General features: G+C 40.1%; 6 protein-coding genes and 2 long non-coding RNA genes across 19 annotated transcripts in view; 7 read left to right on the top strand and 1 right to left on the bottom strand.

Moving 5' to 3' along the window:
- LRP11 (LDL receptor related protein 11) overlaps nt 1–1,542 on the bottom strand; it is a 15,339-nt gene extending 13,797 nt beyond the window's left edge. Inside the window, exon 1 of the mRNA XM_015858115.2 lies at nt 983–1,542. Within this exon, the coding sequence (XP_015713601.1) occupies nt 983–1,541 (559 nt within the window). The 5' untranslated portion in view covers nt 1,542. The remainder of the gene's footprint in view (nt 1–982) is intronic.
- Nucleotides 1,543–23,418: 21,876 nt separating this feature from the next.
- Nucleotides 23,419–30,138, top strand: LOC107311539. The gene is made up of 3 exons (XR_001554130.2): nt 23,419–23,597; nt 28,702–28,835; nt 29,618–30,138. It is a non-coding gene; the product is annotated as an uncharacterized LOC107311539 (long non-coding RNA).
- A 16,538-nt stretch (nt 30,139–46,676) lies between these two features.
- Nucleotides 46,677–99,234, top strand: PPP1R14C (protein phosphatase 1 regulatory inhibitor subunit 14C). Its single transcript, XM_015858173.2, has 4 exons — nt 46,677–47,078; nt 85,075–85,158; nt 86,437–86,469; nt 95,487–99,234. The coding sequence occupies exons 1-4, from the start codon at nt 46,821–46,823 to the stop codon at nt 95,559–95,561; spliced, it is 450 nt and encodes a 149-aa protein (XP_015713659.1). The 5' UTR covers nt 46,677–46,820; the 3' UTR covers nt 95,562–99,234.
- A 43,168-nt stretch (nt 99,235–142,402) lies between these two features.
- IYD (iodotyrosine deiodinase) lies at nt 142,403–163,172 on the top strand. Of its 2 annotated transcripts, XM_032443734.1 has the most exons (7): nt 142,403–142,532; nt 144,792–144,874; nt 146,150–146,375; nt 155,412–155,606; nt 157,602–157,761; nt 158,937–159,093; nt 161,056–163,172. In XM_032443734.1, the coding sequence occupies exons 3-7, from the start codon at nt 146,195–146,197 to the stop codon at nt 161,236–161,238; spliced, it is 876 nt and encodes a 291-aa protein (XP_032299625.1). In that variant the 5' UTR covers nt 142,403–142,532; nt 144,792–144,874; nt 146,150–146,194; the 3' UTR covers nt 161,239–163,172. The 2 variants fall into 2 exon arrangements, with proteins under 2 accessions (XP_032299625.1, XP_015713684.1); XM_015858198.2 differs by lacking the exons at nt 142,403–142,532; nt 144,792–144,874 and adding an exon at nt 145,767–145,959.
- Nucleotides 163,173–225,740: 62,568 nt separating this feature from the next.
- On the top strand, nt 225,741–348,993 carry PLEKHG1 (pleckstrin homology and RhoGEF domain containing G1). 5 transcript variants are annotated; one of them, XM_015858099.2, is made up of 20 exons: nt 225,741–226,034; nt 236,770–236,833; nt 258,958–259,032; nt 300,907–301,445; nt 318,906–319,006; nt 323,708–323,777; nt 331,194–331,240; nt 331,687–331,837; nt 332,796–332,927; nt 335,015–335,197; nt 335,282–335,377; nt 335,501–335,587; nt 337,464–337,497; nt 338,222–338,317; nt 339,551–339,589; nt 340,045–340,067; nt 340,851–341,069; nt 341,718–341,834; nt 342,606–344,280; nt 346,016–348,993. In XM_015858099.2, exons 3-20 carry the CDS (start codon nt 258,984–258,986, stop codon nt 347,116–347,118), a joined length of 4,761 nt encoding a protein of 1,586 aa, XP_015713585.1. In that variant the 5' UTR covers nt 225,741–226,034; nt 236,770–236,833; nt 258,958–258,983; the 3' UTR covers nt 347,119–348,993. The 5 variants fall into 5 exon arrangements, with proteins under 5 accessions (XP_015713585.1, XP_015713586.1, XP_032299816.1 ...); XM_015858100.2 differs by lacking the exons at nt 225,741–226,034; nt 236,770–236,833 and adding an exon at nt 259,874–260,112; XM_032443925.1 differs by lacking the exons at nt 225,741–226,034; nt 236,770–236,833; nt 258,958–259,032 and adding an exon at nt 287,841–287,929.
- A 52-nt stretch (nt 348,994–349,045) lies between these two features.
- On the top strand, nt 349,046–483,967 carry MTHFD1L (methylenetetrahydrofolate dehydrogenase (NADP+ dependent) 1 like). 4 transcript variants are annotated; one of them, XM_015858104.2, is made up of 29 exons: nt 349,046–349,261; nt 350,206–350,290; nt 352,251–352,301; nt 352,378–352,431; nt 354,280–354,404; nt 355,387–355,487; nt 356,330–356,454; nt 363,553–363,664; nt 368,364–368,443; nt 369,179–369,276; nt 372,235–372,408; nt 380,431–380,567; nt 382,384–382,430; nt 384,369–384,476; nt 385,281–385,355; nt 386,751–386,853; nt 388,597–388,673; nt 391,842–391,982; nt 399,058–399,126; nt 402,903–402,959; nt 404,239–404,350; nt 424,757–424,896; nt 426,492–426,533; nt 427,462–427,562; nt 427,970–428,147; nt 438,875–438,982; nt 440,553–440,705; nt 477,540–477,648; nt 481,052–483,967. In XM_015858104.2, the coding sequence occupies exons 1-28, from the start codon at nt 349,143–349,145 to the stop codon at nt 477,627–477,629; spliced, it is 2,862 nt and encodes a 953-aa protein (XP_015713590.1). In that variant the 5' UTR covers nt 349,046–349,142; the 3' UTR covers nt 477,630–477,648; nt 481,052–483,967. The 4 variants fall into 4 exon arrangements, with proteins under 4 accessions (XP_015713590.1, XP_015713591.1, XP_015713592.1 ...); XM_015858105.2 differs by having other exon boundaries at nt 481,055–483,967; XM_015858106.2 differs by lacking the exon at nt 402,903–402,959 and having other exon boundaries at nt 349,047–349,261.
- Nucleotides 483,968–489,608: 5,641 nt separating this feature from the next.
- Nucleotides 489,609–492,327, top strand: LOC107311536. Its single transcript, XR_001554127.2, has 2 exons — nt 489,609–489,726; nt 490,391–492,327. It is a non-coding gene; the product is annotated as an uncharacterized LOC107311536 (long non-coding RNA).
- A 17,547-nt stretch (nt 492,328–509,874) lies between these two features.
- AKAP12 (A-kinase anchoring protein 12) overlaps nt 509,875–526,376 on the top strand; it is a 31,588-nt gene continuing 15,086 nt past the window's right edge. The window contains exons 1-2 of one of the 4 annotated variants that reach the window (XM_015858138.2): nt 509,875–510,205; nt 520,483–520,669. In XM_015858138.2, the coding sequence (XP_015713624.1) occupies nt 510,125–510,205; nt 520,483–520,669 (268 nt within the window). In that variant the 5' untranslated portion in view covers nt 509,875–510,124. Of the gene's footprint in view, nt 510,206–517,489; nt 517,529–520,482; nt 520,670–523,119; nt 523,372–526,376 lie in introns of those variants that run through there. The other 3 variants (XM_015858139.1, XM_015858140.1, XM_032443339.1) reach the window with 3 other exon arrangements.

Below are 526,376 nucleotides of genomic sequence, written 5' to 3' on the forward strand. Positions count from 1 at the left end.
ACACCATATTCATGGACAGGCGTTGGTTTGGGACTATCAAAGAGAAACAGAAAACCCAACACCACAGTACTGTGAAAGAAACGAGCAGGTAAAGCACGATCCCCCAGTGACATAACATCCTGAAACCAAAGATAATTTCCCCAATTCAACCATGTGGTGACATAAGGGAAAAGACATCCATCCTCATCACGTTGTCCAGATTAATTTTCAGTGTAATTTAAGACTGCAGCGGTAACATGATATCAAACGGCTAAATAATTTCATCTTAATTTTATTTATCTTTCCTGGTTTATGTCACGGCTGGCAGATGTTTGAGGAGAAGCTCATTCTCTTTTGTGGCTCTGCTTCAGCTCCGACTTAATTGCATGGAGGAGTCATAATCTCCTGCCTCTGATACCGCCTGCAGGGCAGACTCCTAAATAAACCCAACAGGACACGCAGCAATTTGCAAGAGTTCAGATGCAACCATTCAACAACGGAACGTATTTGCAATGAGGCCGGACAGAGCACAGGCTCTATTGATCAGATGTTAAGAAATCGACTTCATGCTTCCAGATACAGGGCTGTTTGCACTGACAGGGTTTTGCTTTGGATTGTTCTCAAATACCCTTCAGGGCTGATCAAGCCGCTGCTCTTCTCGTGGCCTGGACACAGATCTCCCACGCTACCTCCAGTCTATGTGAGAAACCACGTCCCCTCCCTCAGCCTGACCCCGGCAATATAAAAAGGCTTAATCCTAGATCGGGCGTGCGGGAAACGTGCGCAGTGCGGTCCCTCTGGGGCTCCACACGGGCAGCCCCGCGGCCCTGCCGTGCCCTCACACCCGGGCTCCCCCCGCCCCGTCCCGTGGGTGCAGGTGACGCTGCCGGCGGCCGCCGCCATTTCCGCGCTCGTGTCGCCGCTGCCCCCGCACGAATCCGAAGCCATCTTGGCGAGGCCCCCGCCCGCGATCTCCGCGTCCTCTCCGCGCGGCGTCCCTTACCCGTTGGCAGGTCGGGCGGGACGAGGGCCGCCCCGCGGGACGAAACGGCGTCGTCGTCGTGGTGCGGCGGCGGGGCGAGGCGGCTGTAGGTGCTGTAGCCGCGGTGCGGGGCGAAGCGGCAGACGGGCCGGCCGCGGTGCGTGCAGTTGAAGAGGAAGCAGCCCAGCTCCGCCGCCGCCCGCGGCCGTCCCGGCCCCTGCACCACGGCCAGCGTGCAGCGCGGGTCGGCGCAGCAGGCGTCCAGGCACTGCCGCCAGCCCGACGCGCCGCCCGGGGCCCGCAGGAACGTGGCGCCGGCCGCGATGGAGTCCTTGGTGCGGATGATGGAGTCGGGCCTGGCCGAGAAGCCGCCGCTGCCGCCGCACCGCTCTGCGCCGCCCCCCGCCGCCGGCGCCGGTCCTGGCTCGTCCTGCTGCAGCTGCCGGCGGAACTCCTCCAGCAGCGACTCCACGCCCGAGATCTGCGAGCGCAGGTCGGACAGCGGCGCCGCGCTCCGCGCGCCCGGCAGCACGGCCCGCCCGCCCAGCGCCGCCAGCAGCACCAGCACCAGCGCCGCCATGGCCCCAGGCGGCGGCGGCGGCGGCAGCGGCGGGCCCGGCTCCCCCCGCCGGCACCTTCGAGCGCGGCGCGGGGAGACGCCTGCCCCGCCCGGCTGGCTGGCACGGCGCTGCTCAGCACCCGCCGCCCTGAACAGCTCCGCCGGGCGGGGCCAGCGCGGGGACCGCCCCGCAGCACCCAGCCCCAGCGCGTTGGGCTGCGGGCCACGTGGGGGCTCCGAGCGGAGAGTTGGAGCCGCAGGGGAACGGGAGAGTGGCGGCCGGGTGCTGCCGGCCTGTGTGAGTACGGAGGCGCTGCCGCAGGTACAGCGCTGGGAGCCCCGTCCCCTACTTAGGTAACTGCCCAGGAACCACACATACAGTTTATGGCTTGGATTAGGGTTTTTCACTGAATGATAGAACTGTAGAATGACTCTAATTGGAAGGAACCCACAAGGACTGTTGAATCCAACTCCTGGCTTCACACGGCACTGCCCCAAATCCTTCACTCTTCCTTTGCCCGCAGCTTTACCCCACATCCTTCTTCCCATACCTTTCATCCTCTCATTCTTTACCCTGCACCATTCATCCCATCCCTGCCACCATGTCCTGCACAACAAGGTGACATCCATGACTTTGCAGTGGGATGTGCGTGGGGACATCTGTCTGGGTGAGCCAAGCCCAAAGGTTTTGGGGTAATTGTGAGGGCCCTGTGGTAACCCTAATGATGCCTGGCCATGCTAGCAAAGCAATAACCTCCAGGAGCTATGGGGCTGGAGCTGACTGAGCACAGCTGTGCCTTGTTGGTGGCCCAGGGCAGGGCCTGACCCAAAGGCTCTCAAACTGCTATGAGTCCTGAAGGGCATTGCCGGGAGTTGTTGGAGGTGCTTGGGGGCTTTCTGCCTGGGCAGGAGGCTGCTTGGCTCGCACCCTGATATTTGGGGGTTGGCACAGTGATGGTGCTGGACTTCTACTCTGATTTTTTGGTTGCTGGTTTCTGCTGGCCTCCTTTGCCCTGTGTTTGTTTTTTCTTTTGGAGCCAACTGTCCCTGCCAGGCTCAGAGTTTACTTTGCTGGGACAAGAACAAAGTTGCAGTTCCTGGGCTCTCATGCTTTTTGAGACTGGTGTATGGTGGCTGTTGCAGTTACCCCCACCCTGCTTGCTTTGGAGCTAGTGCAGGGCTATGGCTGGGTTCCCTTTGCTTTTACAAGTCTGCACAGTGCTTTTGCAGACTGGTTTCCACCATCTCTTTGTAGGGAAGCCGGGGGATTTGTGGGTACTGCAGCCCCTCCTGCTTGCAGTGATGGAGGTGAGCAGGCCCCCTAGCCCAGCCCTGGTGTTGCTGGGAGTGAGAAGCAACTCAAGGGGCTGGTTTGTTTGTTTTCTTAAATCTGGATATTTCTGTTAACTTTCTCTGTATTTATTTAATCTCCTGTTAGAGGGTGAGGGCTGCAGTGGGGCCTCTTGCAGTAAGGATCAGCCCAAATGTGTGAGCAGTTCTGACAGCGATGGAACCAAGGAAGCTCTGAGTACTAGAGATCCAGGGGTGTGTGTTCCTTCTCCCACCATGGGGGCTACTTCTGAGTGCCTTCCCCTGGGGGGCTCCAAGGTAGCAGGGATGAAGCAGATACATGAGCAAACTTCCACATGCCTTGGGACTACTTCACATTCAGGTTTGTAGTACTTTTCAGATAGTAGGTATAACAGAACCCTAAGATTTTAGCCCTCCTGCCTTGATAAAGGCATAAGAATGCCTACACTGATCAGACCAATATGATGCCAACTTGATCAGTCAGGATTAAGTATTTTATGCAGTAAGTCTAACTTTCCTTCTAAGGATCTGATAAAGAAGTGGCTCCCTGATGAGGGACAGGCAACAGGATGGAGCAACAAGTGGAAGAGCGTAGCAGGTGGAGGGACAGACATAAATCCTTGATGGGAAGATGGGCAGGGAAATCAGAAGAGCAAGTCTAGAACAGAAAGAGGGGCTGGGACAGAGGCCTGTAGAAAGAAAAAGTATCAACAAAACAGGACAAAGGGATAGAAAGCAGAAAAAGGAGAGAAGAGGAGGATTGAAGGAGAGGCTGAGTAGGACAGAGGGAGAAAGAGAGAGGTGTGGAGCTGGACAGAGATGGAGACATAAATTAAAGGTGTGTTGGGTAGAAAGAGATGCAGGTGGAATAAGAGTACACAGATACATATGGAGGGGAAGGATGGGAAAGACAAGCAGAAGGACAGGGGGCTAGACAGACTGAGGTGGATGAATTAAAATACAAGGTCAGGGAATGGAACACAGTTGTAGTTCATAGTTTCTTTGAAGCAGGCTGGTCAGACAACAGTGCATCTTCTCAATATTGCTTTCCTCTGCATGCTTTGTGGGCTCTCTGAATTTCTGGCAATTGTATCTTTGAGGTTTGGTTTCTTATCAAATATAGCTGAACTGGTCAAAGCATGCAGAAGTTATAGGGGAAGGATCAGCTAGACAGCAAGATAACTTGCTCTTCATTTCACCTGAAAAATCAGACTAAAATACCATGATTCTTATCGCATGGGAGGGCTTTAGAGAGATGATTATTAATGACAGATACTGCAACACACTGGTTTTCCAGATGTGGCACTGATTTTATTCATTTTTCCTCCTGCTCTGCCCTTATACTCTCACATTACTGCTTGTGCTGTCATAACATAAAGCACAAATAAGTCTTGTACAGTAGTTATGATGGCTTAAGTTTGCAGAGGGAAGTAAATGCTCAAGGTTGCCTATTACTTGTCACATCCTCAGTCACCAAAGGGCTTCTCTGTTGGAATAGAAGATCCTGGTTCTTAGTTGGCATCCAGCTGGTATTACAGAATTGCAGAAATGTAGCAGTAGATGTGAAAACAATGAAGTGGTGAATGATGCATTTCAACAGTGGTGACAGTGGGTTACAAGCATAGCATGCAGCTTCTTGTTCATCACTGGTGAAAATGCTGAAAAGTAGTGTTATGAATCTGAAAGTTTTCTGTCAAATAGTGTTATTGTGCTCTTTGTAGCTGCTGTACTTTTCATGGAAATAAATGGGAGGTATTACTTTCAAAGCAACTTGTGCAGCTCATTGAGTGTGTCTCAGATAAGGAATTACAACCTCAAGAAGTAACCTTGAGAGATGTTGCTGCTCAAGGGGAAGATTCTAACATGTAGCCTGATGTACAGGATCTTGCTAGGTGTAAGGGAAACTGTTGATCACAGCCTGAACCTCTGATTAACCACCTGAGGCAAGTGATGAGTCAGCTGTGGGAGCACAAGTGAAGGTAATTCAGCTGTGCTACAGGAAGGGGTGGAGCTTGGCTCCACCTCCCCCAGATCTCATTTAAGGGCTGACTGCCACTAAGGCAGGGTCTCTTTCTCTGGAGATTGCTCCTTTGTGGAGTTTACTGCAAACCTTCAACACTGGTGAGCATTTTCTATTTATCATAGATTATCTTTCTATCACAGTAATCTTCCATATGAAGCGTATGTTTAACCTCTGCTTACCTACTGACTGTATAATTGTGTAACTGTACGCTAGGGCTCTGTGCTGTCGTCTCTATACAGAGCAAGATAACTCACTACTGGTTATATTTGTATATCATCCATATTTGGTAGGTCTGTGCATCTCCCCTAAATGATCCACCCTAAACCTTGTTCAGCTATTACAACCTGAAGTGTCTACCACAGCTGCTGCTGATGGTTATTGCCTGAGCAGGGCTATGGGTGGGGGTCTGTGTAGGGAGGTGTAAACCACCACAGTGTTCTAGAGCAGAACTTGCTTTGTTGCTTAATATTCCTGGATCTGTATGTGTGGCTCATCTTCTGCTTTGTAAGATGACATTTGTAGTTATTCTAAAGTTTTTCAGAAGGTGGCAGCAGCTTATTACTTAAATAAAGTGAATAGCTTCTGGATGTGAATGTCTACCTAAGAGTAAATTAATACTTATATAAAATGTCATTTCTTTTCTGATTCACTCTTAGATTTGCATTAGGCCGTGAGTTGCAAGTCTAAATTAACTTGTGGTGTATTTAGTAATACTTATATATTTTATTCCTGCCTACCACAGAAATGAAATTTTAGAATGGGATTTTTTTGGTTTTTTTTGTTTTTTGTTTTTTTTCCCAAGTGAAAGGCATTAGATACTTATAAGGATACTTGTCAGCTTTTAGCTCTCCCCTTTTCAAAGGGTACATGCATGTTCCAGTTTATTGATCAAGACATGCACGCAACAAGGATATGAGATAGTTAGAGGAAATGCTAGCTTTCTTCTCCAAAAAGGGTGATTAAACAATACACTATTTATATATGAATAATACCTGACAGGAATACAGGATTTCAGGATTCATGAATATTCATGCCTCCAACTATATGTTGATTTGTGTTAATCTCTATTTGTGTTCAAAATTCATAAATCACTGGAACTGTGGGAGTGGGATATGAGTGCATCTGTTCATCTTTCTTTAGATGCATCTTTTCCAAGGTAAGAAAATGGGGAGGAACAAAAGCCAGTGGATAAAAGGGAAATGAAGTAAGGTGGAAAGAAATAGAAGGTAGAAAGGGTCCAGAAAGAAAAGGGGTTACTGTATACGGGTTTTCCTGTCCGAAGTGCTTCCCTATGGACCAGCATTTTCCTTTTTGATGGAATATGTGCTTAAAAGCAGAAATGCTGTCTTTTCTATTTGATGTCTTCCAGATACTCTGTAAACAGTAAATACATAATGCAAATGTTATCTGCAGAAAATGTGCCATCAGCATGATGCTGCCATTAAGCATATTTTCTCTGCTCCAGCTTGCTTGTGCGAATCTGTCAGGTAAACACCTGTGATAGATACAAATCTGCTTGGATGCTTGAGTGGACTGTTGATTGACAGCAAGTTTGAACAATTTGCCCATGAATGAATTGGAGTGATAACCTTTTCTTTGCAGCAAGGAGATTCACGTTTGTGACTGTGAGAGCTGAGGCATTCAGCAGAATTTACAGAGGGTAGGGTGGCAAATGTTAGAATGTTAGCAGTGGGAGCAGAGGGATTTCAGGTATATAATTTATCTTTTGTGCTTTGTTTTTTCTTAATACTTCCCATTCCTCCTAAGCAATGTCTTTTGATGCTGTGGAACCTGTATTATGAAAACAACAGGAGGAATCATTTTTCGAACTTCTAAATGAAAAAAGTGATGTAATTGACATGATATGGAACATTTTCATGTTTATATGTGTGTCCCACAGTGATGCAAGTTAAAGAGATAAGTCCAGTGCCAACTAAGATGGTTTTAGTCTGAGTACAGTAAGTAGTTTTATTTTCCTTCCTCAAAAACAGGAGAAATACTCATTGCAATCCTGGCCTTGTGGGTGGGTGTAATTTTTCTTGTTTCTTTACTGTTATGTTAAAGATCAGTGCAGAAGAACTGAGAGCTCTCTTCTTGACGGATGAGAATAGTACTAAGGAAAACCGCTCCTTTCTGTATGCTTGACTATAATTGTACCTAAAATAGGTGAGTATTTCCCTAAAACAAGGAAGGAGGCAGAGAAAGAAAGAAGGCTTGAATTATCAGAGACCCTTTCCCACTAGCGGGAGTGAGAAGGATTTGGCTAAGAAAGGCATCAGGTGATTTGTTTAACATTACATTCTTATGTGCTGTGCTTGCTTCTCTGCCCAGATACTGCATAATTGACTGCACGGCATTAGCCAGGCACCACGTGGTATGGCAACACGTACTCTAACAGGAAAAAAAAGCACTCAGGATCTGGTACTGAGTTTGAGAGCTTGGAGACTGATTTTTTTATTTTTTTTTTTCTTTTTTTTTTTTTTTTTTAAACACCTTTTGGAGAAAGAGTGTAGGGAGTGGAGAGAGGAAGGAGGCTGCCTTTCTTTAAAGGAATTTCTTAACTGTTCTTTCTAACCTGGCTTAAGCTGAAATTCCTTGTGGAAGGAGAGGTCGCATAATGGCTGTTATTATCACTGCTGAGGTATGGATGTTACTGGAGTGAACAGATGGCTTAATTAAAATGAAGCATGAAAGTAATCAGGGGAAAAAAAAAAAAAGGGTGGAGTGGAGCCCAGCAAAGAAATCCTAATATTGCTGGCAGAATAACACCATAGAATATAGAATCAGTGACTATCCTGAGTTGGAAGAAACCCACAAGGATCAAGTCCAGTTCCTCAGTCTGCAAAGCACCACCCAAAATCAAGCCCTATGTCTGAGGGTGGTATCCAAATGTTCCTTGAACTCTGGCAGCTTGGGACCCTGCCCACTGCTCTCTGGAGAAGATCCTTTCCCTAATCCCCAACTTGTCTCTCCCCTGACACAGATCCATGCCATTTGCTTGGATCCTGTTGCTATTGCTAGAGAGCAGAACTCAGCACTGATGTTCAGCACCCCTCATGAGGGGTTGCCTGCCATGAGGCTTCCTCTTAGCCTCCTATGCTCTGGGCTGAGCCAACCAAAGGACCTCCATCACTTTTCATCTGTGCCCTCCATCTTTGCCCTTCTCCACATTTGTAGACTTTATTTGGACATTCTTATAATAGTTTTATGTCCTTCCTACTCTGTGGCACCAAAACCTCAACCCAATGCTTGTGGGAAGGCCACACAGTGCAGAGCAGGATAACCTCTTCCTTTGCCTTGTAGCAGTGCTGGGCCTGATGAACCCCAGAGTACAGTTGGCCCTTCTGGCTGCCAGGGCTCATTGCTGGGATGTTCAGCTTGCCTTCAGCCAGAACCACCAGATTGCTTTCCATGGGGCTGCTCTCCAGCCTCTTGTCCCCTAGTCTATGCGTAGATCCAGGGTTGTTCTCTTCCAAGGTGAGAATATGACACTTGCCCTTGTTAAATTTCATGCAGTTAGTGATTACCCACCCTTTTATTTTGCCAAGGTCTCTCCAATCTTAAAGGAATCAAGTGCTCCTCCCAGTTCAGTGTGCTTTGAAGACATAGTAGACTGTTTTGTCCTTTATCCGAGTGATTTATGAAAATGCTGAAGACCAAACGCTCCTTTAGTAACCTTCTCATCAGTGCAATGGTGCTGTCAACTGCTTCTCTGGGAAAGAGGTCTGTAGAATTACAGTCTGGAAGGTGAAGGACAATTGTGATCCTATTTTAAAAAAAAATAAAAATGAATGAGAGCAGAATTTCAGCCAGTTCTGCAGAGGTGTTTCCACTTATTAACAGTAGAAACCTAATTTAATATCCAGAGCCCAGCTTAATCTAAGAGTAGAAAAATTCATTTTGTTTGTAAACAGCACTATCAGTATGGGAGTGGTTGGAAGAAAGAAGACAGGTCGATTATATGCATTTTTGTAGTTAGCATATTTTAACCTTTGAAGACACAGCCTCTGCCTTTATTTGTACTGGAGAACGACTTGCACTCCAAGCTGTTAGTTGAGCAAACATTTGCATAAGGTGTCCAACAGTCAATGAAAAAAATCCCATCGTATATTGAAAACTCAGAAACTATTTCATGTACCATCTGAAAATCCAAAACTGGCTGCCTGCATTTTTTTTTTTTTTTCAAGTATGTGCAGCTTTGATGTTATGCACAAAAGTACAGAAGATCGCTTCCCAGGAAAATACAAAGTTGGAAAAATTACTGATTGCTCTTTTGGCTGTGTATTCTGCTGCTGCATTGTATGTTGATAAAAATCAATTGGGTTATAAGCCCATGAGAAGTGAGTCAATGAAGTAGACCTTCACATCTTTACTACTAGAAAACAGAAATACCATTATGCTAGTATTTGACTTACTTGCTGCAGTAGAGGTACTGACTGGGCAGCTGGATCTGCTGTGGAATAGGATGATATTCTTTACTTTAGTAAGGCTTTTGTTTAACCTCCATCACAAAATGCAGCAGCCATTTTAAACTCAAATGTACTTGAGGTTTTCTCACAGACAGTTTTGTTTGTTGTTGCCTTCCCCCCCGGATGGATATTAAACAGCAGAGATGAATGTAGCAACCATCATTATTTTAACCCATTGTGTTACAGCTGATTGTCCTCCAAGTGATTTTTCTACAGCAGTTTCTTGGAAAGATTTAGTCTCTTAGTGCTGGAAACACATCAGCTAGGATTTTATAAGTTATCTAGCTTAGTGAAAATGTGAACTGTTCTGCTCAGCAGCCTGAGTTGCTGCTTTAACATTCTCCTGCTGTCTTAAGGGAGTGCAACTACAATTAGATGGAAGACTATCAAGTTCAGGTAAATAATTGCTTTAATTTTGAACATTTGCAGTTCAAATATAGCTAAATGCTGTCCTTAGGTCTTCTCCAATGTTTTTAATAATGAAAGTGGTAGCTTTTGGCCTTATAACGATTGTTTTTCTGGCCATTATTTTGTTGAAATTCCTGCTACTGACACAGAAAGTGAGCTCATGAGATCTGTAAGGACAGCATGTTTTTCTTAGTCTGAAGGTGTCTGAACAAAAGTCAGGAGATCTTCTCTGGCTGTTGCAGGGCAGCTCACACAGCTTGCCCTCCCAGCTCGGACAAAAGACTTCTGCTGACTTCAGGAGGCTCTGGGCTGGATTCATGATCTGCATCTCTTGTTTACAAATTGGAAATATTAATAGGTATCTACATAAGGAGAGCTGCAATAGTAAAAGTAATTAATGCTAATAACACACTCTGAGGTCACTGCATTTAATAATTGAACAGTGCAATTAAAAATATTCTTGTCTGTTTTTTGCTCAGTACGATCAAGTTCCTCTTTGGCCTGTTGGGCAGAATGTGTTTGTCCTCATTTACTCTATTTGCATTTGGCTTTTTTCCTCAAGCTCCCCATGTAATTCTAGCAATTCCCTGGTATTTCTGCCCACTGTCATGTCAGAACTGCTGTTGCTATTGCATTGCAATTCGAACACAAATCTCTCCAGGTGAAGTCAGTGTAATGCCTGAATGATGCTCCTACTTTGGCAATGGCAGAAAAATGGATTTTTAGGTGTGTTGTAACTGGCTTCTTAATTGAAGCTCTTATATGAGTTTTTTTTTTTCCCAGGCATTTAACTTCTGTCGTCTTAGACTTCAAAGCAGGCCGGTTGTTAAATTAACTTGGTGAATGAGGGTGGGATTTTCTTTAAATTGGATTGCAAATCACACGCTTTGTAATGAAGCATGAGACAAAACATCTTGAATGCAGTTAATCTTCCTGTCTTCTTCTCAGTGTTCTCCCCCATGTGCTAATGTTTCCTCACAGGTGACAAGACTTGCTAAGAAAATACTACAGAGGTTTTCAGCATTTAAAAAAAACCACCCAGAAACAGTCATGTCTTGGTCACCTATAATTTAAATACTATCACCATGTCTAGACTGTATTGGGAAGTATCTGTGTTTTGGTTAGATTCCAGTACAGATAACCAAGGGTAACTGTGTGACAAAGATGTACTGGTTACATCAGCAGGAAGAAAAAAAGTCATAAATACAGCACAGACACAGTTTGAGCGAATGTAAGTTTTAAACATTTCCCATTGTGTTTTTTATTATCATTTAGTAAGCATCTAGAGCTGGAATACATACCTGTACTAATTGTCCATTATGAATTTTCAGAATATGAAGATTCCTTTGAAATAATTACTGCTTTCTTGATTTAAATATGACCTGGACATACTATGATAATGTTTTTGTGCTTCTTATCTGCAAACTAGCAGTGTAAAAAAAAAAAACTATTTCAGATCCTCAGACAAACTGGAATTTGGTCCTCAAAAGAGGTGAAAATTCCATCAAGTTTGTATTTTGACCAAACCAATTTGTCCCTTCTCATATTTATTTAGAGAGAGAAACAGGAAATACTTTTGGGTGGCACTGACTTTCTGTATATATTGGATTAAGGCACTATATTCCTACTTAACGAGACTGCTTCTGCAAGTATATGCATTGTGAATCAATGCTGTTTATATGCATTGTATAATGTACTTTTCATTCAGGATGCTTTCTTCTTGTTAATATTGCATAGAAGTTATTTATGTGTGAAATTTGGGAACTGTGATGAAAAGAAATGCGGTTCACACTGTGAATGTGTATTCTATTTGCATCATGAAGCCATTTTAAAAGGATTTTCCTGAATGATCAGGACTGAGTGTAGTACATGGTTGGCAACTCTGGAGAATTCAGCTCGTGTTTTTCTACAACTCCAACCAAAGGGCTAATCCCAAGACTTTATCAACAATGCAACAATCTGAGTGAGATGTGTGTGGCTGGTCATTTCATAGCTCATTTTGATAGAAGTTTCTTTATTTTTCTAATGTAATTAGAAATGTCTTGCTGAGTCTGTTTGAGAGGGATAGAGAACCTCTTGTTCTTTGTTTATATGCAGTCTACAGGTATTCAATGTCTCTATACATGAATCAGTACTTGAATGGATACGTTTTCTTCATCTCTATTCTCTCAATAGAAGCCGAATGTCTTCTTCAAGGGTCAAAAGTTTTCGCTGTGCTTGGGACAAGTGTCTAAATGTATTGCTTAGTCAGGTCAGCCTCACAAGTCATAACATTATGTCCATCCAGGCTGGAATCAGAGCAATTTGTGTGAACTTCATGCCATGTGCTATGTAAAGTTTGGATAGGATATGGTATTGACAGCTGAGATGTAGATTCAAGTGATAATGCTACCAGCTATAGGGCTTTCTGGTGCCTTTGAGTAGCTCTTTGCAATACTCATGCTTTGTTCAATGTTAAAAATGTCTATTCTCTCATTCCTCAGATTTTTGATAATCTAATTTAATATATATATGTATTTTTGAGAACCATGCCATTAGCTGTTTCATGTGTTAGCTATGGCATGCATGTGTCCCATAAAAATGACAAAGAGTGAAGAAACTTGCTGTTGTTTTACCAGCTGTGATATTAATAGGGCATTTCTGCTTTGCTCGTTCACTCTTCTTGAGCTGTTGCTGAAATGTCTGAGGATAATTTGATGTTATTTTCTAGTCATTATGTCTTGAAAAGGAATATCATCTCAGGGTAAAGACTTTCTAAATCTGGTTTTTATTTCCATGATATCTGGGTCCCTCATAGTCTCCTGCAGGGCTCTCAGTATTTACTCTTTTGTGTCTCCCATGGCCTGACACAGAGGGAATGGCAAGTGTATTACAAGTTTAAATATTGCTTAAGCATCTGTAGGCTGTTCAGTGAAAATAACACACCTATTCATAGGCTGGCATTGCATTTGATCAAGTTACTGCTTTGTTATACACCTATTTTTAATTGAGTTTGGGATCCTGCCATGGTTTGCGTAATTTGTTACTTGGCTACAACAAATTTAGGTTTCTTTACACTAATTTTAATTATTTATTAATTTGTGTATTGCACTGGACGACTTAGCAACAGCCTGCATATTGCCAGTATAATTCTCTTCTGTAATTAAGCTACCAAATTCTTGCAACAGATTGCCCCACCCAGTAGGGTCCCTACAGCAGAGCCTAGTCAGCTCAAAGAATCTGACACTGCTCTTAGAGATGTGGCTTTTAGTTTGCACTAGAAATAAATTTGCAGTCTTCATGTGCAAAGTCTGCACATTGCACAGTCCTTATACACTTTACCCCTTTCTTAAGACATACCCTTCTGTACTTTCATTAGTGTCCCAGGCAACATCATGTCACCTCTCCAAAACAGGACAGAGCCATTGCCTCCCCTTTCTTCCATCTTTCCCTACATATGTTTACCACTTCTTTTAAACAGACTACCATATTTGCTTCTCTGCTCTTGCTTTCTCCTAGGTAAATGTCATTTGGGTTTAATTTCAATTAAAACAAACAAACATAATTGTTAATGCAGTGTGTGGGTCACCTCACGCTTCCAGACAGCCTGGAAGTCTCGCTGGAAGCTTTGCCAACCTCACCCTTCATACAAGGGTGTCCTCTTTCACAGCTCCTGGTTCTGGCACGCAGAGTGCTCCATCATGCTCAGCGTTGCTTTTCACTGTACTTCCTATGCAGTAATATCTGAGTGCAAGCCAAGTATAGGAAGTGATGGACCTGCTGCTTGCCACTAACAGCTCATCCTCATCACTCTCTTGGGAAACATTGTGTTTGGAGTAATGCTTTCTTTTAATAGGCTTTAGTTTTCTCTTTAATTGGGTCTTGTTTTTGTTTTATATTTATATAAAACATATATATTTAAATATATTTGTCAGAGAAGAAAAGGCTCAAGAGGAACATTTTCTTGAAAGGTGGAGAATGATGATGATGTTCTTTGTAGCTGCAGGAGTTTGTCCTTTAGCCTTAGGCTCTGAAAATGACATGTATCAATGGGCTTTATCCTTGCAGTGGAAACTGTTATCTTGTCTCAGCAATGGGACTTTAAACTACAGGGTTCGTGTGATGCATAAGAAATAATGGCTTTACTTCTCAGTGCAATTAAAGCACTGCAAACAATTGTGAAAAGTTAGTGTTAGTGGGCCCTTGGTAACCATCGTCAGCTGGGTGCCTAAAGTAGTCACAAAGATGTCAGCTAGTTCTGCCTCTAGTTTGACTTCTGACTTCAGTATTGCTTGAACAAAGATTGTAAACAAAATAAAGCTCATTTGCCTGTGAGATATAGGCTACCTGTTAGCAAGGAAAGATTGCTGCAGTATTCTAGGAGTTGTTCCCTATCTGCTCTCAGACTTTGCAATTATCCTGTATGAAGCCAGAACTATGTATTAGAAATGAGTGGAAAGCATCCAACCTATCTGTGGGTTTAACAACTTACCTATTTTACAAGCAATCAGATAGCACTTGGTGCGACATTTCCAGGATGTTAGAACCCTTCATTTTAAACAATAGCTGAGTGGTCTGTGATGTGCTGCTGTAAACTTTTTTTTTTATTTGCCCTATATTACCTTTGTGACTGTTCCTTGTGGTCTCTGAAATAACAGTTTGGAGCAGTTTTGTTTACTGTTGCTTCACACTCCATTGCAGAAAACCTGCCTTGTTACTAGGCTAACAAGCACTCCCTGCTCCCTGTCTTCCTTTAGAAAGGACTACATAGATTCTAGAGAGCAGCTTCTGTAATGTGTCATAGGCTCCAGTTTTACAGTGTTATAAATGTGCTTATTCATTTTGCCCCCCCATCTTTTTTTCTCCCCTCCATTCCACCCAGGGCCATGTCCAGGCAGGGTTTGGAGATCGCCAAGGAGAAAATCTCACAGCCTCTCTGGGCAGCATGTCCCAGGGCTCTGTCATCTGCACAGTAGAGAAATGCTGCCTGGTGTTCAGAGGAATCCTCGTGTTGTATTTGTATGTGTGACTCTGCCTGTGTGGAATTAGGAGTCACTGCTGCACCAGGCAAGAGGATGAGGGCCAGCATGTGCAGAGGAATTTTTTGTCTGTGTGCGGGTGGCAGGGAATCCTGATGGTTTGAGGATTGCTTATAGGGACACTCAGTGGTTGTGCAGCCATATCTGCATTGGTAGGAAAAAGGGATTCCTTGAGGTGTGCTGTGGATGTGAGCTACAAGGAAGTCACAGGCATGGATCCTCCAGCGTGTGCAGAAAAGAGGCACAAAGCCTGCCGTTAGAGGCTGGCAGTGCTGCTGTGAGGCAGGGAGGAGCAGAGCTTGCCATAGGTGCTTAACATCTCTTCAGGGAGTGTCTAAATTTAACAAATGTACTTGCCCCCGGCACAGCCTCACTGCACACAGCTGTATATTTGTGTGCTGGCCCGTAGCAAGATGCACCTGATTTGTAAGCTGCTCTTGAGTTATCTAGTCTTAGGAATCCCACACAGATTTTTGAAGAGCCTACAGACTTCCTGGAGACCTGGGGTAAGGAAACAGCCCAATGATGCCTCAGCCACAGAATTTTCATAGCTGCAAAACACTCAGGTGTGGATCAAAGGTAGTGATGGAGAGGCATGGACGTGTGCCAGGGTCAAAGCAGAGGAAAAAGCTATTCACTGAAGTAGATCAACACTTTGTCAGTGCACCTCAGGTAGTATCTGTTATTGCGAGTTGGGCAGCTCCTATTGTGCAACTCCCCCAGGTGCTTTGTAGCTGGCTCTGGGGTGACACAAGATGAAGTGGGTGCTGAGGGAAGGAGTCCTGTCCTGCCCTCTGGCAGCAGAGCACCTACGCATGGGAGTTTGTGTGCTTGGAATGGATGTTTACAAGGAAACTGCAGAAGATTTAGCATCTGCTGCTGGTGGGTCTCAAAGGAAGAGCAAACCAATGTTAATTGCCTGGTGCAGATATGCATTTGTTCACATCTGCTTGGTAAGCGATGTCCTGGATGCAAAGGGTGAAGCCAGAGACCCCTCAGTTTTCTCCCTTGCTTTGTGGAAGTGAGGAGTTCATCACAGCATATCAAATGACTGAGTCATAAATCAGCAGACCTCAGCAGCAATTAAAAAAATAATTAAGCACTTCAAGACTGCTGCTATCTCTGAAATGGGGTCTTTCCAAAATGGTTGGGAGCTGTCTTTATTTATGCTGCAGAATTAAATATTCAATATTTCCTGCTATATTTAGTAATATTGATGTAAACAATGATGCATAGGAGCAGAGCTGGACAATTCCATTTTTAGGTATTAATAATTCAGAGCCATATTTGAAAACAACAGAGGGATATGTACAATACATCACAGAGGCTTTTATTATATCCACCCACTGCTGATCCACCCACACAGAGATCTGGATAGTGTTTCTAGTTGGAAACAATATTGCATCCTCATATTTTAGGCTTGTTTAAATACTCAGATATACAGGATACGTTTGCAAGAATTCAGTGCTTTATGTGCAGTCAGATGAGTCATTCTATTTTTTCCCCCTGCAATCAAATCACCCTCTTATTATTTAAAGTCGGTATTGACAAACATTAATGCTTACGATAACAGAAACTGTATTTAACAGATTACACAAAAATGTAGAAAAATGGATTCTGCAGTGTGGAAAACATTAGGATAAAGCTGTCACCAAGCTCTCCATTACAGTATTATGTTTAAAACCTAAATATTTATTGCTTAGCCCGATGTCATTATTTACCTTGATATCACTTTAGGACGTGTAAAAACTTTTTGCTTTGGTGTCCACCTGATACACATCTTGGGCAATACTGCGAGTTAGCTGTGAGCTGTGTCACTGTCCTGCAGGAGGGATGGGTCCCTGACACCAAGGTGGCCACAGCACTTCTGGAGTAGGTAGATAGGGCAAGAGAAAAAGAAAAGAGACAGTGGATGCATCTGTTAGTTTTATATTTCTACAGCAGTCTAGGGCTGTAGACTTCCAAGACTCTTACAACCTAAGTGAAGGGGATTTCTGGGTGTTTCTGCACAAACCACTGTGCTGAGCAAAGGAGCTGTTGCCTGTTGACCTTGGGAATTGAGGAGAGGTGTATGTAGAACTGACTTCACCTTCCTGGAGATCAGCCTACATACTACTCCATAGAAACCATGTGAAAGATTCAGCAACGCAGAGTTAATAACATAAGAATCAGACTGGAGGAAGGAGGTGAATTTCCAGCTAGTACATTCCAGGAAGAGGTCAAAATAAGCAAAGAGCTAAGGGTATACCTTGGGTAAAACAGGTAAACAGCTTGGTCCCTTCAATGAAGTTGCTTCAGGTTCATCCTGGTGAAGTGGAGATCAGAACTTGCCTGGGGGGAGCTTTCTTTTGTAGCTATCTAGTTATTTTTTCTGCTGCCCAGACCATCTGTTCCATTGGTGGGTATGTCATCATTCGCACACCCACTGAATTCCAAATTAATCCAAGTCACACCGCTTACACCTCCCTTCTGATTTTGACCAAACTATATTTCATTGCAGTATAAAATAGGCATCAGAGCTAAGTTTGCCTCACTTCTGAGAAGAAAGCATGAGCTTTGGGGTTGACTCTGATCTCTAGAGGAGACAACCTAAAAACAGGGGAACAGTTGTGCTGAGTCCCACCACAGCTTATCAGCAGTAAGCAGTAATGAATACCCAGTGAGAAACAGGATGTAAGAAGGGATCAGAGATATCTCCCACAATCCTGAGACCAATGCCTTTGGGAAAATGGGTTTTTCTATCCAAAAATTCCTGAATGGGTCCATCTTCCATGAACCTTCCAAGCCTAAAGAGACTTCTCTGCCCTCAGCTGAGGGCAATGAGTTACACTGCTGAACTGCAGCTGACGTAAGGATTATCTCCTTTTGTTTTCTCTGAACCTCTCACTATATTTTTCTTTTTATATATTTGTATTGGAAAACTGTGAGTAGTTATTCACTGTTTGCATCCATCTAGACACTTAAGGCAGTTCAAATTTGATCGCATCTCCTTGCTGGTTTTCTGTTCTCAAAGAAAATGGCTCCTGCTCTGCTCATTCACTTCTCACATAGAAACCTTTCCAGACTTCTGAGCATATTTCTTTATTTTTTTCTCTTCTCCCCCTGTTTTGAGCTGGGGGAGTGGGGACAGAATAGCACAGACTTTTAAGATAAAGTCATTTTATGGTGGTATCATGATATTTTTTGGTTTGGTCTTCATTTCTTTCCTGATGTTTGATTTGCTTGGTCAAATGCTGCTGAACACTGTGCTGACGTTTTCATAGACCTATGTATAATAACCTCAAGATTGCTTTCCAGAGAGGTAGCATCTCTGTTGGAGGCTATCACTGCATATGTATAGTTGGGCATTTTCTCTCCTGTGCATTACTTTACATTTATCAATATTGAATTTAGCAGCTTTTTTTTTTTTTTTTTTTGCAAGTCATTCTGCATCCTTCTGCAGCTCTTAGCAGTACTTCAAAAGTACTCTCAATAGCTTCTTATTGTCAGCGAGCTGTTACTCCTTCTTGTCTGATTTTCCAGGTCTCTCATGACAAGATTAGTCAGTATGTCTTCCTGCAGGACTTCCCTGGTGATCTTCTTCCACTGAGCAATGGGACTTCTGTGCTTCATGTCCTGTCTTTTAATCATTTTTAAAAATCATTTATTACTCCATGGTGCTGTCTTCTTTTTATTTCATCACAGACAGCTTCTTCAGCTTCAGTTTGGCTTTAGCCCACTGAAAATGCAGCTTTATGGCTTTGACAGAGTTGTAGTCATTAACTTTCTTTTGCTGCAATTCAAAATATGCTATCTCTCCCAACAAACCTGAGAGAATGCCTGAGACAAACAGGTGTTGCATGAGCATACCCCAAGGATGTCTGTACTCAAATTGAAATGCACAAAGACACCTACAGTAGAGAAGAGTATAATTATTTGCTAAGACTTACATTTATTCTGCATTTAATTTGAGAATCAACAGGATGTGCTGGAGCTATTTGACAGCAGAGGAGAGTAATCGGGGAGTGGATTTATTGATCTCAGTTGATGTTAAGTGTGAGAAAGACCATGGTCCCCAGAGAGGAGGTCACTGCCATGTGAGGCAGAGGGACAGCTGCGTGCGCTACTGGCTTCTTTGTGGACCTGAGAGGAAAGCAGTGACAACCACCCTGGGAAGGAAGGTCAGTGGAGACAACAACTGAGTGACACAAAGTACAAGGCAACTCTGCACTGAGTGCAAGAGAAGCAGTGATTTAATGCAGGGGAGGTCAAACTAATAGCAGAAGTGAACATAAAAATGGTCCCTTGGATTCAACTTTGAGAGTCAGAAAGGTGACTCTGAGACTAGGAAAAGGGGCTCTGGTGATGGGGGCTTTAGTCAGAGGAAGCCTGGAAATCCATGTGAAGAGAGGGCAGGGAATCCCCTTGACTCCCAAGTCTGCAACTGGGCTGGGAGACAGCTCCCCATAGTGTTGACCTGCTGCAGGAAGGGTTGCTCTCACTGCAGGCTGGCCTCTGCCCACCCCTGTTCCCTGGAAGTCACCTTCCCCTTCAGCAGCGGAGCAGCCAGGGTGTGACTGACACACAAGGGCTTGGTGGGCTGAGGTGGGGTCTAGCTATGAACCCCAGTTGTTTTCTCCAGGAGGAAAGTGGAGGTGGAGAGGAATTGGTGTTTATTACAGTGCCATTGTACATAAAGAACATGCCTAGGACAACATATTGTATGATAAACATCTAAAGTCCAACAGAGAGGGCCATCCATCTTCCCCATGCAGTATGTGTGGTGTGGCAGGCTCTTCAAGTATGCATTGCATTGCTCCTTCAAGAGCACTCCAAGTCTTCCTCCACCACTTATTCTCTGCCCTTTGTGTGTCAGTGTCTTTCCTCCTCTAATCTTCAGCTTTCTGACTCTGCTTTAGAGGGAAACTAATATCCATTCCTCTGCCTTTTCTCTGTCTTTCAGCTCCAACTGGAGTACTGCTATTCAGCAAATACTTCTGCTGCCTTCCAGCAGCCAGAGCTTTTGGGCCTTAATCGTGTGCCATGGGCAGTTAAGGACTCTCTTCAGCCTCTTCTTTTCCAGCAGTCTCTCTGTAGGGACCAGCAAGATGCCTTTCCCTAATTTCAATTGGTATAGTTGCTAACTATGTCATCTTATGAATCATCTCGGTTTGGAGGGAGGTGACCTACACAGGCGAACAGGAGCTCCTGTGCCAGAAAGGCACTCACCCTCAGTAGAAAACTGTGCTTTTACAGCCTGCTTTCAAGTACTGCCAAAGGAAGCAGCACACAGGAGCCTGCTGAAGCAGGATCAAGTTTTGGTCCAGTAACTTACTCAGCACAGTCCAGTCAGGAATGAGAGATTAATTTTGTAATATCGGGTTATTGTGCTTATGGTAATGCTGATTCTTTACCTGTATCACATTTCTTAAGTGGGAGATTGAAGAGGTTTTGCAGCCATTCCTGATATCAGTATGTTGTGCACATAAAGCCTTGGAGATGACCGGGAGCCTTATGGAGCCAAGATTGTGGTGTAGGCATGGTGCTCCAGCCAGGGGAGCTGTATGGGAGGTACAGTAACAGGACTACTTTTCAAGAGAAATCTGTGTAAGCCAGGAGGCAGTTTCTTGGGGTAGACTTTTTGAGTGAAATTCAATATGAAAGAGCTCCCCATTTCAAAATGGCCCTAAGCGCTTTTTGTCTGCTTTGTCTGTTTCTCCTTGGGTATCAGTAATGTTCCTTGCTGGTTGAAATACTTTCAGAAGCAGATTGACACAGTGGAAATTCAGTCAAGGCAGATGTATGCACTTGTGAGACAGGTGATGAATACTGTGCTGCAGGGAGTAACGAGGTCAGGAGTCACAGGAGAGAACAGAGTACTGCTGCACCATGGGTGTGCTGTTCCCGTCAACCTCTACTTCAGCCTGGAGGTGGGCCTAGGATTTGCCAGTACTGCTTGTACTAGACCGTACTGACTGCCACTGGCTGTTGCTAGGGAAGGAGTGGGGGGGACCTTTATGTTAGATTTTACTACAGGTACTTTTTCTTGGAATTCTGTTCAAATTTTCTCATATATTTCATTTCACTGAATTTGTATGTCTTTTAGAGTTAGTAATCTCTATCATCCTTTTGAAAAGCTGGACTTTTTTATTTTATAACACCTTCAGTTCCTATGCAAGAAAACAGTGTGGATGATGAATATCTCTCTAGCATGAACTGTGTGACTTGAAAGAAAAATTTTGCTGGAGAATAATATGTAAGAAGGGATGAAGGCTGCTTTATGCTCAGTGCTGCAACTTGAGAGTTAGGCAGCTGCTTCAGGGAGCTGACATATAACAACCATAATAATGATGACATGCAGTATTATATAGCAATTTAACATCATACAATTCAAATTATTGGCTGTTCTCACCCAGCATCAAAGCCCCTTGATATATTCAATAAATGGCCCAATCATCCCACATTACTCACCATGTGCACCCAGGTCCTTGAGCAAAACCAGTCCCATGAATAGGCTTTTCTTTGCCCAAAGCAGAATCATAGAATCACAAAGTTGGAAAGGATCTGCAAGATCATCTAAGTTGGAAAGGATCTGCAAGATCATCTAGTCCAACTGTCCTCCCATTACCACAGCTACAGCCAACCATTGACCTTATCTCGGAGCTCCTCATCCAGACGCCTCTTGAACACTGCCAGGGACAGCATGAATAGCACAGACTGTCTTGCCCAGTATGTTTTAATGTGTACCACTGGGCCTTTATCCTCTTCTACAGTATGCAAGAGGTTTGATTTGACAGGATCAGATGTAATGGCAGATTCCTGAATGTTGACTAACTAGGTGGCTTTTGCTAAATGTGTGTCTCAGTGTTTGAATGTCCCAGCACCCATTGCTCCCAGTGTAGCCTTTAACAGTCCATTGTATTGTTCAGCTTTTCCAGAGGCTTTTACATGATGGGGGATGTGATATACCCAATCAGTAACATACCTTTTGGCACAGGTGATATGAGATTGTTTCAGAAATGAGTCCTGTTGTCTGACTCAATTCTTTCTGGGGTGTCATGTTGCCACAAAACTTGCTTTTCAAGATCTGGGATGATATTTTGGGCAATGGCATGGAGCACAGGGTATGTTTACAGCCATCTTGTGGTTGCTTCCACAATAGTAAGCACAAGGGTTTTGCCATGGTGAGTTTGTGGATGTAATATAATTCACAAGCCTAGCCTCTCCATATTAAAAGGTAAATATACCTATTAAATAGCATCTATGGTCAAGTGCATCCCTTGATCCTAAGCCATCCTACGTGATACATCTCTTTCTTGATGGCCTGAGATATCATGGCCAAATGAGCCAGAAATAATACACCCTTACATTTCCAGTCTGGATCTATCTGAGCCACTTCAATCCTAGCAGTCTGATCTGCCTGATGGTTGTTTCGATGTTCTTCAGTGATGCAACTCTTGGGTACGTGGGCATCTAAGTGACATACGTTTATGACCATGTTCTCTACTCAGTCAGCAGTATCTTTCCACAGTGGAGGGGCACAGGTGGGTTTGACTCTGCACTGCCAGTTGTTCTGCTTCCATTGCTGTAACCACCCCCACAGAGCACTAGCCACCATCCAAGAGTCAGCACAGAGGGAGAGCAGTGGCCACTTTTCTCTTTCAGCAATGTCTAATGTCAGCTGGATGATCTTCTCTTCTGCAGATTGGCTTGATTCACCCTTTCCTTCAATATCTTGCAACTCATCATGTAGGACTCCATACAAAGCAATATTCCACCTTTGATGCTTTCTTACAGTGCAACAGGACCCATCAGCAAACAGTGTATAGTTTTTTTCATTTTCTGGCAATTTACTATATAGTGTAGGATCTTCAGCATGTGTCACACCCTCTTCTGCCAATATTCTGAAATCTTTGCCTTCAGACCAGTCCACAATCACTTCTAAGATTCCTGGATGACTGTGATTCCCTATTCAAGCCTGTTGTGTGATCAGTGTGACCCACTTACTCCATATAGCATCAGTTGCATGATGTGTGGAGGGGACCCTCCCTTTGAACACCCAGCCCAGCACTGGCAGTCGGGGTGCCAAGAGGAGCTGTTCTTCAGTACTGATCCAAAGCATCTTGAATGCTGTTATATGCTTCCAGCATCTCTTTTTCAGTTGGAGTACAACGGGCTCCAGATCCTCTGTAACCCTGACTCCCAAACCCTAGGGGCAGACCTTGCGTCTCTCCTGGGGCTTTCTGCTGGAGGTTCCAAATGGAATAATGGCTGCAGCATAAAACATGCTTTTTACTTCTTGTCCTGTCCAAACTGGCCCAAGGGCTACTGCATGAACTGCCTTCTGTTTCATTTATTCATTTGTTTCCAAGTGGTGTATAAGGTTTGGTAGCTCACTAAAGCAGCACAGTACCCATCATAACAAAGGTTGTTTGCACTTCGGTGTTCAAATGATGACTGCCTCTCCATCTGCCCTCCTTCAAATAATGTATGTGGCAAGTAAGTGCACAAAAGCTACTGCTTTCCAACAGGAGCTTTGGTCAGCCACCCATTTTCCTCCTCTGTGAGGAGAAAAGGAGTGTCTGAGTCTTACTACACCTGCCGATTTTGGTTGCCTTTTGATGATGCAATGTACTGGCAGGTAGGTCCAGGCTCCTCCCGCAGTCTGACCCTATGTCCTGTGTAAAGCATACCTAGATGCAGGCTCTGTCAGTAGAATGAGCTGTCCCTGCCAGCGGTGTTGCTTGTCCTAATATCTGCTCCCATTGTTTTTTTACAGACATGTGAGCCAAGTGGTGGACCTTTGGATCTAAGGGCTGGCTGTACAGGGAGCGCTCATGGATAAGTTGGTGTCTGATGCCCACAAACTGTAAGTGGGGCTGTATCTGCTGTTGATGTATCCCACCTATTCCTATTATGAGCTTGATCCTAATGCACTTCCTGAGTGGATGTGGCTCTGATTAGGGTGTCTGGTGATTTTGTTCTCAGAAGTGTTGTGGTTTAACCTGGCAGATAGCTAAGCGCTACACAGTTGTTTTCTTGCTTCCTCCCCCGTTCCCAGTGGGAGGGGGTGAGAATAGGAAAAAATAAAGTAGAACTTCTGTGTTGAGATAAAAACTTCTTGCTAAGATAGAGAAAAGGAAGAGAGAAAAAAAGGGTAATAGTTATGACATATGTATAGATGTATATATGAACAAGTGATGCACAAGCAATTGCTAACCACCCACTGACTGATGCAAAGTTATTTCATGAGCAGTGGAAGAAAATCCCCAGAATTTGCCCTCTTTTTCAAGCTTTCCTTCTTTATAATGTAATATGGTGTGGAATATCACTTTGGCCAGTTTAGGTCAGCTGTCCTGATTCTGTTCTCTCCCAGGTACTTGTCCCCCCTTAGTCATTTTGCTGGGCAACAGAAACTGAGGGTCTGAAACATTCTTGACTCTATTACGGAACAACTCAGCAACAACTAGAAACAGCAGTGTGTTATCAACATTGTTTTTGTCCTAAAAACAAAACACAGCATAAAACTAGATGTTCTGAAGATAAACAATTATGTCCCAGCTGAACCTAAGACAGATCCTCAAAGTTTCTCTAAAGAAAGGGCCAATGCACCTAGCAACTGGCCCCAAACATAGTATATATGTAATGTGCTACTTTTATGTTCATTAGATGTAACATTGAAAATGGAATCTGGGGAAGTTTGCATGTAAAAACTCCCAGGAGGATATGGTCACAAGGGTTAATCAAGCCTCTTTGTTTTCTAGTAGTGTTTATGTGCTTCAAAATGAGTAACTGTGGGCTTTATCCTAAGTGACATTGGAATATGAATCCCACCAAATGCAAGATGCTCCTTTGCAAGTCTTACACTATGATAATGTAAGACTCTACTGATTTTGGATGAACCAAAATTGGAGAGTAAGATATATATGTATGTTTGTAATAAAAGTGTCAGGGAAGCTGGTTTTCAGTGAGTGAAAGCAGGTAGCAATGCAGAAAATAATTTCTTGCTGGTAAACTAAATGAATGTAAATATGGATGTGGGTTATAAAGTGTTTCTGGCAAATATGTACCTGGTACCTCTGATAGATAGAGTGGAACAGCAGGGCAGAGCTGAACTCTGTCCATGCAGGTGTTCTTTCTCTGACAGAAGCACAGTACCAGCAAATTTGTCCATAGAAAGCAAACAGAATCACTTTCTGCCCCTGCTTCAGTCTGTGTGTGGGCTGGTAGGACTCGAGGGGGAATTGTGCGATTCAGGCACAACGTGAAGCTGCCTGACAGATTGCAGACAGATGTAAGCTTGCTTTGCCAGTGCTCTGCACTGACTGAAGCTCAGCTAATGTATTCTATTTCTCCGCCAGGCTTATTGCATCAAGTTCAGCGTTGTGCTGATAATGCAGTCACGTGCCTTCTGCTTTCAAACTGGCTCATTTTCTACCACCTTGAAGCAAACTTGCATCTGCTTTCAAAATGCTGTGTGCCCATATAGTAGGGTAGCACTCAGTCTTCATGACGTGAAGCTGGGGTGTGCTGAAAATGGGGGGCGGGGGGAGGGAGGGATAGAGCGGGAAAGGATCAGAAGTTGTCTCAAACACTTTGAGGTAGGGAGCATTTGAAGATATGTGGTAGTGCATAGGCAGCCTGGAAAGGGTTACAGTGAATGAGAGAAGATGGTGGCTTGACTGACAAGCAGAGATGCTGACCATCTTAGTACACTGAACTAGCTAGATCCTGGACGCTGAAAATTGAACCGTATGTATAGGCTTTGTTACCATGGCTGTTCCCTGGCTAGAAGATTACACCCGTGTATGACCATCCCTCTTTTATTCTGCAGTGTGTTCTCTATGTGTGATATAGAGCAGCCAAGCAATGTGATTACTGCCATGCTAATACAGATGCTTCGAGATGTCTCATTTAGACACAAGATGTTATTTTGGCATAAAAATGGCAGTATTGATTGCTTCATAAATTTTACTGATTATAAGTCAGAGCATAGCAGAGACCAGTGTGATGGCGAGAGGGTGTCAGAAGGAATACACCTACTTACTTCTGAGCTGAAGATTCAACTCTTTCATTCTCAATATTTGGCAGTATTTCTACATACATGCACCTACATACACGTCTTAAGTGATTTCTGCTTTAAATCTGAAATTTCAGCTAGGGACTCTTTATCTTTTTATTATTATTATTATTATTATTATTATTATTATTATTATTATTATTATTATTGTTTGTTTGAAGTAGAGGACTAGATTCTAATGTTCTTTCATGCTCTAAGTGCCCTGTTCCAATAGAGGCCCAACTTGCTTTTATATTAGGAAGAACATAACTATGGTACAGTTACCACAAAGATGAAAATATTGGGCAGAGCCAAACTTCCTCTTTTTCCTAAACAGTACACACTGCAGAACGTGCAAATGGATTTCTCCATATAAGTCATTCCTTATGTGCAAATAATTACTGTTTCTTATACAATGTAGATGCCTTGCTAAGCTTAAGCAGATTTCATTCAGTGTCAAAATGTGTTTGTCTGCCACATCCAGCTAATTTTCTGGAGAAAAGAACTCAATAAATGCAGATAATAAATGCATAATCTTATCAATTGTCAGAAAGAAACCCAGCAGTTCTCGCTAGAATGAGGGTGGGTGTGGGGGCTCCTGAGCACCCGTGGTGAGTCGTTTCCTGAAATCTGCACAGTTAACAAAAATGGACATAATTTAGTAATATTATTTATACTGTGTTTTAAAGATAATGTTGCGAATCTAGTTAATTACAAGGTCTCATATTTAACTTTGTATTTAGTTTGCCATTTGCTGTTCAAAATGGGTATCTCCCATGCTTCATAAAGTGTGTACGTGATAAAGCTTTCCCCAGAACTTTCACTCATTGATTAAAATACTGCCACTGGTTGGAATGGGGTTTGGGCACGTGCCCTTGCTATTCTGACATTTATCACATATAGAAACTGAATATTTTTACCTCCAGGCAACACCCGTGACCTAATATGTGGCTTAAATTAAAGGACCTTTTCAGTGAATAGAAGGCCACAGTGTATTACACTTCAGTTCCCTATGAAGTTAATACAAGTGGGAGTACAGGTAGGATAGTTCTTGGGTAGGTTCACCACAGTCCTCTGTCAGATCCTTTATTACATTTAAATATTTTTCTAATTCCAGTTCTTATGAAATACATGAAAACTAAGATCTAGCTTGAGGTAACTTCTCCAAAAAGCCAAATCCATCATTTGGATGTGTGCTAAGGGGCCCAGCCAGCTCTCAGTCTTTCCTGAGTCCAAGTCAGGAGGGCAGATTCCTGTTTCTGTCACCACACAGCAGTAGTTTGACTGAAAGGAATCCACTGCTTGCTTTCCCCCATTCCCATCACTCATGCCTTCCTCATAGTTTGCAAATCAACTCACTGCCAAAAGAAGCGGGTCAGCATAGCAGCATAGCATCACATGCCTTAGACTAGGGAGGACTTAAGTGATTCCCTGAGCCCTCTCAGCATGTTCTGGACACCAACAGGCAGCCAGATTTTTGCTCAGCACAATCTGTTACTCATCTGTGCTTAGGACACAGTGATGGTTTGGATGGATACTGCTGAAGAGAGTAATCCCTCCCTGCGTTTAAAGAGATTGCAGATCTGGAATCCCATCTGATTCACCCCCTGCTCATTGTACTCCCTTTTGAGTCATCTTTGAGTGATCAGATCTTTTTATCTGTTCAGAATGGAGGCTTTCATTGTCCTTGTGTTACATCTCATTATGATTACCATACACGTAGGCAGATGACCTCAGGCAAAAATGGAGTCTTACAATAAATTGGGATATTTACTGACTGCCAGACTGCTAACTCACTGCTCCCAATTTCTTTCATATCCCAGATCTGAGCAATGATCTAAATGGTTTTGTATTTTAAGGTTATGCCAAAGAAGTTTGTGCAGACTTCTATCTGCTGGGCAATAATGTTTGCCTTTATTGCACAGAACCAGTAGACGTGTAGTACAGCAGCCATCAAATGTAACGTTCAATACATATGGCCAAAGAAGGTGTGTTTAGAAAGCATGGCTAATAATGTAGGGACAAATTCCATTTTGTTTCCCAGAGATATTAAGGCTGACAGACTGTTAGTTGCATGATCATTAGCTAAAGTGAGCTCCACAGCAATGCTTGAGGCAAAATAGCAATAATATGGTGGCAGATGCAGCAGGAACAGCACGAGTCAGCAGCACCAGCTAACAGCTCTTTTGATTACCAGTGGTACATTCAGATTCCATCTAGAAACCTTAGGCTGTTTGTTGTTTTTTCTCTTCTTCTGAATCCTTCCTATCTTCAGGCCTCCACCTCTACTGACATCAATTTTTCAAAGCAGTACCTAGGGACTATAAATTCTGTTTTCTTTCAACAAGCATATGGGTAAGAGAAGTTATTTTTTATGGCCAAGGACAGGCTGTTTGTTTTCTAACATCACACAGTGTTTAGGTTCTCAATTACTATTGTGCTTTAAAAATAATTCATGCTCGTTTATTAGCAGTACTCCAAAATTAAGACATTTAAGTCTGTGTCCTGATGCCTGTCTTTAAGGTAGGAACACAGAATTACACCAAATGCATGCCTATAAATGCAAATCACCCTACTCTTTATCATCTTCCTCCCTGATAGCCTGAAAAAAGAGGGGGGATGATAAGGATTCTAACATTCTTCATGCTCTGTATTGCTTACACTGACTTATAGGTTTGCTCAAAGTCAACCAAATGTGAAACAATCTATGCAGAGCTGCATTTGGACCCGGAGGGACACATCCATGAAGAACCATGAATCATATTTCATAATGGCATATCTGCGAGGCATTTCTCAGCCCTCTAAGTTCACAGAAATGACAAGTTATTAGAACTTAATTCTATTTTTACTTCAATTCCTGACTGAAATCGGTCACTTTCTTCAGACACTTGCTGCTTTCCTTCTGCCCTCACAGAAGAAAGTGGATGATACCTGTTCAGCAGCACCATCATGACACTTGGAGTTGCGCTGCATGGGGAGGGTTTCTGAGACACCCTTCTAGAACATGATTGAAATAGGACTATGGAGCCCATAGAAGTATTCCAGGAGGTGAGCACATGCATTTAAATCAGACTTTTCCCTTTGATAACTTAAATTCCAAAAAAGCTGTGGATGTCCTATCTCTAGAGATGTTCAGGTTGGATTAGGAAAAATTTCTTCTCTGAAAGAGTGGTCAGGCACTGGAATGGGCTGCCCAGGGAGGTGGCGGAGTCACTGTCCCTGAAGGTGTGCAAAAACATTTAGAAGTTCTATGGGATGAGGTTTAGTGAGGAAGTACTGGCAGTTGGACTGCATGATGTCGGAGATCTTTTCCAACCTTGGTGATTCTACGATTCTTTGATTCCAAGGTCAGACAGGACAGGCCCTGGGAAGCCTGATCTGGTGGGTGGAAGCCTTGCCTATTGCAGGATGTTGGAACTGAATGGGCTTTAAGGTGCCTTCCAACCCAAGCCATTCCATGATTCTGTGTTGATTGAATAACTAGCCAAAGCACTAGGAGTTACCTAGCTTTGTACTAGTAAAGAAAGCTCATGGATTTTTGAGGAATTTTCTCCAATTCTCTCTTTAAGAACATGTCAGAACTCCTTTGTCTACTATTATTAACCAGGGTTTCTGTATTCTGCTTTGGAATAACTTAATCACATGAAAAGAAACAAGCAAACAAACACAAGTGCTAGACTTGTCTGATTTTAAAGTGATGTTTGACAGAAATTACTAATTGATGTTCCTTAATTATAGGACATCCACAAGCAGCTGTGATTTCTCTCAAGATGTATTATTAGAAAATTTGCAACCACTTGCTTTTTTTTTTTTTTTTTTTTTTTTTTAAGTTTCTGAATAACAGCAAGGTGTCAGCTATTCAAGCTCTGTAGTTGGTAAGTCATATGGTTCCCAGCCTCCATCTACCTGAGTCTCCTCGCAGCTTCACTTCTGGGGGTCTACATGGCAATAGATGAATTTAGAACTGCACCTGCAGGAAGTCTTTGGGAGGTAAGCACACATTTCTATACTGACCAGAATAAGGACAGATCTCAGCAGATGCCTACCTGCTCTCCTAAACTCAGGAGTGTGCAAGTGTTTCTAGCAAGACTGCTAGTGCTAATGAAAAACCCATTTACTATGAATACTATGAATATTATGAAGCCTATGCAGCTTCATAAGCAATGTAGTGTAAACACTGTTGTCATTCAAGATTTCATTTGCCCAAATGTTTGTGAAAAACCAACTCAAGATGATATGAATATATTAGAGTGAATTCATACTGAAATTTTGGCACTTTGTTGTGAAAGCATTTGCAGTGCTGAACCATCTCCTCCTGGATTCTTTTAAGATGCTCTGAGCTTTATCACTACTAGGGTGTATATATATTATATATATATATATAATATATATAACTATATTATATATTATAAATATATATATATATATTTCTGAGCCTAAAATTGGTCTTTGTAATATTAGAAACATGAAATTTGCTGACAGATTCCCCAGTGAGCAAGGCTGGTCTAAAGCTGCTATTTTAAGAACTCTTGTGAGAAAAGTGATTGGTAGTGGATGCACTGAGCCCTGATTCAGCAGGAATTGGTGTGGGAGTCCTGCTTCCTGCTCAAGCTACAGAAAACACTGAAGAGGACCTCTGCTTAAATGAATGGACAGAAACTTTTCAAGGCGCTTGGGAAAGCTCATTTGTTAGGTATAGAGAGGAGAAAATTGCTCAGAAGAGCCCTGTTGTAGTCAGTGCCTCAGCTGATGAAAACGGGCAGGAATTCAATGAATTCCATGGTGTTAAAATGATTTTACACTTAGGATTTGATTTGACTTGACATCTGAATGTGAATTTATTTTAATCTCAATTTCATCACAACTATGTGAGTTTAGCTTAATCATAATTTAATTGTAACTACTGTCAGCTGAACTCCTCTATATACAGCTGTTATGCAATAATCATCAGGCAATTTTCCATCTCTATGTGATCTACTTGAACAAATCATGAGAACAATGGAATGGGCAGTTGAGCCCAAGGTAGCAATGTTTAGACAATATAAATCTGTGGTAGATGAGAGACCTCTGAAAAAAGTATGTCCTATATGAAACAGCACATGGAAGATGAAGTTTTGAGGGCTGTCATCCAGTTTATCTTCCTAAGATATCCTGGGATTGAAGGAGTTTAAAAAGAGTGGCTGATTGTAGCTACTGCTCTGCAGATATCTGAAATACACTGAGCTGAATTAGCTCCATATTTCCTTTCAGCTAAGGGTGGATTTAACTGGAGATAATCTCTTGGCGTGACTGGAAGCTAAATGTGATTCAGAGAGATGTTCTCTACAATACCTCCAGTGTTTTTGTGCTTAGTTTTCTTTTGTCAAGATCAAATCAAGCCAATTCTAAACCATTGGGAAGGTGTGTGCATGATGAGCCTGGGGATGGAGAAAGGAGAATGAGCTTTTGGATTGCGTGGATGCTAGCCCTGACAGCTTCCCTGCTCTTTTCCTGGGCAGATGGAAATAATGATGCAGCACAACTGATTTTATCTGTATATGATACTTAATGTCATTATTGGGGAATTTTAGGGTGTGGAGTTAACCCTCAAATCCTCAATCTGTGTAGGTAGCTGCATATGTCACGTAACATATGTCACATAAAACACATTCTGTGTTCCCTAGTGAGACTTTCTCCTTTAATTGCCTTGATCCACCAATGTTCTCCCCTGAGCTATTGCAACTGAGAGAAGAATAGGCTCAATCCACTCCCTATCTGGCCTTTGAGAAGCTGTGTCCAACAGCAGTCCCAGCTGTCCTGCAGCATCTTCCTGCTAGTCTTGTCCTGTGATATTCTGGGCTAAATGCAAGCTCTTCCCAAATCCCAACTTATACATCACTTGTATACTGCTTACTCCAAGGAGTGCTTTTTGGACCTCGGGGTTCACAAGGACAATCTAGGATGGAAGAGTTTAAAATGAAAAGCATCCAGTCCAACATGCAACTTGTCTTTTTTGCATAAAAATGATGTTTTTTATACCTTTCATTAGTTCCCATGGGTGAAGTCTCCTGAGGTTAAAAAAAAAACAAACCCAAGATACAATGTGTGGCTAGCATCCTGCAGCTTTAGGATAAAATAAATGAACGTCGCATGAAAGGATGTTTGGAGAGAAGAAGCAGAGGCAGAGTTTAGTGCTTCACCTCACTAAGTTTTTCTTGCAGTAAAACTGCCAAGCCCAGTTGCCCAATCTCTCCTGCAAATTTAACACATGCCCATTATTTGCTCCAGAGTAAAGAAAACAGCTTGGTTTTTTTTTTTCCTTTTTTTTTTTTTTTTTTTCCTTGGGGTAAATGTTAAAAAGCAAAGCTCTAATCCGCCTTTCCAAGCCCGCCTCCTATTCTGGCAGCCTGCCTGAGATTCAGCGTCCCCATTTAACCCAAGGAGGGCAGAAAAGGGCAGAAGGCTTTTCAACACCCTCAGCTTTCCAGGCACCAGAGGATGCCAGGCTGTCAGTTCAGCTGCAGGCAAAAGAAGTCACTAAGAACAGAGAAAGTGAGGAGCAGAGCCCACCCCTGCCCGCTTCAGTAAAACAGATCCAGTGGGGATGCACATGTTGTGTCCTCCCTGCATGTCACTGGCTCATCATTTCCTCCAGGCTCATCCTTCCCTGGGCTTTAGTGTGCAGTCCGAGTTCACACAGCCACTCCCTGAAGGCTGTGGTTACCATCTGAGCTATCCCCTAACTACATGTTTGACTCATCGTGTTGTCTTGTCCAACAGAATGTGAAAATCAGACTTCCATTTCTTTGTGGGTTACTCCTTGTTTTAATCTCAGGAAACTGTAGTTCTGAAACATGCTTTCAGTAATAGCAAGATTCACTTCTGTGATGCTGAACATGAATTGCAGTGGAATGGGAGGGAAGCAAAAATAGAGAGGGAAGTGAATAATTATTGAAAAGGAAGGAAAAAATCAAAACATCCATTTCTAATTTTCTAAGACTCTTGAAAATAACACTACAGTTGGTGAAAGAAAATAACAGTTGAAAGAGCAAGCTGCCAAAAAAAGTCCATAGAAACAAGTCAAAACTACTCAAAAAGGGCATGGCGTTCCTTTAAAGAGCTACATGTAATCAACAGGGTACCTGACTAACTGGTGCGCAACATGTTTGTCTGAGCACAGTAACTCTCCCTCCAAGAGGAACACTGTGAGCCGAGCAGGCACGTACACGTTTTGGAAATGCTTTTCAGACTCACGATGCTGATTCTATTAGTCGATCCAGTCCACACTGGACTGGCAGAATTGAGTTGCAAAGGAAACAGTTGCACAGAAAGTATGGAGAGGGAGCTTCATTTTAGAAAACTAAACTTTTGCAGAGAGGGTAAGTCTCTGGGCAGGGCTGGCTCTTCTCCTAATCCACAAAAGGGGCACAGTTTCCATTTCCTTTTGGAACAAAATTGAATGCCTTGTTGATGGGGCCTGAAATACTGATGAACCATAAAGATTTTGTACTCTCATGCTCTGACTGATTTCTTGTGCCCTCCAAATATAAGAAAGTCCCTGTATATATGTGATGGCTCTGAAATCAGTAAGTGGAGAAAGGAATCTCAAAACACCCATTAAAAAAGATATGCTACATCCCTCTGGCACAGAGAGAAGGACCTAGCGGGCTGTAACATCTGAATTTGCTCCTAAATTTGATATGAAAAGATGAAGAAATGTTATGAAAATCCAAACATCTGTTTCTGCTGGTTGTTAAACATTGTGGTCTGAATGACTGGCGGCCTCACCAAGAGACCATGCTGCCGCAAATGGAGAAGTTGCGATGAACTTTCCAGTGAGGATCAAAGCTGCTAACTTATATCTACCTAAACTGCAGTCTGAGTTATAATTTTCAGTTCTTTCTAAATGTTTGGGAGAATGTAGCAAAATGATTTAAAGGATTTTCGTGGTTCTTGAACTAGGTAGATGTTTTCATTACATGGTGCTCACTGTTGGTGAAGCCAATACATGGGATGTCTCCAGTGAAACAGCGGGACAAAGCTGTAGCAATCTGAAGAACAGATAGATGGTTTTGAGGCTTTCTTTGGTTGAGATGCATGTTGATATGTTTGGATGCATTTGAGTTTTGAAATTGTTTTAGACTACCTTGGCAAAAATTTTCCTCTTGTGGAATCACAGGATTGGGGTTGAGGGAAGACTGCAGGGTGGCACCTGCTCTGTGCTTGTCCTTTTCTTTGAGTAGTCACAAAGGGAGATGCACCACTTAGGGCAAACCATCTAAGAGTCTCATTGCTTTTATGAATTTCATAGTGAGTCTCATGTGTGAGCGCTGGAACTGATTTTGTGCTGGCTAATGATACATCACAGTCTGATCTACAACTGCATTTTGGTGAGATCCAGCACTATGCTCCGAAAGCACAAGGGGTGCCCACACTCATCTAGCTATGTACATGAATTAGCCATCAGTTTAATTTGACTTAAGCAATGGTTGTTTCCACAATGGACTATATTACCTTCTTTCCTTTGTCCAAATATTTCTACTTTACGACATGCTGGTTATTCATGCAGCCAGGTTGGCTGTACTGGGGTCATATCCTTCTCTCTGTTCCTTCCTTGGATGCGTTATGATGGATCAGGTCTCCAGTGTGGATAACTGTGCAGCTGCAGGAGTGCTCCATATTCCCACTAGTGGAAGTGAGAATATGCAGCCAAAGGCTGTGAGGTTTGGGGTGGTTGTACTTAAAGGACAGTGTGGACTTAGTTTGGCTTCAAACAGTTATGGATGATGGGCCCATCTAGATCCATCCTCCCCTTAAGATACATCACACTGAAATGAAAATGTTTTTCTCATTTGCCTTCTGATCCTAAGGCTTCATGCTGCTCAAATGCTTTGCATTTGATTTTACCACCAGCCTCATGGTTGGAAAGGGTCTTTAAGAAAAGAGAGACCCATATTGTGGCACCAGACTGCAGGTGAACTTCATTTTTCTAAATTGGATGGGTACATCACCTCAGCATGACAACTAATGACAGTTAAGTGTGAACTGGAAATTAACAACTGCCAACTCGATATGATGCAAACTAGCATACATTTTAGGCAGGTTCCTATGGAAATCAGTATTTTTCATTTATACCATGTCAGTTTTGTCAGCCAGCGTATAACCTATGTATGCTGTTTTTCAAATTAAAGAAAACCTTGGCATTGTATCAGGGGAGAAGCATGGCATCCGCAATAGAAATGCCAGAATCCTGGAAGCTGCCCCAAAAGCATGAGTTCTGTGTGCAAAGCAGATGGCAAGAAACTAAGCACAGAAAATACAAAGGCAGCACGTTTTGTGTAACTACTGCTACATTTTAGTTAAGGTTGCTATTTTTTTAATTTTTTAATTTTTATTTTACAAATACAACATACTGTTATGCATACTAAAAGCTCTCTGTAAAGCTTGGTAGAAGAGGTCCTGCTCTTAGCATTTGTGTCAGAATACAAAGCCAGCTTCAGAAGGAGAGAGAAGATAGTTGTGAAACGTAAGGACAGTCTGGAAAGAATGTGAGAAATGCTGCCTGCTCAGCAACCAAGAAAATCTCCAACCACTTTGCAGGATGCAGTTTCCAACCTTCATCCTGCGTGATGAAGTGAACCCAGTTATGTATGTGACCAAGTGCTTATTTAATAAGTGCCAGCACAGGTTTTCCAAGTGCATTATTAGTCCAATAAAATAATTCCCTTGCCTCAATTAGATATGTGTGTATTTTCTAATCAGAACAAACTGAATTACATCAGATGGGGCCATCATGCCTCCTTGGGCACAGACTGCTGGTTGAGAGATATCGGAGCACAGCTTTGCTCTGTAGGCAGCAGGCATTCCCATTGCAGGCAGAGGATTATAACCTGTCAAAACAAAGTCTTAATCTCCTCTCAGTCATGAGTCAGTGTTGAAACAGCCATCAGAACAGGCATGGGCAGCAGGGGAAAGATTTGTCACAGCTAATGCCAACACTAATGGAGAAAGCACTTCAGCTGACTTTACTGATAGCATAGTGGAACTCAGAATGAGGTACTGAATTTAATGTCTGTACTTAAAGGAAAAACAGAAATAAGCAACTTAGCTGTGCCATGAGAGGGTCTTATTTAACATCTTCTGCTAATTTTGATTAAAATACTAAATATGCTTTCACATAAAAAGGAATGAGTGTTCTGTCACACATTAATCTACAAACCTTGAGGATTCACACATCTCACAACTGTAGCAGAAATGCTAAGTCACAGCCTGAAGCAGTGATTGAACACCTGGTAAGAAAGCAGGGCCAACTGAGAGGAGCTCAGGTGCATGCAATGTACCTGAGTGACCAGAAGGGGTGGAGCCAGGATCCATCCAAGACCTCATTTAAGGGCTGGCTGAGGAGACAAAGGTATCATGCTGGAGAGTTCTGCCTATCTGAGGTATATAAGGGTAAGCAGATTTTTGACTTCCTCTCTCCTTTGTTTCTGTGATTGCAGGTGCTACATTTGAGCATATCCTCACTTGCTTCAGCCTAGGACTTGGTTATTGTATTATTATTGCTGTGCTTTTTGTTGCAATATAGCATTACGTGCAACCAACTAGGAAGATGGAGATCAGCTGAGTAGAGCACTATTAAACAAACTGCTGGTTATTGCTGAGTTACTTAATGATAGATTAGTTACTGTCTAATAGTTAATATCCTGTTATAGTAATAATATTATCCATTTTAATGTATTTATTGCAATATTTCATATTGTTGGTTCAATATAAATTCTGTATTATTTTCTCCTTGTCCCTTCAGGATTCTCTCACTTTAGTAGTATTTTTTAATTTTATTTTATTTTTAATTTGTTCTTGGACTCTTGACTCGGATGAGCGCTTTGCTGCCTTCTTCTGCAGGATGCAGGGATGTGCTCTTGCTTGCAGGTACGTCACATGGTAACCAAAGTCTTCCTGTGAGAAGCAGCTTATAAGAGCCCAAACCAAGTGCTACAGTAACTCCACTATACTGCTTTGTGCTCTTACTCAAACTCAGTCAAGGCAATGGGGTGGCACTGCCATATTGCCGGAGTGTGGAATGGCTGAGGTGGGAAGGGACTTTTGGAGGTCACCAGGTCCAACCTCTGCTTAGCAGCAGATTGACGTAAAGACTCACTGCATTAGACTTAAATCTGCCACATTCTGCAAAAGCATGTCCGTTTTTTTTTTTTTTGATTGCTTTTCTAAGGTTCCTACTGTATCTTTGTCAATGTGTCTTCCTAACAATAGGCTTGGGATGAGTCTCTAAAAGGAGAAGGCAGTCAAAGAGGATTTATTAACTCTACCTATAATTGCCTCATTTCCTTGTGCATTGCTAAGTTGTTGTTGTAGAGCTGTATTTTGTTTCTTTTTGGGAATAATTTAGTCAGATGAGTATAAATGTACTGTTGCTAGGAAAAATGCAAGTGCAAAGTGCATTTATACAGTAAAAAACCAGGGAGAGATAGTATGCCTGACTTCTAAGGGCCATTTCACATAGCACCAAACATTGAGCCAATCTTTTATGTCGGCACTCTGTGTTGTTTTTTTGTTTTTTTTTTCAGTTCCACATTACTCTTTCTAAAAGAGCTGCTTTAGATCCAGCCTCATCATCAGAAAGCACATAATTTGGTAGGTGTACCCTGTCAAATTCAATTTCTATGTAGCATTTCCTTGATTCATTATGCTCCTTCTCCCATTCTCAAGAAGATCCATGGCTGATTGCAGTCTTCTCTTTACAGCATAGTGGGGACTTGTCATTGTCTGTTCTTTAAAGATGAGTTACTAAAGTACTTAGTCACAGAAATTAGTGTACATCTTGATCTGATTTCTTCAGATGCCAGGGGTTCTTTTTGAGCTTAGTGAAGTTTATGATATTTAGTACAGAGAGGACTATGATCATATGGTGGGAATCATTAGAAATGTTCTAAAACCCAAACAGAATAGTTAATTAACATTAGATTGGATACCATATTTGAAGCTAGTAGCATAGCACTGCCCCTTTTTAATTGTGAAATCTTATACCTCAATATCACATCTTTCACATTGTGTAAGACTAATATATAAAAGAATTAATGATTATTTCCCCCCCCACAACTCACCTTTTTATGTGGTAGTGTGTGACAGATGTGTATTTATCATCTATGGGACAGATGGGGCTTAGGCTACATAACAGAACTCATGCATAGATTACTAATGATACCCTATCTAAAGCTAATATATTCATTAACCCTCCTGTGAACAATAAACAGGTCAGTGCACTAAGAGGTTACTCAGTAGCTTATGTCCATGCCTGTGGTGCTTTTATTTTTTGTATGGTGGTTTGAAAGGAAAATAACCTTGATGTACATGATATTATCACTACTGCAGGAAACATATGGTCCGATTTTGCAATATTTCTTAGAATATCTCTTAAGGAAACAGTTTTCTGAAGTGTGATGCTCCAAGTCTCAGTGGTGCTTAGAAATGTGCACGGACAGAAGAGTAGATGTGCTTCGAACTTGACTACAGCTTGAAAAAGGATGTTGTATTTGTTGAACCTGAACATATTTTACTCTCCTCCCACTACAATGAGAAATCTAAATATAGGTCAGTACCTGTAGATAAAAGCACCTATCTCATCTCCTTACTACCCAACCCTTTGAAGCTTCATAAATGGAAGCAACCTAGACAAGCATGTAACAGATTAACTGATATATTTATTTGAACAAGAAGACCAAATTTTGAAGTGATCATATCATTTCATAAACCTTACCGAGCTAAACCTCCTGAAAACTGACTTAAGCCTCAATGGTGAAGGAAGTGTTAAATAATTGTGCCTTATCCTGAAAATAGCTACAGGCGATCTTATTTTTTAGTTAAAAAAAAATAATAAAGAAATCTTTATGGAATCAAATGGCTTACATAATCATGTTGTCTTACCCTCTGCTCTTGTCTCAGATCATACTGTGCAGTGTTTAGGACAGGCAGTGCTTCTTGCTGCTGGTTAGTAGAAGTACTTAGAATAATGGGTCTTTCTCTTTGGTAACATTACAATGAATTACTGTAACTATTTTGAATTTATGAGCATATACATGGAATATTTCCTTTCATATGTTATTTATACAGGGCTGCTAAGTGCAGCAAAACTGTGTGAATGCCCCAGAGCTGGATAGCTGTTGTATACAAAAAAAGCTTATTCTTCTAAATTGTGTTTTGAGAGGGCTTTTGGGTCCTTCCTGTTAAAAATAGCTTTTTACAGGAATGCCCACAGAAATTAGGACCAGAGGATACTTTTAATCTCCACCTATATAAACAACAGGGCCTTGGCCTCTGCTTTGACCCCGAAGCCAATGTAGTTGAATGCTTTTTCCCTTGGAATCAAAGGCTGTATTCATAGTGACTGCTGAGACCAATCTTTGGAGTTTCAATCTCCAGGACAGTGCTCAACACAGGACTGAGCCCTACTGAGAACACCAGTGGTATCTTAGGGGGTACCTGGCTACCAGAGCTCATGCCCAGCCCTGGCTCTGCAGAGCTTATGATGATAGGAGTATCATGAGTTCAAGATACTGGTTAGTTTCCTTGACTTCAGGCTGGATAAACTCTCTCCATTGTGAAATAAGTAAAAAATACTCGCCTTTTTCTTCCTGAAAAAAACTCTGAAGATGTTCTGCATCATTGTCTTTTCTTTGTGTGTGTGTGTGTGTGTGTATACACACACGCTGTTGGAAAATCATTCATCGTGTTAAATCAAAATCTCTTTTGCTTAAATTTAAACTCATTATTCCCTGTGCTCATCACATGAGATTGAGAGCACATTTCCCTTGTCTTTATTGACGCTTGTATTTTTTTTAAATGAAATATTTTCAGTTTCATTAGCTTTACCTGTAGGTTATTAAAGAAAGGACATCTTTTTAGATACCATTCCAGCTGTGTTTCCTCAATTTCTCCAGATTGGTCCAATCTCTTCTGAAGTCCAACACTTAACAGAGATCTTACTGACAGAATCTAGCAAAGTTACTTCGTGTCTCATCTAACTGACGTTTTTCTTTATACACCCTTCTGTGATGTAGCTTTTTTCACCACAGTGTGGTTCTGATTCATGTTCAGTCTGTGATCCAGATCCCCTTGGCCCTTGTTGGCAGAACTGCTGCCAAACTTGCCTTTCCAATCATGTATTTCCACAGTTGATCACTCCAGATGAATGCAGGGTGTTTGCATTTCTTCTATTGAATTATATCCTGTGTGAAATGACTAGTTTTGTTGCTACTCTATATTCTGTTGATCTCCTTTCCTTAATGCTTGTGTCCTTTATGTTCTTCATTTATTGGGTTTTGAGCGGCAACTTAGAATACATACCCTCAAGATTAGAAAAGTGTGTTTCTTGTAGAAATCATCCAAAAAGGCAGCTGAGTAGTAGAGCTTTGGCTCTTCGTTTTACTCTCTGCTCAAACTGTAGCTGATAGATTTCACAAAGTGGCTCGCTTGATGTTTATGCTACCTCTATTGGAATACCCTTTTAGTTTGAAAGGGCATGTACTAGGATGGCATCAATTACTCACTGCTTTTAACAGTTTTGTGCTACTGATGTCTTTTATTATACCTGGGGAGACCACACACAAGTATTATTTATTCTTTCCCAAATGGAGTAATCAAGGACTTGGGGAGTTTATCATGTAATTCTTGAACAATGATCAAGAACACTGCCTGGTTTCAGCTGCCTGTCCGTCCTGGTTTTTTGGACAGACTTGTGGCTTGCTCTGTATGTATTCTTCTACAAAATGCTTTGGGGTGACATTGGGCAAAACAGGACTGTTGGCACCTGAGTTTCTGTGCAACTGCTTTCTGCTCAACTTACAGATCCCAGAACTGCAGTGCTGTCATTCAACACTAACACCCCAAAACAGTACAGCATATAATATCACTAGCCAAGCCATGTGGAGTAGCCTATTGTCATACTTCAGTTTTTCTTCAGAGTGAACAGATGGGAGTACAAGTGACGCATCAGTCTGGGAGGCTACTGATCCAGCATGTCATTCACCTACACATTGTGTCTTGCTCAAGCTCTCTAACCTATGCTTTCTTTCATTGTTTTTGTTTGTTTCTTCTTGTGGACTGGTACAAATGCTTGATCTGTGTCACTGGTTTTTCCCTCTTTGTATTTTACCAAACGCTTTGATGCAGGCGGAGTGGGATTCAAGGGCAAAACAATAATCAATATTACTAGCTGCTATGGGATGTTAATTGTTCAGTTTTACATCATAATTTGTTTTACTATTGTTTTCTTTTTGTTGCTTGTTTGTTTTACAAATCCTTTCCTTTATTGATTCCCTACCTCCCTACTAATCCTTCCCAGGAAAGAGGAAAGCTATCCATGTTGTTCTAAATGAAAGTGACAGCTTGGATGGTAGCACCCAGATGAGCAATCATAGATTATTTGTACCAGGAATCACAGATGTTATTGGGGGCAAATGAAAATAAACAGAGGTTACCTACTTCTTGTTTAGTTGCCACTCATCCTCAACAATAAATACTTCTTTTTTTACTGATCATGGCAGCACGGCCTGCATTCCAAAATATGACCAAACAGTGCACACAGAAATGCTCAGAGTTGTGCCTGATATTCTGGAGTGCTCTGAATTTCTAGCTCCTTCATTAGAACCAAACACAGGCAGCCAGACCTCTGCTAACTGGAGACCTCCTGCCCTAGAGGGTATTCTCTCTCCCCATAGACACAGCAATAGCAGCTTGGGCAGCAGGAGCTGGATGGTGTGTGGGCCCATGGAACCTGCTGAGATGGGCACTGCTGGTATTGGGAAGAAAAGAGGCTCTGCTCACACACCCTGCTCAGCTCTTGTTTCTTAAATGGGAATTTCCTACCTTCTAGGAAATAATGTGTATGTATAGGTACAGATAGGTTTCTCCTTCTCCCTCCTCACGTAGCATTTACCTTCATACCTGTGTGTAGTAACTCAGAGTACCCAACACTCTCCCCTTGAGATGCAATGATCTTATTGAGTTTTGTTTACAGGGTATCAGCCACTGATGTATCAAAACCAAGGCGAACTAGAACGAACACTCTAGTGTTTTAAACAAAAGTTTGTGTTGTTAGTTTGTCAACAGTGAATAGTAGAATTACTGCTTTGACCCACAGGTATTACAGCTGGGGGGTTGAGCAATGAGGCAGTGAAGAAGAAAACACAGCCCTTTGTGATGGTCTTTGTAAGAAACAGAATGAGGAGCTTTTAGTAAAGGCAAATAAACTAAAAATGCAGGTTTTCTTTTTAAGTGAGCAATATAAGTATGGCTGCAAGAACAAAATGTTTGCAGTGCTAGGAGGAACAGTTTTAAGCAGTTAAATTCAGTATCTTTGGAGTATTCAGCATCACAGCCAGATGAATGGTGGCTGAAAATGAAAACATCATAGAGAATCTGGGGAGACAAGGAAGTTGCCAATCAGAGGGAGGGGCATTAATTAGGACATGGAAAGTAAAAATCACTTAGAGACACAGAACCCATTAACAACACATAGCCCCAAGCTAAATTCAAGTGGGAGACACAGAAATGGCAGTTATAAACTGACTGCCACACATGGGCTACTGCTGTGCTCACATCAAAGCTCAGTTCTGCAATTGTTTGTGAGCAATACAGCATTCCCAAACCACTTCTGCTTATTGATGGGGAAGATCTAAGAAAGGCAATGTGTGTGTGTGTGTGTGTGTGTGACCCTGTACCAGATTTGAGGGGTGAAAGCTCCTCTAAGATGAATGGGGTGTCACTGCTCATCATTGCTGAAACATTTTTCTTGCATGGGAATAACATTAAATAACTTTGTTCTCAGTGTTTTCACACTTCTCAGAGGCAGCCAGTTTGGACAGGGCTGACTATCTGTCTGATGGAAATTTACAATAATTATGAAAAAGAGAAGCCCTGGGACAGTGCTAGTGTGCCTGGAGCAAAGTGTCAGAGCTCACCGACAAGAATGGAATACAGAGCTGATATGTGGCAGGATAGCCCATAGACAATGACAGTCCAGCATTACAAAAGTAATGCAGTCAATCATTATATACTCAGGAGATTCCCCTGCAACTCCTAATTCAGATACTTTTTTTAGCAAGCCAAAGAGTACCCGAATGAAACAATTCCACTATTCTAAGAACACAGAAAAGCCAATGTGCATATCAAGAAGAAAATCAGATCAGCAATTGATGTACATCTTGCATCTGAAAGAGTTTTGTTTTGCTAAAAATCTCCAGCTAATGGTCAGCCTGAGAGTCTCACAGAAACCAGTCAGCAGGGACATTGCTGTCCAGCACAGACAGAAGTGTCAATTGTTTGGGAAGACACCTGCTCTCCATCTGAGTTGCAATGAACAGCCAGCTAATGGAGCACTGCATTAGCCTCCTGAAGTATTAGTCTGGCTAATTGTGAATATTTAATTTGACTACATGCAGGGAAGGACCATGTTTCAAGTGCATAGGAAGCAGATGCAGCTCCATCTCACTTATGTTCACAGAGATTTCCACATCCACTCTCCAGGAAGGAATCATGGAAGTGCAGGTGATGCAGGTGTTCCTCTGCCCCTGCTGTTCCTAATTCATGTGTTCTGCTCCCTACTGACCACGAGCCTCTCACTCTTCATTTCACCCAACATAATGCTCTTGTGTGAGAGACCTGCACATGATGTTATGGAGAAAGCACGATATTTCAGTGGCACTGTGTTTTAGTTTCCTTTCAGTTTTACTGATCACTAGCTTCAAATGGAATGCGGTACCAGGATGTTGATCTAGCTGCTGGAAGGTGCTCGCCTGTAAATCCTGATCTCTTATGTCCTGAATTCATTTTTCAAGGTAAGTCTGAAACAGAGGCTTCTTTCTTTCTTTCTTCCTCTGCCACATGTCTTTCTTATGGGTCCATCCATGTACAGTCCCATCAGGGTACTGCGAAGTATTTGGCAAGAGACTTCTGTAGACTTCTCACCTCAAGAATTGCTCTCATAATGTCTCCAGACACTCAGGAGTAAAGCAGAGATTGTACCCACTCGGGGTTGCATTGCTCATTCCCAGGATGTTAGCGGATCTAAACGTTTTTGCTCAACTTTGACTTTTAAACAAGCAGATCTTTCTTTCAAACGAAGCAAGATTGTTTCAGGAAACATTCTTGGCAGCGCTTTTTGCCCGGGCTTCCTGAGGAATGCACTTTCTTTACAAACTGAATGAAAAACCAGTGGTACATAAAGCAGCCTTGTGACAATGCAGGCAGTTCTACCCGTTTCTCATCCACCCACGTTTACAAAGCACTATGCATTATGTTAGAACTGCAATTTCAAAACGATAAACTCTAAGGACTTGCTTTCCCATCCCCAGCATCTCATTTTCTACTTTAAGTGTGCTGTGGAAGCTCTGCTTGAAGAATGGGTGCCAGCTTTCAAACATCTGCAGTGATTTATAATGCAGATGTTTGAAATAATAATAAAATTAATAATACCTTATTAATAATAGCATTGAAAGAGTCCCTCCACTAAGGATTTCTGGAGTCAATAAGAGCATGCCAGCCATCTGTATGCCTGGTATTAGCAACACTACTGGCTGGTTGTACCAGGTAACCCAAATCTCAGTATTTTCAATCCAGGTCTAATGCCTCAAGCTACACATCCAATGTGGAACACCCACAGTGCATTTGGCTCCTGGAAAGATTCTATTATGGCAACACGTTGGTTCCTCTTGCTCTATACCTCACAGGAAAACAAGTGTGATCATTGGTGTCTCTAAAGAGTCTCATTTTACCTTCTTTCACATGAATCTATTTTTTCTCCGACCTTTGAACTGCAATGAATTCCAGGAACTGGAAGCAAAACCAGTCTATAAGGATGGAAGTATAACTGCTCTAAATGGGGAAGTGTCAAGTTTTGTGGTTGAGAACCTCAGGATCAGACTTCCAGGATGACATGCAGATCCAAAGCCCCAAATTACAGGCCACTCCAAACAAAAAGAAATAAAATGAAAGGTCCCCACTGCCCCCTTTCAAAAGCTCCTCTGCGTCCTTTTGGTTTCTCTAAGAACAAACTGTAGAAAATGGTGTTTTCTTACTGTATTTACCCAAGACCAGATTTATAAGCTGGGCGGTCCTGTGCAGCTGCAGCTGCTGTCCGGGATTGCTTGTGTTGTGGCTGAGCCCAGTGGCCAGAGCTACTGGCACCAGGTCAGAGCTGTGGGATGGGGCTCTCCCAGCTCTGCCTGCTGCCTGAGCTCCCAGTGGGGCCTACTCTAATGCCCAGCTGTGGTTGCCCATCTCTGAAAATCATGTGGTCTCTAAATACATACAAGAAGCTTAACTTTGTGTGCTTTGCTTTGAAGAACTGGCTTTATTTTAGAAGATAATTTGAAAGCTATCACAGCATTTAAGACCAATAATGAGATTTTATCTCCTGCCCATATTAGATTATGATCTCTTTAGCAGCACAAGCTGGGTTCCACGTAAGTACCCTGATGAGGCTGGGATGTCTCACACTGGCCAGCTCAGTGGTGGTGTCCATTAAGGGGAGAACCAGCGGCTGAAAGGCTGCTGCTACCACACGGCCTGCCATGCAGCAATATGCATTTGCCTGGGACAGGCTGGCAGCCCCTGGGCTGGACACAGTGCTCAAGGTCCCATCTGGAGTACTGCACTCAGGCCCAAGTCCTCCAGAACAAAGTCATGTTGCTGTTGGAGCAGGTCCAGAGGAGGGCCGCTAAGAGATCCTCTCCTGTGAAAAAAGGCAGAGGGAGCTGACCTTATTTAGCTTGGAGAAGAAAAGGCTCTGGGAAGACCTCACTGTGGCCTTCTTGTACTTTAGGAAAGCTTGCAAGCAAGAGGAGGACTGATTTTTTGCACGCTCTGATAGTGATAGGACAGGGTGGAATGGCTTTAAACTAAAAGAGAGGAGATTTAAGGTTAGATGTTAGGTGGAAATTCAGAGGGTGCTGAGGCTCTGGCACAGGTTGCCAGAAACTGTGTGTACCACACCCCTGGAGATGCTCAGGGTTAGGTTGGACAGGGCAGCCTGATGTTGTAGGTGGCAGCCCTGCCCACGGCAGGGGGGAGTGGAAGTACGTGAGCTTTAAAGTTCCTTCCAGCCCAGTCCATCCTGTGATTCTGTGATTCTATGATTCTGTGACATGCCTGGGTGTTACAGCTGATGATTTTCTGCCCTGTGCCGCCTTCACACCCTCACCAGGGTGTGCTCTGTGAGTGCTGGACATGCTCCCCACAGCCACGTAGAGTTGTGGGGCACTGGATGCTTTCAGTCCCGTGTCTGCACGGGTGGGGGGGAGCTGGCTCCTGTCCCTTGTTGCAGCTGTTTGCTGTCGGGTCCAGCCTGGGGCCCCTACACAGAGCCCGCCTTAGGTCAGCTGCTTACTTGCAAACTTGCAAAATACACTCACAGGTGTCTTTCAGCGTGTGATGGGCCATCGTGCCTTCACTAGGCGACTCCTGAGAGACTCGGAGTTGCCACACTAAATAAAACACTGCTGCTAAATGGTGCCGTCACACTGATGCTAAATGGTGGCTTTTAGAACTACAGCCATCTTCCGATGGCTAATTGGTACTGGAACCGCTGAGAGCTTGCAATATTTGCTCTCTATTTGGATTCACTGCCCTGGAATCACAACCCCACCCCCCCCTAGGACTCGAACGCCCCCCGGCCCCCTTTGCCCCGCAGAGCAGAAAACGCCGGCATACAGATATTCGTGCAGACAGGCGATACCGACAACCGCAGTGCGCACAGCAGGGCAGCACGAGCATTTCCTCCGAACAACACCCCCGAAAACCCACAGCCCGGGGTCCGGTGCCAGCAGCGGGCGACCCGGCAGCCGTGGGGGCGGACCGTGCCGTGCCGCCCCTTCGCGGAGCTGCTGTCCCCGCCCCGCTCCGGCACATCCCTCCCCGCGGCGGGGCCGGCCGATCCTCCGTGCCATGCCAGCCTTTAAACGGCAGGTGCGGGGGAGCCAGCCAGACGCGGCACGGGCGGGTCGGCGGTAGCGGCGGGCGCCTTTCGGCTCGGAGCGGAGCATGTCGGTGGCCACCGGAGGCAGCGAGGCGGCGGCGGCACCGGGCGGAGGCGGCGGCGGGGGCCGCGTCTTCTTTCAGAGCCCCCGCGGCGGAGGCTCGGGGCGGGAGGACGCGGTGTCGGCGGCGGCGGTGCAGGTCCAGCAGCGACGCCACCAGCAGGGCAAAGTGACGGTGAAATACGATCGGAAGGAGCTGCGGAAGCGGCTGGTGCTGGAGGAGTGGATCGTGGAGCAGCTGGGGCAGCTCTACGGCTGCCAGGTGCGGAGACGCGGCTCGGGCTGCCCGGCTCGCCTGCCGCAGAGCCCCCGCCCGCCGCGGGCACCGGGACCTCCCACCGCCGAACCCGGGCGGCGTCCTCGGAGCGGAGCCCCGTCCCGCAGAGGGGCGCCCCGGGGGCGGCTGCGGCAGGGGAGGGAGGAGGGGAGGACGGGATCGCGAGGGGCGGCCGGCGGCGCTCCGCGTCCTGCCCTGTCCACGCCCGCAGCTGCGGTGGGCGCTGCCGGTGGGCTTCGGAGAGCGGATGGAAGGAAGGTCGTGAGAGGGGGGAACTGCGAGCGCCGATATGGCCGTACTTACCGTGTTTAAGTCATGTCAACGCTGCCTTTGAATCTTCTTCTGTAGAGGATGTGTGCACGGGAGGGCTTTCAAGATTATTCAGAGGCATAGTAACAGCTGTAAGGAAAGGAGCTTTGTCAAAGCTTCATTGGAAATGTAGCTCTACTCCCCAAGGCGTCCAATTTCCCCCCTGCCCTCTCTCCTCAGTACTTGCTATTATAAAGGCTCAGAACGTTCAGTCTGAGCTGAGCCTTTCCCATCAGTAGTGTGTAATTCACCTTCAGTAATGACTTCCAAAGGGAGATTTGTTGGAGCAAAATGTGTGCTTTGCAGCTCACATCCCCAGAGCCAGCATCTCACCTCTGGGCTCGAGGTGAGCTTTGGCGAGGCAGGGGAGAGCCTGGCAGCCCTGAGGTGAGGGCCCAAGTGACTGGGCCTTGATAGCCGGCATACAAAGAAGCTCCCTTCCATCTCAAAACCAGTTTATCAGCAAATTTGTCAGAAGCGTTTTCCCTCATCAAAAATGTGCATGTGACCAGTGAAACCTTTGTAACTGTTTGCATCTCTGAACCGAGGGAAGGAAAGATATAAATGGAAACTGGTTTAAAAATGAGCAGCTGTTATTTGTCATCTTGGTGTGAATTGCCTTTGCAGCCGTGCAACCTGTAGGGCGTGAGGAATTCTTTGAGGTCAGAAGTACTTACATCTGTTTGCAGCTGGTGAATTAGTGTGTGTGTGTGTGATGGTGTGGTCAGTAGCTGGCTTGCTGCATCTCTTGCCTCTGGTTTAACTTGTGTTGCTCAAAACACAAAGCCTGTTTGGGCAATGTGCTATATGCTTTTAACACGTGGGTGTAGTTCTTTGCAAAGAAGGGTGTCATGTTGGACTAAGCCAAGGTCCAGGGGAGCTATTGCTGCTCTTTACAGCATTAAAATAACTGGTTTGTTGTGTACAAATGCCTGAAGAATACACCTTTGAGCCTTTTCCTCATTGTTGACACACTCCAACTGAAATAGGAGGGCTCCCCATTAAGATGGAAATAATATGTTATTACTTAAAAGGAGTTTTCTTTTTTTCTTTTTTAGAGTTCCTTTTCAAGTATGTCTTTTACATGGTGGGGGGAAATGGTTTGATACAACAGGTGACAATGTTTATAGCTTTGAAGACTGAGGGCAAAATGCGTAGGTCTTAAGCTCTTTTCTGTCACGCTGGAACTCTGACTGGTGTCAGCACTGATGGCAGTATGAAAAGGTCAAGCAGTTAATATGCTGTCAAAATAAAGCTGAAGATGCATGATGAATATAGTGAGTAAAGGTGATAGCAACTTAATGGAAGATGCATTGCTGGAGTCTACCCGATTTACTTCTAGGCTTATATATCTAGCTCTCATGCAGAAACCTCATCGCCTATGCAGAGCTGATAACTTTGTCTGCAAATTGGGAGGCATTGTGGGAATCACACCTTCTGTGAAGGATCTACCATGAATTCCTTACTGTGATGACACTTCAGTTCTGAAATAACCTCAAATCTTCAAGAGTGTCAGAAATAGCCATGAAATTACTAATCCTGAAAGAGCTAACAGGTGTTGCTTTTTGCCTCTATCCTGATCCAAAGCTGTTTATAGGGAGCGATGTGCTCTATTGCTGGGAAGAATATAAATAAGAAAGTGGAGGGTACTTGCAGGGCAGCAGAGTCTTAGGTGTTTCTCTGTGGGACTGAGTGAATGTAGCACCCTACTGTTTGCTGTTTAAATGTTTTCTGCTGAATTATACCAAGGTTTATTGGTAAATGGATACTTACTGGAAGATTCCTTTTACTCAGAGCTGGACGTGTATTCATAGTCTCAAGTACTTGCAAGTTACATCAGCTATGTGCTTGTGAGCATGTCTTGGCTTGGTGACAGTGTTTAGCAGATGAGGTTAGGGATTAAGGAGATAAGTTTGTTTGTGTGCTTTTTCAAGTGAATCTTGGTTTTAACAGGTATAATTTTTAAAATTAGATGCCAAATTGGGTAATGAAGCTTGTGGAATACTTCTTAGAAAGAACTTTTCAAGATGGTTTCTGATGGTGGCCACAGATGCATGATACAAATACCAACCATAGATAAGGCTGCTTCTACAGGAAGCAGTTTCTATGGATAGAGACCAGTGGTAATGGTGAAGGGTTACCATGGCCATAAACTTAAGTGGGACCAGAGTCTCCTCAGCAGGATTCATTTTGGCAACAACCCCTGCCAGCATAGCATATTAAAGACAAAGGCTTCAGGTGGAAGCCTTGGGCTGGCTGTCTGCTCCCAGAGCTGCTGTCATTTTAAAACAAACAAAAAACCCACAAAAAAAAAAAACAACACCAAAAAACCCCAAATGAATGGGCTACAAAACTTCCTTTATGTGATGGGGATGCAGTCTCAAATTAGTGCATTGAAAATGCGGTGCTTAAATGGCAAGGCTTGAACTGACTTCGGTGTCAGTCTTTACTTGGAGTGTTATTTCTAAAAATAGTTTTTCCAGATGCTTCATGTTTTGGGCTAAACTCGTTATTGCTTAAGGATTGCTAAATAATGCTGCAGAGAGCAACTTTCATCATCGCCATTCGTTCTGCAATGATTTGCAACCTGTACGTCAGAACGTCAGTGATCACAGCCTAGATTTCCAGAAGTAGGATTTACCTTGTGTGCACCTATCAGACTTGTATTACTTTAAATATTACAGAAGCAAATAGATTTGTCCCCAGAAACCATTTAGATTTTCAAGTACATTGCTATGCCCAGTGGTACTGTCTACTCGTGAGTACAGAATTTGCTATAGATGGCAGAAAGCTGATGGAATAAGAGCACGAAGGACGTATGGATTTTATGCAACATTAATAAACAATGAAGAAAGATTTTTTGCTGACCTATGGGTTTGTTGCTAAGTATTTTTTAATGTAGAGATGTGGATGTACAAATCAAATGAGCCCTTAGGTTTTGTATGCTAGAAGTTCCTTCTAACATAAGCTGTTGCTGAGTGTATTGGGTAATCAATTGCTTTATTAGAGTAGTCTATAATCATGTATGGCTACCAGTGCATAGCGTAGGCTGTGATCTCAGACTGGAAGTAACAGGGAATTATGTTCCAGTTCATACCTTTTCTGTTCCAGGTCAGCTTACACATATGGAATTCTCTGCTTAAAAATTCTAGAAGAAATGACAACTGGGAAGGTTACCTGTGAAAGCCCCTCAAACACTTTATTTCAGTGCAAAGAGCTGTGCCAGACTGGAGATTGTCATTGCATAGGATTCTTTTCTACTCCCTAATATGTGAGTGCTGTAAGGACAGGAATGGCTTAAAGCCCTCAGCTGAGTGAGGGGTTTCAAGTTGGTAGAGCCAATCATTGTGGCCATTAGTTTAAAAATAAAAGGTATTGGTAGGAGTGGGAGGGAAGGGAACCATTTAACTCATTCCTGCATGGACTGATGTTCCTTTCCCTGGGAGAGAACACTATTTGGCCACCTTCTTTGTGGAGCTGCTGGAATACACACATGGCAGCAGCTTGTCTCTGGTGTAGCGTCAGAGTCTGCCAGTCTGTACGTGCATGACTTTAAACTGTTTGGTGCTAGACGTGAGAAAATGAGGAAGGCCCTTATTTAGGCTGCAGAGGTAGATCACAAAAGTGAGAACTCCCTGGCACTCCCTTTCCCTTCCTGCCACACTCATCTTTTGGCTGCAGTGGTAAAAGCTGATGGTGAAGTGTCAGTGTTAAGGAAGGGCTGCAGGTAAGGTGTGCGCTCTGGCTCTTATCAGGCTGTCTGGAAAGGATGGGTTTTTGCAAGGTAGGCTCTAGACACTTAACCTTGCCTTTAAACAAATTAGCTGCCTTGACAATTCCCAAAATATTTGTTTCAATGCTGAGTCAAGTTGCAGACTGAGTATTGATGGTCTTTCAAGAGCAGTGCTGCTTATGCAGAACAATGAGATGCTGTCCTGGGTATTGGTTCCTCTATAGCTACACCCATACAGACATTTTATGACCCGATGGGCTCTGTTGCAGCTGTTTCTCTCCCAGCTATTTGTGACTGTATATAAATGGGCTACCAACCTTATGCGTGGCATGTACTGCCTTCTCCAGCTTGTTCATAGCAGTCTGTGGCTCTGTGCAGTTCTGTGTGGCTGAGGCATTTGCCAGAGTTGCTGATGGTCTGGTTTGCTTTGGGTTGGGAAGAATGCTGAGTATAAGGGACAAATACTTTCTTTTTTTCCTCTATTAGGGCACACCAGTATTTCCAGAACAGTGTGTTCAGCATGCAGCTGAGGCTGCCATTTAGTTGTGTGGATGTCATGGTGTGATTGGATACTACTTATTCCTCATGCTACTGTGAGGTAATGTTTGAGTTTTATGACTTGTTTCTTACAGAGGTGTTTGTAAGGAAATCCACCAAATGAAACACCACAGCCACAAACTTGCTGTCTGGCTCTTTGAATAGACTTCCTCTGACTTGGACAAAGGCTTCACAAATGGTAACTGTGTGTGAACTCATTTCCAAAGGGATCACAAGTGGAAAGAGCCTGAGAATTGGAGAAAAGGAGGAGGGAGGCTTGTCCATTGAAAATAAGCCTGTGAGTAACAAGTGTAAGGAAGGATTCATTCCTTCAGGAAAATGAAAATGACAGTTTTTATGCATCGGAGTAAAGTGTTTAGAAGTTCACCACATTGCTTAAATTCCAAGTTATTTCTTTTGGACTATTATTACTGGTTTCAGAGTTACACGACATGAACCATGGAAGACTCTTGAGGACAGAGACCCTGCTCAGTGCAAAGGTTTCTATAATCAGAGAACTGCAAGGAACGCAGCAATGTTGGCATAGCAGAAATTGTGTAGCAGCTATGGAGAGTTATTTGAAGAGTCCCAAGAGTGGAAAATAGGAGACCCAAAGTGGCTCGTAGCATGCATGAAGCAGTAAAACATCTCTTGTAAAATGCATGCTGCTGCTTTCAGGGAGGGTGGAATTAAGTACCTGCTAAGGTGCCAGCCGCCTGCTGGCAGTGGGGCTGGAGCCCTTTGTGTCTAGAAGTGCTGTTTAAGCTGTAATCTTAGGTTCTGAAGACCCTAATCTATTAGGAAATGTACCACCATTCAGCTACCTTCATCCTTTTAAAATGCAAAATTGACACTACATCTCAAGGAGTCCAGGAAAATTATTTTTCAGACCACTTGAGCTTTGTATAGTCTGATGGTTCATTCTTTAAGTGGCAGCAACATTTGTGGCTGCTAATTTAGAAGCTTTACAACACAAATCTTCATCTTCCATCAGCTTTTCTGTATCAAGTCTTGTTCTTTCCCTCTTCATTCAAGATTGAACCAGTCTCTTTGCTGGAGGTGTGGGTGTGATTGCTTTATGATGAAGCAAAGAAATAATTGATTGCTTACATCACCTTTCATAATTGTGCTTCTTATAAATGGTATCTTCCAACCGTTGTGGCTACAAAGACTCTGCTGCCTTTAGGCAAATCAATTTGTGTAGTCAGTGCTTGATTATCCAGGATGATGAGTGAGTGAAGAGATGGGGGGGAAAATGTAGATTAAAATAAGCACAACAAAAACAGTTGTAAACTCTACAGTTTATGCACTGAACAAACAGCTGATGTGGAGAGAGGGGAATTGTTGATCTACCCTTTTCTCCTGCTCAGGTTTGACACACAGACTTAACCTGTGTTCCTTCTGGACTTGAGTCTAGCCTGGATGTGCCTGTGCTTGCAGAACAGTTAAACCACAACATGGATGCTTTGTCCCCAGTTAGCTGGGAGCTGGTTATGTTGAGCTTTCTTGCAGGACATGGGACACAGTTGTATCCCTGTGCTCCAGCAGGGTGAAATGGTACCTCCTGTTATTCTCAGGGCTTTGTGTTAGCTGATCTGAACTGTGCTAGAGAACCAAATGCCTGAAACAAAAATAGCACTGTTTAAATGAGGAAAATATGCATTTCATGGTGCATCTGCCTCCTGTTAAAAGGCATAGTGAATGCTTCTCAGTAGGTGTCGAAACTACATTAAAAGATGTTCTACTTGAAATAGAACTTAATTTCACAAGTATCATGGTAGTTGGGGTTCTCATATGACTTAACTAAGTCTCTAGTGGTCTGTACCTTGCAGAGTGTGGCTGAATTCCTGCTTGATTAGGATATGTCCATCCACTTGAAAAGGCACAGCGCTGGGCTCCAGATCCAACAAGTTTTGTAGTTCAATTTAGTAGTGTATGCTGCCACAGGTAGTCTGTAAACTGAAACAGCTCTCTAAGAGTGCAGAAGATGCCTGTGACAAAACATACTGTCTCATCTCTAGCCTCCTTCAGTCTGAGTTATGGTCACCTTGTCTCTTGTTACCACAGGTGATAAAACAGCAGCAATATCAATCCATTCTCCCAGCAGCCTTGTGTCTTGCCTGTAGTGTAAGTCCTAGTTCTCATTTTTTTTCCCTTCTTTTTTTTTTTCTTTCCCTCTGTCTAACTCCAGAAACTTCTCTTTGACAGCACAAATTGAGTAGGTTACACACGGCCATCCATCTGTGTCACTGCAGCTTTTGGCTGCCTGTCATGAAGCGTTGTGACATGTGGAATTATCCAACTCAAGATTTCCAGAAGTTAATCACTTTGGAGAAGGGGAGGACAAAAGTCTTAATTGGATGCAGTCCATACAGTGGCAGTATGACTGCATTTCAAAGGTGGAACAAATTTAGCATGTTAAAGAACTTGGAAAGAGGAACCATTTGGGCAGAGGTGAGCACTGAAACAAATCAAATGGTCTTTGAAGTGATAAGTGTTTAGTTCTGAAGCTCACATTTGAGCAGAGTTGTTACCTCTTCTCCCCCTAAGGAGCATGGTATCTATTCTAGGAAATGAGTTCAACACAGTATCTTAAACTATTTTGAGGCATCACACAGATCACAGGCCTGGAAGGCATCTTGTATCTTTTTAATGCATGTGATACTAATCAGTAGTACAGATCTAGTAGATCTGAACCTAGAAAAAAATAACCTGTACTATAGATCTTTAGTTATTATACTGTTGATAGCTTAATTAACTCAGTGTAATATGGTTCTGCGTGTGGAGCAAATCTAGCACAAAAAGAGCTTTAGTTTAAAGAGGAGTAATGGCAAGGGTCTAAATGCTTGGTTTGTGCACTGATTGCCACATCTTATGGGTGGAGGGCAGTTCTGAGTGTGATGCTAACAAAGGGATCACAAGCTTTGTTCCTGTGTGTTGGACATCACAAATGCAAGTGATAGCACAGTGAATGCCTAATGAAAATCCTTGTGTTGCACTGTCTTAATAGGATTACTTTCTGGAAGATGGAATTGGGAGGTATCTCTTAGGTCACAGAGCCTGCCTTCTCATTTGCAAATAAGCTGTTTGCATTTCGTATAGTTTTTTAATGGATCAACTCAGTTAAATGTTTCTTTCAGTTTGTTTTATGGAATTAAATATATATTTTACACCTGTAAGGAATTAGGCTCTCTCTCTCTTCTTTTCTGTATTACAAAAAGACACAGACAGAAGACCTGTGCTTGCTTGGGGTGGTCTTGCCTGGAGTCTCGCTCTGGGGTGAACTTTAAATGGATTGTAAACACATTTTATCATCTGTCTCTATGCTGATTATCATCAGGGTCAAGTGATGGTCACAGTAGAAAGATATAAGTATTGAGGCAGTGACTCTGCTGTAGGTCACTTGTTACCTTACAACAGAAGTCTGCAGACTTCAGGAAAAATGTATTGGCTGATATTTCACAGGTCTTGGAAAATATATGATGTTATCTTTGAAGTGGGTGTATAAATTTAGTGTCATATAAATTATTTGTTCTGCTTTAGATATATAATAATCTGATACACTTACATAGGTTGCTCCAAAAGTAATGCTTCCTGGAAACTATGAGATATGAAGAGCACAATAATGCTATTTGATAGAGCTAATTCACAGCTACAAAACATATTTTTTTTTGTCACATTCATCACCATGAGATGTGCATATTCACCACTGGTGAAAAGAAGTTTGTGTGTCTTGCTTGTAACCATCTGCACTAGTGGAGGTGACCCACTGTCTCTATTGCTGAAATGCACCACCTACTGCCTTGCTGCGTGTACATCCACTGTATGGTCACCAAAAGTGTTCAGCAAGTGGTCATGTTTGTCAGTAGGTGCTGCTTTTTCTACATGGAGCAATTCAGTGACACACATTTCCTTTACATACACTTTCATATCAGTAACCATTCTGCCAGACTCCCCCTCTGCTGCCATCTGTCATGTGGCAACAAAATCTGATGGAACATTGGTGGGAAGATTCATTCTGTACTGCCATATCACCAACATCCACCTCTTACACTGTGGGCCAACAGAGTAAGATGGGAGGCATTGCTTTCAGAGCAGCCTATGTACCTTAAACAAAGGATGCCTTGAATTTTTGCAGTTGATTGATTTCTATTTTGAAAGATAATATCAAGTGCAAACTCATAAATTGAAGATTTTCCATGGGGTCTTGAAGTAGTTCTGATCAACAGATATACTTAAATAAGGAAGCAAGGTCCATCCTGCACTTTGTAATTTGCCTTGTTTTTGGTTGCCTTGTTTTGGGTTGCTTGTTGTGGAGACTTCTACGACTACCTCTGTAAAAGAAAGGCACCTTAACAGTCTCTCTCCTTTGCTTCCCTTTCCATGATCTTTGAACAAACACATCTTCCTCCTTGTTTAAGTTCCTATTACATTTCCATTTAAAGCATTTATGTAAAGACCTCAGTTTTAGCTCTCACCTTGAATGTAGCAAGCAGAAGAAGTCAGGGGTATGTGGCAGTATGCATTTTGGGGAGCTGACAGTTCAAAGGAACAGTAGAATGACACTATGGCCCCACAGTCTTTGCTCCCTTCTCCTGGAGTCTGTTATATTGGTGGAATGGTCGCAGCAGATTTCTCCACTCCCTACATCTGAAGCAGTTTATAAAATTCATTTTAAAAAATCCTTAGGCGATGCTTTATCATTAACATTCTGGGGACTTGCCCAGGGAGTTAACTGTTGTCTCTGGCCCCGTGGGGAAGAGGAGTGCCGGCTTTGGTACATGTTGGAACTTCTGCTGACATCTCTTGACACTGGTGGATTAAAGCCAAAATGCATCAACTGCAAGTCCCCAGCTTGCCTGCTGCTCAAAATTGGTATCTGGGAGGAGGCATAGCAGTCATCACAGTGCAGGGTACACTGCTACACCACCCCTTGAAGGAACGACTTGCTGCAGACTATGGAAATCTCTTCAGATCCCTTACCAACCACATTTCTGCAATGAGAAATTTCTCCTATGTGTGTGTGCAAGTGCTTGTTTTCATACCACTGGATAAAACAGTTTTCTCCTACAGAAGACAGATTTCGTGTCTCCCTTGTCAAATCTGATATGACTTAATGACTGAAGAAATGCTTGTGCTGGAAAACTGTCTGTTATTCCAACCAATAATGGTTTAATTAATTGGTTAGACTAGAATTGTAGAATGGCTTGGAAAGGACCTGAAGGGGCTGTGTCGAATACTTGATGTACCATCGCAGTGTGACTTCTGTGGTAGAAGGCAGTTTGTACATAACTTCTCAAGATAGAGAAAATGGGGTCTGGAGGCTAACATAAATTGGGTGGGACTGCTGAAGCTGAGGTGGGGAGGACTATTTAGAGGCCTCTTTGTCTCACATTATCTCCTTGTGCTCTCTCAAGAGATCCGTTGGAGTAATTAATCCTTGAAGTGTCCCAGGAGGCAAACCTTAATTGCATTGCCTTAGCATAAATCCTCAGGGCACAACGGGCCCGGTGTTGATTCTGTTTGGTTGAAATGTTTTCTTGAACTCTGTTCCTTGGACCTTTATCACCCCTTCTCTGAGAAGAAAGCAGTCAGTCTGTCAAATTTGAGGTTGTCAGGCATTCTTTTAGGAGAGTGTGACATCACTGTTCTGACTGAAAGAGAAAGTTACTGGTGAATCTCAGGGCTTCTCTGAAGTGCTGAGTTGATGCTTAGGGACTTTACTTCTATTTGAACTTCATTCCCTTCTGAAAAGGGGGAAGATCTTTACGTAGGCTAGAAGAGCGGTTCCAAATGCTGCGTGTGGTTTCCAAGTAAAGCCTTATTTGTGTAAAAGTGCAAGAATGAGGTATGTAGAAAACTGTAGGAAGTGCTCTGGATGTTCCTCCTGTGTTGTCCAGTTCGTAATTTCCTTCCATGTAGCACAGTTCACTCTTACAAGCACTTTTTTTCCTAGCTGAGAAGTCCTCTTTCCAACTTCTCAGGTTCACCATTACCCTCTGTATGGTGCAACAACACAATATGGGCTTAGCTGACTTCTCTCTATTGCATTCTTCCCATATGCAGAATTATGCACAAACCACAGGGAAGACGTCAGCTTCCATTATTCTGAGGTGAATATTAATGTGCTACTGTGGATAAGGTAGTGATAGGGATGTCCTGTGATATCTTCGTGGAAATTCATCCCACTGGCATAATCCTCAAAGTGCCACCATTTAGTAAGCTCTTGATGGCTTAACTTAGTGCACTGCTCCAGGATGACTGTGTAACAGTGATTCGGAGCACAGTGTGTGTTTGCTAATACCAAACTATTTCTGCCCTGTGTGAAAGTGCATGAGGATAAAAAACATGACGTGTCCTCCCTATCTGCTTTGGAGTGTTTTGTTTAACAGAAGTGACAAGGATGCATAGACTTAGCATGTCCTATTTTTAAATCAAGAACACAAGGCATTTGCTCTGGAGACAGGTCTTGATTTTTAATGAATGTTTTGCTGAGATCAGATCCATGTCATGGGTATGCTTAAAAAGTGCTGAATGCTTCCGTTACCCTGCTCAGTGTAGTTTGTGATCAGTGCCCCTTCTTCATTTAGTTCTTTGTTTAGCAATTTCACATGTTAATGGTTCGTTTAGGGATGCACAAATTAGACAACAATTTCGTAACCAGCATGTTAAGGATTTCTATTATTATTATTATTATTATTATTATTATTATTATTAAATTGAGGTTGTTTTAACAGTTCACTTATGAAAACAGTAAAATACCAGTGTTAGTTCTCAAGAAGGCTAAATGGAGCCTAAGCATTTCCATGGCTGGGTGTCAGTTCCTTCTCTCTGCTTACTGACAGTGCAGCTGCAGAGTGCAGGTTTCTTCATTATCTCAGTGTAGTTGTCTTAGTTTCAGTCAGATTAAACAACAACTATATTGAACAGATTTTTCTTTATTTTTGTATTTTGAACTTATACCTAAATAGAATACTTGATAGTACTGTGTTATTACAGGCAGTTCTTTTTGTGGGAGCAAAGAGGTATTCTGGCATCCTAAAATATTACATCTTCTCATCAATTGATTTTATTTGGCATTGTGATAAAGATGATAGAGAGCTACAGTCATCATAAGAGAGAACTGACTTTTATTGCCAGAATTATGGGCACCATGGGTTGTGGAATTCTCAAAATTCAGAATCTTGTGGTGCTTGGTCTTGTACTTCTTATGATGCTTGTTTTTCATAATTTAGTAGCAATGATGGGAATCTCAGCTAACCTGCTGCTCCTTGAGTTGAGTCTTGCCCTTGTTGAGTCTTGCCCACACCTCCACCTGCTGGTTACGTCCCTGCTTTTACTGCCTGTGGCTGTGGGGTAATCTACCCACTTACAGTGCATACCACAAGGGCCTATCTGCCTTGAGAACTGCTCTGAAATTTAAGTGCTTAAGAGGATGGAGCATTTGGGAACTCTTGGGAACCCTTGTCCTAGAAAGTGAAAACACTGCAATTGTTGATAGGGCTGGGAGAAGATGAAGGTTTTCCCCCTCTTCTTCCACCTATTTCTCCACTGCAGTGTCTGCAAGCATGTCTTTCAATAGGGGAGAGAAAATACTCCTCACTCCCCAAGAGCTTGCTTCTGTACATTTCTGTAGTAAGCAGTGGAAGGATATCTGCTGCCCTTGAGCAAACTGTTGGCTTATGAGGACCAGGAGAAAATAGGAAGCTGAGTGGGCCTGGAGAGGTAAAGGTAAGGAAGAAGTGGTGGAATTAATATAGAAGTCTGTGGCAGACTGCCTGCCTTCTCCATGTTTTTCCATGTTGTTTCTTTCCCTACTGAATAATTCTAGTCCAGGTGTGTGGGTAGCTGTCTGATTGCATAAACTCTGCTGACTTGCTTCTGGCAGTAGGATTATGGTCAGTAAAAGTGTTAATTTGATTAAAATAATAATAATAAAAGTACTTCAGTACCCTGTTTCCTTCTTGTGCCCCTGGGTTCCTGACCCAACTTTTCTTCCTCTTCTTTGTCTTGAAAGACTCAAAGGAATGTTCATGCTGTAGGTGTAGAGGAAGAGGGAGCATCTGAAGCTAGGGATTATTGGAACAATGAGGTTGATGGTAGCTGTGTTTTAAGTTTGCTTCTCTTGTTTTAGAGGTTGCAGTACCAGTAGGTACAGGAATTTTGTATTTTAGGAAAACTTGTTTGAATACAGTTTAAAGCAACAGCAGTATTGGAGAATCTACAATAACAGTGGTAGCAGATGAGAGGGGGAGATAATGTGATCACTCAACAGCTGCTGGCATTTCTGCGATTAAATCAGGATGTCAGTACATCTGTTTTGGGAAGCATGATGTGCCCAATTGATTCTAGGGAATTTGTCCAATGTTTTTGGTAACTTCTTTTGCAGAGGGTCTGAGAGGGTGTCTTCATGGATGCCTGTGCAGTTACCAACTTGCTCTAATCTTACCACTGATGGCTGAAATGGTAACAGTGGCTGATAGGTGCTCAGTAAGATACACTGTTGCTGACATTCCATGGAACAGCAAATGCCAGGTCCAAACGTCTGAGTTACAGGTTGTAGTAAAAACAAAGTAATGGACACTTATGAGCTGATTTTCTGCACTCTTTGCCTGTGAGAGGAATGTTACGAGGCAAATTTTTTAATAGAAGCAATTTTCCACTTGCTGAGCCCAGCTTAACAGTTGTTTAATCATAGTGCTTCAGCTATGGTACAAACAGTTACTGTTAGAATGTAGTGGTCCTTCAATGTTAGTCTCAAAGTGACCTGTTCACTGCCATATTACAGCTTATGCTTTTATTCCAGACTGTCACCATTTTCTCATCCTTTCTACTCTTTTTTTTTTTTTTTTTTTTTAACCTTTATAAGAAGGCAGAACCTGAACTATACTTGCAATTATTTCTACAGTGCTGAACAGTGATGTACTTCTGAAATGCAGTCTGGTTTTCTGTGCCTTGAAAAAGCAGCTTTTTTCCCCCCCCTTCTGATTTTTACAGCTGCAGTGTTAGGTATAAGAGCAGTGAAGCTAGAATGTGTCCAACTATCTTCCTACTGTGGCTTGTCTTTCATGGTGACTCCAATTTGTATGATTCTTTCTTTTAGCAGTCATCTGGGTTTCTGCTTTTCTGATTTGCAAGTGGTCAGTTGCAAAATCAATGTCAAGAAAGTTGCATTAAAAGTTTGTTGGGGAATTTCTTGCCCCAAAAGGCAAAAAGAGGGAAGCCATCTGTACGTTAATGAAGTCTGAATAGCAGCTTGGAAGACTTCAGTTCTGGGTGTTTCTTAAGACTATTGGGTCAAGTGTCAGAAGTTTGGCCTTATGGGTGCAGCTCTAGTTCTGGATGAGGCTTACTGTGTAAGTTAGCCTACATGCCACGGACTGAGAATTTTGAAGGTGTCCATACAGATCCAGTTGTTTCACCAGCGTGGCTGTTTCACCCTGATGGGAGTGCTTGTGTCATGCTACTCATTTACATTTTGTGAAGACTCATTTTTGATGTGCATCTTCCTAACATCCAGTGTACAAACAGACCTGCAAGGATTCATGTAGTTGAGAGAAGAATAATTGGATAGTTTGTATTGTCTTTCTAGCAATGTAAGCTAGTCTTGGCTGCTACTGTGTTGTGTCTTAAAGGAAACTATCAGCAGGCTAATGGCAGCTTTGCAAAGAGAAACTTATTCTAACCTATTGATCTCCTAAGAGATGAGCATTTCCAGTCCTAATGATCCATTTAACTACAAGTATTAAACATGCATCTCAAGAAAAAATATTTGCAGTGCAACAGGAAGATACCTGTTAATGTAACTTCAAGCCTGAACAGTTGAGGATAGTCTAGTAACTTCAAGATAGATTTTAAAACAGGTTAGGTTTAGTGCAACACTTACTGGTAGTATCTTATTTTTCCTGTTTCCCAGGTAAGTATGTACACTGCTTTGATTCTGAAGTGCAGTCTCAAGTGCTCAAAGGATAATGAAAAAAAGTGTTAGAACTAAGAGCTAACTAAGCAGTTCATCCACACTAGAGGTGGCAACAGTCACATTATGACTTGCCTGTTGTCACATGAATACTCCTTGGTGAGATCTGATTGAGGGGTTGTTACCCTTGTTCATCTAGTTTAATTGGAAGAGCACCTCTATTCACTACCTGTAGTTCCACTTTCCAAAACATGGAGCTCTTTACTCTGCCAGAACAAACTTTCTTGTGAATAGTAAACTTCTGCAAGTTGGATGGTAGTCTTGTAGTGCAGAAATGAGGTGTTCAATTGGACATTTGTTCTGTATGCAAGGTAGCCCTGTTTGTAAAACAGCCTGGATGCAGAGCAGGTGGATGGACTAAGCAGGGTTACAAGTCCCAGAGTGCTTGTAAGCAGCGTGGATTGCTGTATGTGCCTAAGCACTTCACTCACATATGCCCGTTGCTAGGACTGCCAGTGTTTTATTTTGATAGCTTTTTTTGTGGCAGTTAACTGAGCGGCTCTTTATGTCCCAGTGAACTGTGGAAACTTGTCTGTTCTTCGGGCGTGTTTTGAGGGGGAAGGGTGGAAGATATTGTGGGAAAGCATCAAATGACTGAAGTTGCTTTAGGGCTCCAATCAAAGGGCTATAATTATCAAAAGGTGGAAGAGCACCAGCCCATGACTAAGCAGCACTTGGGCTTTTGCCTGTAGTTCCAGGGAGGCTGGGAGTGGAGCACCAAGGAGCGTGATGGATTTCTTATGTGAGAGGATGGAGCAATCTGTGAGCCAGAGCTGGCATAATAAGCAGTCTAAGAAGGGCAGAATACTTTTTTTTTTTTTTTTTTTTTTTAAATGGGAAAAAAAGCCATTGCCTTGGCTGCTGTGGAATTGCTTTATTGCTTTGATGTAAAACTTTGGCCTAGTGTTCAAAACAACTCCGTCACCTGAGCCAGATTGCCAGGCTGAACACGTATGTAACAGGCTGTCATGCTGTGCTCACCAAGGGATGAGTAATTGTAAACTGCACCCTTAATTTACCCTTGCTGGTTCCTCTGTATAGATTGAATCTTTTTTGTTGACTGGAAACTCAATCATAGAATCATAGAATGGCCTGGGTTGAAAAGGACCCCAATGGTCATGTAGTTTCAACCCCCCTGCCAACCACCAAACCAGGCTGCCCCATCTAGCCTGGCCTTGAATGCCTGCAGGGATGGGACATCCACAGCCTCCTTGGGCAACCCGTTCCAGTGCATCACCACCCTCTGTGTGAAAAACTTCCTCTTAATATCTAACCGAAATCTCCCCTGTCTCAGTTTAAAACCATTCCCCCTTGCCCTATCACTGTCCACCCTCATAAACAGCTGTTCCCCTTCCTGTTTATATGCTCCTTTCAAATATTGGAAAGCCACAATGACGTCTCCCCAGAGCCCTCTCTTTTCCAAGCTAAACAAGCTCAATGAGATATTATTTTTCCATTAGCTATATCTGAAGTATTTTATGATTTATCACATGAATATTCACTGTTTGAGTTTATAACCTGGGCTGTCTTTAAAAATTAGTTCCCCTTTTTTTTCTATGTATGTATTTTTTGTTTGCTGGTTCATTTGTTAATAACCACAGCGTGGAGTGGAGTAGAAATTATCCTACTTTCCTAACTGTCTTTGCATATGTAGTTATCCAGAGCTGCTTCTGAAACCACAGCAGGAAATGAGTTTTGGCCTGCACAGAAACAGGGTGAAACCAATGTCCCAATTTTTCTAATTAAATACATAATTGTTTCATCCCTTTGGATTGGAAAATCATTTCAGTATTTCAGTTTTGAATATTTTTGTGTTACAAAGCATTCTTTGTCTTGACTTGCCCTTATTCAGCAGTAGTTGCCAAAGGCAATGTATGGAGGATCTTCAGCAGTTTTAAGGCGGTGTACATGTGAGTTCTCCTGGCATAGCTGACCTCCTCTTGCAGCTGTAGGTAATGGGGGTTTTGAACAAAAGAGTATTGGATATGCTTAATTTTAGCAAGTGGCAGCGGTTTTCATACAGTACTTCCTGGATGCTGCTGCTACATTGCAGTGCCCAGGCAATGGCTGCTGCACTCTTTATATTCAACAGATTTTACTCTGTAGAAGTAACAACACGTGCTATGAATGAAAGATTTATTAGGGTCCTAATTCCTGTGCTGAGCACTGTGTGTGCAGAAGTGGGCCCTTCATGCTCAATCTAAGTTACCTGCCTATGCGAGGAATACAGGTACAGTCCTTCTGCAAGTCATCAAGATGGATTGGAGGGGGTTGCTCCATCTTCTGTGTGTTTGGAAGAATTTGAGGATGCCTGATGGGGTAGCTGTTTGGTAGCTTACAGCTATAATGAGAAAGTGAAGTTCTCAAAGAGTATCCACATGTAGCTGCTCAAGAAGCATATAAACATCTTTCTATATTAATAGGAAATAGCCCTCCTCCCCCATTCCTTTATGCTGCCTGTGGGCCAGGAGATAAAAAAACCACCCAAGCTGTCAAAGCCCTCTGTCAGTAGTGAGTCAGACACTTCTTAAGCTGTTGCTCTGACATTGGAGTTCAGTAAAGGAATTTATGAGAGAGGGTGAGGTTGCTACTGTTACTGAAGAAGTTGAAAAATTTAACTACTTACGTGTTCACTTTGGAAACAGCCTGAAATTTGCTGGCTATTGGAATGACTTGAAGGACTGGTGCGATGGAGCACATCATTTCCCCTGTGCTGGCTGGTATCACCCTGTGCCAGCCCGTGCCTCTTCTGGGGAACACTGAGGATGGGCTTGCTACAGCAAAGCTTGCCCTTGGTTGTTGCATATGCATCTTGACAGCATGGAGAGCAGCTTGCCTTTGTTGGAGGAAAAGGTCTTTCCAGAGAATTGGATTCAGGCCAGTTACTGTATGAGAAGCTTCTCATGCTGCTCCCGCATTCTGGCATTTCCATTCTCCCTGACCAACTCATGGAGAATCATTAGTGTTTCTTTAGCATTTAAGCATGCCAGACTCTGCGCCCAAACTTTTAATTTGAAATAGGGTATTCTATTATTAGCTGTAGCCTGAAGCGGTTTTCAAAATCCACCTGTCACTTTAATTATGCTGACTCTTTCCTTGTTTGGTTGGGTTTTTTTTGTGTGTGTGTTCTCCCCCCCCCCCCCCCCACTTGTTCATTGATAAGAAAAAATATTAGGGAAATGTGCATTGCTTGCAGCTTGTGGCTAATGTGGCACGCTAACATTTTAGGATGCATAAAAAAGGCAAACGTGAGTTTTAAAGAGATCTGACCATGTAGATTGGACACAGAGAGATTGTGTATAATTGTGCTTCATGGAAAGTTCTCTTTCTATTTACTTGGGAAATAAAGAGATATTTGGGCTACCTGAACACTGGCTGTCCATTAGCAGTTTATTGAAGATCCAGTTCCACTGTGGAAAATCTCCTGAGCCAGTGGTGCATGATGCTTAAAAGCTGAGCAGGAGAAGAGTATTTTTATGGGCATCAATATTTTTTTCAAGCTAAAAACAAGTTGCTGAACCCATAAACACAAATTCTGAAAACTGTTTCTCAGTCTAGTACCAATTTGGACTGTTACTAGAAGAGGATGATTTTATTTTAGGGGCATTGAGTGTATTTGTTTCCATTATTAAGCTAAAATGGCAGGCTACCAGAGCTTGACAGAAAACCCATGTGTGTGCACATGCGTATGTGACCTCTGCCATACTGACTTACAGAACACCGGTTTGAAATTGGCTGTGATGATAATTCTGCAATTCAGCTGCCTATCTGCAGAAAACTTAAGAGATTGTGAGAACCTTTGCTGAAGGGAAGATGGCAGAGAAACCATTCTGGTAAGCAGCTGTACCTCTTGCAATGGATGGGCTTATTTTTGGGTGCCCAGGAATCAAGAGATGACTCACAGGAAGCCCACATTTCTTTAGCTCTGTTGCCTCTTGTATGTTAATATTTCTACTCTTTGTAAGGACAGACATGAGGAATCTATTCAGAAGTGTAGTACATAGCCCAGTTTTGAGTAGCTCCTCTGGTGGTCTCTGACAGACTAAAACATAAATCTGCTACATTGAGATCTTGCTTATGTTCCATTTCACTGGCAAAGAGGGTAATTTCTCTTGTGTGCCACTGTTCGGAAAAAAAAAGAATAAATTGAGCCACCCCAAAGAACCTGCAAAGCCCAGTGGTCTTATACGGTGCCTTGAGAGCTTGATGAACACTCTTGTTCCATCTACAAGAAGTAGATAAAAGTCAGCTACTTTAGAAAGCATTGGATTTAGCTAGTGCTGAAAACTCTTGGCAACTCAACTCTTTTACAGCTGGAAAAATTAGAAATACAGGAGAGGAGCAATGAAGAGCTTCCTTTCTTATCTTTCTTTCCCAGAGAAGTAAAGGGAGTGCCTAGCTTTGATCTCTCTCCCTTCCTTCCACCTGGTTCTGTGTGCTTGTTTGTGCAGTTTCATGTCTGAATAGTTGATTTTCCTCTCTGGTGTCCTTGGAATATCTCCTACTCAAGAAAATCTGTAGGTGGGAATGGAAGCGAGCTTGTGAGAATCTCAATGAGCAAAGATTGTAGGAATCTTCCTCAGGAACGTGTTTGCATCCAGGTTGGTCTTTACAAGGGCCTCAAATTTCAGACACTAGACGTTTGTAAGAAGAGTAGTTACTTAAAAATGACGGTTTTACACTGTTTGACACAGTATCACGCTGTGAATTCAGTGTTCCTTTGAATTGGTTGTTCTCTGTTGAACACCTACTGGCACAGGACTGGACTATGTACTTCAATTGTTAATGTGCACAAGAGTGCTTCTGGGTTCTTTTTGATGGCATAACTTCTGTGCCTTGACAGTGAGATCTGACTTAAAGGGGTTTCTGTTCACAGAAAGTATGTGATTAGTTATGGCTAAATGGTCTCTTTCTATAATCATTTTGTCCCTTGGATGGCAATACGATGCTGCAGATATTTGGTTTGTGTGCACATGTTTTGCAGGCCTAACTCATCTGAGGAGGAGCTCTACTGAAAGACTTAATTTCGAATTTGTTGGAGATAATTCCTTATCTGTGCCCTATGGGATAATGATGTTGTGTTTCTTATGCATACTTCACTGCTTTAAAGAGTTTCTGGATTTAAAACAAAAAGTCATGTTTGTTGGGTGGTCAAAGTAGGCAGCTGGTAGTGTCTGTCGTCAGAACTTTTGATTTGTTTCTTTTGAACTGGTAGTGAAAAAAAAGTCTAGTCTTAAAATACAGCATAACAGATGGAAAAACTAAATGATATTCATTGTGATTTGTAGCACGTCTCTTTTGGCTAAGCGGTATGAGCAGTGCCAGTATGAGCCAGTCTTTGAGACAGTCTGTCTGTAGTCTTATGTCCTAATTCAACCTTGATAAAGTTAACCATTGTACCTTGATAAAGACCTGAAGAAGTTCTCCTGCACTAGGGTAGTGCTGTGCTGTGTGCTGCTGTCAGGGTCGTAATTAGTGACAGTGAACTTCAGCTTCTGCTGTAACAGGAGGATAGCGGTCTTCCATGTTTATATATGAAAGACATGGGGGTAAGGTTGATCTGCCCTGAGACAGACATCTATGCTATAATTGCTTGATGTTCCCACTGTTTACTGTAAAGGGAGAGTAGACTTCTAAAGGCAGGTGTGAGAAATCTGTATGTGGTAGAAAAAAATCTGGTGTTGGTAGAAAAACAAAGAAACAAAGCTCATTTTTAAGCTTTTCTTTAAAATGTTGCACAACATGAATCTTTTTGATTAGATGAAGATCTCACTCTGCTTTGAGATAGGTATGATGGTTTACAAGTTAAGTGGCTTAATGTGCATGTGTTCTGCCTGTCCCATGATTAGCCTGTTTGTTTGGAGGTAGGGAAGGTGAAGGAAGGAAAAATTAACCTCCAGCTGCTTCCAGTGGAAGGAAACGCACAGGAGTGAGTGTTTGAGATTTGAATTCAGGTAGATTGCTTGAATGATTTCTTGAAAGTCTGCATGAGGCTATACATTAGCTAGGAGGATGAAACGCGTTCTGTTACAGTCTTACCTGATGCTGCTCAAGCTGGTCTGGATTTTTGCTGTAAATAGGTTGTACTGTCTGAGTTCAAAACATTGAAATGTTGAGCCCATATTGTTTAAATGGAGATAATTTAGAAAAACAAAGTTGATCTGTCTCTTGACTCTTTAATTTCTCTAGCCAGCAGCTCCTGAATGGTGCCAGGAATTGTAAACTTAACATGATTAAAATGAATTTGGTGGCTGTTGTAGAAGCATTTGCAGATGAAGCAACTAATATTAGAACCCCACCATGACGGGAGCTTAGTTATAAACATTATTGAGAGAGAGAAATGGTCCTTCCTGAAAAATGTGGTGGTGAGCTGGTATAGGGTTCACATAGAAGCATTGAGGTGAATTGCTTTAAAGTAGCATGCTAAAGATGAGGTCTGTTTTCGATCCTAAAAAGGTTCTGTGTGGAAAGATTTAAGCAATAACATTTTTCTCATGAAAACCAAGGGTGCTTTCTAGAAGGATGCTTCAATAATTTGCTTTACATGAGCTCAGAGTCAGGGGCACCTGCACACTGGACACCCTGTCAGGACTTGAGGTTTCTAACTTTCCTGAAAAGGGAGACTTAAGGTTACTGTAAATATTAATGATAAAGTGCAGCAAGATGTAACATAAACTGACTTCTAACTAGCTAGACTAGATGCAGTGGAAAAGCAGAATGCACATCTTGTGCTCAGCCATTATCTGACCAATGTGCAGTGCACATTACCTGATCTCTTTATGGCCCTGGGAGCAAAATGTACTGGTATTCTGATAGTGTCATACCCTGTGTAGGTGGGACTGAAGTCTGCTGATGTAGATACATGAGCTTCTGAGTGGTCAAAGTTTGCATAAAATATAATTTAAAAGCCCTTCACTTTCATCTGTGCTAAGCAAACAGTAATTATTTGGTTGGCTCTGTTTGAAGCGTTGATCTTTTGTACTGGAGACTAAAAAAGTTAGTTGCTCTGAGACTCCTGATGAAGAAAGAAGTTAGGCTGCTTTTATTCGAGAAAGCAGAACTTCCCATTATTTCAGGTCATCCGCACTGCATCTTGCTTGGGCACTATAGGAGTACCATTCTCCTTGATTTGATGCTTTGTATCAGGGCAGCTCTGTGGAGCCTCAAAGCTGTGGATGTGCTGTGTTTTGCTGGTTGAGTTTGTTGCAGCTGGGATTAGGGCTGTCATCACAACACTTTGCTCTGAACCTGCAGGATGCTTTATTGCCTCGGGTGAAAAGCAGGAGCTGAACTGTTGTAGCACCTGAAGGCCTTGAAGGAAAGTCTGCTGTCATGGGAAGTGCTGGGGAGGAACAGGCTTGTTTCTATCAAAGTGTGAATGCTTGTCTGAAGCAGCCTCAGAACAAGGTCTCTACATGAATGGATTTAGGTTAGCAGGCAGAGAGAGGACTGCAGCAGGAACAGATGGGTTTTAGCTGAGCAAAGTGAGGTGTAGCGGGTGCGCTCTGCCAGATCCCTTCTACTCACGCCCGACAAAAGCTGCTGCTGTTGCTGAACCAGGCTTCCACTCCACTTGGTTATTTTTTAAGAGCATCTGCTGGGAGGATCAGAGTACTATCTGGATGTAAATAAGAGGTGAAGTGTCTGGGTTTGTTTCAGGCTTTAAGTGTGACAACGACTTTTTTTGGTGAAGAACAGAAGGTATTTTGAACTTGGTATTGTTAACCTGTTCATCCTTATAAGTAGGGCTCATGCCGTGTTGGTCTCCGTGTTTGAAATTCAATGGCAAAGGAACTAATGTTTGATTTTAATCCTAGCACTCCAAACTTAAGTGCCATGCTTACATATTATTTTTTTAAGATGCAAAACAGCTGATTTCACACATCAGTGGTTTCTCAGTGTACTGCAGATGGTTCTGGCCATTCTTGCATTTTTGTGCACATAATGAATTTGAGCATCTTTTAGGATGGAGCCTGGGGAGCTCTAATCCTGGGAAAAGTTATTAGTTTAATCTTTATTCCTTTGATGCCAGCATTTCTAGGATGAGTAGCTAAACTGAGATTGCTGAGACTTAGCTTAAAATTTTTGGAACTATCAGAGAGCTGTTTTGTGTCTCTTTATAATAGCTGGCCCTGACAGTTTAACAGAGCTTATTGACCATCTGCTTTGTCTAGTTTGCCACATGGCAGAATACAACTAAGCCAAAATACTGCCTGCAGAGTGTATTAATTAAATGACTTGCTTGTGAACACTATCAGGACACTAAATGTATTGATATTTTATATTTAACGTGAAGAGCTTTATTCTTCCCTTTGCTGTAGTCGCTGAGTATGAAGCCAAAGAGCGTAAGGTAAATGGGAAGAAAGGAGGTGTTGGACTGCACACTGGAGTCCCCGTTTCCTCCTCACCTGCTGTCTTCTGTTACCCAGTCCCAACAGATGGGACCTGGAGTATATTGGAGTCTTGTTCCCTGCTGCTCCTTCTGACTGCTGCTCCTTGCCTCTCACAAAGCTGGCAAAAGCAACAGCTGTTCCATAATTTCTGTGTTTGAAGGAAGAAACATAACAAGGGGGGGAGGGAGGGAGAGGAGGACTGAAAGACTTGTCATCTTGCCTGCAGGACTGGGGAGAAATGTTGTCCTTGTTTCTTTTTCAAGAGCCTGTATCTCTCCTGAGAACAGATTTCATGTTCCTTAGTGCTCATGTTTGCAGGAAATTCGGTGTGCCTTTTTCTGAGGTGAAAGCAGAAGTCTGGAGCTTTAAACAAATCACTTTGGTTATGTCCGCATATCTCTAGCTGGAGGAACCTGACTCTGGGCTGTATGTTAGTGTAACTAGTTCTGCTCCAAGGCACAACTGCATGGGAAAGCAGCTCTTGAATCCAGAGACATATAACATCTTCTCCAAAACAGTTGTGGCAAGATTTTGGCAATATCCGACAGCTGTCTGTGTGATCAAGGGACATGGTGTGGGTGCATCTCTGCAGCAAGAAGCTGAAGCCTGTCTAGCTTGTTATAATGAGCAGATGGTGTGTTAGTGTGCTTTGTTGTGCTATGGCACGCTGTGCTTCTCCAAGGTCTTGCTACCCATTTTTCCATTGCAGAAATCTGTGTGCAGATTCTTTCTCTTCTGTAACAACAGGTAACTGTTCATTCATCTGTGTATGTAGGCAAATATTTGTAGTCTATTTATAGGCTTAAGAAGGGCTAGTGTGTATATGTGCGTGGACTGTATATAGTGTGATGTTGGATGGCACAACGTGAAACAGTATTGCAGTTCAGAATAACATCAAACTGAATGAAGCTACTGTCTGGCTATATTTTTAATACACATAAGCTGTTGGAAATGCTTTGCATAGTAGGTAAATAACTGTAGGAGAAAGCTGACAGGCTGCTGTGCTGGTTGGAATTCTATCTGAAAAGCTTTGTGTCATAGACAAAGCCCCTGCTACCACCCCCTTGTTTTGGCCTCGGGGAATCTCCATTCCAACCAGAAGCACCCCCCGGGTTGTTTTCTGGGCTGCAGGAGTTGCAGAGGTCTTTGATTTACACTAGAGTGCTTCATACCCTGGATTACTCCAGTGTGTGCTATCCTGCCAGCACAGGGAGCTCTTGGAGATGGGTGACCTCAAATGTGGGTGCAAGTTCTCTGTTCTGGGAAGCAGTGAAGCTTTGGTAATCCCTGTAATTGAGGGTTGCTCTGTAGGGCATTTAAGGGCTACTTGTGAAATTTCCACTTCTCTTTAAGTCATCATCTCCTCCCCAACTATTTTATATTTTTCTAAAGTGCTGTGTTAATTAACATATTTAGGAGTAGACTTATTCTTTTATTAACTCAAATTTGAGCATTATAGCACTTCTGCTATGGAATCATCCCAGTAAGGAAGGGCTGGGGTTGATGGAGCTGTTTAAAAATAGTCCTTGCCTAGAGCTGTACTGCAGTCACAGGAAACAGTCTAAGTGATTGTTTTCTTTAGCATGTCTACAAGGGTTGTACTACTAAAAGGAAAAAATATGTTTGTCTGTGTTTGTCCTTCAGCACCCTGTTGGGCATCTTTCTCTTCAGCTCAGCCCAACTGCATTTACTTTGGTATTGCCAGTCTATACATTTGTTTAAAGGCCCTCATTGGCCTTGGACTTGCTCTGTTTGTCTTGCATCATGTTTCAGCCACTGTGGTTTGCATGGGATAGCAGCTGTTGCATGAGCATCTGGAATTTTTACAGTTGTGCTGGAAAATGTTGCTTGTTTGTGCATCTGAGAAGCACAAGGGACACCACCTCAGTGCTCCGGCAGCATTCTGTTCTGGGTTCTCTAACTGTGTTGTGATTACATACCCTGCCACAAGTCTTCATTATCCAGCATGAAAAGGTCTACCACATGTTTGCTGCAGGCAAGATAGCCTGTCCTGGAAGATGATGGGCTCTTTAACATTTAAGAAGTAAAGCTGTGAGCAAATTAGATGCTTCAGAATGACTTCATTTTTTTTTACTTTGATACCAAGCCAAAGCAACAAATATCCTGCCCTATGTTATACTTTTCTCTTTCAGTATGCCTAAATGACTCTTAAGGCTATGGTTATGGAACCACAAAGCCTTCATTCCTTAGAGAAAGACAGAAAGGAAGCAAGCAAGCAAGAAAAAAGATATCCTTATCATCCATAACATCTAATTCTTCTGGAATGCCACTGAGAGCAGAAACACACAATTTTATTTAGTCTCTGACCATTTCCAGCATTTCAGAAAACTGGAGCTTGTTGACAAGTTCTGACTTTACATGTTTGTGTTTCTGTGAAAAATGGAGGAAAATATTTTAACATATTAGACGTCACTGGCTTTAAAAAGATACATCTTGAGGTAGGAGCCAGTAGAAGAATGAACTTCTAGGCTGACGGCAGGAAAATGAGAATATAGCTGAAAAAAAATGCATTGTTTAAGGATGGTGAGAGCTGAAACAGGAGGTCATGATGCTGCAGGCTATCTTGGAAGGTAGCGAGGCTTGTATCTGCTCCTAGAACAGTTGTTGCAGATTATCTGCCGACTCTGATGAATTATACTTGCTCAGTTTGCATTTTCAAGATGGCAGAATCCTGCAGTCAAAAACATAACCCTTTCCAAGGTTGGCTGTTCAGAGTACAATTTCTGGAAACACTTAAACTTGCCTTTAAGAAAGTGGATGAGTACTCCTTAGTGTGAATTGTGTTAAAGAAGATGGGAGGAACTGGGACTCAGAAGGGTTTTCTGGATGGTTTTCTTTTATGATCTTTGCAATGATCTGCTCTCTTGAGTCAGTACTTAGCTCCTAAGGAAGTGCTCCTGATGTAGAAATACAGTGTCTCCTCACAAGTTGTTTTTCAGAAACTTGCTAAAGAGTGAATGTGTATAGTTGAAATAAAATGAATAGTCAGACTTCCTAGAGCTTTGAAATGGAGATATTTTATACTAAAGCTTCATTTCCTTTCAAACTTGCTATATTTGGATGTAATGACAGATTTTTGGAGAGACAACTGGGCTAAGACATACTGGCAATTAGACTTTAATTAAAATTGGATGAGATGACATAAAGGACCAGTAGGCAGATATGTCAAATAGTGAAATGGTTCTTTTGAAAGTGTGAAGGAGGGGTGGTGCTCTAAGACAGAAATCTCAGTTAACAAACCAGCTGGGAAAACAACACTTCTCTGCAAGAAAGTGACCTGAATGCTTCCATTGAAAATCTCCATTTTGAAGGGAGTTAATACACCCCTTTCAGTCAGTGTGGCAGAGGGTATAGTATGAACTTTGTTCACTTTTCACCTTTCAGTGCTTGGTTGCTTTTCCTCTTTTTTTTTCATATCAGATTTTCAAAAGGAACTTTTATTAAGGTGTCAGGTGAGAGAGAAAGTGAGTTTTCCTGCCATGCTTCTTACTGTCTTGTGTTCTTTCTGTAGAGAAATGTCTTTTTCTGACTTAGCAGCTGCATCTCCTTTGGCTTTTCCTTGTAGACTAGGCAAAGAATTCCCAGCCAGCAGAGGAAAGCACAATTGAGGAACTCTGCCTATTCAATAGAAGTTGCTGTGTTTCTGTTGTACTGGGCAGCTGCTCCAGTGACATAGTTAAAATATCTGATTTTAAAGGGCTATCGTGTTTTTTCAGAAGTTATGGTGAAATAAGATGGAATAATGGTCTGTATCTGAGTCTCAGCATCCATTTCCAGGATGAAACAATGTGAGTGACCCATGAGGCCGTGAGCCAAGCAAGGTCTGCCAAACCTTGTCCAGCTTCAGATTCCTATAAGCTGTTCTGTTCCAAATCAGAACCTATTTTGGTTTCTCTCCGTTGGATGTTTGTGGCAGGAGATCTGAGCAAATGCTTCCTAAACAGCTGCTCATACAAGAACTACTGTGTATGGGCAGACCAGAGTCAACACTGCAACTGTGTGACCCCTGACTAGAGTTTCAGTCACCCATTCAAGGAACAGATAAATGCCAAACTAAAAATAGCCAGTCCACGGCCCAGGGTGTTTTCAGTCACCTACATAATAGACTCTTTTGAGAGCTTGTTCTTAAAACACAGGATACCAAGAAGTTCATTTGCTGAGGAAAAACAAACCTATGTAGTCTATGTATGTATTTTTTTCCTTTTACAAAAGCCCCTTATGCAGCTAATTAGAGGAAATGTTAGCCCTGTTGATTCTCTGCAGACTGCTTCCTTAGCTCTCTTATGGTTTAAAAAAAAGGAAATAAAAAAAAGCTGAGAGGAGGGGATATCTTCTAAACAGAATAGGATGGAGGAAAAGTGAAAGGTTCTGTTATTTTTCTTGGCTGCCGTGCCTGCAAAAGCTTCCAGTGCTGTTTATGGAGTTGCATCAGCACACATGGGGCTACCGCCCTGCAGCCGATGGGAGAATGCAGCAATGAAATGTGGCAGCTGGTCCACGCTGGCTATGAGGGCATATGGGTAAAAAGGCACAGCTTTCTGAAGGAGAACAGAGAGTCTTCTTTCCAGTGAAAGAAGCTTGACAGGTGTGCTGGTGACTAACAGTAGGCAGTGTGTCTGCTGGGCAAGACCAGCCTCAGCTGAAGTGCAATAAAACTGAAGTTTACCTCTCTTAACAAGTTATTCTTTAAAAAGCAGATCTGTGGCCCTGCTAGCAATCACAATAGAGATCTGGGGCAGATCAAGGTTCCTTCTTCAGACAAGGTTTAAGAGTGTTTGAGTAAGGTCTCCACAATATTCTCCCTTATATGAGAGAATGTGAATCAAACTAGATGACCTTTAAGAGTCCCTTCCAAATCAAATGATTCTATGATGCCAACATAGAAAAGTGTCTGACAGTAGCTGTCACACTGATGCAAAAGCAAGCAGTGAATGTTAGCCTTTTATGATTAGAAAGAGTCCCTGCCTCACAAACTCTGACCTCCATTTGAAAATCCCATTGCTGTCACTCTTGGGTATAGGTAAACCTACATTAAGATGACTTGAAGAACGCTATTGCTTTATCTATTCTCTATCACCACTACTACACTGACGCCTTCAAATAATTATGCCAAGAATTTTTCAACTACTCTCTATTGTATGCTACAAGAGGTAGCATGTTTTATTCCAGATCTTGTGTTGGCATAACTGTGCATTACTGGGGGCATCAGATGTGACACACAGCATCTGCTGGTGGTGTGTTGGAGTGCAGTGCACAGAATGCACTGCACACAGTGTTGCTCCGCTTCTGAAAACCTTTAGTTGCACAGCTTCTATATTTTGAATTCTCCTTTGAAACTGGCCCTTCTTCCCTCTCCCTGAGTAATTGCAGTGAATGGTTTGACAGTACTAGCACTTGTCTGTCCTGCTTCAGCTTAACCTTCCCTTTCCCTGTACCAGCTGACTTTTGACACAGGCTGGGAGTCTGGCAGCCATCTTACTTCTTCCCCACCTATTATAATAGGGTAAAATGTTACGGGTGCTAACTGTGTTCTGTTGTAGCTTAAATGTAATTTAAATGTAGCTTTGAGGCAGCCTATAGCCTAGATAAGGACTTTCTCCAGAGGAAACTGTGATGCATTCCCATGGTCTTTCTCTGTAGCCTTTTAATTGGAAAAGAAAAAAAAGGGGGGAGGCAACGCTGGGAAGGCATCTGTGAAGGCAGCAGCTGTTACTGAGTGTGGTGTCAGTGCAAGAGGGGTTGTTTTCTGGGGGAGGGTGTAGATATTCAGAGATGTATGAGGGTGAGAGGCCATGCTCTGGATGTGGAGCAATCCACATCCTCTTTCACAAAGGCTTGCCCATAAAGGGAGCTTTCATCACAATTGCATTGAGTGATGCTACTATTATCTCTGCCTGTAACTCTGATCCCTCCATGCTGACAGGGGCATGGCAACTGAAGTAAGGGAACAACTGAGTTGCTTCTTTTTGCATCATTGAAACACCAGAATTGTGGTGGTGCTATTTTGGTATATGCGTGCACTGTTTTATAATGAAAATGCAGGCTGTGTGGTATTGCTTTTGAGGGGATGGCTCTTTGACTAGAATTGCCAATTGAAATAGAATCTGTCCAGTTTGTCAGCTCTGCAGTCACTCGAGACCTGGGTGGAGAGGACAATCTGTGGCAGTGCTAGCTCAAAACAAACAGCTACAGTTGGCAGTGGCTGAGGGAAGGGAGAGAGCCAGTTTGGATAATGATTCGGAAGAACTTAGCTTGAGTGGGTGTTCCTCCCCTGCTTAATGAAAATATCAGCTGCCATTAATTACTTTAATGAGGTTCACAACTAACATTTTAAATGTTTTCTAAATTCTGTGTAGCCATTGCCTTGTTAGTGTAACTTTCATTTGGATTTCAATTCTGAAGCTACAGCTGTACCTAACTCTTGATGTATATGTGGGCATTAAGATCCCCCTACTGCTTGAGTGAATTTGATTTCCACCTTGTTTGTTCTTTATAACTATAAGTAAGAAAGTTTGAGCCATTCCTGGCTATTAATAAGTAACACTAATATATGGGATGTGTGTGCCAGGATTGTATCTTTACGTACCTCCCACCTCTGAAAACTGAACCCTAAAACTGATGACCCTCATGGTTTATCCTTTCCAAGCAGCTTGCAGAAGAATATCTGATGATGTGTTCTGCTGTCAGATAATGTAACTCAGCCTGTTGTATGACTGCATCCTTTCACATTTTAGAAATTCTGAATGCAGAAAGACTGTGTTTTCCCCACAGTGGTAAACATAGTGTCCCCAAGGTTGGCAGTCTTGACCATCATCTAGTTGTGACAGCCTGAAACCACTTTCCAAAGTCAGCAATTTTTCTTCTGAAGTACATCTCTAAATTTGTCATTGACAAGGCTGGTTAAATCCCATCTTGAGGTCTTTCTTGCCATTGAGGGACATACTGCTCAAACCAGTATACCTGTTTATGTATACCTGCTTAACAGGAATTGGTGGTGGATATGGAGGAGTCCAAGCTACTTAGAGTCTGTCCATGTACTTCTTCAGTTCCATGTCTGTACCCCTCTGCAGCTCTCAGTTAACTTTACACCATTTCATATTCTTTGAAAAAGAATCAGTGATCCCAAATATTCAAAACCAGTAAGAGTCTTGGCCATTAGCAAGTCATTCCCACAGGGTCCTTCTCCTCTGTCAGGTCTTTTTGTTTTTGTCATATGAGAACAAGTACATAAGAGAGAACTGAACACCAGAACACTTTCAAATTACTGACATGAAGTGTGAAGAAAAACCTTTCTCACCCCTGCTCTTATCTTCATTCTAGCTCCATTAACATTTGTCCTCTAGTTTGTTCATCTAGAGGAGTGCACTAGACCAACAGGTTACTGTCACTGTCAATATTTTTGCAACCCTATGCATCTCTTTGATTAATTTGCAGATGACAATGCTGTGAAAGCTTTGCAATCGGGAATAATGAATGAATTGTGGCCCTAAAGCTACAGAAGGAGCTTCAGTCTTAATTGTTTTCCTTCTTGCTGGGTGGTCAAGAGTGAGTTCCTGTTCTTTGAAACTTCAGCTCACAGGACTCACATTTTCATGAATCATGTATAGATCAGTTTCTTAAAAGAATATGTATGGACATGCCAATATATTGACGGTATGCTTTATAAAAAGAAGTATGAGCCTAGCTTACTGGAAAATGCAAAGGGATCTTGTCAATCTTATATCAGTAACCCAGTAAGTATTGTCCTTCCAGACTTTACTGACCTAATTTAGATAAGGCTATTTCTGCAAATCTGCCTCAATATTTTGATGGAGATGTACTATGTGGGTAGATTTGCTCACAGTAGGAGAAGAGGAGGGAGAAGGGAGGATTACTAACTACTCTGTATCAGTGAAGGCTGACTAAGAGTTAGGACAAACATGCTCATCCAATCTTTCAAGGAGCATTGTGGTATCCTTTTTAACATGTAATCTCATGCTTTTTCTCATGTTGTGTCTCTGATCAGGAGCAATAAGCATCTAAGCTGCATGCTGACAAGGAACTGTGATGTTGTTAGGATGTACTTTAGATGTGAGAGTCTGGGAGTGCTTCTTCCTTGATTTTGGATATGAATCTCTAAGTGACCTCTCTGGGAGTTCCTTGGGTTAAGGTGTGCTCTTCCTAAAATAAGCTTCAGGCTATTTACTGGCTTATCTACTAAACAACATAGTGTTAGTTGGCAGATGCAGACAGGCTTTAGCTAGGACTTTATTCTCTGAGCCAGCTGGATGTGAGTGAGCTTTGGTCTAGAAGTCTGATTTCCATATTAATATACTATGATACCTGAATGTAAACACTCTGCCAACAGGATTTATTCTCATGGTCCTAAAAGCCGTTCTCATGCAGCTGTAGTTTTCAGACCATGCAGTTTGTGCACACAAGGCAGAGCAAACACAGGTCAAGCTGTACCAGCCTGTGCAGACAATGCCATTGTGCCTGTCTGTCCATCCTTCTCATCTAGCATCCTTCTCATATTCTTGCCCTGCAGCTTAGTGTTACATCCTCTTTATTGTTAGGCACTAATGGTTTTTAGGTAAGCTCCCTCTCTCCTTCACAGCAATGTGTGTATTCCACTTCCTCGTAGAACCTTATGAACATTGCTTTTGGCATTACTCTTGATTTAACACCTGGAAAACACACTTTTTAAATGTCAGACTTGTCCAAATCAAAATAATCTGTGGTGAAGAGGTTCACAGTATGTGCCTGCCTAGGCTGGAATATCTTGGAAGAATTTTTAGATAATAACTGTTATTTAAGGTATTAACAGAATCATAGAATATACTGAGTTTGAAGAGATCCACATGGATGATTGAGTCTGCTCAATCATGGTACCCAGTGCTGGAGGTGAGGCTGCACAGCTTGGTGCAAGAATGGGACAGCCCCTCCCCTAGACGGTGGCATTGCTGGGCCTGCTGCACCACAGGTGTGGCTGGCCCTTGCTGGCTCATGTTAAGACTGAAATAAGGAAAGAAAAAAAGAAGAACAGTGTTTTTCCACAGTATAGGAGAACTTTCAACAGCTCAGTTGAAACTCTAGCATGTCTTGGAAATATGGGAAAGATTAGACTTGTGTTGTGTCAAGAGATGCCTGCAACCAGTTTCTAAAAGTGTTCTCAGTTTAATCAGTTATCTCCCCTTCTTTTTCACAGACGTTTGTCCTGTGCCTTAACTTGTTGAATTTTGGCAGTAAGCCGCAAAGATTGTCTAATGTGAACAAGCTTTCCATGTAGGGAGCTGGGCTGGGCTCCTAGCAGTTTTTGTTGGCAGAAATCCCTGGTCTCAGTGCCTGGGAGCAGGGAGTTGCTCCGTTCTCTGTATCCAGCAGTCCCTTCTCTGACCCTCAGCTAGAGGGAGAAGGAAGGACATAAAAGCAGCATCCCAAGTCACAAAAGCAGAGGAGGAACCTAACTATGGGAATAAAAAAAGAGATCTAAATATTTGAGAACAGAACCGGAGGAAAATAGGTAACAGGGGCAAAAGCTGGCTGCTGTTCTCCAACCTGAGAGCTGGTTGTAGGTCTCAAGAGTTTTCCATGCTCTGCCAGCAACTTCCTGGGCCCTTCTTTGTAAAGTCTTACCTCCCTCTAGTGGTGGGTCTGCAAGGCTGTGGGCACAGCCCCCTCATGCTCGATTTGCTAGCACGGGTAGGTCAGATCCAGGCCATACAGATAAACTATTGTGTCTCTAGCTTGCATCCAGCCATTCATATCGTATTATGTAGATAAAAGATATGTTTTATGTTCCTGTGAGATATTGCACGACCTGCTTAAGATGTATTGTTGCGAAGTGGGCATTCAGTGTTCCTCTCCTTGGTCTTTTACCTGGTCCACAAGGTCATGCTTGAAGACAGGCTCATCACACGATATTTCTCTAAATAGGAACAATTCCACAGGTAAGTTATGATTATTCAGAAACTGTAGGATCCATATCTGTAAATGAGCAGGCAAATCTTGTAAATTTACCTTTAATAATTTCTCAGTATGTTTAATTAGTGCACAAGGGTGATGAATAAAGGTAGACCTTGTGTTTGTGGAAGAGGCAGTTGCTCTGGTTAGAGCAGCTATGAAAAAAAGCATATGATCACTTGATTGTATGACTGGTTCTTGTTTCTATTTTGTGTCCTAAGCTCTGACATTTCTAAACCTCTTTCGGTCCTTAACATCCCTTACTAATCTTCCACTCCTCACACCAATCAGAGGACATTAGCAGCCTTTTTGTGTTGCAAACCATTTCATTTCTGTTGTTGGGTTGTTTTTTGATATATATATATTTAAATTATTATTCTCTATTTAACCAAGATTAGCTCTAAGTCCAAAATAGCTTTCTTTGATTACATATTAGCATTTTTTGATGACTTAAGCTATTGTTTTTGTTAATGGTTTTATCTATTTTTGTCCAATTCTTAAGTTCCTGAAGACAACTGAATACTTTGAAACAAGGGGTGCTTGAGGTTTTCCATTGTGTTCCGCACACATGACTATGGGACAGCATTGTTTCACCTGCACTAAGTGCAGACTGGCCATAAACCCACTAGATTATGTATGCAATTGATAACTGCCAGTCCTGACAACTTAGAGCATTTTTATTCTCCTGTTGTGTAAACTCGCACCTTGCACTGGGGCAGTGCCATCCATATCCGCAGATGAACTAGCTTAGGGCTAACTGTATTAGATATCCTAAAAAAGAATAGTAGTTAGAAATCACCTTTCACATAATAAATGGATACCATTAGAATAACTCACCCTGTTTTGCACTTTGGTTTTGATTGTTTAAAACACACTGACTATCTTTCAGGTCTCTGAAAGAAATCCTTGCTATATATTCTCTGAAAATTTCAGACATGTGGTCTCTGTCCACTTTTCCTTCATCTTCCTCTTACCATCTTTTCTACACAGGTTGCTTCCAAATTCACTGTACAGATGGTTGCTCCAGCTTTCTGGATGAGCTTTTCTTGCTGTACACACATTCTCTTTTCTCTCCCAAGCTTAAACACAAAAGTAAAAAGTAAACAGACCTGTTCTATTTTTTTTTTCCCAACAATGCAGATGATAGGATGGCATAGAATGAATGGATCATGAGGATGTAGAACAGTAGACTAGTTTGAGAGTTGAGTTTAAAGTGGAAAGTTTAACTACTTAGCTACTATTGCCCCTTACATTTTAAAGCCTTAGCTAAATATTCAGTGCTGGTAATGCTTTCAGACTTGCTCTTGCTGTGACACGTGTGCCACTCTCAGGGTGGGTAGGCTGGAGTGCAGGTATTCAGATATGTCTGCAAAATACAGCTTTACAGTTTAAACTGCTACAGAAGGTGGTTTGGGAAGTTGTCACACTTCTTTGCTGGCCTCACTGAAGAGTGCTCACCTGTTCTTGTTCCATCCTCTGTTTGGGGCAGCAAGAAACCCTGCCAGAGGCTAAATGGCAAACAGTTGGATAGTTTATAATGTCTTGCACTTCCACAGCTGTTTACTAATTAATGCATGTCTGTGCCCCAAGGTCTTTTGCCCAGTAGCCTGCAAAGAGTTCATGCAATTTAAGTGACCACGAGTCTCTCTTCCAATACAAGGTTGAAACTGAGCTGCATTAAAAGCACAGAATTTAACTTTGGTTATATTTTTGGACTTCTGAATATTCAAATGGAGTCAGTTCATGTTTTGCCAACATTGTTAATGGTGTGGAGAGTGTTCTTAAAAAGAGAATATCCACCCCCTCTCTCCTCCAGCTGTTTCAAATAGTGAATGTTTGCACACCCTGTCCCCACAGCTTTTTTGTTTTAGCTTTTCTGGGGTCTGCCCCCCATCAGCATTATTCTTGTGTTTTTTTTTTTTCCATCATTTGCTGTTTGCAACACCTTGTTTCTCTCTCACTGGAGCAGACGATGGGAGTGCTGGGATTTCCTTACACAGCCTCATGGTGCTAACAAGAACCCTTCAGGTGTGCAGACCCCTTTTAGGCTAGCCCAAACAATTTAGATTTAACTGCTTAACCATAGTAGGATCAATCATACTTATCTCACCAGTGAAATCAAGCAAACAGAAGGCGCAACCGTTTCTTCCTTCTGTCATTACAGCTGTTGTGGAGTGCTCAGCTCCTGAGCTATGCACATTTTTTCCATGCTTGCCAAGAAGCTGAGATCATGCACGCACAATGTTTCAGGAGGACAAAAAGAAGGCTTTCATGGTGCCCATTTGTTAATTCTGACAAAAACAGGAACCAGAGTTACCTTGTGGGCTTCTCCTCTGCATTTATACATTGTATCAAGGTTCAAATCTGCTGTAAAGTGGTGAAGACCCGTGTAATCTAAAACAGTGTAAGTTAATTGAATGCCAGTATGTCAGGCACAATTATATTCCCTCATTTCTGAAGTATTCCTAAAGCATTTTTCCTTGATGTAGAAGAGCTGTGTTAGCTCTTACACTCAAGCTTCAGTGAATTACTGATACCCAGCTGACATAGCAACAAAAGCTGAGGGTGAGGGCTAACTCAGCAGTGGATGACTGTCATTTCCAGGGGGAGATAATGTCTGGTAACATCACTAAAGATGGTGTTGTAAAATACATCCCCAGAGAGAAAAGGTTCAGATTGGATTCAGTCTTTTTCTGCTGCAAGTATTTTAAAGGTGGGATCAATAAGTCTCCTTGGCATTATCAGTGGACATCTGTAGGAAGGTTCAAGCTACTCCTGCTCTTTGTCTCCTGCAAAGCACTGCTAACCTTGAAGAAGTAGGAGAAGGCTGATTTGAAAAAGGTATGAGTGGAGAGAGAGAGATAGAAACAAGGATGTCTCCCCTGTGATTTATACCAATCAAAACAAGACAGGAGCTTTCATCTTCAGTGGAGTGTGATCACAGTAAAGCTTTATATACTTCTTAGGGGCTTCCCTCTCATTGTTGTCTTTCTGCATCATTTCATTTGGCAGAATGCAACAGGCAAGAGTACAAAATACATTATCTGATAAAATATTCAATGTACCAAACAGCACATCTGTGTGATGATGGGTGTGCAATCTGCATTTATGCAGCTCCATGGGTGTATGTTTTGGTTGGTGTTTACAGCATTAATGCTAAGTCCAGATATCCTATCTTAACAGTATTTGTAATAAGCTGCTTAGGTAAAATGTTCAGGAGGCTTATTTTCTATTTGTTGAATTTCTGGTTCTTAGTGTGATATGTGAATTAGTGTAGAGCTGGGATAGTAAGCTGCTGAAGTAATAAATGCTCCACTGTTGTGGGTTAGTCTTTACACCTTCTACTTCTGAATATGTTTATTGAATATCTTTTAAGTTCGTGAAAGATTCAGATTCTTTCTTTCCTCTTCCCCCCATTGTTTAAATCACTAACAAGTTTATAGCATTAGGTTAGAAACTCCCTTGTTGCTAGAACATCTTACAGTAGCTAGTCATCTCCACAAATACCCACGCTTCCTTTCTGACTAAAATGCATGCTGAAAAGGAAAGAACTTGCTAATTGGACAAAGGACATACTTCATATGTTCTTATTCATTGGATCTAGCAGCCTGTATAACTACATGGTCATGTTCCTGCATGCTTTCCTTCCAATTGGGAACAGGGAACTTAGAGCATCCATTTCTGTCCCTTCTCTTCCCACACTAATGAACTTTGAGCAGCTGACATTTCAGCTGAAACTTCTGATATGGTTGTTCGGCACTTTGGTGATGGTATTTAACTTTAATTAGATTAGCTTGGGCTTATTTGGTGTCTTCCTTGATAATGTTTGGAGTCTTATTCATCCTAAGAGTAATTCTGGTGTTACCTGTGTTCATTGCTATTGGATCTGTTATTTCACAGCCAGTAAAATTGTTTTGAAAATCAGCGGAACTATCACATTTTTGTCAAAATGTTCCTTTAAAGAACTGTAAAGGTGTCTGTGGAGTTCAAGAAAATAGGTGCTACTACAGATAACAGCCTTGTTGCTTCCTCATGACTCAAATCTGCCCAACCCTTTGGATGCTCTCAGGTCCCTGTCTACCTCTGGTAGATGCTGAGGTGATGCAGTGCTGCTGAGCCAATACCTTGGAGGGGTGGGAGAGTACAGACTGGCAGTGCCAGTATGCTGGCTTGGTCAGAGAAGTGTGTCTGCAGCACTGAGGTGTTGATGATGTGGGACTTGGCATGGGTGAGAGGCTGAGAGCAAAGTATTTTGTATGTGCAGTAAGGTGCTGAAGCTATGTTACTTTGCTGCTAACTTTACCAGCTTGAAGTGCCTCTTGTCATTGAAAAATGTGAAAAATGGCTAAGAGAATGTTTGTTCTTGGTGTAACTGCAAAGACGATAAACAGTGATATCTGTAGCCAGTGAATTCTGATTGGGATTCCAGAGCTCAGAGGTCCTTCAAAAGGTGGAGATGGGGACTCAAACTTGAGGAACGTTTCTGATGTATCGGTGATGCAAAAGGAGCAGTGTGTTGATAAAACCTTAAAGAGATATGTAAGATACTCCATGCCTTAGACTTTTTGCTTCAGTACAAACACTGGAAATATGAGCCTTTCTGGTGGGACATGTACTTTATGCTGGAAAGCCAGCTTTTAGCAGGAGGGGTATTTCACAGTGGGGGGAAAACAATGATAAGTCCAGTCAAGGATATTTTCAAAGCAGTTTGGTAGCTTTCCGCAGCTTTCATCTACTTTCCCTTCCCTGATCTCTTCTCCCCTTTTTATCATCTTGCCTGGTACCGTGAGAATAGCATGAGTTGTGCTGCTGGGCATGGGTTGGTAACACAACTGCCAGATACAAGGGAAGGATTACTTCTATGTGGCTGGGGCTTGAGCCTATGCTGGCCCATAAGTGGGGGCCATAAGAGAGGCCCGTAAGTGAAGCCCGTGAGAGAGTCACCATCCATTACTGATTTTCTTCTTGTCTGTCTCTAGGCAGATTGAGTTCTGTGTGCTATCTTTAATCTGCTTTTTAGGTTAGTTAAAGTCTACTTTTATGAACTAAATGGGAGTTCTGTCTTTTCAGGAAGAAGAGATGCCAGATGTAGAAATTGACATTGATGACCTTCTTGATGCAGCCAATGAAGAAGAGAGAGCTCTCAAATTACAGGTGATATTATTTTCTACTTTTAAATCCAAATGTGGCTAAATTAATGCATCTGGATTTGTATCTGACCAAATCCACTGTAAGCACAGAATTAGAGCAGAGAGGTTCCTACTTCAGAGTTTAGCATAATCTGCTGGACTGTGTGAAGGTAATCAAAATCTTTTAGGATAAGAAATTTCTGGAAGGTAGGTGATAGCAGAAAAAGACTGAAGTTCAAAGAATCCAGAAATATAGGGAGATATTTTAAGACAGATTAGAAAGCCCTATTTTTTTCTCCTTTTTAAAGAAAATAAATATGTAAAGTAAAGAATATGAAAACTGTATGGCTGTGAGTCACTTGTGATGACCAGATAGTTTCTCTGATTCACTGAAGCAGCAGAAATGTGTATTGGTGCTTACACAGACTGGAAATTCTGCCTTGTCCTTAAGATAGTGGAAGATTTGTTTCTCTAATTATACCAGCTAGAAATTTGAACACATCAAGTTCTCATGGAGTAACCCTTCTAAAAGTGCAACAGAATGACATAATGATCAGCAAAAGGAATTAGTAGGGTAATTCAGAACATATCTGCTGAATTTGTACAAGAAAAAGAAAATGAATGAATGGAAGAATGAGGAGACAAGGGAAAGGAAACATAATTGTCCTGATATATATATACATACATGTATACATCAGATGCACTAAAGAAAAGAAACTTGTCCCTAAGCATTTCAGCCCGTTTCTAGATCACTAATTTGATGCTTAGGTAGCATATCTCTGGTAGCAGTGGCTATCAGCATGCCTTTCTCAGTGCCCACTGCCCAACCACAGAAACTCATCTCTCCAAGCTGTTTACTCAGCATTCATAAATAGCATTGCTGTTTCTGCTTAAACTAGCTGCTTGCAGCTGCCCTGCCCTGAAGTGCCTGATCTTGCTAATGTCTATATTTCTGCATTGCAAATACAGTGGTGCTCTCACATAAAGCTGCTTTCACATGTGTGTCACTGGAAGAAATATTCTTGGATTCTCATCTCCTCACTTGTCTTTGAGGGAGGGATTTTGTTGTTTCCAGCTTGGAGGAAGCAGCCATCATTTTTCTCCAGCTGCAAATCATTTTGGCCTACCAAAGGAGTAAAGCTGACTTGATGTGTTTGGTAGCATCTTCATCGAGTGGTTCCTGGTTCTTGTTCCTTTGCTCTATTTCTTTTTCCCCACTCCCTTGTGAGATTTCCTACTGTATATTTATTTATGTTCATTGTTTCTCTTCATTGAAATTGTTGTTTTCATGTTTTGCTTCTAGGAAACTCTTGTAGATTGCTACAAACCAACAGAGGTAAAAATACTTTTTTAAAATACTATTTCACAATGTGGTTATGCTCAAGTTAAACTAACTTTATTTATTTCATTTATTTTAAAGTTAACATAGGAATGCTAACGGCAAGCTGATGGGCTTGGGGCTTTATTTGGTGAGAAAGGTTAACTTTGTCATTTGACTATAGTAGGAATGAACTGTGCTCTGTGACTGAACTGCTGATCATACCAGCAGAAGTATACCATTGTTGTCTTCTGCAACAGCATGGTTGAATTTATTGACACTTAGAGCTGTCATGGTACAAGAGAACTAGACACAATTTGCAACACATGGTCAAAAAACCCACAAAACATTTTCCATGAATTTCAACTTGAGAGATGGACTGTGTGCTCTTCAAGGTGAAGTCATGTAATTTTAATGTTGGTAGTAAATCTGGGAACTGTAATGCAGATACACACCTCAGCTAGTTCATTCTTTGAGTTTTCAGTGACGGTGGGACAACTTGAACTAGCAAGTTAGAGTTTGAAGTGTTCAACTGTCAACTTAGTATCTATTTGCAGAGCCAATGTAGCCTACTTCCTACCTGTTAATTCACGTTTGGCTTAAAGGATCTCTCAAGTTAGTTACCTCTCAGTTGTGCATGACTGGAAGCTGGGCTTTTGGTTTTTGAAACATGGCTGCATATTGTTCCTTTTTACTATGATGAGCAGTGCTGTAATATCAGTAGTTGTAGCCACTTAAACTACTGGGTCTTACAGTCATACTGTCAGGAAGAACCACTGTTACAGTTACAGATACACTTTCCAGCTCTCTGGATGCTTTCTTTGGAAACTTTTCATTTTTATTGACCCCTGTGGCATGATGGAAAAGTTGTCTACAAGTTGCTGGTAATAAATAACTTTTTGACAGTAGAGGGAGCTGACCCAGAAAGACTCACCAGGTGAAATACATACAACTTGTTCTGTGCTGTTCCAGCTCTGAAGTTTGACACTTAGTGCAAGGACAAATTTCAGAGTTCTCATAAGGATATGTGACAGATACCAGTGAGTTTTCCACTGGGAAGCTTGTTTATAAAACTGCTCTATTTGTGCAGAGCAGGTAAAATAAGTTGGTGTGGCACTTCATGTGAAAAAACATCTTGAACATGTATATTATTGTTAAACTGCCCTCAGCTCTCTGCGATGAGGGTGGAATATTAATGCTGCAGTTTTTGACTTGGCTCTCTCGTCCTCTCTTGGCAGAATGGAGACAGCTTCTTTACCTGGCAAAGTACCCATATTTCTTGACAGTCTCTTGAGATAATCCAGTCTATGACGATAGTTGCTAAAATGGAAGTTGTTTCTCAGGACTGTTTTCACAACAGCAGCTTTTCTTCTTCATCTGTAGCATTATGAGCCCAGTAACACCACATGACTGTTAACTTAGGCTGTTTTAAAATTGTAATTTTTAACCTGTCATTGGTGAATGATGAAAAGCCTGTAAGTAGGCTTTAATTTGCTTTGTGAGAGTCCATAAAGATGCCTTTTCTAGAAAATCTGCATTCATTTCCTGTTTCCAGACTGTGGAAAACTATTGAGGTAGTTGATTTTTGAAAGGCTTTCTAGAAAGTTTGTGGAGAAAAAAATATGAGCTGATAGAATTTCTCTTGACCACTCAAATACAGCTCATTGAGTGCTCCAGATGCTTTTTCAGCAATAGTTTTACCATCTGAAAAAGGCTGTAATCACTTTCTGGGTAAAAAATTATGTAATATGAGGTCCCTGCTATTCAGAACACAAGGAAAAATCCAACAGACCACCTGTAATAAATAAATAAATAAATCATACTTTACACCACTTTTGTTTTGTCTTATCCAATGAAAGTAAAGGTTAAAGAATGGTTGAAGAGTTTATGCATATATTCACAGGGACATGATTTAGCGGAGGGTTGTTAGGGTAGTGTGGTTAGGTCATGGTTGGACTCTATGATCTTTAAGGTCTTTTCCAACCAGAATGATTCTATGATTCTGGATTGATTTTTTTCATCAGAAGAAATGGAATTATCCAGGTCACTTGAGAGGGGGCAGGAATTTTTAATCTCTGTTCTCAGGCTCTGTAATAGAATCGTAATGAACACGGACACCTCCAGACTGATTATGTTGTCCAGAGCCCTGTCCAGCCAGGCTTTGAATGTCTCTGTGGGTATGTGTCATTCACTGCCTCTCCAAGCAATCTGCTTCAGTGCCTCAGCACCCTCACTGTAAAAGGCTTTTTCTTTATATCCAACTTAAATCTACCCCCTAAATCTACCAATAAATTGGCGAAAGATAGTATCTGACACTAACTTAGGAGGAACTGCTCTGAAACCTTCTGAAGCAAGCAGTATGGGGACATACCTGCATCTGTTAAACCACATCAAGGATCTATAGCTACACTGTTGAATGTGGACTAAATTTTTAAAATCTTTCTGGAGGTGGCAGTTATTGCTGTTGTGTTAATTTGTATGAGAATATGCTTGATGTGGGAGCCTTCTTGTAAACAGTGGTTTAATTTACTCAAACAAGGCAAACACATTAATTGGGAAGGTTCGTGCAGTTAGTATGATTTTTTTGGATACTGTTGGTTTTATGTTAGCGATCCTTAAATCAAAAATTTGATCTGCTAATCAAGATTGATATGCCTTGTTACTGATATGTTAATCACTGTTAGAAATCAGCTGTGTACAATGTGCCAAAAAGTAAAAATAATGTCTGGGCATCATTTTCCAACTTGGCTGTTTCTTCAAATGTAATAATATTAAAAAAAACCAACAAACCAAACCAATAAAAAGCAACCAAAACCACACACACAAAGAAAAATAGCAGTGAAGAGATGCATTTATTGACTACTATGTTCTAAGGAATACATTTTTATTGGTGTTGGTCACTGCAGCATGTGACTCATATTTATACTCACATGTTTTGTTTGTGCCGAAATCTCCTTGCTCCATGTAGCTAAGTTACACTTGCTGAAGAGAAGTGCTAAAATGTTCTTCTGAGAAGCCTGCCCTAAGGAATAGGCTTAAGGTCCTCCAACAGAGACAGTGCTTTGACATATGACAATAGTCTTCCCATCATGCAAAATTAAACATTGCTTTCTCCATTTCCCTTTCTTAACTTCTGGTACTATCATATCGAGTTCCAAGGTGGTACAAATCATGTAGTTTAAGCTATGTAAGCTAAGGCTTGTTATGAGAGCAGTTCTTCTATTGGCACTGCTATAGGATATGCTTTGTGCAAAATCAGTGTCATAAGATGTTGTATGTGAACAGTTGTGGCTGAAAAAGAGCTGCGAGCAGCAGCATCCTTTGCAATTGTCCATGTGGCCAGGGCAGATAGCACTTCTCTGTGCCACGCACTGCCTGGGGAGCATCCCACCCCAAACCTTTTCCAAGTGGCTGTCTCGGTTCTGTGCAATAGAGGGTCTTAATATAGGTCACAGGGAGTTCTGAGTTTCACATTAGCAGTGAATAATGTAACAAAGAAAGTATGATCTGTGGCTTTGATTATAAGGTTTTGATATTTGACAGTAGGTTAATTCAGAATAGGAAGACTGTTGTGGGCGTGAAATAAATGAAGTATAATTTGAAGGAGGCTGGCTAAATCGCAAGATCACCTATTTAGACTCTGCTCTGGAGATAGTCTGAAGGATTTGTCACAGATGTGAATTAAAGCTTCTGCAGGTGGAACTGTCAAAGTGATTTGAGGAAAGTTGTGACTTGTGAACTTTTATGAAAGAGAAATTGAATGAACAAGCAATTTGTGCATAATGACTCTGAAAGGTGTGGTTGAACTATATAATGTCTTTTAACAGAACCTAGTTAAGTAAGTTCTGGGTTTGGTTTTTTTTTTTCTTTTTTTTTTTTCTTTTTTCTTTTTTTTTTTTTTAATTTAATTTTTTCCTCTTTCAAAGGAATATATAAAACTTAGGGCAAATGGTTTAGAGATATCTTCCACTCAGGCAGGCAGGATTAAATCTACCAGACCACCTTCTTAGTATAAATCTTCACTCAGTGCAAAATGAGAGAAAAAGTAAATGAAATAGCATGATAAAGTTATTTTGTTGAGAACTTTGTATTAGTAGCAGTTTTTGATGTGATTTTCAAGTATGGTCCAAGCACTTTTTTTTTTTTTTAAACAGATTTAAGTATGTCTTTAGATAATGTATGCATTTAGTATACATACATGGATAGAAAACTCTTTTGAAATGGTATTTCTCAACTTTTGAAAGATATCTGTTTTTTGGTCCTGCTGTGTTATGAATTATTTTGTGCTTATGTTACTGGTTTCTGTTTGTTTTTAATGTAATTGTGGGGCAGCAATACAGAGGATACCCATTCTAAGCAACAGTAAAGATGTGTCCTAAAGCCTTAGTGCAGTATTCTACCTTGCACCTAGGACAGCTTAGAAGCTCAGTCATGGCAGCTCAGCTGATGGGTGGTAAATTAAGTCACTGTAACTATCTTACATGTCCATATTACTTGATATCAGATAAATAAATCATTTTATAAAGAGAAAATGTTAAGAAACGCATATTTAAAACAAGGCAGACAGAAGCTTTTTGAAGAAAATATGGTTTGTATTTGATCCTTTTAGAATCATAGAATCATGGAATGGTTTGGGTTGAAACGGGCCTTAAAGTTCATCTAGTTTGACCACTTTGAATTCAGTGAACTAAAGTGGCTTACGGGCCTGCTGAGATCTGCCCTAACTCGGAATGACAATGTTGGAGATAATTAAACTTGTATGTTGTCGTTTCTGCAAGTATTCATGAACATACTTTACAAATACTCATCACAGTATTTTAAAAATGATGGAATAACGAGAGCATATATCTTAACCACAGCTAAGTGTTGTGGTATTTAGTCAGTGCCTTCTACAGGGCTCACTGAGAAGCTGAACTGCTGTGTAATGTCCTCCTCTGGGCACTGATAGTGCTGTGGCCTCTCTGGCACCCTTAGGATTGTGCAGTGAGGCTGCAGAGGTGCTGCACCAATTCTTGCTATCAGAAGACAGCTTCTGGCCCCATTTCCCTGAAACATCTAGGACTCATCAGTTCCCTTCTTCATGTGCAGTCATCTTAAGGCTTGAGCCTGTGGGAAAGGGAAGGTGTTTGGAAATAGGGTTCCCTCTTCTTCTTTTTCCTCCCCCATTCAGATGGTATTTTCAAGTTTCCTGGTCACATAGTTATGTAGAGCACTCTCCAGGCTGGATTTACTTTTTGCATTCAACTGATCAGGCTCTTTCTCTGGGAGACAGCCTCAGGCAAACAATTGAGGAAATCTTGATTTTTGACTTGGCTGTAGGGAAGGAAAGCTGTGGAGCAAAGATGACTGAGGATTCATTTCATGCTCTGGTGAAGCAGAAGCATGAGACACCTTTCATTTTGGCTTAAGACTTAGTCCTATTACATGTGTTTTGTTTGTGGAAGAGAAAACTGGAGAGAAAAAGTCTAATTAGTGTCTAGAATTAATTGGATGACTTGAACAGGAAGCTGAGAATTCATTGCCTGTCAAATGACCTCATTAAAACAGTGATTCGCACCTCCAAAGCAGAGAGGTGAAGTGATCTCCTCCCCTTTGCTGAATTATCATTTCACCTTTGTTTGCCTTCTTAATTTTTTTTATTTTTTTTTTTTTATTCTGCATTAGATGAATGTTTTTGTTCAACTAGATGCCTTTGATTCTATGGAAAGCATTAGAGAAAGGAGAAGGCAACTGCCTAAGGCTGACAATTAATGAGTTCAAGTGAACTATAGATTTCTTCTCTGTCCAGCTCTCATTTGAATTTGACTTTAGAATTAGAAATATGTGTATTCTGGAAACAGCAATTTTGTATTATAAATTAGCAAGACTTTGTGCTTGTGACAAAGCTGTATCTACAGGTGATCTCCTTGAAGAAAATCAGATAGAAAGAATTTAAACTAGGGTAATACACTTTTTTTTTTTTTCCTCCTTTTTTTTTTTTTTTTTTTCTCCCCATTAACAAATGACCAAACTGTTGGTACTGGATTTTTCTTCCATTAAAAGTACAGATATGCCCTCTGTGCTTCTGGCTGCAGTCCTCAAAGGAATAATTTGTAATTTCTTGAATCTTTAACTGAGTTATTTTTAAGTGTTTTCCAACTATGAGAATTAAATAAGTACTAGTAAGTAGATAATTCAACCTGTGTTGCAGAACTACTTTTTACTTATCTTGCTACATGATTAGCTTTCAATTCACGATGCTAAACGTCAGCCCAACTCCTAGAAGGGATTTCACAAAAGTGCTCCATGTAAAATGACTTTTTGTGTACGAGGTTGAGATGGATGTGGATATTAAGCCTTCTATTAAGCTTCAACTCTAATGTCCGCAAGGAATAAAACAGCAATTTTTGAGTGATGTTTAAAGAAAATAAATGGGTATTACTGTGCATCATAAAGCTGAGTCAGTTAACTGTAAAGTGAAGGCTTATTAAAATGCTGCAAAGCTGCCTTTTATGCCTCCAAGAGGGAAAGTGTGCATCTGCTCTAGAATGCTGCCTTACCTTGATGTAGTGCTGCAAAACGCAAAAGGCACAGGCACCGGAGAACAAATGTACAAAAGCACAGTGCTTGCTCAGTGCAGGCATCAATGCAAAATGATACTTTAGAGCTAATCATAAACATACTGAACTGGTACTCTGGCTTGACACCTATGGGATTGCGCTACTGTACTGCTGCATTGTGTGAAATGCTTGCTGTGTACAAAATGTTCTTGTTGGGTTTTACTTAGCTCAAGAAAAATAACTCCAGAGGGATAAGCTTTTGTAATCATTTTATGTTCTTCTTTAAGTGAATGTGGTTTCTTTCCCCTTAGAGAAAACAAGAAAAAAACCGAAAAAACAAAAACAAAACAAAACCCCTTAATTTATCTCCCAACTGATTAGGTTACCTCAACTCAGTTTGGTTTATTTTGATGCTGTGTTGGTGGTACCGAGGAGTTTCTAGGTGCCCTTAAGATAGAAAACTTGAATCAAATATGTTATCTTGCAGAAGAAGTGCTTGGGGGTGCTGCCAAAATAACGTGAGGTTTGCTGTAGCATTGTACTGAGGAACAGCTGATCCCCGGACTGCATTTCATATCCAAGGGAAACTTATTCCAGATTCTTCTGAGCTAGGAGTAAATGGATGAAGGAATGAAAAAGGTGCCTTTCAAAAAGGTCATTCCCAAACAGCTATAGTCAGAATAATGCCTGTAGATTTCCCTGTCTGCTCTGCAGATGCCATCCCATCCAATCTGGCCTTGAACTCCTCCAGGGATGGGGAATTCACAGCTTCTCTGGGCAGCCTTTGTCAGTACCTCACTGCCCTCTGAGTGAAGATCTTCTTCCTTCAAACAGCAGCATGCCTTGTTAGTTTTGCGTTGGTTAAAGGCCTTTAGGATGATGAAACAGTAACACAGGATCAATGCACAGTGCAGTAAGTGCTGTGGATTTTGCCTTTCTCCTTTTTTTGACTTCTCAGTGATTAAGTGCTGTATTCTGACAGATCTGAGTGGATATTGTTGCAGTGACCTGTGCATATCTGGAAAAAATACAGCTTCTAAGGGATAGAGAGGGAGAACTGGGATCTTAACAATGCATTTTTCCAATCATCCCTTTAAGCTATATGCCTATTTGTATGGGGTGTGCACTGTTGATATACACAAGTGTTTCATGTACTGGTATTGATCTAGCTGGCTTGTGAGTACCACACTATGATACATAATGTTCCTGGTGAGCTTTTATGCCCCACACTGAGATAGGTGTTGCTTTGCATTTGCTGTTTATACTTGAAACCACAGCTGGTGTGGGTACTTAAGCAGTGATAAAACTGTTTATGCAGTACAATATCAGCGTGCAAGAAAAAAACTTGCCCCTCTCAAGTCAAAATACCCATTTACAGAGACTTTTTGTATGCACACTTCAGCACCCGCATAATGTATGTTTTAGTGTGACTCTGTTTGGAAAGGTACTGTGTTGTCATTTAGGTGGTGACCTTGCTCACTGGCATGTTTAGCCTCAAGCACTTGGCTAGGAAGTCATGCTTTTTTGTCCTTTCACATCAAGCGAACTGACTAAATCCATAATTACATTCCATGTTCATAGCTAAACGATTTCTAGATAAGAACCTTTTTGTGAGTGTATGCATAGTACCATGGATAAACATTGTTCTCCCAGTGTGACAGTAAGGGGTGATTTAGCTTTTAGCATGCCTGCAGTTATTATCTGAAATTCTTTCGGTGTATAATGGTGCAATTCTTTAAGCTTTTGCTCTTTCACAATTTATCTTTAAAAAAGGAAACCCACTGAAGCTGAGGAAGTTCTCAGTGTGAACAAAGAGCTGGCACGTTAGTGTCTTTTGTTTTGGAATAACGTTGCACATTAATGTCTTTTGTTTTGGAATAACGTTGATCACTGAGCTCCACCACAAGTATCACCCAGTGTTTCACCCAGAACAAACCAGTGGTGCTACCTCTGGCCTCTGCATAGCCTCAGACTGGAACCAGTTGGTGTGGGACTGAGCAGTGGTGAATCTAGTCAGAGGGTGAGCCAGCTTGGAATGTAACAGGGCAGCAGGAGAACAGCTGAGTTTTCAGCCAGACTAGCTCTCTTTTCCAGCTGAATGAGCAGCCAGACAAAATGCTTGTGCCAGGCTGGAAAATGGTGAGACAAACACCTCTTTTGTTTGCTTTCTGTGCAGGCTGAAACTGTGACATTCTCTTTTGGCTGTTTGCATGGTATCCCATAGTCGATTTTACAGTTGGTAGAAGGCCCTATGTAATAAATGGCTGGGAGATGACTAGCAACTAAAGCAGCACAGTCTCACAGAAGAAAAATCAGTAATTCACACTTTCAAGAGTATGCATATAAGATTCCTGGATATCAGGCTAAAGAAATTCCAGCTTAGCAGTAAAAGCTTAAAGTAAAATGTACAGTTTGCTTTGAATATTTTTAAAACTCAAAATCATGGTATTATGGGATCATAAAGATTACTCATATTTTCTAATCTTTTCTTCCTAGGAATTTATCAAAGAGCTGCTAACTCGGATAAGAGGAATGAGAAAACTCAGTCCCCCTCAAAAGAAGAGTATATAAATAACTCGAAGTAGTAGCACTCTGTAAAAGACATGGCAAGGGAAATGGGACTTTGAATACAAGACCTTTATTAAAATACTTGTCTTTCTCCACAACTTTTATGATTTCATTCAGGTTTGACTCAAGGAATTTCTTTTGTGTGTTTTAAGGGTTCTTTTTTAAGTGTCAATTTTTATTTTTATTTTTTAATCAAGAATATCAACATTTTGGATGCTGCTCAACTTTCACTTGAGGATTACAGAAGCAAGTGAAGAATCCAAGAGTTAGTGATGAAAGGCAGCAAGCCTACGTGGTAAACCGGAAGATCTTGTACATTTACAGAGCTAGGAGACTTCTCCTTGTGACTAGTTGGATAATGTTTTTTAAGTTGGTTGTACATTTAACTCATGGATGTCAAATTTCTTGTGCTTGTCTGTACATAAATTATAAAGTGGGTTGTGAATACTGTTTCACATGGATGGAAGGAAAAGTTTGTTACAGTAAATTATTTAAATGGTGGTTATTGCAAATATGCTACCAGAAGGTACCAATTTAGATTACTAAAATGAGTTCTGCCATTTTTCTAAGTACCCTTAAAGTAGCCCGGTGAAAAAATTTCATCATATCTTCTTATTTAGACTGCAGCATATGAGAATTGGGAATTTTAAGGGCTTAATTTGTAGACTTAAAGTTGTTATTTTAACTTTGATGCTTTGCCAGATCATTTCCTCTCCACCTCATGGTGTCTTGGAACTGTGCAAACCTATGCTGAAAAAGGGCCTGCAGTCATATCTAGAGAAATGTCCATCACCACTTAAAAGCTGCTTCACAGTGGAGGAAAAAGGCAATGCTGCCAAAATAACTTTAAAGCACTGTCTTGCATTTAGTGATGTGGTCTTAATCAAGATTCTTCTCCTATTCAAGTAGGCAAAGATTATTATAGTCTTTTTTATGGCTCTACCCTGAGACTTGGGAGAGTTTATAATGTGGATCTCTTGTAAAAGCGAGAACAGAAGAGAGATTTCCTGCTCCCTCCTGGAAAATATCCTATCTGAAATGTTCGATAAGCTACCATATGCTGGTAGGTGACACTAGTCAGGCATTTTATATCAAGGGTGCTCTGAACATATTTTATTTTTCAAAAGAAGTACATGTTTGTGAATTTTATGTATACTGGCAAGCTTTTTTAATGTATTTAATTTTGTAATGTTTACCAATGATTTTATTTACCAGATATTTACTCAAATAAATGGAACAACTTGTGACTTGTTACATGTACACTTTACTGTTGCTGAATAGGTTGGTAAATGGACTTTCTTACCAGAACGAGAAGCCTGGCAGGTGGTGAGTACATGGGAACCCAGCTGCATAGATCCCAGCTGGCTTAGAGTGTACAACAAAAGGCTCAGCTCAGTATCACTTAGCCAAATTTCTGTAACCTGGTGGACAGCCTCGCTTCTGAAAGTCTACAGCTGGGGCATGCATTCCCTGTGCCTTGAAGAATTAGAAAGAAGAGAAATCGTGGAAATACTTTCAGATAAGTACTGCTGCTTCCTTTTTGCCTTCCCCCAGGGGTCAGATGAGGAGGGCTCACCAGTGGGTGATACTCAGTTCTCTACTGTAGGTCTGGCAGCAGGGCTGTCTGCCTTTCATGCCCTCTGTATCTCTCTAAATTTGCCCTAGGGAATTTTAGCAGCCCTGAGAAAAGACTTGGTTGTTTTGCCTTGCAGCAAGTCAAGTTTATGTCTTGTACCTTGGTGATGCTGCAGTTCAGTCCTGGTTTCTAATGGAGACTTTTAACTTTTTTTTTTTAATGGAATGTGAAATGAGCTCTGGGAATATCAGGAGGGGGGTTGTGATTTCTGCTGTTTTTATGTTGCTGTTTTTCACAATTGCTGTCAGTGTTATCAATGGGATGTCTTCAGAAAGAGGCCCGTGTAAATGAACTCTCTTATCACAAGGAGATTCTCTCATTGGACTGTACTTCTTGTGGAGGATCTGAGGCAGCTACAGCTGCCTATATATTGCAGGTGATGTTTAGAAACAACCTCCCGTCAGAACAGAAAGGTTAGGGTCATTTCTGCATCCAGAGAAACATTGTATGATTCATCTTACAACTTCAAATATGTACATTTTTTTCTTCTTGTATAAAAACTGTGTGCGAAATCATAAATGTAAGGTAATGGCAGCTATGTCTGATATATCTTTTATCCTGCAGCAAAATGACACTGCAAATATTTTTCCCTCATGTTACTCAGATAAAAAAGCCCATATGTGTCACCTGTTTACATTTTTTTGTTGTCTTTTTCTTGCACTGCATATGTTATGGAAAATAGCAGCCTACTTTTTTGCAAGCAGTTGGAAGAGATCAGTGGTAGACTTGGAAGCAACAAACATTGGGACAGCCCATGCTATGTTCTGCTGTGTGTGGATGGGACATTTACTTTTGTGAGGGGCTTCCTCTCTTCCAGCTCTACGTGTGTTGCTATCTTACAAGTGTCAGTGACAAAAACTAATTATAAATAGCTGTTTTTTGCATCTGGTATGATTTTTCTGGAGACTCACAGGTCTCCTTTTCACTGCTTTTTACTGAACTGAGATGCTCTTGGCCTTGGTGTCTGTGGGGGAGAACCAAGCCATTCATGAAGATTTCTTTGAGATCTATGTCTTTATACTGTGAGGGTGTACTTGGCTCAGTAGATATTCAAGGGGCGTATCAATAGCACACTGTTGCTGAAACAATGTGAAGTTAAATTGTAGTTGAAATTCTTCACTGCCATGGCTGGGCCACTTTCCTTATGTGGGCCAAATCTGCAGTGAGTGCTTCTCTGAGGTTTTAAATGGCCTAATGAAAGGAACCGATGTGCCCTGAAATAAATACATAGCAAAGCTGAGGTTTTTTACTTTGGCACTGAAGTGCCTCTCCAGTATACAAGGTTGCCTGTGAGAGTGTGTGTTCCTGGGGTATGCTTTGTGACATAATTATCCTTTGCATGTTTTACAGCAGGAGCTGACACTGTGATGATGTCTTTTAGTTGGCTTAGGATGAGAAAGTGCTTGTAATCATACTCAGTGTGTCTCGTGGTGTAACAGGGACATAGGAAATAACGTTCCAACCTTGATTTTTACCCCTTCCTGCAATTACTTCTGTGGTGGATTTTACTCCTAAAGTTTGTGCAGGGACCATCTGGGGAACGTAGGGGGTAGAGAGGGTCTCAACTTTCTCTATTCTTGGAGAATATGACCAAGAAAGGTGGGAGCAAAATACCTGCCCTTCTTGTGTACTTTGATCTCTTGGACACTGTGAGCCTTTGAAGAGTCTTTAGCACTTTTCTCTAGCATTATGTGTAGAAACTGAATTACTTGGCAACTCTGAAGTGCATTTGCTGTATTAAGGCAGCCTTAACATAAGCAGCTCCAGAGGAAAAAAGCATGAGGGCCACATGAACAGTGCACCTGTTGTATGGAAACAGGAAGAGGATACAGGTCTAGTTCTGAACAAAGAGTTGTACTTGAACTCTTGGTGAAGTGCTGTAACACAAGGATTAATTGATTCTGCATAAGATTTGCCATCACCAGCGTCTTCCACAGATGCTGAACAAGTACTGAATAAATGCATGCAATGATTCTCTGATTTATAAAGGATGTTGAGATTTTGAGGAGTCAGAAAGGAGGTGAAGTACTTGGAAATTTAGAAAAAAAAAAAAAAATCAGCAATAAATTTCTCCTGTTACATGTTCAGCTACTAAGAAGACTGACAAGAGTCTTGCATCTCTCCAAAAGTAATGCATCCCTTTTGCTTCCATAGAAACCACAATGGGGACAAAGCAAAAAACACTGATAGAGCAAATTCTCAGCTACAAAATGCTATTTTTCAATACGGTCCCTGCCAGTAGCTATGTATTTTCACCAGTGTTGAACAAGTGCCTGAATGCCACACCTGTAAACATCTGCCCCATTGGTGATGACCCACAGTCAGTGTCACCACAGCTGAAATGCACTAACCAGTCCTCACCTTGCTCTGTTTGGTTTCCACAAACCTTCCATAAACATTAGAGCAGCCTTTGTATTTCAATTTGAAAAGAAAATGAGGAATATATTATCATTTATTGGAGAAAAGCATAATGTGGAGGAAGGCTTGGAAGATTAAGCAAGAGAACTTTGGGAGTAGATGGAGATGGACTGATTTTGTAGTGAGAGTGAGAGCACTGAGCCTGCTACTGTGTGTGAATAAGTGGTATCACTACTTATTGGTATCCTCCAGTTGAAATTGGATGCTTTTGTAAGTTCTTCCTCAACTCATTAGAAATGCTGAGTCATGGCCTGAACCACTGATTGAGCCCCTGGGGAAAGGACCCCGTCAGCCCTAGGAACACAGGTGAAGGCAATTTGGCTGTGTGACCAGAAGGGGTGGAGCCTGGCTGCACCTTTCACACCTCATTTAAGGGCTCACTGCCACTATATAAGGATCTCTGGTTGGAGATCCCTCCTTTGTGGAGTCTTTCCTGTGAGTTGATCTCTTCAGAGATGGGTGAGCACTTTTCCTTTTTAAAATTGTTCTGTCCATGCTAGTCCCTTTGCTGTTACGCTCCTGTATCACCTTGTCACTGTGTTAATCTTTCTGATTTTAACAATGGTCAAAGGCTTTAAAAATCCAGACCTTTTCTTCAAGTATTTTGTGGAATTGTGTTACTTCTCTTTCTTTTTTCTTGATGATAATACATGTAAGTGTAATTAATGCTGCTATCAAAAGCCAGAGATAAACTGAAGCAAAGGAAATGTGCTTAGAGAGCACCTAGTGCTGCAGAATTTGTTCTTGTCACCGGTGAACTCTGCCATCAGTGTAAATACAGGGTGTTAATGAAGTTCTAATGTTGCTAGTTATATCCTTACCCTAGTGTTGGTGTTTTTTTGTTTTTTTTCTTTTCAGATTAATCGCCTCGGTATAGTGATCAGACTTGCTGTGTTATTAGCTTATGCTTCTTACAGACTTTTCTGTCTTCCAACAGAAATTGAACATTTCTCTTTAAAGTGAAAGAAACTAAGCTTTTTTAAAAATGGATTTAAGACTGAAAGTAACTTTGGAGATGCAGATAACAGATTTTATTTGGTAGTATGTGGAAAACCCTCTTTGAGTGGAGGATGATGGCGTACTGCCTCAGACATGGAAATGAAAAGGATCCCACATCTTCTGGTTTGACTGCCACACTAAGCCAGAAGTAGGGTTGGACTTAGCCTGTACTAAGTGAGCCCTCAAGCAGTTTCTTGCCTTGTTCTTGCAACTAATTATTGTCAATGAACTGCACGTCTTCTCTTGTGTCTCTCTAGCCTTAAATCCAAGCCTACTGAAATAGTCGTTACTAGATCAGTTTTAGCATACATTGCCTCCAGTACTGTCATGATGTATTTCTTTATAACCTGCTTCAATATTCCCTATTCCTTTAAGTTTAGTAGCTTATTTCTCCTAAGGACTTTTTACTATTCAGTGAAAATGGGAAATGTGTGATCTGATGCTATTTCTGCCATGGAGGCTGTGCTGCCTTTGCCTGTCAGTCTAAAAACCTTGAAAGACTGCTGTAAGGTTAAGTGTATTCTGAATTATGGACTCATTCTAATAAAACGTATTCACTTTCTCCCTTATTTCTTTATGTCACTTTCCCAAGTAAGTCTTCAGTGTGTAAACGTAACTCAGCCACACACAGTGAGGAGAGAACAAGGGTCCTGGAGCTGTTTGAGTGATTTGTCATACATTCTGGGGAAAAAGAAGATTATTGGGGCTTATAGATTTGTTTTTTTTCTTCCCCTCATATCTGGAAGACACTCTGCATGAGGTCATGGAAGTGGTCTTGTTTGGAAACCTGAGGGTGTAGCACAACATAAAAACCAAAAATAAGAAACAAAAAAGACAAGAAATAACTGGTGGCAGGTGCACAAACCTGCCAAGCACTGACCATCCTTGTACTCTCTGGAGAAAAGCTGTTCATTCCTCTTGAGTTTAACGCTTTGGAAGAAAATGAATGTCCTCCCACCAGACTCCACTGAGCTTACTGCTGGGTCCAGGCAGTAGCTCAGCAGATGGGTGAGTACACGTGCTTTGGGAGTCATGCATATAGAAGTACATTTGTGTAATCAAATACTAGCTAGTTGGCTCAACTCTGAATGCAATGCTTGGTTTGCTAATAAGGCTGTGTGTCAGGCAGAGCACTGGAAGGCTGTATCACCCTCTTCCACCCTGCAGTGGCTGTAGTGAGTATAGTCTCTGCTGTCCCAACCAGACAACAAATAATTTGAGTGCTCTGATACGTGAACATAAAAACCATGTCTCTTGAACACAGATTTAGCTGTACCTATGCTATTATCAACTGTCAACTTCTGGGATTTGAGAGGAAATGAAGATGTTTAATTTTCTTTTGTCTAGACCTGCCCAATTCTTGCCTCTTACACTCCAGCTATCCTTTTAATACAACTTTCTCAGTTATCAGAAAAGCTTTAATGTATTTCTTTAGAATATTTTTTTCTGGCACGGGGTTAGACTTAAAACAAGCACCCAGTGGTCATATGCTGGAAAAAGGCTATGCAAACTATAACTTATTGGCAAGAGTCTCCTCTTCATATGTATCAAACATGATTCTGTTTCCATATCGACAATGTACCTCAGTAGTGCATGTTGTATAACGTTATATCCTTGGAATTTTAATAGTCTACCTCAAATGCCTGCTCTCTTTTTTGCTCTTCCATGTGCCTTAGTCAAGTGCTACCACTTAGCATATTGTATTGATTATTTTTTTTGTCTATGTAGCTGTACATTGAGCTCAGCGCTTAATCACTCGCAGGCTAAATTTTCTATCCTTGTCACAAGGACAAAGCATTTAAAAATATGTCAGCTCTTGAAAAATAAGCAAGAGTTTTAAAGCCAGGGTATAGTGAAGTGACAATTGTTTATCATTTTCCCTCTGGTTACCTCTCTAATCTGAAAATCTGAATGCATTCTGAAATTAGACTTTTTCAGCCTGATCTTGTTAGATGCTTCCTTCTTTCAGTACTTTATTTCTTATAGCTTCTATATTTTTGGCTACAGTTGGTTCTGATTTAAATGTTTCCCCTCCCTCAGAATGCTTTCTGATCTCATGCCTTTTTGTAGCAGAAATTCAAGTGTTTCAAAATTCTATCACCTCTGCAGCAACAGGAAAGATAACTAGAGAAGGAATGAGAAGAGGTCAAATAAGCCAGACAATCCTACACTATTTCAGTGTTTTCTTTGTTAAAGAAAGCTAGGCTATTATGCCCAGTCCCAGCTGTGAGTTTCAAATCTTTCCTTTTCTGCAAAACTAAAATCTTACATAGTAACATGGGTTTGTTTATTTAGTCAGGAAGCATCTGAAAGATGGCTTTAAAAACTGAGTTGGTTCAAAGTCTCAGATCTGGCTTGTGTATAAGTCTGCCTTTTAGAAAAAATAATATTAGGAGGCCAGAACCTTTCTGTCTGACCACTGACTCTTGCTAATTAGAGATTGAAGAGCATCTGTCAATTAGGCGTTGGTGCTGGGAGCCCAGGTCATGTAGCAGGTACAGCATAGGAATATGCTCAACTTCTGCTTCTTGGAAAGTTTATTCCCTGTTTATCCTTACCCATCTCAAATGCTCAAAAAGCATGAGTTAAGTCAGTCAGGCACTCTGAGGCTATTGAGTCTTTTATAATGTATATTGACTTGTGTCATTGTTTCTTGAGATGCTTTCTCAAGAGCCTCTTGTAAAATCATTGCTCTGCTGATGAAGGTCTGAAGCTTCCTTTTAAATGAAGGGCAAGACTTCCCTGTCTCCAGCAATTTCAGGGACAGGAATCCTAGTAAGGATGTTGTGCTTGTGATAAAAATATTCAGGTCAGGAGCAATCAAGAATGCAGGTCTGTAGTTAATAGCGCACTTCTTGGTACACCCCACATAGTCCTTGAAGGTCCCCCTGCACTGGTAGGACCCCAGGTCTGCATGAGCACAACAACTAATGAGGTAGGCATGCTAGATTATATGGGAATATGCTGGCATCAATTGAGTTTAGAGTTGATACAGTTTACCCTCTACCCAGTTAAATGCAAGCTACTGGTTTAATTTACCAGATAGTATCTGTTCTTTAAATTTGATTAGTGATTGATAGCATTCATATTTCATTTCTGTGCTTTGCTGGACACCATTGGGACTTTAGTGGACAAAATTGTTCTTGAGTGGATGCTGGAAATAAGCAGCTTGTTTTTATTTTTATTTTTTTAATATAAATTATTGAAGACAAAAGCAGCCTGGTGAGCTTTTGAACAATGTGTTTAGATTGAAAGTGTGTTGCAGTGGAGCCTAGCTAATGCCCCAACCAATTATACTTCCAAATTTTGCCCTCTGGGGACAGGAAAAGGCTGTTGAATGCTGGAATGTCTGTTGTTAAAAGAGTCATTGCAAGCGAACAACTCTCATAAATCAGTGGCAGCTGACATTAAGAAGTTTGCCAGGAGATTTTAGAGCCACAAAAATGCATCTGGGAGATGGATCCACACATCTGTAGGCCAGGGAAGTAAACTGAGATGACAACACTTCATGGTAGCCTTTTTCTGCAAGTGGCAGGTGGGTGCATAGTTCAGTTACCCATATGTTTTTCTACACATGCATGCTTTTCCTTTTAGTCATGCAAAATCCTTCTCTCTCTGCTTTAAGGAATGCCACAATTGGACAAGATAGATAATCACAATTGTTCATAGTTTGCCTGGGTCTGTGTGTTGCAGGGGGATGAGATGTGCAACCAGTGGTTGCCTTCAGTTCAGAGCTTTGGTTATGGATTATCTCATAGAACATGTGTGTGACTGCCTCTGGGAGCAGTTTGAAATGAGCAATGCCTGGTTTTCTTGCTGATTGGAATCCCCTCTCAAAGAGCATTGAAAGGGTTCTAATGGCTCAGATGAAAAATATGAAGCTTCATGCGCTGCCTGCTGCAATAGCTGGGGGTCCCACGGTCCCAAACCCAGACATGGTGCTGCTTCAAGGAAGACCTTGCTGTTGGCGCTTGGTGAGGAGCCACGTCAAGATGAGGTCCAGCCCTGCCCCTCCTGCTGAAGAGGTCATCATGGTAAAAGGAATGAGGGCTTTGTGTACTGCACAGGCTGCTATCTGGAGGAAACTGTGAGCATTACCCCTCACACACTCTCCTGCATTCAGTAATAGGCCACGTTGTCTAAACAGATTGTGGAGAGGAAAAGAGAAGCCTCAAGCTCAGTCCGCAGTGCCCTTCACAGCTCAGGCAGCAAGGCTTGTCAGGAGAGCAGTTTCCTGCATGTGATTCTGGAAGTATCTAACAGTATATCTGCATTCTTCATCCCTTTTTCCATTTTCCTATAGGAGTAGCATTAGTCCTTTCAGCAGCTGCCATATCAAACATATGCAGGAGGAGACTGCAGGAAGCTGGCAGCACCTGGCAGAGAGAAAGCAAAGCTGGTGAGAGCCTGTTGCTGGCTTGGTGGTTTTCCAACACCTCCTGCTGGGCTGTGCCAGTCTCCTGGCAGCAGGGCCTGCCTGAGCCTCATGTATCCCAGCAGGGACAGCATGCTGATCTCTTCTGATTCTGAGGACTGGTGCTTGCACTGCTCAAGATGTGCACCCAGGTGGCTGCTGAGGTGCCTTGCTGGTGCCTCTGCTGCTCTCTTCCCCTCCTCCATCACTTAGTTGTTCACTGATGTATGTCACCAATAGCATGATAATTTTCTTAAAATACCTCTGAAAAAATGAAAATCAATGTGAACTGTATGGTGTGTGATCACCAGTTAGGAATAGCTATGGCAGGTGTAGCAAACTGAACCCTGATGAGAGATCACTGTTTGGGTAAAGTTCAAAGGCTTAGACAGGATCAAGGTATTGATGATTAATAATGGGAAGATAATCTTTATCTGTCTAGAGAATTAGAAGTAACACAGAGAAACGCTATATAGCAATGTTAACACCTGATTCCTATAGCAGAGCTGCCACTAGGGCTGGGTAGATGTTAACCTTCTATGTGACTGTGCGGTAATGCGTGTGTAGGAAAGATGGGAGGTGTGAGTGCTCTGAGGGGTTTCTGGGTTTTACTGGGAGGTACAGAGTACTGCAGGGTGTCCTGACCTGGCCAGGAGGAAGGAGATGGCTGAGTGTGTGCTCCTCTGTGAGGTTTCCAGCCCAGTGGGCAGCCTGAAAGGATCTGTGTGATTCAAATGCACAGTGTAAATGCTGCACCTGCTCTGGGAAGGAAGTAGTATGAGCAGGGTTTCTTGTGTGTTTATTCTGGTTTCAGCCTCATTTATTGCTCTTTTTTTTAAAGCTGGATACATTAGGATGCTTTGGCACATGTTCATTTAGATGTTGCCAAGGCTGGACCTAGGTTTGGTCCAGGTTGGGAGAAAGGCCAGGCAAAGCTCTCTTACAAGTGGATTTGGCTGGAAGGAAAGAAATTGTGGCTGGTAGAAGGATCATGCCAGCTCCACACACTGAGCTTGTAGCTTGCTGCTGAGCTCGCAAGTCGAAGCGTGGTTTTGCAGAGCCTCTTCTGTGCCTTGGGCCCCTACTGGTTATACATAGGGCTGTCTTTATGCTGAGGATGCTGCCAGGATCAGTGAGTTGAGGCAGGAGAGCACCGTGGTGGCACCCAGTTGTCTTATGTTCCAGGCAGCAAATGGGCCACATAACTTTTTTAGATAGCCTCAAAATAGTGCCAGTGTTTTAACATGGAGAACAAAACTGGCCCTGAGGACTGGTGCTCAGAGGCAAGCAAAGTTATTTTTAGCAGTAAGGGGAAGGGCTGTACTTAGAAGGCTAATGCTACCTACAGTACATGCCTTACATTTTGCTTGGCAGAAGCAGAGCTCTCTCGGGTTACAGAGCTGGAGGGGAATAGCAAATGGGTGTGCTAATAATTGCCGTGTTACTATTTTTAACATTCTGCCTGCATTGTTTGTATCATTGTTACCCAGCAGTGCCTCCCCAGGCCAGGTTACCCAAGGCAATGCTGGGTTTCTATATTCTATTATTCCTTCTGTATCTTGCTTGCTTCTTCCCCTTATTTCCCTGTATCTAAGTCCAAGTATGCTTTTGTACTTCAAATAATAATAACTAATAATCCTATGGGCAGGAATTTTATTTAAGTTTTTGCTGTCTGGCTCAGATATTTTGTGTTGTACTTGCAAAGGCATGGGACAGCCTCCTTCAGCTGTGGGTGCACAAAATGGCTTCCATGGCTCTCAGCCTGAGGGCTTGGTGCCTTCCTCATCTGCTTCCATGTGCCAGCTCCACTGAGCAGGCTGGCAGGTGAGGTAATGTTAGGCACTCAGCTTCCTTTTGCAAGCCTGCTCTGATCCCCCACAGACATTTACTCTCTCTTAGTGGCATCTCCTGAGTGAAGGCCTTTGACATTTGCTGGCACACCAGCAAAATGCAAGTATGTCTAAGGAGAGTTGCTGTACAGTAAAAGCTGAAACATTGGTGAGAGTTCCTCTAAATGAGAGGAAATTTCAACAGGCATGGCCCTTGATAAGTCATGGCTGGTGCGGAGGTAGCGTGATCACCTGCCTGCCACTGCAGTGAGGAGCAGGACACCCTCTATGCAGAGTGAAAACGTTGGGGGGGAACAAAGCAGACCACTGTCTTTATTGTGGGTGCTCATCTGATGGATGACTGGACAAGCAGAAGGTGGGAGAAGAGGAAGACTGTCCTCACATACTGCCTCAGGAATCAGCTGCTATCACCTCCGTGTGCCTGTGCAGGGGTGGGACAGCAAGGTTAAACAATACATCGCTGTAGGCTTTATTTTTATTCCAGGGTTTTTAAATTATTAATACTCAGCAGTGACCACACTTGCTGTTAAGCAGTACCTTGCAAGCCTGTTTAAAATGTTTAGTACTTACTAGCAGAGAAAAGCAAACAAATAAGAGTAACTGAAAGGATGAGGATGCACTTGATTTTTGAACTGTTAAAAACAAGTCAGTGATCCACACCATGACAGGAACCCATCTGGCTGCTCTGGGTTCTGTGCAGGGCTCCACACTGACTCCTGCTTGGTGCTGCTTGTTCAGCAGTGCTGTGGGCCTGGGGTTGACAACTTTGCCAGGCACTGTGAAAATGGGCATTTCCCTCCACCTTCCTTTCTAGATATGCATCCGCTATGGGCAAACCTCAACTTTGATGGTTGGAGGCAGCTCTCTGACAGCTTTCTCATCCCTTCTGTGTGAGTGGACACTGCCAAAGAGAGCAGACAACAAATGTGTTCCTTCCATAGCAAAGAAAGCTGAAAACATCCCTGGTGCTGGAACAAGATGGCTGTCAGCAAGAGGTGGGCCCAGCAAGAAGGGGGTGTCTGAGAAGAGGAATGAGGATGAGAACTGACTACTTGTGAAAAGGAGAGGCAAGGACACAGCATGAGGGAGAGAAGGAGAAGGATGAGGGAGCTTGGGAGGCAGGGAAGGGCTTGAGGTCAGGGGAGGAAAAGTGGAACAGAATACAGGCAAGTAATATTAGATGTAATAAAAGTAAATAAAAAACTCAGCAGGAGCTGGAGAGCAGAAAATGAGTTGTGACTAGGGGAAAAAGAAGATTAAAATCATGGAAATTAAGTGAAAATGGCTAAGGCTGCCTACCAGGAAGAATGAAAGGTAATATATTAAACAGAGAGAGTGTTCAAGTATCTACTAGGATACATCAATACTATATTTATTTAGGTAACACAAACGCATGTTAGGGTTGCTTAAAAGGGTTGCGTAGGTCTGGCCAGAGTACAGTGCGTGGCTGCAATATGTGACAATAAATAATTATAGGTGGGAAGGGTAGAGTTACCAGTGATTAAAATTTCCTGACCCTACTCATTATAAGATGCTGGTTTCAGTTACTTATAGCTGAGAAACTATGATGGGCCATAATTTTCCATACCAGCTGTCTGCCTCAGGCTGACTCTGACAAACAGCAATTCAAGAAGACTGGGGCAAGACTGGGAGCTTGCAGGAGATGGAAGCAGGGACACGTGATAGAAGAAGGGGTGTAAAGGAATTGCTTCTGTGCTTAAGGACAAAATTCGGAAGACCAAAGCCCAGCTGGAGCAAAGACCTGAGGCAGACTTGAAGGGTGGCAAGAAGGAATCCTGCAGGTATGCTGGCTGCTGAAAGAAATTCAGGGTAAATATGGATCAACTCAGAAGTGGGGGAGGCCATCTAGCCACAGCTGACATAGAACAGGCTGAGGTGCGCAAATACTACAAAAGTCATAAAGGTGATGGACCTTTCTTGTTAGTGCTGGCCCACGTGTCAAGGGACAATGCTCCCTGACTGCACCATGATCCCATGGTGGGACCCAAGGAAGAAGAGAGGGGTGCAGCACAGAACAAGTGCCAGAAGGGCACTGGAGGTTTTTGAGACTGAATCAGGCAAAGCTATGGCTGCCCTGAGATAGTTTTGCTGGGAGTCCTGCTGTGCTGGGAGGGCAGCTCCTTTCCTGCCGACAGCTCTTTGGCTTTGCAGTGGGAAGTATTACTGTCACTATGCTGGAAAAAGGTCCAGTGACTTTTGAAATTGCTTTTTGAAGTGTCTTTTTGATTTGAGACTCTTTAGTGCCTTTGTATTTTAGCTTTGAAAGGTGAAGGATTGTAAGTACTGGATCACGAGGACCCAAATCACTATCAAAGCAGCCTTTACTCCATAGCACACAGTGAGAACCCAAGGTTTTCTCTTTTAATGTTCCCCCTCCCAGTCAGAAGGCACATGTGAAAGCCTCGGGCAAAATGTCCTATCTTCCCTGGTGCTGGAGGTGATGAAAGAAACAAACCAGGTTCAGCTCTTGATTGTACTTCTTTTTGGAGTGGCAGCAGTCAGCTGCATGTCTGAACTCTGTCGGGGTTTGCACACATTTTTTCCCCATTTGACATCTGAATGTTTCTGATGTGCCCAGAGATCAGATAGGAGTGACAGCCTTGAAAACACTGGAGGAAATGACTAATCCTTCCTTCAGAGCAGGGATTAAATTGCGCTCCATAAAGAAAATCAAAATAGTGAATAACTGCTAAGTGAAACCCAGCTCCTCCATTCAGTAAACAAAGAGTCCTGTGAGAAAAAACAGAGATGTGGGCATGGGCACATCACAAAGACCATACAGTAAATGTGGCAAACTGCCAGAAGTGATTTATTTTCCCCCAGTATCTGCTCCCCTGTGTTATGCTGTGCTCAGTGTGGGGCAAGCAAGTCTGAGCAGGAAGGGGCTCTGCTGCTTCTTTCAGAACAGCTTCTCCTTTGTCCCTGGCACCAGGAGAGCATCTTGCTAATGCTGTACTGGTGTATTTGTAGCCCATTTTTAAATTGAGCAGGCAGCTAGCTAGTGGGTAAGGAATTGGTGCAGGCACACACTGTATCTTTGTGTCTTTCTGTGGGGCAGCAATGTTGGTGATGCACTTAGTGGAATTCAGAGATGTGGTTCTGAATGCAGTGTGAGAGGTGCTGAGCCCAGCAGAACAAGCTCCAGACTTGGAGCCTAGATGGGGGAGGGGGTACAGACTTGATGCCTCCCAGAATATCACTTTTGTCTACCCTGCCAAAAGGAAAAACCTTACATGGAACTGCTGCACAAGAAAACAGAGTTCTCGCAGAACAGAAAAATCACCATGGGAGTTCCTGGGGACATGTTCTGTTCAACAGAGTTATACCTGACTTGAAATAGGTGGTCAGTTGTGAGCTGACAAAATGTGCTGATAGCCTTAAATTATTCAAATTAGTAAGGAGAGGGTATGTGAGGACAGGCAGAAGAACATCATAAGACTGAGAGACAGAGCAGAAAAGTGACAAATGAAACGCAGTGTGGTTGAATGTTATGTGATGCACATAAGAAATAACTCCAAATCCACATATTAAAATAATAATCCAGAGAATAGCAGAGGGATCTGAGAGGGCTGGACACTACAATACAGGATCTCGATTTGGGGTTGTAATGAGTTCCTGAAAACATCAGTAGTGTCTGGTACTATGATGGTCAGAAAAGCATATCCAGAATGAGGGCTTGTTAATGCGCTGGAGAAGTGGACTGAATGCTCTTGCATACATGTATTATTTTCTTGAATTTTTTGTGCAGTTCCGATCCTTTTGCTTCTAACAGGTTGTGGTAGACCTAGAGATGGTTCAGAAGAGGGGCAGCAAGGAGGAGCCAAGGTGTGGTGAGCCTTTTGTACAGGAGAGAAGGTAATAACAGACAAGAAAATAGCAGTATAAAGGTGGATAAGACAGAAGCTTACAAAATCATGAGGAAAGTAGATAGGGGCAGAACTCAGCTAATACAAGAACTGAGGCATCAGATGATGATAATCAATCCAGGTTCAGACCAAAGGAAATGTGAGGTTCCTTGCACTGCAGGTAGCTGACCTTAAGTCTTTATCACAGGATGTTATGGGTGCCAAAAGCTCAATAGAGAATGAAGTTCAGTGGAGACGAAACCCTAGTATCTCTCTTGTATGCCTGATTCAGGACAAGCCCCAGCTGGTACTAGTGAACAGGTAGAGACAAAGTGGAGAAGCTTATCTTATTCCTGCTTTTCCTTAGGTACTTGGTTATGGTGACTGCTTGGAGGGGAGTTCCTGGGCTAGGCAGCAGTGTCTGATCCCAGTTCAAGGGGCAGGACTGTAGGCCTATTGAACTCCCTGTCTCTGTGGGGTACATGGATGTCTCAATAAAAATAATGAACTGGTTGAAGAATTATACTAAATATTTATAATTATGTTTTAAATTGCTATTTTGAAATGTCGTATCTAGATCCAAATGTTCCTGATTTTCTTAAAAACATATCTCTGTCCAAAACTCATTTAATGTCAAGTCTCATGGCCCTTGTTCTTGTGTTATGTAGACAGCAAACATGGTGCTTTTACTGCAAATATTGCTCTCAATTAAACAGCACTTTCCACTCTGACCTTCACTGGGCTCTACTTTCCTAGGCTTTTCCTTGGACCCTGAATGATGAGTGTTCATTGTCCTTGTGTTATTTCCTTGTTTGGGAGTAAGGATGGGGAGGGCTAGTAAAGAAGGGCTTTCTTTCTCCAGTATGTCCTGTCAGTTTTTCTCTGGTATGAAGAAGAATATATTCTTCTGCCAAAGACATCTCTATGCAAAGGAACAAAATGAGCCCTTCAATAAGCAATATGAAGGGGAACTCAGCAGCCCCAAAGACTGTCAGCATTCCTGTTGGTTGTAACAATCCAGGAAGAACTGAGGGTATAGCTCAGGGTGTTCTTAGAAGACAATAAGAAACTTCACTAAGTTTTTGATGGGCATACTGCTCATACAGGACAACTAGAAATGGCTGAGTGTAATGAGGAGGTATCAGAACAACTGACTTAAAAGTAGTTGTACCGCAAGGAGTATTTGGAGGTCAGTTAATCCAACTGCCTGCTGAAGGAGGAAAGAACTTTAAAGTTAAGTCAGGTTTCACAGGGCCTGTTCGTCATTCATCAGCTGCCTTGAGCAATTTCTCTTTCCAGGCTCAGCCCTAGCAAGTCCCACTGCAATGATCACTATGTCTTAGTCTTTATTGTGAAGAAATCGTGAATGTTGCAAAGTTGGATTTTCCCTCCCCCCCACCATGTTTACTTGTATTACACTGTGGCTGTGATGTTGTCATTTCATGCAAAACAGGGGTAAAAAAGGGGGAATTGTACCGCCTGTCTGAGATGGAGGAATTGATGGAGAATACATGATATGTTCTGAGTATTTGCAGTATTTGAACCTGTCCCCTCTGAGAAATGATTGGGTAAGACTGATTTCAAGTATACTGTGCGGAGCTGGAAAATTAGCAGCCTTTCCTGTCCATGAGAGCTTTGACTGTTGCTCATCCTTTGGGTGAAGTGATGACTCTGGCTGCATACAGATGGATTGACTTTTTCTTATTGCCTTGAAATTTTCTTCCCCAGCAGAAGTAACTTCTGAGCCTTCCTGACTGCATTAGAAGATGTTAAGTACATGGATGGTACTTGATACTTCTTACAAGGTTGGAAAGGCCAGATTTTGCCCACTCTGAATCATCTATTCTGAAAACCCAATGCTGTTGTGGTGGTGACTACTTCCAAAAGGAGGTTTATCTTGTGAGTGAGGGACAGTGTATGTATGAGCAGGATTGAGTGGTTATTCAATGAAAGTGGACACAAGATTTTACCTTAAATACATCTTTTGGCCGTGTTCTGCAGTTTGTTAAACAGTTTGTATCCTTGTGATGATGCCTGTCTCCCCACTCCCACAACTTGGCCTGTTCACTGCAGAGCCTCCACTGGTGAGCATTTTCTTGCTGTGATCTAAACTTCATGCTGAGTGTGCTCGCTGGTTCTTCCTTGTTGCACCTGAAAAAAAGCACTTGACATTTACAGTTCAGTGTTCCATACGAGCAGGTGAAAATTGAAAATACTGGATCTGACCTTCTCTGCCTGATAGTGTCAGAACTTCAGGGGCTGTAAACCTGGAAACCAGTTCTGGGAGAGTGATCATGAGCCAGCTCCAGAGGCTTGGGACTCTGGTCTTCTAATTGTGAGCACTAGCATGCTGGCAAGAATATACAACAGGGTTATAGCTGTGGATCATGTGTGTCCAGTCCTTTGCCCTCTGCTCCTGGCTTTGGTATGCTGTGACTGGGCCAAGAACTCAGTCTCTGCAGAGTATCTGCAAGCTTGCTGTCACCTGCTCCCAGAATGAAAAATTAATATGCTTATGTTCTGACCAAATTATGCTGTACTCTAATTCCTGAAGAAAATGTTGATAAGAGTGCTTTTGAAAAAGGCTTTTTAATATCCTTTGCAAATGACTAAAGGAATTCCAATTAGACCTTACATGTCATTTTCATTTCCCTTGTCACTGCTGTCTAATTCTGAAAAATGCTCCCATCTCTACTGCTTTCATGTATCATCTGCTCTTCTTATTTGTCCACTCAGCCATAATCCTGGTGGGTGACATGACAGCTATTTCCATGGCAAAAGCATTACAAATTCTAATAATATCTTCCACTGAAGTAGCACTTTTATGCTCGGTAGAGCTGTGAAAAATCAAGTTTGATATACATACTTTCACCATTTTGTATGGTTTCCTAATCTCACATTGTGCAGCTTCTGGTTACCACATTTCACATCACTTGGAGAACAAACTCACAACTCTCTTTTCCTTCATGCTTTTGATTAAGAAAAATTCTCTTCAGCTTGAAAGTAGGATTTATTTAGGTTTTGGATGGGAAACAAGTCTATTCAGAATTTAAAAATAAGGAGTAATTGTTCCTATGTCCTAAAATAGTTTTTGTTTGTCTAATAGAAAGTAAGACACAGACTCACCCCTCTGAGTTTCAGCCCATTACCTTTGCATTTCATTACTGCTATCTTATGCATCTTTAATTCAATAAGGTAAAATATACATTTTTGTCCTGAAGCTTTTACATTAAATACTTGTTACATCTACCATTGAAATACAAATAATTTTGGGGGGAGATGTGTGGCCAGTACCCAACACAGTGATGCAGCATTAAAGGGTGGTTTATGGGATGCAGTGTCAGGAGCACAATGCCCCAGTGCAGTGGCAGGGAGGACTCCTGTGGGCAGAATGCTAATGACTCAGTGTGCAGTTTTCTCAAGACGTGAGGGTTAACTTCCATCAGCACTGAGGACAATGAACCAGAGATCTTCTACTCTGTGGTTTGAGTTCAGCACAGATGCAGAGGGAAGTGCACTGCTGATCCAGTGGCACCTCCTTGTATCACTGCAATGCCTGAGATTTCTTCATCCTAGCTGAAGAAAAACATGTGAAATGAAAGACTGCTGAAAAAAAGTGTTGAATTGCTTGTCTGGGTGCTGGCTTGGGGCAAAAATGGAATTTCTTTAATTAGAGCTTCATTCTGTTGGGTCCTTAAATATGTGTTGTTAGAATTGGCAGATTTGTTCTGTAGTATCCTACTGAGACTTCAGTTGTCTGTTGAAATTCTTCCCTGTTACCTTTTCCTTATATAATACAGGCCTCATCCAGGTTCTTATTTAATTGGTGTTGATCAGGAAGAATTTCGCAAAAGTTAAAGACTGACACTGCAAAATAGTTCAAAGGAGGACTTAGTCCCCTTGTGCATTGCTGTATTAATTACAAAATGCCTTCTGGAAAGCTGAGAATATAATCTGAGTCAGTATTATGTCCAATGCGTAATGCCTCTTAGCCCCACAAACTTTTCGGAGTTGGCTGTGCAATTTATATTTTGTCCCCAGAGTACCTGTGATCACAGTCATGCCCAAATATGAAGTACTTATTTAGTCCACTTTTATTAAACTGTATTAAGTATGGATTGCCCTGCAACTTTTCCTTTTAGCTGTCCTGTATTTTGCAATGTGTAGCGTTGCATATCCCCAAATAGAGCTATTTCACAAGTCCTTAGTACATGCTTCTTTGTAAAGGCGCACCTACAAAAGGCATCAATGAATGAAGGGCCATAAGTGTAAAGTGAATGGTCTGTGAAATTCTAAGAACAATCCCAGAAATACCTCTGCACAACTCTCACTGGCCTTGGAGCCGGGCTGCAAAAACAGAACCAATACAAAAAACAAAAATACAAAGGTTTAATGGGGAATGAACGAAGCAGAATATGAGTGAATGGTATGATGCACTGTGGCACTGTACAATGTCCTTGGTTGTGTGGAAGAGCATTTTTGTATAGGAAACGGATATGTTTTCAAGTATCTACTATATTTGGAAAGAACATGCAGGACCTGTAGTTGTATGAAAAAGCAAAGCTACTCAATTATATGTTCTTCAGCAAGATTGTCTCCTTTTGATATTTTTGTGTAGCTGTTAAATGCCTCCAAAAGCACAGAAGTTACCCTATGAAGCCCCCAGTCATGGTATACTGGAAATTAAGGCTTTGAAGAACATTTAATTATGAGGTTAGAAATAATTATCTATAATATGGTCCTGGTTTCAGCAGAGACAGTTTTGGGTTTTTTGTTTTTTTTCCTCCTTATGGTTCCTGATATGATGATATGTTTTGGATTTGGGAGAAAAACAATGTTGATAACACAGCAATGTTGTTGTTCCAATGCTGAGCAGCACTGTGCAGAGCCAAAGACGCGTCAACTTCTTCAACTGCCAGTAAAGGGAACTTGAGGGGTCACAAAGAGGTGGGTGGGGACAAAACCAGGACAACTGACCTAAACTGGCCAAGGAATATTCCAGATCATATGGCATCATATGAAAAAATGTAAACAAACAATAACAGAAAAAGAGTGGGGAGTTGGTTGGGCAGGCAGCCACTGTTTGGAGACTGGCTGAGCATCGGTCAACAATTGTACTAGGCACCACTCATTTTGTGTGTAAATATGTCGTTATCATTATTCTCCTTTTATCTTCCTTTCCTGTCTTAGTAAGTATTTTTTATCTCAATCCACAAGTTCTGCTTTGTTAGTGTTTTGTTTCTGATTCTCTCCCCTATCCCACTGGGAGTGATGGGAGTAACTTAGTGGATGGCTGTGTGGTGCTCAGCTGCTGCTGGGTTGAACCACAACAGATATTCTGAGTTCCCATCATTCATGACTAAATCAACATACAATTGTGAAAGAGACTAATAGCTAAATGGGGTTTATAACAAAATGTGTAGTGTGTAACAATAATGTAACAGGGTTTTAAAACTTGCTGGAAAGGAATAATCAGAATTCTGATTTCAAAACCATTTATCATTGTTTATTGTATTATTGAGTATTTTATTATTATTATTATTATTATTATTATTATTTACCTTTGTTTGGCACTGCTTACAAAAGATGATTCCTGCCAGGGCAGCCCAAAAGGATGCACCAGGCACGGAGCCTTTGGATGCTTTTTCACTGCCATTTCCATTTTTCTTGCTACCATAAGATATTTTTTAGCATCAAATTGATCAAGAAAAATCTCTCTACTCTCAAAAAAAGTACTTTTTATTCTCTTTCATCCATCCTTATCTTCCTCAGCGGAAGTAGCATCTATTGTATTTTGTAGCTAGTTGTGCCAAAAGCATTTCTGTGTTTCCAGCTTGGGATCCTTTCTCCGCTGTTGTATGCCAAAACTCACATTCCTAAGGATCTTAGTTTTGTTGCCTAAACAACAGCCATCTAGTGTGATTTGAGTGTCCAAATGTTTCTGGCATGTCTCAAAGCAATGACAGAGGGGACGTGGAGCCTGCCAGTAACCCATGCTCCACCAAGGGACAGCTGAAGCAGAGTGGATAGACTCGGATTACTGTAAAACAGTAGGTGAGCAGCTGAGGGTGAAGTGAGTAGGGCAGTTATTGCTTGTGAGGATTTGGTTTTGAGTTTCTCAGGCAGCCTCTCAGCTGGGTGTTACCTAGCTTAGTGTGGGCACAGTAAGGTACAGAGAGAGTGCATTAATTGAAGGAGAGAAGCTAGAGTTTGATCAGCTTTCAAAAACAAAAGAACCTTAAGCTGAAGGTTGAAAAGGACAGGAGAGTGGTGGTCCCCTGCAAGACTGCACAAGCTGTGCTGTGAGTGATTGCCCTGTGGAGCAGGCAAGTGGACAGGTGGATGTGTGAACTGCACTGTAACCTGCCTGTCATACATAAAGGCAGTGGGTCACATGAGAAGTCTGTTCGGTGGGGTGTGCCACAAGAAGCTAGAGGTTGTGATCACTGTTGATGCCAATAAAGGGATGTTCTGCGAGGCAGCAGAATGGGATCCCAGACCTCTGTGCTGTCTAAAATACTGTGAGGGCCATAAACAGGGCATAAGAAGCGAGCAAAGAACCGAACCCCAGTGCATGGAGGAGGCAAAGGAGAAAAGAAACAGTATTAAAGCATGTTGGGAAATGAAGAAGTTCCTGGAGCAAGACAGTTGTGCAGCCTGTAAGGCTGTGCAATGGTTTGAGGCCAAGCAGTATACCTCTGAAAAGACTGGGAAGGAAATAAACGAGAAGAGTTAAACAGGGAAAATGAGACTGGCTTGTGGTCTCCCTTGACCAGCAGTGCTGAGCAACATAGATCAGGCAAAGAATATGTGTGGTTTTACAGCAGTTCCTTTTGCCTAAAAAGGAAGGGGGCACAAGAATGCTAGGGCCCCTAGTAAAGCAGCCACCTCAAGACATGATGGGCAGAGGATAAGCAATGGGACATGGTGTTGCCAGGCTACTACCCTTGCAGGGATGATATAGCAGTATACATTGGTGGGAGAGTGCTGCTGTATTTGAGGGGTAGCATGAAGTGTAACAGCATAAAAATGCTCCAAGGAAAAAGGAGGTGCTATAGAATACCAAATAACAAGGATAATATAATAATAGGATCATAGCAATGATCCCCTTCTCAGGTTGAGGACCAATGATCATTACATGACCAGGAAATGTTCCATGAAATGAAAGGAGCTGCAGTTTTAAGACAGATAGTAAAGTGTGGAGTTGTAACCTCCCTCTATAGACAGGACTGATGCAGCACTAAGACAAGGTGTAGAGGTAACAAATTTTAACGTATTACGTGGCTGTTTCCTAGAGCAAGCTGCAAGAGAAGCAGTTCTTCTGTGTGTTCCACTGGGCTCCATGAGAAGCTCAGTTTATTTGTACTGGTCTTTGCTGCTGAGGAGATTCCTATGCCCAACACTTTTTTCACAGCAGGAAAGAGAGAGGAGCCAGATCATGCTAGACCAGTTGTGTACATTAATAAGTCCCTGGGACTAGAGAGCATGTAGCTTGGGCTTCGGAAGTATCTCTATGGTGAAAATACTGAAATTCTGCCTATCCAACCCACTGCTGGAAGTGGCAATGGGCAGTAGATCAGTGAATTACTAACGTAATTCCTACCTACATAATAGGGCTAGAAAGGATCCTGGAATGTAGAGAGCAGTGAGTCTGATTTCTACACCCGGCCAGACATTGTCAGAAAGAGCAAAGTCATTGAAAGTGAAGGGGATAAATGCAATTATCTTGGAAAGTCTTCATCTCTGAAACAACATCCTGCCTTGCTCTTCTCCTCAAGCTTTATAACTTCATCAAAGAACATGAACTGGGGAATCCAACCGACATATTTAGTGGGCTGACCACTGTTCTGACTTAATGGTGCATTTCCCGTGCTTTCAAACACAAAGTCTAAATTCTTATTGATGTTTGAAGGCGTTGTACTTGATCCTTCTGGGTCCTTTCTAACTCAGAGTGTTCTATGAGCCTATTCTTTCCTTCTTTGCTACTAGAAATATTTGAGTCAGAACACAATGAAGAGCCTATGTGTTGGTGATGTGATACTGCAATATGCTTTTGTTTAGCATCTACCTGTTCATAATTCAGATAAGTGTTTATTCTTGCTCTCTCCCTTTCTGTGTTTTCTAATGACAGTAGATCTCTTCAGACTGACAAATCACCAAATGTAGTTTGCCTGCTGCTAACAGATTGGCAGGGATGTCCCAGCAAAACTGAACTTGCAGAATCATTCAGAGCAGGATGTGGTGTTAATGAGAGTTTAATTACCCAAGCATTTGTTGAAAACAAAAGATGACAGGTCACAGATGGTTCATCCAGTTTTTAATGTGCTGGTGGAGAGTTTTGATACAGAGGTAGTGAAAGAAACTTGGAGCATAAGTTCTTTACTTCTAACTAGTAAGGATGGCTGAGAATTTCATTATGGAGAGCAATTTATGTAATGGTGATCATGGAATGATACTGTTCACAGTCCTCTGGGAGACAAAACAGTTCTGGTGACAGAATACCTAGAAAATGACAGGTGTGTTTTTTAATTTGTAATAAAAAAAAAAAGTTGGAGACTGGAGAATTATTTCTCATCAGTCACTTTGCTTCTGTTCTCTGCAAATGCCTGAAACAAATAGTTAAACAGTATTTTTGCAGGCACCCTTGAGGAAACAAGAAATTCTGTAACATTCATTATGAATTTGTCAAGAACAAACTGTGCTAAGTCAATCTAAACCCTTTTTACAAAATGGTAATATATTACAGGTAGGAAAGAATCAGCGGGAGTTGACATTTGACATTATCTCATGTTGTCATAAGTAAGCTGGGGAAAAATGGTCAAAATTAAATTGTTGCAGTGAAGGAGCAAAACTCACTGGGCACCCATCAGGTGATGTCAATTGTTTGTTTGTTAGCACTTCCTTTTGCGCAGAAAGCTTAAATAAAAATGAGGTACACCCGGGAGGGAAAATATGAAGAAATGGAATGATTGCAGGACTAGAAACCATAACCTACCTGCTCAGCAGAAAGAAAGAGGTCAGCCTATCTGAAGCACAAGAAGTGTGAGGGGGTAGCAGTCAGAATACGTGGAAGGACTGTAAGGAAGAAGATAATAAAATACTTCCATAACTATAGAGGCTAGGGCAGATGGTAGTAGGTTTTCTTGTACAGATAGAGCTACAGGAATGGCTCAGTCTAGGTATTAGGAAGATCTGCCTGGGACAGATTCCAGAATGGCAGTATTAACTGCAGCTTTGTCATTAGAAATGTTTGGGATGGGTTGGATAAATCTATTCTGGAAAGGATGAAGGTACAGGTCCATCCTGCTATGGGACAGAACTGTCCTGATGTTGCACGCTCTTCCTGTCCTGAGTTATTACGGTTTTGCACATTTAAAACATTTCCTGAACCGTTTCTCCTTATTTTTGTGCTCTAATTTACATTCTTTTTGACATGATATTTTCTTTAAATAGTGCCACTGATGTTTCTCAACTCATGTTTCACTGAAATGCAGTGTCTTAATTATTTTTTTTTCTACATAATACTTGAATTCCTAGTCTGTGAAGGCAATCTGATATTTGATGAAGTAATCACTGAGGAGCCCAACTGCCTTGATTATTCAGCAAATAATATAAATATTTTTATAATAATTATTATATTATATAATATAAATAAAACTGGAATAATATTCAATTAATTTTCTGAATACCTCTTGGTGCTCTTAGGACTCTACCTAACATGCACTTGGCTCTTTGCTTCCTTTACTTACTCCTAAATCCTCATCTCTAAAGCTAGTAAGCTCACTGATGCGGTGTGTCTCAGTTCCTGTACTCATGTTGCCATTTTATGTCCCTGCAGGCATGCTGCTGCACTCAGCACAGCCCAGGTTAAGCAGTGAAATGACCCTATGTGAATAAACAGTGACAATGTGGAGCCACCCATGTCTGGGACTGTTGCTTATCTGTTTGCCAAAGCTATGTTTGTACGGATGGAAAGTTAAATGGATAATGGCTGCTGTCTGGTCTCTGGTGTACATCAATTATTCTCAAGGAAATACCTTCCCTTTGCTGAGTGGCATATGCCTACCTGGCTCTCCCTGCCCTTCTTTTCAGGACAGAGCAGACAATCAACATTTTCATCTTCTGCAGGCAAGTGCTGAGCTTCTCACAAGTCTTCCTGTTATGAGACTGTGGTGGAGCATCTGTAGCTTTTCTCATCACCATGAGCTGGAAATTTTTCCAGAAACAGTTGTGCAAACCTGTTCATCTGTTTGATTCTGCAGGGACTTATGAACAAATTTCCAACCATTAGACTCAGTGAGTTGTGCTAAAGCTTCAAGGAGGCTCTCAGAAAGCTGTAGAAGGATGTATCACTGCTCAGACTTTGTCTTACTGCTTAAAGGATGACAAATGAATAGGGCTGATGCATTAAGAGTGGAAAACACAGGTATGTTTCCTTAAACAGGTGACAAAGCAATATCTGCATTGCCGCCATGTGCGTGGATGGTTTCTGCAGACAGTGCAGAGCTTGGGCAAGAAAAGCTGAGGCATTGCTATACCTAGTTAGTTCAGTAGCTCCAGGGCTGACTGACTCCAGCTGCATCTCTGTGCCAATGAAGATGGAACAACTCGGCTAAAACTCACTAGAGCAGGAGAACTGCTGATAGTCCTGAGCTGTTTGCTATTTCACTGAGATTTCTCACCTCTTTAAGGAAGCCAGAGAGCTCCGTATGTGGTGTAGCATAGCTTGTTTGCAAAAGTGAGAAAGTGTCACAGTTTTTGAGACTACTCATGATCTCTGCAATCTCCAGCACAGACAGCTGCTCCAGGGGAGGATGAGAAGACATCTGGGCAGTGCAACCAGTACCAATTCATAGTCTGAGGTCATGAAAAATCTAGTCTCTGTCCTGAACAGGAATTCACAAGAAAGTTGCATGATCACCAGAAAAATCCTTTCTTTAGGGTTGCAATGGGCAACATTTTGACTCCACTGCTGTAGTGCGGCTTTTTGAAAAGTGTATGTGAGCTAGAAGAGGGCTTTATTCTTCACTTGATCTGTTTGTTGAGCAGTCGTACAGAAGACAGATGAAAAGATTTGGCCGAGTGGCTTTGAATGGGAAAAGAGCTCTGATGCAGATGTATGGCTGCATCTGCTTAGTTTTCATGCTACAGTGGTAATGTTCATCAGGGAGTGTGAACTGGCTCAGAGGATACTGCTGTCTTGGAGAGAGTGTTAGTATCGATGCTGTACTTATTCATTTGGTCAATGGTTTCGGTAATAAAGGAGGAATCAGTGCTTCCATATTTATGTTCTACTGTAGAGAGAAGTATAATAAAGCTTGATGGGCAGTGACATTTGGTTTCCCTAATAAATGCAGATCAGTTGTTTTCTTCACCCAAGGGCAAACCAACAGACCAGCTACCCAAGGGGAAGGGCTGTGCACCCTGGGGTATAAAGAAAACAGGCTGCAGAGAAAACCTGAGCACTGGGATTGTGCTCATGAGGGCATGGGACAGGGAAGAAGGAGTACTTTGGTGGTGCCAGCAAGACTGGGAGCACAGAAACCAGATTGCTCTGACCTACTATGGGGGGAGCAGGATGTCTAAGTGCTTCTCTTCTAGCCATTTGGGCTCTGGGGAAGGGTGACAGAAATTAAATCGCTGTATCCTGGGATCATGTAGAAGAATCTGATGTGAGTTCTGAGCCTGAAACTCTTATAGCACAGCTGGCATCGAAACTTCAGTGCTTGGGCAAACAAGAATTATTTCTGTGTCACTTAGTTCTTTGCAAAAGGGAATTTATTTCCTTGCATCTTAAAAATAGACAAGGTCTTTCCCTAGTTTTGAGTACCACTCTCTTCACAACCCTACTGCTTGATGAGTGCCTCTTCTTTTATAGATGATATCTGAAATTTACTATGCAAGGGACATGCCAAGGCATTTTCCCTTCTAAGGTTCATTATTTAATAGGATTTAAGTCAACTTGGGAAACCGTTCTGTAAACTCTTCAGCACTGAAGCCTCCTGTTTTTCTCTCTGTCTCCCTCCCTCCCTTCCCTTCCTCTCTTTTTAAGAGGAGAAATACCCCACATCACTCATGCGTTATAACAAGATGATCATTCAGTGGTTTCAGGCAAGCAAGTGCTCTCATTCTGTGCTTTTGCTTTGATTAGCACCCATTACAATACTTCTGTTCGTGAATGCATTGTCTTCTTCCAGCCCTCAAGACTAATGCTGTTGAGGCAGCACTGGAAAAAAGAAATGGACCTTTTCTTTCAGCATGTGCACTGAACTAGATGGCAGTGATTTACAGCATGCCTTAGAAAAAGCAAGAAGTCAGGGGACTGCAGATTGCATTCATAAAGTCACTGGGCTGACGCTTTGTGATGCTCCCTTCCGGGCGATCCATTGCAAATCCAGGCACTACTCCTCCTGCTGGCTGTGTCGTCCTTTGTGACTTAACTAGATCTGCAAAGCTTGCATCATCTTGTTAGTGGCCTTTAGAATCTACTGTTCAGGTTCCCATATCTTACTTATTTCTACACTGAATGCAGCCCTGCGCTTCCCAATTGAGTTGTTGGCTACCTCAGTGCATTTTTCATCTTAACAAGAGCATTTTTTTATACTAAAATATCTACTCTAAAGCCACATGAGCAATATATTAAGTTGATGACTGCTAAATAATTGAGGCTGCACTTTTCCTCACAGTGAGTTATTCCAAATTCTGTATGACTGTCTTACTGGCTTCAGGCTGAACTCTGTGTGTGATAGACAACTGCGTTATTAGAGCAATCGGCTGGTGGCTTAATTATGGTAGCTTCTTTTTTCTTTTTAAATAAAAAGTTTCTTCTTCTGGATTGCTATGTCTATGTGACAGGCCTTTCCATCTTCCTCCAGTGGAGAAAGGCAGAAAACGCCTTTGGCAAAGCATGACTCAGGTGCCTTTTTAATAGGTTTCTGTGAGAGTAGAACAAGCACTGACTGGAGCCACTGAAGCTAAGTGCCAGGTGTGCTGCAGTGCTCCGAGGTGCCCCATCACCCAGCTCGTGTGGCTGCTCCGCTCCTGTTGCCTTTTTGTAAATTGATTCATATTATGTTCTGTGTCTGAGCATAAGAGAAGGAAGGAAAACTTCCAAGATATAGGTTATGATCTCTGTGGGTTTATGAAAAATGTGCCCTTTCAAACTGAGTGTGAGGGTGTTACATTGATGTGTGGTTTTCCTGGGAATTCACTGTCTCTTGTATTTCAGCTGCATTCTGGTCACATCCTCTGTCTTCTTCTGCACAGTCCCTTTCCTTGACACTTCTAAGGACCTGAGACAGATCTGCTTCTGGCAGGAATAACCAGGCTCTACTGGAAAGCCAGTAGTAACAACACTGCTTCTCAATACAACCAGCAGTGAAATCATGTTACACAAGGATCTACATTCTAAGGCACTAATTGTCACCAGTTTTCAAACTCTCCTTGCATAAGGCCATCTATTGCATTTCATGACTTCAGCTGAAGCAATAGTCAAGTGTGACAAGTCTGGAACAGAACAGGGTGCTGTGGTGTGGGGTAAGGTACTGGAACGCTGTAAGGCATGGAGTGTAGGAGCTCCCAGATTGCTCATAGACTTGAAAGTTCTTTGTCTTTGCCTTATCCTCACTCTTTCTGCTCCTTTATGTGAAAACATTGGATTCCTTTTGCGCTCCCCAGTTTGGGTTTCTTCTTCCGTCACTTAGATTGGTTACTATGGAAACTGCTAATGGGAGAAAATTTGGTGCTTTCTGCCAACACAATATGAAGTCACTTAAAATGCTATTTTCATGTTATGCATTGGACATCTAGGTTTCTGAAAAATGGATGCATGTGGGGACTGTTGTGTGAACAGCTTGTAATTAACAAGTATGTTGAGTGTTGCTCTTGCCTTCAGTATATCAGAGGCTGACTGCCATAGTGAAAAGTGTGCTAATGTTTTTGTTTCCATATATTGTATACCATATAGTAGAGGAAATCTGTGTAAAATCATACTTTATCTCAGTCTCAAATGAGATATATTCATTTTGTAAGTATTTTTTTAGCCATGACTGGCATTTTCAGGATTCAGAAAGAAATCTTTTGAAGTTTCAGAGAGATCTGGCCAACTCAGTCTCTTCAAGCAGTGTTTTAAGAAAGTTCCTCCCATCATAAACAAACCTTTAAACAGAAAGCAGTGCTCTATTAAGTATCTTCTTTCCCCTTTCAAAATGTATTCAGACTTTAATGGCTTTTTTTTTTGTCCAGAAACAAGGCAAAAACAGATTCTCACTACATCCCTTCAGTGAAGTCTATATTGTTACATAGGGAAACTCATTGTATGGCAACAGGCAGCAGTTCAGGCTCTGAAATGAATTAATATTTTTTTTATTCATCAGATGTTGAAGATGATAGAGATTTAGGGAGGTGACATAGAATAACCAGCATGACTCCATCAAGAACAGGTCCTGCCTGACCAAACTTGCTGCTTTTCGATGCTCAGATGCTTTTTGACTCTTTAGCAGATAGGATGAGGTCTCCTTAGCTTGGTTTCAAGCGAAAAGGGGATATTTAGACTGGATTTAAGGAAGAAATTTTTTACAATAAGGGTATAAGAGGCCTAGAGAAGTGGTGGATGCCCCTTCCCTGGAGACATTTACGGTCAGGTTGGGTGGGGCTCTGAGCAGCCTGATCTAGTTGTGTGTGTCCCTTTTCATTGCAGAGGAGTTGGACTAGATGGCCTTTAAGTGTTCCTTCCAACTCAATACTGTAGTATCTTTTGAGTGTGAAACTGCTGTTTTTGATCAGCACATACCATTTTCTTCCTAGGCTCTACTTTTTTTTTTTTTTTTTTTTAATGTATCTATAAATACATATATAAAATGTCTATATGTAGTTTTCTCTAAAAGTAATGCCTCCAATTTATGTCCATGGAAACAGCAGTAGTTACAAAGAGCACAGTAACGTTATTTGATAGAGCAAATTCTCAGTTACAAGAAACTATTTTTCTACATAGTCAATACCATTTGCTGTACATTTTTTCCAGTAAGGAATGAGAGCCTGCATGCTGGGCTCACAAATATCTGCACCAGTGGAGGAGAACCACTGTCATCACTGCTGAAATGCATCACTGTGCTCACACCTACTGTTTGGTCTCCGTAAATGTTCTGCAAGTATTGATTAATGGGTACTGTTTTTTCCACGTGGAAGAATTCAGTTCCATGCTTTTCTTTCATCCTCACTTCCATGTCAGATGCCATGTTGTCAGGCTGCCCCTCTGCTGCCATCTGTCACATGGCAACAAAATGTAATGGAATATTGGAGAGAATTTTTTACCTCTATTGTTGTATGGCCAACGTCCACCTTTGATGACATGGGCCATGATGTGCTGCTATAAAACACTGCGCAATCCTCTGCTGTTACTGCCACCATTGTTCAGGATCCTGGCACTGATTTTTTTTTAAAATGTGATAAAGACTTGGTGTGTGTGAAGCAAGTAGAGAAGGCAGCTCTTAAAATTCCACTTGTCTTGGAGATGTCTCAGTCCTTGGGCTTTTGGTCAGTATTCAACAAATGCTACTTATGCGACTGAAAAATCCTTGCTTCCCTCCCAGAAATCACGCATGCACCAAAGAAGTGAAATTTGTATGAAAAATGTTTCTTTTTCCTTAATTTTGTTTTATTGTAAAGTACTTGTATTGGAAAATGTGATTTGGAACATGGTTCTTTTCCACTTGACTGGAAAACAAGTCAACTTTATCTGCTCAGCCCCCTTTAAGTTCTTCATTAGTTTTCTTCCTGCTGACCTTTACTGAGTTGGCATTTAGGCATTAGGAGTGTTTTGATATCTCCTGGAGCTTCTCACCTTTATCCTGTCTTCTTCTGTCTGTTGTGTCACACAGGGGTGGCTATGCCAACAGAAGTGCTTTCTCTTCCACAGACTAACCGAGACAACCAAGAAGGAAAAGCAAAATGCTGTTAGCCAGTTCAGCAGTTGCTGAGTGCAAGGCCCTGTAGGCCAGGCAGCACAGAGAACAAAGAATAATGAAGTGTCAGTGGGAATAAGGCCACCCCACAGCCCAAGCTCACCAGGCTGGGGGAAAACAGCCTCACTCTGCCTGTGGCATAGGGAGCACCTGGGTGCTTTCTGAGATGTAGAACAGTTGTGAAAAGTAAAGCTATAGGCCTCTCTCATTGTAGAAAACCCTGGGGGTAATGATAGTCTTCTGGGATGTACAAAGCATGGGTTTGTTTTTTTCTGAGTATGCAAGCTTTATTGTAACCACTGATTTACAGGATCTGTTCTCTATTCCCACAGAGAAAACACAGAGGCTGCATTTAAAAAGAGAGAATGATCAATGGTCTATTAAGAATATATGGAGCAAAAGCATGGGTAGTTGATGTGGGCTGAAAGGATAAAAGTCTGGAGAGATGCAGAGGGTGGGGCCAGAAGGGTTGGAAAACCCTGTACTCAATCTACTTGTATTTCTGGAAGGTCCTGGCAGTTGAGGCTGCGGTGTTACTGCTATGGCCATGGCCGCTGATGCACAGTGCTGTGTCCTCTTTTGCTATGCCATGTGGTCCCACCTAGGGCATCTCAGTATTTGAGAGATTGCAGAAAAATGGAGGCCTTTGGGCTTTATGCCTGCTCTGTTTCTGCAAACTGAATGTAATCCAGACTCGGCATCTTGTTTTCTGCTGATAAAAATGAAAACTTAACTTTTGCAATAGCTAACCCAAATCAGCCTTGTGTTTTCCTTCTCCTTTTGAGAATGTTCCTATCTGCAGTTCAGTATGGGGAATTTTCATTTCTGAAGAAAGTCATGCCAAAGCACTAAAATCTTGAAGAAATATTCCCACTGTCCCTTTTTGTGCCAGGACCAGAGATGCTCTCAGTGGGTGTTTTCCCAGCGTGGGTAGTGATTCAGCATATTCTGAGTCATGAGTTCTTTTATGACCCTGGCTCTGCTCAAATCTGAACTATGATAGATTTGCTTTATTTATTTATTTATTTAGTTTTATTTATTTATTGCATCTAATGTGGAGATACTTCCTGTTGCTTGATTCTGTTACTGATATGAATTTCCACAAGGGCTTTGTAAATGCACTATCATTTATATATAGTAAGAATTAATTCTGATTGAATACTTTGCTCCACTGAACTGTAGATAAGATGAATGGGGAATTACTGAGTAAGAAAGGGCTCACACAATGTGTTTCAGAGCTCTGTGTCCCTAGGCACTTTATCTATTGATGGGTTTTCTAAAACTGCTCTCCTGCTGCCCTTGTTGCAGGATTTTACCTCATGCTGCAAAGCATCTGCAGAAGAAAAAATGTGGAAGGACTAGCAGTGACCCAGTTTTTCTTGTGCATGCATACAAGGCATGTCCTGGATGCCCTCTGAGTCATTTTTGGGGGCAGTGTTCCTTAAGCTGGCTGTTTCTGGAGCTTCATACTCCTACTGAAGTCAGTGAGGAGAGATTAGCAGAACAGTCTGTGATGTGCTCTGAATTTGAAGCAGATCCTGAAAAATTTTACTTGGAAATGCCAACAGGTGTAGCTTTGTGACATTTCCCCATGTTTTTGTCATTGGTTAACAGGAGGAAGAGACAAGTACCTCCCTCTCTGCTTCCCCTGTGTGAGTTTTGGACCTAGGGGTCCAAAGACTCTAGGGGTTTTAGTAGGGTAAACATCTCTCATGGGCTTTAGCTTTACGTGTAGTAACTTGCTTTATTCCAGAAAATGTGGCTATATGGTAGCACAAAGCAAAATATTTGACCAGTGTGCAAATATATTTCAAAGATGATGCTTGCCAACTTGTATGTTCCTCTCTTACCTATACAGTAGTATCTGAAATTGATAAGATAGCTGATTGAGGTTTTCTTCTAAGTAGGGCATTTTTTAGTTCCCTTCCATATGGCTTCCCTGATTTCTAATGAGATGTGTGTTTGGCTAAGGCACAGACGATGCCTCTCTTTTCTGTGTGGCTATTTATTTTCAAGCAACTTGAAGTAGCTGAAATTTACTGAGTCTGCTTAAGGGTATTTTGCTCTTTTGCAAGAATTAGTTTAGTTTGGTCTGTGGGTTTACGAACCCCCTAGGACATATGTATGAAATGTGATTGCACCAGCTGTGTTACCACAAAAAATGGGCTAAGATGTCAAGTTGCATTTATCCAAGAGTTCAAAGGTATCAGACAGGAAATTGAGCTTTAGTTCTAGGTAAAAGTACTTGTTCCTAACTTCTAACAACTCCTAGTGCTGCAATGTTTCTCAGCTTTATTTGAGAATTTCTGCAATTAGAATAAAATGAATTATGCAAATACAGATTTGCAAATTAATAGGCTGACTTTAGTATGGTGCTAAAGATGAGGCTATGTTATGAATTATTTATGAATACCTGGATAACGTTAATTCTTCCTAAAATTTGAGTTCTGGAAGATTTGTAGTTTCTTCACCAAAACAAACAGACTTGTTTGAGTGTCAAAAATAACAGCAGCAAAGTCACATGAAAATACAAAATTAAAAAAAATAAATCAGATTTAAAAGGTTGTATGAGTCACTGTTATTAAATAAGTGGAAAAGATCTCTTTTAAATACAAACTTAATTGGAAGGAAAAAACAGCCTAAATACCAATCCAATCAGTGTGAATGTTAGTGTTTGTAGAAGGAAAAAGTTGTTAGGTGTTGTCATGAGTTATTTGTTAAGAAACATGTTAAAAGATCTCTAAAAAAAGTTCTGACATGTTTTATGAAAAGGTAGAAACAGTTATTCCTGACTTAAGTGGCTAGGGACTTGCCATTGAGACATTTAAAGTAAGTTATATCTTATTTGGTGAACAGCATTTGCCTGAAGAAAATGGCAAGTGTGAAGCACAGCTATTTTCAGTAGATTCAGGTTAACCTGAGAACAACTAAGAGATAGATGGAAATACAGGATACTCAGTAATACACAACTATACCATACCATATGCCATAATATATACACCATAAAGAACACAGCTAGTTGTAGGAAACATCTAAGTTTGGGATTCACCAAATGCCTGGTGGATATCTACTCAGTGTTCAACTTCTACAGCCCTTCATGTTTTCTGAAGCCACAGGCTCTGTGATCATGGGAAGTTCTGATAGCTGTGAAATGTTGAATTTTGGCCTCTATCCTTCAAATTCAAAATGGAAGAAGAAAGTAACACCAAAAGAAGGTGACGTAAGTGTAAAAGATTCACTCAAACCTCTTTTTTCATGCTCATTAAGGGAAAGGAAAATGAGAAGGGGTACATTTAAATGCTGTTGTGCTTTCAGGTTGTATTTCCAAGTTACATCTTTTTCGTCAGTAACTGCAGCAATATTTCACCAGTTATCTTTAGGGTTATAGTACTGCAAACTTCCATCACTGCTGAAGAGCAGTCTGCCAGGTGCTGGGTGGTGGATGCCAAATTGTTCATAGCTAACTGAAGCCAAGATATTGTGAATGGACACAGAGAACTGCGGAAAAGAAAGGAGAGGCATGAACGGGAAAAGTAGTCATGGGAACAGATGCATGCTTGTGTGGAGGAAGCAAATGTAACTAAGTGGCTTTGAATGATTTGTAATGCTTGCATACAAATACTACCTCTTAAACTTGATTTACTCATTTTCTCCCTGGATGTCAGCATGTGGACCTTCAGATGGATGCCAAGGCAAAATATTGTATAAAAGGACTTGATTGAGATAAATATTATAATTTGCTTTCCCAGAGGACCCTTCACACTGTCTTTCCAAATGCTTATTGGCAGAAGGGTGTTTTTTCAAGTGGAGAGAATTTGGTTGATGCTCTGTCACATGCTGGGAATTGAGCAGCAGCTGCTGGGTGAGCATGAAGCTGGAAGAAGGGGAGAGTTAACAGTGTTAACTCTGGACTGGGAACTGCTGAGAAAAGCAATCATTTCCAAATCACTCTCTTCCTAAATTGTGAAGGCTTTGCATTAGAGACACAAACTCCTGAAATGTCTCTGTGCCTTTTTCCCTTTTGTAATACTAACCCATTTCTGAAAGGCTGGGCACAGCTTCCTCCTCTCTCTCCCATGATGTTTTTCAGCACTTTTTCAGGCTTTGGCAGCTTCCCAGTCAGTGCAGATTCCCTGCCAACAGGCTCCCCTTATGGCTTGTTTTATAAAGGGCTGATTGCTTTGATGGATGATAAGGCAAAGGAGAGTGAGGGAACAGGAGATCTCATTTTTTAAAAAAAGAATAAAAGCCCTCTTCCTTGCTTCTGAAAGACATACTGCAAATAGAGTAAGTTGAAGACTTGCAGGTTTTAATTATATAGGAGCTCATCAAGGGTGAAGGCTGTTCTTGTGATGCTCTGTTTGAGACACTGGGGGAGTAGAAATATTACAGCAGGAAAGGCTGGGAAATGGGTAGGAAGACAAATGGAAGTCTGAGGCTAGGAGAGAAAAAAAATGATGAGTAGAGTGATGAGGTGGGTAGCCAGCCAAGGGAGAGGAACAGAACAAACAAGGAAAAAAGTTGGAAAGAAGAGATGGAATGAGAGCAGGAAACAAAAATGGACTGACAGTAAAATAAGAGAGGAGCTGAACAAAAGTGCTGGAGGAAAGCAAGGTTGAGAGTTGTCACGTGTGTGCCTTCTTGATAGAGGAGGGAGGAAGAGCTGGAACAAGGCTGAAAGAACAATTAGAAGAGATAACAGAGTTTATATTCAGCAGTAAGAGTGAATCCAATGTGAAATGAAATGGCTGAGGCATGAAGTATCAAAAACACTAGGAAAGGACTAACTCCTCCCCTTCCACTTCTGCCACCCTGGACAATTTACCTGCAGCAGTAACATGCAGACATATCCACAGCACAGGTTTTTCCCTGCCAAATTTTCCACAGCTTCCTGCAGGATGCTTTGCTGCTCCTAATTGCTACTGGGACTGACTAGATAGCAACAATTTATTTCAAGGAACCTTTTAAAGAATGCTGTTTTCATTCTGAATTGACATGGACACAAAACGTTTTGACTGTGTTTACAAATCTGCAGTTGAGCCAATTGCTTCTGTTTTTAAGCCAAAAGTCCAAAGCTTCCACATGCAAGGCTATGCCACCCAGCTAAGGGAGATCTACATATCAGTCCTTGCACTCTCACTTTATTTGTAGCTTTTACAATTCCGTTTTCATCAGCGTAGAGATTTGCTAAACCCAGGAGTGAGAAACTCTTTCTGGACCTTGTTCAGTAAAACTTAATTGTGTTTCTTTGCATTGACCCCATCCAGTGATGATTGGCACATACATTGCTCCCATCAGAAGATTTTTTTTTAATAGAGAACCTGTGCAGTCCGGTGGCATCCTGTCTCTTCAGTTCAATTTGTACTCCAATAATGCAGCCAGTGTATTTCAATATTGAATTTAATATTGACGTTTAGTGCTGTGCAGTTATCTGGTTGAGTTTTATATGCAAACCATGATTATACATATCTTGGAGAGGTTTACCTCAGTACTTACTGCAGAGAAACACATATTTTGGATCCATCCAGTGTTTCTTGTCAGTGATCTGATGTGGGCTACTAGGAAAGCTTTACTTACCTTAATGGTGATTCTGTTTATCAGCTGTTCATGTCTGAAGAACTCCAGTGCAACACGGATGTCTCCTGGTTTCCATGTCCCTAGCTGTATAGGGTAGAAACAGAAAATGAAATGTTCTTTCAGTCTGCACAGCATCTTTCGGCAGCATCAATATTTCAGTTGATTTCCTGCTCGTTTCAGCAGAGCCATCCTTATGAGTGCAATTACTCAGGAGCATGCAAATGACAACGGAAGGGACAGACTGCTACAGATGTCTGGGTAGGAGCATGTGGTCTCGTATGCCTGTGTAAAGCTCTCTTGCGTCGCAGCTTAGGCTAGCTCATTATGTACATATCAATCATACTGCCTTTTTCCAGAGGCAATGTACAGCATGTTAATGCTTACTTTGTTAAGATTTTCAATGGATGAAGACAGAACAATGATTACTTCAGGGCAACACAGTATCAATAATTCTACCTTTGCATTTGGACATCATTTTCTTCTACACCTGTAGCTCCTGATGGCATTCCCATCACCTTTAGGTTTACTGTCATAGCACAGACAAGAAAACTCCAAAAACAGTGCGTAATATCTTCTCCACTTCGTGCCATATTTTCCTTCTTTCATCGATACAGCTTGTTGTGTTCTCTATTTCTGCAAAGCACCAGGGCAGCTGCCTATCTGTCTGCTGCAGGCTGTGCTGCATGCGTTGTCTGTGGCTGGAAGGAATGGCAGTGAGTCCTGCTCTGCTGGTGATGGCTGCAGCAGCAGAAAGGAGCAATTTTGGATGAGAGGGAGAGGGGGGTGTGGATGTGTTTGAGCTGCAGGCGGCTGAGGGTCTAGCCCCGCAAAACTGGTTTCTACCAAAAAGAAAACCCTAGGATATTTTCTCTTTCCAAAAATGAGTTGAAGCAAGCTGTGCTTCTGACAAATACTGACATTTTGACTTTCGGGTGGGGTGCTGATAGCTGTTACTGTGCCCTGACTTGTCTATCTCATGACACAGCAAACCAGAAATGTGTTGGATAGCTCAGCTCAGACTGACTCTTTTTCAGCTTCAGGATTTTGTACCTGCTTTTGTTACTGAGTCTGTCTCTTCTGGCTGTAGGAGGGGCTTTTAAGGCGCAAGAGGCAGTTGTCTGCTTGAGGTTTTGTGGGTCACAGCTGCTGGCCTGTGCTCAGGGCTTTTCAAAAACAGCCCTGGGTTTTGGTGAAGCTGGAAGATGCTCCCAATTTATACTGAAGGGTGAACATTCAGTGCTGGTGTATGAGTTGTACATACATGCAGATTCTCTCCCTGACTGCCAGGGCACAGTAAGAAATTGTGTTTTGGAATAATGCAGGCTTCAGTTTCAAATGAGTTTGCTGCAACCATCTGGTCTGATCTCCTGTATGCACAGCCTACAGAGTAAGCCTAAAGGTTGTGAAAATAAAATAACTGAGTTAAAAAGACCCACACAGCCAAGAGTAAAAGTGAAATTCAGTGCACTTCCCCTGTGCTTATTTTGTGGATTTTTGCAGTCTTTGTCAATCAAAAGGAGATTAAACTTCCACACTAGCCTAATACTTGGTTAAACATTATATAGTCCATTGGCTCCAGCTAAATGTCTCCCCAATTACATGGGACTTCTAATGCTACTCAAGCTAAGAAGCAATCATTAGAATAAATTAGACATCTCAATAAAGTGGCCTTCATCTGAAGTTGGGCTCAATGTAATCATGGCCTTCAGGGCACAGCTTGATTGCTCACTGCTTTGCATGTTTCGTTCTCTAAATGCCATTTTTCTAGAGGTAGAATGTCTGTCTTTTTTTCCCTGTTGGTCCTTTCAGTTCATGGTGAAGGACCTCAAGTGCTTCTTGAAGCCTCCTTGAGAGGAGTACAATACACACACACACACACACACACTTATAGATCAATAAATAGGAAAGTAGGGAAAGTTCTTGCTTTTCCTCTTGCCTACCAACATCTAAACTTATCTGAGCTCAGCTGTCAGAATATATTCAAGCATCAAGGAAGTAGAAAACATTCAAGTTTATGGAATAACACACAAAAAAACTTTACAGTTAAATACTGGAGGTTTACGTGAAGGAAATCTCCAGACCTAGAGGCTGGGATCATAGGGTTTTCCAGCCCTCTCCCAGCTGTCATTAATGAGCTCACCTATCACTTGAGCAAACCTGGGCGAGGCACAGCATTGGAAAGAGCCTTCGAGTTATTCCCAGTTTTGAGAGTCAATCAGTGGGAGGGGAGGGTGTAAGCGTGCTAGCTTTCTGTCAGCCAGCCTGCTGGGGTGCTTCTTGGACCCACATTAGTCCACAAGGATGTCACTGTTTGCAGCGGCAACCTCTTCTTGTGGCCCTGTAGCTCTGCCTCAGCATTCTTTCTAACTTTTTCTTTTTTTTCCTCCTGGAGGAAGAAGATAGGATGCTGCTGCTCAGCAGAAACTAGATCTCTTCCAATTACAGCTGCTCTCACAGAAGCTCTGCCTGGTGATATGTTTTTGCTTTGTTTTTCTTTTTTTTTCTTCCCCATGAAGGTCATGAGAAGGGAAACAGAAACACCAAGTGAGCTCCTCTTTAAGGGATAACCACTCTAGTATCTCTCCTTTTGCACTGGAAATGTGCAGATAGAGAAAAACAGTCTTCTTTCCTTCTTGTCTTTTCTTGCTGCAGTACACTGTCTCCCCTGCCTGGCATACTGATTTGCTGGAGGATTCAGGCAGTAACACAGAGGAAAAATCATTAAGTAGAAGCAGGCCTTGCTCGGTACTGTATTATGACTGGACTCCTCTTGCCACCTCATATTCTTTTCTTCCTCCCCCCCCCACAGAGATCAAAACCATTCTTGTATGAAACAGTGTCACTTTTCAACAGTGACGCCTGCTTCTTTTTTTTTCTTTAACCTTCAGCCAAGGAGAATGGCTGGGATGGGTCTCACCAATCATCTCTTGGACATGTCAGTAATCTTCCTTGTCCCTGTACATGCCACAGTCTTTTCTCAGAGCATTTCTGCATCCTTGAGACTGTGTGTTATACTGACAGGATTTCCCAGTTGTGAGGTGGTTGTTGCTTTTCTTCCTGTCTAGGCTGAACTGTGCATGAAGCATTACTTCCGATGCTGAGCCTTGCAGTCATTAAGAGAGAAACCCAGGAGCCTATGTGCCATTAGAACTGTGGCTTTGCTCTTCCAAACCTTAAAAGTGCATCTGAGCTTCTCTCTGCTCTGAGAAGAGCTACAGACTTTTAAAATTGGTCAATTTAAAGAGAATTATAAAATGCTAGGGATGGACCTAAATAAAATAGCACATCTAACGGAAACCTCAGATGTGAGTTAAGCTTTCAGCATCTTTATGGATTATTGTGGGAGATCTTTTGGTGCTTTAAGAAGATAAAGCTGTTGTTGCAGATCTTGACCCACAGTTCACCTAACCTTGAGTGTTGTTTGTAAGAGTGCTGATAGATGAAGACGTAGAGAGAAAGCTGAGCAAGACAATTCTGTGTAATGCTTGGTGTTCTTCCAGCCTTCTCCTTTCTGAACTTAGAAACTTCATCTCTTGAACTGTTCTCTTGAACTGTTGCTTGTTTTCTATTAAGAAAATGTTGCTATCTCCTAGCTGCACCATGACTTTCCTGGGATGCTTAGTTTCTTCTACTCCTTTAGCAGATAATTTTGTAATTCAAGGCACTTTACATCAGTCATATTTTACTCATCCATGGGTTTGTTTTTCATTTTGCAGAACTGCTGTGAGAGATTCTTCCCAAGGTGCCCTTACAGAGGTTGACTTTTGTCTGGATCATCTATACATGAACGTTTGGAGCCCTCTCAGTACTGCATGCTCTTGCGTTCAGGTATGTTGATGACCTGGAGGAAGTTTTCTGAGGTCTGGAAGTGAAGTGAAAATGGTGGAAAGAGACAGGCCTTGTGAAATGCAAACCAGTAGGTCTGATCTGGCACAGAGGCATATTGCCTTCAAAAATATAAGCAGTAGTTAGAATAGTGCTGGAATACAGTTATCACTTATGTTGAACTATGGCTCTAATTTCAGCTTCCAAGTGGCAGTTACCTACAGAAGGAAGTGATTTGAACTGTTTTACTCACTATTATGAAAGAAATCACAACCATCTGAGGAACAGTGTGCTCTCACCTTCTGTGAGGCTCATCCAGCCACATCTAGCAGAGCCATTTGCATCAGCAATTACCTGTCATTTCCTGCAAATCCAATTACTTTGAATTAGAATTTAAAATGACTTTACAATTACCGAAACATACTTGTTAGTGTGAGAGTAAGCAATGTTTCTACCATTCCACATTTAAAAAGGAGCAGAGGCTCTTAACCCTGTAAGAAAGCAACTATTTCTGATATGCTTTCTGAGATGCACAGTGTGAGAAGACACAAACCTTATTTGCTTCATGCTGCTGACTACAGCTGCAGTCAACTGATGTTGCTCTCACAAGTGAGATAAATTAATTAGCTTTTTAAACTCTATGTCTTGTGCACATGACAGTAAATTATCATATACCAGATTCCTAAATTGCAAATATGGATTATTCCACTTGTATTCTGAACAGTATTTCCTAAAGATATTTTCTGAAAATTTATTGACCCTGAATTACCTCATATCTTGTGTAAGACACAGGTGATCAAAGAGATTGTCTTTCTATCCACCTGAAATGCACTGAATGATAAAAGGGATCATGTGTAATGATGAAGCTAGGGCATCCTATTTTATAGTTAAGTCACTGGGACTTTAACTGTTATTCCACATCGGTGCCTTGGAGAAAATAAATGTGCTCGTGTTTCTTACTTCTTGCAAACCAGACCTTGCATGTAGCATAAATGACTTCCCAGCTTTCAAGCATGATTTCACAGACTCAAAGGCTTAATATGAGTGTCTGCTTGATGGAGGTAGTGCCCTGTAAACTGCTAATAGGAGTCAATGAATCCTGATTGATTCAGCCGGCAGAGAATATTTGATGTTTAAGATCATAAAATATTATGAGAAAATACATTAATTTTACTGTCTGCTGTCTGGAAAAAAAGGATGGATTTTGTTAAAAGGAAGAATAAAAACTTGTTTTTCTGTATTATATAAAACCATAATGACATAGTGTAGCTAACTGGAACTGACAGAAGCAATCAAACATAAGGCCAGGATTCTTACTTCCTTTAACCTTGCTGCAGCTGGAGGTAGTGTCATGCACCAAGCAATAATGCTATGGAAATACACAGACAAATACAGCCATAAGGTGAGGGTCTGGAATACGGTGAGCGTGACACATTTCTTGTCACGTTTGTTGGAATAGATTTAAAATAATCCCTACCAAAACCAATAGAAACCTCCAAATTCACAGTGACAACAGAGTTTACTTCAAATGGGTCATCTTACCCTGAGCGTTGCTTATAATATCAAGCCATTGGGTGGATATGATGGGCAACTGGCAGCAGGAAAGGTGTTTCACTGGTGTTATTCAGCTCCAAGGCCCTCTACCAGCATGCAAAAGAGCCCTGTGATGTCACCTTTGTCTGGCTACTGGGACAGGAAGACCATCAGCGAAAGGGTCAAGGTAATTCAAGTCTCTACCTTCTGAAGGGAATACCAATGTATTTTTACAGAACCTAGCTGTCTGCGGGAACCACTAATATGAGAAGACCTGGTTTTAAGGAGAAGAGCGTTTTGCACTGAGGTATTTAGTGCCACTGTTGCCAGGATGATGGGACAGCTGGCCCAGTGCTTGAATCTGTCCCTGTGGCATCTGTTCAGAGCTTTCTCACACAGCTTCACTGGTCAATTAAATCCCTGTCCCTTCTCTACTAGGAACAATGCAGGGCCAAAGCTGGAAGGAACAGTGCTGAACAGTATGTCTTGACTGTTAAATGGTTAACAGCAGAGCTCTTGTTGAGATTAAGTCACAGCAGCAGCATAATGCTGGCCCTGTCCTCATCTGACACTTCCCTGCTGCTCAGAAGGAACCGCTGGGGAAATATGCTTTCACAGGTTATTGGCTGCACATCCACATCCCTCAGAGCCTTGTATGATGAGGTATGGGTTGAGCAAAGGGAAATAGCCAAGTACTGGTCACATACATGCTCTGTTTTGGCTGTCAGCACAACCCCAAAGGCAGCTGGCGCTACTTGGGGGTCACCTAAATTAACAGCAGGGCTATGACAGGGCCCTGCCTGGCTTCACAGATAACGCTCAGCTACTTTTTCATTTACTGAGAGGAACCTGACTAAAATGAATAATTGGGCTCTTAAGCTACAAAAATCCTCTGGCAAATTGCTGAAGAAAATCCTCACTATGTGTCCCTGATGACAGTGTGCTATGTGCTGACAGACTGTCTTGTAGTTAGCAGGAACAGGGGGAGTCCATAGCACAGGAAAAGCAGTATATAGTTCCTAATTCTTCTTTAATTTGGGAGTGAAATTACGCTGAAAAGCAAATGGTTATGGTCAATATTGAAAAATGAGCTTACTTATCTTTTTGGATGCAGATAAGTTTCTGGCATTGATTAACTGTAATGGACTGCAGTGCATGGATTGCAAGGTAAGATATGATTGATCTCCAGTGGGAAGATGCCTGGTTTTAGGACAGCACCCTGGTGACCTATGAAAGAGCATCAGCAATAAACGCAAAGCTTTCCCAAACTCAACCTACTGTAGAATAAACAGGAGTTTTATTGCTATTGCAAAACATCTGGTAACATCACAGACTCAGCAGTTCAGCCTATCACTGTGTCAGTAGCAGCAGAAGCTACGGCAGTGTGGCAAGGTGAGGGCAATTGTGCTGGCAAAATGCCTGAATCTCTGAGTTTACACATTAATAAGCCATGTCATATTTTTCAGAAATATCCATTCATAATTTTAAAAGTATAATAACCTCTATGGAGTCCGAGCCTCCATTCGTACCAGTGGTTACAGCCATCATGTGCCTGTGGTGGGGCAAGGTTTTTAACATGGTGTTCTCCAGATCTTTCAGAATAGTCATAATTTCCTTTTTTGAAATTTCCTCTAATACCAAGAACCATATTCCGATTTTTGAAGTAATGGGAGGTTCTTCCAATATTCATTCAGAAATTAGCTCTTATCCCTGGAGATATGTAAGTAATAGATGGGCAGGCACAGCTCTGAGGGACTCGGTTCAGTGATGGTACTTTATACATCAGGTTGATAGCTGGACTTGATGACCTGGAAGGTCTTCTCCACTCTGGGTGATTGTGTGATTCTTTTCAAAAGGCAGTTATGGCTTGAGCTTTTATGTTGTTTTACTGAAACCGCAAAGGAAAGAGCAACACAGTGGGAGGCAGGGAGGATTTTGCCTATTTAATTAGAGGCTGAACTCTTCAAAGACTTTAGATCCAAAAGATCCCAAGGAAAAACCATCAGCTGAGGCCATGTCCAGGCCCAAAATACTGGTTAGTAATGGCAAACTTCAAACTGTTTACTTGTACTGCAGGGTGGTATTTTTCAAACAGTTCAGGGAGCAACTAAGTGTATACTTTGAGTGAATGGTTTGAGAAATTATGGGGTTTTGGACTACACGTTATTGTGAGATATACTGCCTTTTTGCAGACTAGATAGAGAAAGCAGCAGATTTTTCCCCTGGGAGGGAAAAGGTTAAATGTCAGTTACCCCTTATCAACCTGTCATGTGGTGGCACTGCAGCCCAAGAGGAGCGATTTGCTGGTTAGCTGCTGTCATAGGTTATGAAATAAATGTTGATGCATTGGACAAAAACAGCAGTAAAGAACAACAAGTCTTAGATCAGTGACTGGAAGATAATTTTTTCCTGGCCTTAGGGCAAAGGGGGAAAATCTCTGTCAGGTTCTTTTTGGCAGTGCTTTAAGATGTGTATGTGCTTGGGAAATATCTTTAATAGGCTGACTCAGGGTGGTGAAGAGGTCAGCATGCTGGGTCTCTCAGCATGCTGGTCCAATCAGGGCCCCTGTTGAGCATGCTGACCCAGCTATCCTGCTCTCCCCAAATGCCAAGGTACTTCACACCATCCAACACTCTAAATATCTCATCCATATTGCCTAATTGCCTGAAGTTTACTGGTCAGCATCCGTTCTGATCTAGACTGCATGTGTAGGAGCGTGGCCACATTCACTTCCTACCTTTGCTGTGTGAGCAACAAATGTTGGAGCAAACCGGAGAGAAATACTGGAACAGCATCATCCTTGATGCAGCTGAACCAGGCTCACAGTTAACATTGGGCTATTGGTGCTACTGATCATGTGGCAGGAAGGGTTTTGGTTTGAGGCATTTTTGGGGTGGCCAGTCCACAGTTCAGGCAGAACTGCAAACTGAAATATGAGAAAAGTTGGAGGGGGATGGGCAGACCCACTCAGAGAAGTGGTTGCAGATGCCCTCTGTGGTGAGGACAGGACTTCAGCCTTGTGATAGATTTCTTCGGGAGGCTAGGAGGAGGCTAAAGAAGATGAAACTATCATTCAGAGCATTCAAAGAAGAAAAAAAATCCAGTACCACCAAAAAAAAAAATCCTTTGAACGTAGCTGTTTATAATTACATAGGAATTGAAGGCTTCCTTTCATAGTTGGAAAGTGCTTTCCTAGATGAAGTTTTTAGAGGCTCAGATGTAATCAGCTAAGGAACTCTTCAAACAAGCTTGCTGTGTTTTGATTTGGTGCAAATAAGAAGCGAAGTAATAGAAATAGCTATTCCAAGAATAGCTAGTGCTTTGAAATGCTGATTTTAAATGCTGCATGCTGCCATTTGGCTGTCCCATCATAATAATATGGAATGAAAGACAATTTCCCTCTCTGTAAGCACTCAGAAAAATACCTATAAACAAATGGAAATAAAAAAATCACCTTTTTTTTTTCCTATTTTTTTCTCATTTTATTATATTTTTTCCCTGTATTTCTTCTTTACATCAAAATGACAATAGCAATTTTTCTTATGTCAGCTACAAAGGATATCCAGTTAACAACTTTCTACCACTAACAGATACTGGATTTTACATCACCATTTGAGAAGTCTGCTCATGTAGGGCGCTGCTATAAGTTCACTGTAAACAGTCATTCTCCTGCGCAGTGAACTGATGATGAGAGGAGGTCTGAGATGATGCCTGTGCTGCAGTTAGAAACACAGGAAGAGCATGTGCAAATGCACCAGTGTCAGTGTGGATCTACATGTCTGGGGATGAGGGCTGGAGAGCTGTAGATGCAGGGGAACCAGCATGGGGAGCTGCTTGATTCTTCGGTAAGCTGCTACCTCAAGCCCTTGGTGTCATAATAATTACATGGCTTTGACAACAGAACTGGTTCAGGCCTATATACATACTTATCTGTGTCTATATACATGCTTCTGCTCTGCACCCAGCATCTGCCTTTTTAACTTATGTCTCTGCACTTTGACTCTGCCTTTCTCTCTTTGGCCCAATTTAGAGGTTTCATTTGGTTGGATCTTTTAGCTGGAAACAGTTTTTCTCAACTATATATAAACAGTTTTTCTCAACTATAGGGACAAAGGCACTGACATCCCCTTCCTTGTCCTTAAACATTCCTAATCTGAAGAGGCTGTGGCATCCTCTATTAGGATTTGCACTCCCACCTGCCAGATGGCTACTCATAGCTTATGTATTTTTTTCCGTGCTAGATGGAATGACACAAATGCATGGCCCCAATATTCTTGTTTTTCCCTGTGGTCTTCTATCAAGAGCAAGGGGCCAGGCTACATGTGGGCCACATGTTGAACATAGATGATTTAAGCTATTTTCTGAAATCACATATTTTTAGGACTGCTATTGCTCCCTTAGGTATGAGTAATGGATTATCTGGTAACATGGATCCTAATTAATGGATTCTTTTTTTTTTTTTTTTTTTTTTTAGAACTATATTAATGAATTACACTGTCTACTGTTTTGGTTATTTCTTCTGCCCTGCAACAGAAGGGTGCTATACTGAGGGCAAACGGAAAGAGTTACTCTATTGCATTGTTGTCTCGTGCTTTCATTGCTATGGGATGTAATTGCATTAGCTTCTGTACTGTTAGATTTCAAAAGGCTAGTTCATAAGCAGTAATAACATTTGTGGCAATCTGAGCTAAGTTAATGAAAAAGATAATCAAATCTAATGCTATAGGGCATGATATCTGATATCTCTAGGGGGTCATGAAGAGATCACGCAGCTGACTCAGGGAAGGGAAGGAGGCATTTGTATGGGGGAGTGCAGAAGAAGCAAGAGACAGCAGAAGACTGGGGTCACCTTGCTCAGAAGAGCTGTGAGCTGGTCGCTGATGGAGGCAGGAAGGTATGTGCTAGACCTATCACAAGGATGAAGATGCTTATCAAGCTAATGATATTTTTAGTAATGCCAATGGTGATGTATAAGTTTCAGCTGATCCCAGACATTTGTCTCTATTTGTTGATTGGGAAATTGGATTAAGCAATTTGTGTGTGCTTTTGCCTTGCCTGTAGCAGATACATACTGAGTTAGTGGCTGATTACGGGCAGCATTTGAATAAGATTTTTTTGTTTGTTTCTCAGTAAACCTCAACTTCATGCTGCAACTCACTTCTATGACTGATGCCAACAGAAAAAAATTTGTACCTCTAAGACCATTCCCAGTGGCCATGTTTTCCTGCTTGTAATTATATATGTAGCATATTGTCCATCTGGACACTCACTGCCATGTGTTGTTGTGTCACTTGATGGTCCCAACAAAAGTATGTTCACTGATCAGCATCGGAAATAGCACACATTTTCCATCTTTGCGTGCAACTAATAATGTTAAGCAAGACAGGCATGATGCGGTTACTGAAGATAGCATGCAACAAGGTGTTTTATCTCACAGACTTGTGCTGTATTTGTTGTACTTACCATCTCCATCCTACTCTGTTCTCCTGTATGTTCCATGTTAACATTCTTTTTCTGCTGATCATCCAGCGCTATATCCCGTGTTTATCCATGGCCAAATGCAGAAAGTGAGATGAAATGAGAAGGCTTAGGACTTCACAAAGAGCTCTCTCCTTCCATGTATCTTCACATAGCCGTGATGGAAAGAAACATGGGAGTCATATCCAAAGGGGAGGCGGAGCTGTGGAACTCAGAGCTCAAGTCTGTGTGTCTTTGCTTCCACTCAGTGCAGTTACAGCAGGATGGTGAAATTGTCACAGTCAGTCAGTCCCACTATTCTCAGAAGCGGAGTTGCAACAGCTTAGAACAGAGCTAATGCACTGCACTACCATGCACTTGTATCCTTGCAGCCTATGAATGACATTTGCTCTTTACACACATGTACTTTGAGATAAATGAAGGGCCATATTGGATATTTGAATATGTTTATTTCTCCAGAACAACAACTAAGCACAGAATTCAGTAGGAAAGATATAAAAAAGAGTGTCCGGTCCAAAAACTCTTGTATGAATGTCTGTATCTCTTAAAAATATTAATATGGATTTCACGCTCACTAAAATTTTGGACCTTTGGTGTTTACAACAGCTACTGAATTCTTCTGTCTTCTTTCTAAGCTTGTCAGAAAAGCTTAGATTGTAGGTGTAGGAATATTTGCAGTGTTTCTCCTGACTATTTTGAAAATCACAAAATAAAATATCCAGCTGCTAGGCTTTAGATCTTATCATAAAACAGAAGAAATAATGGTAATAATATTGCTTGAATTTATCATGGTAATAATCATGTAAAGCTTGGATTGAAGAAAATCCAGCAGCGTGTTTAGAAAAAATGATTAAAATCTACTATATACAAATTGACTGTGTCCACCCACCATTCCCACAGCACCTCAGAGCATCACTGTGCTTATATTTTGAGTGTCTGCAGCATGGAGTTATTGAAACTAAATCAGATTTTAATAAAACAAGGTATTGTGGGATTTCTGTGGGGCTGAAGTTCAAATTAAGAGACTTGAATATATAACACCAAATACAGACTTCGTCTGAGTTAATACCAAATGGAATTTTATTTAGTTTTCTTTCTTTCTCTGCTTTACAAGAGTAAAATTAATATCTCATCACCTCTAGGAAAGTGGAAGTTATTCCAGAAGAGTGAGAGATTGCAAGGTTCCCAGCACTGCAAATAGAAGTAGTTATTTTAAACAATAGAATTCAATCTTCCTTATTGCTTCTTTCTCTCTCTTTCTGAATGGGCCTGTCTGTCTGCAGGATGGATTTTCAGCTGCAAAGCATCCCGATACTAGCTTATATGTATGTGAATATTCAAGGTTAACAAGAATGTGTTCCCTGTGGGAGAAATAGTCAGTGCCATTCAGATTACATTTCTCTTTCCTTCTCTGCCATAGAATGGGCTGTCCAAAAAGTGTCTGATGTAACTGTAGGTCTCTTTCTACTCATGCAAACAATTTTGATGTTTACAGCTGGGAGTAGGTGAAGTATTTCTTCCTTGACTGGATGGCCAGCAGGGAGAACAAATGAAATTAAATATCTAAATTAAGAAAACAGAGGATAAATTTAACTCTTTTTTTCCCCTACATTATTATAGCTGTCCTTTCTATTCCTGTAAAGGATGACTTTTAAAATTAATTAATATTTTACAGGAAACCAAGCATCAACGACCCAACCATATGACCCAGGTCATATCTGGACTGGAGAAAAGAAGACTAATGGCTCAGGTTTTCAAGTAGGTTACTCTCATAACCAGAGGCAGATGCCTGTCTATCACTAGTTTTACTGGATTGGATTAACACCATAAGCACATTTTTTCTGTGTCCTCTTTATTTCATCTCTGATGGCATTATGAACTCATCTGGAAGGTTAGGGAGGGAGGTTGCCCAAGGCAGGGCTTGCAGCACACCCCGGCAGGGCACACTGGTCATCGGGATGTCTCTGTAGACTGCTCTCACATATCCTTCATGGGCTTATCCAAAATGTAGATTAACATACAGAGACTTCAAAGCAGGACCTGTGCAGCATGAGATAAGCCTTGGCAGGGGTGGTGCTTATCTGGCACTAAAAGAGCTGGTGGGTGCTGGTGACTGCTTTCAGTCAGTTCCTGCACCCTGCTCTCCATTGCCACCTGACTTTTTATTATCCATCATGGCCCAGCAGTCCCAGATAAAGACACTAATTACATGCTGCTATGTTGTTTCAGTTCCCGAGTAGCTGACTTAGTTAAAAATGGGTTAGACATTGACCATTCTTGGATTAGACCAGGATCCTATTGCTTTTTAATCTTTTGATAAGATAACTAAGTCACAGTTTTAAAACTCACCACAGCATAGATTTCCAGCCTTCAGATCATTCTTACTTTTACTCCCTAAATTCTTTTTTTTTTTTTTCTTCTTTTTTTCCCCCAGACCATCCAGAAGAGACATGGGGTTCTGTAGACAATCTAATTCATACTTCATGCTGAAGTAATGCTACCACTTTGCTTGTCTGTTGTAATGACCTGTTTACACAACCGAGGGTGGCACTGCAAGCCCATATTTGCTTGGTGATACTCTGATTTCCTGGGAACCGTGTAATATTACTAAGTATTCTGAGTTAAACATTGAAGAGATGTCATCAGTTTCTAAAAGTCACATTCCTATTTGGCTCTTTCTCATACTTGTTGTTACAAGCAAGATTACTGGGATCACTGTAACTGAAAAAATAAGGGGAAGGAGTGTTTTGCCTTAGGCTGGGATTTTGGAAGATCTCTTTATTTATTCTGCACGTGTCAGCATTTATGTGTTTGTACGTGGTCAGTGCCTCTGCTAGTTCTTTGTAAGTAGTGTTGTTACAGTTTTACTCCAAAATAGCTAAATCTGGGTCTGCTTAACCACAGATCACAGAGGAGGCTGTGGGGGCAGTGGCTGAAAAGCAGAAGTGAGATAGGGTCAAGGAGTGAACCTTGGGTCCACCCCTTTCTGCTTACTGCCGTTCTGTGCTTCCCATTTCATCTTTTCCTTTTCAGAAGAGAAACTTGAACTTGGAAGGAAGTCTCCACATTTCAGTAGTCATGGCATTCTTTTCCTCCTTAACCCCAGTCTTCGTAGCAATCGTGTGTGTTTTGATTGGGGTAATACTGAAGAAGACTAATAGAGAGAAGGAAAAACGTGACACTACAAGTAAGCCCATATCTCGCCCATGGGTGGATGAAGATCTAAGAGATGGCACTGATCACCACTTAGAGGAAGAAGGTAAGAAAGTCTTATCCAACTGAGCAATTTTGTTGCTTGAATTTGGCCTGCTAATAAGAATGGAGATGCAAACTTCTGGACTTCTTCACTTTGATAGAAATGCATAGTGCTATGCTACTACTGTACCCTGAGCTTGTCAACTTGATGGAACAAGGCTATTCTGGTGTCCTGTTCCTCTTGGTGTTAATCTGTTTCATTTAGAGTCCATAGGTCAGAGTGCAAGAAGAAAATGTATTTTCAGAGTTTGTTGTCTGCCTCATGCCCAGCAGATCTCAGATCTAAGAGGGATTCTGTGTGGAATGTAGGAAAGGAAGGGGATATTGCTAAAATTTCTTCCTAGGATGAGGAACTCTGGGAGGAGAGAGCTTCTGTCTGTAGGCTGACTCGATAGACACCTCATCCTGCTTTACCTACATGAGCTACATGGCATAGTATGTATTTCATTTTAACTCCCCCAGGAAAAAAAGGGAAATAGTTTTGTTACAGTTACGAATGTCCATAAAAATTTTAGCTGGTTTAGAATGGGGATCATTTTTGGAGCTATGTTGAGTCAGATTTTTAAGAACAATAGCAATAGTGATGACACTGATCTCTGTTCACCCAACAGCATATTTGAAGCTGCAGATAGAACAGCTTTTCTTGCAGTAGTTGTTCCCAATTTGCATCTTGGACAAAAGTATGAGCATAAAATACGTACCTTTTCTTCTTTTTGCATGTTCATTATCCTTCATAATCTCCTTTCATTTCTTTGTGATATAAAAACCTACTTGGTTCTGTTCCTATGAAGTTTTTAAACTTAAAATTAATACAGCTCATTCACTCATGCTGGTTCCAAAGACTTTTTTTTCTCTCCCTCTCTCCCATAATGACACATTAATGTAGTCATTTTCTTGGAATCTTGCATCTCATATTGTTTTCTGTACATATACCTATTTCTGAGAAGCATTACTTCTCTCTGTTTCTCGGTGTTCAGTGTGGTTTGAGTTAGTGTTCTGTATCAGTTTCCAGAAATAGTTGGTACTTGGAATGTTTTAAACCATGTTGACTACACATCTACTTAAAAGTTAGTTCAAATGTCATGCCTTCCTTTCTGCAATGCAAAACAAATCCTATACAAAACTGTCCTGTATTTCCCTTTTCTAATGGCTTACCAGTTCTCTTACACTGTTGCAAATTCCTGTGGGTAGTTCAAGTGAAAATTCTGTAAGTTATCATTGTGATATTTATGACTACAGCTGTTTCTATCAGTTTAAAAATGTAGATCCCCTGAGTAAACAAACATATTAGCCTTTAATGAGGACCCTCATTGCTATAGCTCCATATACAAAATGTTATTTTTATTTGTCTTAGTTTTTTTCCTCCTATCTTTAATGCAGGTGCTAAATTCAAAATTGTACTAGTTATAAACAGTTTATAACTTTGTAGGTAGGTAGAATTCTATGCCATTGCTAAAGGAGACTTTTAGTAAAACCACTCTCAGTGCACCATGTAATGCAACATTAAATTAGACTTTCTTGCTATGTTGTTTTAACAAGAAATAATCATCTTTCCCTTAATGCTATGTGAATTAAAGCCAAGATATTTGCATAACAGGCAAGTCTTTTATTTCCAGGTAAAATGATGTAGTTGCACCATGCTTGGTGAAGGTTTTCCTCAGCTGGAAGAAGTCCAGACTAAGTGAGAATAGCATATGACTGTCTTAGAAGGGATCTGTTATTCAGCTCATGCCATAATAAATGATCAAACATGTTCACCTTGTTGTCAGTGTACAAATTGTCACTGACCACAGCAGCTGCCAAAATGGAAACATGGAATGCAAACAGAGGCTTTTTTTTTCTCCTGAACAGTAGGGAATGTTTCATCTGTCATGCAAATCCTACTACTTCACTAATGTTTCTTTATTAGAAAAGCTCACTTCTACTTAAATGTCTCAGGTTGGCTTGTGCTTAAAAAGGTAGCTCCTCTGGAAAGAATTTGAGGTAGATTAGGTGAAGCATTTTTAAGTTGTTGTCTAAAACTGGAACCCGAGTCTGCTTTAGGTAAACAAGCTGAATTTTGTGTAGCCTCCTAATGGGAAAATGCAGCTAAATACCAAGATTTTTTTATACTTGGCCATGACTAAAGGGCACTTTACCAAGGGAAGGATGAAGCCTAGTACTGTGTAGCCCTTGTACATTTCTGAAACACTTCAAGGGGCAGGGTACACCCTGCACCTCCTTAGGAAAGCACTGAACTTGCTCAGGCATCACCAGCACTGTAAACTTTCCTTCAAGTGGCATCAGCAGGGAATGTTTCCCCTCATAGGAGCAAACCTTTGGGCACTAGAGCATTAGGTGCAATTAGCTGATCTGCTTGCATGGGCTCAGTAGAGCCACTTAATGGAAGTGAATAGCAGAAGAGGGAGTCCCAGGTGCTCCCAAGCCTGTCTTTGTTATGCTTTCAGCAACTGAAGAGAAAGATGTTTCTCAGAGCAGCCAGAAACACACTTCTTTGGTTAAGTGGCAAGCATTCAATCAGTAGGTTATTAGCTGGAAGTGCTTCAGGTTTGTTTGCATTTCCATATATTCTATATCCTCTCCCTTCATTTATGAGATCCAGAATGAGGGACTGTTGCGCTGTGGATTGGTACAAATGGTCTATATGTGTGGCTGTATCTTGTACTTGGTCTTGTCTAATTGCCATTTAAACATAGATTAAAAACATGTTTCTTTGGCCTTATCTTGAAGCATGAGCCATGAGGGCTTTCTCCAAATGCTGTGCATCTGATTCCAAAATGGTGGTACCTAATGTCCCACGGCTTCTGTTTTACACAGTTAAATCTAGGTGCTTGCAAAGACAACTGCTAGAAATTATTTAGTCCAGGGAGTCCTTACCTAGTTAATTACTATAATACACCTGTCTCAAATCAGGAACAAACAAGTCACTTTCTGGGTCATATATTCAGATCAATAACATTAATGGATAAGGTAAATACAGAGCCAATTTACAGTGTTGTGGAGGATCAGAATTAATTTTATTTGCAACCTTATTATACTGAGGATCAGCTGCAGAGAATATTAGCAAAGGGATTTTATTGCTGCGTATTTAATTTTGTGGACTTTGCTTGGTAATGTCTTTAAAAAATATAAAGCCATGTGCAAAGGCCCAAATGTTTCATCTCTTCTCAGACTTCAGTGCTTATTGCTTATGATATTTCTTATAACGGACCTCTCCCACTTCAGATGTATTTCAAAGGTCCCCCAGATCTTTCAATAATAATACTATTGATGTGAGTGAGACAGCAGAAATTTAATTTTCCAATTTAGTGACAGTTCATTCTTTGTGTGATTTAGGAACATAAGACTTACTTACATAGACATCACACTTCATTGCATTTATCCCCCTGCTGATGCTTCAGTCTTTGTCATTAGCTGATTGAAGTCTAAACTTGATCCCATTTTCATACATTGCTGGAATGTTATTCTAGAACCTCATAGGTTAAAAAATCTCCTCTGCCTGCTGTCTAACCTTTGCCTACAACCACTGTTTATTGTTCCATCCTCTTTTGTTTGTTCCTAGGATACATTTCCCAGGACTGGGAAGAAAAGTCATAACCTTCCTGTGGTTTACAGACAACAATCAGTTTGGCTCACAGTTTTTCATGTAGTAGATAAACCAGCATTTATTTGCTTTAAGAAATAGTTCATTGCTCTGAAGTACTTAAGAAGCCTTTATGTAGGCTTTATGTAACTGTATTATGGCTTGAATTTACTTTTGCAATGCTATGTTACTAACTTCTTTCTTCCAAGGTCTGTCTCTCCCGTTTGATGCTTCTTTTGGTTAAGATCACTGATCCTTATTGCTCTCTTCCAATACCTGAAAGGTGCTTACAGCGAGAGTGGGGCAAGTCTCTTCTCACTGGTGACAGGTGACAGGACGAGGGGAAATAGCCTCAAGTTGCACCAGGCTAAGTTTATGTTGGATATCATGAGAAATTTCTTTACAGAAAGGGTTGTTAAGCACTGGAATAGGCTCCCCAGGAAGGCAGATGAGTCACCATCCCTGAATGTGTTTTAAAACTTTTTGGATGTGGTGCTCAGGGACATTAGTGGAGCGTTCTTAGAGTTAGGGCAGTATGGTTAGGTCATGGTTGGACGTGATGATTTTTAAGGTATTTTCCAACCTGTGCGATTCTATGATTCCAGGCTCACCTTACTAACAAGTATTTGCATCTCGCAAGTAAGGCACTCCATCTCCTTTAACTTACGATTAGTAGCACATTCAGTTCAGGATTGGATTCGTTAATGAGATTCCTATAGTGGCAGATTATGTAGCAGTCTGCCATCAATCATGCAAAGAAGCACAGGGTCATTTCTCCAGCGCTTTAGGTACAAAGGTCCACAGCCTTTCTTTATATGCATGTAATTACATTCTGTGCGTCATATCATAGAAATTCTAAATGTTGGAAGCAATTCCTTAGAGAATAAACTGAAAGAGCTAGTTGAAAAGCAAACACTTTAGTCTAGACTGAAGTTAGTGGTGATGTTTTTCAATGATCAGCGTCAGAATCAATTATTAATATTACCCTGTAGCCTTTCATAAAACCAAGGAGTGTACAAGTGAAATTTCTTAATGATATAAAAATGAAAGCCAGTAACACATAGAAGTATCACTGTGGGCAAAATAAGTGGCCAGCAAAAATTAAACAACAAGTCATTGTACTCAGTGTGAGTTTATAATATTAGAAACTCAAATGTGTTTCCTTCAAACCAAGACAAAATTTATTACATGATTTGTAGGCTGATTTTAAATTTCCATGTGAAATTCTTGTAAGAAAACAAACATCATTCTAAAATGTATCCAAAGGACACATCTATTATGAGATTTCACTTGGGATATCTAAGCCAGAATCTTTTCAGGTTTGCTTGAAAAGAAGCTTAATGACTGTTGGAGATGTACAACAGAATAGCATTTGTGGGAATGTTGAGATTGTGTCTAACAGGAGAGTTGAATGACTAGCAGGAAGTCTGTTGTCCATCAAATGAAGGAATACACATACATACAAACAAGACACTTGTAGTATTATATAACGTGACCATACAAATGAAGGAATATGTCCAAACATAGCCATTAAAGATATAGAGAGCGTGCACCAAACAGATGGTGTTGATAATGTTTTTAGCTTAGCATATGGATGACATTAACTGCTAAGAATGAATGGTAGACACATGGTAGAATGGAATAAATAATAGATTATTTTATGTTTTAAAAAAATTTCCAGGAGAATTTCAATTTTGTGTTTCAGTTCTGTCGCTTCTAGGTACTTCTTCTGCCTCAGCCAGTATTCCCATTTTAGTGCATTCCGGCATATTTTCGCTTACAATTCTAAATTAGATATTCTAAATTAGATAGTTAGATAAGGTGCTTCTTAAACATTCATTCTTACTAGTCATCTCACCCTTGTCACGTGTTCAATGTCTTTGAAATTATATGCCCTTTTTCCCTGCCATGTTATTACTATGCCAAACCATCTTGGCCGTGGAGTAGCTGCTTTTCTTCTACTTACAAGGAAAAAAATCCAGGAAAATAAACCTAAAAAATTTAACTCAGCTTTACTTTTGGTAATACTGCAAATTTTTCTAACTTTTTAACTTGCTTAACTTCTATTCTTAGCTGCCTGTACGTCATTTACATGATATTTTTATTCAACCAGTTACACCTGAGATGAATTTTGTACCTCTGATATGAAGAAGTGCCAAATGCCTCTGATTCCTTATCCCTGGGTTTTTCAATCTGAGTTGTTCAACTTATTTTTTCTTAATCTTTTAGATTAGAAGCTTTCGTTGCCTTAACTTGTCACGTAGACAATTAGATTGAATTAACTGATAATCTTTTCAGTCTATACTTAGAAAGCTGTGCTTCCACCACATACTTCACAAGGCAATGTTGCTCTTAAAGGTGTGTCCTAATTCAAATGTGACTTTGGGAACTTCTTGTATGTTTCACGCTATCCCATAAGGCAGTGCATCTCAAAAAACTACAGTTGTTTTAAATATATAACTTTTATATTTCTTTCCAATCTACAACATCAATTCTGTTAATGTTTCCTGAACATGTCCAAGTGGATACTGCTAGTGTTGCTTGATTCTTCTCTCCCTGGTCTGTCATGTTTTAAATGAGATATGATTCTATGTCCCATACAGGCACTGACTGCACTTCCAGTTTGCTGTCTTGGCATTCAAATGTACACGAGTAACATGCTCTTTGACTCAGACAATGTACTTAATTCAACTTTCTAACTACTCTCCTCATCTATACAGTTAATTTGATCTTTCTGTTCTTTGACATTTGTGGTTTATCATTTACTCAACTTTCCTTGTGTTTCAAAATCAAGTACAGAGATTACACAGATTTCCTCGTAGCCCTAAACTCCTACTTGACAAACCTCTTTTGTACAGGTTTCAGTAGTTTGTAGACTGGTTTCCGTATCTCTGACCCAAAAGGATTTTTGATTATTTTGAAATAATAGTAGAAAAGGAGATGTCCTTCTGGGCTTATCCAAGACCTTCTTGCAAGTGTTAAACTGTAAAGTTTCCATCACCAGAAAAAAAAGAATGGGAAAAAAAAAAAAAAAAGGAATAGAAGGTATGGTGCATTGCATGTATGTTATTTCCTGTTTTATGAACCTTGCTAAAACCTCATCATATGGAAGTAAATAATGAGAGCACATAAGAGCTGATGGGGCTAAGTTTTTATTGGACATTTCTAAGTTCACAGAATCACAGAATGACCCGCGTTGGAAGGGACCTCAAGGATCATGAAGCTCCAACCCCCCTGCCTGGCAGGCCCACCAAACTTCCATGTTTACTAGATCAGGTTGCCCAGGGCCCCATCCAACCTGGCCTTGAACACCACCAGGGATGTGGCATCCACAACCTCCCTGGGCAGCCTGTTCCAGGGCCTAACCACTCTCCCAGTAAAGAAATTTATATAAGTTATTATAGATAGACTCGAATTATCCTATTTCCATTTCTCAGGGCACTCAACATTATAAGCTTAGGAAATGAATAGGAATGGTCACTACAGCATACTAGTATAAATTCAGTATAGTTTTTTAGTTACATTATGCCTTATGATACACATGCACAACCTCAGCTGATGAGTTTTTTGTTATCATAAAGACAACATTTTTCCCATTTAGAAACTCCTTATGTAAGTGCTCGTAGATAGAATTAGGATGTGTGTCAGCGTTACTTTTAATTCTCAGTTCAGCAATGTGTATTTTGGTTATATCAGAAATACCTGTATACATAAGATGGATTTTGAGAGGCCACTGCAGGCAGCTATCCAGCTTTCAGGCCTATAAATCCTTCAAGAGGATATTCTGAGATAATTTATGCACCCCAAACTTGCAAGTTTTTGTATCCTGGCTGTTTCAAAGAAGTGTAATCTCTCTGTAACCCTCCTGGTTTAGTTTACTTCCCAGTACAGTGTAAACATAGCCTTTATAACCCAGTGGTATTCCCTTCGCTGAGTGTGGAGGAGGAGCAGCAGAAAGGAGGTGTGCGATAATTTCTGATGGAGGTCATTAGGATCCTAGCAAAGAGCAAGTTCTAGCCAGCTAGTTGCTACTTGAATAATAAATAATCTGCTGTACTACATGTAAAGCACAAAGGGAATGCTAGAAAAAAAGCATCCTCTTTCTTTTTTTCTTTTCCTTTTTCTTTTTTTTTCTTTTTTCTTTTTTTTTTTTTTTTTCCAGTTTGAGTGCTTAAGATTCCCACAAAATAATTTTTACAACTTGTCTCTGCTTCCCATTGCCCTGTGGCCTTGCAGGCTTGACTGAGCGTGCCTATCGCAGCTATGAAATGCTAAAAAGAATAAAGTTTTTTGGGTGACTTGTTTGTATATAAAATGAAAAATATGTTATAGGGAGTCTGGAATCTCTGCTTAGGTTCAACATGTGCAACTGGATATATTGCATCCCCTTGCACAAGCTGAGCCACACTTGTGAATATTTCACTGGTGTTTATAAAATTAACAAAAATCAGCCTGGTCTCTAAAGCAACTGCATACTTCAAAAGCACAGAATTAGCTGCTGTTTGAATTTGCATTGGAGACTGCTATGATTTTGAAATAACAGCCTAATGGCAAGTGGAAAAACACTGGAATATTTTTTTCCTGACTCAGCCCTTTGTAGCAGATTGCTCAATACTATCGACTAGCAGAAATGCACAATTTAAATGCTTTTAACTTCCATGTCATAGCGGCAAAAAATGCCACTGTTAATTCTAGGAACACAGAGGAGAAAAAAAATAGATTTCAGAGAGAGCAGAAGATGTATTTTATGATACTAAAAAATAAAAAGAATGCTTAATTTCAGTGAAATTAGGAACCATTTTGATTTCTTAAATTAAAAACAAGAAACACAACACCCTATGTTTGATATGCTATCCTAAGTATAAATGCCTATTACCCATTGCCCCTTTTGCTGAAGGTCTCCTGAAACCAAAGAACGTAACCACAAAGTCCCATTTGCACATAGCCTATGAAACATGAACATAGGAAGAAGCTGACATTCAGTTCTTCAGAGGAAATCTTAAACATCTTGATACTTAAGCTCTCTTCTTCAGTAATTTGATTGATTTTTCTTTTTTCTTATTAGACTGCTTGGGGATGCACATACGTGTTCAGATTTGCTTACAGAGAAAAGTGGGCTCAAAAGCTGCCCACCTTTTCACTGTTGTTTCAGCTTATAATCCACTTTTACAAGATAACTTGCAGACTGTAGAGCTAAAGGATGTAGCTTCTTCCTGGATCACAGTTCCTACAGCCAGTTTTCTTCTGCCTCTTGGTATTTAAACAAAGTTTTCATGTTAGCTGGAGCTTGGGATCAATGAGGTGTGTCAATGGGAACCTCAGACTTTGGCTGTTCGGTAGTGTAGAAGCGCAATGTATGTCAGTACAGACCAAAGTGCATTATGGCAGTGAACGTCAAAGACTACAGTGTTCTCCAGTTAAAAAAAAAAATCCCTAACTGCTTTTATTTTCTTGCAGAGAACGATGAAGAGTGGCAAGGACTTGATGAAAATGTTGCCCATGTCCCCTTTGTTGCAGAGCGCTACTCTGAGGCTGAAATGATTAAAAGGTCACGGTCATTTTATGAACTTCTCAGTAAGAGGCGGTCTGTAAGGTTTCTCAGTGATGAATCAGTCCCCAGGGAGGTTATTGATAATGTCATCAGAGCAGCAGGTAGGTAGTGCATTGTTTAAAGTCTGAAAAAAAACCACAACCTTCAGTATGGCTGTTCCACTGCGTAAAAGTGATATGAAAAAGCCAAGGGAACTGGCACTTGGATTGCGGTCTTCCTAGACTCATCTGAAGCCATAAAGAGTAAGCACTCATTGGTTGCTTAGAAATTAATCAGCTTCAATGACTGTATGTTAAGGACTTGTTTGGAGCACTTCTCTTATAGTTTTAATGCCCCTGAAAGGGGAAAAAAAAATCAAAAACATGAAAAAAATCTCATTTTTAAGCTTTAAAAGTTATTTTTATTAGAAGTTAAATGCATTTCAGTGACATATCTTTCAGATAGGAACACTGAAGTGTTTGCTCTCAAAAAAAAAAGTCAAATCATTCGTACTTCATGCGCTTTCAAATTTCATTCCTCGTGATATTCTTCACATGTATTTTCTGGTTGTTGTTTTTCCCCAGGTAAATTTAAGAGTTTGATTCAGATGTGGGAAACATTTCAGATAATGTAAATGGTTAAGATTTATTTTTGGTAAAATAGTATCCTTTTAAGAGCAGAAATAAACCGTTTCCTATTTTTCCAGTATCATTGCCAGGGTCCTGTTGCATGACTGGTATGTATGCAGAGGACCTTGATCATAGTTTGGCTGAGGCTCAGATATGAATTTTCATTTTTTTGAGAACTCATGTTTCAAATCACCACTGTAATGTCCCCATCTAATCCCATCTCTGCTTTAGCAGCACTGACTTCAGCCAGTAGCGTGTCTGATGCTCATCGTTTATCTTAATTCTGTGAACTTGCTGCTGTTAGCACAGAACAATATTCATAAGCTACCTTAGAGAAAAGTTCAATAGACTTTAATAGGATTATTAATAAGGAGATTCTTAGCATTTGAGGTGCATTGTTTTCTCTTTAAAACTGTAATCAGCTTTGTAACTGCACTGTAACAAGACTCCATCTTCCTCTAATTAGCTGGGAGTCATTAGAACACTGAACATGTTTTAGCAAATGCACCAACGTGAACAAGCCTGGAGTACAGATGAAGTACTTTGTAAGCCTGAAAGCTTTGGGCTGTGCAGAGGAAAAGAAAACAATGCAAAACATAAATGTTATCCATTCTTATCCAAACCCAAGGGAGAGACGAGGTTCTTGATACAAACAGATTTTAATATAAAGGATAAATAGTTCAAGCTGCTTATTCAGGGTTTCTCAAGCTGAAGTCAGTGCTCACACGAGCAAATGTAGCACATATCCAAGAATTTCAAATATTTTAAGTGTTTGTGTGGAGCTAGAGAGATTTCAACAGTGTTCTTTGCCCTATATCTCTGTGAGCTTGCACAGACAACTATATTCTTCAGCTTCTGGCTTTCATTTGTTAGGCATTTAAAATATTCTCCAGTAGTGTCAAAGTGATTGAAGCTCAATGAGTAAGTGGAGACTGAATACATACATAGACCAGCTGTCTTGGGACAACAAATTCAAACCTGTATGCTATATGGCAGGTGCCTGCATTGTGCAGTTACTCATATTCGTCAGCCAGAGACAGATTCCTGCGGGTGGTTAGACTTCTTTCCTTGAAATCTATTAGCTTTGCCCTTCAGCTAAAACCATTTCTGAGTTTGTTGCATATTCAGATGATGTGCTGCTTTGGGCATAATAATTTGCATTAACATTGCTGTATGCATGTGTTGCATCACAATATTGCCATATCATAAAGAACCACAAATGAATTTTTACAAATCCTCAACTTTTCCTAACTGTTAAATGGAAATTTGAAAGAACTAACCTCAGTCACTGGATGGAATTTTATACTTAGAAATGCAGAGGTTGTCTGCTTGAACTTATCTCTGTCCTTTTCTCCCTGTTCATCAGTTTTTCTTTCCCATTGCTCTAATGGTGGAAAGCCCTTGGGGAAGAGCTTACACCTCTCACTGCACACCCTCTCCCAGAATTCTACCAGCTGCTTCTTCATCTTTTCCCATTCTTGTACTAAGGTACCTCACCCAGTGGAGCGCACACTGAGCCCTGGACCTTTGTGGTAGTGCAAGATCCAGATTTAAAACATAAGATTCGGGAGATCGTAGAAGAAGAAGAAGAAATAAACTATAAAAAAAGGATGGGAGATAGATGGGTTAATGACCTCAAGAGATTAAGGTATGAAAAGATGAATTGGTTAAGAGTGTTGGAGGGAGATGTGTTTTGGTCTTGGGAAAACTACACTGAGAGTTTTATTCATGCTTTTCTTTTTGAATTTTGGCATTTATTTTGAGTAAGGAAAAACAACAGCAAACACCAACAAACACCACATAAAACCTTTGAAGATATATATTTTGTAAATCTTGTTTTAAAGATGTTCTTTTTATTCTCTATTCCTTAAGCTTTCCCCATTTACTGGTGCTGCACAGAAAGGCAGCTGTAAACATTTCCCACTTCCTGATTGCAGAGAAAGAAGAAATATGAGGTCAGAGGCTGTCCCTGCCAGTGTGGTGCTGAAGTGTCTATACTGTGATCCTTATACTAATTTTCAGTTGGGCTTCCTCCCAAATTCCTGTCTGAGAGAAGCTGGAGCTCCATTGCCCCAGCAGGAGTTGCATTTCTATCTTTATGTTAATTCTGGCTACTTGTTATGACTGTGCTTCAGCCTTACCAGAAAAAGGATGAAATAAGGGATCTGAATGTTCAGAATACCCTTCCCTGTTGTTTGGTTTTGTCTTGATTTTCAAGATAATGAGAATCTTATTGAAAGCACCACAGTCTAGAAAATTAACATGATAAAAGAAGCCTATCTTGATTTCTTCTAGTATACTTTTACTTTCCTTCCTCCTTCTCTGTTTTTAGATATTTTTAAGATATAAGATTGGCAAGAAAAACCTAAAAATATGCATAGATCCTTGGTGGCTGATCCATAAAATTCTGTTGAATAAAAGTGATTACACATTCTCCATTTCGAGACTTTTCCAAGCATTTGAGTTTGATGACAACCGGTAGAGCTGCAGGTCTGCACAATTTGAGGAATTAAATCATCTTAAGGACTAATGCTTGTGAGGCCAGTTCAAAGATAAGAGGTCAAGACCAAGCTCCTATTTTTGCAATTCTACTTTTCAGTTCCTCAGCTGAATGTGTTAAACCTCAGAACTCTATTCAGGCTTTTTTTTGCAGAAATGTTTCTGTTTAAGCTGATAATACTTAATCCTCTACAGAATATGTTTTAAGTTTTAGCCTACTGCTGTAATTGTCACATACCTTTACTGGACCTTCGCAGATAGCAAATGTGACTTATGGGAAAGTGAAAGAGTTGCAAAATAAATGTCTTAAATATTCTTTTGCAGAACAAACTGGGTCAAAGAATACTTGGACACTGCCCCCTATCTGATCCTTATTTTCAAGCAGGTGTATGGGAGGCTTCCAAATGGCAAAAAGAAGACCCACTACTACAATGAAATCAGTGTATCTATTGCCTGTGGTATGCTGCTTGCTGCACTGCAGGTATGTTGACAGAACTGGCACACTGAGAAGTCACTATATCGGTTTCAATTACATATCAAAACTGTTCTGCCAAAATAAGGATGGAATCGAATTTAGATTTTAACATTCAGTCCTTCAGACTGTCCAAATCCTGGCAGTATATCTTAGTTTTTGAGCTTTAAAGTTACTCTGCATAGGCCCTTGTCTGTGCTGATTCCTATTGTCAGTACTCTTAAGAAGAAGAAAAATGCAGTGCAACTTACTTTCAGAGTTATCACTGTTCTCCTATCACCTGCTTCAGCATCTGTGGTTTCTGCCTTATGTAGTTTCTGCTTTATGTTAACAGGGATGACAAAGGTCTGTAGGTTACCAAAGTATGACTGTACAGCACCACATTTTCAGTAACCTCTAAAAAATGGCTTGACCCCGAACCAATTTAGTTCACAATGCTGGAAAAAATATCAGGGACATATTTTACTGAACAGACTGTACAATTTCAATCTGTCTTTCTGAGATATTTCTGAAAATGTACTGATTCTAAAGCTCAGCATGCTTGGCACCAACCAGTCGGATTTTCTCTGTGGTTTCTCAGCACTCACTTTTGCTTGATGTATCTGATGTACTCACACATATACTTAATCAGTGAAGATATTCTGATTGTTAGCTTGGACTGTCAGCAGGATAACAGTAAGCTGCCATCTCTTACATTAGGCCAGTCCCCCATCGGGAACTGCCAATTCTCCTCCACTCTGTTGGGAGTGGCATTTCCAAGCCTGCATTGTTGTTCCTTAGGAGAATCTTCAGGATGGGATGTCTGAGAAGAGGGCAGTGCAGATGCACATCACTGGGGGTACTGCTGTTCCACAGCTGCACAGGAGCCTCTATTTTCTCCCCATAGAGCTGACAGCAAAGTGGATGCACAAGGAATAGGACAGAACCAGCGTTATGTCACAGGTGCCTAAATTGGACACTGTAGGAGTGACAAAGCTCCACTTTCTGCCAGCTCACCATCAAGTGGGACTTCTGAGACTCCCTACCAACTGTTAGTCTCTTTAATGCTATCTCTTCCCCAGCTCTTAGAAGTTAATTGACAACACTAAAGGACACAGTGCCATGGACTACTATTAGCTCTTCTCTTCAGAAGATCACAGATACTACTGAATACGAGAAGCATATTGCCTGTGCATGTATCTGTGCCTGTCTTTTGTATCTCAAAGCCAACCAACATGCTTTGCATTACGTGCACAACACCTAAGAAGAACCTCTGCTGTGTGGCCATGATTTTTGGATAATGTCAGCTCTTTCTTATTTGTCAGATCATTTAGCTCTTTTTATTTTTTATTTTTTATGAGATTTCACGTGAGGGCAGAGTGATGCACAGACTTATTTTTGGTTTCTGATGCAAGCCAGAATGTTTGTCACAGACTCCTATGACAAGTTCTGAGGCAGACGCTGCGTCTCCTACCCCTGTGAGGTACAGAACTTGAGCAGGAGCAAACATTCAGAAAGCTGTAAGACATCTTCCTGCCAACAATCTGAGTTTAAGAACCAAAACATTTCTCTGTGTGAGTGATGAACCCCATGGGGTGATATTACAGTGAAAGCTTCACAAGTGCCTCCCATCTTCACAGTAACCACAGGTTCCCTGTCATGACACACCACCGGCAGACTCCTGCTATGCAAAGTACAGGTATGTTAGAGAACAGAGCTATTTCCATTAGCCTGGGCTCTTGCTGCAGTGGAAAGATGCTGGTTTTGTTGTGTTTGTGTTTTGTTTTTTTTCCCCTGTATGCAAAATAGGCATCTTTCATGGCTCTGCTGAGGCAGTGAGTAAATGGGATGTTCTAAAGCCTGCAGAAGGGTGTAATGAGACACTGTTTAAGGGCTAGTCAGTATGAGAATGTGTACAGGTCTCAGGAGAATAATGTTTACAAAACCACCTAGCACACACCTTTGTTTCACTCTGCTCCTGTCTCCTTGCAGAATGCCGGTCTGTACACAGTGACCACCACACCCTTGAACTGTGGCCCCCAGCTGCGGGCACTGCTCCACCGCCCAGTGAATGAGAAGCTGCTCTTGCTGCTCCCCGTGGGCTATCCCAAGAAAGATGCCACTGTGCCTGCACTGACTCGAAAGCCATTAGAAGACATTATGGTGATGATGTGAACCCAGGGCCACGAGGAGAGAGCACAACCTACTGCCTGCTAGGAAGCAGCAGCCTACTGAAGTTGTTGCTTTTCCTGTGTATTATGCCCAGCTTTTATGCTCACATATTACTGCTGCTCTGACTGTTTACACCCTTGCACCTTTTAGTGCTAGTAACCACGGTGCCTGCTTCTACTAACAGCAGCAAGTAGTCATGCATGGTGCATTTAACAGGTATTATTACCAATGAACCTAACCAGTCATTCCAAGAGACAAGTACAGTAACATTTAAATGACCTTCATCACTTCATTTTTCTTATGCACTGTAAGGACAAATCTTTCCTTGAACTAGAACACATATTTTCCTTACATTTTTGTGATTACTATTGAACAGCTATTTTTAATTCATAATTTTAACGGAGGTTTTATATCACAGAATCACAGTATCATTAAAAATGGAAAAGACCTCCAAGGTTATCTAGTCCAACTGTCCACCTACCACCAATATTTCCCCACTAAACCATATCCCTCAGTACTACATCTAAACATTTCTTGAGCACCTCCAGTGATGGTGACCCCACCGCCTCCCTGGGCAGCCTGTTCCAGTGCCTGACTATTCCTGAATCTGAACCTCTCCTGGCACAAGCACTGAGTAAACTGCCCTGTAGTTATATATATATATACATATATATATATATATATATTGCCCTTCTTTCCTTCTTGGAAGAAGCCACCTTGAGGCATGGAGTTAACTGCCTCACCCTAGACAAATCCCTGGGTAGATCTCCCCCCTTTCCCTCAAATGCCAGAGCCTCAAACCAATTGTATAATGGTACCTAGGAAACAAGGTATGTAGGGATGGGGTTTGCATGCAACGCTGAGCTGAGACCTGTTTCCATTCCTCCCCATCTCTTAGGTCCCCTCCCTCTGCCTGGCAGCACCAGGAGAGGGGTCTGCCACTGTTTGAGGGGTATCACTTCAGTTCTTATCACGTGTATAGCAGGGAGTCGCTCTACCAGACTATCTCCTGCTCACACACACTGATGCTCCTTAACTTCACCTCTTCCTTGAGCTCTGCCACCATGCTGGGCAGATCGCCCACCAGCTCACACTCAAGCAGGCGGTCTCCCTGCCGCCCTCCACTGGCAGCAACAGGCTGATGCACTCCCTGCAGCCACACAACTGAAATCCCACATTCTTTTTGGCAAGAGCTTTCTGCCCAGTGCAGACTATGGCTGAATTCGGAGTCTGCGAGGCAGCCGACCATCCCTGCGCGCACTGCCGGCACCACGCCATGATAGCTGCACTCCGAAGGGACCGCCTATGTACTGCGAGGGTTTGCCTGCTGTCACTCCGCCCAACACCGGGTCAGTACCCCCCGTCCCCTTAACCGTGATCAGATTTGTTCATGAGGAAGGCGTTTTCCCCGTGTGCTTTTCCCTGCTCAGTAGTAGCAATAGTGAGATAGCGTTAAGCTCCCCCAGCTTAACACTGACAATTTGAGACACTCTGACACGTGAAAGGTGCTTTCCTGTCACACCAAACCAGGCGTATTTCAACCTGTTTTAAGGCTGTTTCTGCCACCATCAGCATTGCCTGCCGAGGGTCCCGCTTGGAGGCAGGTTTGGAGGAGCGCCGTGCGCTGGTCGCACAGCGGGTGTTTGCAGTGTCTGTGCGGGCAGTGCCCCCTGGTGGCGCTCCAGATTGTGGCTCCCAAGTATCAGGAATACACCTCTCAGCTGGGATAACAACTCATCCTTCTGCATAGAAGCAATTCTGCCCTACCAGGCCCCCTCACAAAGCACTTTTCATCTGCTACAAAAGTAAATATGCCCTGTTTTTTTCTTTTTTTTAATTCAGAGCTCATGTGGATATTGGGCTGTACCTTTGTCACTCAACATTATCTTCTATAGCTTGGAAATAAAGTGCTTCTGTCTGGCCCAATTTGCAAAAGAGATTGTGTGTTTGCGTGCATTTATTCCACAACAGCTCTCAGAGAATCTTTATCAGACTAGTTCAGTTTAAGCCACCACGAGCTTGTATGCCTGAGTCAATTTGTTGCATGTATAAGACGATCATATTATGGCTTTTTAATTAAGAAATGAAGAACCAAGCCACATTAAAATATGCCCACAGTTGTCATGATATTAAACATTGCTATACATCAACATACCTATTTTTACTGAAAAAAGATATTTTATGTTGTTTTGTTCTGTTTTTGTTTGTTTGTTTTGTTTCCTTCCAAATGTTGATGATGGAAACTGATAGACACATAGTGGCTGAAGAAAACAAGATCACATGCTGTTGCAGAAATATTAAGTCAGGGCCTGAAGCAGTGATTGAGCACCTGTTGGGAGGGCAGGGCCAACTCAAGGGAGCTCAGATGCATTCAATACACCTGAGTAACCAGAAGGAGTGGATCTTGGCTCCACCTCTTCCTAGGCTTCATTTAAGGGTTGGCAGTGAAGGTAAGGGTATCTTGCTTGAGATCCTTGTCTATCCTGGGCCTTCCAAATGTAAGTAGAACTTTCTTTTTTGCCTTTGTTTTTGTGTCTGTGGTTGTTGTGCTTGAGCACATCCTCACCTGCTGTAGCCTAGAACTTTGCTACTTTGCTATCACTGCTGCATTTTCCATCACGTTACAGCATTACACACACCTGCTGCATGAGGAAATTCTACCCAGCAAAGCACTTCTGAAATCATGATGAACTCATGTAAAAGATGACTTTTTCATAGAAAAACTTACTCAAAGGCAAATAACCCAGCAGTGCTACACCTGCTGATGATACTGTGGAAACTCTTCCAAATTATGCTGCTGTTGCGACAAGCCTACTTGCTATGATTTTAATCTAGGCTGCAGCATTTTGAAGACCATTAAACAAGCAGATGTGAAGACAATATCTGGCTGATTTACCTTTTTAAATGTTATGTAAATCTTATGGATTTCTGGAAAAATCAATACTGAGGAAGTGCTTGGGCACTCTAAGGCAAGATGCATAATACCTCAATGCTAGGTACTAACAGGACATGCATTCACAGCACTTGTCTTTTTCTCTTTGCAAAATGCTCAGAATAGTGCACAGAAATAAAACATAAAAGCTAATTCTGACAGACTTTACAAATGCTGAGAACATCTATTCCAGAAGGGCTGAGGTTTGATTTCATGTTGCTGTTACTAATCAGTTCTCCATAGACTTCATTAGGAAGAGATTGGCTACTGTATGTTTTTTGAAGATTTCTGCCCACCTGAGCTTAGTCATCTGCTCAGCTTTTGCAGAACAGAGACTGTCATTGATGACTTGTAACTGTCATGGTGTTTTGTTATTTATTAGGTTAATGTGACCTGTAGATCTCCATCCAAGTGATCAGTAATCTGCTTGTTAAGCCTTTGCCCCCTATGGAGTGTCTTTCTTGTGTTTGTGGGGTGTGAATGATAAGGAGAATGATTACAGTCCTTTAAAATATAAGATGGAAGAGAGAAGTTGAAACTTGAATCCTCAGTACTGTAAGTTATCAGCTAGAGAAGTGCATTCAGTGGTGGTGTGAGGATGGGGAAAAATACTATTGAGCTTGGCTACTGAGCTGGAGCTGCATTGAACTTGCTGTGATAGAAACACAGGCAACAAAGGCAGTCCAAAATACAGGTGGCAAAATCTAAGACCCAGAAAGCAATTCAGATCAGCAAGACAGGCAACAATCAAATCCTTAAGAAGTGGTTACCAAATCTTTTGTCACATAGAAGCATATGAGGAAACATTTGAGGGTTTTTCTTAGAGAAATATGAAGTACTTGGAATTATTTATGAGAGGCTGCCCTGAGCTTAAGTTCTTCTCTCTGACCTGAGGGTGAGATCTTGCCACTAAGGTAGTTAGTGACACAATTTAAAGGGTCAGACTAAACTCGCACAATTTTGAGCTAGAATGTGACTGTGCTGGCTGAGTTGTCCTGAGAAACACTTCTTGCAAGTATCAAGTTCTTAGTTTGTAAGCTGAGAGTAAGTACATAAAAGCATAGCTGTAAAGCAGAGCAATCATAATACAGACATGCTTTAAACAGAGGATCTGCTCTAACAGAATGACTTATTTTCTGTTGGATGTGCAGTAGTGACGTTGACTTGTAATTACCTGCTGGATTTTAATGATATTTTTGTGTCACTGTTTTGTACATTATACAATCCAAATGTGACAAAGCTTTTTATGGTTTTACACAGTTTCCTCACAGGAGAGCAGTGATGCATACAGCCTATAGAAAGGTGTCATAACCAATTCTGCATGGGACCACTGGGGAGGTACCAGCCTTTGGTAAAGAGGAATGTGCTCGCTATCAGCTTGTTGTAAGCCACGTATACACAAAAGTTGTATTATCAGGTGGAAGGAATAACTTTCAAAAGTTGCACTGCCTTCTGGTAATAAATAAATATGAGATGTGAAATAAGTCTTTTGTAACAACAGTTCCCAGTTATGAGAGGTAATCATAGTCCTCTGATTTTATGTAAGCAGCATGTTCAGTTTTCTTCTGAATTATTTCTCTAATGTGCTGATCTAGCAGGATAACTTTGGAAAGACAGAACTATAAACTGGCAGCCAGAGGTGCTACAAAAAATAAATAAGAGGGGGTGGTGGTGGTGGGGAACTGAATTCCATTTTGTTAAGCCTGCAGAAGCTTCTGAGAATGTATTCCTTGCATCAGGCTGAGAGGTCTTGTTGGAATTTGAAGGTTGAGCCAAGGTTGATGATGCAGAGTATCCACCTGCATGAAGGTAACGAGGGCCTTGAGGAAGGTAATGGCTTTAGTGTTGTGACCTTATGTGAGGGAGAAGAACCTGGGGTAGGGGGTGTGAAAAGAAATAGCACAGATATTTTTGTCCTTGAAGTGTTAATTAGTAATGTTTTACACTGGTATCATCACCCTTTTTCCAATCTGAAGATTTTAGGGTACTTTCCACAACAATTTCTGTTTCTATAAACTTCTTCGAGTTCTACATTTGATAAAAAAGACATAAGCAGAAAGTAGTAGCCAATGCTTAAATATCCACTCTGAAGGGTGAAAGCAGAGGAGAAAAAGAGCGTCCTGTTGGTATGGTGTCTTTCTTTCTCAGAGTGCTCCTTAGGCTTAACATAGTACAGTACAGCATCTTAATCTCTAATTTCTTTTTCATGGAAAATGGAGATAAAGTATGGTTAAGTTGCAGTTGGAGTTAATGATTGTGAAGGCCTTTTCCAACCTGAGCAATTCTATGATTAAAGCATGTAGCAGCGGAGGAATAATTTTAAATACTGTGAAATGCAGGTATTGGCCAAAGAAAAATATGGTATAATCAATAAATGAAATGCTGGAGAGTTGTACATAGCTTTATAAATTTAGATATTAAGTATTTCAGAGCTTTCTAAGCAGTACAAAGCAGGAGATCTTCAGGTTTAAACCAGAGTGTATTATCAATCAATTTTGATTGTGGTTGGCCCTGCAAAGGGTAGGGAAGTAAACTTCAAAAGGAAGTCTTGAAATATTTATATTCACTATCTGTTTAGAAATCAAAAGCCACTGGAAATACTGAATCATTTTGATTAACTGCATTTTTGAGAAAGCATGAAAAGAATTGTGATTATTTCCTTTTTACTGCTTGGGAGACCAAAGCTACATCTGCAAGTGTAATCACTTCAAAGAGATTTAGGCTCTGTTTCATACTGCATGGTGCTTCAGAATGCCCTTGAAATGGGAAACTATATTTCCAAACTGTCTGCTCTGCTGGGATGTCAGGCCTACAACTGATTGTATGTAGGATTCCAGGTTGTATTTCAGCTTGAGGACGCATTCTGATTTGAATGAGGCTGGTAGCTCATTTCTGAAGCTCACTGAGATCTGAGAGACAAACCTCATGCACAAACCTTAAAAAGGACAAGTGCTGTCAGATGTCTCACTTTGTGCCAGTAGCATTATAAATGAAAAATGGTCAGTGGATGGTACTAGATGGAGATTTCTTATTGTGATCACTACCTTCACCTGTGCCAGTATGTGTGTACAAGATTTTAAGTATGTGAATACACCTAAAGTATAGGTAAAGCATGTGGTGCACATCATTCTGGCCCCTTGTTTTATGAATGCATGTTTATGAAGCCTCTATAAGTGGCTGTGTTTCACGAAAGGGGTTATGAAGCTTCCCCAGGAAGGAAATCTTGAGAAACATAAAGCAATTCTGCTTTTGGAAGATACAGAACTAAATCTGAGAAAATCCTCTAAAGGAAAAAGGAAACGTAAGTGTTTTGTTTCCTATCAGACCATAGGAATACATATGTAAGTTTATTTTTAACTAGTTTCTTCCTGATTCTTGATGCACCTTAATTCCCTCATGCTGAATATATGGTGGTACAGTCATAGCTGCTCCTTGCTCACTTACTTTCCCAATTCAGCCTCTTTTCTGCCCTTCATCTTGTGACTGTGTGATACTTAGTTGCTTGCTGGGGTTAAACCATCCATCATTTCTTGCTACATTTTTTTTTTTTGCTGTAGGAAGTTTCTGAGCTTTGCACATTGCCCTCCTTTTCTGAAACAGAAACACAAAATGTTGCTGTAGCACTAGTTAATAACCAAATGATACTGAACTTCTCAGGAGTTTACTCAAGGTTTTGTGAGATCTGAGGGTACTTGTTCTCTGTCTTCAGTAAATGGATTTCTAGTTGGGACCCCAGAGTTGAGTAACTTGATCTTGTTGCGCTGACATTGTCTGAATGCTCACAGGCCTGACTTCACCTGTCTAAAGATTGTGTTATCTTGTTACTGAGTAGATTCAGAAAGAGAGCTGGAACATAAGTAATATGGTTCAATGTTTTCATTCTGACATTCAAACCTGTGTGTATCCATATATATTGCTGATGCTCTGTAATATCAGATGATGATGGATGTAACATCTAATGGAGTACTTGCTGTGAAGAGGAACTGAGGTGTAGCATGAATCTTGGGTCGTGTGTGCAGTTCAGGACAGGGATATTTACTGTTTTGTAAGTTCTACTCTACATGGAGTAGAACTTCATCCTTTTTTATCACCTTTTTCTATGCAGCGGTCTTCCATGTTTGGCTTTAGTAACTGTAAAGAAATACCAAATGTGAGCACTATGGTCAGTGCACAGAAGTAAATGACTTAACTTTCTTGTACTTAGCAGCAGCAAAAGGTAGCTGCTGAATTCCTGAATATCAACTCCTTTAACAAAGCTGGTAAACTGAGTTTCCTATATGCAGCTTATAATTTTTTAAAGGGTATCTAACTTCACACCTGATGTAAACATGCAAAATATTTGACAGAAATGAGCATGAACAGTATGCACAGCATGTCAGACTGACAGAAGACCTAGGAAAATAGTGAGCACTGGAGAATAACATGGTTCTGTTTTCTTGTGTGCTCATTTCTGAGATTCCTGTATATGTCAATTCAGTATCTGGATTCTATCCACTTATACAACAAAAATCAATCATTACTCCAAAGTTTGTCTTCCTTTCAGTTGAATTTGTTGTAGCATTTGCTAATAGTTAGACAATTAAACACAAACTAGAACTATGACCGAGGTAATAAACAAAGGTTACAGCAACTTGCTGTTAACTGCTGTATGTTTTAACTATCAGCAGTAAATTTAGTAGATTTTGTATGTCTCCTGTCCTGCAAATAAGAGTGTATCTCTCTGGATATTATTTTTCAGTTGCATTTAGCAAATTGTTGATGAATAAACTGCAATATTTAAGAACGTGATTATTCTGAATTAATAGTTTATTTCTTTAGCACATAATTGATATTCTGTGGATCATTTGATCAGCAGCTGAAAACAGTTTGTAATTGATGCTGTAATTAGTTAGTGCTGCGCTCACTCCAAATGAGACTGCAGTGTTATAAATCTGTGCTGTTTGGTTGACTCAGTTATCCAACCAGAAGGCAGAGTCAATGCAGCTTGACTTCTAATTAACTTACTCTCAACAAATGACAAATGTTATAAGCAAATGTAGAACCCGAGGCACTCTTTTACTGAGCATTCTTGTAGTAGAAGATGATCTACAGGAATCAAACATGGAAAAACTTTGAACACTTGAATGATCACATTAATTCTGACTGTGTTATGTCAGACAACTATCAGCTAGCTCCCACTTCATGGTTTCAGATCTGAGTGGAGGCATGGGGCAGAGTGGACTAAACATCTTTAGATGAAGAGTAGCCATGAGTGGTGGATGATCCTTCATACAGTTACTATCTGTTGGATTTTCTTACAGAGCATTAATGACCTTTGTGATCATAGGCTGTGTATTCTGACTTGCACACACAGCAGAACTGTTTCAAAGGATGGACATCTTTCCTTCTGTCTGTTGGACACAGGAAAGAGTACGAAAAAGTTTGTATTGCGTTACTTAGCTTCACAGAGAAAACCATTCCATTGGAATTCGGTTTTTTAAGTCTTTTGTAGTCGCAGTAATCCCTTTAACTCCAGCTGCTTTCGCTTAGAAAGGAAATGCATCGTCCTGCACTATACTTGCTATTTTTTTCTGTAGGCCGCTAGATGGCATAAGGAGACTGTAGGAACAGGGAACTTTGGCTGGGAGCGCATTAATGTTGTCTGCTTACTCCTGTTACTTTTTACTGTATTCTGTTAACCAAATCACAGATCCAGTAATACGTATCTGAGAATAAAAAGCGAGTTTTTGACTGTGATCAAAAACACAGAGTACTGCGTAGGCTCAGAAACGTTAGGAATTTACTGTAAATTCAAAGGGTGGGACTCCATTCAGCTAAGCTCTGATTGATAGGCTTAGGTAGGAGAGTTTTTTTCTCCCTTATAGAAGGGACCTCGTTTTATCTAGTCATATATATTGCTATACACATATGTAGCAATGCAGATTCAGAAACTTTCATATTACTCTTCTGTCAGACTGTAATGTTTACCAGGTGTCTTTAAGAAAAGAGTTCCTATTTTCCATCCACTTCCTTTCATTGAATTAATTCTCCATTTATTTCCCTCTCTTCCTCAAGTGTCTTCATGCTCATGTTCAGAGCTCTGCAGTGCTAGCAGATGAGCAGCTAAGCCATTGCATGCGATTACTTTTCTCCTGGATAGCAGATTCAGCTTTAGTCTATTCAAGTGCTCTTACTTGCTAATGTAAACCACAATGTACAGTTTGTCTTCTATAAAACACACAAGTACTTTGCCTAATTTCTGTAGTTTGCTTGAAAGAAGGATAATCATAAAGGAGCTTCTTTCTCTTCAAATGTTATGTTGTGAGTAAATGATGTAGCATTATACTGAGAAGAGCAGTGGTGAAAAAGCTCTCTCTTATCTTCCCCTGACTTGTATCCTGCAAATCTTCATCTGCTCTACTCCAAATGAATGAGCTGTGTATGAAAACTGAACTCTATTTCCATAAGCAGTTTGAAAATTAAGAGAATTGAGCATGGAGATTTAAGTAACTAGGGAAGAATGTATATATCACCTTATAATGTAGAATGTGATGGCATAAGAAGTTTATGGGAGCACAGAAGGGAAAAAAATGCCTGGGGATGATATACAAATTTGAAGGCATACCAGTGATGCTATGTTCAGACTAGCTCTACTGTTGTGTTACAACAAAGAAATTGCTTACTGGGGCAAGGTAGGTTTGGATTTGCCTTCAGGTGCAGAGCAGTTACTTGGTTGCCCAAGTAGGAAGTCAGATGCCAACCTAAAATGAAGGCCCATCTGGGGTATTCCCCTTAGAGAAGATTCAGCCAAGTAGATAAAGCAGAAAACTGGCACTCCTGCCCACATGAATCAGACAAATCACTTAGTAGTTTTCTCCTTCAGAAAGATGTTAGAGCAGCCTCTGATAGCATTAATCTGATATCAAATTTGCTGCCTCCATCAGTTTTCCTGATTTCGTATTCATCTCATCTGTGATTAAACCATGCCTCTAATCATTAATCATGAAAGTATTCTTCCTGCAGTAGTCACGAATGCTGCAAGAACACTGGAGAAAAAAGGAGACTGAGGTAGAATAGATTTAAAAGCTGCAAAAATCTGGCACTGAACAGGTTGTCATCTCTGTGCACTTGCAGAAGGAAAGAATGTTGGTTTGAATTTAACCCATCTTGTTTGCTAGCTCTCAGCATTTCATTCTCTCCTGAGAATTATATCAGGGATCTACTTGGTTTTCCAAAGCAGGGCTTTCTGTGCATATTCTGTGTTCCTGTAGTCCTGAAGAAGAAAAAAACTTCTAACAAAAAATGAAATACGCAGCTTATTTTTTTTTTTTTAAATATTATTTTTTAAAGTGGGATTCATGTATGTTTAATGAAAGGCTGTTTACCGCATTGTTTGTATGATGCTTAAATAAATGACTGAATTTTTTCCTATTAATGTGGTTAACTTGTACTTCCTACCTGTGAAGTCTGGTGTACACAGTACATGTAAGTGTGTTGTGCTTATTTCACTGGATGCAATACAGAGCAGTTGATAGAAAAGTTGTAGGCTTGTAAGAAGTGTAAAACAGCTTATTCTTACCTTGAAAGGATTGTGAAAGGGAAAAGTTGAAGCAGAGACAACAATGAGAAGTAGATGAGGAAAGGGTTTTGTGAGTTCATGTCTTGTATGGGAAATGAGCATTTACTTCTTTGCAGATCTGCGTTGTTCAGATGAAGCAAGTCCTTTAGTATTTTTTTTTTTTTTTTTTGTAAACCACAGTCAGTATTAAATTATTTACTCTATGGCCCATGATGTGAGTACCACTGACTGGAACTTGGTGGTTTTCAGAAAGACTTGAAAATATTGGAATCGCATGCTTTCAGGTAAGTTAGCTAATGCCAGTAGTGGTGTAGAAGGCTCCTAGGGCCTCAGTGAGGACCTTTGGGTAGGGCAGTAGCCCGGAAAAGACATCTGCAGTGTTCCTGGGAAAGCTGCCCCTCCTGCTTTCCAGCTGTACCTGGAGTTAGGGAATGTCCCTGCCTTGGCTAGTGTGGCTATGCCTGCAGTGGTTAAAAGAAAGGAGGAGAAACTATAGCAGTGCTGAGAAATGCAGGGCTGACCACTATCTCACCCAGGCTAGCACGTGGCTTTTAGTGAACTTTCTTATGTTCAGTATCAGGCAACCTATCGAAGCTGTTGGTGGTGCAAGGCAGAAAGAACAAGTTTTACCACCTGAAGAAGGTGTTTAGCTGTAGGAGGAAATAATGCACCAATCCCACTGTCTTAAGGCTAAACTCCCATGAAAGGCTGAAGAGTTGATTATTTTTAGCAGGGCAAAGCCTAGGGGGAGGGCTTGTCAGATAGATTAAACCATTGTTAAGCACAGATCCGAATTCTCCTGCAGCATTTTGCTTTCCATTACGCCTGCATCCTGATGTGAAATAAAATGTTGGAGAAGGAGGGGTGGAGAGGGACATGGGGAGAAATGTGGAGGAGGGGAAAGCTGAACTCAGAGAGCTGAAGCAGTAGCAGCTACAGTTGCTGTTGCTCTTTCCTGTCACTGCTCCCCCTATTAGCCCTTCTTAGGCCAGTTTCTTTCTGCTGATCCCCAGAGTAGCCTCTGAGAACTGTTAATGAACCTGGGGCAAAATGGTTCAATCTCCTCTTGCCATTCTTGCTTCCTCCTCTCAGTGGTGCTGATACATTTAAGTGTCCAGAAGAGCCCAAGGATAGACTAAGAGGATGCTTTTTCTCTGTCTGTCTTACTCTGTGTTTTGTGATGGTGGTGTTGTTTTTTAAAGCCCCCAGGCCCAATTCTCTTGCTCAGACTGAGGAAAACTGTTCTAGTTACCCCTAGTTTCATCTGTGCAATGAAAAGCATTGCTATCATGCTGCAGCAAATGTGATGCTGCCCAGGTGTTGGGGTTTCATCCATTCTGAGCCAGGTGCAGTCTCACCTCACCTTTTGGAGCACATGTTTAAACACTGTTCAAAGCAGTCTGGCCACTGTGCGATGTGTGGGTTGGGAAGGACAGGCTATTTGGGGCTGCCCTTTGCCAGCAACCTTTTGTGAATTTCCAGGCTTTGCTGCATGACTTATCTCCCAGACAGGAGGAAGAGGTAGCAGAGCATGTTTGCCCATAGAGAGAAGTTATTTGGGAGGGCAGCTGGAGCTTCAGCTGGCTGTGGCTGACAGCTTTCAGGTGTTGTGGCAACAGAAGCTGACTCCTTTTATCTGGAGCAAGAGTATGAATGAGGTGGACCTGCAGAGGCAGAGAAGATCCTCAGAGACTGGGAGTTATGGTCTGGCCCTGCTTGAGTTTCTCTTCTGTCCTGCTGTTCAATTTTTCAGGTCATAACCATTAACAGAGGAAAATGTTTCATGTCACAACCCTTCACAGAATACTTTGGTTATGTCCTTGGACCATGCCCTGGTTTTATATTGCATTCTAAGTTCTCTAGCGTAAGACCTTTCAGTCTAGAAACAGAGGCACGTACATACAGTAGTGCTACATATTTCCTAAGAACTGAACTGAGAGGAGGACTAAAGAAATATGAAAATAAATAATCCACATACAGGCCTGCCTTTAGAAGACTTGCTACTGAAAAATTGGAGTCCTCCAGGACCCTGAACTGAGTGAATGGTAAGTGTGGTTGATATCTGTATCCCTTAAGTCTGATTGCTTTGGGAATTGTTCCTGTAAAGCTAATCAAATGGTCTGTCCTCCACAAGTTTTTCCTGTTCCTACATGGTAGATGAGCCTGACTTACACAAGCCTCTTGTCCAATTGCATGGAAATATTTTGCGCTTTGTGGTAGAATATTCCCTTATCTGTTTCATCATCACAGAGTGGAGATCAGCTCCCCCCTCTTAAGGACCTGAAATGCCTAAGTGTGAAAACTCTCTCCTGAGTAGGTAGATAAATAGCTAAGCTGTATGAAAATGAACTCTGTTCTTTCCTGCCTGATGCAGGCAGTCTGCTTTGAGTTTAATGGTGTGTTTTTTATACAGTAAATTGCTTTCCAGTAATCACACAAACATTTAAAAGATTATATATAAAATTATAGACATCTCCAAATCCATCACAGATGTCCTTGGGGTCTCTTATGCTTAGGGGAATGCCTTGGTTTTTAAAGATGGAAAAAGCAGAGGACATTAAAGGAAAAAGTCTGTTTGCTTACACAGGAATATGGGAATTATCAGACTGAGTCAAATTTGAACTGTGCAGACTGGCTTGGGTACAGTGAGTGTAGGAGGGGGCTCTAATTATGACTATCCACACCCACTGGTGCAGTGCATGCTTTCAGTCATGTAGATGGCTCGTGTCTGAGGAGCTGAGCTGTCTCCACTTGGACCTGGGCTCCATATAAGCAGAACTATAGCATAATTACTCTGGCTGCATACACGTTCCTCCTGGGAAGGGATCTGTGCTCTTGACATCTGCTATCAGGCTGAGCTAGAGGAGGAGCAGAGAAAGAGGAGCTGTTGCATTACACTGGAACAGCTGCAGGTTGGGACTAGTGCCAGAAGTGGGGGAGGAGATTTTCAGGAGCCTGGAGAGATGAAGGCAGATCCCTTCAGGTCTGGGACTGCAAGAGACCAACGCTGTGTGTGGGCAGGATCAGGATGCTGTGTGGGAAATATCTGCTGTTTCAGTGGGAAGGGAGTTCCCTTCTGGATCTTCTTGCAAACTGCTTTTCCTAAGTGCTGGGCTTTATCATAGATCTAGGCAAGCTCACATGGTGGGCTGCAGAGCTGCAGCCTCCACCTCTTTCCATCCAACTCTGGTTGCCACTGGAACTGAAGATACCCTGCTTTTTGCCTAGAGGCTCATGGGGCTAAAAGCAGAAGTGGGGCCATCTGTCTGCTCCTAACAATGCTAGGAGGCATGTTATGGGAGGTTTGTGCTCCATGTACAGAACTTGGCACAGTGTAAGTGCTGCAGTTCTCAGCCAGGTGTTGCCTGCTCTTTGTTGGGTATGAGGCTGAGGCTGTTCCACCAGAATAGGTAAACTTAGGGTTTAGTTATATTGTCAGATGTTTTTCTCAGCCAGCTTCTTAATAGGAACTACTGAACATATAGGCCACATACGCTTTTATTTTTACCTCTTAGTATTCAATAGCAGATGAGCACTTTGCAAATCTTGCACTTCCTGTGACTTCATTTGGAAGCATCCAGTCACACCTGCAGAGAACTGTAAAGTGCAAGTTGGGATGACAGCATCTTTTCTAAATACAACAGGATTTCCTTGGATTATGTTTAAATGCTTGGCCCTCTCAAGGAGGGGAAAAATATATTTGGTCTCTGATGCAGCTAAGGAAGGGTTTTCTGTGTTATGTAATTTGTGAGAATACTGGAAATAGGCCAGCTATCAACCTGCTTCAAACTGAATGATTTAAGAATGTCCATGTTGTTCTGTTGAATAAATCCAAATGACGTCAGATGCTTGTATGTTAAAATCTTCACCACAACCTTACCATATTTTTGTTATTCTTTTATTTTAAGCATAACTAAGTGGTACAAACCAGCTCTGTGTGTGTTACTTACAGGAATGTGTCATGGGATTACTTTGTGACCAAACTAAGTGGTTTTTCGTGTGTGTATGTGTGTGTTGTTGTTGTTTTCCCTCTCCCTCCCCCCCAGTGTTTCACGGCTTCCTGATACATTCTTCTTAAAGCATTTTCCCCTTTTTTGTATTTAAAATTTGTTCTTTTAATTTAAAATTAGTGTGTGTGAACTCATTGAGGACAAATGCTCATTCCAAAATTAAAGCCATATTTTATAAGCGAGATATGTAACTTACATTGAGTGGCAGTGGATCAGGTAAACTAGGCAGTGTGTTGGGCTGACCCTATTTGGTCACATGCATAAACTCTTGAATATGCAATTAAAGGGTGATATCTGCAGATAACTTTAAAGCTACATGCATTAAATTTGTTAAACTGTAAACAAAGCAGCATTTGCCTGGGCTGTCAGTGGAGTGCAAGCAGGAAAGGATAAGCTGTTTTGAATTTGCCTGCAGTATTATTGGAAAGAGTCCTTACAGTATTTGTCCAGTTGTGTCAGTAAATCCAATCACTGCAGCAACTCACCAACATTATATGTTGTCCCTGATGATACTTCTTCTGAAACTCTGAGAAAGAGTTTTAGGAAAAATGTGTTTTAAAGAATAAATCTCACTTTTGTTAGTGATATTTTGTGCATTGAGACATAGTTGCTAATTCCACTCTGAAGTCTGTGCTAGTAGACACAAGAACCTAGAAGGTGCTCATTAAGTGTAGGTTTAGTGTTGCCTGTAGTGTTACTGGAAATATATCAACAGTAGCACATACACTGTCCAGGTCTAAGCAAGACAGCCAGTTTTGATCTCACAGGGTTACTTCACTTTTGAAGTGGGTGGACTGAAATGTTCCAGGGATGGAATATTTCAAGAGAGCTTCTGTATTTTAAACAGCCTTCAGATTCAGCAAACATCAGAGGATTTTGGGGTAGCAGAAAGTTCCATTCCTGTCTGAGGTCTTATCTTTTTTTGGCATGGGATGTTAGAGGCATAATTATCTTCTTTTTCAAATGTAGTGGATGGAAGGGTATGTTAATAGAATCACAGAATCATATTGGTCTGAACTAGCACTGGTAGGAGATAACATTTGCTTGAGAACGAAGGTGTGTTGTTCAATGAATCATTCCCATACAGTCTTTTATGTGGGTCCTATCTGTAAACTAGACCAGAACTGTACATACATTTTAAAATGTTTTCATTTAGTTTCAAGGTCCTGAATAGTGCACATATTCTGATTTTCTTGGTGTAAGCCTGGGTCTGAATGATAGCAAAAGAAACCTTCTGTCTATGCTTTTGTCTCCTTTTCCTTCATGTTATTCAAATGTAGGGTTTTCTTTTTATTTCCTGTCTGTTGCCTATTTACCTTTTCCACAGTCTCTTCTAATGTGTCATTTTTATTTAATGCAGCACCATTTGGACAAGATGATTCAAGTGTGTATTTCCCCTGCTGAGTAACCAACATGAGACAGGGAAGTCTACCCTCTGACTAGTGACAGCTTATTTCCTACCTTACGCTCTTTAGCTGTTTTGGGCAAGATGGGTTTAACTATAGTTTAATGAAGAGAGGTATGATCTGTGTGTATCAGAATACACATCAAGGAGGCTGAACCTGATTATGTCTAGATATATTTAGAAGTTTTCCTTTGCATCTTTATATCATTTTACAATCCACATTAACATAATGCAATCCTGGATCTTACTTTTTAGATTTGCAGTTGTAGCCATGTTTTAACCTTCAGTGCATTAGCAGTCCAGAGATGTTTTGCAGACAAGCAAAAACATTCACTTATGCTATCCTGCAGAGTTCCTGTGAGCAAGTCAATACACAAAGAGGGCTTTTGGTGTCTTGTCTCTCTCATGAGCAGGTGAGGCTAGTGCAACACTTCACTGCTGCTATTCAGGGATTAATGAAGGTATACCTACTAGTACTTGGGATTCCGACAAGATGTAAAGCAAGTCCTAAGATCCTCAGTGTGATGCCTTGCCACTTAGAAAATAACTTTCACACTGACTTTTGTGTTGATGTTGCTGTGAGAAGTAAGCCTCTGATTGCTGTTTTACGTTTTTCCATCTCTTTATGAACTTATATTCCTGCAGCTGGTGAAAGTACTTAGTATTTTGTTTTCTTCTAGTACTTCTTGTGTAATACTAGCCGTGCTTTCTGTGTATTGTAGAATGTCTTTTGCCTAATTTCATTTCCTTTTTGCATACACTATTTTTCAGTAGACATGGCTGTAATTTAAGAGCTCACACCACCAAACTGAGTTTTCTATTAAGCAAAGGATGAGGAAGAATTGTGACCAAGAGTGTGTGGACAGGCACATCTGCAATACTTTAAGCACTGTTGCTGACTGTAAGAGAGAAATATGTAACCAAAGTGAAAGCATAAACAAAGTTTATTTAGTTTCTAATTCCAGTAAAACGATAACTCTAGGGATATGCTATTGATTAGCTCCCAGTGAATTATTTCTTACAGCAATTAGCTTCTGTATGAGTTCATTTAATATTAGTTGCTCAAATGTATCATGAGGAAAAAGTGTTCCAAGAAGCTGCTTAAGGGCATGATCATCAACTGCAGGAAGGAGAACAACAACAGCATGTCTTTTCACTCAGTATGTGAGTTCTCAGAAAGAGCAAGCTTGGAGATTTCTTTTCCCAGATAGCTTTTGTCTTGTACAAAGCAATGTGAGGCTCAACTTCTGCACTTCAGCTGGGCAACCCCTTTATGTGTGGATCTCATTGACAGATGAGGCTTTAATAATATGTGGAAGACAGTTTTTTACTTCATTATTACAATTAATAATGATTATTAATAATGTTAACAGCTATAAGGAGCGTGATTGGGTTTCACATAGAAGTAGGTCTGCAACATTGGAAGTTGGAAAAAGAAGAAAAAAAGAGAAAACAACCCTTTAGTTACAAACTAAGTGCAGCTGTTACAACACCAGCAAGATGAAACAAATATTTTATGGGTTTAGTTTTCATGGCCTCTTGTTTTCTGTGGTGACATTTGAGGGATCTATTATGTAAGGCTGCAGAAATACATGGAAAAGGTGCCAAGCCTAAAATGGACTAAATGGCTAAATGGTGTGTTCTGTCTGGCACACAGGAGGGTTTGTGCAGAAGCAAGAACTGTGGAAGACTCAGGGAGATGTCTGTGACTTGCAAGGGCTTTACTCCCTCTTTCAGATTCAGCAGAAGTCCCCATGGTTCAGAGGCAAAGTAGAGATTTGTGTTTATGAGAGTTGTGAGCCTTTTGCTTCTTTGAGAATCAATGTGTTGTTTAGGACTTGTAAGGGAAATGATTGATCACAGCCTGAACCTCTGATTAGCAATCTGAGGCAAGTGATGAGTCAGCTGTGGGAGCACAGGTGAAGGTAATTCAGCTGTGCTCCCAGAAGGGGTGGAGCTTGACTCCACCTCTCCCAGATCCAATTTAAGGGCTGACTGCCACTAAGGTAATGTCTCTTTCTGGAGATTGCTCCTTTGTGGAGTTCTTGTGGTGAGCCTTGACATTGGTGAGCACCTATCTTGAAGGCCTCAGAGTTGGTGAGTCCTTTTCCTTAGTTACCCTCTGGCTATTTATTTCCAACTACATTTGTAATATTCCAACTGTACATTATACATGTATTGTTTCAACCATACAATACTGTTCTTTTATTATTTTCACCATACAGGACTAGTTGATAGGAAAATAAATTCTGGTATCCCTTCCTGGAAAAGTTGCTTAAAAAAAATTTCCTATTCAATGACCTTCCTTAAGTAACCTGATATGGACATGTCAGAGACTAGAAGTCATCCTGGCTTCTGCAGTTTTGTATCTTTTGAGATGTACTAGTTAAGCAAGGTTGAATGATGTGAAAAATGCACATCTGAATGTTATTTCTTTTTTTAACACCACTGGTTCTGAGGACATATCCATTTTGTGTCTGCTTACCAGGATATTTAGCTAGTATTCATCAAATCAAGAGTGAAAACAAAGAGCAAAAAGTAAAACTTAACTAAGAAATGATGCTAAGAATATAAAGCTTGAATTTCAAGTGTCTGCTCTGACTCAATAAAATGTATTTAAAACAAAAACAACACTTTTTAATAGCAGTTGCTTAATAACTTCACAATCTACTTACAATCAGAGAGAAAATCAACCCTGAGCTGAAATCAGGCTCAGGAGATGTGGTTACTTAAAGTCCTGGTAAGTGGTGAATATGCAGTTGGTGAATTGCATGCAGTCTGATACCTCATTACAATGGCAGATGGGAAACGGTACATATACTGCAGCATTCCAGCAGCAAGAGTTCCACTGTCACAGGGAGGAACAGCTGAATGCTGCATATAGCACATGCACCACCAAATTACCACTAAGAGGTGGGTAAAGGACAAGTTTTGAGGAGTATTTGGGAATGTTTCTCATTTGCAAATAGAGCTCTGTGCATTGCTGAGGTTGTTGGTGGGATGACTACTTGTGCTGTAACACATAAGGTGTGAATTAGGGAGACAATAGGATAGGTTAAAAAAAAATAAAATCATAAGATAAACTGTAGACTTTCTTTAAGGCTTCCAGACAAAATCTCACTCAGAATGCTGCTCGTGAATTAAAAAGACTGGGGAGCTATACTTCAAACTTCTCAACAAAAAAGAACTGTACTGAACTGTCACAAGCGTTGGTTTTATTTGAAGCAACAGTCTAGGAAGTCTATTGTTCTAGCTCATTACTTCCTCTATGGCAGGTATAGCTCTGAATTTGACAGACAGTAAGAAAGCAGGTTCCTCAGCTGACACTGTGAACCATTTTTATTTTTCTCATAAAAATCAGGGCATGAAGTCTCTTAGTGACTCCCCTACCATTAGCAGTCTCCTTCATCCTCTCAAGAACAGTGTGAAATGGTGGTCATCAATTCACATTCTTATTGTCGGTGTTTATTTAAATTGTGAATATAGGACTAGCAGAAGTTAGGTGTTATTGTTTCATTTTTTTTTTCTTCAGATAAACAGAAAGATTAACTCTTCACACTAAACTTAAAGAACTATTATCCTCCTATATTGTATGCACCTTTCGAGACTGAAGAAGTCTGAGTTAAGACAAGGATTTGTTTGTTGTTAAAGTAAAAAATTGTGGAAAGATCTGCTGAAGATCTTTCATCTTAATCAAATACAGGGAAGCTGCAAATCACAGACCCTGGTGATTACCTTTGTCATTACTTAGCTTCTGCTTTGAAACCTGAGAGGTGAGAGAAAGCGGAGTTTTCTGTCTTTAAATACTTAGTCTACAGGTTTTCTTTATGTATTCTTTTCCTGCTTTCCATATAGCTGTTTTATTCACGTTTTCGAAAGAATCAGGCAAAGGATGACTCATCTAGAATCAACACAAAATCTGGAAGAGAAGTTGAAAGAGTTAAGTTCTTGTGAGTACAAGGCTTATATGTTGCCTATCGAAGTCTACAACTGAACCAACAAAATCTAAATTTTAATCACATTAATTGGACATTTACAAGATAAACTCCTATGAAAATGCAGAAATATTCACTGTGAAGAAAACAGGAAGAGTTTGAGTTTGTTGCTTATCTTGCATGTGTGATCTGCAAGCTTGGCTGTCAGAACTCATGTTCTGAATTGTCCGTGACCTGTGCTGCCTCTTTCAAGTAATGTATATGGGTGGGAAGAATTGCAAAAGTCAGAGGATATGGGTCGAATGTAGGATAATGAGAAATTAGGATGATTTTAGTCATAGAGACATAAGAGCTGATGTTGAAGTGGTAGCCTCAGTTATGTTAGTGGACATGAGAATATGTGGATGACATGGGAGCAATGTGGCACTAGAGTTCATGGATGAACAGCTCTTTTTCAGCAGTGCTGTCTGAATAGCAGCTTGAATCTGAAACAGTTCAATTTTTTTTTTCTTTTTTGGCTCATATTCCCCCTGTATCCACCCCACCGTTTTTTCTTTTCTCTCCTCCTCTGCTGGATAAGTGTCTCTACTGACATCACTTCCAAGGTAGTCTTAATTCAGCTGAGAAAAGAGAAATGACTAAGTTCCTTCCCTTTGGGACATTAGCACACTGCTACTTTGAAACACTTAGGTCACCTGTTTTCCTACTAGAAGCACACAGTGTAATCCAATGATTTCTTACGTCTGTCCCCCCTGGAGGAGTCATTACAGTGGCTACAGGTGTGTTTTGTTTTGTATGCTCTCAGTGAGTTCCACTAATCTTTATCTGCTGGACATCTTTTCTTTTTTCAATGACTCTTTTCCCAGAAACTTCAAACTTACAGATACTTATATAGAAAGAGTCCAGAAAAATATAAATGCCTGCAGCATGGTGGGAAAGCAATAAGGGAGAGAATGAAGTGAAGGCACTGCTCAACAGTGATTGTCTTCATGAAGATGGACTTTCATTCCTGAATAGGTTAGAGATTGTTCACGTCAGCTAATGTAAATGTATTATTTACAGTGTTAGGAGGTTCACTGAATTCTGGAGAATGGTTGTGTAACCTGTGGGTAACTTAATAATAATACAGAAAATGTGATGTACAATGCACTTTCTTCTTTATTTGCTTTACTGAGTCAGTGTTTTCCTGTTCCAGCAGTAATGTTCACCTGCTCTTTGTGGAATGCAAAAGGAAAGCTGCTTCTAAAACAAATGATGATGGCAGCTCTTGTCAGTGACAGCTCAGAGTTCATCAGCTTTGTGTTCTTATTTTTGTTGAGATGTAGCTTGTTTGCTCTGAAGCAAAGGGGAATTTTTTTTACAGCCTTAATTTTCTACTGTAATACAGTGAATGTCATGCAGTTCTGTTAGATCATTGCCAACAAAACACAAGGTAGTGATAGCTTTTAAGATCAGTGCCAAAGGAGGACAAGCCAGTGCATGACTAGGCAGGTGTGGAAGCAAAATCAAAGAGATTTTAGATCAATTATAAACCACGACAGAAAAAACCAAATGGGAGACTTGCTCATTCAGTTACAAAGTATGGTGGAGTTTTACAGTAGTGAGAGAATGTGGCCAGGGTAAGACTGGAATTCCGTACAGTATGATAGGATGCAGCTATCAAAGGAAAGATGAAGACTGAACTTAACTGGAATAAATGAGAACAGACACAAGGATGCCTAGTGACCAGGGAGCTGTAGAATTTGTTTTGTTGGTTTCTGTTTTGTTTTAATTTGTCCTCTGACTGCTGTAGGAAGTGTCTTAATTGTAACAGTGCACTCATTTGTATAATCCTTGTGCCATTCTGGGCTGTAGTTGACAAGGAGCTCTAAAGCCTCTGCTCCATATCTTTCAACACTGAAAACATTTCTACTTGCAGGGCTGGTGGCTGTTGTGTTTATTCCATTTTATCCAAAAATAAATACACAGCAAAATACTGTGAATTTGTTCTTCAGGACTAATCATCCAAACTTCTTTACCACATTCTTAGAAGTATTTATGAAGGCCCCAGTCAGAAACTGTGCTGACCCTGTAGGGCTGTCACTGCCAACAGGAGGATAAAGGGGTCAGTGGGCTGTGTTGTGTTCTGACTGATAGCACACAGGAATAGATGACCGCAGCCATGAAACTGCTCTGCAAGGCACTGGAAGTCAAGACAGCTCTGAGTGATAACTGGAAACAGGAGGATAACTATGCTGAAAGCTTCCTTTGCCCATGTCCGTCTCACTTAGAGCCTGCAGTGTTGAAGTAACTGACAACTGAAAGAGCACCATCTGGAAAGAGGAAGGAAGTCCGGTATCTCTAGTTTTGCTTGGGGTTTCCTCAGACTCCAGGAAATCTGACCTTAAGAAATGTGCCAGGGTAGAGAGGTAGGGCTCTTCCCAGGGAGCAGCCACTCGGACTGCAGGAAGGAAGTGAGACTGTATGCCCTTATGTCCCAGTGGATGGAGCTAACCTACCTCAGCACTGCAGATTTAGAGTGCAGGGCTATCTGACACAGGTATTAAATGAGGCTGTCTTGAGTTTCCTTTGCTAGCAGATGTGGGAGCAAAAAAAATCCTCACTGACTTTTACTACTGAGAATTAATTCCTCCCCTGTTCTGCTTTGTGGTTGTTACATACTGATTGGAAATTTGCTGAGAATGAATGATACAGCATGAAAGTTGTTTCTCCTCCCTTTTCAAAAGAACCATGTTGGTTAAGTACAGGAAAGAGTAGGAAATAAGCAGCTCTTATAAATACTGAAGCTTCATACCTTCCCCAAACCTCACTGTTGATGAGACACATAATGCTTTCCCAGGTTTTTGCTTCAGTATAACTCTAGAGATTTGAGCTCATAATTAAACATACTCTAGGATTACTTTTTAATTGCTGTTTTTAACTCACCTGTTCTGTTGCTTGTTTCTCTGTCAAAGCCACGCTCACAGGGAAAAGCATGAGAAAAGGGGCCTGAGGAGATTTGTTTCTCTGGGTATCAGGGTGCCACACAGCTGCTGCCTGGAGCTTTCTTGCTGGTTTAATTATCTGTTCAGAGCATGACTCAAGACTGAATCAGGTTCATATGAACAGACCAAAATATGATCATTATAAAGATAGGAAAGTGCTCTTACAGGTGTGGTGTGTTCTTGTGTCTAACTGTGTGAGTGTGAAGCATACAGAATGGCACACCAGCTGTACAGAGCCACACCACAGTCAGCAGAAGATTTTTTTGAATATGAACAATGTTTTTGCTTTGATTTTGGTACTTCCTCTCTCTCCTTGGTGAGTGAATACATACACGCTGTCACTATTTATATGATAGCTATGGGTGAAAATTAGTGCTTGGAATTACTTTTTTAGGTTATTGACTTGGGTTTATGAGAATGGCAGTGACAGCTGCCAGGTAGTCATGCAGGAATTATTCTTTAACCCTAAAAGAATGGTAGAGAGCAGCAAATGTACTGATAGCTTTTGACTATTTTTTCATTAATGAATGAAATGAGCAGAAGTAGATAAAACCTCTCTCTTTTCTGTGACTCTCAATTGTGGGCAGGGCTGCAGTTCAGAGCATGTCCTCTGAAGATGACTGACAGGTCTGTAGTTGCTATTTTCTTGTCACAGTCATTGCCAGCTGCTCAAAAGGTTCCTGTATGGAGGGAACAGACCTCACTGTGATTCCTTTTGCCCTGAGCATCCAGTCAGTTCCATAAAATGAGGAACAGTGGAGATACTTCCAGATGCCTGCCTTGGTAATGAAGCAGTTAGGTGGGAACTGCATGAAATTCAACAGAAATTCACTGCTTGATTACCTTCTACTATTCTTCTTGCTCGTTTTTTGTTTTTCTTTTTTTGCCTTCTGCTGGCCTTGGCAGTACATGCTCTTGTGTTGGTCTTTTTCCTTTTAAAAAAAAAAAAAAAAAAAAGAAATGGCTGGATAGGAAATTAGTAAACACTTTACTTGGTTCATTCAACATATGTTAAGGAAGTGGAAACAGCTGGGGGCCAAAGGGAGACTGGCTGGCAAGGCAGGTTGTTATTTTTATACAGAACTGTTCAGTTAGCTGTCTTTGTATAGAGAGGACCTTCCATGCAGCAGCCTCATTTTACCCTGATGGCTCCTATTAGACCTCTTGCCTTCAAGTATTTTGTCTTAGCAGTTCACACACCTGCATGTTTGTTCACTGTCTGCTCTATTGCACAAGAGCTTCTCCTTATCTCTCCCTTTCCTCAGCTCCTTTCTCTTCCTTTTCCTACAGCTGATGCCTTTGTTGCAAAGGCTGCAGACAGGAGAGGGAGAGTAGAGGCAGAGGTCTGGCTGGGCTTTGTCTGTTGCCTTCCCAGACCTTCCTCTTGCAGAAGTTTAATTTTTTAAAAAAAAAAAAAGCAAAAGCAAAAAAAAAAAGCAGAGTTTGAAGAGGTGGATGTACCATGTATTCAGATAAAATGACCATTCAGGGGGAGAGAACGTGATGTCCATGGTGCCCTGCAAAATGGTCTCACTCATGTGACTTACATGGCATAATAATAAGACAGAATGACAGAACTGAAAGCTTTCATTTTATATGTGTATATTCCACTGCTTCTTATTAGATTTAATCATATTTATGTTAATTATTATGTTAGGCAATAGAGTTGAAACTACTAATCCACTGTCTTGTGTCAGGACAAAGCCCTGCACTACTCTGTTCAGAAAATGGAGATGTTACTCTGCTGAATGAAAGAAAGGCAATGTAATGATTAGTGCTTATTGCAGAATAAAGCAACCTCTTTTTCCTCCTCTTTCCTACTGTGTTCTAAAAATTACCTTCATGTCTTTTGCCACTTACTTCTAGTAATGAACTCAGCCAAGCAGACTGGTACGTTTCACTGTCACATGGAGGTCTTGCATAATGTAGGTTAAGCAAACAGATATTCTAGGGCCATGATTATACCAAAGCCACTTAATATGGATAGAGGGATTGCTCTTGGTGTTTTCATTCAAACATCAAAGACCAAGTCCTCTCTTTATTTCTTTCTGGTTTGCAAAGGAAAGTGACTTAACTACAGGGCTCTTATTACTGTTTTATTACTGTTGTGTACAACCCCTTTAAATTCCAGAGAGCTGCAAAATGCTTCCAAGCAAAAGAAAAGATTTTGATTTTTGGCTTCTGTGTGGGGGTTCTGTAGTCCAGTTCCTATGCTGAAGGTCACATAAGACTTACCTAGAGACTAACGAGAGCCGGTATGTCAAGACTTTACTTTGTAGCATTGAATCTGAAATTGGAGCTCAGCATTCTTGTGCAGAGAGAAGAAATAAAGACCAGATCCACCTCTTTAATTCTGTTGCCTAGGAAATCCTGACACTTAATTCTGACACTTCCTCCTTAGTGTTTCAAATTGTGGCAGTAAGTGTATCACTAATAATGTTTCTCAAAATCCATTTAAATGAATGTTAATAGTTTGTTTATTGAAATAATGAAATGTTAATAGTTTGTTCTTGTGTCTGGCGGCCCAGGCACGACACTGTTATTTTCACATATTTTATGTACAAGGCAGGTTGGCTTCCTATTAAGTGGATCCAGGTTCGTCAAGCCTAGTAGTCATGGAAGTTAAATTAACTGTCTAATATCAGTTTTCTAAAATACTTCTAAAGTGACACACTTTGTTACATAATTATTATGTACAATAAAATGTACCAAGTGCAAAGAACAAATATGTTAAACTAGTATAATGAATGAAGCTCGCAGCAGTTAGTTTGCCATTTCTTTTTCCTGTTAAGCCAACATGCATCTGAGCTCTGGTTGGCGTGCATTTTTATCCTTCTCCTCTCCCCCTGATATACTATTTAAGGCTCCTAAGTTACAGACTTACTTTTTTCAGTAGTAATATACTGTTGTTATTAATGCCAATTAATTGCTTCATTTCTATGATCAGATGTTTTCCATTTCAGAATCCTTTGATTTCCTATAAATTGGATGGTAAAAAGAGGAGAGAGGCTGTGTAATAAAATTTTCAAAGAACAAACAAACAAAATATATTATCAAACTTTAAATAGATTTCTTACCTTCTTTTTAGTTCAAAAGACAAATTACCAGCGGCCTCTGAAGAACCAGAACATGTACAAGATTTCATTGTAGCCTAACGTTTCAGGAAATATTGACAGATCTACTTATGAGGCAGAATTTCCTGCTTCCTGACTTGATGGATAAAATACTGACACACGTTGATTCATCTGTTCTCTTTGAATATGTGCTGACAGAAGCAGTCTGACTTTTAGAGCAGTACACACTGCAGGTGTATACACTTGGGATATCACTGACTACATAGAGAAGGTCTCATGCATCCTGTTTGGCATCCCTGGTTACTTAAAAGAGGAAATTGTAACTTGTCATGGACTCAAGATGCCAGGGATATGAAGGTGACACCTAGCTGTGTCTGCTTTCAGGAGCACTGCGTCTTTCCAGCCTTCAGGCCACTTGAGACCTGATGAAGAGAAGCTGGCTATGGGTTAAAAGTGATGATTAGGAGTGGTTTCTGTCTTGTCGTGTTTTTTAGTTATTTGTTGCAAACTTTCTGCATCCTTTTTGTTTTCTTTCTTGAATACTAGTTCTGAATTTGAATTGACTATGGCTGTATAATATATCTGAAAGTTAATTTTGTTTTATTTTTTGTAATCAGAAGATATTGTAGTTCTAAAAGTACCAGCTGACTTCTCAGTACCATAGCAGCTTCTTTTTTCCTAAATTTGGCATCGCTACACTGGTCACACTTACTAGACCGTCTCAGCTCAGTCTGACACAGCTCACAGCTCCCTGCTGTTACCATGCTGTAATGATGAACCTGTCAGTGGGAACCAATGGTTACAGCTGAAGTGAACAATCGGGAATAGAGATGCCTCAGGAGCAGATACTCTGTAGGCCTTTAGAAAAGTTTTACTCATAGGAAATAAATTATTGTCTAGACGTGGGTGTCTGCTTCAAATGCATTTTGAAGGGAGTTAGGCCTTTGGGTGCTTTCCAAGTACCCAAATACCATTTAAAAACAAAACAACAACAACAAAAAACCAAAACATAAAACATATTATTATGTTTTGGGGCCATTTAAAATGAATAGCCTGCTCAGTTTTTGTGGTGAAAAGATAAACTTTCATAAAGTAAAGCAGTTGTGTACATCAGGGGAATTAAAGACAGAGGAGTAAATTCTATTCATGAGCGCAGTGGGAGTAGAAACTTCCCTGAGAAGATAACATTAAAGAAGCAGCAGAAGTTTGAGGTATGGTTCTGACTATTGGCACTTGCAGCACATCTACGTTATGCATCTGAAATCAGTTCAAAATTCTGAACTCGAAGAGGGATGCCAGGAAAAGCTACTTTATTTGTAGACATTTTGGGCAGCTGTTGATTGGCTGAAGAACAGAGAAGATGAAGAAAGGGAAAAGTCTGTATATGTGGCATCTTTTTTCACTGATGGTTCAGACTTCTGCTTCTGAAACGTTAGGAGGTTAAGGAGACTTCAATAGCTGAAAGGCTGTAATTAGAGCCTTCTGAAATATGCATTTGCTTCACTGACGCTATGAGGACAATTCCTGTTTTCCTGTTGTTTCCTGTGGCATAAACATTTATTTTAAATTTCTTTTGTCATCTGTATAGAATCTGTCTGAAAGAGATGTGCTTTCATGTGACGCTCTTCCTTCCCGCTGCTGTTTTTGTGGCCTCAGAGGCAAATGCAGGATATTCCTCCTCTAGTTCCTTCAGTGTCTCTCCTTTCTTCTGTATCTCTCTGATCAATTTACTTGTAGTGATACCAGCTTTACCAAAGACTCTTTATAATTACCTGGGAAAGAAATTATTTGCTTAGAATAGACTGACCCTGAATTTACATGTTTGTTTACATCTGCACAGTGCTGATTTCTACTGTGCAATCCAGAGGGCAAGGTGTGCTAACAAACCTCTAATGGGAAATGTCTGATATTTTCATAAACTGGGAATGCAGAGACCCTACTTTCAAATTTACATACAGGTGTATTCTTGCAAGGAGTGCTTGGCCATATTTACCACAAGACTTACTGACTTATGACCACATGATTGAACACCGCTGGATAATCTAGCTTTTAGTTGTTGTAGTAAATCATTTTATAAAAAGTTTTTTTTTTTTTTTAAAAAAAAAAAGACAGGTTCAAAGAAAGATCCGCTTGGTTAAATCTATTACAACCCCAGGAAACATAAAAGACCAACATGAGGAATCTTGTCCCTTTGAATGACTGGTAAAGTCCACTTCATTTAGGATTAACAAGGAAAATGCTTTCTGATGTCTGGTACTGATGAAAGCGCTGAATTTGCTGTTCATTGGAATAGAAAAAAGGAAGTGGGGGGCTGCCGTACTTTGAATAAATGCTCAGGAACCATACTTAAAGATCATACGAGTTATCTCCAACCAGGAATTTCATGGCATTAGTTGACCTTGGCCTCCCGTCTGCATCTGTTTTTCATTCATTTGTGCTCTTTTTCTGTAATGCATATGACTGCTAAAATGATAGCCTCCTGTGAAAGAGAGAAAGTAGTGGCAGAAATTAAATGTAAATGGTCAAGTCCATGTAACAGATAGAAAATAGGACAGGGTTGAGGTAGATGTACCTGTGATTCATTTAAAGGCAGGCAATAGAAGGGCTGATCATCTGCTGTAATCCTGTAAATGAATTAGCACCCTGTTGTTTTTTAACAGGGAGAACACTGGTCTCTTCCTTGTACAAAGATACATCTCTGTAGACTGTGGATTTTGTTTGCCATGCGGTTATCTTGCAGCTGTTCTCTTCTCTATTCCATATAGTCTGGTTAAGAGGAAAGATTCTGTCTGATCTCAGTTAAGCTTTTAGTATTTAACTTCAAACTGTCCTTATTTGCATAGCTTTTGTTGTCGGTGAACCAATCTAGGTGATGCCTGAGAAAGTTTCTGTTTTGTTTATCTTAGGGAACCTGGCTTCATCTTCCCTCAAGCAGGCTCCATCATGTTCTCGTTTCTGACCTGTCTCTGCACCAGCAGTGCAGCACTTCCAGATGGCAACTGCTAAAGTGATGATGATCTAGCCATAAATGTTAAGATCTCTTGCATTCCCATAGAGTCTCTAGAAGGTGACAAGGTTTCTGGTCTTTCAATGTGGTCTGCTCTGGGGTGTGGGGACAAAACAGGTCTCCAGCAGCCTGTAGGCAGAGGAAGAGAGGGATTTGTAGGTATGAGTTGTGGAGAAGAAAGAGCTGCCCCCAATCTTTGTGTTGATGCTACAGTTCAGGGGAGACAAGGCAGCAGACAATGGAAGTGGTTTGGGTGGTGATTTCAGTGTCTTGCTTACGTAAACTGTTATGTGCCGCCTTTGAGTGAGTGTCTCTCAGGTCTGAGTACTGAAGGGTAAAGTAAGATACAAATTTACAGCGTGGGTGTCAGCTGCTTAGTACCTGCCTGAGTACGTGTTCTTACAACGTGATAAATTTTATCTCTGTTTCAGTGATGAATCACTCTCCCTAAAGGATAATGTACCTGGTTTACTACAGAGAAGAGACATGTAAATAAGTCATTAATGTAAAAATATCTGGCATTAACTCGCTAGTACTTATAACCTGAGAAATATTGTCTTTTTCAGGTGAAAGAATTAACTCAGCTTAATTTTTCAGAGTAATACTGATAGTAATGTGTCTATTTCCTTCTTTATGGAACTTCTTTTACCAGAATCAGTTGATTGTGGTTTGCAGTGTGTAAGAAGATGGGTGTGGAGATAGATGTCAATACAAAGCTGAGTAGGAAGGAAAAGGTCAGCATGAAACAGTTTTTCTCTGCTGCTTTCACTATCAAAGTGGATAAATGTGCCAGGAAACCACCAGGTGGCAGGTTCAAAATAAACAGAAGTAGATGTTTCTTGCAGGACTGCAGGTTTAACCTGTGAGATCCCTGACTGCAGCCTGTTGGAGGTTTGAGAAATATTCAGAGCTCCAGGAATGAGCTGTGAAGGTACATAGATGAAAAACCTGTTGTGGATTAACAGGTGCAAGGAGTAGGGAACTGGGTAGGGAATCTTGCAGGATATGAGCATGTCATGCTACTTTATTCCTCCTTGGCTTTCACAGCTGGCCACTGTCAGACACTGGGGGTTGTGCTAAATACATCCACAATTGCTGTTTCTATATTCTTAACCATACTGGTTATGGCATCTTTGTACAAGCACTCCACTTAGGGAAGATGAGAATATTTTGTGCTGTTCTAACATTAAAGGGACAAAGTTTCTCTGTGTGGATGTGACTGCAAGAGGCATTTCAATATTGACACATGGGATATGAATAGAGCAACTGAATCAACAGTCCTTCTGAAAAAAAATGTAAAGTGGTAGGAAATATTTTAAGTACAATTATTAATAAGAAAATTGTCTTAATGTCTGAAGTCCATACAACAAAGAGTAATTAACTCTTAGAATTGCCTATTTGAGATTTTAATGATGTATTCTGAGTAAAGAAAAACTTGCTTAGATTCTGATTGCAAGGGAAAAATGAGAGACATTTGAATCAGTTAGATACATTAGATACTGACAAGCTAATTGGAACATCATTTTCTGTTGTCAGAATCATACAAATAGGAGAATCATGGCTGCTGCTTCTAAAGACAGACCAGAAATATTAGCATTTTGACAGGAGATCCTAATGATTTGCACGCTGTAAGCTGCATGCTGGAAGAAACATGAATGAAGCTGTTTGCAGGCAGAGAGGAGGCCTTCCTGTTATTTTTATCACAGATTAACTAGGATGGAGTGATACATCCCTTCTCTGAAAATTAACAGTCTATGGGTAACCTGTTGCATGCAAGAAGCTCAGACTCATCTAGTTGGGCCTTCTGTTATCATTCAAACAAGAAATGTGGCCTTGAACCAGTTAAGGCTTTAGCTCTGTTATTGCTGCCAGGTGGAGTCAATTGCTAGATCTGCCTTCAATCTGCTCGGCAAGATGTGAGCGAATTTCAAACAGGAAGATGCTAAGACTTTACGCATGTATACTGGTGCCCATGTCATAAATCAGCTAGGGATAATGAAGCCAGGGAAGCTCAGGGGCTCTAGGGCTCTCCTTACCTCTCATCCAACGCCTTCACAAACTCCTTGCTCTTTCCTTGCCGTGCACCGCAGTGTCCTAATGAGGCATCAGTGGAGTCCTGGGGAGGAACTTTGGCACCATCAACAAATCTCCTGCACCAGCACCTTCCTGGTACCTCCTTCCCTCTTCTCCATTTTGCTCCAAGGCTTCTGAGTGCCAGATACCTGGGATGGGGTACCCCAGGCATGACATCTAACCAAAGGGGAAGCCTCCTGTCTCAGAACAGTGTTCTTGCTGGTCTATCTTTGAAGTAGACTGTGGGAATCAAGTTCTGCCTCTTTTATCCACATAGACAGTAGATACTAACAGAGTTGCCAGAAAGGAAAAAGTGGATGCAGCAGTTACAGCTGAGCCAGAGTCCAGGTGCCTTGTTAGAATGGGAAGAGAACAGGAAGGAAGAGACTATACCATGGCCTCTTCAGCTTTCAGTCTTCCCAGAGACAGCTGCCTTGTTAGAGACTGAGGGAACTTAAACTTACTGCTGTGCAACACTCTCTCAGATATGTTTTCTCAGCTTCCCTAAATAACACCAGTTATTATCATTATTTTTTCTTGTCTCTAGTTCAGAACATGTTTATATTTAGTACTCAAGCACCTACAATAGCCTTAGCATCATAATCTTAAGAGCTGTGTAGTGAATTGGTGGTGAGGGAAAGGGGAAGCAGAACAACAGTTTCTGTGCACACATCAATATGCTGACCCATATTTAGGAAGTTGCTTATGTGCCTTTCATTATCTTGATTCAAAGGAACCATGATAGGAAATTGCAGAGTTGGTAAACAAGCTAATTACACTGAGAAAATACCTGACTACACGTCACTGATTTTGATTCTTGGGAGAAACTGACTTCCAAAACATCAGCATTCAGCAAAACTCTGAGGAGCTGTACAGTTTTTACTTGGTAAACATTCCTTTATCTAACAGATGTCATTACTAGCAAAAAAAGAAATAGTCAGGTATACTCCTTCTGTGAAGTGAAAGCCTTTAGGCAGAACAGCTGATGTTCACTTAAAACCCTGTAATTCTTTGAGTGAAGAAAATGCACTCAGCTGGCAGATAAAATGTACTTATTTTCTTGTCTTCATGCAGAAGGTCAAGGAGAAAAAAAACATGAGGAGGTCAGAAATAAACCAGGAAAAATAAAAATAGTCCTTAAGACGCATCAGTGTTAACAGATTGCTCTTCTTCCTGTAGCTTGATCTTATTGTACTGCCAGAAGAAAAAAATAAACTGAGAATGTGCCAAAGCATTAAAAGTAATACAATTGCATTTAGGAGGGCAAGGAAACAGACTTTGTGGGTAAAAGGCAGTGTCTTTCACCTTGCATCTCTCTGATGTTGGCCCAAGGATCTCTTTTGCAATCACAGAAAGTGCCATTTAAAGACCATTTATGTTGCTTGGGAGAGGTATTTGAACAGTATCCGTGCACTGCTGAGGCAACTTTAATTGGATTCTTGTTTATGTAATGTAATTAAACTATTGCCCTTCTGATGGCAAACTATTCAATGAGATAATACTGTTTGGGTAAGGGCCATTAAAAAGTAAAGCAACTTTTGACATACTTCATGTTTATTGATTCTAAACTTCTGAAGTTACCTTCCATAGTGCAGAAAATTCCCTCTGTCCCTTGTGCCCATGTCATAAAGTGTTTTCTTTCTTATTTTTTATCTTATTTATTTAAATAAGAAATAGTATTCTGACCAGTTCAAAGCAGTTTTGCTCCCTATTAAGTGAATGCAAGTCTCCCTGGTATCAGGCATCTCTAAACAGATTAATGTCTTCAGTTTAAAATGTTCCACGTAGGTTCAATTTTAGCTTGCAGAGAAAGCTTTTGGTTATCCCTTCTCAAAAGAAGCTCAGCTCAGACATACAACGCGTTTGTACGTAATGAGTTAAAAGCTGTGCTTTTTCTTCATATTAGACATGCCTAATTGGAATAGCTTCTCATGCCACCCTGTTAATTTGCTAACACAGAAGCTTTTGTGTGCTTACACTGGATGCTCTGATAAGGCATAGATTACGTTGTAATGGTTTTCTATTTGGAGCTAACCTCCAGGAAGAGAGAAATAGAAGGCTGAGACCTGGCAATGGACATCAGTGGCAGGAGGATCTGTCCACTCATAGCTGTATTTGGCAGAGATTAAGACAAGCTAAATGAATCGGCCTTTTCCTCTCCAGCCTGTGTTTTGTCCCCCACCTCATTTTTTCACCCTCAGATATGTTTAAATATCTGAAACATGTTACGCAGTCCAGTCTGCTCTTTTCCTCTTGACTTCTCCCTACCCACGCTTGATTATCCCTATGGTTCATATTTCCTAACACTCTTATGAGGAGACTTATCCTTGAAGTGTCTACTGTTTGTGATATAAACTTTTACCATTCTCAAACCCTTGTGATTTATATATATATATATATATATATATATATATATATATATATATATATATATATATTTGCATTTAAATGCTTCTTGTGGCAGTGGTTTTCCATCTTTTAAATACTGGACCTGGCCAATCAGTTTACTTATTCCACTCTTCACCCCAAGCACATTTCTTGATAATTCAGGGTGCCTTCCAGCTTCCTGATCATGACTATTCTTTTTCCTGTGGGACAATGAAAGCTTGTCCTACCCAGTCACTGTGAGTAGGCAGGACATAGTTTTAAGCTGTATTCTAAACAGCTCAGTTACAGGGGCTTTTTTTTTCCTTCATCTCCGATCTGTTTCTGAGGCCAGAAAGGAAATGAATCTGACAGCTTGTAAAACAATTTTATAATATTTTTGTCATATTCTCACCACAGAAAGTTTAAATCTCTGTTCTAGCAGTGTAACCAGGACTTAGGTGAGAGTCCTGTTTGAAACCAAAGAGTAGTATGACCTGGGAATACAAGTTATCTTAACCATGTTCTTCCCAGTTTTCTCTTAGATGGTAAGTTCTGTTGGCCTATGTGTAAAACTTCTTGTAAGTCCATTTTCCTTCAGAAAGTCTGGATGGGCAATCACCCAGTACTTATTCTGCTATTGAAATACACATTTTCCCAAATCATTAAGGTAGGATATAAGTAGGGGGAAAAAACTGTGCTTTAACAACTTTAGTTTTCTGCCAAGCCACTCCTGGATGATGCATGTCTTCAGTGTCATGCACAGAGACCCAAAGTAGTCCCCATGCTGGAAGTGACAGCTCCTCGTTGGCATAACGCTTTGCCCTCACAGGCAAGCTGTACTAAGTGGATGAGTTGAGAATTGTGCTGTGGTGATGTGGCTATACTCCCTCCGGGACTTCAGCTAAGGCTACTTTTACATACCTTCTGTTTCTAAACTAGTCTGTTAGAGCTGTCCTTGCATCTTGCACAGAAACATAGTATCTGAGGAAGTCAAATATGTAAGGGTGTTGTCAGACTTTAGTAACTCAGCTGAGATCCATATTTCAAATAGCCATGGCCATCTTTTTTATATCTGCAGGGAAACCACACTAAATACAATTTTTTTCTTTTTATTTTATTATTATTATTTTATTTTTTTTTGAGCTGTCAGAAGTTTTCTGCCTGTATTGAAAAATACCAACCAAACAAACCTTGAAGACTCAATTAGGAGACTATGGGCTATGTGATTAGAAAGGCTTTTACTTAGAAATATTCCTGATTTTTCCATGAAAAGAAAAATTATGGGGTATCAGGATTTTTGGAACTGTCCAACTCTTATGTGGTCATCTTCCTTCTCCTACTATGTCATATGGTTTGATTTTTGGGTGGTCCTGTGTGGAACCAGGAGTCGTACGTGATGATCCTTGTGGGTGTCTTCCATCTTGGGATGTTCCATGATTCATATTTTATCTATGAAATTTTGTGTGGTCTGGAATATGTTCTATTTATACAACATAGTACTGAGATTTCTGATGCTTGAGAAGAAGGTGCTAGACAGAAGAAATACCATGCCATGGTTTGAATTGCTTGTGCTGCCTCTTAGTTGTCCTTCAGCTGCTATAGTACACTTAAAAACCTTGGAATATGTCTGCTGTGGATTACGGTTGAACTCACTTGTGAGATGTCCTCTCTGTCAACAACCTGTTTGCTCATTACTACTTGGTTCCAGACCACTTCCCATTTCCCTCACACAAGGAGATGGAGATGTGTGGTTATTACCCTTTGTTGCACTCTGGAATAATTTTTAAAAATAGTTTTCCCTCTCATCTAATTCAATTTAAGTGACCTCAAGTAGCTCAGTACCTAATAGTACAGTTTTTGATCCCAGATATTTTAGAGAAAAAGTAGGCTACGAAGGAACAGCAAGTGACATTTTGTCAGCACATCTGGATTCTCAGTAATTCCTGTCACAAAGGTGACAACAGGAATGTTAGGGAATAAGAAAATGAGGGGGGTAAAGTCACCTGATGGGTAAATTTGTCATATGTAAACTAAAATATCATAGAGGATAGTTTTTCTCCATAAAAAGGTACAGTCATTGAAAGAAGAAAGGTGAAGTGGGAAAAGGAAAAACAACATAAATAGGTAAAACTGAGCTAAAAAGAAAAAAAAAGTTTTATCTTGCAGAAATTGCTAGGATGGGCTTTTGGCACTTTTTATTACTTCTTTTGCATGCTAGTTATCTTTGTATTTGTAGCTGGTCTCATGCGAGAATGATGGAGGTACAGGTGAAAAAGCATAGTTCTGAATACCTTTCATACTCCTTTTATATGAGCCTGAACATCATTACCTCTCATTTTCAGGGTTTCCCTTCAGTAGTAGCTACAAGAGGGAGGGGCCAGTATATGAGCTGCCTCTCAGAAAGGAAGGAACTAAAATAATTTCCATAAAATATTTCACTTTAGGGTTTTACCATCATTAAAATGAAATTAATCAATTCTCAACAGCCCTGAAGAATTACATGTGGCTGGAGCCTGACAGATCTAGCTCTGGAAATGTCAGTGCAGTCAGAAGGCCAGAATTTTTACACCCTAATTTAAACAAGCTTCTCTGGATGTGGGTGTAGCCACTCCCTAAAACTCAAGCTGGTTGTATTCACATTCATGGAGATATTCTTAAAATAATTCAGTGTCTTCTCGGTGTTCTCCAGAAAAGTATATCTTAAGGAGAGCTGGCCATTAATCATACGTCAGAGAAGAGTCTTCTCTACCCCAAGAGAAGACAGCCTGAGGGTCTGATTCTGTCCAGCACATGTGGGTGAATCTCTTAACAGCATGTGACCCTGCTTGCTCCTCTCTTGCTCTGCTTCCAGAGAAAGGTTTTACAGCATGTGCTTTGGGAATCTGGAGGCTGTTTGGCACTGAAAATAAGCTAATGCAAAACACAGTCAAAAAGCTTTCATGTGAGCTCCTGAGGAGAGGCCACAGTTCTGAAGAGAATGTGCGGCCTTAGAATTGTTTACGAGAAGGAAGATAGAACTGTTGTGGGAAATGGCCACATCATTGTTCCTATGGTGTTTGTACATTGTTTATAGGATAGTGCCAAGTGGCTAGCACAAACACACTTGCAAGAGTTCGACTTAGGAGCTGCAGATTCTCCTTTCGGTTGTACTACAAAGATAAAAAGGAAAGAGTTATTTAAATATGTACAGTCCACCAATCTTCGCTTGTTTGAAGCCTTATTTTTCCTGTTATGTTTGCTAGTCTTAGAGCAGGTGAGTTTCTAGAACAAAGTAGAGACATCCCTAGCTATATCAGTGTCTAAAATCCATGCTTGTACCTTTCAGTAAATGTTTTACCACAGAATTTCTGAGTAGAGTGACTATAGGTGTATCTGCAGCCATCTCCATTGCCTGTGATTTTCCCTTTTCTAATGACACATTCATAAGTAGAATTCCAGGTTCAAACGAAAAGTATTTCTGCTCTTCTTTTATACAGAAGTTAGTGCATTGTGTTAGAACATTGTAAGAAGTGCTGATTTCTCTATCCCTATTTTGCAGAATTATTTTACATTGTCACGTCAATTTTATTTCTCATAGGTATGTCCTGGAATCCTCTATAGTAATTATTTTTGATGGCTCCTCTAACGCCTACTGCTTAAAGCAGAGATGATCTATTTCAGACTCCCCTGTTGAATGAATTTAGCCAACAATCCACTCATGGCTCTGGCAGATGTTTCTGCTTTCTTTCTTTCTTTCTTTCCTTCAGGCCAGTAAAAACTTTATAAATCTTCCCTCTGCCATTTGAGAAATGTGAGAACTTTCCCCCTTGACACTTAAAACATCTCACTGGCCTTGTCTGCATAAGACAGAACATATGTTTGTAGATACTGCAGACACCTGAGTTTAAATGAAATTTAAACTATTGCTTTTATAAAAGATTGATTCAGATTAGACTAAGCTCCACAAAGATGGATTTTCCATAAGAATATTCTCTCCTGTTTCTCCTGCATCTACTATTAAAAAAACCGTGAACTTTGTTGCTGTAATGTAAGACCAAAAGTATGCATTGATTGCTCCTGCTCTTTATGTAATGTTGTGCCTCCTATCATGAGTAGCTGTTAAGTCAATGGGCTATTTTTACTGATCTCAGTAGATGTTAGCCAAACATCTATAGGAAATGCATGAGATTTTGTTTCTAAGCAATCCTGAGGCATGTTGATTAGAAACCTTCTTTTATCTCAATTTCAAAATGTTAATGCATTCCTTGGTTTGCTCTCCCACTGAAGAATGCCACAGAGTTCCAAGAAGCTAATTCCCATGTTCAGTTTTCAAGTGTTTTAGGGCTTGTCCTGTTTGGTCAATACCAGAAAGTGTTTAGATGTATCAGTTATTTCCTGTGAAAATGTGAGGTGGACTGATTATTGGAGCCAACTCATTATAGACTAGTAGGCACATTAATTTTGAAGCAAATTTTGCTAAGAAGCTGAAGATTGATTGGTTAGTGAGACAAAATTATCCTTTCACTTCATAATTTATTAGAAAAAGTCAAGGTGTTATAACCAGAGGCTGCTAGAAACCTTCAAGAAGATGAATAATTATGACAAGATAAGGCATGGCTGAGCAGGAATTTTTAAAATCTCTCCAATATGAATAATGTACAGATAAGTATTCTAGGAAAAATACATAAATGCACATAACTGCAAATGAAGACTGACATAAGCTTTTGGATTATTATTCAGTTATTTTTGATTGTGATGTTGTTGGAATTTATCTAAAGCTGTAGCATTTTACCTTTTGTGTTGCATTAGATTGTGTTGCATTGTAATATATTATGTTAATACTGTATTAGGTTCTGTGCTAATTGTAGCTCTAAGGCAGCCAGTGTGGAAGAAATATCCCCTCAGTGCAATCTTCTTTCTGTTGTTTTCACAAAGCAAAGAGGTGGTGATCTCTACCTTGTCATCTCAGCAACATTCTTTCTTCTGTTACTCAGTGAGCTTGTCTACAAAGAAGTTGCAAGGTTTGACTATTAGAACTTATATTTCATTTATTGTGGTCTTACACCTACCAAGATGTTATATATACCTTATGTGTACTCTTCAACTGTAAATCCCAAATGCTCATATCAACTAAAGGTTAGTATTGGTGGATTTGAGGGATGGATTCACATGTAGCATCATAGAATATCCCAGGTTGGAAAGGACTCACAAGAATCACTGAATCCAACTCCAATATGATCTGTGCTGAGCTGTAGAAAGCTAACAGAAGTATGAGAGGCTATGGACACTTGATAAAAAATAAATAAATACAGTGAAGAACTCAGTAAGGACAACTTTCTTTGAAATAACTTAAGGCCTGTGTCTTTGCTACAGGATTGGCTGGTAATTTACATAAACCAAAGTAACCTGTAGCTGGAGACATCTGGGATCTGACTTTTGGATGTAATGAGTATCCAGAATTCAAGTTTTAGTTTGCAGCAAGTGTGAGAAATGCCAGCTCCTAAAGAGAATGAACTTAAATTCAAGAGCTGCTTTGGAAACTTGTCCCTAGCAGTAATGGAAGTAGTAGGAATTCTGGGGACAGCTGCAATAAAAATACTATTTGCTTCTTAAATGCCAAAATATATAAATAGACATTACTAATATGTAGAAGTACTACAGTAACTGTGGAAGGGGGGAGAAAAAAAAGAAAAAGGATGAAGTAGCTGTGTGTGTTGCCTTTCAGCATTTAATTCATTAATAAAACTGTTGTTAGTATTGTTGCCACTCTACTGATTTAAGAGTGGACAACCACCATGCAGTGGCCTCACTTTTTGTGGGACAGGTTCTACAGACCAGTGTGCACACTGGACAATACACGTCATCACTGCCTTAAACCATTCCCTAAGCAACAGCCTGACCAGCTTTGCCTGTAGTGGATTTTCCTGGAACTGACTTGTTAACTTCTAGCAACTCAATCCTGTGTTGGATCAATGGGAGCTCTCTCCAATCAGGCAGAGTTGAGACTTCAGTGTATCAGAAGCGGCAACTTAGTTGTACTGACAGTTCAGAGGTTTTTGGGAGGATTAGCTGCAGAAGGCAAGGATGCTCCAAATTCAGACAATAGATACTTTACCTTTTTTCCCCCCCTCTATTTCTTTGTAGAGAAGAACATCCCTTTAGATATTTCATGATGAGAAACAATGTGTTTACTTCATGGTAGAAATATGGCAAAAGCTTTTGTATATGCTGAGGTTTAAGGTGATTAACAATCAGCCTAACCTCTACAAAAGTTTTTTGTGTATGTGTGTGTATCTGCCAAAAGTAACCAATATTCAAACGTTGAGATTACTACTTTAATCCTGTGCTATTTGTCCATATATTACACAATGCTGTTCTGCTGAGGTTTAGTCTTTGGCAAGTTCACATCAGTGAGAGGCGGCTTGTGCATCTGGGTTTCACATTAGGAACACACGCTTTCGATTGTGTAAAACTCATTCAGAAAACTGACTGAACTGTTTTCTTAAGTGGGAAGGTATATTTTTATACCAGTGGAGTGCCAGAAGTTTTAAGTTCATATGTCCTTGCTCCTGGTTGCAGAAAAATATATAAATACAGGGCACGTATCACATTCTGTCTGTGTTATGAAGAAAACTCCTATTTTGCCTACACAGTTTTCAATGTGAACTACTGAACTTGCAAATACCGCAGCTCATCTGCTGTTCTGTATGGCAGAAAGGCAAGCATTACCCTCTTGAAGTCAATAGTAAAACTGTTTTTTTCTGTGGCCCAGCAGTTTATCCCAGGTGTTTTGTTACCACAGTAACAACCACATGTGCAGTTTGGTTTAAATTAAGAACTGCTGTGATCAGACTTTTTAAAAAAACAAGCAAGCAAACAAAAAACCAAAAAACCTATTATAGTTAAATGTGATTATCATTATTATTGCTAAGAAATATTATTTTTCATTACACCTTCTGATCATGGATTAAAACTTGGCAGGAAAAAAATCCTCTTATCCCCAGACTGTAGTCATTTGTGTCATCTAAGTACATAGTGCTCAGCAGAAACCAAACTAAATGTATACATTCTCATGCATGCACCAAGTGAGAGTTGGGCAAGCGCTAAATAAACTCACTGTTAGAACAGTCCTTTAGTTATAAAATTACAGCAAGTATCTGTTGTGTGAGATTTCCCAGTACTTTGTTTTATTTTTGGAGAGGGTGCTTGCAAAAGGAAAGTGCTTATTCCAATTTCTTTCATATTGTGAGACTACACTATGCTCCTATCTCTTTGTTGACTCAGCAGTTACTAGCAGTCTGTGTTCTTTGTCTTTCTCTTTACTACTTTTAGTACAAGGATGTCCTTAATTAGTCTGCTCTCTTCATTCAGAGCACTGATGTCAAGGGTTAAGCCAGGCTTGATAGTAAATCAAGGAAGTTGGGAAAACTGAGGAGCTACTGATGGCTCTCTAATAACATCTCTTACAGTACTTATAACAATATCTTTCTTATTTTTACAATATTTGGTATTTCTAAGTCTTTAACAATGTACTTCCCTACTGATCACTTGCCATTACACAGTCTTACGGATATATCTAGGCACTGCTCAAGTTCTTCCTCACTGAAAGGCAGCAAGAGAAGACAGAGCACGACAGGGCTCTCCCTGACTCTCAACCATAAAGAATACTGAAACCATTAACCTAAAAAGATCGAGTCATTTCATGCTTCTGGCAGTGCTCCTTTTCTCCAGTGATTTGCAACATGTTGGCTTGAACATAAGTTGTGGTCCTGCCACTGTATCACTGTAGGTGGAAGAGAGATTGGGATACAACAGAGATAAAAAGTAATTCATGTGGAAGAGAGTGTTGAACTTATTTGAATGGGATGGAAAATGCCAATTTAATAATGAGGATAGTCTTTCCTTACTATTAATTTAAAATAAAACTTACGAGTTTAAAATAGTTCATCTAATGCATCACATTCAAAAGTAATTTTGTTTCAGTCAATGCAACTCCATGAGAAAAAGATTCTGAAATTGAATGACTTGAGAGTTTGGAGGGAGGGAAAAGAGAAACAATCAATTCAGATGGAAAACTTTTTTTTTTTTTTTTTTTTTTTTTTTGGGTCAGTTTGAAACCAAAATACTTTTAAGGATGTTTATCTTATTTTCATTCGTTTGAAAATAGGGATGATAAATCAGTTAAATATAATGGAAACTTGGAATTAGAATGGAACCACTTAGTTTTGAGAAGGCCATTTAAATTAATTTTAACATATTTTATTAAGTCAGAGTTTATTTAAAATAAATCTAGCTCTTGTTAACTTGCTATACTGGCTCCTAGAGCATCTGTCTCAACTTGTAAAGCCTATGTGAAATTAAATGAGCGTTGGTGTCAGTGGCTGTTCAGTGCAGGAAAGCTACAGATGTTTTTATCTTATTCTGTTCTATTGTAGTCTGAGGCATAAACTGGGAATCTGTTTTTCCGAGGTACAGTCATTTTAAGGGAGATGATTTTTATTGACACATCTTATTCCACGTCAGTTTAATTCATAATAATCTTGCACGTTCCATTTTTCTCTCACTGTTGCAGTTCCCAGGAGCTGGCATTTAATTCTGAGTGGCTTAAAACAAACATACAAATAAATAAAACCCTGAGATGTTTATGTCTTTTAATGTGCTTACTGCATCAGCTGGGAACTCATTTAAATGGCAGAAGCTCTAGGGAATATACAGTGGCGTGCCAGCCAAAATTAAAAGAATATTTTGAAAGATCAATAGCATTTTTTGAACTCAGAAGAATCTATTTAATTCAAACCACACAATGTGTAATTGTGATATCACTAAAACAAATATCCCAAATGAGCCATCCCTCACCCTCCATATCAAAGGGCTGATGTAATTTCTGCATATTGTATTGATAGATTTTGGTATTCTGTACAAAGGTCAGACAAGCAGTGAAAGCAAGCTGTGTTCCAAAACACCAGACCAAGTCCCAGCATGAGCTTTTTTATCTTCTTTGAATACAAGATCATAAGAAATGAACTTTTAGTATGTTTTGTCCACCTGTGTTTTCTGTAGCTAGGGAACCTAATGCTTTCCTATTGCAAATTCATTCATTTAAAGAGTAAGTGAAGAAGATATGGGAAAAGTCCTAATAAGGTAGATAAGGTAAAAGGAATCTAATGTTGCCATCTTACACTGCCAATAACACCACTGGTCATTTGCCTGGCTGAATTTGTTCTTTATTGTATGGCTCCCACAACATCAGTCTCCTACTCAGGGTTTATAGAAATGGAATTTGTATTGAAGCCAGTGACTGTTGAGTGCAAATTCTGTGTAAAGTAAACACAGGCATTGCTTTCATTGTCTCTTCCTTCTTCCATTATATATACTAAATCTTTGCTTTTGCTGTATTTTGCTTACTCTGGTACTGGGAATATCACTAGAAATTCTATTTTTCAGCCCTTTAAAGGAAGGGAAAGGAACTGGATTTGTACTTTTGTGTTTTAATAGTGGAAGCGTACCAAGTCGATACTCTGAAACTTGTTCCACTATGAAAATAGCCCTGCTGAGAACATAGCATGGCTTTGTTTTGCTGTTCCATAGAAAAACCAAGAAGCAGATGAGTAAATGGAAAAATATGTTGACAAAAATGTTTTTTTCTTATAATATCTGACACATGCTTACACTCAAAACCGCTTGCAAAATGTAGGTGTCATTTGTTAATGTGTGCTCTAAAACAACTGTTTCACTGAACAATAGAGAACAAGAAAATGTTATCTACTTTTGTCATAGGAACAGGAGAATGCATCTGACATAGTGCTTTTAGCACTACCTACTGAAGTGAATTCAATTACAGTGCCAGATACAGAAAGTGTTCTTTATGGTGAAATAAACTAGTTTGCATTTTAATTCAAATTTTTCGTTTTATTAGCTATAGAGTTCTGCTGTTGTATTTGGAGGCTCTGCATCTTAAACACTAAGGAGGCCTTGCATTATTTACAGAAATCCCACTGAGATATGTGGGTGGGTGTGAAACAGAGGCATAAATTAATGTCTTTTCTTCTTGTCTATTTTATATTTCTTCACTGATTGAAGAAACAATGGGAAAAATGATTTTGGCATCTTCTATTGCAGAAGTATATTTTACAGACCACTGTTGTTCATATGGCTTTGTATGCAGATGTGTTCATAATTGTCTTCATTAGGCACAAAAACTCCAGCAGAGCAATCTCAGATTGTGCTATGTGGTACACGCTGAGGGAAAGATGAAGGAGGGTTTCTGTGTCCAGCATAGAATTAGTTCTTCATTGTTGGTATATTTTATATTAAATATTACTAGAAGAGATCAGAAAGAAATAATAAAGAAATAAGAAGTTTGGCTTTAGAAATTCTGTCAGAATTTCTGTTTGTCTAACAGTCTGTCTGTTGGAGTCCTGGGATGTCAGTCTATGGTTCTTCTCCTATTGGGGATGTTTCAGCTTGGATCTCCTAGCAGATACCATCCCCTCCTATTGCTTAGAATAAGACCTTCTGAGCTGTAGCGGATTCCTGGAAAATATTAGAACTAGCCCACTGGTCTTGCAAGTGAGCAAATGAAAGCATTGCTCTCTTCTGTGTTCCAGTTGTGTTTTCCACTTTAGATTTAGACTGAAAATTCAAGTATCTGTGTATCCGATACATTCATGTTCTGATCCTGCTCTTGAAAGTAAATACATCTTTAAGTTGTCTCCAGAAGTGGAGGGAACTAGTGTGAGGTTTTCAGTATCCTACAGAAGGGCTCACTTCCTCTAGTCAGTGAGTTGCATATATTCCCTGGCTGTTTTGCATTCAGACAGGTGCTGATTTGAAAGGCTAGATGAGAATCTAGGACAGACTTTCCTGTTGTGGAAGCATTTATTTCATATCATATGTTTTCCCAAACTCTAATTTAATAAAGCTTGTGGTTTATAATCATCTTGAAGACTTTTATCTTCCATTTAACTTTGGTTGAAATGTGTCAGAGGTCCTCAAAATATCTGGAAGTGGGAAATGTGACTGTATAAGCCTTGCTTTCTGAGAAAAGCAAAAACTTTCCACTTCCTCATTTTATGGTTTTGTTCATGTGATCTCTTATTACTTTTAATGAGCTTTTAGCATTTCCTGTAAAAAGTATACATACATAATTTGCTTGGTTCTACTGTTTATAGAATAATAATAATAAAAAAAGTATCTACTTATTTTTAGAAACTATTTATAAATTGCTTGTCTAGTATCTGCACTCTGGAAGAGTGTTGCAAGGTGATTATTTCAACTCTGTATGTGATTCCACACACTTATCTTTATCTACTTTTTGTGAAATACTTTCAACAAGTGTGTGACATTCAGGTATGCTACTCCTGAAGTTTATATGCTCACTGTATCTTGGTAGAAAAATAGTCCTGTTTACTTGTCTCTGAATAGAGAACAAAAAACTTTTGGTTCCTAAAATGTCCTACTACAGCTACACTCTAGGGTACTTTGTATCGTTGAATACTCCAGAGGTGGTTAGAAGGCTGCAACAAAATCCATTCATACCACATTTGTTGAGAGTCATTGGATATCAGTAGAGGTGTTTTAAGTAGACATTCAGTGGATCCTGGTTTTATGTTCAAATTTTGATTTCTCTAAAAATTTGACTGCTAGAGGATGTATGATTTGTGTAGCATTTTGTAAATTCTAAATGATGTGGTATTTGTAATATATAATGCTAACCAATAGCTTCTTGTTGTGCACTGTATATTTGGTCTTGCAAACTTTTAAGGTAGGATGTCTTAAGGTATACTTTTATTACCTTTGCAACTTCATGAATTTTTGTCTTTTTTTTTTTTTAAAAAAAATTTAAATTGTGCATTTAAATGTAAAAATAGACAGAAATAATTTCAATTGTTTGCATAAAACAGTATTTTAAAACCATCTTGTTTTAGACAAGTTGTGTGGCACACTGTACTCCTTATTGTTTTCTTTTTATTGATGTAATTATTACGACTTTATGTTTCCCCTGCAGTTAAACTCATGATTTCCTCATGTGATGTTGTTTCATTTTGGTTGCATTTTTAAATAGAATCTTATATTCTGTTGTAGAGATGGCAGGCTCTCTGCTGTCCCATGAGAACTGGCCCAGCATAAGTGGGTGACCTTAGTGCTTATTTACTCATTGCGTGTTCTTTCTTCTGAATTATTTTGTATTTTTCACTGCAATCCATTTTGCATTTCCTTTTCTCTCTCCTTTGGAAACATAAATGATAACATGAAAAGCTGAAGCTGAACTTCTCATCCCCTGATTTCTGTGAGGTCAAAATTAGGCATAATGAATCTGTTCATCTTAACTGAGAACCCTTTTTTAGCATCTACATTAATAGCACTGGGACCAAAAATATGTTGGAGAGACTTTTAATCTGTAAAATGTATTGCCAAGTCCAAAAAGCACAATGAAATTTGGGAATACACTGAAAAGCAAGAGAAGTTTTTGTCATTTTTGTTTGTTGGATTGGCAGAGTCTAGAAAGGCCATAAAGGCTTTGTTGTGTTTCAGTCAAGTTTCAGAGCCAAATGGTTACAAGGCAAATTCATTCTCAACATACAGTGTCTGAAAAAAATGACCGTAACATTAAATTAATGAGATGTGATCAAAATGTCAAGACTCTCATAAAGAAATCATTCACTCATCTGGGTTATATCAAGAGATTAATAGAGGGCATAGAAGGATTTGACTTATTTATAGTGGCCTTCTTATTTTATGCTGTTTGTCCTCACCATCCCTCCTGCACTGCTGCAGAACTCTTTATCTAGGGAATGTAGAAATGATTTGATCTGGGCACTTACTACTATAAAGGGCTAACGTAAAGGAGTTGAGTCCAAAACAAGATCCAGAACCATCTCCAGCTTTCTGCACTCTGTAATATCTTGCTGTTACTTCTTCTGATGTATTCTGTTGCTGAAATCCACTAAAGCACAGATGTAGTCACTGGAAATTCATAAGAACACTGACATAAGTACCACACTGGCTCATCTCATTAGCATTTCCCAGACAGTGGCCAATACCAAGAGTTAGAGAAAGAGATTAAAGAAGAGAGCACTGATCCTTTCCTGTTTGTTTTCTTCTGGCAACCAGCGCTGCAGGCGTTTCTTCCTCTTAACATTACATTAGGACCATTGTTTGGTTATCCTTGATAGACCTTTCTTCCATTGGCTTGCCCAGTCACATTTTGAACCTGTTAATACTTCTGGCATCCAAACTTCATGTAGCAGTGAATCAGACAATTTCTTGTTGGAAAAGTATTTCCATTGTTTTTATCTGTTTTAAAGTCTGACATAGGACAAATTCATTTGTTTATCTGGTGAGGAATAAACGAACAATTGTTCCTTATTCATCATAATTTTACTAAACTCCTTTCCATGAATATACAAGTTATCCAGAGCTGAGGAAAGTTAGCTTGTTTTAGCTTTTACAAGTACAGATGCTGACCCATACTTGCCATCATCCTTTGGCATAATCCTATATCTACTGTACTCTTTTAGAGGCAGCGTGATTAAAATTGTACCATTATACTTGTCAAATGTGAAAAATACTTCTGAAGGATCCCAGATGTCCAGGTTGGTGTAAAATTAGGTTTTGAGGCTTGTCTATAGATATAATTGGTGACTGGTTTGGAGGCAGTTGGATGATCTTATCTGAAATATAATGGCTTTTTTTTTTTTTTTTTCTTTTCCCCTCTCTTTCTTTCTAAATAAGCTCAAGCTGTGTTCCTTTGGACTAAGGAAACCAGAAAAAGTGTCACTTGCTCCAGAACAGGAATGTCCACTTACAGAGGCAGTCCAAAATAGCTATCCATTTAAAATGGATGAATGGGTCTCCCCCTCCTGTTTTATGTTAATTTTTTAGCACCGAGAGTCAGCCCTCAGTGTTAATTTTATTCTAGAGGTAAACACTCAGTCTTGGACCTTTCTGCTTTTTTTTTTTTTTTTTNTTTTTTTTTTTTTTTTTTCTTTCTTTCCTCCTCAGGAGAACTGTGTAGATTAATTAGTGTATGCAGTGGGTTGAAATTCATCATTGCCAAAACTTAATTACCAGCAACACCAGTTGCTTCTTATCCACACGTTCTGAATACTATAATTTTCCATTCCTCTGGGATACGCTTCTCATATTGACTGCAGATGTTTAATAAATTAAAATATGATGGATGGAGGTTCTTCTTATTCTGGGAAATTTGTGTGGTCTGCAAACCAAAAACAAAAGTAGGAGTTCAAAAGGCTTCAGCAGAATGCAGTCTGCTCTGACGGAGTAGATCTTCAATCAATAAACATCTAGTGAAGGTACTTATGGTATATTAATGCCAATTTCTCTATGCGCTATTTACAAACTGGTAAGAGATGAAGTGCCTTTTAGAGTAGCCTCTCTCTTTGAAATAACAATATTTTCTGTAGTTTTAACTCAGCAATGAGCAACTGTTGTCCGTTCAGACATGAAAAGTCCATAAGAAAACAAAAAAAGCAAAACGGCAAACCCCACAGGTCCTTTTAACTGATGTTTCTGGGATTGCAGTACATTGTTTCAATAAAAATTTGTCATTGAATGGAATACTTCTTCTTTAAGTCTTATGTGTCTAGTGTGTATTTTCATTTATCTGAGTTTTTTGTTCTGCAACCTTGATGGGTTTGGCCTTGCATTTGTAAGAATCATGAATATTACAATATAAGCTAATGATGCACTTAATAGATCCATGCTGCTGGGAAAAAGATATCTAGTGGACAGTTGCTGACCTGTAGTATAGACATGGTCTTTTTTAAAATTTCTCCTGTCTTTATTCAGTTTGCTCAGCTGTGATCTATTTGCAGAAGATAATTTTTGTTATGTATATGTAGTCTAGCACAACACAGTCCTCCTTCTTGGCTGTATGTCTGTTGGTTAGATTCCCTGCTGCAAACCAAATAACACACTGTTGCTAAGGATTGCCTAAACTTGCCAGCAGGGTGTCCTGACCCACTTTGTTTTTTCATGAAATTCATAAAATCAAACTGTTAGCTGAAGTCAGCAAGTGTCCTTTCTAGCAGCTGAAGTGAATGACACCAGGAGCTCTTAATCTTTGACTCTTGTAGCGGTGTTACTGAGTTGTAATTCCTTGAGTAGCTGAGCAAACCATGACTTACAACTACCAAGATGGGAAAATTTTGCTCTTTCCCATGGTCATGCTGCTGATTGCCTTCCTATGTATCCAATTTCCATGCTCAAGGGAAGCTAACCTCTACCCCAGCAGGAAGTCTAACCTCTACCCCAGCAGGAAGTTACTCAACAGAAGAACTGGGCATTTTCTACTAGACTAGGGTGACGTTCTGAAGAGTCCAGGGACCATGGAGAGCCTTCACTAAGTGTTAAGTGTATAATATGGGAGCAGGACAGGAGAGAAGAGAGGCGAGAGTGAGATTTCCTCTTTGTTGGCCACCACCACACACTTGGTTTGCTCAGCTTCCTCTGGAATGACAGGTTAATAAATTATTAAATTGTCTTCAACTATGTCTGTGGAACTGTAGCCTAGAAGTTTCTAAAGCTCTGGGCTTGCCCATTTTCTGCCTGGAATCTAGCAGTCTGTCCACTTATTGCTTTTACTAGTGGCTTTATTTGAGGTAATGTGTCCCCAGTGTGTCCCTATTAACAGTGCCACAAAACACTAGTAGAACAAACTCTTTTAATATTCTAGGATGCTGATCTTCACGTTATCAACATACATCTTTTGCATAGCTGAATATCATGTGGGAACATTAAAACAGACTATTAGGTCAAGTTTACTACTGGATATTTCAAACTTTCAAGCTGTAAAATAAAAGGTCAGATTTTTTCATCGTGACCTCAGTTGAAAAGGTTTGAGCATGCCTATAAATAAGTAATATCCTATAACCCAATGAAATAATCAATGAAATCTTCCAACAAATAATTAAAAACCACAAATACCTTCAGTACTGATACCATGCAGACTGTTGTCTTTTTTTTCCCAGCAAACCAGGAGTCACAATAGGATGTGTATTCTGAAATACAGCAAAGAGCCCTGAAAATCACATACCAACAAAAGAATTATGAAGTTTCATTAGAAAGAAACAGTTTCAGAGCCTCCACTAGGAAAACTCCATCCATCTTGGTACCACTGTTTTAACTAGTAACTACTGAGAATGACTTAAATATCATGAAGATTAAGCATGTTTTCTCTCAGAATAATTTTGTCCTTCATAGTTTAAACCCACGCTTAAACACAAAAGTGAAGGGATATAACTAAAACAAAACCTCTTCTGCAAATATTTCTAAAAAACAACCTTACTGGATTGAACCTTGCTGTTGAATTCTATGTTTTTTCAAGGTTAGACAATTCCTCTTCCACAGTGTGGCAGAAATGCTGCTATTAACTGAAGCTTCAAAGAGATTATAATGATTTCCATAAAGCAGTGTGTGGGTCCCTCCATATAGCATCTTCTAATAAGAAGAGGTTCTTTTTTTCAAACAGTATTAACACATGTTTCTTATTAATCTGTTTTTCTTGAAGTGATCTAAAGATAAAGGACATAACACTGCTGAGCACAGTGGAACAGAATTCACTGAAGTGGGGAAGGGACAGTCAGGAGAACTGTTTCAAGTCTGGGATTTCCCATCCATGCTGCACACACTTGGCTGAGCCGCTGACCATTGTTTCAAGTGATATGCTGTCCTGGCTCCCACACAAGGTGATTTTTTTTTTCTATGTCCCATTAACAGTACAAGTTCTTCTTGTACAGTCTGGAATACTGTTTCATTGTGGATTCCATGAATACAGGGGAAATTCCTGGCAGGTTCCAGGAACAAGGAAATCGAAGTCCTCTCAATGATGGAAAATAGAACTGAGCTCTTGTTTAAGGCATGTGAATTGCAGTTCTGAAAGCCAAACTTACATATCTCTTACCTCCCTCCAGGGAAAAAAACTAGTTTTATCATCTGTGTGCTATTGCTAGTATTCTGCCCTGTCTTCTCTTTAGGGCATTATACATCTCAAGGAGTTTTGTGATTGAACTGTGAAAGTATGGAGTTATCTCTTGATTAGCAAGGAAAAGTGCCATGGTATTTTAAAGGCTTCTTTATTTTGAAATGTCAGATTTATTAAGAAAACTGTACAAATCCAGTTATGCCTTAAACATTACTGACTGTCTAATAATAATAATAATAATAGACAGAAAAGAAGATCTTAACTGGCGTGGGGAGCTGAAGCTGCTAGGAGAATGAATTACAAGTCTGTTTACATTTAGTTAGCCAATCTGCTGATCTTATAGCTTGGGTTTTTGTTTCTGTACTTTTGGTATATTCTTTACTGTATTCTGAGGAGGGAAACCTACGTGACAGAAATGAACAACACAGAAGAATGATGGACAAATGAGTCTATGAGCTTTCCATATTAGTTGACCAAACTGGCTGTTCATTCAAAGATGTAATTGTTTCTTTAATTGCACATTTGGAAATCTTTCTCTTTTGTGATACATTAGATTAATTTTTAGGGGTGATATCTGTCATCTGTTTTGAAGTTTGGTATCCTAGGAGATCAAATGTATTAGATATAACATACCGATGAATATAATAGCTCATGGGTGAAGTCCAATGTGTTAGTGAGTGAGAAATGAAAAGTACTCTGCTTACCTATGTATGACACTTCAATGGAATGTATAAGTCTCCTTACGTAAAGGTGGGACTGCCTGTTGTTTTGTTTCTTTCTTCCAGATTTCCTTTTTAAACATTGCAGGAAGATGGTGGTTATGACAATAGGAAGAGGAAACATAAAACTGCAGTTAATAGAAGTAAGTTTTCTCATGTTTAGAAATAGCCTCAGTGTGCAAAAACAATTGTCAGCAGCTTTCTCCAACTTCAGTGATGGGTCTTTTTTTCTCAGACCTCACTGCGCCCTGTTCACCAGTCTTTTCACATACATCAACCATGAATCTGGGTCTTTCAGCACCTCTGTTCTGAGCTGTCATTGATCTTTCTCCACTTTGAAATCTGACTGTGGCTATCTATGGGGCACTTAGGTGGCAGAGACCAGCTCTGTTTGCGTTCAGCCCCCTTATAAGTACAGTAAAGCATTCTACTGAAGTGTATAAGAAAAAAGATAAGAGATGTAACTTCTCCCAAACTGTTTGTGGTGAGCTGCTTTCAGTCAGTCCAGGGAGATTAGCAAGAGAGTCAAGCCATATGTTTGCTTTCCAGAAGAGGTTTGTACAGTGTTGTCTGTTTTCTGAAGCCAGATTCAACTTTTTCATGAAGCCCATGCCTTGCAACTGCCATATTAGACAGAATACAAGCTCATCAGTGGGGAACAGGATATATTCAGGTTCAAAACATACAGCCAGAATTTAAGACACCATTGCTCATATTCCAACCTATTTACAATTAACTCAATACACTGCAAAATTTAAAGTTTTCTTTTTCTGTCTTTACATTTCTTTGGTCAGAGCTGAACAGTAGTGAAGGCTTAGGTTGCTGTGTCACACAGGGGTAAGGCTAGGCAATTGAATAGTAAGTATATTCAGGTCTTACCTATGCTACAGTATCAACCAGAGGAACCAGGGCTACACTGTCAGATCCCGAATTTCAAGTCCTCTTATAACTATGCCATTTTTTCCACTCATTGTGAAATTGCCACCATGAGCATATACATCAGTTATGTCTTCTTGTCCACTGTTTTTTTATAGGATAGTGCTGGAAAACCTAGTATTTTGTCTTGTTACATTCATATCGGATTGTTATGCAGAATAAACAGCAAAGTTCAGTCCAGTAGTGTTGTTTTTCAGAAATATTTACAGAAGATGTTTTTTGATTTAGTTATATCCTTTCACTATTGTGTTTAAGCCTGCGTTTAAACTGTGAAACACATCCTTTATTTGACTGTATAAGTGTAATTGCATGTATTTGCTCATACTTTTCACGTTTTGATGGTTTTGCTTTGCACAGTCCTGTCTAGCATGAAGAATCTACTACAACTATGCTGCATCCATTACGTGTAAGATGGCAGAAAACCAATGCCTTCTTTCACATTCAGATGTGAAATAGAAGTGGAAAGGAAGGTACAGATTCACTACTGTTTGCTGCTTCCACTATCTGCACTAATGGGGGTAAAATGTTTGACTGACCTTGTTCTTGCTTTTTTATTTTGTTTGCATCATCATACTTCCCTTTGGTGCTGAGGTCTGGGTGGAATATTTACTTTTTTGGGATTCTGTTTGTTCTCGTCTGGAACTGAGAGACTGATATACCACACCCAAGGTCCTGATGAGTACTCTCCTCTATTAGTACAGCAGGCCTCTAGGAGGTATATAATTTCTAAGTATCAGATGGGAGAGAGGTAGGGCGAACAATATCCAACCTAACCTAATGTGTTATAAACTTTTGGATGTGCTGCAACTTTGATTAATGAACTATTCTAGCCCAAATATTTCTTGGATATCTACTTTACCATTTTCAATTGTGCTAACTCAAACAAACCAGCAATCAATTAACTAGAATTATAGTAAGACCAAAACTGTAGGCTAAACAAAGCAATCGTGAGGAAACTGGCTTTCAGCCCAGTATCTGCTGCTGATGGGATATGAAACAGCCTATTGATTCTGCTGCTCTAGAATTCTTATACAAAAGTAGAAACAATGGTATTTGCTTTTTCAATAGAAAAAATCACCAAAAAACACTCAGTATCACCACTTAAAGAAGGCATACTATATTTCTGAGCCAATTCTTCTGAGGCTGTATGGAAAGAAGTTCTTTTCACACAATAAGGCACCTTCATGTTAGACTTGTATAGATTTTTAGCATTTGTAGAAGAAAGGCAAGAACACTAGATTTTAAACTGTTTTTGTATTTCCACCTGTCAAAATGTTATGCAGAATTTTCATAATGTTTTTGGACTTCTAAACTTCCAGCACTTCATTTGAAAGCTATTCAAGAAGGTGAAAGTGCTCAGTCAAGTTTCCATGATGGTCACTGACGCTTTATTGCTAATACTGCAATGCTTGCTCCTTTTCATCTTGCCTCAGATTACAGAATTGTAAAACATATGAACATCCTAGCTTTGTCTCAAAGCATTCTTGCATTCGTGGTTTTGGGCAAAAAATTGGAAACTTTGAAGAAATGCCTACTATAAGTGTAAATAAGAAGGCAGAAAACAGCAAATGGAAAGATTACTTTGAAAAAGCTCTTCATTTTAATTAATTCTCTCTTCTGAAGGAGCAGTTTCATAAGTTTTCTGCTAAGTGAGGGTTGCTAATACAAAAAGCGTGCAGCAATTGTAAAAGCAACAACCAGTCCAGCAGCATTCCCTGCGCTGAAATGGAGAGGGACAACAAGCCATAAATAGTGGTGTCACCGCCCCTCTTTTCCTAAGTTAAGGAGTATTATTATTCTAAACAAAAAACAAACTGCTGCTTAGGCTCCAAATGAAAGTTTCAAAGCCTCATAAATCTGCCAGGTCAAAACTAATTTTCACTGGAATTTTGGAAGTAATCTCTTTTTGTAGAGAAAAATATTCAAGACTAATTTTAGTTTCCTTCTATTACTTGTTTTAGAAGCGTTGTCCAAAAAGCAATGTGTTCTTCAAACAGAAAAACCTGAATTTTCTTCTGATTAACCTCATTCAGTGTATGTGCCTCTAATTTACTAAACACAAGTAGCACTTCTACAATGAATGTATATCCCCTTTCAGCCTGGAGCAGCTGAGAACTTTCTTCAGACAGAGCTTGGCTTGGTGAGTCACTGCATGTAACTGCTGGTGAGTCTTTAGGATCCCAGTGAAGGCTGATACACAACTCACACTGAATCCAATACTAGTTAATGGATGGAAAACAGGTAGAATTCAACATGTCATCTTCTCCAGTGCTGTTTCACCAGTAGGTATCAACCCATGAGCCCAGGTGATTCAATGCCTTGAAATAAGAGCTGAGCCAAGTACAAAGTCTGTATGGAGCAGGGAGGGGCATGTGCAATAAAACATTTGGAAACCACTGGTTCTGACGATTGCTGCTGGCTCCAAAATACAAAGGAGAAGGTTTTTATTATTTAATAAAAGGGAAAGTCCTTCCATTAGGGCTAAGCAGACAGCTATGGCAATATTCAGGAAAGTCTACTCAAAAAGGAAGGGTGTGTATATACACATTCTCTCTGCTTGCCCCTTTGAGAGTAAATTTTTTGCACTGTTGGTTGTTTTTTTTTTTCTCCTTTGAAGTGCCTTTCTAGATGGAAAGGTCAGCCTTTCCAATAGACGTATGGAGCAGATTAAAAATAATGGTTTTTTTCCTTCCTTTTCTTAGGCTGCTGCTCTTCTTGGTATATTATTCGTATTTGTTCATGTTTAATATGTTGTGCATTAAGTGTGCTCTACATGGAAAAACCTGCCTGCAGCACAGTGCTTGCTAAACCCAATTTGTTTTCTTTGTAATTTGTGCTACTGTATGTTTGCTAACATGCAAAATAAACAAGGCAGGAGTTGTGAGATAAATATGAGGTCCTTATTCCTCGGGAAGTTTCACTTTCTTTGTTCTGAACTTTTGATATGCTCCTCTGTGAACAAACTTGGCCCTTGAGAGTAAAAAGTCATCTCAGATCTGAGAAGATATGATTGAAAATGTTCATCTCTTTGAAGTGTGAGGTGAGGTGGTCTTTTAACTTGGTTCTGCTCAGGCAATTATTCTCATTCAGGAGCTTGAACACCTAGCCACTGATTTAGTATTCTAAAGGTAAAGAAAAGGCAGTTCTGGTGCTGGTGCAATAGACTCTTACTGTGGAGAACATACAACAGTGTGCTTTGGTATGCGGTATTAATGGACTTCAGAGAACATTTGCTAATGGTATACAGCTAAAAGAAGCTCAGGATCAGACAGGGTAGGATCGAATCTCTTGGAAAGTAAGAAAGAACTATTTGCAGGTGCTGGATTAAAGTTTAATGCTAGAAGTTTATTTCAGACCTCTCTTTAGCTATGCACTATGCTGATGTATTCCTTGTGCTAAGAAACTTCTTTCACTTCCCATCTGCATTATATTGGTTTTTCTTCCAGTTAAGTATCTTGCACCTACCCTTCATTCATAATCTTGCCTCTTTTCCTTACAGCAACAGAACAGTCACATTAGGTCTGGATGACTTGGATATTCATGGATGAATCTCTCACTAGCTTGCCCATGCCAACTGGTTCATGCATTTTACTAACAGCTTCGAAGCCAGATTTGAAAGCTATGGGTTCGTATTATTAGAAGTTAGGAAGTTTGAAATGGGAATTCTGGATTTGTTTATCTATAGTTTTTCTTAGAAATGAAACTAGTCTGTAAAAATAGTTGGTGATTTTTTTAAAGTAGCCATTCAATAGAGTGCCACACTCTATATGGCACAGGAGTAATGCCAGAACCATGGAACCTCAGAATTCATATGTGGGGGAGAGGAGGTGAAAAGGAAAGTGGCTGTATGTTATAAAGTCCTAGACTGTGAATTACCAGTCATGCCTCAGAAAGTCCTCCTTTACTTCCCTTTCTCTTGAAAATTATGACACACTTGTCCTAAGAGCCTGGCCAGAAAGAAGGCTTCCTTCAGAATACAGTTAGGGTATTCTATTCCATGTATCTGAACCAAGTAGGATGCAGGTAGCTCTGCACTTGCAAAACAGGTCAGGTTCCCATAGGAAAGGTTTGCAAGGACTAGTGAAATTGCAAATATGGTCAAAGGTTGTTAGCTGGGCTGTTACAGAGAATTTCGTCAACATCAGTGAATGCAGCAATAAAATAGTTGTGATCAGTTCAGGCTCATCACACAATGTAAAAAGTGAGAAAAGAGGTGAAAGAGTAGATGGCAGAAAGAGATTGCTCAAGATATTGTGGGACTGCTCAAGTGTTGTGGGACAACCTTCATTTTGTTTCAGTTGTTAAATCTTTTTCTCCAGACAGGAACAACTGACTCATAACAAAGCATTTGGCTTAATTTGTTTTGTGGAAGATAATAGGCCATAGTCTCAGTCTGTGAAAACACATAGACCTGGGCCTACAGATGGGCTGTTTTATTTTGCTTTTGTTTTAAAATTAAAAGAAAAATATAATAGAAAAAAGGTCTGGAAAAGAGGACATATGAACTTAGTTCAAGTGATGAATGTAGGAAAAATAAATGTTCTGCTTCTAATGCTGATTTAAATAAAGATTTTACTTTGCTTGTTAGCTGTTGCCAAAAGAGATCATCTTCTGCAAAACAGGTGCTGATAATGGCATATCAGTTGTGTGGCAAACAAAGATCTCTGCTAGTTTCCTGTTTTCATGCAGAGCAGTGAGTAGAAGTGTCTACATTGATCTTATAGAATCTATCAGTTTTCACAGAACCATATAGGGTGGAAAAGACATTTGTGATCATCAAGTCCAACCACCAGTTTTGTATCATACCAGGTCCCATGGTGCAGAGCCGGGGGGAAGGGGGTGGAAGGTGTAATGTACAGGTAATTGTAATTTTAATCCCCTGTACATCACACCAGTGTGTTGTAGTTAAAGCAAGTCTTCATTCTTCAGGATAAAAAAACAAAGTATGGACTTGCCAGCTTATCTTGTTTCCTTTGTTGTATCTGTCTTGGAAAATTTCCTCCCCTAACTGTCTGCATTTTTGGACTTACTCCTTTACCAGGTTATCTCCTAACCATATTAATATCCACTTATTAAGGGGAGTTTTGTTCAGCAAGGGTATCACACTGATGTTGTTGTCGTGTTGGGAAGCACAGCTGCAAGGACATTTCTCCAGGAACAGTAAACTGAAGTGCTAGGCATCAAAGTAAATGTAGCCTCCAGGCACAAGCACTCTACTTTTTCACCTAAACTAAGAAGACTTGCACAGCCTACAACAGTGTATTGTAGGTGAAAAGAAATGTGCATCTGGAGGGATGTCAGAGCTTTTCCAATGGAATGTGTCAACAAAACTCAGAAGCCTGAAACTTTGTGCATAGCCTTGGCAAAGCTATCATGGCTGAATATGTCGCAGCAGCAAAGGTATCTGCTCACAAGTAGAAATCTTAACATGACAAACTTGTCATATAAACCTCATGACGTTTAACAGGAATTACTTTTTCTACTAGTAAAATCTATGGAGATTTATAAGCCCTAGTACTTGTATTTAATCTTTCCAGTACTTTCCAGAACTGAGGTGAGAACTTCTCGCTTCTCTCTAACACTGTTTTTTTCCTGTTGCTGCTGCTGATTTTTTTAGGTTTGTGATCACTTTCAACAAGTGCTGCATTGCTCACTGTGCCTTGCAAATAATAAATGGCACTACTACCTGAGTGCTCTCAATAATTATCATTCTTTAAGTGAGTTTGTGGTTTGCTAGATGTGAAATATTTGGAAATGGCTGATTGCCCAGCAGGAGGATGCACTTCATGATAGTTAAGGCTAGAGGTATTGGGTAAATATTGTCACAGATGGATAAAGTGGTGTGGCTGTATCTAACTTGCACAGCTTTCGTGAGAAGTGATGCCAAGACTGAAAGAAAATAGGAGTTCCATAGAGCACGATTACAATTGTTTATTCAATTATCCAGTCCTGAAATGACTCACAACACAGCTGCTTAGATTTACAGGATGCTAACAGATGTAAGTGTTGGCTTCCTTGTCCAATCAAAGTGATGTGGGACATTGTCCTTGGCCAGATGTATTACTCAGTTGAAGGCTTGAGTAAAAGGAACAGACTTTTGTCTCCTTCTTGCATCAGTTGCTTTGTATGTAACTAGGAGAGAGCTATTCTGAGAGTGATTTCATCTCTGTATCTTGAGATAGTTCTCGTAGTAATCTGCAAACAGTAGTCAGTGAAAATTGGACAGCACCGCATCTGGGACACTGAAAACCGTGAGTTTCTGATCTACTACTTCCAAAGACTGCTGCTGGACTAACAGAACTCTGCTTTCAAAATACTGAAAACTGACCCTCAGTTCCCAGTAATTCTCAGGCAGAGTTATCTCTGTCTTATTTACAGATTTCATACTCTTTTAAATTGAGAATTGAGGAGAAATAGAACAAACAGTATAGAGCATTACATATAAGAAGATATTTGGAAGATGCTGCATTGCACTATAATTTCTAAATGTTATATTTTCAGGTGGTTGCTCTTTTGTTTTTGTTTTTTTCCCATTTTTTTCCCTATTTTACTTTCTTGATTCCTTTTGTTCACTCTGATCTCTCTTTTGCAGTCAACCCCTCCATATCTGAGGTATTGTCTTTTCTTCTCCCTTCTGCTTAGAGTGCTTTGCATTTTTGTTTTGTATTATGCAACTATTAAAGGTTCAAAAGCATCTATCTGTACTGTAGGTAGCAGGATCTGTAAAAACTAAGAAATTCTCTGGCTTTTTATGAAAGACAGCCCTTTATTTCAGACTGTGGTATACATTCTTCTTTGGATAGCTACTGACTAAGGTCAGTGCAAGTTCTCACTTGAGAGTTAACAGCTGTGGTCATTACAACTTCTGATAAAGCTCTGGGATTTCCTTTTTCACTGCCTTGTCTGTACTTGTGTATATATATGTAGAATAAACCAGAGTAGGTTTGTTAAATTGTTGTTCTGGCCTGATAGCATCTGATATATCACCTTCCTCTGACCAGTCTGCAGTGACTGAGCATGAGTTGTTCAATGTAATGTAAACCTGCCTAAGGGCTGTGATAAATTATGCCAGCTGCCAGTGACCTGATTGGCTTTCGTTGCTAAGAACTCATTGAGACAAGGGAAAGTCTTTTCTCAAGATGCTTTTTTCCTGTGCTAGCAATTTAGGAAACACTGGATGCAACAGTGGTGGGGTTTGGGATGGCTGAACTGTGGTACAGCAGTTACTTGATTTGGGACTGACAATGCACGCTACATTAGATGGTAATAGTGTAAAGGAGATTAAAGCCCTCTCATCTCCCTTTTGTCGGTCTATCCCTTAGGATCCTCTCGCTTCCTTGCCCTGAACCACCCTGTTTTGGGTGTGCTTACAGACTGCCAGCTCCGGGGTCACTCTGATGGGAGCAAACCAGTCAAAATACAAGGAGAACCTTGAGCCACTTGTGCCTAAGAGATGAAACCCAGTTGGGAATGTTCAGATATCTCTGAGCACTTAGCCAGAGGCTGAATCTAGTTCACTGCTTTAAAAAAAAAAAAAATAAAAATCATGGCTATTACTCATTACTCAGACGGTAGTTGAAAACAATTAGTCTAATTATTGTGGAGCATTGTGTTTTAAAAGGAGCAGCTGAAAGTAGAGAACCGCAAGACACTCATTTAGGTGGTAAAAGTTTTTTAATAACCTAGATGAGCCAGAAGACACCAGTGGTTATGTGTTTCAAGGAGTTTCCTTTAAGCTGAAGTGGGTTCTTGTAATCAGATGAGCCATCTGCCATGCAAGCAACCTGTATTAGCAACATTGAAAAGTAGATCTTAGTTGCTGCTTAAAGAGATCCCAGTGCACTCTTTGTTGTGTTTTTAAGGACTCAGACTTGATCCTGCTTTTTGTGCTTGTAGACTCACCACGATGCACACAGAACAGAAAAGAACAACACAAAAACCTTTTATAGGGTGTGATTTTGAAGCCCCTGAATCAGACACACAAACCAAAAACCTCCATTAGTAACATCCCCTAATACTATTTTTCCTTAATTTAGTCTTAAAATAAATAAATAAATAAAAAGCAGCTGATGTTTGCAAAACAAATACATCCTGCACGCCCAGTAAGCCTGTCTGAACAAAGAAGAGGGAGTGATTGGGATCCTTGTCCAGCCTTACTCTGAGTGCTTTTGAGTGTCTTGCTGAGTCTGAAAAAATGGGGAAGTGCACCACAATTTGGAGGGGATGGAATGGTTTTTACTTAAGCTGGTGGCTTTAATATGAACAGTGTGGAGCTAATGGTGACTTTCTTCTATACCAGGATGACTGGTGGCTGCATTTCTCCTCAAGCTGGAAATGAACTGCTCAGTTATAAAGCACTTCAAAGAAAATTGCTTAGGGAAAGAGATAAGTCATTAAAAGAGTGGAACGTTTTTTTTTGTTGTTGTTTTGGGTTTTTTTTGTTTTGTTTTGTTATTGTTTATAAAGCTGTAGATGAAAATATTTTCAGGGGTAAGCCAGCAGGAAAGCTTTCAGGAGGAGAAAGGATGAGAAATCTAGAGGGTTATTGTCTAGTGTGTTATGCTTCAGAAAGCAAAAGGAAGTGGAGGTTGCACTTGAGAACCATGTGTGAGAATGTGAGGCCTGAGGTGACAAGGTAATTTTGCCCTTTTGAGCTTACAGAAGTGTATCCTTTGAGAGCTGCATCTGGATAGCATGCTTTGCTATGAAATACAGTTGCATTTGTGGAGGATACTACTATGTGGAAAAACAAGAGGTCTGAAAGTTGTTTACTTCTATGTGGAAATGTTCCCAAAGAAGCAATCAAACTCTCTCCCCAGAAAGATTAAGTTCAGTTAATTACATCTGCACTATATCTTGTTGTTTCCTTATGTTGACATTCTTCATATTTGTAACTGGTAAATTTTATCATCTCACTCCCACCCTTTTTGTGCAGTGTCCAAAAGCAAGTGTCATGCAGAGCCATCTTGTATTTGAAGTACTACTCTGGGAAGTGGTGGAGACACCACCTCCAGAGGAGTCTGAGAAACATGTGGATATGCTAATGAAGGCCATGGCTTAGTGGGCACAGTGGTGTTGGACTGATGGTCTTTTCCAGCCTTCATGTTTCTATGATTCTATTCTATGATACTTTCATCTAAAACTCATACCAAGTTTGGGAGGAAGGTATTCTGTACTTTGGAATCTCTAATTAGAAACTTTAGCAGCTGCTGCTGTAAAGACTTATATGTGCTTCCAGTTTTATTTTGTACTGATATGTAATCAACTCAGAGGTACAGAAATACCTACATGACACAGACTTAAAGTAGATATGTAGTGTTTTATTTGATATTAATAATTCAACTGGAACATCTAACTACTGGAATCACTGAGTGCTCCTTAGTACTACTATATGCAAAAGAGTATAAGCAGCACAGCTCTAAAAAGCTCACACTTAATAATACTGCTTTGCAAGGCAGAAAGGTGTAACTATGCCTGCCAATTTAAATGTTACTGTGGGTGGAATAATTAATTTGGATACTAGACAAGGAGCACATTGCAGATGTTTTTAGGATTTAAGCTGACTGTGGGGTGCATGGTTTAGGATTACATCAATTTGCCTGTCTCACACCCTTGAGCATGGCATGGATACAGCTGCTTACCTCTCCAGATCCAACCATAACTGTGTAGCTTGTGGTGTCTCTGCCTTCTAAGTACTGGTGGAATGTCTTAACAAGCAGCAATTTTTTGCTGTTTTAGGGAAGAATCTTACCCCTATATTCTAACTCAGAATACATAAAGAAGCATAAAGCTAAGCTTCTCCTCAAGTGAATGTTGAAATTCTTTGTTAGTCAGCAAAGCTGAAGGGACACAGATTTCTGTATGTTTAATAGCTGTGCTTGGAGTTTTGCTGAGTCACACCCAAAATGAGAAAAAAATGGCACGATGATTAGTGTGATGCAGCGCTGATTGCATAAGGAAATGCACTGTTTGAAATCGTATGTGTAGATGTATAAGCACACTGGTAGATGAGCTGATCAAATGGACTTGATGGAAGAAAGGAAAATCCCAAACAGGGAAAAACATATGTTCCAGATCCCCAGCTGTAATAAGCAAACTCCTTTTAAGCAGTATCTGAAGGAGAGTCCTGATCACTTGTGTGGAAGATATCATCTGGGTGCTGGTATGGGTTTCTAAACACAGGCAGCTCCCACTGGGATGATGAGGTGGTAGATGAGGCTGGTTCCTATGTTACATGAGGAGGAGTCTTACGGAGGAGTGGTATGAACAACAGGTACCCTTGCATGTTGAAAGAGAAGCAGGAGGGGGATCAGGGCCTTGCCTGTGTGCAAGAGTATGATCAAGGGAAAGTGGGCAAACTAATCAAGCTCTGTGTGCTCTCCCTTATGTCTACCACAAGCATCATTACATGAGAGTGAAAAGTGGGCCTCCCCACAGCCTCTTAGTAATGCCCAGGTTATTTGGGCCTTTTAATAATAGTCACCTGCACTACCTCCAGAGATAAGAATTATTACAGCCTGTCTATGTACGTAATTTCTCCAAAAAGGGGTGGTTCTCCAAATGCACTGTTTTGAATTGCAGGGTCATAAAGCCTGACCTTTAAACCTGTACCAGTCTTTCATTTTCTGCAGCAATGATTGTATTCTGTCGGTCAGTCGACACAGAACTGGAGGCATTTGGTCAGTGTGTTGGAACACTGTTTTTAGTAGAAGCAAACTGAAACCAGACTGACTCTTGATCGGTCCTTTGGGGAGAAGGAGGTAAGGATGAAGAGAGAGGAAGAGGCTTCTCTTCTTGAAGATTTTTCCTGTTAGTCACAGAGCTGAGAGAAAACAAACTCCATATGGAACAGATCATGTCAGGCCTTTAAAACACATTTTCAGAGGTCGTACAGTTTCTTAAAGGGAGTTGGAATATCGTGTGGTTTGGGCTTTTTGCTGTTGTATTTCCCATATGGAGACGTGTGTGCATTTTCATTTGTTTTAATTTGGCCCAAGTTAAATGCACCATCCAGTAGTTTGTTTTGTTATCATCTTTGAAAAGTCTGTTCATGAAGGAAAACACTCCCTTCTTCCCTCAGCATGGAAAGGTTCCAAATATGTCTCTCCCAGTTTTTTTTCCTTAGAAAGGGTTTTTCTGTCATTTTGTTTTCTTTTCTTGCATTGGTGAGCAAACAAAGGCCAAATTTTTGTCCCTAGCACATGGCCAGAGTGTTGTGCTGGGACAAGGATGTCCCCATTGGATGCTGGACATTGACACGGAGCAGCAAGGCAGTGCACAAGGGTGCGATCTCTGAGCTGGGTTAGTGAAGGTGCCAGTTATGTTCAGCCCTGCTCACTGTCTCCATGTTTGCCCTACAGAGCAGTTCTGTGGAGCACTCTTCCAGAATATTCTGTGGATTCTCAGCTCCAATCATCTGCCCTTCTGCCAGATGGGGCTAGGACGGTGTATAAGGAAGGTGAGGAAGAATGGGGCTCACCCCTTACTCATAAACATGCTCTAATTCCGTGATGTGAATGAATATTACTCCCAAGAAAGGCTGTCATTAAGATCCCTGAGGTTTTTTTTTTTTCCTTCAGCTGATATGCTAATTTACTCCCACTTACTTAATGCAAACCTTCGTTTTGAAACGTGGCCAAAACGAATTTATAAACATGTTGTTCTTTTAAAATTCTGCACTGCAGCTTATACCATGTGGCTGGTGGGAAGGAGCTCTGAGCTTTTAAACTAATGACACAGGAACAGTCCTTGTCAGAGCTTTTTTTTTTCTTCTGTTTTCTGAAGGATACTAATGAGAACAGGTACAATGAGGGCAAACACCAAAACTTCCTGGTTTACTGAGTTACTGCTGTACTTGTTTTGACATCTGCAAATTCAGAGCTATTCCAGCCTCCTAAACTGCTTCTTATTCTATGTGCTCTGTCTTAGTGTGTGTTTCGCGAGATGCCGTGTTGTGGAACAGAAGTGAAAGAGCTTCACCGAATGCAAAGCACAGAACTAGGCTTTACTGGAAGCCATGTGTTTAGTCAGGGGTCAAAGGAACGAGGACCACCGAGCATCTATTAAAAATTCACGCTGAACTGAAGCAACTTCTTTCTGGGCACGCATCTAACACGACGGTAAGAAGAAACCATTTAAAAGCAATCACAAATTTATCTTTCCAAGAAGATAGCCAGACAGGTGACCAGGAGGCAGGTGTGATCCTTAAATCCTCCCTGAATTTGCCGCTCGCGGTCAGAATGTCAGCGTCCACCTGCCCCTTTCACCTTTGGGCCGTTTAAACTCCTGTACAGGAGTGCTGACCCTTTAACACCGATACCGGCCGTGAGAACAGCAGGCAGAAAAACCCACGGTGCCGATTTCGGTGCTTCCTAAGCGCAGAGAAAGGGCTGTAGAGGAGGCTGAGAGCGGAGTGCTCGTTCCACGCGTGAAAACAGTAGCTGATTTTTTTATTATTATTATTTTCCCCTCCCTTCTTCCCGGGGCTGTAATTTGATTGCTGGCTTTGGCTCGGCTCCAGGGATCAGTCCGAGCGGTTAAATCTTTCTTCCCCTTCCCCCTTTCCAGCCTCCGGGGGAGGAGGAAAAGGGGAGCGGAGTCAGCTGCAGCCCGGGGCCGGGCCGGGCCTCCCCGGGGAGGGGCTGAGGCAGCGGCTCGGCTCCGGGAGCTGCATGGAGGAGGGGAGTTTCGCTGAGTCCCCTGCCCGGACGGGAGGAGGAGGAAGTCTGGAGATTAAACCGCTGCTCGGAGCCGAAGTGTACGGAGAGAGTCGGGCGGCGACTGCGGAGCGCTGCGAGGGAGGGATTCTAAGGAGAAGCCCCCCGGTGCGCGCCTCTGCGCCTGGATTGTAACCGGGAGGAGGAGCGGGGCTGCCGGTAAGCGCGGATCTTCGTGCCGCTGGGGAGGGGGCGACCCCAGCGAGGCTCGGCCGTCGCTGAGGCCCCCGGGTGCCACCGCCGGCCCTATCGCCTGCCCTGGAGCGGTCGCCGTGCCCGCAGCCTTTGTGCGAGCCCCGCGCCTCGCTGCGGCGGGGCAGCTCTGTGCGCGCTGCTGGGGAGGGGGGGAGCTGCCGGCATCCTCGGGTTTGGGAGAGAAAAGGGGGTATTTTGTGCACGGCTGTGCTTCGCTGAGGTCTGAAGGTTTAATCGCGTCTTTTGGGGGGGATGGGGATTGATATACAATGAAGCCGCACCACAGTTCTAGGTTTACACAAACGTTTTGGAAAAGTCTGTTCCAAAAAACTTGGATGCTTTGAAGTGATGTTGATTGGATTGTCGTAAATGTGGCACGGAGAGGGTTAAAATATGATTGGTCTCATCTTTAAGTAGTAGGAAGGTTTGTTCTTGGGTGCGAAGAAAGACGCTGACAAAGCAGTGTGTCCTGGTGTCCGGTGGAACCATTTGTGTATTGCCCTATCTTCCATCCTCACCTTTCTCTGCTTCTGCTAATTTTGTGCCGCGGCCCTTGTCCCTCTTGCTGAATGAGAAACCCTAACAAACCTGGGGCAATTCGTTTCATTCTCTTGGAGCTACATTGCTCTGAGCAGGAGTGAAAAAGACCTGAAACAAACTTGGTAGCCAGCTGAATGTACAGCTAACCCGGTCCTCTTCGGTTAGCTTTTTTCCTCTTTTAATTATTAATTGAGATACAGCACCAGCTGTGGCCGTGGTTTTTTCTTTTTCATGTTGTTGCTTGTAATCTAGGTATTCCTAATGCTGCCCAGAGAACCCGATGACTTGTAGGTGTTTCGAAAGCTGTGTAATAAGAGCCTGCTAATAGTCTTCCTTTGCTACTGTTTCATTCTTGGAGGGAGCAATCTTTGCTGCTGGAGAGTTGTGGTTCAAATTTCCACATGCGTTTGTTGCCTGTGCCTCTAGATAAATTTATGAAGGAATCCTTTTAGCTCATACGAAGCTAAATCTGGCAGTAGCAACTCCTGGCTGTGTAATTCACTGTGGTTGGCAAGGCACAATATATAACTTCCCTGAGATTTATTTAAAACCTTTTTTTTTTTTTTTTTTTTTTTTTTTTTTTTTTTTTTTTTTTTTTTTCATGTGTGGCATGCAGTTGTTCTAATTCTGTGCGTTCTTCAGCAGCACATATGGGGGTGCTTTGAGATAGAAACATAAGAGTTATGCTAAGGTTAGAAAATGTATTAATAGAGTGCTTGTCTTGAAAATATGAGAGGGCAGCTCAATATCAGCTTCTTAATGAATATTGGTATTGTTCTCTGGCTTGTGCAGATGCCTCGCTATTCAGCTTTGACTCCCTACTTCTTCTCAATGTTATAAAGCTGACAAACAGGAACGATGCAAAATTCTCTGATAACGTGGTTCAGTTTTGACTCTGTGTTCACTGGAATGCTGGCTTCTTCCCACAGGACTACAGAGCCCTGTGTAAACAGTATCGACCTGTGGCAGTACGACTGAGTGTGTTCATGCAAAGGCAGGCTATGGTTCTCACACTGGGTGCTAATGCATGTTGTTTTTTCTCACCATCTTCAAAATAGCATAAGAAGAAAATATAGGTCCCTATTCAAACTGATTTGCAAGCTGTAATCTTGATTTCTTGCAAGCAGTGCAGGGTGAATGTTAACAATGCACAACTACAGAAATCTTTATATACTGAACTTTGTTTGCTGGGAGCTCTCATTTTCAGAACATCTGTGAATGTGTTTCCCTTCTTCCTTGGGCAGGATGTGAGAATGCAAGCTAACAATCCAGAGGCATAATCTGGGTCTGAAGGAGTTGATTGTGAAGCCTTGGTATGAACTATGCTTAGCAGGGAAGGTTTGTAACCAGCCAGCTGGTTGAGTTCTTTGTACCCTTTCAGTGTGTCTTTAATCTTTATTCATTTTATCTTTAATTTTTTGTTGTATTAAATCTAGATGTAGGAGTGTGCCAAAGGCTCCTTGAATGGTTGGCTTGTATTTATTTCCCTCATAGTCAGTTGCCACTCCAGTGCTTGCTTGGAAGTGCCAAATCCCTCCCCTGCCAAGCCAGGGCCACAGTTCTGGCTGTCTATCAGGGCTGCTGGGTGGCAGTTGGAGATGATTCTTGTGGTGGCCCTTTCATGTACCTCACATCCATAAGGACAGATAGTCTGGGTCAGAAAATAATAGAAATACACAATTTGGCAATAGAGCCATTAGAACAAAGAGAAGCATTTCTCAGATTATACGTAGAAGCTGTAAGAAGCTGTGTTAAGCTGCAGAAGTTTGAAGTTAGCACAAAGGAGTTCATCTGATGAGCATTCCCTTTTATATTCAGCCATGTGCTGAGAAGGATGATTGTTGCAGTAAACAAGTGCTTTGTATTAGTTATGGCTTTAGTCCACTGCCTTAAATTTCTTAGGGGCCAAATTCAGTGCACAGATATTTAACTAAGAAAGATATAGAAACAGTATATTGTATATGTATATGCTGCTCTGAAGTGTGAAAAGATGTCTTGTCACAACTTACTGGAAGCAGTGTTTCCATTTTATAGTGTTAGGAGGACAAAAACAAACAAACAAAAACAACACAGAGAATTACTGCAGCCCTCAGCAAAGACTGAAGTGGCAGAAGGACTTGCAGAGGTGTTGCTGAATGCTCAGCTTTGAGAACCTGTGTTGCTGTGGTTATGCAGAGTGCTTTAGTTTGCAGACTGCCAGTGAGGAAAAAAAAAGTGGAGAAAAGCATTATACTTGTAAACTGAGAATGCAGAGAATGACACAGAGCTTCTAGGTTTCTTACCTCTCTGTAAGATGCTACCTCTAATAGATGTTCATTTACCTGTTGATTAAGATTCTCATTGTGAGAAACCCACTCAAAACTTTGGAATAGCTGTGCAACACCACCAGTTCTAAACAGTGTCTTTCCCTCCCAAAACCACAGTCATGGCTCATACTTCCGAAACTTGTGTGTTTGCTGTATTAATCATTAAAAGTGCAATATAGTTGTTTTTTTTTTCCTGTGTTTTGGTGTTTGTTTGTTTGTTTGAACACATAATAACCATACTTTCAAGTCCTTTTGCTGTAATTGAAATACACAGTTCTTCTTTCAAAGAGAGGGTCCTGAGATGCCCTTGAGAATCTTGGGGCTTTCAGAACATCACAGATTTTAATGAGTGGATAGAACTGTAGACTTGAAAGGGAAGGTGGAAGCAGAGCAAGGGAAGAGGAGAGGTCTGTCTCGGTCGTAAAAGAAATGTAGTGGCAGCAGTGATGATTGGAAGTGTGTGGTTAAGAGCACAAGAGGTGAATGTGAACAGATTAAATATTAGTTTAATAATTGTTTAGTCTTTGTGTTCAAGAAATGTGTAGATGTGGCACTTAGGGATGTGGTTAGTGGACATGGTGGTGATGGGTTGGCAGTTGGGAAAGACCACTAAGATCATCTAGTCCAACTTTTATGATTCTGTGATTTCCTTATAGGCTGAAGGAACTGGGCTTGTTCAGCCTGGGAAAGAGAAGCCTGAGGAGAGACCTCAGTGTGGCCTTCCAGTATTTAAAAGTTTATAAACATGTGATAAACTTTTTATACAGGTAGACAGTGATAGGACAAGAGGGAACGGTTTTAAACTAAAGGAAGGGAGATTTAGATTAGATGTCAGGGGAAGTTGGGCTGAGAGAGCAGTGAGGTGCTGGAACAGGCTGCCCTGAAGGTGTTTAAGGCCAGGTTGGATGGAGCCCTGTGCAATCTCTTCTAGTACTTGGTCAAGCAGCTGGCAACCCTGCCTGTGGCAGAGGGTTTGGGACCTGATGATCCTTTGAGGTCCCTTTCAAATCAAGCCATTCTAAGGTTCTGTGATAAATAAGTTTCTAGAAGGGCTATTTGTGTTAATTGCAATTCCAAAAGAGTGTGTGTGATAAAGTATCTCACAGAATTAAAAGTTTCTCAGGTCTTTTTAATACTATAAAACATTTTTCTGGATGTGGCTTTTGGATCGAATAGGTCAGCGGAGTCTGATTTCACCAACCCAAGTCTGAATGAGTTTGGCCTAAAATTGATTCAAATGCAAATTTGACTGCAGGTGCAGAAAAAGAGGAACCTAGTCAGAAAGGGCTGGGAAAGGAAACTGAAGGAAAAGCTGTAGGTAGTTATTGAGAAGACCTGAGGGAAGTAGCTGCCCAGGTAGTTACAGGCTGCTTCCAACTAATGTTGTCTGCTACTTTCTGAGGGACCTGAGTTTTGGAGTGCTCTCACTGATCATGATGCAGAGCCTTGCTGTGAGAATACAGAGCAAGATTCCAGTTTAAAAATCTATCTAGAACACAAATGTGATGCCCATGACTTCGTTTCTTTCTTCCTTCCACAGTGTGAACTCCAACGGATCTGTTTCCTCATCTTCTACAGGACCATGGGTAGTTGTGCTAGTGGAAATTGCACAGAGGTTTTATAGTTGTACTGGTTAGCTATATCTTGGACTGGCAGCTGATTCCCATGAAAACTTGTGGCTTCTAAATGGTATAAATTATCTTTAAGTCGTCTAAGTCTTGCTTGTGTGTTCTGTTATTGAATTTCAGGCTACAGGTGGTGCCAAGCCTCTTCCTGTAAGCATGCATTCTGTAGAAACTTGTAAGTGAGCCCTACCCAGATGTTTAAAATCTAACTTAATGAATGTTAACTTCGAGATATTTGAGCATTCATTTCCATTCAGACATTTCAGGATCATGCCACAGGCATTAGTATGGTGTAGCTAATGTATACTGCTGATAGGATGGGCGCATCCTCTCGCTAGAAGCAATGAGCAGAGGTAAAAAAGGGTGTCATGGGAACAGTTGTTGAATCACCTGCCCTCTTGCTTACTCAGAGCTGTTGTAGATAAAACTTTGATACCTAGATCAGGAAAAAGAAGGTTGTTTAGATTGCCCTAAGGAATGTTGTCACGGACAGTGTAACAGCCTGCTTCCTTCCACCGTCACAGCTGACAACTTCTCAGCAATGTCATCTGGGTGTGGGCTTCAAGGTCAACCTCTGCCTTTAATCAGCACATGGTAACAGTCTGTATCTCCTAGATTTTGTACATGTAGCGTTCGTACTTTCTCCCATGCTTCCGCTTGTGTTAGGTGGAGTTATCTATAAACACAGGCATGCTGTCTTTGTTAACCTACAAACTCTTTTCTTACAGTATTTAACCCACCTTCTCCCCTATAATTAGCCACAGTGTCTGCTTTTGCCTACCAGTATCAACTCAAGAGTCACATCGTGCTTTGGGTTCTTTAACACAGGCACTGACACAAAGGAAGACTCACAGTTCATTCTTTTAAAATAAAGAAACAAAGAACTAGTGATTATGCAAGTCTATATTCTTTATCTCTTCAGTAGACACAAAGTTTTCTACTTACTATTTAAACTGCAACTAAGCTAACATCAAGAGAAACATCATTTCAGCTTGCAAACAAGTTTGGTGCTGCTGTGATTAAGGTGCTGCGACTCAAGTGTATGTGAAGCTTTGTCACTGTTTACCTCATGGTTCCTTTTCATTATCCTGATAACATATCTTGTGTGTTACTCAGAAAGCTGTAATGCCTTAGGACTCAAATGATGTCATCATAGACTTCTTCCACTGCAGAAGCTCTCATTTCTCTGAAGAGTCAGCAGACCTAGCTTATTTGAATGGTAGGAAAAGGTGTGTTTACTAATGAGTCATGATTGCATTTTGGGAAATAACTTGCCATTATACGCTAGCAGTGTAGGGTGTTTGTAATTTTTCCTTTCAGGCGGTCTCTGACAATTATCGGTCTCCTCTGTGTTAGGTGGAACTCAAGTCACAAATCTCTGATGTGACTTACCTTGGCCCTTTGTACTCCTGCTGCCTGAGAAGGCTTCTGCCAGTCCTGGAGGTAGGCAGGCTAACTTGACACAGTCCCAACTGGATCAGCCTTTTACAGTCCTTGTCTTATCAGGTCAGTTATGTTGTGGAGTCTGTTCACCTGTTGTGGTAGGATGGTATCTTCTCTACTACCTCCTTCTCTTCCACACTTCAAACTGTCTTATCCTTCTGTGTTTTCCCCAGATTTCTCAGAAAAAAAGTCCTTAACTTCACTTCTGAGTGTCTACTTTGCAGCATCAAGTATCAGACACAGCGTAGGCTTTTCAGTAAGCTATCATAGAAATTTATGAATAGTAATTGAGTTAAATATTGTGATTTCTGAAGGCATCAATATCCATTTAATCTCCAAGGTTTCTTTCTGAGCAGTATCTTAGTGTGATTTTGTGCCCCCACTACTAAAGATGCCTGTATGTTAAGAAAGGCAGATCTAGGCAGAATTTTCTGTTGAGGGCAGCTAGACTTTCCCTGTATGAACCACATTATTCTTTCATACAAAAGAAGAAGCAGAATAAAAATATAAAAAACCAAACCAAACAAAACAAAAACACACACAAAAAAGCCCCAAAACAGCTGAACAAATCCCTCACCCCATATGAAATAAAACAAGAATGAAAAGAACCAGCTGATGAAACCCCAGTGCTTCTCCCCAGTGATCTCCATTACTGCAGCTTGCACTTTGCCACATCATCTGCAGTATCACTTTCTTCCAGTAGTATGTACAGCCTGCTATGCTTCCTTGGTCCTGATTATACAGGACAATAAGTTCTTCACTTTCATGGCTAAGCTATCCTTGAAGGGTTCTTGTGCTGCTTTGGGCAGTGAAAATCCAGAAAATCAAACTCAATTTGAAGAGTTTTTCCTGCAATTCTGTGGCAGAGTGACCTGCCAATAAAGCACTCCTGCTACCAAAGGCTCTGGCAGCCCTTATGTCCATCCAAAGCCATTTGTTCATCTGAAGCACAGTACAGGTACTGTCATTCCCGCAAGGTCAAACAAAAACAAAACAGGTATTTTTCTTCTACCTTTTGCTAGTTGAAATTTGACATGATAGGACACATGATACATGCTATTGGGATATGGAGTAGGCATTTCTTCCATGTGTGACACTGCATGATGTTTGGATAAGGTTGAAGCTCCATCTGCTTTGCGAGGAAGAATTCTGGAATACCAAATCACAGATATCTGGTTTGCTGTCTTCATAAGAAAAGCTGGTTGCTAATCTTTGTTGCTGAAATGCTGTTGCTTTGTGGCCTATTTCATTTCTAGTGAACAGCTCTTCCATATAGAAGCATCTGCCTGTGATGTGTGAGCGCATCATACAGCTAAACAAGCTTCTACAGGGTTATGGATAACCAGGTCTGCCTTTTTATTGCCTCTGTCTTTTGGTGATAATGTCTACCCAATAGACAATAGTTCTTTTCATTCCTTCTGCTCTCCTTTAAACTGATGGCTGTGCTGCATGAAGAGTTCTTTTTGTTTATAATGTAGGATTGGTGATGCCTGTTTTCAGATAATTGCAGAAACATGTACTGGGTTGGTTTGACTTATTTGTTGGTTACACACCTTGAGCCATATCAGCGAGTGGTTAGTTTTAGTTGGTGGGTCAGAGTCACCTGTGTATGTGTATACCTGCCTAACATGGACTTCTTTCCCAAGACAATTTGAGGTCATACAAGAAGTGGTCTGGAGAAATTCTAGCAAAGATTCACTCTTAGCTGTTGACATTCTCATGCAACCCAGCCTTTGTGTTTCTCACTGCTGTAAGCGGTAGGAGTGCTGTGTGAAATTAGCCTGTGCAATTAGCTTAATACATCTGGGAAAGTGCTCAGGTGATTACATGTAGAATAAGTCTGGTTTCCTGGGAAGCAGCAAATCTATTTATTTGTCGTGCAACAAGAAGGTGTTACAATATGTGGCCATCCCTTGATTCTATAATAGGCAAAAGACTTTCCTTGGCTAGGAATGTTGTGCTGTAAGTACTGGCATGTAACTCAGTAAAAATCATACTCTATGAATTCCTAGCTGCTGGTAATAATAGCAAGAAACAGAACAGAGAGGTTCTTGAAGAACAGAGTTTTTGAAAGTCAAAACCATATTTATTTGTTTGAGAGAACCAGTTCGTTGGAGTGAAAAGATAATGTTAGCCTGTCTGTCGGCAACTCTGTCCTGGGCCATCAGTGTATAGCACAAAAGGATTGGGTTTCACTTCTTAGGAAAACTGAAGTGAAGAAGATCTTAAGACTCTGAAAACAGTAAACTGCCTGTCCTGTTATTGGAAATTTTTTTTGGTTGCCTCCTGTACAGAGTATGCACCAAAAAGAAAAGTGTGTTCTCCTTGTGACAGTGTTTATTATGTAAAAGTGTGCAAAATTCATACATTGGTGTGCAAGAGGTATTCCAATAACGTTCAACCTAATTGTTCAAAAATTCACAGGATGAAAAATTCATTTTTCTTCCAGAATTTTCTGTAGTGTAGTAAGATAAAACCAAGATCTGTAGAAAATATTTTTAAAAAAGCTAAAGAAAACTGATATAAAATTGCTCTGTAGCATCCTGAATCTTGAGCTTCTGTTGGTTCTTATGTGACTGTAGGACTCTGCCAGAAGTTATTTATCCAAAGCCTTTGGAAGGCTGTTAGGTGCTCTGGAGTTTAGAGAATATCTCTTTGCTGTGGGTCAGTGTTTTTATTTGGGAACTAAGAAGCTGTTGTGGATTAAACTTATCAAACCAAAGTATTTAACTTTCTCCCAGTTTTGCCAGGTTTTCTGATCCATGTGTATAATTAAATGACCATGGTTATTCCTATTTCTTATGTGTTGACAGTCTGTCTCTTTCTAGGCTTAAAGAAACTACTTTCTCTAGCAATTGAAATGGAGTCTTTTGCCTCTGGAGGACTGAGAATAAGGGAGCTTGCATAGACTAAATGGAAAGTAGGATGGTAATTACAGCTCATGTTGTATTTTGGTTTCACTTAATTTACAGTTTGAGGTACAGCAAGGTAGCTGGGCTTTTGAATGTTACAACTGTTGCAGTCTAATCACAGGAATCTAATAAGACTGCTCATGAATTTTCTTTTTCAGATTCATAAAAGTGTTACTGGAGGTTATTCTATGTATCCAGTTGCAAATGGAGAAAAACTAAATGCTATAAATAAAGTATTAATTATAATTGTCACTCAAAAGGGTAAAAAAATAGCTATTTAAACCTGTGAAATTGCTTTGTAGTGTCGATTTATTGTGGTAAACTTAGCAATTGGATGGAGGAAAAGTGTGTTGATATTTCTTTCTATCTTTCCTTCAGTCTTATTTTTTTCTTTTTCTTTTTCTTTTTTTTTTTAATTAAAAAGAATTTTTATTTTTTTTTCAGATGGAGTTGTGTTTTTGTATTAAAAATAAAATAAAAAAAAAAAAGAAAAAAGAACAGCATGCTACATTAGGGAGACTGAATTGATTGCATTACTGTTTAAGTTGAAAGTAGACCAATATTTTTTGAATAGATTTTTTAAACATAAAATCTTGCCTGTTTATGGTTTGGTTCCCCTAGACCAAATTAACTTGGACACTCGGCTGAGATTCTATTTATTCTGGCATAGGAACAGGCATTGGGCAGAACGTCTTGGTCCCAAAAACCTGGTAATGGTGAGAGGCCTCTGTTCCCTGCCAGCTGAATGCCTGAGGTATTTTGCCATACAGGAAATCAATTGCAGATGAATGTGCGCTGTTTCCACTCCAAGTACATAAACATGCCTTATGGCAATATAAAGAAATGAAAAAAATATATATATTACTATTTTTTAAAATCCCGTCTTGCATTCAATAGCTACCTGCAAGTTCAGAGGATGAACATTGATACTCTGTTTCTGTGGGTTCTTCCCTATCACATCTGGTTGAGTTTGTAGCACAGAAATAGCGATGGAGGAAAGGAGAAGCAAATTAACCTTGAAGTGCTCCAGAAGGTGCAAACGTAAACCAGTGGTTTAGAGAAATGAAAATAATAAAAAGATCTCTGTCCAGTTCCTACTTGATGTTCTGAATGATACTGTGAAGCGGGGAAGGATTATAAATGGAGAGAAGGAAACGAGTTCTTTCCCTTATTAAATCAAGAAATGTACAGTTTTGAAGGCTTTAAGGTAGGTTACTAACTTCTAGAAAGAACTGCATCACAATTGTATCAAAATAGTTGCTTTTTGTGAAGTGACAGATGAAATGGTATCTGTTTTTGATCCTGTGAAAGTGGCTAGGTCAGATGCAAGTAGCAGACCTTTGAAAATAGCTAGTGGATCTGATTTGCCTAACAGCTACCTATGTATCCTTACATTGCTCAGCAGGGAAGGTTGGGGATCATTTGGATAGAGGTTTCCTGGCATTAAATATAATTATGTTTAAAATCTGGGCTAACAATTTCTAGAAGCAGTGTGTGGCCTGAAGCTTTCAGTGTTTAGAGCTTGGGAACTAGAGAGCACTTTCCTACTTTGCTGCAGACTTAGAGTGTAACCTTAGATAAACTGTTTCATCTAGATTTTAATGACACGTAGGTGGGGAGGTACTCACAGGGGTGGTAATGGGATTTTCAGAATCACATTAGTGTCTAATTCCTATTGAAAGTCTAATACCTTTAGTCTGTCTGAACCAGATTCAGCACATGCTACATTTTTTGTTTCAGATAGTTAAAGGCAAAACGCAAAGGCAGTACTGGGGCTGTATAGAACCTTGTGATTATGACTTCCCCAGTGGGTTAGAGTTGTACTCTATGATACCTTTTCTCTAATTCCTTAAATGTTGTCCTCCTTTTGCAGGGTGCCATTGTTTGAAGAGAAGAGAGGAAAAGAGACTCTGCCCAACTTGACAGTGATTTCTTTGGTGAGTGCTTTATCAGTTAAATTTTATTATCTTTTAATTTTTTTTATAATGTCTATTCTTCTGTCTGAGCTAAATAATGTTGGCATTCAGTGAAAATGCTCCAAAAAACCATGAGACTGCTTGATACGCAAATCCCATGTAATGCCATAAAAACCAGAGATACTAGCCAAGATGGCGGGGTTTTTTGATGTGCCTGCAAATTTGGATAATATAAAAATTTAGGGGCATCCAAGCAGTTATGAGAGACTAAGTCTGCAGTTTTAGCATCTATTTTTGTAACTGTTTTTTATTTTTGCTAAAGTTCTGTAGCTAAAATTCTGTTCAGTTGCTTTATTCTGCCCTTTTGGAGGTAGAAGTGGTGTTTTTATGGAGAAGGAACATTCCTGTAATTAAGCAGAGCATGAGTTTTGGAAGATCTGGGACTTCTGTCTTCTGCAGAGATTTCCCATATTGCTTCTGTCACCTTGAGAAGAAATTAATTATTCTTTCCAAGTTTATTTTTTAGGAGTTTTCTTTTTCGTTTTATTTATTTATTTTAATGGGCTCTTACTACCTGAAGTTCCTGGGGGACCTGAGGAATTTGAAAGAATATAGAAAAGCAAGTGTAGATGTCAATATCTCTTGAATGGAGTAGCTGATTAAATTCATTTTGCTATCTAAACACCACTGTCGTTCCAGAGATCTTCACAGTAGGGCTAGTTTGAGACTGTACTAAATGCTAAGATGACTTTAGGCAAGAAGGTCCTTTTTCCCTTGCTTTTCCTCTTTTCTTACCAAACATCTCAGTCCCAATGCCAACCCAAAGGAATCTTTTCTTCTCTCAGAAGAAAGCAGGCATTCAGTGATCGGCTTTGAGGATAACTGCACAAACACTGCTATTTGGAAAAAAACTCTGTGATTTATAAATAACCTATTTTGCTCCTTCTAGATGAGGAAACTAATTGTTGAAGTCAGTATAGTATGGATTAATTAAAAAAAAAAAAGTAAATTATGTTAATTGCCATTGGCAACAGAGTGAGTATTAATGTACTATAGTAGGAAACTAAACAAGTATCGTAACAGTAGGGCTTTCAATTCATTTTTATAGTATCTACAGATGATCCAGTTGTGATCAAATGTATACTCAGTTTCAGAAGTGTGGCAATTTTGTCCCTTCCAATATTTTGAGGCTGCATAGTTTTAGTATACGCTAGTATGATTGCTAAGCATCTAGCTGAATCTCACATCTGTTAAACATTAGTAAGATTTTTGTTTGGATCCAAGGGATAACCATGTCTGTAAGTAGGAAACCATTTTGCAGAGGATGAGAGAGGAAAGACCAGAGATTCTTGGCATTTTATAAAAATAGCAACTTGAATTTGAATAAGGCCACACGTTTGAGCATAAACAAACAAAAAATTGGGTTGACCTAAATTCAGTATGCTAGTTGCCTTTCTTATTTGCTGATTAGTTAATTGCCAGCAATCTTTTTTCCCTTCCACAAATATGGAGGGGCAGAGTGTTCCCAGGCCCCACACAGCACGTTGTTTTATTTAGCTGAAATTTATGCATATTATAATGCATATTAAGTATTGATCTCATGACCTTAGGAAGTGAATTGCTTGTACAAATTCCCCTCTGCTCCTCCCCCATCCTGAATTCTGTTTCACTGCTTAGCTTTTTTTGAGTTGTAGTGATTTTAATCTGTTTCTATAATGAGCAGAAAAAGCTAAATGAGACTGAAGACTAAAATATTCTAAAAGCTGAGAAAGCATGGTTTGTACACGTGCCCTAAGATGCAGAGGATTTCCTAAAATTCTTTGGGATACGTAGCAGACAAGAACGCTGTTTACAGTGTTTCAGAATATTGTTGAATTAACAAAACTGGAGTGTGTGGGAATGTTTCAGCTGAAGGGATGAGTGGTTCAAGGACTAAATGAAGAATATTTAGGAAGGAATTAATATTCTCTCATTTTCCCATAAAATTAAATTATGATGAGTGGTGTATCTGTCCAAACTATTAAGCTTTTCCTTTTGCAGAACAGCTTTTAGGGCTGTATAATCAACAAGTATACAGATACATAGCTGACAACTATACAGAGAAGTTAGGCTGGCCATTAGAGAGCATATAACAGGGAAAGATTATCATATTGGAAAAGGATAATTGGAAATAAATGGAAAATGCTTAGTGGTGTTAGGCTCACAAGAAAACTCCAAGAAGAGCAGTCTCCAGAAAGAGATTCTTCCCCACTGGCATTCAGCCTTTAAATGGGGTCTAGGAGAGGTGCAGCCACGCTCCACCCCTTCTGGTCACACAGCTGAATTGCCTTCACCTGTGCTCCCACAGATTACTCATTGCTTACCTCAGGTGGTCAATCAGTTCAGGCCATAATTCAACAGTTTCCATACAAGGGCCAAACATTAACTCTGTACCAAATAGCCACCAGCAGTTTTGGCAAGTTCTCTTTAATTTCCAAATCTAAATACAGAGGTTTTAAGAATGTTTAATCCTGAGATTTTTTTAGGGGGAGTGGGGCTTAGCTTATGAAATTTGCTTGTGTGTTATACCAGTTTGAATTGCAAACAGTGTTGTGTGCTTTTAATGGTTTCAGGAAGTTGCTTTGGAAAGAATGAATGTGGCATATAGTGTAGCAAAGGAAAAAATAACGCATTCATAAACTTGTTCAGAATGAGTTTTAAAACACTGCATTTATGCTGTAGGCCAGTACAAATTTGGAAAGCAGACAAAAATTCATTAATCTGTGCATGTCCATTTGCTTTGTTTAGGCCAGGTATGAGGATTTGCATACTATGTGAGGTGGAAGGAATGATGCATGCGCACATATAAGCTTTTCTGTGAGTCTGGTTTTTTGGTATGCAATGGAGAAAAGGTGCAGTGCAAAAATAGGAGCTTAGTTGTGATGTGAAGGCCTGTTAAAGTTTCTTATTGCAGAAAATGCCTACCAGATTGTTAGTGCAGTTGCATGAGTATCCATGGGAATATTCAGGGCTTAATATAGTGTACTGGATTAGAATCTAATACTTTAATTAAAGTTAGCACTTTTTAATAAGTTTTTCCCGAACGCTTTGCTGCTGATCACAGTCAGGCTCATATAGACCTACTGTAAAGTGCATTTTTAAGGTTGCTTGCTGTTGGTAATTTTATGAAACCTCTAATTCTACTTCACAACTTACAGGACAGCCAACTAGTGACTGTGAAATTTAACAGAAGCCTGCACAATTCTGACTGGGTTTCTCAAGATATTAATCCAAGTAACTTACGCCAGCGATCTGTTGAAAGTCCAAACCCTCAATACATATAAACTAAGTTTTGTAAAAAATAGTGTTTAGAAAAAAAAAGGCTTTAATTGATTAAGCCTCTTTTGCAGATGCTGCCTTATTTTCTTACCAGTTCATATGTTGCAGGTTTTTAGCTGTCAAAAAGATCCTGTGAAAAGAATTGTCTGGACAAATTCAGCAATAATATAATAAGAATTTTGTCTATTCTGTGGCCAAAGGAATCTTTTCAATTTTTTTATCTTAAGATGTTGAACAAAAATTCTTATCTCTACCTTTATTTAAAAGCTAACCCAAAGACAAGCTCCCTCACTCCTACTTTCCCCTATGCTCCCTCAGAGCAGTCAGTCCTATCCAGCTGCCATCTCCTATTGTTGTGGTCAGATGATGAAGGAAAAGTGTATGCTTCCTTTTGTGTCCAGTAGATAGGAGTTCTTAACTGATGACTGCAGCTTTCTTTCTGACATAAAGGAAATGAATGGGCAGCAGTGATTATAGCACATCTGTTGTTTTCTGTTGAGCATCCTGTACAGCAGTGAAACTGACTTGAAGACGACTTTTTTTTCCTGTTGGGGACTAGTTAATAGAAGGGATACGGGTGACATGTGACAGCATTGTTTCTTTGTCACAGGTGTAGCCAGAGCAGAAAAACAAATAAGTTGGGACAGGACAACTTGTTTATGTTTTACAAATAAGTGCATCTTACAAAAAAAACCCAGTTATTGCAAAAGGTTTGGGGATGTACTGCACTTTGGTTGGCATAGGTAGGTAATGAATTCTGTCTTCCTGGTGTAGTCCCTGCATAGCAAGCACTTAAAATGGTTCTAATATCTCAAAGAAGTAAATGGAAGTGGGATGCTCTCAGTGCAGCCCCTGATGCTTTCTGTGCAAGCACTCTGACTGTCAACAGGAAGCTGTTTTGCTTGCTCTCTCACAAATTGTGTGAGAAAGCTGTTGACTGAAAGAGCTCTGTAAATCAGAGTCCTTACCGTCTTGGTTTGTTTTCCCTTTTCCTTTCTTTTGCTTTTAATTATGCTTAATTGCAGTGGTGTCAGTGAGGTGCTAGTACTCTGTTTTTGCACAGGCTAAAGATTCTGGTACTTAAACAGTCAGTATTTATGCTGACCTTGGATGGAGCTTTTAAACTGAAACTAGTGCACTGGGTAGTGCTGCCCTCTTTCTTTGCAGTTTCTGCTGTTTGCCTTCTGAAATAGCCTTTTTTTTCCTTTTTCTTTCCCCCTCCTTGTGTGTCTTTTATTTATTTATTTATTTATTTTTCCTCTCGGTCCTTTCTTGCTATTTGATATACCAAGATCTTTTTTGCCCCTTTCTTCTTAAGGATCTCCATCACTTAACAGGGGGGATTTTGAAATGTACAACTTTGTATGCCTAAGATCTTTTTTAGCTGGAGGCTGACAGCCTTTATAGAGCTAAGCAGGTTTTTCAAATAACAGGTGCACATGTCCACTAGAGATCAGAAAAGCAAGCAAGAATAAACAGTGCTGTAGATGAACATCAACATAGTTAATGATGCCATAAATCAATCATGCTGCAATTATGGCCTGGAGGTGCATATACACTGTTGGCAGAACAGGTATCAGTGTGATCCCCTCCTTGGGTACTATTTCCACCTGCAGTCTAAACTCACGAACTGTGCAGAGTAATTAACTGCATAGTGGACCAGCATAGTAAAGGTTAAACTTCTGTCAACTATTGCTTTTTCCTGTAAGTGTGAATGGCTGTTATTTTAGAAAGAATTATTATAACTGTTCCAGCCAAATGCACTTGTATGAACATCTGAGGAGGTATTTGGTGATATTCAGAACACACTGCAGAAAATTGATGCTTCCAGGTTTTTGAAAAAATGAGCACCATAAAAACCAATTTTGAGTCTGTCTTTCCATCTTTTTGTCTTCCCGTCTTTCTTGTAGTGAATTTAATCTTTGTGGGTTTGTTCTTTTTTTTTTTTTTTTTTTTTTTTAAGGGGGTGCAGTGGTGATTTGTTTGTTTTTGATAGGCTTGTCTAAGTGTAATTTAAGCAATTAAATAATCCTTTTGCTTTCTGAATGAGATATACAGAGCCAATGCTCATGCCTCTAAAGCCTTTCAAGCGCTTAGCCTATCCCACAGGATTTTGGAATTATCTTGCATCTGTTGGCAAGCATTATGTTGTAGCTAAATATTAGTCATTGCACTAGCCAAGTAATACAGGAAAACCCTATACAAATCTGTATTTGCTTTTTTTTTAAATTTTAATAAATTCTGTTCAAGGGGCAGGGTTAGTGTGTATGGTAAATTTTAATTTAAGAATCATAGCAGTGCCTCAGTGTAGTGTGTAGAACTGTCTCTTAAAATAAACTTTGGACTATATGTGAGATTTAGTATATTCCATTTGCTATTTAGAGGTTTGCTAAAATGGTCATATTATGGAATACCTGCTTTGGGAATGGTTGTGAACTCTTTCATCCTGAGCTAAGGATGCAGTAGGTGACTTGTAGGTCTGCAGATTGTTTTACAGAACTCTCAAAGAAAGCTTTTTGTTTTGAGCATTGATGACTGCACACTTAGAACAAAATCCTTACAAAAATACTTTTGCTTTTGGGGCAGATACTCACCAGAGCATTGTGATTCATAGGTGTTCAGTAAAAGAAACTGTAGTATGAACTTCAACCCTGAAAGAAAGATTAGCTACTGCTGTTATCAGCACAGACATCACTTTGAAGATACTGAACATCTGGTTTCCTTCTGGGAGAATTACATTTTGTCCACTTGACCCTTTGTAAAAGTAAATATTTATATTAGTTACATTTTGTAGGGATTTTTAAAAAAAATATTTAATACATGGGGGAAAAAAAAACTACTTTGCATACTTAGCTGGAGTAGCATAAGTAGAGTACATCAAATGCTGTTTGGTTTTCTATTCATGAGTTTCTTTTGTAATTCAAAGTAATATTGGAATAGAGTCTGTTTCCCCCCNCCCCCCCCTTTTTTTTTTCTCCTTTTTTTCTTTCTTTTGAATAAAGCATTTATCTTTTTCCTCACTCTCTTGTTACATCCCAAGAGCGTATTTGTTGCTCCCCACAAACTTTTCAGACATGAGGATAAATCCATTATTATGATTATTACATAATAATAATTTAGAAACATGAAGTTGCCTAGTAAATATAGTGTATATTGTGTTTGAGCATCTATGTCTTCTGGGATGAAATGGAGGCCAAAGAATATTGGATATATGTCTTCTAATCCTATTTTCAAAGTTAAATAGAAAGCATCTGAAATCATACTTATTATATTTGTTTCTTCTATGTAGAAATAGACTGCTTTGGGAAAAAAAATACTCTTCATACATTCAGATTTAAACACTACAGTTGCTTGTTTTGTGGGAGTATAACAGTGAGTGAGCGTGCATCTTTAAAGGACACAGTGTGTAACCATTTCAGTAAGAAAAGGCATTGGGCTTTGTGAAATATTACATTTGGAAAAACAGTTTAAAAAGCAAAGTCAGGATTTTTTTTCAGCCTTTCTTTTTTTGTGGGGGCAGGGGGAACGAGGGGAAGAATGCAGGACTTCACAGAACTGGTGCACATTTTCCTGTCAAAATAATAACGCTATTTAAAACTGAATCTTACTTTTCACAAGAATCACACAGAATCACCAGGGTTGGAAGGGACCTCAAGGATCATGTAGTTCCAACCCTCCTGCCTAGCAGGGCCACCAAACATTCACATTTTCTAGATCAGGTTGCCCAGAGCCCTGTCCAACCTGATCTTGAACACCTCCAAGGACGGGGCATCCACAACCTCCCTGGGCAGCCTGTTCCAGGACCTAACCACTCTCTTAGTAAAGAACTTCCCCCTAACGTCCAACCTAAAGATCTCTTGGTGTGTTTTTTTTATCATTTTTATTTATATTTGTGAGGTAAAGTCTTCCAGTGATTTTTCTTCACAGAAAAATGTTATTTTCCAAATTCTGCATTTTATTTCTCTGTAAGTTTGAAAAATAGTTGTCTAGTAGTTTCTAATATACCGATCTTCATTTTTGGGATTTATTTCCATAGAAAAGATTCTTTCTTTGTTTTAATATGAATAATCTGACAAACATGTTGGATGCGAGATGCTTGGAATCATGATAAATGATTCACTGTTTCCTGCTGCTTCCCACTTGACATGTGGAGCTTTTTATTGGTGACTTATCAAAAAAGTTAAGATCTACTTCAAATTCTTATAAATTTGATTTTTCCCTTTATTACTAATAATCTGTTTTACAATCATAGAATGGTTTGGGTTGGAAGGGACCTTTAAGGTCATCTATTTCAACTCCCCTGCTATAGGCAGGGGCACCTCCCTCTCGACCAGACTGCTCAAAGCCTCATCCAGCCTGGCCTTGAATGCTTTCAGGGAGGGCGCAACCTCAACCTCCCTTGGCAACCTGTTCCAGTGTGTCACTATACTCACAGTACAGAAATTCCTCCTAATATCTTGTCTAAATCCACCCATTTCCAGTTTAAAGCCATTTCCCCTCACATCCTGTTGCCACATGCCCTTACAGAAGTCCCTTCCTAGCTTTCCTATAGGCCCCTTTCAGGTACTGGAAGGCCACTATATGTTCTCCCTGGAGCCTTCTCTTCTCTTGGCTAAAAACCTGTGGTCTTTTGTACATCTAAGATACATTGCTTATGTAGTGAGCACCATTACTGCCTGCCTTTTTGCTGGATGTTCTAATGCTGAGGGTATATTAATCTTTGGGGTGAAGTGAAGCCTTCAAAAGATGGTGTGCCAATTCTAGTCTCAGAACAGAGAGCTTTTGGTCTGGCGGGTTAGAGGATAGTAGAAGATATTCGTGCCAGATTTGCATAGAATCTAAGCTAAAACTTAGATCAAGAGTTTTTTTTTTTGTGTTTATTTTTATTTTAGAAGTTCATACTTCTAAAATTTGCCTCGTGCACCACTGTTTATGAGAAATGATATTACAGTGGACTTTAAACAGGACATCATAATTTAAAAATTTATAGTGTCTCTGAAGCACATCTGGTAACACAAGATCTAATGCTATTAATTTGGATAGAACAAGGAGTTCTTTATGAATTGGCACTAGCTCATTTAAATTAGTTTGCTGCTAAATTAGTGATGATCAAGGGAGGGCAATCTGCAATAATGACCATCTGCTGTGCTATTAAAGCCCAGCAGACTTCAAGAGCTGCTTCAACTGTGGTAACATGCTGGTGCCATCCATAATATCTGTATTGCTACTATGCATAGAAAAAATAAACAAAAGCTGGACAAAAGCATAAAATTCAGGTACTCTTTTTGCAAACAGTCTGTCTTCTTCAACTTTGTAGTGTCTGGGAATGTTTCTTGTTTTTCCTTGAATCAGTAGTGGTAGACCTAGTGGCCTCAGACTTTCCTTGAGTAACATGGAGGTAGAAGTTTTCTGCTCTGCCACTGGAGTGAGCCTGAATTCTTTGCCAGTGCATAGCACTCAATTGCAATTCACAATAGCAAGTGAATTTATAATTCAGTTTTATTTTCTGTTTATCAATTGTTCTCCAGTCTTGAGAAATGGATTTCCCCCTGCCCCCAGGAGGAATAAGTGGCATGAAACCAGAATGTTTGGCATTAGACTAGAGGAGCCCCACACAAGTGCTTGATTTTTGGTGCCACATTGTATGTATGTTAATCAAATGAGTCCTCAGATCTTTGTTGTTACTGATTCCATGCACCTAGGTCACAACCCTAAATGTAGTTTAGATGCCTGAAGTTGTAATTGTCATAAAGATTTTTTACAGCCTTTCAACACTGAGAGTAGTGTACATTTCTTGATATTGTTAAACCATATTTTGTCTTATCTGTACCCTTATCAGGTGCAAGGATATAGGTACTTGAGTAAATTCTTTAGTGTAAATAACTGTATATCTGAGGGAGGCATGAAATTCCCCTGCATGAGCAGTTTCCATCCCTGGTTCCCTGGATATTACTTTTCAAAGATGAGTGATATAATTGTGTTGTGCGCTTGCTGGAAATGAGATAAGTACTTGGGGCTTTTTCTTAAAATGCAATCAGCACTGCTGATAGAAAAATTCATTCTTAATTCTGAGTTTGTGGAAATCATCATGTAAGTATACATTTACGTATGTATAAATAGGCATAATGTAAATATTATAATATCTCTATAGTATTGCACTTCCTGCAGTTGATCTTTATCAGTAAAAGAAAACAAATCATTTTGCCTTGATGATTATCTTGTGTTAATCTAGGATTGCTTAGTTGTATTTTTAAAGATATTGCTCACGATAGATGTTTGGGAGATGCCAGTGTCCACTGGTGTTTTAATTGGCTGCATCTAAAGATGGGGTATTAACAAAGCGCATCTCATACCCTATATAAAGTATTAACACTTAATTTGTGCTACAGTAGCCTACAGTACCAGGCTCAAACTTAGAAATAAGAGTCATACAAAAAATACGAATACCTGAAAATTAGTCTTCCCCGTTCAAATATTTTAACATACGTATAATGCTTATGGTTTCTAAGGAAGCACTCATAGCCTGTGGTTTGTCTTCTTTGTTTTTAATGCCATTTCAGCCTTCATTTTATTACTTTCTGGAGAGCTTCTACTAATACCTGAGTGGAGAGGGAAAATACTGCCTTTTGCAGCAGCTCTAACAGCTTTTCTTTCCATGGAGCAGAACAGGGTGCCAAACAGATGATCGCACACACAGGTTACTGCTGTTTTCATGATCCAGAACAGTTTTAGCAGGGCCCATAATCAATTTTCAAAAGTTTTCAAGACGTTTGAAGTTGGTAGTTACAGGAGACCTGATTTAACTAGTAATATTAATTTATAATAAATAATCAAATACTTGAACTTGAATGTAGATTTTGCCTTCAGTTAACCTTGGGAAAAGAAAAATAGCTCTAGAAGCATTACGAAAGGTACGCTACTGTAACTCTCTAGGGCTTACATAACCCAAATCTTCTTCTTTGTCTTTGCTTCTTTTTGACTCGCATCTATATTGAAAATAAAACCAACTAATAAGGATGATTGGACAAAAGTACCATGTAGATATCTGCTTTAAAATAGATAAAATGTTTCTTACATTTACATCGAAAGCTTTCAAAATTTCCCAGAATTACTGATAATTTTGAAATTTGGTTGTGACTTCAACCTGAACTGAATTGATTTTTTGAAGCAAGTCAGGTTCCTATTTTCCACAAATTAGCACAGATTCCAAAGAGACTAATTGGTTTTGCAATGTTTGGCCTTACTTTTGTAATACTTATGGTGCCTTGCAGCTTCTTCCCTAACTGTAATAGCTTTTGCTAAAACCATGAAGGAGTTGGAGTTAAGCAAGCAACATGAAAATCCAAACCACAAAAATCTCACTTCCATTAAGGGTCTGCTTTCCATTTCATGCTAACATTACCCTGATAGTGTCAGAAGGACTGCCCAAACCTCAGACTCGTGTGTTCCCTGAGGTGGTATCTTGAAATGTCCTCTCACTGCAAGTGAGCTGGGAAAAGTGGGGGAGGTAGGGACCAAGGAGAAGAAAAAACTTATAAACAGCAGAATTTGAAACTGGAGTGGCAATAGTTTGATTGATGCCCCATGACAGATCAGAGGGGAAGATTAGAGGGGAATGAGAAGCCCTGTTTGGCAAAAAATGCTGGCAGCTTGATGGTAGCCCTGGAACCACTACACAGGTTGAGGGGTGGTGGCAGGGAGAAGAATATGGGGATGAGAAGGAGTTGGAGTGACTGCAGTCAGATCTAGAGGAACAAACACTTCTTTCTCTACCCACTCCTATTGTATAAATGGAGTAAGGCTTCTGGGCTGCATAAACTCATTTGCTCATGAAGTAGAATGATTTCCTGCTTTTTCTGGTAATATACAAAGCCCTTTATGCATTTGAAATTTTGAAATACAACAGAGTAATCTTTTCTTTTTTTCCTTTTTAAATTTTGCCCTGCTGAATATGCTGACATCATCTGGGATCCCAGATGCTGGTCTTAGTTAGCTATTCCTCCTTCTAGATCCAGATGAAACTTAGGGTCATTAGTATTCATGTGTTGGCATCCTCCAGGGTGCAGAATGTGGAATATACAGCAAGAGTGGAGGAATGGAGATTTTTATGTATCAAAGGCTGAATTACTTAACTTGAAATAGCATTTATTGGAACACATTTGTGTTTTTTCTTCAGCAAATCAGTACTTAATATTTGAATAAAACATTAAGGCTTATAAATGTACATATATTTAGTTGTATATCTTGGCAGTGCTTTTAGGTTTGTTCCTCCATTGCTTGAATACGGAAGGCTATTTTGTAAAAGGTTCACCTAAGTTATTTCTTCCCTTAAAAAAATGGAAGAAAAGGAACTTTCATCTGAATTCACCGGGCTTAGCTCAGAGAATTCAAAAGGCTTTGGAAACTGGCTGAAGTTCTTGATACTGAATTGAGTAATATCCCCTTGAATATTTACTTTAGTCAAGTCTGTTCAGAGATTTCCCCCTCCCCAAACCCCCAGCCTTATTTGTATTGATTTCCAGTACTAGATCAAATGGACAAAGAAATGAGAGAAAAGATGTATATTCCAGCAGCTTTTTTATTCTTGTGGCCTAAGTTTGTGTTCTGTGTTTACACAAATAGAAGTAAATGGAAAAGCCTAGTTTTGTACTACAGATATCAGTCTGTCAGCAGGAATTGCACTGCCAGTAGGAAAACAATGTAAGTCATGGTTTTTATTTCTCTCTGAAACCACACTGTTGATACACATGTCATGAAAATGGCTCAGTATGAAAGAAGTATGCATGATAGTTTCTTATTGCTGGTTTTGGTATAGGATTTGATACAGTACAGTGATTTGTTGATGTTAACTTTCTTGTATCCCTCCACACTTCTAATACGGTGCAAAATATTTACATGCCTTTGAAATTTCTTGATGTGATTTTGGGAATTATATTGATTTTAGCTTATTTAAGGAAAATTGAATTTCTTTAGGTAGCTAGTTGTTCTTTTTCATCATCTTTCTGAGGACAGAAATGAAATACTTGATTGCTCCATTCTCATGCTGTTTGCATATGAAAGTGATGCATCTTTTACTCTCCTAAAACTTCCCAGGATGTGAAAAGGTAGGAAGAGAAACATCCCTGTGTCAGTGATGGCAGTTCTGACAACACAACAAGAGCAGGGAAAGCTGACAGTTCAGTGTGTGATGGGTTTCTGATTCTCTGCTGGCAGAATAAAAAGCTGTGCTCCTCAGTGTGGTCAAAACTGAAAGTTAAGAATAGTGGCCTTCACCATGTAGTGAACTATTTCTGGGGAGAACTAGGACAGCTATTCAAAGTGAGAATGTCTGTTCATAGAAATTTTTAAAATGGCATGTAGTCTTAGCATCTTCTAACACTTCTCAAAACAAAAGGTAACACTGGTGGAAATACTTTATTGACTACCACAGCTGTATCCAAACATGTTTCCCAATGATCATTATACTTCAGATAATCTTAAATTTAAAGCACAAAAGGATTTGGGCTGATTTTTCTCCTATCTAATGGAAAATTACAAAGCAACATTCAGTTCAACAAAAAACGTCTCCTGGCACCAGCTGTGAAAGCTGTTGCTTTGAAAAACTTCACAGTACACAAGTGCTGAGTCTTTCAGAGATCTGTTTTATGATCTGTCCATGCAGTAAAATTGGACAACTATTATTTTAATGTGTAATAGATATTTATTTGGTACTATGTTTGAAAGCTGGGTCAAAGTATTCATTTTGGTTAGAAAAGGTGAATGAGAGTCCTGTCAGAATGCAAAGTGCAATGGCTCAGACTGTCCACTGTTTTTGCAGATTACTTGGAAACAGTTCAAGCTGTGTCCCAACTTGTTCTTCTGAAGCAGTCATTCAGACTCCTTTGCAAATCATGTCAGGCTGAAGATGGTTGCTGTGTGTTTTCCTTTCACCAGTGTTAGCCTCTTAGGTACTACTTGAGCTAATCAGCAACGTGTGAAACCTTTCTCTTTCTAGTCATGTTTGATTTAATATTGCATATTCTTCATACTGAAGCATGACTTTATATGTGTATACACACACACACACACACAAGCACGTATTTCCATATATTGGACATAGTATAGTGGGAGCTATTTGTAGTGAGTGCATGGTTGGACTGGATGATCTTTTAGGTCTTTTCCAACCTTGGTGATTCTGTGATATACAAAATTGTGATTAACCAGAGACTAAGCATGAATGTAGTTTTAAACTATATCATTTCTCTGTGCTGTTCACTAGGAATATGTATTTAAATGTCATAATCGTAAGTAGGGCTAAACTTGCAATTGCAGAGCTCTGCTGATCTGGGGATGTGATATTCAAAGCTTACATATACAGAGAGATAAAGCCCTGGCTTACTGTAACTATTAGTCCAAGTGTTCTGAAGATAACTGCCAATTTTGGCTCTAAAAATGTATTATTTGCAAGTCACACTTCAACAGTTGTGCTCTGGAGAGGTTTGATAAATAATGTAGTGTTTTTACAGGAAATGTCCAAATCTGAGTTATAAGGCCATTCATTCTGACAACCTACTTACAAGTGAGTGTGCACAGTGCTGTTAGTTTATCTTTTATCGGATTCCTTTTTTCCCATGTGCATGCAGTGTACATATATAAGAAAGTATGTACACCCAGACATACATGCCTATGCATTAAGAAAAAGGAGAAGCTGAAGAAGCATGCCAGTGGTCCTGCCGCTGACCGCCAGCACCAGGGCTGGGAGGCAGCCAGCAGCAGCACTTGGATAACTGGAATATGTCAGAGTTGAGAAAGCTTTATCCATTGAATGCTTTACGGTCTTTGTACTGTTGTTTTCCTAATTTCACGTACTCTATGATGAAAACAAAACCCCAGATGTTTCCATTAATCACACTTTGCTCCATGCAAGAAGCTGGGACGGTCTTTTTCTGATGGCTCCTAGGAGAAAAATGTGTTTTACAGGATAAATATATTTAAGTAACATGATTATGCATGACTGTACTTTGGCTAGCAACAAAAATGACACTTTAGAAAAGCCAGCTTGGATATTATTTTTCTAATAATTTTGAAGCCCATCTTTCAACCTCCCAGCTCATCGGTAGTACTATGCTCAGTCAAGTCCATTGCAACTGCAGGAAGCTCACAAACAGCTTTCAGGGAGTCCTTTTCCTAACACAGAGTCACATCCATCCCTTTCCTTGCAAATGTAATGGAGTCACCATTTCTTAAGGAGAGAAAAGAACTCAGTGAAGGATCCAAGTGTAAGTGATAGTTATTCATTATCATGGCTTAAAGTAGGCTTCTTTTTTTATGAATAAGAGGCAGCAATGCCAAACCAAACATTCTAGTTTTTATTTTTTTGGTCTAGCTTTCCAGAACAGTTTACAGATGAGGGGAAAAATATTTTTTCCTCTTGTTTGCCTATTACAAAGTGAATGAACCTTCAGGACTGTGCTGACACTGTCTTTTCTAAGTATGATCTACTTCTGAAACGTTTGCTTTATGTTGACTTTTTTTTCCCTCATACAATAACATACAAAGTTGTTTCTTTAAAACTATATAGTGAGGCCAAATATATTACCGGCATTTTATTTAAGAGGTAAAGCAGCATAATTAGAGTTGTTACATACCAATCACTCTATTGCTAGCAAAACTAAAGAAAAATGACTGCACCTTGAAAAATGTGTGCTTGCGAGAATAAGTTGTGGTTTTAGTTTGGTACAGAAACAGATTTTTGGTTTCTACTTTTTCCTTCCCCTTTCTTTCTGGGGGTCTTTCAGAAAGATGTATTTAAATGGATTTAAGAAGAGACCCCTAAAATAGATGACTCTAAAGTGGATGCATCTGTACTTCTCATAACACATTGAGCTGTTCAGTAGGATTTGAGGATTTATATTTTGATTCATTCTCTCTATTTCTTAAACTGTCCATGACTGCAGTTTCAAGGTTATATGAGTTTAGGGAGACTTTGTTCCCTATCTCATTGTTTTGACTTTGGCCCTACTTAGAATGAAAATAATTACGAATTTTATTTGTCTCGTAGATATTATCTTTTCTACTGACCTTAAAAATATCAAAGAGCTTCTCTTTAAGAGGGCTATGAAACCTTCATATGAGACACAACAATATAAATAAATCTAGAGGAACTTCAGTTGTTATCATAGTTGTGTGATTTTAGGAGAGACTACACTATGTAATGCGCATAGTCCTTACCAAGGTGACAGCAAAGTTTTTTGCTTTTTCTACAAAATAAATATGAGTGTTAGTGATCTTTAACTGATTGTCAAGAAATACTCTGGAGCAGAAACAGATATCTGAAAATGAAGTGCCATAATGAGAAAGGCATGCAGACATGGTGAGAATGTCACTATGTGAGAACAAAATTATTCAGCTGTGCTTAAAACTGCACGTGGAAATGGGTTTGAGTTTATTTAATGCTTTGTGTATTAAAACTTGTGATCATTATCATTTAATTTTTTTTGCTGAGATTGGTTTCTTTGTGTTGCAACAACAACTTTTATTCCTTGCAGGCTGTTTCAGTTTCATTTCCTCCTCTGGTTGTGTGTATGATGGAATGATGAATTTGCACAACAGTGGTCTTTTTCAGGACAGAATATAGCGATATCCTAAGCACAGAGATCAAACAAAAAGAGAAGCACCGTAAGTGCTACCACACAACTTCTGTGACAGAAAAGCAATTTGTAGGAGACTTGAAGACTGTGAAAGCAGGTATCAGGTATTAGCCAAATCAGCATCTCTCCTATTGTGTGAAGTTCAGAGCTTTGAAAAGGAATTTGAGCTACTCTGAGAACCATGCTGCTGAAATCCTTTCCCTTCAGGTGCTTTTTCACAACCGTGAGCACTATAAAGCAACTTTTATTGTGGCTGGAATTTGACAGGTTCTTATCCAGCTTGTGGAAGGAGGCTTTCTCATTTGTTTGCTTGCTATTGTTATATTGGTAGTGGTTGGTTGGTTTTTTTTTTTTTTTTTTGTTTTTTTTTGTTTTTCCTCTTTTTTTCTTCTCCTTTGGAAACTGAGACATTGAGCATCTGTAGTTGCTCTTAGAACTTTTCTCATGAGAAAGTTCACATTATAAAAAGGGGAGATGGCTTTGAAGAGCAGATTTCTTTGATAGAGTAGTACTTGGTAGCTATGTCTTACTACTGACTGCTTGTAGGGCCTGTGATAAGCTTTTCTGCTAGTCTGTAAATAGTTCAGGGCTGATCTCCTTGTCCTGGTTTCCACTGTTTTCCTTCAGTGTGTTTCAGGAATGTCCTGTGCTAAGGTATCTCATTTAAGTCTGCCTATTTTCTCATGCTGCAGTAGAAATCTGATTTATTCTGACTATAGAAATTTAATAACTAAACAAAAGAATTGTTTGGCTAGTAGGCCAAGATTAAGACTTGAGCACTAAGCAGGACATATAAAACACCAGAAAACTGTAGGGATTTGTAGCACAGTCTTGGCATGCCGTCCAGAAGGGACAGACAGTTTCAGCTGCTCACACTTGGTTTATCTGTTTCATTGTAAGCAGCAGCTAGTGCCACCTGCGGGAGCTTTGCTGGAACAGGTGGTGTTAGCATACAGAGGTGCAACACCATTAAGAAAACAGATGGGAATGTGCTATCAGAACTTTGTGTCACCACAAAAGAGATACCAGGGGCTTTTTTTCTATCAGTTTGCTGTGGTACAGCATGACTACAGCAGAGCAGGGCTGATCTCTAAGCAAAGTTACATGTTCAAAAGGTGATAATTTAAAAAATACTAACTGATGGTTGATCTTTACAAAATAAAAATGATAGTGGTTAATTATACTGAAATAATTTCATATAATCTGCGCAAAATTGACTTGAGTTAGAAGACTGCTACTTCTGCTCAGCTGATAAATCACTGTGCTTATTTCACTGTTAAAAGATTGTGTCTTTCTGCTTAGGCTTTGAACTGACACTCTGCAGGGGTATTTGGGAGTCTACAGGTTATTTGATGGAATGTCAGTGGAGGTTTTGATCCCACAGAAGACCCTGCAGAGAAGGCTTCCTCTTTGTTTCCCTTGGCAGAGAAGCAGCATATGGTGGTGTTAAGTAAGGAGTCTCACAGCACGTTTGGACACTGACCAAATGTCTCATCTTTTCAAGAAATTCATTCTATACAAAGTTTGAAGGAGAAGATTCCACATCATGTTCCCTCCTAGACCTCATATCATCTGTTACTTTGCAAAAATTTGCTCTCTTAATTAGTGAAGTGAAATATAATTATTAGTTGCTGAACTCGATATTTTATTGGGTTTGGAAAACCATTGCCAAGCCCTGGGGCAGGATTGGAAATGGATTCAGAGCTGTAGGAGAGACTGGAGAAGCAAGATGTATGTGTAGCAGTTAAACCACAGAGCAGGCAGCCAGCTCATTCCCTTTGCTGGAACATTTGTGATGTTTTTCAGATCCAAAACCAGTGAATTGCAGCAAACCAAAATGAAAGTGACAAGGGGAATTCTGTGATTTGGTCTTTGCTTGAGGGGAAAGAGTTGGGTATTTTTGGTTGCAGCTGCAATTTGAACAATTGACTCCAGAAACTAGTCAGAGAATGTTGTAGCCTTGTGCTGTTTTGAAGAAAGGTGGAGGAGAGGTTATGTTGCTGCGACTTTCACTGATAGGACAAATGAGATGCAAAGAATGTTTTGTTCCTTCTTGTCAGATGATTTTGTTCAAAGCAGCTCATCTCTTGGTACAGTTGCTGTAGTGTCACTTTCGCAGCCTTTCTGTGGGAAATGAGGGAGACCTGCTTTGGCTATGAGACAACTTATCCCCTTCTCCTCAGCCACAAAATAGGGCTTGGAATGCTTCAGTGTGCGTTTTGATGCAGGGGAAAAAAGGCTGAAAGATTTTTGTGGGAGAGGACTGCTGGAAAAGGGAAGCAGTAATTCACACCCACATTCAGAGCTCGGCTGGAAGGAAATGAAAGGAGCCATTAGAATTCTGTGCAGTCTTGAAGAACTAAATACTAACTTGAAACAACACTTTAATCTTAAACAAGTACTGCTGTGTTACTTTGAAAGACTAAGTAGTGATGATGCATAGGCACATCAGTGAGGCTAAATAGCATACGAGGATTTGTATCCTGATTTCTGTCCTTTCCATGATATTTAGAGTTTTTTCGGTGTCATCTCTTGGTTCATGTGAAAGAACTGTGTTAGTGTTTGCATGTGATCTAGCTTTCATGGTTTGTGTGACCTTGGATCAAAGCTATTCTCATGGGTTTCAGAGCAGTAATGTTTCAGGTCCATAAGGGAATTTGAAGACAAACAAATTGCTAAAAACTATTTCTAGGACGGATGTTCTTCTTCTCTAACAAAGATATATGCAACCTTTAAGAGCAAAATGTCAAGTTCTGGTCGCATTAATATGGGTGAGATTTTTGCAGTAACTTTCCTTGGAATCTGGAGTTCATCCTGCAGCCTGTGACTTTCCGAGTGCTGTTTATGGTGGTCTGAGTGATGCTGCCTTCAGAAACACATCCACCTAAGAAGTGTATCATTCTGTGCAGGCTGTGCGTGGGCATCTGAGTTTACTTGTTAATTTGCAGAATTTTGCATGTCAAGAAAACTACAAATACACCCTTTGTCCCAAGCCAATTTAACACTTCCTTCTTTTTTTCTTTTTTTTAAAGTTGTAGCAGGAAGAATTCATCCAAATGTTATTTTAAAATAAACGAGCAGATGGTTTTACTATTAGCAGTATTGTGTGTAATGTCAGCTGTTTCACTTGTATTAGTCTGCTTTTGTGGCTGTTTAAACTGCAGAGAGCTACATCTAAAAATAAAAGACAGTATTTTAAAGGAATACCACTGTTGATTGTGCATAAAGTGGCTAAAACAGGAGCAGTAGTTATTATTAGTTAATATTAGTATTGGTGATTGTGCCTCTGGAAGACTGGAAAGAAATGTACAGTCTACTTAAGGTTCTGTGCAGTGAGAGGTTTTTGAAGAAATCCAATCAGCTTCTTTGAATGTGATCACTTCCAGCTCTTTGGAACAGATACAGTGTAGAGGCTGGTGATGTGACACAAAGGAGGAAGTTCAGGTTGGATTTGGTCTGTGATGTTATTCAACACAAATATATACCTGCCTTCTATAGATACCACTGCAAACGACATTGTGATCAGCAATTATTTCTTTTAAGCTGCTTGATGCTTTCTTAGAGCATCAAAAGATGCTCTAAAAATGGAAAAGATGGAAAAGAAATCTTCTCTCTAATGAGAATCTCTCTAAGAAATTGAAAAATTGCAATAATTCAGTTTATAGTTATTTTCAATAATTATGAATCAGTTGTGTTCTGTAAGCTGGAACATTTTCTCATGAATTCAGTTATGCTGTGTTAGTGATTCGGACCCCATGTTTAAAGGAAATAAGGTCTTATATTTTTCAAAAAATAAAAATAAAAATATAATTTTTTTAAAAGCAGGGTTTTAAAAGCAAACCAATCTACTAAAAGGAACAACAAATCTCTTGAATTAGGACCTCCCAATATGCCTGTTTGGGTGGCCCTGGCTGATTATGGCCTGTGAAAATGCATGGTCATACATCTGAATATTTTTGGTTAGTCTTAAAAGATTTGCCTAATTAAGAAATGTAAACAGTATGGCTGTGTTTATTCATAAGTTATGAATGCCTACATATTTCAGGTTCTCTTATTGGTATGCTCTGTGAAAAACTGCTTAGGCAAAATCACCAAGTACCCCATTTGTGACAGGGATAGATGGGCCAAAGGTGCAGGGGCAATTTAAAGATGTGTCCATAATTATATTAAGAATTTTTGGAAGGATCTAAAAGGAATGGCTTTAATGGTCCTTCGTATGATTGATTCTGAAATCAGTAGTACTAGTAATAATAACCCAAAGTTTGCAACATAGCAATTTGGATAAATGGAGCTTGACTGTTTAGCAAGCGAAGGAGAATTACACGCACTCTTCTACATCTTGCTAGCGAGCTTTTACTCCAAGCGCTGCATCTCTGCTGTGTTTTCACATGAATCCTACATAGCCCTGTTGTGAACCACCACTGCTTTTATATCATTAGTGTGTCAGTAAGTTACTCTCTGAGCATTTTCATAGGGAAGTCTACTTACATATTTACTTTAATTGTATGTAGCTCAAAACAGCCAAATCCAGAAGATAAATAAATATCCACAGTCTGTTATTTTAAACGTGCAGTACCCTGAATTTGCAATACAGAACAATTTATTTAAAATGTAGAATTTATAGAAATGATTTAATTTAGTTTGAAGTGGATCACAGAATTCGATACAGACTGTTTTTATTGGTGTGATTTCTTAGTTTAAAAGTACTGTAGAATTAACTAGTTTATAGTATCAATCACTGAAGGAGTGTAGCTACGAACTGATGCAAAATTCACAAAAATGCATTGCATCACTGAATGTATAGTGTTGGATGAGCTTGCCAAGTTTTAGAGTTAGTTGATGTATTAATGCTAGCTAACTGCCTAGTGATGATAAGCACAGACTATTAACTTGAAGGAATTTGAGCAATAGACTATTTTTTTTTAATACCATTTGGAGTTTGTGTTTCTGTTTTTACGCAAATTTATAAAGTGTTTTTGGAGACTGTTAAGTATTCACAGATCATGTTGAGGGCAAGCTCAATTACTTGCTTTGTGACACTGTCCCATTGTCATTCATGAGCTCAGGTGCACAGACATTTATAAAACATTGTCTAGCACAATATAAGCACTATCACTACTAATTTTAGGGAGAAGAGAGGAAACTTTTTGGCTAGTTCCAAATGCTCAGTGTGTGTCATGTTCTGCAGATGAAACACCTGATTTATTGGCAAAGTTGTTTCATTAGTGGTAATTTCTGGGAAAGAGCTGACAAACTTTATCTTGAGGAGAGATGAACTGGCTGATATAGGAAGTCACATGCAGTAGAGTTTCCATCAGCTAAATTTGTATTAGCTGCATTAATGAAATCTTTAGTTGTGTTACTGGATCATAGCTTCACGTGTGTCTAAGGTAAAAATATATGAATTTAATATGATGAATATAATTGCCCTGGTTAGCATGCCTGAAATTAAATTACTTAAGAAATCCTTCCTTTTTTATTTTGTATAGTTCACAATTATTGCAAACTCAATTCCTTTATTGTTTACTCATGTAGAAATGTTTTAATTCTAGTTTTGGTGATTGAATTCAGAAATAGGCATATAAATTTGAGAGCAAAATAATTGAATAGGAAAGAAAATGTCTATCTTTTGTTTTATTAATGTTCAGTCCCTGATTTACTGCAGAATGGGTTGGGGAGGTCTCCCAAACCTTGTGTCTAATGAGTGTCAAAATTCTATGCTGAATCAACTCTGTTGTATCAACAGCGCTAGAAACAGGAAGGCTCAGCAAATTCATTAACTTCAGCAGCACGTGGGTGTAAGCAACTCTTTTGTCCCAATTCATAGATCTCCACCTAGAAACTCTCTTTTTGCTGAAAGGAAATATCCAAGCTTAAAGTCTGAGGTCTACCAGATATAATGAGTGCTTTTAGTCTACCACTGTGATGTATAAGATTTATATTTGTGATTTATATGATTTATACCATTTGTGCCTACCTGCCTGTAAATAAATACCTCTGTATATTTTCACATCCTCATTACATTTTACCAAACAGTGTTGTAGATGAACTGTAGGGAGCTTTACTTACTTACATATCCTACATATAAACATGGAAATGATGAAAGGTGAAAATTCATCCTGCATGGGGCAGAGGAGTGTCTTGCTGAAATGTTCTAATTTTGATCGAGATACAATTTATTTTCTTTATGTCTGTTAGGATGTACTGAGCCTGTCTCTGCTGAGATGCCAGATAAAACACCAGGTGGTGCAGAACCTGTCCCCAGGAGTGAAGGTGAGTAGCTTTCTTTCCTTCAGAAACATTTCAATTTCATGAAATGTCATAATTTTTGAGAAGAATTAAGTCAAAAGCTGTTTCTTTTCCTGAAATTTCCTTAAGAGAGAGTTGAAATTGTTTAGTCTGTACATTTTTATTTAAATAGCAGTATATTTTCACTTATTTTTTGTGTAACCTTTCTCCCTCTCCCTGACTCATTGTCCTCGGTAATACTGCAGTCCATAAAGACACCTAGGGACAACCAGCAGGTTGCTGGAATTTTGCCACTAGGAGAGAAGTTCTGTCCCTTTTAAATAAAAAGCTTCTGTGAAATAGGGTCCAATTTTTAAGTGGGACACTTAAGTCTCATAAAACCTAAGCTGGCAATCATTAGATGTCTGATACAAAAAGAAACTGATAATCAGTGACTTCTATTGAAACTGGGAAATCTTGAAGTATTCAAGTGTTCAGTCTCTCTGAGATTTAGACATCTTTGAAATTAAGCAAGTCACAACACTGCCTTGGGGATCTTGTTCAATACCTTGTGAGTTTTAAGCTACTTGCATCTTAAAAGGGTGTTCTGGTATGTAAAAATCGAGCAAATCTTGCAAAATAGCACAAAACCTTCAAGATGGCCACCAGCTATGGAAAAGTTTGGAGCAGAGGGATGCTTGTTTACTTGGCTAGATGGTGGCACATGGTTCAAGGGTGGAAAATTAGGGTTCTGAACATACAGATATCCGTATGTTGGCGTACTGGCTTTGGCTGAGATACAGTTCGTTTTCTTCTTAGTTACTGATATGGTGCTGTGTTTTGGATTTGTGAAGGAAACAGTGCTGATAGCGCACTGGTGTTTTAGTTGTTGCAGAACAGTGCTTACGTTGAGCCAGGGACATCTTTCCTCCTCATGCTGTCCTGCCAGTGAGGATGCTGCATTTGTACGAGAAACTGTGAGAGGACAGAACGGGACAGCTGACCCAAAATGATCAAAAGGGATATTCCATACAATATGGTGTCATGCTGAATGGTAAAACTGGAGGAGGAAATTTTCCAGGGCTGTCACTGCTTGGAGAAGAGCTCAGCTTTGATAGACTAGTGGTGAGCAATTTGTTTTCTTAGGTTTTGTGGCTTTTTTTCTTCTATTTTCTTATTAACTGGAGCACTGGAACAGGTTGCCAGGGAGGTTGTGAAGTCTCCTTCTATGGCAGTATTCAAGACCCTTCTGGATGCTTACCTTTGTGACCTATTGTAGGGAACCTGCTTTAGCAGGAGGGTTGGGCTTGACCTCTTGTGGTCCCTTCCAACCCCTCCAGTTCCGTGATTCTGTGTGATTTTGTTTTTCTGTGTGAAATTCTGTAATTGTGGGATGTTGCATTGCTATGCAAGGGACAGCTGTGTGAGTTAAAATTCTTGCTCTCTTTCTGATTGAACTTCCTCTGCAGCTGCCCATTATGTTTTACTGGTGTACATTCTCAATCTTTTTGTGTTGTTTAGTAGCTGCTGATGCCTGCTTAGTTAAGCAGACAAATAATAGAATGTCCTGCAGTTTTTCAGGGAAAGATAAAACTGGAAAGACTGAAAAACTGGAAGGGGAATATTTGCATATATGTGGATTTGAAGAAATGGATTTGTACATATGCACCGATATACACCTAATCTTAAGCAGTGAGGTCTTAAGAAAGCTGTTCCCAGTCATTAGTTTTGAGTGCCAGGCATCTGGCAAATGCATCTACAGGGTTTCCTGGGCAATGGATGTGAATACATCTGTGCCTTCTTGGGCATGCTGCACTTCATCTTTCATATTTTATCTTCAGAAACCAGCTAACTGTTTTTTCCATCATTTTTGTTTCCAGATAACATTGACATTCCCTTCCTCCCTGACCTAATATATCAGGCTTTTGATACAGGAATGAGAAACCTGAAAAATGGATAAGGTTTTTCCTATAGAAATTATTTTCATACATTTTGAGGTGAATAGTATGTTGGTTTTCATGACACTCTATGTTCTATGAGCCACTAGCACAAGGAAAAGAAGCAAAACAGATTAACTAATAGCAACTTGTAATTTTTATCTAGATTGAAGTAACACATCTTCAGGTACTTGGTCAACAACAGCAGTAATTGACCTAAGTAAAAATTCATACAATAGAATATAACTAATTAAGTATACAGAATAATGTTGTCTCTTCATTTTCAATTTGCATTTATTATTGTATTTTGCTGCATTTATAGACAAACAATGTTCTTCAAGTGGGTTGTTTTAAAATGTTATTTAACAGAGAGTAGCAAAATATGGGTTAATCTGTATGCTTTACTTTTTAATCACTTACAGAATTAATCTTGTCCTCTTAACAAAATGAAATAATGAATAATAACAAATTTTCACTTAGAGGGGTCATATTTTGTTCCGATTTTAATATTCTCTTCAAGACAAAACATGCTACTGGTATTTTCTCATGATACCAGTTAGAATTTCTACACATTGAAAGGTTATTTCCGTAAATACTTTTAAAGAACATTATGATGTTTGCTCAAAAGAATTGCTAGGCATATTCCTGTAGCTACTCTAGCATTGACGTGTAAGATAAACTTCCATAGTCTTTGATCACATGCATCTCTTTGTTTACTCAGTGCTTATACAGTTTACTAGTAAACAGGAATGTTTCACTGGTCCAAAGTATGACTGAGTCAGGAATCAGGAGTGAGAGTTTAATTCTTTGGGGTTGAGACATCACTGCTAATTATGTGCAAAAGCATTTTTGTGAGTTGTATTAATTATTTCCAGACATCTTACTCCTGGTATATATACATATTTATTTTTTTTTTCCAAAAAAATATTTATTCTATGAGTGGTCTCTAGAAAGGCGTGTTTGTTGTTACAAAATGTCTGTTAATTAGCATTTTGCACTTGTAAGGGTCAAGTTGAGTTGCCCAAGTGTTGGTAAGATAACAGATTATCTGGAAAGTTTTAAAATGTCAGTGTTGCTTAACCTAGCAGTGCCCCTCCCTGCCTCTCACCCACTGACCCACTACTCCTTATGCTCTGGTTAAATCATGAAGCACATAGAAGCAGACAATTGAGAAATGAGTTTCCTGTAATTAAGTTTCTGTAACTTAGTCCTTGACTTGAGGGTCCCCAGTGAGTGGGCAGATTATTTGCTTTACTGCTACCTCTTCTTTCAAACCCTTATGAGTCAACACTTACATTTATAAATGTCACCGCTTGCTTTGTGCTGTGTAGGTGAAAAAAAAACCCAAAAAGCAGTACTTGGAGATTCTGTGGTTGCAAAGATGTAGGGGTGTGTGTGTCACACGAGAAATATTTTTCAAGAAGGTTGTGTAGCTATCAAGGAGCGGTAGACAAATGAATTAAAACAAGAAACTCCTCCATAATCCACATATAACTGTTTCTTAACTGTTTTCCTCCAGCAAAGCTATTATATTCTATTTACAATGGATGCATTTAGAACAATGTGCTATGTCAATACTAGGAAGTGGATTGAGTGTATTTCTGTTTTAGCTTGCAAAGGAATTAGCGTTTGTTCTGCTCATGTTTGCTGAATAGTCACTTTTCAACCTGCAGTTTAGTTAACACTTTGCAACTAGACTGTGACAGGAGGATCTCACCCCTTGTGCAAATTCCTCTTCTCACACTTGGAGAGAGGTTTCTGTCATTTGCAGCCCTACTCATAATGGTGTTTGGAGCTGGGCAATTGATCACCTGCAAAAATTAATGGGAATGCTTGTAGATTTCTAATCTACATTATCTTTTGGGGGGAATGATAGTAGACTTTTCATCATGAACTAATGATCTTATGGTATAAATTTATTGATCGATATATTAAGAAAATACCTCTGATTCTAAATGGCCTGTGTAAAAACTGAGTACTTCAACTTGTGGATTTCAGATTTTTTTTTATTTTTTTCAGTCATGATACCTTTAAAAAGCTGTTCATATCACGGCTAGAACAGGTTGAAAGAAAGAAAATGATGTTTACCTCAGTAGCTGTTTGGAAGGCTTCTGGGCTCAGGTTTTTTTTTTTTTGCAGTTTTAGTCAAATGCCTCCAAGTTTTATTCAGATACTTTGAAGGTTATTCTGGGGAAATCTTTATGAGGTTTTCCCAGTCAGTTTATCTGCTTTTCTGTGCCTTAAGAAGCAGAAATCTTTGAAGAGGAAGATGTGAGGAAGTTAACCTCCCCCAAACACTTCCTTCTCCATCTCTCTCCCCACCTTCTTTCATTAGTTTCCATTAGTTTCCCCAACTGGACCCTCCCTTATTGTCTTTGTGTTTCGTGCTAGCATCCTGAAGGAAATTTGTGCTACACCTATGCTTTATAAACAGGCACTGACAAATCCCAACAGACAACAAGGTGACATCATTGCAAAGCTTCCTATAGTAACAGCAATGTTTTTCCTTGCATTGTGTACCTGATGGCACTAGTGAGAGCCAACCAGCTGTTACCGTTATTTGTGGTAACACTCATTTAGCTTCATAATCCCTCTGACATATGTTTGCATACTATTTTGGCTGTAATGTGTGATGTGTTGCACAAAGAGAACATGCAAGCACAGCCATGTGAGGCTTCCAACTGCCTAATGGATCACAAGCCTAGATGAAGAAAGTAGCACAGTTTATTCCTCTGCTAAGACTGATTCCTTCATGCCAGGAGAAGTCCAGGTTAGTGGATGCTAAGTGTTGCCTCCTGTGCAAAGCTTCAGATGCTTTCACTGGGTACATGTCAATGAAATGGTGTTTTTATGTTGTCCAGAGAAGCTGTGGCTGCCCCATTCCTAGAGGTGTTCAGGGTCAGGTTGAATGGGGCCCTGGACAGCTTTATTTGGTGGGTTGCAGTCCTGCCCATGGCAGGGGGAATCTAAATGAATGGGCTTTAAGGTTCCTTCCAAGCAAAATCTTTCTAGGATTCAATGAACTGTGGTAATAGTGCAGTATAGGTTTGATTATTGCTGGACTGGGACTGGCTTACCTACTCCTGTTCTCTGAAAATTTGTTTTTATTCCTTTCTCCATTCTATGTTTACTGCAGCTTGTTACTTCCTAACTGAAGGGAAGAAACGTCCAGAATAAACAGTGTTGACTGTGAGACTTATAGAAACACCCTGTGCTGTTACGTGCAAAAGGACTTGTGGCCATTCAATAACATTAGATATTTGAGATTTGACACAAAAGGTTATAGCTGTTTATTCAGAAGGTGTCAGGTTTACTGCCATGCCAAACATAGTGTAAATGTAGAAATTCATGTGAGTTGAAGGGGAGACCAGAGAAATTTTTGAGAAAGAGCTCCAAATAGAGAATCCACTACAGAGTAAGGAAATCCCTTTAGTTGAGATTATTAAGAAGTTAGAAGAATGCTAAGATGAAATATAATCAAAGAATTATAGAATGGTTTGGGTTGGAGGGAAGCTTTAAGATTTTTATCTATTTCCAGCCCCCCTGCTATAGTCAGGGACATGTATGCCTAGACCAGGTTGCTCACAGTCCCATCCATCCTGGCCTTGAATGCTTCCAGGGAGGGGACATCCACAACCTCTCTGGACAATCTGTTCCAGTGTCTCACCACCCTCACAGTAAAGAATTTCTTTCTAATATCTAGTCTAATTCCACCCACTTCCAGTTTAAAGCCATTTCCCCTCATCATGTCACTATACACCCTACAGCTTTCCTGTAGGGCCCCTACAATGTAATCTTCATGTTCTAGGTTATTTTTCATTAGTTACTATTCATAGTCTGATTTTTGTAGCTTTGTTTAATTCCCAGAAATTCATACTTTGAAGGACGACCAAGTGTCTGTATGAGGACAGCATCTGAAATTCTTAACCCTAGGGCTGGTGAAGCCTAGCAAGTTTGAAATCTGATTCAGAAAGGGAGAAAAGCAGAAGGGCAGGGAATCTGGGTTTTGTATTTCAGACTCCTCACTGCTGTCTCAGTCACTGGGCCATGCTAGGTTCTACTTTTATTCTAAGCTGCCAACAGGATGTTATCTGGTTGTTCTCTTCATGCTTCCTGAGCTCAGTGGGTTGGAGAGGGGGATCAGGCAGCAGCGGCTGTAGCAACCTTCATCTCAGGCAATGAAGGGTGATGAGAGACAGACTGTTCTGGGCTTTGTGAATTGATAGATTACAGTAGAGCCTGCTCTTCACCAGGATATGCAGCTGTTGTAATGTCCTTTTTAAGTCACAGGCTACAAAGCTTAGCTATTAACTGGTATACTAACTTGTTCTTTGGGTGCTCAGCTTTTCCAATGCCACCCTGGTTGGCTGGTGTTTCAGTGGTCTGCTTGTTTTGTTCCTTCAGTCAGGTAAAGAAGGTAAAGAAAGTTTATTGTGGCCTGAACTGTTTAAACCTGAGCTTTGGAAAATGGTGAGTGGTGCAGTTTTCGTTTGTTTGTGTTTTAGCTTTTATTGATGATTCCACTTTTAAAGAAATTTTTCTTGTATCTCAACAGTTATTAATTCATAGTTCTAAAGCAATTAAGGAGTGTAGCACTTGAGTTTGGTGCATTTCTTGCTTTTGTATAAATAAGTTATAAAAATAGTGTTTTATGATTTATGAATACTGTGGACATATTAACTAACTATGAGTAATGCAATGCACTGAATGCAGCTTGCATGAAGCAGTCAAATATGAACTGATATGAGGGTTGTTTCTTTAAAGCTTTTGGCCTAATTTACTTCCAAATTGACAATCCAAGATGAGAGAAGTCTGAAACAATTCAGACATTTTTGAAGGAACTGAGGTTCCTTCTTAGGGTGAAAATTTTAACTCTGACTCTCAGTTTTACTGCGTTTACATAATAAACAACTCCACCCTCAAACTGCACCACAAACAAAGCCTAAAGGTAAAACACATGGATACTGTAGAGGAGTTATCAGCATTCACCTTCCTGATCAGAACAAAAATGTTGTTTTCTCCATTTCTCTTAAAGGATGATTGGGGCACAACAGAAACAGGGCCAGAGATTTGTGTCTGTGTGGCTGCAAAAGGTGGGATGCACGCAGGGTCCTGTCTCCTTCCCAGCTCCTGTACTAGCCATATGCTGCTCCTTGTTCTACTTAACTGTTTTCTCTGAGAAACAGGCAAACCCATTTGTCTGTCTTCTTGCCTGTCATAACTGATAGCTTTTCACCTGCACATCCTATGTAGAATGGATCCCATCTAGGCAAGTGCTGGACCACTGGGTTTTAAAGAATGAGCTCTTCGATCATTATTTTTTCTCACTCTTCCATTTTACAGTACAGACATGTGTAGAGATATTCTTTTCTCAAAGACTCTGTGTCTGCAAGTATGGGAAAGTAACTGGTGCTTCATGTACAAACTGAGCATTCTTCTAATGATGGTTAAATCTTCAGTGTTCCATGGTGGTGATGGGGGAACATTTCCTTTCATTGAAGATATCCATCAAGAATGATCAAGTTTCTAATCATTAGATTCATTAATTGCTTTAAGCTTAGTAATGTATACAGAAAATAATTAAATGATAATTAGTGATTGAATTCTTCATAAATAGCAAATTCCATTTTTGCTTTATGCTTAGTGTCTGCTTTGCTTACATCTCCAGAACTTGCTGCTGACCCTAAAAGTTATTACAGGTTTATAGTTCTTTCCATGCTTAAAAAGAGTTGAACTACCATTACAGTTCCCAGAGAAAGACCTTGGATAGAAAATAGGCTGTGATGACTTTGTTACGCTATAATCATGCCTGAATGTCACCTGGAGTGAAAATGCAGAAGTCTCATTCTGTAATTAAGAATGTTGGTAGTATACTTCATATCTGCTCTTTCTAGGTCAGGCACGATAGCCATTGCTTCCCCTGGGATTTCTTTACGTGCAGACTTCGTCATCAGTCACTTTTTGTTAAAGCCATTATTGTTTATTAAATTACTCTTTAGCAGTACTTAGAGCACCATAGAGTGAAGTAATTATCATGGAAATTATCTTATAAATTCTGATATAAATTGGTTTCCCTATCCAGTGTCTTGTTGAGTGGAAACATGAAAAAGAGAAAGATCCCCAAACTTTTGTCAACTGCACAGGGTTTATGTCCAGAAAGTGAGTGACAGTAGCAGTTAATTTTTCTGTCAGTGTTTAACACAGCATTAGGATGTAAAATAGATTTAAGTACTCTAAAGACAGTAGTTTCTTAAATAAAAATTAATTTTAATTCCTCCTGAAGTACATTTAAGATTTCATCCATATTTTTTCTTCCTTCTTTCTTAAACTGACATGCTACAAATTCGTTTTGCAATTCACAGATTCTCCGATCCTTAGCCAGCTTTAAAGGATGTTGAAGGATAAGAGGCAAGTTATCTTATTAACCTAGGGGGAACTACAACGCTTATCATAAATTAGGTTGTGATGGTTACATTCTTTCATCTTGAGGTGACTTCAGCCTTAAAGCCAAGAGATACAAGGTATTAAGGATACAAGGACATTTTGCTCTTTTGGAATCATGGAATCATAGAATCATTTGAGTTAGAAGGGACTCTAAAAGGCCATCTAGTCCAAATCCCCTGTAATGATCAGGTAGCACAAGTACCTTTCATGTACTTACTGCTTTACTCTGAAAAATCTTGGCAAGACTGCTAGAATCAATTGTCACTCAAGAGTTGGTTGATTGGTGTGCGCTTGTTGTGTTTGTTGCTGCTTTTATCTTTTAGTCAGCTCATTATATATCCAGCAGTAGTTTCAGGCTATGCCAGTAACACTAGAAGTGGGCTGAGATGCCTTAAAGTATCCTAAGTTTAGAGAGATTAACACAGAGGAAATCTCGGTTGCTAGGTTTTGCTTTTTTAATTGGCTCCCCTTAGTTTAATTGAGCTTAAAAAGGGGGAAATTGTTGCTTGCTGACAGACAAGGAAGGGAGCTAGCTTTGATGTTTTATGAGCAATAAAATATTAATAGAAACTTTTCACGTGTTTGAATGATACCTCAGATAATTGAAGTCAGTTTCTTGAAGCGTCAGCAAACTGGCAGCCTGATTGCAGCACTATTGAAATACTTACCGCAGAAGTTAAAGAAGGGTAAAGGTGGGAGATTTGTTCCTGTTGTGCTATTTCCAGGTCCTTTAATGGTCTGGGCAAGAGACTGAGTGCATAGGAGGCTTCTAGTCTTGAAATTAAAGCCTTGATATGTCCTCGTAACTGCTCTAGTCAGAACATGCTGTGAAGCTAATTGTGTAATTCAAGACATTAAAAATTACCAAATCCTTTGAAAATAGTAACTGTTCTTATTTTGGCTTTTTGGAACAGTACTTAATACAAAATGCCATTATGCTCATCTTGGCAGCAGTCCCCACAATGCATATTTCACAGAATAGTTCAAAATGGACACAATTCCCAGACGCAATACACAATTTTATTCTCATGCCTATGAAATGCACTCTGTACTTCAGACAGTGGAAGGACTAAGAAACAGTTCAAGGTGATAAGAACCTGGACATAATCTCTATTCTAGCAAGTCGGGACTCTTGGAGATCACTGGGAAAGCCAAGCAATCCAAGTTATTTGGGTTCTGTTATGTCTAGCTTCTGTCAAGACAGTTGTGAGGTACATGCCTCCTCTCATGTCTGTTTGTAAGAAGGGTTGTTATCAGTTTATATGGTTGTAGTTTTCACTGTGAAAAAAGTGTTGTGTTGATGGTTAAGTCTTATCTCATGAGAGGGTCTGCCTTTAATAATGAAGAGCAATATTTTAAGAATCATGTAAGGCATTAGGTTAATCGTTGGGGAATTTTGCTTAGTGTCTGGCCAGAAGACTGTTCTGTCTAGTCATATCCAAAGCAGACCAGTGTTTCTAAAGATGTGATGTCCTGTCTTGCATTTTGTTTTGTTTAATTAAATAGACAACCAGTAGGCAAAAGGAAATCCTTGAAGAAGATAGAACTTTGCTTTGACTCTCAGAAAGAAAATGGTTGCATTTCAAGATTTGTCCCCAATCGGGTTCCCTATCCCCTGAGACAATCTTGCTTAAGATTAGATTCTAGCCCTAGGAGCTGCCTAGGCATTCTAAATGAAGCACAGAGACCAACTCCTTTGGGCCTTAAGTGTAAGTACCTACATATAATAAATACAAATCCATTTTTTTCTCTCTGACCTTTAGGTGGATTTTTTGAGGGTTTGCTGTTGTTGTGGTTCCTCCCCCCCACCCCCCTTACCCCCTTACCCCCCCATCTGAGTGGTAGTAACATCAATTCATGTTTTTAAATGCTGCCTAAAGCCTCATAGGCTTTCTACTTCCAAAGAAGTGACAGCATTAATTAGAGGCACTGGCCTACTCTTACAGCATATGGCTTTCGAGTGGAAAAATGAAGGTGCCCAAGAGTTGTGTTCTTCTCAGTCTGACCACACACATGTTTTGTGAGATGCTAAAATAGGCAAAGTATTGTGAAAGATTTGTTCTATGTCAACTGTTAGATATGTGACAGAAGATTTTCTTGAGTTTGAATTCAGTCATAAACTTGTTGCACAAAAATATTTATGAATAATGTCTGATGCTTATTATAAAATCCTATTTTTTACTCAAGTGAAATGTTCAGCAGTTCTAACAGCACAAATGCATTCCTGTTGTCTGCTACACTGATTTCTTTTCATCAAGGACGGGAACTGTGCAAAACTGATAGAGCTGTGACCTTAACTGAGACCATGTAGTGTCAGGGCTATGGGAGAGTGAACCAAACCCACCAGAATTACCACTTGTTTCTGGGTGCAGTGTGTGTTGTGTGCTCCTTTTTATGAACAGACATAATAAGAGGTTGAGCCTTTGTTTATAGGGCAGGAAATTCTTCCTGTCTGTGTTATACTTCAGCTTGATTGCTTTTTATTTTATTTTGTTTTCATAAGCCTTGATGAGGAGAGTCTGACTCAGATTTTTTACATTCTCTCTCTCTCTTTTTTTTTTTTTTAGACAGAGCATTTAAATGAAATTTTGTTTTCTTATGGCTCTCTTTTTTCTTCCCCATTGTATTTCTCTCTTCTGTTCCTCTTTGGTGCATTTAGATCTGTGTGGTATTTTCTGAGGCCCCTTCTTTGGCAGGTGGAAAAATCAGAGTTTTACTGAGGGGGAAAAAGCAAGCCATGCACAAAACCAAACTAAAACAAAAAACTCAAGGTGTACAAGCCTTTACATTTTATGAATTTAAAAGTCCTGGCACTACTGTTGTGACTGAAGTGTATGATACCAAAATTGAAACAGGCTTGCACTTATCTATGGTGGGAAAATGTCACTGCATTGTTGCTGCTTCTGAATATGGACAAATAAAATACTTTTATAAAATTGTCAAAGTTTATAGGTGTATTTACTTTACAGCTACTTTTATAAGCTATCCACACCCTTCTCTGCATGTGAATGAAAGAACTCGAAAGGACACACTGATAATGTCATACCAGGAAACCTTTAATGTAAAACACAGAGAATGGATAGGGTGGGGGACAAGAAAAAAGCTTGGGAAAAAATCCTACTGAAGGCAATAGATGGAGGAAAAAATAGGCAAACACTTTTGTAAGCTCTGATATGCTACTTGATTCCTTGGTTCAATGTCTGAACCTTTGCAATTCTTCAAGAAATTAATGTGAATTAAAAAGCAGGAAAAATAAAACAAAAGTACAAGCAAAAGCACTGAAAACAAATCAATAACAACAGCAAAATAACAACAAAGAATTGTAAGTCTTCCAGAGCTGAAAGTACAGTTGTTGATCAGAGTAGATCTTACATAATCATTTTCGGTTAAATCAGATTCTGGCAAATTTCCTTATGTCTGTCTGGATGTATTCAAGCACTCTGTTTTGCAGACTGAGTTTGTAACTAATTTACAATATATGAAAATCCTAATTCAGTAATTTTAGCCTGAGATTGCTTTTACAATGTGTAAAGAAGCACAACTAGTTGATATTTCAATGTATATACTGGATTTAATTTTTGTTACAGTACAGTACTTGAAGTAGCTTTTCCACTTAAGTGTCAAGTCCAGTTACTGTGTATTTCACCTGAAACACTTTGTAACAGGAAAGTTTTGAAGAACACATGACATTTGTACTCAACTGCCTATAGTATCATATAAGTCATATTCAAAAGATTGTCCACTCATTCCCCAACCGAACAGTATCTTTCAAGTCTTGGATTCAAAGTGCTTAATCTGACTTCAATGCATAGTGCTCCTGCACAGCAGACATCCTTACCAAGTTCAAGTTTATAAAGGTCTGTAAAATCATTACATATGATACATTCTATACATGAAGGGGATTATATGAATACTTTTGAAACTTTTTATTTCTAAGTATAAGGCTAAGATTTTAACTGCTAAATAATTAGTGAATCTTTGCAACCTAAAGGCCTACATTGCAAAAGTTGTTTGTTAGTTGGTTAGTTTGTTTGTTTTTCACTGTACCATACTTCCTTTTAGAAATAGTTTTTAAAGTAAAATCTTGCTCTGGAGAATCAAGCATGATAAAGAGAAATTAATTGTATTGTGAATTCAGTCATTTCTTTAAAACGTGTCTTATGTTAAGCTTCCAACAGCAAACTTTGACCAAAGAGATGGTTGTTGCTCTCAGGGGGGCTCTTCTGAACTGTGTAAGTTGAATGGCTACTGTCTCATCAATAGACTGAATGCTGTTATACACCCAAATAAAACAAAAGTTGCCTTTATTTATTTGTTTTCACAAGAAATCCACTTGGAATAGCCTATTGTACCCTCCCGGTTAATGCAGATGTTAGGAATTCCTTTCTACTGACATGGAAGAATGGCTAATCCAGGTCAGTCAGTACCTTGTAATTAATGCACATTCTTTCTTTCTTCTCTTTTTTTTTTTTTTTTTTGCTTAGGTAGGAAAAGGGAAGGGGGCAGGACAGTCCCTTGTTTAAAGCTCTTAGCAAGTCCAAAGTGATTTTGAAAGCTGTGAATGGAGTTCAGGTTGCAGAATAAATTCATGCAAAACTAGTAAATAAAAGAGGCTTTTTTTTTTTTTTTTTGCATAAGAAAATTAAATCTGCATTTGTTTAATTGTTATTTGTCTTTGTTTCTGTGGACTCTTTTTTTTTTTTTTTTTTTCCTTCCTCTTTCACTCTTTTTCTTTTTCAATCTGTACTTTACAAACAGTATTTTACATTAAAATAGCTGTCTCTCAGGATCTTTGAAGGGGTTAAGGGAAAGCAAGACATACAAAAGCTACTTTGAGCTCATTTTGTTACCTTGACCTTTGGATGTTATTGATATGGTCATCTATGATCATGGGTATTGTAGCAAAATTACAGTCTGAAACAGAGGTCCAGATAGGAAATGATTCTGTAATTAGGATAAATAGTGCTGAATCTGATGACTTAAGATCACTTCTGTACTTAAATCACAGTTGTAGTTGCTAGTCTATCCTGCCTTGAGTCTTTTCTCAATATTTTGGCTAAGTACTTTAAAACCTGGATAAACAGATCAGCTGAGCATTAGGAGAATGGGATTCAATTCTTCTGGTTTCCTTTCTGTGGCACCTCACAAAAGAAATGCCTCAGAGATGAGAGGTACAGCTTCAGTAGACTGGGAGGTGGATATGCTGCTTTAAATAGATATCCTACTTTGTTTGTATATGTTTTACTGAATATCTCATTAACAATACAAGGGAGATTTTTTGTTTGTTTGTTTATTCGATTTTTAAATACATCTCACTGAAATCTAAATACCAAATAAATCTTGAAAAAAATCTCAGGTATTTAAATTGAAATGGTTAGGTGGTATTCGGTTAGGAATAAATTGGTATGATTAGGCTGCAGTTGGACTTGATAATCTTCAAGGTCTTTTCCAACCTAGGTAATTCTATAATTCTATTCAGAAGAAAAAATATTTGTGGCCTTCTTGTTAAACAAATAGAAAATACGTGCTCAGCTCTTGTGTGTGATCTAGCTTAGAATAGTAATAATGATAATAGTAATAATTACTATTAATTTGCATGTGAATGTTATGAAGGTCATTCAAATCTGAAGTGGATTGTTCTAGTGAAATTTTGAAAGTTAGGCTAGTAAGACATTAGTGAATTAATTCCTAGAAGTCAAATAAGAAAACTCAAAGAAACCCAAACCAAACCAAAACACACACAAAAGCCCACACAGAAAACCTCCCACTTCTGAAATATTGTGTAGCTGTGTAGCTTTTACATGTGTATTTACATGTAGTATTATTTGCTTCTTCAAATTACTTAAGTGTTTTAGCATAATACATGTTGTACATATGACAGTGATTGAATCATATATTAAAATAATAGCTTGTGCATTTGCTTGTTCACTGAGTCCTAATTAGGAGTTAAATTGCTGAAAGTTTCAATAATAGATGATTCTTGCTTGAGGGCCATGAAGATAATTGGAGGTCTAGAACACCTCTCCTATGAAGAAAGGTTGAAGAAGCTAGGGTCTCTTTAGCTTCAAGAAAAAAAGGATCTTGGGAAGACCTCATTGTGGCCTTCCAGTATTTGAGTGGAGCTTATAAGCAGGAGCAAGGCAAGCTTTTTATGTGGGCAGTGATAGGATAAGGGGGATTGGATTTACACTAAAGGAATGGAGATTTAGGTTACACGTTAGGAAGAGATTCTGTACTCAGAGTGTGGTAAGGCAGTGGCACAGGTTGCCCAGAGAAACTGTGTGTGGCCCCATCCCTGGAGGTGTTCAAGGCCAGGTTGGATGGAGCCCTGGACAGCCTGAGCTGGTGGGGGGCAGCCCTGTCCATGGGAGGAGACTGAGACTGGAGAATCTTCAGGGTCCCTTGCAACCCAAAATGTTCCATAATTCTATTCTAAGTATTTGTTATATTTAAATCTTTTACTTCTTTTCACCTGTCCTCTTCCATTAAAAAAATGATAAATTAGTCAAGCTACATTTATTGGATATCACAGAATCACAGAATTATCAAGGTTGGAAAAGACCTAGAAGATCATCTAGTCCAACCATTACCAATACTTCCAGACTAAATCATATTCCTCAGCACCACATCCAAGCGTTTCTTGAACACTCCCATGGTCGGTGACTCCACCATCTCCCTGGGCAGTGCATTCCAATGCCTGACTACTCTTTCCGAAAAGTAATACTTCCTAATATCCAGCCTGAATCTCCCCTGATGCAGCTTAAAACCATTCCCTCTAGTTCTATCACTGATTACACGAGAGAAGAGGCCAACCCCCAGCTCACTACAACCTCCCTTCAGGAAGTTATAGAGAGCTATAACGTCTCCTCTGAGCCTCCTCTTGGAGGCAGCGTATTGTGGCAGCACCCCTGCATCTGTCTTGTTTTTCTGCAAAGGTCTGACACTATCTTTTGAGACTTTAAGTTGCAGACCAAGTTGTAATGTAAAATACCAAGATCATTTTTTTTAATCATTATTGGATGCTGAGGTCAGAATACTGCTGAATAGCCTGGTGCTACAGATGTTGTAGTATTTGACATGCTGCCTGATTTGCCAACTTTGTTTACCACTGTGTTTATTACTACAATTAGAATTGATGCACTGATTTTAGTTAAAGATTCTGAAGAAATCACTTTTAATTTTCTACTTAAAATGTGTCATTTTTGAAGGACTAATATAGTACCTTGGAATATGAGTGACTGAAGCCAAGTGGTGAACTACAAGCTCTGAGAACAACAGCAAAAACTGTAGGAACTTTCTCTTGAGGTGCACACATACAAAGAATCTATCTGTTGTCCATCTTGGGTCACTCTCAGCTGTACAGCAGGACTCTGTCACTCCTTATCCAAGGCCCAATCTCTGTATTAGTCATTAGGGACTTAGCTTTTCTCTTAATTAGCCATTGAATGGTTAAGCAGTCTGTCAGCCAGTTGAAAACAGCCATCTGTGTATGCTTATGTAAATCCTGTTCTGTTTCCAGTTTCTAAGTCTGCATGGAAGACTCTGACTTTAGAGGTGCTTTGTTTTGTTGTGTATATTTGCTTGATATTGGGGCCCTGCTGAAAATCATTTATAGTAATTTCATTATTGCACTCTGTATTTTCATCTTCCTTTATCCAGTTACAGGCTCCAACAGCACAACTGGATTTTGCATGTGTAAGAAGGCATCTGAGCTGATTGTCACTCATGGGGCTTACGTATTGTTTTATGCACATAAATACCACTGTTTTTATGTATTATATTACTTAATATTTCTGTGCTGTGTCCTTGTACTAACACTATGACATGATCATGACTGATAACACGGAGTGGTTTTCTGAAGCCCATTCAAGGTATTTTAAGGTACTTTGAGATGTTTATGTCAAGTACTTAGGCTTAAACAATTTAAGGATTGCTTAGAGGTGGACATGCTGAAGACTAGGTGCTTGTTTGGTTTCTTATGAAAGAGATATGATTACATGACTCAAGTAAGCAGATAAGAGGGAACTGAGGTTCTGTTTTCACCTACCTCTGCTTGCTTTCCTATGATATTTCAGGAGCAAAACCAGAAGGGAACAGCTATATTATTATTATTTTTAATCCAGTCTGTTTAGCCATCCCCAAGCCAACTTGCTATGAAGCTTTTCAGCTGATTGTCCATGTCAGTTATAAACATTCTGCAGGGTAAATCATGCTTAGTGCTGTGGATTTGTCCAGCATTTCCACACAGAGGCTGAATTTAAGATTAATATAGAACTTAGTAACATGTTCTGCTTTCTGCACACTGAACAAGTGACTTTAACTCCTTTTCCTCCTTTGTTTAGCTAACTGTGTGCTAATGAAAAGGAGTTCATAGAATCAAGTGATAAAAACACTTTACCTCTGAAATAGCTGAGAGGCCGTTCCTTTTCCAGCTGGGGCAACATGATATTCTAATGCTGTGTTACATAAAGACATAAATGACAGCTTTATACAGAGCGATGTGCGCGGCCTGCAGAGGGAAAGTGTTTTCATTGGCTTGAGGGCCAGCCTTTGAAATCTGTATGTGTATACTTCCTTGCCTGTGATACTTAAACAAGTCCCTGACTTACCTCATAGAAACTTAACTGCATTAAAGGAAGCTCATAAGCAGGACCTTCAACCTGTTGTCTTGGAAGAGTTTCCTCTTCTTTATTTCTTTTTCCTTGTTCAGTACTTAATGTTTTACTCTGCCAACTTCCTTCTCTATTCCCCACTTTGAGATCTCATCCTGGGGCAAATAGAAGTAGCTGTCAGTTTAAATCTGTACAGACTACTGTCTCTGTGCTGTTGTGAAGCTCTTTAATACCTACTGTTAGTACTGTTTGATGGGGTGTTTATTTGCAGGTGGAGAAAAGTAAGTTCTGAATAGAGCATAACACTGAAGATTCAGTATCATTAGTAGAAGAAAGGTAGTTGTCATTTCATCAACAGATTGAAGCATCCCAGTCTGCAAATAGTCAGTGTGCAAATATGTCAAGGAGGTTAAAAAAACAACAATAAACCTCTGAAAATGCATCTATAGAGAGGGAAAGACAGGGGACCCTGTTCTTATTGCAGAGGCTGGGAAGTAACATAAAGAACTGGATTTGCTTATGGAACATAATACAGATCTATGGGTTTTGAGGAATGACTTCTTCGTTCAAAGTCCTAGGATTGTATTTACTGATTATTTAGTACAATTGTTTTCTTCTGGCTAAAATGCTGTACTCAGCTCAGTTAATCTGTCGTACAGTATTTTAATAAAATCTATGGTTATGATCCCTACTCTCTAAATGTCTCTGCTTTCTAAAGCAGAGCAAACACCAACTTTTATTTCAAGGTGCATTCTCAGTGACGTTTTTCTTTTTTAACAGTATTTGTTCAGTGGTTGACATGGTCCTCTTTAAAAGTTTTTTTCTTTTTTTTGCTCACTTGAGCGTGTTCTGTCTGGCTACCATTGATTTTATCGCTCATTCATAACTGGGAAACTCAACACTGAAGTCAAACACATTTGAGTTTCAGATCCAGACAAGGTTTCTTGTCATTGTGTTTCCATCTTGCTTTGTGCAAACAGGTAGTACTTTTGTTGGCTATTCTATACAGCAATTGCATTGAAAGCATTTGAAGCCAATTTTTTTTTTTTTTTAATTTTTTTTTCCCCAAAGTAAACATTCTGTGGCCAGGAGGGCTTAATTAGTTCAGATACCTTGACTGCTGGTGCAATTTCTTATCTTGAAAGCAGTATCCACTAACAAATCCTTTATTTATGTTGAGCTTTGGAATTTCCCTTGAAATGCCTTCTTGCAAACTCTTCCCTATTAATGAAAAGTGAACGGACTGTCAGGCAAAGAGTGAGGCTGCAGGTAATCAAGTTAACTATATATGTTAATGCAGGTTTCTCCTCACCAATGGCTGATTGGATGCTTGTGATTAACTTCAGAAAGTGCTAGTGTCATGCTTATTCCTGTGTTGTGCTTTGTTACCCTTTGTTATACCATTTAAGAAAAGAATCTTCTGTTTACGCATGGAAGCGCTGAATTTGTTAATCAAATATCTAAGGCTATGTTTTCAGTGCTAGAAAAAAGGGAATTGTTAAACCACAATGGCCGTGATAGCAATCTCAGTGTGAAATCCTAGTGGGCAGGTAGATTTTTTTCCTCTAAAGCAAGCTGAGATCACTGTGTATTCTCCATTTCAGCCTGAACAAAACAGTAGCTTATTTCCTTTTTACAACGGTGAAACTAACTCAACTTTATTCTCTTGGCAGAAAAAGGTATCATTTTATTTTGGTTTTGGTAAATTCTTAGCCCCATTGTAAAATGTTCTTTCTTGTTACAGGAATAAAGGTAATCCTAGAGAATCCTGATAGAATGTCTGAAAAAGAAAATCTGTGAAACCTTTAGGTTCTGTTTCTCAGGTTTCTGGTTTAATAATAGTATATGATTGCACTGACAACTGGTTAATTTGAGAGTATCATGTCATAGGAAGAGAAAAGGAATATGTCAAAAGTTGCTGCTTTCTTTTCTTCATATTGTGTTAAAGCTTGTGTGTGTTGGATCAGTGTAACTGAAGTACCCCTTAACAACTCTGTCTGCTGTTGAGGTCTGACTTCTTGCAATAAAGTTGAGTCTTTAGCCTGGTCATCAGATTAAAGAGATGAAAGTCAGGAGAAGAACTGAACACGTGAGGTGTGTGGTAATGTGATGGAGAGAGTGAAGAACCAGGCAAGACTATGCCAGAGGTCTCCATGGAGGGTTCTGTGGATTCAGTGGTCATGGTATCATGTTTGGTCACAGTGTTGTGTGTAGTGACCCAAACATACAGAAGTCATTTTTTTTTTCACCCACAAATAACAAAGGAAGAATTTCCCCGTAGCTTTTTTATCACATGCTTTTCTCACACTCCTACTGCCATAGCTGGAAATTCAGTCATTCCCAGTGTAATGTGAGGAAACTGGGAAAACCACTGTCCCAGAGTAAACCCTCATAATGTGTATCAAGGTTGTTTTTACAAGTGGTTATCCAATAGAGGTTGTTCAGGGACATTCAGCGCTGATGTGCAAGGTAATACTAGTGTGCAAGTAGACAAAAGAACAACTATCATAATTATCAGCATCATCAGCTTCGCTGACGGACAGTAGATCTTGAGAAGAGCCAGATTGTCAAGAAAGTCTTCTTTCACATTGTGTGCAGAAAAAGAGATGATCAGATCCAATCTGTCAGTTCAGCTCATTTTAAGCAATAACATGTATTTGCGTAAGAATTAGGTATCAACTTACCTTAGATGTTTCCAGGCAGCTATTGCCTTGGCTACAGCTGGCAGAGGAGTGGAAGTCAAATGTGACTTTAAATCTGATGAAAGCAAGTGCTCATGAATGTTATTTTTGCAGTGAGTTTAACATGTAAGGGCAATAGAGAATGTGCCTCCACAGAGGCATGTAACTCAGGATGGACTTGTTCAGGTCAAAGGGAAAATTTCAACAGTCAACTTCTTTTTTTTCACACTACCAATGCACAGTTCTGAATTTAATACTGTAAGACTTGAAATGAAAAGAATGAATCAACTCCAGGGAGAGATGTTATAATTTTCAGTATTAAGTCTCTTGTGGAATGGAGTCAGAGATCTTTGTTTTTTATCAGGAAAAAAGGTCATAACCTCATCAGGCATTCCCTCCCTTCCTCATCTCTCCCCAAAGGTACAGTACTCTTAATTGCTTTTGGCTGAGAAAAGCTATGAGGAAGTTGGGGAATATGTTTTATTTTATAATGTTGTCAGTAGTACGAATGAGTTCATAACCTAAAATTACAAAGATGTTGGTTATAAGGGTGTATCTACTGCAGTTTTTGTTTCCATTTCTTTAGCTTGTACAGTGCAAACAGTGATAGATACATGATTAACATGAAGAAATTGAAATTTTTGTAAATGCTTAGAACTACTTATCTGCCTGTTTCTTACCAAAATCAGTAAGCTTCTCTGTGCATTAGCCTGATGTAGTGTAATACTGATGACTCTGCACGTGGTCCATATACAGCATAAAGAAGTTTTAATATCTCTGCTAGATGTGTGTTAAAATAAATTTAACAAGTAAACAAAAAATGCAATATCTAACTTAGTATTTCATTTTTTTTATTTAAGACAGCAAGAAAAACAAAACCAAACTTTTAAACCTTTCTTTCTGCGATATTATGTTTATTTTCTGGATCAAGACCGTCCTAATAGTTTGTCATCAACTTAGCACTAAATGTGGAATATAGTCAAGCAGAGATGCTGGAGATGTAGTAGACCTTTCGCTTCTGTAAGCGGAGTGATGTTCAAAGAATTGTGTGCTTTGTAGGATAATACAGACTGCAACAGAGCTGTGATATAATTAGTCTAAGCAAGTGTCTGTGCCGTGTAACTGTGGTGGAAGAACTTTTAATCTGAATATATTTATATTTCTGCTGCATAAATGGACATATGACTATTAAGTGAATGCATATAGGATATGTTTAAAATTGAAGTGAGGAACTCTGCTTGAGAAGAAGAGTGAGATTGCTCTGACCTTTACTCTTTGCTCACAGGAACAAAGCTAAGTGCCTGTGATAAAGATAAAAGTGTTATTGCCGTTTGCTGAATTGGGGCAGGTATCAATACTTGAACACAGTGGCCAAATCAAAGGTTGTTAAAAATAGACGCAACTCAGAACTGGGTCAGGCTTACCTAACAGAGGTGGTTTGCTTTCTGATGCATGCAACTGAAATTCTCTCTCCTCCAAATTCTTCAAGTGTATTAGAAAGGGCCCTGACACACCTTGCACAACTTCTTTTTGAACAAATGTGATACAAAATCTCCAAGTACTTTATTGTAAGTTACACTAACAAAAGGAGCAAATGAGCTCCTGATCAGCCAGGAAGGAGATGAGGCTACAAACCCTGTCTGTATTGGTGAGGCAGGGATTGGGAAGATGTTCTACCTGAGGAACAGAGGTGGGAGATAATTAAATTGGTTTTCTGTATGTCTGTACAGCAGTTAAGAATGTTATCACTAAATTAGTTTCTTTTCTTTTTTTTGTGATCAAAATTGATTGTAGGACTGAGAAGTCAGAGAGAGCTATGCTGGCAGAGAGAACACAAGTGCCTCCTGTGCTCCTTCCCCTTTACCATCCCAACTCCTTTTCCCCATATCCAACCTTAAAACCTTCAATCAGTTCTTTGATATTTTAAATTGTGAAAATGTTCCAAGCATTCCAGACCTGCCAGTGCTAATTAAGCTTCAGCACTGCACAGGTTTGGTTTTTTTTTTCAATTTAAAGTTGAGCTCGTAAGGAATATCTGAAGGAGTAATCACCGTTATCTTTGTGGGGATCCTGCCTCACGTCATACTTCAATACTATTTCTGTGGACTAAATTTTAGTTTGTCTTTAATTCACGCATCCCTCAAATAGAAAGAAAAGGGTTAATGGAAAACCTGCATTAGTTGGTTCTTTACTGTTTGCAACTTCTTTGTTGCAAATTTTGGTCATAATTCCTGAGAACAGGGATACATAATTTCTTTAGCTGGTGGTGTTCATGACTGCAGACATTAGTTCACTATATTTTCCAGGAGTTTTCTTTTGAATATACTGCTCAGCATGCATGGAATATGACCACTGTTTGAGAATTATTTATAGAGCAACAACTTGTAGTTGTAATTCAGGATAGTTTAGCATGCATACTGTCCTCCACTGCATCTACAATTTATCTTTTAATGCTAGGGCAACTTTGTGTGATGTTTTGACCCTATGAATATTTTACTCAGGTACATGTTGTATTACCAAGAATATAAGACATGGCAAACATGACTGGTGACAGCGACCAGTGTGAGGTGTATTAAAAGATGTGGTAATTGTACTGGTTGATGTGCTGTGGCCATTGAATGCCTGATGTATGCTCCTAGGACCTAAATTCATATGTATGCTATAGCTTTAATTCTACCTAGCACAAAAGTCAGTTTTGATTATGACCATGCATGCAGCAGATGTCATTGTTTCATTATACGTGATCTATACAGTTTGTATTAGCTTAATAACAAGCGCTATCTCTATGTGCAACTGCTATGTTGCTACAAACAGGAGTTTGCTTTCCTAGCAGTGAGTTTTATCCACCTCCAGGATTTCTGTTCTCCTTGACTTAAGAGTCCCCTTTGATTTCCTCCCTTTATTAATACCTAATTTTAATAACATTTAACTTTGTTCCAGATTGAGGCTCTTATTTAAATATGACTGCTGTTCATAAAAATGCTTTTGTTCAAAACAGACAATGTCTTTTTTCTAAGACTTTTTTGCTGATCAAGCTGTGCAACAGTTATATTTTCTTTTCCTCTCCTCTCATTTCTACTCCTTCTAAAGTCTTCTAAACTTTCAGCTTTGGTTCTGAAAAAATAGTTCTTTTTGACATAATAATTAAACTGGAAAACTGCACCTCCATTGCTTTGTTGGAGAAAGAGAAGATAAACTAGTCATACATACCTTGGGAAAAGAAGTTAGGGTGCTATGTCTTACTCCGTTTTAACTCAAGATGTGTCATTTCTGTGGCTTTGGTCCTACTTGGTAACTTCAGTAACTTAACTATGTCTCCAGAAGAGAGAAGAAAGGAGGTGCTGAATGCATCAGTATGCTCATGCATTGAAGAAGGGAGATTTATTTTTTTTTATTCTTAAATTAATGTAGTTTATTTATTATCCAACCCATATAGCTATTCCTTTGCAAACAAAAAAATATGTATATATATATTATTTTTTTTTGTCCCATTTCACTTGACAAGATTATTATTGTGTAGTTTATTATTTATTATTATTTATTATTATAATTTATTATTATTATATTTATATTATTTATATTATAGTGTAGTTTAGCAGTGCGGTGTGTGGGCAGAAGGGATGCTACTATTTTAGGAAAATCTTTTCCATCAGTCTTCTGTGTAGTCTGTAGGGGAGTTTAAGTCCTAGCCATAGTACAAATAATGTTCCAAATAGCATTTCCCAGACAGCTTATGGAAGGCAATTCTGGAGAATTTCCACATTTAAATAACTGAGAGATATCACCTGGAGTGTTTACAGCTTTCTAGAGCTGGAGCACAGAACTAGCAATGGAAAGAGCACTCAGCACTGCGGGGGGATGCTGCAGAGAAGGAGACACTGAAGAAAAACTTTCCTGAAAGAGGCTTTTCTTCTTTTTTTAAACCTGACTTCTCTTGCAGGCCTGAAGAGATGTGTCCATCTGTGATGTCCAGCTGTGTGATATCAAAACTATAGATTTAAAATTAGAATGAGAGGGTGACTCTTCGCTATCTTGTGCTAATCGTATGCTGAACGTCTCCCAGAGAGTAACCAGTTTCGCTGCTTCACAAGTGTGCAAGTAATCCTGGTGGGAGTTACTCTGCAGAAAGTATTTCTAAAATGTTTGAAAACAGCAGCAGCTAATTACCTTCTGGAAGACAGATAAATGTTTGTTGGGCAAAGTCTGAATTGTGGTGTTTGTATACTTGCGCCTTGGGTGAAAATGAATCTACGTGTACTATAGGACAAGTCTTAAAGTAAGCATTTTCTCTTCTGCTACCTATTTCATCTTTCTTAGTTTTGTTTGCTTATCCTAGAAGTTTTTAACACTGTTGCTCTAGGCTCTAAAAGCAGGAAACGTTTCATTAGAAATTACCAGTAGTTTTTTTGTTCATTTGTTTGTTATATATATATACATATATATATATATATATATAATATGCTTTTATATATAGGTACATGTAACTTTTTTGTTTGTTTGCTTGTTTGTTTGTTTGTAATTTTTGTCATGGCCCATCCATGTGAATGTTGCAAAGTACAGAAAGCACTTAGTGACTGCTCAATAATGTGAAATCAGAAGCTTACCATGGTATGTCATCTAATCTCTAAGGTAATTGTGATTTCCAAGAATTAAGTAGCAAAGAAAACAAACATAGCATTATCTCATTATTTTATGCCAAAAATTCTGAGGAGGATTTTTCTGGAATTGATCACTGGGTGCAGCACAGCTGATTTATCAGTTGCTTTGGCTACTGCAGCTTGTTCAGGTATCTTATAACTTCTCAGTGATGCAACAAATTACTTTACTTCATGGCCTGAGGGACTGCTGAAGGGACTGTTTTGGTCATTGTAGTAATTGCATAGCTGTATAAGAATTGAACCCACAAACTGAAGGCATGCTGTCCTGGGAAGAACTATGCCTTATGGCTCATGTAGCTCCAGAGTGTGGTATCTTTATTTTCCTAGGCATTTCTGAACACTTTGCTGAGGTGATAGAGAGAGCAGCCTTTTCTCTTGGTAGCTCCTGGGTGTCTTCCAGGCAAGGTGAAGGTGTTCATGCAGTTACAACTTGAGAAAAAACCCACTGCAAGTCAACACTGAACTATGTACCCACCAGCCCACGGGTGCTGTTGTGGGAGGAGGGGCTGGATGTATGTGTTCAAGGAGAAAAACCTGGATTAAACCAGGGTTTAATGTGGATTTAAAGTATCTATGAAGCAGTATACTGAGTTTGAACTGGTTTGAATATTAAGTACCTGAATATGTTTTTCCTTACTCTCTGTGATATCCTCATACTAGCATTGACCTCTCTTGCAAAGATTTTGACTGGAATATGAAACAGGTAAATATTTTATTGTGGCCTATGTAAAAGAGCAAGAAAATACAGAAAGACTACTTTGGAAAATTTTCATCTTTAAAAGAGATAGAATTTCTGTGCCTTAAAAATATAGGGGAAAAGGAAAAGGCAGCAGATGGGAAATGCATTGTGATCATTGCCTTCATGGATTAATCTCCTGAATGACATGTAAATATTTGCGAAAGTATGCTACCTCTGTATGATTTCTTTTTCACTGTATTTATACTTAGATCATGTTTGCTAGCAAGGGCAAGATACCTTGTGTATTTCTCAACCACGTCTAGAGGTTTGAGAATGGTCTAGATAGTACATGTCCAGTTATTATAATCTTGGATAGCTTTTCAGATTCATCTATTTTTTATTTGTGGTGCTTTCCACTACATTAAGTTCTTGCTAACTTTTGATACCACCACCTGGAGGATGGGGGGGAAGGAAATTCAAAAGAACAGTCTTAGAAAATCTCTTTTTTCCACACTGGCCTGAAAAGTAACTTGCCTTGTTAATCTTGTTTGCGTTCAAAAGTTAGAAGTAGGGGAAACAAATATATATTATTTCACATCATTCACAAAAGAAAAATGTTAATAGCAAAGTATGAAATATTTAAGAGTGTTTCAAATCTGATACAACCTGCATAACAAATACCAAGCTTAAAAATATCTGTGGACCTTGCTGAGCAACCTTTATTTTATTACATGATTTATTTCTAATATACACTACTATTTTGATAATGCTTATTTACATTGGGTATTAAATATAAGGGATTTTGCTTTGTATTCATAGATTGTATGCTATCATCTATTGTTTTCAGCTTGATAGTATTCCTTCATGCAGCTGCTTACTCGTTGCTAGATTAATTTCACCCCTTCTGTTATTTCCATTTTAAATCAGCGCTAGATATTTGGTTCACTCATGTGATTTGGAGAGTTGAGATTGTCAGCTACTTTCGTGCAGCTGGAGAAAATCTATTTGTTCATTTCTTAACCTTTTGACACATTTGTTTTTACAACTCTGACTGTTTTTGCTGGGGAGCTGAAGTGCAAAATAACCACTGCAGAAGGAAACATCCTTTGTTACTATCAGTGTGTAAACTGAGCCTAATGCAACGGTTGGCATGTGTACGGAAAAGATCTTTACATACACATGAAAACCCTCAAAGAAAGTCCTTCCTTCATGTGTCTGTTTACTGAATTTTTATTTGTTGAATTAAAAGAGATTTTTTAAAAAGCTTTATTCATTTATACTAGGTATATGACCATAAAAATTAACTTGAAATTATTTTAACTACTCATTCTTTACTATCAGGTTCAACCTTTCTGTAACTTTACAATAAAGACTCAGCTAAGTTAAGACTTTTCTTCCTTCTGTTCATGGCTGTAAGTCAGGGAAGTCTGAGGAGTAAAGACAACAGATTTTCATGTAAAGATATTAAAATTCCCTTACTATCTTAACAAACACATTCAGAATTTAAAAATATTCTTAGAGTAATCAGTTTAAAGGTTCTACATGCTGTTTTATGATACTGTGCTGTCTTCAGCCCTGAGCTCAAGAGTCCTAAATCACTGGTGCATGTAGTTGGTGAAGAAACAAGAAATTTATCTATCTTTCATATCAGGGTATTGTATTCACCAAGTCTTCAGGCTTCAGCAACTTCACACCAGTCCTGTTTCTATTGCAATTGAGAAGCATAATGTTATAGCAAAATGACTAGAGCGTTTCAATATCTTTCCAGTAAAATGGAGGATTGTAACAGCATGGTGAGACAACAGATAGAGGTTTTTGTCCTTCTCCCATCTATTGTAAAACAAACATGTACCATTTGGCAGCAGAATGCATTATCAGTATTTCTTGCCCATCAGGTAAATACATGTGTGAAGTTGAATTTTTTCTCCTATCATAAAAAAATGAGTGTGTTGCAGTGCCATAAAATGTAACTCTGACTGCACATCATATAAGCTAACTAAGTTTAGGAGCAGATAAAGTCTATCTGCTGGGTCAAATGTGTCCGAATTGACATAATCCCATTCCTGACTGTGGGTTTGCAGGTGACCAGCTGGCTGTGCTGAAGGAGAGCCACTCTTGTGCTCAGTCTAGAGGGTAAGCAGAAACTGCAGCATTACTTCTGTGCTGCTGTGATGGATTTAATGAGGCAGAAGGTTGAACACTGCCTTGTATCTGAATTCATTTGTTATGTAAATAGAAAGTCTTGTAGTAACAGTGGAAGGGGAGAGAACAACTTCATACAGTGGATCTTTCTTTTGTGGTATCAAAGTGGATCATAGCCTCTTTAGGCTTCTGTCTCATGAGGCTTATGGATAGTGGTGCTCCTGAAAACAGATATGAAAAGTTATGGCAGATGGAAGTTAAGGTACATAGTACATTCTTTGCGGAGTAACCATTCAATTTGTTGTTTTGTAGTCTACTGTAGTCAGCGTGTTGCAGTTGTGTTCACCAGCTAAATATCTTGCTGTTCTTTAATGCTACCATGCTCCACCAGCTTCCCCTTGCTTAAAGTTCTGAGTGCTTTGCATTGAAAAGGGGCATGAAATTTGGAAACTGTAGGCATATAGGACAGTTCTGAAAATAATGGCCCTGAATGAAATATGGTGAATTGTAGAAGCCTACACAAGAGCACAGTCAAAGTTACCAGGCTAACTGCAATGCTAAGATTTTGTTACGCATAGCCTCTGCCTTCACTTTGTTGCTATACTCCTATTTCTTAAAACTATATTAAATAATTTGATGCAATAAGTATCAGTTTTCCATTCAGAAATGCATGTAACCAAATTGTGATATCAGATAGTCTGGAAAAGCAGAAACAATAACTTTTTTGTTCACTGTGAGTTGTTTTTCATTTTTTAAAATTATTTTTCATCTAACCAAATTCATAAGATAGAGCCTTTGCTGAAGTAAGGCTTAATACTCTTGCATCAGCTTATGTGTTCTGATGACAAAAAGAATAAATCATTCACATTAAGACTTCAAGAAATAAATGTGCAGAGGATATGTGCAAAATCCATTCAGTTTTTATGTTGAGTTAGAATAGAATTTCTTTTTCAGGAATCACTTATTTAATTTTAAACCTTTATATATAAACAGTAACAGGATATCAAGCAAACTTTTTGATGGCCAAGCACCACATGATTGATACATTAAATCCCAGAGACAAAGAACAGTTTAGTGAGTAAATAATTACTCTCCCAAGCTACTGATATCTAGCTAGTAATGGGAGGCATGACTTATTTAATATTAGTGGGGTGGTATTTCCAGTTTCTGATTAAATACAAGAAATGTTTCCTTAAAATTCATATGGGAAAAGTTCATGGCTGAGCACTTTGGAAATCTGAAAGCCCCAGTGTGCAGCATGCATGTCTGTTTCATTCCACTCTGGCAACTCTGAAGATTTATATTTTCTAAAAATGAATATACTTCAGATGAGGATGTGGAGTTGCCTAGTGAATTACTTTTATTTAAACTAACATTGTAAACTATCACTTTCCACTCCCAGTATGTAATGTGGGATCAATGGAGGGGACAAGTGGGAGTATAAAAGATTCCTAACTACATCGCTATATATAGAGTAATATTAGTCTCAAAGCAGAACTGCCAGTATCAGTGGTACATTCCTAAACCAACTACGTTAATTTGAGAAGAGGAAAGTAAACATAAAAAAGAAAGGAATGTCAATACTAGGGGAAGATGGTGGGCCCCAGCCTAACACACTCAGTGCATACTCCATAATTGTTTTCCTCTTTGCTAATATTGATTATTGAGTCCTTTATCTTAAATATGCTTCTTGCCATCTCTAGGTGTGAGAGACAAAGTGCTGACATGGTGAGACTTGAAATTTGAAATATCCTTTTCAGAGTGTAGAGAAGCTGATAACAAAATCATGGTAAGAACTCTGGCAAACCCCAATTATATTTGTCTTGCTTCTCTCCCTAGATATGTCATGCTATCATGTGAGTAAGAAAATCAATAAAAAAGAAAACCACAACCCAAAATCCTGTAAATTGACAACGATGACAGGCTAAGAGAACAAAGTGGAGAGGACTTTCAGATGATTTCATCCTCACATATTCTTCCCTGTGCAGTATTCTTCTAAGACAGTTATTAGAAGATGCGAAAATATTAACCATAGATTGTCCCAAACATAAGGAGTTTCTCCTGAGTGTTTTCCTAATACAGAGAAAGAATTTGTACACCCTCCTGGTAAACAGAATGCCACACTTTTAGAAACAGGATTTGTGTCAATGTCTTTCATCAAGTCCTAAAAGTGGGTTTATGTTGTTGTACCTTGAAAGGCAAAAGAGAATATTGAAGTTGAAGTCCCTTCTTGGTATTTCCAGCGAAACTGTGCTATGCTTGTTGAGAGATGCTTTTCTTGCAGCTGTGACTCAGTGTCTCTCAAATTCTGCGATTGAGATCTCTTATCAGTGGAGACCAGTTGACACCTTCCCTCCCATTTGTCAGCATACGTATGAACGTTATGGTTTAGCCATGGACCTCTTCTGGCTTTTCATGTTGTTTTTTGTTGGTTTTTTTTGAGCCGCAGTCAGTTGTAACAGTTGCCCTACAAAAGGCAGCAATGTGGCCACAGTGGATTTGACTCTTCTCATTACATCATGAAACTCAGGCCTTCAGCACTAGAAACCTTTGACATTGTTTTCAAAGAATTCCGCTGTGATTTCATTGGAGGGGAATGTTTCTCCCAGATTGTTTTTATAACCTTCAAAATATTTTGCAATAAATTTATAACTGGCAGGGCGTGTGCATAGTTTAAAAGTTAAAAATGTTTCAGTTCTTTTGGTTTAAATTAAAAAGATTGTATTCATTGAAAAAATCAATGGAGTGGATATTTTAATATCTTTTGGTGCTCAGTAAAGTGATGCTGATCAGTTGCTAAAGGGGCCTGGTTTACTCTCCTCACACTACTTGTCTTGGAGAAGAATATCACCGTTCCTATTGCTTATAGGATGTGAGATAAATGCTTTTGATTGCAGAAGTAAGTATAGCTGATATCATCTTTGGCTGTTTATAGAAACTGTAAAATAGGAAAAATGGAATGGAGGAGAACCGCTATCCTTTTTCACTTCAGGCTGCCTGGGGCCCCATCCAACCTGGCCTTGAATGCCTCTCTGGGCATAGGATGTCCGCAGCACCCTCTGAGTGAAGGGTATCTCCCTAACATCTATCTCATATCTCCTGTCTTTTAATTTATAACTTTTCCTACTTTTTCTATCACTGTCTCCCTGCACAAAAGGTATTAGTGAAGAGTTATGGTTTGTCTGTTTATGTTCTTCTGCTGACCAAAATTAAACAAACTTTACAATTCTTTTGCCAAAATCTTTGTTAATAAAACATTTTAATTACTACATAATTTATGAATACCTGTATAAGTGAAATATTTCTTACTAAAATCCTGCCTATGTAAGGAATGCATATAATGTGAAAGGAGAATGCCTGGCTACACTTCTTTTAACCTGTACTTCTTTGTTATAAAATAATGGTAGTCAGGGTTTCCAAAGAGATGGGGATTTGAAAAGTGAGCATGCCAGCTAATAGCTGTGGTAACAGGCTGAACCTAGCAGAATAATAGCCATGCAGTGGCCTCTCAGCCTTTCAGCATGCCCCACTTCTCAATAGTTGAATGCACAGCTTTGTTCAGCAGCCAGTCACCTCCCCAGCTTGACTGGAAGACCCTGGAGCTCAGCATCTCCTCTGCCCCAGCTGCTTCACCAGCCCTGTGCTGCTGGGCCTTACAGGAGGTAGTTCATGGGGGATTTACAGCCTAACCTTTTTATTGTGCTCACATGAGGAAAGCAAATGTTTTATTGTGTGAGGTTTTTTTTTGAAAATAAACAGGGATTGGGGTGAGAATGGTTCCTAAACAGTAGGCTGGGCACTGAATTATCTGGTACATTCCCAAGTGTAAGGGATATGGAACTGAGAAGCCTTTAATGCTCTCCATAAAAACAAGAGCAACAAAAGAAATTGTTTTCTGGCATGGTTTGTCAGAAAAGCCTACAGTCCAATGCAGAGGAAACACAACCTTTGCCCCCCGCCTTCAGTGACTTCAGGTCATGGTATTAGCCTTGCTGGCCCTGTTGCAAGCAGATATGCACTCTTGGTTTTGAGATTTTGATGTAGAGCCTAACTCCAATATTAAAATAAAGAGGGATTTGCTACTTGTTTCTTGTGGAAAACAAGCAACAAGATCAATGGTGGGAGTGAATGGCCCTATGGAAGAAAGATAGAGTGCAAAGGAGAAACCTGAGAAGAATAACTCTGATTTGAGTTCAAGAAGAGGGTTTGTTTCTCCATTCTCTGTCTGTGATTTGAGTGCTGAGAAGACACATATGAACTGTGCACTGAGTACTGTTGGTGGTTTCCCCCATATGGATGGATTTGGATGCTGGTTAGAGTTACCTGTGATCTAAAAGCTAGCCATTGTGAAAGTGTTTGAGGCTGCAAGAGAGAGGTGATGTAGTACTGACTGTTGCTGTGGAAGCGAGGAAAGCAGGAGAGTGGTGACAGTTATGTGATGTCTTTTCATGAATATTTCATTTTTTCATACCTTGCTGCAAGATATGTATATGAAAAAGATATGTAAAAATACCTTTTTCATTAGCTTACCTTGTAGGGTGTTACATGCATGTAAAGATCAACTGAAATATCTCTGAATGTGGATGTTAGAGAATTCAATTTAGAAGTCCATGGGCTAATTTATCTGTAGCTGTTAGTGAAGAATTATTGTGGACTCTCAATATATGTTAATTTTAATTAAAGTCTGACTGTCTTTCTGTTTAAATTAAGCATATTATTGTTATATTAGGAGGAAAGCACAGAGAAAATCTTATAACCCAGTGAGTAGGTCACTGTGAATTTTGCACCAAATACTCACAGCAGGCAAATCCAAGTCTCTAATCTTTTTGTTTCTTGCCCTGTAGCTTCTGAAATGACTCTTGGCACTACTCATCTTAGCTACTGATGTGCTGGTGAGTGTTGCAGGATTAACACCATTTGTATGTGAGTGCAGTGTCTGTGCTACTCTGCACGCTGACACTGCAGTGATCTGCTATCATCTCAGTTCTTTCTTTGCTTCTTGGATATAGAAGTCGTAAGGAAAGTATTCCTTCAGTGTTCTCAATGGCTTCTTTTCATGAAAAAGCTAAATTGCAGCACATACTGCAATACTGCCTTAAAGCAGCATTGAAAGCATTGGTAAGCCACTTCCTCATCAAAAACACAGCTGTGTTGAAGTGTCTTTCACAGAGATACCTTAAAGTCTAATGACAGTATGGTAGGGGAAGAACAAAACAAGGTAAACAACCTGTCAAGATGTAAAAGGAACATCAGTAGAAGATAAAAATAGAATATTGTGTGTGACTGCACTGTTACAGGTCTCTTGTATATGGCAGCAATGAGAGATCGTGAATTACTGCTATGATGAGTTAGTTGTTGTCATTTGGCAGTCCTAGTCTTCAGGATCTTATTTATGTGAAATACCTTTCTCAGCTATAGAAGCAATGGAGAGGAACTGTCACACACCAGTACTTTGATCTTGAACACCTGCTTGCGTTCTTCTTATTTAGTTATTTTCATTCAATGATCTGTGAGGTTTCAAAATAGGCATTACTATATGCTGCAAAAATCTATTGCAGTCATTTTTTAAGTCCTAGGTACTTTTTCGGTCATTGAATACATTCCTATTCAATTGGGGTATTGAAAGAGCCATTAGCTTACTGTTATAAAACCTACCGTGTCTTTAGCAGAGTGGGCAAAAGAAAATGACTGCTTGAAAAGGCAGAACCAGCCTGGTGATGGACTCTGTCCATTGCCATGTCTTAGTTCCATCCTGGGTAGAATTCAAGGATTTGTCTCCCCAAGAAATAAACATGGATGGTAATTTCTGTGGCTGTTAATTTTGCTGAAGAGAAGAAACCCAAAGGAAAGGTTTTCTTTTTCTATAAATGCAAACATCTGTTGCTATGACTTTGGTGTTATTATTTCAGTTCTGTTTCAAAATTCCAGTTGCTAAACTTCCTGAGGTGCAGAGGAGGTTCCAGTAAGTGTCTCTGATTCAAAAATAAATGGAATAAATCCTTCAGTTAGATTTAAAGGAAAAGTTCAAGAATTTAAGGTTTCTGAAATACATTTTTACTTGGAATTAAGGAAACTGTCTTTTCCAGAAAACTGGTTTTTACATTTTTATTTGTTTTTCCTGCTAGACATTCTGTGAGTTAAACTGGAAGAGATGACTTGTATGTAGATTGTTTTGTGGGCAAACAATTAAGTGTTTGGCTGTGACTAGTAAGAATGTTTCCTAGATGCTATAATCCCTTTTGCTGCAATTGTGTATCCCTCTGTATGGTAGGCAAAATGAACTTTACATTGCTAGCTAGAACACATTTAGAATTCTTCTTAAAAACATTGCAGTGTATGTGATAGAGCAACCAGCACGCTGAACTGTACAGGGAGTACAGCCAATGACTCCAGTCTGCTTGTGCTGCAGAAGGCTCTGAAAGGTGAAATTCAGCAACAGCTTCTGCTCAGTTGGCTAAGGTTGGAAACTTCCATTAGCAGCAGCATGCTGGCACAACAGGGCTTTTGCTGAGCAGAGTAGGCTAATCCAAGAGGAAGAAGAAACCAGACCTGGTGTACGAGTGTCATTATGGTGATGTAGTAGTGTAGGTTGGAAAGAGATTAGCAGTGTGCCAGCAGCAAGGCATGATAATACATGGTGTTGAGCAGAAAGAAGAGTCTATATGGACTTTAATTCAGCTCATGCCGTGGAATTTTGACTACCAAAAATCTTAAAAATTCAAACACCACCACACTGAACAATTTTTGTTTAATCTTTCATAAACACCAGTATGGGCAGAGAAGAGAGTTTTGATTGCCTTATCATTCATGGTGGAGATAAGAACTGTGTGTTTATTCCCACATAGGCACTCAGATATACAAATCTACATGGAGTTTTCATTTAAAATCCATTTTACTGATATATTTATGTAACTGGGTAGTCTTTCTTTTTTTTTTTCTTTTGTTTTTCTTTTTTTTCCTAAAGAGGAGAGAAGCAAAGCTCCAAAGTTCCCAAAGAGATGGAAAACAATCCTTTTAGATGGCCTATAAATGGATCATTAAATCCATATGCTCTATTTACATTGCAGTACTTCAGCAGCATGTGATGGACTGTTCCTTTTGTTAGATCTCTCTGCAGCACTGTGTACAGATTAAATAGCTACTGCAATGCAGTGAGTTATTAATACATTACATTGCACTTTCAGTGAAGATGTCAGTGTGTCCTTAAGCCTGAATGCACCCTGTGGTTGTATTATGGTGTTTTGTTTTGTTTCGTTTTGTGGTGGTTTTTGTTTTTGCTTTTTTTTTTTTTTTTTTTTTTTTTTTTTTCTCCTCAGTTTTGGCAGGTACTGTTATTTCTTTAGTAAATCCTTAACTAATTAGCAATTATATAATAACATCATTCCTAATTCCCCTAAACTCCAATTACTATTAAAGCTTAGAAAAATCAAGGCTTTGCTCCAAAACACAAACAGGTCACCTTTTTCAATTTGATGCAGTAATAATGTCTGTAGCTCTATGCATACAGAGGGAGGAAGGAGGAGACAGGGAGAAAGGACAGAGGAAGGAACAAATACCTGTTATGTAATGCAGATAAACAAAAGCCAAATCCAGGAGATACAAAATGTTGGATAACAAGGAGAAGCGGGGTGAAATCATTATTTTTCTGGCATGCCTATGTTATCTTTCATTGAGGATGCACAGTAGAGGGTTAAAAACAAACTGAGTTTCCAGTTTCTTACACTGACAAATCTCAGTTAAAAATATATTTTGAGTGATAGAGGGGGGAATTTCCTAGGGAAATCATCATGTGTGGAGTGAACCTCTGCTGTCTGATATGAAAGAATATAAAGGGGAGCAAAGGCCAAATGTAGATGTGCAGAAATGAAGGGGCAAAGCAGAATAGAGTAAGGTTCTCTGCACCTCTCCCTCTTCCCTGTTATCTGCATTAAAGCTTATGGAAGGTCACTACAAGTTTGTACCAGTGGCTCCAGCAAATGCTGCATCACTGCAGATTCTGCTTGCACCTAACTGAATGAAGCACATGTGAAAAGCTCTCTGTCTCTGGCTGCCTCTTAGTCAGTCCATTGCTGGGCTAAATTCAAACTTTCTGAATTTGTGTGATTTGTCATTGTTAAATGACAATGCATTTTTGCTCTGTTACTGGTGTTGCTTGTGTGTAATAAGACGGTAGCTGACAGGAGCAAAACCATGCACTACCTTTGGTTGATGCCCTACAGGTTTGCCCAAGGGTTATGTAAAAATCTCCAACAGAGCTCTATGGTTAACGAATATTCCAGGTGTGAAGGAAGTACGTCTATGGATGTAAGTTCTCAGCTGTTGACTATTTCTGTATGAACACTGATGCACAGCAAATATACAGTAAATTCACCACATTCAGAATATCTCGCAGAGAACACAGGCACTGCAGCCTATGTGAACATTAACTGAGAATGCTGGAACCAGTCTTGGACTTCCTATGCCTTTTGAGTGTGTCCAGAACAGATTCATGGTTGCCCTGAATGAAGTATTATGTAGGCTTTGCAAGAACTGGGCGTATGTATGCATGCACATTTTTTAATGTAAACATGCATATACCAGAAAATACTTGATTGAAAGAGCCTGTCTCAAATACCTCAAGTGGCAGTGTTGCAATGGGCTGTAAACTGCTGATCTTTAAGCTTGGGTAAATGGGACTTTCACCCTGGCAGCCTTGTAGCTCAGATCAAAGCATTTCCTGGCTCTGTAAATGGCCTCAAGGCCACCTTCACTTCCTTTCTCTTCACCCAGCTTCCTGCTGGAAGGTGCTGATCAAGGAGTATGCTCTTTAGGAAAACTCCTAATGAAGCTGAGACCATGTCACATAGAAGGGGACAAGGAGTGAATTCTACACTTATTTATAAGATTAGGGTATCTGTTTCTGGGCTTGGTTTGAGCACACCACTGTGAGAGCACACCTGGAAAGTGAGCCAGCAGCTGGGATCTGGTTTGATTTGTTTTGCTTCCCAGTTCCAAGCCAGAAAGTGCCATCACCCCCACCATAGACCAGAAAAGTCTCTAGACCAAAAAGGCCATTATTTTTTCACCATCTGCACTTCTCTAAGAGGAGTAAAGAAAGCTATGAGTGATCTGAGTTGAGACTGTCCCCACTGTTATGTACACAGCAACTACAACCAGCCCTCTTTTAAGGTGCCCAGAAATAGTTATTCTCTGTCTCAGCAATTTGATTCTTTTTGTCCAGCCCATTGGTCTGGGCAGTGATTTGGACCTCAGACTAAGAGACAACCTGTGCTAAAACAAAGCTGCTCTGGGTTTGCAGGGAGTCCTGCAGTCAGGAACTGAGCAAGCAAGGTGTTGTGTTAAACCTTCCTTCTGTGTATTTCATCTCTTTTGCTCATATTCCTGTTTCTTTCTTCTCTTTACAAACGGTTATTTTCCTCTTTCTAGTTCTGCTTTTTTTCCTTTTCTCTATTTCTTCATTTTTTTCCTTCAGTTTGTCCTCTCACTCTTCCCTTCAAAACTCTTTTCTATTTTCCCATGCTTCTCTGTGATTTAGCACAGAGCACTTGGTGGCTCTGCTTTCTCATTTTCTGCTGGAAGTCTTTCCTCTTCCGCTTTAAAAAGCACTGAAGTTTTGCAAACACACTGCAGAAGCCTGTTCCTGTTTATGTAAAGGCAGAATAAGATCCAGAACGGTCCTTTTTAATTAGCATTGCAGCTACATGGGAGTTTCTAACATAAATACAGAAATTTCACAATACCAGCAGGTTATTTATTTGCTTTGTATGCTTATCAATGTTGTCAGCAAATCAAAGGGTCAAAGCATAAGGAATGCCATGGAAGCATAGGCTCTCTTCGCTATTTTTACAGCTTTGTGCCTGGAAAAATGGAAGTTACTGGGTGTTGCTCAGTGAAGTGTGCATGTTAAAGTTACCCACAGCGATGCCCATTGTCCTGTCCCTGAGCTGAATGATGTAATGTTTCATTTAAGTCTCTCAGCGATGCTGAAGAGTCTTGGTGCACTGGGAAAAAGGCAGTGAAAAAGTTGTGAATCAGGTTTCTGCCCAGCCTTTGTGTTTAGGGTTTTGATAGATAAAAGCTGACTCATGCAATATTTCTGGCGAAGGAGCTGTACAGACTAGCAGGAGCTTCTCATTTTACCTGAGTGCCCAAGTGATGTAATCCGGGAACAGCTGAAGGCAGAGCGTGCATTTACTCCCTGCTGCACAGGTAGGTCGTGGTTTGTTCTGAAAGGATCTGAAAAATAGAGGACTTGTTCGGTCTCTGTGCAGGGAGCCAGAGACATTCCTCAGTGGTGAGATACTGTCGCAGAGGATTTTCCCTTGCAGTAATGTTCTCGGACATTAGCAGGCTCGGTTCTGACAGAGGCTGTTCTGATTTAAGCATTGCGTGGTGGGGAGGGTGGTTGGGCAGACAGAGACACATTAGTTGACGGCTGTTTTTTGCTTGTTGTAAGATTGCTAATAAATGGCATTTCTGTTGCTCAAAGTTCATTTAAAATACTTGGCAATACATCGTTCATGGCAGTTAATGCTGAATTAATGATATCAAGAGATATAATCTTGCAAATATTGTAGCTGTCTAATGTGGCTTTGTTTGCAGAAGTTATTAGTTTTAGAAATGACATGTGCGTACTTAGAAGTTAGTAACTAATAATGTGCAGACCTTCACTTGGGTAGCGTTCAAAGCAGAGGATGTGGGGATGTTGGGATTATTGCAGTGAATGGATTTTAAACTTTTTCAGTCAGGCAGCTGTATGACGTTAATGTTTCTAAATCCCAGAGCTGTGTCTGAGCTTAATATTAAGTGTAGAAATTGCTATAAACAGTCCTACTTTATTGTATCTACCATATAAATGCTTTCTTGGAGAAGAAAAGTGAAAGAAAATGCAGGAAAAGATTCCTGTAGTCTCATCACTTTTATTTAGCTGACCTTCCAGAGGATGTGAAGCTGCAATTTCTGGTAATGTTGACTTTGCAGATAATATCATTGGTGCTCTTTTTCGTGCCAGAAGAAAAGCAACAACAATACTAATTATGAATATAAATTGAGTTGTGAATTCTTACCCGTGTTCTGTTTCTTAAAATGCCGTACACAGTAAACAACTCAAAGGAATAAGCACCTATATTTAGATGGGGCTTGTATTCAAATATAAAGTTGACTTAGCCTGCTTTATCTCTCATCATATGTTATTGTCCTCGAGTAGCCAAGGCTGCAGAGATAATGGAAAACCATTTATCATTACTGTGAATGTAGTCAGAGGCAGGAGATATATGTTAAAGAGAAGCAAGTGATAAAATAAGTTTATGCACTTCAGTGAGAAGCTGGTTATGATTATGTGCTGAAAACAGTAGATATGGTAAGAGAGTTGCTTTGCATGCCACTTCAGTGTTGAATCACTACTGCAGTTGTCAGTTGGGATGAAGTTGGTGTTTCTTTCCCTTGTTCCATTATAGGTTGTGCACCAGTTGTAGCTCTTGCTTGGAAGCAGTCTGAGGTTGTGTCCTGCCAGTATGCAGTGTGTGTGTGTGTGTGTGTCTGCCAATGGGGTGCAAGGGGCAGAGGGGGAGGAGAGGTCTGTGGAGCTGGGGGAGGGTTAGCTGGGTTCATGCAGAGGCACAAACAAGAAACGACCTTGTTTGGGGAGCGTTGTGAGTATAGACAAATATGCAATTATCCCCCTTTCAGTGCTGAACTAACAAGTCATCACTGTTATTCCTTAATTAAAGTATGCAAATTTTGGATTTTTTTTTTTCCCCTCCAGACTGAGTTAATACTGTTATTCACAATTCACAAAAGTTCTCAGTGTTAGTTTGGCTCATCATTGAAAGGGTCCAGTAAACAAAAGAATGCCGAATGAAAAACGTAGTGACCCGGCCAGATGTGGGTCAGGGAGCACACAAGCTCTTAGCCTGTCCCTGGTGGGAGAGTTGCCATACCCCTGGCTGTGCATGCTGCCGGCAGCTGGGTGCCTCTAGTTGCTGCTGATGCTGTGACATTGGTGATGGTGGAGGCGCTGGGATTGTGAAGCCTCATATATCAGAGAAATGAGTTTACTTTTTATAAAAACAGTTTTGTTTCCAAGAGTAATTTATAAGAGGTTACAGTGTTCTCCATGGAACAGTCAGCAGAGGGCAGCCATCTTAACTGTGGTGAGACCAAATTTGGGGGAGGCTGTTCTCTTCCCCCCTCTCCTACCCCCCTTCTGCCTAGCCTCAGAGGGGCTTATGAAGATAAACCTTAGAAGATGTTCAGAATCTTTGTTGTTTGGGAGGGCCGTGGCTTTGTAACAGATACCTCAGATAGCTCAGATAGAGATTCATGGCTGGGCAGAGCCAGGACTGATCTTTCAGCTCTGGTTGACGTTATCAGGGTGCACGGTGTTTGTTGCAGGGTTTGGAAGCTGAGGACAGGAATCTGCTTCCTGGTTGAATGTCAGGCCAAATGAATTTTGAAGCTGACAGTCAGGTTGAAGTCCTGGGTACAAAGCAGACCAATATTTTCAATTACCATAGAGTTTGCTTGCAGGGCTTGATATACAAAGATACAGGAATAATGGTATGTATAAAAATGCAGGAACTCTAGTCAAATGCATTGTATATAATTAATTAGCCACATCCAGCAGGAGCTGAAGGTCTGTGGGAGTGCAGGTATTTGAACAAGAACAGTTCAACTACTACAACTAATCCTTGTTGTTGCTTTTAATAAGCAATGGCATTGCCATTAAACACAGAGTAAAGTTTTCTTTGTTTTCTTTAAGGTGTGTTAAAATCTCTCCGTGTTTCTGGCTATAAGTATGTTTTGTGAAAACCTACTTTTATTCTGGCTTCGATTTCATTGACCTGGACTGTGTTTTGTTTGGTTTTTGTATTAATGAGCCTCAGAGTATTTGCGGAGCAAATATTACATATTAATGCCTTCAGGTTATCTGTGAGGCAGACAACATATCAGTGAAACAGGAAGAAAAAGAGAGTGTGGAGCAATGGAATGTAACAGGAATCCTTTGTTTTCCCACTAGATTTGGCTAATCAGGTGTTTCTTTGTCACATAATTTTAGTAAAATCTCTTGGAGTAAGTTAGCGGAAGGGTATCCCTGTTATCTTGTTTATCCTATGCATTTTTCATTGGGGTTTACATCTGCACAGTAATACTGTGCTTTCTAACTGAACTTGAAAAATGATTTGAGGCTGATAGCAAAAATACATTCTTATCAAAAATGCATACATTCTTATCACAAGCAGTAGGAAGGTAAACACCTTTATCCATACCCATTTTGAAACAAGAGAACTTCACTGCATTCTTCAGCTTTACATATATTCCAGATTTCTTGCTTTGTATTTTATTTTTGAGCTTTTGCTTCATTTGGTTAATTTGATAAAAATTAGAAAATTTGATTCTGTGCTGATTATATGTTGCAAATAAAGAAGGGCTGCAGATCTTCACCCTTGAAGACAAAACAAGACGGATAGAAGTGTCAAATTAGATTTAAATTTAATGGACCGTTTCTGATCCATATAATGAGAAAATTGTTCTCGATGTCAGTTCCACACATCAGGCTGAGGGCAATAATTTTCCTTAACAAAAAGCTAATATTATCATCATTAAAATGGTAGCATTAAATACAAATATAGTCCTGTGTATTCAAAATGGGCTCCTGTTTGTTTGCTTTGAATTTTGCTTTGGAATGATTGCAGCACAAGCAGTATTCCCTTGCAGTTGCATAAGCAGTCCTTCACTTTTTCTTCTCTTCCTACATTGCCACAGGTTTGTTTTTCACTGGACAGATATTCCAGATTTCTTTGAGTTCAAGACAAAGTTTTTGGGTGAATGGTTCTTGCTGAAAGAAAACCTTCAGGTGTTCAGTTTATCTGCAGGTGCTTTTGCAGATTCTCGTGGTGCACTGCACACAACCTGGCCAGGGAGAAATCTGCACTGCATCGCACAAAATGTCCTTCAGGTCATATGGTCAATAAATAGAAAGTAGATTCAATATGCTGTCAGGAGGACAGACATCTTATTTTGTTATTGCATTGATTTTAAAAACAGCTTTGGTCAGTTCAAAAGGGGGTAATGTTCTGGCTTGAGTTGTACAGATTCAGAAAAATTTGTATTCCTACTGGAAGGCAGTAGTGTTTGGCAGTGCTATTTCCTGTGAGAATTAATTTTTTTTTTAGAAAACTCTGTTATTTTCACTGGGAAATCATTCTGGTTTTATTGTTTCTGTACAAGCTGCAGTGCTGGTAAATGATAAATGCTTTTAGTTCCTGTTTGACTATGTTGGCCTTGCAGCATTCAATATGGAAGATACTGTCTGGTGTCCCTGATACAATCCTTGAGTTTTCCAAAGCTTCCAAGCCATGGTCAGCTCTCAGCTCAGAGACAGAAAGATCTCTTCCCAATGGAGTTTTTTAACCTTAGGGAAAATATTTGCCTCATGTCTCTGTCAAGGCTCAGCATGGGAGACTGCACATGCTAATGCCAAGCCCAGCACCATAGCATATGAGACCAAGAAGGGATGTGACAGAGGTATATACATGAACTGGAAGTACTCTGGATGTATGCAGTAGCCTCCAGTGGGGTATCGCCACCATCTAAAAAGCATTAGATCTACAATAATCCCCCAATCATATCTTTCTGGTCATCTTTTTTTGGAAAAATTGTTTTGTCCCATTTTTTTTGTGCAAAGCTTTAAAAACACCTATTGTCAACCATGAGGTTATATGGAGCAACAATGATTAAACTGCTTTTTTCTGTTTATATTTTTAGATGACTTCCACTTACCTCTAGATGTTCTACCAGCTGTGACAGAGGACCTTGACTCCGAGACAAAAGGAGAAGATCTGCACAAAGAGAGCAGACCTTTCCGCTGCTGTGAAAAAAAAACCATGGACCTGTCAGACAGTGACCGTCCTGTCAGCTTTAGCTCTACTTCCTCCTCTGCTTCCTCCAGAGACAGCCACTGTTCCTTTGGAAGCAGGATGACATTAGTTTCAAACAGCCACTTGGGCCTATTTAACCAGGAGAAAGAAGCAGGAGCTATCAAGCTAGAATTAGTCCCAGCAAGAAGGTTTTCCAGCAACAAATCACGCAAGAACACCCCTGCAGAGCAAGAGGATCCCGAGGAGAGCCTTGAAAAAAAGCTAAGCACTCCAAGGAAGACAGAACAAAAAGGAGCAGGCAAAAACTGTGCAATGTCCCTGGTGACAGAGCCCACCAGTCCCAAGCTCCTCTACGTAGACAGAGTTGTCCAAGAGATCCTGGAGACAGAAAGGATGTATGTGCAGGATCTGAAAAGCATTGTGAAGGTAGGAATCTTAATTAGAAATGTGTTAACTGTTCCTTAGTGCTGCGTTTCATACCATTTGATCTCACAGCAGCATGAATAAGCCTTACAGTGGAATTGAGATTTGCTTGGTGACCTAGATGAAGATTTTTGTAGAATAACACGTGTAACATCATTGTTCTTGTGTATTTCTTGATTTTATTTTATTAGATGTGTGCTGGAATATATAGCAAGAAGGAAACAGCAGACAGCTTGTCTGCACTTTTAAAGATTTTATCTGAAGAATCTCACTTTTCCTTTCATAGAGTCATTGAATAGTTTGTGTTGGCAGGGACCCTAAAGATCACTCAGTTAGAAACCCCTGATGTGGACAGGGTTGCCTCTCATGTGATCAGACTGCATAGGGCCCCATCCAACCTGGCCTTGAATGCCTCCAAGGATGTGGTACCCACAGCTTCTCTGGACAACCTGTGCCAGTGCCTCACCACCCTAGAAAATTCCTAACATTTCACCTCTGGCTGTGTTCTTCCAACCAGTTCTTAATCTACTGAGTAGTCCAGCCTTCAAATCCATATCTCTCCAATATAGACATAAGGCTGTGGTGTGGGACCATGTCAAGGGCTTTGCACAAGTCCAGGTTGTGCTTTCTTTGTCCATCAGTTCCTTCACTCCATCACAGAAGGTCATCAGATTGGTCAGGCATGATCTACCCATGGTGAAGCCACGCTGGCTTTCTCTGTTCAGCTCCTTGTCTAGTGTATGCCTTAACATTTTTTCTAGGAGGATCTGTGCCATGATCTTCCCAGGCACAAATGTAAAGTTCACTGGCCTGTAGTTCCTCAGGTCAGCCCTCCCCTCTCACTCCCCATATTCTGGTTCTGCAAGTTCTTTCCTGCCTTTCTGTCTCCCTTTAATGCTGCTCACAGCTGCAGTCTGTTCACTTCAAGTCCTTGACCTACATTATTGAATGTGACATGTGCTTCTACTGGATAACCCTATTGTTTGGCTGTTAAATGAAGGAATAATCTTTTCTTTAATATCAGTTTTGAATGAGTGGTGACTGTAGCATGTATTAGCAGTGAAGAGGTTTTTGTCCAGCCCCCAGCTGAATAATACAACTCATTTTCCCTTTTTAGTACAGGGTAAAATAGGGATGAGTCCTTCTGTGGACTGTTCTGGTCAATCCACAAACTTGCAACTGTGCCTATTAGTCGTGTTCTTTTGTGCTATTAAAGATGACAGTGAAGTCCCTTGGCTATTTTTTGTAGTCCACATGCTTAGCCAATTGTATTGGTATGTTATGACCATCCACAAAGAAAAATTTCTTTGGAAGCTTGTGCACTGTTAGTAGAATATATAGCTTTATGTAGATGTATGAGCTAATTTGCAAAAGGAAAAATACTGGTCAGATGAAGAAAATGCCTCTGCCAAGTCCCAGCCTTTTGCTCACCTAATCAAGACTAGAATGAGGCTATGTTAACAAATGCAGTTTTCAATTATTTCATGCATCCCCCTCCTCCGGCAAAGTCTCACAAAGGAATCTATTTCTTTAAGGTTTTATTTGTTACTGTATCTTCTGCTGTTTCACTACCTGTAATTCTTGCCAGAGTTTCATTTTGGTAGTCTTAAGGGTTGTGTGTGTTACAGAAGCAAGTTCATATCTATGTGCAGTCAGTGATCCCCAGGCATGGTCCCACTGTTTTTAGGAACATTAACCCCCACTGTTCTTTCTATGCAGTAAACTATACAGCTTGAGAAAAGGGAAGCCATCATTAAAATTGTGAAACAGATTTTTCATTTAGAAATAGAATGGCCAAAAATGCTTGCTAGAAACATCTGAAGCATAACTACAATAGATGTAGATTAAATGAGGCAAATGCTCTTGATGTTATGAAAGAACTTGAGGTATTCACCTTTGAAATGCCAAAAGGTATTTTCTACAGCATCTAATAAATAAAAAAAATCTTGAAAGATTTGTGTGGTACTAGAGAGCTATTTGTGAGATGGAGTGGTTGGCAGCACAGCTTTTTTTAAACTAAGTGTTCAGGATCCAAGGGCTTCAAAGGAGCTGTTTCCTACATGGTGAGAAGAGTGGGGAGACAGCTACCTCAGCTTGTGCATATTCTTCACTTGGTTTCAGGGGAGAGAGATATGACTAGAAGCATGTAAGAGGGGCTTGTTTGTCAGTGTTTCTCAGGATTCCTTTCTCCCCATGTTACCTTAGCAATATTGCAGTGGTTCACCTATCCAAGGGTGGTGGCTGTAAAAAGGGTGGGAAGCCTCCAGAAACATCTGTAGGAGTGCTGTAGCCTTTGAGGATTTGATTATCTGGATGTCTATGACTTGAGGCCGTTTAGTTTGGCAGTCAGATGACTGGTGCAGAGCCAAAATAAGATGAAGGGAAGAAGCTCAGTCTGTCTTATTTTCCAGATAAACTTGGGTCCAATTTTGGCAGCTGGTTAGGAAATGGGTTGAGAATGAGAAAAGGGGAGTTGGGGAAGGTTGAATTACATGTAATGCCCATCACGTGTATGGGTTGTTTTTTTTTATGGACTGAGGAAGGAGAAACAAGACAACTCAAGTACAAACAGACAACTGAAAAAAATGTCAGACAGACCAAGGTTGACGTGAGGACAAAAAGGGAGAAGTGAATAGGTATTATTTTAATTGCCCTCTGCCCCTGGCTGAGAACTGTTGGTACAGACTTTTTTGTCCTCAATAATGGAGCTCTGCTGATGCTACATTCTCTGTGGACAATGGGAAAATACTTAACAGGAGTATGTTCTCATTTGTTTCCAGCACTTTGAAACATGTTCTTGCTTTAGCACTGAGGAGGTTTTAAAACTCATGTCTATGAATTCACCCTCTGAGTTTCTGTTGAGTATGTTGAGCAGAGTATGTCTGTGATGCATGATCGTGGCTTGTTTTGGATATTGTTTTTAATACTTCAACACCCATTAACAATTGTGAAGTTGTGCAAAGAGGTATGAAGAGTGTTGAAGTATTAAAGAGTGCAGCCCCATCATGCTAGCCATGTTAATTTGTGAAAGGACCAACTTACAGCTAAACAGAATCACAGACTGCATGAGGTTGGAAGCCATCTGGAGGCCAGCTAGTCCAAAACCTTCTCAACCCTGCACAGCCAGAGCAGAGTGCCCAGGACTGCATCCAGGTAGCTTCTGAAGATCTCCAAGAAAGAGACTCCACAGCCTCTCTGGGCAACCTGTGCCAGTGCTCCATCACCTACACAATGTAGAAGTACTTCCTGGTTTTCAGAGGGAATCTCCCATTTTCCAGTTTGTTCCCATTTCCTCTTGTCCTGACACCACTGAGAAGAGCCTGTTTCTATCCTCTTTGTACCCTACCTTCAGGAATTTATATATGTTGGTGAGCCCCTCCCTAAGCCTTCTTTTCTCTAGGCTGGATAGTTTCAGCCTTTCCTCATATGAGATGTACTGAACCCAGTATTGAGCTCTGGGTTACACTGCTAGTTACTGGCATCCAACTAGACTTGGTGCTTTTGATCGTGACTCTCTGGACCCAAGTTTCAATCCATCTGTCTGTTTAGTCATGCATCAACAGCTTGTCTGAGAAGGATGTAAAGTGAGATGGTGCTGAAAACCCTCTTGAAATCAAGGTTGACAATGAGTACTGATCTCCCCTCATCTACCAAGCCAGTCTTTTCATCATAGAAGGATACCAAGATTGTCAAACATGACTTCCCCTTGATGAATCCATGCTGGTTACCCCCTAAATACCTCTGTGTCCTTCAAGGTTGGAAGGGGTTTCTAGGGTTAGTAATATCTGTATGTATTAAAATGTTTAATTAACATGGACTGTATGAAATTGCATGTAGGACAAGATTTCTAGAATCCAAGCTCGTTCATTAAGAGTTAGTCTAGCATATCATTTTAGGAAGAATTTTCTCAGTGTGTGTAATTCTTAGAACATGTAGGGTTAAGCATGCTTAACATATAGACTATGGAGTGACTGTGAGAAAACAGAATTTCACCCCTTTGGATGATTTCACTTACCCACTGTTAAAGTAAATTAAAAAGACATAAACTTAAGTTTACTTTAGAATATGTTGATGGTCTTTATTCTTAGCAATGCCAAATTGTCAGATTGATGTAAAAATCAGCTTCATAAGACATTGCTAATATGATCTTTATGTGCTGTTGGGGGTCTGCTGAGGTTTTCTGGCTTTCTTTTAACTTAAGTATTTAATTGATTTAGAATGAGCAAGAGAAGGCTGTACAGACACAGTTTGGGCTCCCTATGCTTAAAAACAACAGTTTTTCTAGCCAGTACAACAATTTTGTGTGTGACCTAGGGAAACAGTTGAATTATTATTGTTTTCAGGAATGCTGCTGTGATTCTTGCACAGGCAAGCTTTGTACCAAGGATAGACGAAACTCTTCTATTGTTTGATTTATTTTATCAGATGATCTGTTAAGAGTAATTAAAATTTTGAATTAGTACAGCTTGAAGCATGTTTTGGGCAAGTTTAGGAAGAGAAATTGGATACTTTGTCTTCCTGCTTATGTCATGCTGACAGGTGTACTGGTCAAGGCAAAACCCATAGACCTCCTCTTCAGGATCCAGCCTTACTTTTTCAAATAGCAGTTCAGTCAGAATATGTGTAAACTTCATTTAGAGTCACTTACTCAAGCAACTTCTTTCTTTCCTGAGTAAAATCTTCTGAGTTTATAATAAAACTCAGTATTTTGTTCGTCTGATTCATAGAAGTTAGAAGCCCATATTCATGATGAATTAAGCTTTGTCAGTGTGTTACAAAATGATAGAAATGGTGGTTAAGCTTCAGAAATCTTGAACTGCATCTGCAGTGTGGGAATTTTCTTTCATGTGTGTGAGTTTCTATATCCTTTCATATTTTTAAACCATCCCTACTAGACCAGTCGAAGTCTTCCTTCTGTCTTCTGTCCCTATTATCTCCTCTCCATAATTTTTTTCATCTCTCCAACCACTTTCTTTTTTTAAACTGAAGTCTCTTCAATCAAGCCTTTTTACTCAGAAAATCCCATTTTCCTCTGCAGTTTTTGCCTGTAGTCTTCCAAGTAATCTGTTGTCTGTCTTTTTTCTATAATCCCATTCTTGTCCCCAGTCAGCCCATATTGTCTCATTTCCTCATGTGATTTATCACTTTTTGATCTTTCTGTTTTCAATGTTCTCAGTCTATTCTGGCTCCAGATCTCTCCCTGCAGTCCTCTTGCTTTGTCTGAAGATGCACTCAAATAGCTTGTCATAGACTTTTTGCCAGATCTAGCGCAGTTCTCCTCTAAGAAAAGCTCAGCTTTTCACTCATTTTTTTTCTGTTATCCTGGCATCACCTTCATCACTATTCTTAATTTTTCTGCCTTCTAAATTATGCTGGCATCCAGTCTCCACCTCCCAGTGTACATCAAACTTTGTTCCTGCTTCTCCTTCTTAACTTTCAGTAGGACTCTGTTGTGTCTCCTTTGTCCTGTAACTACATAGCATATTTCTTCATTACACATGATTTGCAGAGTATCACTGAGACACAGTAACAATCTTTTCTTGGTCTTTTTTTCAGAGGAGCAGAACTAGATGTGGCTCATAGCATTGTACAGTGGCAGTTGTAGGTTGAGACCTAGAGAAGATGGAACTGAAACAGACAAAGGAACATTGCAAAAATTTCCTTTTGTAAAAATATGAATTTGAGAGGTTTCACTCCTCACCCCTATATAATTTCAACTATGGGGAGGTTTGTACAATGGCAAAAATCATGCTCTCTGAACAAAGTGTACATTACAGTCCAGTTTGCTACAGAACCTCCTTGAGGCACAAGGGGATATTTTATGTCCCTGCCATTCAGCCTAGGAGTGCTTCTTGGAGCAGAAAATCACCAAAATTTTTCAGCATGTGCAGAAAATTGTGTTTTCAATTCTTCCTGAAAAAGTCCAGGGAGAATGCTCTTTCTGATATCTCCTGAAGCAGCTCAGCAAGGAGGCATGTTTCTGACAGGGTTAGCTTCAAGGTGAGCAAGTCTGACAAAGTTATATCTCTTTTGTGTGACAGGGAGAAACCTGGCAAGGATTAATATTGATGTTTGCCCTAGACAGTGTTGTGGCACCAGTGATTAAGGAAGGCTTTTCTGGGCTGAAGTCAGTATCGAAATGTCATTGTTCTAAGTTTCCTGTCTCTGCATTTAGATTCTGTTTCTTCCTACATTTTAGGCAATTAAACCCACAGCTCTGAAGACTGTGCTGTGCTGCTGCTTGATAGCGTCAGTAAAAGCACTGCTGCTTGTGCATTACGTTGTTGTGCAGTAAGAGAAAGTTAGCTCCTCTTAGGTTGGAATCACGATGTAGTTAATGAAACTGAAAACGTTTGTTCCTGTGTTGTACTTAAAAACTGTTTTTGAAACCTCTTTTTCTATGGCTGCTGGCTTACATGCCTGAGGATAATACATTTGGATTACTGATACCTCTTGCATGTGAGAGTACCTTTGTTTTGTAGCACAAAGTTCTGGCACCCACCAAAAAAAGGAAAGACACCAAGACCATGGAGTGTGTCCAGAGAAGAGCAACAAAATTAGTGAGGGGTTCTGGAGCACAAGTCTTATGAGGAGTGGCTGAGGAAACTGAGATTGTTTAGTCTGGAGAAGAGGAGGCTCAGGGGTGACCTTATCACTCTCTGCAACTGCCTGTAGGGAGGGTGTAGTAAGGGGGTGTTGGCCTCTTCTCCCATGTAACTAGCAATAGGATGAGAAGGAATGGCCTCAAGGTGTGCCAAGGGAGATTCAGATTGAACTTTAGGAAATAATTCTTCTCTGAAAGAGTGGTCAGGCCCTGGAACAGGATGCCCAGTGAGGTGGTTCAGTCACTTACCCTGGAGGTGTTGAAGAAACATTTAGATATTGTACTGAGGAATATAGTTTAGTGGGAAATATTGGTGAGAGGTGGACTGTTGGACTCGATGATCTTAGAGGTCTTTTCCAACTTTGGTAGTTCTATGATTCTAAGATATTAGAAACAATTTCTTCTTCAAAAGAATGGTCAGGTGCTAGAATGGGCTGCCCAGGGAAGATGGTGAGGTCACCATCCCTGGAGGTTTTGAAGAAATGTTTAGATGTACTAGGATACATGGTTTAGTTGGGAAATATTAGTGGTGACTGGACTAGATGGTCTTGGAGGTCTTTTCCAGTCTAGCTGATTCTGTGATTCAGTTTTATGTATAAGTGCTGCAGTTTTGGAAGTCTAGTCTGTCTGACGAAGATAGCTAGCATGCCTCATCTGTTTGTCTTTAATCTCCAGCACAAAAGGATGAAAATAGTTGACGGGTGCATTAGTTTTTAGCAGTTTACTTTAACTTTGTCATCTATAGAATGGTGATTATGAGGAAGGCTCTCCTTCTTCATGAGACCGGTTGCAGAGCCAGTCAAGACATTCAGTTTAGATTTAAAGCAAAACAAAATTGTTTAGAATTAGGTTATTTTTCCTTTGAAATTTGTCTTGCTATGGCTTAAGAAAATTTGGATGAGCAATTTAAGTACCTACAAAACAAACATTCTGATAACAACAGTGATATTTTTAACTGTGATTAATATTTCATATCCTTCTGAGCCAGTGAACTTTCCTGCTGTTTCTGTTTCATCCATGAAGGAAGAGCTGTGTCAAATTCTGATTGACCTCCTCAAGGACAGCAGGGCTTAAAAGCCAGGAAAGTTTGAGATATGATAGCTGAAAGAAACTAAGTTGTGCTTGACTATCTTGAAACATATCTCAAAGGCCTTCTTTGAGTCAGCAATGTTTATCCAGCTGTAATGGAGAGCTTCTATGTTTTGTTTTGATTCTGAATTTGCTGTTTGCAAATCAAGACCTTTTTCTCACTGCAGTCTGTTGAAAGAAGAAATATGCAGTAGAAACAATGGGTATGTTACCAACCAGATGTAAACAGCTGTTCTGGCTACCCCGGAGAAATGGTTAATCAGAATTGTTTTGTCTGAGGCAGTAGGACTATCCAGTTTTCCCAGTGCACTTCTTGGTTCCTGAATGTGAGCTATCCTAAAACTACCTAAAGTGATGGAAGTATGCGAATAATTGTTCACGGTTGTATCTAAAATCATTTTAGATTAAGTTGTTACTAAAACTCCCAGATCTTGAACAAAAGTATTTTGCCAGCTATGTTTGTAGCATCATACTTAAAAGAGAAAGAAACAAAAGAAAGAAAAAAGAAAACCAAATAAAAAACCTTGGTTTTGGGGGGCATGCGATAATGATTTGGGGGCTTTAGCCAAAGATGTTTGATAGTTGTAAAGCAGGAACATGGAGTTGTGAACAAACAGGAGTAACCTAGCTAATTACTTCAGTGGTGAAATGGATCTGCTTATATTTTAACTGGAACAGGGAGGTGTTTGTGTACTAACATCATATGAACTAAGCAAAGCCACAATTAAATATATATGGACGCGCTGGTTTTTTTTCTTGGTTGTATTATCATTACTATGTCTTATTTCTGCTAGTAATATTAAGTAATATTCAGCACACTCCTGAGTATTTGAAAGTCACTGGATAAAATGTCAGCATTACCCTGTGTTTTCTGCATCTGAACTTTGCATCCAGCTCTAATATTACACTGAGACCATAGAGACCTTTTGGGACAGGCCTTCAGTTTATGGCTGGGATTACATGCATCATGACAAAACGAATATATAGCTGTAACTTCATGTTTGTTGCAGGTAAGTGCAATAGAGTGAGTTATGCTGTGGTAATAAAAGAAGTGTCTGTAAAGACAATTAGTCTTTTCTAGGTTCTAGGTGGAAGATGAGCAGCAGAGATAGCTGCTGCTGTGCCTGTGAGCTGAAGAATTGCTGAAAAGCCCCTGCAGCTGTTATTGTAGTCCTTTACTTGCAGCAGTGGACTTGGTACTTGCAGCTTGACTCTGCTAACTATAGCCTCCTATATGATTTCTAAATGCAAATGAGAATAGCTTAAATGGAGAAAGTTAATTTCCTGTTCTGGAAAATTCTACAGTTTTCCTTTTTGTGCAGGTCAGTAAGAAGGAGCTGTAGTTATATAGGGAATGTATGGTTTAGGAGTGAGGGTGGTCTGAAAAGGATCCTGAGTGTGAAACTTCATTCTTATATCTATACTGAGGCTGCAGCATGAGGTTGTATTACTCTTACATGGCATGAGTAGAGCTCTTTTGTAATTTAGAAAGTTAACCTCTGCCCTACGGTTGCCGTTTGCTCACTAGAAGTGATGAGGACCTCTGAAAAGCAGCACAGCACTCTCGTTTCCCTTTCACCATTCCCATGCACTAAGGTGTGTCACTGATTGCAATTCTTTGTGGTTTCATGAGAAGACCATTTTGCAAGTAAGATACTGTCTTAAATTTTCAGTTGCAATCCACCCACTGCTATGACCTTCCATTTAATTGTTTGTTACTGATAAAATCCATCCCCAAGTCTGGGAAATATGTTGTTAACAAGGTTAGGATAAATGTGGGCACATTTTCTCTGATATGCTGGCTTTGCATTTTCATTCTTTGGAAAACAAGCAGTTGCAGTTTCCCTTCTTGTGTTTTAAAATGAACATTTCTCTTCCGGACTGTCTCATTTAATTTGCAAGCATATCAAGATTTCCTTAAAAAAATGATAACATTCATCTGCCTTATGAACTGAGGGAAGTTCATGTAACAGGACAATAGTCTGGCAGCATTTACGTCTCTTTCCTGGGTGGCTCAGAACCTCAGAGACTAAATGTGCCTTACAAAATTTCTATGCACTGCTTGATTCTGTCTTAATAAAATTATTGTCAGGTTAATTAAGCCCTGTTGTGAGAATTAATGTAGATATCCTGAAGAGCTTTGAGATTTAATAATATATATATTTTAGAATTATTAATTATTGCACATTTTTAGGTGGTATCTTCTGGAAAAAAAAAAAACACTAGGTTATTGAATGCTGCTGATGATTAGATATAGAAGTTTGTAGAGTACCTATTTCATCTGCCTAGTGACCTCAAAGTGTTTGATATCCTAATTGCTGGTTAATGCTTTAATATGGTTGTCCTCAATACCGTAGTTTGTTCCTTCTGTGTTTCCTCTTATCTTTAGGAAACCAGATAGGTGGAGACCTCATGTTGCTCTTCAATGACATGTTAGTTAATTACTGACACTATTTATTATCATCCCATAATCTCCATCTGCTCTCTGAATTTACATCTTATTGTACCACTGAATAACAGTTCTTAGTGGCAGCTTCTGGGCAAAATTCCTGTAGCTGTGATTTATCAGTTGATGCTGGCTGATATCTGAAGATAAACATGGAACTTAGTTTTAATCAATGGATTACAACTTCAATAACTTAGTGTGCTGAAGAATATAAGTGGCATTACATATGAGTTTCTGTTCCCAGTGGCTTACCCATATAATCTTTACAGATGATGGACGATTCAGGGAACTTGTCTGTGCATGATCCATGAATCCCAGTTTTGTATTATGAGTGCTTTTAGTGTACCTCTATCAAATTACACCTTGATTTAATTGACAGCCTGCCTTCCAGGGTGTCTTTTTAGGGTGGGAAATTTTGGCATGAAATACCTGCAGTTGAACAGGGGAACATTACTAAACTGTGATTGTATTTCATTCAAACAAAAATTCACTTCTGCTAAGAAGGCAAAATTCATGAAAGCAGTCTGTCCCTGAGGCCCCATAACTAGATCTGCTGAGTGCTGTGTTGCTGACACTGATAAGCTTTAGAACTTTTCAGACTTTGTATACAGTGTCGTGCATGCTTGTGCTTTACACAGGCACAACTGCTTAGTGACATCGGAACCAAAGAGCAAGAGTATTTTAGAGGTGCAAGTCATAGTGTTAGGACTCAGAAATTCCTCGCAGCTAATTTTGGCTGACATATACTCCCTCTGTTGCTTTCCATGCATGCAGAAGAAGCCAGTAGGACTTACAAGATGTCATTGTTTCCAGTCCCTAGTATCTGTAAATGAGGCAGTGTTGTCATATCTGTAAGGTGAGTGAGGGAGCCATGTTGATTGTAGAAAATTTGTCACTTTCTTGAAAACAACTACATGAAAAAAAATACTTTTCTGTTATTCTGTAGATGGTAGTGAAGTTGATGCAATACTCTGTAAAGCACTGGATTCTGCAGACCCCTCACTATGGAAAATGTATGGAAAACTCTGTCATGATCATATTACTCTACAATGCTAAACATTGGAAAGAAAACTGAAATGTGCTTCTCTATTTTTAGTATTTCTTCATATCGTGTTCTAACGAGTGCTCTCTTGCCATCAATCTTTGCCCTTTCTGCATGCAGTCAGTGGGGTATCATCTTACTGGATCATAATGCCGGTTTTATTGCTGTAATCTGTAGGCTGTGAGCTGACTGCCTGTGCAAACTGGCTGTGTGGAGGAAGCTGGCCATAAACAAAGGTGAGCTTATACAGCTTCCTCCACCACCTCTATCCACGTGGATAGATAGGACTGATGTCAGCAAGGAAGCATCTTGCCACTCCAGAGACTGCTGCTCTGCCTGGAAATAAGAAAGGGAACGAGGTCACAAACAAACATTATATAAAACATAGGAGTTTTCAGAGACTCGATCAATAGTGGCACATATTCTCCTAACTGTTCTCCTATGACAACAGTGTTGGGATGCTGACAGAATGTAGGTGGCTGTATAAGAGCCTGCAGAGAAGCTCTGGAGGGGCTGAATTTCCCACAGGGGCAAGACCTTCTCTGCTGGCACTGTCAAGTGCAGATTTATGTTCAAGGTACTGGGGAATGTAAAAGGAATGGGAAAGAAGAATAGGAGGGGCACACGAACTGTACATGCCATGGTCCGTGTGAGGATTTTCAAGCTTCTGATGTCCTTAAAAAAATAGAATAATATGAATAAATAAAATCTGCACTTTTCACTTACAGTAAAAGTTGGAAAGACATGCTCACAGAGATTTCCATCTTTATTGAATTATAGTTTTGCATATAGGGCAGCTATATAGGGGACATTGCAAGCGTTGTTTATTTATTTATTTGTTTGTTTGTTTATTTATGTAAGTTTGATATACTGGCAATGTCTGGAGCAGAAATAAATTTGTTTTGTCAATCAAAACCTTTAATCTATGATTAGAAGTATTTCTGTTAGAAAAAACATAAGTCTTCAGCTGTATTAGCCTACTGTACAACAGCATGATTGTGCTGCTTACAGCCTAAGATAATGGTAGTATTTCTCTTGAGAGATGGAGGTACTGGCTGATAGCTACTGAATTCTAAATGACACAGGAAAAAACATTCAAAAAGTTACCCCTCTCTTTGTTAAATCAATACTGGCAATCTATTGTAGCACAGCTGCTTCTGGTTCTCTGGCAGAGGAGCTCTTGAAGCGGGAGGTTAAGGGCACTAATTATCTTGATAGGTATGAGTTTCTGCTTTTCCAAGTAGGAGCATGTCAGGCTGTCTGATGAGGGCTTAAAGTGGCAAAGTCTGGGAGAGAAACTGAGCAAGCATTTGCGTTCATAGAAGGATGATTTCAGTCAAAATGAAGCTGTCTTACAGATATGTGATCAGTATGACTTTTTACAGGGAATAAAGAGACTGTGGAAGACAAACTGAATGGAAGAAAGTAGTCAGAAATGTGTGAATTTTGGCTACATTTAAAGTTTTACTACAGATATGTCTAAGTAAATCACTGCAGATTATGAGACCTGCATTTAAATGATGGACTTGTCTTCTGTCACTGAAGGGGACTGTAATAATGACAATTATGTATGTATTTTAATGAGAAATCTTGACAGGAGGCTTTGGCAAGAAGTTAATTTTGATTTCAATTTCTGAGTCCTTAGCCAGATATAGCCAAAGGAACCAAGTCAAGAAAGCAGTACATATTTTGTTTACAACTGCACCTTCATGTTGCAGGTTACAGTTGTGCTTTCAATAATTGAGAAGAGCTGCAGTGTGTTGCTTTGACTGGCATTCAGTGTTTTTGGCCACCTGTTGTAGTATTTTTCTCCATCGACAGTGCATTTAGATAGTGCTGCTGTACATTTCAGATGAATCTATATATGCAGTAAATTATAAAAAGGAATAGGAAAAATCAGGCAAAAGGGGCACTGCTACAGATTATAATTACCTCTGTAATGGGCAGAGTGGGGCACGTAACAGCAATTACTCTGTTGTGCAATAGTCCAGTATTGTCTTTGCTTCAGCTGTGGTTTGGTTAAGTGTGGCTCTAGCTAGAGTGCTTCAGACAGGATCCAGTTTGGGCCATATTTTCTTTCTGGCCTGCAGCGTTTTCCTCAAAGTAGTGTGAGAGCATTGCATAGACAGCCCAGGCTACTGGAGTTCATCAGTGGCTCCTCTTATGCCTGACCATCTGATCTGTGCCATTTGCACCTGTGCTGCGTAGAGGGCAGTCAAGCCAAGTACATGCCCACAGGTTTGATGTATCATCTAGGAGAACAAGTTGCCTTGCTGGTATTACAAACCTTGGAAATACCTGAAAATGGGGGCTGATGTTACAGCTCCCTGGATTTAGGTCCAGTTTGATGTTTTTATTACATGTTCCTCCTGCTGCTTCAGCACAGGATTCTCCTGGAGTTTTGATAAGTACCTGTTTCTTTCTTCCTTTTATGTTTTTGGTTGGTTATTTAAATGTTTAGTGTTTTGTGGATGTGCCTTTTGGTAATGGTGTGTGTATGCAACTGCACTGCTTTTCAGACAATTGTGCTTATCTTTGATTTCAATATATGCAGAGTTCTGCTTTTTCGAAGAAGCACTAGAAACTTTCACAGAATATACATTCCTTGCAGGGCAGGAAAAATGTTTCACAAGGTAATATATTTTCTGCTTTATTGTTGTGTTTGTATTTTGTTTGTAAAGCTAAATGTGGTCCTGTTTTCAAAGGAAATGTGGGTGTCTAGGTGAAAATGTTCCACATAAGTTTGCAATTATTTTCTGAACTTGAGTCACGGAAAAAATAATTTAATCTGTGAAAAAATTCTGGTCATTTTGTTCTTTTCTTGACAGTTTTCTCTCATTTCCAATTAATAGGATTGTTGTTTAATCCTTTGAGGTTAGTGTTGTCATCATTTCGTTCTGGAGCTCTTCCTCGAGTGATTAGGGAGGAGGAGGCGGTTGTTAGATGTGAAGCTTCTAGCAGACATTCTTCCCAATAGATTCGGTGTGATGAAAGACAAATGAGGAGAATGTCAAACTCAGCAAGGGAGGCAGAGCTGCCTGGCAAGACCCTTCTGGCTTTTGGAGAGATTCAGGAAATAGTGTGGAAAAATTGTGCAACACTATTAGAGCAAACCTTGCTCCATAAATCAATCTAAGGAGACTGGCATTTATTTTTGTTTCTCCTATAAAGTAAGCTAAATGTTTTGCTGTAACTGCGGAGAGGCAGTAAAATGCTGGCAAAGGCAAAGGTTATAAACAAATCATTCAGTGCTGACAGAGGCTCTGTAGATGATGACAAGAAGCAAATAAAGCGAATAAACCTAGTGTTCTGTTCCGATAAATTTCATTGATTTCTGCACCGTGTCATTACAGCTGCAACCTGCCCTGTTATCTCATAGTTCCAGACCTTTCATTATGGTTTCGTATGATAACAGCTGTTGATACGCTGCAGGAGGCTGCAGTGGCTACCATGGGGGTAAAGTACCATATACTAAGAAATAATTAGGAAAAACCCCATGGCTGTCTAGCTTTGATCTCCTGTCGGTGTCCTTGCAGAGGGGTTGTATGCTGATAGTGTTTAAGTTTCCTGGATGGGTTCATGAAGCTTTTATGACAGCACATACACTCTGTAAAGCAATATAACCTACTCATGGTGCCAGTGCAAGCTGCGTGCTGCCGCACAGTGCTGGAATGTGTCGGGCTGCTTTGTGAAGAGAAGCCGGCGTCCTGCTCCACACACGCACAGAGCTCTGCAAGCCTATTGCTGGGATTGATGTACATGGGTAGTTCAGACCTAGGCCCTGGCAACTGCTCACACCTTCAGCAGTGTGACTGTAACCATCGGATTGTTGAGCAAGACTCAGATCAGTGGCATTAGCACTATTGGAAAGTTAAAACATGAAAGCAGTCCCCCAAACCTGAGTGATTCCCTAACAGTATGAGTGAGATATAAGGTACCTCTGAATCCCAAGCATATTTAACAAATTACTGGCTCCTTTTGCTATAAGCAAGAAAAACCCCAACCATTTATTTCCAGTTTGTCTCTGCTCTGATGCCGGGAGGGGAAGGGGCCTGAGATGCAATTCTGGGGAGCTTTTTGCAGCAGGGAGCGCAGGCTGTGGGTGCGTGATATAACCTGATCCTGGCACATGCTCATGGAGAGCTGGAGAACAGCCAAAGCACCTGCAGGCTTTTTGTTGGCAGGAGCATTAGAAGGTGCCTGGTTCCTTATTACTAACTAAGATTGAAAAGAGTATATGCATGTGGAGAAAAACTGGGTTGAGAGGATGAAAGGAGTACAAAAGATCATGCTTATAAAACTGTCTGAAATACTGGAAAATAAATGACTCTGGACTATTTATTGTTTTGAGGAAATCCAAGCTCCATTTATTCTGATGAATGAGGAATTCCTCTTCATACAATAAACAGACTGTATGGAATTACTTATTGTGAGATTTCCATTTCTCTGCAACACCCTAAATCACAGGAGTTCAGGATGCTCCAGTGCACTGCAGTGCTCCAGTGTTTTCAGATGATCACAGCTTCACTGCAGTTTTTCTGTTCTTTTCTGTTAAAAATGAAATTGTATTAGTGGGCAGAAAAAGTTATTTATTGCTGTCACTGGAGTAGTCCTGAATCTATCATCTACTTCGGCGTTTGACCTTATGTACTACATACTGCAATCCTGCCAGCCTCATTGTACTCATTTTCAGCTTCTGAGTGTAAATGAAAAGCCAACCAAAAATTCAGGCAGCTGCAGGGATGCTTTTCCAGTGACTTACTGCACAAGCATATTTCAAGCACAGGCCTGGCCTACAAGTTTGAAAGAATGTAGAATACAGATGTCCCTCAGAGAAGAGATGAGATGACTTTCTGGGATTTTTTGGTAGTGGTGAGTGGTAGATTTAATTTGGAGGTAAGCAAATACCAAGTGTGGACTACCAAGTAGTAGGATTAGTACCTGTGACTCTGCTGACTCCATCTTATTTGCACAGAATATGTGCTAGGGACTTGAATTCATAATCCTCCTTATGAGGGTATCTAAAATCCTAAGGCCAAACCAGTGGCTGATCAAAACCCTTTAACTACATTGGATTTACAGAGAATAAATTGTGTCCAGTGTGTGTGTTCTGCAATACTTTTTTTCTTTGTGACTCTGCACAGTTACATCTTAGAAGCTTTCATGGTCCAGTTGACATTTTACAGGGTTTCTTCCTTGGAGTGCAGTGGAATGTTATGTTGCTTTTGGTAGGTTGCCACACTACATTGTCTGATCCCAGGCTAAGGGATTTTATTTATTTTTATTTCACATTGTTTCAGCTGTTTTCACTTTTCCTTTATTGTTTTCCGTCCTCCAGCAGAATTTCTTCACAAATGCGGCAGCACATTGGGTTTCTTGGTTTATGAGCTGAAGTTAGTTGAAAAAACCCAATGTGTTTTGGTTTGCTTTTTTTTTTTTTTTTTTTTTTTTTTTGTTTTTTTTTTTTTTTTTTTTTTTTTTTTTTTTTTTTTTTTGCTTGTAGCCGAGGAAATCTTAACACTGTAGCAGCAATAGGTTGAAAGGTGATGCTCTGGGAGCTGATGTCTTATCAAAATGATGGAAAATATGGGGAGGTTGTTCTACTAGAACAGTGTTGATCTGATCTTTCTCTAGCTCTCTTGTACTTAGTTAAAATCACTGCACAAGACACTTACAAAGGTAAAAGCATACATTTACTAACTGTATACACCAATGTAATTTGCAGTGTATCTATATGTGTGGTTACATATGTGTGGTAAATTGCATGGATGCATATACATTGAGATCCTCTGTTCTGTACAAAATATGCATTGCTTTTTCAACTATAGTTAAAAATTCTGTGGTTGCTTTTCTGAGAACGTGTTTCATCCATGCTTACTGCTCTTGATTATATAGGTTTTCTGTTACTAATATTCAATTCTTCATTCCCTATTTATACTTCTTTTTTTTCCTTTGAGCCAGTTATATGATCATTTCAGCCATCATTTTAATGACATCTGAATGCATTTATTTATCAGTAGCAAGAGAAATGTTGGCTGTCCAATCTAAGGACTATAACTTAGCATTCAGTCTTTTGTTATATTCTTGGTTTCAGTGAACAAGTGAGTACTGTTACCTTTCATAATAGAATGACTGTTCACAGAGAGGCTACTAAAAGGTTTACTGTAATAATAATGTGAAACTGATATGAAGGAACTCATCTTGTACAATAAATGTTCGCTCTGTTTACTGATTTAGAAAAGGAGGAAATGTCTAAACGGGTCCTTCTCATTCCTCTTGTAGGATTACCTTGATTGTATCACTGACCAATCCAAACTGCCCCTGGGGACTGAAGAGCGATCAGCCCTGTTTGGAAACATACGAGATATCTACCATTTCAACAGGTAAATTGATGTTTAACTAAATGAAAGTGGGTCAATAGCATGCATTAGTGGGGAGGGAGCAAACCAAGCAAATTTTCTTTTAGCATTTTAATGCAGCCAATATATAAATAAATCGAGAAATGGTATTTCTCTGATTCTCAGGTGGGTTCATTTACTGATACCAGATTTTGTAGCATTTGATTAAACGAATCAAGTTTGTTTTTCATCTACTGTTTCTGTTTTCATGCTGGCCATTTCTATAAATATAAATCTAACCTTCTCCCTGTCTCAGAAAAGCATAATGCAAGACTACCATGAATTACATTCCTCTTTTACCAAAGAGAAGTGTTCCTTCTATATCAGATCCTTTTGTATATTGCCATGCATCTGACTTTTGTAACACTTCAAATTGTAGGAATTGGGCTGTTTAGTTTGAGGAAATGGAGGCTGAGGGGAGACCTTATTGCTCTCTTCCAATATCTAAAAGGTGCTTACAGCAAGAGCGGGGTTGGTCTCTTCTCACTGGTGACAGGTGACAGAACAAGGGGAAAAGGCCTCAAGTTCCTCCAGTGTAAGTTTAAGTTGGATATCATGAAATACTTCTTTACAGAAAGGGTTGTTTAGCACTGGAATAGGCTCCCCAGAGAGGTGGTTGAGTCACCATCCCTGAATATGTTTAAAAAACATTTGGATGTGGTGCTCAGGGACTTGATTTAGCGAAGGGTTGTTAGTTAGGGTAATATTGTTAGGCTGCAGTTGGACTCAATGGTCTTTATGGTCTTTTCCAACTTGAGCAATTCTGTGATTCTATGAAACTGATAGACACTTCATTAAATGAATTATCAAAAATGTGTTCAAGTACCTTTCCATTTATTGAATTTTTTTTCTCGGGATCTTATCAGCCTTCTCAAAAACTCTGCAAATAGAATTTTAGCCTATATTGGGAACTTGAAGTAAAATTTCTCCTGTGTCTGTATGACTTCTTTATGGAAAGCCGTTTCTTAAAGTAGAATTACTGATAATATTCCAGCAGTCCTGCTGCATCTTGTAGGAAGAGCAGCCTCCCTTTTATTAATTGATTTGGAAAGGAGAAATGCCCTCTAAGCCAGCGTTTGCTGCCTTCCTTCTCTGGTCTCTCCTGTTGAGATTCTTTCCAGTGTCAGTTTAGGATAAATTCTTGACCCAGTATCATGATTTCATTCTGAATTGGGAGCTCTGTGGATAAATGTATGAAAGGTTTGTACCTTAACAACCTTAACACCCAGCTGATCATAAGATAGGCCAAACTAAAACCTTCATTGATGGTACAAACTGTGTAATTAGTGACTACTGAAGCATGCATGTACTGTGCAGAGCTGTTCTCTACAAGTGCCATATCCAGTAGTCTCCATGTTCTGAAGTCTGTGCTGGCAGCTGTTGACTTTCTGTTAGGAAGTCTTCAGAAAACCTGCACCTTTAAAGGAAAAGGGTTTTGCTTTCTTTAGTGGAAAGAAAACAGTTTTGGCCACTGAATTTTTGTGGCCATCAAATTATATTAAGGGTACATTTCTTTTTATTTTTTTCTTTTTAGTGGAAGTCTGAACTTTTCAGATTTGTTATATAAAAATGTAGTATACTGAATTATTCAAACAATGCAACCATGAAGACCAGAATGTAATTGCTTTGTCCCTCTTAGTTTTTAATGCTGTGCTCTGCTTGGCATGGGGAGAATAAAGCTTTTTGCTGCTACTTTAGCATTTATGGTTATACTGCACCATGTTTGATCATCAGCTGTTCTTTGTCGTGGGTACAGGACAAATAATGCTGTTCCCATATCTTTTCATTCCTCCCATTTTATCAGAATGTCTTGTTTTATAATAGTGTGGTGATAATATTTACTGAATAAGATGGAAAAAAAGAAGTCTCACTTGACTGAATTGAAAGGGAAGTGAAGTGTTTTGTCTTGAAAACAATTCATATTTCAAAAGGACAGAACATCATAAATGGCGTTGTAATGAGACTTTTACTCATTTGACTTGAAACAAGAATGAATTTAAAGAATGAAAAATTGTTAGTCTTCCTATGGTTACCTCTCTCAACCCAAATGTATTAGCATTAGCTATTGATGATGACTCAGATGAATAGAAATTCAGATTTTTCCAGCTCATAACAACCACTATGGTATAACATATTCTGAAACAGCAGTAGCACTTTTGGCATGCTTCAGATTGAGTTTTGTTCATGATTTGTCTGCAAGAGCATCACATTCCTCCACTGACCTCATGTGCTCTTTCTGCCTGGGCTATTGGCATAAGCAAGTCACAGTTGTCAAGAGTTGTGTTGTTACCCGTGAAAAGTGTGAAACATCTCAATATCCAGGTGAAGGAAATATCTGTTTTCTCACTACCATTTTTACTATCAGGTACTTAGATGTAGAATGATAAACTTGCTCTTTCACACTTCAACATGGCATTATAAGAATTTATTCAAGATTTTCAAGATTCCTGGATATGACAGATTTGTTGATTTTAAGCAGTGGCTGGTTGCTCGTACCAATCCCATTCTTACCATCCAGATGAGACAATGCAGTACAGCTAACAAAATCATCCATAGTGCATCTCTTACATTGTAGGCTTGCACTGACCACACAAGACACAGGCATATTTTCCGCATAAACTTGGACTCTCTGCATGAATATTTGAAATCTTCAAGTGCAACATTAACCATATCCTAAAGGAAAAATAATATGTATATAAGGAGGCAAGTGGGAATAAAATGGCAACCAAGATGCTACATATCCTAAAGCATCAGGAGAATGTCTGCCTGCTGGGCAACAAGAATCCTCTGAGCATGTTCTGTATATTTGATGTCATTTCCAAAATTCATCTGTGGAGAACAGTCATTATAATTAATGGTTATACTCAGCATTGCTACAACTACTTTTTTTCCCTAATTTAATGAGCTTCATGAGTATGGGCTATCAAGCAAGGGTCATTTTTATTCTCACTTTGATGAAGAGAGAATTTGAGGTTTGGAGGTTAAATTGTTGTTATACAAAGTGGCTTAGTGACCCCTGAACCTAAGTTTTTTGTCTGTCTTTGTTCATTGTGACTGACTGCTGATTTCTCCCCTTCCTTCCTCCAGTAATTACAGAAGCGAAGAACAAATCAGGAAACTTTTCTGTTTTACTCCTTTTCTTACTTACACAGGGAATTATTTCTTCTTTGAGGTGGAAAGGGTAGTTCCCTAGATACAGATGTAGCAATATTAAGGCAAAGTGCATTCAGGGAACCAGCTGTGAATTGGAATGATACTAGAAAAGTAGCATTAAATGAAAAATCATCTCATGAGAAGGAAAAATGGTTCATCAAAGAACCCTTTGGTAAAAAATTACTTTTCTTTCTCAGTTTTCTGAGAACATCTTTCATTAAGACTAAAGAATATTAAGATCAAGGAGTGACCTTTGAGGTTTTCTTCTTCTGCTTGAACAATTTATTTCACTGAATAGTTTTTCAAGACCCAGATTTCATATGATAGTGAACATGCTTCCTTGAGTTGCTCCTGTTATAAAGAATTCATTTCCTGTTTGGCATGTCAAAAATATAATTTTTTTTTCAGTAAGGTTTTATTTTTCTGCAAGTAGAATTTATATGTTCCCTTTCAAAAAACATTTTCCTGGCTCACCATCTTTCTTCAGTGAAGAGACCCACTAAATGTAGAAAAGACTTCCTGAGTGAACTTATTACCATTCTTCTTGTATGTGTAATGCATCTCTGTTTCTCATTGGTGTCTTTCAGACTAGCTCCTCATCCACCTCAGTTAAGTCAAACTCCAGGAACAAAGAAAATCTTTATAGGACAGGGCACAATTTAAATTTTGACTTGAATGTGTTAGTTGGAGTACAGGATAAACAACTCTCAGTCTACATTGCTGTGCATATCGTGTAAGAGCTGTTAGTCTGAAGGACAGCACTCAGCTTTACATGATCAGCAACCCATGGACATTTTAATAACTTGAATGTTTGTGTATATGGGAATACCATTTCCTTAGGGTGCTTCAGATAGAAAACTCCAATGGCGCATGTGTAGGGGGAAGACTTCATAAAGCTTTGTGTTTTATTGATGAGAGGGTATTCCAGTGCTGCAATTAATAAGAAGCCAGCATCTGCTAGAATAAATAAATACAAAAAGTAAATTAATGTGGCTTCAACATATTGATAAAAAAATGTGCAGTTTTGTATCTTGATAATGTATTGTGGTATCAGAGTTGGAATTTTTGTGCATGTGCAGATAACAGCTTGACTGTGTGTAAGAGAAAATGTTTTGAGTAGCACACATGGAGATACTGTGCAACTGGTGTGGTCTGAATCTGAGTGCCTGATCTGTGTGGAAGAGGAACAGTGGCAATAACACTGAACAGAGCTAAGATACCATGTTTTATGCGATAGGAAATAGAACAGTATGTTTGACTCAGTCCAATTTTGATCCTGGTTTGAAAGATGGTGCTTTTTTGTAGTCTGAAAAAAAGCAAGGAAGAGCACTGCAGGTCTATTCATAGGAGAATAGGAGGCTTACATTGGGAAATCAGAGGGTTTCTAGTTCCTTTTTTAGGACTCCCTGCATTGTAAGTGCTTTGGGTATCGTTTCCTTGAATGATGGAACTGTGTCTCTGTCTCAGGTACATATGAATGTCTATTCTGAGATGTGCAATAACTGTCTCTCTTTTTCCTATTCTTTGTTTTAGTGAACTTCTGCAAGATTTGGAAAACTGTGAAAATGATCCTGTGGCTATAGCAGACTGTTTTGTGTCCAAAGTAAGTGGCTACTGCAAATATCGGTAGCACAGTACTTGTTGCAGAGTATCAAAGAGTAAGATTAATATATTAATTTTCAAGACCTATAATTTTCTTCAACCATGAAATAGATGTTACTTTATTTGAGAAGTGTATCCGAACTGATGGTGTTATTGATCTAAGATTAAGTTTTAGATCCTTTTTTTGTGGAGCATTACAGGGATTCATTTTTTCCACGTTGTTATTAACATGGTTGATCAATTAGTACTACTGCTATGCTTTGCTTAAAAATGACAATAGAATACAGCTTAGCTGCCCTTTTAGAAAAGGCAATAAATTATTGCCATATTATTTTCTGAAATGATTTTTTTTCTTTTCCTAACTTAGTCTTCCTTTAAAAAGAATGGCTGAAATAATTTAGTTTTTTTTTTGTTTTGTTTGTTTGTTTTAAAAAAAAGACTGACTGAAGTTCTAATGTAAAGACTCAAACCTCAGTCTCTCTGAAATTCTTTGGATTTTCTGACCATATTTATTCAACTGTATAATTCAGAAGTAAAAAAATATTAAGAGAAAGCTGTCAGATGTAAGAGAAGTATGAAGAACCAAAGTGTCTTTCATTAAAGAAAACCCAGAGAGATAGTCAGTGGTAAGGAAAATGTTTGTAATGTGTAGTACAACAGATTAACCTATTTGGGCTACTGATGACTCAAGTTCAATGCAGACATCATGAGAGAACCTCCATTTGCCCAAATGTAGAGCCCAAATATGTCAAATAACAGTACTGCTCCATGACTTTTCTGGGTTAAAAGGAGCAGAGAAGGGAAATCCAGTTTATTAAAAATAGATAATAAAAAATAAATAAAGTAAAATCTGTGTCATATTTTAGACTTCTGTAGTTCAGTATTGCCAGCACCAGCCATTCATAAAAACAGTCCTAACGTATGTATTTAGGACTAGCTGGACCACTCTGTTTTGCTCGGTGCTATTGTTGCACAATGGATTTTATTGGAAAAGGAAATGATGATGTCAGATTAGGACTGCCATTTCATTGAATTACTTACTTGAAATGAGTTGGAGCAAGTTGCTATTTATCTGTCAGCTGATCTTTTGTAAGCACTGGGAGATCTCACTGCATTTTTGCCACATTGCACTGCGACTTCTGGCACATTGTTGTCATTCCAAGCATCCTATATTGAATTTAAGAAGAGTGGTAAGAGCAAATACAAAATTTTGTGTGTGGAATGGAACAAACCTACCTGTAGGTTGGGTCTGAATGGCTAATGAACAGCTCAGCAGGATCTGGATTTGTGGTAGACAAGAGAGCGTGTCAGCAATGTGCCCTTGCAGTGAAAGCCAACACTATCTCCCATGTATGTTAACGTATAATCTGTATTAGCAAAAGTCCAGTTGGCAGATTTAGATAATTGTTTCTTCCCCTCTATACAGTACTTGTAAGACTGCATACTATTGTGAATTTTGGTCTTCTGGTACAAGAAACATACTAGAGTGATCCAGCAGGTCTGGAGGCTGGAAAATGTGATATTTACAGATGTCACAGTTTGGAGTTCATAGATCTTTCTGCCATAGTACATGAACGTATCTGGGACTACTACTGGCTGAGACATTCAGTAGAGGTGATAAAAGTGATAACAGCAAATCCAAGAAAAAGTTACTTCCTCTGTCATACTAGCCAACTGAAAGAAGATCTCTGATGGACTTTCTGGCCATTAGTTCCAAAATCCATCTGCGTATCATCAATTGCTTGTGCTTTTTGTTCCCTCATCAAATGTTTTTAGAATTTGTATTACTGGCAAGCAACTGCCTGATGGCTCAGAAATTGCTGGAGATTGCAGTCCTAATGAGCGTTTCTTAACTTCATCCAGATGAGTGCAAATGCTTAAAAGAAAAATAAAACAATACCACAGTACTCCATAGTTCTGTTTTTGGCTGTGAAAATGTCATTACAGTATCTGGTGACTGTCTTAACAGACTCCAGTTGTCCATTCTTGGTTGCTTGTATCTTCTCAGCATTGAGTACTGGAAATAAAATAGCCTTTTTTGGCAGCACAATCCCTAAAGCCTTACGGGATTTCAGCCATTTATTGTTTGATTACTTTGAGTGTGCTAGATCTTCACTGTGACTTGCGCACAGGGATAATATTATACTGAAGTCATAGCTCACAGCTTTAGCTAATGGATGTAGCTCCAGTGGAGCTTCTTAAATGTTTTTAGTGGAACTGTGCTTTGGTTATGCTAACTCTGGTTCTAGTGCCATTTTTTTGGGGGGGGGAATGGCTTAGTTTTTAGGAATTTTGAATGTATAATCAAGCTTTCACTGTAGGTACCATGTTTGCTCTTTGCATTTCATAAAACTCAGTAACTGAATAAAGTAATTGCCATTTTTTCAGGGTTCGTGTGAAGTGACACAAAATTGATTTTCATGAATAATAGAATAGTTATGATTAAAGTAACTGGAGCTTTTTGGAACTAAAACGCCATTATGGTAAATATCTAGTGGACTTCTTTTTGTAGCATCTAGTTTGGGACTAGTTTTGATGGGCTGTTTCTTTGAATTTGAGTATGTTACTTGGTTTTGCTTAATAAAATTTGTTGCATAGCTTTTCATTCTTCCCTTGTGCAGTCAGATACCATTGTGTTTCCTGTGTAAGGCACACATGTTTAAATAGTAAGCAGCCTTGCATCTTTTACTTTTGAAGGAAATACAGTAAGGATTATCAATTCACATTAGCATGCTTTGACAAAGACCCATGATTGTGGATTTGAGTCTTTATCGTTCATTGTGTTCACTGCCCAAAATAAATAGCTTCTAAAATGGTAGCATTTATTTGTTAACAGACCTCAGCAAGATGTCCTCAGGGTAAACAAGCCAGTAACTTAAAACTGGCTAACAGTTAAAATAGCCATACAAAGATGTAACACAGTATAAATATTTTGTAACAACTTACAGTATTATACTAATTCCCTCTGTTTCTGATATTTTTAAATCGGTTATCACCCTGGACACAATATAGACACAAATGCGGAAAAACACACTTAATTTGCAATTTGATTGTGTATTACTGCTTTTAACTATCTGAGATACAAAAGAGATGAATGGGTATTTATTTAATCAACATGGAAGGGCTGCTGCACTGAAATAACCTGCCACTGAGAGTTGCAATGCACTATTGTAGTTTCTACCAGCCCTTAGACCTTCCTTGTCATTTAGAAGTACTTCATTAACTCTGGTACATTAAACGTCTTGAAGATGTTTTGCTGATGACTGTAATCGGAGGCTGACAAAAGGTTTCAGAGCAAGCTTCTCTACAATGTAATTATTCATATATAAGTTTGTTTATGTGTTTTCTTGCCAATTTGGTCTTTCATTTTTGTAGTAATGATGCCGTTGTTAATTAAAAGATTGACTTCAGTATTCCACAAATTTGCATTTTAGTGAGTAGCTGTAGAGGAAAACTTAATGCTGGCGCATGACTCTTCTCACTCAGCACCTCAGAAATTTAGAACATATGTTCTCTGAAAGACAAACCAACAGCTTAACCAAGGGGAAAGGGAAAATTACTCTAATCTAACATCTCATTAATGAAGAGGAGATCCAGGCAATTGGCTTCAGCTTACGCTCTCACTCAGCTCATTTTTTCAGTCTCAAATTTCTTTTAAAGTGCCTTTTATGGCTATAAAAAAGCAAAGTGCACCAAGAGTTGAGAGGAGATCACGGATGTAGCCCCGTGTTTGGCTCCTCACTCCACACGCAGGAGTCACACTGTGAATTGATTGAGCAACAGGGGACAGCTAAGTATAGCTGGGACCCTGTTGTGCTTGGCTTTGCTCTTCAGGGTGACTTGTAGTCAGTGCAAATAACTTTTGGCTTTGGTCTCAGTGTTTTTATCCTCTGCCCTAAAAGCTTTGGGCCTCCAAACTAGAAATGGTCTCTGGAGCAAGTCCAGCCTCCCAGCAGAGATCACTTTTAATCTGATTTGAAGACAGCTAAGGTGAATGTAATGTCTTTTAGACTGGGTAAGCATAAAACTGGTCAAAGAAATGTTGATGAGTGTAGCTAATGGCTACACTTAAAGTGCAAAAGGGTTGATAGAAATATATTAAATCCATATCAATTCCAGTTCTTCTGTTGTTTCTGAATGCAGTATACTGCACTGGCTTTAGCCTGCATAGCTTTTGCCCTGATATGCCCCAATAATTCAGGGCTCTCTCTGGGAAGTCTGCTGTAAAGTATGTAGTATCAGCCATACATGTAAACTAGAGGACTCTTCTTGAGATGCAGAGGTGCAGGGTAACCAGGTAGTCCATGGGAGAATGGTCATCCTGACTAGTGTGGATTCCTTCTTTGGGCTGAGGAAGAACAGTTATGTGGTTCTTGGAGGGTGAATTTTATAGTTTAGTTTAGACAGTTTAGATCAGTGTGTTTGATTTATTATAAAGTCTCAGCTGTATTCTTTGATTGAGGTGGAGAAGCAACAAATTATCTTCTAAACTATGTGTCTGAAGGATCAGGCCCAGCCAGTGCAGATTCAGGAAAGTTAGATCCTGCTTGGCCATCCCGATCTCCTTCTATGATTGAGGGACCTGCTTGGTGGATGAGGAATGTGCTGTTGACATAGTCAACCTAGACTTCAGCAAAGTCTTTGACACTGTCTCCTACAGTATTCTCCTGCAGAAGCTTAGCAGCCCATGGCCTGGGCTGCCACAACCTCCTTTCTGGTCATTGTAGAGAGCTGAGTGTGTAAGTATATATAAATTTTCACAAAATGTTCTGTACTTTGCTTGTGAAGTCATTCTGTAAAGTACATCATTCAGTGATTGTAGCCATGGGAATTTATCACAGTTTATAACAGCAAACCCCTAAATGAAAATATTAGTATATGGTATGGAAAGCTGGACACGAGCCAGCAGTGTGTACTTGCAGCCCAGAAAGCCAGCAGTATCCTGGGCTGCATTAAAAGAGAGATGAACATCAGGGAATGGGAAGAAATTGTCCCCCCTCTGCTCTGTCCTTGTGAGTTCCCATGCGGAGTACTGCATGCAGGCCTGGAGCCTTCAAGACAGGAAGGATGCAGAGCTGTTGGAGCAGGTCCATAAGAGGGCCACAGAGATGATCGGAGGGCTGGAGAGTGAAGAAAGGCTGAGGGAGTTGGACTTGTTTGGCTTGGAGAAGAGAAGGCTCTGAGTAGACCTCATAGCCACATTCCAGTTCTTGAGGAAAGCATATAAGCAGGATCTAAGAATGAAACCACATGGAGGAGTGGCTTTAAACTAAAAGAGGGGAGATTTAGGTTGGATGTTAGAAGGTAATTCTTTACTCAGAGTGTGGTGAGCATACACAATAGGTTGGCCAGACTACTTGTGGGTGTCCCATCTCTAGAGGTGTTCAGGGTCAGGTTGGATGGAACCTTGGGCAGTCTGATTTCATGGGAGTCAGTCCTGTCCATGGCAGAGGGTTGGAACTGGATGATCTTTAAAGTCCTTCCAGCCCAAGCCATTCTATAAGCCCATGAATCTATATGCACATGTATAATAAACTACCTTTCTCCATCATGCTGAATTTCATCACAGTGCTTTCTCCTAGGTATCCTAACATGTTATGAGTACTAGCTAGTTTGTTGATTGTTGTGTCATGTATGCAGTGCTCTGAGTTTCATTAATGCTTGGTTTTGCACTGGGACGGTTTGTAGCTGTCACCACAAGTTCTGGGCTTGAACACTAATAAGTTGTGACAGAAACTCATTGTCTTTGCATGTGAACACAGGGCATATGTAAACTGCCACAAAAACCAGCTGCGACAGCAGAATTAGTTCAGGCATGAAAGACCAAGCTAAATTGTTTGGCCGCATTGTATTAAGACCAAATTTAGTTGATTGATGTCTAAAAGAAGAGCAGCTTAAAGAAATAGAAATTTGCAGCATGCTAGGGAGTAGATGGGGGTTGTAGTCCCCAAGGAAAACATTTGTTAGAAGTTTGCTTGACTAATTTTTTCAAAACAGTTCATATTGAAATTCAGTAAGGACATTGAAAGTAATTACACTGAGGTTTAGTAACAGTGCTTCATCCACGGTCATTGTGAATCACTGTTCTACTGGAAGAATGGAAGGCGCAGTCTGATGTATGAGGGAGAGGGGGAAGGGAAGCACTTCACCTGCCTCTTTCTGATGAATAGCCAAAAAAATAAAAAAATCCACCCAATAATGGGAAATAATAGCCTCAGCCTGCATCAGCCCTCTCTCCTGATGCTCTGCACTGGGCTCTGGATATTTAGCTTCACCATTCAGAGCTACCACTGCTGGGAGGGTGCCCAGGGGGCACAGCTACTGTGGGGCAGTGGGTCACAGTCTGTCTTTATGTGGATGCTTTATGTGGAAGGCAGGGTCTTGTTTACCACCAGAGGACACTTTTTTATTGCTTTAGGGCTCAGAAAAGAAATCACCGATTTCAGGATTACCTTGCAGTTCTGCAGTGCTTTCTTACTCTTTATGACTCCAACATGCTGCAGAAATTGTGTACTATTTCAGATAGAAACTGATAGGCAGACATAAACTTAAAGCTTATGGTAATATTCCTGGAGACTTGTTCCGCGTAGGATTAAATGATGATAATTGAGAAAGAATTTTATGCTGAGGAAGAAAGAAAGGAAACTTAGACTCTTCACCCGAGAAGCTTGTCAGCATTAAGTGGAGTATTTCTCAGTGTCAGGCAGATGCACAAACCCACCTAAATCTAGTTACAACTTGTTTTAGTAATGACTTCCTGCTTTCATAGAGTCATAATTTACGTGAATATATATATATATTAAAAAACTAAAACTTTTGTGGCATCTCATTTTCATGCTTAGACTGTGCTCACACCTGAAAGTATTTATAATAGTTTGAAAATCACACTGAACATATCCCACAAAACTAAATTTTATAGGCGTGTGCTTCAGCACACACAAAACTCGGTACGTTCAGTTCAGTTGCCTGAAGGGAATGTGTGTGTCGTTATTCTCTAAAAGATGTAGAGTTTGTCATTGATAAATAGTCTGGATTTCAGGTGACATCGTAATGGACCATGGAGGCTGTGTTACAAAGCCACTTACCTTAGGAGGCTCTGATACAAAGCCACTTACTTTTTCTCTGTTTAGGTTTTCTTGTTCACTTGGTTGCTTTGGATGTTTTTTTTGTTTTGTTTTGTTTTATTTTTTTCTCTCCTTTTTTTCCCCAGCTTTTAAGGAAAATCCTCCAAAAAGAAAAAATGAAATTCAATAACAAGGTCTATGTTAACTTTAAGATTATTACAGTGAAAGTGGGGAACTCACTGATCAGAAACTGAAGAATGTGTTGCCGTGGTGTCATTGTCTGTGCCTTGCTTGTGTGCTAGCTGCTCATATAGCAAAATCTGAATATATGTAAACCTTTCCTCCCCATGCAGAGTGAAGATTTCCATATATATACACAGTACTGCACCAACTACCCAAGGTAGGAGTTCTGCATTCCCTGTCTTCATTTGTCCCTTGGCCAATTTATGTAATGTGGGTTGTAGTGTATTAAATATATATCTCTCTAAATGTCGTGCCCCCACTCTGTCCTCCTGCAAATTGGAGGGAAGAACATGGATGTTAGTTTTTAAAACATGAAGAAAACAAAAAAATGGAAGATGCTCACCTAACGTTATACTTCGATGGACCTTGTCATTCATTGCTATTGCTCCTTAAAAAATGATGGTCTTCTACAGTGCACCAAATATTTAATTCCCAGTGTTAGAAGAGTGCCTGAATGTCAGAAGGAAAACGCAACTAAGATAACTTAAAATAAGAAATGCTGGTTGGATTAGGAACCTGCAGTCCCTTTTTGTGAGGAAGGAAAGAAATGATTCTGGTTCTCAACTTTACCTAGAGACTTACAGATAGGTATTATGTTTTCAGGTCAGTGGCTGTGTTGACAGAATGCATGAGGAACAAGACATTGGCCAAGTTCTTCAGGGAACGGCAAGAAGCACTGCAGCATTCCTTGCCCCTGGGCTCCTATCTCTTGAAACCTGTCCAGCGAATCCTGAAGTATCACCTGCTCTTGCACGTAAGCTCCCATTTGAAATACATCCCGCTTAGGGCTGCTGCACTGCAGTGTTCCTGCCTCTGATACAAGACTTCATGGCTGGAACAATTCTGGGGTTTTTTAGACACTTTATTTTGGGAGTGTTTGATTTTTACATATGGCAGCTCTTTCTGTCTTCATAACATATGCACGTGTTTTAACTTGGAATGTCTGGTAATTGTTTTAGACAATTGAATCAGTCTGTGCATCCAAATATTTACTTTTTTTTTTCTTTTTTTGTTTTTTTTTAAATAAATTTTCTGTAATTCTGAAGTTGTTTGGAAGATTATTCTAATGAATAAGCAATTTTGTACAAAAAATATGTATATATTCCAATGAAAAGAATTTTTTTTCCACATATTGCACTGCTGGGACTGGTTGAAAGAAGGAATAAACACATATAAACATCCCTGATTGGTAATATTTTTGTGGGATGGTTGAGGAAGTGGGAATTCTTTCCACGTTCAGCGAATTGAATTAAGCAAGTTTCGGAAATTCCTGCTTTATTGTTGATGTTTTCCACATATGTTTCCTATTACAGAGTCATGTTCTAGTGAAGTGTAAAGACACTGATCCTTATTTAAAATGCCCGGTGCTTTTCTTCTCTCCAAGTGTAAAGTAATGCCTAGTGTACTCCCATCAGTATTTTGTAAACATGTAGATACATCCTATGTTTTAAGAAAAGCCATTACGCATTGTCTCTTCCTGTAAGCATGCTGTGTTGCCTTTCTGTGCCTCTGTTTGTATCAGCTGCTGGAATTGTGGTCACTGCTGAGCTATCTTGTGTTAATCAAATTGGTAATTGCATGCAATAGAAGTGGAGGCAGAAAGATGGCAGTCCGGTGATCGCAATGGAAAGACAAAATATTACAGATAAAATATAGTCAGTATTGCATCAAGCTGGGAAAAATCATTTAGAAATTATTTTTTCTTGTTGTAGGAGATAGAAAATCACCTTGACAAAGATACTGAGGGCTATGATATAGTGCTGGATGCCATAGATACAATGCAAAGAGTGGCATGGCACATAAATGACATGAAGAGGAAACATGAACATGCCATCAGGCTTCAGGTGAGTTCTCAAAGATATTTTATTAGCATTTCTGTAAGCTGTTTTTGTCAAGCTATATGCTGTCAGCATTTTTTGGTTTATTCTTTTTCTTTTATCTTTGTCAGTCAGAATTTAAAGTCCCTTTGAATATGCCTGTGGCTGTTTGATCTTAGAAACCATGGCCATAGCTGCTGCAGGAAAATCTCAGAAATCTCTTCTCTGCAAGCAGCATCCTGTACAGCACTTATTTTGCAGTAATATGGAACTTGAGATAACTTTTCTTTCTTCCTTACCCTCAATTGTACAGCACTGCTGTACAACCCTAGGGCATGTCTTTGTTCAGAAATCCTGTGGTTTCCGATTTCTCCTTTTTGTGCTGATTAATTTTGTTTTGAGACACTTCTTGTGCTTCTTCAAGTACTTCCCTCTTGGGCTTCTGAAGACTTTTTTTTGTGCGTGTGAAAAATATAAACCTAGAAACACGATAGCTAAGAAAAGGTTAACTTCACTTCGAGTGACAGATTTTAGAGGAGAAAGCAAAAGCTACACTGAACAATTTTTTGTCAAGCGTAAGCTACTTCATAGGCTTCTTACAGATCCATCATTCTGTTTCAGGCAGTTTCAGACATCCTGAAATCGCCATTTTACATTAAATTTTTGTCAGCAGTATTTATATTGCTGGAATATAGTTTTTTTAAAGTTAATAAAAGAGTTTAATAAGTTTGCACCATTCCAGAAATCTGTCTTATGTAATTCTTATATTCCTTCATGTCTTTTAACACAAACCGTGCCTATTGGCCCTCATTTTTTTTGTTTATATGCAGAGGGAATAGGGTTACATTTGATAATGCTTTGCCTGCAGCGGTATAACCTTTGCCACACATTGCTGGAAATGCATTCTAATGACTTCTACAAACAGTTTGCTATAAATCTGACTAAAGATAACCAGTATTATTTGGCAATAAAGAGGGCTAAATGCTCTTGGAAAAGTGCATATTATAAATTTATTAAGAGGAGCTGGCAAATGTATGAGCATGTGGAAAACGTTTGTGTTACCCTTTCTAAAAGTAAAATCTGTTTCTGCAGCCACAGGGGGGATAGGTCTTCTGTGAGTTCTCACACTGCCATTGTCTGCAGTTCTGAAAGTACTGTAACAGTGATTCCAGCGCCGAGCCTCCCTGGACACTGGTGAAACTGATTGCTGTGCTATACTCCAACTTATTTACAAGTTCCTTAAGGGACCTTAAAAATGCAATGTTTTGTTATGTTTTGTTGTTTGATTTTGCATGTAGTCCAAAATGTGCTGCTCTGTGCATTTAGATTTTCTTCCTTGCGTATGTCCTAGGCTGCATTTGGGGTCAAATGTACCAGTAAGATTTATAGCTGATGTATGCGGTGTCTTAAAGTCCAGCCCAGAATGAGGAAATCTGTCTGCTTTGCTAATGCTGCCCAGGTTGAAGTCCAGTGGGAGTTTTGAAAGATTTCCATACTTAAGGTTTAGTCTGCTCTTAGTTTGCTGTATTGCACTGAGATTTTCTATCTGTGCCTCTGACAGAAAAAATGAGCATCATAAAGAAACAAGAATAGTCTTAGACAAGTAACCATTTTTTTTTTTAAGATCTTCTTAGATGTATCTCTTTTTTTCCCTTAAATGATAAATAAAGTGAGAAATATCTATGTTATGTCTACAAAAGATTACAAGTGCAGATGATTCTTGCCATCTTTAAATGCTTGGTTGACCAAATCACTTCTGGTCTTTTAGTCTTCTAAGAAACATCTCTACAACACCTCCAGGGGCATCTGCTCTGGTGATCCTATCAGACACAGAGATACAGGCAGCCCTGGGAAACTCCAGGCTCTTCACAGAGTTCCCACAGACAAAATCAGGATTCAGGAGGGCACGCTTTAGTCTGTGCTTAGCATCAGGTGTGCAAGCACCTGGCTGTGATTTGCACCTAACCCAATAACCTCAGTACCAGCATACAGTGACTTTGTGTTGTTGAGTGTTATATAGGAGAGCAGGAATGGCCTCAGAAGATTGATCTTTGAATCTATTTAAGTAAAAGCTCTGATATGCATGTCGATTGTTCTCCTTTGATCTGTTGCAGGAGATACAGAGTTTGCTCACCAACTGGAAAGGGCCAGATCTCACTAGTTATGGGGAGCTGGTTCTGGAAGGCACGTTTCGCATTCAGCGTGCCAAAAATGAGCGCACATTGTTCCTCTTTGACAAGCTGCTGCTAATCACGAAAAAGAGAGACGAAATGTTTGCATACAAAGCTCACATACTGGTATGTCAGAGAGCAGATGATCGTGTGCTGTCTCTCAGTCTCTGGAACTCTTGTATGATGTGCAGTGTCACCTCTCTGTTACAGTGTGGGAATCTTATGCTGGTTGAAGTAATACCGAAGGAACCACTCAGCTTCAGTGTCTTCCACTACAAAAATCCCAAGATGCAACATACAGTCCAGGTATGACACAAACCTCCTTGCCTACTGCATAGCCTGATTGAAGCCCATGTGCTATTCCTGACCCTGCATAGTGCAGGAATGTTCTTTCTTGTGTTGCTGATATTTTTATTTTATTTTGATCAGGCAAAATCACAGCAAGACAAACGGCTTTGGATTCTTCACTTGAAGAGATTAATTCTAGAAAATCATCCTGCTAAAATTCCTGCCAAGGTAAAAATAATAAGTAGATAAATAAAACTCAGCTCCTTGAAAGTGCACATGTAGTACATGTCAGTTTTGTTAGCTGCAAGATGAGTTGCAGACTAGTGCAAGTTTAGACTCCCGGATATTGATATGTTGTTTTCTCATATCTTTGAAAGTCCCTAAAAAATTAATGGAAAGATTCCACTAGAAGCATCTCCTGGAGTTGGTGCATGAGTAGAGGAATTTAACCAGGTTAGCAGCATTACTGACCACATCATGATTTGCCCACTAGGACATGAGTAACAGCAGTGCAGTGTCAGAGAGCTCTACTGGAAGAGCATACCTTGGCTTGAAACTGCCTGCCTGCATGACACTCAGGTGTGCTAATTGTAGCATGTGTAGACATTGTCAAGCTAGTTTTAATCTGTCCTGGTTAGATAGCATAGCAGTGAAGGCATTTGTAGCATGTGCATCACTTTGCAAATGCACACACCCATCCTGAGCCCTGAATCTTTAGCTGGAACACCTAGGCCCTTTTTTTGTGAGCCAGGAGGTATTATGACAGAGAAAACAAGGCACAGTTCTGCATTTTCTCATAGTTGTCAGATACCAACAGACACAGTCTTAATAGCTGTTATGCCTGCAAGTAGGGAAATCTGGTCCTTTTATTTATCAAATCCTGTCTTAGGCATTTGGGTGATGTTTCCCAGTGTAACTTACTGCATCTTCACACAGTCAGAGTTAACTCCATTCATGACTCATGTCAATGACTCTATGGAAGCAAGATTTTATTTCTGACATTTTTTTTTTCACAATTTTTTTTTCTTTTCTATTACTATTTTCACTGATTTTTATGCTGTAATGTCTAAAGAAGTGTTACCTGTGACTGGCATACATGGAGGTGTATTAAGTAACATTTTCAACAATTAAATAAAAGGATTAATTAATGAGGAACAAGTCATAGTTGCTTCTAGAAATTCTTCTTATACATGTGTTTGACCGATGTCACTGAAGATGTAATGATTATGCTGGAATTCATGCTTACAGTGTGAATCTTTGTTGCTATCTATTTGATTGTAAAGGGAATTGCTTCAGCATGACTTCATATATTTTTTATAACTTATGTGGATTTTTTTCTCTGTGGATTTTTTTTTTTAATCAATGGAAATTACATCATAATGCAATTGTCAGCTCCGGGAAATGGTTTATTTTGGGGAAGAAAAAGCCTGACTAAATAAATCCCCGAGATCTGCACACATGTTTTGGCAAATTCGTACTTGCTATTCATGAGACTCTTCTCTGCCTGGCCTTTGAGGGATTTAATAGTAATTCACACCTGACACCTGGTGGAAAGTTGCTGAACTACACCCAGAGAGGATCAAACAGGCTATCTCAGTTATTATATTTCAGTTACATTTTCTTCCTGGCTGATGCACTTGATAAAAAATCCTGCTTATTTTCCTTAAAGAAAAAAAGTAGTTTTTGGTGGCTAAAATCCACTTGTATGCATCACCACCTCCTCCGGTAACTCTCCATCTCAATGGGTACCATAGGTACGCAGTCCTCCCTTTCTACTGCCAGAGTGGAGGCAGAGTTGCCATGTGCAGCGAACAACAGGTTGGTTTTTTTTTTGTGGTGCTCTGAAGATAAACTCCACTAATCTCCTGCCATCAAAACTCTTCTCAATGTATGACATGTGTGAAGCATAGAGAACAGGAGAAAATGGCATTGCCAGCGTTATATATTAGTTCAAAAATTAAACTTATCGTCTGCAAAAAAAAAAAACAAAAAACAAAAAACAAAACAAAACAAAATAAACAAATTTATAACATGTAACATAATTAATCCTTCAATCTGTAGTTTATCTTTTTCAATTTTCCTTTTTTGTGTTCTTCTCTTTCAGGCCAAACAGGTGATTCTAGAAATGGATGCCATACGTAAGTTGGTTGTTTTTTGCTTTCATTTTAAAAAGTGAACAAAACTGTCTTCAAAACCTTGGCTTTGAATGTTGTTTCTGTCTGAAATGGGATAAGGTCATGTTTATGTTCCTTGAATGATGACACTGGTGGGAAAAAAGTAAAAAATGCTTGTAGATCCTGTGGGACTCTCTCGGCATTGCATTGATGGATCTTCATCCAACAAGTTATGTCTCATGATTAAAAAGGAAGAGGCAGATTAGACCTTCTGTAAATACTGGTTATTCTGTTTTTCTTATTCCATGCTGACTAAATGCCTGCCCTTTCCTGCTTCTGCGGCATAAACCCATTCTGACTACTGAATAGAGATTTTTTAGTCCTATCATATGTACCTATGTACATACTGCTGATATGACTTTGTCATGCTGGCAGACCTGCTGCTGGATGACTTTGAGGGCAGCCACAGTGTGCTCAGACTTAACTGGGAGCCCAGAAGGGGCACTCAGCATGGGCTGCCTGTGCTGGCTACGCTGTCATCCAAGTGGTACATTGGTCAGGCTTGTGGCTGTGATGGAAACCAGCTGCATCCGTAGTGCAATCACAAGAAAGCTTCATGCTGGGACTCAGCATTCTTGAACTCTCCACAGGTTTAACTGTGTGAATCACACTGGGAAGATAGCACTGCCCCCAGGGAGCTGCTGAGACCTGTGGAGTTAACACACTTTTGCCTCTGCTTATTCCACAGATCACCCAGGATTCCATTATAGCCCTGAGGGAGAAACAAAGTCATCGTACCAGCCGAAAGAAGGCACTACTCAACAGAGAGTGAGAAGGAAATCAGGTGAATAAACTCATTTTAATAAATTAAGATGATAAGGAAAAGCAAGTTGGATTGTTTAGGGTTGGTTGAGTCTGTGCACGTAACACTGGTCTTTAGCTTACACTCCACTGAGATTTTGCAGAGCTCAGTAACTCTGATGTGCAAGTGAAATATCTTATTAACCTTTGTTGTTTGTGCAATTTAGTTCTTGTATCCACCATCTGCATTTCATTTCATGAATATACACTCCTAAGGGTGGATGCATAAACAACAGTTGGTATTTTCTAATGGACAGAGAATGCAAGAGCAGGAAAGCCAGTCACATTATTTAAGTCTGACCTTTCCTGTGCTCCCCTTCCCAAGTAATTATTGTCTCAAAAGTGGTTCTATATTATGATAGGCTTGTTACTTCAACATATAATTACTACCTACTTACCATAATGTCTGCTGCCATAACCATCTCTCAAAACTCTATTAAGCATAAGTTCACTTCTGTTTTTCTCTCTTCTGGTTCATAGGTCCATAATTACTGTTAGTTTTGTCTTGAAGCCATTACAAATGTCTGTGTAGTTGAGTGACAACATATTGCAGTCCCTGTGCTCAACTACTTAAAGACCTTTCTTACTAAGATCAGATGTGTAATGCTGTGTACTGGGAATGACTTAAACATGAGAGACTGATGTAGTGATTTATTGTATAGTGGCATTGGTGTCCAAAAAAAAAAAAAACAAAAAAAACCCAAATTTACTTTTTTAGGCATCTGTCTCTGTTTCTGAGGTGAAACAAATGGATGCTCTTTTGCCTATAAAAGGAATACTACATAATGCTGATTGGATGGATTCCCGTGTAACATGCAGCTACTTACACTTTAAAAGCAACGCCTTATAAATATTTCTCAGTACCTCAAAAATATTTATGTTTTCAGTATGGAAACCTCCAGCAACTCAAAGCAGTAGCATAGATGAGGACTGAGTCTTATGAAACCAAGAATCTTAACATGGATTTAAAATTTACATATGTGTCTTGTATAGAGAACAGCTGCTAGCTAGCATTAGGAACATGTAAGTACTTTGGTAACAGCTGTATGATATTTCAAGAAATTCTGTTTTTCTAAGAATGTGAGGTAGCTGAGTGATTAAGAACAGAAGATCCGACTTCCCTGCCAGGAGCTTAAATTTTGGTATCTAAGTTATGAAAAGATAACTATAGCTTTCTTTGTGATGCTGGAGCACTTAAACACATTGTCTTTTTCAGAACCTTCATCCAGAGTCCATAAAGTTTTGAAGTCAAATGGTAAGCTGCTTCCTCTACTGCTTACTTACCCAGTGCTTCCAATTTTGTACAAGTAAAAATGTATCCTCTCCTCCCATAACTTACCCCAAATACACATTTGAGGGGCAAAGAAAATAAAATGCTCATGTTTAAATCTAATATTTGATTTTCCATGCTCGGGTTCTGGTCCTGTAATAATTGTTTTAGCAACTGGTAATTGCTAACACCAGGAGCCAGCCACTGTGAATAGCTGCCCACATTATATCATTGCAGTCAAATCAGGACCTCAGGTGGAGATGTCATAAAACTGCTGGTTTCTCTGTTTTATCAGAGACCTTCAAGTGAATATTGCCATCTCATTTGATTCTTTTTGGGGAATTCATAACTGGGATGTGAGTGTAGCATTAAGCCTGTGGCATAGGTTGATAGCCATTTGATTATTCACTTATGATAAAGTATATGCTTCTATTTTTCAGATATAAGCCCGGATATGCAGAAGGTAGGCCATTTCTTGTACTTCTTGCTTTTGCACATTGAAATAGCACATAACTAAGAAGAATATATTTACTGTAGAATCTCCTTGACTGCGCTGGTTTAGAGAAAGAAACAAAAACATAAATGTCGTTTAGTGTCTCCAGGAGCATTATTGAAATTAAAGAAACACAGCTAACCACTTCAGGAATATCTAGCAAGCAAAAATTGACTGTTCCATATATTCTTGTACTTTATAGCACAGTACAAACAACTACTAATGTCCTAGTGGTACTTATAAATACCACTATAATCACAGAAGTGCTGTGTGTAAAGAGAGCTTATTCTTTTATGACTGATATGCTATATATAAATCATAATATGTGACCGGGGTCAATATAGCTTAAGCAAATGGAAATAAGCATTTCTCGTTTACACATTTCTGTAAGAATTTGTTACAAAGTTTCTGTGCAGTTTAAAAGTCTCTTGTTGAATTCCAGATCCTGATCTTATTTGGGATGGGATTTAAGAAGGAGAGTTTGTGGAAAATTTATTAACAGGGTACATAAGATAGGATGCAATTGGGATGCCATAAAACCAAAGCCCATGATTATACATTCTTATCATTATTTTTTCAGTTCCAAGCATTAAGTGGAAAAATTGTGATTGCTTTAATTATTTGCTTATACATCTTATTTCAGCACAGCAAATTGTATGTAGCTTAATCACTGCCTAAAAGACCGATTCAAAACAGTGCCATACTGAAATATATAGTGTATGTAACTTTTAATCAATGCTTTTATTTCTTAAGCGGATCTGTATTGAAGGAGCCCTATTATCTCAAGCCACCAAACTAGGATCAAATGAAACCCTGCTGAATAGTAGGAAAAAGGGTTCATTGGAATCCAGCGGGCTAGAGAGCCAATTTCAAGGGTCTGCTGAGCCAGCCTACAACAGTGATCAGGATGAAAATCTCCAGACATCTGCTGCAGAACAGACTGATGCTGATGATGAAGAAGAAACTGAACAGGTAGGAAAAAGAATAGAATAAAATTATGTGTGCCCCAGTGGTGCAGTGGTAGGAATGCCGCCTTGCAACACTGGGGCCCGGGGTTCGAATCTCCCCTGTGGCGCAAGTGGTAGAAGTGCCGCTCTGCTACACAGAGGCTCGAATCCTGGGGGTTGGACTCAATGATCTCTAAGGTCCCTTCCAACCCACACGATACTGTGATACTGTGATAAAAATCTTTCTCCTGGGGTGGATGGAAAGTGGATTGAAAGTGTCTGTAAAGTTGCAAGGAGGCATGAACATCTTGCAAGTATTTGCAACTTCTTCTCCCTATAAATATTTTATTTTTTATTCTTATAAATATTTTATTTCCTTTCTCCTAGTCCAGTTCTTGTGTATTCTTCTACATCTGTGTTCTTGCACATTCTGCTTTCATCTCCTTTTGGCAAGCTGTATGGATTGACTTTATTTAATTGGTTATCATAAAGAAAGTTTTCTAGGCCCTGGATCATTCCTGTGTGCTTTGAATGCTCTTGAGCATTTTGGTCTTTAGCTGTGGGTACATGACCTGGCTCTGCTATTGTAGCAGCTTAGTAACCTTTGAATACGGCTATACAAAGCAGTGTGGATTTTAATGCTCCTAACTTGTTCTGTTCTTTTAAATCAAAGGGAATGCAACAAAATTCACTACAGAAATCAAAAGGAGGAAGGAAAAGACTTAATAGTCAAGCTGCTGAAAATGTTGAGAAAAGGAGAAGTGTTAATCTCAACAAGTGTGAAATGCAGGTATATAACCTTTTTATTTTGGTTTTGCTGTGCATCATAGGAACATTAAAGAAATGTATGGGTTTCTTTAGATGGACAGAAAAGTTGTTCCATGTTTTTCATGTGCATGAACCTCAGAGAGCATTCTTTTGGGGGCAGGAAAACTAAACAAAGCAATCAACCTTGATATAATCCAGAAGAAGTAATCTCTCTCTCTGCCAGATACACCTACAGTATCCTTCATGTTTGCATTAGCAGGCAAGTGGCCTTGCTGAAAATAAGATCTGCCAATTGAGCTGGTTGAAAATTTACTCCAAAAAAGAAAATGACAAATTTTCAATGGCATGTGTTAGAGAGCACAACGTACCTTTCTGCTAGGCAATGGGAAAGTGAGGAGAACAAAACTTTTGGCTCAAGACCAGAGTAAGATTAGCTAAATCTAATTGTGGAACTGCAGAGTTAGCATAAAAGGTTTAATCCAAGTCTGCCAAATAAATTTGCCTTTAATTATTCATGCTTCAGCATGATCCCAGTGTCTTTTATTTGAAGTAAAATGATATTAAATGCCAAGAGTGAACTCCGAGCCAGGGAAAGGATTAAGGGACAAAGTAGTCTGGGACTGACACCATGGCTACCCTGCTGTCTAGTGAGCAGCCTGCTTATCCTACACATCTCCACCTGACTCCATGCTGCAGAACACCCTGATAATGTGAAAGTTCTGTGAACAGAGGGAATCTTTGTATTATCACAGGGGATAGACTAACATTACCTGCATATTTCAAATCTCTACAGAGCTCCAAGGACCCTTCAGATGAAGAGTCAAGCCAGCTGAATACTGATCTCCCATTTTCCTGCTCAGCTAGACAGTCGCAGTCACCCAGACAGTTCAGCACACCCCAGAACAACTCACTGATCATGAATATCCTGGGAGGAACCGCCTCTGTCAGAAACATCTGGACTGACCACCAAATCAGGCAGGCATTGTTTCCCAGCCGGCGTCCACCTTATGAGAATGAAGATGACGATGATGATTATCAGATGTTTATGCCATCGATGTCTACACCCAACACTGGTTCAGCTGTTAGTGGAGAAAGGAGGGGTCACTCTGATCGGCCGTGCAGCTGGCACCTGGGAGTAGCGCATCAAAATGAAACTCACAGCTCCAATCGTCACAAAATTGTTCGACGGGCCAGTAGTGCTGGTGAGAGCAACACGTGTCCAACCATTGCCAGATGTAAAATCAGTGAGCGCGGTTCTCGAAGGGATGTAAAAAGAACAGAGGTGAGCAGTATGAATGCATATCCTGAATGTTCAGAGGACCTGACCATTGATGATATTGAACATGTTTATGACAACATAAGCTATGAAGACTTGAAGCTGATGGGTCTGACAAGAAGGAAAGAAACACACCATGGTCCCCAAAGATCTGCTAGAGACTCTCTGTATGAGGAGGAAAACAAAAGCAGCTTAAATTCACCCTCCAAAAAGAGGACAGCAAATCAAAGCAGAGCCTCCCTTCATGCCAGCAGGGATGAGATCCTGCTTGGTAGAGAAGCACCTACTTCAAGTTTGGATGAGCTCAGGATTGTTGAAGATAACATCTATGACACCATAGTGCTTCCAGAAACACCACTATTGAAATTTAAACGTGACCCCTTAAAATGCTCTAAAAAGCGGAGTTTTCTGGGCCTGGAAAAAGACTTGACATGTTCTGACAATCTACAGCAGTTTGTTTCTGAAGAGAGTCTCCAGTTCAGTGAAGATGAGAGTCCTTACCATCGTCTTCCCATTGATAATGACTATCTGAGTTTAGTAGATAGCTCTTCCAATTCCGACTCACTGTCCCATAAATCTGCGGCTGATAAACTCTCAGAGGAAGTAGATGAGATCTGGAATGACTTGGAAAACTACATCAAGAAGAATCAAGAAAAGACAAGAGATCGGCATCTTGCAGCCTTTCCCGTTTGTAAAGATGATATACAGGAAAGGCTGCATGTTGGTAGTACACCTGAACTGAGTAAAGATGTAGAGTACTCAATGTCTACTCTCTCTCTTCCAGAAACTCCTATTTTCCCTAAAACTATGAAACCCAGGGCTGCCACCATAAGTGAGACTAGTCTCAGGCTTGAAGATACTATGGCATGCAAGGAAAGCTCTTTAGCAAGTCTGAACAGATCTTCCTTCTCTGGTGAGGTGCCATTTGTGGATATCCCATACGAATCTGCCAATACTATTCTGTCCACTGCACATACAGAATGCATGGAAAATGACCTGGTTACTGTGGATAAAACAAAGAACAGAGTTTTTATGATGGCAAGGCAATACAGTCAGAAAATTAAGAAAGCTAACCAGCTTTTGAAAGTTAAAACTCCTGAGCAAGAACAGCCAGCTAGCAGACAACAGAAACTGAAGCACAAAGATCTTGCTGCTATTCTGGAGGAGAAAAAACAAGGCGGTCCTGCTATCGGTATGTTAAAAATATTTCTGTACAGATTTGCTTCTTTAGGTACTTAGAGTGAAATTCATGTATTGAATTGGAGGACAGAATCTTCCTTATCTTATTAGCTGAATATCAGTACTGTGTTTCTGGCGTCATGGTTTTATGACACTCTGAAAGGAATTTCCTGTGATGCTACTGGAGTTTCCAGATGCTTCTGATGTGAATAGTCCTTTATGACTCAATAAATTCTTGCCATTACTTGATAAAATTGGGAAAAAATAGTGGGGTGTTGGCAAGAGGGCTAAGTTTAGTTAGGCTGGAAATAGAAATCACGCCTGAAGTATCTTTGGCCTCTACCAAAAACAAACAAACAAACAAAAAACCCCAAACCTGCAATTATTTCCATTAATAGAGTGATCTTCATATTTTGAATAAAAAGGGACAGAAATTTGTCTTCATAAATCACATAGATTTGCTCAGGTAACATCCACATCACACTTACAAATGTAAGGAGTGGGGTCAGATAAGAAGGTTGGTCTTATTCTCTGTAGCAAAAGTACAAAGCAACGGACATGCTACAAGAGTTTTGGAGGTTTTATCTGTATTCATTTGAAACAAATTGGAAATTTGAAGCCAGTGTACTCCACACACTGCTGTTATTGTTGCTGTTAGAAAGGTCTCCAAATATCCTATTTACCAGGCGATTTTCAGAAAGTTTTCCATTTTATCGTGAAACAGAGTATAATCGGAACTGTGTGTTTCCTTTATCCTGTGGTGCTGTCTGCAATTAGATCAAATGTACTAAATATTAGAGCACTATACACCAAGTCATACTGTAGAATTGCTCAAGAATTAAACACTGAGGCAAATTCTAAGATTGATTACCTGAGAAAACATCCCAGAATTCAAGATAAAACCAAATTTCAGCAGTACTTAAAAGGCCTCTGACTGTTTCCTACTAATCATTTCTCTCAGTGAGATTTCATTGGCTTCATCATCATCTCTAGGGAAGCCCAGCAGTGAGTGCATTTCCTTGTGCTATTATGTTATGACAGCTTCTGTGAACCTGCTCCCTCTGGTGTCTCTCTGATGCAAAAATCCTCTCTCCTATATCAGCCTTTTCACAGGATATCACTGTCCCCTCTCCACCTCCGTTCACAGCTCTCAGTCTCTTGGTCTGTAAGGAGGGAAAGGAAGTGGAAAAGCACTCAGGCAGGTCATTAGCCTTCCTGTCTTTTCTCACTGTAAAAATAACATGGAAAAAGAAATGAAAATTGCATTCTTTCCTGCTTTTTCCACATTCTTCTGCATTTAGCTGGATGGGTTTTGCTTATAAGGCAAGCTTCTAGCCAGTGAACAGTCTGCAATCACCGCTATGTGAAACAGTGGTCTGATCAAACTGTACTTCTGGCTAAAAGGTGCAGACTTGAAACAAGGTTAAGAGGCTGGAAGGGCCTTTAGCTCCACTAAACTCTCCCTTTCCAAGGTAGGGCAACTATGCCTGTGTCTTGTTGGTAGGATTCAGGTGTGAAATCTTATTTCAGGAGTGAAATCATTGTCTTTCAAGATGAAAACTTAATACTCTAGTTACTCGAAAATACTAGAGAATGAAACAGTTTCTGACTTAATAGTAGCTTTTTATTAGTCTTCTGTTTTCTTCTTGTCTTTAACTGATACCAAAGTCTTTTGGGATTTTCTAATTCTTTTTGTCACTCAAATGAATGGGTTGCTGTGTCTCAATTGAATCTTCTCTCTTCCCTAGGTGCCAGGATAGCTGAGTACTCCCAGCTTTATGACCAGATTGTCTTCAGAGACAGCACACCCAAGGTCCAAAAGGAATCCTGGGCCAGCCCTCAGGAGCCCTCAGCTGTGAGGTTTTCCACTCCTCTGGCTAGCACTCTTCCCTGTGCCCAGGTCACTGGTGAGTGCTCCAGAGCAGAGGACTGGCTTTTGCACTCTACCTACAGCAATGGTGAGCTGGCTGACTTTTCTCCATGGCAAGAATCCCAAGACACAAAGTCCAAGAACTCATATGCAGAAGCTGTGACAAAAAGCAATTCCAGACAGCTGCCGTCAGCCTGCTCAGTGCCTTCCCTTCAGATTTCTAACCGCTTGCATGTCCCAGCGCAGAGGTGGAGTGCAATCATCAGCCCACCTAACAAAGAAAATTTACACCAAGATCACATCTATAACTCCCTTGGGAGAAGAGTAAGCAATATCAAACCACAGGCATACAGTAGGTCACAGTCATCTTCTTCGATTGTGGTCAATAGATCTGGAGAATCAATTGTATATCCTAATGAAACAGACAAGAAAATGCTTCATTCCAATAGGAACTTCCGACTCAATAGCCATCAAGCACTGGGTACTGCTTCAGCCTGTACAGGGCCTGATACAAGGAAGCAGATCCCTGAGAGCTATTCAGATATGATTCTGCAGGATTCTCAAAAAGTCCTGAGAGTAAACAGGCCCTCCCCTCTGACTGCACAGATGGCAACTCAGAACTATTTTTCTAATTTCAAAGACACTGAAGAGGGGGAAGGGGATGATGATGACTATGTTGAAATAAGGTCTGAAGATGAGGGGTCTGATCTGGAGGCTTCTCAGAACCAAACAAGGAAACTGGATCCTAAATTGCACAACACAGACACTGATCCTTCTGAAACTCTCTGCGGCAAAACTGTGTCTTGTACTCCTGCAAAGCCCACCGGCAGCAAACACACGCTTACCCCATATCTGACTGCATACAGTGATTCAGATAAACTGAATGACTACCTGTGGAGAGTGCCATCTCCCAACCAGCAGAATATTGTTCAGTCTTTACGGGAAAAGTTTCAGTGTCTTAGTTCCAGTAGCTTTGCTTGATGCTTTCAGTGATCTCTAGCTGTACTGCCTTAACATGAAGAATATATACTGGGACAATCAGTACTGGCATCATGTATTTCCATATTATTACACTATCAGGCATTGTATCACAGTAATACTGTAAATAGATTTTTTTTAATGGTTTAGAATCCTGGAAGTTAAAAGGCCACATGTGCACTGTCTGCTGTCTTCTCCATAATGCAGGTGAACTTACGATCCCATATGGAGCTTCTGTATCTTTCTTTTGCACAGCTCAGTTTCTTGCTAGGTATGATACCCTTTTTTTTTTTACTTCTTTTTTTTTTTTTAACTGTCTTACCCAGGTTTGGCACAGTTTGATTCTTAAGCCATGTTACCACCTGAGAACCTTAGCATTTGAACTTCTGAGCTGTGACCAGGTCTGTTCTCACGATGACTCTCGTTGCACGCGGCTGCATCCATAAGTGTGCAAACTTGTACGCCAGGTTCTGTTAATGACAACATCGTGCTGTGTGTGCAATTGCACAAAGCTGCTGCATGTTACTTTTCAAAAGAGAGATTCCAAGTCTACAGGACCAATACATGAGATACCAAATATACCATGTTGATTTTGAACAGACTACTCATGTTTTAAACAGAACCTAATCCTAGTGCTTAGGAGAGATGCTGATAGCTGCGTCTGGAGCCTTTCTACTTGCTGTTACTGCTTAGTTGGCAGAGGAGGGGCACAGGCATCTTTTTATGTGAATTTGTCAACACGAGGTCATCCTTATCCAGAGGGTGCTTGGGACAGAACGGAGCTCTGCTGCTTGTGCAGATGGGTAGGCTGAGTGCTAGCTTTGTGCCTGTAGCGTCTGGGATGTGCAGGCTAAATCAGAACCCAGCAGTGGAAAGCTACTGCATGTGGGTTGGCCAAGTGCAATTGATAAACAGTAACCTGCAGGTTCCTCACCCCTCAAAGTCAGTAACCTTGAGACAGAATGGGATTTGTCTGCATGCCTTGGTGAAACGTGCTGAGCTCAGGCTGCAGGCTGTTTCTGCAGTAGTGTTAGCTGAGGTACAGGCGGCTTCCTCCAGGGCAGGGTGGGGTGAAAAGAGGCATCTTCAGAACAAGGTGGGCTGAGTATTCCTTTCTTTTACAAATAATGCATAGAGTAAATGCTCCCACTTACCACAAGAATAGACTTTCCAGTGTGATGCACATTTACTGTTTTGTCATCGTGGCACAGCTTTGGATTCTGTTACTTGAAAACACTGTACCAAGGGGAAAGCCTCGCCCGTGTGATCGTCATTCTGTTTTGGTGCTTAAGTTCTTCAGATGGTGCAGATAAAGCCAGTACCAAGTTACACATATCAGTATATAAAGGAGCTGAAGTACTGTTTTTATCAACCACGTATGGCTCCCCTCAGTTACTGCACTCCTGGACCTGACGTCTATTTTCTCCATTGGTTATCGTGAGCAAAACCCAAAGTTATCAATGTACTTGTAGAATAAGATATAAGGACTTGGATTTCTTAGAATGGATTAAGTTATTTATGAGGTGCACTGGTCGGTCACTCATTGCATTTACCATCTTGTCCAAACCAGCAGCAGTGATGCTCGGCACAGATGGAACTGCAGCCAACCCGAGAAAATTAGCACTGTACAGAATTAGGCTACCGAGAAGTAGTGGAGCACGTATTTATTTATTAGAGCTTGTAAAGTATTGTAAATACCTATAGGAGTTACATCTGTGCTTTGCCCCCGCACCTCTAGGTTGTTTGGAACTCGCACCTCGCGCAATGGGTGCAGATGGGAAAAAAAAAAAAATCAAAAAAAGGGAGGTGTACCAACGCGTAACTTGTCTCCCAGGGACCATTTCATACTATTTGTAATAAACGTGGAGTATGCAACAAGCTGCGCTTCTTTTCTTTCGGGGGAGGGCACAAGAGAGCGGGGCTCCGCCGGGGCGGGGAGAGGGGCGGGCGGGGCGAGCAGCACGTCCTGCCTGCCCCATGCTCAGCTCCCGCCCTGGCTCTGCAGCCAGCACGTAGCCCGCAGGAAGATGAGGAGTGAGGTGCTGCGGTTCTGCTTCCCGATGCGGCTCTGCCTCACTCTGCCCTTCGCTGCCGCTCCATACCGGGCGCTGAGCGGGTGGCAGGCAGCGGGCGGCCAAGCCGCGCGGTAAGCGGAGCGTAAAGGGAGGCGGTGCGGGCTGATGCAATAGCGGGAGGAGGAGGAGGGAGAGGAAGAAGAAAGAGAAGAAGCGGCTGGGGGTGGGGTGGGGGGTTTGCTTCGGCTGGGGGGGGTTTGTGTTGGGGCGTTTCGGCCGGTTGTGGAGTGGTCCGGGTGACGCTGCGCTCGGGGATGTGCACATGGATGTGCACGTGGATGTGTGAGCCCTCCTCCATGTGGCTGCTGAGGGACAGCTGGGGCGATTTGCTGGCGTCTGGCTTCTGCAAAGAGGGATGAGGTCTCTCTAGTCCGCCTCTTCCCAGCTAGTGGGGGCCAAATGGTGATCTGCCATTCCTTACAACGTATCCCGTCGCTGCTCCCTATGTACAGAAGGAAACGGAGCAGAACTCACTGCAATGCACCCAGGGATGTTTACCAGAAAGCCTTCCCATTGCTTGGCTGCGGCTTCTGCTGTTTGTTTCCAAGAAGTGGCACAGCAAACAGAGCTCCTCAGTCTGCCAGCTGCCCGCAGCCCCGAGAAGCATCCAGAAAATGGCAGTGTCACAGCCAGCACTGTGTGAGAAGTTGTGCTCTTTCAGCCCTGAGCTAAGGACATGGAGGACCTTACCTGGTCCTGATGCGATGTGGAGTGCTGGTTCCTTGCTGTGGGGTCAGACAAACCTGATAAACAGCGTGGCTGTGAAGTTTAGGGCATGTCGGAACACTGATGCACACAGCTGATGAAGGAAGATATTTCAGTCTGTTTAGGGTTTTCTGTAACTGGCAGCTGAACGCTGCCCTTTGCAATATATGGTAATTCTGGTGATTAAAAACATATCTGCCCATGCAACGGTACTGCTGACTAACAGAGGCTTCCACTGAGTGATGTTAGAAGGGTTTCATGTTTGATTGGATTCTTTTGCTAGAGATGTGCCTGTGTTGTTGTGTTGCAGCAAAATCACTGAGAACGCAAGAAAATCTTTGGCCTCTTTGAAGAAAGAACACCCACAGCTTGAGCCAACACTTGCCATTATTCAGGTAACAGCCACTTACATGGGGTTAGTGGTAACAGATTCCTTTTGGTGCTGTTTCCTGTTTGAAGCTTCAGAGATGTGTGATGCAGGAAGTAACCCTGTTTTTAAGCGAAATGGTGGCAGCAGGTAACCCCATCAGCTTGGGGTAACCCCATCAGCTTGGGGTTCAAGAGAGCGAGCGATTTCTCTCATGTTGTCTAAGTGAATTGATGGGATGGTTTTAAAGTCAAGGTAGTATTTCTCAACATTTATTTATCTTGAAGCTGGTGCAATCCTGCAAATAGTGCTGATAGGCATGAAAACGAAGGGGTCTCTCTTGACTGCTTTCACCTGACGTAACTTTTCCTGGGCAGGGGAAAGCCCTCCTTCCTGCCCACCTGGGTCTGTGGCCAAAGCAGAGGAGCTGGAGGGAGCCCTCATGGTGACTGCAGCTCTTTGTGAGGGGAGCAGAGGGGCAGCGCTGAGCTCTGCTCTCTGTGATAACAACAGGGTTTGAGGGAATGGCATGGAGCTGTGTCAGGGGAGGGGCAGCTGGGGGTTAGGGAATGGTTCTTCACCAGATGATGATGAGCATGAAACAGGCTGCCCAGGGCAGTGGGCACAGCCCTGAGCAGCCAGTTCAAGGTGTGTTTGGACAGTGTTCTCAGACATAGGGTTTAATTTTGGGTGATGCTGTGTGGAACCAGCTCTGTCCTGGCTGCAATGGCTGTGAATGTATGTATTCGCTGTATTTGTACTCAAAGAGGGTTTATTTTAGTCTACTGATAGTGCTCTGCTTTACTGGGCAAAGTGGGCAGAGCACTGAGGTCTGTGCTGCTGTCCAAGTGACATGTTGCAGCCAGAGGAGCATAGATGGCAGTGAGACAACCCCTTGATCCAGTTGTTTGCAGCTGGCACTGTGTGCTGCCAATTCACTAGGGGAATGTGGAGTTTCACGTTGAACCCACTCTTTAAGTGCCTTTAGATACCTTCTTTTTTTCTCGAGCCACCTGAACCCAATTGGCTTTGTGATTAGTATTAGCATTTTTTGTAATCTACCTTTAGACTGAGTAGAGGCTGTACCATAGGAATAACAAAAACTTACATCTACTTCTTAGTTTTATGGAAGCTCTCTGCCCAGAGAGGTTGTGGAGTCTCCTGTGGAGATATTCAAGACCTGTGTGGACACGTACCTGTGTGACCTATTGTAGGGAATCTGTTTTATCGGGGGGATTGCACTCAGTAATCTCTTGAGGTCCCTTCCAACACCTGCAATTCTGTGGTTCTGTGAATATATCTGTGAATCTGGCATCAGGATCCTGTGCAGTGATGGTGCTGTTGCTCTATGAATATCAGCTGTGCACTACCAGATTCTGCCCTGCATGTGATTGTCAGCTTGGCCTCACTGTGCTCTACAGGTTGTGGTGGGACCAGGCTGGTGCAGGAATTTCTGCATCAGGTGAGCTATCATGATAATGTGATGGGGTGGCTGAATCTCAGTCAAACACCCAGTCCTGTTGGTCAGATCATTGTTGTGGGAATGCAGTTCTACAAGGCTTGGCATAAGGAAACAGCTGGAGAGCTGACCTTAACACACCTCTATCGTTTTTTGCCTCGGCATTAGGTTCACTTGTGTTTTCTATGCAGTGGCCCCTTCAGTGCTCCTCATCCATAGGCGTCAGGTTTGTGGAGTGGGAGAGAAGTGGCAGTGTTGTGCTGGGATACTAGCAGTGTTGTGCTGGGATACAGGCAGTGCTGGGTTTAGGAAAGGGAGATAGAGGATGTCATTATCCACTTTAAATTCTGCTGGTTGTTGTTGTTTTTTGTTTTCTCATTTTTTAACCTTTTTGTGGGGTCAGTGGATTATTCTCACTATCTTTCTCGTGTAGGCCTTGTATTAGTATTAGTATTGTGTATTAGTACACTGACATTTCTCAAATGTAAATTTATTATTTTAAAACTTAGCTTCTGTTTTGTTTCCCAAGGCACGTAATGTTCCTTCGGTTCAAGGAATAAACAAGAAGTTTGCTGAAGAGGTAAGTTTTAGACAACATGCTTTCTATCAGTCATGTGCTACCCACCTTTGGTAATTGTCTTGTTTTCTTTTGGCAGGTTGGTCTACGTGTGATTCACATCTGTCTCCCTGAAGACAGCAGCAAAGATGAGGTAACCTGAAGGACTCTTCCTTCTTTGTTTCTGTCATAAATTCCTATTTACTGCAGACATTGATTAGCACCCCCACTGGGTCTCTGCTAACTCAGATGACAACTGGGACTGTCTTAAGTAGCAAGTTTCTCTCTTGGACAGTTGTCCTGTGGAGTCCTGAGGCAGAATAGTCTTTCATGTTTTGTTTCCATGTCTGATATTTAACTACAGTATTCTCTTGTAGCCTCTCAGACTGGATGGCTTTTGTATTGGTGGCAGCTCTGGGCTAGGGCTTGTATGTGATATCCTATCTCCTACAGCCACTCTTGTGACCTTAAATCTATTTATGGAGCTCTTGATTCTTGCCCAGGTTTTACTTCGGGGTGATTTGGAATGGTGACAGAGAGTTGAAATAGTTTTCCTACTTATTGATCTTTAAACATATAAAATATCTATTAAACAAATTCATCCACCCCAAATCACTAAAGAGCTCCCTTCCTAATGCCTTCTAAGGCATGAGCTTGGAGATAAGGTGCTTGCATCAAGTATGTTCTCAGTATAGGAAACTATTAATAGACATGGTTATGAGGTCTCTGATATTAAGAAGAGCAAAGGAGTTTGCAATTTCCCAGCTGGCCTCCTTGTGCCTGGGAGATTTAATAATGCTGTACACCTGTGCATTTTGTGTACTATTTTGTATTTGGTACGCTTTGTTTTTAAAATGTTACTGTCTTGCACTATGATCTCAAAAGAGGTTTCTCCATATATTAAGTGGAGCTTTCCACTTTCTATTATTGTTTTGTGGATAATGTCAGAGCCATGTAAGAAAGCCAGGCTTTTGAAACAGAGCTCAAATAGACACTGTTATGAGCTTATTTGTTCAATAATGGTGGTAAATAGGTGGAATTAAGTGAATGTGGAGTAGTAGTTGTTGCTTTGGAGTAACATCTCAGGAAGCAGCTGAACTATATAAATAAGGGTGGGGGAAATGGTATTTTTTTCACTTGAGGTTAGCTGCTTTTTAAAAAGTTGTTAACAGTTTGCTTACCCCACTTGTTTGTTTGCTGTGGCAGTGCTTTTACCATCTGACCACTGGAAAACAACATATATCACTAGGAATCAGTATTGTACTTTGGATATCACAGAATTGAAGGGGTTGAAAGGCACCCCTGGATGTCCAACTCCCCTGTTCAGCATGTAATGTGAAGCAATCTAGGGCAGTTAACACAGACACAGATGTTGAATTTGACCAACGATGGAAAGGTTTGAACTCATATCTAGTTGAGTACCTGAAGCTCATAATTATTTATGCAATGTCCTTTCAAAATGACAATTCTTTGTAAGAACAATGTCAGGTCTTAGGATCAGGGTGTTTTTACTGAGGAAAATCAGTAACGGTATATGCTGTTGTAATAAAATGAGTTTTCTCTTTGCTCTTCTTTTCGTATAATTGTTGTTTTAATGTGATGGCTTTTCATAAATGGTCTTTGTTGGGACATAAGCTGGTCCTATTCTGAACTTTGTTTTAATCAAGAATTCCTATTTCTAAAAGCATCTTTTGAAGCCATTACAGAGTTGAGCTTTTTCTGAGGTTTTTAGTGGTGAAGGACAAAATATTGTTGGCAGCTTAATGTCACATAATACGTTGGCCTTGTAAAATGTTTGTGATAGTCAGGGTGGCTTAATTTGGTAAACCATAGAAACATAGGACAGCAGGTTATTGCTTTTTTCATTTAGAAGTTGCAGTAATATTTATGGGAAGTGAAGGTAGCCATAAATGAGTTACTAAAAATAGGTTTTATCCCCTTGTAATTAGATTCTTCCGTTGTCTGTTGTTCCGATCCTTATCGCTTTCTATTAACTTCCTAGATTGTAAATGAAATCTTGAGGCTTAACGAAGATCCTAATGTGCAGGGCCTTGCCCTTGACCTCCCAGAAAGCTTGTATAGCAGTAAGATATTAAATGCTGTGAAACCTGAGAAGGATGTGGATGGGTAAGTGAACCACTGAGGGGCTGATGTCTTTGTAAAAATCAATTTTCCCCAATGCATTCCACTAATGGATGCCTCAGTCAAGATGTCCAGCGTGTTATTGAGTGGTGATAGAAGATGCAATGCTGAAGTCTTTTTCTGAAGTCACACTGATCATTATCTTTTGTATCTTTATATGCTCTACATTCAAGACATTATCTTTTCAAAGAAACAAAAAAAATAACGTGGTTTTTTTTGGTGGTTTTTTTTTTTTTTGTATATAGATATTACTTAGTTAAAGTACTTCAGTACTTGATTAATGCAGTGGTAGTCACACAGATATCCTGAACACAAATCCCAAAATGTTTGCAAGAGGGACTGATGGAAGAAGTTGCGGGAGAGGTTGTAACTTCTTTACAACACTTTCTTCTGGTGGGAGAGCAAGCTGTATTAGTTTGGACACAGCAGCACAACTTTCCAGTCAGTCTTGAGTTGCACTGCTCTCTGAGGATATATAGATTTTTGGGTCACCATTTTGGGAATAATCTGAGCATCTTGCAAATTAGTTGACTTTCCATTGTCTAGAGTGCTGGAGGTCAAAAGGAATGCTTGTGCAGAAATGCCTTCTGTCTTCTCATCCGCTTGTGTTGTCTCAGAAGGATGCATTACTCTGACTCAGCTCCAGCAGGGCTGATCTGGTTCCACAGGAGTAACTCTGGCATTTTGGCCTTGCATGCCACATCTAACCTGCCACATAGTGGAGAGCTGTCTGTGTGTGTTGTGCTTGTGTATCTTGTTCCCACTCTCAGGCCTCTTTCTGGACTCTCTTGAAGTTCAGCATCTGTCTAATGGGCATGTGGGACGGTGCAAATTAGCCGCAGAACATGACTGTTGAATGATTTACTTTTATGAGATGTGTTTGCTCTTGGGATTAGTCATGTTACAGGCTTTACTGAGGATTTACATCACACAAAGCTTTTTTTATTACTGTACTTTTCCACTGCAGGTTATCCGATGTAAACCTGGGACGCTTGGTACGTGGAGAAGGCTCTGGCTACTTGGTTTCTCCTACTGCTGGTGCCGTGATGGAGCTCCTTGAAGATATGGGTTAGTTGTTCTATCATGAGTACAGTATTAATTCTAATGTAGCTAAAATCTTACGCTCTCACCATGTTTTATTTTCTGATTTGTTTTGTTTTCCCATCTGGGACGTATCTGTTTCCTGCCAGTGAAGAACCTCACTGAGATCTGTATTATTTGTAGAAATAGGTCTTGATTCTACAGTTTAGAAAAATTAGGCTAAGATTACCTGCCATCTGCATTAAGTTCAATCTCACTGAAGCCACCTGAGACATCTGAAACTTCAAAAACCTAAAATATTTTGGATGTAAACATTACCAGGGATTTTATGTGCCAATTTTGATTAGTGTGAGTGTTTTAAGAAATCCAGGTTTGCCTGTGAATAGCTGCTGAGTGGATCTTTTGTTTTGGGTTGCATATTGTAAGTGCCAGTAATGAAAAGGCAGATTTAAACTGGTGGCTTTGCAGCTTCTGAAGACTATGTTGGTTCAAGGCAGTGTTTCAGAAATAGCCTCTCATGGAAATTCAGCATTGTTGAGACAAGGATTTATGTAACAGACTTGTAAACGTGTGGTCAAGTGTACTTTGTAACAAATATGAGCGGAAGGATATATGAAAATAAAATACCAGTGCACCAGAAGAGCAGTATTTGCTTACTGAATTGGAGAGTCCCAAGGAAACAACCTGTGGTTTGTGTTGCTCCATAGGCTTCAAGTTGCCTTTGATGTTGTGATTGGGGGGGAGCATGGAGCTGCTGTGTGGGGATGTGGTTTACTGGCTGGTCCTGGGGACATCAGTAGAATGCTGCACGTGGGTTGGTGGGGCTTGGTGCCAGCTGCCTGCTGTAACACCTTGTGTTTGTCCTGCAGATGGAAAGACAGTACTGCTGGTGGATATCAGTGGGACCTTGGGGTCCTCCTTGCAGTGCCTGCTGCAGAGACGAGGAGCCATCACTGCTAGCTGCCACTGGAAGTCACCTGGGCTGCAAAGCAAGGTGAGACCTCTCCTCTGGTAAGGAGGAGATACTGAGCCATGCAAGCTCTCCAAGGAGATGATTTTTCCCCTGCTGTGATGCCGGTTCAGCACTAGAGTGTGCTGGCAGCCAGCCCACATGGGCTAGGGTGGTTTTCTCCCTGCTTGCTCATAAACAATACTCTGACAGACAGGCACTTGTGCTGGAATATACATATACATCTCAGCTGCTGTAATGTTTTTATTTTGCTCTGGTAGCTGTGAGAGGAAGAAAAAAAGTTACAGCTTGAAACAGATCCCCCTTTTTCCTTCTCTCCCTGGAAGAGAGAATCGTAGAACCATATAATCATTAAGGTTGGAAAACACCGCTATTATCATCCAGTCCAACCACCAACCCTTCACCACCATCTACACTAAGTATCCCTCAGTACTACATTCACATCTTCTTGGAACAACTCTGGGGTTGATGACTCCACCCCCTCCCTGGGCAGCCTGTTCCAATACCTCACCACTCTCTGAGATTTTTTTTTCATGATATCCAACCTGTACCTCCCCTAGCCCAGTTGAAGGCCATTAGCTCTTGTCCTATTGCTGGTGTCTGGTGGTATCTTTGTCATCTACATGAAATCAATTGCAATGAGTTGTCTTTCAGATTTGTAAATGCTGCTGCTTTTGTGGCAAGGGGTTTCAGGATCTTCATTTTTGAAGAGAATTGTAAGAGGATTTGAAAAGTTCACAGATCTAAATTCAGAGGATTTAATGTACCTTACTCTGCTGGTTGCTTTTTGCAGAGCTTTTGCCAGCAATTTATGTACTGATATGATTTCCTGTTGATTTTGTCCCGCAATCCAGAGTTTCACCGCAGCTGGGGCTGCACTGTGCCTGTGTCACGCAGAGGTCCCCGCTCCACGTGGTGACGGTCACCTCGCATTGCACAGTGCAGGCCACACGGTGGCAGCCAACTCAATGTGATGATGGCCGGCCCCTGGGCTGGAGCCCAAGGACAGGAGGAGAAAACACCCGTAAGCAGCTGTGACAGTTTGAAAGTCTTTTGGCAACCCCGTGTTTTCACAGCTGCTGATGTTTTTGTTAGGCTTGTCTCATTTTTGTGCTTTGAGTGACTGGCAAGGCTTAGGAAATGCATGATCCTCTCCAAGGTTGAAGTGTGATGATCTCTGTCATTTTTATTGGGTTTGAGGACTGCTTTGGGCTTATTGGGAAAGTGTTGGGGTACCAGAGGTATTTCTACTGGATTACAACAAAGGTCTCAGACCTGGTCATAGTTGCTGCGCAGACTGCCTGCTGGAGAAAGATCTGTTTCCTTCCCTCCAGATGCTTTCCCATCATCAAGCCTTGCTGTTTGGCATTCCCTATAGCTTAACTCTCACATCAAGTCACTGATGGGAAACAGAGTATGAGGCCGATGTAGGAGGAAGCTGGAGGCTCTGCACATCAGTCTTCCTGAGTTCATTTTAACTTTTGGCAGCAAAGGAGATTCTGCTTTGCCTGGAGAACTCGTTAGCAATGCTCTTGGGAAACTTACCTTTCTCTTCTTCATCTGTAAGCTTACGGTGTCACCAGTAACTCTGAGCACTGCTCAGAATGACTCTTGTAATTAACTCTGAGTTGTAGGTGATGCTGAATGTGTGCACAGAAAGTTGTCCTGTTAGCACTCCCTATAGTCTGACAGTCAAAAACCAAGCACCAGTCTCTTATGCAGCAGCTAAGCTCTGCTGCCTTGTGGCAACCTGTGTTTGCAATATGACACCATTTGATAACATGATTCTAACTGATGGTAAAAGTTTATTTTCTCTTGCTTTGATGCACTGATTAAGTAAAAGCAGTTTACAGGCTCACAAGGTTTCTCCTCTTGTGAATTTTTTTAATTTGAATTTCAAGTGAGCTAATGTAGTAGTTGATGCAGGCATTTTTCCAAGACTTGGAAAAGTTCATTCGCATTTTGTTTTCCTGCGCAATACAGTGACTTCAGGCATGGTTATATACTTCTGATCCTTCCTCTGAAAGTTACATTTCTGCAATAGCATTCTTTGTGCTGTTTATTATGATGGCATATGATAGTGTCATAATTTGTCTCTCAAAATGAGCCATGAGCGTATGAACAGTATAAACTTCTTATTGAGTTGCACTTGTTTTGCAGCACATACCAGCAGAAGAAGAATGGAGTTTAAGGTTAGATAGTTTTTGTGTCTTAGTCTGTTGACAGTGCTCATTTGCACTGAATCACAAATCCCAAACCTAATGATGTAATTCCTTTATTGAAACAGATATTATGTTAGCTTTTATAGTAGCATTGAGCATGTTGGGGGAGATAGATAGGATGTCATCCTTCTGCCAAGATTTGCATAGGTAACTCTGCAGAGAGCCTGAAGAATGATCTGCTGACGTGTTTTCAGGAGCATCTTACTTGGTAGTTCCATTTTTAAATAACAGGAGTTGATTCACTGTTGCTGGCAAAAAAGAACTGATGTTCCCAGTCCTTCATTATGTTAGAATATGTCTCTAGTTTGAGAGAAGATTACCCAATGCATCCATCTCTTAACAATATAGCTTAATTTCTTGACAAAACATGGGTAATACTTAGTACCTGCAAGGAGACTGGATTTCAGCTCAGTCATGATTTCAACATGTAATCTTGCACATAGCCTGTCTGCGAACCACATTACATGTATTTTAAGACAGCCACTATCCTGCTGTTTTCTTGTTAAAGATATGAAAATCTGTATATCGGCACAATTAGGAATTGAGAACTTGTTTATAAAAGATTGTATGAGAAGTAGGACAATGTTCAGCCAGAGTAAATGAACAGGAGTTTCTTTCTTATGTTTGGGTAGAAACTCTGTAGACTGCAGTCCACTTTTTCTTAGATCCAACACATAAACTTCATGGTTTTTTTGACATGTCTTAGTCATTCACTGTCCTATTTTCACTGTTTTGATAAAATGAAGGGCTTTGGTAGTGGCAGAAAAGTATGTTTCATGCTGCTAGACATGAGTGAGATGACAGAATGTGAGAATGACCACATAGATCCTGTGAAAGGAGAGATAAAGAGAGGCTGCACAGAGTTTCTAATGACATTGCTGTTGGTGTAGTGGGATTTTCTGTTTCAAGACTTTGCATGCACCATAGCAGTATGCTACAGTATACTTCACAGGAAGAGACTCCAGCTTGCAGTAGAGTTGCCCAGCAGAGGAACTGATGGGGAAGAAGGGAGGGGGTGGCGGCACTCTGTACCCAGTTAGTACCCCTAGCTACAGCCAGGGTGTCTGAAGAGGTCAGTTGTGGAAGCTGAGAAACTGAATGTTTGGCAATAAGGCTAAATAGTGTGTAGTCTTTTATTCCCATGAGCTCCTCCTACTTTCATTTTCAATTCCCTTATCATTCTCACGGGTAGAGACTGTGCATTGTCATTATGAGCAAGACAGACAGCAGTGAGTAAGGCACAGTGGATCATTTTATAGGATCATTGCAATTATTTAGGAGTAAAAAACAAAATGTTTGTGCAGGCTTGATGACAAAATAGTCTTTCAGTTATCTGGAATGTACAGTTACTCTGTACCATTATCATTAACTACTTGGCTTGAGTGTCTGCGTTGTTGTTTTAACATTCAGTGATCTATCTTGGGAATGGGTGGTTCTTCTTAATCTGCTTCTACTTAAATCTTTGTGGAGAGAGCTGTATTTTGTTATGAGGTAAGGTTTCAGATTATTTGTTGGCATGGCTCTTCCCAACTGAAACAATACTTACTGGTGAGAAGGCAGGATGCTACTCAGGTACTGCCTTACTCTGTCTCCAAACCATCACCCAGCACATTGTGGATGGTTTTGTGTGATGCCTTTGCTGGTACTGCTTGCTGTGGGTTGGGATGTAGCACTTCCACCAGCAGTACTGCCTGATGGGTCACCCCACGGCCACCTGTCAATAGCTCCTCAGCTTCCTGGCAACAGTTGCCTGACGCATATGGTTCCGATCAGATGCATCCTCTGTCTGGAGACTGTGCAGCGTGTTTGCGAGGGAGGTTGGATGTGATGATTTCATAGGTCTTTTCCATCTCTAATGTCTGTGATTTATTTCTGATTTAGAAGATAAAGCCTGCACATGCCTCCCAAGGCTTTAGTAATTTATGACCAGTCAAAAGAATAGGTTATGGCAAAAAGGAAAAACAATAACAACAACAACAAAGCCAGGTAGGGCAGGGACATGACTTCTTTCAAAGGAAACCAAATTGCCCTAATGGAGATGAATCTCTTCCAAGGACACCCAGAATTCTCAAAGCAACTGTTTTACTTCCAGTGGATTCATTCTCCCAGTCAAACAAGTTTCTGGATGTCATTTAAAAAAAATATATCATCAAGGGAGTAAAAAAATCCATAAAGTGTTTTTTATGTATACTTCATAAACTCTCCCAACTATTGCACGTAAAAATACTTGCTTATAGCAAGAGAGTTGAATTTATATTTCTACTTCATTTTTCTCTTCTTTATATGCGCTTATTTTTTTATATGAGGAAAAAGGCTGGACGGCTCTCTGAGCAACCTGATTGAGCTGTAGGTGTCTCTGTTCATTGCAGGGCAGTTGGACTAGATGGCTTTTTGGGGTCCCCTTCCAACACAAATGATTTTTTGATTCTATGAAATGGAAATGGTGGGAGGTGGGCTCTGAGCTTAGTACGTTCTCAGCCTGTAGAACAACTCTTCTTTGCCCTGTGATAAAAAAACATTTCATGGAGGCAGTAGGATAGGACAATGAGGTAAAGGGTTTGTTTGTTTTTTTCAATGCACTTGTGGACATGGCCAACTCCAGCCATTCACTATGTGAACGTTGTTAACAGCTGAACACAGTCAGTTTTGTAGGCATTTTTTAACATAACAATTCGTAGTCATAGAAATGAATGTTTGGTCAGTTGTTTTCTGTCACTATAGTTACTTATTGTAGAATTGATCTGATATATGTTGTCTGAAAATTTATCAAGATTATCTCTTGTTACATACAGCTCTCATCTGGTTCATTGCTTTATGATGTGAAGCAGTGTACAAAGCTCAGAGTCCCTGTCCCAGAGACTTTGCATGTTCCTGACCATCAGTATATTGTAACTGCTAGAATATTAATTACATTTTTGTTACAGAAACACTGGATATGCATACCTGGAGATAATCATAGTGTTAATGTTTTCTGTGTTGATGTTATGGTAGCAGCTGCTTTCTTTTGTGGGAGCTGTTTGCTTCTTGTACTCTTGGTACACTGGAGTATTGTACAGTGTTATTTTATCCAAATTTGCTTGCAAATTCCACAGTCTAATTTGACTTGACACTGGTCAACCATTACTACTTATGTGATCTCCTAGGAGTGGCATGTAAGCTGATACTTGCAGTGGACACAGAAGAGTAGGCAATTTGGATAAGGCTGTTGAGACTGTACGTTTACAGGCAATCATAGGACTTCTAGTTGAAGCCTGAATCGGCTTGTAGCATTAGTCATCTGTCAAGCAAGTAAGCCTTCTCCCACACGTTTGGCTGTGTTTCCACATGTGAATCTCTGAGGAGGATTAGACCATTCATGTATCCTCTAAGGAGATGGAGCTTTCTTAGCTTTCTGCCTTTTCCGCCACAATTCCCCTTCTGGATGCTCAGCTGTGCCAAAAACGTGCTATCCTGATAGAATTTGTAGCTTTTCTTTCTTGGCAGGAGTGCTGGGCAGAGTTGCATCAGAGCACTTTTGGCCAAAAAAGAAGCTGGAATGCTTGTTGGTCACAAATCAGTTCATGGAGAGGTTTGTGTAGATTGCCACAGTTGTCATTTATTTACATTTTTCCTAAAATTTCCAAAATTACTGTCTTTTTGATACAGTTCTTTTGGGTCAGTGTGGTGCCCATATTTCCTAGAAGGGAAATATGGTCATCTTACTTTTCTAGAGCTGATGGGGCCGGCCCAGAGCAGGGCCATTGGGATGCTCAGGGGGCTGGAGCACCTCCCGGGTAAAGACAGGCTGAGGATGCTGGGCTTGTTCAGCCTAGAGAAAAGAAGGTTGTGGGGTGACCTCATTTCAGCCTTTCAATACCTGAAGGGTACCTGTAATCAGGAGGGGTGTAAACTCTTTGAAAGGGCTGATAATAGTTGGACAAGGGGAAATGGTTTTAAGTTGAAAGAGGGAAGATTTAGATTGGATGTCAGGGGAAAGTTCTTTACTAGGAGAGTGGTGAGGTCCTGGAACTGGCTGCCCAGGGACGTTGTGGATTCCTCATCCCTGGAGGTGTTCAAGGCCGGGTTGGATGGGGCCCTGGGCAACCTGATCTAGTAAACATGGAAGTTTGGTGGCCCTGCCAGGCAGGGGGGTTGGAGCTTCATGATCCTTGAGGTCCCTTCCAGCCCAGGTCATTCTGTGATTCCTGTTGGAGTGGATTTTTATATATCTGCCTCTGATGCTATCCTTTATTTCATATTGATTCTGATAATTGTTACTGAGCCCTGTTTCAGAATAGGGAGGAAAGAAAGAAACTTATCTCTTTGATTATAAGAATTTTTTAAGTAAGCATTTTTGCTCTGACATCTGTAAAGTTGAACTAAATCAGAGGCACTGATTAGCAAGCATGAGCTGAGAAGCAAAGGGAAGCTTTAATTGGTATTCTTCAAAGGCACAGTGTTTGCAGATCAGGTCATCTTGCATTTCTCAATGCTGTCCAGGTTTTTTTCTTTCTCATAAGCTGACTGTGCTTTTTATAATTACCTACTTACTGTCATTCAGTTGTTCTCTTTCATAAGTCTCTCCAAGTTATTGTATTGGGCAGTACTTTGAACAGTTATATGGCTTATTTGTTGAAAATAGGTAATTCCCATAAAATGTCATTGGAGCTGTCTTTAACTCTACTTCCTTATTTTACAGGTGCTTTTTACTTTTTCAGTCTCAAATGCTATTGTTCATAAATATAGTGTGTGGTAAGAATGCAGTCATCAGTTTGGATTTTGTTTACAAAAATTGCTCAAAATATTATTGCTTATATAAATATGAAAATAATTTGCATATTCAAGAATGTACTTCTATGAATAAATACATTTTTCTTCTTTTTTTTCTTGGGGGTTGTGGTGGATTTTGGGTTATACATAGCTTCAGCTTGCGGATGTGGTGGTAGCTGGCAGTCCGAAACCTGACAGTGTTCCTGTGAGCTGGCTAAAACCTGGAACCACCATCATCAACTGTTCTCCTGACTCGCTGTCAGGTAGGCCAAGTTTAAAGTGAACAGTTCTTGAAAGTGATGTATGCCGAGTCTTTGAAAGAAAGTGTTTGGCATATTGGTGGCCACACATTGTGATTAAAAGCTACATCTTTGTGGTGGGGGGTAGGGGCATTTGTACATGGGGGATGTGTGCATGTGTCTCTGATGTGTAAATAAGAATAAGATATCAGGTGAAGGAGGAGATACTGGAATATATTCTTTATACCAGGGTTGTTAAATAAGCAGTGATCCCATGGATTCATTCAGAGTTCATTGGATGACCGGTTATTTCTGTGTTGGTTTGTACAGTGTGTTACGTTTTGAATTCTGTTGTCTCAGCTGGAGCGTGGAGAAAAGGCAGTATAGAAAGAATACTGGCAAAATGCAATGCAGTGTATGGTGCAAGAAGATCTAGAGAAATCTTGCATATCTCAGAACAGGCAAGATGTCCCCTGCAACTGTTACTGATAAAAAATAAGTTTGGATTCCTCTTCACCGGCTCCCTTTAATATAACCTGGTTGTAGAAGAGGTATAGGTTCATTCATTTCTCCATTGAGAAATGCTGCAGAATTTTATTAGAAATAAGACTAAGAAAGCTTCCCAGATGTTACTATATTCCACTGCAGGAATTGCATTTCCTTTAAAATTCCTTCAGCAGCTGTAAGGGTCTCTGGGTATTTTCTGTTGTGTTTTTTTTATAGTACACATACCAATGTGATTGTTTGACCTGATGGCATCATGTTGTGAGAGAATAGGAAAATAAAGAAGTAAATGGGTAATGTGATGTATTTGGCAAAGCACATTAACTAATCACAAGTGTGCAGTGTGCTTATTAACATCTACTGATATAAAACTGGGGAAATGGGAATAAGAACAAGGAGAAAGAGCTGTATGATTCTTAATCTAGATATGTTTCCCCAGGGCAAATTAAGCAGACACTTCAAGCAGAGTTAATACAAGACTAGGTTTGTAATAAGGCAGCTGCTGTTCCCATGCAAAGTGTGGCCTTAGCAAGAGATGCCTTTTGCTGTGCTTCTTGATGTCCTCTTGATTTGAACATATGCTGCAAATGTGGGAGTTCTGGGTTAAATACACTCAGCTATCAAAAGGTAGTTAGTTCTACCTCCTTTTTCCTCCCTGAACTGTGCCCTGATCTTCATGGGGAGTGCACCAAACCTTATCCCTTACTAATGCTGCTCAACTTTTCCTAAAAATAATTGGTGGGGTTTTTTATACTAAAGAGGAGTGAGGGGGACATTCTAGCCTAGTGATTAGGAGAGTCCTTGATTCTTTGGTGCTTACTTGTTCTGCACAGGGTCAGTGGGACATAGTTGTCAAGTATTCAGAGAGAAGGTCTGTAAAGCATCTAGTTGAAGCCCCATCTCCTCATCAAATACCTGACCTATGGGTGTTACACTTGCATAAAATATGAATGAGAAAGAAAGGGAGAAGCAGAAAGTGAGAGAATGGAGGTAGAGCAGTAACACCTATAAATATATAAGTGAAGAAAAATGACCCCTCTTAATTTTAGTCCTTTTCAGCAGGGAGCCACTGAGTTGTCCGATTTGGGGTGAAGCTGTGGGTCTGTGAAAGCAGTAATGGGTGATCTCCTTGTAGCCTGAGTGTCAGTGTTGGAGACTGAACTTCCCTAGCTCTATGTGCTGCTGGTAGAAGTCTCACTTCCAGTTACCCAGTTCCCACATTCCATTGCAAATAGAGCCAAGGTCTTCCCTTCACAGATCCAAAATTGACACATTGTAACCTCTTGACATGACTTTAAGATACCTAAGTCTCAAGACCTGTCTGCTCTATAGTACCATTGATAATATTAGTATTTCCCTAAGAAAAAAAAATGCTGTTGGGAAAACACCTGAAATATGTTCACATACCACAGCAAAACTCATTCTTAAGGCAGGAAACAAAGTATCTACTACGTGCCAATGGAGTTTTTTGTGTTTCTCATGTTGCTGCAGTTGTCTGTGTTAAGAAGAAAAGGCACTATGAAATATTAAAAAGATAGTTTAAAAATAAAATCATGTATCAAGTGTTGGTCTGTTTTTATGCTTTTGAGACTGTCAGAAACTTGGAGAAACTCTGTAAGAACAGCAGAAACACAGTTTAGTAGCTTTTAGAAATGCTGGCCTGAAGACTTGCTTGAGAAGTACTTGAAACACAGGTGTCTGTCTGACAGGAAGAATGCACTTAGTTTAATTGCAAGGTATTTATTAAAAGTATATTTTGGAGTACTTATGGCCTTGGAGAAACCACTGACTTACAAATGACTTTTCACTTTCAGTGCGTAGTGAAATCTGTTTGGCTGGCATGCTCAGGAATTGTTACAGGATTTCTCTTGCTTTAGAAATCTCTAACTCAACATTTGTGTTGGGGCCGCAGGAGCTTACAAAGCCTGAAAGCAACAATGGATGTGAAGTGACTTTTGTCATTGCTAGATGGTGGCTAGATGGTGTGCGCCGGTGGCACAGTGATAGGAATGCCATGTTGCAACACTGGAGGCCCAGGTCTGAATACCCTGTGGCACAAGTGGTAGAAGTGCCACTCTGCTGCACAGGAGGCTCGAATCCTGGGGGTTGGACTCGATGATCTCTAAGGTCCCTTCCAACCCGCATGAGACTATGATACTATGATTTCTGCCTCATGTAGCTACACAGGTAGCTTAACACACGGGCACATTTCAAAAGCACTCCTAAATTTGCAAGGATGTGGTTATATTAGGTAGCTGTAGTGATATAAGCCAGGAGAGTAGAGCTAAAAGTGCTTGTTCCAAACTAATGGAATTCTTTCTCCTTAAAAAAAAAAGAAAAATAAAAAATCTGATAGAATTGCAATTGTTTTAAAGCATCTTATTCTGCTGCACTAATTATTTGGGCATCTAGTGCCTCTTGCAGGAAAACATTTGATTTGTGAATGTATAGAAATGAAAAATGAGTTTCTGAACAAAAAAAACCCCAAAAACAAGATTATTTGGGACTTGATGACCAACTCCATTAAGGTCACTGAAAAGCTCGAGCCCACGTGGTTTAGTTATCTAAGTGGGAAATGTGACCTTTTCTCCCATCTCTATTCCAATCCTATCTGCCTGCCTGTATAGCTGTGTGCTGCCAGTAGATGGGCCTTTGTCAGGGTGAGGCAGAGGAGGGAGTGCAGTGCCTGCAGTTCAGCTGATCTTCTGGCCAAAACCCAAGGCAGAGAGTGTTATTCCAGCTCCCATCTGGAAAACGTATCCTGAGTGAGCTGTTGCAATCCTGTGGTTGTCCTCTTAGCTCATGTATGCTCTGGCTTCACCTTCACTCTGTAAAAGTCTGGTTAGTGTTAGTGTGGTAAGCGCGTAGCATAGGCAAGCTGGGAAATAGTCTTTATTGAAGAGAAACATCCAATACCAATATGTATTTACATGTATGCTAGCTCCCTCCTGATAAAAAAAAAAAAAATCACATTAAGCCAAAAACAAAAAGTTGAGATGTTTCTGCAAAGCACAGCTGTCTGAAAGGGGATTTTAAAGTCCGTTCTTCCTACTTCATTTGTCTCTTTGGCTGCTCTCCCAGCCCTGTCTCAAGGCAGCAATGCTTAGCTTATGACTCTGATGGGCTCTTCCAGTAAGGCTCCTGTGCTTGAGCTGAGCATATTTCCAGAAATTTTTATTTATTTATTTATTTTTAACACTGAGTGTTAATACAAAAAGGTGGCCTTTTAGATACTCTCTGAGTTTAGTATCAATACTGGCCTCTTGCTGCCCAGTTAGGTTTGGCATTGAAGTGCAGATGACTGCTGGTAAGGTGGGTTGAGGAAGGGTTTGACAGTGCACTGAGCAAGGGTGGAGGTGCCTGCTGGTGAGCCCCTGCCTCTCAGTGCTGGTACAAGGGCGTAAGAAGGTACTGCAGTACTTTTGCTGAGCACTGGGTCCAGCCCGAGACTCCCAACCTCTGCTACCATGGGGGCAGCAGCTCTGAGGTGGACGTTTTGTGATAGCTGCAGGCAGGGTGAGTTCAGGGAAAGCTTGGCTTGGTCAGGGTTTGTGCTTTTAATTCCCTTGAGGAGAGAGGCTATCAGTGTCAGCGTACAGTTGTTATCTTCTATTGTAATTATGTCTACGCCCTTTGGAATGAGACAAGGGTTGTGCTATGCCCGTAGAGACTAGGATGTGAATTCTGTCTTGAAGAAAATCCATCTAGATAAAAGTCAATAAGCAATAGCAAGTGCACAAGCCAAAAGGGGAATTGCGGGTAAATGACAAATGGTATGTTTAGCTAGGGTAGCTAATGTATGCTTATTGTATAATGCGTTACCACTAGAAACAATCATAACTGTCTTTTAAGTTGGAGTCACTGTACACTGTACAGCCTCTGCAGACTATCTGCTCTTGCTTTCCCTTCTGCCTCTCCCCTTCTCCCCTCCCAAAAAATCCTGTTGCTCCAAGTTTTCTTTTTCCAGTATGTTGTATGTTTTGTTGTATGTATGTGTATATTTGCAAAATACACGTCAGAGCATACAGTTGCACTCCGGTTATTGCACTGTATCAGCCCTTAACAAGCTTTGCAGGATCTACCTATAATTTTGGCAGTGGTACTGTTAACTTGTTAACCTAAGGCAACATTGTAATTACTTTGGGTTTAGTTTCAGGTGTAGTTGTTCTCACTCAAAAAAAGCCTCATAATTTGTTTGTGTGATGTTCTTGTTTTACAGAGAAACACAACTATGGTCAGAAAAACAGCAGTACTACTGAAACTGCAGTTTGTTCTCTTGCAGCAGCAATGCGAATGCAGGTTGGTATAACTTGAAATGTTATAAAACTTGTTGCTCTTCCTATGAATTGTAGAAACTGCTTCCACAACTTCATTTTTATTTTTTTTTTAAATTTTTGTTTTGCTTTTTCAACAATACTACTTGCCTCTTGTTTTCATGGCAATTCTTAATCAGTTGAGATGAGTCATGCCTGTTGCAGTTAGGTACACAGAAAATTAAACGTGTCACAGCTCTGATACCTGTAGTAAAGCTTGCCAGAAACACTTTTATCAGTACTCTGATGTTACTTCTTGCAAAGTCATGAAGATTATTTGTATTTGAACACCTTTTTTTTTTTTCCTGTCCTTTGATGGATAGATGGTCCAGAAATGTGTTGTTTTATTTGGAAGCAGCACGAATTGGTCAGTGAGTGATTAATATCTTCGATACTTTCTAAAACTTGAGGAAAATAATAGTAATTCTCAGTTTAACCAGAATAAAAATTTTGAGTGTCTAATTAGAGATCTTTTTTTCTGCCACTTACTGTGTTAATAACATTGTCTCCTTTTGAAATCTGAACAAACAATGGCACAGCCATGGAGCAGCAGTTGTTTTTTCTTTCATCTTGAAACCATGAGATGGAACATTTATGTGTTTTGTTTTTTTATTAGCTTTTGCCATAAAAGGTTATTTTGACTTCCTCTTGACATCATTTGGAATTAGCATTCAGTATTTATGGTGCAGCTGGTGTGTGCTGATTTCTTGTTTAAAAACAGAACATGGTAAAAAATACAGAGCGATGGATCCAATCCCAGCAGCTCAGGAAGTGGGATCTCCGCTGCTTGAAGCTTCAGCCCCTCTCACCAGTGCCTAGGTAATAAATGGTTTTGTTTTTGTTGTTCTTTTGTTTATTTTATTTAAAAAAAAAAAAAAAAAAAAAAGCAAAGTGTTAAATGTGTTAATAAACCTAAATATATTCCATATCTAAGTTTTAGTCTGCTTATCTCATCCGCAAAAAAAAACCTCTTCAGAAAGCACTGTCACCCCTCTCTATGGCAATGTGTGTTTATTGTACATGTATATGCATATTTAGCATACAATGCTATAAAGTACAACTTGTTGTAGGACTTCCATTTCTTTGATTACTCTGTAGCTTTGTGTCTCTTTCTCCTTTTAAATATAACATACAATATCAGATGGAAGGTATCTTGCAATAAAATACAATCTTATAGCAGTACACAGCATTGCGTGGAAGCAGATGGAGTTTTCATTGAAAATGAGGAAAGCTGCTAAAGTGCTAAATCTAGGAACATCTGCTTTTTGATTTCTGTGAGAACTGGGTGTTAATTGAAGTGTTTCCAAAGGTTTTGGAAACAAATGGAGGATTTTCATGCAGAAAGCAATCTCCATGACATAGGCTGAGTAGATGTAGATCCTTCCCCACATCTCTTAAATCTTACATTTCATAAATTATGATTTGATGCTTGCAATAATGTACTCCTTGGTTAACAGTTCTCATTCATGCAAGAAGAACCAACATTGCAGATTTGCAGCTTAATACTGAATGACGTACCTTACTGAATAATTTCAGTATTTCAAATACGTATGTAAGCATATAACTATAAACTAAGTGAGCTAGCAGTAAGTGTAGTGTTCTAAAGGTCAATTATAATCAGGTCTTTAATTTCATGTGTTTTAGAAAAGACATTTCATCTGGAAATGTACACTAACATAACGTTTTGTTTGTGTTGTTGAAGGTTCCTAAGGGAACTTCAGATGAGGAAATGACAACAGCAGTGGTTTGAGCCAGGGAGAACAGTTGGCATCCATTTTACTTGACAAATATTTGTAATTTATATATCTAAAAATCCATTCTTTCAACTTAATTAAAATTGTGCAGTTTATCGGTTTTACTCCTTCCAATTTCTGCTAGTTGTGGCTCCTGCAGGATGGGAAAAGTCCTAATTGCCTGAGAGAGGGCAGTGTTTGTGGCAAGAGAGCTGAGGGAAATAGGAAGGGCTGAGAGTGCTGCAGAGAGTCTTGAGATTTGAAACAATAGCATCTGTCTTTTAGTAAGGAGAAAGATTTTATTTAGTCGGAAGTTTGTTTGTTGTGTTGTGTTGGATTTTTTTAAAGTAACAACAAAAACCAGCATGTTCACTTTCTGTCATGCAAGTCTACACCCTTCTTCCCTTGCTGAATACATCAATTGCTTGATTGAAAAAAATAGGTCACTGTACAGTTTTTCTTTGTTTTAACCTTCAAGGGACCACAGTGCCACCACCTAACTAATGTCTCTTCGGTACTCAAGTTGTTTTTATAGACATAGTTTGAAGAAAGCTAAGTATTCTTTCTGCATCTTGTGATGTTTGTAAAACACTAAACCATGTGCTCTTTATACGTTTTTATGGCTAATTGTGATTGAAGAAATGCATAAGAGAGCTGAAGGTATATCCTCCTATGCAAGAGGATGTGCTTGGTATGCCCTTGGAAGTGGTCAGATCCCAGCTGAGTCCATGCAGCAAAAGGATCTGCGGCCCACTGAGTGCTATGGTTGAGTAGCTACTTGCCCTATTGTATTTGACTGTCTCAGATAGGATGATTTCTACCTTTGCATGTAATTGAACAATGGTCACAGTTTAGGTTATCAATATCTTCAAAGAAATGCATGCAATTAAGCTGACGCAAACTGATGGTTTGCTGGTGGATGCGCAACAGCTAAATCCATGCTTGGAGCTGAGGTTTGGCAGTAGTTCTGTGTTAATCTGTGGATATTTGAGGTCTTGCTGACTGTTTGAAAGTCCTGGACATTAGCTTTGATGCTGTTGCCAGATTATGTCTTAAAAATATTGTGATCAACCAAGACTACAGGAAGAAGTTTAGCCCGGATAGGCTGAAAGTAATTAATCTCTTGGTAATTTTTTTTAGCCAATTTTCATGGTGGTGCAAGCAATTCAAAGCTAAGGGAGATGACTCTTCAAATCTTGTGTGCCTGACCCTGGGCACTACTGCTTCTGGAGCTCACAGCTGCTAAGTGCTTTTGGGAGCTGCAGGGAAAACTAGTTTGAATTCATACAATAAAAATCCATGGAGAAATGTTATATCCAAAGAATCCAGGTGGTCTAGGTCAGGAACTGTGGATGCCTAGTGTCCGCAGGCTGTAACCACCTTCCCTCAGGAAGCACTTGCTCCATGTCCTTCCTCTTTTTCAGGCTGCCACTTGCAGTCCTTGTAGGAAGTAGTTTATAAGCTCAATGCACTTCTGTTCTGAATCCTGTGCATTAACCGTCTGATATGTGGCAGCTTTCAACTTATCTGCTTTAAAGTTCCAGCTCCTCATGGGGGAGTAGCGAGGCTTAGGTCACTTGGCAGTGCCCTCTGATGAAAGGCACAACATGCACAGGTTTAACTAATGTGTTTATGTGATTCTTGGCCAAGCAACATATGTGCTTTTTACTGAAGTGTATGTGCTACATGCACTTCTTGGTAGGGAGGAGAAGAAAAACACAAACAGAAACATTCATTCCATTAGGATGTGCTGGACCGTCCAGAAGATAGTCTCTAACTTGAGATGAAAGCATTATGTAGTCTTTGGAATCTGATTAAATGAGAGAACACTGTGAAAGTATAACAATTAACAAACACTGCATGTGATTTTCAATATTATACTAGGTGTAGCCGATGTTTAGATTTGGTTAATAAAATGTGAGAGAAGATTGAAAAACTGATTACAATAACCCCATTGTTGGAGTATTTGCTGTTGTTTTGTGTTCTGTCGTCGACCACCTAAGCTGAGACAAATCTCCTGGCTCCTATTTGTTTTCTTTTCCAGCGATATTGAGATTTCCCGAGCGCAGAGTCCAAAAGCTGTTGATGTACTTGCCAAGGAGATAGGATTGCTTACAGATGAAATTGAAATCTATGGCCAAACCAAAGCCAAAGTACGTTTGTCCCTGCTGGAAAGGTTAAAGGATCAACCAGATGGAAAATATGTTCTAGTTGCTGGGTAAGAATGCGCAGTAATGTGATTAATGTACACCCTTTCCACTCATATTAATATAAACATGCAGCTTACATCTTTGATATACTGCATGAATAAAACCCCTGACTGTTTGGCTGTATTTTTTTTTCTGCTCTGAAAGCATGTTGTTTTTGATTTATTTCTTTTTTTTAACTAATGCAACTTTTCTGTTACTATGGAAGTATATTCTCTAAAGGTAGTTTTTTTCTAAGTTTCTTAATCTTGTCTGCTGTTGTGTGTTTTCTTATTGCTTTATAAGCATGTTAAATGTTTAACTTGAGTATTTAAGTTTGTGTGTGTTGTGGCTGTTTATAAACAAACTTTAGCAGAAGCTGCCTGCTAATCTTTTGATATTAACAACAAATACCTTTTTTATTGAAAAATAGATTACATATTTAAATAAGCCATGTTTTTTGTCCGAAATGTAGACGTGTCTCCAGGCAGGCTTATCCTGCTCTCTGTTCCCAGGATTACAGCAAATACTATGCTCAACAGGACTTATGTGCTTCTTTTCTGAAGAGCTGCTTTTTCTTTTTTCCACTCATTTAGTGACATAACACTTTTTCATTCACCTGGTTTCTTAAGTGGAATCTTCTAATTGTGAACAAATGTTATGGTGTTCATTAATATTTCAAATGAAATTTGTTCTTCATGGTCTGAATGTCAACTGGACATTAGGAAATATTACTTCTTGGAAAGGGTGGTCAGGCACTGGAATGCACTGCCCAGGGGGGTGGTGGAGTCGCCGACGATGGGGGTGTTCAAGAAACGTTTGGATGTTGTGTTGAGGAATATGATTTAGCTGAGAAGTATTGGTGATGGTTGGACTGGATGATCTTATAGGTCTTTTCCAAACTTGATAATTCTGTGATTCTGTGAATAAATCTTTAGAGTTGCTTCTTTGTAAATAAAACCAGTTGGATTTCAAATATATAGCTTTAGACTAATCCAGAAGGAGAAAGCTGTTCTTAACTAGTTTAATCTACCTGTTCCTCAGTCAGATAGTGTTTAGCAAACTGTTTGCTGTAGTACCTTCATGTTTTAGTACCTTTCTGTGGAGACTGCCTGTATTTCTGGCATTGTCTGAAGTGGATCTATTGTAGACTTAGAGTTCTAATGTTATAAAGCTGAGGAAAATTAGTCATGAAGCTGTCTTCAAACCTATATTATAGAACAGAAATATATAAAGATGTTCCTGGAGGACTTTGGAGAAGTTATTTAAGATATGGAAAAAATATCTGGTTGAGCCAGTTCTCTATTTTGGTAGACTTTTATCTTTTGTTTTCTTGAGACTGAATTGCAGTATGGGCCTTCTCTTCTGAAGGAGTTCAAAGTTTGAAATATTGTACCTATTAAAAAATGTATCCAGTGTGTGTTCATGTGTTCTCAGCTGTTCTTGTTTGCTAATTGGCTGTGGCAGAAAGCCATTTTAACAAAGCTGAGGAGCTGCATCTGGTGAGAGAATGTTTAGTACAATGAAGACTGAACACCACTTGGATATAGAAACTGAAGCAAAACAATACTTTCATTTGTTTTCTTCAGGCTCTACCTGCCTAGGCAAGGTCAACTAAAACTTGTCAGCTGGGTTCTTAATGTAGGCTTACCATAAGTACAGATAATTAGAAACTATTTTAGAAAGCTGCACTGTATAGGTTTTCAGCCTAATTTATCAAGACTTCACAGGAAACATTTAAGATACATATGCTTATACTTCTGAGTCTTTAGACTGATGGATGTATTAACTGTGTATGATGAGGGTGTATGATGGAGGTGTCCCTGCCTATAGTGGTGGGTTGGAACTAGATCATCTTAAAGGTCCCTTCCAACCCAAACCATTCTATGATTCTATGTCAACTTTTCGTAAGCAAAGGAAGTGAAAAGCATGTGTGTGTGTCTTCAGCAATGTGGAGAGTATCCATCTATCCATGATGCAGCCATAGACATTTGTGCCTGTAATAGAGCATAAGTGTTTCATGATGTCTAGGAGTTATGAATATATCATGCAAATACTTTTTTAGTTTATTCCTTGTTGTTGATCTGAATAGCGACCAAGTTATATATTTTGATTTACAGGAATGGTTAACTTTTTTAAAACATCGCTACTCATTCAGAAGTTTTACAGGCAGTTTCTGAGTGCACACAAGTACAATTAAATGCAATGCTTATTTGGTGTGCTGAAAAATCAGTTTGGTTCAAGTTAATTTACTCAATAATTCAGATGAAGACGTTCCTCAGTAAATTCCATTTTTGTCTGTGTTGAGAGCATTATTCCTTCCCCCTCCTTGCTTTTTTTTTTCTTTTAAATTCTTATCTCTTACTACTTTTTTTTTTTTTTTTTTTTTTTTGCGTGTGTATGGTTGTAATTTGCTGTAGAACTCATTCAGAGGCATTGGGGTCAGACTCACTCTTATCTTGGAGTAATTAGCTTCTCTGCATCAACTGCCAACGTTCAGACTTTTAGAATGCTAAAACAAATTCTGTTGTGGGATATGTTAACTTAAACTGCTTCCCATTCATTGCACAATGTGAATATGCAAATGAACAAAGCTTGTGCATGACATAGTAGCTACATTTCGTGTCCAGGGTAACTGGTTCATGCATTCAAGCATGTAGACTGTGTAATGGTAAACACAACATGAAACCTTCATATAAAATGTGTTGCACTCTGTGTGTCTTTCAATCACTTGTTTTAAATGCAATGATGAAATATAATGTTTGGGTTTTTTTTTTCTTGGCAAGAAGTATGTTGGTTTTTGAATGCTGAAAAACTTAAAATTAATGTTTTTTCCTAAATTTAATAGATTGTTTTGTGATGAACCAGCTTTTTTGTAAGATAAAAATGCACTTGAGTAAGTGCTGGCTTAATGCTTGTTGAAGCTGTATGATGGTAACTATTTTGGGAACAGAATTTCAGATTTGGAATTGAATTTACTGTGGGTAGGTATGTATTGGATTGTATTTTTGCTCACTGTATTTCTTGGCCCAGAAGTGCTTAAAAGAAAAGATGTAGACATACAGGAAAAAAGAAAAATATGGGGAAGAATAAATAGTGCATCAACACAATGGTATTTTTTTCTGAAACAATTGACAATCCAAAGTAAAGTCATGGCTGAGACCATAATGTATTTGTAGTATCATTGAGTAGGTGCTGATGGGGATTATCTTCTCTGAAGCCTTATTGACTATTGAGAGATTGTATTGTGAATTCTTCAGTCTTTCACTGGTCTTGTTCAGTCATTGTAGTTCAACAGCTATCACTGTACTCCGTAGTTGGAAGCTCCAGTCTCATTTTAGAGATGACACTGCAGTGTTGTCATGCTGTAGGTGACATGAGTTCCAACTCTTCTGTGCTCAGAAATAAATTTTTGACAGTTGTAATCTTGGGCGAGAGATTTATTTAGGTAAGGCTGTTGTTCATGAGAACTCTCTTTCCTACCCCTTGATTGCAAGATTTCACAGGTATCCACATGAAACAATGGAATGGTGAAATCATTACAATGTTTGAAGTAGCTGATTCTGATGAGCTGAAGATAGGAAACTGGAAGAGAAGAGTTGTCACATCCAGTAGAGTTCTTACTGGAAACAGAATTGCTGTGGTAACTGAGGAGGTTACAGCTGGTGCAGTGTATCATTTCACTGTTTGTTTATTTTCTCTTTGTCAGATCTCATGTAGCTTTCCCACAGAAGTAGCTCCACTGTAAGCTAATGTGATGTATAACAAACAAACCAAAAATCTGCATGTTCTTATCTTTGTTTTGATATACATAAAGAGAGAAGGCTTCCCAGTGTTATGGAAAACTCACTTTGCCAGGGAGCTGATGACCACTTGGTAGATTGCAAAGTTAATTTAAGGAGGGAAATGACTGTGAGTTTTCTATGTTTAGACTGAAAACATATTAAAGAAATGTGAAGAAGAATACAAATATAAGTAAAAATCTCTTGACGTTCATTAAAATTTACTGTATTTTAAAGGTTTTTTTTCCCCTAGATTTGCATGAGGTCAAAACATAGCATTGCATATCTGTTTAAAAATGCACAACTGAGCTAAAGTTAGCCTCTGGCGATTGTAATTTTATACTCATGTGAGCTAGTGACCTCAGTTGCAAGTGTGTAGGCTCAGTAGTGTAGCCAGCAAAAACATCTAAATGTCTACAGAACTGTCTAAATGGATTATTTTATTTATAAAAACTGATCAAAGTAGGCCAGGTACAAAAGGGAAGATATTTAAAGTAAACTTTCTAAGGAAATGATTGGAATGGAAATCTGTTTCACTTTTGGGCTTTTTATTTTAACTTTTTAGAGTTGGTTTTTAAAACTGAGGTTGAGGTATCTATTGAAACTATTAAATGACTTTAATTCTTAGTGCATATCCTATAGTCTTTGGACTGCTGTTGAACCTCTCAAAGTCAAAGGTATTCTGCCATGATGTCACATGCGAGATGAGAAGTTGAAGACAAGTGATGGTCTGGACCAAACTCACTTTACTGAATACTGTGATTTGCAGGAGTCCTTGTGATTCGGTAATTCTGTTATGTGGAAAGAGTCTCAAAAGTCAGGTTTCTTTTCTTGACTTATCAGGGATTTGTGCCCATTCCTACCTACTCCAGTGGACAAGAATTCTTGCAAGCGTGTCACCCAGGAGCTGTAGACTAATTAGGGAAGTTTGTTTGCTGGTTTTCTTACTCCATCACAGCTGCCTTTGTACATTTTGAGCATTTAGATCTTCATCTAAGTAACTCTAATTCCACAAAAACTGTGGGTCCCACAATTTCTCAGAAGGGAAGAAAACTGATTAAAACCTATTTGAGGAATACACTGAAAATGTAGACTCTTACAGCCAAGCAGATTTTATATAGTGAAGATTATAATTGCTGTGATATGTAACTGTAGATTTCTGTGTGCTTGCAGGAGTACACTGGGGAGCATAAGCTTGCTTTAATTCAGTTTTTTAACCCTCACTTGTTGATGGTTAGTTCTCTCAGAGCACCACATTCATATTGGGGATGTATTTGGTGCTGAGTACTGGTGTACTGAGAAATCTAGTCATATAGAAAATGACAGACAGGTTAGCAGAGTATTTTAGTAATGTGTCACTTGATGGTGTGGATCTTCTGGAACTATTCTTCATGGAGCTGCCAATGTGCCTTTTGGCTGTGGTTGAAGTATTTACCTTTTTCATTTTCCTTTCCTATACTGAACGGAATGACAGAATTATAGAAGTGTAGGGGCTGGAAGGAACTTCTGAAGATCATCTAGTCCAACCCTCCTGCCAAAGCTGGCTCCCTAGACCAGGTTGCACAGGTAGGCATCCAGGGGGATCTTGGATGTCCCTAGAGAAGGAACCTCCAAAATCCCCTTGGGCAGCCTGTTGCAGTGCTCTGTCACCCTTACTGTGAAGAAGTTAGTATGCACATTTGTGCAGAACTTCCTATGGTTCATTGTGGGGCCATTTCCCCTTCTCCTGTTGCCATGCACTGCTGAAACAAGTCTGGCCTGTCACACGTAACAGTAAACTGTATCTTTAACTTTTTCATGAGAATCGTAAAGTCCCTAGGCTTCTCTGCATGCCAAATTAGTCTGCCCTCAGAGGCATTTGAAAAAGCTAGTGACAATCTCTCTGAATCCCATCAAATGTGAATGATGTTTAAAGATACCAGTTACCATCAACCAGAACCACTGTACAAGTTATAGTTGTTCTGTTATCAGTGTAACTGTTGTATGCACTGAGTCTTTTGATTTTGTGTGAAGTCCTTTTTTTTTTTTTTTTTGCTTAGTTGGCTTAGTTTCACTTTTTTAAAAAACTAATAGCTTTAAGTGTTGTTATCTTGTTAAGTCTTTGAATGAGTGCAGTAATGCCTCAAGATTAGTTTTTTATTATCTAAATCCGGCTTTAGTACACAGGAATAAGAGGATCAAGTGAAAGAGATTATGGCAATAGACAATAGTGAATGAAGCAGTAGAACAAGGAGAAACTATGCTAGTAATGATTTAGAGAGGTTTTGGGCAACCAGTGTTAGAACAGTAGCTAGGGGAGTGAATCTGATTGTGAAAGTAAGTTAATCTGTTTGTGATGTTCTAAAAGAAAGTGTCCCAGGAAGAAAGCAATGATACCAGAAACAGTGGTAGGAAAAATGGAAGTGAGCTGTTTTTTCCCATAGAAAAAAAGATCTTAACTAGGTTTGTCTCTTGTTGCTCACATTACTCCAGACGTGTCTAACAAAGGCTTTGCTGCTGCTGCTTTTTGAAAAATAACGGGATCCAATGATATAATAAATTCATTTGCAACAAGTTAATGTTTGTCATGTGTTCAAATTTTGTAGGACAAAAAATTTTGTCAGTTTGGATTAACTGAACTAAGCTGCATCTTACAGGCAAGGAGACACATGTGACAATTTTCTTAGTGCCGTTATGCAATTTGAATTGTGATCTGAGGACAGCAATGCCTTATGAAAATTACTAGTTGGTAAAGGAAGTGTTTCTAATTAGCACTAGATGTGTTAGGTCAGGTTTTGAAGATGAAATGTGATAAGGGTTACTTTTTTATCTAGGATATGTGTGTATGCTTGTAACTCCTTGGGAATGAAGATTAATTCTTAATGACAGCTTCAGTAAGGTACTTCTCTACTGGTGTTGGAGCCAGCAAAGATAAGAATGATTGCACTTAGCCAAAAAGCAAAACTTCAAAATTTAAATCAGAGTGATGTGTCTGGGGTGGACTAGGGCTTTCTTCTTTTCATGGTCAGAGAGAGAAATGTGCTTCAGATGAATAGCTGGAATGTGCTTTTGAAACTGAGAGGTGCCTTCCTGCTTTAAGAAAAGAAAGAACCATCCCCCACACAGACTTTTAGCATGGATCATGAACAAATATGATGGAAGCAGAGAGGACATCATTTATCCTGACATGTCTTTCATTCACAGAGCCTTTTGCATGTGAATTCAACAGTGACTGTAGAGACCATTCTACTGGTTAAAAAAAAAAGTCATGTACTGAAGCTGAGGGGAGCGCACCCCCTGAGCTGCATCTCTCAGAAGTGATTAGAATGCGAGTTGCTCAGAAAACAGGGAGGTTTTTGTTTGCTTGCTTATTTGTTTTCCATTGTCCGATATACATTATTCTTCTGTCAATCCATAAATATGTTCACTCCTTCATCCATCACCTGAGATGAAGGTCGGAAAGTGACTGTTGAAGCTTTCCACTTCAGAAAGTCAACCATAATTATCTCTTCATTAAAGAGGCAAGCAAAGAGTGTTCGAGTGGAGGTTAGTGTCTCTGGTTTGTGATTGGATGTCTTTCTGAAATACTGTCCTATTCCAGACATGGCTTCTTTGTAGCATGAAGTTTTTGAGCTGTTGCATAGGAGATCAGATTGTAACGGCGGTTGTCCCTCATCACCCTTAAATCTGCAAAAGTATTGAGAAACTTAAATGCAAAATAAATCATGTTTAGTTAAATATACTGACTTTTCTGTCCTGTTTTATTTAAAGAACAGTTGATCTGTCATTGCTGAGTGTTATGATGATGTGTCAGTTAGAGACGGATAGCTAAGCTCTGCAAACAAAAGTGTTGGTTGTTTAATTTAAAATATGTGATTTTTTCATTCATAGTTTCAGCAGTGGGAATAAAATATCTCCTGCATTGCAAAAGAAAAGTATTAATACTTGCCCGGAGTATCTTGATGGATGGTTTGTTAATGAAACTGGTGAGACTTTTGTGCTGTAATGGAAATGTCTAAATTCAATAAATTCTTTTTAGAACTTTTGCCAAAATAATCTTCTCTTTTTCTGCTATCATAGTAAATTGCTTAAATAGAAGACACATGTATATTGGCATTCCAGCTTGAGCTAGGGAATAACATTGTGGCAGTATTTTTGTGGAGATAAAGTAATCTTATTGAAATTTTATTGTACAAATATTCTTCATTGAAATCAAAAGCTGTCAGTTGTGATATCCTTAGCAAGGCTGACATCGGCAAAGAATTCAATTAATCTCTTTCCTTCTTTTGCTAGAATAACCCCTACGCCCCTAGGAGAAGGGAAAAGCACAGTCACAATTGGACTTGTTCAGGCTCTTACTGCACACCTTAAGATTAATTCCTTTGCTTGTCTTAGACAACCTTCCCAAGGACCTACTTTTGGAGTTAAAGGTATGTAATATTTGCGAAGTGCACTATGTGTTTCAGATTAAAAGGAAATACTGCATTTTTCTTAAATCCTTACTTACTTCACTAATGCAGTAGTTTGACTTAATTGTAGCCTATTTTACATAGGTTGCTCTGAAAGTAATGCCTCCCTCCTATTTATTTCTATGGAAACTACAACAGTTACAAAGAGCACAATAACACTATCTGATAGGAAAAATTATTGGCTACAAAAAACTATTTTTCAACATAATCACTACCGTTAGCTATGCCTTTTTGCCAGTGATACACAACAGCTTGCATGTCATGTTTGTAGATATCTGCAACAGTGGGCGCGATCCACTGTTTCACAGCTGCTATGATGGTGTTTTTTATATGATGGTGTTTTTGCACAGTCCAGCTTTGACTGTGCTGACATCCACTGTTTGGTCTCCATGAACATTCATAAGCACAAATGAGTGTCAATAGGTGCACTTTCTTCCACTTGAAGGAATTCAGTGATCTGCATTTGCTTCATACTTGCTTCCATGTCAGATGCCTTTTTGTCAGGCTGCCCCTCTACAGTCATTTGTTACCTGGCAACAAAATGTAATAGAATATTTGTGGGAAGTTTCGACATTTACTTGCCATTCTTCCAACATCTCCCTCTGATATCACAGGTCAACAGGATAAAACAGGAGGCATTTTTTTCAGAGCAACTTTCCTATTTTCAAGTAACTTACAATTGAGGGTTTCTTTCACGCATCTTCCTGTACAAGGTTCATACTTCATGTACTTATGTGTATTGATAATGCATATAAAAGCTAAATGTAATGAAAGACATGGGGATTAATTAGCCAGGAGGTGGCTCTTGTGGGGCGGGAGGTGGCTCTTGTGGGTACACACCTTTCCAGCCTATCCCATCCTTGGAGATGCTCTAAAAGACCTTTCTAAATGTAACTGTTTAACGCTCTTTGAGGAGCAGTCCTAAGTTCACCTACATTGTATTGAAGTAACCAAACCAATGAAGCTGACGGTGATAAGTGTAGCTCTTCTTTGCATGCATTGTATATTTGGCTAGGGCTGAACTTATCAGCTTGAATTGTCCCCCAAATTCTGGGCTGCTGCACTTTTGTCTAGAAGGGCTTGAGGGCCAAGTAAGAGCCAGCTAGAGTTCAAGCTTCTCTTCAATGCTGATTGGAAGTAATAGTCTTTTTTTTTTTTTTTTTTTTTTTTTTTTTTTTTTTTGCCATTTCTTAGCTGAGACTTGTGCCTAACTGGGCTAACGCTCCCCATCTGCTCTACTTTGCTTTGCTGAAGTTTAAATTAACAAGTTTGATTTCAGCTGGAAGGCTCCTGGTGCTTGGTGCTTCTCAACCAAGACTGGTGCATGTGAGTGCATTAATCCCACCACTCAATTTCTGTGTAGGCTGCAGCAAACGCTTTTGCCTGTAGTGTGGAAGGCAGTGGGGAAGGAATGCTCAGGGAAGGGTGTGAAAATTTCATTCAGAAGCAGTGCTTGCTCATGACTACTGTCTTTCCACCCAACTGCTGCATGCACATGACCATGCCCTAACTCTGTAACCCATGTTTAGTCAAAGTCTGGGCCAGCTATTATGTGAAAGCTTTCTTTTCAGTTAAACAATTCCTATTTTATTGCCCGATGAAAAATGCAGAAATTATGGAAATCCTGTTTATTTAGGTACATCATTTATTCCCTAACAGAAATCTGAATACTGAGAAAGCGTGCCTTCAAAACTGTATGCTTTAGTTTTTATGTTTAAGGTGTTGGTTTTTGCGCCCAAGACTGATGCATGATAAGACCACCTGCTTTCTTGTGCAGGTGGAGCAGCTGGTGGTGGATATGCTCAAGTGATTCCCATGGAGGAGGTGAGACAACAATGGAGACAGCAAAACACTGTCCCCTGGGAGGGGTGGGAAGAACAAAGTGTTGGGTGCAGTGTTTGGTCTTTGGTGAGTCTTTCTGGAGAGCTGGTGTGGTCTTTACCATCTTCATGTGGCTGCTCTGAGTTGTGTCGGGACTGTGGCGCAGGGTTGGAAAGCCACTGCACAGTTCTTGTATGTGCTTGTAACATCCCAGCTGTTAATCACTGAATATGAAAGAATTGTTTTTTCATTCTGAATTGATCTGTAACTTTCCTCTACCCACAAGCGAGTGGCTTTCTGTTGAAAATGGTGTTACCACAACTTTTCAAAGACTTCTGGAAATCATGTGGGCTCTTGAAGAATCTGTCTGGGTGGGTGCTTTCAAAATACTCCCACTGTGAAAACAGCAATGTCAGCGAAGCCTTTGTATCCTTTAACACAGCAGTCACCATGCTAAGGCTAAGGGTTCTGCAGACTTACGAATGAGCTGAAATGACCATGTGTTGTGTTCATTGTTAGCTGGTGGTTGCCATCTACACTTGATGCCTCACTCAACCTCTTCTTTGCTTGCCTTTCACATCACTGTGTGCTCAAGGACATGTGCGCACTGTAGCAGACAGTTGACTTTTGTTTTCTGGAGGGTAAAATGCAAGCATGTTCCCTGAGTGAAGAGGCAAATTGGAATGGTTTAGTTCATCTAATGTGTATGTTCACTATGCTTGTTCAGAACTGCACGATGGTTTCGCTCCACTTTGTCTCCTCAGTACAAGGGGAATGTGGACATACTGGTGAGAGTCTAGTGCAGAGCCACAGGAATGACTAAGGGACTAGAGAACCTCTCCTTGAGGAAATGCAGAGTGAGCCAGGACCGTTCTGTCTGTAAAAGAGAAGAGGATGAATCTTATCAATGCATATAAATACGTGAACAGAAGATGCAGAGGAAGTGGAGCTCTTTTCAGTGGTGCCTAATGCCAGGACAAGAAGTAATGGGGATAACTGGAACACGGGAGGTTCCCTCTGGACTTCAGGGAGCATTTCTGTTCCTTGGGAGTGGTGGAACACTGGCACAGGCTGCCTAGTGAGGCTGTGTAATCTCCTCTTTGGTGATTGTTGGTGACATGGAGTTGGTCCTGGGGAAGCAGTTCTGCTTGAGCAGAGGGATTGGACAAATGACATCCAGAGGTCCTTCCCAGCTTGAAACAGAATGTGGTTCTGAGGCAAGAGAATTCCATGCTGATGAAATGCCGTACTGAAAATGCACAGCTGGTCCAGAATACTCATGCAGCATTTGGAAGCCTTTTGCACTTGAGTACAGTCAGTCAAGTGCTGGTGTCAGCTGTTGGTGATGCTTCTTAGCTGTCAGTACTACTACAGTGCAATTAAAACTGACCTTCCATATCTTTGTGTCAGATAGATACGAAAACTAAAATGTCTATGTAAAACAAGCCCTGATCTAATCTAAATGGCCCATTTCAGTTTTTTACCCACAACTTTGTTGGACAAACTTTGCATCAGCAAATTTTGTGCCTGGTTCTGCCTGTGACTTGCAGAAAGCTGACATGAAATCAGAAAGCCAGCAGGCATTGTATTCTTTGGGGGATTTGGCAAAAACCTGCTCAACTGATCCAGGTCACGTTCATGCTGCTGGTAGAAAACTGATTTAGTATCAGCAGAATAGAACTGACTTTAATGGGTCATTTAGGAAAGAATTAAAACATCTATGGCTTTGTTTGACTAAACTGAGGGTAGCTGACCAAGTACTTGGGTGAAAACAAGTCCTTCCTACAGCTCAGTGCATTCTCAGCCTGTGATGTTGAGGGAGACTAATTTCAGCTGCTACCTCAAGGGTATGGTGGTATTTTTTCTTCAATAAATGTCTGAGATTAATAGGTGGAGTTAAAAACCTTTTATTAAAAGAAGTTTGTAATTTTCACTGTCTAGTTCAATCTTCATTTGACTGGAGACATTCATGCGATAACTGCTGCAAATAATTTGCTGGCTGCTGCTATTGATGCTAGGATCTTGCATGAGAACACTCAATCCGATAAGGTGAGAATTGTTTTCTAATGACAACACTATATTTTTTTCTTTTCATTTTTTCATAAATTGCATTTCAAATTATGTAAGTTGGCTGTCTTTGTATTTTCACTGAGTGAATGGAAACAATTGCTGAAGCCATACTGTATTCTGCTGGGAAATACTGCTTATAGAATATACTTTTCTGGCAAACATCTATCATAAGACAGTCTGAAGATAAGAATCTTCTGTCCAGAAAATTATCAGCTGTTTCAGACTGTACTAGAGAGTCTACTGAAATATATTTTCTCTACATATCTTTTTTTAATAATTCATACAGTCGTTTAAACTTAAAAATTGTCCTTCTGATACAAAGTTATGAGTGATAAAGAAGATGTAGTAAATATAAACTAGATCCTCTTCTCTCTACTAAGTCTTTTTGTCGTGTTAAAACAAAAGCTAACTTGAGTATTTAGAGGGAGAAAATAAAGAAATTGCATCTTATTCTTTTTTTTTTTTCTTCCAACTGAGCTAACCTACAAATAATAGTTACAATTTGAGTAATTTGGCCCTTTTTTGGAATTTTAAAGGATTCCAACTTTCAAAACTAATGAGTATTTTTTCTGTGAGACCTAGAAACACAGCGATTTTGATAATTGAATTTAGGCTATTAGATAAAAGGCATTGTTTAAAAGCCTACTACCTTCTCAGAACTCTTTCAAATCAGAAGTCCACAGCTTCTGTTGTTGAGAAATTCATACTGAGACTAATCTAAATAAAAGAAAAAGAACTTCTTATTTTAAAAACTAATTCTTTTCTTTGTATTTTTTTTTCTAGGCCTTATATAATAGGCTTGTTCCAGTAGTTAAAGGTGTGAGAGGATTTTCTTCTATTCAGCTTGCGCGTCTGAGAGTAAGTTGTTAATATTGTTTCTCTTTAATTGTGGGATGTCTTTATGAAGGATTCTGTTGTGCAGTTGGGAAATTATTTGACATGAGGGGCCAAGTTTGTATGAAACTCCCATGAGTTTATTAAGTCCAGGCTCTTTCAAAAAGCATCCTCTCTAAAGTAATAGCATCTGGGTCTGATATTATTGTCATAACTAGCATTTTTACTATTATTTTCTCCTGAAATAAACCAATAATGTTTTTCAAGCATAGTGTCTTTACGTATATTAGAGTTTTAAAATACTTTTCCTATTATAGTAAAGTCATATTTGAAAGGATGTTGCAATATTTTCTGATTTTGAAAAGTTTATTATAGCATATACTGATGGGATTTTGTTGATGACTATTTGACAGTGTTCTTTCTGAGGGACAGAATTATATTTGTTTGCATAGTATTTCTGCATCCTGTTGTGCTTCCATAAGAAATTCATATGCAATTCACACATGAATAATGTATCCAGTTTTCAAACTGCCATTCAAATAAATAAGTAACCAACAATACAATCATAACTAGTGTTAAGGAGAGAAAATACTAACCCCTTAACACAAACCTCAAGAACAACTTCATTCTTCTATGTCCATTTCCATGATTATTGTTGGTTTTTCAGTCCTGCTCAGTGTTGTTTCAGAGCCACTGGATGGCAATGGATAGCTGCCAAGTGCATGCAGAGCTGCACTTGGAATTAGGGGGTGAAAAGGAGGATAAAGGTAATACCAGCTTCTGTTGCTTAAAAGTACTTTGTGCTGCCTGGTTAATTCACTGGGGAATGCTTCCTATTGCCAGAAAAAAAATGTTGAAGACTGCAGTTCTTAAAAACAATTTACTAATTCATACATCTTTATGTAGAATCACCTAAAAAATGTTGGGTGTTGCTGAAATCCTGAATCTATAAAAACCAAGATATATTGGCTAATTCATTATACATCACTGAATTTATGGCCTATCCAAGCAGAATTTTTTATTTCATTCAAAGGTGATTCATTCAAGATGATACATGGGATGTTTCTGTCAAAGATTTTCACAACCTCTAGAGCAAGCAGTTAATAATCTTTTTTTATTAGTGACTGGTAAGGTTGAATTTTCCCTTTGGTTTACACTGAGAGTTTCTTCTGTATCAGAACGAGATCTCTCATCTACTTGTCTATGAGTATTCATCCTTTTTAATTGCATTTCTTTATCACCAATGTTCCTGTTTTACTTAGATGCCTCCCTATGTGCTTTTTTAAAAAAGAAAGGGTTGATCCTGACTTGCTACTTTCACAAGTGCATTCATAATGTGGGTGAAGTAAGCCACAGCAGCTATACCATTTGAAGCAAAATAGCCATTTATTTGCTTTTCTTCAACTACTTCTTCTGTAGAGACTGGGAATAAATAAGACTGATCCTGAGACTTTAACAGAAGAAGAGATCAGTAGATTTGTGCGCCTTGATATTGACCCTTCTACCATAACATGGCAAAGAGGTATGTAATCAGGAAGCTGCACTTCAGCTTGGCAATTGTACCATTTGCTCAGTGCTACCTGAATCAGAGCTATCTGCACTGTGAATCTAAGAACAACTCACTTACAAGAGAGAAATCGAGGTACAGAGCAAATATAGAAGCAGTATATTGCTCTTTATAATTTGGTTAAATATCTGCTGCAATTCAAGAGACTTCACTAATATTCTGAAGGATAGATTGTGACAGTGTAAATATGTCCCTTGACTCCCTCACATATTAAAGCATGTTAAAACTGTATTTTCTGTGTATTTCACAAATCTTATCTTTCTTTTATTAACTGTCTGTAATGGTTATGGAATTGTTTGTAAGTTTTTATATGTTTTATTCTGCCTTTTCTATTAGTATTGTAGTATTTTAAAATATACAAATAGAAACTAAAAGGAATTAACCAAATCTGTGTTGTATCACCCCTTAAATGGAATTCCTGTGAAAATCAAGGACTTAAGTACCATGTAGAGGGTTGAAAGCATATATGGTAATTATGAAAGCTCCATGAGAAGTGCCCAGTAAGAGGAAGTGGCCAGCATACTCACAGCACTGAATTCGGACGTGTGTAGGATTGCGAGTCAAAGTCCCTCTTCTGTAATTACGTTGTCCTGTACTCGACAAACAAATTTGTTACTCTCCAAAAACAGCAGGAAAAGAGGGAGGACATGGTGTATCTAATCTTTTATACAGACAACCTCTTTGGATATCCTTGATTCTCAGCCTTGAAATGAACAGGATTTTGATCTACATCTACCACAAGAATGACATAATGCAAGCTAGAGATTGAGCTGCTCGAGAGTAGCTTCCATCCTTTCTTTTGTAGAGCTACAGAACCCTTAAGAAAGATGGGGTCTGTTTTTATATGCTACAGAGATTTTGTATTCTGTAGGGATTGCCCCTTCTGGGCATGACAGATCTTGGAGTTCAGTCTCTCTTTCTAACAGAAACATCCTCCCGGTGTTTCCTCCTTAGAAACATGCTGATACATTCTCAGCAGATGAGTGCTTTTGATGATTCCCCCTCCTTTTTGTATTCCTACTAAAGCATGTCTGAAGTTGCATGTCGTCAGTGCATAACGTGGATTGCTGTGATTGTTAGTGAAGTTAGCAGTTCCACAGGACGATTTGGGCATGCCCTTGTAATACTTAGTCTTTCCAGTTTAGAAAGACAGTTGTCTAAAATTGAAGTTGTACTCAACAGCAGATGGTTGGTCCTGGCAATTGAAAAAAAACTTCCTTTGAAAACTGTGCAGCTGAATATGGAGTTACTGTGCAAGAATGTAACTTGTGTGGAGGAACCAATGTGACAACAATTATCATCCCTTAAAAGAGAAACAGAACAAGGTTAAGTGGTCTTAAGAATCGATTCTTTACAAGTTAAGAAAGAAGCAAGTGATGTGAGGTAGGTCTGAGGTGCATTGTAGCTATAAAGGGAGATTTTTCATACATTAGTAAGGTATTAAGTGCAGTAGAATGTTGAGTACCTGTTAGCTGAAAATCTTGTTCAGAAAAATTGTGCTTTAGTTGTTTCAACCTGTTATCTAATGGTATCAAGTAGAAGGCAGAAACCATGTCAGTGCCAATGCTGACATGAGAAAGAATGTTAAGCAGTGCTTTTCAAGCAGCTGAATCTTACATACGTAACAACAGGTATGCCTGACAATATTGCAGATCTCCTAGTCGTTGTTAATATGTTTTGCTATTTGCTTTTTTTCAGTTGTGGATACAAATGACAGATTCTTACGCAAGATAACTGTTGGCCAGGCAAATACAGAAAAAGGATTTGTCCGTCAGGTATGTACAAGTAGTTAATACATCACATTTTGGACAGGCTTTGCTTCAGAGGCTGAGATGTTTGTTATCCTGTAATTATTTCAATGTGTCTCTGAATTGCAGTGCTAACATCTGTTGATACTGTATAGCATTCTTGCAGTGCATCTGATTGTGTTAATGAGTAACTGAAGTTTCAGGAACAGAAATCAGTGTTTATTGTACAAAGTGTTGAAAGAACCTGAAAAAAAAATTGTTAGCAGTTCAACCATGTCTTCTTATGAATATAAAAGGTATGTTCGCCTTTTATAAGGTTAATCTGTACCACTTTTTTATTTTATTTTTATTTTATAATCCCTCATAGCATGTATGTAATTTACATTACATTTAAATTTAGTGTTTAAAAAAAAACGTTAGAGAAGAGGGGGAGCACCATATGTTATTGGTCCAATTAGTGAGGTTTAAAAATGACCATTCACTTTTTATTGAAGTTTTCATTTTCCTATCATGCATCTCAGCTTTGGAATGTAAAAATGTAAGAACTTGGAGCATAAAAATGTTGTCTTGAAGGTGTCATTCTGAAAATAATGGGTGTACTTTTCAGCAGTGTATAAAGCTAACCTATGTTACCATATGAGAGCTTCTGGAAGTTTTTTAGAGTCTTACTGATAACTTGAAAGCCAGATTTTACTGACTCTATCTGATGAACAAGTATTCATGGTGTGGTTTGGGCAAATCCATCTGTGAAGCAACGCAATGTGGAATAGCTCTGCCAGGTGGAACAGGGTCATTGCAATGATGTGAAGCTGCTGCTAAATAGATGATGATTGAATCTAGCAGCCTGGATAATGAAATTCATATTCTGACTGTTATTCAATGAAATAAGTAGTTATAGTGGCGTAGATAAAGTTTTTCTTCTTTTTGGAACTCTTATCTACTTTGTAATTTCAGACCTTCACTGAGCTTTGTGCCTAAATAAAGAGAGCAAAAAATAGTGCTAATGTTTTTGCTCAATTCAGTATGTAAGACAGTCAAACCAGAAGGAGAAATTGAAAGGAAATGCTTATTTCTTTTGGTTTTGAGCACACAGGGTAGAAACTTTTCTGTCTGTCAATATTAGATAAGACTTCTCTGCTAATGGGCTGGGGCAATACTTTGGTGCAAGTTTCTTCAACACTGGAGACAGTTTCACGTGTTTAGGTTTCTTTCAGCCTGCCATTCTTAGCATGCAGCATTTTACCTGCATAATTACGGTGCTGGATTAAACACAGGCTGTTTTACAACAGAGTACTAGTTGACATATGCTGTCAAATGCTGCTTCTGTACTATTTTGGCTAAAATGACCTTGATGCATTAGGTTTAGATGCTTTGGATTGATGCATATCCATTTATATTTTAACACACAGTCTTACTGACTCAAGAAATAGAGAACAGTTAGGAAAATTCATTATAGGGGCTAGCCAGAGATCCAGATAAAACAGGACTTCATGGTTAACAGATGCATTCTATAAACATTTGGAGTGATGTTCTAGCACTCTTAAAATCAATGACACCTGTGTAAAATAGCAGAGCACAGCGGGCATAAAAGTATGCATTTTAATGAAGAGGGGTGCTGTGATTTCTAAAGAGTATTACATGACTGATGGCCTTGATCCTGCAATTGAATCCATGTGGGTGGATCCTTTCATCAATAGAGAACTGGCTTTACAGCTAAGACTTCTGTCAGCGCTTCCTAGGTGTGTAAAGGTTATTAAGAGTTAAAATAGCATCTGATAGCAAAGTCTTTTGTGCCTGTTTTTTCAATTAAATATTGCCACTCTGAGCATCTACCTGGGATTCTTTTTCTGACCTTACAGGTTTATACAAAAACTTCAATTACTAAAATTTAATTTTTGCCTCCCAATAAACGTTCTGATGAAGTTAGATAATATTCCACTGTATGGATTAGGCATAGATTTCTGAGGTGTATTTCCTGTCTTATGTTGTCAGTGGCTTATAGAGGTTCTCTTTTTAACTTCAGAAAAGATAGTAGCTTCCAGGCCATCTCAACACTGTAAATTGTGCGTGCAGTTGTTTTTTTGCATATGGAACTGCTACCAAAGGGTACAGAACATTTATATTGTAACCTTAGTATTTCACTGGAATAGCTATTCTGAAAATCTCAGCTTCAGCATGAATTCCTATTTTTCCATATTGTATGCATCTCCCTGCTTTTGTCAAGTCCAGGAAATACTCCCGTGTCCCTCACAAGTTTTGACTAAGCATGCAAGTACATAGAGGTCAGCCTCAATAAGAGTGCTCTGGGCTGTAATCATCATGACAGAAACTAAAGACAGGCACACATGGAGAAATTGTTCTCATTTTTACCCCCATTTCATTAATGTATTGTGCTATAAGAATATGCTTTTCTTTTCTGTTTATATTCTGGCAGCATGTGGCCTTGGCTTTACTAATAGGGAATTGTTACAGTCCTGCGAGTTCTAAAATAAAAGTACTGCTGAGGTACTGCACCATTGGTTGTATTTTTAGAGGAGTATTAGGACTGTTGCAGTATATAGCCCTTATTTTGTTTCATTTTGTTGTTGTTCCTTTTTTCCCTAGCATATATATATTCAGTTTTTAAAGGGTGGGAGTGATATGTTTTACATCATCGTAGATTGAGCATAAGACTTGGCAGTCTTGTAAATTTTGAATTCATATAGAAAAAGAATGATCAAATGTAACAAAAATGTTTTTGAAACCAGAATTAAAAAAAAAAAAAAAAAAAGAGAGAGAGAGAGACAGAGCGTTATGGGATGGAGAAAAAAAAATACCCCCCAAAACCAATGTTGTGCTCATGCTAGTAAAGGTAAAAGCACATCTGGTGATTTATTTATTTATTTATTTTCTACCGAAGAAATTCTTGGTCCTTCAGGGAGTTTCTGCTGGGGATAATGTGAGGCAATGGGCTAAGCACTCTACAGTATTGGTCCCCAAGTAAATGAAGTGTAACAGAGAGCATTAATGAAGAAATATAAGCAAAGTGTTTTACAGTTACTTTAGCTTGAGTAATCTCAAAACCTGTGGGTTACAATTTAGAACTTGTTTGAATTCCAACCTTAACTCTATCTTTCCTGAGTCTGTTCCCAATGATTTCCTGTGAGTATTTGACCTGACTTAGATTTGACTCACAATTCTCATTTCTGTTTACAGGCTCAGTTTGATATTGCTGTTGCAAGTGAAATTATGGCCATCCTTGCACTTACCACTAGTCTGGAAGATATGAAGGAGAGGCTGGGGAAAATCGTGGTGGCTAATGACAAGAAGGGAGAACCAGTAACAGCAGATGATTTGGTATGCTTAGTCCTGTGTGACTGTGAATAAACTGTGATTTGTTTGTTTTGCCTCTTGAAGCATTAGAAAGGCAGGTGCATGCCAATCTTTATGCTTTGAACGGTGTAGTGAAAGATCATCTGGGCCAAAACTTGCATGCAATGAGAACAAGATGTAGAACTTATTCCTCCAAGTCTTCAGGTAACATCTGGTTCATGTGTGTCTGTTCTCCATAACCTACTTGGATACGCTTCTGCAGTTTTTTTAAGGCAAACAGTTTTGGTGTACTGAGTGAGTCAGAGAGAGAGCTGGTAATCTTTGCTACTGTGTTTGTGAAGAGTGCTCAGGTGTTATGGTGATAGTTAACACATGAATGTTTATGACACTAGATCAGAATGAAAGCAAACTATTCTTAATTATTAATAATGCTTGGGACAGTGTTATCCCTCATGTTATTAAGTCATCACTCATTCTCTACTTCCACTTATGTAAGAGATTAATTTGTTATTTCTTTATGTCAAATCCCAGTCCTTATAACCAGACTGTAAGTGAGTAGACAGTGGTTGCAAGCGCATAGTGTCTGGATAGGGAGTTAGGAGATATGGCTTAGGGGTTTTCCGTAGGTATTGTAAAGGGAGAACGGTTGGACTAGATGATCTATAGGTCCTTTCCAACTTTGTGATTCTATGATTCTATACCTGTTTCTTTATGGCTGGTTCTTGTTAAGTCAAAAGTTATACCTTGCAATCAAAGTTTGTGCCACATAATGTTTGTTCATTGTAAAGGACTATTGCACAAACTTACTGCATTTTAGAATCATAGAATAGTTTGGGTTGGAAGGGACCTTTTAAGTTGATCTAGTTTCAAGCCCCTACTATAGGCAGGGACACCTCCCTCTAAATCAGCTTGCTCAAAGCCCCATCCAGCCTGGCCTTGAATGCTCCCAGGGAGGGGACATCTACAGCCTCTCTGGGCAGTCTGTTCCAGTGTCTCACCATTTCCTAAACTCTAGTTTGACACTACATGCTTCTTTTTGAAGCCAGTTCCCCTTGTCCTGTCACTACATGCCCTTATAAAGTGTACTTTCCCAGCTTTCCTGTAGGCCCCCTTCAGGTACTGGAGAATGAGAATGAGCAAAAAGACACCTTGTCAACAAAATCTGCAAGCCAGGATTATCTTTACAACCATAGTAGATTCGATTTTAATAAATAACTGAAATTATAATATGTAGCTTTCATAGTCTTGAGACAGAAATTAAGATAGGAGTATGGAAATTTTTAAGTATGGTTATCATTAAAATTAAAGGTAAAAACTACTCCCACTTATGCAGCAGACTTCCATTTTAAGGCATTTTTTTCATCTGTCCTAAATTTTATGGTATCCTTTATGAAGAACTACATTTAATGTTCTTGATGACAGTTTATTTTTTTAATTTTCCTTTTGAATTGCATGATTTGGACTCAACTAGCAGAGGGTGGGGTAACAAGTTAGCTTCTGATGGATAGAGTGGGCAGCCCAAGTTAGTGAATACTTTTGAGTTTAATCCTTGTATGTTCATTTCTTTGTAGTTATGAATGTTGGTGAAGAAGTAGGATGCTGTGATACTGGGTTTCCCAGCATCAAGGTCCCGGGTATTAGGCCATTTGAGGTTTCTGCTAAGAAATGTCCTAAAAGGACAAATTATCAAATTCAATGCTAGTTACTTTGTGCAAGGTGGAGCATGATCATGAATAACTGTACTGTACTACACTTGTGAAAGCATACTGCAGAAAGTTGAATGCCCTGGGAACAATAGCAGAAGATGTATTATCGAAGACCATATGATGCCATAAGTCATACACATGCAGAAGAAAAATTTCAGTTCTGTAGAGTGGTGCTTCAAATACTTTTCAGTTTTATACCTAGTGGTGATGAGTCTGTTGGAATAGCTTACAACTAAGCCGCCTTCTATTTCTAGACTTTAATCTTAATACGCACTCTGCTTCTGCTGTTTGTGCTGCCTATGTAACTAACTGCTTCTGCAAGCTCAGCTTTAGACTCTTGTTGCTTTGGACTGCTTAGGTTCTGTCTCCTTCTCATACATATTAGAAGAGAGTTCTTTCCGGATCAAGGGGAAGACATCTTTGCTTGTGATATAGCTGTCCAGACTAAGAGCCTGATGCAAAGTGTATGTATAGTTACTACATCCTAGGCTGTAAGCATACTGTGAATTGCAGACAAAGCTTTATAGACAGGATGAGGCAGAATGAAGCATTCACAAATGAATATCTGTGAACTGTAGCTTTGTTGTTTGTTTTTTTTAAGTTTAATATCTAGAATAAATTTTAGGATGTGATAAAAGGTTTGAAGTGAACCCATTCTCCTCCTGAATTTTCATTCTTCTTCAGAGTCAGAGAGGAGGCAAAACAAACAAAAAAACAGTTCCCAAACCTTTACAACTTATAAAGGAAAGAACTCAAGACAATGGAATGATAACTTACTTTTCCAGTACTCTCATTCCAAGAGCAGTTCAATCATTTTGGCTTACATCTTCATAAAACAAGATCAAGATTAAAAGCTTGAATCTACCATAGTTAGTTTAGTATGGTACGTTTTAGCCCAAAGAACTGCGGTTGCTTATAGTTTTAACAAATTTTAACAACAGCTTTATTATGAGAAGTACTCACACAACATGACTAATGGGTGATGGTCAATCCTACCTATAACTAAAAAAATAAATAAATTCTGGAGCTTGTCTTTTTATATATGTAACGAGGTTGAATTTATTTAAGTTTAAATGTTTGACAGTAGTCCTTAGTTCACTGAAATCTATTTGAACCGAAACCACTAAACCCTTCTCTGTGATTTGTTTCCAGAAGTACACGCAATATACTTCACAAAAACACAATTGCTCTTAATTTTGACTTTATATTCAATATATTTATAATAATACAATGGTAAAACCTAAAATACACATTGGTAGATATAAACCAGATGCAGCTGCCGGCTAGGGGTAATAGAAAAAAGATAAATTGAATATTTCATGAGTTGAGAAGACTTCTTCCACAAGAGTAATGGATTAAATATCTGGCCTCTGTAATGAAATGTACAGAAGTCTTTGCCAAAATGTGGTGTTCATTGTACAGTATTTTGAAGACTGAATTGGTTTTTGGCTCTTACAGTATAGAAGACTTTTGATGGACACATGCCATATCTTTATGTGAAATTAAATGGGTATGTATGCCCTAGATTAGTATTTCAGCAGCTATGAAAAATATTAAATAAATGTCACTATTTTTTTAAAATAAGACTTCTCAGTTTGCTTTCTGTACCATGCTGTTCGATTTCAATAATTCCAAGACAGAAAAAAGCTTCATATTTATTTTTATAAATGATCTCTCAGCTGAATATGTTTCGTTCACTGGTTCAACAGAAACAGTGTGTGCATACTTTTACTTTAGGCACAAGTAGTTGAAGCCCTTCTTGGTTTATGGTTTAAGGTTCAGTTTTTTCACAGAACTGATACTGCAGAAAAATATTATTTTGTTAGAGACTATAGTTTCAAAAAAAAAAAAAAAAGGAAATTATATTATTTTTCTTATAAAAAATGCAGTGTTTCTTTGTCTTTCAGTCTGTGTAACCCTTATTCATTTCTCAGTAGTTACTTTCAGTGCCTTCCTTATCATCTGTTGCTGGCTTTCATTTCCACTCCTGATAAACTTCAGAGACTGCTCCTGTGGAAGTGATTTTGAAAGTGGATTTTCATCTAAGTTTGCTTTCCTGTGTCGTGTAATTTTAACTTACATTTTGCTCTGTGATCTTGGTGTTATCCTGGGGAGCGTTTCTGCACCCATGACTGTTGGAAGGGGTATTTTCAGAAGTATTTGGTAACAGTTCCAGTAGAGAACCCGGGAGAGATGGGTGTCCATGTTACATTCGATAATGAGTCCAGCTTCTTTCTCTTAACAGTCAGTGATCCTTAAGCTCCTTACATACTTAATTGGTGTGTAAGTGTCTTAAGTGTCTAATTACTTTATGGAAACATCTACCTACCTCCTTTGAATTAGAAAAGGGAAACTAATTCCTCAAATATCTTTGCAAATCAGGTTCAGTGAGATGTGGCAACTGTTTGCAAGCTGCTTGAAAGACGTGGGTAGGAGGGAATGAAAAATTTATTTTGACAGATTTATGGCAGACAGATACGGAAATGTAGGCTAATTTATTATTTTTTTTCTTAACACAAAATGTATTTAAAACCATGAAGGCAGATAGATATGATGGATATAACTGGAGTCTTTTCATCTCCCTTTCTTTGTTTCCAGCAAGGAATACAGTGATACAATGAGCTGTGTCCAGATGTGTCTCTAGTATCAATTAAGTTTTTGATAAAGTGGAAATGTGTAGAAAGTATTTGGATATTTTTTTTCCTTCCTGTTTTACCTGATTGGTGAAAAACTAACAGAAAGCAAAGGAGAGAAGATACAAGTCATTATTGACTTGAAGTGGAAGGGGGGGAAAAAATATCCCTTTTATTTTTTTTCTTTATCTTTGTTGTCATCGTCATCTTCTCCCCCCAGGTCATCTTGCCAGTCAGTGTCTTTTGCATTCTTGTTCTGAATAATGAGCTTGGTGGTCTTGACAAGCATGAAGCAGATGACAGAAACTTCTATTCAGGTGTTACAGCTGGCATGAGTTAACACTTGTCAGGCCTCCAGCGGGTTTCCCAAGAAGAGCATTAGGGCTGATCCCTAGCTGCTCGGTAGTTAACCTTGCCATTGACCAGTTGGTAGACCTGATGTAAAGTTTTCTGTTGTCATTTTTTCCTCTGAAATTTGAATCACTTTTACAATTGCAATTGCCTTTTACATGTTAAGATTGTAAACTACTTCAGTGTCCATGCACTTTTAAGTATCAGCAGCTGTTTCTCTTTTAGCATAAAGGCGCATGGCAAATGAATAACTTATGTTATATCACATTGGAAAAACTGAGATAGAGGAAGAAACTGAGTCAAATCAAACAACGTTTTTCCTCAGAAATTTCTATTGCCTGTTACCTCCTGTCAAGTGCATATATATGCTCCTGTTTTCTGTGAGACAGAACATGAAGGACTCTCCTAGGTATTACAAGGCTATGTTGCTAGCAACTAGGCATAACCATTGTCTCATTCTGTGGTGGTAAAGTGGAATTGTGCCACTGATCTGAGGAAAGCTGTATCAGCTGGCTTGGAAATGATTTAAAAAACAAAAAAGAGCAAAACAGGAAAACAACAGGCTTATTGATCTATTAGTTAGATATATTGAAAACTGATTTTTTTCATGGATTCAGATTCCACACTGTGATAAACAGTGGAGAGAATGTATTTGCTTTCATAAATTAGAAGGATTAAGAGCTAGGTTTTAATGAAATTTGTTCCATGTCATTTTCAATTGTTGGATGTTGATCTGCGAACTCACTATTTTATTTTGTAAGTTCTTCAAATTTTAGAAGTGAATTAAATCATTTTTTAAAAAGGAAGCTATCATATTAAACAGATTTAATATTTAGTAGCCTTAAAAATATGCTCTCTTTAGAAAAAATTTTGAGACAAAATTAGATGATAACAAAGGAACAACAGTAGTAGTTGTTCTCCAGTTCTGAAGAGAGAAGACAAGATTGTTTTGCTACCTGTTTCTCATTACATCCTTGTGAATCTGTTGGGGTTTGCAGATGGTAGGACTTTCCAAAATGGGGGAAAAAAAACCAAGTCCTTCCCTTAACTCTCCTCTAAAGTAACACTTACTGTGCTTTAGTAGAAATCAGTTGTACTGTTTTGCTTTTAATTCATTTTTGTCTGAGGTCAAACATAATCCTTTGTTTTCTTGTTGAGTTCAGATGTGATACTTAGGGGAAATTTTAATTCATATAAAATGCTATATTCGTGTAATGATTGTTAACTTTAGTGTCTCTCATCTATCTATCATGTGGATTTTACCACAGTGTAATTTTAGCACAGACACTATTTTTGTTGCTGTTCTTTGAAGGTTAAAGTTTGGCTCCTAATAAGCTACTCAGATAACAGATCCATGGTTTTCAACTTTCATTTTAAACACTTTATGGCAGCTTTTATTTTCATTCAGCTTTAATGTTTCTTTTGAATATAATAATGTATTAAAATCTTTTGTGTTCTCTGGCAAACCTTTGAGTTATTCCTAGTAAACCTGCTACTTTTTGTTTTTAAATCCATGACTGAGTTCTTTCGAAAACAAATAAGTTCTCTTGTCAGAATCTAAATAATTTAGGAATAGATAGGAATATATGTTTTGTGGTTTCTAGATATCATTCTGTTTGTAGTCTGATAGTGCTGTGCATAGTCTTTATTTATTTATTTATTTTTAATAAAATGGACATTGAATTTTAGTGTAAATGCTGTATGAGAATGTCACAACTTTCTCGTTTAAAATTTATGCTTAATACCCAGCAAAAAATTTAGGGAAGAATAAAATGTTTTTTAAAACTAGAGCACAGTGATTCCTTCAGGTCCCTTTGTCTTCTTGTCATCACAATGAGGCACTTCTAATTTTTTTAATCTCAGGATGCATTGCTATCTATTCTGTGCCTGCTTTCTTCCTGTGTCTATTACACATATAGGTCTTACAAGTTACCCTTTCTAGATGCAGCTAGCTATTGATTCACAGTATTGATTCTGTCTTGAAAGAAATACATCTGTCATTTCTTTGGGCAATCTTAACAAGTTATTGTCATCTTGCTTTCTCAAATCTCAGAGGCCTTGGCTTCCAATTCATCTGTTATTTCCTGTGAGCATCTTCATGCTGATCACTTAATATTCCATTTCTGAAAGATATTAACCTTCTTTCTTTAACCCAGATTGTACCCAGAGTACAATCAACACTATTTCTGGCATTGTAATGCAATATGCTAGAAATCTTGAGGTAACTTCTAAATATGCATGTCATGAAATACTACTTGTCCATTGTAATTTATGAGCACACTATCTCCTTTGGACTGCAAGTTGTTGTTGGTTTTTTTTTCCTGTTTTTACTATACTTTCGAGTGTAGCTCAGAAACACTGCGCTTTACAACTGACTTCCTTAAAATGTGAACTTCTTTTATTTTTCAGGGAGTAACAGGTGCTTTGGCAGTTTTGATGAAAGATGCAATTAAGCCAACACTAATGCAAACATTAGAGGTGAGTATGGCTTGCAGTTGCCCTTCTCCAGCTTTCAAATTTCACGTTGCCCTTGCAGTACTTCCCTCCAGTGACCACATTTATCTTTCAAGTTTAAGCCAGGGTCAACTCGATAATGGCATTTTAGCAGATGTTAACTGATAACTCTAGTTGCATTTATACCTTTTGAGTCTTGTTTTTAAAAAATTTTCTTTGTTTGAGATTCGCTTTAGTCTTAATTTTACTTAGAGCTGCAGTAAATTGCTGAAGTGCTTCTGAGCACACTGGAAAGCAAGTTGGACTTCTGAGTCATAGACTTCCATCTGTTTCCCATCTTCCTCTTGTATAAAAGTTTCCTTCTTATGTGCTTGCTTTACATGTATATTCCCATGATAGTTCCCACATCCTATCATTATCAGTGGAAGGTGGATGCTTCACTGAGACCATTCTATTCATAATTATATTTTGTGCCATTTAGAAATGCAGAAGAGTCCTTCTGCCTGTTTACAGATTTTCAAAATTTCAAAAAGCCACTCTTTCCATAGCACCTTCTGGGTCTAAATAAAGCTTTCTGCTCTATAAAGGAATGACTTATGCTTATCCTACTGAGCTTTCTTCCAGCAGCTCGGAGAAAGCAGAATTAGTGCTTCCTGACGTAGTGACTGGGTTGACTAGTATTGGCTTTTCATTAACAATGAATGACATCTGTGAGGGCAGGAAGAGAGAAATATGGGGAAATAATTGAAAAGATTTTGAAACAAACATATTTGGAGAAAAGTAAATGTATTTTATTGAAATTTTGACTGTCTCATGTCTCACACCGTTCTTTGTATGGTGAGGAGTTGTGGAGTGTGGAAAGATATCAACACAGTCCCTAGCTGATATGTGTCTTTTGAAAGCATATCAAAGTCGTAACTACATTTTTGCTTTTGTGTTAGGATAGTAACAACTTGCTGTTCTCAGGGAGTATTAGAATTTAGGTCATAGTACGTGTAGCTTTGCTATAGGCATCCTAATTTGTTTCTTCTGTGAAAAAAAATCTGTTCTTTCATGTGGCTGTGTGAACCATATACATGTGTCAGAAGTTGATACAAAGAATCCACCGAGAGAAACTAGAGGTCAAATAGAATTCAAAATGTAATGGCCAAAAATATGTATTAAATCACTACCAAGATAATATATTGCGTGTTAAGCATCACTGACAAGTTAGCATATTTAATTGCATTCACATACTTGTTAGAAAATACTGTTTTGTCATAGCACTCTAAAAGACAATTATAATTATAAGAAGAGTTTATTTCAATTGATAGGCATTTTGTTCTGAGACTGGCATGTTTGTTGTTGTGCTTTTTTCCCCACTGTATTTCTTTATATTCACTATTCTTCTGCCATTTCTGTGGTACTCTTTCCTAGTTCAAAATGTGATATGGCTGAAACATTTCCCAGCTTTTATCAAACTCTGTTGCTCGTTAGGAGGGCCCTGACTGCAGTATCCAAGGATATGTTTCCCCCAAAATTACTCTTGCTCAGTTATTTTTAAGACTACCAGCAGCTCAGAAAGACTGCTTCACACTCTTCCATTTGAGGACTTTCTTCACCCTTTTAATAATACTGGCTTGCAAACTAATATTAGACATCTAATATTAAATCTCCTGATTGTCTAAATCTTTTCGAAGATAATATTGTACTTTAGGTGGTACATGTACCTCTTGGACTGCAGTGTTGCAGTGTAGAGGTACAGTGGTCTACTCTTGCTGCTCATGCCATTGTTGCTGTTCTTGAGCTTCAAGTTTGTTTCATGTTCCATTTTGCGAATAAATAGCTCTTATTATTATTAATTTACATTAACAGGTTGAGTAGCTAATTTGGTAACTCTAATTTTTCCAAAAAAGAAAAGGGACACATCTGTTTAGAGTCTTCCAGAATGATAGATTTTAAACCAGGCCAACCCTAATGTACTCTGAGGCAATGGATGTAATAATATCCCTTTTCATCTAAGAATAAATGTCTTTCTGATGTGTGTGAATTACAAGTATTCTTTTCTTAGAAACCAAAATGAGGAGATGTGAAGCCCAAACTTCATTTGAAATAATCGTAGTAAGCAGCATCCAGAAGACGAGGAATTTCAAGTTAACAAAGGTGTAGTAATAGCAAGTGACTGGGAAACGTAATACTGCTTCCTTCAGGGAAAACAATTATTCAGTGTAAGTGTAAAGACCTTTAGCACCAGTACTATGAGGTGACAACAGTTACATCAGAAATTATCCTCACCAGTACTATGAGGTGACAACAGTAACATCAGAAATGATCCTGTGATAAGAACATTCAGTGTCTGCAGCACAGAAGTGGTGGGAAAAAAAACAACAACAATAAAATAATGTAATAACACGGAACACAAACGTAGCTCAAACTGTGCCACGAACCTGTTCTGCAAGTTAGGGATGAAACTTCAGCAAGGAAGGTCTGCTTTGATGCTGGTGAATGGCAAAAAGACTGCCTGAGGGAGGGGTAGCAGGAAGGTTTCTGGGTGACTTCTAGCTGATATTGGCAGTTAATTCAGTATACTGTAAATATTAATGGCTTTGGCTGCAAGTAGCCATTATTGAGAAAGCTATAATCTGATCAAGAGCCTGTATATGGGTATGCTGTTGAGCTGTGGTGGTGTGAGGAATTGCTTCTAAGATCCTCTGAAAGAGGAAGAAGAGTGACCTGCTCAGCAAATGTGCACTAACTTTGAAAAAAATATTTGCATGCAGTAGAGAAGAGGTCTTGAAGTTGAAAAATCAAAAGTGACTGAATAGCAGTCCTGCATGGAACTGGTGTGAATGTTGTGTATGTGTGTTTATTTGTTTTTATACAGGAATGGAGAAGTATATTTTAATTTGCTCTTTTTGAAGATGTTTCTTGCTGGGTTGACTTCTGTCACGATCCTTTTATTCTGTCAGCAGAAATGCCATCTCAAGTAGTTAGTGGTTGTCTGTGTTTTATAAGCAAGAATGACAGGAAAATCTCCAAATGGAAAATAAGGGAAATGCTAGTTCAGTGTTGTAGGCTCTACCTACAATAAATGTTGGCTTCAGCAGAACTTATCTAGTTTTGAAGAACTGAGATTACTTTGTTTGAATTGCACATAATGATTTTGTAGTGTTTATCCACATTTGTCATGACAGATTTGCTCCATTGTGAGCCAATCCCATAATGTTTAGCCTTTATTTATACCATGCGTAACAGAGCAGCTGCTGTATGGGACAACTCTTTGTAGATGCAGTCTGGCTGCTCTGCGATGGTCTCCTCATGTTACATTCAATGTATTACTCACAGTAAAGATGGTAGTAAGTACTATAAACATCCTTCTAGCTGCCAGATAACTCTAGATATTTATTGACAATCAGAGTTTATTTTCTTGTACTAAAACTTGGATAATAAAATTTCCTGTTCTGAGAACAGTCAACAGAATGTACCCCTGTGCCATTCTTTGTTTTCTGACATAGCTTATTAAGAATGTAAAGAAAATAAGTGAGGTGGCTGGACTGATACAGAGTGACTGAAGTTGGCTGTCTATTCCCAGCTGTGCTAGAGGATCCTGGGGCTCTGCTGGAGTTTACTCTCTTAAGTACCTAGACTATTCTCCTTCTAGGACTGCCACATAAAATGACTTATTTCCACATCAGTAGTTTAAAAATGTGTTTTGATTTCAACTGTATGGCAAAGAGTCTCTTTGGTGCTGGTATTCTGCATGTTCGATCCCACAATCTAAATCTCTTCCCATTCGTGATGTGTGATTGAAATCCTGGAAGAACAATTGTGCTGGAGATGTTGTGGATTTCCTGGACCCTCTGTGCATAGCTGCTGAGGTATGGGCTGGGCTGCCCTTTCATCACCTGTGCTTCTGCTTCCATGTGTCACCTCTGCTGATGTATGTGCTAGGTTGTAATGAGAATGGCACTGCAATTGCTTGCCACAAGAAATTAAGAATTCATTATGTTCAATATTACTTCTTGAGTGATAAAACACAAATGAGAATAAATCCTGTGGATCTCAGTATAGTAGCAGAAAACTGCAATATTATTTAGTTGAATGATATGAAGGTAAATACTGTATTAAGATAGAAGTAAAACCTGAGGGAAGGATAGGCTTAAATTGGTAGAGTAGGGTAGTGTTTAATTTAAGTAAATTCCAAGCCCTTTGGAATGGAGATAATTTTGTAGTTTGCATTGTACCTCCTGTTAGATTAATGCCTGAATGTTATAAGATGTTAAAGGTGTAGCTAGTTCAAGTTAAATTTTTGCATAAATGCATAAAATCCTATAGATATTGCAGTATATAATCATTATCAGACAGAAAGCAAAAACAAACTAAACACTAACATCAATATGTTGTGACAGTAATAATCAATACCATTCCTTTTATTACAGGGCACAATTTTTGGTTTATTTACTTTTTCTGCTACTTTTTTACTATTTCTTCTCTGACATGTATGAGGCAGAATTGTCTCTAGGTTCTAACTCAGTTGTCTAGTCTCTGAAGAACATCCTCTGCCAATATGTATGTATTTTCCCCTCTTCCTTCTTTCAATTAAAAGAAAAAAGTAAAGAAAAGCACAATAGTTTTCTTAGAACAAGCCTGAGAACTTATGTGCCAGTGCCAAAGGAGGCAAAGGAATGTTATGTTGTTGTTCTAAGCAAAACAATTATTAATGTATAATTGCTTCAATAGGGAGCAATAAGAACAGGTGTTCATTGTTGTTATTTGTAAGAGATTTGTATTTGTTGTTAGTGAAATTAGAAAACATTTTCTATCATAACCTAAGTATTTCACTAATGTTATTTAGTGAAACAAAGGAAAAATACTTAGGTTACTACCGAAAATATTTTTTATGAAAGAAAAAGGAATATTTTTTTTCTATAAAGCCTGTTTTCTTAATTAATAGTGCTGTGTTTGTGGGGCAAGGGAAAACAACAACTTTTATCCTACACTTAATAGTTTCCAAGTTTCCATTTTTTTGCTCTGCATGCTTTTGGTTTGTATATCATCTAGATTACTTTGCTGAGTTTTTGTTGAGTTTTTGTTTGCTGAGTTTTTGTTCTTGGCTGTTCATTAAACTAATGAAAAATCTTTTTTTAAATCATTCAGGGAACACCAGTATTTGTTCATGCTGGACCTTTTGCTAACATTGCACATGGAAATTCTTCAATTTTGGCAGATAAAATTGCCCTTAAACTAGTTGGGGAAAAGGGTTTTGTAGGTAAGTAATTACTTTGCTCACTAAACCAAGTTTTATTTACCTATCAGGTTTGTTGGCTAGTTGGCATGCAGTGAAGTGAGAGTATAGGATAGCCATGAAAAGTGATAATGCTACTTTATTTAATGCTGGAATGAATAACTGTTTAAAAGCTAATAATCTTAAAAAGCCTTAAGGTGAACATGGGGAATAATACCAAAACACTTCTCTTGCCCCACCCCTCAAGTGTTCTCACCGTCATTCTGGAGTTAGCCAAACCTGTTAAAGGCACCATATAGAAAATGAAAATCTCCCTGACGAAAACCATTCACTTTTTCTGTTGGGTTATTTCTCTGCCAAGCTCAGCCAAATCAGTTTGGTTGTGCCTGAGCCAGTGCAGAGCAACAGCAGAGAGGAAGTGGTGAAAGAAAGAGTAAGAACAACAGTAGACATGCAGAACAAACTATTGTGGTGGTGGGCAAAATAAAGTCACGGCTCAAGTGCTGAACGGTGAATCAAATTTTATAAAAACTGGTTTTTATTTCTAAACTTCAAAATTCTCAAAACATAAAAGGTGTTGCAAACTTGCAGTAGTAATGCCTTTGCACTGCTGCAACCATTCTCTTCTGTGTATTGAGTGCCCTTGCTAACCTGTTATCAAAGAAATGCACATACGAAACAGACTGGGGAGGGAAACAAGGGGAACCACAGCAGACCTTATTTGAATTAGGTCTAATTGCCTTAGCGCCAAATCATAATGCTATGAGAAAGATCAATCAGCTTTCAGCTGGTTGAGCTTTCTTGAACCTTACTACAATTGCATTACTGTTTGTACTAAAGCAAAGGAGATAAAAAGTTCTTTCCATGCAACTAGGAGCAGTGGGAGACGAGGCAGAAGTCAGGTTGACTTAAGTTAATACTAAAATTGCTCTTTGAACACCTATGGAAAAAAGCTTTTGAAGAAGTGCAGTAATATGAAACATAAGTCTGTGTGTGCCAGTGTCCTGAATCTAGAAGAGAAATATATATGTATGCTTATATCATACCTACATGTTAGCCTAAATTACATAAAGAGAACTAAATTAATTGAAAATATTATGTATGTTTAAATTCGTGGCTAATTCTAGAAAGGATGAGGGAGATGTTTGCGTTGTTATATAATGCCTTTTTTAGACTTTTTTTTTTTTTTTTTTTGTCATAATACAAATTAGCCTAGCCTATGTATTTGCATGAGAGCTTGGAAAGATTTCTTCTACCAAGTTGTTCACTAGTGACCAGGAAGATGTAGATACATTTTCTCAAAGGATACTTAGAAGCAGTAAAAATTATTCCAGTAGAGTATAAAATGTTGAAACCCTGTTGTATATCATATTGATTTGGGGAGGGAAAAATAAATAAATGAAAAATATCATTTTATTAATCTCTAAGAATGAAAGTATCGAAAAGGTAAAAATGCTGTTTATCTATATTCCGTTATCTTCAGGGCTTATTTCTTTTTAAGGAATGTTTATGGGTTTTCTTATTTCTGGCTGTTCATCTTTTATAGAGGTAAGTTTCAAATCTCCCATGCTCTTCAGTGCCTAGAAGAAATACTCTTCAAAGGAGCAGTGAAGTACATGCAATGATTTTTATTATAGTATTATGAACAATATCAGTTTCTAGAGTCAGTTTTGTATTGCAGTTAAGGTGATGGGACACGAGGTCTTCAAGGTTGTCTGGGAATGTCTTGCGTGTTTGCATATCCTTTACAAAATGCCTGGTCATTTCAAGGAAAGGAGTCGTTTCCTTCATTGTTACTGTTGGGTCTGCTCATTTACTCTTTAAGAATCAAGTCTCCACTCAAAGATCATTTCTGCATTTTGAGTACATTTATTTTATGAGAGCAGAATTACTAGTTCATTGAGGCTTATCTGTTTGAATGTGGCCTTTTAAAAAGCGGGGAAAAAAGTAGAAGTGTTAGAGGTATCTAACGTTTTTTCATGGGAGCAGTGACCTTGTTTCTGCAAAAAGCAGTCTTTTCAGTGGAAAAGTTATTTTTGTCTCACCTGAATGGAAGAAGGTTGACAGCAGTCTTGAGCAGCTGGGTTCTAGACCCGGAAAAATATCACCTTGGGCTTGGATTTCTCATTATTCAGTGCCTTCCTGAAGCACTGAGAGCAAATGCGTGCATTTCATGCTTTTTTTTGTTCGTTTTCTTTTGCCTGGTCCACCTATTTGTTTTTAATGCTTTGCTTTGTTTTGTTTTGGCTTTGTTTGTCTTTCATCCTAGCATTTCTCTTTAGGAACAATTGGTGTAGCTGCAGTGGGTGAAAATCTTGGTGTGCTGCCAGCTAAGGGCTTTTGTTCCAGACTTTGTTCTACAGAACACAAATCCTAATGAAACTGGGTCCACAATTAGGCTACATTCTCTCTGAGCAAAGAGCATCACCATGGTTTTGAGATCTTTCTGAACGTTACAAACAGCAACAGTTCCTAGAATGCTCTACATAGATTTTGCAGATAGTCACTAGTGTAAATGGCTTTGTTTGGTGGAAGATTTGCACTTTGACAAATGCACTTTCTAATAACAGTTTGGCAAGACACATGGGTAGAGATAGTGTGTAACACTTACTTTTTTATTAAATGTTGACCAATGTTCTTCTACTAAACTGAGGTCTGGAAGGAGGACTAGGTGTGCTCCAGCCAGCACTGAGGTCACATCCATGTGAACAGTGAGCCCTGTACCCTATGAAGCTGCCGAGCAAAGCAGTTGGCTGGTAACTGCCCACGCTTATCCCAGTGTACTGTGTGCCTGAACCTCATGTTGCCATTGAAATTCAGGGATGAAGGCAAATGTTCATACTGATGGTGGGAATTCAGGTCAGCTGTGCTGCAGATTAAACTATCTGAATCAGTTTAGTTACTTGCTTTTGCTAGGAGTAAAGGTTTTCACTACTCTGTGTTCTTTTGCCACCAACTAATGGTTGTGTTTTCAGTCCTGTTCTCACACTGGATCTGATACTAATTAGGCTCTTGGCAGAGCAATTTCAGATCTGTGTTTTGCCATGTGTAGGGTAGCTGCATGATCTTGTGAAAGAAAACAAGAAGCATTGGGAATATCGTAAGGTAAGTGGCAGGACTTGAATGGTAAGGAGAGACATTTTAGGGACTGCGACCTTAGCTCTCAGCTAATGAGAGAGTTCGAAAGGAGGAACATGAGAAATGTGTGACAGAAATAAATCCATTTCCCATGTAGTAGAATAAGTACTTTAATCTAAGAATGCGAGTTCATTCATGTAAGAGAGTTTTTAATTATTTTACATTTTATTTATAGCATAACTACTTCAGAGCAGAATTCTACTAACTCTGTAGGCCCTGTTTTTCTCTTTGGTATGGTCTGAATTTGCACCAGTTTCACCAGTACATGTATTGTTTACCCTTGCTGGTTTAAAAGCCTCCTTCCTCCAACTGCTTGTTTCCAGTCCTGTGCAGCCCCTCGCTTTTGCCAGCATACCTGTTTATGCGGCCACTTGATAAACTAGACTGGAGAACAGTTCTTGATTGAAAGCAATGACAAGTAGAACAAAAACTTCCTGACCTTCCTTTCCCAAACGATGGCCGGGCAAACAGTTGTACATGCAGCAGGAGGAAAGTGAGACAATATTACATAAGATGGTATTTTTGGTACTGTTGAAATATATGTTTATCAAAGTGTAGTCTCATTTGGAACGATGAGGTACCAGTAAAGCTGCTGTAGATGCAATAGCTAATCAGATGGAGTCTGCACGACTGCAGCAGCCTGTCTCCTTTCTCAGCCTGTCCTCAACCATTTTTTCATGACTTCCTGGCGGCATAAACCTATTGCCCTTTTTGTTGGCTTCAATTTCTGCTGACTTAACACAGCAGCAGTTCAGCCTAGAGTCACAAAAACACCAGATCTGGTGCAGGGGAGGGGTGAGGTGGGACGGCCAGCAGTGAGACACCAGCCTCAGTTCTTTAAGTCCCACTGTTTGTGTGACCGCGTTTCACCACCAAGGCAAAAAAAGACTCTTCCCAGAACTGTTCGTTTAACATTTATTTTTAAATCTGACTTTTCCTTGCCTGCGTTGCTTAATTCTCAGTTCACTCTGCAGCTGGAAATGCAGCGCAGTGCCTTTTGATGTGCTGTGACTTTCGAATATTGTCAGTGAACAGCATTGTACAAGTCTGGTTTATAAAAATCTAGACAAAGTGCGACTGCTGAGCCCTGTTGTGAGTTTTCTCTAATGGAAAGCATTCTCTGCTTTGGAGTCAGGTATCCAAGGGAATTACAGTCCCTCATTAATTTCAAACAAGCTGAAGCCGCATACCTAGGTCACTTCAGATGTAGTGCCTTCTATTTATTTCCATGGAAACCACACCAGCTAAAAGAGTACAATAACACTATTTGATAGAGCAACTACAATATAGTTTTTCAACAGCCACCATCATTAGCTACACATTTTTGCCAGCAATGAACTAGAGCTTGCATGCCACGCTTATAGAAAATCTATTCCAGTGCTATGATGGCATTGTTGCTAGAAAAGTATTGCCCATTAAGTTCATTTTTCATCAGCCTGAACAAAAAGAAGCCAGAAGATGCCAAATCTGAGTTATATGATGGATGTGGTAGGGCAGTACAGCCAGGAATGTCAGTGAGCTCCACAGTCTTCCAACTGTTATGAGGCCTAGTATTATCATGTTGCAAGAGAAAGGTTGTCTTCTCTGGCCTGACTCTGGAAGTTTGAGCCTTCAGCTTAGTCAGTGTCATGATGTAGCAGTCAGAGTTGATGGTTTGTCTAGGTTCCAGGAAATCCAGAAGGATCACCCCTTTCTTATCCCAAAAGACAATTAAAATCACTTTTACCTGCTGAGGGATATATCTTGAACTTCTGCTTTGATGTGGAATTTACATCATGTTGCTCCATAGACTGTCATTTTGAATCTGTCTCATAGTGGTGACACATCCCATCACCAGTGGTGATGCAATCCAGGAAACTGTCACCTTCAGCCTTGTGTTAGTTCAGTAGGTCCTGACAAACTTGCTTATGGCATTCTTTCTGTTCCTGTGTCCACCTGGCACAAACTTTGCAATATTGCAGCCCTCATTTTGAGTGCATTTAAGCTGATATTCAGCTCTGTACATGGTTCCTGGGTTGTATTCTGCCAGCTTGTGCAGGTAAGTTGTTCAAGATGCTCTCTGTTTTGTGGTGTGGCATTGCTATGCATGACTGTCTGACATATGGCTTGTGTTGCTGTTGCCACTGCTGAAGTGCTCCACCTACTGCTTAAATGTGCTCACCCATGCTTTGGTCCCCAAATGTTTATGGATGTCAATGGGTGCTGTGTTTTCCACGTGGAGGAATTCAGCGACACACATTCGCTTCATCTGCACTTCAGTGTTGGACACCATTTTGTCAAGCTGCACCTCTGCTGCCATCTGTTGTATGGCAATAAAATGTAGCAAATATTGGAGGAGGGGACAGCCTCTACTTCCATACCACCAATATCTGCCTCTGTTGTCATAGGCCAGCATAATAAAATAGCGTTTCCTTCAGAACAACCCTCATATTTCAGCTGGTCCGTTCTATCTCCTATCACTGCTGCAAGTGTGAATGTCCCATTGAGGTGGCTGCACTGCTTGGGTGAAGATGTTATGGACTGCAGCATGATCTTGACAGTCACCATCTGAACTTGCCCAGGCTGACCTGTTAAACTGATTCGAATTCACTCACTTTTGATTCAGCCTTGTTGTTAAACACCAACTGGGATCTTGGCAAAGTGTCTAGGAAGGGGAGCTCAGCATTTAAACAGAGTCCTGTGTTATGGCTGAGCATCTGAGTTGCTTATTCTTTCGTTTGTGTCATTAAGTTATTTCTTCCCCAAGTTGTTCTTTATTGCAGTCTTCAGATCTTGGATTGTTGAGGAGTAAAGTCAAACATGTGGCTAATCCACAGCAGTTGGTGGATGGTGAAGGCCAAGGCTGGTGTAAATTGTGACTGAAGTTTTTAATGGCAGCCTTTGTGATGTGTTTTCCAGTTACTCCAAGGCAAGAAGTGACAAGTGCCTTCTGATAGGCAGCTGTCAAAGTGCAAGGAAATGCGCCTTTTTCACAGTTGTGTTGCCATCCTCAACCAGTGATTTTCTTTTTTGGGATAGTATCCTTGGGAAAACAGCTTAGTGTAGTTTACAAGGAGGTGAAGGGTATGGGGTTCTATAAGTTTGCTTGAGGCATGTTCCACATGGGGGAGAGCAAAGGAAGAGTGCAAAGCTGCAAGCCGCAATGAAATTGAATTTATTCTGGCTGCCAATGTTCCAAATGTCTTTCTAAGGACAAAGATTTTTCTCAGAGAGGGGTGTCTTGAATTGCACTCAGGAATGGTGGGGACTACATTGCAGAACCCATTCTAAGTTTTTTCCCTTCAGGTGCCACAAGGACAGGGTTCTTGCAATCTTTGTGTATTCTTGTGAGCATGTACATTGGCATCCTTGCTAAGAAGGAAGAGGAAATACCAATAAACAAAGACAAAAAAAAAAATCCAAAATAACAATAAAAACAATAAAAAGGGAAACAGTTCTTACTTCATCAACACAGAATGCAATTGGCCACTCCTTGTGATGAATCCGGTGCTCTGCTCAGGAAGAGGTCATTGTTTCTGACGCTTAACACATCCAACATTGTCAGAGTTTCTTACATCACCTCTCTGCTGCTCATCCCTCCCTCTGTGCTGGCTGAAAGTCACAAAACTCTCGCAATGTAAAAGTCCAGGTTCTTTTTTCCATCAGTCAGATTCTCTCCTGAAACTCTGTTAAGGCAATTAGAAGGGATGAACTGTTGTTTTTGTGTTGCTTTCTTTTTTTTATTATTAGTGAGCATTGAGTATCCAAATGATGTTTAAAGGATAAAATAGGAAGAGATGTAAGCTTCCCTGTGTTACGTGTCAGGAATTATTACAGTAAACAACTCGGCAGATTGCCCTGTCAGTCTTTTAATACCATGACGATACCATGAAGGTGTTCTAGCTAATGGGAGGAGCTGTAAATCAGAACAAAAGTGAAGTGTGAGCATGATTTTTGAATCCTAAACCAAACTCCTTCTGAACTTTGTTTTTCAGGCTTAGACTGTGTGTTTGGAGTTGCTTTCTTTTCTGCTGCTAAAGAGTGTATCCCATTTCACTCTGTGTTACAGAGGATGCTGTGTTAGGCAAGGTTGGGTCTGATGATGTCTTTACCAGTACAATGTGACAAGAAGGCAAGGAGGGTTTTTGCAAATGGTTGGTGCTGTTTCTTTAGTTGGCCCCACTTTTTGAATGGTGTAATGGTCATGTATCATAATGGTGTAGTTAGGTAGAAGCAGTAAATTTTTAAAAGCTAAATAATTGACTCTTTATTGCACTAGTGCTCTTGTTAGAGTAAACTGATGGTGCTAGCTGCTTTAACTATCTGCCCAATACATACAAAGTTGTATTTCAAAAGGTATCCATTTTATGTACTCCTGGAGTAGACTTTATATAACAAGTTTACAAGCCACTTTACGAAAATAGTATGTGTTTAATATGCTAAGTGAATAATCTTCGGTAGGCTTTTGAACATCATAAAATACTTCAATCTTTTTTCTTACTAGTAGTCTTTTTCCAAAAAAGGAAATAAAGCCCAAATACTTTTGTTAAGAGTCTTTTGGCACAAGTACAACATGTGATATATTACATTTAAACCTTCAGTTCAGAGATTTATTTTTAACATTTTTGTTGCTGCCGCTAGAAGGAGGATCTATGCTGTGGCCCTTCAATTTTTATGTTTCCATCTACTTTTTACATTGTGTCATTCCATCTCTGACTTTTCTTCAGTCCTTACTTCACAAGAAACAAAATATCTTACTTCACAAGAAACAAAATATCATGCCACTACATTCAAGTGTTTTTCTGCTTGAATGAATATGTTTTTTAGTTTAAGTGTGTTAAAGCAAAGCTAATGTTTCCTGATATGAGGTGCTTGACATCATTATCAGAGTGGGTGTTACTGACCTGCTCTGATACATGTGTGTGCTACATACCAGATAAGGGGCATTCAGAACTTTACAGTGTTTTCTCTGGCCCTATTCAGAGTGCAGCTACCCAAACAGATGTGTGAGCACAGTGGGTTCTGTGAAAGAACGTAATGCCAAGGCTACAAGGCTCAAAGGTCCTCATCTAAGTTGCACAAGGCATAGTGGTACCACAATCTGCAAATGAAGTGATCTTTACTCCTAGAAGATATGTAGGAACACCTGTCCTTGGGCCTTGAGTTGTCTTTCTTGCTCAGTAACAGACAAGGAGAGAACTGTCCAGTGTGGAGCATGTCACCTCTGGCACATGTTCAGTGAGCTCTGGCAGTGACTGATCTTGTGGCCAAGGTACTGTTATGCATGTCATGATACATTGGCAGCTCCATCCTGGACCTAAGGCTTTGTGGCTCTGGGTATGTAATCTCAGCCTCTGTGCCTGCATATATAATCCTATTCTTTCTGGTTTTAGTTTATAAACTTCCTTGGGATGGGGGGCAGAACTATCTCACTGTTGCTTATGGGAAGATGCCAAGTGGAAGATTCCAAGCACTATGATAATAGGAACTTTTCAGGTGATAGGGCTTTTGCAGAGCCGTGGCAGCTGACTCAACATAAACGTGCATCAGGAGTTCACTGAGAAGCTGACATAGTATTTTAATGGTGTGTGTGCTTTACACTTTTCTCCACCAATCACATTCATAAATTAAAAATATGGCTTGTATAACTGCTGTGGCCTATCCATTATTATTTGTCCTAGAACTGTTCTCTCAAGGTGAAAATAGATAGGAAAGGACTGTTATTCATTCAGAAAGTAGATGGAAAACTCAGTTCCTAGTAAATGAAATACTGTTCTACTGAGGAGAAACTGATGACTTTGCAACTTCTGCGCTGTTGTCTCCCCTTTTCTTCCCTTCTCAAGCTGGCAATCTCACTTGAAAACTCTCAACTTCTAAGAAGCAAATAAGCGGCTCTTTGATCTTCTGTTACCTGCTGGTTGTATTGCTTTTATTTATAAGAAGAGAAGTGCCAGAGGTTAAAAAATGCAAACAGTAAAACATCGTATCTGTAAAGAAATTCTCTTAATTCATCACTTAACAAAGGAAATAAAGGCAGGCTCCCTAGCTAACAGAATTATTTTTGCTTAGGGTTATTTGGCAGAAAATCCATCATTCTCTCTCTCTCCATTTATGAGTATTTCATATTGGCTTATACCCTTTAGCAAGGGTCAGCAGGGCATAATATACACAGAGAGTTCAAGTCCCATTTCAAAGACTGAATTTTAATTTTAGTGGATGGTTTATTTTTAATACCTTTTGAAAATTAAAGCTGTTTATTAGATTTTTGTTTGTTTGTTTTAATGACTTTTTGATACTGAAATCTATTGTTCTTATGGACTAGTTGAATAGGAATCAGGTTTGCTCAGATGTTTCCATCATGTCAGTCTAACCCTCTTTTTTTTCTTTCTGATTTATTTTCTGAGGCAAAAAGGGATTTGTTTTCTGAGAGCTTTTATAATTAAATAATTAACAATGTACAAATATGAAGGGGGAAATGTTTATTTGTGTGTGTATTTTGTGAACTTAACTTTCAAGGCTCCAGAAAAATCAATGCAAATGTGAAACTTGATAAGAACGTAAGTGTGTATTTCCATTTTTGATTATGGCAGTTTAGTTGGCAGCATTTCAATATAACCTACTACATGTTTCTATTTAACAGCATTGCTTTTCTTTTTTTCCATATGCGTGTGCACACGAAGTGTTCAGTTAATATGCATTTCAGAAAGAACTTTTGGAGCAGAACTCAGAAATGGTTTTTCTTTTCTAGTTCTGTGCTACCCTTTGTACCAGCCCAAATGAAATAATATGAGGTCTGGGGAAAGGAATCAGATATCTCTTCAGATGATCCTGGACAAAAAATGCACATTAAATTTTATTTGCAGGTGTTTTGTTTTGCCTCATGATTTTTATGAAGTAGTTTATGATGAGAGGCAATACAGAAAGAAATAAGGTGATTCTTATTTTTAGTATTCAATCAACAAGCTATGTTATTCTATGCTGAGAATTTCTAAATAGTTTTAATTGAAAGCATTGTTTTTCTTTGAAAACAGATACCTGGCTTGCTTACACATCTGATTCTATGCCTTAAAAGAAAGAGCACTAAAAATATCATACATTCCTTCCTAGGAAAAATTATTTTTAAACCATTTCTAAATATTTAATTAGATTGCATACAATACTAGGCTATATATGCCTAGTATGATTTGTTAATGGGAAGAGTGTTGATTTGGTATATAGCCAGAGTGCTTTTGAAGGTCAGATATTGACAGCATTTGAAAGCATGTGGCATCTGTTCTCTGCTTATATGAAGTATCCTAGATGGTGTATCAGTTTGCTGCTCTGACCTTTTCATTATGGATATTTTAGTTTTTCAGTTTTATGTAAATACTATGTAACTAACTTGATTTGATGGAGAGAATAGATTGGATTCAAATGCAGGATGAGAAAATGTGGGTTACAACTATTTTTAAACTTTGGGCAGCCTATCTTTATATGCTGAGTCTTTCTGTAGATCTCTTTGTACTTATTTTCTGTCTTGTCAGCTTTATTGAAGCTGACAAACTCAAACTTCTCAACTTTGCTTCCTTCAGTAATAAGACCCATGCTTGAAATGTATCTCCAGCTCTGACTACAACCTCTAAGTGAGAATGAAGCATCAGGGATGAAGCAGATGCTTTACATGCGTGAGGATGTTGCATCTACTACATCTCAAGCAGAGCTCCCAAGAGGCTGAATAACAGCTTCATAAATCAAGGGCTGCAAGTTGAGCTTTTTCTGCAGCCAATTAGAAATTCAGTGTAGGACTGGGGGCCCTTTGCTTGCACAAGCAGTGAAAAAGCACAAAAATATGGGGGAGGGCTGAGTATAAAAGAGCAGCTGGAATGACAAGATGATGGGCAATTAAGAAGAGGAACTGAAAAAATATGTATATTAATAAATTACAATGCTCACCAAAGGAGGATCCAGAGGTAATGTACAAATATTTCAAAAACAATAATGGGTAGGTTGCAATGGGAATTTTGTTGCCTTGATTATATGAATTGTGATTAAGTAGAGAAATTAACATTAGACATTAAACAAATGGATTAGCTGTGAGCAACTGAAAGGATTTGACTTGTAAACTAGTAGAATTATGGTTTATCCAAACCATAATTTTTTTTGTTGAGTTTTTTTGTTACTGTTTTGTTGTTGTTTTTTTGTTGGTTTCCATTGGGATATCTACATGGGAACATTCTTATCCACTTGGGATTTGTTGGTGTGTGACCTTAGTACTGTCACTCTCCTCAGTCTGTGACTCCTTCTATAAGATAGATTACATGCATACACACACATATGGTTCAACAGGCGCAATTACTTTCCATGGCAATTTTAACCAGCTGAGTCCGTTTCCTTCATCTAGAAATTCTAGGAAAAACAAATGATTATTAATGTATGACACAATCCATCAATCTTAGACTTGGAGGAGAGATTCAAATGCTGGTCTTGTACAATTTATTTTAAAAACTTCGGAAATTAAAACCAAGCTAGTGCCTATCAGCAAAAGATGTAGGAAGGGTTACTTCTGAAAAGCTTCCGTGGCTTCTAGAATTGCTTCTGCTGCATTTATCATGAATGTGAATATTTCACAAAACTTTTGCAGCACAGTGGGCTTACATCACTGGTACTTTACTCTCATCTGCTCCTTTCTGGCTTGTGTTGCATCTTCTCACTGCCAGACGTTTTTTTTCCCATCTCCTAGATAGTAATAAAAGTATGTGGTGCTTTATCTCTTTGAAAAATCATTCCAGTACCTTGAATTGTGTATGTGTTTGAAACACGTATTACGCACTTGATATAGTTTCCACCAGCAAAGAGCTTTTCTACTGAGTTCTTCATGTGGCTTTCTGTAGTAACTTAAAAGCCCTCACACTGGATGTTTCACTGGGTGATCTTTTCACCAAGACAAACTGCTGGAAGATGGCCCTCTTCATGAATTTCTGAACCATGGCTCAGTGGTTTTGGCAAGAACAGTGTTGAAGGCATCCCATCCCAGGCCTGTCACAAGGGGAAGAAGTTCTGTGTTCTAGCAGAGGTTAAGTGGAATAAAAAAACCCCACCAAACTAGCTGCTCTTCCTAGGCGGAGGATTCACTGCATGTGTGTACTGAAAAAGATAACATTCAAGTCACTGACACAATCATTACAGAAAACAGTCACTCCTGGGATCTTTGAAAAGCAGAGTGAGTAAAATGCGAGCTTTAGTAAGGAATCTAGGGGACTTGGAGGAGCTGTAGTGAAGTAGCCCAGGGCAAATAGTTGCATGTCTTATAAGGTAGGTTTACACTGAAATGATTGATGATTTGGTGCGTAGCATGCTTCGGGTGATTGCACCTACTGACAGCAGCATTGATCATTCTGATCTGGCTGTGTTCTTTGTTGTGTGGCATCCGCGCTGCAGACACCACTCCCCACTGTCCCTGCGCAGGCACGTTTAGTTTAGCACCAGGATGAGGAGGAGCATATGTTGGCAGGTGAGGTAATTGCCTGACCCTGACACACCTAGAAGGAACTTGGAAGTGTGGCAGTGGTTAGTTAAGTGGATTTTGTCTCCAAATTGTAACAGGCTTTGAGGATTCCTTGAGTAGCTGCAAAATGGTGTGTATTCAGACTTTGCTGCCTTGATCATCACTCACTGTCTGATTGTTTTCTAAACAGCAACATAAACGTGCATAATCTTCCAAGCCATATGCTGAAGTGTCATGCTATCTAGAGAATAAGCTCTTTTTCTTCCCCTCTGTCCTGCTTTATGAATCAGCGCAATGTTAGTGCTAGGACAGGTGTTAATCCATGGCCCTTTGAAATGGGTAGAACGCTTCCAGGGAGATCTTCAGGCTCTCTGCCCACCTCTTGAAGTTTTCCTGATGCTTATAACGTGGGTCATGTTCCAAGTATGTTTTCTGCAGCTCTTCCTGGGGGAGCAGGAGGAGCCAAAATCTTCAACAGAGAGCAGATGATGAGAGAGATATTTGGGGCTGGAGTTTCAACCAAATGTGTCTTTTAAAAGTGAGAGTAGATGGAAGTCTTGTGATAGGATACACAGGGAAACAGTCCAGCTGTGATAAAACTTTGGGTAGTACTGCAGGTGATATAAGTTAATGCACTTCTTGCAGCTTGGGAATTGTTAAAGAATGGTCTTAAATGAAGATCCATCAGCGCTGCTGTTAATTATTCCTTCTATGCAACTCGAAATTAAAGAAAAAAAGAAGTGGTGAGGTTTTAATTTTGTAATTACCAAAAGGCTAATAATTCTCTGCCAAAGGCCATGATGATCTCTTAAGGATGAGATAATGTAATTACATTATTCCTATGTCATTAATTGTGTTCCATTTTAGAAACATGGTCATCTGTCTTATGAGCTAAAGGATACTGTTACCTCAAGAGAAACGTGTTATGAATGGTGAAAGGCCGCAACCTGAAAATCACAGTTGTTTTGTTTGAATTTGTCTGGATCATACTGTCACATTCATGACTGAGAAAAATGAAGGAGATTAGGAAAGGGGGAATTGTTTAAATTTGGTAAATGTATTCAGTATGAATTCAATAGCACCTATGTAGGAGCCAATACAACCAATGAAAAATGGGTCTTTGTGTGACTATAGGACACAGGAGTTAAGAAAAAGTGGGTGTGAAACCCACCAGACTTAGCAGAGGGACTCGGAGAAACGTGAAGCCACATGCAGCTCTCTATATTTATATTAGAATGAATTGTTTGTGGTTATAAGACATCTTCAACTTCTTTTTAATCTCCAGTAATAAATCCAAATAATGAGCTCGTTACTAGGGAGCTGTGAGAAGACATCAAATTTAATGTTCAAAATATTAGAGCGTAGTTTGACAAGGTGGCAAGCAACAAATTAACAGTTTGGCACTGTCGAAGTGGGGCTTTCCCTCCCTTCCTTCCCTGGCTTCTGCTGCTTGTTTGAGCATATTCAGACACTTGTCTGGTCTCACATGAGCTGGTTCAACTCCAACCCAGTGGGAAAAGAAACTGTTATGTGTTTTTCTGTTTGTTTGTTTTATGGATAGCAAATTCCAACAGTTTATCTTTCCATTAGATGCGTGCCAACAACCTGTGAGAAGTCCAGACAGTGGGGAGGGGACAAGGGCAGAAGAGTTGAGAGGGAGCAGAAATGCCCCTTTTCAGCAAGACAGAGCACACATTCTGTTCAGCCACTGTGTCAGACCATGCCCTAAATTGGTGTGGTGTAGGTAGGAGTCATTGCCGTTGCACTTCTGTGTATTTTCAAGAGAGGGAGGAGGCATGCAGAGCTGGGAAGATGTGCAGAGCATACTTTATATCACATGGTTCCAATCCTCTTGGTTCCTGGGTTTTCCAGTTTTGATTTTTTGCTCCCTGAATTTCAAATGCAGCATATGCAGCATACGTGTATAAGCAGGCCTGCAAAACCCACAGATGGGAGTTGTATCCTTAATTGTGAGAGAGTCAAGATTTAGGGATTGCCTTTGGCAATCTGGCTTGCAGAAAATAAAGTGAACTTTCTGCTGGTTTTCTGTCTGTAGCCTGGGAATAATCTGCACAAGTTATTATGCGTATTCATTTGTCTAATCATGGGATGCTCTTGGAAAATACTCAGTTAACAGCAAATGGTACTTAAAATGAGTAACCATATGAGATTGTGCTATAGCTTTTAGCTTCTCATTTAATACTGTTCTGCATTTAAATGTTAAGATTTAACATTTTTTGGTAAAAGAAATGTTTCTGCATAGAAGCTCAAAATAGCATGCTAGGGGTCCCAAAGGAATGAACAATTAGCTAAAGAGTATTCCTGGAGCCAAGCACCCTGTGTGGCATTTGCTCTCAGGAAGAAGTGACAGAGTGCTCCAGCCCATTGGGAAAAGTGTATTTTGGAGGAAGGCAGCACAAGTCGAACTGTTATCACCACAGTGTAGGGTGGTGGAGTACTCGAATGTAAATCTTTGTTTTCAGCTGACATATTTTGATTTTGTGGAAAAGTCAAAAGCTTTACAGACTTTTTTTACTCCAGAGAAATTTTTAGCAGCAGAGTTCTCTCTGCCAGAGCCTGAGAATTGCAGCTTGCTGCTAAGTGTGGGGACAGGAGGCAGACAATTCTAGCACCTCTTTCAAGGGCTGTTTCTATGGCAGGACTGCTGTCCATATGCCATTGCAGAGACATCTACACAGAGTCTTGAATGAATGGTAATCTAATATGAACACAACCTCACTGTCATTTCATCTGCTTTCAGAGAGCAAAATTCATTTTGCTCAGGGCTTCTTGCATGGAGCTATCAGATCGTGATGCTTTTCACATGAGATGCCAAAGATCTACTCTGTTTTCTCCCAGGTCTTGCTGAGACAGTGGGCAAAACTACAACATATAACTGTCAGAGCCATGTGAAGCTGTTTTCTTCCTGAAAAATGCTCAGTGCTAATATAGGCACGTGCAGTTTTCTGCTGCATTGGACTTTGCGTCCAGTGGTGGTAGGAACAAGTGTCAGCATAGTATGACATCTGAGAATGCATCAGAAGAAAAATCCACAGGAAAATCAGGGGCAAGGTTTAAGAAAGGGAAAAATATCTCTTCCATTCCAAAATCTGTCATAATAACTTCAGTTCACATCAGAAAAATTGCCAGTCAGAATGAACAGACATCCCTAGCTATACTAACAAAGATATGATATCCTGTTAGATGTCACAGATCATCCTAGTTTATTTTGGCAGTTGCACACCTTGGTATTTTTCACTTAAACAAGAACATATCAGTACAGTACAGTGAGCATGCCTCGAGCTCCAGGTTCACAGTTCATGTGCTTCTGTGACTTTGAACTCTTCTTTTCCTGAGTTTACCAGCAGACATCTGCACCAGAACAGATATGTTTACATGTGGGGAGTAAATGGCAGCGAGCAGCTCAGAGTTTCCATTTCCTTTTACATTGTTCAGGAATTCAGGCTCACGGTTCTTGTCCTAAAGCTTCACCTCATGTATATGCATCTTACTTTGCCCTTTACAGTACAAATGTTTTGTTTTGACACTGATTTGTTGATAGAAATTGCTGACCAGGGAGAAGCTACTTTCACTAGAAATTAGTTATGGTTTACATGAAATTTAATTGTCAGTGAAATAACTTTAAAAAAGGGAAAAATAAAAATTCCAAATTCACTTTCTCTAAGGGTTTTAAGCAGTGTGTAAAAGCAAGTCTAATATAGAACTGCTTTGCGTAGATATAGCACAACACATGTAATTTTTTTTTTGTGGAGAAAAAATTACATATTTTATTAGGCATGACTGTGAAATCTAATTAGCTGCTTAAGCCATGACGCTATTTAAGCTATTGTCATGCATAGGTGATAAAATATTCCCAGATGTGCTCAGCATGGCAGTAATTCCATCAAGAGGTTATGGTAATTACAAACAAGAAACAAAACCATTGGAGTGATTTGTTCATTTGCCTGAATCCTAAAGTGGAATTAGAGACCTCAGCCAACTGTATCAATTGTGCAGAGAGGAAATCCTTGCTGTAACTTTGTGCTGCCCAACAGACTTCATCATCTCTTTTGCCCAGTTCCACCTTAATCAGCCTTTACTTCCCCTTTCATGCCTAGTTTGGATGTTTCAGGTTCTTGCTGTGAATGAAAGATGTGGTCTGTTGGTTACATTGGTAGTTGAACTGGGTCAAATGGATGTGGTTTAAGTGTTCTGTAGAAAGCTCTGTAGCAGTTGTGTGTTGTGTTTTGCATACAGTTACTTTGAATTAATATCTCATGAGTTATTCTGACAGGGGAATGAGCTCAGCTTTTGGTTGCCCTCATGTGCATCTCCTACCAGAAGAAATTACTTGAACTTACTGGAACGTTTCGTTGAATTTATTTCTGATTGAATTTATTTCTGAGGATGTGTAGGTGCGTGTATTAGTTGCTAGACTATCACCTATGGGCTGTGATGAAAAGTAACCTAATGGTAGTGCATTTCCAGTACATGTGATTTTAATTTTTGTCATTCTAATGTTCATTACGATGCTTATGCATTCTATATGACCATGTAGTGAGACAGTCTAAAGAGCTTGTAAAGGCTGAAAATTATGCCCAGAAACTAGTATTTTAGTACTGCCTAGATTGTTGTCTAGGCAGTACTAAAGACTTAGACTTAGTGCAAAGGGAGATTTGCAACAGAAGTCAGGACCTGGGACTGTAACATCCCTGACCTTTGTTGGTTATGTTGCATTGGAATTGCTGTCTCAAGGAAGCACTGACCAGCAAATACCTGTGTTTTTCCTCTGAGCTTGCAGAAGGTGAATCATTTACCTCTCAGCATCCCTGCATTTGTTACAAACACCCTACAGGATGGCAATCTGAGCAGCAAAGCTTTAGGGGGACCTCAGGAGACAGGGCAGTGGGATGCTAATGCTGGGTGGCTGGAGTTTGTTGCATGGTGTGACATGGAGGCTCCAAACCCAGAATTCTACCACTGCAGTTGGTGAGATAACTCTGCTTTTAGTTGGCTGATGTACTTTGAGAAGTACACAGAAGAGACTAAAGACTTTCATTCTTAAAGGTGGTTATAAAATAATTAAAAGTGACAACAAAAAAACAACTCTGTTCAGACATGCAGTAGGAGTTGCATCGTAAACTTCCCTTTAGATTAGGTACATTTTATCAAATCTGTGCTTCTGCTTAGATAGATATTGGTTCCCAAAATCTTCATCAGAACACGCACAAACTGTAATTGCCTCCTCTTGAAAAATCATATACAACAAATGGTAACAGGAACAAAGGAATCCATGTATTACTTTGCACGCCTCTTCTTCCATTTAACATCATTAGCTGTTTTGTCTCATAAACCCTGGATGTAGACCAGCTTGACACTTCCACTTGATGGTCTGTATTTGTTTTTTATTGTTGCTTTAATTTGAAAGCAGGAAGCAGTATGAAAATAATTGTATTAAGTGTTTCAGCACAAAGGTTTTAAAGTATAACAGCTTGGCACGTTATTTCATCTTCTCTCTATTTCTCAGAGGAAATAAAATGGACTAAGCAGTTTTAATCCAGGCAGCTTTTATACTGCATCCTATTTCCTTCCTCACATTTGAGAAAGCACTGACTTTTCTTTCGAAACTGAGAAATCCTATCCACAGTGGTCATTCTGGTCACTTTGCTGAATACCCAAGTTGTGTTCATTTTTCCAGTGCTGGGTTGTTTGCATGCATCAAGTTTAGGCAAGTCTGCATTTTGGCCTCAATACCAGCAGAACATCATGTTATGTATGTAGAGCTAAGCAGATAAGTTGTCTTGGTGTTTGCCGAGGCTTTTGGGGCTGAGTGAAGGGAGTCTACACATCCTTGAAGTGGTAGATGTGCCTTTCTGGTTATCCCTGCTTTTTGCTCTTTGAAAGGTAGGGAGAGGGGAATCCCAAGTCTAAGGAAAATTGGCATTGGAAAAGCTTGTCACGGAAGGGATTAAGTCCCTGGACACTTTGCTTGGAAATGTTAGGAGACTTCTACATGTGTATGCTGGTAACATCTGTAAGAGACAAATTATTTTCCCACCCTCTCAAGTACTTGGTAGTTTATCTGTTGTTTATATTAAAGATGGATTGTGCTTATATATTCCTGACAGAGATCTCATTAATCACTTTGTGCAGTGTAAAAGAATAGAGGAGAAGAATGGAGGTTACTGGAAAGTAGACATGTGATCACTGGCTCTGCTTTAAATACGACTTGTCCTGACATTAGCTTTGTTTCTGTGAATCATTGTGTTTGTGTAACTCCTTTTGTTGTTGTTGCTTCTGTGTTCGATGTGTCTATTTTTTTTCAGGGCTCTTCAAAAAAAAAAAAAAAAAGGTAATATGTTTATTACAGTGCTGTTGGGGAACATAATTGATGAGCTACTGTCTCAAGAGATTTCTTCTCCTGCCATGCCCACTGCTGTTGTTTTCCAGCTCTTGCTTTCTCACCCAGCAGTTTCCTCCCACAGAGCTGAGCTTTGAAGGCCTTTGTGTCAAGCAAAGGGCTGGAAGGGGCTGGTGGTGTGAGGATAAATGCACTAAGGCTTGGGCTTTGAAAAGCCCATCACCTGCCAACAGGGAGACCTTCTTCCACAGCAGCACTGCTTGTCTGGAAGCATCATCCATGGCCCTGCTGAAGGCTTCCAGCCCTAAAGTGATCAGTCATTTGCTTGTGATTCCTTTCAAAGCTTGGGAGTCCAAGCTGCTGGCAAGTGGGAGAGGCTGACAAGGAGCTCACTGAGTTTTGTGTGCTGATTGGGTTTTGGGTTTATGAAGACGTGTTACTGGCCCTCCTTGGAGGGGCTGCAACCGGTCAGGTTCAGGAGCCTCTGGAACACACTACTTTACCACCCTGGCCTGTCTGTTCAAAAGCCCCTTCACACCTTCCAGAAGCATGATTTGATCCCATATACTCAGAGTGTCCTACTGAAAAATAGTTACAGTGGAAATTTTTCAGCCAATAGTAAATCTAATTCCTTGAATTTCTGAATTACTGCATGCTTATGTTTGCCTAATAAGAACAACTTTTGGGGATCTCAAAAGAGGCGGTTGAAGTAATTGATATTGGACAAACTGGAACAAATTGGCTCTGAAGAGATTGTCATTTAATACAGATTACCTTCTATTTTATCTCTGTTTCTACTAAAAATACTTTGCTTGGCATATCCTAATTCTGCACAGATTTTTTCCTGTGTCACACTAAATTAATGTCTGGCAGCTCATTAGTGGAAAGTCTTCTTAGATAATTCACTTTTTAATAATATCTCCAAGACTGAGACATGGCTGTGGATGCTGGTTTGTGTTTGTAATTAAGCATCCATCCCACAGAAGAGAGAGATGACCAAAAGTTCAGTAAATCCAGTGGAGTTTAGATCCATTCATTATGGCAAAAGCATATTTTCAGTGAAATCAAAGGAGAAGAAATAATGTAAGAAAGTCAAATATATGCATTTTCAAACATTTTGAATAAATTTAATTATACAGAGCCATTTTGGTGAGCTAGATGTCTGTTAAAGACTTTGATTTAAACTAAATTGGATTGCTTGTATTTCCCCACCGACTCCCCCCTCCCTGCCATGTGACTATTTTTATGGCATATTGTACGTATCAAGAATAAGAGATTTTATTTCTGAGTTGGGAATAGCTTTTTAATCAGGCTCAGTAATGTAAATAGAGCTCTATTTGAAAGTTTATCCAAAAATGAATACTGGTGTATATTTAAAAGTACTGTATGGTAACGTAGAAGTATCCCCCAGTGTTTAACCAAATGCATGTTTTATGTGTGGTTTTGTTTTGTTTTTAATGTTTAACAGTAACTGAAGCTGGCTTTGGTGCTGACATTGGGATGGAGAAATTCTTCAACATCAAATGCAGAGCTTCTGGCTTGGTTCCCAGTGTGGTTGTACTTGTTGCTACAGTGAGGGCTTTGAAGATGCATGGAGGTGGGCCAAGTGTAAGTTTTGGCACCTTTCTTTGAAGACAAAATCATTGGTAAAGCTTGAAATATGTGAAATATCTTCATTTAAGAAATAATAGGGATAGTTTGCAGAGTGCTAATTACATATAGTCCCCAATTTAGCTCATCATATAGTTGTTGCCTCCAAAGGCAGTGCAAGAATGGAAAGGCATAAATAAAAGAGGAGGAATGTAAGTTCTGAAGAAGTGCTACATCTTTTAAGATAGGGAAGTTTGGTTGTGTGGAGGGAAAAAAAGCTAAAAAATATATATTTGTTTTTCTTTTCCGTGCATATTGAAATAGTGTTTCTAAGTGAAGTAGTCACAAGATGGAAAGTTGGCAGCTAACAAAGAACAAAAAGATAGTTCAGGCTTCAGTACATGAACAGAAATAGGGAATGTTGTTAATGAAGGTTTTGAGATTTCTTTCACTGCAATTGCAGGAACTCATTCTGTCACTTTAGTCTGTTCAGGGGATGCTGAAGAAACTGAAGGAAGTGTGCAGGTGTTTCCCCGGTGTACCCAAAGTCAGCAGTGCATCAGTTTTTGCTCTTTAGCTAAGGCAACACTTGTATAGATTACTAATCCTAGAATTACTCCTGGGTCATATAATTAAACTGCACTCTGCTAGCCAAACAGACAGACACTAAACTCCTAAAAATACTCTTCTCAGTAGCATGGAAGAGAGTGATGCTGCTAGGAAAACAATCTTACTGAGTAAAAATGCTAGAACTACCTTCCCAGCCACAAAACTTTGGACTGCATGGTTGTTCTTATAGTAAATGCTCTCATAGGGTAGAGCTTTTCCTTTTTCAGTCTTTAAAGCTGAAATAATTGTATAACTTTCTATCATTTTAGACCAGTTGTTTCTTTTAAAATAAATATTAAAATAATTTGTCATTATCTTATGCATGGAGGAACATTTCTTGTGCTTTATCACTCAGTCTAGTAAATACATTACTAGAATGTCTTTTTAGTGATCTCTGTTCTTGAACTGTATCTTTAGAGGTATAAAGCTTTCATTTAGTTACATAATACATCATAGAGGGACCGAGAGTGACAAATACTTTAACTTGACCTTAACTGTAAAATGGACCAAGACCTTTGCCTGGGACAAATGTGACCAAGTCCAATCTTATTTGGCTCCAGTCTTACTCTGTATATCCTTTTGCTTCTCAGCAAAATAAATTACTTACATGCAATTTCTTGCTATTGTCAATAATTACAGCACAGCCAGAGAAGATATTCCTCTTCAGATAGTCCGTGTTAGTTATTCCTTTAGCCAGCTGTTGGAAGTTGCTGTCCATTGTCTTTGCATTGCATTGTTAAGAATGTAGAACAGGATTTAACTACATTCTCTAATAAATCTTCTACAACTAGTTGTTGAGTCTTACTGTTTAGATGCAATTTAGTTTTGCTATTCTCCTTGTTTCAGTGTAACTTTTAATAAAATAGAGGCTGCAATCAAGCTGTGACATTTGTGCAATATTTATGCTTTCAGGTGGTACAGAAAATAAGCAAAAGTGCACTTTCGACTGTTTAGAGTTATGATATATTTTATTGAATCTATGATGACCTCGATTACCATTTCAGGTATCTGCTGGTGCCCCTCTGAAAAAAGAATACACAGAAGAGGTAAGAGGAGCTTTTATAAAGCTTTTGGAGAAGCTGAGTGAGTAGTACACAGCCTCGGGTTTGACAATGATGTGCTCTAATACTAATATTCATTAAGTACCTTTAATGAGCACTGCCAGCAATTAAAGCCATTTAAACTTTCCCCACTCGGAGTTGTCCTTGCATGTGCTGTGTGTGTGACTGCATCGAGATTGTACTGAGGAACTGAACCAGCTGGAATATAACTTTTCAGTAAATTTTCCAGGACCATTAAGCTTTCAGACTGATCAGCTCTTAATTCCAGTTCATCACGTGGCCTCAAGCAGCTCTGGCATCCATGGCAGTGCAAGGGCCAAGTGGTGCAGGGGTCAAGGATACTCCCTGAAATTCATGGCAGCTTAGCACTTTCATTAAACAGCGGGTTTAATATGACCTCGGAGGTCACTCTTCAAACAAGAGTGGATTCTTCAGGTTTGTTTTCTTTGTTTCTTAGTTGTCCTCTGCTATTTTAACATTCACACCTTTGTGACCAGTTTTGGCAACACGTGTGTCCATGATATTTCCAGGAATCTCCATCCTTGATCAGAGCCTTTGATCAGAGTAGAAGGGGAAGTGGAATAAGTCTATGTGAACCTGCCCACAGACCATTTTTTGGTATCATTTGTATCAACTGACAGCCAGCCATCAGCTGCACTGTTTTCTCAGGTCCGAGAAAAAGGCAATGCAATCATTTACAAATTTTGGATGCAGCATAGACAATTAAGTCTGATACTTATTAATTTAAGTAAGAATTAATAAGTACCAGAATGTTTTGTCTGGAAGCACTTTACTTGCCCACAACTGACATGATCAGCACTGTTTACATTCAGTTTAATTTATGGAAAATTCTTTGGCTGGGGCTGGCTTGATGTATCTGACCCTTTCCATTACTTTGTATTTAATTGCGTAGAACCTCCAGCTGGTAGCTGATGGCTGCTGCAATCTTCAGAAACAGATCCAGATTACTCAGCTCTTTGGGGTTCCTGTTGTGGTTGCTCTAAATGTCTTCAAGTAAGTCTATTCTTTCATTACTCTTGTAAGTAAATCCACATATCAAATTTCACATTTTTTGCTCTTGATTTGTGAATGAAGCAGTTTTTGTGCTCAGAAAAGCAACTGTTGAAGTATTATAATCATTAATTTCCATCATGAAAATCCTTTGTATCTGTAGATCGTTCTTACGTTTAAAATGACAAAAAGCATATAAAGTTATGGAGGCATCAATGTTCATGTTTATCAGTTACAACAATTTTGATAAGTGTTCTTGAACTGTAAATTCATATGCTGTATGTAAATGTGCTGTGTATATGTAAACTTATTTAAAAATTTGCTGTACAACTGCTGATAAAGAGTAAGGCTAAGTGTATAAGATTATCAAATAGAAACAATTAAACAAAACAGAACTGTTTGGTTGGCAGAACTGACACTCCTGCTGAGGTTGATCTCGTGTGTAAGATTGCAAAGCAGTCTGGAGCATTTGATGCTGTACCCTGCAGTCACTGGTCCGATGGTGGAAGAGGAGCAGTAAAATTAGCTCAAGCTGTGGAAAAGGCAGCCAATCAGAAAAGCAGTTTCAAATATCTCTACAGCTTGGAGGTAAGATTATTTTATTTTAATGAATGAATGCTGCATTGTTATTGGATTTAAAACAGGAATGTTGCAACAAAGCTATCTAGCATGCTTGGAAAGCGGCTTGGCTTGGCTGTGACCTAAACAAAGAGAATGAGCAATCTGCTTCTTGTCTGATCAGTAGTAGAGAATATTTGTAGTGCTTGTCACTTAGTGCATTAAATCGTATTTTGATAAACTTATATCTAGCATGAAAATATATCTGTAGGTAGAACTTCCACAACTATTGTGGGAAACTTCACAAAGATCTTGTATGATGATTTTCCTGACAGTCACCTGTAATTTTACTTACTGTCTCACAGTCATGGGTAGTGCAGCAGTTAGGGTTCACCAGCACCCATCTGCACTCACACAGCACTCAGGTGAACAAGCAGAGTGACTTGATCGTGCTGCTCCCTCCTGCTGGTCAGGACTAGAGCCTACTGGTGCAGTACAGTCCCACACCACATGGGTCTCTCTTGCTGTTGGCATTGGGCCCTCAGCCTGTCCAGCTGTAGCCCTGGCCCCTACCCTGCTCCCACTGCCATCACCAGCACCCAGGATCCTCTGGGTTCGCAGCTCAGCCAGCTGCTGGCACACACTGCTCTACTCCTGCTCTCTTCAAAAATCCCATATTTATTAATTTTATTTTTTTTAAGTTTTACTTGCTCCTAAAGTGCTACTCTTTCTGCATCCCACGAGTCCCATACTTCTGTCACCCCTTTCGTTTGTGAAGTTTCCTGAGGATAGAGTCTCTCCATTGATTCATCTGTGTTGGTTTCACACCAGGGGTGATGGTGGCATATCCTACCCTTTGACTGGTCTTAGGAAATAATTTACTCAGAATGCTCTAATTTTCACTGATTAGGTTTTCTCACTAATTATATCACTACAGTTCCACCTGACATTGATTATTCCTCTGATCCTTGCTTGGGCTTTGTGTTTATAGCTGTTAGATAACCTAACAAAGCATAGTGTGGTTCAGGCTTCAGTTCCAGGTCTGATGGAGATTATGCTCTATCTATGAGCGTTTGTTATTTTAGTCCTCTGCAAAGTAACATCACAAGAAGGTGAGCCTATCAAGAGGGGCAGCTTGCAAGGAAGGACTTTCTGGACCCCTAGTTGCTCTGCTGGATGGATTACCACAATGCAGGCAGAAAGTGTGGAGGGATGTACTGCCTAGGAAGTTGCACAACCAATTTCTTAGGTCCTTCCTGGCTATCCAAATATGGATTGTTTCAAATTTGGTTAGCAAAATAGACTTCACTGGCACCAGGGAAGCTCTTGTCAAATTTCAGATCCTATGCCCCAGATGTCAGTGCTACTTATTTTCTTTAGGAAAATTCTGAGTGCTATGTTTTAACAGCAGAACGTCTGCTTCGTTCCTTTTAAATGGCTGAAAGTTTCTATTTTGATTCTACTTGCCAGAAAAAAAGTTCAGCCAGAGGTAGATATGCCCTACTCTTCTGTCTGTCTCCTTCTTGATACATACCTCATATCTGTTGCACCCATTTTATTTCTTCATCTCTCCCATGATTTTCGCAAGTGTCAGTAATCCAGCCATCTCTTATTAGTGTTAAAAACTGCCTTCATGGAATCAATGGCAGTAACTTGGGATTCTAAGGGCTATGGCATCGATTCAGGGCTTTTTGCCCATGGAGCATTTTTACAGCCAAACTGTACAATGTTTCTGCCTTTCTGAGTATGTCCCTCATGAGATGCACTGGAAACTAAGGATATCATTTTATGATCTTTGAATAATAAAATTTATATATTTTTAAAGTTTAATTCAGAAATACATGTAATACTTTTCCCCACAGGACACTTGTGTTACAGTGATAGCATGTTAGTATTTGATGAATCCCATACTTATGCTCTATGTAACTAAGAACCTGGTGATATGAATGAGTAGAAATGATCAGCAGGGCTGGTCATTGCATCTGTGAAGGAATAAAATAAGATTAATTTCTACTTTAATGTCCTTTCCAGGCACATCTTCTCGTTCCGTCTTGCGTAAGCAGTGTGATTATAGCACAGAATGAATGAATCACATCTTTACATTATTTCAAATTCACATAACTTAACACACGTATTATAAGCCTCAAAAATATGTTGATGGAATTTTATAAAAACATATAAAAATCTTAAAATACTGTAGAAGTCTAAATTCAGGCCAACAAAAACAGTGAAAGGCAAAGTTCGGGCTTCTGTTTCATTCTTACTGGGCAAAGGGTAGGAACTGAAGCAATTGGAGGCAGGAGAATGAAATAGCAGTGCTACTTGTTTTAAGGCAAGGTAGATCATTTACGCACTGTGCTCACAGAGACATGAAAGAAATTGCCTCTTCCCAGTCAGCCTGTCCACATGTTAACTATGGGTGTAATAGGGTTTTTTGATGTTACAATTTGGAGGACTGAATTGTACTGTTCAAAGGGGTACCTATGACAGAAAAGTGAAGAAATAGAAGAGCTTGTAAGATGGGGTTCAGGCATGTTTTCCCTCATCATTGTGCCTAAAAGGGTGTGTAAGAGGAAGCACATAATTCTGGCCCTTTTCAGCAATTGCTTCATCCGTCCAGTTACTTGAATGCTTTCAGGACCTGGTTGCCTCCAGTTTGCTGAGGCTTGCAGTTTTCTTCTCTCCCTTGTGTAATATCAAAGGGGGAAATATTCTGCATAAGACCACTATTACTTCATTCATATCTCTGTCTTTACAAGATTACTCTGGTCTTCTCTTTAGCTATAAATAGAACAACTCCCAGCAGCACAAACTCCTGTTGGAAAAGATAGACACTGTGACAGATTCAAACAGCATTTTGAAGAAGGCATTACCCTGGGTATTTAGAAACAAAACCCTTATTCCCCTATATGTAAAATTGTTTTTACCAGTCAGATTAATGACTGCAGTAAGCTCTACTACTGGTAGTCAGTCTGGCTTCTAATTACAGCATAGTCCAAGTCAACTGAGCACTTTTTGGCTTTTCTCTGAAATGACATGTATCTATTTGTAGTGTTTTGTGTAATTTCCAAATCTATCTGAAAAATAAAAGCTGAAAGGTGTTCACAAATATATATCGTGTGAGAAGAACATCTTTCCTGTATCTCTCAAATAGTGGTTTAAAAAAAAAAAAAAAAGGAAAGAAGAGGATTGGCTTTCTCTTTTTTCTGAATCCGAAGATATGTTTGTACAGTCACACCATGTTCTCCAGAAATGCCCAGGCATGTGCTGAATCAGCAGTTTTGGACAGTGGATACTACACAGTTGTATTGACTCAGAACTCAAGGCTCAACTAAGTGGTCCTGTTGAGCATCATCGCATGCTATCCTTATCAGAGAACTGTGCTAGTCTGGTCATATTTCTCAAAGCATCTCAGTCAATGTTTTTGGTTTAAGCCAAGAGAGCATTGATATCACACCGATGTTTTGGGTGTTGCTGAGTGATGGGAGTGTGCCCAGGGCCAGTGTCTCTGCATGACACAGTGATGTGCAATCCCACTTTTAAGTTACTTATCACATTTTCTTTATTTCTCTAAGAGGGCAAACTTTTGTTTTTTCCCCTACTAGACAATATTTTTACTGATGATAATAGATGAACAAATATTTTTCAGGAGTTGAAATATGAACTGAAGAAGCTTCAAGTGTATTCTGAGGGCAGTATCAAATGCAAGAAGCAACATCTGACAACAACTCTGTTGTTACTTGAGAAGTGGGAGAAAAGGGCAGATACAATATGCCATGTAATCCGTGCAGTACTGGGACTCAGTGTAGTGGGGGGGTTGTTCAGGAGCAAGGATGAGATATTTTATTTGATAGACTTCTGAATTTATGACATTTTAAATTATTATTAGCAGTAGTTGTAATAAGCACCATAGCAGTGTGTGATTTTAATATGGATGTTTCCCCTAGTGAAAACTGTTCCCTCTTATTTTATTGTTGAATTGGTTTCTTACTGAGCTTCTATCTCTAACGTTTGGAAAACGGGTTTATTTTAAAGGCCTCTTGAGTTCTCTGTGAAATAATCTGTGCTTAAAAAAAACATATACATATATTCACGTTACATATGGAAAATATCATATAATCAACTCTCTTATCACTGTTGGCTTCCTTTCTGGGTTCACTTTTCTTGAAGTATGGATCTTTAAGTTGCAGCAGAATGCTATTACTCAAAATAATGTTGTCTGACCCATTAGAAATAAGTTTAGATAACTAAGGCGAGGATAGAAGAGGATGAAAACATATGCATCCTATTCCCAAATTTCTCTGGCTTCAGTGCTTTTTTTTTGGTGAGGGGAGGTGAAAGCAGAGTAGGGGGCTATGTTCTGAGTTATATTCCTTGCTCATGCATGACAGTTGAGGAACCTGCCTTCTTTCACTGTGCAGCACGTTGAAGCTTTTGGAAGGGGAATGCTTGGGACCTCTTCTATTTTCTCTGTGTTGAACTCTCACATGACTGCAGAGAGGCCTGCTCAATCAGGGAAAAATGAAGGCAGGATCAGGAAATCCGGCTAGTCAGGGGGTTGGCATTTTACCTTTAAAAGTTAGACATGGCAAATGACAGATATTATTGAAGAGCCTCAAATCACTGCACATATGCTGCATTGAAAGCTAAATAAAAAATCATAAAAGTCACAAAAGAGAGTGAGAAGAAAGGCTTGTTCCAGTACAAGTGCAGCATGCAGGCTCTTGTCCATGGCTGGTGAAAATGCATAGCTAATGATGGTGACAACTTCGAAAAACAGTGTTTTCTATCTGAGAACTTGGTCCATGAAACACTGTCATTGTGCTCTTTGTTGTAATTCCTATGGAAATAAATAGGAGGCATTACTTTAGAAGTGACCTCTGTATCATCATGGTAATTACTAGATTAATCCGTGGAAGTTGATAACACAAATATTTTGGCTGAGTGCAGTGAGTGGCCTGGCCAAGCTATTGAACAAAGAAGATCTCTGTTATCTTGGGTCCATCTGTGAGCAATGAGGCTGAGTAGCACTTCTGGGAGCGGAATTGAAGCAGTTAACAACTTCATCACTGGTATTTCTCTTCTTCTTCTGTGAGCATAGCAATAACAGGCAAATCTTGATCATTTCAACACCACAGTTTTGCCTGTCTCTGTTGCACTGTGGCAAAATGATGTGGACTTATTTCTTTCTGTCATAGCTTCAGCAGTCAGAGATGGTAGGTCAGTTACAGGGAGCTTAAAAGAAGCATCAAAACAGAGGAAACTGATAGTAGTGCTTGTGTGTGCATTAGCTTCTCTCCCATCCACAACCAACCAATGGGCTTCAATAACAAGAATGAGTTGTGATGCGCTTACTCATTGTTGTTTGAAGAGAAGGGCAGAGTCAAGAAGGACTTGAAAGACTTTGGTTTGAGGACCCTGAGCTCCAGAGAAATGACCTACAGCAGAGTATTTGTCTGTTTGCAAACAAGTTCTCTTTTTAATTCCAATGCAATTAAGTGGTGGGGGAATTATTTTTTTCTCCTACTGATATCTAAGCCATGGAATCCATCCATTATGTGTCTTCTGTTGCACAGGCTCAACATACCTCTGTTCTTTTGTCTTGAATGGACAGAACTGAAAGTTCTTAAATTTGCTAGAGTGGGGATAAATAAAATTATTTATGTTCCTCACTGAAACTTTTACTGATAGCCAATGAAGATCATTTCTCATCTTCAAATGTAGACTGTGCTGCCCTCCAGGATATGCTCGTTCTTAAATTATTTCCCTCAACCATTGCTAATGAGCTATTTAGACACAAAGCCACATTAAAGAGGAATTCCACAGAATTCCTCTCATTCCCATCAAAAAGATTGTGGTGGACTCTGGGCACTTTTTTTCCCCACTGAATTGACTGTTCTGATATTGGAAGCTGTCTTTGTTTCACTCTATTATTTTGGTGAGTGTAAGCTCTTGACGACACTGCACTTTTGTGTTTGTTTTTATTATTTTCCTATTCTTTGTATGAAGAAACTTTCCGAGGCACAGCTTGGATTTCAAAGTTGGAAAAGAAATCTCTGAGGCCACAGGCTTAGGTGTTGATTCACAAACTATTTAACTTGACTGAATATGCTTTTCTGCAGATTAAAAAACAAAATCTTGTCTTGTGCCAACAAAGGAAGAGGAGTGTTAGAGACTTGGGAACCCTTCTGTCAGCCACAGGTTTTCTGGAACCAGAATATACAGATACTTTAATAAATGTGTTTTTATTTTATCCAAGGGAAAAGCTACAAGTAGGAGTTTGAATGTGCAGAGTCAGCTATTGTTTTAGTGCTGCACTCTGTCACCCCACACAGCACCTTCAGCCATACTCCCATCATATGTTTTCATTTGGCAGTGTTCCCAAGAAGAGGAATGAGGGATGTCTGCATACTATTTCACTTAGTCAACCAGTGATTCTTTATTACTGCTTTCAGGGAATGCATTATTTGAAATTTTAAATAAAAAATAAGTGCCATTGCCTTGAATTTTAAGCCATTTTAAGAATTTCTGCTAAAGCACATGCAGTTCAGGAACAATAAATCCAGAGGTTGGTGACTTCCTAAGTAAAATAGTGACAGTGTTATAGGCAGTGGGCCTAAAGTGAATATTTATGAAACTTGAAGCCTGCAGTGTCAAAATTACAAGTGGCCGGGCAGCAGCTTTTATATATTCTATGTTTAAATGCATGTTTTTCAGCAAATCTACTTGGCCATCAGCAGATCCTTGTACGATGTGACCATGTAGCACCTACTTACATTCAGTATAAATTTACCTTGAGCATTTCATGCTGTCATTTTCCTGAGAAGCTAAAACTGAATTTGAAAGTAATCTTCTGAAGATGCTCTAATTCCATCAGTGTTTCTGTTTATAAGTAGTTGCTACCTATAGAAGTCACATTTTCTTTATATTCATGTTGTTCATTGTGTAGCTATCACCTGTTCACTGCTTAAATGTGCTTAAGTTGCAACCTTCCTTAAAGGAAATGAAAGAAGAACAGCTTTTATCACTGATCCTAAATCTTGTGTGTTTTTGACACTTCCATTGTCTGCATGTTTTATAAATATCACTGTCATCGTAGCTGTCCAGTCAGCAGAGGGGCTGTAGGGCTCAGTTGGTGTTTTTAAGGATGCAGTTCTTCACACACCATCCAGGCCAGACTTTCCATTCTTCTTTCACTGAGATTGTTTGTTGAGGGTCCACAAAGAGATGCATCAGCTCAGCTGAAGATGTTGTGTTGTAGTTTGAGAGTGGTAGTCAGGATCACAGACTGGTTAAGGTTGGAAGTGATATCTGGTGGTCATTTGGTCAAACCCACCCAGAACAGGCTGCCCAGGATCATGTCTACATGAATTTTGAAGTTCTCCAAGAAAGGAGATTCCACAAGAGATCTGATCAACTAGTTGTTGAATGAACAACTAGTTGAAGAATATCCCAGCCCATTGCAGAAACAATCAGAAAAAATGCATGAGAGATACAATAAGACTTCTTTTTTCTAAATACTTGACATGCATGGCTTCTGCTAGGAGGTATTTGACCAAAGTATGTTATGAATAGGTAGCTCACAAGAGTTTTTCAAACGGTTTGGTGTCTGTTGGAACAGAAATGTTGCTTAAAGTATCTTAAAGATTTAGTTACTACATTATTTTTCAGCCCCTTTGAGTTCAACTAAGTAATTTTTCCATACAAGTTAGCACTGTGAAACATTGTTACGTAGGGCAGATCTCTGTTCCCACCAGTGAAAGTATTTCAATTCTGATCAATCAACAACCTAACCCTAAACTTACCCTTAAAGATGAGATAATAACACCCTACAATTGTTTCTATGCTTGTCCTGTAAACATCCAGACTTTTGCCATGTCAATTACTAAGGCTTCTTTTGCAGTAAATACCAGTATGTCATTTTCAACTGAAATGAATTTTTATTTCTCATATAAATTACAATGTGGCTTTTATTTGGAAAAACTAAGTTAAATGAAATTATCCAACAATATTGCTTGCTAAATGAAATACAGAAAGCTTTTTTGCTTGAAATGACTTTATGCTGTGAATCTAAATAGGTGATCTCTTAAAAATCCCACTAAATACTAGGAAACAGGTGGATCCTTAGCACAGTGTAGCATACTTCTCTGCTTACTCCTGAAACTTCAGGAAGGAAGCATGTCTAACATTGTGTACATGCATGGGCTGTGTTAATGTGTACAGAGCAGCTTTGCCTCCCTGCTGATTTCTGTCTGGACTGTGCTCAGCCAAGATTCATCTTTGAGTGTCATGAAGCTAAATAAGCTCAAACTGTTTCATAACATCAAGTGCATTGCCTCACCATCATGGATGTGTATTCCTTGCAAAAGCATTCACATGAAATTCACATTCTTGCATCTGTTTCCCAACTGGTGATTCTTTTTAGGTTAAATTTGCAAAATTTTGAGATGTGGATACTGAAAAGTATCCAAAATTATGCTTATTTATTAAATATATATATAAAAATCTGTAGAAAACAGTCCAGCTCGGACTTGATCATACAAAATCGCACATCCTGGGAGACAGAGTGCCACCACCTTCATTAAAGCTGTCTGTTGTGATGTTTGCCAGAACCCTGCTGCAGTCTATTTGGAAACTGCAGCTATGGTTCCTGGAAGGAGGGCATAGTAATTATACTGCTGTCAAATTAGTTTGAAATATTTTGAGGCAAATGCAAATTGAATCTAAATGAATCTCTCCATCTCAGTGCAGTTACTGAGATTTAAGTAGAAAACTGTTAGTTTTGATGTTGACCTAATGACAACAGGGAGGGGAATTCCTCTTGCCTTTACTTTTGCTGTCGCTGTTAGTTCTTCCCTGCCAGCAAACAGCACCCAAATGGCAGGTTTAACAGATGCTCTTTGCATATCTTCCACTGTTTTCTTGACAGCAGTGGTCATGAACGTACTTAACCACACTGAAGGAAGTTTAGTCTCTTGATGGCTACCCATGTCACTGAGGTATTTCACTCAGCTTTATGCTGCCAGGAATTATATCCAGAGTATTCATAATGTGTTATCTCCAGTCCTCATTAGGTTTTATTACTCCACATGGATTCATTTTAAAAGCCTGAATTCGGGAATGTGACATCATTCTTCCCAATTAAGGTGCAATAATTATATGGTCAGCACATTCACGAGGTGTCTTGTGGCGCATCTTTAAAACTGCATTTTGAAATTTCTCATGAGGCAGGGATTTTATTTAAGCTTTAGTAGCCTTTTGCAGTCTTATATTTAAGCTACTTGAAAGCCTGGCAAGCTTATTGTTTGTGATGTCTCTGTTACTGGAGTTCTTTATTAGTGTAAAGGCAGACTATTTTAAACCTCCATTTTTCTAAAATTTAATCAGAAATAGAGAAAGATCAGCCTGATAGAGGCCCTCTAACTGATCTATCTTTGTAGAATAACCATTGCTTCTAGAGAGGTATTGTGAAAGTGTGATTAACTGTTGAACTTCCCATGAATGCACTAGCTAGTTTGTTACTCAGAAACCAACTGCTTGACTGTGCTGGTATGAAATTAAATATTTCATTTTTATTCTATTGCCTTTTGTGCATTAGTTCCTTGAGATTAAGTCCTCGTCCCCAAGTGATATCTCTTTATTTAGTATTTCTTCTTTATCTATTATTACTTGAATATGCTGGAGCACAAATTACAGGTGAGGTGTCCACTGGTGTACTGCACACGTCTCTGCCCATATTTGCTTGGTACTGAAGCAGCTGAACTAGTACATAGAGCTGTGGTTTGTCTTTCTTTGCCATGTTCACACTGAAAGAAAAAGAAGCTGATGATTTCGATTAGGCTGTAGGGTCATAATTGCTGTCTTCTGCGTCATGGCAAACACAATGAAGAAAAAGGATAAAAGCTGTTCACTCTAAAGAAATGATGGCACAAAAAGTAAGTGCCTGATCTGACCACAAAAAAACACTGCTGAAAATCAGTGAAAGGATTTCTAAGAGCCTGAATGTGAGAGTCTGGATCTGCCTTCAAACAGAAGCTCTAAGGGCAGATAACATGCTTGGTTTGAGATAAATAAGTGGTGGGGATGCTCATAGAGTTTGGAGTTGAATTTAGTGTCTTTGAATTTTGATGTGTATCATAAAATGCTTGGATTGGATTGGTTTCATTTGGTTTGGTTTTGGAGGGGGTGTTGAACTCTTCAAAATAATTTACTGTATCAGTGATAAAGGTCAAAATATATATGTTAAGAAGGGCAGAAGGCGAGGAACTAAAGAAGCAGTGATAGGTCTGAAATTTTCTGATAAAATGTCTTGCTTCCCAGAGGAATCCTGCCTACCTTCTACCTTATCGTGTCCCCTCATTGTGTTGGTTATCTTTATTGTGTATCACAATAGTCTGGTGATCCCTGCTGACCCAATGGAGTCTGCTTCCTTTTGTCTGTGCTGTGGGTTAAGTCTTGATTCTCGGAACTACATATCAGTAGTTTTCTTTCTCCTCTTCAAGCAAGAGCATAAGCTCCTGTTGCCAACTCTGTAAAGCACAGATTTTATGGCTTATGATAGAGTAGCTGAAATAATGGTTCTAATTCATGCACCTCTAGATGAATATCATATCTTTCACCATTACCCTTTACTTTGGTAGCAAGACTGTTGTAAAAAGGATGAATCTAAATGAAAGATTAAGATTTCTCTGTCAGCAAGCAAGATTTTAGTTTCTCTTGGATTCTGTTCTTAAATATATTGTTTTCTGTTTTTGCAGCTTCCGATTGCTGAAAAGATAAGGGTCATTGCTCAGAAAGTATATGGAGCAAAGGATATAGAGTTATCTGCTGCTGCACAGTCACAAATTGATCGTTACACCCGGCAGGTAAGAACATCAATGAAATGTGCCATCAAGTGCCTGCTGGATGAGACTCAGGAGACCTTGGGCTGTAAAATATTCTGCAATTGGAGTGTCTAGACCAGCTTTTCTAAAAAGCATGAGCTTACCTATGATACTTAACTATGGAGGCCCATGTGGATTGGTTTAGATTGGATTAAATGGAACAGAAATGAATGGTTTCAGCCTTGAAAGCTGTCTTAGCCTATAGCATCCATACATATCTATGTAAGATATGAGTGATGGCTGGAATCCATCTGGGATTGTTGATGAAACCTGCACACTCTTCATAGAGTGACAATTTAGCATTACTGCTCTGAATGCAACAGCTGCATAACTGCAAAAGTAGTTGCTGCGCAATTCTAGCACATTAGTGTTCATTTGCACCTGCAAAAAATGGTGCATAGCTATTCATTTTAGTAACAGCGCTCCCAACACTTGGGAAATCATTTGCTTTCCTTTTGTTCATGTTATTTTCAAGGGATTATAAACATTAGAAGATGAAATAGATCACTGTTCCTAAAACATAGGAGTGGGCTATTTTGAAACAGTGTAGCGAGGTGAATGTATTTCTGTAAACAGAATGACTTCTGGAAGTAAACATGGTTGGAGCCTTTCAGTTAGAAAATAGAAACTATGGATGATGTGTCATGGAAAAATTCCGAAGTATGCTTCAGCAGCTTGGCCAGGCAAGCAGAAGTGTTGCTATCTTCTCTATAACACAAATCTCCTGAGAATTAACTTGATTTTCTAGATGGAGAAGAAGCTTGCTTAGTCTACTTGGAGCAGAATAACCCATTTATTTCTCTTTTCCCACTGCAATTCTCTAATCCACTTTTAGTCTAAATGTTAGTAGTGTCAGGAAATATATTCTCAGTGTCATTAAAGGACTGCTGTAAGCAATGGGCTGCAGAGTGTAGTACTGCCTCTCCTGGCCCTGTGAATTGCATCGTTGTTTGTCAAGGCATAAAGAGAAGAGTGGAATGTACCTCACTCAAGGTTAATCAATAATCTTGGAGACGAACAGTGTTAGGGGAGCTCCCTGGTGTTTTCTCCTACTTTTCGACCAACTATTACATTTTCATAAGTAAAGTGGCTGCCATTGCCTCACACACTTTGTGCTTTTTAAAAACATAGTAAAGTATTACAAGCTATTTATTATTACCCTTGAGAGGGTAATTCCCATCTCATCTAGGTATCTAATTAGGTCACTAGATTCCATAGAGAAGTGTTTGACCACTCTTTCAGAAAATAGCACGCTCTAGCAATTCTATTGGCAACATTTTGCACCTAATTCTAGAGTGAGAATTCACACCAGAAGTGTGGGTATAACTACAGACAACTCTCCTTGGAGGTACGGGCCTGAACTGAGAGAGAACATTATATAAAATACGGTATTATGTCAATTTCTGAAATATTAGCTGTTAAGGAATTAAGTTTAGTTGTTGCTATGTAGATCTTAGGTTTTATAGAAATGTTGATGACAAAGTGAAAATGTATTCTGTGTTACTGTAATCGTAAAAACATAATCTTTTATTTTCATTCGATTTTTGGCTAGGGATTTGGAAAACTTCCCATATGCATGGCAAAAACTCACCTATCCCTCTCCCATCAACCAGAGAGGAAGGGTGTTCCCACTGGTTTCATTTTACCGATTAGTGACGTGAGAGCCAGTATTGGAGCTGGATTCATCTACCCCCTGGTAGGAACGGTGAGTATAGAGCATTCAACTTGATCACTCCTCTTCTTTTGATCTAGCTTGATTTGGAAGTACGACTTTGTCACTAAAAAATGTGGAGAACCAGATGAGTTCTCATGTTTTAAGTAATAATTTTATTCCTTGATGTTGTGTAGCTGTATGTTGGTAGGAAAAGAGAATTAGGAAAGTATAATGTATAAAAGCTCTTAGTAAAGGGTCTTAAAGAATTGTTGCTGTTTCTTATGTTTTTGAGTCTGAGGTACTTAAGCACTCTCATCTTGAAAAAAATACAATTGCATGACTGTTTCCTTTTATTATTCAAATTGCAGCCCATAAATAACTGTAGTTACATGATCTTGGGGCATTCTGTGATTCTGTGTTGGAAGGGATGTGTAAGGATCATTGAGTCAACCCCTGGCTCCACACGGAACCACCCAAAATCCAACCCTATGTCTGAGAGCAGTGTCTGAACACTCCTTGAACTCTGGCAGATTGGGGCCATGCCTGCTGCCCTGGGCAGCCTGTTCCATGCCCACCACTCTCTGGTGAAGACCCTTTCCTTTACCCCAAGCTGACCCTCCCCTGGCACAGCTCCATGCTGTTCCCTCAGGCCCTGTCACTGTGACAGAGAACAAAGCTCATTGATCCTGAGCACTGTCCCTATGCTCCCCTCTATGAGGGGATGTAGCCATCCCCTCAGCTCCTCCACTGCTCTGGGCCAAACAAACTAGGGAGCATCAGCCACTCCTCATAGGTCTGTGGATAAACTACAACAGCCCTCTAGACTCCTAATTCAGTGTCATCCACAAACGTACTTAGTATGCATTCAACTCCTGTGTCCAGATGATTTACGTATTTGTATACAGTCATTGAAAAGAACTGGCCCCAAAATGTAGCCTTTCAGGACTCTACTGGTGACAGGCCACTCACCTGATATAGCCCCATTTACACTTTGAGCCCAATCTGTGAGCAGATTGTTCACTCGCTGTATTATGTACTTGTTTGGTTGAATGCTGTATGTTTTGTCCAGAAGGATACTTTGAGAGACAGTGTTGAAAAGTTAGCTAAAATCAGAAACACTATCATTCACTGGCTTCTGTTAGTCTAGATGGGGAGCTTTTTCATAATAAGAATTTAAGATTATATTCTAAATATTAAATCCTTCATCTCTAACATGGATTAAAGGAATCGTGTCAGGAAAAAGTGTGATTAAAAAAAATTGTGTTCCTTTGGGATCAGATGTGTCCAAGATGTTATGGGCATGTCTGCTTGCTCTGTTAAACTAAGTTATAGTGAGAAGGGGATTGGTTTGTAAGTGTAGAAATAACACTTTCTTTCCCCTTTTTAGAGATGTAATCAATGGAGTACTAAAAAGAGGAGATTGTCATGCTTTCTTCCTAATTATTCATTAAATTACAGACGAAGATTAAGAAACTCCTACTGTTTTATTCCCTGACGTGGCTTATCAAATAGCTGAGAAATTACTGCTGTGTTAGCTCATGCCTTTTGCTAACCATGCACATCTTCTTTCAAACAATAGCTGAACTGCATCTGACATCTCATAGCAGGAATTATTACTTATATGTAGCTGATTCATGTGATGGTGCTAAAGAAGGGATGCAAAAGCTATTGCATTTCCGGAAGAGAGTCCTCTCCCAATGTTATCTCATCTTTCCAGAGCATGGCCCGATTTCCTTGCATAGCAGTACACTTAGCAAAGGCTGAAAGTTTCTAATCTATTGTTTTTAATTCCCTCTGAAACAATCAAGTGTTTGAAACAAGGAAGGAAGTACTTTCTGACCAGAAGAGTTCCTGGAGTTCAGGAAACTGTGTCACTTTAGCTCACTGGACATGGGGATGTACTTTCCTTCTGTGTGGCTACATGATGTACATCCACCAGAAGTGCTGCACAGCTGTGTGTTTAAATAGTGTAAGAACACACTCCAATTACTGGTAAGAGAATGCAATTTGTCAGAAGTTCTAATATCTTCTTCATGGCCTGGATTCAAATTCGCACTGGAAATTGTGTGTCATAAAGTTGTGAGGAGTGTATGTGAAGAGTGGGCAGCAACTGCTTGAAATCCATGAGGGAGCTATTCTGTAGGTTGTCTGAGTGAAATGTTCTTGGGCTGAACTTTCTGAATGAGTCACGTTGCCCTCCTCAATGCAAACTAGCTGCAGTTCAGCCTCATAAATCCACTTGAACTGTCCATGGGACACCACTATAGACAAAATAATTTCAAGTGATACCTCTTGTTTTTAATTCATCACCTAGAACCAGAATTCTAAAGAAAAACACTGTAGATAGATAGATACAGAATTTGTGGATGAGATTTTTGATGACATGTTCTAGTTAGTTACTCTGACTTCAGTGAAACATAGTATAGCCATATAACTTTTCCCGCATCAGGAATGGGGAAGGTAATATAATTTAGTGTTTTGTATTTTAGGAGAATTTAAAGAGCAAGATGATGTATAAAGATCTAAATATATACTAAATTGTTTGAAAAATACTGTTAGTGGTCAAGGATGTAGGGCAGAACATTCCTTGAAACTATCAGAGTTGCTACAATTCTGAATGTATGAATGAGTCTGAATGTGATCCTAGCATACTTTTATAATACAATTTTTTGTCTAGAATTAACTTAAGGGGAAGAGATCCACTGTCAAACTCCATTCTCAAAGCATATTATTTACTGGACAAGCTTCTCTAACTCTAACTGGCAGAAAAGTGGTAAAGCAGGTTGTTAGAATTCTGCTCCAGTTTAACTGGGAAGAGCATTACAAATGGAAAAGTACTTCTGAAACATTAGAAGAAATCTGCAGTAACTAGCACTTGTAGTTTAGCCTGTTAGTACACATAAATTAATTGGATTTATATATATCTCAGCACTATTAGACATATATATATATATATTTAAAACTAAATAATGTTTATCTTCATATTCTCTAAGTAATATTTGTTTTGAGTTAAACTTGGCTATGGCTTCCAGCATAGAAGTCTTTCCAGGAAAAGTGAGCTGAGCCTTATCAGAGGAAATCAGCAGTGAAACAAGAGGTGCATGTAATTAACACTGGCAGAGCTTTTCTCTGAGTTCCCTGTGACCCTGACCCAGAGGGCTACAACACTCTCACAGGTGGACTGTTGACATCATTGCTTGGCTCAACAGAGTGATGGCAGGAAGACCGCTGGAGTATATGTAGGAAACAAGTGAGGTCATTCACTAGCAATGCTTGGGTGGAGTTGTTACTAGATTTTTGTAGTATGTGTGTTTCTCCCCACCCCCACCCATTTTGGTGCTTTCTCATACTGAGCTGTATTTCTATTGTTTTCTTCTGTGTGATGTGCAAGAATTTAAGCTCGTTTTAGAAGCAAAACTTCCCTTCTTTTACCTTTATGAAGTCACACTTTAGCAAATCACCAGTGCAAGTAATTTAGCTACATGTGATTCATAGTGAGATTTTTAAATACTTACTAACCTCTTTCAGAGATGCATTTATGCCTTAATGGCTTAGAATTATAGATAAGGGCCCAGTGAAAATATGAGGACTCCTTGGAGACACACCAAGTCTCAAATTCTTGCACTGAACTGACATCCTTCAGATACTGACGTATCTGAACAAGGGTTGATGTGTTACAGAAGGTTATTTATCCCCATAAAGAAAGCACTTCAAGCCTCTGGAACTTCTTCTGAAACTGTATTCTCTAGGAAGGGATTCTTGGGACAACATGGAGGAGTTTGAAATCAATGTATGGGAATGTTAAAACCCTAATTCACTTGTAGGTTACAGCCAGGACTGTCCTGGTAAAGTAGTGCCTTAATATTGCAAGGGTGAGGAAACACGTGAAAGCAAATATGTTTTGAATACTTTGGGAAGGAAGATACTGTTTCCTGCTAAATGAATTTCTTCTTTCATAGTGGTTCATAACTTAACAGTGCCAGATATCTAGTTGAAAAAATACAAACAGCTCATAGATTTTGCAGACTGGCTTTGAGATAACTGCAACAACTGTGCAGAAAATGTGAATTTATTGCTTTTGTTTTCTATTAAACTCAGGAGTGAAATTGTGCAGTTCTCAACTGAACTGGGTACAACATTCTGAATGTTGACGTACATGGAAGTGCCGAATGATGTTGCATTCAGAGGAAATCTGATAGATTATTTAAAGTAGAACTGAATAATAGAATTGATAGAATTGATGGGACAGGAGATGAGAACATAGTTAAGGTCATTAGCAAGAAGATGAGGTGAGGACAGTAAACTTTAATTCAGTGTGTTTAAAACCCAGAGGCTGAGAAATTTATAGTAGTATAGCACCAGCAAATCATCCATGTTCCTTGGTGGATTGCATGATGAGTCTGTATTGGGTTGGCCAGAGAGAGTTGCTGTAGATGAGACAAAAATAGGCCCAAGTGAATGGTTCAGCTGAAAGGACAGGGTAAAGTCTGTACGTTATAATAAAAAGGGTTATGTGGCAGCCTCTGGGAACATCCCAGGTTTGTGGACCAAGAGACAGTTAAGAGTCAAGGATGATTGTGTCCCTTTGTGGTGAGAAGATGAGAATAGAAAATGGGGGGGAGGACTAAAATTGTGGGTTTTGCTAGAAAGAGAAAGTTGAATTGAGAGTTGTACCATTGGGAGGAAATACCTATGACATTATTTGAAGATACATCCAGGATATGCATGGAGAACTGGGAGAGGGCACTGAAGTAAGAGTCACGTTAGTAAGAAAGACTGCAAAATGTTCCAAAAGTATTAATTGAAGCAATGACATAATCTAAGATCCGTCCAGGAGGAAGTCATGGGTGTAATTGATGGATGAAAGAGAGAGGAGAACATGCCTTCCCTATGACTCAGGATTTTTATTTATTTATTTATTTTTTATGGGAGAAGAAAAGAGTGTCTTGAAAAATATATTATTTTCTCCATGTCGTTTGAAAGGCAGAGCACTTAAGTTCTGTGTAATTAAATTATATCTTCACTGGTGTTTGGTAATAAGCTTTATTTAACCTACATTATAATACAGTACAATGTATTACCTTTTCTGGATGAAAGAGCAGGTCCCATTGCTGGTCCTACTGGCAAAATTAATTTGCATCTTGATTACAGCTTCCTTCACACTAGCCTTAGATGTCTCAAGGGACAGCATTCGTAAAGTTAGCAGAACTGGTTTTGCTTTGTTTTCAATTGAGTAGAAAAAACAAGTTGTGAGATGCATTATTTCAGCAAACTGAGTGGTTGGAGAGAAGGTCTTGCTGTTTTGGGATGAGATTAAAGCATTCAGCAATGTATCACAATAAAATACAGTGCATTGTTTGGTAAGCTGTTTAACGTTTAGAGTAGATCAGATTCTTCTCAGTGTAACCTCCTGTACAAACAATTTCAGTATGGTTTTTGTAAAAGTAGTTTTCTGTATTCAGTGTCTGTATATGTTTTCCTATCTTACATCACTTTAAGCAATGTCTGAGCATAATTTTACTATGCTAATGTTTAGACTTGGATGTAGACACTTGAAAATTAACTTTTTAATAACAAAAGTAAGCTGTATATCTTCCTTGTATCAGTGACATTCCCTATGTCCTCTTTTCCAGAGGTATTTTTATTAAATACATCCCTGCAGTTTTAACACTGTATTCAAGCTTTTAGATGTAAGTAATAAACATGTGTTTCTGTTAACATAAATTGGTTCACCTGAACAGGTACCTTAAAACAAGCACTTATTTCTATACAGAAAAAGTGACTTTCACATTTCACTGTAGTCAGTAATTGATATCCTGAATTCAGAAGACCTCTGACATTGCTTTTTATTTTTTTCCATAGACTCCCATCCCTTATGTTGTAATTTTACCTACTTTGCTTTGCATGTGAAGGGCTCTGCTGTGCTGTTCAGTGAAAGGTATGGCAGGTCAGGTCAGTGCTACTGAACAGGCATTTATTAAACTGATGTGTGTAGATCTGAAGCAATGTAGCAGTTGTTTTCAGTTAAGATTAGCTGAATTGATGCATCAGCATTACGGATTCCTTGATCAAGGGTAATGCCTGGCTAGTGTGGACAAGTTTAAATGAAGTTGGAGCAAAGACTACTCATTATGCTCTGAAACAGTTTTCTTCAGTGTGGTTGTTAACGTCTTGCCCTCATCAGACTTGTGAAGTAGTATGTAATGAACTCAGTGCAGCTGTCTTATGGTTGTAGATAGCATTAGCATTGGCAAATAAAATTAGAATCACCTGTACCATGCCTGCAGCTGAAGGGGCACTTCTTTTAAAACATGGTTTACTCAAGGTTTATCAGAGACTGGGAATCATCAAGATTTTTCTGTTTGTTATAGTGAGACTTAACTATGAGCATGGTTATTTTTTCTGTCTGTTTCATTCCCTTTTCTCTGATTGAAAGTCTATGACTCCAAGAATGAATAAAACTGCATCATTTAAGAAAGGAAAAAAGAAATCAAGAGTGAGGCACCAGGAGGAGGTAAAGCTGCTTTGGTTGTTGTATCTTAAGTTATTTGAAGGGGCTTGCTATTAGTTGCATTTCCCTGTTGACACTGGGAAGTGTAATTTGGATGGAAAGTGGCAGAAATTTTGACCACTGTCCTTTGATTTTACACATGACTTCAGACGTGAAATAGGAATGCAGTGTTGGAGAGTCAGATGTGGGAGTTTGAGTGCTTTGTTTGAACCTTACTGGGGATTCATTGTGGCAGAGCAGAAAGTGGGTGACCGAACAATACAGCTTATGGCAGCTTCTCCTTGGTGCTGCAGCCCTGCCTGCCCTCCCTGATTGTTCAATTAATCAGCCTTGCATGCATCCATTTAGGTCAAATGTGAGGAGTTAAAAAATCAGCTTATGGAACACCTTGGAAAAGTAGCCTTAAGGGTTAATATTCTACTTATGCTTCCTACACAGAAGATGTAATATCAGAGCATCAGAGAGGGCAACCAGATATATGCATCTCCCATTCATTTTTTGATGCTTGAAGAAGCTGGCGCTGCTAGACTAGGGGTCACTGAGTCCTTAGGATGTTTGGCTGCTGCTCAGTGTCCCCATTGCCTGTCTTTGTTCAGCTTGATAGCAACAGCAATGCTTTGTCACTTCCAGCTTACTGTTGATCCTCCTTCTAGGGATGAAGTGTAATAATGTTTCATACTCCCTATTTTAGTGTTGTTGGGTTTTTTTTTTGTCTCAATAGTCTTCTTCAGTTGAATAAATCCATTTCTGAAAAGGTGCCTCATGGTTAAGGCTAGAAAATTTGAGATTCAGCCATTCACTAGAGAAGCAGTAGTCACCTTTTTAAACTTCTTTGCATACATGCACTTTCCTCAGAGGCTGTCTTATGCTCACTTAAAGAAGGAACACACTGGCCCCTTAGCATTCTTCCAGATACATTTTTCAAAAGGTAATTTGTAGATTTAGAAAGTATTGATTCTGTGGTAAGCAGCAAAAAAAACTTTAAAGCTTCAGTTAAATAACTGAAATTCTTCCAGACTGCTCAGTAAGACAAATTATCGAGCAGATGTAGATAGATGTGTATTTGAGTTTGGCAACTTACTGTTATTGCAACTCTAAAAGTGATTTAAGACTAATAGCAGGAACCTTGCTGGAGGCTGCAAGTCTGTGACTGAACAGTTTTATTGAGTTCTGGATAAATAAGGTGAAAGATGGTTTGAACTTAATAATGTTACCAGCAACTTGCTTTCTTTCATTAAATTGTGAAATATAGGATGAAGAGTGTGCTAATTAACAATAAAGAGGACTGAATATTTGTGCCCACTGGTCAAGGGATTATCCTTGTTAAAACAGGAAATGGTCTCTGATTTCCTGTTTTAAAGTATTTTGTTCATAAACTTTACATGAAAAAGTGAGGTTAAAAATAGGTTATGCTTTTACATGGTAGAATATAAATTTATTATTAGTTAAAAATAGCTTATATGGGGAAAGAAGGGCATTTTCCAAATTCTTTTGTTTTTAAATAAACATATCCCGCACATGCTTTGCAAAATAGCGTTTTATTGGGAAGTTAGAAATGAAGCTTCTCTAATTGATTACATTGTGACATGGGCTTTATAAAAGTTATAATGCCCAATGTTTTTATTAAATCAATTCATGTTAACAGTTTGCTAGACAAGGAAAATTTTGACACAGATTTTAAAATAAGGAGTTCAGTGAAGCAAACGCTGAGGTCCCCTGACAAATCAGCGCATGAATAAAATTCACTGTTTCCTGGCCTGCAAAATTGTGAGGTGCTTACTTGTAAGGATATGAAGGACCAGTCTGGTGTATTTCCATCAGAGCAGGCTGACCTGCTGTGGACAACACTGAAAAAAATCTAAGTGCCGCTACTCCATTCATCCACCCAGAAGTAGCATTTTCCTGATGAGTTCCTCACGTGTCCTCCTTTGAAAAATGGAAGGACAAATGTCGGCATGCTGTATTTCACCTTTGATAAGCGATGATGGTTTTACTTTGAAAAGACTGATCTTTCTTTGCTTCCCGAAGCTGTGAAATGTCATGAATGAAGTGTTACCTTTTAACTGTAAATGAGGATAAGGTTGCATAAAACCAGCTTGATAGTGGGCTTGAAGCTTATAGAACAAGAGTAATTTCCCAGGCAGAGAAGTCCATTAAAACAAGTATTCCTGACATATTGCAGCTGTGACCCATGGGCTTCTGTAGATGCAGCGTTCTTACTATTTGGAGAAACTATTTGATGCTGCTCTTTAGTAGTCATTTGTCTTTCCCTGTCTACTTTTCTTAGATTGGATGACACATTAGTGAACATCACTGGTCAAGTGGTTGTTTTGTTGTTTTGTTTTGTTTTTTTCTGAACAGAAGGAAAGAAATAATAAGGCTCATACTCTTGTGCACCTGAGACAATTCCCCAACAGAAATAATACTGCAGTAGTTGTCACCATTTCCTGTATCTGAAAGTAAAAACCTGATATAAACGCTCTGTCAGTTGGTCCCGAATGATGACTTTCCACTCTCTCTTTTTCTCCATGGTGTAAACACTTTGCCCCTTCTTTTCTCCCTGTTGTTTTCTCCTCACATTTTTGGAGGTAAGAGTATATTCAGTTTCACACCAAGATTAAGAATCTCTGATACAATGCCTATTCCATATAGCTAAGGGAAAATTCCCTTCATTGCTTACTTCTCTTTTACAATGAAAAAGCCAAGAATGGTATGTCTTGGCCTAGAGATTTAAGAAACAGAGCTTTTCATGAGCCTGTGAAGAAGAAATACGATTGGATCTGAGCTAATGCAATTACATTTTAAATGTACTGGTATGAAATGTCTTAACACAAGCAAAACTTCTTGAGTACTGCTTGTAATGCAGTAGTGTAGCTGCTACATTATGTATAGTTTTCATAACTCAACAAGAGGTACAGGAACCTCAGCATAGAAAGGATCAGGCTGACACAGAACCAAAGCCATAGCCTGCCTATTTTTGTAGAATCACAGGGTCATTTAAGATTGCAAAAGAACCTTAGGGTCATCAAGTCCGTCCATTACCTGATACTACCAAGTCTACCAGTAAGTCAGGTCCCCAGGTCTCTTAAATAGCGGTCTCTTAAATACTTCTTAAATACAGCTGTGTAGAGGCTGTGTCCCTGGAAACATGTAAGGCCCAAAGGCATGTAAGAAAGACCTGTCCTTTCACAGTGACCGAAGGTGACTTAAGGGATGAAGTGCAGTGTGATGGATGGTGGGGCATTCTGGGGTGGCCACAGGAAATCGGAATGGGAAACAGCACAAGATGTTCAGGTGTTCATTTCTATAGGAAAACTGAAGTCTTTTGGAAAATTTTAATCTTATACCTCTGTAGCTATTAAGTGGGCTAGAATTCTATATTAGCTACAACAGTGTTTGATTCCTTATGTTTTAGTGCCTGGCAGCTGGACATTTGGCTTTTGCTTGAAGTCATGTAGAAAGGCTTAATATAAATTTAGACATTGTCTTTAACTGGTTTCACATTTATATGTATATATATATATTTCAGAAATGTCAAAATTTGGGGGTACTTGTAGGCTAAATGGCTTTTCTTCAGGGGCTCAACATTCTGTGAAGATAAAATCCTGTAATTGCGTGATATTTTAGGCTGTAGTGCCTGACCACGACATATTTCTTTAATAATCATGTTTCTTTAGGCAGCATAATGAGCTAAACTTCAGGCTTAATAAGAAAAGGTAATGATATGAAGGACTTCAGAATGAGCCAGTCAATCATACATAGGAATGTTGCAGCTGGGAATAAAATGTTTTAAAAATGCAAGGGATCTACATGTGTTGTCCTACTTAAAGTTTAGCAATGCTCAGAAGATTTGAGGCTAACCTTAACCTTAGAGTACCTCGTTTCAGGAAAAGTAGTGAGAAGTAGGTAATCAGGCCATGGGTTCCTTTTCTGCACAGCTGCCCTAAATTTATCTGGAGCTATTCTTTATATTAACAGACTAAATTTTTTGAGACCATGCAGCTTTATCAGAGAATGAAGATGATTGGGTCCAAGTCAGCTGATTCTTGTTTCAACAAATATGCAAAATAAAATAAAGGTGCTCAGTTTCAATCACTGTTTAGTGGCCAACACGTCAACTGTTAAATACACACAGACTTGTGATAGTTACAAAGATATAATTTATATTCATTTTAATCTTCAGAAATCTTTTTTGTAATTCTGATTTTATAATTCAGAGTGGTCTTTAAATTATATAACAAAGGAGCAGTGAGCCTCTGTCGATCAGAAAGATACACTGATGTGTGTGAGGGGAATGTATTTAGCAAGGCACCTGGCGTGCTAACACCCTGCGATACTGGATATTAGGTTTGCTTTGAGATAGCCCCTTGGTTGCAATCATGAATACCATGAATGAGAGCAGCAGAGGAATGCAGGTAATGTGTTTGCCATTTAGTGAATCATCAGTAAACTCTAATGCTGAGGCAATCTGGTTTTGTTCCTTGCTCACTTAATAAAACAAATCACTAGACTGAAGGCAGAAGAATTGTAGAAACCAGTTGTACTTTTTCTAGTATTTTTTTAAGCCTTGCTTAGATAAGTAAAGATCTCCTGCCATCGTTTTACTCTTTATTAATTTTCCCACAAACCCACGTGAAATTTGACGACGCTCGAAGTTCTTTCTTGGCTCCTTATTTTTAGCCTACTGCCAGTGCCAGGCTGCTTCTGGAGAGCTGTGCCCGGGGAAGTCCCTGCTGTGCTCACACTAAAACCTCAAATGTACTTTGCAGAAGTACCGATTTGACCCTTAGTGATCTTAATTAGACTTCTTGAAAACCACTGAGAAGACTGTGTAAGAAAGTAGTCTTCTACGCTTTTTCCTTTAGGTTTGAGCAAAAGCAGTGTTGTATGTATCGCAGTGTGGCAAATGCACTCATACTCAAAAGGTAGTAGTAGTGAACATCCCTGAGGTAGTTTTGCTGGGTTGTGACTCCTCTGTACCATTTGCAGTACTTGCCTCTTGCTACTCAGAAGTTATTGCATTTTCACCACTGTCCAAAGCTTCCAGTGCTCAGAGATGAAGTGTTAATCTGGGTTTTTGTCAAGGAAGCTGTACAACGCATGAATCTGGAACAGTGATTTATACCTCTCTCTGATCCAGAAAATAAGTTGAAATACAGAGGCCTGTGGTTACTGCGTTGGGGAAAAAAAAATGCTGGTGGAGTTGGGTATCTTGCATTTATGGTTTATGAGTCTGGTGTTTCCCTGGTCACAGCAGAGTTCCCTTGTGAGCAGCCCTGGGCTTTGTACAGCAGGTGCTTACTCCAAAGGGTGTCCCACAGCATTTCCTCACCACACAGCTCATGTTTTTGGCTCAGTTTCTGTTCTCAGAAGTGCTGCTGCCTTGCAGAACGTGTGCCTGTTGAGAGCAGTGCTTTCACACTGCTGCTGCTCTTCTGTCTTCTTACAGCTTTGTACCTGCCCACATAAATCCATCCCTGAAATAGGGTGTTTAGGCTCTTTTATGCATGGTGTAAATGATCCAGAGGAAATGTATACGCTGTTCAGTTCCTACTCAACTTTGCCACTAACCACCATTTTGCGTGGTATCTTTTTCGTAATGAAATTGCTAAAGAATATCTCTATATATTTATGCTTAAAGGATGGCTTTTCGCCCACAATTTTGCAAGTTTGACTTAATTTATAATCTTATTACTGATGGCAGAGTGCAATGAATGGAGCCGTCATCATTTTATGTAAGAATTTCCTTGTGAGTACAGGGAGATGTGAATTGTGAGTGAATTTGTTACTAGAAGAATGCTTTTGGTTGGATCATCAGGTGTTCTTGTTAAGTGTCACTCAAACTGAAAAAGAGATATTTCCACTGTTGTATTAAAAAAATAACAGAAAACATAATTCTGTTGCTTATCTCCCATTGAAAATGTGGGGGTTTTTTAACCACTGATTTAAACCATGTGTCGCTTGCTTTAGTTGCATTCAATTATATCGTGGGATACAACAAATTATTATAATCCCATAGATGACCATCGGTGCTTCATGTTACCAGACAAAAGTTTTCACTATTTTTTCTTTCTTTTTCCCCCACTTGGAACTGTTTTGGCTGCTGGAGACGGTCTTAATTTTGATACATTTGATGTAAAGAATGGAATGTGTTCAGCTTTGGAAGCAGAAAAGCTGGCAGAGGACAGAAGAAATCCTATCATTCTCATACAGAAATCAGCAAATGCTTTCCTTTCTCTTAAGTGGAAACAGTTTTGCTTTTTCACTCAGGATATACACAAGAATAAACTGCAATTTAAGGGTGTCTTATTTATTTAAAGGTGTTGGGAGGAAATCTAGCAATGTTGGCACCATAAAACCTCACATTTTATGGACACAAAATGGAAAACCAGATTATGGCATATATTAAAAATAGAATGTGTAACTTACAACTTTGGGGATCCAGCCAAGAGGAAGTAATATATTAAAAAAATAAAGAAGAAAAACTCATGTGTACTCTTATAGGAATCTCTTCTGGACTGAAAGAGGTTCATCTAGTTGCAATGCTTTTCTTTGTGGTCAAATGAGCAAGCCAGTAGATTTGTCCTATGGTCACTAAAAGTCTGTAGGTGTCCCCCTGTGCCTACAGTGTCTGTACACAAGTGCAGGAGTACACATACACATACCTACACATATAAGTGTGTGTGCGGTTACCCCCTTTCCTGTGCCTGTGCACTCTTACAGAGGCTTGCTGGCCCCAACTCTGTGTCACTCAAAGCCATGCTTTATTACCAGGCTATGAAGTGTTACATCCTTTTGCATTAGGGTCACTGTGTTTTGTTCTTCCAGGCTTGCCAGAAAGACCCAAGGGTGGGGAGGGATGTTGGTTAGCAGGTTTCTGGCTTCCTTCAAGGGGGAGCAAGCCAGGGAATGTACTGAATGGAAGGTGTGTTCCTAGTGCTACTGGCTTGACAGCTCTTCTGTCCTAAGCTGATTCTCCAAAGTGCTGAACTCTTCCTGATCTTCAGCTCTCTGCCCTCTTTCAAATCCCGTCTTACCGTTTATGGGGCCGATGTTGCTGACTCTGTATTAATTTCAGACATAATCTCTAGAAACTGTGGCATTCTGCAGCACTAGATTCCTGCCAGATGGGATCCCTGGGAAACATCATTTAACTCTTGCTGCAGAATGAGCTGCAGACTCTTGTTAAAATTTTTTTGATAAAATTTGCCTTTTCTTCCACTAAACCTATTTTGTAGTTCCGTGTAAAACAATGACAGGAAAGGAACAAGTTTATGTGGATCCTTAGGGAAGTTATCAGGAGTAAATTCAGAGGAAAAGCTGACAAGTACATAGCATGCATTTGTTATAACTGTAGTGTCTTTGTTCACATCTTTGCTTAAACTTATTTTAACTGAGGTGTGAAGATCTTTTTTACGTGGGCCAGTGCTGTAAGTGACTTGTTAGTTGTGTTGCATTAGCATGTGTTTTTATTTGATGTATAATTGCCAACAAGATCACATTAAACTGGAATTGGAATGCTTATTTCTGAAGGAGAAACCAACAGGCATCCAGAGGAATCTCTTCTTATTTGATATTGTGAAAGGGTCTATATTACTAAATACAGGAACTGTGTGATCAGCAGTAATGGAAGTCATGGGGGAGCCTTGCTAGGTAGTTTGTATTAACTTTGCTGCATGTGCTAAACAAACCCAATGCAACTTAATGCAGTGAGGATTTTGGTGATAAATCAATAGATTTAGAGGAAATGTTAAAAGTAGGTGCTATAGGAGGTTTCTTTTCTTACCAATGACAAACACAATCACGGGAGCTTGTGTTGTAATCCAACAAAGCAAAACTGAAAGGAATGTTGTAATTTCATAGAAAACAAGATCTGATTACATTATTGGTGTTTAAAGATAAAATGGGGAAGAACGTGCTTGTTTAAGGACAGAGCATCTTGGATCCTTTTCTATGTTTTGTTTTGTTATTGTTTTTTCAATTTCATGTATTTCACAATGTCCACAAGACCAAACCATCTGCTGTGAGACTTTCAATAATGAGCATGATTTTAGAGAGGAACAGAAAAACTCCCAGCACCAGAGATGTTGGTGAAAGTTGGGCTAAGAAAATTCGATAGAGGCAAATAGGAGCAACAAGCCAACCCTGGTCACTGCTATAAGCAGTGCAAGCTGTTTGACATCAGTGCTAAGAATCGATGCTAACAACGAATGTGAAGTGCTAGCATCTCACAATATCGAGGTCTATTAAGTGCAGTGTGTATCTGACAACCAGACTTAAGGCTTAAAAAAGGAACAAACTAAAACAAGAGGACCTGTCAGCAGTTCTGAGTCAGCACTTTAGAATTTTCACAGACTACTTCTCAGTGCAGCCTCTTTTTGTGTGAAATGAGTTTCATGAGAGAAAACTGTTTATGTTTCTTGTTCAGTTAGAATTCCAGTAGAAATTAGGAGGACTGGACTGTTGAAATTTGTTTTAAATCTGTACAAACAATGGAAGAAAACTCTTTCCTAATAAGGAGAAAAGAAAATCAAGGGTAAATATTTCTGCCTTTGCACTGCCTCTAAAGAATATTATTTTCATTGCACATTTTTAACAGCTCTGTGTAATTAACATGATCTGACTTTTTGTTGCAGTGGCATACTGACTGCCAGCTCCACAGATAATGGGTTTTAAGATGGGTGTGATAAATTCTTAACAAGTAGTTCCTTACTGCTGTTCTAAACATGTATGTCTCAGGGAAACTCAAGATCTTAATATTCCTTTCCTATTTTGCTTTGGCTATTTAGACTTGGAAGTCTTTGAGATGAAAATTCTACCCAGTTTGGAAGCACCAGAATTGTTTCCAGAGATGCATCTGCCTGGGTGTGCATTGCTTGTACCACATCAGAGATCATATGCGTTCTCAGCCCTCAGAGAGGTGTGATGAAAAGGAAAGAATGTCATTACTGCTGCTTTGTTATTTCCATCTTTTAGCAGTTGTCTTTGGAGGACATCCCTCCATTCTGCTCATTGTGCTGTTGAAATCTGCCTTTTGTCTGTTGGTTTAACTAGTATTTCCTTTGCTCCTGCTGGCTGCTTTTCCCAAGTGGCACTGATACCATCCGTCTTTGCACAAGAAGGATTTTCCTCTTGGCTCTCCAGACCCGCTCGTTCTCTTTCTAATACATTTATGTCTTCTGCCTCTACTATTTTCCTGTCTGTCTTTCAGAGAAGAAATAATGTTTAAAGATGAATGGAATATAATCACAACAGGTAACCAGGAAGGTAGGGTAACTGTGTTTAAAATAAAGTTTTTCAGTCACTCTGGCTGTCATCACCACATGCACCTAAGTGTTAAGTCACACCTGTGCTGGCTGCAATCAGGCATCAAAGCAAGTGTATTCAGATGGTACAGCTTGCATTGACATATCTCATTACCTCTGGTTGGCACTGTCTGTTGGGTTTGGACATGTTGTTTTATACCCATTAGCAGCTGATAGCAAGGAGGATCTTTAGCCTCAGAGTTGCTAGGATTCATAGCCTTTAGAGGTTTATCTTAGAAACAAAACTGTCCAGGTTGGAAAAGACCTCTAAGATCATCTAGTCCGACCATAGGGGCTCATAGTTACTTACACACTACTTACACATCATTTCATATGTGGTGTATTACTTTTGTATCTTGGCTTTAAAGTCATGTTCTTCATGTCTTTTTTTTCCTAACTGCTAAACTGTAAATGTTTTGATTCCTCTACTAATTAATAATTATGCTTTACTTCCCCAGCAGTCAAAATCAATTATGATTTTCCAAGAAATAACTTATTTCTCTCCTGAAATAATTTTTTGCATTCACTGAATGGCACATATGTTCTTCAGTTTTTCAATCTCTTTGGATTAGAATTCTCATCTAAATAACACATTTAGTTGATAGCCAGAAACTGGATATTTACTGAAATCTGCAAACTCAATTATCTAATTGTGAAAGTGCTTGTTGATTTCTTAATGTGCCTATTTATGCCTTGAAATATTCATGAAATTTAAATTAGGTACATCATAAAGAAAATTGCAGTGAAGGGACTAGGTTGGGCTTATTGCATATTCTGAATACCTTATCTAACTTATATCACAAGTTACTTCATATGGCTTTATATAAAGTGTAGGAAAAGTGTTTTGAGGAAGCTGTGCGTTGATATCTGCTGTCAGTGGACAGAAAAGGAAGATGGTAAGCAGTAGATGTTTACTGTGCTGAGGATATCTTCAGCAACTCCCAAATGTACTATTCAAAATCAATTTGCAGTGTCATCCTTCCCATTTGATATGGCATCGTGCAACAAGTGGGCTGATCCAAAAGTAATACTTCCTACTTTATTATGTTGGGCCATGACATCAGAGGTGAATGGTATTGATATGACAGTAGAGGTTGAACCTTCTCAACAGTATTCCATTACATGTTGTTACTGTGTGACAAATGGCAGCCGAAGGGCAGTCTAACAGAATGGCATCTTACATGGAAGTGTGTGTATGAAACAAGGCATGTCACTGAATTCCTCAGTGCAGGCAAAAAGTGCATAGCTATTCATGGTGACTATGTTGAAAAATACTGTTTGGTAGCTGAGAACTTGCTCCACCAAATAGTATTATTGTGCTCTTTGTCTGTTGTAGTTTCCATGGTAATAAATAGGAGGTATTACTTTCAGAGCAAACTACATTTATTTCCTATAATGTGCCATGTCATATATAGTGCTTTTCCTCCCTAACTTTATTGAAAGAGGAAATGCAAGTAAAATATGATCCCCTGCTGCAGGTGAGAGGGAAGCTGTCCATCACAAACAAGAACTGGGAGATGATGTTTCTTGGATCTCAGGCTGGTGCTGGAAGCAACACTGTGTGCTGCTTGGGGCATGGTTTGTGGGAGAGCACAATCTGAGTCTTGCAATCCTTTGAGATGTTGAAGCTTGTTCTATTTGTTGAAAAACATTTCCTTAAACACACTGTCAAGATTAGCACATCCCTTCCATTTAGCCTTTATCATTCTAACTGGCAGATGCCACCAGTGTGAAGATATTAGAAAGCTGCTGACCTGAATGTGTATACAACTTCAAGTTTATCTCATCAAAGAAACATTTCCTGATCTGTAGTGAGCTTCCACAGTATGCCAGTACTTTGGAAGCAACAAAGCTCTTCTGCTCCAAGAGGCTCAGCTAGTTAGCCGTGAATTTAAAAAGCTTTTTCCATGGCGGTGCAGCAAACTGCACTGGCACCTGTGTGTGCATAGGCACTGCTGAGGGACAGCCCATCCTCTTCATGCTGCAGTCCTCTGCTTTCCAGAGAGGAAATTCTTGAAGCAGATCATTGTTACGCTGAAGATGGCATGTAAGGGCATAACGATGCTCACTGTTTTAGTTGGAAGCACCATGTCTGACTATCTACTGTTTATTTAGTAAAAATTAGCTCTTTATCAAGTCTTCCCTTCATCTTTTGGGGACTGTTGTTTATATACAACCAAGTAGTTGAGGTAGCTGCTGGTTCAATCATGGGTATAATAGCTTAGAATATCTGTACTCAATTCTTGGCAAGAAGAGTGGGTTTGATTTTTTTTCACGTGGAGTGGCACACCACACCAGCTATGCAGTATTTTTAGGAAGTGAAGACTACTCTCTGGTTAAATCTTCCTAGCATTTACTCTTGAATCAAAAGTCCTCCACAAACATGCTTAGGAGGCTTGGCCCTGCACTTATGACTCAATGGAGAGCAGAGCCTGTGCAAGGAGTTGTGGATGTAGCTAAATTACTGTTTTAGAGCTTTTTAGACATTTGCTAACTGACTCCAGCTGCCATAACAAAAAGGACGGAGAAGTATGAAGTAGAAAAATAGCAAAACTGAAACATATATGTTGCATAACATTAGTTAAAGAAAATATTGCACCTGTTTGATTTCAGAACTAATTGAGTCTGAAAGATCTTGACAATAGATGAGATGCCCCTTTTTAATTCCAAATAGGAATTTTGTTTGGCAACTGGATTTGAATTTCAGTGAGCTGCAGGTGCCAGCAAAGCTTGCTGTTTTAATAACCTACCCATATTTCATTTCTCTGTGCCAAATCACCTATCAGCCCATGTTACTAATCCATTTCAGAGCTGGAAAAGTTTTAAAGCTTTGCTTTATAGTAAGGACTTGCCCTTCCTCCTGAGATAACTGTTTTGCATTTGCTGCCTTCATGTTGGTTTGTCCCAGAGGCCAAGCCATTGGTTGGCAACCTCACCCAGGTTGCTGGTTGAGAACTTGCATCGGGTGGCACAAGTCTCAGTAACACTGGTGTCTTCTCTACTAATAAGTTTCTGCCATGGGTTACTGGGGACAAACTGGCATAACACAGTGCCCATTGCTGATATGTGTGCAGAAGTCTAAAATGTCTGTACTGGAAGCTAGCACATGCTCAGGTGGTGGTGGTAATAAAGATGCAACTTGCAGTTACGTTGCAAGCTTCTGCATATGCACATGGCTTGTTAGTTTGTGCTGAAATCTGTCCTGTCACATTCTAGTAGCTGCATCTGCACCTGTTCTATTGAAGCTCACGCATGGATGCCTGTATGCCCACAGTACTTCTTGGATGTAAGTTGCATCATCATATTTGCTGTGTAGATCTGTCCTCTACTATTTTAGTATTTAGAATTATCTGTCTTGCTGAACCAAGGCCTTTTGGTAAATATGACCACGATTCGTCCTTGGAGGTGTTCAAGACCAGGTTGGACGGGGCCCTGGGCAACCTGATCTAGTAAATGTGTATGTTTGGTGGCCCTGCCAGTCAGGGGGGTTGGAACTACATGATCCTTGAGGTCCCTTCCAACCCGGGTAATTCTGTGATTCTGTGATTTATTTATTTTTTTTCCACATTTTTTCTTCCCTTTTTTTCTTATTATATTTAATATCTTACACATTTCTCCCATACTCTTTGTAAGATCTGACTGCCTTTTAAATGTGACCTTTGTTTTTATACTGGCCTTATTTCTTCTGTGGAACCTCGTGTTTAGTCTGCCTTTGGTGCTGTGTTTAAGGCTAATGTTTGCAGTGCTTCTGGCATTAGCCTGTAAGCTCCAGCTGGTGAATGAAAGTAATTGCTCCAACTCCATTTCAGGCCACGCAGGACAAGTTATTTAGAGCATGCATTGCAGCCCCACCCACTTCCTCTTTGGTAATCGGTCAGAATTCAAGCTAGGTTATAAGTACTAGAGTGAAGCACTGTGCTTGTCTCCCATAGGAGGGTTTTGTTGTTCTTTTTTTCCTTAATAAATGAGCATGAAATTTACATTTCTACCTTACTGTCTGGAGATTAGACCACTGAAGATAAATGCAACTAAGAGCAGTGAGCACAACAGCACTGTCTTTCTACAAGATAACTGTTTGCTGTCCCTCCAAAGAATGTGTGGTGACTAGCCAGGCAACAAGCAAATGCAGTTCCGTACACCTGTATGCCAGATGTTACACAGCTGTGCACATACTGCTGTTGCTGAGCCGATAGTGAGTGCTGTGGGACAATTGAGTTGGGAAAAGTATGTGGTTTTTTCTCTTGGGATGGGCTGAAATGACAGTGAAGGAAGCAGCTGCCAATTGAAGGAATTGCACGGCACAGTCAAGAAGTGAACCTTTTGGCAGTGTTTGTGTGGGGGATATCACTGAAACTGAGGGTGAGGAAGATCTCCTCTGGCAGCTCCAGAGCTACAGTATTTTCCATGGAACCTCTGTGTCTAGTGAAGTTCAAGCAGGATTTGCTGAGGTTTGATTTGGTAAGATGTAGGTATGGGTGAACAAAGCTAGGAAATCCTATCATTTTTAAGGACAGCTGGGTCCAGCTGCATATTGCAAAACCTTTAAAATCTTCTGATTATTGAACTGTTTTTTCTTTACACAGACCTTTTTATTTCTTAGTTCTTAATCTGCAGGCAGTTTGACCGTCCAGTCACCACAATCCAAGTCCATTTTCCTTCCTTATGATTCCCATAATCACCCTTCTTCTCCTTTATGGAATATTTTAAAGCATTGTTTTGAAGCTTGTGATATTTTGTAAGGAAGTGGGTTGTTTTTCTGTCATATAATCTTGTATTTATTCAGCACGCTGCTTTGTATGTCAAAATGGAAGTTCCAGGAAATGATATATGGTGTTTCTAACCAAATCTCAGTGCAGTTGCAGCTGGATTGTGTGTCACATTTTAAAGGGAGGAAGGGAGATACCACTCTGCTCTGGGAAGGGGTTCAAGATATTAGAACGCAGGCGGGCTTGTGTGCCTTCATGGGGAGAACGAGGGAAAGAGATTGGCCCTGGGGGTCTGCATAGGAATAGGCATGTTTGGGTGCTTCCAAAGCAGAGTCAGATTTTGGATCTGCATCCAAGTCACTGACACAAAGCTTTTCAACAATCTTCTTCTCAGGTGGTGCTTTCTGGAATTTGGTTGTGACCTGCCAGTCTCAAAATGAAGTTAGATTTTCACTTCTTATTCAGCTTTGCAACTTACGGAGCCAGGCTACAAAGATACAGTGTTGCACAGGAGAAAAATAGATCACAGTGGATGTGCATATATGTATAACTTTGGAATTTGGAATGGAAGGAAAACTGTGTAAAAAATTGTCACTGTAACTCAGTATGAGCGGTCCCAGTGTTTCGAAAGATCTCTGAGATCTTTCCTTTAAAATACAAATACCTCCCAAGCTCTGCCCATCTGAACATGTAGCTATAGCTTTTGTGTCCAAAGACTCCAAAGGCTGCTTATGTGCTTTGCATTCGTTCCCATTATGCTGAGCTGTGCCATGTCAAGGTGGAGCATAATTAACAAGGGAACAGCATCCCTGGACCAATGTACAGCTGCGGATTGCTGGTTTTCCCACAGAATATGAGCTGTGCTGCTAAGAAGGCAGCTCATGCTCTCTGCCTCTACTGCATGGATATTTCTGCTTTCACATCACGCTATGACATTCATTTATTTTCTGTCTCAGTAGTAATGTACTTTTAGTGGAGGGCTTGTTTCCCATGATTGTTTCCTGGGTTAATAGATCTTCCTGCACTTTGGCAAAGATATTCCTTAATATAAACAGCTTCATCAGCTGTTATTAGTTTCGTATGACTGGTCTTTGAAACACACAGTGTTATTGAAAGCTATAAAATTTGTGTTAGCTGTTTTCCTCCATTGTGATCCAAACAATCTCAGTAGTGCCTCAGCGAGTTTGGTCATATATATTTATTGCTGATTACCCACAGAGAACCAACAAGCTGCAACTGTGAGGCTATGGCTCAGATGAGCTGCTCTGCTTATAGGTGGATTGGCTCAGGGAGAAAACAGCTGTCAAATAAGTGCTAGTTTTAATAAGAATTGCTTTGTATGTAACTTTTATTTTTTTAATAATTGTTACTTTCAGTGACTTGTTTTTAGTAATACTAAGTTACATCTGCGCTTAATCATCTTTTTCGCTCAAACAGGTCAAATGTTGGTAGTTGTTGTTGCTTCATTGTGAAGTAGCAGATTGACTGTGATAAAGCTCAGTGCGGTACTAATAGCAACCAATGAACTAGTGTGAAGTGAGTTAATACTCTGATTTCACGAATCTTTAGATTGTCTGACACTTGAGAGAAGGTTAATTGGTTGTTTGCAACAGAACTGTAATGTACTGTTGTTACATGCATCACTGGATTCTCAACATCTCGAAACAACCAGTATGGAGGTTTTTGCTGCCTGCCCCCAACACTCTTGTGCTCCTTGTGCCCCAGAGCATCAAGAAGGTATGGTTCTTGCCTTTGGCTGAGCAGAGATACGTCGATTTTGGCTGGCGCTCCTGGTGTCAGACTGCTGAAAAAAAGGAGCAGCTGTAATTGGTTTGGCACATTTACGTGCCATATTAATTTCTTCTTGTTTGTATAGACTGTATGAAGAGCTTCACAAATAAGAGCAGTGTGAAAGCTGTCATTTATTTGATTTGATTTTTTTATTTTTTCCATTTCATTCTGCAAAGAAACTTTTCTCATTTCTTGAGAGGCCGAGTGCCAGAGGGGCAGCCCAGCTTCCCCAAATGCTGTGTTGGGCACGTCGTTGCTGTAAAGCTAGTGCGAATGCAGATCACGTGCAGCATTCTTGGTGCTAACTGCAGACAGTCTCATCCAGTGTTTCCTTCTAACAGACAAAGTGCTGCATTTTATATTAGAGGAGAAGCTTTGAGATGGTTGGCTGCATCCCCAGGCTCAATTTATAGCAGCAGAACCTGCAGGTACAGCATGTGTGAGTCCCACGACACATGCTGTAACCGACAGGCACAAGAAGCTAGAAGTGATGGGAATGCTTTGACATAGCTATGTCACCCCAGCTTGTCGCTCATTGCTCTGCCTTCATATAGCTGACAGCACACAGAACAATCCACAACAAAACCTGAAAATGTCACATAAAACCAGTTACAATTGGAGATCTTAAATGTACAAGGGGGAAAACTGTAGGAAATTTTGAATAGTGGAATCTGAATTGCAATACAATTGTTTTTAAATAGCTTACTTCTGATGAGAAACCCTTTACTTCACAGACACTCAGCACATGCAAATAACTATCCATGTATGGGCCTACCTATCCATATACCCACACTGCTAGTAGCAATAGGGTGCAATTAAGGATGTTTCATTTCTGGATCTGTATTCTCAGGATAAATTAAGTCACTCAAATTGGATTTTAGAAACATTCACAACTTCTTTATGTTGTGAATAAAATAAATGTTATGACTACAAAAGTAGAAAACTAGTGAATGTTCTAGGGGAGAAAATTTCTATACATATTCACAAATTCATTTTGACTTGGCAAATAAATTTGTCATACTTTGCAATGAGTACCTTCCTGATCATTAGGATATCTTTCATCCTACCCCTTTGCCCCATCTCCTCTCTTCCCTTTCCTCCTACCCTGATGTATTGAGTGTGCTGCATAGAATCAAATATAAAAACTGCATCAATGCACACCATGTTGTTTGAGGATTTTCACATCTTTTATGGAAAACAAAACCCTTCAGATAGTACAAGAGTTAATTCCCTCTTTCAGCGTTGGAGATTTTTTCTGAATTATTTAGCTTCCCTCTTGTCTCATTTGGAAATCAACAGCTGTTTCGTACTGCACTCCCTTTGCAATAAGCATTTTTAAGGCTTCCTTCACCAGCATTTTAAGGGATGCAGAGAAGACTTACCAGCATTTGCTGCTTCTTTCTCATTGCTTTGTCAGGAACTTGACGTATGTCATCTGAGTGGTGCTGCTCTGTGTTGTCAAAAGGCTAATTTAATTGATTTTCATTAAATGCTCCTTGATTGAATTTTTGAAAGACAGATGCAATTATAGGCACAGCACAGGAAGAGCATAGGAGGAATGTCTGGCACTGCTATACAAATAGATGCATTACTTCAAATATTCCCCTGCTGGTGAACAGGGGCACGTACTCTGTAAGAGATTAATATGTAAGAGAGGTAACAATAGAGCAGTACTGAAGCTTACTGAAGTTGGTCTGAGAGGGAAGTGAAGAGAAAGAAAAGGGGCAAATCTGTGCCTTGTGCTGGTTGAGAAAGGCCACCTGCACAAGTACCCGTGCTGATCGGTCATAAGAAGAGATTTTTTCACCTTTTTATAGGAAATGACAACAACCATTTCAAATTTATTTCCCTTTTTCCTTCTGCTTTCCATGTGCTATACAAAATGGGCAATACTGGGGCACCTTCTTTGCTCCCTAGTCAAAAAGAAAGGAATGGAAGAACTGGGAAAATTGTTGAATATGTACACAAATGCCCCCTGTATGTATGCATGTGTGTCATGCTGGAATGACATAGAATTAAAGCAGATTTGCAGTTCTAGTACATCTAACCATGAGCATTCTTACTGCAGGGTAAAGGGGGTTTTCTGTGGCTAATCTGAATCCACACTGAAACGTTAACCAAGCCTCTGAATGCCATGCAACTAGAAAACAGCTGATATGCTTTAAGGTGGTCTTAGGAAAAGAAATAGTAACTTTTTCTTTTCTTTAGTTATATCAAATGAACCATTTAATTAAATATATTTTCTGAATCTTTTTCCTGCATATAAAAGCCATGGTGATCCAGAAATGTGCTTTCTTATAGGCCTTTCAATATCATTTCCTGTACAGTTTTAAGAAAAACAAATCATATGTGAGGTGAATCCTAGCTAACTGCAGTGCTGTGCCTGGTGGTTGCATGGGGTACCATTTTTCCAGGATGTATTCATAAAAGCTCAGTTTGAAGGAGATAGAGTCATCTTCATTTTATAGGGCAATTAAAAGCTTCTGTTTTGATGCTGCCTGGTATTTTCTCTGGACTGGGTTCAGAACCAAATACGTACTGCAGAGGAAATTTTGGCATTACAGCTCACTGCTGGTGTCCTCCTGCAGGGCTTGCAGTACTCTTCCAGATGGGAAAGTGATTTACAAGGCAGACTTTTTTTTTTTAATAGAACTGTATCCTATCTAAACATTCTTCTGCTTATCACTGCAGGTACATGGAGCACTGGCTGGTTTTGGAGTCCTTCCACTTTATAAAGTACAAAGTTACATTAATATTTTCTGACACTTGAGTAAGAAAAACTCTTGCCTTTTCCCCAGTTCAAAACAATTGACCACCCTTTTATTCTTTCCAGACGTGTATTTAATATCAGGCCCAAAGGTAATGCAGTGTGAGAGTTAGAGTTCTGACATGTATCTGCAGATGAAAATCATGTTACTGAAGAGCAGCTGCCCTGCTGCTCTGTGGGACAGTGGTGCCCTGAGTGCAGGGATGCATGAGCTGCTCATGCAACAGCTCCCAGCACTTAGAACTGGCTGAGTGGTATTTTGCAGGTAGGCCTCTGCTACTTTCTAGGTGCCTTATACCACTCCAACAAAAATGCAGTCATGCAGAAGCTGGCTGGGAAGTATCTGCGGTACTTGGGCAGCAGAGGGACTGTAAGCCTGAAGTACCAGAATAATCTACTCAGGAGTCAAACTATAATGAGAGGAAACAAGTAATGGATGTCACAGAGCAGCTCCTGGGTTGCCTGCATGTCCCCTGCATGTGCTGTCAGTTCTCTTTCTCTCTCACAGTATCTTCTTTTTAATAACAGACTTAATGAGGGTATAATGGATCTGTCTGCAGCACCTACTAGATGCCAGCTTTCCCCTCTCCAGCATTCATCTGTAAAAGCAATTAGAGCAACCAGCTGCTCCCAGAAATGACTTCCTGACCTATGCTAGCTTTTTCAGCATTCTGCCAGGCTTTTTGCCCTCCCCACTAATCCCAGAAGGTACATCAAAAAGTAAAGATCCTTCGTCATGTGGCACTGCAGCCACTCCAGCTGGCTTGCAGAAACTCTGAAGTTGCTGCATAGCTGGAGGAGCAATGCCAGACTTGAGAAAGAGGAAACTTACCAAATCCCATTTGTTAGGCTTATGCAATCCAAACTACTTCTGTATTATGACCTGGATCTCATAAAATGAAAATTCAAGGGAAGCATCTATTTCAGCTAAAACTTTAATTTTTGGTTAAGGAGCCCGACAAGCAGAAGAATATTGCAGAGATGGTAATTCAGCAATCCATAAATGTTTAGGCATTTTCTTCTGAAAACAGGGTATTGAAGTTGGTTTTAAACACTAAGTTGCACACAGTGTGATTGAGGTATTTTATTTATAGGCCTGCTAATTTGAAATGTGTGCTCAAAGCTAATTACTATTATCTGACCTCACCTGTTATTCCCTTATTGGTTTAGTAACAGGTCTGTATTCTTCAGCACTTTGACCTTTTTTTTATCTCTCTGTTAATTAAAGCGTTTTGTATCATTCTCTATTTCTTTAACACAGAGAAAATTTCAGGACACTCAACACATTAACTTGTTTCTGGTGCTTGAAATAATGACGAAGCCCAGAACTGTTAAGTTGCTGTGTTCACATTTGGTTTACATCTGAAGTCTTGTATGTTTCATAGACTTGTACTTATACCCGTATTTTATCCCTATGCTGTTACAGAGGCTGTAGAGGTTATCTGAAGCTGTGTTCTTACTGCTGGGGAACCAGTTTTTCTTTGAAGTATTTCTGTGATTGTGTGAGGAGAAGTTGCCAGGCATCTGTATTAATACCTCTATAAAAGAAGGAAATACTTTCTCTCATGTGATTAAAATGTGGAAGTCGTTAACATGGGAAAAGTTACTAAGGCCAAGAATTTAACAAGATTTATAAAAGGATATAGCCATCAACAATATGCAGGGTTGTAATTGATATAGGTAAGTAATTTGGAGAAAGTACTGAGCGTGGTGTTCCAGAGTTTGAGCATTCCTGGTACCAGCTCCCACTGTTGCTTTGTCAAGTTTCTGTAGCTTTAGCTTTTCTCTTTAAAATCATCTGGCACAGCCTTTGCCAGAGACAAAAGCGTGGGAGATGCACACTGCTCTGCTCTGAAAAAGTATGTTTTCTGCCTGCCTTTGTTTGATTTAAAGCATGTAACTTCTGTACTAATAGTTCTCTGAGGTTCTGTGCATGCATGGCACACTGCTGCTCCATGCAACTGTAATGCAGGGCACTGGGAGATTTTACTAGATGGGAACAAATGAATATAAAAGATGATGTTTCATTAACAAATGCAGAAAAGAAGATACGGATATTTCTTACCTTCCTCAGCCTTTGATGGCTTTTTCCCATTCCCATGTTTCCTAGTAGTGGTGGGGAAAGTCTGTGTGGGGCAGGTACAAGCACACAGCTGCAGCAAAGCAGCAAGACCACAGAGGAGTAAAAGCAGTTTTGTATGTACTAGAGAGAGATGTCATGCTGTTGGCAGAGTGCATGTCATATTTGCCTGTCAGAGACCTTGCACAATCCCTGTGAACAGTGTAGCCCTGATCCTGTCTGTAGTAAAGAGCATCGGTGCCACTTTATTTGGCATGATGCAGTGAACAAATGCCAAAACCAGAAGCTTTGCAGGTAATTTGTCCAGACAGGACCAAAGCAAAGATAAAGCAGAGTTTTTCCACTAATAAACCACAACAGCTCACCAAGAACTGTGCCCAAGTGGGTGGGCAGTCACATGCTGCTGGGCACTGCCACTCTGCAGCCACCATTGTGGGGCACTGGGAGGGATGAGGAGAGCTGGATGCTGATGAATGTGTAGTGGGCTGTGTTGACTGTGAAGAGTTTCTTTGCCAAGAATGAGAGTTCATTTACTAGCTGGCCTTGTTTTGATTAGCAGAAGCCTTGGGGCTATACCGTGAGTAAATAAAGCTTATGGCCTTGTGTGCCATTCTGTTCACTTTGGCATCACAGAGATGATATTCCCACTTGTTTTCCATTTCTGTGTTATCATTTTATTTTAGATTTTTTTATGAATTACCCTGTGTGTGCACAAATGGACTCTCGCTCTGTTGATAGGGTACTTTCTATGCATTTTTAAGTGCTCAAGAAAATGTTCCCATAGATCATCCCCTACTAGATGCTAGGCAAGAGAGTTCTGTTAACGCATTCCATGTTGGCTGCAGTTTATTACTACTCAGTCCTTCTTTGTCCTTTCACACACTGATTTGGAAGTAATACTTAATGCCCACCACAAAGCATTTTTGGGGGTTGGTTTGTTTTTCAGACTAATAAAGATGTATTTCCAAATATGGTTGATTTTACTTGGTTAGTCTAACAACATTTTTGCTATTTATGTGAATACATTGCTATCGTTCGTTTTATTGCAGAAATCTGATGAAAAATTGCAAGTTCATACTGGGTACTTTAGGGCAAAGTGTGAGAAGTAGAGAAATTTTTATTTCATTGGAAATACTGACGCAAAGATTTCATTATTATAATGAAGATGTTGCATGGAGAGTAACTGTTTGGCATAGCAATTTTCAAGTTTCAGTTACATGCGATGAAGATGACGATCAGATTTGGCTTCATTGGGTTCTATTCTGGCATCACCTCAGCTCCTTCTCTAACTTTTGGCAAAACATTTAACCTTTTCTGCCTTTTATCTCACTCACCTTTTAAAATGAGGGTTTTGTTTCAGTTATTTCCCAGGTGTGTTGCATTTGTTTTGAAGTACTTTGAAAAGCATTATCTTTATAAAGATACAAATCTCTATTAGATACAAGCACAAGGTTTGTAGCATAAAGATTGTACCCAGTGTTCCTTCCTTCTAGAAACCAAAGCCAAAATCGTGAAAAATCCATTCTTTTATTTTTATTCTTTTTTGTCTTTGCCTTTCATATCATAGTAGCAAGTGCCTTACTGAAATTCTACGTCTGTTCTTACACCTTAAGTTAATGACATAAGACTAATGAAAAATTGGGTGCGTCCATTCTGGATGGGGTTTCATTGCTGTTCTTGATCACTCTTCCTTCTTTATCACATTATCCACGTTTTTATAATCAGTGTTTTTCAAAGCATCTGTCTTTGAGCAGAAGTGTAAGCTTCAGCGTAGGTTCTTCAAAGTTTGCTTTCCTTAGCATTGTTTTGGAAGCTTCTTAAAACAGAGAGTGGCCAACTGCAGGGCAAAAATTGTTCAGTTTTCTTTCTTACAAGGAGGATCTCTGTGTGTTCTGCTATGATTTTGGAGGATACATGGTACAGAATGCTAGATACTGCAAGAGGTCTGCAATGCACTTCTGACTGATGTTCTTCCTTAGTATGACCTAACTGGGAAGGGTAACGTTTGTTACATGCAGAGCTCGTTCTTGCTTTGCACTGTTTCCTGGTGTCACCGTCTTTAGTTCCTGGGCTACATTTAAACCCTGTATTTTCCTCTGTCAATGTGTCAGACTTGCACACGAAGTCCTGTGTGAAAGTTAGAAATCTTCTAAACAAAATGGCAAAGTGAAGATCAAGGGCACAAAGTGGAGCTTGCTCCCAGGGTTTGAGATGGCCCTCAACTGATACAAAATAAAGAAGTTTCAGAGGAAATCAAGGGTGCCCAGTCCCTGAGCAAAAGCAAGGTGGCTGGGATATGGCCCATCTTCTTCCCAAATAGCACAAGCAGAAAGAACCTGAGCTACTTGTGCAACTTGATCACCTCCTGGCCACCAGGAGACCCAAGCACTGGACAAAGCAGGAGGATTGTATATCCACGAACATCAGATAACCTGGACATTCCTGTTTCTGAAGCAGTACATGAGAGGAGCAACCCTCCATGAAATACTCTCCAGATCTATTCCTTCAGAGCACTGTCTGATATGCTGGCTGCTTGTCAGGAATGGGAACAGCTCTGGAAGCCTCTGACCTCAGGAGTGAGCTGGAGAGAAGGATTTCTTCTGAGCAAGGAGGTGATTTTGTACAAGAGGCAGTGAGTTCAAGTCTTCTGCCAGGTATTCAGACAAAAGCCTGGGAGGGAGGGAGATTCAGGATGCAGACCTTGGCCAAGGGAGCAATTACTGCTGGAAATGGATTTGAATGGGCTGGGATGGAGTGCGGGGTGTTCTGGAATGAGTTACCTGGTATTTGTAATACTTTTGTTCACTGTAGCTATCTCTTCTGGCGGTGGTTGTTTTTTGTTGTTGCTGTGGTTTGTTTGATTGGGTTTGGGTTTGTTGTTGGGTTTTTTTGGGTGTTCTTTTGTTTTTGTTTTTGGTTGGGTTTGGTTTGGGTTTTTTTTTGATAGCTTTCAGTTTACAGCACTCTGTTTAACTATTTATCTAGGTTCAGAGAAAAGCTCTGAACAGCCTGTGGAACATCCTACCACTTTGTGAGTAGCACAAACAACTAATACATGAGGCATTTGGCCTATCTAACATTTAACCTCAGAGGGGTGCTTTTTTTTTTTTTTTTTAAATAAAAATTTAAAATATTTACACTGTTTTGCTGTTATCGGGGGGATCATTTTCTTTTGCTTCAAATACCGGTTTATACTCTCCAAGGAGAAAATGTTTGAGTTGAGGCAACTCTGCTAGGAGAAAATACTGTCATGTATGTGAGTCACAAATGTTTTACTTAAGGAAGGAAATCTGCTCATTCTCCTGCCGATTACATCTGTGCCTAAGTATTTTATTTAATAACTAACGAAATGCCTCTTCTGAGTCTTTGGTGCCTCAGCACATCACTAACAGCAACATCTGAGTTTCAGAAGTATTACAGGGACCCATTTCCTAAGAACTTGGCCAGCCAAGTACTCATGTACCCTGTGCAGCTGTCTCAAAAACTGCAATGGACAGATGTGGACTGTTGCATGATTTTTTTACTTCATGGTGCCCAGGAGACTGCTGTCAGTCAGACTATTTCCTCTCAAGATGGCTAAATTGGGTCCTGGAAATCCTCTTGAGAACATAACAGGGCACAAGCTGCTTCCACCTTGCTTGAGCACCTGGCAGCAAGGTCAGTTAGGATTGCATACTCAGCGTTTGGTACTTCTGTAACTTCATCCAGATGCTGATGGCAGAGCAGTGTGTGTGCATTTTGTTGTTGTAAATACTTTCACAAAGTAGGAAAATTGCCAAGAATGTGCAAACATTAATGTAAGAGAGAATCGTAATAGAATAATTGATGCCAGATGGACTTCTGCACCTGATATCATCCAGCATGCCAGTGAGACAAAGATGTTTCTTGCAAGGAATGCTACAGCATATGTTGGAGTAGGATCATCATCTTTTCAAACACTATTTTGGTCATTTTGAAAGCAGTCGATGTGTTGAGTTTCAAAGGGTGGTTGCTGTTGTTCTCCTTTTTTGTTTTTTGTTTAAAGATTTCTAGAGAAGGAAATATGAGCTTCACTCTCCCTACCTCCTCTGGCCATCAGCAGGTTCAGCAAATTTGTATTTCTTTCTTTAAGTAAGCTCAGCAGTACTGTTCTCTTCATATTATTCTTTTCCTTCATTTTCCTGTTAAATTGTTTGCTTCCCTAATTCCAAATGTCAGCTGCTTTCTGATACCTGACAGATGGGGGAAATTTTCAGGTTCCCTAGAACAAGCTAGTTTGATCTTGGAGCTATTTGGGATATGCTGCCTGATTTTTGTGCACCGGCATCCTTGTTTGGTGTGCACTGAACATCTCTGTGCAATGTAGGACAGTTTAGTTTGAAGACTGGTGAACAACTTTCTTGTGGTGATTCTGCTGTTGAAATGGCTCCTTATTGAAACCCTCAAGTGGAGATCCTTCATGCCGCGCCTCAAGATTCCTACAAATTGTAGTGTGCTGACAACAATGCATGGTTTACAGTGCTATTTATAGATCTCTTGTGTTTCCTCTTATATTGTTTCTTGCTGAGGGAGTGTGGAGTGTGCAATTCATCCCATCAGATTTTATTGAGAAGTTATCCGCAGTCGTGTCTGCTAGATTCTCCTGAGAAACAACATCTGTTTTCTGCAGTATTTCAAGTTTCAAATGGTTACACATTGTCCTGACTTAGTTAACAAAAGATTACAATTAGATAATATGAATTACTTGCATTTCTTGTCAAACACGGTGTAACACCATAAGCCACAAAACAGAGAGGTGTCCTCAATAAGCTGTCTGTTGGTTTTTGGTATCTTCTAGTCATCTGTTTTGCCAACTTTGTGTAAGAACCAATTCCTCTGGAATGTTGTTGTTGTTGTTTGCTTATTTCTTCTCTACTTAGAAATCATGCTGTACCTGCAAATCAGCTTGTCTCGTCTTATAGCTGAAAAAAAACCCACAAAATGAGTTGGATGTAGTCCTCAGGACATCTGTCTTGCAAACCATACCATTGTGTTGACTCTGTTAAGGTGATTTAAGCTTGTATACGTATTTTTTTAAGTAAATATATATAGGTACATATGTGTGTATGTGCACTCAAAATAAAAGGCAGAATGTGTCAACCACTGATAGGAGTTTGTTCAATTTAAAAAGAAAAAATAAGAGAGATAGAAGTGAAGGAGGATATTTCCTCTTGAGACTGTGGCAAACTTGGCTGGCAGAGCCTTAGGGCTTGATGGTATTTGTTACGTAAACCTGATGACGGAATGAAATTACAAGTGAACATGTAACTGTAATTTAAATGAAACTCCAATGACGCTCAGCTTAGTGAGTCATCCAGTGACTGAAGGTATGTTTTGGAGAGGATGTGGAGCAGCATTTTCATATAGCTTCCCTATAATTTTTGGCACCTTCCTTTTCTAAGGAAGCTTCTTTTTTTTCTTTTCTGCTTAGTCATGTAAGCACACCTGGAAGATTGTAAACACTTCTTCTAAATGGCTATAGCCTATAACAGGCTTTCTGAATGAAAATCTTTTTTTATTTTCTGCTAACTGCACATTTCCAGGAGCATAAACAGCCTTCAGGATGGCTGCTTGTAAGACTTTCTGTTTTTATCTCCTAAACATAGAGTGACATAGAAAGAAATAAACATTGGATTTTTCATATTGTCTTTCTGAAGGTGATATGTTCACATGGATGTGTAGACAGCTGCTGAGTTTGTAAAGCAAGTGATTGATTCCAGTAGAAAAAAACAAGTTCCTATTAATTCCTTCATGATACATTTTGGGCAGCAGCTGGACAAGTTCTTCATAAAACTTTCTATTGTCTTCCCTGTATAAAACATTCATCTGAATTCCATAAAGTCTTAACATGCAAAGTTTATGCCTCATATTTCTTCTCCCAAGGGAAGTGTAATAACAACAGTTTTGGTCAAACTGAGTTTTGATTGTTTTGGCTACCTACATTGAGTTTGTGGTATGAACAGGATGATGTGGTCTTGTTCACTACTTCTTATCCTGTTTTTTCTTTATAGCTTCATCGTTTGATGTTGAGTAGCTATCAAACTATAGCCAAGACGGCATTATATTAGAATGGAGAGTTGTGCTAATCTCCATGCAGTGTATAGAAATGACACATTGTACGAGATGCCCGGCAAGATTCTGTGTGGCATTTCTTTTTTGGGTTTTTGTTGTTGTTTGTTTGTTGTTGTTTGTTTTTTAGCTGCACATACTTGCTAATTACCACAGTGAACTATGTTTTTGGCATATTTTCTTTTTCACTGTTCTTTCTCCTTTTTGCCAGATTTAAGAATGAAGTAATTTTAGTGTGTAGTTATCTCAGGAAACCTTAGAGAGGCAGAAGCAGTCTGCTGGGTGCTGTGCAAGTACAACATGCGCTCCAGTGGAAGTTTGGCATATCTCTGTACAAAACTGAGACTGTAGTCACTTGGGGTAGAGAGAGAACTGGATGCTTCTCGGTCATGATGCATGCTGAGGTTATAGCTGGCCTGTGAACTAGCACATTGATGCCTTCCTTCAGCACTGTGGAAGGCAGAGCAAGGGAAGAGAATGGCTTTGAGTCTGCACCCATGTGGAATGCCAGTCAGCTGAAGCCTCATTTAGCCTTGCACTCGACTAAGCCCTCTTTGCTGTCTTGCTTTTTTGTCTGCAGAAAGAAATGGAGTTCTGGCGAGGAAAGAAGTGGTAGTAATATCCTCAGTCAGCCAGCCGTCTCTTGCTTTTGACCTTGAATTAATGAAAAAGGGATAGATTCTGCTGCCTGTTACCTCTCTGTCCAGATAAGGAGAGTGGAGAGACATAACCATAAATTGGCATGGCTTTGCCTGTTTGGAAGTCTGGGCAATGGGGAATATCACAGGACATGTTTTATTTTCACCCTGCAGTTCACATAGGCATTTGTCCCAAAATGTTTCCGCTGTTTTGTTGGTTTGGTGTTTTTTATTTTTTTGCCTTACACTTCATTTCATGCAGCAGTAATTCTAATTCAGATGAACTCACTCCCTTTTGTTGACTTAAACTTTCAATATGAGAATGGTTGTACTCCCTAAACTGGTAATAAACTGTTTTGATATTCACATTTTATAGATGCAATACTTCCATTGTATGCAGTTCTACAGTAGTGCAACTCCACTCTGACATTTCATAGGGGGAAAAAAAAACAGCAAACATATGTGTAGGATTTTTTTCTTGCACAATAATAAGGAAAAACTCCACTAACTTATTCTTGTTTTTATTGTACAGGGAAATTGAAATGAAGACCGGCCAAGCTTGTAGATTTATTTATAAAAATAATAATATAAAAATAAAAACAAAGGAGAGTGGAATGTGGGAGTTTACTTCCAAGTGTAGGTGTAGATGTAGAACTGCCCTAAACAGAGTAACTAGAAAGTTGTCTTTGGCAGTGTACTGATTCCCCTCCCAAGAAAATATAACTCATTAAGGCAGTTTTTTGTTAAGGGTTAATTCAGAAATTGGGCTGAGTCTGAGACAGAAAATAATTCAGTAACCCGAATAATGTAGTAGTCCAATAGGTGTGGCCAACTGATAAACAATAGTGACAAGGTGTTTTAGTACTTAAGTAAGATGCCAAGACAATGTCAGCCAATGAAATGACATCCTACAATCAGTGGAATGGTTTTAAGTGAATGCAAACAGACACTTTTTTCTTTTAATCCTACTGTGTGCAATAACAAAAGCTCAGGAAGGGCTATATTTAAAAACAGAGGAAATGTACCGAGTCCAGCAGAAGAGCAGGTTGCATTGTTTCTTCTCAGATCTCAAGTAGGACAATGGCTGCATCGGTACTGCTTTCTTCCTTCTCAGAGGTGAAATTAAGCTCTGAGATGGCAGGACAGCCACCTGGAGAAAGCAGGGCTGAGGGGTAAGGCAGGGCACCATTCAGAGATGTTTGTACTTGTGTTTCCATGATGGAAATGCTACACTTATTAGCATTTCAGCCATCTTAGCTATGTGCCCTCAGATAGGAGGTGGGGACTCATTGCTGTCCTGCAGCTGCCTGCCTGGGCCAGTGGTCTGCTAAGTGGTCTGGTCATGTGGGAAGCAGGTTTGTTTCATCAGCTGACCAACTCTGGCCAAAAGAATAGGGGTATTTTCATCAGTTTGATGTGCTGAACAAGGTTGCTTTGCAATGAGACAACTACCAGAGCCAGCTCCAAGGGGGAATCATCTCAAGGGTGAAACTTCCTCCTTCCAGTGGGTTTTAGCTCATGTCATGAGAACATACCTCAGTTTATCTTTGTCAGTACGTTATTGTGTCAAGAGCAGTTTCAGTACTCAGCCGGTCTGATTTGTTCCTATACAACCACACTGGAAGGTTACATCCTGAGGCCAAATTAAGCAACAACTTAATTTTGCTCCTCTGACCTACCCCAATGTTGGTCCCAGTGCTGGTCTTTAGAATCTAGCTGAGCTAATGCTGAACTTCAGGCTTCTTTCCAAAGATTACAATATTGTTCATCTCTTTGGGTATTAATGTAGGACCTAATATAGTATGGCCGTTCTCCACCTTTGAGGTTAAGATACTGAATGTGTTTACAGAGTTCATAAACCCAAACACTATTTTTAGAATGCCTTGAATTAGTGGAAGCATGGTGAGATATTGAGTTTGTCTGTCATCTTAGAAATAAGCAGGGTGGGTAGCATGGTGGTTAAGATTGATCCAGACTGGTCCTGCCTTGATACTGCACCACAGTTCTGTCCTTTACCCTGTGCCAGTGCTGCCACTGGGGCCTTGGGAGCCTCTTCTGGCTAAACAGGCTGAAAGAGAAGATGAAGAGGATTAACAAATATGATAATTTTGCTGAACCTACTCTCAGACATCTCCTTCTTAAGGAGAAGGTAGGAGTGCTGAGATGGACAGCAGGAGAACCTCTGGTCTCAGGTGATATAAGCTGTGGTGGGCCTGTACCTTGGGATTTCCTTGTCAATCCTGTATTTTTAATTGCTGCTAAAATACCAGTTGTAAATAATTATATAAGTAGCTTGAGCAGGGTTTTATTTAACTGTGTAATTTAAGGCCACAGTATTATTCAAAGTACACAGATGCTGGTGTTTTATGCTAGATCAGGATCTTAATTATACATAGTTTGAGATAATTGTGTTGCTTTAGCTTTGTATCTCAACCTACTGATTCTAACTACTAAATTGGGATTCAGCTACAAGCCATGTATGTTTAGTTGAACTATTTTAATTTGTTCTTCACATTAAGTAATTGGTCATGAAAGTGTTGCAATTAATTCTGCTTCTGTGATCTGAGAAGGTCTGTAGCTCAGCACATTTACATAACCAGGTGAATTCAAGCAGTTATATCCTTGCTCTTTGCTGTATGAATTTCCTACTAGGTATAAATTGGTGTGCATTCCAGACAAATATGCTGAGAAACAGTAAGTCTTGGAGCATCTTCTTGGCTTCATTTTGTTAAAGAGCTTAATCTTATGCTTAGCTTAATATACTGTCCTCCATTTTATGGCTTTTATTTTTTCTTTCCTGTCTTTTAGAAGCATACACTTAAAAATGAGTTGGGGAAGTACAGAGTTCAGCATTTTAAACCAAAACAAAAAATGTGAAGTTCCCATCTGTAGTTGAGTCCACAATGAACAATCACACCATTTAATCTGAGTTTTACATGGATAGTGTGATCTGCCTCTTTACAGGTACAGGACTGTAACTTAATTTATTTTTTCCCACAGATGAGCACTATGCCAGGACTGCCTACAAGGCCGTGCTTCTATGACATTGACCTTGACCCTGTCACAGAGGAAGTGAAGGGATTGTTTTGATGCTGAGGTCGAAATTCAGGTTGGTCAGCAGCCATTATTTTCGTGTTCCAGATTGGGGGGAGGGTGTTTGGTATATGTGTAAAAAAATATATATGGTTAGGAGTTTATCTGGGCCCTAGTTTCACAGAGAGCTTCACACATGGGCTTGGGGGAATGTTTCATAAAATGCGCTTTGTCTGTGGCTTTCTCATTTGCTGAGTGGTGGCTAGCACTTTGTTCTGATGCCCTTTGGTGGTGTACATTGATAGTGTCCTTGGATTTCCCGGCTCCATCAGTTTGGAGTGAGAAGGAGCAGGCTCTGGAATTATACCACTCTTGGCTATGGAAAAAAGTCTGTCTGAAGAATTCATGTCCCGTTAGTCACCTAAAAAGAAACATATAGTTCATCTTTGATACTACTTTCATGTGGCAATGTGTTTCTGTCATTACCTGGGTATCAGGGGAGATGTTTTTCTGCTTTATCGTGAGCTTTGTTTTGTTTTGGTTTTCATTTTTTTCCTGATTGCTGTCATCTTCTCAAGTGATAAAAGGCTTCTCAAGAACACTCTTAGGCTGTGTGTTTTTCATGCTGGCTTCCCTCCTTTTCCTTGAAAGCTGCTATTCCCCCACAACCTCCACCCTTCCCTTAGTACTTAATTCTCTTGGTGTTTTTTAACTGTGTGTAGCATGTGTTCCTCACTTGAAATTCCAGGCTGCTAAAATATTTAGTGCTACATCATTTTAACCTTGCACCATACTGAATGGAGTAAGAGAGGATGAAACCATAACTGAAGCAAAACACCTTGTGATGGGATGCTCCTATCACTTCTCTCTCTTAACCCAGAAAGCCCATCTGGAAAGCAAAAAGTTCCTTTTTCCCGGAATGACAATATCTCATAACTGAGCTCTTAGGGCTGTGGTGGCACCCCAGGTCATCTACAGGTTTGAGGTGAATGTGCCAAAGTGTTCGAGCCGTGCTCTAGCAATCCTTGCTTACTCTGATTTGAGATAGCTTTCATCTTCTGTTTTTGCCTGTTGTTTGGAGGAGGAGAGAGGTTTGCACAGCCTAAGGAAGACGCTGCTCAGATCAAATTAACCATTAGTTTGCCCGTACTTGATCCTCACAGCATTCACATTACATCCCCTGAGAGCAGATTCTACCGTTTCACGTGTACCAGTCAAGACAAGTAAAAACCTATTAGCTTGAAAGTTAGACAGGACAGACAAGTAATTACTACCTGACATGCTGGTAGTGAGCAGTACTTACACGCATGCAAGCTGTCCCTGACTGTTCTGTTGCTGGCTAGTATTACGCTTACTGCTTCTTGGCATGTATCCTGTTTTTGTTACTGATGTACATTACATGCCTAATGGCTTCTTACATACGTATTGATTTATCATGTGTCAGTCATGTCATTCATTACCTCTGAGTCATCTAAAATGACTGCAGTATCCTAATGTAAAATCTATATGCAGATTCACGTAGCTTGCTTAATCGTGCGGTTACTGCATAGTGTTCCACAAATCCATCCAATGCATGGATTGGTGTGCTGTGAAAAGTAATCATAATTAAGCAGATCAAATGATTAAATACTCCATTTTGTGAATGTCTTTCAGGTGAAGTAGTGCATGAAATGAAAATGTTAGCCTTGGCTCTTTAATCAGAAATTGTGGTTTCCTAACTGTAAAAAGAAGTGCTAACCAAACCATAAAAATGTAGTAGTCAAGTGAAAAATGGTATATGTTCAACTGCAAATAAATAGACTAGATTTTGTTATAGTGGTGTTGGTGGCATGAGATAGATGGGTGATTCTGTACATTTAAGCCTTTTAAAGATAAAATAGGCTCATGTTCACCTTCATTCCTGCTTTTAACTATCTGAATAAAGGTCCTGCATTGAGAATATTGTAACACTTAGGGAGCACCATACAATAATAAGATATCGTACCCCAACCTGTTAGATATTACTCAAATCTTTAGGATGTGGCAATTGAAATATGTTTAGAGACTAGTGTAAGAGCTGCAGATGTTTCTCTATACACTGGAAGAGCTGAGAACGGTTGTATTAGTGTGTAGTTCATATCCTCCTCTGCAAAGTGTACTTTCAAGGGACTTGTGAAAGAGATACAGGTAAACATTCCTGCTCTGAGGTGACGGCATGCTGCTCTCCTTGCATTGACACACTGGGTGTCATTAGCCCCTCTGATTTTTTTCTACCTCTGTCATAGAAGCAGATTATGCTTGTCACCCAAAAAAGCTGCAGAACACCAGTCATGAATATACTCCTCTATAAAGTCATATGAGCCAAATCTTTGCCAAAAAAGTCAGCTCCTTATTCTTCTGTTGGCAATTAGTGAACACATATTATGATACATAAGAGAAACATGCTCTAAAAGAAAGATAGAAAAAGAAAAAAACAAAAATATTTGAGTATCTGGAAATTAACCTGGAGGAATCTGCGTAGTTCTTTGTCCCTGGCCTATTTATCCTATATTGTCTGGCTTATCCTAAATGGAAAGTTGAAATCGTTTCCTTGAGAGCCATCTGTAAATAGGTCTAGTCAGAATACAAATTACTTACATGGACACAAGTCTGCCAGGAGGAAGAGCTATTAAAAATATAGTATATATATTATTTGCGCAGAGAGGGGAGTTTATGAACCTGCTGTCTCTGCAAAATCACAGTCCAATCACAGTGAAGACCCCTGTGAGCTCTAAAGTTCCCTCTAATGCAGTCAGCAGCAGCAGGTGCCTCTCTTACTGTGCCAGTGCTTCTTTGGCTGTCTGGGTTGATGAGGGAGGCGATGGTTTTCCTCTGTTGGCTGTGGCTTATTAAGGCCGTGGCTATCCATGGGTGCAGAAATGCTCCTGCACTTGTCTCCTCTTCAAATTGGCAGAGCTTCAGAACGATTGTAATACACAGCACAGGTATTATTCCAACCTCAGAGCTCTGACTGTCAGCATCTGCATGGTTATAAAGCTTGAGGGGAAGGCACCAACACTGGTATCATTAAATAGGAAAATATTTGTTGTATGTTTTTATCTTAATTCATCCGGATATGGATAGGAGTCATTTGAAAGCTTTTTCTTTGTGTCCACAAGATCAATTCAATGAAACAAAAAAACAGAGTTGCTTTATTATCATTCCCCAGTACTACACTTCAGGGTGTCAGTTAGCAGCAGTTACTGTTATAATGTAGAGCTTGAAGTCCATATAAGACGGGAAGAGAGTTCAGATCTCTGTTTTCCTCCCAGCAGGGATACAGAGATCATAGACGGAAGGTATGTGTGACATAAATAAGCGTCCCTGTTTATTATGATGAAGGCAAAAATATCTGATTTTGCTAAAATGCTGCAAGTACATTTAAGACTCTATTTCCATTTCTTTTCTTCTTTAAAGGCTTCTTGTTTCAACTTATAACTTCATTGTCTCTTTCATTTCAGAAGCCCGGACATTAAGAACTGCAACTTCCCTGTTTCCTGCAAATAGGAGACAAAAGTGAATTTGAAATATTCCTGTTATGTGTCTCTGGAGGAATGTCAAGATAAACCACAGAGCAAAGGTTTATTCTTTCTTCAAACTAGTTTTTAGGATGAAATATAACTGCAAGGTTATTTTTGTTTGTTTGTTTTTAAGAAAAAAGGCAGGCTGAATGTTTTTCTCTGTACTGCAGAAAGCTCTCTGCTCGGTCTTGTATTTGGTGCCGGATAAAATGACATGGAGAAAGTGGAATTTTTCTCTTTAGAGTTTTCATCTTTTCTCAAAGGAGTTAACAAAAGTATTTCCCTCATCCTTGGCTATCTAAAAACATACGCAAACACGATTATTCTCTGTGACCGAGTCTGTTTCTCCCAGAAAAATACACTTTGGCTCCTGGCATTCAGGAGCAGAAGCTGCACACTGATTAACTTCACATTTTTGAGTTATCGTCAAGTGTTGCTCTGGATGCATTTGGGCAAAAGCCAAGCTTCAAGCAAAGAAGATACTAAGTGGAGAAAGAACAGAGCATGTATTCTGTGAAGGGTTTTTAATATATAATTTGTTTCCTTGATGAGCCATGATCTTTTGAAACACTTCAGCCATCGCTGTCTCACATCTATAGGTCTCTGCATATCTCTGAGGACGTCCAGCTGGTTATGTGCTTGTTGTGGGGAAGCTGGTTGTGAATGCTGCTTGTTCAGAGAGGGCATTGCCCTGCCTGAAGCCCTGTTTTACTCCTCCTCATGGCTCATGAAGCCTCCTGCTGTGCTGGCTCCCGACCAGCCCGGTCGCTAGCTAGCCGCATTCAACACCCAGGAACAATAGAGGAATGAATGGTCGTCAAGTGAGGATGCAACAGGAAAGAACTTTGTTGTGCAGTTTTTAACCACCTTGTAAAGCTGCAGTGTGTTTTATATTTCACATAGGTATTCAGGCAACTTAAATCCTCAGCTGTGTGCTTTAGTCTACCTCCAGTTTCTCAGATCTGCAGCAAAATGTGCCTTAAGCATAGGATACTGTATTTAGCTTTTCAGGCTGCTGCTCCTCAGGAAACACTCACTGACTCTCACTCTTGATTCCCTCAATAACAAAAAATGCAACAGGACAATAGGTCTAATCAAGACAATGGGACATTGTTGTTGTTTTTTTTTTAGGTAAAAAACAGTGAAATAATGATGAGAGAGTTTATTTTCCTGGTGACGTTTTCCATCCTGTTGCTTTGCTCTGCTTACGCACATCTGTATAGTATGGGCTTATACAATGTAGTTTTGGTTCCCTTTTGCACAGCTTCATTTGGAGACAGAATTGCAGCACAGTTCCTGAGGTAACTGAGGGTCCTGTTTTGGTTCTTAAAATCATGCTTCATTATTTATAAACCCCAAACTATAATTATGGACAGAAGAACAAACTGGGGATAATTAAAGTAATTATCTGTGCCTTCCCTGGAGTAGCACGGAAATGTCTGCTGACTGCATTTCAGATCCTATTCATAGCACCGTCTCCCAGTGCCAGGGGATCACTGCGATGATAAACTTCAACATGAAAAATAAAGCTGCCTGATCCTTTAGCCTGATTAGATGATAGAGCTCATAATGTCCTAGACTGTGGATGCTGTAATTACATTGAGGCAGGACAAACGTGCTAAGTAGAAAGCAAGATTCACATACAGGTTTCACAGCTCCTCTGGACAGAGAGTTCTGGTGTTTTCTATTAAATTGTGCCCCAGTATACAACCCCATTTTTCATATATATGTTATAATGCAATCCTGTGCACATCTCACAGTATAGCCTAGAAAAAAAACCCAATGACTGTTAGAAGAGCATAAGGGAGGTTTCCAGGCATAGTTGTTTGTTTGGTTTTTTTCCTATCATTATTGAAAGACATATGAGGTTTTCCCTCTGTCTTGCCCAGCAAAATTCAAAACACCATAACTGTGCCTTCCTTGGGTTTGCTGTGGTTCCCCCAGTAGTGTGTGGGACTGTCTCCATGCAGTGTGGGACACAAACAGTGAGTGTTGTAAGCCACTAAATTCAACCTGCTGCTCAATACCCACACGTTTCTCTATTGCAGTCTCCATGCTGTCCCCTCAGGCCATTCATGCTGGGACTGCTTTTCTGACCCATCAGTCTCCCCCTCAAACACCATTCCAGCTCTACTCATTAACAAACATCCTGCAATTTTTCTACTGTCACGTGTGCAGGATTTGTTATGCAGTTTTTATAGCCTCAATAATTGAAGGAAAGCTGCAGTGGTTCTTTTTTGTTTTGTCATAGCCTTTTCCCCCCCACCAGTTTAACTATCTGCAAAATCCCTTGAGCTGGTCCATTTTTGGCTCTGTTTTATATTTTAGCAGAAGATTTGTTAGGAGTAATTCACACTGGCCTGTAGGTTCTGTATTGCAGTCCACAGCGACTGAGCTATTGGCATCCACTGTGCCTTCCGCTGGGGCCACCCGACTGCTAGGGCTAAATGCCTTCATCGAGAAGGGCTTAAAATGAGATCTTTGCAAGGTGAGTGGTACTGCTTTGTGCATTGCTTGTCACTTAACAGCTGGGCCTGCAGATGTGAGGCTTCTGCCTTGCATCGGTTCTGGGCAATTTTGCAGCTTTGCAAGGCTTCTTGTGGTGAGCTCTGCATTTGCTAAAGGTGTTAAAGGTGCTAAAGTTGTTAAAAACACCTGGTCATTTACTATTGGGTCTGATTTTTGTAATGACTGGATAATTTTCTGTTGCTGTTGCAGAAAATAATGACATTGAAACAGATGACTTACAGCAGATTTCTTGGTCCATGTATTAAAATCCCAAAGTGTGGGTTTTCAGTTACTGTAAACATTGAAATAAAATGCATGCATATGCTGATGTTCAGTTAGCAAAAGTGGCTCCTGTCTTAACTCTGGATTCATCAACATAGTACCTCTGTTATTCAGTATTGCTCCCTTCTTATCCACCATCCAATCTATTTAAGTAGTGATCTGTTCTTCTTTATTAAGCCACCAAGTCTTGCCATGTCCCTGTCTCCAGCTGAACGCAATCATAGCAGGAGGGAGCTCAGTGTCATGGCGGTTGAGTGACAGGAATGAGCAAGGCATGGGTCTCCCTCTGTGCCCAGGGCTGCTGGCAGGAGCTGTCCTGGAAGCCAGGAAGGTTCTGTGGCTGTGGCCACAAGGGACTGTGCACAGAAGGCCTACCCACCCCATCTTCTCTCTCACTGCGGCTCTTTTGAAGTTAGTTTGTGTTCAGAGGAAAGGACACACCAGATTAACATCCTGTCCTGGTCTCAAAATATCTAGCTATTGACTTTGGTCCTTGGTGTGAAAGACTGGATCAGACGCGAGGGTCGGCTGGACACTTTCCACTTCTCAGCTGGCAGCTGGATTTGTGTGAAGCAATATCAGGTACAGGAATGTGCACCCATGAGCTTCTTGGGATGGGTTTGAAATACAAGAAATGCAAAAGTTTCAGGAACTGTAGGTGTTAATTTGATTGGATCATAACACAGCAGTAAGCAACCTAGGAACAGGAAGAAATAAAACGGGGAAGCAAGATATGCAGGAGGAGGTGGAAAGAAATCAAGCATTTCAAGCATGTACCGGACATTGCTCCAGTTTGCTAAATACTAAGATGAAGTCATTTGGACTAGGACTGGATTTTGACATACCTCATAGCTGGGTTTCAAAGTAACTTTTCAGTTCTCTACAGTGTTTCAGCAAGGAACTTTCTCCAACATAAGGAATCTCAAGCACGAGTCTTGCAGTTCAGCAGCTCTTGGATCTGCCCTGCTGGTGGGCATCCAGTCGGGCACATGAGGGTATGGGGCAGGGGGCACAATGGTTTCAAACTAAAAGAAAGAAAATCTAGATTGGATATAATGAAGAAGATTTTTACAGTTGAGAGTGGTGAGGCACTGGAACAGGCAGAGAAGTAGTGGAGGTCCCATCCTTGGAGATGATCAAGGTCAGGCTAGACAGGATTCTGAGCAACCTGACCAAGCTGTAGGTGTCCCTGTCCATTGAAGGGGAGTTGGACTAGATGGCCCTTAATGGTCCCTTCCAACTCAAACAATTCTATGGTTCTATGATTTAAAATATTTACATGTGTATTTCCTTCAGATCTGATACAGATGCTGCCATTAAGCTAAACATGTATGTAGAACCATGGTGGAAATAAAGGCTGTCTGGATGTCACCAAGTACTACCATGTGCTCAGAGTTTTCCTTGCTAGTAAGCTAAATGTCTTCAAATCCAGTCAAACTTTCACAAGGAGCGATGTCACACAGCGTAAGGACACTCATCAGCTCTGAGCAAGAGGGCTCACTCTCTCCCTCACATGAAGGACTGCTGAAAAGCCGAAGACTTGCTCTGGAGTTGCGGGTGCCAGAATCAACACAAGCCAATAAACCAGCTGCTCCAACTCGACCACAACAGCATTACAGCCACTTCACTGCCACCTCTCTAAGACACAATATTAAGACAACCAGCCAGATCACTCTTTTAAATGGGCTGTCACAGTCCAAATAGCATCCTGAAGATGGCAAGAGTGCTGATTTGATCTCTTACTGCAAACAACCACTTGGAGAAAAAATAAAAATAAAAAAATAAGGAAGGGAAGGAATAGTGTAAGCAGCTGAAGGGAGCAGCTCCCATCCTTCCCTCTATGCTTCTCTGGAAGAAGTGGTGCCTGGTAAGTGCAGCTTCCCACCCTGCTAGCAGCTCCTGTGGTTCTCCCTTGGCACTTAGCAAGAATCTGTGCTTAATCCCCAGTCTCTCAGTGGTATAATCTCCTTTGGGTAATGACTCCTGACAAGACTAATGCCTGGCAAAGGTCAAGCTGCTGGTTATTGAAAGCAGGATTTCCCTCCATTTACAAAAAAAATTCTGCCTGACCTTTGGTTTGTTGAGCACAATGTGGCTGTTTTCACAACCAATAATCACTGCCAGGTGGGCATATACACATGCATGTGTCCATATACGCACATGGTCCATGTGTGTAAATGTCAGCTAGACGTGGCCATATTACTCAAACGAATGGTATATGATAGCACAGATCACCACCAAAGTAAGGCAAACTTTATATCCCTCCATGGCACTTTGTATACCAGCTTCAGGGCTGCCACTAGGTCAGCCCCAGGCCCCAGACATCCTATCCTGCTGCTGTGTGACAGGGCAGGTCTTGGCTGGATGAGACAGGGAAGGACATCTGGTGTATAAGAGAGTAATTTAGAAACAGTGCTTCAGTCTGAATGATTTAATCATGAAAGTGGTTGTAATTGGAAATCATCTGCCCATGACCAATGTGATACTATTAGGGCAGAATGCAATGACTTCTGAGCACTTTGGATAAATACTCCCTGGCATTTCAAGAGCCAACGTGGAGTGAAATGGCCTGGCTGTCTCTGACGAGTGGTTCAGATGTCATTTTCTGGAAGAGGCCAGATTGACCACGCAGAAGTGGATGTGTGATGGTTGCAGCTGTAAGCTTAGGCTTGTGCCTTTCATTCAATTGCTGGGAGCTGGGTACTACTGCTGCAGAAGAATGCTGCCATAAAAGAGACATGCACAAAAAGAGTAGGAAAGGGCAAATACATCACAGAACTAACTTTGAATAATACTGTTTGCATTGTTGCTTCAGGTATATACTTTGTAATTTTGCACACTGGAAAGTGTTGCCAGAGCACTGCTGTTAGCTCATGAGCAGTTAAAACAAGGAAATATTTTAATTTCAATCAGGATCCTGGCTTACTGAAGAATCGTTTAGCAACTGTGAAAAGCAGCTTGCCATACATGTATTGCTCATAGGCCTGGGTGACTTAGGAGGAAGAAGAGCAAAGATGTACACCTGGAGAATCTGCAAGGAGAGACAAATGGTATCTATTTCTGTTTGATGAATAGTGCCAAGTACTTCAGCCGTCATTCTGACTCACATCTGAGTTTTTCCTGACCCTTAAAGCTTCTCCCTTACACCACCTGTATCCCTTGATTCTATGTAAGGCTCATGCTTGACAGCCACCTTTAGACAGAAAGGCAGGTTGACAATGGCAAGGCTGGGCTTGGTGAGCATCCCATTTGCCACCAGTCCACTTCTAGCTGATCCTGCTGCTTGGCACTTGGTCCTGCCACTGCACTGTGGGCAGCTTGTTTGCTGCCTGAAAAAGAGCAGCAAAACATATGAGGTAGTTTTTCTTTAATTCATTGCCTGGATATTGGGTGACAGCTTAAGGGATTTAAGGAAACATAAAACAATGACTCAAAATTTGAAAAGTTCTTCAGCAGAGGCATTGTTTTTATTTTGCATCTGATATTGAGCAGTTTGAGGATGGTGGGAGATGAACTCTGTATGCAGACTGTGTGAGAAGCACTGTTTTCAGTGGGAATGTTCAGTACTACAGAAATTTCTGCATCATTTTTTCCCCCAGATTTTTCAGTTCTTTAAAAACCAGTTAAACAACCTGGAGTATTTTTAATGTGAAGAATTTTATGATAACAGTACATTTGAAAGCAATAGTCTTTGGGATAAAACAGCTCTATTTCAATAATTAGAACTATTGAAAGGCAAAGGGAAATTGAAGCTTTGGCTGACATTTTCAGAACTAAATGAAAAGTGTTAAGAGGTGAGTTATATTTGCCTAATTCCTATAGGAAAAGGTAGCTTGAATATACTCTAGATTTTAACTAGTCTTTTTCTACTGCCTCAAAATCACTTCTAAACAGCCTCACAGCCTATTGACTAGTTGTGAGACCTTCAAGTGCCCCAGCCTGGCCCCACCAGGACCTGAGGCAGAAAGGAAGGTGGGACTGCAGAGAAGTTGTTCAAGGATAAAATCAAAGGAAAGGTTACCAGGAATGAAGCCTTTTGTCTGTAGGCAATTGATTGTTGGTGAGGACTGGTACAGTGACAGCTCATCGCCTTTCATCCCCTTGCTTAGGTTTCCAAGTTCTTGGTTGCTGCTTTGATAAAATCCATAGACTGATAAAAGGCTTCTGTTGAACTAATGTTCTACGATAAGATATAAAAGATATTTTTGCTGAAAGCTGGAAATGATTGCTTTACAACAGATATTTCAGTCATTGCTAGATACAAGGTCTTCATCTTTATTATGACAGGCACATAAGATACATCTGCTTTTACACAGATAATTCTGTATGTCTGAAAATGTTCAATTTAGAGACACAAACTGGAGCAGGCTGGTGGTGATTCAGGTTTTTTCCGTGCCATAGTTCACACCTTATGATCCCCAACAACTGGTTCAACAGCTGCTGCATTGCAGCCCCCAGGCACCCACCAAGTTCTGAGGAGCTCCCACTCCCTTCTTCATTCACTGCATGTGCACTGAGCTCTGCAGTCTCCAAAGGTCCCAGTGCAGAGCTGTTCCGCTGTCTTTGAGTGCCCAAAGTTCATAAAAAGAAAAAAAATAATCAAACTTTTCCTTCTTTCCCCCCTCTCCCCCCCCCCCCCATGTGCTTGATGAGATCTTCTCTGCATCCAAATCAATAATGAAACTGATGCTGCTTTCAATGGACCCATAGTTTTACCCAGAAGCATTACCCAAATTAATTCAAGAACTATCCCAGTAACTCCCAAAGCACTGCCATACATTGATCTGAGTTGCAGAAAATGTTGCAAAATCCCATCCTTTGGGAGGTTTAATGAACACAATCCGCCTACTCCAGTTGTGGTCTCTGAAGACCCCAAAGGATTTTTCCCTTCTTATTCTGATAGCTCCTAGCAACAGTGCTTCTGCTTTCTGTCAGTAAAGTATCTGCTCTTTGAACCTACAAGTTTCCACTATTTATAGTTCCTAAAAGTCTTTGCTAACTGTACATTCCATAAGAAATGCCATCATATGAAGCCTGATTTGCTGAGTCCAATGTTCCCCTTCCTTTGCCATATTGGATTACAAACAATTACACCTTTAATGTAATATAATATGAAACAAAGGTCACACAATCATTTACGCAGTGAGCAATTGCACTGCATGAAGTATCTATCTGCAATATGGGAGTCTGAAGTTTGGATCAGCCTGTGGCTTTCCAAAACAAGAGTCAGAGAAGCTCACGTTAAATAGAGTACTTTCATTGATGCCAAATATTTAAAGAAGATCTCCTAGGGAAGTTCTCAAAAAGAATAAAATCCTTGAAATCTTTCTAAATAAGGCTCCAAGAACCTGCAAAGAAATTGCTTCTCGGTTTTCATATCACCAAGTAGGAGAAAAAAAATAATGGGATGATCATGCTTGCTCAGAGCAAATATCCTCAGTGAACCTTTCAGTGGTCACTAAGCATTATTCTATCCCCTCCTCCACCGCATTTCCTTACTACCACCAAACTTTGTTCACTGCAAGGAAGAGGCAACTGTACAGGAGCGGGTGGCTGCAACAGGCCTTGAAGCTAGCCCAGGGTTCATGGCTGTATGGGAAACTGGTAATCACAGCCTGAACCTCTGATTAATCAGCTGAGGTAAGTGTTGAGTCAGCTGTGGGAGCACAGGTGAGGGTAATTCAGCTGTGCTCCCAGAAGGGGTGGATCTTGACTCCACCTCTTCTAGATTTTAAGGGCTGACCACCACTAAGGCAGCATCACTTGGAGATTGCTTCTCTGTGGAGATTGTCTCAGTGTTTTCCAGACTGAAGGCTTCTATACTGGTGAGTTTCTCCTATGCATAGCCTTTTGGATATTTATAACCATCCTTCTTGTATTATTGCTATCTTTGTATTATTTTCACCTTACAATGGCAGTGCGTAGTCTCCACATAATCCAAAGATAACAGCACTGTTCATGGAGCCACAGCGTAGGATGTCATACTGTGGTGTTTTATTAATAATTTTATTGTGAAAACAGCTAATATTTTAGCTTAATCTCTGACAGAGTGATAGCCCAGTTGGCTAAGTACACAAAACTTCATATGAGTGTACAAACCTCTCCAGAAAGGAGAGGAGTCTGAGAGATTTCTGGCTTTTCTTACTTCTGTTTACATCAGAAGAGTCTCATGGAAGATCTGTCCCTTTGTATTCCTGTAAATTTCCTACTGGTTAAGGCCAGGTTTTAGAAATGCAAAGACAGTTAAATGCTGTTGTTTTGAACATCTTTGGGAATTTTTGTAAAGGTTTGGGATTTCTTAGTGATTCATTCTCCCCTACTCAGGTAACAGAAAGCACATTGCTGCAGGGGAAGGAAAAACGCAGATAAAACAGAGGATGTCTCATTTGTCTCTCTGGACAGTGGAATTTCTCTCAGGAGTGCTTGTTCCATTTTTGTACTGGTACAAATTTGGTAATTGAGCGAATACTGTGGGCTTTGGTTTCACAGGATGGGAATAGCTCACAGCAGCCGAACCATGAGCGGCGGAACGCTTTGCTGAATGGGAGTTTTCATCATGCTGCCACGCTGCTTGACCTCCAAATGCGTCGACACACTGCAGTATCACTTAGACTGGGAAAGAATGTCGCTGTGCTATTGCCCAGGAGATTCAGGAGGATCCCATTACAGCTATGCAGTGCCTGTGTGTAATGGCAAAAAGCAAGTATGTAAGAAAACACAGTCTTAACTTAAGGACCCACTGCAGTCCATCAGATAAACCCAGCATTTAAGGATAATACAAACGCCCATTGTCATCCAGGCACGCTCTTTACTTCTTAAATAATGTCTGCAGCATGGTCTGCTTTTTTCTTATGCAGTTATCACAGCTCTGAATGATACATTAAAATTATTCTTTGCAACCCCATTTTATTTCTTTTGTCCTTTAAAATTACATACTACTAACAGATCAGAGGAATGCTGCTGGTTTTCAACTTGAAGACATAAGAAATCCTAAATATATATATTAAAAAATCCAGGCTTGCAGAGCAGATACCTTTTTGCTTTATCAGCTGCTACGCCTGGAAGGAAAAAGGATTCTCCACCCAATGATTTGGCCTCTTCGTCAGCTGTCTGGGCTGAGGAGATGAACCCTACTCCTGTGCAAGGCACTTGGGCTGTGCTACCCTGCATAAGAGCTGTCGCTTGGTTTTATAGACTGCAAAATGTCCCAAGGGTGGACTGGCCCAATTGTTTCCTGGCTAGCAAGAAACAAAGGAAGGAAGGCCCTTTCTCTGGAGGCAGTTCATCGATCAGTGGGATGCTGTGCTATGATGCACCACAAGGGAAGGAGAGCTCTGAGGGTCTGCAGGCAGGAATGAAACAGTACAGCTGCACTCATATTCTGTCCCAAGTGAGGCAGAAAATGGTATATACCTACCCCTCAGTTTCTCTCCAGGTCAATTTCTAAACAAAGCTGTAGCAGTTCACTATCCTGTTATTTTTGCTATGGCAGAAAGCAAGAACAAAATGGTAAGCTCTTTGCTTGTGGCTGTGCAACAAATCAGTCACCAGCAAAGAATCCATCACCATTTCATACATAGCTTTATAAACAGACCTTTTGGAACACAGCAAGAATAGATGGCCACCTCTCTGTCTTCAGTGAGAGCAGAAGTGCAGCCATACCAGCTCCTTATTCCTGTATAGAGCAGTAGTGTTTGCTGGCTTTGTGCATCCTGTAAAGTGACTGGCCTGAAATACAGCATTTAAGGGATTAAAAAAAAAACCAACAATTACCTGCTATCTAATGTAACTTTGCTGTCCTTACAGACCAGCAGTGTCCTCAACTAAAGCTAATAGTGGTACAGATCTCTGCAACAGAGTCTCTGTGAAATGCACACAATAGCCCGATAAAATACTAACATAGGAGTAGGCAGACATAAAAGGGCCATATATTCAAAATGCATGAGTCTTGATTTGCACCAATAAAAGGCACAGGGCCATGCATCTTACAGGAAGCTGTACATGCATAATTCATACCAGTGAACATAAATGGCTGCTTGCATATGCATATACCTGTTTTCATATGCCTTTACCAATACACTGGAGTAATCGTTTGCCCATAAATGCACATGCATCTTCAGATATGAGATTGGAACGTGTCCCCTGGCATCTTTACACATATTTCTGTTTCTTCTCCCTGCTCTCTCAATTATGCCTTGTAAGAGGTCCTCATAAATCTCCACCTTTCTGCTGCGTTTTTTTTTCTTCCCATCACCCTTTTTATAACCAGGCCTGCATATCTTTGTTATTTCTGTGGCATTTCCAGTGCTGCTTTCTAAAATGTCAACTCAGACTTGTCTGTTTTTAACCAAGTGACAATGTGATTATCACTTCTCTCTTGGTCTCAGGCCATGCCCTGACCACCTTGCTTTACTTAATCAGCACAAGCCACCCCCGAACTAGATGTCTGCCTCCCTGGACTCCCGTCACCTGAGCGTGCCTTGTTGTGGGAAGGACTGCAGTCAGAAGCATGAAGATGAGGAACATCCAGCATGCAGGCAGCAGCAGCACTGCTCTCAAGGCTGCTGTAGCCTCTTTAGTAGTGATGCCTTCCCCCTGTTTATTTTTGGCCAGAGATATAGTCTTTCATACATGTTTTGTATGTACCTTAGCATCATTTTGTGCTTGCTTTTCGATGCAAAAAGTCAAAATATACAGTGAAAATCCAGGGCACGCACTTCCAGAGAGGCTGTGGACAGAGTCAGCGTGCAAGCAATGCTTATACTGGGATCTGGCACTCTATCAGCAGTGCTTGCTCCAGAACTGGCCTGCCAGCTACCTCTCCCTGGCTTTTGGATATAGTTGGGTTGGCAGATCCTGTGCACTGTTTTGTTGTGTAGCAAAAACCACGAGAATGGCAGGGTTTTGGCCCCAGACTGGTGGTCCTGTGGGTGGGTTCGTGGCATCTGCAGGGATGGGCAGCTGTGATACAGGATGAGGGAACAAAAGCCGAGGAAAAGAAGGAAATCCTCCAGTCTCCAGTACAGATGCTGAGGAATGTGTACCATAAACCAAACCCAGATGTCTTGACTGATGAGAAAGCGCTATCTTTAATCTCTTATCTTTCTAGCTTTGAGTTTCATCATTTGCTAAGTGCCCCTATCCTTACACTAGTCTAATGATTACTTTCTCCAAAGGGTTGAGGCGTGATTCAGAAGCAGAACGGTGACTCCTCACATCAGATTGAGTTACCGTCTGTCTCACACACACTTTAGCTACAAGCTGCCAAATAGCTTCCACATCTGAAAAACACAGCTGGCACCCAGCTTCGAAAACACCGCCACAGCCACCAGCAAGAAGGTAATTCAGGACAAGGAGCTGCCTTCACTGACAGCACAGTGCTGCAGAGATGCAGTGACTATGGCTCAGATTTAAACTGCTTTTTTTAATATATTTGAATCTATGTGACGCTCTAAAACACCATATAAATGTAATGCTTTTATGTAAGAATGTTACACGTCACCACTACACACGCTCAAAGCAGCATCATGTCAAGGTGAAGGAGGTAGTGCAGAGAACCATTAAGTGCCATTTCATGTACGCGCAGGTGGTTCATTCGAGAGAGAAAAATGGAGATGTCAGGGGGGATGAGTGATGGAGGCTGCCAGCAGGCAGCAGAGCCCCAATCTCAGCCACAGTGTGCCTGGGGGAGGAGAGCAGTGCTTGTCCCTGCTTCATGTGCACTAATTTAGTCTCCATACTGAGTGTAAAGTGAGAAAAAAGTGAAATACCTGGATTATGGAATTAGCTTGGCTCCCATAGAATACGGACAGAAATGTTTCAGCATGGCTAATATTCATGAAACCTTTCAAAGACGTGAATGAGATGCTAAGTTGTATTAGTACAGCTCCCTCAGGATGCAATAATTTACCTGCTTGCAGGCATCACCAGTCACATGGTACCACTGGTTGACTGATACCCCCTGATGTACCTCCTCAGGGAGGCATCCCCTTAATGTAAGTCACTGAAACTCCCTGAGGGAAAGTGAGATTGGGGATGTGACATGTGGAGATGTCTGCCACCCACCAGAGCATCCACAAACAGATATTGGAGCTGCCAGAAATGTGTGCCTCAGCAGCATGAGGAGCAGGAGGTGGTCACAGCCTTAACTCTGCTGGAGACACTGATGTCTGTGGTGGCACTGGCAGAATGGAAGTGGAGGTAATTGTCTTTTGGAGCATGGTACTTTCCAGCTGCTTTATTTGAAAAATGTAACAACTATATAGGCTCACTCTTTCACACACATTTGCATATAGGCTCACACACACATATAAAGAGCTCTTTCCAGCACAGGGGAGAAAGCAAGCCAGGCTGCATGAATGAATAATGAAATGGAAAAGTTGCCCAGGGATGCACTCCCAGACAGCTGTGGTCACTGTGACACTGCCATAGAAGCATCACCTTCTGAATACAGAGATTTTGGATAACAAAGAAAGCCTTGTAACTGACTTGGGTATTTATCTTTAAAAGCAAACATTAATGCTATTTCAACTGTCAAAATAGAGCCACATCACCTGTTTGGGCTTTTATCCTCCCGCCAGGAGCATCCCTGCAGCCCCAGCCAGGAAGGTGGCTGCTCCATGACACTCCTCTGCCACTGCCTCCTCCAAGATCCTGGGAGCCAGCTCTGCTGGCAAAAGCTGACTGAAGAGGCTGAGATGTGCATGCACCCCCCTTCTCTGAATGAACAACAATTCAGCTGAAAAAATATTTTTAAAAGCTATACCTTCCTTTTCTTATTCTCAGCCAAATGTACCAAAAGATGTGGCAGCAGGGGAGCTCTAAGTTGAAGATAAAGACATCCTAGCTGGGTGCCCCAGGCTCTTGCTCCCTTCCCCATGGGTCTGCAGGATGTTGCCTGGAGGGGCAGGCCCCAAGGCACAACCCCTTCTGATCTCCTTGCAGGTTCTGTAGTGCCACCTGTGTCACCTGGTGGGGATCCTTCCCCACAATCTGTCTGCCAGAAGGAGGGAGATGTCATGTGGGAGCTTCATGTTTTGCCCTTAGTAGAGAATTATCCATGCTTATTTGATTGATAAATAATGAGATTTCATTCATTAATGTCACAGGCAGCTCTGAGGAAAGCAACTGATGCTGCTGGGAGGGATGCTGCTTCCTTGAGTCAGGCCACTTTTGGTCTTGGGCATTGCTGTGGGTAATGCTGTGATTGGTTTCAAAGGCAGCATGCAGTAATGGGAGCAGCAGTGTACAGTGGCCTTGGCTAATGTATCTCACTCTGGGCATGAAACGCATCCGACCCTGAGACCAGACTCCTGCTCACCAAGAATTCATGCTGCCAATAATGCTTTTAAGAGAGGAGTGATTGCAGACTCTGAGCCATGAGGCAACTATGACTGAACTCAAATCATGCACTAAATCAATGTAAATACATCTATGCTAACTTGCGCAAGCGTGTGCCTAGAACTTACCTATATACTGACATATTTTCAGTATTGAAATCAGCTGAGTCTGCCCATTTCAATCTAGCAAAGCTGCTTTGGCTTTGAGGGCTTTTTTACCCATACATCGTGGGTAAAACAAGCACTGCCTCCCCTGTGTAAAGATGTTCCCCTACTGGATAGAATAACCTGCTGGCAGGGCTTTTCTGCCTGAGGAACTTGTGCTGCCATGGAGGTGCTGGTGTGGGATGACATCTACCCACAGCCACAGCAGCCACAGCCACCCCTCAGCTTCTAGGGGCAGGTGTCATTTCTGCAGGGTTTGGTTAGCACAACCACCACCACAGGGAATGAACTGTGCCACTGTGAGGCACCTCTCTACAGTATGCTCATGTCCACAAGAAAGGCTGTATTCAAACAAGTGTTTGAGTAAAATAGAGATCAAGCCCCAAGCCTAACCAAGCGAAGCAGTTGTATTGCTACAAAACCCCTGTGAAATTAGATTAGAACAACCTATTTCAGCTCAGCTTGAACCACAGCTTTCCTGGGTTTGGCCAAATTGAATAAATCTGCTTCAAATAGGTTGTCGCACTGATTTCATGCTGCCTTAATTAGACGGTTTCAAATCAAGGTGACAGTTAAATCAGTGCAAGATAATGTGTAGAAATAAAATTATTATAATCAACACATAAGAAGCAGAAGTAAATCGTTTTGCTGCATTAACACAGGTCATGTAATGGACTGTGTTACAAAGTATAACAATTATTAGAACTGAAGATAAACATTTATTTGCATATGACGTTTTACTTCATAAATTCACATGGCTTCCATGACCAAACCTGGCTTATTTTTAATCCAGTAACACTGGCTGATGTTACTTTTCTCCCTACAATTGAAGATGTTCTGAAATTCTTACCCATACAACAGTTGATGTTATAGTTCTCCTCATCCATCCCACACTATTGCCTGACACCAGCTACACTGCGCTGCCCCAACGTGGGGTGCTTTCTCACCAGCTGTGCTGCCTGATGATTTCTTTCTTCCTTCCCTCCAGAAGCAGGCAAGATTTTCCTGCACATCCTGTCATCCTGAAGAAGATGGGAAACCCATTGGATCATCCCAGAAGAAAACTTTCTTCTAATTTGTAATTTGAAAAGGTTATCCTGAACTTCTCTCTTTGAGAATACATTCTGAAAGTGGTGAAATCCTATAGCTAAAAAATGCCATTGACTGCTGGTGCTCTGGATACAAAAAGGAGCTCCCCAGGTCAGGATGTAAAGACTAACATTGACAGCTCCACAAGACAGTCTTGCTTTGCCTGGTGTGCCAGGTTTATTTTATATAATTCCTATTTCAGATATCTTCAAATATTTCCTCTGCTTTGGTTAAACTACTGACACACATAATGCATTTTTGCATTTTTGGATGGAAGCAGAACATTCCTGAGTAGAGAGGGTGCCAGACTGAAAAGCTGTCTTAAAAAAATACTTAATATTATTGGACTATTAAAAGTGAATGATTCTGGCAGTTTAATTGCTATTTCATAATACTCCGTGTTTACTTTTCGGATTTTGCCTAGATTATGTAAACAGACATCAGGTTAATTTTTACTTGCAGCTAAACATTTTTTTCAACCACTGCCAATCTTGGCTCCTTTGTGCTAACACAGTATGTCAGTGTGAGTATTTGTAAGCATAACAAAGATTGTGAAAACCTAAACAGAATAAGGAAAGGGGAAGGGAAGGGAAGGGAAGGGAAGGGAAGGGAAGGGAAGGGAAGGGAAGGGAAGGGAAGAGAAGGAAGGGAAAGAGGAAGGGAAGGGAAGGGAAGGGAAGGGAAGGGAAGGGAAGGGAAAAACCAATCATCCACTAATCACATTTTTATTTTCTTTAAAAGCTCACCCTGACACTAAATTCTATGGTGTCTTTTTATGACACCAAATTTTGTGGTGTCATTACATCGTTTGATTGTGCAGAATAAGATTAGTCAGAAGCCCCTAGAAAATAACTTTCAAATTAAATAACAATTACGTGGAACAATATTTATTCTGTGCATTTGGAGTTTCATTTTTTCACTTTGACTTCAATACCAACTGGATCAGAGCCTGCGATCTTTTTTTTCTCTGAAAAACAGGTGGCATTTTAAAATCAGAGCTCTTCCAGACACCATACAACTCCTCATATTGAAGTTTAAAGGTATACATAGTGGCTCTACACTCACTCACGTCTATACAGTCTTTAGCAATCCCACACCACCAAAAATACCTGCAATGTCTCCTACTCATGAGATGTCTCCTACTCATGTTATGTATTTGTAACAGCATTATCTTGCTAGACTACTTCTTGCCTACATGTTTTTAATCTAATGGACTGCTCCTGAATATTTCCTCCTTGGATGGACATCATGGGACATTACAATACGACACTGCTCTGTAACTAAGGATGCTCCCTGAAAGGCAGATTACTTAGCCATTTAGTCCTCCTCCATTGTACTTGCCTCTTGCATCAGGTTTCAATAAACAATGACTAAATTATTCATCTCCTTCATTTGCTCAAGTGCAAAAGTGTTGACTCGTATTGAGTCTAGACACGCTGGAAAACTGGCACAAAGTAAACATCTGCTGAATTCACTGTGCTTTCCCCCTCATGTAAATGAGGAGCTGAAGAACAAAGGAATATAAAAATAAACATTTACATTAACTCATCCAGTGTCTTTTATCTGAGCAGTCTTATCACCTGTACTGATGGCGAGTCAGAAGAACAGGACACGACCAGTGGTCAGTTTCTTCAAATCTTTGCTTCAAACAGAAAATTACTCAGTATTAAAAAAGATAATAATAATAATAAGAAGAAGAAGAAGAAGAAGACAGTAACATTTTCTAAGAAGCTTTATCCATTTTAAAATCACCTCCTACATTTATTAACAAAATACATCCATCTTGGCTGAGGATGGACAAAAGCCTCTCAAGCTGGAAAACTAGACATGGAGACACTGTAGAACAACACTTGACTTGGAACATGATGGCATTGAAAGTGAAACTAGCAAAAACAAAGTTACTTCACTATTTGACATGACCTTGCATACTGTGTGAGCAACAAGATGTTCTCTCTGTTTGGATAACAACATTTTGTGTTCTTCACAAAGAAACTTTTTAAGCATAGCTGCGCTCGTTAGTCTCCATATTTATGGATCTGTCAACTCTTTCACTGTAAACATCAGTGCTAAGGATTAGACCTCTGCTGCAAAGCACAGCTTCAGAGTGAAATGACACCAGCAATAGCCACAGATAGGGCTTGAAGGGGGTACTCTATCTCTTTTAGAAAGAGTTATTTCAGCTTTTTTTGTTATGGCTATGAAAAGTACAGCAAAAGGGAAAAATAAAGAAAAATCAGGTTCTCAAAAATCTCTTTTTTGAGTTAGTGTGATCAAAACTAATTTAATGTATGTTTACAAGCTGTAAGTAATGGATTGCTTCATGACCCAGGTCAGTATCTTTTGTCAAAAGCATCTGAAATGATTTTATTGGGGGTGAAGCTGAGGCTAGCCTGCTTACGTGTGCTAGAAAATGAAACCTGAGGTGTGTAAGTATAAGAGCTTTTGGAGGACTGGGATGCTGTAAAACAACCAACAGAAAACCCTCACTGAGACCAGCTGCTCTCAACTAACAGGTGAGAAGCTTGAGGCAGAGTGCTGGCCATTCAGCCCCTGGCCAGAGGTGCAGCCAACCCTGCCGAGGTGGGCACCAGAGCTCCAACCTCTTACTGAAGACCGGAGCAGTGCTGCAGAAATCTATTTTGGAAGCAGAGCCTGAAAGCTGATAGAAGAATCCCTCTCCCATTCAGCAAAAGTCTGTATGCTCCTGAGGCAGACCCCTGGCCTCCCAGGTCAGCCAAGGCATGGATCACATCCTCACTAGCTGTTTCCAGAAGTAAATTTATAACTATAATTGTAACTAGAGGCCCTTCTCCTCCCCTTCTCCATAAAAATTTCCAAAGCTAAAATACAAACAAAGAGGCATAGCTGAGTGCAATGTACAAGGATGTGGTGAAAAGAAACATGGTCATGTGAGAACAATACTTAAAGTGCCACTGATGCTGTATTTAGTTATGCATTGGTGGGTGGAAGCAATCAAGAGCAAAACTTCATGAGAGGGCAATCCTTTCCCCAAGGGAATTTCTATCTCTGCACCACTATCCACCCCTTCACAGAATCACAGAATGGCTTGGGTTAGAAGGGACCTCAAGGATCATCAAGCTTCAACACCTCTGCCAGAGGCAAGGCCACCAACCTTCATATCTAATGCTAGACCACGCTGACCAGGGCCCCATCCAACCTGGCAGTGAACACCTCCAGGGACAGGGCACCCACTGCCTCTCTGGGCAGCCTGTGCCAGCACCTCACCACTCTCCTAGTGAAGAACTTCCCCCTGACACCCAACCTAAATCTTCCTCCTTCAACTTAGAACCATTTCCCCTTGTCCTGCTGTTATCTACCCTTTCAAAGAGTTCACTCCTCTCCTGTTTATAGGCTCCCTTTAGGTACTGAAAGGCTGCAGTGAGGTCACCCCACAGCCTTCTTTTCTCCAGGCTGAACAAGCCCAGCTCCCTTGAATGGATCTTCTTGGGTCCACGGGTCAACCACAGCAGCTGTGTCAGGGCAACTAGCTCCTGCAACATTTCTGGCCCTTGAAGGTGAAGAGATCTCTTGCCTTTTGGGAAATCTGGAGAAGCATAGCTCTGGGCAGATTTGAGCTGTGTTTTGGATAGATATGCATGCATTTGTTCACTGAAAGTCCACATTCAAACAGTGCATCCTCCCCTGTGTTTGAACTGATAGTTTCTGTATGGTCAAGAGGAGAAAAAAAGCTGGCCAGAGCCACCCAAACTTCCATTTTCCTGAAAAAAAAAGGCATGAGGAAATCCTCTTGGGACAGTAGAGCAATCTGAATAGGCCTGATACTGCCGTATGGATGTCTAGACAGAAAAAAATTATTAATCAGCTGCTTCCAGTCATATGTCACATTATTTTTGGGTATGGCAGGTAGACACATTATTGCATGCTTTGGGGTAAATGGCCTATGAATTTGAAATTAATGTTCAAAGCAATTTGATCTGATTTAGTGTCTATTGAAACAGAAATTAAAATGACAAAATCATAACAAGAGAAGGAAGATGGTTAGAACCCTAGAAGAAGTTATCATTTTGTTCATTGCCAGGTTTATTTCCTGACACTACAGAAGTACAAGCTGGGGTAGTTTCCAGATATATTTATTGCTTCTGGAAATCAGATTTAAAATACACAGATACACAGATTAAGACAGATATAACTAAAAGGCAACACTTCATTCCTCTAAAATTGTGTTGGTCACTACATATTAAATCTTAGAAAAAAAACATAAGCTATGAAATAGAAAGATATTTCATAAACTTACATGAAGAGATCTTTTCTTCCCTAATAATCCAATGGAAGTGGTATCAACTTCATAGAGCCGAATTAAAAGTCCTTTGGCTTACCGCAGCAGGACAGTGCATCTCTTCCCATCACTTCTGACCCTGGGTCATGGGCTGACAGCCAGCCTGAGCCTCTGCATTTCTGTGTGTGGGCCGCTCACTGTCCTCAGCTGTCCGTGCTGCAGAAGGCTACAGAAATCATCTGCATGCAGGCACATACAGGGGCCTAGATCATCACTTCTCACATGTACTCACAAACACACAAACATAAAACCATAAAGGATAACTTGAAATCTTCATCCTGCTGTGCTGAGCACTATAGATTTGAAAAAAGCAACATGCTTTTATAAGGCAGCCCTTCTCAAAAAAAAAAAAAAAAAAAAAAAAAAAAAAAAAAAAAAAAGGCATAATTTATCTCCAGATGAACTGGATGACTTGGCAACCTGAGGATAGAAGCTGCCAAGCACCCAACCCTGGCAGGGAGAGTCTCGCTGCCATCTTTTTTAGGAGCAGATTTATGTTAGCACCAGCTACTCACAAGAGTAAACTTTGATAATATCCATCTAGGTCACATCGTGGCCTTGCCATCTGCCCATGTTCATAATGCAGCTATTTGCCAGTAGCCAGACACAGTCTCCAATGGTATTTACTAGCCACAACACAGCTAAAATTTGAGGCAAGGTCAGTGGCTCAGGAGCAGAGTTGCTCAAAACAACCGATTTTAAGCTTTGCCAGAGGACTTGAATTCTGCTGATAGAACTGATGGCCTTCTGAAAGCATGGCTGCTCTTCCAGGTAGGACGCTGGCAGAGCCTGCACACCCCAGTGCTCAGGAACTGGAGAGGAGGACAAGGCCTAAATGCCTGCAGTATCCCACCTGGGCTTTGTCACCACAGCTGCCCAAGACCAGAGAAGCACTACCACTGCTACTCCACATGGCCTGCCTATATGCTTATATATGCTTTCTCTGAGTCTGGACCTACATGCTTTGAGAGACCTTGATCCCACCTCATTTTCTCAGTTGTGTCTTGGTGTCTGGAAGAACATTCTGAAAGTGCTAATTGCATTTATGGAAGACCCTCTGCTTTAACAAGAGCAGTATCTTCTTCTTGCAAACAGGCGGGTAAAGCAGGACTGATTTCTGTCAGCATTATCTCCATCCTTTTCTGACCACAAGCAGTGCAGAGCAAGGAGGACTTGGCCTACAGACTGATGAAAGATTGCAGGTTCACAAGCAGAGTGATTGCTCTTGGTTTTTGCCTAAAAGTGATTGCTGATAGAACTACAGCCATTCATCAGAATAGGTTAAATCTTTTGTAACTATTCTGCAAACTATTCTTGCAACCATTTTGCAAACCAAACACTATATTTTTGAAAAATTCTGTGTAATGCTTCCTTTCCCCTTACTTTTTGATCTTCCTTGGTACCTCTCAGCTTCTACTGATTTTCTTTGCTTCCCTATCTGTTCTTTGCTTTCTCTGTCTTTGGAGTCCTTAACAACCAACTCTACCTTTCTGCTGATAGCCACTTCATCTCTTTTTTCTTCTTCTTAATTTTCTTTTTCCTTCTTCTTAATCTTTCGTCTTCTTCTTAATTTTCCATTTATTTCATGTTTGCAGGATGCACAAGTTGATTTCTAGCTAAGAAAGGCATCCCACACAGGGAAAGTAAACCAGGGAAACCTTTTCTCTCATTTATTTCAAGCAACTGCTTCTGCTACTGCAGGCTATCACTATGGCAGAAAAGGGCATGCAGGTTCAACCCATGACATGTTAAGTGAATGTGGGATACATGTATAGAAGGCCAAGTGACAAAACAGAAACTCAGGGAAATTTTGATCTTTGGTACTTTGTGTTCACCTTGCCCAGTCACCTTTCTTTTCAACTACTATACACCTTTCCCAAGCATCTTCCTCATCAGATCATCTTATTTTTCAAGGCTTCTCTAAAATAAAGGTGCTTCATACGGTTGTTTGCTCTTTGCTTTCACATGCTCTTGCTGCACTGGGTTATTTAGATCTGAGCATGAAAAGAGCTGTAGCTGTTCTTCATTCTGGCATCCCATTACTAATTCTGGCGGAGCTAGACATTTCTGTAAACATGGCTGGGAAATGGATATTGTGCTTTGTTCCAATCTCTGCAACAGACTTCTTCATGACCTCTGGCATGCCATTCAGCCGACGGGTCTCAGTTTCATCATATCAGGATTTTCAGACTTTCCTTTCTTACTTTTTATTTGAGGGAACCAGAGTTTTAAAAGACAAGGGGGGAATACAGCATTATTTTTTTTATCCTTTGCTTTCCCCTCTGTTTTTCCTTCTGCCTAACTTCCATGCAGCTGTTGAACATTTAAGAAAAACATGTCTCCCACTGAGCAAGTTCCCTACAAAAGTGAATTGAGCTTCAGGCAAGAGGAAATGTGAGTCCTGAGGTCACTCCTGAAATAAAGCCCTTGCCCGGCTGCACATAACTTTGTTGTTGTGTGTTTTAGGCATGATTTATATATATATATATATATATATATATATTGCACATATCCCACAAACAGAATAAAGAGAAATGCTGATGATCATGAGATGATCATGAGGTCTTTCAAATCTTATTATCTCTTTCTGATATTTTCAGTTGTGTTTTCAGAGCCCACTGCTTAGTTCCAAACAAAAGCAGGGGAGGTGGTTGCTGGTGCAAATCAGAGAGGCCTCCACATTTTCCACACAGCTTGTTTGAGAAGACAGAACCCTTTTTCCACATTTAAGATACATCCCCTGTTCACAGGGGAGTAACATTTCTGTCAGATATGAGAGTAGTTTCTAATCTACTCCGACCTTGGTGAGAAATTCAAGTCCAAATGTAGTAACATAGAAGCTGACAGGTCAGCCTGCAGAATTTGACGTGGGAGAGGCTTTCTTGCTGTCTTTCTTTCTTCTTTTCTTTCACTGAAAATCTTATCAAGGATCACTTCAAGTTCTGCAGCAATATGACCAACCATAGAAATGACACCAGCCATGTCATTGTTCCTGCTGTCACAATAAAGGCAACCAGACTTGTTGAGAATTTGTTATAATTGCTATAAACATTTAAAGACAGAGTCCTTTAGAGAGAAACGTGTTAACTTTTGATGTGCAAGTACTGCAAAAGTCGATTTATATTTTACAGTAATACCTGACTCTCTACATAAAGACTTCTTTAACCTAACAGCTTTGTATTTTTTTGTTTCCTAAGTTGTTGGCAAATACAATGAGCCACCTGAAGTCTGTAGACAGTTCTCTCAGTTTCTGAAGCTTTCTGCTTGTCACGTGTACCAATGCCCTCTGGTACAATGACTAAGACAAAACCTGGATGATGGAAATGATCTATGCATTCTCTGCTTCTCTCTTCCTTCCCGCATCAGTAATCTCATGTGCTTCAACAGAAAAAAAAAGGGCTAAAAATGCTTTGAGTTAAGAGTCCCAGCTCAGAAATAATTCACAAGTCTGGAACATGATGGTTATCTTTCAGGCTATCTTTCTTTTGGTTACTTTTCTGGAAGCAAGCTTTTTTTTTACAGAAGGTTAAAAGCTTTTGGTTAAAAGTTTGGATGTTTCTTTGTACTTTGTCAGTCAAGCGATGAGCCTAACATTTCTACTCATTGGTCGTGACAAAGGTTATAAATTATGAATAGCTAAAGCCTATTTATTATTTGTTTTACTGGAGAAACAGCTCATAGACAGGACTCCATTATTTTCAACATAGCACTTACCAGACAGAACAAAAGTGCATGCATTGGAGAGTTCACAGCCTAATTTTAAAGTAAGGGAAAGGGCAGATCCAACAGCTTCCCTCCATTCAGTGTATAGGAACTGCATCACCCACCCACTCAAGCACTGCAGGCTGCCCAGGTGAAAAGTCTCAGGTATGAAGCACATGGCTTTGGAACCCAGACACTGCCCAGGAGATGTCTGGTGGGACATTCTGTGTTCAGAGCTGCGTACAGACCTGTGGGACCAGGTGCCTTCAGCATGGGATTAGAGGAACTGAGAGGCAACAGCAAAAGCTGCATGAAGGCACGTGGCTTGGGATGAATAAAGGAGGGGCACTCAGACTCAGGGTGAAGTCTGGTGAAACTGCACCAGGTACTTACAGACCAATAAAAGATGAGGAAATGAGGAAGTAAGGTTGTCCGGCATGCCAGGCAGTGATCATAGATCAGCCACATCTCTGATCCATTTTCTGTAGACAGCACATCAAAGGCATGATTTAATGAAGGACTTTGAAGGACATTACCCCCAGCAAAAGGCAAAGCACCAAATCATTTTTTTGAAGATCTCACAAAAGCAGAAGGGTAATGACCATCATCAGCACTGAAGGAGAGCGTTAGGGTAGCGTTAGATGAGGCTAAGACTAAAAATTGTGCTCTGTGGAGAGCCAGAGGAATGCTGCAAAGATGAAGGTCAAGGTAATGAGCTAGGAAAATCATCCCTGCTGTAGCATTCTGGGTGGGCAGTGGCAGAATAGAATGGTCCTCGCTTAGGCCAAGGGAAGAATGTGACAGCACTGAGATCCTGGTGGTCTGCATGTTTCTTTTCATGTTTGTTTTCCTGCTCTGTTTGCTGGAGTTTGTGATCCAGAAAGTATTCTGCTGTTTCCCACCTGAAGCTACCAAAGTTTCCCTGGGAGTGCAACATAGAGAAAGGATCACATTAGAGAAAGGATCACATACCTTACACCATTTTTTCACACAGCAAATGTCTCTAAGCTCAGCCAGAAGCCATGAAATATGACCAAAAAATGGCCAGAGGAACAGGTAATCTCTGTGTGAGGGATGCAGAAAAACTTAATGATCTTCCCATTTATGGGACAGAACCTCTAAGTGAGGATGCAGCAGTCTGGACAGTGGGCAAGGCCAAGTGCCTGTTGGGGCAGTGGTGGTGGAAACACACTTCAGGAAGGGAGATAGGTACACATGGGCTTGGCAGACTGCTGGGGGACAACAGAGGACAGGAACCTTGGATCTAAGTTCCAGCTGTGGGCATTAAGGACTCCCTCAGTACCACAGGCTAGAAGTGTAGTATCACTACAGCAAGAGATGAGGAGCAACTTGCCTGAGCAAAGTGTTGAACGGCAGAAGCTAGCTGTGTTTAAAGCAAAAATGTGACCTCCAGAGGTCTCTTATAACTTAAATTATTCTGAGTATGTTCAAAATTAAAATTTAACTTTCAGAGAGGTGTCCCAGCACCTGATGCCGCAGAACCCTTCCATTCAGCTGCCATGACAATGCCAGCAGTGCCAAGGCATTCCTCTGCAGTGCTGCTCTCAGTCCCAGTCTCAAACCCAGGGGTTTTCTCCTGAGGACAAAGCAGAGTCATTCACCTGCTACTGTGACAATGGGGCAATAGCATTGCAGAGCTCCTCTGCCTCCTTATCTCTGTCCCATGGGCATTCCTTCCTTGATGAGGAATTTCCTCAGAGCACTGATTGAAAGGCTTCTTGGGTCAGATGTGTTTATCTATGCGGCAGATAAAACACCACCAGGGAGGACACATTTCTCCACTTCTGCTACTGCCCCTGCCTGCAAGCTGGGGTCCACACAGGCACCCTGCAATCCTTACATCTGCACGCCGTGTTATTTATTCTGCTATGCTGCATGACAGTCAAGTGCTTACTAGGAAACTAAGCTACAGGCTGGATCTTGCCTTCCCCCCTCTCTGGAAAGTTACAGGGAAATTGAGACTGCATTATTTGGGCCACGGTGTGCATCTCTTTGGTCAAACTCCCAGCGGGTCATGAGACTGCTGCGGTCTTTTGGCCTGTCCCGTGCCCTTCTGAGGAACTGCCCTCAGGCAGGTGGTGGTAATTGGGCTACTGAAGCTTCATGTGTTTGCCAAACTACTCTCTCGAAGAGCAGAGTAAGTGAGGAGTGAGGAAGGATAGAAAATAAACCATGGGTGGGGGCAGATCTCCCAAAATGGCTGCAGCACATTGAACAGAGATATTTGGGACCAGCTACAGTGTGCAAACATTCACTGGGTGACACCCTTGTTAATCAAACATATGGCCTTTACCTAAATAACCATCAAATTTGAGACCATTTTATAAATTGCACGCACACATATATATACCAGAATAGATCTTTTCTGATACAGATAACCTCTGGGATGTGAATGGATTAGATTGAGGTGTTTGTTGCTTTGTTCTTGTTTTTGGGTTCTTTTTTTCTCTTTTTTTACACATTTTGTATATTGCCGTAATTCTTTAGAGTATTTTAGCTCCTAAGAAATAATAATAAATAAACAAATGAAAGTAATTCGGCAAATTGTTTTCCTTTCTTGTTTCTTCCTATGGCTTATTTAAGGCTGCTTGCAAGCAAACTATTTTTACATGGCTATTTTTGTCATTTTCTTCCTTTTGCACCTCTTGCTAGTGTTTTGTTAGGCTGATATACATTAGCTTCCTAGGTATACACATCTATTTCTAGCAACATCCTGGGATTTCCTATCACAGCTGGCTAAAAAGGAGGGAAAAAAGGCAGAATATAGCTGGTAAGTACAGCTGAGGTGAAGTCGGAGCACTACATTCTCTACCCAGATCTAAGATATGTTCTCAAGAGCTTCCCATTTCAAGAACACTTACATGATACGTTTCCACTTAGCATTTATGCCAAAAATATCCCAGCGTGGCTCCTGCTGATAAAAGCAGCGGGGTGTTGGTGTGAACAGGGGTCCAGGCAGCCACCCCAACTCCTGCACAAACCTGTGACCAGGCACCCTGGGCTGGAGATGGGGAGCCCAAAGCCCATGCCAGGTGACCCCACTTCCTACTGCAGATGCAGAGGCCTAGCCCTCCATGCCATCCCTCTGCTCCTCAGTCACAGCCGGACTGACAGGGACCCAGAGCCAAGGCCACAAGTTGCAGATGGGGCAAATCATGGATGGGACAAGAGATGTGGGTAACATGCCAGTAGTACTTTCATTACTATATTTTTGGCTTTCTAAAAAGTAACCATGCATACTTCTGTCCGTAGTTTGAATATTCTTGCAACAGTGCTGCTTGGTGCCTTGTGAAGAGGACCATTCGAAGCATGTTACCAGACAGGCGAAGAGACTTAGCACCTGAAAGGCCTACGTGTAGTAAGAGGCAGTCACACCGCTCAGGGCAAAGGTCTGGGCAGTAACCCTTCTAGCATATGGGTGGAAGATAGAGAAACACAGGAGAGAGCACATGCCAGAGTCAGACCTGTCATCTGTCACTATTCCTCCTGTATAGACAGGGCACAGAGCACGGTGAAAGGCTACAAGAGGATCAACAAATAGCTTCTGGGCCAAAGCAGGGATATGGGTATATCTCCTGAGGTCCCTCTGCTGAGTTACTCCAGTAAAGGAAGCAAAAGTTACAAGCCACAAGCAGAAGAGCTACAGGGCAATTTCAGATGGCAGAAAGGAGACTGCTTGCAAAGAAAGCATTTGGTGGCCAATGAGCAGTGGAAATGATATGGCATGGAGCTTGAATTATGGCACTTTTCCCTTCTTGAGAAGGATCCCTAATTTTCCCTCAGTTCCAAGCCCAACAAGCTACTGGGGTTGCAGCAGGGCTGCAATTGAGGGGAACCCAGCAGACAGGCTAGCCTTTGGGTGGCCCTGTAAGCTGCTGTGGGCTTGGTTCTGCCATCACAAGCACATTATTAGTGATAGTTTACTACAAAGATCTTGTAGGCCCAGTCTGGAATACATCTGCATCTACAGCACTTCCAAGCACCAATGCACTACATGAGCACCAGAAGTGAGAAGGGCTTGGTGTCTCTGGGCTCAGAAGCCAGAAATGTTGGGAATTACTCAGATGGATTCTACCCTTGGCGTGCAGCTGCTCCCAGGGGCCGGCCATGGCTTTGAGATTCACTTCAACTTCCCAGAACCAAGCAACCACACAATCAATTTTCACTCCCTTTTCCTGCTCTCCTTTAAAAGAAATGCACTAGTATTAATTTTCTGAAGATGAGGAAAAAATAAACAAATGAAAGATTACAAAAACTGTTAGAGAGACAGGTAGCCTTAGGACAACACTTTCTTGGTACTATGCATATATATGAGGGTGAGCAAGACTAGGCTGAAGGGAGTGATTTGGTTCTTCCTGTGCCATCCCCAGCAGCAGTTTGGTTCTTGCTGAGGCTCCACAAGGTTCTTGTACTGCTGCAGTGGCTGTGTCATGCAATGACTTGGTGTGGCCTGATTGCTTTACGTAAAAAGCTGACCACGTGCAGAGAGCAGGCAATTAGCAGAGAGGATTGTTAAGAGAATATAAAGATATAATATAGATATATATACACCTGAATGACCCAGTGATTCAATGGATGAGGATTGCTTCACATTTTCTAAAGGAAAATGTCCCCAATCTCGGATCTGAACTATGAACTCAGTGGAGGATGGGGGGATTCACAGGGAGGGGCTCCCTCCGCAACACCGTGGTTGGTTTATCGCAGTGTACGTGTCATTTCCCTGGGGGTCCTTTTGGATGGGCGTGCTGCTCTGTGCATGCTGGTCCCATCACTGTGGCACAGGGAAGTGGGGCTCAGCGTGTGTGTGTGTGTCTTTGGGTCGGGAGGGAAGCTATCACGCTGCCTGCTTTGCTCGCCATGCAGTCTAGCAGGAATTAATCAATGAGAACCTGTGCCGCATGGAAAAAGAAAAAAAAAAAAAAGAAAAAAAAATAGAAAGCCAACAGCGTGGTACCCCGCTAAGGCATAGGTCCCTGCTTGCTCCGCATCAGCCGCAGCCCGGACATGCCCCTGGCAGCCCGTACGGCTGAGGTCGTCAACCCGCGGGCGCTGGTGGCGAAGGGGCCCCGAGCCCACCGCGGGGCAGCCCCAGCCCCGAGCACCCCGAGGGCATTGGCGGGCGCCGACTCGGTCTCGGTGGGCGGAGGGGGAGGTAAAAGAGCTGAGTCAGCGCCGCGAGGCGGCCACGGGCTGGGTCTGGGGTCCGGGCAGCGCTCCCGCCCCGGCGGTGCCCAGGAGAGAAGAGAGAGGCCCCGGGCGGCGGGCAGGGCGCTGCCCCCCTCCCCCTCCTCCTCCTCCTCCGCCGCTCCTTATCAGCCCGGCTCGATGCTGCAAGGCGTGTCTGGGGCTCTGCTCATGTGATGGAGCAAGCGGGAGACGGGCGGGGGGACCAGGGGCGGAGGTGATTTTCCTCCCTCTCGCTTTTTTTTTTTTTTTTCTTTCCCTTTTTCCCTTTCCCTCCCTCCTCTCGCTCCCTAAAGGAGTTCGCGGAGAGCCGCGCTCCCTCATTCCCAGCCGCGCCGCCACCCCCCACCCCTTTTCCCCCGAGCCCCTGCCGTTCCTCTCCGCTCAGCTCTGCGGGGCAGCGCCATGGGCGCCGGCAGCTCCGCCGAGCCGTCCGCCCCGCCGCAGGAGGACGGGGCCGCCGCCGCCCCCTCGGAGCCCGCCAAGGTAAGGCCGGGGCGGTGCGGTGCCGGGGGAGGCGGGCGGCGGCTCCGCAGCGCGGGGAAAGTTTCCTGCGCGCCGGCGGGCACCTGCCGGGGTCGGCGGGATCCTGCGGGCCGGGCGGGCTGCGGTGGGGCCGGGACTGCGCCACGGACAGCGCCGCAGTCATAAAACTCGCGGCGGCGGCGGCGGGGGGCGAGAGCGGCGGGGCCGGGTGGGGGGCGGTGGCGGCGGCGCTTTTGTGTGCGGCTGCGGGGGGAGAGGGCCGCACCCAGCCGGGGCAGTGCTGTGCTGGGAGCCCTCCTGACTGCGGTCCTACGGCCGCTGCTGTGGTACCCAGGGCTCCCCCAGCCTTTTTTCTTACTATTCCATCTCTTTTTTTCTTTCTTTCTTTTTTTCTTTCTTTCTTTTTTTTTTTTTTTCTTCCCATATCTCTCGAGGATGCGTCTGTGAGGCGCGTCGGGGGGGCTGCAGCAGGGACCCTCCCCGCACCACCAAGTTTCCCCTGCTGGGCTCCAGCTTAAGCGTCCCTCCTCTCGCTCCCAGTCCCGCATCGGGCCCGCCGCATCCCCCCCCACCCGAGCGGAGCTGGGCGTGGAGGGGGGCGCGGGGTCGCGGTGCGGGCGGTGGCTGCGGCGCTCCCCGCGGTGGCACAGCGTCGGGGCGAGCGGGGCGGCGGCGGCCCGCAACCAACGGGGAGGAGGGATCGGGGTCCGAGCCTGTGTTATTTTAAATAAAGACGTTGAAGAATTGAAAGAAATTCTTTTAAAACGTCTGGTGTTTAAAAATAGATTATGAATGAACCCATTTATCCCTCTGGAATAGGCGTGTTGAGGGGATTCTGGGACTGAAAGGGAGGTTATGTGCATCTACGTGTTTACATAGCATCGTGTTGGGGTTAGACGTTAGTTGTTAGGGGAGACATAATGCGACGTTATGCCCGGAGTCCGCTGCGCAGCCTGATCTGAGCTTGGGTCCTCGGAGCACTCCAAGTTTCTGTGAGCGGGCGTGTGGGTGTGTTGGAGCTTGAGAACGGGTTATGACTTTGTTTCTTTGACCTTGTGGTTCAGATTTAACTTTCAAGTTGAATTTCCCATAGTTCCTGGCTTCCACTAGACCTCCTTGTGCGTGTTTTGACAGATTTGAAAACCGCATTGAGAATGAACTTTAAATTAACCAAGATTTATTTTATTCTCTTTTTAACCAAATAAGCAGTAGGGATCGGTGTTGGTTAACAAAATATTTAGCAGTTGTGTTGAGCCGCTTTAGAATTCAAATGCTGAAATGTAGACAGCGGTGCATTTGGAGGGTGAGCCTTTGGGTGCAGTGATTGTTTTAAAACAAAGATAACCTGACTTTGAGGAGGGCCGTAATGTTCATAGTTGCATTTACCCAGTCACGGGGACCAAGGCAAGAAAAGGGGGATGCCATCAATGCTGTTCTCCGAGGCAGGCTATGATTGGTTCTAAATACTGTAGTTTATATCATCTGCTCTTTAGGAAGAGCCTTTTCCAACACTTCAGTTTTATCATTCAAGCTGATTAAAGGTGAGGAAGTTCTCTTTGCGTATCGCTGCTGTAAGAAGTTCTGTGACTACGCTTCTCTTAGAACAGCTGTTTTTGTCTTCTCTTACATTGAATCAAAGTTTTAATGAAGTCCTACTTTTTTGTTACTGTTGTTGTTTCATATCTCCCTTATTCTGTTCTTACCACAGCGAGACTGTTTCATGCAGATTCATGGCACAGTTTTTCATAGCTGTTCCTTACAGCCCTCTGGACGTGAAAATCACCAGATCATGCCGTGCCCCTGGAGAAATCTATCAAAGAGCTAATGTGTTTGCAAAGGGGAAAAAAAGAAGCAGTGGTGTCATTTTAAAGGATGGTCTCCATTCTGGTGCTTTTGACATTAAAGCACTCATCCCAGCTCTTTTGAATGGAATATTTGGAAAACTGGCTTTTACATAATCCAATTTGAGCGAGCCTTGGCAAGTGAATTACAGATACATTGTCTGGGCAACTGTTACAATAGGCAGTGTAAAATTTCATGGCAGTTTTGCTTCCTCATCACTTGAAACACCGCGGAATATTTAATCAAGTTTCTTTCATAATAGTCCTATTTTGCACTAGCTGAAAACCTGTTTGCTTTTTCTCTGAGAAAGGCCCAAATTTACAGTCTTTACGTTGCCTTGTTATCCCCATGTGACTCTTTGGCTGAATACCAGGTCTCGAGGTGTCCTGGTTACTGCAAGGGGGAGCACATGGGCCTGTGTTTCACTTCTGCAGCCCAGGAGATGTCAGATGCCGTGTGAAGCATTTGGGCTACCATGGCAGGAAAGAGATTTTGAGAGCCTTTGGGTGCTGGTTTGTAAGCACTGCAGATTAAATTTGGGCTGAAGGAGTTAGGATCCCAGGTGCTCACCCTAACTTTTCACAGATTGCTGCTTATTTGCCCATAAAGCAGCTTCAGAGTTTCCAACCCAGCATTATAGTGGGACTTGAAATTGATGACTGTTTTCTTGTTGTTGTTTTGTAGTAGTTTCTTATCATGCACAGCTACCCTACTGTGGGATGCTCCTCTGCAGGGTGTGTGGCAGGTAGCTGGAGGTACCAGCCCATTCACACATCTGAACTGAATTCATTGGGTTTGTGCAGCAATGCCTACAGTGTTGCTGAAATTAGTGGGCAGGGCATTGTCCCACAGAAGGTTCATCTGATCTAGGTATTTCCTGGCCCTCTCAGCAGAAATACTACTTTTCACCTATTGTTTTCTTTATCCCCTGCCCATCTTCCCTGCTATGGCCCAAGCAATGTGGTCCTGCTTCACACTGGTGCTCACCTTGTTTCCATAAACCAAGTAAACTCATCAGCCCTTCAGGAAACAGTAGGAGGGTTTTTGCACTGGACAAGTTCCCTGATGTATTACTGGATTTGTTTGACTCATGCCCAGCTGAGACCCAGAGCCAGGATGAGGCAAACACCTGTCTGAGTGTGTGGGGCAAGAGAGGAATGAAGGCTCTCTCTGCCAGTGCTGCTGAACCTGTCTGCTACTCTGTCCTGAGTAGCATGGTGAACCAAAGCTTGGCCTAGGAAGGACTTAAGCAGAGATAGCCCTGCTGCTGGCCCTGTGTTCCCGTCTCCTCCCCAGCCTGAGGCCTGCAGCTTCCCCTGGTGGCTTCTGGAACTAGGTGAGCTCCTTCAGCAGATAGGCAGCACAGGAAGTTGCTCATTTTCTTTGGCAATGCCGTTCCCCCCACCATTATAGCAAGGTGCTGGCTGCTGGGGCAAAGGAGGCAGCAGGTGAAGGGAGCAAGCAGGCGTGATGTATGTGGCACTGTTCTTGGTTGCAGCAATGGCACCATCATATTTAATGGATGAGCTCATGGCAGGGATGCTCCTCTTGTCTGGCTTCCTGTTCCTATGCTGAGAATCCAAAGAGGGAGTGGGAAGATGAGCTGATTTGTTGCCCCTTGGAGTGGTGCCCTCAAGCTCTGTGGGAGGAATGTTGCTACAAGTTGCATGGTCAGTATGAAGAGAGCTGTGTCATGCTGCTGACATCTCAGACAGAGCATGTGTTATCCACTCTGTTTTTATCACATTTCAAAGTCCCAGGTACTGATTTTAGTACAGGTCTCTTTCTGTGGTCCTGCTGGGAAAGCAGAGGGCCGTGTTGGAGCAGCTACCTGCCTCTGCATTGGGAAGCATTTAAAGGTAGAATCCAGAAAGAAAACCCTGGCAGAGCAACAAGCTGTTCTTGCAGCAAAATAGGAGTTTGGCAAAGATAACCTTCTGCGGGAATTTTGATGGCTTTAAAATCTAGTGTGGTGAATTCCTGGCTTGCTCCCATGCAAGGGCCTCCGCTCAAGAGCAGCGTTCATTCAAACTGTGTTTTCTGGATAATTCCCATTTCTGAGCAGTAACTTGATTACGCTACCTGCCTTGTAATGAGAGCAAGTTGTCTGCTAGACAGTAAATATTTGGAACTGTCTCTTCTAAAGAGGTTACCAGCTGAGATGTCAGAATGTCTTATTGTCTGCATGCATGACAAATAACAGCTGTGACTGACATACATCTGCTCTTTTAACAACTGTGTGCTGGTGACAGGGCAGGGCTGAGCCTGCCTGAAAATACAAGTAAGTTGTACGTTAGTGATAGTAAAACTTAATCAAGTACCAGAGGAACTTCCCTAAATGGCATCTTTGCAATTAAAAAGCAATTGAGTTAGAAGCGTTTGGCCCAGAGGTGAGCTACAGGGCTCTCTAGAGTGCTTCCGTCAGACCTGGAAGGAAGGTAATGATGTCGTTGTGTGCTGATGTTTGGAGTTCCGCCTGTGCCTGTGGGGTAGCTTTGGAGAGAGGCATAAAGGTGCTTAATTGAAAAAAATGCACAATGGAAATTGGTGCCGAGGATCCACTGAAAGTGTGAAATAACCCCTAATCATACAGGAGATAAGAAGGAGGTGGCAGAGGGAGTGTCGGGCACTTTGAAGGCTGAGGCAATTAGCTTGCGTTTGATGTGATGGAGAAGCTAAAGAGATGCAAAGAGGAGTGGTGTGGTCTTTGGAAATCATTCTGGTTGGAAATGCAAGCCATGTGTTCAGTTACGGAAGCCTGCTTTGTGCTCTACCTGTCTATCTGTTAGGGTGCTGCATTAGTTGTATCCTAGGATGGTTATGCAGAAGGAGTTGAGAGGTGCGAGACCTAGGAAGGAGCATGCATTGATTCAGGCTCAGAGTATGAACCAGAATGACAGTCTGGGAGTAACACTTCCTTTACAAGTCTCCAAAGGAATGCAGAAATGATTTGGGAATAAAACCATCAGTTTTATTTTAGCTGTGAGGATAATCATCCATAAGGATATGTCACAACTAAGTCAGACTGAGAGTTAGAACAGAAGGTGATAATTCTGTGGGAGTAAAAGGTAAGGAAAAGGCTCTTGACTTCATCTGTGGGAGATGTAAACAAACAAACAAAAAGATACTGTGATTAAATATGTGCCCTATAGAATAAGGGCCTTCTGTTATCTCCATGTGGAACTTGTAATGTCCCATGAACTTCCAATCCTTAGCTAATGTGAAACAAGACAACCTGCTGTGAACAGAGAGCTGGAATGACCTACATTCAGGGGAAGATTGGTTTTGTTTTGTGTTTAATGTGTGGGGTTTTTTTTTCCCCCAAGTATTTTTATTTACAGACATTTCAGTGAATCATTTTGTGTAAGGAGCTGATTTCCTCAGTTGACCAAACTACTGTAAGCTTTCTCAAAGTTTTGGGATTAAACTTCTGGGAAAACATTAGAGCCCTTTACGTTAGTTTGCTCAGTTGTTCAGACAGCTGGATCGGGCTATTTTAATAATCTAACGTAGAATCTCTGTAGCAGGATTAACAGAATGAGGCAAAATTAACTGTGGTACGTTTTGGCCTGGTGTGAGGAATCCTTGGAATGATTGGGTCTGGTATGTTGGGAATGATGGTGATTCCTGGTGGGGGAAGAGGCTGGGAAGTGCTAGACCATTCAGACTAGTGAATGAATGTGTGAAGCATGCTCTAACACACAATAAGCCATCAGGGATCTTCTGTTAATCCACACCTCATGTGGCTCTTTGCATTATATTTATAGATGTTTAATGGTGTATACATTTAATGCTGGGCCCAACCACTAGACTTCCATATCTAAACAATGGAGCAGAAACCACTGTAGATGAGGTTGATGTGGTCAGCAAGCTGTGTTCATTTTAGTCTGATGAGCTGTGCATCAGTGCTTGGCTTCTGTCTTTGCTGAGGGTATGAGGGATGTCTTCAGAAATTATTTGCATGATTCATAGAAGCGGTATGACAGAAGCAAAAGTGTTCCATCACTGATGGCTCTTTGTTTTGAGAGTGATCAAACAGAAGGACCAGTGAACTGGATAACCAGGTCTTTTCAGTTTTTCCTGCATTTACGTGACAACACATTCATAAGCTAATTCATAATCCAGGGAGGGCTATGAATGAATGCCAGGGAAACCTGATAAATACTAATAAATGTACCAACAGTAATGTCTCTACTTGTAGGTAAATAAAGTGCTGAACAATCAGATACTCAATACTTCTAACTTTTATCTTCAAGGTTTTCACCCCTCTCTCTAAACTTTGACTGTATATTCAACTAGGCTTTATCACTATTCTCAGTGGAATTAGGAACACAGCGGAGTAAATTGGAGATAATTGGTCTAAACCGTGCTTCAGATCCTTGCAGAGAAATGAAGCAGTTAATGTGAGTGAAAATTGAAATTAGTTTCTTTCAGGAGCTAATGCAGTGGGACAGACTGCACTGACCCTCAATAAAGAGCCTGAACAACTTTTCTCAGAATAGGAACTTTTTTTTAACCTAACTGCTCTTGTCTCCCTTCATATTACAAGCCCACCTCGCTCCAAAAGGTACATATTTTCTTCTCCCTTGTATGTGTTTTAACTTGCTTTATCAGTTCTGATATTTTATGTAAGCAAATAGACCACTTGATTTGGAAATCTAAATTTGCCCTCCAGTGGCTGAGAATCACATCAGAATCTTTTTTTCTAGAGGCTGGGCTAAAGTGGTCACTGCACCCTTAAAGGGCAGGCAGGGTTGTGTTGCAAATCTGGTCAAAATTGTAATTACTGAGGTTTTTCAAATATTTAGATACTTGAAAGATGTGTTCTGCTTTCAAAACTTAATTTGTGTACAGAGAGAATACAGGTTATAATTCTACCAGCTGATAGTTTAAAAACTGCTTCTGGTCTTAGCATTTAGTATTGTTTAGAAGGAAATATAGGGATCTTAACTGTTCTTTGTACAGGAAAATATAGTTGTTTTTGACAGATCTTAAGTGTTATCTACTAGATCCAGTGACTTATGAATTTTGATCATGTCTATTTTAAATAATACAGAGTCACTGTTTTCCTAAATTCATTGCAACTGTAGAATAAATTAAGGACTGGGGGATTATTAACTATGATAATAGCTTCTGATTTCACTGTGGGTTTGATTTAAGGAGACAGTTGTACTGCGTTGAGGTACCTAATTCCTATATTTCTTGTCTTCTTACGGGGTCCACAGATCCACATTGGCTGCTTATTTGAATTCTGTGATTTGTGTATGTGCCCTGGCAATCCAGAAGGGCCAGCTGTACCCTGGGGGGTGCATCAGACCAAGCACTGCCACAGGCAAGAGGAGGAGTTGTCTCCTCTGCTCTGTGCTGTGTGACCTCACCTCCAGCACTGGGTGCATGTGTGGTCACCACAACAGAAGGACGCAAAACTGTACAGAGCATCCAGAGGAGGGCTAAAAGATGATGAAGGGTCTGGAGGGCAAGGTTTGTGAGGTGCAGCTGACATCCCTGTGTTTGTTCAGCCCAGAGCAGAGGAGCTGAGGGGAGGCCTGATGGCGGCTGCAGCTCCTCACAGGGAGCGGAGGGGCAGCGCTGAGCTCTGCTCTGTGTGACAGCGACAGGGCCCGAGGGAACGGCATGGAGCTGTGTCAGGGGAGGGGCAGCTGGGGATGAGGGAAAAGGGCTGTATCAGAAGGTGGTGGGCATGGAATAGGCTGCCCAGGTCAGTGGGCACAGCCCCATGTGCTGGAGTTCAAGGAGTGTTTGGACAACTGTCTCAGGCACAGGATTTGATTTTGGGTGGTTCTGTTTGGAGCCAGGGGTTGGACTCATTGATCCTTGTGGGTCCCTTCCAATTCAGGACATTCTATAATACTACTTATATATGTCTAGCTTTAAGTGGCTTGTTAGAAATGTGAAGAGAAAGGCAAAGGCATTTTTTAACAAGGTGTGGAGAGCTAAAGTACTCAGAGCTCCTGCTTTTCCTGTGAGTTCAAAGAGTTGCTGGTGCTAAGTCTGAGGGTGTCACCTTGAGATACCCATCCATGGATTTATCTTCAGTTAGCCAAGTGCAGTTAGAACTAGTAAAGTTAAGGTTGTTTTGGTGTTAGCAGGAGTAGCAGTCTTAAAAAGAACAAATGACTGCAATGTATTATGTATGTTTAAATTAAAAAAATAAACAACTTCTTTAGATTTCTAATGAAGAGTCCCAAGTCAATTTAAAAATTAGTCTGTTATTTTCTGTGTTTCACCATCTGTAGTCTTTAATTGGTTGTTATGCGTTCAATTCATGCTGTTTGCAATTGCAGAAGATTGACTTGGAGTTTACATCCCTTTGTTCAGTGCCGTGGCGTTTTTATTCCTTCTGAGTTCCTGTGTTTTAGATTTATGAAAAGGATGATGTGAGAAGTGGGAGTGCAATCTGAGTGTTGAGCCATTCCGTATTTCTTCTATTTAATATCTGGTCTCAGCATGTGAAAACTCTGAAGCCAAATTATTCCATCCGTGGTATTGGCAGCGATGCATAATGGTGTCCTTTTTCCTGAGGTGGATTATGTGGCTGTGAAAGGCAGCTTTGAGGAGTGCAGCAACGCCAGGTGGAAACAATTTGGCTTAATTAAGGGCTTCTGAACTGGAGATTGGGAACCCTAATGCACGTTCCTTGCCTGTGTGGCACTTTGCTTAGATCTAGCCTGGCACATGTAAAGGTAGCTGAAAGATAAGTGGGAAGCCCTTTCCCTGGCACGTTGTGTGTTGATTTGGAATTTCACTGCAGCAGGCCAATAGTTAATAAAAATAAACAAACAGCTCTGCCCATTCAGAATCTCTTAAAGCGGTGTTTTCATTGAAGATACTCAAGAGTGTGTCATCTTTCTGATCCCAGTTTGGTGCTTCAAGTGTTTGGATGTTGCGTTCCATTGGAAGATGGGGTGCATCTGTGGTTCCCTCACTTAATTAACAAGTCTTCAATGCCATTATTTTGGGAATACAGCAGAGTAATAAGAAAATGATATGTAATTAAGGTTTGCTTTTCCACCAGAGGAACTTTAAACTTGCACTTCAGGAGCAGAGGTTTGGGATGTGTCTAATTAGTTGAAACGGCTTCTGTTGGAAGGGAATGTGATCAGTTGGAAATCTAGTTCATTAAACAAACGGTAAAGAAGTGCATGTGGAGGGAGCTGTTTTTGTTTTGTGTTAAATGATTACAACACAACTTAATTGTTTAGGTATGTTTTTATTTTAAAAACACCTTCCTTTGTTACATGACAATCCTATAGATGTTCTGGAGGGTATTAAAATCTATCAGATAGAGAAACTGAAGGAGAGATTTTTTTCATAGTGACTAATTTAGGAAAAAACCTTCAAATATTATAGTGTGGGGTCCTGAAATACTGCAGATTCATTTTCTCTGTTAAGAATGAGCTCTACCTAGTAACTGAGGCTCTGGAACTCTAGTTTTAATCCTAGTTTTCCACATGGGATTTATGTAGATACTTTCTGTCTTGAATAGTTCATTTTTTTTTCTTTCCTGTAACTGTACTGCTTATGATCATGAGATAAGCACATCAGCAGAGGAGCAATCTTGTATATATCGGAGCAACTGTGCCAGACATCTTGAAGCATGAAAAATATCTTTCCATTAGCTAGATTCATGTTATCCCAAAGCTTTCCTCTGTGTTAGAAGATATACTAGAAACATACTTTTACACAAGGTTGTAGGACTGTTTGTAAGATCTGCTTCTTCCTTATACTTCAAACAGGAGAGGAGTACAATAAACAGCCCCATATTATGGACTGTTTTTTATTTTTCTCACGGTAGTGTTTTGATTTATTGAATTTAATAATCTTAAAACAGGAATGATGCTACACAGAAGCATACAAGTATTCCCCCAAATGTGTGAGGACAGGCTGAGGGAGTTGGGCTTGTTCAGCCTAGAGAAGAGAAGGTTGCGGGGTGACCTCATTGCAGCCTTTCAATACCTGAAGGGAACTTACTCCCAGGAGGGGAGTAAACTCTTTGAAAGGGCTGACAATAGCAGGAAATGGTTTTAAGTTGAAAGAGGGAAGATTTAGGTTAGATGTTAGGAGGAAGTTCTTTACTAGGAGAGTGGTTAGGCCCTGGCACAGGCTGCCCAGGGAGGTTGTGGATGCCCCGTCCTTGGAGGTGTTCAAGGCCAGGTTGGACGGGGCCCTGGGCAACCTGATCTAGTAAAGGTGTATGTTTGGTGGCCCTGCCAGGCAGGGGGGTTGGAACTACATGATCCTTGAGGTCCCTTCCAACCCGGGTCAGTCTGTGATTCTGTGTGCATGCCTTTACCCAAAATGAACAAGGAAGAACAATGTTTTATACAAAAAAGCTAACTTAGTATTGATGACACTTTTTCTTTCTTCCTCTTTTTCCTCTGCTACCATCCTTCATACCATTTGTGGCTGTCCAGGCCTTAGATGCAAGTTCACCTGTACCTGATATTAATGAAGACGACTTGGAGATTGAAGTCCTGCAAGAGGAGCCTCAGCAGCCGGGAGCTGCTACGACACCCCAGGAGCTGACTGGGCAGCAGCCAGAGGTGACTTCGCCAGTCCAAGAGTCCCCTGGACAGCATGCAGAGGCGCTCACAGCAAGTGGTAAGTAAATACCTGTGTTTAATGGGCTAATCTTAGAGGCTGGATGCTAAGCAGAGCGAGAAGTTGACATGAGGCTCAACTGGCCATGTAATAGCGAATAGGTAGTTGCTCAGGTGATCTCTTGGTTACTCAAGTGCTTCTAGAGTGTTTTTTTATTGGGATGCATTTTCTTTATGTCAGAGTTTGGGTACAAAATGAATTAGGACTGAGGCTGTCGGTGGAACAGGATGCCATCCTTCCTGCCTTTGGTGTGCTTCTTTTCCCATAGTGCAGGCCAGTAGTGCCTCTGTTTGCTATCAATGTCTTGAGCATTTGCCTGAAAGAACAGTTCAATTTCCACTTCCTGTGTTAGTGTTTCATGCTGTGTAGACTTATCTCTTCTTTCACAGTTTTTTTTGGTTTTTTGGGTTTTTTTAATTATATTTTTAATATATTCATTCATTAATTAAATTGGTGTTAATAATGGACTGGTTGAGGTGGGAAGGATCTCAGGAGGCCCTCTGCTCCAGGCTTTGCTCAGGCAGGGCTGCTGGGAGCAGGCTGCCCAGAACCATGTCCAGGTGTCTTTTGAAAAACTTATTTTGAACTCAGAAGAAGGGACAGGCAGCTGTCCATTGGTTCTCTGTTGATTAAAGCTCTCTTTCATACCAATTTTAATCAGATTTGCATTTTGACCTCATGAATGTGTGTTACTGGAGGGGTACTCCCTATATGCTCTCCTCAGGGAATCTCTTCTGCCCTGCCACCATGCTGCTTGTTCTTCTGTTCCTTGCCAGGCTTTTGTTTCTGCTCCTTCCAGCACTGGGAGGCATCAGCTGCCAGGAGCCAGCTGTGGGCTGACCTTCTCAGCAAAGCGGTGGTGGGGGAGATTGGGTCAGAGCAGACAGTGAATGCTGTGGAATGAGGGAGCAAGGGAGGGAGGGGAGGGGGAAGGGAGGAGGGACCACATTTTTCAGTGTCAGCCTCTGGAGCAGCTTGTGGCAATTGTGTTGCCCTTCATATGTTCTGGGTTTTGAATTCTTGTAAAGGCAGTTTATTTTCCTACATTAATTGCCATTGCTGATATTCCAATAGAAGACTTTCCATATTTTGTCTTATGTCAAGCTTTTGCACCTTATTCTTTATCCTTTTGGTAGAGGCTTTGGGCACTGTACAATTGGGATGTAATGTATTTTCTCTTTTGCTTATGTTAAACACTGTTTTCACTTTTAAAATCTTATTCTGAAGTGGTCAGGGATGAGAGAAGGTACTCGAAGTCGTGAAGGAGTAGAAATTATACAGTGATTTGAAATAGTGTCAGTACATTTCATGTTATTCGACTTCTGGATCAAGTAATAAAAAGCCTTTAAGAGGGCATGAATTTAAAGTTAATAGTCAAAGTAATTTTTATTGTTTGATTATGAGTTGTAGCTTTAGGTGTACAGAAATTGCGTTCCTAAGATGTATAATGAAAAAGATGTGAGAAGCAGGTGATTATAGGTGATGAAACGCATGGTATCGATAGCTGGTGACAACAGCATCCATAGAGAGGAAAAACTGTTAAAGAACTGACAAAGCTGGTTCTTCAAGTGAATGCTACATTCAGATATCCATCTCTCTTTGTATCCTCCCTCTGGTCCCTGCAGTGTCTGGTCCACGTGAGCTTAAGCAGATGAATAAAGGTGGGGGGGGTGGAGGGTTAAGTATCTTTTACACACTCCATTCAGAAAAATCTCTGTCTCCAGTGAGAGAGATGAATCACTGAATTCTACATTTCTTTGTCCCATCTTGTTCGTCAACTCTTTAAAATCAGAAATAAAGCACTGTGGCAACAGGGATAATTGCTTATCATGAAGGAATTGAGATTTTTCTTCTTTCTTGTGGGCCTGCTCCCCATCTCAGTCGGGCCGTTATTTGAGTCTGTGGCAGATTGTTGAAGAGAGGCAAAGCTCATCACGGTAGTTGCTGTCACATGAAGCTAATTGGGAAGTGCTGGTGGACACAGACACAGGCTATGCATGGCTGGCAGAGCACCTGGGCAGCAGCTGAGCTTTGGAGATACCCAATGCAGAATATTTGTACCCAATGTAGAATTATTGTAACTGTACCGGGGGGTCAGTTTGGCCTGGATGCTGTGTGGCTGCTTCAGAAAGGTGTTTCAAAAGTTGGAACTGAAACAGTCTGTTGTTCAAAAACTGGTTGTTTCTTAGTGCGAAGCTTATAGTTCTTCCTCAAGGAGGGGAAAAAAAACAACAAAAAAACCAGCTTGGAGTGAAAAGCAGCAAGATAAATATTTGGGAGCATAATTACGTTAATTGCCAGCAGTGAAGCGATGGAAAGAGAATAGTTAAACTGCACTTCTGCAGTCTCCAAACACTTCCAGAGCCTCACATGAGGTCTGGTAGCCGGCAATTGGTGCTGGCTCAGGCGAGGGGAGGGATCCCGCTCCTTGTTGGCGCACCATGTGAGCCCAGCCCACCCCCGAGTCGCTTTTTGCTCCCTCGGTTGTGCAGTGAACAGCTGAGGAGGGAATGGTCCTCCACCACGAGCAGCTGCCGAGGGGGAGAGGCTGTGGGAGCACGGCTTCGGTCTGTCCTGCTCGTCGCGTCTGGTGAGGCAGGAGGCTGCTCCAGACCCACAAATATCAGGAACTGCATACTGTGAGAAGGAAGTTTCTTATTATTAGTGTAATTTAAAAATGATGGGGACCATAACAATCACGGGTAAGGCAGCGTGGCGTTGCTAAAACGTCAGCTCTGTTGTTATCGGGTTGGTTTTTTGTTTTTGCTTTTTCTCTCTCTCTGCTGTTTAGTGCCTGGCTTTGCTGTGTGACTTTGTGCTGCAGTGGGTTTATAGCCTGCCGGGGTGGGGCGTGCTGGGTTGTGTATGCTGGAGCGCTCCTCGGGCTCTCACAAGTATTGTGTGACCCGTGATGGTTTGCTGGCAGTGGGGCGGGAGGTAACAACTCTGCTGTAAGTATTTGATCCAAATGGGAACCATTTCACAGCAAAAGCTGCTGAAGTTTTAAAACTTCTTGTTACTTCAATTGCATGTTTGAAGTGGCATCTCTAATGCAAGGCTGAGGTACGTAAAGGTGCTTACAACTCTTTTATGTGGTATCAGAATATGACACGGGGTCTGAAATTGAGCAACAACAACAAAGGAGACACTGATAGTTTTACCTTTATCTCTTGGTTAAGATAAAATTTTGCAATGTTGGGCTGTATCTCACAAGCTAAACCCAGTGTGGTGTAAGGGTGTGTGAAGTGGGCGTCTTTTATCCATGGTCAAATCGTTTGCATGAGATAAATCGATCTTTAACTTTGCTTATAACGAAGGAAAATCCAGAGGAGAGTAACACTGTGGCATAGGAATGGGGCTGTGTTTGTGTGTGTGTGTGAAGGATCTCAGCCTGGGGTATCGGAGCTTGATGTTATGTGCATAGGGCTCTATACAGCTTAAGAAAGTACGGTGTGAGCCACTGAAGTGTGAGAGCTCCCACCACAAACCAGCTGGGCTTTCTGACGAGGTTACGCTATTTGAAGGAGTGATACATTAAAGGGGAAAAAAGGAAATCTTATGCTGCTGCTTTCTCACAAACTTCTGTCTTTTCCCTGGAAACAATGCAGCACTATGACATTTAATTATATTTAAAAAAAAAAAAAGGCTTAGTTGCTTAAAGGTAATCAGTTTGCATCAGAGCTTCCCTCATTGTGATGTCTTTAGGAATCCGCTCGGTCTTTTCTGCGCTGTGTGAATATTCGTTTGTTTGCTTTTATGTTGTTTGCTGGCGCTGGCGAACTGCTTCAAACAAATGGTGGGGGCTGTCGGTGCAGAGCACTCTGCTGTTACAATGCCTCACGACAACAAAGCCTGCAGAAGTCCAGCGCCGTTTGGAGCTGACCCTGGGGAGGACTGTACGTGATTTGAATCAGTTAGCAGGGGAGGAGGTATCCCACTGCTGTTTACAATGAGGTTTTCATTAAACTTGATGTTTAATGAGCTTATCACATGCTGAGTCTTTTTCCTCGAGGGTTCTGTATTTTTTATTTCCCTTTATTGTTAGTATTTAAAGGTTAAACTGTTTTTCTAAAGCAATGCCTTTATAGGGTTGCACAGTGTAATCATCTGAGGCTTTTCTTATTTAATAATTCTTGTAGAAACTTGAATTTTCACCGTATCACCTCTGCTTCTATAGTGTATTTCGCAAGGTCCAGCTCATTGTACGTGTTATTGTTCTTTGAAGGGACAGAGTGCATTTCCTTGTTGGTATGCGGGAGCGTATTAAGCTATCATTTGTCTAATTAGTGTAGCTACAACAGCATCTCCTTTGTTTGTGTGTGATGGTAATTATCCCTTATGCAGATGCTTTGAACAACAACAACAACTTAAAAAACCTTCCGATCCGTTTCCCATTGTGCATTTTTGTTAGGGGTGCTCAAAAATGTTGCATTGACCTCTAAGCCGTGTTGCTTATCCCTTCCTTGCTGCTAACAGAGCAGTTACTTTTCTCAAATACCCAACTGCTAGCGGTGCATCTGTCTCGGGTTTAGTGAATACATTCTATTTTAAAAAGCAAAACAAAGTCAGAGAACATGAGATGTGGACGGTATGGACAACCATGAAATCTCATAAATATTTGCAGCATGCTGGTTTGGTTCACAAGCAGAACAGCTGGACTGGTTGGAGAGTAGTTTATTGTTGTGAGTGCATTTAATGAAAAAGCTTTAAATACAGTAACTATATATCCAAGCCACAGTCAATGACCTTCCTGTTAAAAAGAAAACAATTTCAGAGGCTCTGCACTGCTGTCTTCTTGAGCTTTAGCGCTGGTTTTTATTTTATTTATTTTTTTTATGAAACATTTGAAATGAAAGAAGAAATAACTTCAAGTCTCAAATGAATGAAGCGTCCCACGTCCCACGCTGGAATCCAGGAAGTTATTCTCTGGGTTGGAGCAGACAAGTACAGCTAAAGCATAAACTTTCTAGGCATAAACGGGTTGCAAAAAATGTTATACAGTGTCACAGCGGAAATGCGTCCTTTTAAGTTTATTTCATATAAGGTTACGTGCGATGTCCCTTCCTGGGGATGTTGCTTTTGCTTTCTTAGGGAGTCCTTAGACATGAAAAATTACAACTATGTATCAACTTTTTTTTTTTTTTTTTTACTTTTTTGGTATGTGAGATCTTAGGACTTTTCAGTTGCCCATCGAGTACCAGAGAACTAAAGGCTGAACTGGACAGAGCTCCTTGCTGTTAATGGTTTGATAGAAGAGCATGAACAGAAAGTGCATGTATGCACTCTGAAATTGGTTATGCATAAATCTTTAAGTGTTTAATTTTATTATTCTATTCAATTATTCTGAAGGAATAATTCAAGGTTCTGAAGGTATTTATTCTGGAGGAAACCTCTCCCCACAGTTAACGCTCTGAGGCAGTCCATAGAAATAATGGAGGGCATAGAATGGGAAGGGAAAATGTGTGCTTTTTCGTGAAATAAAAATGTGTGTGTTGAAGTAGAAATGTACATACTGTGAATAGTAGGGAAAGAAAGCTTGGGTTTGAAATAAATGGTCAATAAGCAGCACCACCACAGATGAGCCACAACAGTGAAGCCCCCAGGTTTGTTGGAAAGGCAACACCTGGACGTATTTCTGCTTCAGGCTGTTACTGGGGAGGCGGGGGGGGGGGGGGGGGGGGATTTTTTCATTTACTAAACCTGACCT

Source organism: Coturnix japonica, chromosome 3 (genome assembly GCF_001577835.2).
Source record: "Coturnix japonica isolate 7356 chromosome 3, Coturnix japonica 2.1, whole genome shotgun sequence".
Classification (NCBI taxonomy): domain Eukaryota; kingdom Metazoa; phylum Chordata; class Aves; order Galliformes; family Phasianidae; genus Coturnix; species Coturnix japonica.

Excerpts from the sequence above, each read along its gene's own strand:
- PPP1R14C (XM_015858173.2), top strand. The coding sequence starts at position 46,821 with ATGTCGGTGGCCACCGGAGGCAGCGAGGCGGCGGCGGCACCGGGCGGA. Across the intron at positions 47,079-85,074 it reads GGCAGCTCTACGGCTGCCAG|GAAGAAGAGATGCCAGATGT; the intron begins GTGCGGAGACGC and ends CTGTCTTTTCAG. Across the intron at positions 85,159-86,436 it reads AGAGAGCTCTCAAATTACAG|GAAACTCTTGTAGATTGCTA; the intron begins GTGATATTATTT and ends TTTTGCTTCTAG.
- IYD (XM_032443734.1), top strand. The coding sequence starts at position 146,195 with ATGGCATTCTTTTCCTCCTTAACCCCAGTCTTCGTAGCAATCGTGTGT. Across the intron at positions 146,376-155,411 it reads TCACCACTTAGAGGAAGAAG|AGAACGATGAAGAGTGGCAA; the intron begins GTAAGAAAGTCT and ends ATTTTCTTGCAG. Across the intron at positions 155,607-157,601 it reads TAATGTCATCAGAGCAGCAG|GTACCTCACCCAGTGGAGCG; the intron begins GTAGGTAGTGCA and ends TCTTGTACTAAG.
- PLEKHG1 (XM_015858099.2), top strand. The coding sequence starts at position 258,984 with ATGCCAGATAAAACACCAGGTGGTGCAGAACCTGTCCCCAGGAGTGAA. Across the intron at positions 259,033-300,906 it reads ACCTGTCCCCAGGAGTGAAG|ATGACTTCCACTTACCTCTA; the intron begins GTGAGTAGCTTT and ends TTATATTTTTAG. Across the intron at positions 332,928-335,014 it reads AACATGCCATCAGGCTTCAG|GAGATACAGAGTTTGCTCAC; the intron begins GTGAGTTCTCAA and ends GATCTGTTGCAG.
- MTHFD1L (XM_015858104.2), top strand. The coding sequence starts at position 349,143 with ATGAGGAGTGAGGTGCTGCGGTTCTGCTTCCCGATGCGGCTCTGCCTC. Across the intron at positions 352,302-352,377 it reads ACAAGAAGTTTGCTGAAGAG|GTTGGTCTACGTGTGATTCA; the intron begins GTAAGTTTTAGA and ends TTCTTTTGGCAG. Across the intron at positions 369,277-372,234 it reads CCCCTCTCACCAGTGCCTAG|CGATATTGAGATTTCCCGAG; the intron begins GTAATAAATGGT and ends TTTCTTTTCCAG.